The 460,000-nt window shown below is 41.7% G+C and overlaps 2 protein-coding genes across 3 annotated transcripts; one reads left to right on the forward strand and one right to left on the reverse strand.

The window, feature by feature from the left end:
* Nucleotides 1-46,817: 46,817 nt before the first annotated feature.
* zgc:64106 (uncharacterized protein LOC393348 homolog) lies at nucleotides 46,818-401,511 on the forward strand. 2 transcript variants are annotated; one of them, XM_059965903.1, is made up of 6 exons: nucleotides 46,818-47,115; nucleotides 56,969-57,208; nucleotides 57,690-57,779; nucleotides 59,088-59,279; nucleotides 399,527-399,636; nucleotides 400,920-401,511. In XM_059965903.1, the coding sequence occupies exons 1-6, from the start codon at nucleotides 46,929-46,931 to the stop codon at nucleotides 401,121-401,123; spliced, it is 1,023 nt and encodes a 340-aa protein (XP_059821886.1). In that variant the 5' UTR covers nucleotides 46,818-46,928; the 3' UTR covers nucleotides 401,124-401,511. The 2 variants fall into 2 exon arrangements, with proteins under 2 accessions (XP_059821886.1, XP_059821888.1); XM_059965905.1 differs by lacking the exon at nucleotides 59,088-59,279.
* A 12,015-nt stretch (nucleotides 401,512-413,526) lies between these two features.
* On the reverse strand, nucleotides 413,527-446,897 carry si:ch211-214j8.12 (uncharacterized protein LOC100000539 homolog). Its single transcript, XM_059965906.1, has 4 exons — nucleotides 446,812-446,897; nucleotides 437,399-437,577; nucleotides 419,195-419,361; nucleotides 413,527-415,779 (listed from the first exon to the last, which is right to left on the reverse strand). The coding sequence occupies exons 2-4, from the start codon at nucleotides 437,547-437,549 to the stop codon at nucleotides 414,481-414,483; spliced, it is 1,617 nt and encodes a 538-aa protein (XP_059821889.1). The 5' UTR covers nucleotides 437,550-437,577; nucleotides 446,812-446,897; the 3' UTR covers nucleotides 413,527-414,480.
* Nucleotides 446,898-460,000: the final 13,103 nt, after the last annotated feature.

Below are 460,000 nucleotides of genomic sequence, written 5' to 3' on the forward strand. Positions count from 1 at the left end.
CTCCCCCACACTCCACAATCCACACACACACCACTCCCCCACACTCCACAATCCACACACACAGCTCCACTCCCCCCACACTCCACTATCCACACACACACACCACTCCCCCACACTCCACAATCCACACGACACACACCACTCCCCCACACTCCACAATCCACGACTCACACACCACTCCCCCACACTCCACAATCCACACACACAGACCACTCCCCCCACACTCCACAATCCACACACACACCACTCCCCCACACTCCACTAATCACACACACACCACTCCCCCACACTCCACAATCACACACACACCACTCCCCCACACTCCACAATCACACACACACACCACTCCCCCACACTCCACAATCCACACACACACACCACTCCCCCACACTCCACAATCCACACACACACCACTCCCCCACACTCCACTATCCACACACACACACCACTCCCCCCACACTCCACAATCCACACACACACCACTCCCCCCACACTCCACAATCCACACACACACCACTCCCCCACACTCCACTATCCACACACACACCACTCCCCCACACTCCACAATCCACACCACACACCACTCCCCCCACACTCCACAATCCACACACACACCACTCCCCCCACACTCCACTATCCACACACCACACCACTCCCCCCACACTCCACTATCCACACACACACCACTCCCCCCACACTCCACTATCCACACACACACCACTCCCCCACACTCCACAATCCACACACACACACCACTCCCCCACACTCCACATCCACACACACACACCACCCCCCCACACTCCACACCCACCACACACCACCACCCCCCACACTCCACAATCCCACACACACACACCACTCCCCCCACACTCCACAATCCACACACACACACCCACTCCCCCCACACTCCACAATCCACACACACACCACTCCCCCCACACTCCACAATCCACACACACACCACTCCCCCCACACTCCACAATCCACACACACACCACTCCCCCCACACTCCACAATCCACACACACACCCACTCCCCCCACACTCCACAACCCACACCACACCACTCCCCCACACCCACACCCCACACCACACCACTCCCCCACACCCACATCCACACACACACCCACACCCCCCACACTCCACATCCACACACACACACCACTCCCCCCACACTCCACACCACACACCCACACCCCCCACACTCCACAACCACACCCACCACACACCACCCCCCCACACTCCACAATCCACACACACACCACTCCCCCCCACACTCCACAACCCCACACACACACCCACCCCCCACACTCCACAATCCACACACACACACCACTCCCCCCACACTCCACAATCCACACACACACACCACTCCCCCACACTCCACAATCCACACACACACCACTCCCCCACACTCCACATCCACACCACACACACCACTCCCCCCCACACTCCACAATCCACACACACACACCACCCCCCACACTCCACAACCCACACACACACCACTCCCCCACACTCCACAATCCACACACACCCACCACCACTCCCCCCACACTCCACAATCCACACACACACCACCACTCCCCCACACCCACAATCCACACACACACCACTCCCCCACACTCCACAATCCACACACACACACCCACTCCCCCCCACACTCCACAATCCCCACACACACACCACTCCCCCCACACACCACAATCCACACACACACACCACTCCCCCCCACACCCACAATCCACACACACACCCACCCCCCCACACTCCACAATCCACACACACACCACTCCCCCTACACTCCACTATCCACACACACACCACCCCCATACTCCACAATCCACACACACACCACTCCCCCCACACCCCACCTACCCACACACACACACCACCCCCCCACACTCCACAATCCACACACACACACCACCCCCCCCACACTCCACAACCACACACACAACACCACACCCCCCCCACCCCACAATCCACACACACACCACTCCCCCCCACACTCCACTATCCACACACACACACCACTCCCCCACACCCCACTATCCACACACACACACACACCACTCCCCCCCACTCCACAACCCACACACACACACCACACCCCCCCACACTCCACTATCCACACACACCACCACTCCCACACACTCCACAATCCACACATACACCACTCCCCCACACTCCACAATCCACACACACACACCATTCCCCCCACACACCACACCACACACACACACCACTCCCCCCACACCCCACAACCACACACACACACCACTCCCCCCACACTCCACAATCCACACACACACACCACCACCCCACACCCACAATCCACACACACCACCCCACCCCCCCCACACTCCACAATCCACACACACACACCACTCCCCCCACACTCCACAATCCACACACACACACCACTCCCCCCACACTCCACAATCCACACACACACACCACTCCCCCCACACTCCACAATCCACACACATACCACTCCCCCACACTCCACTATCCACACACACACACCACTCCCCCCACACTCCAAAATCCACAGACACCCTACTCCCCCACACTCCACAATCCACACACACACACCACTCCCCCCACACTCCACAATCCACACTCACCCCACTCCCCCACACTCCACAATCCACACACACACCACTCCCCCACACTCCACAATCCACACACACACACCACTCCCCCCACACTCCACTATCCACACACAAACCACTCTCCCCACACTCCACTATCCACACACACACCACTCCCCCCACACTCCACTATCCACACACACACCACTCCCCCCACACTCCACAATCCACCACACACACACCACTCCCCCACACTCCACAATCCACACACACACACCACTCCCCCACACTCCACAGTCCACGCATACACCACTCCCCCCACACTCCACAATCCACACACACACACACCACTCCCCCCACACTCCACAATCCACACACACACCACTCCCCCACACTCCACAATCCACACGCACACCACTCCCCCTACACTCCACTATCCACACACACACCACTCCCCCACACTCCACTATCCACACACACACCACTCCCCCCACACTCCACAATCCACACACACACCACTCCCCCACACTCCACAATCCACACACACACACCACTCCCCCCACACTCCACAATCCACACTCACACCACTCCCCCACACTCCACAATCCACACACACACACCACTCCCCCCACACTCCACAATCCACACTCACACCACTCCCCCACACTCCACAATCCACACACACACACCACTCCCCCCACAATCCACAATCCACACTCACACCACTCCCCCACACTCCACAATCCACACACACACCACTCCCCCACACTCCACAATCCACACACACAGGCCACTCCCCCACACTCCACTATCCACACACACACCACTCCCCCACACTCCACTATCCACACGCACACACCACTCCCCCCACACTCCACAATCCACACGCACACACCACTCCCCCACACTCCACAATCCACACACACAGACCACTCCCCCCACACTCCACTATCCACACACACACCACTCCCCCACACTCCACTATCCACACACACACACCACTCCCCCCACACTCCACAATCCACACACACACCACTCCCCCACACTCCACAATCCACACACACACACCACTCCCCCACACTCCACTATCCACACACACACACCACTCGCCCCACACTCCACAATCCACACACACACCACTCCCCCACACTCCACTATCCACACACACACACCACTCCCCCCACACTCCACAATCCACACACACACCACTCCCCCCACACTCCACTATCCACACACACACCACTCCCCCCACACTCCACAATCCACACTCACACCACTCCCCCCACACTCCACTATCCACACACAAACCACTCCCCCCACACTCCACTATCCACACACACACCACTCCCCCCACACTCCACTATCCACACACACACCACTCCCCCACACTCCACAATCCACACACACACCACTACCCCCACACTCCACAATCCACACACACACCACTCCCCCCACACTCCACTATCCACACACACACCACTCCCCCCACACTCCACAATCCACACACACCACTCCCCCACACTCCACTATCCACACACACCACTCCCCCCACACTCCACAATCCACACACACACACCATTCCCCCACACTCCACTATCCACACACACACACCACTCCCCCCACACTCCACAATCCACACACACACACCACTCCCCCCACACTCCACAATCCACACACACACCACTCCCCCACACTCCACAATCCACACACACACCACTCCCCCACACTCCACAATCCACACACACACCACTCCCCCACACTCCACAATCCACACACACACCACTCCCCCCACACTCCACAATCCACACACACACACCACTCCCCCCACACTCCACTATCCACACACACACCACTCCCCCCACACTCCACAATCCACACACACACACCACTCCCCCACACTCCACAATCCACACACACACACCACTCCCCCACACTCCGCAATCCACACACACACACCACTCCCCCACACTCCACTATCCACACACACACACCACTCCCCCACACTCCACTATCCACACACACACACACACCACTCCCCCCACACTCCACAATCCACACACACACCACTCCCCCCACACTCCACAATCCACACACACACCACTCCCCCCACACTCCATAATCCACACACACACCACTCCCCCCACACTCCACAATCCACACGCACACCACTCCCCCCACACTCCACCATCCACAGGCCGAAGCTGGAACCCCCGCTCACACCCAATCCCCACACCCTCCCTCCTACCTATCCCCCTGCTGTCACCTTTTCCCTCCCCTCCTCTTCCCCTCTTCCCTCCAACTTCCTCCCCTCTCCCCCTCCCCACACTGCCACCGCAACCCACTCCTCTCCTTTCCACCATCTCTCCACCCCTCTGATTCCTCCCCATCCCCTCCACCCTCCCCTCTCTCTCACACACCTGCAAACACACATACAGCTGGTGTGGTAGATGGCGGGTTGGTGGGGGGAGAGCGGGTGGAAGGGGGTAGTGAGGAGGAGAGGGAAGGAGGTGAAAGGGAAGGAGATGGTTCAGAGGGAGGGAGGGAGAGGGCAGGGTATGGGAGATGGAGTGAGCAGGAAGAGAGGGGTGGGAGTGTGAAGACAGATGGAAGAGGAAGGGGTGTTGAGGAGAGGAGAGGTGGAGTGGTTGGGGAGGGTTTAGAGTGACGGAGTGGTTAGGGTAGGGGTGTGAGGAGGATGAGGAGGGAATAAATGGGAAGCAGAAGCGGTGGGGAGGGCGAGGAGGGGAATGAGTGTGGGGAAGGAGCAAGACGGTGGAGGTAGAGGGCAATGAGGAGGAGGAGGGAGGGGAGGGAAAGGTAACGTTGAGGGGAGGTGAAGGGAGGGGAGGGGGAGGGAATGGGAAGTGGAAGGTTGAAGGGAAGGGAAAAGCAGGGGGATGGGAAATAGATTGAGCAGACTGGGAGGGGAGGGGAAGGGGTAGGTTGCGGGGGTGGTGAAGCAACAGGAGGGGAAGGGGGAGGTTGAGGGGGCGGGTGGGTGTGGAAACAGGAGGAGAGGGCAAGTGGGACTGAGTAGGGGGATGGTAGAGTGGGAGGGGGAAGAAGAGGGTGGGGTAAAGGGCATGAGCGTTGCAGTGGAGGTGGAGTGAAGAGGAAGAAGGAAAGGGAGAGGGAAGTGGAGGGTTGAGGGAAGATAGGGGGGAAGGGAAGGTGGAAGGTTGGCAGAAGGAATGGAGGGGAAGGGGATGGAGGCAGAGGGGAAGGAGGGGGATGGAGGTGGAAAGGGAAGGGGAGGCTTGTGAGTAAGGGAGGGGCAGGGGAATGTGGTGGTGAGGGGGCATGAGAAGGAATTGGGACGGATGGAGGAGGGGTGGGTGAGGGGGATGGGGTGAGGGAGGGGGGAGGGGGAGGTGGAAGGGGTTGTGGGGGGTGGGGAGGGGGAGGGGCAGGTAGAGGGATTGGGAGTGAGGAGGAGTGGGTGGGAGGAAGATGGAGGGAGGGTTCCCTGATGAGGTCCCAGGCCCACCCCCATACTCCCCCCACCCCTCACCCGCCCCATCTACAATTGGCCCCATTCTCTGCCCCGGGCTGGGGGTAAGTGTTGAGCTGCTGAACCTGCAAGAAAATGAATAATTTGATGGAATATATCAAAGTACTTGAAAAATAAATTTACTTTGAAATTCAACTTTGAAATCTGCTGTTTGTAAAGTATGTACTGATGTGAAATGGTCTGAATGAATGTCTGAGAGTGGAAACGCTGGTGTTCAGTCCCAGTGCCCCTTGCCAGCCATGAATCCCCACCTCAGTCTGTCCCTTCTGCCCAGCTTGACCCATCTCTCTCTGTAGTTTCCTCTCTGTCCTGTCTAATCAAGCACATATCAACCTCCGTTTTCAATATAGCCGATGATTTGTCTTCTGAACCATCTGTGGCAATGAATTGCTCAGATTCACCACTGTCTGGGCAAAGAAATTCCTCCTCATCTCTATAAATGCATGTCCTCTGTTATGAGACACCTTTCACACATGATCATGTCTCCCCTCAGCTCCTTAGAAAAATACCCAATTTTGTTTGACCTCTCCTTAAACAGTAGCTTCTGCCTTTAATTGAAACTGCATCCCAGTGAATCTCTTCTGCACCCTCTCTGATGTATCGCTGTTACGGTTGATTAACGGTAATGACAAATTTATCCGAGAGGAGCGGTCCAACGTTCACTGAAATGGGACACTTGCCAGGATGACAGCAGAGCAGCGATGACTGGAGTTTTGGGGGGCAATTTAGAAGGTGGAGGGCAGATGCGTCCCAAAGATGAAGTATTCTAGAGGGAGATGAGGCAACCTTGGCTGACAAGGGAAGTCAGAGACAGCATAGAATCAAAAAGGAGGGCATACAGTAGTAGCAGAAATGAGAGGGAAGCTGAATGATTGGGAAGCTTTACAAACCAATAAAAGCCAGCGAGAAACAGAGGAGAGAAAAGCTGAAATATGAAGTAAGCTAGCCAATAATAATAAAGAAGGTGCTGAAAGCTTTTCTTCCAGATATATAAAGTGTAAAATCAAGGCAGAGTAAACTTTCTTTAATTTTTATTTTCAAATAAAGAATATACAAGTCAGGGGAGGAGTTTAGCAAACTGATAATATAAAAGACATATAAACAGCAATAATAAAAAGAAAGTATATAATGTCAAATTGAAATAGGTAAAATATTACACTGTTATATATACAATGGTCAAAAAAAATTACAACTCCTCATAGCAATCATAAAAAAAAAGATTGGAAATTTTGTTTGGTAAAGAAAAAAAAACCCCACTAACTAAACTGAAATAAAAAAAAAAGAGAAAGAGATGAAAAAGAAAGATTGGGCAGTCCAATTGTGGATAAAAAAAATTTTTAAAGGGAGAAAATGAAACACCTTCCAGTCATCTCCGAACCTTCATGGATAAGGATTTCCCCCAAAAGAGAATAAAGGAAAATAAATAAATAAGATCATATGAAAATATTAAATAAAGGGTCGCCAGACTTGTTCAAAATTAAAGGATGTATCAAATGTCCGACTTCTAATTTTCTCCAAGCTTAGACATGACGTAATGGAGGAGAGCCGATAGAAAACAGTAGGCGGGTAAGATTCTTTCCAGTGTAGCAAAATAGCTCTCCCAGCCGGTAAAGTTGAAAACTCTATCACATGTTGGGCGGAAGCAGACACTTTGCTTGTTTCTTCTGGAATAATCCCAAAAATTGCTGTAAGTGGATTAGGTTGAACATCCATATCTATAACTTTATATAATGTTCCAAACAAATCCTTCCAAAAATTATTTAAACTTACACATGACCAAAACATATGAGTTAGAGTAGCCACTTCTGTGTTACATCTGTCACAAATAGGGCTTATATTCGGAAAAATATGCGCCAATTTATCTTTGGACATATGGGCCCTGTGTACTATCTTAAACTGAATTAAGGTATGGTGTGTGCAGATAGATGAATTATTGACTAAATAATAAATTTTACTCTATTGCTTATCTGAAAGAAAATGTTGAAGTTCTACTTCCCAGGCATGTTGAACCCTATCATTAGGCAACATGCGAGCATTCATTAACTGTTTATAAATGATAGCTATTAATCATTTTTGAAAAGGTTTAAGCTGAAAAATAGCATAAGCCAAATTTAAAGAGCAGACTGAGGGGTAATTCGGTAAAAAATCATGTAAAAAATTGCTAACCTGTAAATATCTGAAAAAATGTGTTTTAGTGATATCATATTTATCCATTTAACTGTGAAAAGGACATTGAACAGTCTTGTAAAAGCAAATCTAAAAAAGTTTTTATTCCCTTAATTTTCCATATTGAAAAAGCATAATCTAAAGTTGATGGTTTAAAAAAGAAATCAAAATAAATATTACTCGAAAGTAGAAAATCATTTAATTCAAAAAATCTACGAAACCGAAACCAAATTTTTAAAGTATGTTTAACAATAGGGTTGAGAGCTTGTCTGCCTATTCTGGAGAGTGAAAACGGAAGGGGAGCTCCTAATAAAGAAGCTAACGAAAACCCCATTACTGAATTTTCCTCCAACTGTAACCATGAAGGGCGATCTTGGTCGTCTATATCATAAATCCAAAAAGTAATATAATGAATATTAATTGCCCAATAATAAAATCTAAAGTTTGGTAAAGCCAGTCCTCCATCTTTTTTTGGTTTTTGCAATAAAAGTTTATTCACTCTAGAGCTTTTATTATTCCAAACATAAGGCAAAATCGAAGAATCTATTTTATCAAAAAATGTTTTTGGAACAAACAAGGGAAGTGCTTGAAATATATATAAAAATTTTGGTAGAATAACCATTTTATAGCATTTATTCGACCTATCAATGACATCAACATAGGTGACCATTTAGAAAGTGCCTGTTGAGTATATTCAATTAAAGGGGCGAATTTATACCTATATAGGTCTTTAAAATTTTTAGTAAGTTTGATACCGGTAAGTAAAATGATTTTTGGCAATATTAAAAGGTATTTGATCATAATAATCAGAATAATTATTAATAGGAAATAATTCACTTCTATGTAAATTAAGTTTATATCCAGAAAAAATACCAAATTCCATAAATATAGATAACATAGAAGGAATAGATTTCTCGGGATTTGAAATGTAAACTAATAAATCATCCGCGTATAATGAAACTTTATGTAATTTATCCCCTCTCCTAATACCCTGCACAGAAGTAGAATCCCTAAGAGCAATAGCAAGTGGTTCTAAAGCCAAATTAAATAATAAAGGACTAAGGGGATAACCCCGACGGGTACCTCTATATAATCTAAAGTAAGGAGACTTTTGATTATTAGTTAGAACCGCAGCTACTGTGGCATGATAGATCAATTTAATCCAGGAAATAAATCCTGGACCAAAATTAAACCTCTTCAAAACCTGAAATAGATAAGGCCTCTCCACCCTATCAAAGGCTTTCTCTGCATCCAAAGATACAATACATTCCGATTCTTTGGCTGAAGGGGAATAAATGATATTTAACAATCTTCGAATATTAGTACCTATTTTTTATAAATCCTGTTTGATCGTTTGAGATAACATTGGGCAAGATAGTCTCAAGCCTATTTGCTAGAATCTTAGAGAGGATTTTAAAATCTACATTCAGTAAAGAAATAGGTCTATAGGATACACATTCCAGTGGGTCTTTTCCCTTTTTTTGGATCAGGGCCCGGAGCTTTACCTAATTGCATAGAGGATATAGCCTTGGCTATCCCTCTTGTTTAATAGGTGCATCTAACATATCAACATCTTGAATCGAAATTTGAGGTATGTTTAACCTTTGCAAAAATCTATTCATAATAATAGTGCTATCAAAGAATTCAGATTTATAAAGGTTAGAATAAAAGTCCATAAATATCTTTTTAAATTCATAAGGATCTAAAGTTACTGTTCTATGAATTTTAAAAATCTGTCTTCTGACCATCCCAGCCTTTAACTGACCCACCAAAAGCTTAGCAGATTTTTCCCCATGTACATAAAATAAACTTATAGATTTAAAAATTTGCTGTTCAATGGGAAAGGTCAGAAGCAAGTCATACTGTGATTGAAGTTCGACCCTTTCTTTATATAGGTCTTCAGTAGGTTTAACTGAATACGCTTTATCTTTATCTAATTTTATTAATAAGCACTGACAATTCCACTTTAGTCTTCTTTCTCAAGGCTTCTGAATATGAGATTATCTGTCCCCTAAGAGAAGATTTCAAAGTGTCCCATATAACCAGATTTGACATTCCTTCAGTTGTATTAAATTCAAAAAATATAGAAATTTGCTGCTTAATAAAATTAACAAAAGCTGGATCCTGTAACAATATGGGGTTCAGTGTCCACTGTGAGATTTTCAAAAATCTATCCGAAAGTTTAAGGGTTAACGTTAAAGGCGTGTGATCTGAGAGCGCAATGATGTCACACGCACATTCAACAACGGAGTTTAACAGAGGTGTATCTAAAAAAAAGTAATCAATTCGGGAATATTTGTGATGGATGTGTGAAAAAAAGAGAAACCTTTATCATTGGGGTGTTTATATCTCCAAATATCGAGAAAGCCATATTCTAATAAAGAGTTAATACAAGCTGCCGCTTTATTAGGAAGCGATGGATTGGTTGATGACCTGTCAATCGCCAGATTTAAACAACAATTAAAGTGAGACCTGAAAACTCTACAGCCCTGGGACACTTGAGAGAGGAGCCCCAAGGGGCCCCCGAGTGACTGAGATCAAGAAACCTCGGGCAGGGTCAGGAGGGAGGATTGGGAGTCCGAGTTGGGGAGGACATTAAAAAACCCTAAACACATTAAGCCTTGGAAACAATCAGGAAAAGAAAACCCTGGGAACATAGAGAAAAGCTCTTGTGAAACCGAGAGAAGGAGCCTTTTCAAATCTTGCTCACTGTTTTATCTTTCAGTTTTTCCAGAGACAATTAGGATATACTCTCAATTTTACACTTTGAGACAGCAGAGACAGGTTTAATTTAATCACTAAGCTGTAGGTCTGTTTAATTTGCTACATGAAAGTTCAATTTTCCCAGTTTGTACCACAACTTTCATCATGAGGTTAAAAATACTCTTGATCGGGTTACTTTACTTGTGTGTTTGCACTCTTCAGCTTTTGGAGTAGGGCTCTTCCAGAATTTACACTATTGATTTGAATTATAATTTGCTGAATCAGTTGATAAGCTTGCTGGAAGCAGACACAAGTCGCGGGACCACAAAGCTGGGAACCTGGCTACTTCTGACTTGAAAAGCTCGGAACGGATACCGGAGAAATTCAATGTAGACTAGAGAAGCTCGGTATGTAGACTCCGGACTCTCGGAATGTAGACTCCGGACTTGGTATGTAGACTCCGGACTCTCGGAATGTAGACTCCGGACTCGGTATGTAGACTCCGGACTCTCGGAATGTAGACTCCGGACTCTCGGTATGTAGACTCCGGACTCGGTATGTAGACTCCGGACTCTCGGAATGTAGACTCCGGACTCTCGGAATGTAGACTCCGGACTCTCGGAACGTAGAGTCAGGACATGCACTGAGAATAGAAGGCACTGTCTCCTCAAGCACCAATGTCAAAACATCACTGTTCAAACTTTGCTGAGTCCATTAGCTGGCAAGATCCCTTGTCACGCTGGAGACAGAAACTAGAGTTCATACATAAGAATTCCCACGGAACATTGTTGCCTCAATGAATCACTCAGACCAATGAATCTCACGGCCAAGGTCAGCTGCCTTCCGTCTGTTGGGTCCATCTTTGTGTGGTCGAGCCTTGCTGTCACCCGGTTCGGATGTGGCCCAAGTGCAGAGTGAGAGACACTGAAGCAGGTCGATAGTTCACAGACTTTAATGCGAACAGTTTTACACAGAAAGAAAACAATAAACACTAGGCCAAACAGGGCCATTAAATAAAACTCCCAAATGGAAAATGAGGCCTACACTGCGGCTGAAAAGAACACCTAGGAATTAAATGAATACTGCGAGTATTCAGATTCAGTTGACTCAACAGTCCAATTTCTCAGGCAAGGTGGAATGCAGGAAGCGAAGTGTAGGTATGTCCTGTCCAAGTCTCAACAAATACTACGATGAAATAAATGGAGTTAAATGTGTTATGTGCCCTGTAACTGGGTCACTTACCAGCAAAGATAGAGAGGTCCGTTGAAGTCTGATGGTACTATTTTTAACAGTATTTATTGGTAAAAATACACAAAAATAATATCAATGCAAACATAAAGATAATATACGTTGTCAATACTAACTCTAAAAATATGGGTATAATAATAATCAATAAGAAATAAGCTCTATCGTTGTCTAGGGGATAATGTATTGTCCGATGGAAATATAAAAGTCACTCAGTTCATTCAGGCTGCAGCCTTTGGTTGGAGTCAAGAGAGATTTCTAGAACTTGCCAGCTTTTCCTTTTTATGATGTCGATCCTTCAAAATTTCGTTGGTGTGATCTCTTCTTTAACTAAGCCGTCTTCCGTGGTAAGGCCTCAATCCTGGCAACGGGAAAGGACACACGTGGGCCCTCCACTGGCTGTCGCTATTAAACGCTGTCACGGGATTTCTAGCATTTCTCCTGGTGCGTCTAAAGGGGTTGTTCCCCAGACCCTCTTTTATCCTTACTTTTGGGGTCTCAGATGTCAGTCAGGTTGGGATGATGCAATCCCTCAACCGGCCCACTCTGGTCATCCCCCTGAGGGCTTCAATGAATAGTACAGTACTCAATACACAATTCCGTCTCCAAGAGACAATGGCCGGTATCCGTGGCTTTGTCTCTTTGAGGGCAGGACACACATTCCAAGCCCTTGAGGATTCTCTCTGTCATTTCCTAGGTCCCCAGACCTGAATTAATAGCAATCTTGCGATTCTCAAAAAGGAGGGGGCTACTTTGTACCCTTCGGCCCCTCAGAGTTGTGGCACCTTCGTAACAAATGCTATTGAAATAATAATTAATTGACATGTACATAGTCATGAGCACAATTGCTGAATCCATGGTTGAAACAAACTCTCAGCAGTGTGGGGGATCAGGGGGATCTTGGGGCCCGAGTCCATAGGAGTGTGTGCTTAACCCACTGCTCTACTCTCTCTAAACCCATGACTGTGTGGCTAGGCATAGCTCAAATGCCATCTATAAATTTGCTGACGATACAACCACTGTTGGTAGAATCTCAGGTGATGACGAGAGGGTGTACAGGAGTGAGATATGCCAACTAGTGGAATGGTGTCACAGCAACAATTGGCACTCAACATCAGTAAGACGAAAGAGCTGATTGTGGACTTCAGGAAGGGTAAGACGAAGGAACAGATACCAATCCTCATAGAGGGATCAGAAGTGGAGAGAGTGAGCAGTTTCAAGTTCCTGGGTGTCAAGATCTCTGAGGATCTAACCTGGTCCCAAAACCCCAAATTATTGATGCAGTTATAAAGAAAGCAAGATAGTGACTATACTTCATTAGGAGTTTGAAGTGATTTGGTATGTCAACAAATACACTCAAAAACGTCTATATATGTACCGTGGAGAGCATTCTGACAGGCTGCATCACTGTCTGGTATGGGGGGAGGGGGAGGAGAGGGTAGCTTCTGCACAGGACTGAAAGAAGAAACAGAGGGTTGTAAATTTAGTTGGCTCTATCTTGGGTACTAGTCTATAAAGTACCCAGGACTTCTTCAGGGAGTGGTGTCTCAGAAAGGCAGCATCCACCATTAAGGACCTCTGGCACCCAGGACATGCCCTTTTCTCACTGTTACCATCAGGTGGGAGGTACAGAAGACTGAAGGCACACACTCAGTGATTCAGGAACAACTTCTTCCTCTCTGCCAACTGATTCCCAAATGGACATTGAGCCCATGAACATTACCTCACGTTTTAAATATATATTATTTCTGCTGTTTGCGCAATTTTAATCTATTCATTATATGTATACTGTAATTGATTTACTTTATTATTACTGTATCATTTTTTATCATATAAACCATATAACCATATAACAATTACAGCATGGAAACAGGCCATCTCGGCCCTTCAGGTCCGTGCCAAACGCTTACTATCACCTAGTCCCACCGACCTGCACTCAGCCCATAACCCTCCATTCCTTTCCTGCCATATACCTATCCAAATTTTTACTCTTAGAACCCTTTTTAAACAATGGAACAACATGAGCAATATGCCATTCCTCCGGCACCATCCCCGCTTCTAATGACATTTGAAATATTTCTGTCAGAGCCCCTGCTATTTCTACACTAACTTCCCTCAAGGTCCTAGGGAATATCCTGTCAGGATCGGAGATTTATCCACTTTTATGTTCTTTAAAAGCGCCAGTACTTCCTCCTCTTTAATCGTCACAGTTTCCATAACTTCCCTACTAGTTTCCCTTACCTTACACAATTCAATATCCTTCTCCTTAGTGAATACAGAAGAAAAGAAATTGTTCAAAATCTCCCCCATCTCTTTCAGCTGCACACATAGCTGTCCACTCTGATTCTCTAAGGGACCAATTTTGTCCCTCATTATCCTTTTGCTATTAATATAACTGTAGAAACCCTTTGGATTTATTTTCACCTTACTTGCCAAAGCAACCTTGTATCTTCTTTTAGCTTTTCTTATTTCTTTCTTAAGATTCTTCTTACATTCTTTATATTCCTCGAGCACCTCAGTTACTCCATGCTGCCTATATTTATTGTAGATATCTCCCTTTTTCCTAACCAAGTTTCCAATATCCCTTGAAAACCATGGTTCTCTCAAACTTTTAACCTTTCCTTTCAACCTAACAGGAACATAAAGATTCTGTACCCTCAAAATTTCACCTTTAAATGACCTCCATTTCTCTATTACATCCTTCCCATAAAACAAATTGTCCCAATCCACTCCTTCTAAATCCTTTCACATCTCCTCAAAGTTAGCCTTTCTCCAATCAAAAATCTCAACCCTGGGTCCAGTCCTATCCTTCTCCATAATTATATTGAAACTAATGGCATTGTGATCACTGGACCCGAAGTGCTCCCCAACACATCCTTCCATCACATCCTTCCATCACCTGACCTATTTCATTCCCTAACAGAAGATCCAACACTGCCCCTTCTCTAGTTGGTACCTCTATGTATTGCTGCAAAAAACTATCCTGCCCACATTTTACAAACTCCAAACCATCCATCCCTTTTACAGTATGGGCTTCCCAGTCTATGTGTGGAAAATTAAAATCTCCCACGATCACAACCTTGTGCTTACTAAAAATATTTGCTATCTCGTTGCAAATTTGCTCCTCCAATTCTCGCTCCCCATTAGGTGGTCTATAATACACCCCTGTAACTGTTACTACACCTTTCCCATTCCTCAATTCCACCCAAATAGCCTCCCTAGACAAGTCCTCTGATCTATCCTGTCAAAGCACCGCTGTAGTATTGTCTCTGACAAACAACACAACACCTCCCCCACTTGTCCCTCTGATTCTATCACACCTGAAGCAACAAAATCCAGGAATATTTAGTTGCCAATCACACCCCTCCTGCAACCATGTCTCACTGATAGCTACAACATCATATTTCCAGGTATCAATCCATGCTCTAAGTTCATCCACCTTTCTTACAATGCTCCTAGCATTAAAATAAATGCATTTAAGAAATTCTCCATCTCTTCCTCTCTGTTTATCTCTAACAGTACAAAGAACTTTACTGTCTTCTTTTTCTTCCTTCTCCCATTATCTATTCCTAGTCTCTGGTTCCCCTCCCCCCTCATATCTAGTTTAAATCCACTGGAGCCTCTCTAGCAAACCTACCTGCAAGAATATTTGTCTCCCTCCAGTTCAGATGTAAAACATCCCACCAGAACAGGTCCCATCTTCCCTGGAAAACTGCCCAATTATCTATAAATCTGAAGCCCTCCCTCCTGCACCATGTCTTCAGCCACGTGTTGATCTGCACTATCTTACTATTTCTAAACCCACCTGCACATGGCACTGGTAGCAATCCTGAGATTGCTATCCTGGAGGTCCTGTCCTTTAATTTGGCGCCTAACTCCCTGTTACAAATGAGGAGCAACTCTGATGGGCAGAAGGGTACAGAATCGCCAATGGCCCCCCCCCCCCCCCACTTTTGGAGAATCGCAAATCGCTTCTATTCTGAAGCTGTTATCAAGGGAGATGAGAGAGACACAGGATAACAGAAAACACAGTTGTTATTGACAATGCAGGGATACATAAAAGTGGAATGTCTCCTTCTAACAAAAGCGAAACGGAACCACGGATTACTGCTATTGTCTCTTGGAGAAGGAATTGTGTACTGAGTACTGTACTATTCATTGAAACCCCTCAGGGGGCAACCAGAGTGGTCTGGTTGAGGGATTGCATCATCCCAACCTGATTGACACCTGAGACCCCGTGAGTGAGGATAAAAGTAGGGTCTGGGGAAACACCCCTCAGATACACCAGGAGAGACGCTGCGAGACCGGTGGGGGCTTGTGTGTGTGTCCACCCTTGCCTGGGTGATGAGTCCTCCACAGGACGGTCTAGCTAAAGGACGGAGATGGATTAAGATCGTAAAAGGAAAGTCGGCAAGTTAATAGCTGTTATTCTCTCTCCCTTTCTCTCTCTCCAACAATTGCAACACCGCGAACAACAACTACTGCAACCTGCATGAACTGAACTGAACTTTATATTTCCATTGGACAATTCATTAGCCCCTAGACAATGATAGACCTTATTTCTTATTGATTATTATTATACCCGCACTTTTAGGTTTAGTATTGATGACGTATATTATCTTTATATTTGCATTGATATTATTTTTGTGTATTTTTACTAATAAATACTGTTAAAAATAGTATCATCAGACTTCAATGGCTACTCCTATCTTTGCTGGTAAGCCACCCAGTTACGGGGTTCATAACAACTTGGGGCCTCGTCTCGAGATTTGATACCAAATTGGGGGGCCAGTAAATCGGGTTTTTAAGTCCAGACTTGGATCTGGTTGCGCGGGTAGCCAGACAGGAAACCAGCAAAGATGGACGTAGATGAATTTACACAAAACCTGACTTTGAAGGCGCTGGAGGGGGCCACAAAGTCGAACTTGGTAAATATTGCAAAAGGACTAAATCTCGCAGAAGTGAGGTTGTCAATGAAAAAGTGGGAGATGAGGAGGGCCATAACTCAGTATTATATTGAGACGAATGTGTTTTCGGCTGAGGTATTGGACAATATCCCTGAAAAGGTACCAGCTAGTGGGACGGCTCAGTTAGAGTTGGAGAAATTGAGGCTGGATGCAGAACAGAGGAAAAGGGAGCATGAGCTCCAGCTGAAGGAGTTAGAGGTGAAAAGGGAGAAGGAAAGAGCTGAAAGGTAGAGGGAGCATGAAATTAGGTTAAAAGAGCTGGAAGCAGCTGAAAAGGAGAAGGAAAGAGCTGAAAACCAGAGGGAGCATGAACGTAGGTTAAAACAGCTGGAAGCAGAGAAAAGGGATGAAAAGATCTGAAAGGGAGAACGAGAAACAGAGGCAGCATGAGCTGGACATGGAGAAGCTAAGGCAAGAGCGAAGACCTCAAGGGACAGACCGAGAGGAGAGGTTTAATGTTAGTAAGGAGTTTAGGTTAGTACCTCCATTCGAGGAGATGGATGTTGATAGTTATTTCTTGCTTTTTGAAAAGGTGGCAGTGAGTCAGAAGTGGCCCAGAGATCAGTGGGTGGCACTGTTACAAAGTGTGTTAAAAGGGAAGGCACAACGGGCATATGCGGCGTTGTCTGTGGAGGAGGAGGAGTATGAGAATTATGAGGAAGTAAAACAGGCCATTCTTCGGGCCTACGAATTGGTACCTGAGGCCTATAGACAAAAGTTCAGAGATTTAAAGAAAGTGTGGAATCAGATGTATGCAGAGTTTGCCTATGAGAAGGGTGTGCTCTTGGATCGTTGCTGTGAAGCAGAAAGGGTGGAAGAGGATTTTCGGCACTTCAGGGAGCTAATTCTGATTGAGGAATTTAAAGGTTGTGTTTCGGATGATATCCGGATGTATTTGAACGAGAAGCTGAATAAGTCCATCTCCGAATTTGCCTGGTTTGCAGATGAATATGCCCTAACCCACAAGACAACGTTTTCCTCGAATAAGAGTTACCAGAAAGACCGTGGGAACGGTAGAGAGAGCCTGCCGGCTGAGGCAGAGATTCAGCTGGGAGCTAGTGGTAAAAGTAAGGAGGAAGAAAGGCAGGCTAGCAGGAGGGGTCCTGGCTTGACCTGTTTTAATTGTGGAAAGGTGGGTCATATTGCATCTAAGTGCTTTGCTCTGAGGAAGGAGACAGGAAAAGGGAAAGCAGCAGACTCTACAGGGTGTATTGTGTCAATCAGCAAATTGACGAGAAAGCCCCAGGTAGATAGAATACGAGAGGGGCGTGAGAAATTTATTTCAGAAGGGACCGTGTCTGTGAAAGAGGGAGAAACACCAGTTCCAGTGCGGATCTGGAGAGATACTGGAGCTGAGCAGTCATTGATTCTCAGTAAGGTACTAGATTTTGGTCCTGAGACTGGAGAGGTGGCTTTGAGAGGCATAGGAAAAGGGACAAAAGCTGTGCCTTTGCAGAGGATCATTATAAATTGTGAGCTGGTATCTGGACCTGTTGAAATAGGGATGCGATCAGAATTACCAAGAGAAGGTGTGGACGTCCTTCTTGGTAACGATTTAGCAGGTGGTGAGGTTTGGTCAGCAATGAAGCTGACGAGTCAGCCTTTAAATGTTGAGGACCCACCCCTAGATTCCAAGATCTATCCCGCATGCGCAACCACTCACAGCATGTCGAGAAAGGCAGCTGAGAAAGAGACCAGTTTAAATCAGTCCAGTGCCGATTTGGCTGAGACGTTTTTACCGACCCTGTACCAAGAGGGGTTAGAGGGTGGTAAAACAGAGAATAGGGGTGAAAGAGAGTAAAGGAGAGGAGGTAGACCTACCCTTAGCCAAGAGGATGTTTATAGAGGCACGGAGTAAAAATGAGAAACGAATGAGGCTGTTAGTAGGTCCAGGGTTGGACATGGATGATCTGTCTGGCTTGACAGAACTGTTTGAAGAAGTTAAAGAATTTAAAGGTGTACCTGATAATGAACTAAGGGCAGTCCTAGAAGAAAAGGATGCCATTACCTTGAGGGAGTCTGCTGGGTTGGCAGATGAGGTTGTTTTAGCCTGCAGGGTTGAGTTTACTCTGGAAGGGAGTTGCCCAGAGAGTAACTGGGAGGATCAGGGGAACTTAGAATTTGAAAAGGGGACGGGTATTGAAAGCCTGGAAGAGGCAGATGTCCCGTTTGAGTGTGTTCAAGATGTGGATGCACGTGGTACTGAACCTAGTAATGAAACTCAGGAAAAGTCTGAGGTATCTGATTTAGTTGAAAAGGAATGCAGTCCTTTCAGGTCAGATGGACTTGGTTCAGTGAAGAAAGGGTTAACCTTGGTGCTAGTGGGAAGTGAGAATTCCCAGTTGTTTGTGTTTGAAGGTGATAAGTTAAAAGTTAGTTAAAAGTTAGTGAGGAGATAAAAGGTGGTGATGTGGATATTATTATTGAAGGAGAAGGGAAAAGTGTAGTTCCTAAATTAAATGAAGAAAATTTAAAGTCTGGACTGGGGTCAGAAGCAGTAACCAGGCTGAAGGGACAATGGCGTGTTAACACGGTGCCTGTGAATCAATTGCCGTTTGATTTGGAATGTAAAGGTACCCCACTCGCTAATGTTATTCAAGGGTGTGCTGTGAAGAGGCAGAATTTGAATTGTTGTTTGGACAAAGAGGGATCGCTTGCAGATATTAAACTGAAAACTAATAGAATGAAGGGTCCTGAAGATGAAACCAATGACTTCCTTAAAAATAAAGAATTGTGTGGAAGTTCAGAAGATGGGCTAAGTTTGGAAAACATTGTTGATAACATAACTCCTATGAAAGGAGCATGCAAAAGCCTATTCCACACTGGTGAGCAAGCTAACCACGTGGGAGTTAAGTGGAAAAGCCGCGAAGGTTGAAAAAATGCCACTTTAAATAACAGAATCTGGTTTTAAGGGATTTCGACAAAGCATGTAAATAATAAAGACAACACAATGGAAGATTGACTGTTAAGTTTAATAGTAAAATAAAGATTAGTATTTGCATAAACTTTTGTAATATACACGTAAGCTAAGATCACAACTCTTTAGTTTTGTTTGCTGAGGAAAAGGATTAAAAAAAATAAGAGGTTATTAAATTGGAGTCTGATGCTACAGGAATTTTATTAGGTATAAGATATTAAGATATTAATGGAAGTGACAATGCAATCGCTAAATGTTTAGATGCTAAATTGAATGCATAACTGTATTACTCTGTAGTGAAAAACTCTTTTGTATTGTGTTAGATTCTGAAATTCTGTAAGACTCTGTATTAGTTAATTTTTCCCTGTGGTAAAAATTCTTAGAAGGATGGGGGTGTTACAAATAAGGAGCAACTCTGATGGGCAGAAGGGTACAGAATCGCCAATGCCCCCACCCCCCCACTTTTGGAGAATCGCAAATCGCTTCTATTCTGATGCTGTTATCAAGGGAGATGAGAGAGACGCAGGATAACAGAAAAGGCAGTTGCTATTGACAACGCAGGGATACACAAAAGTGGAATGTCTTTTAACAAAAGTGGAACGGAACCATGGATTACTGCTATTGTCTCTTGGAGAAGGAATTGTGTATTGAGTACTGTTCTATTCATTGAAACCCCTCAGGGGGCAACCAGAGTGGTCTGGTTGAGGGATTGCATCATCCCAACCTGACTGACATCTGAGACCCCGTGAGTGAGGGTAAAAGTCGGGTCTGGGGAAACACCCCTCAGATGCACCAGGAGAAATGCTGCGAGACCGGTGGGGGCTTGTGTGTGTGTCCACCCTTGCCTGGGTGACGAGTCCTCCACAGGACGGTCTAGCTAAAGGACGGAGATGGATTAAGATCGTAAAAGGAAAGTCGGCCAAGTTAATAGATGTTATTCTCTCTCCCTTTCTCTCTCTCCAACAATTGCAACACCGCGAACAACAACTACTGCAACCTGCATGAACTGAACTGAACTTTATATTTCCATTGGACAATTCATTAGCCCCTAGACAATGATAGAGCTTATTTCTTATTGATTATTATTATACCCGCACTTTTAGGTTTAGTATTGATGACGTATATTATCTGTATATTTGCATTGATATTATTTTTGTGTATTTTTACTAATAAATACAGTTAAAAATTGTATCATCAGACTTCAACGGATACTCCTATCTTTGCTGGTAAGACACCCAGTTATTATGGCGCTCGTAACACTCCCTAAATCACCTTTCAGGACCTCCTCACTCTTCCTACCCATGTCATTGGTCCCTACATGGACCATGACATCAGGCTGCTCACCCTCCCTCTTGAGAATACTGAGAACTCGATCTGAGATATTGCTGACCCTGGCACCAGGGAGGCAACAGACCATCCGGGATTCTCGATCTCTTCCACAAAACCTCCTATCTGTCCCCCTAACTATTGAATCCCCTATCACTACTGCTCTCCCCTTTTCCCTCCTTCCCTTCTGAGCTGAGGGTCCAGTCTCGGTGCCAGAGGCGCAACCACTGCAACTTGTCCCTGGTAGGTCGTCCCCACCAACAGTATCCAAAACGGTATACTTATTGTTGATGGGAATGGCCACAGGGGTGCTCTGCTCTTCCTGTCTATTCCCCTTCCCTCTCCTGACAATCACCCAGCTACCTGTCTCCTGACTCCTAGGGGTGACTATCTCCCTGAAACTCCTGTCTATTTCTGCCTCTGCCTCCCGAATGACCTGAAGTTCATCCAGCTCCAGCTCCAGTTCCCTAACACGGTTTGTCAGGAGCTGCAGCTAGATGCACCTTTTGCAGGTGTAGTCATCAGGGACAGCTGTGCTTGCTCTGACTTCCCACGTACTGCAATCGGAGCACTCAACTGCCCTAACTGCTGCCTCCATTACCTACTCCTAATCTAATTAGATTAATTAAAGGAGCTTACCCGGCCTTACCTCACCTGGAGTGAAGCTTGTACTCCGCCTCTGCTCGCTATTTAAATTCTCCCGCTGCCTCACGGGCCGACTCTCACGCGCTTGCACAGTCGTGTCCCGTTCAACCTCGCCCCTGGCTGTTCTCACCGAAGCCTGATTGAGCCAAAGCCGACCCACTCTGACTCGTCCACTCCGACGATGGCCACTGTAAATGGCGGTCTTTCCTTTAAACCTTTGGCACGCTACGTCACGCGCCTGCGCAGTCTAGCCTCTTTGCCGCGATCAGTTAAAACAAAACAGCTTCTCTCCGAGCTTCTTTTACCTCTTCCCTCTCCGCCTCTTGCTGTAATTTTCTTCTTCTAGATTATGTATTGCATTGAACTGCCGCTGCTAAGTTAACAAATTTCAAGTCACATGCCGTGATAATAAACCTGATTCTGATTCTGAATTCATTGCAAGTTCCTTGAGAAAGCACACGTCGCAAACACTGCAGTGAGCTGGCAAAGCTGGAATTTGTTGAGGGATACCTTACGTCCCTTTTCAGCACAGACGAGGCACAATGGAACAGGACAGCTTGAATGTCCGGTCCATGGAAAAGCACCTTTCATTATAAAGATAGGTTTCTTTGGTGTTGGTTGTTGCACTATTTTTGAAATTCAAAAATCACCACAGTGGACCATCAGGCACGTCTGTGAAAGACGGGGTTAATGCAATATAAAAATGGGCGAGTCCATTCAATGCTCGGAAAATGCACCACACTAGTCATGAGCCTACCATTTTCCCCTCCGGGCAATACAGCGCTCACCAGTTACCACCGGCCACCCCCATCTGTTAAGAGACTCCTGGACAGGTACATGGAGCTATGAGTAACCTCAGGTAATTTCTAAGGTAGGGACCTGTTCAGCACAGCTTTGTGGGCTGAAGGGCCTGTGTTGTGCTATAGGTGTTCTAATTTTCTATCTCATGCCAAAAACTGAGAATGAACTCGGTCCTACTGCACACTGCCGTACTAGGCTGAAACACCAATAATGAGATCACCATAGGATATAGGAACAGATGTCGGTCATTCAGCCCATCAAGTCTGCTCTGCCATTCAATCATGGGCTGATCCAATTCTTCCAGTCACCCCCCCACTCCCCTGACTTCTCCACATATCCTTTGATGCCCTGGCTAATCAAGAACCTATCTCTGCCTTAAATACACCCAATGACTTGGCCTCCACAACCACAACAAATTCCACAGATTTACCCCCCCCCCCCGACTAAAGTAATTTCTCCGCAACTCTAATCTAAATGGACGTCCTTCAACTCTGAAGTCATTGCGTCTTGTCCTAGAATCCCCTACCATGCGAAATAACTTCGCCATATCTAATCTGTTCAGGCTTTTTAACATTTGGAATGTTTCTGTGATATCCCTCCTCATTCTCCTGAACTCCAGGGAATACAGCCCAAGAGCTGCCAGACGTTCCACATACGGTAACCCTTTCATTCCTGGAATCATTCTTGTGAATCTTCTCTGAACCCTCCCCAATGTCAGTATATCCTTTCTAAAATAAGGAGCTCAAAACTGCACACATTACTCCAAGTGTTGTCTCACGAGTGCCTTATAGAACCTCAACATCACATCCCTGCTCTTATATTCTATTCCTCTAGAAATAAATGCCAACATTGCATTTGCCTTCTTCATCACCGACTCAACCTGGAGGTTAACCTTTAGGGCATCTTGCACAAGAACTCTCAAGTCCCTTTGCATCTCTGCATTCTGAATTCTCTCCTCATCTAAATAATAGTCTGCCCGTTTATTTCTTCCATCAAATTGCATAACCATATACTTTCCAACATTGTATTTCATTTGCCACTTCTTTGCCCATTCCCCTAAACTATCTAAGTCTGTCTGCAGGCTCTCTGTTTCCTCAACACTACCCGCTCCTCCATCTATCTTTATATATTCAGCAAATTTAGCCACAAATCCATTAATACCGTAGTCCAAATCATTGACATACTTCGTAAAAAAACAGCGGTCCCAACACCGATCCCTGTGGAATTCCACTGGTAACCGGCAGCCAGCCAGAATAGGATCCCTTTATTCCCACTCTCTGTTTTCTGCCGATCAGCCAATGCTCCACCCACTTTAATAACTTCCCTGTGATTCCATGGGCTCTTATCTTGCTAAGCAGCCTCCTGTGCGGCACCTTGTCAAAGGCTTTCTGAAAATCCAAGTACACCACATCGCCACTGCATCTCCTTTGTCTACCCTGCTTGTAATTTCCTCAGAAGGTTGCAGTAGGTTAGTCAGGCACAATTTTTCTTTCTGGAAAATAGAGGGCTATGGGTAATCCTGAGTAATTGCTAAAGTAAGGACATGGTCGGCACAGCATTGTGGGCCGAAGGGCCTGTATTGTAGGTGTCCTATGTTCTATGAAGCAATGCTGGCTTTGGCCTATCTTGTCATGTGCCTTCCAGGTATCCTGTAATCTCATCCCTAACGTTGTTGATTCCAACAACGTTCCAACCATTGATGTCAGGCTAACAGGTCTATAGTTTCCTTTCTGTTGCCTCCCACCCTTCTCTGTACCTTCTCCCAAGCACCTTAAAACTGTGCCCTCTCATGCTAGCCATTTCAGCCCTGGGAAAAAGCCTCTGACTATCCACATGATCAATGCCTCTCATCATCTTATACACCTCTATCAGGTCACCTCTCATCCTCCGTCGCTCCAAGGAGAAAAGGCCGAGTTCACTCAACCTATTCTCGTAAGGCATGCTCCCCAATCCAGGCAACATCCTTGTAAATCTCCTCTGCACCCTTTCTATGGCTTTCACATCCTCCCTGTAGTGAGGCGACCAGAACTGAGCACAGTACTCCAAGTGGGATCTGACCAGGGTTCTATATAGCCGCAACATAACCTCTCAGCTCTTAAATTCAATTCCACCATCGATGAAGACCAATACACCGTACACCTTCTTAACTACAGAGTCAACCTGCGCAGCTGCTTTGAGTGTCCTAGGGACTCGGACCCCAAGATCCCTCTGATCCTCCACACTGCCAAGAGTCTTACCATTAATACTATATTCTGCCATCATAGTTGACCTACCAAAATGAACCACTTCACACTTATCCAGGTTGAACTCCGTCTGCCACTTAACTGAACTGCGGACGGGGTGCAAGGCCGGAGTACCGGGGTGCTGCCAATCCAATGTTTTGGATATAGTGGAAAAGGAACTGGTCCTGACTTCACTTCTCTTTGTTCCTCCTCTTTCTCCCTGTTCTAATACACAGACTATCGTCATGTCCAACTTTGTCGGTCCCCTCCACTGGTGCAGAGGCAACCCTGAAATTGGGCTCACATTTCTGGGAAAGCTCTGGCTTGGAGCTGGTCCCGTTCCTGTTGCTCAGCACAGGCTGACTGCGCATTATAACAGGCTGGGAGGGGGGTCGGGCTTTTCTGCTAACTTTTTCCAGAGCTGAATCCGGGCTGTGCTCAGACTGGTTTACACTATCCAGGCGGGGCTATATGAACTGAGACACCTTCCCCTTCCTTTTTCTGAGTTCAGAGGTTGATGTTGCATGGCTATGTTCCGCAGGTTATTCAAATTAAATCACATCTGCTGTCATTGATCTACCAACGTGCACACTGATGAATGAAACACTTCATCCCCAAACCAGGCTGCAAATCACAGCAATACACACCACACACACACCCACACCACACACCACACACCCACACACACCACACACACCACACACAACACACCCACAACACACACCACACACCCACACACCACACCCACAACACAACACACACAACACACCCACACCACACACAACACACCCACACCAACATACTACTAAACACACACAACAGAGCACACACCCCACACAACACACCCACAATGCAATACACACAACACACCCACAATGCACCACACACAACACATCACACCCACAACACACCAACAACACACTACCAAACACACTCAACACAACACACCACACCCACAACACACTACCAAACACACACAACAGAGCACACACCCCACACAACACACCCACAATGCAATACACACAACACACCCACAATGCACCACACACAACACATCACACCTACAACACACCAACAACACACTACTAAACACACACAACAGAGCACATACCCCACACACACCAACCACACACACCACACACAACACACCCACAACACACCAACACACTACCAAACACACACAACACAACACACCACACCCACAACACACTACCAAACACACACAACAGAGCACACACCCCACACACACCACACACAACACACCAACAACACATCACACCCACAACACACCAACAACACATTACCAAACACACACAACACACCACACCCACAACACACTACCACACACACACACACACACACACACACACACACACACACACACACACACACACACACAGAGCACCCCCCACGGACACACAGAGCACCCCCCACGGACACACACACACATACACACACATACACACACACACACACACACACACACACACACACACACACACACACACTCACACACAAACACAATTTCACTAGGTTTTGGCATCAACATTGTTTGTCCCAGCTTTTCTCGTGAATAGGCTCTTAATTGAAAATAACAGAAAAGAGTGTTATTTGATATTTTATATTTATTTTTTAATTGATCAAATGCATCAATATACCTCCTTCAAAACAATCACCTATATATTTAATCCCCTTTGGGAACCAATAATGTAAAAGTTTATTGTCCATTGTAAAAGGAATAAGCCTATTTTGAATTAAAGTTCTTTTTGCTAATAAAGATTTCTTTATCTCATCATCTATATTTACCTTATTCCATAAATTAATCAAGTGTCTTAATATAGGAGATTCTTTTTTTTTCCTGTATCCATTTGGATTCCCATTTATATATAAAATCTTCTGGTATATTTTCTCCTATCTTATCCAATTCTATTTTAATCCATGCCGATTTTTCTTCATCAAAAAAGACGCAATAAATCTAAGTTGATTTGCTTTATAATAATTCTTATCATTGTCTTTGATTTATTTCTGCTTTCCCCTTCCTCAGTCCTATCACTCCAGTTCCCATCCCCCTGCCAAGTTAGTTTAAACCCTCCCGAACAACTCTATTAAAGCTGCCTGCTGGGATATTGGATCCTTTGGGTTCTGATTGTCATGTTCATGCAACCCTTAAAAGTCTCAGCTGCAGGAGAACGCACCTGGAGTTTGTTTTGCTGTGAACAAAACACTGTTTTATTAGTAACTACATCATATAGTAACTTAAAACAGGTAAATCAAGAGTTATCGGTATTATGCATATATTGGGTAAATATATAAATCCCCAAACTTCTTCAAGCTTAGTTGGTAAGTGATACAGTCTTACCATGGTGTGGTAAGGAAAGTCAGTTCAGTGCACAGGATTACAGTGAGAGAGAGAGATGTGTAATCCAAGTGAACAGGTGTCGTCAGTCCTCCTCGATGTCCTTCAAATCTTCCAAGTTAGCCAAACGTGACCAACTTCAAGTGATAATCTATCAACCCAGGCAAGGGTTAGACCCACCAGCAGATTCCACAGGGTCACCCTTACATGCACTGATAGTCACCAATCTATCCTCAGCCCCACCCTTGTGGGCACTTAGTTCAGTGGCAGTTCCACCATCAACTTTCGTGCATCTGTGTGTCCCGTGAAAGTGACAGTTATGCTTGTTTAAATACCGGTGTGCTGATCACCAGCTGTCCATCATGTAGCTCTTCCCCTCTCCCTCTCTCGCTCTCTGCAGCAAGCCGCTTGTGCTGTACGTCTCTCTCTCTCTCTTCCAGACATGATTCTTAAAGGCACAGTCCATAATGAATAAAACTTGAGATTCCATCACAAGATGTAACCTGTCCTTTTCGTACAGGTCGTACCTTCCCCAGAAGAGGCCCCAATGATCCAGGAACCTGAAGCCCTGCCCCCTACACCAGTCTCTCTGCCACGCACTAATATATCTGATCATGCTGCTCTTGCGCTCGTTAGCATGTGGCACGGGCAGCAATCCTGAGATTACTACCCTGAAGGTCCTGTTTTCAGCTTCCTACCCAGCTCTCTGAATTCTCCCTTCAGGACCTCCTCCCTTATTCTAGCTATGTGATTGGTACCGCATGATCTAAGACTTCTGGCTGTTCACCCTCTCCCTTCAGAATACTGCACCCGATCCGATCCTGGCACCTGGGAGGCAATGCACCACGTGAGTGCTTCTCTCCCTTCTGCACCATGGAACCAGGCTGAGTGCCAGAGACCCGACCACTCTGGTTGTCCTCTGTCAGGTCGTCCCCCTCACCGCATCCAAAACAAGATAACAATTACTGAGGGGCTTGGGCACAGTGGTGCTCTCTACCATCTCTTGATCTCTGCTAGGGATCTGGCGATTTCTGCACTTGCCTCCTGTAGACTCCAAGGAAACAACTTGTCAGATGCTGGGGATTTATCCACCCCAATATGCCTGAAGACAGCAAACTTCTCCTCCTCTGTAATCCATCTTGGGTGCTTGAAGTTGATGTGACTTTGCCTCACTTCTATAGACTCTGTCGGTCTCCTGAATAAGTACCGATGCAAAAAGAAAATCATCATTCCCATCTGTTTTCAGTCCACACAGATTACGGTTCTGATCTTCCAGATGACCAATTTTGTCCCTTGCATTGAATTTGCTCTGAACATATCTGTAGAATCCCCTAGGATTCTCCTTCACCTTTCTGTCAGGGCAGCCTCATGCCTTCTTTTAGCTCTCCTGGTTTCTTACTTAACTGTTCTCTCTCATTTCTTAACTCGTCAAGTACCTAATTTGTTCCTATCTGCCTATACCTGTTATGTACCTCCTTTTTTTTCTTAACCAGGGCCTCAATATCTCTTGAAATGCAAGGTTCCCTACACTGCTATCTTTACTTTTTTATTCTGACAGGCACATATAAGCTTTGTATTCTTGAAATTTCACTTTTGAAGGCCTCCCACTTACCAAGTACGACTTTGCCAGAAAACAGCCTGTCCCAAACCACACTTGCCAGATCCTCTCTGATACCATCACAATTGGTCTTTCCCCCATTTAGAATCTCAACGTACAGACCAGACCTATCTTTTTCCATATTTACTTTTAAGCAAATGGTGTTGTGGTCACTGGATGTACAGTGTTCCACTACACATCTATCACTTGCCCTGTCTTATTCTCTAATAGCAGATCATGTAGATATAGATCATGTAGAATCGATAGATTCTGGCATTGGACCAGATGACTGGAAAATTGCAAATGTTACTCCGCTATTTAAGAAGGGTGGGAGGCAGCAGAAAGGAAACTATAGACCTGTTAGCCTGACATCAGTGGTTGGGAAGTTGTTGGAATCGATGGTTAGGGATGAGATTACAGAGTACCTGGAGTACATGGCAAGATTGGCCAAAGTCAGCATGGTTTCCTAAAAGGAAAATCCTGCCTAACAAACGACTGCAATTCTTTGAGGAAATTACAAGCAGAGTAGGCAAAGGATTGGTGTACTTGGATTTTCAGAAGGCCTTTGATAAGTAGCCGCACATGAGGCAGCTTAGCAACATAAGAGCCCATGGAATTACAGGGGATTTACTAACATGAGTGGAGCATTGGCTGGTCGGCAGAAAACAGAGAGAGGGAATAAAGAGATCCTATTCTGGCTGGCTGCCAGTTACCAATGGAGATCCACAGGAATAAGTGTTGGGATTGCTTCTTTTTACGATTTGTGGCCAAATTTGCCAATGATACAAAGATAGGTGGAGGAGTGTGTAGTGTTGAGAAAACAGAGAGCCTTGAGAGAGACTTAGATAGTTTAGGGAATAGACAAAGAAGTGGCAAATGAAATACAATGTTGGAAAGTGTATGGTCATGCAATTTGATGGAAGAAATAAATGGGCAGACTATTATTTAGATGGGGAGAGAACTCAAACTGCAGAGATGCAAAGGGACTTGAGAATGCTGGCATTCATTTCTAGAGTGTTATGATCCAGCAACAATGAATATATAATTGAGACAGTCTTGTAAAACAATAAAACATTTATTTAACACTGCTAACAAAAAAACCCAAAAGTAAACAAATGACTAACTTAACCAGAAGTTGGCTGCGATATGGCAGCTCGAACAGTTCTTAAAGTGAGAAATGTGAACTCAGTTCTTTAAAGTAGTATTGCAAAAAGTCCAAAAATGATTTACACAGTCAGTTAGGAGAGACTTTCCTTGAAGTAATTAAATCCTCTTTCGCACCGTTACTGCTGATCCCAGCCGAAGTATGCTTTGTCGAGGGATTTACGACTGAAGGAAATGAAACGGCTTAAAGGCACTGACCTTTTCTTGGCGAAACTCTACATCCTACTCTCTGGTCTTTTGGCAAAACAGGAGTAATCTTGGACACAAATTACTAATTCCTCGTACGAAGATTAAATAAAGGTCGAATCTGTTTCAACATTAACTTTCCTCTATCTTTCAGCTTCCTGAGCTTCGATGAATCTTCACTCTCCGACTGGGCTTTAACTGGCAGTATTGTAGCAAGACTGCTGGCAATGACCTTTGACTTAAGGCAGAAAGTAAAACACTTTAAAACAAAACTGTGTCATAACATCGAATACACAGCAACACGGAGTCACTGGCGAATTCAACCATGAACTGCCCTGCGTCACAGGGAGGGGTTCTCCTTTTATACCCTGTTGGAAAAAACCATCACATGACCTCACTGGTGGGAAAATTACATCACCCCACCATCACAAGACCATTACATCATGCCCAGCATAGCCTCAACTACATCATGGTCATGTGACAGGCGCAAGATACCCACAGGTACAAGAGGTATAGAATATAAGAGCAGGGATGTAATGTTGAGGCTTAATAAGGCACTCGTGAGACCACACTTGGGAGTATTGTGTGCAGTTTTGGGGTCCATATTTTAGAAAGGATATCCTGACATTGGAGAGGGTTCAGAGAAGATTCATGAGAATGATTCCAGGAATAAAAGGGTTACGATATGAGGAACGTCTGGCAGCTCTTGGGCTGTATTCCCTGGAGTTCAGGAGCATGAGTGGGGATCACATTGAAACATTCTGAATGTTAAAAGGCCTGAACAGATTAGATATGGTGAAGTTATTTCCCATGGTAGGAAAGTCTAGGACAAGACGCAACGAATTGAAGGACGTCCATTTAGAAAGAGATGCAGAGAAATTTCTTTATTCAGAGGGTGATACATCTTTGGAATTTGTTGCTATGAGCAGCTGTTGGGGCCAAGTCAATGGGTCCATTTAAGAAAGGGATAGATAGGTTCTTGATTAGCCAGGGCATCAAAGAGTATGGGGAGAAGGTAGGGGAGTGGGGATGACTGGAAGAATTGGATCAGCCCATGATTGAAAGGCAGAGCAGACTTGATGGGCTGACGGGCCTATTTCTAATCCTATATCTTATGGTCTTATGTATAGCATGCTCTCTCATTGGGACTTCTACGCACCGATGAAAGAAACTTTCCTAAACACATATGACAAACTCAATTAGCCCTTTGACAGTATGGGAGTGCAGTCAATATGTGGAAAATCAAAATCACCTACTATAGTAACCTTATATTTCTTGCAATGGTCTGCGATCTCCTTTTCAAATTTGTTCCATCGGACTGTTGCTGGTCTGTTAACATGGTCGTAGCTTTCAGAGTATGCATCAAGGTGCCCGAGCTGAAATGGAGTCAAGGGGAATTAGGGGAAAACCCTCCGCTGGTTGGAATCATACCTGACACAAAGGAAGATGGTTGTGGTGGTTGGAGGTCAGTCATCTCATCCTCAGGACATCACTGCAGGAGTTCCTCAGGGAAGTGTCCTGGGACCAACCATCTTCAGCTGCTTCATCAATGACCTTCCTTCCATCATAAGGTCAGATGAATGTTCTGCACTATTCGTGACTCCTCATATAGTGAAGCAGTTCACACCCAAATGCAGCAGGACTTGGACAATATCCAGGTTTGGGCTGACAAGTAGCAAGTAACGTTCGAGCCATGCAAGTGCCAAACAATGACCATCTCCACCAAGAGAGGCTCTAACCATCGACCCTTGACATTCAGAGCATCACCATCACTGAATCCTGTTACGGATTCAGCAACAATAAATAAATGAGTGAGGCAGGGGTTTTTATAACAAATAAAACATTTATTAAACATTGAAAAACAAACCCCCAAAAGTAAACAAATCACTAACGCAACCAGAAATCAGCTGCTGTGCGGCAGCTTAAACAGTTCTTAAAGCAATGAAGCTTAAACAGTTCTTCAAAGTAGTATTGCAAAAGTTCAAAATGCTTACAGTCCATTTAAGGGAGAGACTTTTTAAGACAATTTAAATTCTCTTTCACTTCCTGTTGCTGCAGTTCCCAGTCAAACTACTTTTCCCACAAAGAATTTATGAAGATGAAAATGAAACGGCTTAAAGGCACTGACCTTTCCTTTACAAAACTGTACCCAACCTTTTCTGCTATTCACAGAGGTTATCACAGGGACAGCCAACGAATTCCTTCCGAATGAGGATCAAACAAGGTCGAACCTGTTTCACCGTCGAAATCGACTTTCCTCGATCTTTTAACTCCCGAACTCTAATCTTCACTCTCCACTGATTTTTGAACTAGCAGTATTATAAAGAAACTGCTGGCAATGACCTTTTAAACTTTAGGCATTAAATAAAACTCCATCTTTCAACTAAACTGCATCATAACATTAAATCATGCAGTGGCATGAAGTGAACATGGCAAATCCAGCCACGAACTGCCCCTCCTCACAGGGAGGGGTCCTCCTTTTATACCCTGTAAAAAAACTGTCACATAACCTCTACTGGCAGGAAAATGATGTCACTCCACCATCACAAGACCATTACCTCAAGTCCAGTACAGCTTCAACACCAGTCACGTGACAGGGGTATGTAACACCTCCCTCCAAAAAACAAACATGGTCTGTCAAGAACAAAATTTTAACAATTATTTACAAGAAAAACAAATGTATAAATTTTATAACATACACAATATACAATACAATATCATCATATAACATCTTACAACTCACAATATAGTAGGAGTGTTACAATTATAAAAAACCACTCCATAAAAAAATTACATTGTACATTTAATATCGAGATAGACAATCAGCAACCACATTATCTTTACCTTTAACATGAGTTATCACAATATTGTACTTTTGGATCATCAAACTCTAATTTAATAACCTTCTGTTTTTGTTTTTCATCTTACTCAGAAAAGCTAACGGATTATGATCAGTGTAAACAATAAGTGGTTTTTGAGTTGCACCAACATATACCTCAAAATATTCCAAAGCTAAAACAAGAGATAACAATTCCTTCTCTATTGTCGAATAGTTTCTTTGATGCTTATTAAATTTCTTAGAAATGAAAGCTACTGGATGATCAACCTCATCACCCTCATCCCTTTGCATTAATACTGCTCCTGCAGCCACATCACTAGCATCTACAGCCAATGAAAAAGGTTTTTCAAAGTCAGGTGCCTTGAGCACAGGTTGTTGACATATCATTGTTTTCAATTTTTCAAATGCTTCTTGACAAGGCACCGTCCATACAAACTTCTCATTCTTCTGCAAAACGTTAGTTAATGGAAGGGCAGCATTAGCAAAATTCTTACAAAATTTTCGATCATATCCTACCATTCCCAAGAATCTCCTGAGAGTTTTTTCCCCCATTGGAGTGGAAATCTCTAAAATTGCCCGAACTTTTGCCTGAACAGGAGCTACCTTACCTTGACCCACAACATAACCAAGGTAAGTCACAGTGGCATGTCCAAATTCACTCTTAGCTAAATTAATAGTTAAGTTAGCTTTTGAAAGCCTTTCAAACAATTTCTCCACCGCAATAATGTGTGCTTCCCAAGTATCATTTCCTGTCACTAAATCATCAATATAAGCATCAGTATCTTTCAATCCCTGAATCACAGAGTTAATCATCCTCTGGAAAGTACCTGGGGCATTCTTCATCCCAAATGGAAGAACATTATACTCATATAACCCAGGTGGAGTTACAAATGCAGAAATCTCTCTACCTCTGTCCATTAATGGAACACACCAATACCCTTTCAATAAGTCAATCTTTGTAAGGAACTTTGCTTTTCCAACTTTATCTACACAATCATCTACTCTAGGAATTGGATATGCATCTGTTTTCGTTAAAACATTCACCTTCCTATAGTCCGTACAAAACCTAATACTACAATCTGGTTTTGGCACCATAACACATGGTGAACTCCAATTCTAGTTAGAAGGTCTAATAATATTATTCTCTAACATATATTTAATTTCTTTCTCAGCAAGTTCACATTTTTCTATGTTCATCCTATATGGGTATTGTTTGATAGGTTTGGCATCTCCAACATCTACATCATGTAAAGCTATAGTAGTCCTTCTAGGAACATCTGGAAACAAATCCTTATATTTAAAAATTTATTTCCTCATCGGTTGTTTCTGCTCTAGCTGTAAATGTACTAGTTTCTCATCAATATTTTCCAGAATGGTTGAATTTGGTGACCTAACAGAAACCATGTTGGATTTAGAATGAAATTCAGATGAATCATCTATCATGTTCCTAGTTAAATCAAACTCATTATCATTAACCACAACAGTTACAGTATCAGATTGTTTCTCAAAATATGGTTTTATCATATTTATATGGCAAAGTTGTGTTGACCTTCTACGATCTGGAGTTTTTATCACATAATCCACATCATTGACTTTAGACACAATTTCATAAGGACCATGAAATCTAGCTTGTAAAGGATTTGTCTGCACTGGGAAAAGAACCAACACCTTATCTCCAGGCTTAAACATCCTCTTCCTAGCTTCTTTATCATACCAAGTCTTCATTTTCTCCTGAGCCAATTTTAAATTTTCCTTGGCTAAGCTACAAGCTTTATGTAACCTGTCCTTAAATTTCAAAACATAGTCCAACAAATTAGTGTGTATTTCCTTACTAATCCACTATTCTTTTAATAAAGCTAAAGGTCCTCTAACTCTATGCCAAAATACAAGTTCAAATGGACTGAAACCTAAAGATTCCTGTACCGATTCCCTTACTGCAAATAAAAGTAAGTTTATACCCTCATCCCAATCACTTTCATTTTCCACACAAAATGTCCTAATCATATTCTTGAGGGTAGAATGAAACCTCTCCAAGGCACCCTGCGATTCTGGATGGTATGCAGACGAAGTGATTTGTTTAGCTCCCAATTTATAAACTATCTGTGGAAACAATCCAGACATAAAATTACTGCCTTGATCAGTTTGTATTTCCTTAGGTAATCCAAAATAAGTAAAGAATTTTATAAGGGCCTTTGTCACAGTTTTAGCTTTTATATTCCTAAGTGGTACTGCCTCTGGAAACCTAGACGAAGTACACCTAATAGTCAACAAGTTTTTGTTAACCAGTTTTTGTCTTTGGTAATAGACCAACACAATTTATAATAACCTTAGAAAATGGTTCACCAAATGCTGGAATAGGTTGTAATGGAGCCACTGGTGTAACTTGATTTGGTTTACCCATGATTTGACAAGTATGGCACGTTTTACAAAACATCGCCACATCTTTTCTTAGACCAGGCCAGTAAAAATGTTTTAAAATCTTGTCCACAGTTTTCCTTACCCCTTGATGTCTACCTAAAGGCACACTTTGAGCTAAAGTCAAAATCTCATTTTGATAAACTTTAGGGGCAACTACCTGGTTAACAATATTCCATTCCTCACTTGCAGGAATTGTAGGTGATCTCCACTTCCTCATCAACACTCCTTTTTCCAAGTAATATCCTACTGGTACCTTCTCAATTTCACTATCTAGTAGAGCTTGTTCTCTTAATTTTATAATCTCAGGGTCTCTATTCTGCTCTGCTATCATCTCCTTCCGAGACAGAGATAAATCTTCATAGTCAGACTTACTCCAAGAATCTTGTTCAAACGAAGGTAAGAAAGTCTCTGACACATCCTCAAAACTCGAATCCTGAGTTGAACAGTCATGAGTAACTACCTCATTCTGCACATCAATCTTTTTAGCCATAGCTCTTGTCACAACACAGGAAGAATCTGTGTTAGAATTCATCTCTGGTTCCTCCATTGTCAAATGCACTTCAGGAAAAACTTGTCCACCTGCCAAGTCATTACCTAACAATAAAGAAATATCCTTCACAGGTAAGCTGGGCTGTAATCCTACTTTAACAACTCCTGTAACTAACCCTGACTTTAAATTTACTTTATGCAAATGTATAGGCATTATAGCTCTCCCAACACCTTGTATATAATTTACCTCACCAGTATCAGACTCTTCATTAAACTTCAATACACTGTCTAACATCAGTGATTGAGAAGCTCCAGTATCCCTAAGGATTTTTATTGGCGAGTAGATCCTTCTTTCAAGGATACAAACCCTTCAGTTATAAAATGATCATATCCCTAACAAAACCTCATTTGTGTTTATCGAACCCTGTAATTTTACAGGTGCTTCAGTATGTTGCACACAAGCATCTGGAACTGCTTCCTTCTCTTTCTTTTTCAATCAGAAACAGTTAGCTATTACATGGCCAGGTTTCTTACAATAGTTACAAATAAGACCAAATTGTCTTTCCTTCACAGGTTTTCCTTCCTCCTTATCTTTCTCATTAACTTCTGATTTAATTTCTGATTTACCTTGAGTCTCTGTTATTTTTCCTCTTAAAAATTCTGCCCTGAGGAAATTTATTCTTATGGATTAAAATATACTCATCAGCTAATCTAGCACAGTCCTGCAATGTATTAGTATCCCTCTCATTTAAGTAGGTCCTTACTTCAATAGGAATGCTTTTTTTAAAATCCTCCATTAAAATCAGCTCTTTCAATGTATCATAGTCCTCATTTACATTTTTAGAGGAAACCCATCTCTCAAAACACACAGCTTTATCATAGGCAAATTCCACATAAGTTTTTTCCACAGACTTCTTCAAACTTCTGAATCTTTCTCTATATGCTTCTGGGACCAATTTGTATGCTTTCAAAATATGCTTTTTCACAATATCATAATCAAGCGCTTGCTCAGCAGTTAAAGCTGTATGAACTTGTTGGGCTTTGCCTTTAATTACACTCTGTAACATCACTGATCATTTATCTTTTGGCCACTCTGAAATCTGAGCAATTGTTTCAAAATGTTGGAAATATCTTACCACTTCTGTTTCACTAAATGGTGGGACCAATTTAATTTCTTGACTAGCAACAAACAGTTTCCTAGAACCAGAAGACTGATTCCCAGAAGACTCATTCCGTCATTGCATATTCAAATTCCTTTTTTTTATTATCAGCTTCTAACCTACAACGCTCCAATTCTGCTTTACTTTGTTCCAACTTCATTTGTTCAATTTGCAACTGCATCTCTATATTACTTATTGGAAACGACTCTAAAATCGATTCATCAAAATCACCCGAATCCACATGGTGTGACGTGATTTTTCTCTGTATTAGAGCCTTTGATATAGACCTCAAAATACCCTTAAGTTCCAATCTACTAGCTATCTCAAACACCTCAGTTTTCTTCACCTTCGCTAACAACTTTGCGTCTGGCGAAGCCAGAAACTCATCAATATTCATTGTTGCCGAATACCACTCACAAGCCAATCAAACAAAAGAATCGAGTATTCCCCTTTTCCAAAACACCGATTCAAAATTTAACAAGCATTTAAACTCAAAAATGATTCATCTTGGATGCAGCCCCCATATTTATGTTACGGATTCAGCAACAATAAATAAATGAGTGAGGCAGGGGTTTTTATAACAAATAAAACATTTATTAAACATTGAAAACCCCCCAAAAGTAAACAAATCACTAACGTAACCGGAAATCAGCTGCTGTGCGGCAGCTTAAACTGTTCTTAAAGCAATGTTGCAAAAACAGCTCTTCAAAGTAGTACTGCAAAAGTTCAAAATGCTTACAGTCCATTTAAGGGAGAGACTTTTTAAGACGATTTAAATTCTCTTTCACGTCGTGTTGTTGCAGTTCCCAGTCTAACTACTTTTCCCACGAAAAATTTACGAAGATGAAAATGAAATGGCTTAAAGGCACTGACCTTTCCTTTACAAAACTGTACCCAACCCTTTCTGCTATTCACAGAGGTTATCACAGGGACAGCCAACGAATTCCTTCCGAATGAGGATCAAACAAGGTCGAACCTGTTTCACCGTCGAAATCGACTTTCCTCGATCTTTTAACTCCCGAACTCCCAGATGTAGTGGTCCATGTAGGGACCAACAATGTAGGTAAGGTGAGTGAGGGGGTCCTGCTTAGAGAGTTCAGGGAGTTAGGAGTGAAGCTGAAAGGCAGGACCTCCAGGGTGACAATCTCGGGATTGCTACCTGTGCCACGTGCGAGTGAGGCGAAGAATAGAGTGATTATGCCCATCAATACGAGGCTGAGAGCATGGTGCAGGAAGGAAGGGTTCAGGTTTTTGGATAATTGGTCTTTGTTCCAGGGGCGTTGGGATCTGTTTCGAAGGGACGGTCTACATCTGAACTGGAGGGGTGCTAACATTCTTGCAGGAATGTTTGCCAGTGCTGCTCGGGGGGGGGTGGGGGTTTAAACTAGATGTGCAGGGGGCAGGGATCCAGAATATGAGAAAAGATGATGTGATGAAGGATAAGGGACAGGTGGGGAATACACGTTTCCCAAATATTAATTGTGTAAAGGAGAAAGGTGAGACAGAACATGTGTTGGAAAAGTTACATGTACAGAGGGTTGGTCAGAAGGAGCATGGGGTTAAATGTGTAGAAGGTTTGGGTGATCTTGAGAAGGTCATCAAAATTCAGGGTGCAATTTGCCCGATGGAAGTTCAAGGAGCTGGGTTAGGTACAGTAGACAGTGTTTTAAGCAAAGAGAGCAGGAATGGGCTAAGAATTCTATACTTGAATGCACGTAGTGTCAGAAATAAGACAGATGAGCTTGAAGCTCAGATGAAAATGGGGAACTACGATATTGTTGGGATAACGGAGACATGGCTGCAAGGGGACCAGGCCTGGGAATTGAGTGTACCAGGGTATACGTGCTATCGTAGAAACAGAAATATGGGAAGAGGGGGTGGGGTGGCCCTGTTGGTGAGGAATGAGATTCAGTCCTTAGCAAGAGGTGACTTGGGAACAGGGGAGTAGAGTCTGTGTGGATTGAGCTGAGGAACAGTAAGGGTAAAAAGACCCTAATGGGTGTTGTGTACAGGCCTCCAAACAGTAGCGTGGATATTGGGTACAAGTTGAATAGGGAGTTAACATTGGCATGTGCTAAAGGTAATGCAGTTGTTATGGGAGATTTCAACATGCAGGTGAACTGGGAGAATCAGGTAGGTGCTGGACCCCAGGGTAGGGAGTTTGTGGAGAGTCTAAGGCGGGGGTCGGCAACCCGCGGCTCCGGAGCCACATGTGGCTCTTTTACGTCTGTGCTGCGGCTCCCTGTTGCTTTGGAAAATAATTGGTTGTGGCGACCCTTTTCCTGGCACATCCGAACCGACTCACAATTAGATAGCCTACGGGGGTTTGCGAGCACAGAGCTTTGGAGCCTCTGCGCCATGGGGGGCAGGTTGAGGGAGGCTTAAAAGTGAGGCTGAAGATTTCGAATAAAGTTTTTTCCTTCGACTGCAGTTACCGACTCCGTGTCATAATTTTAGCGCTGCGTGTAGCACACCGCTACATGGTCAGTATTTAATTAAAATGTATTTTATGTTAGTTTGTTAGTTTTTGAAATGTAAATCTAAATTTGAAGATTATGGTGATCTTGTACAATCTAAATAAGACGTTGTGGAGACCCATTTCCTGACACATCCGAACCGGCTCACAATTAGCCAGCGTTCAGGCTAAGGGAGATAGCCTACGGGGGTTTGTGAGTATGTGTCTTTTGCAGCATCCGCGCCCATGGGGGGCGGGTTGAGGGAGGCTTAAAAGCAAGGCTGTTTAGTTCGAATAAAGCTACACCGCTACAACGTGTTTTTATCACTGGCTGTCCAGAGGGGAGGTGCTGAAACGCTTTGTCGCGTGTCTGGAAGAAGTGAAAACTTTCCTGGGCAGCAAAGGGCCCACCTTTCCTGAGCTGGAACAGCCAGAGTGGCTGGAAAAGCTACACTTCATGGTAGACATGACAGCGCACCTGAACACGCTGAACACAGCTCTTCAACGGGGTAAGGACGTACAACCCTGCACATGTTGGAGGATGTTTTGGCATTCGAGCGCAAGTTGACGTTGCTTGCTAGAGATTTACAGAAAGGCACATTGTCTCACTTCCCCAATTTGAGAGAGTTCAAACAAGGTCACGACATGATAAATTCGGAGTATTTACATTCTGCAATCATCGCAATGCAAACATCGTTTGGGAAACGCTTATGTGAGTTCAGAGAGGAAAAAACCACATTATCCTTCCCGGTCAGTCCCCTAAGCATCGATCCATCCCTACTGAATACGACTGCATTGTCAGGTGTGAGTCAACCTGAACAAGTATGATAAATATTTTAATTGCCTATTATTTTATGTATATTCATATTTTTTCATTGTTCAGTGAAATAGTCCTTTTATTTTTCAGGTTGACAGCTGGCTGACGTTATTTTTGGTTTGCTGCTGGCGGCAAATTTAAGTTTGGCGTTTTTCATAAATACAAGAAGGACTCAAATAGACGTTGAGTATTTTACTTAAAAGTAACCTTCAACCCAACGTCTTTTTTTCGGCGTTCAAAATGTTTTTGTTGCATGCAGAAATGTAATTTCGTTTTCTCTGCAGGAGTTCATCAATTTCATAAATGCAACACATTATAGTTTGTTTATACATAGCATAAAGGCAAAACAAAACGTTATATGCAGTGTTATTTCATTTTAAATGTCAAACGGGTTTTGCGGCTCCCAGAGTTTTCTTTTCTGTGGGAAACGGGTCCAAGTGGCTCTTTCAGTGGTAAAGGTTGCTGACCCCTGGTCTAAGGGATGTATTTTTGGAACAGCTTGTGCTTGAGCCAACCAGGAACGAGGCTATTTTGGACTTGGTGATGCGTAATGAACAGGAATTGATAAGTGATCTTGAAGTAAAGGAGCCATTAGGAAGTAGTGATCATAACATGATAAGTTTTTATCTACAATTTGAGAGGGATAAGGGCAGATCAGAGGTGTCAATGTTGCAATTAAATAAAGGAGACTACGGAGCCATGAGGGAAGAGCTGGCCAAAGTTAAATGGGCGGATGCCCTGGCAGGAAAGACAGTGGATCAGCAGTGGCAAATATTCTTGGGGATAATACAAAAGATGCAAAAGCAGTTCATTCCAATGAGAAGGAAGGATTCAAAGAGGGGGAAGGGGCCACAGTGGTTGACAAAGGAAGTCAGAGGTTGTATAGCATTAAAGAAAAAGAAGTATGACAGGGCTAAGATGAGTGGGAATACAGATGATTGGGAAAGTTTTAAGGAACAGCAGATCTTAACTAAAAAAGCAATACGCAGAGAAAAAAATCAGTTATGAGCTCAGTCTAGCCAGGAATACAAAAGGGGATAGCAAAAGCTTTTTCTGCTATGTGAAGAGAAAGAAGATAGTTAAGAACAATGTTGGCCCCTTGAAGAATGAAGTGGGAGAAATTGTTATGGGGAAACAGGGAAATGGCAACAGAATTTAATGCGTACTTTAGATCTGTCTTCACCAGGGAGGACACAAGCAATCTCCCAGATGTATGGATGGGCCAGGGTCATAAGATATCAGAGGAATTGAAACAGATTGACATTAGGAAAGGAACTGTGATGAGTAGACTGATAGGACTGAAGGCTAATAAATCCCCGGGTCCAGATGGTCTGCATCCGAGGGTTCTAAAAGAGGTGGCTCAGGAAATTGCGGATGCATTGGTAATCATTTTCCAATGTTCCTTAGATTCAGGATCAGTTCCTGAAGATTGGAGAGTGGCTAATGTTATCGCACTTTTCAAGAAGGGAGGGAAGGAGAAAACGGAGAACTATCGCCCTGTTAGCCTAACGTCAGTCGTGGGGAAGATGCTTGAGCCCATTATTAAGGACGAAATAGTGGCATATCTTGATGGCAGTAATAGGATTAGGCCGAGCCAGCATGGATTTACCAAGGGCAAATCATGCTTGACTAATCTGTTGGAGTTTTTTGAGGGTGTAACGTTAGACGAGGGTAAGCCAGTGGATGTAGTGTACCTAGATTTTCAGAAGGCATTCGATAAGGTGCCACATAGGAGATTGGTGAGTAAAATCAGAGCTCATGGCATTGGGGGCAGGGTTTCAACATGGATAGAAAACTGGTTGGCAGATAGAAAGCAAAGGGTAGCAGTGAATGGGTGTTTCTCAGACTGGCTGGAGGTGACTAGTGGGGTACCACAGGGCTCTGTATTGGGACCACAGCTCTTTACAATTTATGTCAACGATTTAGATGAGGGCATTGAAAACTATTTCAGCAAGTTTGCTGACGATACTAAACTGGGTGGCAGTGTGACATGCGAAGAGGACGTTAGGAGAATACAGGGAGACTTGGATAGGCTGGATGAGTGGGCAGATACTTGGCAGATGTCATTCAATGTGAATAAATGTGAAGTTATCCATTTTGGAAGCAGGAACAAGAGGGCAGAGTATTGTCTGAACAGTGTAGAGTTAGGTAAGGGAGAAATGCATAGAGACCTAGGAGTCCTAGTTCATCAGTCAATGAAGGTGAATGAGCAAGTGCAACAGGCAGTGAAGAGGGAAAATGGAATGTTGGCCTTTATTACAAGGGGAATTGAATACAAGAGCAAAGATGTCCTTTTGCATTTGTACAGGGCCCTGGTGAGACCACACCTGGAATATTGTGTACAGTTTTGGTATCCAGGTTTAAGGAAAGACATTCTGGCAATTGAGGAAGTGCAGCGTAGATTCACTAGGTTGATTCCTGGGATGGCAGGGCTGTCTTACGCAGAGAGATTGGAGAGATTGCACTTGTACACACTGGAACTGAGGAGATTGAGAGGGGATCTGATTGAAACGTTTAAGATAATTAAAGGATTTGATAGGATTGAGGCAGGAAATATGTTCCAGATGTTGGGAGAGTCCAGTACCAGAGGGCATGGATTGAGAATAAGAGGTCAATTATTTAAAACAGAGTTGAGGAAAAACTTCTTCTCCCAGAGAGTTGTGGAGGTATGGAATGCACTGCCTCGGAAGACGGTGGAGGCCAATTCTCTGGATGCTTTCAAGAAGGAGCTAGATAGGTATCTGATGGATAGGGGAATCAAGGGATACGGGGACAAGGCAGGGACTGGGTATTGATAGTGGATGATCAGCCATGATCTCAGAATGGCGGTGCAGACTCGAGGGGCCAAATGGTCTACTTCTGCACCTATTGTCTATTGTCTAAACTCCAATCTTCACTGTCCACTGATATTTAACTGGCAGTATTATAAAGAAACTGCTGGCAATGACCTTTTAAACTTTAGGCATTAAATAAAACTCCATCTTTCAACTAAACTGTGTCATAATATTGAACCATGCAGTGGCATGAAGTCAACATGACAAATCCAGCCACACCAAAGATTATTACTTAAAGTAAAAAATCATGGGATTAGGGATAATATTCTGGCATGGGTGGAGGATTGGCTTTCTAACAGAAAACAGAGAGTTGGGATAAATTGTTTATTCTCAGACTGGCAGTTGGTGACTAGTGGTGTTCCACAGGGGTCAGTGTTGGGACCCCAACTCTTTACAATCTATATTAATGATTTGGAGAAAGGGACTAAGTGCAACGTATCGAAGTTTGCTGATGACACAAAGATGGGAGGGAGTGTGTTGAGTGCGGAGGACATTGAAACCCTGCAGGGGGGCATAGATAGGCTGAGTGATTGGGCAGACATTTGGCAGATGAAATATAATACTGACAAGCGTGAGGTCTTGCACTTTGGCAGGAAAAATAATAGAGAAAGTTATTATCTAAATGGAGAGAAACTGGAAAGTGCTTCTGTGCAAAGGGATCTGGGGGTCCTGGTGCAGGAAACACAAAAAGTTAGTATGCAAGTGCAGCAGGTGGTCAAGAAGGCCAATGGAATGCTGGCTTTTATTGCTAGGGGGATGGAGTATAAGAACAGGAAGGTCTTACTGCAGTTGTACCGGGTATTGGTGAGACCACACCTGGAGTACTGCGTGCAGTTCTGGTGTCCATATTTAAGAAAGGACATACTGGCTCTCGAGGCAGTGCAGAGAAGGTTCACTAGGTTAGTTCCGGGGATGGGTGGGTTGACGTACGATGAGAGGTTGAGTAGATTGGGACTCTACTCATTGGAGTTCCGAAGAATGAGAGGCGATCTTATTGAAACATATAAGATTGTGAAGGGGCTTGATCGGGTGGATGCGGGGAGAATGTTCCCAATGATGGGTGAAACTAGGACTAGGGGGCATAATCTTAAAATAAGGGGATGCCATTCCAGGACTGAGATGAGGAGAAATTTCTTCACTCAGAGGATAGTAGGGCTGTGGAATTTACTGCCCCAGAGAGCTGTGGAAGCTACTACACTCAATAAATTCAAAACGGAGATAGACATTTTCCTGGATAAAAATGGCATTAGGGGATACGGTGAGCGAGCAGGTAAGTGGACATGAGGCTAGGTTTAGATCAGCCATGTGATCTCCTGGGCCAGTTTTTGATAGCCTGGATGGGTCAGAGAGGAATTTTGCAGATTTTTTCTCCTCAATTGGCAAATCGTTTTTTTTCCCCCCGGGTGATCACATGGGTTTGGGCGGGATGAATAATAAAATAAAATGGGCGGCATGGTGCCCTGTTGGTTGGCACTGTTGCCTTGTGGGATTCGGTGAAAACTAGAGTTAAGATTGGATCAGCCATGATCTTGTTGAATGGCGGAGCAGGCTTGAGGGGCCGATTGGCCTCTTGCTCCTATCTCTTATGTTCTTATGAACTGCCCCTCCTCGCAGGGAGGGGGTCCTCCTTTTATATCCTGTAAAAAAAAACCTGTCACATGACCTCTACTGGCGGGGAAATGATGTCACTCCACCATCACAAGACCATTACCTCAAGTCCAGTACAGCTTCAACCCCAGTCACGTGACAGGGGTATGTAACAATCCCCTATTATCAGCATCCTGGGGGTTAACATTGACAGGAAACTGAACTGGTCTAGCCATATAAACATCATGGCTACCAGAGCAGGTCAAAGGCGAGGAATCCTGCAGCGTGTAACTTACCTCCTGACTCCCCAAAGTCTGTCCACTATCTGCAAGGCTCAAATCAGGAGCGTAATGGAATACTCACCACTCGCCTGGATGAGTGCAGCTCCAACAACACTCCTTTCCAGGGAACGCACTAAGATGGTAGCGCGATATTAGTACGTAGCTGCCTCTCCAGACTCCGGATTGGGGATTGCCAAATGTTATGTGGATTTTCTGGTGTAGTCTGTTTTGTCATGTGCTTTTGTGATATCATTCTGGAGGAACATTGTCTCATTTTTTAACTGCATTGTATTTGTGGTTTTTAAATGACAATAAGCTGAATCTGAACAACACACCAAAGTTCCTAAGGCAGCACCTTCCAGACCCACGACCACTGCCATCTAGAACAAGAGCAGCAGATACCTGGGAACACCACCACTTGGAAATCCCCTCTAAATCACTCACCAGCCTAACTTGGAAACATATCACCTTTGCTTCATTGTCACTGGGTCAAAATCATGGAATTCCCTCCCTAACAGCACTGTGGGTGTGCTCACACCTCAGGGACTGCAGCGGATCAAGAAGGTAGCTCATCACCACCTTCCCAAGGGCAACTAGGCCAGGTTGCCTCAAGCTTCACGAGAAGAGTTCTCCAGTTTGTCCTGACTGAGCACTGAAGTGATATTTTCTCTGACTAGTAACACCGCCCCTCCTCCTTTGATCCCTCCCATCCTGTCACAATTAATACGACAAAAACCTGGAGTGTTGAGCAGCCCCTCCTGCAACCAGGTCTCACTAATGGCTACAATGTCATAATTCCAGGTGTTGGTGTATGCCCTGAGCTCAGCTGCCTTTCCTACAATATTTCTTGCATGGAAAAGTACTGTAGGCAGCTCAGAACACTAGTAGTGTTCTCAACATTACTTATCCACTAGTGCCATTATCAATTTGTTATAACCATATAACAATCACAGCACGGAAACAGGCCATCTTGGCCCTCCTAGTCCGTGCCGAACCCTTAATCTCACCTAGTCCCACCTACCCACACTCAGCCCATAACCCTCCACTCCTTTCCTGTCCATATACCTTTCCAATTTTACCTTAAATGACACAACTGAACTGGCCTCTACTACTTCTACAGGAAGCTCATTCCACACAGCTAACACACTTTGAGTAAAGAAATACCCCCTCGTGTTTCCCTTAAACTTCTGCCCCCTAACTCTCAAATCATGTCCTCTCGTTTGAATCTCCCCTACTCTCAATGGAAACAGCCTGTTCACGTCAACTCTATCTATCCCTCTCAAAATTTTAAATACCTCGATCAAATCCCCCCTCAACCTTCTACGCTCCAATGAATAGAGACCTAACTTATTCAACTTGTTTTTCTGTTTGTATTTGCATAATGTACTGTCTTTATCACACTGTCTGTCTCTTTTTCATTGGTTCTATTCTGTTGTACTTGAATCATGTAGATTGATAATAAACTTACTTTGAATATTTCTGTGTGTTTTTCTGGGTACAAACATGAGTCACGAGGTCATCTGGTTGAATATCACATCCCTCCCGACCTCGGAGTGTGTGTTATCATAGTTCCTTTAACGGTGGGACATTGCACTCTGAGCTGAGCGTGTAATCGGAAAAACTTGCTGCCACACGGCACACGGAACATGGATCCCGTACAGCTCAGTCCAATGATCTCCGTCCTCTCCTCTCTCACCTCCCATCCTTTCTGGTTCGTGGCTTCCATCCTCCTCTACTTGGTGGTCCGATCACAGAGGAAGGGCTGCTGGAGACCTAGGAACTGTCCCGTGGACCTCAAAGGCAAGACGGCCATCGTCACCGGATCCAACACAGGTAATGGCAGCAGCGGCAGCGCCAGTCCACACCCCATGTCAGAGCAGAGCCCATCCTTCCGAAGCTCGGGGTTCGGTGGAGGGGATGGGACAGGGGACGAGGGGAATTCCATCCCGGAAGCCGAGGGGCGAGGATCCGGGACTTGAAATATTTTGCTGATGGTCAAATGCTTCAAAAGACTGCTGCAGAATTCTGCAAATGGGCAATTCCGGCAGAGAAATAAAGAGATCCAGGTGAGTTGATCTACCCCTCAACCCAGCCACCCAAAACCCTCCTCCTTCCCCAGACACCCATTCTCACTTTCTCTCCACCCACCCACCTACGCTCTCACTGACTCTTCTCTATACATACCCCTCACTCTCCCTCCCCCACACACACTCAAACCCTCCAGCTCTCCCCTCACTCTTCCCCACAATCAACCCCTCGCTCTCCTCCCCACACTCCAACCCTCACCTCCTTTCCCCACCCACAACCAACCCCCACACTCAACCCCTCCCGCTCTCACCTCACTCTTCCCCACACTCAACACCGCTCTCTTCCCCACACTCCACCCCTCACCTCCCTTCCCCACCCACAACCATCCCCCACACTCAACCCCTCCCACTCTCACCACTCTTCCCCACACTCAACCCCTCCCGCTCTCACCTCACTCTTCCCCACACTCAACCCTTCGCTCCCTTCCCCACCTACAACCATCCCCTACACTCAACCACTCCCACTCTCCCCTCACTCTTGCCCACACTCAACCCCTGCTGCTCTCCTCTCAGTCTTCCCCACACTCCACCCCTCACCTCCCTTCCCCACCCACAACCATCCCCCACACTCAACCCCTCCCGCTCTCACCTCACTCTTCCCCACACTCAAACCCTCCAGCTCTCCCCTCACACTTCCCCACACTCAACCCCTGCTGCTCTCCTCTCAGTCTTCCCCACACTCAATCCCTCCCACTCTCCCCTCACTCTTGCCCACACTCAAACCCTCCAGCTCTCCCCTCACTCTTCCCCACAATCAACCCCTCGCTCTTCTCCCCACACTCCACCCCTCACCTCCCTTCCCCACCCACAACCAACCCCCACACTCAACCCCTCCCGCACTCCCCTCACTCTTGCCCACACTCAACCACTACCACTCTCCCCTCACTCTTCCCTATTCTCAACCCCTCTCTCTCTTCTCCACACTCAAAACCTCTCCTCCCTTCCCCACCCACACACTCACCCCCACACTCAACCCCTCACTCTCTTTCCCACACTCAACCCTTCACCTCCCTTCCCCACCCTCACCCATCCCCCACACTCAACCCCTCCCACTCTCCTCTCACTCTTCCCCACACTCAACCCCTCCCACTCTCCCCTCACTCTTTCCCACAATCAACCCCTCACTCTCCTCCCCACACTCAAGCCACCTCCTCCCTTCCCCACCCACACACTCATCACCCACACTCAACCCCTCCCACTCTCCCCTCACTCTTCCCCACACTCAACCCCTCACCTCCCTTTGCCACCCACACACCCATCCTTTCACTTCTCTCTCCCATGTCCCTCCATTCATGCTCCCGCCGCTGCGCCACCCCTCCCCCCATTCCACTCAAAAGAGGTCGTGGTACATTTAGCATAATATAACATTTTGGAGAAGCATATACAAATAATAAATTTCATTCCACTATGAAAAAGACATGGCAAACTTAACATCTAGAAAGACAGTCAGCAATTATGTTATCCTTGCCTTTAATATGAGTTATCATAAGATCATATTCCTATAAAATCAGACTGTGCAGTTGAACTGGAGTCTGATTAACCATTTTCTTTAACCACGACAATGCAAACATGCACTCAAGGGATGGGATAAGTATCTGTCTTTGTTACAGCATTCACCTTCGGTACAAAACCTTCAGTACAAAATCTGATTCTCCCATCTGGCTTTGGTACAATGACTCAGGGTGAGCTCCAATTTGAAGTGGAATGTCTAACAATGTCATTCTTTAGCATATGCTCTATCTCCTGTTCAACAAGTTTTCTTTTCTTGACATTCATTCGATATTGGTGCTGTTTAATAGGTTTAGCATCTCCAACATCCACATCATGGCAAGTCACTGTGGTTCTCTTCAGAACATCTGGGAATAAATCAAGAAAGTTAAAAATTAGCTGTTTCATCTCCTGTCTCTTTTGGGGTTGGAGATGAGCCAATTTCCCTTCAAGGTCCTTCAAAATGACTGCATTTGTTAATTTAGCTGTGCCAATGGAGCTGTGCCAATATGTGCCAATAGCTTAATATGGAGCTCAGTAGAACCAACAATTTCCTTCCCAGAGTTTTCAAACTCACGGCTGCTGTCAACAGCCACCACAGCTGTTGGATGCGTCTCACCAAAGGTCATATTATCATATTGATATGGCAAAGCTGGGTTTTGCATTTACAATCAGGTATTTTGACTATGAAATTTACATCACTAACCCGTGATTCAATTTCAAAAGGACCTAAAAATCTCACATGAAGGAGGTTTGAACTTGTAGGTAAAAGTATTAAAACTTTATCTCCTGGTTTAAGGAGATAATCCAAACTCCTGGATTGACAAGGATGAGGTTACGGAGTACCTGGAAACATATGACAAGATAGGCAGTACTCAACATGGTTTCCTTAAAGGAAAATCCTGCCTGACAAACCTAGTGCAATTTTTTGAGGAAATTACGAGTAGGCCAGACAAGGGAGATGCAGTGGATGTTGTGTGTTTGGATTTTCAGAAGGCCTTTGACAAGGTGCTGCACATGAGGCTGCTAAACAAGATAAGAGCCCATGGAATTGAAGGAAAGTTACATACGTGGATGTAGTGTTGGTTAATTGACAGGAAACAGAGAGTGGGAATAAAAGGATCCCATTCTGGTTGGCTGCCGGTTACCAGTGGTGTTCCACAGGGGTCCGTGTTGGGGCCGCTTCTTTTTACGTTGTATATCAACGATTTGGATTATGGAATAGATGGCTTTGTGGCTAAACTTGCTGATGATACAAAGATATGTGGAGGGGCCGGTAGTGCTGAGCAAACAGAGAGTCTGCAGAGAGACTTGGATAGATTAGGGGAATGGGCAAAGAAGGGACAAATGAAATACAATGTTGGAAAGTGTACGGTCATGCACTTGGTAGAAGAAATAAACAGGCAGACCATTATTTAAATGGGGAGAGAATTCAAAGTTCTGAGATGTAACGGAACTTGGAAGTCCTTGTGCAGGATACCCTTAAGGTTAACCTCCAGGTTGAGTCGGTGGTGAAGAAGGCGAATGCAATGTTGGCATTCATTTCTAGAGGAATGGAGTATAGGAGCAGGGATGTGATGTTGAGGCTCTGTAAGGCACTGGTAAGACCTCACTTGGAATACTGTGTGCAGTTTTTGGCTCCTTATTTTAAAAAAAATGATGTGCTGACATTGGAGAGGGTTCAGAGAAGATTCACTAGAATGATTCTGGGAATGAGAGGGTTAACATATGAGGAACGTTTGACCGCTCTTGGACTGTACTCCTTGGAGTTTAGAAGACTGAGGGGGGGACCTCATAGAAGCATTTCGAATGTTGAAAGGCATGGACAGAGTGGATGTGGCAAAGTTGTTTCCCATAGTGGGGGAGTCTAGTACTAGAGGACATGACTTAAGGATTGCAGGGCGCCCATTCAGAACAGAGATGCAAAGAGAATTTTTTTAGCCAGAGGGTGGTGAATCTGTGGAATTTGTTGCCACGGGTGGCAGTGGAGGCCAAGTCATTGGGTCTATTTAAGGCAGAGATTGATAGGTATCTGAGTAGTCAGGGCATCAAAGGTTATGGTGAGAAGGCGGGGGAATGGGACTAAAGGGGAGATTGGATCAGCTCATGATGAAATGACGGAGCAGACTCGATGGGCTGAATGGCCGACTACTGCTTCTTTGTCTTATGACCTTATGGTCTTTTTCACCTTTCGATCATACCAGACTTTCATTTTACTTTGGGCTGTTTTTAAATTTTACAGGGCCAGTTTGTAAACCTTCTGCAAATGTTCTTTAAGTTTTAAAATATAATCTAGCAAGTCCAATTGTACATCCTCATTAACCCACTGTTCTTTTAATAAGAATAGAGGCCACCTCACCTCATGTCCGAATACAATATCGAAAGAACTAAAACCGAGGGATCCCTGAACAACTTCCCTTGCTGCAAATAAGTGCAAAGGTATTCCTTCATCCCAGTCCTTTCATCCTCGAAACAATATGTTGTAATCATGTTCTTGAGAGTACAATGGAATCTCCCTAAAGCTCCTTGATTCTCTGGATGGTACACAGACAATGTAATCTGTTTAGCTCCCAATTCATAAACAAGCTGCTGAAATGCTCCTGACATGAAATTACTTCCCTGGTCAGATTGAATCTCTTTAGGTAACCCAACTAAAGTGAAAAAATATATAAGAGCCTTTGTCAGTTTTAACTTTGATATTTCTGAGCAGTATTGCTTCTAGAAATCTGGAGGCTGTACCCATGTTAGTTCGCAAATACTGATGGCCAGCTTTAGTCTTTGGCAATGGGCCAACACGATCCACAATAACTTTAGGAAAAGGTTCACCAAATGCTGGAATAGGCTGCAGTGAAGCAACTGGGGGACCTTGATTAGGTTTACCCACAACCTGACACGTGTGACAGGTCCAGAAAAACGTCATAACATCTCTCCTCAAACCAGGTGAAAAGAATTTTTTCATAATCTTGTATATAGTTTTATTCACACCAAGATGACCACCCAAGGTCACACTAAAAGTTAAAATCTCGTTTCTATAGACTTTAGGAACTACAGGTTCTCACGTCATCGTTGAGAATGGCAGCTTAAGTCGCTAGCTCCTCCAGAAAAAGCATATTAAGCCCCGTTAACCCATCAAGTATAATATTTTTCAAAAAATATTTGAACTGAAAAGAGTGGCAAGAATGGGGAAAAAGAACAGAAATTTAAAAAGCGACACTACGGAGCCTGCAGCCGAGGGGAGCGCAGTGAGCGGCTCTCCTACCCGACCACGTGTTAGTGAGGCAGACGCTGGGCCTCGTTCAAGCGAAGCAGCGAATACCTTTGAAATCCTGAAAGAAATAATGGAGGTCCAGAAAGATATAAAGCAGCAGCTCCGGGATATTAAGTCAGAGCTCGTCGGTGTCAATTAAAAAATAGCGGTGGCAAAAATCACTCCCTACTTGTACATAGTTCTTTCCTTTTGCTTGTTTTTTCTTTCCACTCTTTTCTATAAGTGTATACCCAAGATAAATACTTTGTGGAGATTTGTGATATATATGATTATATGATGTATATGTACAATGTCTGAAATACATCTTATGGAAATGATTGTTTGATGATGAACTTCTATAAAAAAATAAATTACAAAAAAAGAAAGGGATGACATAGGATTGGAAGGTGTAGGGTCTCTGTGGGTTGAGTTAAGGAATGACAAGAGTAAAAGGACCCTAATGACAGTTGTATACAGGCCTCCAAACAGCAGCCGGGATGTGGATTACAAATTACAGCAGGAGATAGAAAAGGCATGTCAGAAAGGCAATGTCATGATAATCGTTGGGGATTTTAACATGAAAATGGATTGGGAAAACCAGGCCTGTACTGGACCTCGAGAGAGAATTTGTAGAATGTCTAAGGGATGGCTTTTTAGAACAGCTTGTTGTTGAGCTCACTAGGGGATCGACTGTGCTGGATTGGGTGTTGTGCAATGATCTGGAGGTGATAAGAGAGCTTAAGGTTAAGGAGCCCTTAGGGAACATGACTACAATATGATCGAGTTCACTTTGAAATTTGAGAAGGAGAAACTAAATTCCAATGTGTCAGTATTTCAGTGGAATACAGGAAATTGCAATGGCATGAGAGAGGAACTGGCCAGTGTTTACTGGAAAGAGACACTAGTGGGAAGGACAGCAGAGCAGCAATGGTTGGAGTTTTTGCAAAAAATGAGGGAAGTGCAAGACAGATATATTCCAAATAAGAAGAAATTTTCGAATGGAAGAAGGACACTACTGTGGCTGACAAGTGAAGTCAGAGCCAAACTAAAAGCAAAAGAGAGGCAAACAAGGAAACCAGAGCCAGTGGGAAGACAGAGGATTGGGAAGCTTTTAAAAACTTGCAGAAGAAAACTAAGAAAGTCATTAGGAAGGAAAGGATGAATTATGGAAGAAAGCTGGTGACTAATATCAAAAAAGATAATAAAAGCTTTTTTATGTATATAAAGGGTAAAAGAGAATTGAGGGTAGATATAGGACCAAAAGAACATGCACTGGAGATATTGTAATGGAGACACTGTGATGGCAGAGGAACTGAATGTGCATTTTACATCAGTCTTCACAGTGGAAAACATCTGCAATATACAGGACATTTAAGAGTGTCAGGGAAGTGCAGTGAAAATTAAGACTGAGAAGGTGCTCAGGAACCTTAATGTTCTGAGGGTGGATAAACCTCCTGGACCTGATGGTATTCACACTCAGGTTTTGGAAGTGTTACGTACCCCGTAACTGGGTGTCTTACCAGCAAAGATAGAAGTGTCCGTTGGAGTCTGGTGATACTATTTTCAACAATATTTATTAGCAAAAATATACAAAATAATATCAATACGAATATACAGAGAATATACGTTAGCAATACTAAACCTAAAAGTGTGGGTATAATAATAATCACTAATGAAACAAGCTCTATCGTTGTCTAGGGGATAATGAATTGTCAGATGGAAATATAAAGTTCAGTTCAGTTCATGCAGGCTGCGAGAGAGATAGAAAACATGTGAACAGTAACAGCTATTATCTTGCCAACCTTCCTTTACGATTTTGATCCGTTGATGCGTTGTTGTTGTGGCCATTCACGTATGACCCCTCCATCCTTTAGCTAGACCGTTCTTCCGTGGTGGACTCGTCACCCAGGCAAGGGTGGACACACATACAAGCCCCCACTGGTCTTGCTACAAAACACTGTGAGTTAAAATTTACCGACCCTTTGTTCTGTCTCCGATCTCCCACCCTGTCTCGTGGGGGTTCTGATGCTCACAAGCGTTTGTCCTGGTGCATCTGAGGGGTGTTACCCCAGACCTCACTTTTATCCCCACTTAGGGGGTCTCAGGTGTCAATCAGGTTGCGATGATGTAACCCATCAAACCAGCCCACTCTGGTTGTCCCCTGAGGGGTTTCAATGAATAGAACAGTACCAAGTAAACAATCCTTCTCCAAAAGACAATAGCAGTAATCAATGGTTCCGCTCCTTTTTGTTAGCTGTCTCTCTCTCTCATTAACTTTCATGAGCTGTTACCAATAACAACTGCCCTGGCAGCTTTCCTTTGTCTCTCTTATTTCCTTGATAACAGCATCGAAATAGTAGCGATTTGCGATTCTCCAAAGGGGGGGGGCATGGGCGACTCTGCACCCTTCTGCCCATCAGAGTTGTTCATCCTTCGTAACAAAAGAAGTAGCTGGAGAGATTGTGGAGGCATTAACGATGATCTTTCAAGAATCGATAGATTCTGGCATTGTACCGGATGACTGGAAAATTGCAAATGTTACTCCGCTATTTAAGAAGGGTGGGAGGTAGCAGAAAGGAAACTATAGACCTGTTAGCCTGACATCAGTGGTGGGGAATTTGTTGAAATAGATTGTTAGGGATGAGATTACAGAGTATCTGGAAGCGCATGACAAGATAGGCCAAAGCCAGCATGGTTTCCTGAAAGGAAAATCCTACCTGACTAACCTACTGCAATTCTTTGAAGAAATTACAGGCAGGGTAGTCAAAGGAGATGCAGTGGATGTTGTATACTTGGATTTTCAGAGGACCTTTGACAAGGTGCCACACATGAAGCTGCTTAGCAAGGTAAGAGCCCAAGGAATTATGGGAAGTTACTAGCATGGGTGGAGCATTGGCTGATCGGCAGATAACAGAGTGGGAATAAAGGGATCCTATTCTGGCTGGCTGCCGGTTACCAGTGGAGTTCCACAGGGATCGGTGTTGGGACCGCTGATTTTTACGATTTATGTCAATGACTTTGACAATGGGATTAATGGATTTGTGGCTAAATTTGCCAATGATACAAAGATAGGTGGAGGAGTGAGTAGTGTTGAGGAAATGGGGAGCCTGCAGAAAGGCTTAGATAGTTTAGGGGATTGGGTAAAGAAGTGGCAAATGAAATACAATGTTGGAAAGTATATGGTCTTGCACTTTGGTGGAAGAAATAAATGGGCAGACTATTATTTAGATGAGGAGAGAATTCAAAATGTAGAGATGCAAAGGGACTGGGGAGTTCTTGTGCAAGATGCCCCAAAGGTTAACCTCCAGGTTGAGTCGGTTGTGAAGAAGGCAAATGCAATGTTGGCATTTATTTCTAGAGGAATAGAATATAAGAGCAGGGATGTGATGTTGAGGCTCTATAAGGCACTCGTGAGACAACACTTGGAGTATTGTGTGCAGTTTTGAGCTCCTTATTTTAGAAAGGATATACTGACATTGGAGAGGGTTCAGAGAAGATTCACAAGAATGATTCCAGGAATGAGAGGGTTACCATATGAGGAACGTCTGGCAGCTCTTGGGCTGTATTCCCTGGAGTTCAGAAGAATGAGGGGGGATCTCAAAGAAACATTCCAAATGTTAAAAGCCTGAACAGATTAGATATGGAGAAGTTATTTTCCATGGCAGGGGATCCTAGGACAAGAGGGTACAACTTCAGAAGTGCAGAGAAATTGTTGGTCTTCAGTCAGAGGGTGGTAAATCTGTGGAATTTGTTGCCACAAGTGGCTGTGGAGGCCAAGTCATTGGGTGTATTTAAGGCAGAGATAGATAGATTTTGATTAGCCAGGGCATCAAAGGGTATGGGGTGAAGGGAGGGAGTGGGGATGACTTGAAGAATTGGATCTGCTCATGATTGAATGGCGGAGCAGACTTGATGGGCCAAATGGCCTACTTCCGCTCCTGTATCTTATGAATCCTCTCCAATAATTTGCCCACCACTGATGGTCTAAATTCCTAGTATGATCCTTATTGAAGATCCATTTAATGTGAGTGGTGTGAAGGAAAGTAGAGGGTGCGAGGGAATATCAAAGGTAGGGTGCTGGGTGCCTGGAAAACCCTGCTGGGGGTGGTGAGAGAGACCAATGCCTTCCGGACATTTAAACGACTCTTAGACAGGTTGAAGTATACAAAATGGAGGTTTAGGGACTGTGTAGGAGATCGATCTCAGAGTAGATTAACGATGGGCACAACACAATGTGAAGAGCCTATTTTGCACTGTACTGTGCTCTATTTCATTTGTTTGCTTATACCTCGGTAACATTCCCTTCTGCTGCAATGAGTCCATACCAGTAAATCACCCTCATCACCCATTAAGCTGCTAACCTGCGCGTCTTTGGAATATGAGAGGAAACCGAGAAAAAGCCACAAGGGGAACTCCGTACAGACAGTGGCGGGAACCGAACCCGGGTCGTGGGTGCTGTAACTGCATTATGCTGACTGTTACGTTACCATAGCACCCAATCTTAGGTAGGGTCGTAGATGATAGGAAAGCAGAGGCTATGTGGGGTGGAAGGGTTAGATTGCTGTTGGAGTAGGTTAAAAGATCGGTACAACATTATGGGCCGAAGAGCCTCTACTGTTGTACGTTTACTTTGAATTGAGACCACACCTCACATAGATATTACAGATTATACTGCTTCCATTGACATTATTAACACTCTCGCTTTACAAACAGCAAACTCTCAGCTCTGATCCCAAACTCCGGACCCTTGACCAGGTGTCATTTGTCCTGACCCTCTCTCTCTCTCCGAGGGGTGGGAGCTTGGGGACGGAGAAGTGATTATGTGTTGGAAATGGTTCTCATGGAGGGTTTGTGTCTGTGCCAGGGATTGGCTGGTACATTGCTGAGGACTTTGCCCGGAGGAACGCCCGTGTGATCCTTGCCTGTCGCAGCGAGGACAGAGGTCGGAGGGCCGAGCGGGCGATCCGACGGAAGACGGGTAACAGTAACGTCCACCTTCGCATCCTCGACACCAGCTGCATGAAGTCGGTGCGGGAGTTTGCCGAGCGGATCCAGCGGGAGGAGAGGCAGCTCGATATCCTCGTCAACAACGCGGGCGCAACCGGTAACGAGATGAGTCACTGAGCTGAGGCTCAGTCGGAAGGGGTGTGGGGAAGTGAGGGGAAAGGGGAGGGTTGGGAGAGGAGCGAGGGTCGTGGGGTGGGAGGGTTGAAGAGTGTGCCGGAGAAGTGGGTGAAGGTGGGAGTAAGAGGGAATCTCCAGGAGAAGGGGCTCAGCATGGAGGAGTGTCCCAGGGAGGGGTGAGGATGCAGGAAGGGTCATGGGGAGGCAGTGGTCTGCCATTGGTGCTGAGTCCTCATTAGTTTCTGTCACCCTCCTCACCCCATCCCCACTCAAGCTGTATGTGCTACACCCCATTTTCCCCGCTCTCCATCAGACCAGCCTTCTTCCCCACTCTCCCTCTACTCCCTCCCCCTCTTCCTCCCTGACCCCAGCACACCTTCCCTGCTTGCTCCTGGGACAGCCTGTTGCCCTCCAGCCCCCTCACTGAGATGACTGGTTCCAGAATGTTCTGTCTCCCCCAGGTCTGCCGAGTACCATCACTCCTGAGGGCTTAGGGTTGACCTTCGCCACCAACTATCTGGGTCACTTCCTGCTGACCAACTTGCTGCTGGGTGAGTGACTCCCACCTGATGTCCCATCCCAGGGGAGGGGAGATCAGAGTGAGAATGGGAGGTGTAACAGTGACCTGGGGATGGTTGGTGGGACAGGTGACACAATGCACACAGAATGCTGGAGGAGCTCGGCCGATTGGCAGTGTCTGTAGTGGAGAATGGTCACACTTGTCTTGAGAAAGAGTCCTGGCCCAAAACCTCGACTGGATGCTGCCTGACCTGCTGAGTTCCTGCAGTATTTTGTGTGTGCTTGCTCAGGATTAGTTTTGAAATGCAGAGGAGGACATATCCAACACAGAGCAGTGGAGGCAACATAGCACTGAACAATCACACTAATAATTATCTGCAAATTAACTGGCCAGGAGGGGCCACAAAACAAGAGGGAACAGATAGTTAACATAACAAAGAGCTGAAGACAAGGAAATTGTTGAGGCTGGCTGGTTCAAATGAGTGAACAAGGGTTGTGTGTTTAAATAGGTTGCAGGTGACTCCTGTTACCAGTGTGGAAATGGGGAGACACCTGCCTGACAGGTTTTGCTGAATTTCTTGAGGGGTAGGTGGGTGGGGGCTGAGAGACAGGGATGGAGATGGTGAACTGATGGGCTGAGACCAGAAACTCGCTCTGTTACTGGTTGGTCCCCACTATTGACCCTAATCTCCACACACATAGGGTGTGTGAAGTCCATCTGACTGGGTTGGGGGGCAGATGCTGGGGCATGTGAGCAGTGGTGAAATGGCTGGGGGATTGGGGAAAACACTGGCCTGACATTGCTGGCCATTCTGTTGCAAGCCTGCCTCCAACTTTTGGGTCTCTTTTCTAAGGAAAGATGTGCCGGTATTGGAGAGGATCCAGAAGGGGTCTATGAGAATGATTCTGGAATGAAAGGGCAAGCACTGATGGTACTGTCAAGCACTCACTGGAGTTTAGAAGACTGAGGCAATTGAATATTGAAAGGCCTAGATAGAATGGACATGGAGAGGATGCTTCCAACAGTGGGAGAGTCTAAAACCAGAGGGCACAACCTCAGAGCGGAGGGACATCTATTTAGAATGGAGATGAGAAAGAATTTCTGTAGCCAGAGAATGGTGAGTCTGTGGAATTCATTGCCACAGATGGCTGCGGAGGCCAAGACTTTGAGTGTATATAAAATGGAAGTTGATAGGGTCTTGATTCGTCAGGGTGTAGAAGGTTACAGAAAAAGGCAGGGGCATGGTACTGGGGTGGGAAAATAAATCAGCCATGATGGAATAGCGGAGCAGACCCACTGTACTGAAAGCCTAATTCTGCTCCTATGTCTGACGGACCAGGTCTGTTGAAGAGGACTCCATGCAGCCGGATTGTAAACGTCTCTTCTATGAACCACAGGAAAGGGGAGGTGAAGCTGGGGCAGCTGTGGGGTGAGGACCTGGGGCGGCCCACCTTTGACCAATGCTACAACAACAGCAAACTGATGAATATCCTCTTCACCCTGGAACTCTCCAAACAGCTGCGGCACACAGGTCAGGGGGCAGGTTTTGTGAGGTTCGAGGGAAAGGCTGGAATTTGGATTGGCGGGGGTGGGAGGGGAAGGCCACAAATCTCTGCTGAAATTCTGACATTTCACAGCGCAGTGTAACAGAGAACAGCACACATCACAATCATGTGTGGATTAATTGGCCGCCGGAAATTGCCGCCAGTGAATGAGGGGAGGGAGTGCAGAATCAACATTAATGGACAGCAGTTGGTTAATGCAGACCAGATGGGCTGAAGGACCCTGTGAATCAACTTAAAATTCTAGCAGTTTGTGGAGGAACAAAGCATGTCAGGCAAGTTCTACAGAGACAGGGATGGTCGTAATCTTTGTCAGGTCATCTGTGTCCCTATTTAGAATTCTTACACCTGAAGTTAAGCTGCTGAATTCTTAATAGCTGCAACACTAACCCCTGAAACAGGAGTCCTATGAAATAAAACAGGCTCAGCTTGTGACGTATGGGGCATTAGTCTCCTCTAACACCTCATCATTACAAAAACACTGAAATACTGTGTCTCCTCTAACACCTCATCATTACAAAAACACTGAAATACTGTGTCTCCTCTAACACCTCATCGTTACAAAAACACTGAAATACTGTGCCTCCTCTAACACCTCCCCAATACAAAAACACTGAAATACTGTGCCTCCTCTAACACCTCCCCAATACAAAAACGCTGAAATACTGTGCCTCCTCTAACACCTCATTATTACAAAAACACTGAAATACTGTGCCTCCTCTAATACCTGATCATTACAAAAACACTGAAATACTGTGCCTCCTCTAACACCTCATCATTACAAAAACACTGAAATACTGTGCCTCCTCTAACACCTCATCGTTACAAAAACACTGAAATACTGTGCCTCCTCTAACACCTCCCCAATACAAAAACACTGAAATACTGTGCCTCTCTAACACATCCCCAATACAAAAACACTGAAATACTGTGCCTCCTCTAACACCTCCCCAATACAAAAACACTGAAATACTGTGCCTCCTCTAACAACTCCCCAATACAAAAACACTGAAATACTGCGCATCCTCTAACAACTCCCCAATACAAAAACACTGAAATACTGTGCCTCCTCTAACACCTCATCATTACAAAAACACTGAAATACTGTGCCTCCTCTAACACCTCATCATTACAAAAACACTGAAATACCGTGCCTCCTCTAACACCTCCCCAATACAAAAACACTGAAATACTGTGCCTCCTCTAACAACTCATCATTACAAAAACACTGAAATACTCTGCCTCCTCTAACACATCCCCAATACAAAAACACTGAAATACTGTGCCTCCTCTAACACCTCATCATTACAAAAACACTGAAATACCGTGCCTCCTCTAACACCTCTTTCTTTCTAAATCTTTTTATTAATATTAGTAATATGGACAGAATACAGATGATATATTGATAAAGAAATTACCAACATACACATTCCATTACATATGAAAAAAACATACATAATAGTTACAATATAAATGAGTTTACCAAGACATAAGCCATAAGATATATGTATGGACATAGTAATTCTAAATATTTCATAATGTATAATATAAAAAAACAGAAAAAAGAAAGAAAAAAAAACAAAAAAAATTTATATAATGCAAAACTAACTAATCTAATCTAATAACTATAACTAATAAGTAATATAAAAGAAAAAAAAACAAACAAAAGAGAAGAAGAAAAAAAAAGTGGGCTGTTTATAATATCTCACAAAAATAAGTATTCATCAATGCCGTCACTTCCAGTCCTCTCAAAATACATAAGATAAAAGCAGGAAATCAAATGTACTTGGCACAGGGTCATATTACATCATATGAAAATGTTGAATAAATGGTCTCCATAACTTTTCAAATTTAATAGAAGTCTCAAAAGAACCACTTCTAATTTTTTCTAAATTTAAACATAACATAGTTTGAGATAACCAATTAAATACAGTGGGAGGATCAATTTCTTTCCAATTCAACAATATAGATCTTCTAGCCATCAGAGTTAGAAATGCAATCATTCGACGGGCTGAAGAAGATAAATGCTGTGAATCTAACATTGGTAAACCAAAAATTGCGGTAATAGGATGAGGTTGAAAATCAATATTCAAAAGCGCAGAAATACTATCAAAAATATCTTTCCAATATTTCTCCAAAAATGAACACGACCAAAACATGTGAGTTAAAGACGCAATTTCAGAATGACATCTATCACAAATAGGACTTATATGAGAGTAAAAACGAGCTAATTTATCCTTGGACATATGAGCCCTATGTACAACCTTAAATTGTATTAGTGAATGTTTGGCACATAACGATGATGTATTAACTAATTGAAGAATTCTATCCCAATTCTCACTAGAAATACTAAAACTCTCTTTCCCAATCCTGTTTAGTCTTATAAAGGGGCTCTGAACGTATCTTCATAATTATATTATAAAGTTTTGAAATAAGCCCTTTTTGAAAAGGGTCTAATTCAAATAAATAATTCAAATAATTCCTCTAACACCTCATCATTACAAAACCACTGAAATACTGTGCTTCCTCTAACACCTCCCCAGTACAAAAACACTGAAATACAGTGCCTCCTCTAACACCTCCTCAATAAAAAAACACTGAAATACTGAGATCTCCACTAACACCTCACCATTACAAAAACACTGAAATACTGTGCCTCCACTAACACCTCATCATTACAAAAAAACTGAAATACTGTGCCTCCTCTAACACCTCATCATTACAAAAACACTGAAATACTGTGCCTCCTCTAACACCTCCACAATACAAAAACACTGAAATACCGTGCCTCCTCTAACTCCTCATCATTACAAATACACAGAAATACTGTGCCTCCTCTAACAACTCATCATTACAAAAACACTGAAATACTGTGCTTCCTCTAATACCTCCCCAGTACAAAACCACTGAAATACAGTGCCTCCTCTAACACCTCCCCAATACAAAAACACTGAAATACAGTGCCTCCTCTAACACCGCCCCAATACAAAAACACTGAACTACTGTGCCTCCTCCAACACCTCCCCAATACAAAAACACTGAAATACTGTGCCTCCTCTAACACCTCATCATTACAAAAACACTGAAATACTGTGCCTCCTCTAACACCTCCACAATACAAAAACACTGAAATACCGTGCCTCCTCTAACTCCTCATCATTACAAATACACAGAAATACTGTGCCTCCTCTAACAACTCATCATTACAAAAACACTGAAATACTGTGCTTCCTCTAATACCTCCCCAGTACAAAACCACTGAAATACAGTGCCTCCTCTAACACCTCCCCAATACAAAAACACTGAAATACAGTGCCTCCTCTAACACCGCCCCAATACAAAAACACTGAACTACTGTGCCTCCTCCAACACCTCCCCAATACAAAAACACTAAAATACTGTGCCTCCTCTAACACCTCATCATTACAAAAACACTGAAATACTGTGCCTCCTCTAACACCTCATCGTTACAAAAACACTGAAATACTGTGCCTCCTCTAACACCTCATTACAAAAACACTGAAATACTGTGCCTCCTCTAACACCTCATCATTACAAAAACACTGAAATACTGTGCCTCCTCTAACACCCCATCATTACAAAAACACTGAAATACTGTGCCTCCTCTAACACCTCATCGTTACAAAAACACTGAAATACTGTGCCTCCTCTAACACCTCCACAATACAAAAACACTGAAATTCTGTGCCTCCTCTAACACATCCCCAAAACAAAAACACTGAAATACTGTGCCTCCTCTAACACCTCATCATTACAAAAACACTAAAATACTGTGCCTCCTCTAACACATCATTACAAAAACACTGAAATACCGTGCCTCCTCTAACACATCATTACAAAAACACTGAAATACTGTGCCTCCTCTAACACCTCCCCAAAACAAAAACACTGAAATACTGGGTCTCCTCTAACACCTCATCATTACAAAAACACTGAAATACTGTGCCTCCTCTAACAGCTCATCATTACAAAAACACTGAAATACTTTGCCTACTCTAACACCTCATCATTACAAAAACACTGAAATACTGTGCCTCCTCTAACACCTCCCCAATACAAAAAAACTGAAATACTGTGCCTCCTCTAACACCCCATCATTACAAAAACACTGAAATACTGTGCCTCCTCTAACACTCCATCATTACAAAAACACTGAAATACTGTGCCTCCTCTAACACCTCATCGTTACAAAAACACTGAAATACTGTGCCTCCTCTAACACCTCCACAATACAAAAACACTGAAATTCTGTGCCTCCTCTAACACATCCCCAAAACAAAAACACTGAAATACTGTGCCTCCTCTAACACCTCATCATTACAAAAACACTAAAATACTGTGCCTCCTCGAACACCTCATCATTACAAAAACACTGAAATACTGTGCCTCCTCTAACACCTCATCATTACAAAAACACTGAAATACCGTGCCTCCTCTAAAACCTCCCCAATACAAAAACACTGAAATACTGTGCCTCCTCTAACACATCATTACAAAAACACTGAAATACCGTGCCTCCTCTAACACATCATTACAAAACAACTGAAATACTGTGCCTCCTCTAACACCTCCCCAATACAAAAACACTGAAATACTGGGTCTCCTCTAACACCTCATCATTACAAAAACACTGAAATACTGTGCCTCCTCTAACACCTCATCATTACAAAAACACTGAAATACTTTGCCTACTCTAACACCTCATCATTACAAAAACACTGAAATACTGTGACTCCTCTAACACATCCACAATACAAAAACACTGAAATACTGTGCCTCCTCTAACACCTCCCCAATACAAAAACACTGAAATACTGTGCTTCCTCTAACACATCATTACAAAAACACTGAAATACTGTGCCTCCTCTAACACCTCCCCAATACAAACACACTGAAATACTGTGCCTCCTCTAACACCCCATCATTACAAAAACACTGAAATACTGTGCCTCCTCTAACACCTCATCGTTACAAAAACACTGAAATACTGTGCCTCCTCTAACACCTCATTACAAAAACACTGAAATACTGTGCCTCCTCTAACACATCATCATTACAAAAACACTGAAATACTGTGCCTCCACTAACACCCCATCATTACAAAAACACTGAAATTCTGTGCCTCCTCTAACACCTCATCGTTAAAAAAAACACTGAAATACTGTGCCTCCTCTAACACCTCCACAATACAAAAACACTGAAATACTGTGCCTCCTCTAACACCTCCCGAATACAAAAACACTGAAATACTGTGCCTCCTCTAACACCTCATAATTACAAAAACACAGAAATACTGTGCCTCCTCTAACACCTCATCATTACAAAAACACTGAAATACTGTGCCTCCTCTATCACATCTCCAATACAAAAACACTGAACTACTGTGCCTCCTCTAACACCTCATCATTACAAAAACACTGAAATACTGTGCCTCCTCTAACACCTCCACAATACAAAAACACTGAACTACTGTGCCTCCTCTAACACCTCATCATTACAAAAACACTGAAATACTGTGCCTCCTCTAACACCTCATCATTACAAATACACTGAAATACTGTGCCTCCTCTAACACCTCATCATTACAAAAACACTGAAATACTGTGCCTCCTCTAACACCTCCACAATACAAAAAACTGAAATTCTGTGCCTCCTCTAACACATCCCCAATACAAAAACACTGAAATACTGTGCCTCCTCTAAGACCTCCCCAATACAAAAACACTGAAATACTGGGTCTCCTCTAACACCTCATCATTACAAAAACACTGAAATACTGTGCCTCCTCTAACACCTCATCATTACAAAAACACTGAAATACTGTGCCTCCTCTAACAGCTCGTCATTACAAAAACACTGAAATACTTTGCCTACTCTAACACCTCATCATTACAAAAACACTGAAATACTGTGCGTCCTCTAACACATCCACAATACAAAAACACTGAAATACCGTGCCTCCTCTAACACCTCATCATTACAAAAACACTGAAATACCGTGCCTCCTCTAACACCTCCCCAATACAAAAACACTGAAATACTGTGCCTCCTCTAACAACTCATCATTACAAAAACACTGAAATACTGTGCCTCCTCTAACAACTCATCATTACAAAAACACTGAAATACTGTGCCTCCTCTAACACCTCATTATTACAAACACACTGAAATACTGTCCCTCCTCTAATACCTCATCATTACAAAAACACTGAAATACTGTGCCTACTCTAACACCTGATCATTACAAAAACACTGAAATACTGTGCCTCCTCTAACACCTCATCTTTACAAAAACACTGAAATACTGTGCCTCCTCTAACACCTCCCCAAAACAAAAACACTGAAATACTGTGCCTCCTCTAACACCTCCCCAATACAAAAACACTGAAATACAGTGCCTACTCTAACACCTCCCCATTACAAAAACACTGAAATACTGTGCCTCCTCTAACACCTCATAATTACAAAAACACAGAAATACTGTGCCTCCTCTAACACCTCCCCAATACAAAAACACTGAAATACTGTGCCTCCTCTAACACCTCCATAACACAAAAAGACTGAAATTCTGTGCCTCCTCTAACACATCCCCAATACAAAAACACTGAAATACTGTGCCTCCTCTAACACCTCCCGAATACAAAAACACTGAAATACTGTGCCTCCTCTAACACCTCATAATTACAAAAACACAGAAATACTGTGCCTCCTCTAACACCTCATCATTACAAAAACACTGAAATACTGTGCCTCCTCTATCACATCTCCAATACAAAAACACTGAACTACTGTGCCTCCTCTAACACCTCATCATTACAAAAACACTGAAATACTGTGCCTCCTCTAACACCTCCACAATACAAAAACACTGAACTACTGTGCCTCCTCTAACACCTCATCATTACAAAAACACTGAAATACTGTGCCTCCTCTAACACCTAATCATTACAAATACACTGAAATACTGTGCCTCCTCTAACACCTCATCATTACAAAAACACTGAAATACTGTGCCTCCTCTAACACCTCCACAATACAAAAAACTGAAATTCTGTGCCTCCTCTAACACATCCCCAATACAAAAACACTGAAATACTGTGCCTCCTCTAACACCTCCACAATACAAAAAACTGAAATTCTGTGCCTCCTCTAACACATCCCCAATACAAAAACACTGAAATACCGTGCCTCCTCTAAAACCTCCCCAATGCAAAAACACTGAAATACTGTGCCTCCTCTAACACATCATTACAAAAACACTGAAATACCGTGCCTCCTCTAACACATCATTACAAAAACACTGAAATACTGTGCCTCCTCTAACACCTCCCCAATACAAAAACACTGAAATACTGGGTCTCCTCTAACACCTCATCATTACAAAAACACTGAAATACTGTGCCTCCTCTAACACCTCATCTTTACAAAAACACTGAAATACTGTGCCTCCTCTAACACCTCCCCAAAACAAAAACACTGAAATACTGTGCCTCCTCTAACACCTCCCCAATACAAAAACACTGAAATACAGTGCCTACTCTAACACCTCCCCATTACAAAAACACTGAAATACTGTGCCTCCTCTAACACCTCATAATTACAAAAACACAGAAATACTGTGCCTCCTCTAACACCTCCCCAATACAAAAACACTGAAATACTGTGCCTCCTCTAACACCTCCATAACACAAAAAGACTGAAATTCTGTGCCTCCTCTAACACATCCCCAATACAAAAACACTGAAATACTGTGCCTCCTCTAACACCTCCCGAATACAAAAACACTGAAATACTGTGCCTCCTCTAACACCTCATAATTACAAAAACACAGAAATACTGTGCCTCCTCTAACACCTCATCATTACAAAAACACTGAAATACTGTGCCTCCTCTATCACATCTCCAATACAAAAACACTGAACTACTGTGCCTCCTCTAACACCTCATCATTACAAAAACACTGAAATACTGTGCCTCCTCTAACACCTCCACAATACAAAAACACTGAACTACTGTGCCTCCTCTAACACCTCATCATTACAAAAACACTGAAATACTGTGCCTCCTCTAACACCTAATCATTACAAATACACTGAAATACTGTGCCTCCTCTAACACCTCATAATTACAAAAACACAGAAATACTGTGCCTCCTCTAACACCTCCCCAATACAAAAACACTGAAATACTGTGCCTCCTCTAACACCTCCACAACACAAAAAGACTGAAATTCTGTGCCTCCTCTAACACATCCCCAATACAAAAAAACTGAAATACTGTGCCTCCTCTAACACCTCCCGAATACAAAAACACTGAAATACTGTGCCTCCTCTAACACCTCATAATTACAAAAACACAGAAATACTGTGCCTCCTCTAACACCTCATCATTACAAAAACACTGAAATACTGTGCCTCCTCTATCACATCTCCAATACAAAAACACTGAACTACTGTGCCTCCTCTAACACCTCATCATTACAAAAACACTGAAATACTGTGCCTCCTCTAACACCTCCACAATACAAAAACACTGAACTACTGTGCCTCCTCTAACACCTCATCATTACAAAAACACTGAAATACTGTGCCTCCTCTAACACCTAATCATTACAAATACACTGAAATACTGTGCCTCCTCTAACACCTCATCATTACAAAAACACTGAAATACTGTGCCTCCTCTAACACCTCCACAATACAAAAAACTGAAATTCTGTGCCTCCTCTAACACATCCCCAATACAAAAACACTGAAATACTGTGCCTCCTCTAAGACCTTCCCAATACAAAAACACTGAAATACTGGGTCTCCTCTAACACCTCATCATTACAAAAACACTGAAATACTGTGCCTCCTCTAACACCTCATCATTACAAAAACACTGAAATACTGTGCCTCCTCTAACAGCTCATCATTACAAAAACACTGAAATACTTTGCCTACTCTAACACCTCATCATTACAAAAACACTGAAATACTGTGCGTCCTCTAACACATCCACAATACAAAAACACTGAAATACCGTGCCTCCTCTAACACCTCCCCAATACAAAAACACTGAAATACTGTGCCTCCTCTAACAACTCATCATTACAAAAACACTGAAATACTGTGCCTCCTCTAACAACTCATCATTACAAAAACACTGAAATACTGTGCCTCCTCTAACAACTCATCATTACAAAAACACTGAAATACTGTGCCTCCTCTAACACCTCATTATTACAAAAATACTGAAATACTGTGCCTCCTCTAATACCTCATGATTACAAAAACACTGAAATACTGTGCCTACTCTAACACCTGATAATTACAAAAACACTGAAATACTGTGCCTCCTCTAACACCTGATCTTTACAAAAACACTGAAATACTGTGCCTCCTCTAACACCTCCCCAAAACAAAAACACTGAAATACTGTGCCTCCTCTAACACCTCCCCAATACAAAAACACTGAAATACAGTGCCTACTCTAACACCTCCCCATTACAAAAACACTGAAATACTGTGCCTCCTCTAACACCTCATAATTACAAAAACACAGAAATACTGTGCCTCCTCTAACACCTCCCCAATACAAAAACACTGAAATACTGTGCCTCCTCTAACACCTCCACAACACAAAAAGACTGAAATTCTGTGCCTCCTCTAACACATCCCCAATACAAAAACACTGAAATACTGTGCCTCCTCTAACACCTCCCGAATACAAAAACACTGAAATACTGTGCCTCCTCTAACACCTCATAATTACAAAAACACAGAAATACTGTGCCTCCTCTAACACCTCATCATTACAAAAACACTGAAATACTGTGCCTCCTCTATCACATCTCCAATACAAAAACACTGAACTACTGTGCCTCCTCTAACACCTCATCATTACAAAAACACTGAAATACTGTGCCTCCTCTAACACCTCCACAATACAAAAACACTGAACTACTGTGCCTCCTCTAACACCTCATCATTACAAAAACACTGAAATACTGTGCCTCCTCTAACACCTCATCATTACAAATACACTGAAATACTGTGCCTCCTCTAACACCTCAGCATTACAAAAACACTGAAATACTGTGCCTCCTCTAACACCTCCACAATACAAAAAGACTGAAATTCTGTGCCTCCTCTAACACATCCCCAATACAAAAACACTGAAATACTGTGCCTCCTCTAAGACCTCCCCAATACAAAAACACTGAAATACTGTGCCTCCTCTAACACCTCATCATTACAATACCACTGAAATACTGTGCCTCCTCTAACACCTCCTCATTACAAAAACTCTGAAACACTGTGCCTCCTCTAACACCTCATCATCACAAAAACACTGAACTACTGTGCCTCCTCTAACACCTCCCCAATACAAAAACTCTGAAATATTGTGCCTCCTCTAACACCTCATCATTACAAAAACACTGAAATACTGTGCCTCCTCTAACACCTCATCATTACAAAACCACTGAAATACTGTGCCTCCTCTAACACCTCCCCCAATGCAGAAACACTGAAATACTGTGCCTCCTCTGACACCTCATCATTACAAAAACACTAAAATACTGTGCCTCCTCGAACACCTGATCATTACAAAAACACTGAAATACTGTGCCTCCTCTAACACCTCATCAATACAAAAACACTGAAATACCGTGCCTCCTCTAAAACCTCCCCAATGCAAAAACACTGAAATACTGTGCCTCCTCTAACACATCATTACAAAAACACTGAAATACCGTGCCTCCTCTAACACATCATTACAAAAACACTGAAATACTGTGCCTCCTCTAACACCTCCCCAATACAAAAACACTGAAATACTGGGTCTCCTCTAACACCTCATCATTACAAAAACACTGAAATACTGTGCCTCCTCTAACACCTCATCTTTACAAAAACACTGAAATACTGTGCCTCCTCTAACACCTCCCCAAAACAAAAACACTGAAATACTGTGCCTCCTCTAACACCTCCCCAATACAAAAACACTGAAATACAGTGCCTACTCTAACACCTCCCCATTACAAAAACACTGAAATACTGTGCCTCCTCTAACACCTCATAATTACAAAAACACAGAAATACTGTGCCTCCTCTAACACCTCCCCAATACAAAAACACTGAAATACTGTGCCTCCTCTAACACCTCCATAACACAAAAAGACTGAAATTCTGTGCCTCCTCTAACACATCCCCAATACAAAAACACTGAAATACTGTGCCTCCTCTAACACCTCCCGAATACAAAAACACTGAAATACTGTGCCTCCTCTAACACCTCATAATTACAAAAACACAGAAATACTGTGCCTCCTCTAACACCTCATCATTACAAAAACACTGAAATACTGTGCCTCCTCTATCACATCTCCAATACAAAAACACTGAACTACTGTGCCTCCTCTAACACCTCATCATTACAAAAACACTGAAATACTGTGCCTCCTCTAACACCTCCACAATACAAAAACACTGAACTACTGTGCCTCCTCTAACACCTCATCATTACAAAAACACTGAAATACTGTGCCTCCTCTAACACCTAATCATTACAAATACACTGAAATACTGTGCCTCCTCTAACACCTCATCATTACAAAAACACTGAAATACTGTGCCTCCTCTAACACCTCCACAATACAAAAAACTGAAATTCTGTGCCTCCTCTAACACATCCCCAATACAAAAACACTGAAATACTGTGCCTCCTCTAAGACCTCCCCAATACAAAAACACTGAAATACTGGGTCTCCTCTAACACCTCATCATTACAAAAACACTGAAATACTGTGCCTCCTCTAACACCTCATCATTACAAAAACACTGAAATACTGTGCCTCCTCTAACAGCTCATCATTACAAAAACACTGAAATACTTTGCCTACTCTGACACCTCATCATTACAAAAACACTGAAATACTGTGCGTCCTCTAACACATCCACAATACAAAAACACTGAAATACCGTGCCTCCTCTAACACCTCATCATTACAAAAACACTGAAATACCGTGCCTCCTCTAACACCTCCCCAATACAAAAACACTGAAATACTGTGCCTCCTCTAACAACTCATCATTACAAAAACACTGAAATACTGTGCCTCCTCTAACAACTCATCATTACAAAAACACTGAAATACTGTGCCTCCTCTAACACCTCATTATTACAAACACACTGAAATACTGTCCCTCCTCTAATACCTCATCATTACAAAAACACTGAAATACTGTGCCTACTCTAACACCTGATCATTACAAAAACACTGAAATACTGTGCCTCCTCTAACACCTCATCTTTACAAAAACACTGAAATACTGTGCCTCCTCTAACACCTCCCCAAAACAAAAACACTGAAATACTGTGCCTCCTCTAACACCTCCCCAATACAAAAACACTGAAATACAGTGCCGACTCTAACACCTCCCCATTACAAAAACACTGAAATACTGTGCCTCCTCTAACACCTCATAATTACAAAAACACAGAAATACTGTGCCTCCTCTAACACCTCCCCAATACAAAAACACTGAAATACTGTGCCTCCTCTAACACCTCCACAACACAAAAAGACTGAAATTCTGTGCCTCCTCTAACACATCCCCAATACAAAAACACTGAAATACTGTGCCTCCTCTAACACCTCCCGAATACAAAAACACTGAAATACTGTGCCTCCTCTAACACCTCATAATTACAAAAACACAGAAATACTGTGCCTCCTCTAACACCTCATCATTACAAAAACACTGAAATACTGTGCCTCCTCTATCACATCTCCAATACAAAAACACTGAACTACTGTGCCTCCTCTAACACCTCATCATTACAAAAACACTGAAATACTGTGCCTCCTCTAACACCTCCACAATACAAAAACACTGAACTACTGTGCCTCCTCTAACACCTCATCATTACAAAAACACTGAAATACTGTGCCTCCTCTAACACCTAATCATTACAAATACACTGAAATACTGTGCCTCCTCTAACACCTCATCATTACAAAAACACTGAAATACTGTGCCTCCTCTAACACCTCCACAATACAAAAAACTGAAATTCTGTGCCTCCTCTAACACATCCCCAATACAAAAACACTGAAATACTGTGCCTCCTCTAAGACCTTCCCAATACAAAAACACTGAAGTACTGGGTCTCCTCTAACACCTCATCATTACAAAAACACTGAAATACTGTGCCTCCTCTAACACCTCATCATTACAAAAACACTGAAATACTGTGCCTCCTCTAACAGCTCATCATTACAAAAACACTGAAATACTTTGCCTACTCTAACACCTCATCATTACAAAAACACTGAAATACTGTGCGTCCTCTAACACATCCACAATACAAAAACACTGAAATACCGTGCCTCCTCTAACACCTCATCATTACAAAAACACTGAAATACCGTGCCTCCTCTAACACCTCCCCAATACAAAAACACTGAAATACTGTGCCTCCTCTAACAACTCATCATTACAAAAACACTGAAATACTGTGCCTCCTCTAACAACTCATCATTACAAAAACACTGAAATACTGTGCCTCCTCTAACACCTCATTATTACAAAAATACTGAAATACTGTGCCTCCTCTAATACCTCATGATTACAAAAACACTGAAATACTGTGCCTACTCTAACACCTGATAATTACAAAAACACTGAAATACTGTGCCTCCTCTAACACCTGATCTTTACAAAAACACTGAAATACTGTGCCTCCTCTAACACCTCCCCAAAACAAAAACACTGAAATACTGTGCCTCCTCTAACACCTCCCCAATACAAAAACACTGAAATACAGTGCCTACTCTAACACCTCCCCATTACAAAAACACTGAAATACTGTGCCTCCTCTAACACCTCATAATTACAAAAACACAGAAATACTGTGCCTCCTCTAACACCTCCCCAATACAAAAACACTGAAATACTGTGCCTCCTCTAAGACCTTCCCAATACAAAAACACTGAAATACTGGGTCTCCTCTAACACCTCATCATTACAAAAACACTGAAATACTGTGCCTCCTCTAACACCTCATCATTACAAAAACACTGAAATACTGTGCCTCCTCTAACAGCTCATCATTACAAAAACACTGAAATACTTTGCCTACTCTAACACCTCATCATTACAAAAACACTGAAATACTGTGCGTCCTCTAACACATCCACAATACAAAAACACTGAAATACCGTGCCTCCTCTAACACCTCATCATTACAAAAACACTGAAATACCGTGCCTCCTCTAACACCTCCCCAATACAAAAACACTGAAATACTGTGCCTCCTCTAACAACTCATCATTACAAAAACACTGAAATACTGTGCCTCCTCTAACAACTCATCATTACAAAAACACTGAAATACTGTGCCTCCTCTAACACCTCATTATTACAAAAATACTGAAATACTGTGCCTCCTCTAATACCTCATGATTACAAAAACACTGAAATACTGTGCCTACTCTAACACCTGATAATTACAAAAACACTGAAATACTGTGCCTCCTCTAACACCTGATCTTTACAAAAACACTGAAATACTGTGCCTCCTCTAACACCTCCCCAAAACAAAAACACTGAAATACTGTGCCTCCTCTAACACCTCCCCAATACAAAAACACTGAAATACAGTGCCTACTCTAACACCTCCCCATTACAAAAACACTGAAATACTGTGCCTCCTCTAACACCTCATAATTACAAAAACACAGAAATACTGTGCCTCCTCTAACACCTCCCCAATACAAAAACACTGAAATACTGTGCCTCCTCTAACACCTCCACAACACAAAAAGACTGAAATTCTGTGCCTCCTCTAACACATCCCCAATACAAAAACACTGAAATACTGTGCCTCCTCTAACACCTCCCGAATACAAAAACACTGAAATACTGTGCCTCCTCTAACACCTCATAATTACAAAAACACAGAAATACTGTGCCTCCTCTAACACCTCATCATTACAAAAACACTGAAATACTGTGCCTCCTCTATCACATCTCCAATACAAAAACACTGAACTACTGTGCCTCCTCTAACACCTCATCATTACAAAAACACTGAAATACTGTGCCTCCTCTAACACCTCCACAATACAAAAACACTGAACTACTGTGCCTCCTCTAACACCTCATCATTACAAAAACACTGAAATACTGTGCCTCCTCTAACACCTCATCATTACAAATACACTGAAATACTGTGCCTCCTCTAACACCTCAGCATTACAAAAACACTGAAATACTGTGCCTCCTCTAACACCTCCACAATACAAAAAGACTGAAATTCTGTGCCTCCTCTAACACATCCCCAATACAAAAACACTGAAATACTGTGCCTCCTCTAAGACCTCCCCAATACAAAAACACTGAAATACTGTGCCTCCTCTAACACCTCATCATTACAATACCACTGAAATACTGTGCCTCCTCTAACACCTCCTCATTACAAAAACTCTGAAACACTGTGCCTCCTCTAACACCTCATCATCACAAAAACACTGAACTACTGTGCCTCCTCTAACACCTCCCCAATACAAAAACTCTGAAATATTGTGCCTCCTCTAACACCTCATCATTACAAAAACACTGAAATACTGTGCCTCCTCTAACACCTCATCATTATAAAACCACTGAAATACTGTGCCTCCTCTAACACCTCCCCCAATGCAGAAACACTGAAATACTGTGCCTCCTCTGACACCTCATCATTACAAAAACACTAAAATACTGTGCCTCCTCGAACACCTCATCATTACAAAAACACTGAAATACTGTGCCTCCTCTAACACCTCATCAATACAAAAACACTGAAATACCGTGCCTCCTCTAAAACCTCCCCAATGCAAAAACACTGAAATACTGTGCCTCCTCTAACACATCATTACAAAAACACTGAAATACCGTGCCTCCTCTAACACATCATTACAAAAACACTGAAATACTGTGCCTCCTCTAACACCTCCCCAATACAAAAACACTGAAATACTGGGTCTCCTCTAACACCTCATCATTACAAAAACACTGAAATACTGTGCCTCCTCTAACACCTCATCATTACAAAAACACTGAAATACTGTGCCTCCTCTAACAGCTCATCATTACAAAAACACTGAAATACTTTGCCTACTCTAACACCTCATCATTACAAAAACACTGAAATACTGTGCCTCCTCTAACACATCCACAATACAAAAACACTGAAATACTGTGTCTCCTCTAACACCTCCCCAATACAAAAACACTGAAATACTGTGCTTCCTCTAACACATCATTACAAAAACACTGAAATACTGTGCCTCCTCTAACACCTCCCCAATACAAACACACTGAAATACTGTGCCTCCTCTAACACCTCATCATTACAAAAACACTGAAATACTGTGCCTCCTCTAACACCCCATCATTACAAAAACACTGAAATACTGTGCCTCCTCTAACACCTCATCGTTACTAAAACACTGAAATACTGTGCCTCCTCTAACACCTCATTACAAAAACACTGAAATACTGTGCCTCCTCTAACACATCATTATTCCAAAAACACTGAAATACTGTGCCTCCTCTAACAACTCCCCAATACAAAAACACTGAAATACTGTGCCTCCTCTAACAACTCCCCAATACAAAAACACTGAAATACTGTGCCTCCTCTAACACCTCATTACAAAAACACTGAAATACTGTGCCTCCTCTAATACCTCATCATTACAAAAACACTGAAATACTGTGCCTCCTCTAACACCTCATCATTACAAAAACACTGAAATACTGTGCCTCCTCTAACACCTCATCATTATCAAAAACACTGAAATACTGTGCCTCCTCTAACACATCCCCAATACAAAAACACTGAAATACTGTGCCTCCTCTAACACCTCCGGAATACAAAAACACGGACATACTGTGCCTCCTCTAACACCTCATCATTGCAAAAACACTGAAATACTGTGCCTCCTCTAACACCTCCGGAATACAAAAACACGGACATACTGTGCCTCCTCTAACACCTCATCATTGCAAAAACACTGAAATACTGTGCCTCCTCTAACACCTCCCCAATTCAAAAACACTGAAATATTGTGCCTCCTCTAACACCTCATCATTACAAAAACACTGAAATACTGTGTCTCCTCTAACACCTCATCATTAGAAAAACACTGAAATACTGTGCGTCCTCTAACACCTCATCATTACAAAAACACTGAAATACTGTCCCTCCTCTAGCACCTCATCATTAAAAAACACTTAAACACTGTGCCTCCTCTAACACCTCATCATTAGAAAAACACTGAAATACTGTCCCTCCTCTAACACCTCATCATTACAAAAACACTGAAATACTGTGCCTCCTCTAACACCTCATCATTACAAAAACACTGAAATACTGTGCCTCCTCTAACACCTCCCCAATACAAAAGCACTGAAATACTGTGCCTCCTCTAACACCTGATCATTACAAAAACACTGAAATACTGTGTCTCCTCTAACACCTCATCATTAGAAAAACACTGAAATACTGTGCTTCCTCTAACACCTCCTCATTACAAAAACACTGAAATACTGTGCCTCCTCTAGCACCTCATCATTAAAAAACACTTAAACACTGTGCCTCCTCTAACACCTCATCATTACAAAAACACTGAAATACTGTCCCACCTCTAACACCTCATCATTACAAAAACACTGAAATACTGTGCCTCCTCTAACACCTCATCATTACAAAAACACTGAAATACTGTGCCTCCTCTAACACCTCCCCAATACAAAAACACTGAAATACTGTGCCTCCTCTAACAACTCCCCAATACAAAAACACTGAAATACTGTGCCTCCTCTAACACCTCCCCAATACAAAAACACTGAAATACTGTGCCTCCTCTAACACCTCATTACAAAAACACTGAAATACTGTGCCTCCTCTAACAACTCATCATTACAATAACACTGAAATACTGTGCCTCCTCTAACAATTCATCATTACAATAACACTGAAATACTGTGCCTCCTCTAACACCTCCTCATTACAAATACACTGAAATTCTGTGCCTCCTCTAACAACTCATCATTACAATAACACTGAAATACTGTGCCTCCTCTAACAACTCATCATTACAATAACACTGAAATACTGTGCCTCCTCTATCACCTCCTCATTACAAATACACTGAAATTCTGTGCCTCCTCTAACAACTCATCATTACAATAACACTGAAATACTGTGCCTCCTCTAACACCTCCTCATTACAAATACACTGAAATTCTGTGCCTCCTCTAACAACTAATCATTACAATAACACTGAAATACTGTGCCTCCTCTAACAACTCCCCAATACAAAAACACTGAAATACTGTGCCTCCTCTAACAACTCCCCAATACAAAAACACTGAAATACTGTGCCTCCTCTAACACCTCCCCAATACAAAAACACAGAAATACTGTGCCTCCTCTAACACCTCATTACAAAAACACTGAAATACTGTGCCTCCTCTAATACCTCATCATTACAAAAACACTGAAATACTGTGCCTCCTCTAACAACTCATCATTACAAAAACACTGAAATACTGTGCCTCCTCTAACACCTCATCATTATCAAAAACACTAAAATACTGTGCCTCCTCTAACACATCCCCAATACAAAAACACTGAAATACTGTGCCTCCTCTAACACCTCATCATTACAAATACACTGAAATACTGTGCCTCCTCTAACACCACATCGTTACAAAAACACTGAAATACTGTGCCTCCTCTAACACCTCCGGAATACAAAAACACGGACATACTGTGCCTCCTCTAACACCTCATCATTGCAAAAACACTGAAATACTGTGCCTCCTCTAACACCTCCCCAATTCAAAAACACTGAAATATTGTGCCTCCTCTAACACCTCATCATTACAAAAACACTGATATACTGTGTCTCCTCTAACACCTCATCATTAGAAAAACACTGAAATACTGTGCGTCCTCTAACACCTCCTCATTACAAAAACACTGAAATACTGTCCCTCCTCTAGCACCTCATCATTAAAAAACACTTAAACACTGTGCCTCCTCTAACACCTCATCATTACAAAAACACTGAAATACTGTCCCTCCTCTAACACCTCATCATTACAAAAACACTGAAATACTGTGCCTCCTCTAACACCTCATCATTACAAAAACACCGAAATACTGTACCTCCTCTAACACCTCCCCAATACAAAAGCACTGAAATACTGTGCCTCCTCTAACACCTGATCATTACAAAAACACTGAAATACTGTGTCTCCTCTAACACCTCATCATTAGAAAAACACTGAAATACTGTGCTTCCTCTAACACCTCCTTATTACAAAAACACTGAAATACTGTGCCTCCTCTAGCACCTCATCATTAAAAAACACTTAAACACTGTGCCTCCTCTAACACCTCATCATTACAAAAACACTGAAATACTGTCCCACCTCTAACACCTCATCATTACAAAAACACTGAAATACTGTGCCTCCTCTAACACCTCATCATTACAAAAACACTGAAATACTGTGCCTCCTCTAACACCTCCCCAATACAAAAGCACTGAAATACTGTGCCTCCTCTAACAACTCCCCAATAGAAAAACACTGAAATACTGTGCCTCCTCTAACACCTCCCCAATACAAAAACACTGAAATACTGTGCCTCCTCTAACAACTCCCCAATACAAAAAAACTGAAATACTGTGCCACCTCTAACACCTCCCCAATACAAAAACACTGAAATACTGTGCCTCCTCTAACACCTCATTACAAAAACACTGAAATACTGTGCCTCCTCTAACAACTCATCATTACAATAACACTGAAATACTGTGCCTCCTCTAACAATTCATCATTACAATAACACTGAAATACTGTGCCTCCTCTAACACCTCCTCATTACAAATACACTGAAATTCTGTGCCTCCTCTAACAACTCATCATTACAATAACACTGAAATACTGTGCCTCCTCTAACAACTCATCATTACAATAACACTGAAATACTGTGCCTCCTCTATCACCTCCTCATTACAAATACACTGAAATTCTGTGCCTCCTCTAACAACTCATCATTACAATAACACTGAAATACTGTGCCTCCTCTAACACCTCCTCATTACAAATACACTGAAATTCTGTGCCTCCTCTAACAACTCATCATTACAATAACACTGAAATACTGTGCCTCCTCTAACAACTCCCCAATACAAAAACACTGAAATACTGTGCCTCCTCTAACACCTCCCGAATACAAAAACACTGAAATACTGTGCCTCCTCTAACACCTCATTACAAAAACACTGAAATACTGTGCCTCCTCTAATACCTCATCATTACAAAAACACTGAAATACTGTGCCTCCTCTAACACCTCATCATTACAAAAACACTGAAATACTGTCCCTCCTCTAACACCTCATCATTACAAAAGCACTGAAATACTGTGCCTCCTCTAACACCTCATCATTACAAAAACACTGAAATACTGTCCCTCCTCTAACACCTCCCCAATACAAAAGCACTGAAATACTGTGCCTCCTCTAACAACTCCCCACTACAAAAACAGTGAAATACTGTGTCTCCTCTCACACCACATCGTTACAAAAACACTGAAATACTGTGTCTCCTCTAACACCTCATCATTAGAAAAACACTGAAATACTGTGCGTCCTCTAACACCTCCTCATTACAAAAACACTGAAATACTGTGCCTCCTCTAACACCTCCCGAATACAAAAACACTGAAATACTGTGCCTCCTCTAACACCTCATTACAAAAACACTGAAATACTGTGCCTCCTCTAATACCTCATCATTACAAAAACACTTAAATACTGTGCCTCCTCTAACACCTCATCATTACAAAAACACTGAAATACTGTGCCTCCTCTAACACCTCATCATTATCAAAAACACTGAAATACTGTGCCTCCTCTAACACATCCCCAATACAAAAACACTGAAATACTGTGCCTCCTCTAACACCTCCGGAATACAAAAACACGGACATACTGTGCCTCCTCTAACACCTCATCATTGCAAAAACACTGAAATACTGTGCCTCCTCTAACACCTCCGGAATACAAAAACACGGACATACTGTGCCTCCTCTAACACCTCATCATTGCAAAAACACTGAAATACTGTGCCTCCTCTAACACCTCCCCAATTCAAAAACACTGAAATATTGTGCCTCCTCTAACACCTCATCATTACAAAAACACTGAAATACTGTGTCTCCTCTAACACCTCATCATTAGAAAAACACTGAAATACTGTGCGTCCTCTAACACCTCCTCATTACAAAAACACTGAAATACTGTCCCTCCTCTAGCACCTCATCATTAAAAAACACTTAAACACTGTGCCTCCTCTAACACCTCATCATTACAAAAACACTGAAATACTGTCCCTCCTCTAACACCTCATCATTACAAAAACACTGAAATACTGTGCCTCCTCTAACACCTCATCATTACAAAAACACTGAAATACTGTGCCTCCTCTAACACCTCCCCAATACAAAAGCACTGAAATACTGTGCCTCCTCTAACACCTGATCATTACAAAAACACTGAAATACTGTGTCTCCTCTAACACCTCATCATTAGAAAAACACTGAAATACTGTGCTTCCTCTAACACCTCCTCATTACAAAAACACTGAAATACTGTGCCTCCTCTAGCACCTCATCATTAAAAAACACTTAAACACTGTGCCTCCTCTAACACCTCATCATTACAAAAACACTGAAATACTGTCCCACCTCTAACACCTCATCATTACAAAAACACTGAAATACTGTGCCTCCTCTAACACCTCATCATTACAAAAACACTGAAATACTGTGCCTCCTCTAACACCTCCCCAATACAAAAACACTGAAATACTGTGCCTCCTCTAACAACTCCCCAATACAAAAACACTGAAATACTGTGCCTCCTCTAACACCTCCCCAATACAAAAACACTGAAATACTGTGCCTCCTCTAACACCTCATTACAAAAACACTGAAATACTGTGCCTCCTCTAACAACTCATCATTACAATAACACTGAAATACTGTGCCTCCTCTAACAATTCATCATTACAATAACACTGAAATACTGTGCCTCCTCTAACACCTCCTCATTACAAATACACTGAAATTCTGTGCCTCCTCTAACAACTCATCATTACAATAACACTGAAATACTGTGCCTCCTCTAACAACTCATCATTACAATAACACTGAAATACTGTGCCTCCTCTATCACCTCCTCATTACAAATACACTGAAATTCTGTGCCTCCTCTAACAACTCATCATTACAATAACACTGAAATACTGTGCCTCCTCTAACACCTCCTCATTACAAATACACTGAAATTCTGTGCCTCCTCTAACAACTAATCATTACAATAACACTGAAATACTGTGCCTCCTCTAACAACTCCCCAATACAAAAACACTGAAATACTGTGCCTCCTCTAACAACTCCCCAATACAAAAACACTGAAATACTGTGCCTCCTCTAACACCTCCCCAATACAAAAACACAGAAATACTGTGCCTCCTCTAACACCTCATTACAAAAACACTGAAATACTGTGCCTCCTCTAATACCTCATCATTACAAAAACACTGAAATACTGTGCCTCCTCTAACAACTCATCATTACAAAAACACTGAAATACTGTGCCTCCTCTAACACCTCATCATTATCAAAAACACTAAAATACTGTGCCTCCTCTAACACATCCCCAATACAAAAACACTGAAATACTGTGCCTCCTCTAACACCTCATCATTACAAATACACTGAAATACTGTGCCTCCTCTAACACCACATCGTTACAAAAACACTGAAATACTGTGCCTCCTCTAACACCTCCGGAATACAAAAACACGGACATACTGTGCCTCCTCTAACACCTCATCATTGCAAAAACACTGAAATACTGTGCCTCCTCTAACACCTCCCCAATTCAAAAACACTGAAATATTGTGCCTCCTCTAACACCTCATCATTACAAAAACACTGATATACTGTGTCTCCTCTAACACCTCATCATTAGAAAAACACTGAAATACTGTGCGTCCTCTAACACCTCCTCATTACAAAAACACTGAAATACTGTCCCTCCTCTAGCACCTCATCATTAAAAAACACTTAAACACTGTGCCTCCTCTAACACCTCATCATTACAAAAACACTGAAATACTGTCCCTCCTCTAACACCTCATCATTACAAAAACACTGAAATACTGTGCCTCCTCTAACACCTCATCATTACAAAAACACCGAAATACTGTACCTCCTCTAACACCTCCCCAATACAAAAGCACTGAAATACTGTGCCTCCTCTAACACCTGATCATTACAAAAACACTGAAATACTGTGTCTCCTCTAACACCTCATCATTAGAAAAACACTGAAATACTGTGCTTCCTCTAACACCTCCTTATTACAAAAACACTGAAATACTGTGCCTCCTCTAGCACCTCATCATTAAAAAACACTTAAACACTGTGCCTCCTCTAACACCTCATCATTACAAAAACACTGAAATACTGTCCCACCTCTAACACCTCATCATTACAAAAACACTGAAATACTGTGCCTCCTCTAACACCTCATCATTACAAAAACACTGAAATACAGTGCCTCCTCTAACACCTCCCCAATACAAAAGCACTGAAATACTGTGCCTCCTCTAACAACTCCCCAATAGAAAAACACTGAAATACAGTGCCTCCTCTAACACCTCCCCAATACAAAAACACTGAAATACTGTGCCTCCTCTAACAACTCCCCAATACAAAAAAACTGAAATACTGTGCCACCTCTAACACCTCCCCAATACAAAAACACTGAAATACTGTGCCTCCTCTAACAACTCCCCAATACAAAAACACAGAAATACTGTGCCTCCTCTAACACCTCCCCAATACAAAAACACTGAAATACTGTGCCTCCTCTAACACCTCATTACAAAAACACTGAAATACTGTGCCTCCTCTAACAACTCATCATTACAATAACACTGAAATACTGTGCCTCCTCTAACAATTCATCATTACAATAACACTGAAATACTGTGCCTCCTCTAACACCTCCTCATTACAAATACACTGAAATTCTGTGCCTCCTCTAACAACTCATCATTACAATAACACTGAAATACTGTGCCTCCTCTAACAACTCATCATTACAATAACACTGAAATACTGTGCCTCCTCTATCACCTCCTCATTACAAATACACTGAAATTCTGTGCCTCCTCTAACAACTCATCATTACAATAACACTGAAATACTGTGCCTCCTCTAACACCTCCTCATTACAAATACACTGAAATTCTGTGCCTCCTCTAACAACTCATCATTACAATAACACTGAAATACTGTGCCTCCTCTAACAACTCCCCAATACAAAAACACTGAAATACTGTGCCTCCTCTAACACCTCCCGAATACAAAAACACTGAAATACTGTGCCTCCTCTAACACCTCATTACAAAAACACTGAAATACTGTGCCTCCTCTAATACCTCATCATTACAAAAACACTGAAATACTGTGCCTCCTCTAACACCTCATCATTACAAAAACACTGAAATACTGTCCCTCCTCTAACACCTCATCATTACAAAAGCACTGAAATACTGTGCCTCCTCTAACACCTCATCATTACAAAAACACTGAAATACTGTCCCTCCTCTAACACCTCCCCAATACAAAAGCACTGAAATACTGTGCCTCCTCTAACAACTCCCCACTACAAAAACAGTGAAATACTGTGTCTCCTCTCACACCACATGGTTACAAAAACAGTGAAATACTGTGCCTCCTCTAACACCTGATCATTATCAAAAACACTGAAATACTGTGCCTCCTCTAACACATCCCCAATACAAAAACACTGAAATACTGTGCCTCCTCTAACACCTCCGGAATACAAAAACACGGACATACTGTGCCTCCTCTAACACCTCATCATTGCAAAAACACTGAAATACTGTGCCTCCTCTAACACCTCCGGTATACAAAAACACGGACATACTGTGCCTCCTCTAACACCTCATCATTGCAAAAACACTGAAATACTGTGCCTCCTCTAACACCTCCCCAATTCAAAAACACTGAAATATTGTGCCTCCTCTAACACCTCATCATTACAAAAACACTGAAATACTGTGTCTCCTCTAACACCTCATCATTAGAAAAACACTGAAATACTGTGCGTCCTCTAACACCTCATTACAAAAACACTGAAATACTGTCCCTCCTCTAGCACCTCATCATTAAAAAACACTTAAACACTGTGCCTCCTCTAACACCTCATCATTACAAAAACACTGAAATACTGTCCCTCCTCTAACACCTCATCATTACAAAAACACTGAAATACTGTGCCTCCTCTAACACCTCATCATTACAAAAACACTGAAATACTGTGCCTCCTCTAACACCTCCCCAATACAAAAGCACTGAAATACTGTGCCTCCTCTAACACCTGATCATTACAAAAACACTGAAATACTGTGTCTCCTCTAACACCTCATCATTAGAAAAACACTGAAATACTGTGCTTCCTCTAACACCTCCTCATTACAAAAACACTGAAATACTGTGCCTCCTCTAGCACCTCATCATTAAAAAACACTTAAACACTGTGCCTCCTCTAACACCTCATCATTACAAAAACACTGAAATACTGTCCCACCTCTAACACCTCATCATTACAAAAACACTGAAATACTGTGCCTCCTCTAACACCTCATCATTACAAAAACACTGAAATACTGTGCCTCCTCTAACACCTCCCCAATACAAAAACACTGAAATACTGTGCCTCCTCTAACAACTCCCCAATACAAAAACACTGAAATACTGTGCCTCCTCTAACACCTCCCCAATACAAAAACACTGAAATACTGTGCCTCCTCTAACACCTCATTACAAAAACACTGAAATACTGTGCCTCCTCTAACAACTCATCATTACAATAACACTGAAATACTGTGCCTCCTCTAACAATTCATCATTACAATAACACTGAAATACTGTGCCTCCTCTAACACCTCCTCATTACAAATACACTGAAATTCTGTGCCTCCTCTAACAACTCATCATTACAATAACACTGAAATACTGTGCCTCCTCTAACAACTCATCATTACAATAACACTGAAATACTGTGCCTCCTCTATCACCTCCTCATTACAAATACACTGAAATTCTGTGCCTCCTCTAACAACTCATCATTACAATAACACTGAAATACTGTGCCTCCTCTAACACCTCCTCATTACAAATACACTGAAATTCTGTGCCTCCTCTAACAACTAATCATTACAATAACACTGAAATACTGTGCCTCCTCTAACAACTCCCCAATACAAAAACACTGAAATACTGTGCCTCCTCTAACAACTCCCCAATACAAAAACACTGAAATACTGTGCCTCCTCTAACACCTCCCCAATACAAAAACACAGAAATACTGTGCCTCCTCTAACACCTCATTACAAAAACACTGAAATACTGTGCCTCCTCTAATACCTCATCATTACAAAAACACTGAAATACTGTGCCTCCTCTAACAACTCATCATTACAAAAACACTGAAATACTGTGCCTCCTCTAATACCTCATAATTACAAAAACACTGAAATACTATGCCTCCTCTAACAACTCATCATTACAAAAACACTGAAATACTGTGCCTCCTCTAACAACTCATCATTACAAAAACACTGAAATACTGTGCCTCCTCTAACACCTCCCCAATTCAAAAACACTGAAATATTGTGCCTCCTCTAACACCTCATCATTACAAAAACACTGAAATACTGTGTCTCCTCTAACACCTCATCATTAGAAAAACACTGAAATACTGTGCGTCCTCTAACACCTCCTCATTACAAAAACACTGAAATACTGTCCCTCCTCTAGCACCTCATCATTAAAAAACACTTAAACACTGTGCCTCCTCTAACACCTCATCATTACAAAAACACTGAAATACTGTCCCTCCTCTAACACCTCATCATTACAAAAACACTGAAATACTGTGCCTCCTCTAACACCTCATCATTACAAAAACACTGAAATACTGTACCTCCTCTAACACCTCCCCAATTCAAAAACACTGAAATATTGTGCCTCCTCTAACACCTCATCATTACAAAAACACTGAAATACTGTGTCTCCTCTAACACCTCATCATTAGAAAAACACTGAAATACTGTGCGTCCTCTAACACCTCCTCATTACAAAAACACTGAAATACTGTCCCTCCTCTAACACCTCATCATTACAAAAGCACTGAAATACTGTGCCTCCTCTAACACCTCATCATTACAAAAACACTGAAATACTGTCCCTCCTCTAACACCTCCCCAATACAAAAGCACTGAAATACTGTGCCTCCTCTAACAACTCCCCACTACAAAAACAGTGAAATACTGTGTCTCCTCTCACACCACATCGTTACAAAAACACTGAAATACTGTGCCTCCTCTAACACCTCATCATTACAAAAACACTGAAATACTGTCCCACCTCTAACACCTCATAATTACAAAAACACTGAAATACTGTGCCTCCTCTAACACCTCATCATTACAAAAACACTGAAATACTGTGCCTCCTCTAACACCTCCCCAATAGAAAAGCACTGAAATACTGTGCCTCCTCTAACAACTCCCCAATAGAAAAACACTGAAATACTGTGCCTCCTCTAACACCTCCCCAATACAAAAACACTGAAATACTGTGCCTCCTCTAACAACTCCCCAATACAAAAAAACTGAAATACTGTGCCACCTCTAACACCTCCCCAATACAAAAACACTGAAATACTGTGCCTCCTCTAACAACTCCCCAATACAAAAACACAGAAATACTGTGCCTCCTCTAACACCTCCCCAATACAAAAACACTGAAATACTGTGCCTCCTCTAACACCTCATTACAAAAACACTGAAATACTGTGCCTCCTCTAACAACTCATCATTACAATAACACTGAAATACTGTGCCTCCTCTAACAATTCATCATTACAATAACACTGAAATACTGTGCCTCCTCTAACACCTCCTCATTACAAATACACTGAAATTCTGTGCCTCCTCTAACAACTCATCATTACAATAACACTGAAATACTGTGCCTCCTCTAACAACTCATCATTACAATAACACTGAAATACTGTGCCTCCTCTATCACCTCCTCATTACAAATACACTGAAATTCTGTGCCTCCTCTAACAACTCATCATTACAATAACACTGAAATACTGTGCCTCCTCTAACACCTCCTCATTACAAATACACTGAAATTCTGTGCCTCTTCTCACAACTCATCATTACAATAACACTGAAATACTGTGCCTCCTCTAACAACTCCCCAATACAAAAACACTGAAATACTGTGCCTCCTCTAACAACTCCCCAATACAAAAACACTGAAATACTGTGCCTCCTCTAACACCTCCCGAATACAAAAACACTGAAATACTGTGCCTCCTCTAACACCTCATTACAAAAACACTGAAATACTGTGCCTCCTCTAATACCTCATCATTACAAAAACACTGAAATACTGTGCCTCCTCTAACACCTCATCATTACAAAAACACTGAAATACTGTCCCTCCTCTAACACCTCATCATTACAAAAGCACTGAAATACTGTGCCTCCTCTAACACCTCATCATTACAAAAACACTGAAATACTGTACCTCCTCTAACACCTCCCCAATACAAAAGCACTGAAATACTGTGCCTCCTCTAACAACTCCCCACTACAAAAACAGTGAAATACTGTGTCTCCTCTCACACCACATCGTTACAAAAACACTGAAATACTGTGCCTCCTCTAACACCTGATCATTACAAAAACACTGAAATACTGTGTCTCCTCTAACACCTCATCATTAGAAAAACACTGAAATACTGTGCTTCCTCTAACACCTCCTCATTACAAAAACACTGAAATACTGTGCCTCCTCTAGCACCTCATCATTAAAAAACACTTAAACACTGTGCCTCCTCTAACACCTCATCATTACAAAAACACTGAAATACTGTCCCACCTCTAACACCTCATCATTACAAAAACACTGAAATACTGTGCCTCCTCTAACACCTCATCATTACAAAAACACTGAAATACTGTGCCTCCTCTAACACCTCCCCAATACAAAAACACTGAAATACTGTGCCTCCTCTAACAACTCCCCAATACAAAAACACTGAAATACTGTGCCTCCTCTAACACCTCCCCAATACAAAAACACTGAAATACTGTGCCTCCTCTAACAACTCCCCAATACAAAAACACAGAAATACTGTGCCTCCTCTAACACCTCCCCAATACAAAAACACTGAAATACTGTGCCTCCTCTAACACCTCATTACAAAAACACTGAAATACTGTGCCTCCTCTAACAACTCATCATTACAATAACACTGAAATACTGTGCCTCCTCTAACAATTCATCATTACAATAACACTGAAATACTGTGCCTCCTCTAACACCTCCTCATTACAAATACACTGAAATTCTGTGCCTCCTCTAACAACTCATCATTACAATAACACTGAAATACTGTGCCTCCTCTAACAACTCATCATTACAATAACACTGAAATACTGTGCCTCCTCTATCACCTCCTCATTACAAATACACTGAAATTCTGTGCCTCCTCTAACAACTCATCATTACAATAACACTGAAATACTGTGCCTCCTCTAACACCTCCTCATTACAAAAACACTGAAATACTGTGCCTCCTCTAGCACCTCATCATTAAAAAACACTTAAACACTGTGCCTCCTCTAACACCTCATCATTACAAAAACACTGAAATACTGTGCCTCCTCTAACACCTCCCCAATACAAAAGCACTGAAATACTGTGCCTCCTCTAACAACTCCCCAATAGAAAAACACTGAAATACTGTGCCTCCTCTAACACCTCCCCAATACAAAAACACTGAAATACTGTGCCTCCTCTAACAACTCCCCAATACAAAAAAACTGAAATACTGTGCCACCTCTAACACCTCCCCAATACAAAAACACTGAAATACTGTGCCTCCTCTAACAACTCCCCAATACAAAAACACAGAAATACTGTGCCTCCTCTAACACCTCCCCAATACAAAAACACTGAAATACTGCGCCTCCTCTAACACCTCATTACAAAAACACTGAAATACTGTGCCTCCTCTAACAACTCATCATTACAATAACACTGAAATACTGTGCCTCCTCTAACAATTCATCATTACAATAACACTGAAATACTGTGCCTCCTCTAACACCTCCTCATTACAAATACACTGAAATTCTGTGCCTCCTCTAACAACTCATCATTACAATAACACTGAAATACTGTGCCTCCTCTAACAACTCATCATTACAATAACACTGAAATACTGTGCCTCCTCTATCACCTCCTCATTACAAATACACTGAAATTCTGTGCCTCCTCTAACAACTCATCATTACAATAACACTGAAATACTGTGCCTCCTCTAACACCTCCTCATTACAAATACACTGAAATTCTGTGCCTCCTCTAACAACTCATCATTACAAATACACTGAAATACTGTGCCTCCTCTAACACCTCATCATTCCAAAACCCTGAAATACTGTGCCTCCTCTAACACCTCCCCAATACAAAAACACTGAAATACTGTGCCTCCTCTAACACATCATTATTCCAAAAACACTGAAATACTGTGCCTCCTCTAACAACTCCCCAATACAAAAACACTGAAATACTGTGCCTCCTCTAACAACTCCCCAATACAAAAACACTGAAATACTGTGCCTACTCTAACACCTCCCCAATACAAAAACACTGAAATACTGTGCCTACTCTAACACCTCATTACAAAAACACTGAAATACTGTGCCTCCTCTAATACCTCATCATTACAAAAACACTGAAATACTGTGCCTCCTCTAACACCTCATCATTACAAAAACACTGAAATACTGTGCCTCCTCTAACACCTCATCATTATCAAAAACACTGAAATACTGTGCCTCCTCTAACACATCCCCAATACAAAAACACTGAAATACTGTGCCTCCTCTAACACCTCCGGAATACAAAAACACGGACATACTGTGCCTCCTCTAACACCTCATCATTGCAAAAACACTGAAATACTGTGCCTCCTCTAACACCTCCGGAATACAAAAACACGGACATACTGTGCCTCCTCTAACACCTCATCATTGCAAAAACACTGAAATACTGTGCCTCCTCTAACACCTCCCCAATTCAAAAACACTGAAATATTGTGCCTCCTCTAACACCTCATCATTACAAAAACACTGAAATACTGTGTCTCCTCTAACACCTCATCATTAGAAAAACACTGAAATACTGTGCGTCCTCTAACACCTCCTCATTACAAAAACACTGAAATACTGTCCCTCCTCTAGCACCTCATCATTAAAAAACACTTAAACACTGTGCCTCCTCTAACACCTCATCATTACAAAAACACTGAAATACTGTCCCTCCTCTAACACCTCATCATTACAAAAACACTGAAATACTGTGCCTCCTCTAACACCTCATCATTACAAAAACACTGAAATACTGTGCCTCCTCTAACACCTCCCAATACAAAAGCACTGAAATACTGTGCCTCCTCTAACACCTGATCATTACAAAAACACTGAAATACTGTGTCTCCTCTAACACCTCATCATTAGAAAAACACTGAAATACTGTGCTTCCTCTAACACCTCCTCATTACAAAAACACTGAAATACTGTGCCTCCTCTAGCACCTCATCATTAAAAAACACTTAAACACTGTGCCTCCTCTAACACCTCATCATTACAAAAACACTGAAATACTGTCCCACCTCTAACACCTCATCATTACAAAAACACTGAAATACTGTGCCTCCTCTAACACCTCATCATTACAAAAACACTGAAATACTGTGCCTCCTCTAACACCTCCCCAATACAAAAACACTGAAATACTGTGCCTCCTCTAACAACTCCCCAATACAAAAACACTGAAATACTGTGCCTCCTCTAACACCTCCCCAATACAAAAACACTGAAATACTGTGCCTCCTCTAACACCTCATTACAAAAACACTGAAATACTGTGCCTCCTCTAACAACTCATCATTACAATAACACTGAAATACTGTGCCTCCTCTAACAATTCATCATTACAATAACACTGAAATACTGTGCCTCCTCTAACACCTCCTCATTACAAATACACTGAAATTCTGTGCCTCCTCTAACAACTCATCATTACAATAACACTGAAATACTGTGCCTCCTCTAACAACTCATCATTACAATAACACTGAAATACTGTGCCTCCTCTATCACCTCCTCATTACAAATACACTGAAATTCTGTGCCTCCTCTAACAACTCATCATTACAATAACACTGAAATACTGTGCCTCCTCTAACACCTCCTCATTACAAATACACTGAAATTCTGTGCCTCCTCTAACAACTAATCATTACAATAACACTGAAATACTGTGCCTCCTCTAACAACTCCCCAATACAAAAACACTGAAATACTGTGCCTCCTCTAACAACTCCCCAATACAAAAACACTGAAATACTGTGCCTCCTCTAACACCTCCCCAATACAAAAACACAGAAATACTGTGCCTCCTCTAACACCTCATTACAAAAACACTGAAATACTGTGCCTCCTCTAATACCTCATCATTACAAAAACACTGAAATACTGTGCCTCCTCTAACAACTCATCATTACAAAAACACTGAAATACTGTGCCTCCTCTAACACCTCATCATTATCAAAAACACTAAAATACTGTGCCTCCTCTAACACATCCCGAATACAAAAACACTGAAATACTGTGCCTCCTCTAACACCTCATCATTACAAATACACTGAAATACTGTGCCTCCTCTAACACCACATCGTTACAAAAACACTGAAATACTGTGCCTCCTCTAACACCTCCGGAATACAAAAACACGGACATACTGTGCCTCCTCTAACACCTCATCATTGCAAAAACACTGAAATACTGTGCCTCCTCTAACACCTCCCCAATTCAAAAACACTGAAATATTGTGCCTCCTCTAACACCTCATCATTACAAAAACACTGAAATACTGTGTCTCCTCTAACACCTCATCATTAGAAAAACACTGAAATACTGTGCGTCCTCTAACACCTCATTACAAAAACACTGAAATACTGTCCCTCCTCTAGCACCTCATCATTAAAAAACACTTAAACACTGTGCCTCCTCTAACACCTCATCATTACAAAAACACTGAAATACTGTCCCTCCTCTAACACCTCATCATTACAAAAACACTGAAATACTGTGCCTCCTCTAACACCTCATCATTACAAAAACACTGAAATACTGTACCTCCTCTAACACCTCCCCAATACAAAAGCACTGAAATACTGTGCCTCCTCTAACACCTGATCATTACAAAAACACTGAAATACTGTGTCTCCTCTAACACCTCATCATTAGAAAAACACTGAAATACTGTGCTTCCTCTAACACCTCCTTATTACAAAAACACTGAAATACTGTGCCTCCTCTAGCACCTCATCATTAAAAAACACTTAAACACTGTGCCTCCTCTAACACCTCATCATTACAAAAACACTGAAATACTGTCCCACCTCTAACACCTCATCATTACAAAAACACTGAAATACTGTGCCTCCTCTAACACCTCATCATTACAAAAACACTGAAATACTGTGCCTCCTCTAACACCTCCCCAATACAAAAGCACTGAAATACTGTGCCTCCTCTAACAACTCCCCAATAGAAAAACACTGAAATACTGTGCCTCCTCTAACACCTCCCCAATACAAAAACACTGAAATACTGTGCCTCCTCTAACAACTCCCCAATACAAAAAAACTGAAATACTGTGCCACCTCTAACACCTCCCCAATACAAAAACACTGAAATACTGTGCCTCCTCTAACAACTCCCCAATACAAAAACACAGAAATACTGTGCCTCCTCTAACACCTCCCCAATACAAAAACACTGAAATACTGTGCCTCCTCTAACACCTCATTACAAAAACACTGAAATACTGTGCCTCCTCTAACAACTCATCATTACAATAACACTGAAATACTGTGCCTCCTCTAACAATTCATCATTACAATAACACTGAAATACTGTGCCTCCTCTAACACCTCCTCATTACAAATACACTGAAATTCTGTGCCTCCTCTAACAACTCATCATTACAATAACACTGAAATACTGTGCCTCCTCTAACACCTCCTCATTACAAATACACTGAAATTCTGTGCCTCCTCTAACAACTCATCATTACAATAACACTGAAATACTGTGCCTCCTCTAACAACTCCCCAATACAAAAACACTGAAATACTGTGCCTCCTCTAACAACTCCCCAATACAAAAACACTGAAATACTGTGCCTCCTCTAACACCTCCCGAATACAAAAACACTGAAATACTGTGCCTCCTCTAACACCTCATTACAAAAACACTGAAATACTGTGCCTCCTCTAATACCTCATCATTACAAAAACACTGAAATACTGTGCCTCCTCTAACACCTCATCATTACAAAAACACTGAAATACTGTCCCTCCTCTAACACCTCATCATTACAAAAGCACTGAAATACTGTGCCTCCTCTAACACCTCATCATTACAAAAACACTGAAATACTGTCCCTCCTCTAACACCTCCCCAATACAAAAGCACTGAAATACTGTGCCTCCTCTAACAACTCCCCACTACAAAAACAGTGAAATACTGTGTCTCCTCTCACAACACATCGTTACAAAAACACTGAAATACTGTGCCTCCTCTAACACCTGATCATTACAAAAACACTGAAATACTGTGTCTCCTCTAACACCTCATCATTAGAAAAACACTGAAATACTGTGCTTCCTCTAACACCTCCTCATTACAAAAACACTGAAATACTGTGCCTCCTCTAGCACCTCATCATTAAAAAACACTTAAACACTGTGCCTCCTCTAACACCTCATCATTACAAAAACACTGAAATACTGTCCCACCTCTAACACCTCATCATTACAAAAACACTGAAATACTGTGCCTCCTCTAACACCTCATCATTACAAAAACACTGAAATACTGTGCCTCCTCTAACACCTCCCCAATACAAAAGCACTGAAATACTGTGCCTCCTCTAACAACTCCCCAATAGAAAAACACTGAAATACTGTGCCTCCTCTAACACCTCCCCAATACAAAAACACTGAAATACTGTGCCTCCTCTAACAACTCCCTAATACAAAAAAACTGAAATACTGTGCCACCTCTAACACCTCCCCAATACAAAAACACTGAAATACTGTGCCTCCTCTAACAACTCCCCAATACAAAAACACAGAAATACTGTGCCTCCTCTAACACCTCCCCAATACAAAAACACTGAAATACTGTGCCTCCTCTAACACCTCATTACAAAAACACTGAAATACTGTGCCTCCTCTAACAACTCATCATTACAATAACACTGAAATACTGTGCCTCCTCTAACAATTCATCATTACAGTAACACTGAAATACTGTGCCTCCTCTAACACCTCCTCATTACAAATACACTGAAATTCTGTGCCTCCTCTAACAACTCATCATTACAATAACACTGAAATAGTGTGCCTCCTCTAACAACTCATCATTACAATAACACTGAAATACTGTGCCTCCTCTATCACCTCCTCATTACAAATACACTGAAATTCTGTGCCTCCTCTAACAACTCATCATTACAATAACACTGAAATACTGTGCCTCCTCTAACACCTCCTCATTACAAATACACTGAAATTCTGTGCCTCCTCTAACAACTCATCATTACAATAACACTGAAATACTGTGCCTCCTCTAACAACTCCCCAATGCAAAAACACTGAAATACTGTGCCTCCTCTAACAACTCCCCAATACAAAAACACTGAAATACTGTGCCTCCTCTAACACCTCCCGAATACAAAAACACTGAAATACTGTGCCTCCACTAACACCTCATTACAAAAACACTGAAATACTGTGCCTCCTCTAATACCTCATCATTACAAAAACACTGACATACTGTGCCTCCTCTAACACCTCATCATTACAAAAACACTGAAATACTGTCCCTCCTCTAACACCTCATCATTACAAAAGCACTGAAATACTGTGCCTCCTCTAACACCTCATCATTACAAAAACACTGAAATACTGTCCCTCCTCTAACACCTCCCCAATACAAAAGCACTGAAATACTGTGCCTCCTCTAACAACTCCCCACTACAAAAACACTGAAATACTGTGTCTCCTCTCACACCACATCGTTACAAAAACACTGAAATACTGTGCCTCCTCTAACACCTCCTCATTACAAATACACTGAAATTCTGTGCCTCCTCTAACAACTCATCATTACAATAACACTGAAATACTGTGCCTCCTCTAACACCTCCCCAATACAAAAACACTGAAATACTGTGCCTCCTCTAACAACTCCCCAATACAAAAACACTTTAATACTGTGCCTCCTCTAACACCTCCCCAATAGAAAAACACTGAAATACTGTGCCTCCTCTAACACCTCATTACAAAAACACTGAAATACTGTGCCTCCTCTAACAACTCATCATTACAAATACACTGAAATACTGTGCGTCCTCTAACACCTCATCATTACAAAAACACTGAAATACTGTGCCTTCTCTAACAACTTCCCAATACCAAAACACTGAAATACTGTGCCTCCTCTAACACCTCATCATTACAAAAACACTGACATACTGTGCATCCTCTAACACCTCCCCAATACAAAAACACTGAAATACTGTGCCTCCTCTAACAACTCCCCAATACAAAAACACTGAAATACTGTGCCTCCTCTAACACCTCCACAATAGAAAAACACTGAAATACTGTGCCTCCTCTAACACCTCATTACAAAAGCACTGAAATACTGTGGCTCCTCTAATACCTCATCATTACAAAAACACTGAAATACTGTGAGTCCTCTAAAACGCCATCATTACAAAAACACTGAAATACTGTGCCTTCTCTAACACCTCCCCAATACAAAAACACTGAACTACTGTGCCTCCTCTAACACCTCATCATTACAAAAACACTGAAATACTGTGCCTCCTCTAACACCTCCCCAATACAAAAACACTGAAATACTGTGCCTCCTCTAACAACTCCCCAATACAAAAACACTGAAATACTGTGCCTCCTCTAATACCTCATCATTACAATAACACTGAAAAACTGTGCCTCCTCTAACACCTCCCCAATGCAAAAACACTGAAATACTGTGCCTCCTCTAACACCTCATCATTACAAAAAGACTGAAATACTGTGCCTCCTCTAACAACTCATCATTACAAATACACTGAAATACTGTGCCTCCTCTAAAACCTCATCATTCCAAAACCCTGAAATACTGTGCCTACTCTAACAACTCCCCAATACAAAAACACTGAAATACTGTGCCTCCTCTAACACCTCATCAGTACAAAAAGACTGAAATACTGTGCCTCCTCTAACAACTCATCATTACAAAAACACTGAAATACTGTGCCTCCTCTAAAACCTCATCATTACAAAAACACTGAAATACTGTGCCTCCTCTAACACCTCATCATTACAAATACACTGAAATACTGTGCCTCCTCTAACACCACATCGTTACAAAAACACTGAAATACTGTGCCTCCTCTAACACCTCCGGAATACAAAAACACGGACATACTGTGCCTCCTCTAACACCTCCCCAATTCAAAAACACTGAAATATTGTGCCTACTCTAACACCTCATCATTACAAAAACACTGAAATACTGTGCCTCCTCTAACACCTCCCCAATTCAAAAACACTGAAATATTGTGCCTCCTCTAACACCTCATCATTACAAAAACACTGAAATACTGTCTCCACTAACACCTCATCATTAGAAAAACACTGAAATACTGTGGGTCCTCTAACACCTCCTCATTACAAAAACACTGAAATACTGTGCCTCCTCTAGCACCTCATCATTAAAAAACACTTAAACACTGTGCCTCCTCTAACACCTCATCATTACAAAAACACTGAAATACTGTCCCTCCTCTAACTCCTCATCATTACAAAAACACTGAAATACTGTGCCTCCTCTAACACCTCATCATTACAAAAACACTGAAATACTGTGCCTCCTCTAACACCTCCCCAATACAAAAGCACTGAAATTCTGTGCCTCCTCTAACAACTCCCCAATACAAAAACACTGAAATACTGTGCCTCCTCTAACACCTCCCCAATACAAAAATACTGAAATACTGTGCCTCCTCTAACAACTCCCCAATACAAAAAAACTGAAATACTGTGCCACCTCTAACACCTCCCCAATACAAAAACACTGAAATACTGTGCCTCCTCTAACACCTCCCCAATACAAAAACACTGAAATACTGTGCCTCCTCTAACACCTCATTACAAAAACACTGAAATACTGTGCCTCCTCTAACAACTCATCATTACAATAACACCGAAATACTGTGCCTCCTCTAACAATTCATCATTACAATAACACTGAAATACTGTGCCTCCTCTAACACCTCCTCATTACAAATACACTGAAATTCTGTGCCTCCTCTAACAACTCATCATTACAATAACACTGAAATACTGTGCCTCCTCTAACAACTCATCATTACAATAACACTGAAATACTGTGCCTCCTCTATCACCTCCTCATTACAAATACACTGAAATTCTGTGCCTCCTCTAACAACTCATCATTACAATAATACTGAAATACTGTGCCTCCTCTAACACCTCCTCATTACAAATACACTGAAATTCTGTGCCTCCTCTAACAACTCATCATTACAGTAACACTGAAATACTGTGCCTCCTCTAACAACTCCCCAATACAAAAACACTGAAATACTGTGCCTCCTCTAACACCTCCCCAATGCAAAAACACTGAAATACTGTGCCTCCTCTACCACCGCATCATTACAAAAAGACTGAAATACTGTGCCTCCTCTAACAACTCATCATTACAAATACACTGAAATACTGTGCCTCCTCTAACACCTCATCATTCCAAAACCCTGAAATACTGTGCCTCCTCTAACACCTCCCCAATACAAAAACACTGAAATACTGTGCCTCCTCTAACACCTCATCATTACAAAAACACTGAAATACTGTGCCTCCTCTAACACCTCCCCAATACAAAAGCACTGAAATACTGTGCCTCCTCTAACAAATCCCCACTACAAAAACACTGAAATACTGTGCCTCCTCTAACACCACATCGTTACAAAAGCACTGAAATACTGTGCCTCCTCTAACACCACATCGTTACAAAAACACTGAAATACTGTGCCTCCTCTAACACCTCCGGAATACAAAAACACGGACATACTGTGCCTCCTCTAACACCTCCCCAATTCAAAAACACTGAAATATTGTGCCTCCTCTAACACCTCATCATTACAAAAACACTGAAATACTGTGCCTCCTCTAACACCTCCCCAATTCAAAAACACTGAAATATTGTGCCTCCTCTAACACCTCATCATTACAAAAACACTGAAATACTGAGTCTCCTCTAACACCTCATCATTAGAAAAACACTGAAATACTGTGCGTCCTCTAACACCTCCTCATTACAAAAACACTGAAATACTTTGCCTCCTCTAGCACCTCATCATTAAAAAACACTTAAACACTGTGCCTCCTCTAACACCTCATCATTACAATAACACTGAAATACTGTGCCTCCTCTAACAATTCATCATTACAATAACACTGAAATACTGTGCCTCCTCTAACACCTCCTCATTACAAATACACTGAAATTCTGTGCCTCCTCTAACAACTCATCATTACAATAACACTGAAATACTGTGCCTCCTCTAACAACTCATCATTACAATAACACTGAAATACTGTGCCTCCTCTATCACCTCCTCATTACAAATACACTGAAATTCTGAGACTCCTCTAACAACTCATCATTACAATAACACTGAAATACTGTGCCTCCTCTAACACCTCCTCATTACAAATACACTGAAATTCTGTGCCTCCTCTAACAACTCATCATTACAATAACACTGAAATACTGTGCCTCCTCTAACAACTCCCCAATACATAAACACTGAAATACTGTGCCTCCTCTAACAACTCCCCAATACAAAAACACTGAAATACTGTGCCTCCTCTAACACCTCATTACAAAAACACTGAAATACTGTGCCTCCTCTAACAACTCATCATTACAATAACACTGAAATACTGTGCCTCCTCTAACAATTCATCATTACAATAACACTGAAATACTGTGCCTCCTCTAACACCTCCTCATTACAAATACACTGAAATTCTGTGCCTCCTCTAACAACTCATCATTACAATAACACTGAAATACTGTGCCTCCTCTAACAACTCATCATTACAATAACACTGAAATACTGTGCCTCCTCTATCACCTCCTCATTACAAATACACTGAAATTCTGTGCCTCCTCTAACAACTCATCATTACAATAACACTGAAATACTGTGCCTCCTCTAACACCTCCTCATTACAAATACACTGAAATTCTGTGCCTCCTCTAACAACTCATCATTACAATAACACTGAAATACTGTGCCTCCTCTAACAACTCCCCAATACATAAACACTGAAATACTGTGCCTCCTCTAACAACTCCCCAATACAAAAACACTGAAATACTGTGCCTCCTCTAACACCTCCCCAATGCAAAAACACTGAAATACTGTGCCTCCTCTAACACCTCATCATTACAAAAAGACTGAAATACTGTGCCTCCTCTAACAACTCATCATTACAAATACACTGAAATACTGTGCCTCCTCTAACACCTCATCATTCCAAAACCCTGAAATACTGTGCCTCCTCTAACACCTCCCCAATACAAAAACACTGAAATACTGTGCCTCCTCTAACACCTCATCATTACAAAAACACTGAAATACTCTGCCTCCTCTAACACCTCCCCAGTACAAAAGCACTGAAATACTGTGCCTCCTCTAACAACTCCCCACTACAAAAACACTGAAATACTGTGCCTCCTCTAACACCACATCGTTACAAAAACACTGAAATACTGTGCCTCCTCTAACACCTCCTCATTACAAATACACTGAAATTCTGTGCCTCCTCTAACAACTCATCATTACAATAACACTGACATACTGGGCCTCGTCTAACACCTCCCCAATACAAAAACACTGAAATACTGTGCCTCCTCTAACAACTCCCCAATACAAAAACACTTTAATACTGTGCCTCCTCTAACACCTCATCATTAGAAAAACACTGAAATACTGTGTCTCCTCTAATACCTCATTATTACAAAAACACTGAAATACTGTGCGTCCTCTAAAACGTCATCATTACAAAAACACTGAAATTCTGAGCCTCCTCTAACAACTCCCCAATACAAAAACACTGAAATACTGTGCCTCCTCTAACACCTCCCCAATAGAAAAACACTGAAATACGGTGCCTCCTCTAACAACTCATCATTACAAATACACTGAAATACTGTGCGTCCTCTAACACCTCATCATTACAAAAACACTGAAATACTGTGCCTCCTCTAACAACTTCCCAATACCAAAACAGTGAAATACTGTGCCTCCTCTAACACCTCATCATTACAAAAACACTGAAATACTGTGCCTCCTCTAACACCTCCCCAATACAAAAACACTGAAATACTGTGCCTCCTCTAACAACTCCCCAATACAAAAACACTGAAATACTGTGCCTCCTCTAACACCTCCCCAATAGAAAAACACTGAAATACTGTGCCTCCTCTAACACCTCATTACAAAAACACTGAAATACTGTGGCTCCTCTAATACCTCATCATTACAAAAACACTGAAATACTGTGCCTCCTCTAACACCACCCCAATACAAAAACACTGAAATACTGTCCCTCCTCTAACACCTCATTACAAAAACACTGAAATACTGTGCCTCCTCTAACAACTCATCATTACAATAACACTGAAATACTGTGCCTCCTCTAACAATTCATCATTACAATAACACTGAAATACTGTGCCTCCTCTAACACCTCCTCATTACAAATACACTGAAATTCTGTGCCTCCTCTAACAACTCATCATTACAATAACACTGAAATACTGTGCCTCCTCTAACAACTCATCATTACAATAACACTGAAATACTGTGCCTCCTCTAACAATTCATCATTACAATAACACTGAAATACTGTGCCTCCTCTAACACCTCCTCATTACAAATACACTGAAATTCTGTGCCTCCTCTAACAACTCATCATTACAATAACACTGAAATACTGTGCCTCCTCTAACACCTCCTCATTACAAATACACTGAAATTCTGTGCCTCCTCTAACAACTCATCATTACAGTAACACTGAAATACTGTGCCTCCTCTAACAACTCCCCAATACAAAAACACTGAAATACTGTGCCTCCTCTAACAACTCCCTAATACAAAAACACTGAAATACTGTGCCTCCTCTAACACCTCCCCAATGCAAAAACACTGAAATACTGTGCCTCCTCTACCACCTCATCATTACAAAAAGACTGAAATACTGTGCCTCCTCTAACAACTCATCATTACAAATACACTGAAATACTGTGCCTCCTCTAACACCTCATCATTCCAAAACCCTGAAATACTGTGCCTCCTCTAACACCTCCCCAATACAAAAACACTGAAATACTGTGCCTCCTCTAACACCTCATCATTACAAAAACACTGAAATACTGTGCCTCCTCTAACACCTCCCCAATACAAAAGCACTGAAATACTGTGCCTCCTCTAACAAATCCCCACTACAAAAACACTGAAATACTGTGCCTCCTCTAACACCACATCGTTACAAAAACACTGAAATACTGTGCCTCCTCTAACACCACATCGTTACAAAAACACTGAAATACTGTGCCTCCTCTAACACCTCCGGAATACAAAAACACGGACATACTGTGCCTCCTCTAACACCTCCCCAATTCAAAAACACTGAAATATTGTGCCTCCTCTAACACCTCATCATTACAAAAACACTGAAATACTGAGTCTCCTCTAACACCTCATCATTAGAAAAACACTGAAATACTGTGCGTCCTCTAACACCTCCTCATTACAAAAACACTGAAATACTGTGCCTCCTCTAGCACCTCATCATTAAAATACACTTAAACACTGTGCCTCCTCTAACACCTCATCATTACAAAAACACTGAAATACTGTCCCTCCTCTAACACCTCATCATTACAAAAACACTGAAATACTGTGCCTCCTCTAACACCTCATCATTACAAAAACACTGAAATACTGTGCCTCCTCTAACACCTCCCCAATACAAAAGCACTGAAATACTGTGCCTCCTCTAACAACTCCCCAATACAAAAACACTGAAATACTGTGCCTCCTCTAACACCTCCCCAATACAAAAATACTGAAATACTGTGCCTCCTCTAACAACTCCCCAATACAAAAAAACTGAAATACTGTGCCACCTCTAACACCTCCCCAATACAAAAACACTGAAATACTGTGCCTCCTCTAACAACTCCCCAATACAAAAACACTGAAATACTGTGCCTCCTCTAACACCTCCCCAATACAAAAACACTGAAATACTGTGCCTCCTCTAACAACTCATCATTACAATAACACTGAAATTCTGTGCCTCCTCTAACAACTCATCATTACAATAACACTGAAATACTGTGCCTCCTCTAACACCTCCTCATTACAAATACACTGAAATTCTGTGCCTCCTCTAACAACTCATCATTACAGTAACACTGAAATACTGTGCCTCCTCTAACAACTCCCCAATACAAAAACACTGAAATACTGTGCCTCCTCTAACAACTCCCCAATACAAAAACACTGAAATACTGTGCCTCCTCTAACACCTCCCCAATGCAAAAACACTGAAATACTGTGCCTCCTCTACCACCTCATCATTACAAAAAGACTGAAATACTGTGCCTCCTCTAACAACTCATCATTACAAATACACTGAAATACTGTGCCTCCTCTAACACCTCATCATTCCAAAACCCTGAAATACTGTGCCTCCTCTAACACCTCCCCAATACAAAAACACTGAAATACTGTGCCTCCTCTAACACCTCATCATTACAAAAACACTGAAATACTGTGCCTCCTCTAACACCTCCCCAATACAAAAGCACTGAAATACTGTGCCTCCTCTAACAAATCCCCACTACAAAAACACTGAAATACTGTGCCTCCTCTAACACCACATCGTTACAAAAACACTGAAATACTGTGCCTCCTCTAACACCACATCGTTACAAAAACACTGAAATACTGTGCCTCCTCTAACACCTCCGGAATACAAAAACACGGACATACTGTGCCTCCTCTAACACCTCCCCAATTCAAAAACACTGAAATATTGTGCCTCCTCTAACACCTCATCATTACAAAAACACTGAAATACTGTGCCTCCTCTAACACCTCCCCAATTCAAAAACACTGAAATATTGTGCCTCCTCTAACACCTCATCATTACAAAAACACTGAAATACTGAGTCTCCTCTAACACCTCATCATTAGAAAAACACTGAAATACTGTGCGTCCTCTAACACCTCCTCATTACAAAAACACTGAAATACTGTGCCTCCTGTAGCACCTCATCATTAAAATACACTTAAACACTGTGCCTCCTCTAACACCTCATCATTACAAAAACACTGAAATACTGTCCCTCCTCTAACACCTCATCATTACAAAAACACTGAAATACTGTGCCTCCTCTAACACCTCATCATTACAAAAACACTGAAATACTGTGCCTCCTCTAACACCTCCCCAATAAAAAAGCACTGAAATACTGTGCCTCCTCTAACAACTCCCCAATACAAAAACACTGAAATACTGTGCCTCCTCTAACACCTCCCCAATACAAAAATACTGAAATACTGTGCCTCCTCTAACAACTCCCCAATACAAAAAAACTGAAATACTGTGCCACCTCTAACACCTCCCCAATACAAAAACACTGAAATACTGTGCCTCCTCTAACAACTCCCCAATACAAAAACACTGAAATACTGTGCCTCCTCTAACACCTCCCCAATACAAAAATACTGAAATACTGTGCCTCCTCTAACACCTCATTACAAAAACACTGAAATACTGTGCCTCCTCTAACAACTCATCATTACAATAACACTGAAATACTGTGCCTCCTCTAACAATTCATCATTACAATAATACTGAAATACTGTGCCTCCTCTAACACCTCCTCATTACAAATACACTGAAATTCTGTGCCTCCTCTAACAACTCATCATTACAATAACACTGAAATACTGTGCCTCCTCTAACAACTCATCATTACAATAACACTGAAATACTGTGCCTCCTCTATCACCTCCTCATTACAAATACACTGAAATTCTGTGCCTCCTCTAACAACTCATCATTACAATAACACTGAAATACTGTGCCTCCTCTAACACCTCCTCATTACAAATACACTGAAATTCTGTGCCTCCTCTAACAACTCATCACTACAATAACACTGAAATACTGTGCCTCCTCTAACAACTCCCCAATACATAAACACTGAAATACTGTGCCTCCTCTAACAACTCCCCAATACAAAAACACTGAAATACTGTGCCTCCTCTAACACCTCCCCAATGCAAAAACACTGAAATACTGTGCCTCCTCTAACACCTCATCATTACAAAAAGACTGAAATACTGTGCCTCCTCTAACAACTCATCATTACAAATACACTGAAATACTGTGCCTCCTCTAACACCTCATCATTCCAAAACCCTGAAATACTGTGCCTCCTCTAACACCTCCCCAATACAAAAACACTGAAATACTGTGCCTCCTCTAACACCTCATCATTACAAAAACACTGAAATACTCTGCCTGCTCTAACACCTCCCCAATACAAAAGCACTAAAATACTGTGCCTCCTCTAACAACTCCCCACTACAAAAACACTGAAATACTGTGCCTCCTCTAACACCACATCGTTACAAAAACACTGAAATACTGTGCCTCCTAAAACACCTCCTCATTACAAATACACTGAAATTCTGTGCCTCCTCTAACAACTCATCATTACAATAACACTGAAATACTGTGCCTCGTCTAACACCTCCCCAATACAAAAACACTGAAATACTGTGCCTCCTCTAACAACTCCCCAATACAAAAACACTTTAATACTGTGCCTCCTCTAACACCTCATCATTAGAAAAACACTGAAATACTGTGTCTCCTCTAATACCTCATTATTACAAAAACACTGAAATACTGTGCGTCCTCTAAAACGTCATCATTACAAAAACACTGAATTACTGTGCCTTCTCTAACACCTCCCCAATACAAAAACACTGAAATACTGTGCCTCCTCTAACACCTCATCATTACAAAAAGACTGAAATACTGTGCCTCCTCTAACAACTCATCATTACAAATACACTGAAATACTGTGCCTCCTCTAACACCTCATCATTCCAAAACCCTGAAATACTGTGCCTCCTCTAACACCTCCCCAATACAAAAACACTGAAATACTGTGCCTCCTCTAACACCTCATCATTACAAAAACACTGAAATACTCTGCCTCCTCTAACACCTCCCCAATACAAAAGCACTAAAATACTGTGCCTCCTCTAACAACTCCCCACTACAAAAACACTGAAATACTGTGCCTCCTCTAACACCACATCGTTACAAAAACACTGAAATACTGTGCCTCCTAAAACACCTCCTCATTACAAATACACTGAAATTCTGTGCCTCCTCTAACAACTCATCATTACAATAACACTGAAATACTGTGCCTCGTCTAACACCTCCCCAATACAAAAACACTGAAATACTGTGCCTCCTCTAACAACTCCCCAATACAAAAACACTTTAATACTGTGCCTCCTCTAACACCTCATCATTAGAAAAACACTGAAATACTGTGTCTCCTCTAATACCTCATTATTACAAAAACACTGAAATACTGTGCGTCCTCTAAAACGTCATCATTACAAAAACACTGAATTACTGTGCCTTCTCTAACACCTCCCCAATACAAAAACACTGAAATACTGTGCCTCCTCTAACACCTCCGGAATACAAAAACACGGACATACTGTGCCTCCTCTAACACCTCCCCAATTCAAAAACACTGAAATATTGTGCCTCCTCTAACACCTCATCATTACAAAAACACTGAAATACTGTGCCTCCTCTAACACCTCCCCAATTCAAAAACACTGAAATATTGTGCCTCCTCTAACACCTCATCATTACAAAAACACTGAAATACTGAGTCTCCTCTAACACCTCATCATTAGAAAAACACTGAAATACTGTGCGTCCTCTAACACCTCCTCATTACAAAAACACTGAAATACTGTGCCTCCTGTAGCACCTCATCATTAAAATACACTTAAACACTGTGCCTCCTCTAACACCTCATCATTACAAAAACACTGAAATACTGTCCCTCCTCTAACACCTCATCATTACAAAAACACTGAAATACTGTGCCTCCTCTAACACCTCATCATTACAAAAACACTGAAATACTGTGCCTCCTCTAACACCTCCCCAATAAAAAAGCACTGAAATACTGTGCCTCCTCTAACAACTCCCCAATACAAAAACACTGAAATACTGTGCCTCCTCTAACACCTCCCCAATACAAAAATACTGAAATACTGTGCCTCCTCTAACAACTCCCCAATACAAAAAAACTGAAATACTGTGCCACCTCTAACACCTCCCCAATACAAAAACACTGAAATACTGTGCCTCCTCTAACAACTCCCCAATACAAAAACACTGAAATACTGTGCCTCCTCTAACACCTCCCCAATACAAAAATACTGAAATACTGTGCCTCCTCTAACACCTCATTACAAAAACACTGAAATACTGTGCCTCCTCTAACAACTCATCATTACAATAACACTGAAATACTGTGCCTCCTCTAACAATTCATCATTACAATAATACTGAAATACTGTGCCTCCTCTAACACCTCCTCATTACAAATACACTGAAATTCTGTGCCTCCTCTAACAACTCATCATTACAATAACACTGAAATACTGTGCCTCCTCTAACAACTCATCATTACAATAACACTGAAATACTGTGCCTCCTCTATCACCTCCTCATTACAAATACACTGAAATTCTGTGCCTCCTCTAACAACTCATCATTACAATAACACTGAAATACTGTGCCTCCTCTAACACCTCCTCATTACAAATACACTGAAATTCTGTGCCTCCTCTAACAACTCATCACTACAATAACACTGAAATACTGTGCCTCCTCTAACAACTCCCCAATACATAAACACTGAAATACTGTGCCTCCTCTAACAACTCCCCAATACAAAAACACTGAAATACTGTGCCTCCTCTAACACCTCCCCAATGCAAAAACACTGAAATACTGTGCCTCCTCTAACACCTCATCATTACAAAAAGACTGAAATACTGTGCCTCCTCTAACAACTCATCATTACAAATACACTGAAATACTGTGCCTCCTCTAACACCTCATCATTCCAAAACCCTGAAATACTGTGCCTCCTCTAACACCTCCCCAATACAAAAACACTGAAATACTGTGCCTCCTCTAACACCTCATCATTACAAAAACACTGAAATACTCTGCCTGCTCTAACACCTCCCCAATACAAAAGCACTAAAATACTGTGCCTCCTCTAACAACTCCCCACTACAAAAACACTGAAATACTGTGCCTCCTCTAACACCACATCGTTACAAAAACACTGAAATACTGTGCCTCCTAAAACACCTCCTCATTACAAATACACTGAAATTCTGTGCCTCCTCTAACAACTCATCATTACAATAACACTGAAATACTGTGCCTCGTCTAACACCTCCCCAATACAAAAACACTGAAATACTGTGCCTCCTCTAACAACTCCCCAATACAAAAACACTTTAATACTGTGCCTCCTCTAACACCTCATCATTAGAAAAACACTGAAATACTGTGTCTCCTCTAATACCTCATTATTACAAAAACACTGAAATACTGTGCGTCCTCTAAAACGTCATCATTACAAAAACACTGAATTACTGTGCCTTCTCTAACACCTCCCCAATACAAAAACACTGAAATACTGTGCCTCCTCTAACACCTCATCATTACAAAAAGACTGAAATACTGTGCCTCCTCTAACAACTCATCATTACAAATACACTGAAATACTGTGCCTCCTCTAACACCTCATCATTCCAAAACCCTGAAATACTGTGCCTCCTCTAACACCTCCCCAATACAAAAACACTGAAATACTGTGCCTCCTCTAACACCTCATCATTACAAAAACACTGAAATACTCTGCCTCCTCTAACACCTCCCCAATACAAAAGCACTAAAATACTGTGCCTCCTCTAACAACTCCCCACTACAAAAACACTGAAATACTGTGCCTCCTCTAACACCACATCGTTACAAAAACACTGAAATACTGTGCCTCCTAAAACACCTCCTCATTACAAATACACTGAAATTCTGTGCCTCCTCTAACAACTCATCATTACAATAACACTGAAATACTGTGCCTCGTCTAACACCTCCCCAATACAAAAACACTGAAATACTGTGCCTCCTCTAACAACTCCCCAATACAAAAACACTTTAATACTGTGCCTCCTCTAACACCTCATCATTAGAAAAACACTGAAATACTGTGTCTCCTCTAATACCTCATTATTACAAAAACACTGAAATACTGTGCGTCCTCTAAAACGTCATCATTACAAAAACACTGAATTACTGTGCCTTCTCTAACACCTCCCCAATACAAAAACACTGAAATACTGTGCCTCCTCTATCACTTACCCAATACAAAAACACTGAAATTCTGTGCCTCCTCTAACAACTCCCCAATACAAAAACACTGAAATACTGTGCCTCCTCTAACACCTCCCCAATAGAAAAACACTGAAATACTGTGCCTCCTCTAACACCTCATTACAAAAACACTGAAATACGGTGCCTCCTCTAACAACTCATCATTACAAATACACTGAAATACTGTGCGTCCTCTAACACCTCATCATTACAAAAACACTGAAATACTGTGCCTCCTCTAACAACTTCCCAATACAAAAACACTGAAATACTGTGCCTCCTCTAACACCTCATCATTACAAAAAAAATGAAATACTGTGCCTCCTCTAACACCTCCCCAATACAAAAACACTGAAATACTGTGCCTCCTCTAACAACTCCCGAATACAAAAACACTGAAATACTGTGCCTCCTCTAACACCTCCCCAATAGAAAAACACTGAAATACTGTGCCTCCTCTAACACCTCATTACAAAAACACTGAAATACTGTGGCTCCTCTAATACCTCATCATTACAAAAACACTGAAATACTGTGCGTCCTCTAAAACGCCATCATTACAAAAACACTGAAATACTGTGCCTTCTCTAACACCTCCCCAATACAAAAACACTGAAATACTGTGCCTCCTCTAACACCTCATCATTACAAAAACACTGAAATACTGTGCCTCCTCTAACACCTCCCCAATACAAAAACACTGAAATACTGTGCCTCCTCTAACAACTCCCCAATACAAAAACACTGAAATACTGTGCCTCCTCTAACACCTCATTACGAAAACACTGAAATACTGTGCCTCCTCTAATACCTCATCATTTCAATGACACTGAAATACTGTGCCTCCTCTAACACCTCCCCAATGCAATAACACTGAAATACTGTGCCTCCTCTAACACCTCATCATTACAAAAAGACTGAAATACTGTGCCTCCTCTAACAACTCATCATTACAAATACACTGAAATACTGTGCCTCCTCTAACACCTCATCATTCCAAAACCCTGAAATACTGTGCCTCCTCTAACACCTCCCCAATACAAAAACACTGAAATACTGTGCCTCCTCTAACACCTCATCATTACAAAAAGACTGAAATACAGTGCCTCCTCTAACAACTCATCATTACAAAAACACTGAAATACTTTGCATCCTCTAACACCTCATCATTACAAAAACACTGAAATACTGTGCCTCCTCTACCACCTCATCATTACAAATACACTGAAATACTGTGCCTCCTCTAACACCACATCGTTACAAAAACACTGAAATACTGTGCCTCCTCTAACACCTCCGGAATACAAAAACACGGACATACTGTGCCTCCTCTAACACCTCCCCAATTCAAAAACACTGAAATATTGTGCCTCCTCTAACACCTCCCCAATTCAAAAACACTGAAATATTGTGCCTCCTCTAACACCTCATCATTACAAAAACACTGAAATACTGTGTCTCCTCTAACACCTCATCATTACAAAAACACTGAAATACTGTGTCTCCTCTAACACCTCCTCATTTCAAAAACACTGAAATACTGTGCCTAATCTAGCACCTCATCATTAAAAAACACTTAAACACTGTGCCTCCTCTAACACCTCATCATTACAAAAACATTGAAATACTGTCCCTCCTCTAACACCTCATCATTACAAAAACACTGAAATACTGTGCCTCCTCTAACACCTCATCATTACAAAAACACTGAAATACTGTGCCTCCTCTAACACCTCCCCAATACAAAAGCACTGAAATACTGTGCCTCCTCTAACAACTCCCCAATACAAAAACACTGAAATACTGTGCCTCCTCTAACACCTCCCCAATACAAAAATACTGAAATACTGTGCCTCCTCTAACAACACCCCAATACAAAAAAACTGAAATACTGTGCCACCTCTAACACCTCCCCAATACAAAAACACTGAAATACTGTGCCTCCTCTAACAACTCCCCAATACAAAAACACTGAAATACTGTGCCTCCTCTAAGACCTCCCCAATACAAAAATACTGAAATACTGTGCCTCCTCTAACAACTCATCATTACAATAACACTGAAATACTGTGCCTCCTCTAACAATTCATCATTACAATAACACTGAAATACTGTGCCTCCTCTAACACCTCCTCATTACAAATACACTGAAATTCTGTGCCTCCTCTAACAACTCATCATTACAATAACACTGAAATACTGTGCCTCCTCTAACAACTCATCATTACAATAACACTGAAATACTGTGCCTCCTCTATCACCTCCTCATTACAAATACACTGAAATTCTGTGCCTCCTCTAACAACTCATCATTACAATAACACTGAAATACTGTGCCTCCTCTAACACCTCCTCATTACAAATACACTGAAATTCTGTGCCTCCTCTAACAACTCATCATTACAATAACACTGAAATACTGTGCCTCCTCTAACAACTCCCCAATACAAAAACACTGAAATACTGTGCCTCCTCTAACAACTCCCCAATACAAAAACACTGAAATACTGTGCCTCCTCTAACACCTCCCCAATTCAAAAACACTGAAATATTGTGCCTCCTCTAACACCTCATCATTACAAAAACACTGAAATACTGTGTCTCCTGTAACACCTCATCATTACAAAAACACTGAAATACTGTGTCTCCTCTAACACCTCCTCATTTCAAAAACACTGAAATACTGTGCCTCCTCTAGCACCTCATCATTAAAAAACACTTAAACACTGTGCCTCCTCTAACACCTCATCATTACAAAAACATTGAAATACTGTCCCTCCTCTAACACCTCATCATTACAAAAACACTGAAATACTGTGCCTCCTCTAACACCTCATCATTACAAAAACACTGAAATACTGTGCCTCCTCTAACACCTCCCCAATACAAAAGCACTGAAATACTGTGCCTCCTCTAACAACTCCCCAATACAAAAACACTGAAATACTGTGCCTCCTCTAACACCTCCCCAATACAAAAATACTGAAATACTGTGCCTCCTCTAACAACACCCCAATACAAAAAAACTGAAATACTGTGCCACCTCTAACACCTCCCCAATACAAAAACACTGAAATACTGTGCCTCCTCTAACAACTCCCCAATACAAAAACACTGAAATACTGTGCCTCCTCTAAGACCTCCCCAATACAAAAATACTGAAATACTGTGCCTCCTCTAACAACTCATCATTACAATAACACTGAAATACTGTGCCTCCTCTAACAATTCATCATTACAATAACACTGAAATACTGTGCCTCCTCTAACACCTCCTCATTACAAATACACTGAAATTCTGTGCCTCCTCTAACAACTCATCATTACAATAACACTGAAATACTGTGCCTCCTCTAACAACTCATCATTACAATAACACTGAAATACTGTGCCTCCTCTATCACCTCCTCATTACAAATACACTGAAATTCTGTGCCTCCTCTAACAACTCATCATTACAATAACACTGAAATACTGTGCCTCCTCTAACACCTCCTCATTACAAATACACTGAAATTCTGTGCCTCCTCTAACAACTCATCATTACAATAACACTGAAATACTGTGCCTCCTCTAACAACTCCCCAATACAAAAACACTGAAATACTGTGCCTCCTCTAACAACTCATCATTACAATAACACTGAAATACTGTGCCTCCTCTATCACCTCCTCATTACAAATACACTGAAATTCTGTGCCTCCTCTAACAACTCATCATTACAATAACACTGAAATACTGTGCCTCCTCTAACACCTCCTCATTACAAATACACTGAAATTCTGTGCCTCCTCTAACAACTCATCATTACAATAACACTGAAATACTGTGCCTCCTCTAACAACTCCCCAATACAAAAACACTGAAATACTGTGCCTCCTCTAACAACTCCCCAATACAAAAACACTGAAATACTGTGCCTCCTCTAACACCTCCCCAATTCAAAAACACTGAAATATTGTGCCTCCTCTAACACCTCATCATTACAAAAACACTGAAATACTGTGTCTCCTGTAACACCTCATCATTACAAAAACACTGAAATACTGTGTCTCCTCTAACACCTCCTCATTTCAAAAACACTGAAATACTGTGCCTCCTCTAGCACCTCATCATTAAAAAACACTTAAACACTGTGCCTCCTCTAACACCTCATCATTACAAAAACATTGAAATACTGTCCCTCCTCTAACACCTCATCATTACAAAAACACTGAAATACTGTGCCTCCTCTAACACCTCATCATTACAAAAACACTGAAATACTGTGCCTCCTCTAACACCTCCCCAATACAAAAGCACTGAAATACTGTGCCTCCTCTAACAACTCCCCAATACAAAAACACTGAAATACTGTGCCTCCTCTAACACCTCCCCAATACAAAAATACTGAAATACTGTGCCTCCTCTAACAACACCCCAATACAAAAAAACTGAAATACTGTGCCACCTCTAACACCTCCCCAATACAAAAACACTGAAATACTGTGCCTCCTCTAACAACTCCCCAATACAAAAACACTGAAATACTGTGCCTCCTCTAAGACCTCCCCAATACAAAAATACTGAAATACTGTGCCTCCTCTAACAACTCATCATTACAATAACACTGAAATACTGTGCCTCCTCTAACAATTCATCATTACAATAACACTGAAATACTGTGCCTCCTCTAACACCTCCTCATTACAAATACACTGAAATTCTGTGCCTCCTCTAACAACTCATCATTACAATAACACTGAAATACTGTGCCTCCTCTAACAACTCATCATTACAATAACACTGAAATACTGTGCCTCCTCTATCACCTCCTCATTACAAATACACTGAAATTCTGTGCCTCCTCTAACAACTCATCATTACAATAACACTGAAATACTGTGCCTCCTCTAACACCTCCTCATTACAAATACACTGAAATTCTGTGCCTCCTCTAACAACTCATCATTACAATAACACTGAAATACTGTGCCTCCTCTAACAACTCCCCAATACAAAAACACTGAAATACTGTGCCTCCTCTAACAACTCCCCAATACAAAAACACTGAAATACTGTGCCTCCTCTAACACCTCCCCAAAACAAAAACACTGAAATACTGTGCCTCCTCTAACACCTCATTACAAAAACACTGAAATACTGTGCCTCCTCTAATACCTCATCATTACAAAAACACTGAAATACTGTGCCTCCTCTAACACCTCATCATTACACAAAAACTGAAATACTGTGCCTCCTCTAACACCTCATCATTATCAAAAACACTGAAATACTGTGCCTCCTCTAACACATCCCCAATACAAAAACACTGAAATACTGTGCCTCCTCTAACACCTCATCATTACAAATACACTGAAATACTGTGCCTCCTCTAACACCACATCGTTACAAAAACACTGAAATACTGTGCCTCCTCTAACACCTCCGGAATACAAAAACACGGACATACTGTGCCTCCTCTAACACCTCATTTTTTCAAAAAACTGAAATACTGTGCCTCCTCTAACACCTCCCCAATTGAAAAACACTGAAATATTGTGCCTCCTCTAACACCTCATCATTACAAAAACACTGAAATACTGTGTCTCCTCTAACACCTCATCATTAGAAAAACACTGAAATACTGTGCGTCCTCTAACACCTCCTCATTACAAAAACACTGAAATACTGTCCCTCCTCTAGCACCTCATCATTAAAAAAACTTAAACACTGTGCCTCCTCTAACACCTCATCATTACAAAAACACTGAAATACTGTCCCTCCTCTAACACCTCATCATTACAAAAACACTGAAATACTGTGCCTCCTCTAACACCTCATCATTACAAAAACACTGAAATACTGTGCCTCCTCTAACACCTCCCCAATACAAAAGCACTGAAATACTGTGCCTCCTCTAACAACTCCCCAATACAAAAACACTGAAATACTGTGCCTCCTCTAACACCTCCCCAATACAAAAACACTGAAATACTGTGCCTCCTCTAACACCTCCCCAATACAAAAACACTGAAATACTGTGCCTCCTCTAACACCTCATTACAAAAACACTGAAATACTGTGCCTCCTCTAACAACTCATCATTACAATAACACTGAAATACTGTGCCTCCTCTAACAATTCATCATTACAATAACACTGAAATACTGTGCCTCCTCTAACAAATCATCATTACAATAACACTGAAATACTGTGCCTCCTCTATCACCTCCTCATTACAAATACACTGAAATTCTGTGCCTCCTCTAACAACTCATCATTACAATAACACTGAAATACTGTGCCTCCTCTAACACCTCCTCATTACAAATACACTGAAATTCTGTGCCTCCTCTAACAACTCATCATTACAATAACACTGAAATACTGTGCCTCCTCTAACAACTCCCCAATACAAAAACACTGAAATACTGTGCCTCCTCTAACACCTCATCATTACAAAAACACTGAAATACTGTGCCTCCTCTAACACCTCATCATTACAAAAACACTGAAATACTGTGCCTCCTCTAACACCTCCCCAATACAAAAACACTGAAATACTGTGCCTCCTCTAACACCTCATTACAAAAACACTGAAATACTGTGCCTCCTCTAATACCTCATCATTACAAAAACACTGAAATACTGTGCCTCCTCTAACACCTCATCATTACAAAAACACTGAAATACTGTGCCTCCTCTAACACCTCATCATTACAAAAACACTGAAATACTGTGCCTCCTCTAACACCTCCCCAATACAAAAACACTGAAATACTGTGCCTCCTCTAACACCTCCCCAATACAAAAACACTGAAATACTGTGCCTCCTCTAACAACTCCCCAATACAAAAAAACTGAAATACTGTGCCACCTCTAACACCTCCCCAATACAAAAACACTGAAATACTGTGCCTCCTCTAACAACTCCCCAATACAAAAACACTGAAATACTGTGCCTCCTCTAACACCTCCCCAATACAAAAACACTGAAATACTGTGCCTCCTCTAACAACTCCCCAATACAAAAAAACTGAAATACTGTGCCACCTCTAACACCTCCCCAATACAAAAACACTGAAATACTGTGCCTCCTCTAACAACTCCCCAATACAAAAACACTGAAATACTGTGCCTCCTCTAACACCTCCCCAATACAAAAACACTGAAATACTGTGCCTCCTCTAACACCTCATTACAAAAACACTGAAATACTGTGCCTCCTCTAACAACTCATCATTACAATAACACTGAAATACTGTGCCTCCTCTAACAATTCATCATTACAATAACACTGAAATAATGTGCCTCCTCTAACACCTCCACATTACAAATACACTGAAATTCTGTGCCTCCTCTAACAACTCATCATTACAATAACACTGAAATACTGTGCCTCCTCTAACAACTCGTCATTACAATAACACTGAAATACTGTGCCTCCTCTATCACCTCCTCATTACAAATACACTGAAATTCTGTGCCTCCTCTAACAACTCATCATTACAATAACACAGAAATACTGTGCCTCCTCTAACACCTCCTCATTACAAATACACTGAAATTCTGTGCCTCCTCTAACAACTCATCATTACAATAACAGTGAAATACTGTGCCTCCTCTAACAACTCCCCAATACAAAAACACTGAAATACTGTGCCTTCTCTAACAACTCCACAATACAAAAACACTGAAATACTGTGCCTCCTCTAACACCTCCCCAATACAAAAACACTGAAATACTGTGCCTCCTCTAACATCTCCCCAATACAAAAACACTGAAATACTGTGCCTCCTCTAAGACCTCCCCAATACAACAACACTGAAATACTGTGCCTCCTCTAACAACTCATTACAAAAACACTGAAATACTGTGCCTCCTCTAACAACTCATCATTACAATAACACTGAAATACTGTGCCTCCTCTAACAATTCATCATTACAATAACACTGAAATACTGTGCCTCCTCTAACACCTCCTCATTACAAATACACTGAAATTCTGTGCCTCCTCTAACAACTCATCATTACAATAACACTGAAATACTGTGCCTCCTCTAACAACTCATCATTACAATAACACTGAAATACTGTGCCTCCTCTATCACCTCCTCATTACAAATACACTGAAATTCTGTGCCTCCACTATCAACTCATCATTACAATAACACTGAAATACTGTGCCTCCTCTAACACCTCCTCATTACAAATACACTGAAATTCTGTGCCTCCTCTAACAACTCATCATTACAATAACACTGAAATACTGTGCCTCCGCTAACAACTCCCCAATACAAAATCACTGAAATACTGTGCCTCCTCTAACACCTCATCATTACAAACACACTGAAATACTGTGCCTCCTCTAACACCTCATCATTACAAAAACACTGAAATACTGTGCCTCCTCTAACACCTCCCTAATACAAAAGCACTGAAATACTGTGCCTCCTCTAACAACTCCCCAATACAAAAACACTGAAATACTGTGCCTCCTCTAACAACTCCCCAATACAAAAACACTGAAATACTGTGCCTCCTCTAACACCTCATTACAAAAACTCTGAAATACTGTGCCTCCTCTAATACCTCATCATTACAAAAACACTGAAATACTGTGCCTCCTCTAACACCTCATCATTAGAAAAAAAAAACTGAAATACTGTGCCTCCTCTAACAACTCATCATTACAATAACACTGAAATACTGTGCCTCCTCTATCACCTCCTCATTACAAATACACTGAAATTCTGTGCCTCCTCTAACAACTCATCATTACAATAACACTGAAATACTGTGCCTCCTCTAACAACTCATCATTACAATAACACTGAAATACTGTGCCTCCTCTATCACCTCCTCATTACAAATACACTGAAATTCTGTGCCTCCTCTAACAACTCATCATTACAATAACACTGAAATACTGTGCCTCCTCTAACACCTCCTCATTACAAATACACTGAAATTCTGTGCCTCCTCTAACAACTCATCATTACAATAACACTGAAATACTGTGCCTCCTCTAACAACTCCCCAATACAAAAACACTGAAATACTGTGCCTCCTCTAACACCTCATCATTACAAAAACACTGAAATACTGTGCCTCCTCTAACACCTCATCATTACAAAAACACTGAAATACTGTGCCTCCTCTAACACCTCCCCAATACAAAAACACTGAAATACTGTGCCTCCTCTAACACCTCATTACAAAAACTCTGAAATACTGTGCCTCCTCTAATACCTCATCATTACAAAAACACTGAAATACTGTGCCTCCTCTAACACCTCATCATTACAAAAACACTGAAATACTGTGCTTCCTCTAACACCTCCCCAATACAAAAGCACTGAAATACTGTGCCTCCTCTAACAACTCCCCAATACAAAAACACTGAAATACTGTGCCTCCTCTAACAACTCCCCAATACAAAAAAACTGAAATACTGTGCCACCTCTAACACATCCCCAATACAAAAACACTGAAATACTGTGCCTCCTCTAACAACTCCCCAATACAAAAACACTGAAATACTGTGCCTCCTCTAACACCTCCCCAATACAAAAACACTGAAATACTGTGCCTCCTCTAACAACTCCCCAATACAAAAAAACTGAAATACTGTGCCACCTCTAACACCTCCCCAATACAAAAACACTGAAATACTGTGCCTCCTCTAACAACTCCCCAATACAAAAACACTGAAATACTGTGCCTCCTCTAACACCTCCCCAATACAAAAACACTGAAATACTGTGCCTCCTCTAACACCTCATTACAAAAACACTGAAATACTGTGCCTCCTCTAACAACTCATCATTACAATAACACTGAAATACTGTGCCTCCTCTAACAATTCATCATTACAATAACACTGAAATAATGTGCTTCCTCTAACACCTCCTCATTACAAATACACTGAAATTCTGTGCCTCCTCTAACAACTCATCATTACAATAACACTGAAATACTGTGCCTCCTCTAACAACTCGTCATTACAATAACACTGAAATACTGTGCCTCCTCTATCACCTCCTCATTACAAATACACTGAAATTCTGTGCCTCCTCTAACAACTCATCATTACAATAACACAGAAATACTGTGCCTCCTCTAACACCTCCTCATTACAAATACACTGAAATTCTGTGCCTCCTCTAACAACTCATCATTACAATAACAGTGAAATACTGTGCCTCCTCTAACAACTCCCCAATACAAAAACACTGAAATACTGTGCCTTCTCTAACAACTCCCCAATACAAAAACACTGAAATACTGTGCCTCCTCTAACATCTCCCCAATACAAAAACACTGAAATACTGTGCCTCCTCTAAGACCTCCCCAATACAGCAACACTGAAATACTGTGCCTCCTCTAACACCTCATTACAAAAACACTGAAATACTGTGCCTCCTCTAACAACTCATCATTACAATAACACTGAAATACTGTGCCTCCTCTAACAATTCATCATTACAATAACACTGAAATACTGTGCCTCCTCTAACACCTCCTCATTACAATAACACTGAAATACTGTGCCTCCTCTAACAACTCCCCAATACAAAATCACTGAAATACTGTGCCTCCTCTAACACCTCATCATTACAAAAACACTGAAATACTGTGCCTCCTCTAACACCTCATCATTACAAAAACACTGAAATACTGTGCCTCCTCTAACACCTCCCCAATACAAAAACACTGAAATACTGTGCCTCCTCTAACACCTCATTACAAAAACTCTGAAATACTGTGCCTCCTCTAATACCTCATCATTACAAAAACACTGAAATACTGTGCCTCCTCTAACACCTCATCATTACAAAAACACTGAAATACTGTGCCTCCTCTAACACCTCCCTAATACAAAAGCACTGAAATACTGTGCCTCCTCTAACAACTACCCAATACAAAAACACTGAAATACTGTGCCTCCACTAACACCTCCCCAATACAAAAACACTGAAATACTGTGTCTCCTCTAACAACTCCCCAATACAAAAAAACTGAAATACTGTGCCACCTCTAACACCTCCCCAATACAAAAACACTGAAATACAGTGCCTCCTCTAACAACTCCCCAATACAAAAACACTGAAATACTGTGCCTCCTCTAACACCTCCCCAATACAAAAACACTGAAATACTGTGCCTCCTCTATCACCTCCTCATTACAAATACACTGAAATTCTGTGCCTCCTCTAACAACTCATCATTACAATAACACTGAAATACTGTGCCTCCTCTAACAACTCATCATTACAATAACACTGAAATACTGTGCCTCCTCTATCACCTCCTCATTACAAATACACTGAAATTCTGTGCCTCCTCTAACAACTCATCATTACAATAACACTGAAATACTGTGCCTCCTCTAACACCTCCTCATTACAAATACACTGAAATTCTGTGCCTCCTCTAACAACTCATCATTACAATAACACTGAAATACTGTGCCTCCTCTAACAACTCCCCAATACAAAAACACTGAAATACTGTGCCTCCTCTAACACCTCATCATTACAAAAACACTGAAATACTGTGCCTCCTCTAACACCTCATCATTACAAAAACACTGAAATACTGTGCCTCCTCTAACACCTCCCCAATACAAAAACACTGAAATACTGTGCCTCCTCTAACACCTCATTACAAAAACTCTGAAATACTGTGCCTCCTCTAATACCTCATCATTACAAAAACACTGAAATACTGTGCCTCCTCTAACACCTCATCATTACAAAAACACTGAAATACTGTGCCTCCTCTAACACCTCCCCAATACAAAAGCACTGAAATACTGTGCCTCCTCTAACAACTCCCCAATACAAAAACACTGAAATACTGTGCCTCCTCTAACAACTCCCCAATACAAAAAAACTGAAATACTGTGCCACCTCTAACACCTCCCCAATACAAAAACACTGAAATACTGTGCCTCCTCTAACAACTCCCCAATACAAAAACACTGAAATACTGTGCCTCCTCTAACACCTCCCCAATACAAAAACACTGAAATACTGTGCCTCCTCTAATACCTCATCATTACAAAAACACTGAAATACTGTGCCTCCTCTAACACCTCATCATTACAAAAACACTGAAATACTGTGCCTCCTCTAACACCTCCCCAATACAAAAGCACTGAAATACTGTGCCTCCTCTAACAACTCCGCAATACAAAAACACTGAAATACTGTGCCTCCTCTAACAACTCCCCAATACAAAAAAACTGAAATACTGTGCCACCTCTAACACCTCCCCAATACAAAAACACTGAAATACTGTGCCTCCTCTAACAACTCCCCAATACAAAAACACTGAAATACTGTGCCTCCTCTAACACCTCCCCAATACAAAAACACTGAAATACTGTGCCTCATCTAACAACTCCCCAATACAAAAAAACTGAAATACTGTGCCACCTCTAACACTTCCCCAATACAAAAACACTGAAATACTGTGCCTCCTCTAACAACTCCCCAATACAAAAACACTGAAATACTGTGCCTCCTCTAACACCTCATTACAAAAACACTGAAATACTGTGCCTCCTCTAACAACTCATCATTACAATAACACTGAAATACTGTGCCTCCTCTAACAATTCATCATTACAATAACACTGAAATAATGTGCCTCCTCTAACACCTCCTCATTACAAATACACTGAAATTCTGTGCCTCCTCTAACAACTCATCATTACAATAACACTGAAATACTGTGCCTCCTCTAACAACTCGTCATTACAATAACACTGAAATACTGTGCCTCCTCTATCACCTCCTCATTACAAATACACTGAAATTCTGTGCCTCCTCTAACAACTCATCATTACAGTAACACAGAAATACTGTGCCTCCTCTAACACCTCCTCATTACAAATACACTGAAATTCTGTGCCTCCTCTAACAACTCATCATTACAATAACAGTGAAATACTGTGCCTCCTCTAACAACTCCCCAATACAAAAACACTGAAATACTGTGCCTTCTCTAACAACTCCCCAATACAAAAACACTGAAATACTGTGCCTCCTCTAACACCTCCCCAATACAAAAACACTGAAATACTGTGCCTCCTCTAACATCTCCCCAATACAAAAACACTGAAATACTGTGCCTCCTCTAAGACCTCCCCAATACAACAACACTGAAATACTGTGCCTCCTCTAACACCTCATTACAAAAACACTGAAATACTGTGCCTCCTCTAACAACTCATCATTACAATAACACTGAAATACTGTGCCTCCTCTAACAATTCATCATTACAATAACACTGAAATACTGTGCCTCCTCTAACACCTCCTCATTACAAATACACTGAAATTCTGTGCCTCCTCTAACAACTCATCATTACAATAACACTGAAATACTGTGCCTCCTCTAACAACTCATCATTACAATAACACTGAAATACTGTGCCTCCTCTATCACCTCCTCATTACAAATACACTGAAATTCTGTGCCTCCACTAACAACTCATCATTACAATAACACTGAAATACTGTGCCTCCTCTAACACCTCCTCATTACAAATACACTGAAATTCTGTGCCTCCTCTAACAACTCATCATTACAATAACACTGAAATACTGTGCCTCCTCTAACAACTCCCCAATACAAAATCACTGAAATACTGTGCCTCCTCTAACACCTCATCATTACAAAAACACTGAAATACTGTGCCTCCTCTAACACCTCATCATTACAAAAACACTGAAATACTGTGCCTCCTCTAACACCTCCCCAATACAAAAACACTGAAATACTGTGCCTCCTCTAACACCTCATTACAAAAACTCTGAAATACTGTGCCTCCTCTAATACCTCATCATTACAAAAACACTGAAATACTGTGCCTCCTCTAACACCTCATCATTACAAAAACACTGAAATACTGTGCCTCCTCTAACACCTCCCTAATACAAAAGCACTGAAATACTGTGCCTCCTCTAACAACTCCCCAATACAAAAACACTGAAATACTGTGCCTCCTCTAACACCTCCCCAATACAAAAACACTGAAATACTGTGTCTCCTCTAACAACTCCCCAATACAAAAAAACTGAAATACTGTGCCACCTCTAACACCTCCCCAATACAAAAACACTGAAATACTGTGCCACCTCTAACAACTCCCCAATACAAAAACACTGAAATACTGTGCCTCCTCTAACACCTCCCCAATACAAAAACACTGAAATACTGTGCCTCCTCTAACACCTCAATACAAAAACACTGAAATACTGTGCCTCCTCTAACAACTCATCATTACAATAATACTGAAATACTGTGCCTCCTCTAACAATTCATCATTACAATAACACTGAAATAATGTGCCTCCTCTAACACCTCCTCATTACAAATACACTGAAATTCTGTGCCTCCTCTAACAACTCATCATTACAATAACACTGAAATACTGTGCCTCCTCTAACAACTCGTCATTACAATAACACTGAAATACTGTGCCTCCTCTATCACCTCCTCATTACAAATACACTGAAATTCTGTGCCTCCTCTAACAACTCATCATTACAATAACACAGAAATACTGTGCCTCCTCTAACACCTCCTCATTACAAATACACTGAAATTCTGTGCCTCCTCTAACAACTCATCATTACAATAACAGTGAAATACTGTGCCTCCTCTAACAACTCCCCAATACAAAAACACTGAAATACTGTGCCTTCTCTAACAACTCCCCAATACAAAAACACTGAAATACTGTGCCTCCTCTAACACCTCCCCAATACAATAACTCTGAAATACTGTGCCTCCTCTAACACCTCCTCATTACAAATACACTGAAATTCTGTGCCTCCTCTAACAACTCATCATTACAATAACACTGAAATACTGTGCCTCCTCTAACAACTCATCATTACAATAACACTGAAATACTGTGCCTCCTCTATCACCTCCTCATTACAAATACACTGAAATTCTGTGCCTCCACTAACAACTCATCATTACAATAACACTGAAATACTGTGCCTCCTCTAACACCTCCTCATTACAAAAACACTGAAATACTGTGCCTCCTCTAACACCTCATCATTACAAAAACACTGAAATACTGTGCCTCCTCTAACATCTCCCGAATACAAAAACACTGAAATACTGTGCCTCCTCTAAGACCTCCCCAATACAACAACACTGAAATACCGTGCCTCCTCTAAAACCTCATTACAAAAACACTGAAATACTGTGCCTCCTCTAACAACTCATCATTACAATAACACTGAAATACTGTGCCTCCTCTAACAATTCATCATTACAATAACTCTGAAATACTGTGCCTCCTCTAACACCTCCTCATTACAAATACACTGAAATTCTGTGCCTCCTCTAACAACTCATCATTACAATAACACTGAAATACTGTGCCTCCTCTAACAACTCATCATTACAATAACACTGAAATACTGTGCCTCCTCTATCACCTCCTCATTACAAATACACTGAAATTCTGTGCCTCCACTAACAACTCATCATTACAATAACACTGAAATACTGTGCCTCCTCTAACACCTCCTCATTACAAATACACTGAAATTCTGTGCCTCCTCTAACAACTCATCATTACAATAACACTGAAATACTGTGCCTCCTCTAACAACTCCCCAATACAAAATCACTGAAATACTGTGCCTCCTCTAACACCTCATCATTACAAAAACACTGAAATACTGTGCCTCCTCTAACACCTCATCATTACAAAAACACTGAAATACTGTGCCTCCTCTAACACCTCCCCAATACAAAAACACTGAAATACTGTGCCTCCTCTAACACCTCATTACAAAAACTCTGAAATACTGTGCCTCCTCTAATACCTCATCATTACAAAAACACTGAAATACTGTGCCTCCTCTAACACCTCATCATTACAAAAACACTGAAATACTGTGCCTCCTCTAACACCTCCCTAATACAAAAGCACTGAAATACTGTGCCTCCTCTAACAACTCCCCAATACAAAAACACTGAAATACTGTGCCTCCTCTAACACCTCCCCAATACAAAAACACTGAAATACTGTGTCTCCTCTAACAACTCCCCAATACAAAAAAACTGAAATACTGTGCCACCTCTAACACCTCCCCAATACAAAAACACTGAAATACAGTGCCTCCTCTAACAACTCCCCAATACAAAAACACTGAAATACTGTGCCTCCTCTAACACCTCCCCAATACAAAAACACTGAAATACTGTGCCTCCTCTAACAACTCATCATTACAATAACACTGAAATACTGTGCCTCCTCTATCACCTCCTCATTACAAATACACTGAAATTCTGTGCCTCCTCTAAGAACTCATCATTACAATAACACTGAAATACTGTGCCTCCTCTAACACCTCCTCATTACAAATACACTGAAATTCTGTGCCTCCTCTAACAACTCATCATTACAATAACACTGAAATACTGTGCCTCCTCTAACAACTCCCCAATACAAAAACACTGAAATACTGTGCCTCCTCTAACACCTCATCATTACAAAAACACTGAAATACTGTGCCTCCTCTAACACCTCATCATTACAAAAACACTGAAATACTGTGCCTCCTCTAACACCTCCCCAATACAAAAACACTGAAATACTGTGCCTCCTCTAACACCTCATTACAAAAACTCTGAAATACTGTGCCTCCTCTAATACCTCATCATTACAAAAACACTGAAATACTGTGCCTCCTCTAACACCTCATCATTACAAAAACACTGAAATACTTTCCCTCCTCTAACACCTCCCCAATACAAAAGCACTGAAATACTGTGCCTCCACTAACAACTCCCCAATACAAAAACACTGAAATACTGTGCCTCCTCTAACAACTCCCCAATACAAAAACACTGAAATACTGTGCCTCCTCTAACACCTCCCCAATACAAAAACACTGAAATACTGTGCCTCCTCTAACACCTCATTACAAAAACACTGAAATACTGTGCCTCCTCTAACAACTCATCATTACAATAACACTGAAATACTGTGCCTCCTCTAACAACTCATCATTACAATAACAGTGAAATACTGTGCCTCCTCTAACACCTCCACAGTACATAAACACTGAAATTCTGTGCCTCCTCTAACACATCCCCAATACAAAAACACTGAAATACTGAGCCTCCTCTAACACCTCCCCAATACAAACACACTGAAATACTGTGCCTCCTCTAACAACTCCCCAATACAAAAACACTGAAATACTGTGCCTCCTCTAACACCTCATTACAAAAACACTGAAATACTGTGCCTCCTCTAATACCTCATCATTACAATAACACTGAAATACTGTGCCTCCTCTAACACCTCATCATTACAAAAACACTGAAATACTGTGCCTCCTCTAACACCTCCCCAATACAAAAGCACTGAAATACTGTGCCTCCTCTAACAACTCCCCAATACAAAAAAACTGAAATACTGTGCCACCTCTAACACCTCCCCAATACAAAAACACTGAAATAATGTGCCTCCTCTAACACCTCCCCAATACAAAAACACTGAAATACTGTGCCTCCTCTAACAACTCATCATTACAATAACACTGAAATACTGTGCCTCCTCTATCACCTCCTCATTACAAATACACTGAAATTCTGTGCCTCCTCTAAGAACTCATCATTACAATAACACTGAAATACTGTGCCTCCTCTAACACCTCCTCATTACAAATACACTGAAATTCTGTGCCTCCTCTAACAACTCATCATTACAATAACACTGAAATACTGTGCCTCCTCTAACAACTCCCCAATACAAAAACACTGAAATACTGTGCCTCCTCTAACACCTCATCATTACAAAAACACTGAAATACTGTGCCTCCTCTAACACCTCATCATTACAAAAACACTGAAATACTGTGCCTCCTCTAACACCTCCCCAATACAAAAACACTGAAATACTGTGCCTCCTCTAACACCTCATTACAAAAACTCTGAAATACTGTGCCTCCTCTAATACCTCATCATTACAAAAACACTGAAATACTGTGCCTCCTCTAACACCTCATCATTACAAAAACACTGAAATACTTTCCCTCCTCTAACACCTCCCCAATACAAAAGCACTGAAATACTGTGCCTCCACTAACAACTCCCCAATACAAAAACACTGAAATACTGTGCCTCCTCTAACAACTCCCCAATACAAAAACACTGAAATACTGTGCCTCCTCTAACACCTCTCCAATACAAAAACACTGAAATACTGTGCCTCCTCTAACACCTCATTACAAAAACACTGAAATACTGTGCCTCCTCTAACAACTCATCATTACAATAACACTGAAATACTGTGCCTCCTCTAACAACTCATCATTACAATAACAGTGAAATACTGTGCCTCCTCTAACACCTCCACAGTACATAAACACTGAAATTCTGTGCCTCCTCTAACACATCCCCAATACAAAAACACTGAAATACTGAGCCTCCTCTAACACCTCCCCAATACAAACACACTGAAATACTGTGCCTCCTCTAACAACTCCCCAATACAAAAACACTGAAATACTGTGCCTCCTCTAACACCTCATTACAAAAACACTGAAATACTGTGCCTCCTCTAATACCTCATCATTACAATAACACTGAAATACTGTGCCTCCTCTAACACCTCATCATTACAAAAACACTGAAATACTGTGCCTCCTCTAACACCTCCCCAATACAAAAGCACTGAAATACTGTGCCTCCTCTAACAACTCCCCAATACAAAAAAACTGAAATACTGTGCCACCTCTAACACCTCCCCAATACAAAAACACTGAAATAATGTGCCTCCTCTAACAACTCCCCAATACAAAAACACTGAAATACTGTGCCTCCTCTAACACCTCCCCAATACAAAAACACTGAAATACTGTGCCTCCTCTAACACCTCAATACAAAAACACTGAAATACTGTGCCTCCTCTAACAACTCATCATTACAATAACACTGAAATACTGTGCCTCCTCTAACAATTCATCATTACAATAACACTGAAATAATGTGCCTCCTCTAACACCTCCTCATTACAAATACACTGAAATTCTGTGCCTCCTCTAACAACTCATCATTACAATAACACTGAAATACTGTGCCTCCTCTAACAACTCGTCATTACAATAACACTGAAATACTGTGCCTCCTCTATCACCTCCTCATTACAAATACACTGAAATTCTGTGCCTCCTCTAACAACTCATCATTACAATAACACAGAAATACTGTGCCTCCTCTAACACCTCCTCATTACAAATACACTGAAATTCTGTGCCTCCTCTAACAACTCATCATTACAATAACAGTGAAATACTGTGCCTCCTCTAACAACTCCCCAATACAAAAACACTGAAATACTGTGCCTCCTCTAACACCTCCCCAATACAAAAACACTGAAATACTGTGCCTCCTCTAACATCTCCCCAATACAAAAACACTGAAATACTGTGCCTCCTCTAAAACCTCATTACAAAAACACTGAAATACTGTGCCTCCTCTAACAACTCATCATTACAATAACACTGAAATACTGTGCCTCCTCTAACACCTCCCCAATACAAAAACACTGAAATACTGTGCCTCCTCTAACACCTCCTCATTACAAATACACTGAAATTCTGTGCCTCCTCTAACAACTCATCATTACAATAACACTGAAATACTGTGCCTCCTCTAACAACTCATCATTACAATAACACTGAAATACTGTGCCTCCTCTATCACCTCCTCATTACAAATACACTGAAATTCTGTGCCTCCACTAACAACTCATCATTACAATAACACTGAAATACTGTGCCTCCTCTAACACCTCCTCATTACAAATACACTGAAATTCTGTGCCTCCTCTAACAACTCATCATTACAATAACACTGAAATACTGTGCCTCCTCTAACAACTCCCCAATACAAAATCACTGAAATACTGTGCCTCCTCTAACACCTCATCATTACAAAAACACTGAAATACTGTGCCTCCTCTAACACCTCATCATTACAAAAACACTGAAATACTGTGCCTCCTCTAACATCTCCCCAATACAAAAACACTGAAATACTGTGCCTCCTCTAAGACCTCCCCAATACAACAACACTGAAATACTGTGCCTCCTCTAAAACCTCATTACAAAAACACTGAAATACTGTGCCTCCTCTAACAACTCATCATTACAATAACACTGAAATACTGTGCCTCCTCTAACAATTCATCATTACAATAACTCTGAAATACTGTGCCTCCTCTAACACCTCCTCATTACAAATACACTGAAATTCTGTGCCTTCTCTAACAACTCATCATTACAATAACACTGAAATACTGTGCCTCCTCTAACAACTCATCATTACAATAACACTGAAATACTGTGCCTCCTCTATCACCTCCTCATTACAAATACACTGAAATTCTGTGCCTCCACTAACAACTCATCATTACAATAACACTGAAATACTGTGCCTCCTCTAACACCTCCTCATTACAAATACACTGAAATTCTGTGCCTCCTCTAACAACTCATCATTACAATAACACTGAAATACTGTGCCTCCTCTAACAACTCCCCAATACAAAATCACTGAAATACTGTGCCTCCTCTAACACCTCATCATTACAAAAACACTGAAATACTGTGCCTCCTCTAACACCTCATCATTACAAAAACACTGAAATACTGTGCCTCCTCTAACACCTCCCCAATACAAAAACACTGAAATACTGTGCCTCCTCTAACACCTCATTACAAAAACTCTGAAATACTGTGCCTCCTCTAATACCTCATCATTACAAAAACACTGAAATACTGTGCCTCCTCTAACACCTCATCATTACAAAAACACTGAAATACTGTGCCTCCTCTAAGACCTCCCCAATACAACAACACTGAAATACCGTGCCTCCTCTAAAACCTCATTACAAAAACACTGAAATACTGTGCCTCCTCTAACAACTCATCATTACAATAACACTGAAATACTGTGCCTCCTCTAACAATTCATCATTACAATAACTCTGAAATACTGTGCCTCCTCTAACACCTCCTCATTACAAATACACTGAAATTCTGTGCCTCCTCTAACAACTCATCATTACAATAACACTGAAATACTGTGCCTCCTCTATCACCTCCTCATTACAAATACACTGAAATTCTGTGCCTCCACTAACAACTCATCATTACAATAACACTGAAATACTGTGCCTCCTCTAACACCTCCTCATTACAAATACACTGAAATTCTGTGCCTCCTCTAACAACTCATCATTACAATAACACTGAAATACTGTGCCTCCTCTAACAACTCCCCAATACAAAATCACTGAAATACTGTGCCTCCTCTAACACCTCATCATTACAAAAACACTGAAATACTGTGCCTCCTCTAACACCTCATCATTACAAAAACACTGAAATACTGTGCCTCCTCTAACACCTCCCCAATACAAAAACACTGAAATACTGTGCCTCCTCTAACACCTCATTACAAAAACTCTGAAATACTGTGCCTCCTCTAATACCTCATCATTACAAAAACACTGAAATACTGTGCCTCCTCTAACACCTCATCATTACAAAAACACTGAAATACTGTGCCTCCTCTAACACCTCCCTAATACAAAAGCACTGAAATACTGTGCCTCCTCTAACAACTCCCCAATACAAAAACACTGAAATACTGTGCCTCCTCTAACACCTCCCCAATACAAAAACACTGAAATACTGTGTCTCCTCTAACAACTCCCCAATACAAAAAAACTGAAATACTGTGCCACCTCTAACACCTCCCCAATACAAAAACACTGAAATACAGTGCCTCCTCTAACAACTCCCCAATACAAAAACACTGAAATACTGTGCCTCCTCTAACACCTCCCCAATACAAAAACACTGAAATACTGTGCCTCCTCTAACAACTCATCATTACAATAACACTGAAATACTGTGCCTCCTCTATCACCTCCTCATTACAAATACACTGAAATTCTGTGCCTCCTCTAACAACTCATCATTACAATAACACTGAAATACTGTGCCTCCTCTAACAACTCATCATTACAATAACACTGAAATACTGTGCCTCCTCTATCACCTCCTCATTACAAATACACTGAAATTCTGTGCCTCCTCTAACAACTCATCATTACAATAACACTGAAATACTGTGCCTCCTCTAACACCTCCTCATTACAAATACACTGAAATTCTGTGCCTCCTCTAACAACTCATCATTACAATAACACTGAAATACTGTGCCTCCTCTAACAACTCCCCAATACAAAAACACTGAAATACTGTGCCTCCTCTAACACCTCATCATTACAAAAACACTGAAATACTGTGCCTCCTCTAAGACCTCATCATTACAAAAACACTGAAATACTGTGCCTCCTCTAACACCTCCCCAATACAAAAACACTGAAATACTGTGCCTCCTCTAACACCTCATTACAAAAACTCTGAAATACTGTGCCTCCTCTAATACCTCATCATTACAAAAACACTGAAATACTGTGCCTCCTCTAACACCTCATCATTACAAAAACACTGAAATACTTTCCCTCCTCTAACACCTCCCCAATACAAAAGCACTGAAATACTGTGCCTCCACTAACAACTCCCCAATACAAAAACACTGAAATACTGTGCCTCCTCTAACAACTCCCCAATACAAAAACACTGAAATACTGTGCCTCCTCTAACACCTCCCCAATACAAAAACACTGAAATACTGTGCCTCCTCTAACACCTCATTACAAAAACACTGAAATACTGTGCCTCCTCTAACAACTCATCATTACAATAACACTGAAATACTGTGCCTCCTCTAACAATTCATCATTACAATAACACTGAAATACTGTGCCTCCTCTAACACCTCCTCATTACAAATACACTGAAATTCTGTGCCTCCTCTAACAACTCATCATTACAATAACACTGAAATACTGTGCCTCCTCTAACAACTCATCATTACAATAACACTGAAATACTGTGCCTCCTCTATCACCTCCTCATTACAAATACACTGAAATTCTGTGCCTCCTCTAACAACTCATCATTACAATAACACTGAAATACTGTGCCTCCTCTAACACCTCCTCATTACAAATACACTGAAATTCTGTGCCTCCTCTAACAACTCATCATTACAATAACAGTGAAATACTGTGCCTCCTCTAACACCTCCACAGTACATAAACACTGAAATTCTGTGCCTCCTCTAACACATCCCCAATACAAAAACACTGAAATACTGAGCCTCCTCTAACACCTCCCCAATACAAACACACTGAAATACTGTGCCTCCTCTAACAACTCCCCAATACAACAACACTGAAATACTGTGCCTCCTCTAAAACCTCATTACAAAAACACTGAAATACTGTGCCTCCTCTAACAACTCATCATTACAATAACACTGAAATACTGTGCCTCCTCTAACAATTCATCATTACAATAACTCTGAAATACTGTGCCTCCTCTAACACCTCCTCATTACAAATACACTGAAATTCTGTGCCTCCTCTAACAACTCATCATTACAATAACACTGAAATACTGTGCCTCCTCTAACAACTCATCATTACAATAACACTGAAATCCTGTGCCTCCTCTATCACCTCCTCATTACAAATACACTGAAATTCTGTGCCTCCACTAACAACTCATCATTACAATAACACTGAAATACTGTGCCTCCTCTAACACCTCCTCATTACAAATACACTGAAATTCTGTGCCTCCTCTAACAACTCATCATTACAATAACACTGAAATACTGTGCCTCCTCTAACAACTCCCCAATACAAAATCACTGAAATACTGTGCCTCCTCTAACACCTCATCATTACAAAAACACTGAAATACTGTGCCTCCTCTAACACCTCATCATTACAAAAACACTGAAATACTGTGCCTCCTCTAACATCTCCCCAATACAAAAACACTGAAATACTGTGCCTCCTCTAAGACCTCCCCAATACAACAACACTGAAATACTGTGCCTCCTCTAAAACCTCATTACAAAAACACTGAAATACTGTGCCTCCTCTAACAACTCATCATTACAATAACACTGAAATACTGTGCCTCCTCTAACAATTCATCATTACAATAACTCTGAAATACTGTGCCTCCTCTAACACCTCCTCATTACAAATACACTGAAATTCTGTGCCTCCTCTAACAACTCATCATTACAATAACACTGAAATACTGTGCCTCCTCTAACAACTCATCATTACAATAACACTGAAATACTGTGCCTCCTCTATCACCTCCTCATTACAAATACACTGAAATTCTGTGCCTCCACTAACAACTCATCATTACAATAACACTGAAATACTGTGCCTCCTCTAACACCTCCTCATTACAAATACACTGAAATTCTGTGCCTCCTCTAACAACTCATCATTACAATAACACTGAAATACTGTGCCTCCTCTAACAACTCCCCAATACAAAATCACTGAAATACTGTGCCTCCTCTAACACCTCATCATTACAAAAACACTGAAATACTGTGCCTCCTCTAACACCTCATCATTACAAAAACACTGAAATACTGTGCCTCCTCTAACACCTCCCCAATACAAAAACACTGAAATACTGTGCCTCCTCTAACACCTCATTACAAAAACTCTGAAATACTGTGCCTCCTCTAATACCTCATCATTACAAAAACACTGAAATACTGTGCCTCCTCTAACACCTCATCATTACAAAAACACTGAAATACTGTGCCTCCTCTAACACCTCCCTAATACAAAAGCACTGAAATACTGTGCCTCCTCTAACAACTCCCCAATACAAAAACACTGAAATACTGTGCCTCCTCTAACACCTCCCCAATACAAAAACACTGAAATACTGTGTCTCCTCTAACAACTCCCCAATACAAAAAAACTGAAATACTGTGCCACCTCTAACACCTCCCCAATACAAAAACACTGAAATACAGTGCCTCCTCTAACAACTCCCCAATACAAAAACACTGAAATACTGTGCCTCCTCTAACACCTCCCCAATACAAAAACACTGAAATACTGTGCCTCCTCTAACAACTCATCATTACAATAACACTGAAATACTGTGCCTCCTCTATCACCTCCTCATTACAAATACACTGAAATTCTGTGCCTCCTCTAACAACTCATCATTACAATAACACTGAAATACTGTGCCTCCTCTAACAACTCATCATTACAATAACACTGAAATACTGTGACTCCTCTATCACCTCCTCATTACAAATACACTGAAATTCTGTGCCTCCTCTAACAACTCATCATTACAATAACACTGAAATACTGTGCCTCCTCTAACACCTCCTCTTTACAAATACACTGAAATTCTGTGCCTCCTCTAACAACTCATCATTACAATAACACTGAAATACTGTGCCTCCTCTAACAACTCCCCAATACAAAAACACTGAAATACTGTGCCTCCTCTAACACCTCATCATTACAAAAACACTGAAATACTGTGCCTCCTCTAACACCTCATCATTACAAAAACACTGAAATACTGTGCCTCCTCTAACACCTCCCCAATACAAAAACACTGAAATACTGTGCCTCCTCTAACACCTCATTACAAAAACTCTGAAATACTGTGCCTCCTCTAATACCTCATCATTACAAAAACACTGAAATACTGTGCCTCCTCTAACACCTCATCATTACAAAAACACTGAAATACTTTCCCTCCTCTAACACCTCCCCAATACAAAAGCACTGAAATACTGTGCCTCCACTAACAACTCCCCAATACAAAAACACTGAAATACTGTGCCTCCTCTAACAACTCCCCAATACAAAAACACTGAAATACTGTGCCTCCTCTAACACCTCCCCAATACAAAAACACTGAAATACTGTGCCTCCTCTAACACCTCATTACAAAAACACTGAAATACTGTGCCTCCTCTAACAACTCATCATTACAATAACACTGAAATACTGTGCCTCCTCTAACAATTCATCATTACAATAACACTGAAATACTGTGCCTCCTCTAACACCTCCTCATTACAAATACACTGAAATTCTGTGCCTCCTCTAACAACTCATCATTACAATAACACTGAAATACTGTGCCTCCTCTAACAACTCATCATTACAATAACACTGAAATACTGTGCCTCCTCTATCACCTCCTCATTACAAATACACTGAAATTCTGTGCCTCCTCTAACAACTCATCATTACAATAACACTGAAATACTGTGCCTCCTCTAACACCTCCTCATTACAAATACACTGAAATTCTGTGCCTCCTCTAACAACTCATCATTACAATAACAGTGAAATACTGTGCCTCCTCTAACACCTCCACAGTACATAAACACTGAAATTCTGTGCCTCCTCTAACACATCCCCAATACAAAAACACTGAAATACTGAGCCTCCTCTAACACCTCCCCAATACAAACACACTGAAATACTGTGCCTCCTCTAACAACTCCCCAATACAAAAACACTGAAATACTGTGCCTCCTCTAACACCTCATTACAAAAACACTGAAATACTGTGCCTCCTCTAATACCTCATCATTACAATAACACTGAAATACTGTGCCTCCTCTAACACCTCATCATTACAAAAACACTGAAATACTGTGCCTCCTCTAACACCTCCCCAATACAAAAGCACTGAAATACTGTGCCTCCTCTAACAACTCCCCAATACAAAAACACTGAAATACTGTGCCTCCTCTAACACCTCCCCAATACAAAAACACTGAAATACTGTGCCTCCTCTAACAGCTCCCCAATACAAAAAAACTGAAATACTGTGCCACCTCTAACACCTCCCCAATACAAAAACACTGAAATACTGTGCCTCCTCTAACAACTCCCCAATACAAAAACACTGAAATACTGTGCCTCCTCTAACACCTCCCCAATACAAAAACACTGAAATACTGTGCCTCCTCTAACACCTCATTACAAAACCAGAGAAACACTGTGCCTCCTCTAACAACTCATCATTACAATAACACTGAAATACTGTGGCTCCTCTAACAATTCATCATTACAATAACACTGAAATACTGTGCCTCCTCTAACACCTCCTCATTACAAATACACTGAAATTCTGTGCCTCCTCTAACAACTCATCATTACAATAACACTGAAATACTGTGCCTCCTCTAACAACTCATCATTACAATAACACTGAAATACTGTGCCTCCTCTATCACCTCCTCATTACAAATACACTGAAATTCTGTGCCTCCTCTAACAACTCATCATTACAATAACACTGAAATACTGTGCCTCCTCTAACACCTCCTCATTACAAATACACTGAAATTCTGTGCCTCCTCTAACAACTCATCATTACAATAACAGTGAAATACTGTGCCTCCTCTAACAACTCCCCAATACAAAAACACTGAAATATTGTGCCTCCTCTAACAACTCCCCAATACAAAAAAACTGAAATATTGTGCCTCCTCTAACACCTCCCCAATACAAAAACACTGAAATACTGTGCCTCCTCTAACACCTCATTACAAAAACACTGAAATACTGTGCCTCCTCTAATACCTCATCATTACAAAAACACTGAAATACTGTGCCTCCTCTAACACCTCATCATTACAAAAACACTGAAATACTGTGCCTCCTCTAACACCTCATCATTATCAAAAACACTGAAATACTGTGCCTCCTCTAACACATCCCCAATACAAAAACACTGAAATACTGTGCCTCCTCTAACTCCCCAATACAAAAACACTGAAATACTGTGCCTCCTCTAACACCTCATCATTACAAAAACACTGAAATACTGTGCCTCCTCTAACACCTCCACAGTACATAAACACTGAAATTCTGTGCCTCCTCTAACACATCCCCAATACAAAAACACTGAAATACTGAGCCTCCTCTAACACCTCCCCAATACAAACACACTGAAATACTGTGCCTCCTCTAACAACTCCCCAATACAAAAACACTGAAATACTGTGCCTCCTCTAACACCTCATTGCAAAAACACTGAAATACTGTGCCTCCTCTAATACCTCATCATTACAATAACACTGAAATACTGTGCCTCCTCTAACACCTCCCCAATGCAAAAACACTGAAATACTGTACCTCCTCTAAAATGTCATCATTACAAAAACTCTGAAATACTGTGCCTTCTCTAACAACTCATCATTACAAATACACTGAAATACTGTGCCTCCTCTAACACCTCATCATTACAAAGACACTGAAATACTCTGCCTCCTCTAACACCTCCACAATACAAAAACACTGAAATACTGTGCATCCTCTAACAACTCCCCAATACAAAAACACTGAAATACTCTGCCTTCTCTAACACCTCATTACAAAAACACTGAAATACTGTGCCTCCTCTAACAACTCCCCAATACAAAAACACTGAAATACTGTGCCTCCTCTAACACCTCCCCAATACAAAAACACTGAAATACTGTGCCTCCTCTAACACCTCATTACAAAAACACTGAAATACTGTGCCTCCTCTAACAACTCATTGTTACAAAAACACTCAAATACTGTGCCTCCTCTAACACCTCCCCAATACAAAAACTCTGAAATATTGTGCCTCCTCTAACAACTCATCATTACAAAAACACTGAAATACTGTGCCTCCTCTAACAACTCCCCAATACAAAAACACTGAAATACTGTGCCTCCTCTAACACCTCCCCAATACAAAAACACTGAAATACTGTGCCTCCTCTAACAACTCCCCAATACAAAAACACTGAAATACTGTGCCTCCTCTAACACCTCCCCAATACAAAAACACTGAAATACTGTGCCTCCTCTAACAACTCCCCAATACAAAAACACTGAAATACTGTGCCTCCTCTAAGACCTCCCCAATACAAAAACACTGAAATACTGTGCCTCCTCTGACACCTCATTACAAAAACACTGAAATACTGTGCCTCCTCTAACAACTCATCATTACAATAACACAGAAATACTGTGCCTCCTCTAACACCTCCTCATTACAAATACACTGAAATTCTGTGCCTCCTCTAACAACTCATCATTACAATAACACTGAAATACTGTGCCTCCTCTAACAACTCATCATTACAATAACACTGAAATACTGTGCCTCCTCTATCACCTCCTCATTACAAATACACTGAAATTCTGTGCCTCCTCTAACAACTCATCATTACAATAACACTGAAATACTGTGCCTCCTCTAACACCTCCTCAATACAAATACACTGAAATTCTGTGCCTCCTCTAACAACTCATCATTACAATAACACTGAAATACTGTGCCTCCTCTAACAACTCCCCAATACAAAAACACTGAAATACTGTGCTACCTCTAACACCTCATCATTACAAAAAAACTGAAATACTGTGCCTCCTCTAACACCTCATCATTACAAAAACACTGAAATACTGTGCCTCCTCTAACACCTCCCCAATACAAAAACACTGAAATACTGTGCCTCCTCTAACACCTCATTACAAAAACTCTGAAATACTGTGCCTCCTCTAACACCTCATCATTACAAAAACAATGAAATACTGTGCCTCCTCTAACACCTCCCCAATACAAAAGCACTGAAATACTGTGCCTCCTCTAACAACTCCCCAATACAAAAACACTGAAATACTGGGCCTCCTCTAACACCTCCCCAATACAAAAACACTGAAATACTGTGCCTCCTCTAACAACTCCCCAATACAAAAAAACTGAAATACTGTGCCACCTCTAACACCTCCCCAATACAAAAACACTGAAATACTGTGCCTCCTCTAACAACTCCCCAATACAAAAACACTGAAATACTGTGCCTCCTCTAACACCTCCCCAATACAAAAACACTGAAATATTGTGCCTCCTCTAACACCTCATTACAAAAACACTGAAATACTGTGCCTCCTCTTACAACTCATCATTACAATAACACTGAAATACTGTGCCTCCTCTAACAATTCATCATTACAATAACACTGAAATACTGTGCCTCCTCTAACACCTCCTCATTACAAATACACTGAAATTCTGTGCCTCCTCTAACAACTCATCATTACAATAACACTGAAATACTGTGCCTCCTCTAACAACTCATCATTACAATAACACTGAAATACTGTGCCTCCTCTATCACCTCCTCATTACAAATACACTGAAATTCTGTGCCTCCTCTAACAACTCATCATTACAATAACACTGAAATACTGTGCCTCCTCTAACACCTCCTCATTACAAATACACTGAAATTCTGTGCCTCCTCTAACAACTCATCATTACAATAACAGTGAAATACTGTGCCTCCTCTAACAACTCCCCAATACAAAAACACTGAAATACTGTGCCTCCTCTAACAACTCCCCAATACAAAAACACTGAAATACTGTGCCTCCTCTAACAACTCCCCAATACAAAAACACTGAAATACTGTGCCTCCTCTAACACCTCCCCAATACAAAAACACTGAAATACTGTGCCTCCTCTAACACCTCATTACAAAAACACTGAAATACTGTGCCTCCTCTAACAACTCATTTTTACAAAAACACTGAAATACTGTGCCTCCTCTAACACCTCCCCAATACAAAAACTCTGAAATATTGTGCCTCCTCTAACAACTCATCATTACAAAAACACTGAAATACTGTGCCTCCTCTAACAACTCCCCAATACAAAAACACTGAAATACTGTGCCTCCTCTAACACCTCCCCAATACAAAAACACTGAAATACTGTGCCTCCTCTAACAACTCCCCAATACAAAAACACTGAAATACTGTGCCTCCTCTAACACCTCCCCAATACAAAAACACTGAAATACTGTGCCTCCTCTAACAACTCCCCAATACAAAAACACTGAAATACTGTGCCTCCTCTAAGACCTCCCCAATTCAATAACACTGAAATTCTGTGCCTCCTCTAACAATTCATCATTACAATAACACTGAAATACTGTGCCTCCTCTAACACCTCCTCATTACAAATACACTGAAATTCTGTGCCTCCTCTAACAACTCATCATTACAATAACACTGAAATACTGTGCCTCCTCTAACAACTCATCATTACAATAACACTGAAATACTGTGCCTCCTCTATCACCTCCTCATTACAAATACACTGAAATTCTGTGCCTCCTCTAACAACTCATCATTACGATAACACTGAAATACTGTGCCTCCTCTAACACCTCCTCATTACAAATACACTGAAATTCTGTGCCTCCTCTAACAACTCATCATTACAATAACACTGAAATACTGTGCCTCCTCTAACAACACCCCAATACAAAAACACTGAAATACTGTGCTACCTCTAACACCTCATCATTACAAAAAAACTGAAATACTGTGCCTCCTCTAACACCTCATCATTACAAAAACAATGAAATACTGTGCCTCCTCTAACACCTCCCCAATACAAAAGCACTGAAATACTGTGCCTCCTCTAACAACTCCCCAATACAAAAACACTGAAATACTGTGCCTCCTCTAACACCTCCCCAATACAAAAACACTGAAATACTGTGCCTCCTCTAACAACTCCCCAATACAAAAAAACTGAAATACTGTGCCACCTCTAACACCTCCCCAATACAAAAACACTGAAATACTGTGCCTCCTCTAACAACTCCCCAATACAAAAACACTGAAATACTGTGCCTCCTCTAACACCTCCCCAATACAAAAACACTGAAATATTGTGCCTCCTCTAACACCTCATTACAAAAACACTGAAATACTGTGCCTCCTCTTACAACTCATCATTACAATAACACTGAAATACTGTGCCTCCTCTAACAATTCATCATTACAATAACACTGAAATACTGTGCCTCCTCTAACACCTCCTCATTACAAATACACTGAAATTCTGTGCCTCCTCTAACAACTCATCATTACAATAACACTGAAATACTGTGCCTCCTCTAACAACTCATCATTACAATAACACTGAAATACTGTGCCTCCTCTATCACCTCCTCATTACAAATACACTGAAATTCTGTGCCTCCTCTAACAACTCATCATTACAATAACACTGAAATACTGTGCCTCCTCTAACACCTCCTCATTACAAATACACTGAAATTCTGTGCCTCCTCTAACAACTCATCATTACAATAACAGTGAAATACTGTGCCTCCTCTAACAACTCCCCAATACAAAAACACTGAAATACAGTGCCTCCTCTAACAACTCCCCAATAAAAAAACACTGAAATACTGTGCCTCCTCTAACACCTCCCCAATACAAAAACACTGAAATACTGTGCCTCCTCTAACACCTCATTACAAAAACACTGAAATACTGTGCCTCCTCTAATACCTCATCATTACAAAAACACTGAAATACTGTGCCTCCTCTAACACCTCATCATTATCAAAAACACTGAAATACTGTGCCTCCTCTAACACATCCCCAATACAAAAACACTGAAATACTGTGCCTCCTCTAACACCTCATTACAGAAACACTGAAATACTGTGCCTCCTCTAACACCTCATCATTACAAAAACACTGAAATACTGTGCCTCCTCTAACACCTCCACAGTACATAAACACTGAAATTCTGTGCCTCCTCTAACACATCCCCAATACAAAAACACTGAAATACTGTGCCTCCTCTAACACCTCCCCAATACAAACACACTGAAATACTGTGCCTCCTCTAACAACTCCCCAATACAAAAACACTGAAATACTGTGCCTCCTCTAACACCTCATTACAAAAACACTGAAATACTGTGCCTCCTCTAATACCTCATCATTACAATAACACTGAAATACTGTGCCTCCTCTAACACCTCCCCAATGCAAAAACACTGAAATACTGTACCTCCTCTAAAATGTCATCATTACAAAAACTCTGAAATACTGTCCCTTCTCTAACAACTCATCATTACAAATACACTGAAATACTGTGCCTCCTCTAACACCTCATCATTACAAAGACACTGAAAGACTCTGCCTCCTCTAACACCTCCACAATACAAAAACACTGAAATACTGTGCCTCCTCTAACAACTCCCCAATACAAAAACACTGAAATACTGTGCCTCCTCTAACACCTCATTACAAAAACACTGAAATACTGTGCCTCCTCTAATACCTCATCATTACAATAACACTGAAATACTGTGCCTCCTCTAACACCTCCCCAATGCAAAAACACTGAAATACTGTACCTCCTCTAAAATGTCATCATTACAAAAACTCTGAAATACTGTCCCTTCTCTAACAACTCATCATTACAAATACACTGAAATACTGTGCCTCCTCTAACACCTCATCATTACAAAGACACTGAAATACTCTGCCTCCTCTAACACCTCCACAATACAAAAACACTGAAATACTGTGCCTCCTCTAACAACTCCCCAATACAAAAACACTGAAATACTGTGCCTCCTCTAACACCTCATTACAAAAACACTGAAATACTGTGCCTCCTCTAACAACTCATCATTACAATAACACTGAAATACTGTGCCTCCTCTAACACCTCCTCATTACAAATAAACTGAAATACTGTGCCTCCTCTAACACCTCCCCAATACAAAAACACTGAAATACTGTGACTCCTCCAACACCTCATTACAAAAACACTGAAATACTGTGCCTCCTCTAATACCTCATCATTACAAAAACACTGCCTCCTCTAATACCTCATCATTTCAAAAACACTGAAATACTGTGCCTCCTCTAACACCTCCCCAATACAAAACACTGAAATACTGTGCCTCCTCTAACACCTCATCATTAGAAAAACACTGAAATACTGTGCCTCCTCTAATACCTCATCATTACAAAAACACTGAAATACTGTGCGTCCTCTAAAACGCCATCATTACAAAAACACTGAAATACTGTGCCTTCTCTAACACCTCCCCAATACAAAAACACTGAAATACTGTGCCTCCTCTAACACCTCATCATTACAAAAACACTGAAATACTGTGCCTCCTCTAACACCTCCCCAATACAAAAACACTGAAATACTGTGCCTCCTCTAACAACTCCCCAATACAAAAACACTGAAATACTGTGCGTCCTCTAATACCTCATCATTACAAATACACTGAAATACTGTGCCTCCTCTAACACCTCATCATTACAAAAACACTGAAATACTCTGCCTCCTCTAACACCTCCCCAATACAAAAACACTGAAATACTGTGCCTCCTCTAATACCTCATCATTACAATAACATTGAAATACTGTGCCTCCTCTAACACCTACCCAATACAAAAACACTGAAATACTGTGCCTCCTCTAACACCACATCATTACAAAAACACTGAAATACTGCGCCTCCTCTAACACCTCCCCAATACAAAAGCAGTGAAATACTGTGCCTCCTCTAACACCTCCCCAATACAAAACACTGAAATACTGTGCCTCCTCTAACAGCTCATCATTACAAAAACACTGAAATACTGTGCCTCCTCTAACACCTCCCCAATACAAAAGCACTGAAATACTGTGCCTCCTCTAACAGCTCCCCAATACAAAAACACTGAAATACTGTGCCTCCTCTAACACCTCCCCAATACAAAAACACTGAAATACTGTGCCTCCTCTAACAACTCCCCAATACAATGAAACTGAAATACTGTGCCACCTCTAACACCTCCCCAATACAAAAACACTGAAATACCTTGCCTCCTCTAACAACTCCCCAATACAAAAACACTGAAATACTGTGCCTCCTCTAACACCTCCTCATTACAAATACACTGAAATTCTGTGCCTCCTCTAACAACTCATCATTACAATAACACTGAAATACTGTGCCTCCTCTAGCACATCCCCAATACAAAAACACTGAAATACTCTGCCTCCTCTAACAACTCATCATTACAAAAACACTGAAATACTGTGCCTCCTCTAACACCTCCACAGTACAAAAACACTGAAATTCTGTGCCTCCTCTAACACATCCCCAATACAAAAACACTGAAATACTGTGCCTATCTAACACCTCCCCAATACAAACACACTGAAATACTGTGCCTCCTCTAACAACTCCCCAATACAAAAACACTGAAATACTGTGCCTCCTCTGACACCTCCCCAATACAAAAACACTGAAATACTGTGCCTCCTCTAACACCTCATTACAAAAACACTGAAATACTGTGCCTCCTCTAATACGTCATCATTACAAAAACACTGAAATACAGTGCCTCCTCTAACACCTCCCCAATACAAAACACAGAAATACTGTGCCTCCTCTAACACCTCATCATTGGAAAAACACTGAAATACTGTGCCTCCTCTAACACCTCATCAGTACAAAAACACTGAAATACTGTGTCTCCTCTAACAGCTACCCAATACAAAAACACTGAAATACTGTGCCTCCTCTAACACCACATCATTACAAAAACACTGAAATACTGCGCCTCCTCTAACAGCTCATCATTACAAAAACACTGAAATACTGTGCCTCCTCTAACTCCTCCCCAATACAAAAACACTGAAATACTGTGCCTCCTCTAACAACTCCCCAATACAAAAACACTGAAATACTGTGCCTCCTCTAACAACTCCCCAATACAAAAACACTGAAATACTGTGCCTCCTCTAACACCTCATTACAAAAACACTGAAATACAGTGCCTCCTCTAATAACTCATCATTACAAAAACACTGAAATACTGTGCCTCCTCTAACACCTCATCATTACAAAAACACTGAAATACTGTGCCTCCTCTAACACCTCATCATTACAAAAACACTGAAATACTGTGCCTCCTCTGACACCTCCACAATACAAAAAGACTGAAATTCTGTGCCTCCTCTAGCACATCCCCAATACAAAAACACTGAAATACTGTGCCTCCTCTAACACCTCCCCAATACAAAAACACTGAAATACTGTGCCTCCTCTAACACATCCCCAATACAAAAACACTGAAATACTGTGCCTCCTCTAACATCTCCCCAATACAAAAACACTGAAATACTGTGCCTCCTCAAACACATCATTACAAAAACACTGAAATACTGTGCCTCCTCTAATACCTCATCATTACAATAACACTGAAATACTGTGCCTCCTCTAACACCTCCTCATTACAAAAACACTGAAATACTGTGCCTCCTCTAACACCTCATCATTAAAAAAACACTGAAATACTGTGCCTCCTCTAACACCTCATCATTACAAAAACACTGAAATACTGTGCCTCCTCTAACACCTCATCATTAGAAAAACACTGAAATACTGTGCCTCCTCTAACACCTCCCCAATACAAAAACACTGAAATACTGTGCCTCCTCTAACAACTCCCCAATACAAAAACACTGAAATACTGTGACTCCTCCAACACCTCATTACAAAAACACTGAAATACTGTGCCTCCTCTAATACCTCATCATTACAAAAACACTGCCTCCTCTAATACCTCATCATTTCAAAAACACTGAAATACTGTGCCTCCTCTAACACCTCCCCAATACAAAACACTGAAATACTGTGCCTCCTCTAACACCTCATCATTAGAAAAACACTGAAATACTGTGCCTCCTCTAATACCTCATCATTACAAAAACACTGAAATACTGTGCGTCCTCTAAAACGCCATCATTACAAAAACACTGAAATACTGTGCCTCCTCTAACACCTCCCCAATACAAAAGCACTGAAATACTGTGCCTCCTCTAACAATTCATCATTACAATAACACTGAAATACTGTGCCTCCTCTAACACCTCCTCATTACAAATACACTGAAATTCTGTGCCTCCTCTAACAACTCATCATTACAATAACACTGAAATACTGTGCCTCCTCTAACAACTCATCATTACAATAACGCTGAAATACTGTGCCTCCTCTATCACCTCCTCATTACAAATACACTGAAATTCTGTGCCTCCTCTAACAACTCATCATTACAATAACACTGAAATACTGTGCCTCCTCTAACAACTCCCCAATACAAAAACACTGAAATACTGTGCCTCCTCTAACAACTCCCCAATACAAAAACACTGAAATACTGTGCCTCCTCTAACACCTCCCCAATACAAAAACACTGAAATACTGTGCCTCCTCTAATACCTCATCATTACAAAAACACTGAAATACTGTGCCTCCTCTAACACCTCATCATTACAAAAACACTGAAATACTGTGCCTCCTCTAACACCTCATCATTATCAAAAACACTGAAATACTGTGCCTCCTCTAACACATCCCCAATACAAAAACACTGAAATACTCTGCCTCCTCTAACAACTCACCAATACAAAAACACTGAAATACAGTGCCTCCTCTAACAACTCCCCAATACAAAAACACTGAAATACTGTGCCTCCTCTAACACCTCCCCAATACAAAAACACTGAAATACTGTGCCTCCTCTAACAACTCCCCAATACAAAAACACTGAAATACTGTGCCTCCTCTAACAACTCATCATTACAATAACACTGAAATACTGTGCCTCCTCTAACAATTCATCATTACAATAACACTGAAATACTGTGCCTCCTCTAACACCTCCTCATTACAAATACACTGAAATTCTGTGCCTCCTCTAACAACTCATCATTACAATAACACTGAAATACTGTGCCTCCTCTAACAACTCATCATTACAATAACACTGAAATACTGTGCCTCCTCTATCACCTCCTCATTACAAATACACTGAAATTCTGTGCCTCCTCTAACAACTCATCATTACAATAACACTGAAATACTGTGCCTCCTCTAACACCTCCTCATTACAAATACACTGAAATTCTGTGCCTCCTCTAACAACTCATCATTACAATAACAGTGAAATACTGTGCCTCCTCTAACACCTCCACAGTACATAAACACTGAAATTCTGTGCCTCCTCTAACACATCCCCAATACAAAAACACTGAAATACTGAGCCTCCTCTAACACCTCCCCAATACAAACACACTGAAATACTGTGCCTCCTCTAACAACTCCCCAATACAAAAACACTGAAATACTGTGCCTCCTCTAACACCTCATTAGAAAAACACTGAAATACTGTGCCTCCTCTAATACCTCATCATTACAAAAACACTGAAATACTGTGCGTCCTCTAAAACGCCATCATTACAAAAACACTGAAATACTGTGCCTTCTCTAACACCTCCCCAATACAAAAACACTGAAATACTGTGCCTCCTCTAACACCTCATCATTACAAAAACACTGAAATACTGTGCCTCCTCTAACACCTCCCCAATACAAAAACACTGAAATACTGTGCCTCCTCTAACAACTCCCCAATACAAAAACACTGAAATACTGTGCGTCCTCTAATACCTCATCATTACAAATACACTGAAATACTGTGCCTCCTCTAACACCTCATCATTACAAAAACACTGAAATACTCTGCCTCCTCTAACACCTCCCCAATACAAAAACACTGAAATACTGTGCCTCCTCTAATACCTCATCATTACAATAACATTGAAATACTGTGCCTCCTCTAACACCTACCCAATACAAAAACACTGAAATACTGTGCCTCCTCTAACACCACATCATTACAAAAACACTGAAATACTGCGCCTCCTCTAACACCTCCCCAATACAAAAGCACTGAAATACTGTGCCTCCTCTAACACCTCCCCAATACAAAACACTGAAATACTGTGCCTCCTCTAACAGCTCATCATTACAAAAACACTGAAATACTGTGCCTCCTCTAACACCTCCCCAATACAAAAGCACTGAAATACTGTGCCTCCTCTAACAATTCATCATTACAATAACACTGAAATACTGTGCCTCCTCTAACACCTCCTCATTACAAATACACTGAAATTCTGTGCCTCCTCTAACAACTCATCATTACAATAACACTGAAATACTGTGCCTCCTCTAACAACTCATCATTACAATAACGCTGAAATACTGTGCCTCCTCTATCACCTCCTCATTACAAATACACTGAAATTCTGTGCCTCCTCTAACAGCTCATCATTACAATAACACTGAAATACTGTGCCTCCTCTAACAACTCCCCAATACAAAAACACTGAAATACTGTGCCTCCTCTAACAACTCCCCAATACAAAAACACTGAAATACTGTGCCTCCTCTAACACCTCCCCAATACAAAAACACTGAAATACTGTGCCTCCTCTAACACCTCATTACAAAAACACTGAAATACTGTGCCTCCTCTAATACCTCATCATTACAAAAACACTGAAATACTGTGCCTCCTCTAACACCTCATCATTACAAAAACACTGAAATACTGTGCCTCCTCTAACACCTCATCATTATCAAAAACACTGAAATACTGTGCCTCCTCTAACACATCCCCAATACAAAAACACTGAAATACTCTGCCTCCTCTAACAACTCACCAATACAAAAACACTGAAATACAGTGCCTCCTCTAACAACTCCCCAATACAAAAACACTGAAATACTGTGCCTCCTCTAACACCTCCCCAATACAAAAACACTGAAATACTGTGCCTCCTCTAACAACTCCCCAATACAAAAGCACTGAAATACTGTGCCTCCTCTAACAACTCATCATTAGAATAACACTGAAATACTGTGCCTCCTCTAACAATTCATCATTACAATAACACTGAAATACTGTGCCTCCTCTAACACCTCCTCATTACAAATACACTGAAATTCTGTGCCTCCTCTAACAACTCATCATTACAATAACACTGAAATACTGTGCCTCCTCTAACAACTCATCATTACAATAACACTGAAATACTGTGCCTCCTCTATCACCTCCTCATTACAAATACACTGAAATTCTGTGCCTCCTCTAACAACTCATCATTACAATAACACTGAAATACTGTGCCTCCTCTAACATCTCCTCATTACAAATACACTGAAATTCTGTGCCTCCTCTAACAACTCATCATTACAATAACAGTGAAATACTGTGCCTCCTCTAACACCTCCACAGTACATAAACACTGAAATTCTGTGCCTCCTCTAACACATCCCCAATACAAAAACACTGAAATACTGAGCCTCCTCTAACACCTCCCCAATACAAACACACTGAAATACTGTGCCTCCTCTAACAACTCCCCAATACAAAAACACTGAAATACTGTGCCTCCTCTAACACCTCATTACAAAAACACTGAAATACTGTGCCTCCTCTAATACCTCATCATTACAATAACACTGAAATACTGTGCCTCCTCTAACACCTCATCATTACAAAAACACTGAAATACTGTGCCTCCTCTAACACCTCCCCAATACAAAAGCACTGAAATACTGTGCCTCCTCTAACAACTCCCCAATACAAAAACACTGAAATACTGTGCCTCCTCTAACACCTCCCCAATACAAAAACACTGAAATACTGTGCCTCCTCTAACAGCTCCCCAATACAAAAAAACTGAAATACTGTGCCACCTCTAACACCTCCCCAATACAAAAACACTGAAATACTGTGCCTCCTCTAACAACTCCCCAATACAAAAACACTGAAATACTGTGCCTCCTCTAACACCTCCCCAATACAAAAACACTGAAATACTGTGCCTCCTCTAACACCTCATTACAAAACCAGAGAAACACTGTGCCTCCTCTAACAACTCATCATTACAATAACACTGAAATACTGTGGCTCCTCTAACAATTCATCATTACAATAACACTGATATACTGTGCCTCCTCTAACACCTCCTCATTACAAATACACTGAAATTCTGTGCCTCCTCTAACAACTCATCATTACAATAACACTGAAATACTGTGCCTCCTCTAACAACTCATCATTACAATAACACTGAAATACTGTGCCTCCTCTATCACCTCCTCATTACAAATACACTGAAATTCTGTGCCTCCTCTAACAACTCATCATTACAATAACACTGAAATACTGTGCCTCCTCTAACACCTCCTCATTACAAATACACTGAAATTCTGTGCCTCCTCTAACAACTCATCATTACAATAACAGTGAAATACTGTGCCTCCTCTAACAACTCCCCAATACAAAAACACTGAAATATTGTGCCTCCTCTAACAACTCCCCAATACAAAAAAACTGAAATATTGTGCCTCCTCTAACACCTCCCCAATACAAAAACACTGAAATACTGTGCCTCCTCTAATACCTCATCATTACAAAAACACTGAAATACTGTGCCTCCTCTAACACCTCATCATTACAAAAACACTGAAATACTGTGCCTCCTCTAACACCTCATCATTATCAAAAACACTGAAATACTGTGCCTCCTCTAACACATCCCCAATACAAAAACACTGAAATACTGTGCCTCCTCTAACACCTCATTACAAAAACACTGAAATACTGTGCCTCCTCTAACACCTCATCATTACAAAAACACTGAAATACTGTGCCTCCTCTAACACCTCCACAGTACATAAACACTGAAATTCTGTGCCTCCTCTAACACATCCCCAATACAAAAACACTGAAATACTGAGCCTCCTCTAACACCTCCCCAATACAAACACACTGAAATACTGTGCCTCCTCTAACAACTCCCCAATACAAAAACACTGAAATACTGTGCCTCCTCTAACACCTCATTACAAAAACACTGAAATACTGTGCCTCCTCTAATACCTCATCATTACAATAACACTGAAATACTGTGCCTCCTCTAACACCTCCCCAATGCAAAAACACTGAAATACTGTACCTCCTCTAAAATGTCATCATTACAAAAACTCTGAAATACTGTGCCTTCTCTAACAACTCATCATTACAAATACACTGAAATACTGTGCCTCCTCTAACACCTCATCATTACAAAGACACTGAAATACTCTGCCTCCTCTAACACCTCCACAATACAAAAACACTGAAATACTGTGCATCCTCTAACAACTCCCCAATACAAAAACACTGAAATACTGTGCCTCCTCTAACACCTCATTACAAAAACACTGAAATACTGTGCCTCCTCTAACAACTCCCCAATACAAAAACACTGAAATACTGTGCCTCCTCTAACACCTCCCCAATACAAAAACACTGAAATACTGTGCCTCCTCTAACACCTCATTACAAAAACACTGAAATACTGTGCCTCCTCTAACAACTCATTGTTACAAAAACACTCAAATACTGTGCCTCCTCTAACACCTCCCCAATACAAAAACTCTGAAATATTGTGCCTCCTCTAACAACTCATCATTACAAAAACACTGAAATACTGTGCCTCCTCTAACAACTCCCCAATACAAAAACACTGAAATACTGTGCCTCCTCTAACACCTCCCCAATACAAAAACACTGAAATACAGTGCCTCCTCTAACAACTCCCCAATACAAAAACACTGAAATACTGTGCCTCCTCTAACACCTCCCCAATACAAAAACACTGAAATACTGTGCCTCCTCTAACAACTCCCCAATACAAAAACACTGAAATACTGTGCCTCCTCTAAGACCTCCCCAATACAAAAACACTGAAATACTGTGCCTCCTCTGACACCTCATTACAAAAACACTGAAATACTGTGCCTCCTCTAACAACTCATCATTACAATAACACTGAAATACTGTGCCTCCTCTAACAATTCATAATTACAATAACACTGAAATACTGTGCCTCCTCTAACACCTCCTCATTACAAATACACTGAAATTCTGTGCCTCCTCTAACAACTCATCATTACAATAACACTGAAATACTGTGCCTCCTCTAACAACTCATCATTACAATAACACTGAAATACTGTGCCTCCTCTATCACCTCCTCATTACAAATACACTGAAATTCTGTGCCTCCTCTAACAACTCATCATTACAATAACACTGAAATACTGTGCCTCCTCTAACACCTCCTCATTACAAATACACTGAAATTCTGTGCCTCCTCTAACAACTCATCATTACAATAACACTGAAATACTGTGCCTCCTCTAACAACTCCCCAATACAAAAACACTGAAATACTGTGCTACCTCTAACACCTCATCATTACAAAAAAACTGAAATACTGTGCCTCCTCTAACACCTCATCATTACAAAAACACTGAAATACTGTGCCTCCTCTAACACCTCCCCAATACAAAAACACTGAAATACTGTGCCTCCTCTAACACCTCATTACAAAAACTCTGAAATACTGTGCCTCCTCTAACACCTCATCATTACAAAAACAATGAAATACTGTGCCTCCTCTAACACCTCCCCAATACAAAAGCACTGAAATACTGTGCCTCCTCTAACAACTCCCCAAAACAAAAACACTGAAATACTGGGCCTCCTCTAACACCTCCCCAATACAAAAACACTGAAATACTGTGCCTCCTCTAACAACTCCCCAATACAAAAAAACTGAAATACTGTGCCACCTCTAACACCTCCCCAATACAAAAACACTGAAATACTGTGCCTCCTCTAACAACTCCCCAATACAAAAACACTGAAATACTGTGCCTCCTCTAACACCTCCCCAATACAAAAACACTGAAATATTGTGCCTCCTCTAACACCTCATTACAAAAACACTGAAATACTGTGCCTCCTCTTACAACTCATCATTACAATAACACTGAAATACTGTGCCTCCTCTAACAATTCATCATTACAATAACACTGAAATACTGTGCCTCCTCTAACACCTCCTCATTACAAATACACTGAAATTCTGTGCCTCCTCTAACAACTCATCATTACAATAACACTGAAATACTGTGCCTCCTCTAACAACTCATCATTACAATAACACTGAAATACTGTGCCTCCTCTATCACCTCCTCATTACAAATACACTGAAATTCTGTGCCTCCTCTAACAACTCATCATTACAATAACACTGAAATACTGTGCCTCCTCTAACACCTCCTCATTACAAATACACTGAAATTCTGTGCCTCCTCTAACAACTCATCATTACAATAACAGTGAAATACTGTGCCTCCTCTAACAACTCCCCAATACAAAAACACTGAAATACTGTGCCTCCTCTAACAACTCCCCAATACAAAAACACTGAGATACTGTGCCTCCTCTAACAACTCCCCAATACAAAAACACTGAAATACTGTGCCTCCTCTAACACCTCCCCAATACAAAAACACTGAAATACTGTGCCTCCTCTAACACCTCATTACAAAAACACTGAAATACTGTGCCTCCTCTAACAACTCATTGTTACAAAAACACTCAAATACTGTGCCTCCTCTAACACCTCCCCAATACAAAAACTCTGAAATATTGTGCCTCCTCTAACAACTCATCATTACAAAAACACTGAAATACTGTGCCTCCTCTAACAACTCCCCAATACAAAAACACTGAAATACTGTGCCTCCTCTAACACCTCCCCAATACAAAAACACTGAAATACTGTGCCTCCTCTAACAACTCCCCAATACAAAAACACTGAAATACTGTGCCTCCTCTAACACCTCCCCAATACAAAAACACTGAAATACTGTGCCTCCTCTAACAACTCCCCAATACAAAAACACTGAAATACTGTGCCTCCTCTAAGACCTCCCCAATACAATAACACTGAAATACTGTGCCTCCTCTAACAATTCATCATTACAATAACACTGAAATACTGTGCCTCCTCTAACACCTCCTCATTACAAATACACTGAAATTCTGTGCCTCCTCTAACAACTCATCATTACAATAACACTGAAATACTGTGCCTCCTCTAACAACTCATCATTACAATAACACTGAAATACTGTGCCTCCTCTATCACCTCCTCATTACAAATACACTGAAATTCTGTGCCTCCTCTAACAACTCATCATTACGATAACACTGAAATACTGTGCCTCCTCTAACACCTCCTCATTACAAATACACTGAAATTCTGTGCCTCCTCTAACAACTCATCATTACAATAACACTGAAATACTGTGCCTCCTCTAACAACACCCCAATACAAAAATACTGAAATACTGTGCTACCTCTAACACCTCATCATTACAAAAAAACTGAAATACTGTGCCTCCTCTAACACCTCATCATTACAAAAACACTGAAATACTGTGCCTCCTCTAACACCTCCCCAATACAAAAACACTGAAATACTGTGCCTCCTCTAACACCTCATTACAAAAACTCTGAAATACTGTGCCTCCTCTAACACCTCATCATTACAAAAACAATGAAATACTGTGCCTCCTCTAACACCTCCCCAATACAAAAGCACTGAAATACTGTCCCTCCTCTAACAACTCCCCAATACAAAAACACTGAAATACTGTGCCTCCTCTAACACCTCCCCAATACAAAAACACTGAAATACTGTGCCTCCTCTAACAACTCCCCAATACAAAAAAACTGAAATACTGTGCCACCTCTAACACCTCCCCAATACAAAAACACTGAAATACTGTGCCTCCTCTAACAACTCCCCAATACAAAAACACTGAAATACTGTGCCTCCTCTAACACCTCCCCAATACAAAAACACTGAAATATTGTGCCTCCTCTAACACCTCATTACAAAAACACTGAAATACTGTGCCTCCTCTTACAACTCATCATTACAATAACACTGAAATACTGTGCCTCCTCTAACAATTCATCATTACAATAACACTGAAATACTGTGCCTCCTCTAACACCTCCTCATTACAAATACACTGAAATTCTGTGCCTCCTCTAACAACTCATCATTACAATAACACTGAAATACTGTGCCTCCTCTAACAACTCATCATTACAATAACACTGAAATACTGTGCCTCCTCTATCACCTCCTCATTACAAATACACTGAAATTCTGTGCCTCCTCTAACAACTCATCATTACAATAACACTGAAATACTGTGCCTCCTCTAACACCTCCTCATTACAAATACACTGAAATTCTGTGCCTCCTCTAACAACTCATCATTACAATAACAGTGAAATACTGTGCCTCCTCTAACAACTCCCCAATACAAAAACACTGAAATACAGTGCCTCCTCTAACAACTCCCCAATAAAAAAACACTGAAATACTGTGCCTCCTCTAACACCTCCCCAATACAAAAACACTGAAATACTGTGCCTCCTCTAACACCTCATTACAAAAACACTGAAATACTGTGCCTCCTCTAATACCTCATCATTACAAAAACACTGAAATACTGTGCCTCCTCTAACACCTCATCATTATCAAAAACACTGAAATACTGTGCCTCCTCTAACACATCCCCAATACAAAAACACTGAAATACTGTGCCTCCTCTAACACCTCATTACTGAAACACTGAAATACTGTGCCTCCTCTAACACCTCATCATTACAAAAACACTGAAATACTGTGCCTCCTCTAACACCTCCACAGTACATAAACACTGAAATTCTGTGCCTCCTCTAACACATCCCCAATACAAAAACACTGAAATACTGTGCCTCCTCTAACACCTCCCCAATACAAACACACTGAAATACTGTGCCTCCTCTAACAACTCCCCAATACAAAAACACTGAAATACTGTGCCTCCTCTAACACCTCATTACAAAAACACTGAAATACTGTGCCTCCTCTAATACCTCATCATTACAATAACACTGAAATACTGTGCCTCCTCTAACACCTCCCAAATGCAAAAACACTGAAATACTGTACCTCCTCTAAAATGTCATCATTACAAAAACTCTGAAATACTGTCCCTTCTCTAACAACTCATCATTACAAATACACTGAAATACTGTGCCTCCTCTAACACCTCATCATTACAAAGACACTGAAATACTCTGCCTCCTCTAACACCTCCACAATACAAAAACACTGAAATACTGTGCCTCCTCTAACAACTCCCCAATACAAAAACACTGAAATACTGTGCCTCCTCTAACACCTCATTACAAAAACACTGAAATACTGTGCCTCCTCTAATACCTCATCATTACAATAACACTGAAATACTGTGCCTCCTCTAACAACTCATCATTACAATAACACTGAAATACTGTGCCTCCTCTAACACCTCCTCATTACAAATAAACTGAAATACTGTGCCTCCTCTAACACCTCCCCAATACAAAAACACTGAAATACTGTGACTCCTCCAACACCTCATTACAAAAACACTGAAATACTGTGCCTCCTCTAATACCTCATCATTACAAAAACACTGCCTCCTCTAATACCTCATCATTTCAAAAACACTGAAATACTGTGCCTCCTCTAACACCTCCCCAACACAAAACACTGAAATACTGTGCCTCCTCTAACACCTCATCATTAGAAAAACACTGAAATACTGTGCCTCCTCTAATACCTCATCATTACAAAAACACTGAAATACTGTGCGTCCTCTAAAACGCCATCATTACAAAAACACTGAAATACTGTACCTTCTCTAACACCTCCCCAATACAAAAACACTGAAATACTGTGCCTCCTCTAACACCTCATCATTACAAAAACACTGAAATACTGTGCCTCCTCTAACACCTCCCCAATACAAAAACACTGAAATACTGTGCCTCCTCTAACAACTCCCCAATACAAAAACACTGAAATACTGTGCATCCTCTAATACCTCATCATTACAAATACACTGAAATACTGTGCCTCCTCTAACACCTCATCATTACAAAAACACTGAAATACTCTGCCTCCTCTAACACCTCCCCAATACAAAAACACTGAAATACTGTGCCTCCTCTAATACCTCATCATTACAATAACATTGAAATACTGTGCCTCCTCTAACACCTACCCAATACAAAAACACTGAAATACTGTGCCTCCTCTAACACCACATCATTACAAAAACACTGAAATACTGCGCCTCCTCTAACACCTCCCCAATACAAAAGCAGTGAAATACTGTGCCTCCTCTAACACCTCCCCAATACAAAACACTGAAATACTGTGCCTCCTCTAACAGCTCATCATTACAAAAACACTGAAATACTGTGCCTCCTCTAACACCTCCGCAATACAAAAGCACTGAAATACTGTGCCTCCTCTAACAGCTCCCCAATACAAAAACACTGAAATACTGTGCCTCCTCTAACACCTCCCCAATACAAAAACACTGAAATACTGTGCCTCCTCTAACAACTCCCCAATACAATGAAACTGAAATACTGTGCCACCTCTAACACCTCCCCAATACAAAAACACTGAAATACCTTGCCTCCTCTAACAACTCCCCAATACAAAAACACTGAAATACTGTGCCTCCTCTAACAACTCATCATTACAATAACACTGAAATACTGTGCCTCCTCTAACAATTCATCATTACAATAACACTGAAATACTGTGCCTCCTCTAACACCTCCTCATTACAAATACACTGAAATTCTGTGCCTCCTCTAACAACTCATCATTACAATAACACTGAAATACTGTGCCTCCTCTAACAACTCATCATTACAATAACGCTGAAATACTGTGCCTCCTCTATCACCTCCTCATTACAAATACACTGAAATTCTGTGCCTCCTCTAACAACTCATCATTACAATAACACTGAAATACTGTGCCTCCTCTAACAACTCCCCAATACAAAAACACTGAAATACTGTGCCTCCTCTAACAACTCCCCAATACAAAAACACTGAAATACTGTGCCTCCTCTAACACCTCCCCAATACAAAAACACTGAAATACTGTGCCTCCTCTAACACCTCATTACAAAAACACTGAAATACTGTGCCTCCTCTAATACCTCATCATTACAAAAACACTGAAATACTGTGCCTCCTCTAACACCTCATCATTACAAAAACACTGAAATACTGTGCCTCCTCTAACACCACATCATTATCAAAAACACTGAAATACTGTGCCTCCTCTAACACATCCCCAATACAAAAACACTGAAATACTCTGCCTCCTCTAACAACTCATCATTACAAAAACACTGAAATACTGTGCCTCCTCTAACACCTCCACAGTACAAAAACACTGAAATTCTGTGCCTCCTCTAACACATCCCCAATACAAAAACACTGAAATACTGTGCCTATCTAACACCTCCCCAATACAAACACACTGAAATACTGTGCCTCCTCTAACAACTCCCCAATACAAAAACACTGAAATACTGTGCCTCCTCTGACACCTCCCCAATACAAAAACACTGAAATACTGTGCCTCCTCTAACACCTCATTACAAAAACACTGAAATACTGTGCCTCCTCTAATACGTCATCATTACAAAAACACTGAAATACAGTGCCTCCTCTAACACCTCCCCAATACAAAACACAGAAATACTGTGCCTCCTCTAACACCTCATCATTGGAAAAACACTGAAATACTGTGCCTCCTCTAACACCTCATCAGTACAAAAACACTGAAATACTGTGTCTCCTCTAACAGCTACCCAATACAAAAACACTGAAATACTGTGCCTCCTCTAACACCACATCATTACAAAAACACTGAAATACTGCGCCTCCTCTAACAGCTCATCATTACAAAAACACTGAAATACTGTGCCTCCTCTAACTCCTCCCCAATACAAAAACACTGAAATACTGTGCCTCCTCTAACAACTCCCCAATACAAAAACACTGAAATACTGTGCCTCCTCTAACAACTCCCCAATACAAAAACACTGAAATACTGTGCCTCCTCTAACACCTCATTACAAAAACACTGAAATACAGTGCCTCCTCTAATAACTCATCATTACAAAAACACTGAAATACTGTGCCTCCTCTAACACCTCATCATTACAAAAACACTGAAATACTGTGCCTCCTCTAACACCTCATCATTACAAAAACACTGAAATACTGTGCCTCCTCTGACACCTCCACAATACAAAAAGACTGAAATTCTGTGCCTCCTCTAGCACATCCCCAATACAAAAACACTGAAATACTGTGCCTCCTCTAACACCTCCCCAATACAAAAACACTGAAATACTGTGCCTCCTCTAACACATCCCCAATACAAAAACACTGAAATACTGTGCCTCCTCTAACATCTCCCCAATACAAAAACACTGAAATACTGTGCCTCCTCAAACACATCATTACAAAAACACTGAAATACTGTGCCTCCTCTAATACCTCATCATTACAATAACACTGAAATACTGTGCCTCCTCTAACACCTCCTCATTACAAAAACACTGAAATACTGTGCCTCCTCTAACACCTCATCATTAAAAAAACACTGAAATACTGTGCCTCCTCTAACACCTCATCATTACAAAAACACTGAAATACTGTGCCTCCTCTAACACCTCATCATTAGAAAAACACTGAAATACTGTGCCTCCTCTAACACCTCCCCAATACAAAAACACTGAAATACTGTGCCTCCTCTAACAACTCCCCAATACAAAAACACTGAAATACTGTGACTCCTCCAACACCTCATTACAAAAACACTGAAATACTGTGCCTCCTCTAATACCTCATCATTACAAAAACACTGCCTCCTCTAATACCTCATCATTTCAAAAACACTGAAATACTGTGCCTCCTCTAACACCTCCCCAATACAAAACACTGAAATACTGTGCCTCCTCTAACACCTCATCATTAGAAAAACACTGAAATACTGTGCCTCCTCTAATACCTCATCATTACAAAAACACTGAAATACTGTGCGTCCTCTAAAACGCCATCATTACAAAAACACTGAAATACTGTGCCTTCTCTAACACCTCCCCAATACAAAAACACTGAAATACTGTGCCTCCTCTAACACCTCATCATTACAAAAACACTGAAATACTGTGCCTCCTCTAACACCTCCCCGATACAAAAACACTGAAATACTGTGCCTCCTCTAACAAATCCCCAATACAAAAACACTGAAATACTGTGCGTCCTCTAATACCTCATCATTACAAATACACTGAAATACTGTGCCTCCTCTAACACCTCATCATTACAAAAACACTGAAATACTCTGCCTCCTCTAACACCTCCCCAATACAAAAACACTGAAATACTGTGCCTCCTCTAATACCTCATCATTACAATAACATTGAAATACTGTGCCTCCTCTAACACCTACCCAATACAAAAACACTGAAATACTGTGCCTCCTCTAACACCACATCATTACAAAAACACTGAAATACTGCGCCTCTTCTAACACCTCCCCAATACAAAAGCACTGAAATACTGTGCCTCCTCTAACACCTCCCCAATACAAAACACTGAAATACTGTGCCTCCTCTAACAGCTCATCATTACAAAAACACTGAAATACTGTGCCTCCTCTAACACCTCCCCAATACAAAAGCACTGAAATACTGTGCCTCCTCTAACAGCTCCCCAATACAAAAACACTGAAATACTGTGCCTCCTCTAACACCTCCCCAATACAAAAACACTGAAATACTGTGCCTCCTCTAACAACTCCCCAATACAAAGAAACTGAAATACTGTGCCACCTCTAACACCTCCCCAATACAAAAACACTGAAATACCTTGCCTCCTCTAACAACTCCCCAATACAAAAACACTGAAATACTGTGCCTCCTCTAACAACTCATCATTACAATAACACTGAAATACTGTGCCTCCTCTAACAATTCATCATTACAATAACACTGAAATACTGTGCCTCCTCTAACACCTCCTCATTACAAATACACTGAAATTCTGTGCCTCCTCTAACAACTCATCATTACAATAACACTGAAATACTGTGCCTCCTCTAACAACTCATCATTACAATAACGCTGAAATACTGTGCCTCCTCTATCACCTCCTCATTACAAATACACTGAAATTCTGTGCCTCCTCTAACAACTCATCATTACAATAACACTGAAATACTGTGCCTCCTCTAACAACTCCCCAATACAAAAACACTGAAATACTGTGCCTCCTCTAACAACTCCCCAATACAAAAACACTGAAATACTGTGCCTCCACTAACACCTCCCCAATACAAAAACACTGAAATACTGTGCCTCCTCTAACACCTCATTACAAAAACACTGATATACTGTGCCTCCTCTAATACCTGATCATTACAAAAACACTGAAATACTGTGCCTCCTCTAACACCTCATCATTACAAAAACACTGAAATACTGTGCCTCCTCTAACACCTCATCATTATCAAAAACACTGAAATACTGTGCCTCCTCTAACACATCCCCAATACAAAAACACTGAAATACTCTGCCTCCTCTAACAACTCATCATTACAAAAACACTGAAATACTGTGCCTCCTCTAACACCTCCACAGTACAAAAACACTGAAATTCTGTGCCTCCTCTAACACATCCCCAATACAAAAACACTGAAATACTGTGCCTATCTAACACCTCCCCAATACAAACACACTGAAATACTGTGCCTCCTCTAACAACTCCCCAATACAAAAACACTGAAATACTGTGCCTCCTCTGACACCTCCCCAATACAAAAACACTGAAATACTGTGCCTCCTCTAACACCTCATTACAAAAACACTGAAATACTGTGCCTCCTCTAATACGTCATCATTACAAAAACACTGAAATACAGTGCCTCCTCTAACACCTCCCCAATACAAAACACAGAAATACTGTGCCTCCTCTAACACCTCATCATTGGAAAAACACTGAAATACTGTGCCTCCTCTAACACCTCATCAGTACAAAAACACTGAAATACTGTGTCTCCTCTAACAGCTACCCAATACAAAAACACTGAAATACTGTGCCTCCTCTAACACCACATCATTACAAAAACACTGAAATACTGCGCCTCCTCTAACAGCTCATCATTACAAAAACACTGAAATACTGTGCCTCCTCTAACTCCTCCCCAATACAAAAACACTGAAATACTGTGCCTCCTCTAACAACTCCCCAATACAAAAACACTGAAATACTGTGCCTCCTCTAACACCTCCCCAATACAAAAACACTGAAATACTGTGCCTCCTCTAACACCTCATTACAAAAACACTGAAATACAGTGCCTCCTCTAATACCTCATCATTACAAAAACACTGAAATACTGTGCCTCCTCTAGCACATCCCCAATACAAAAACACTGAAATACTGTGCCTCCTCTAACACCTCCCCAATACAAAAACACTGAAATACTGTGCCTCCTCTAACACATCCCCAATACAAAAACACTGAAATACTGTGCCTCCTCTAACATCTCCCCAATACAAAAACACTGAAATACTGTGCCTCCTCAAACACATCATTACAAAAACACTGAAATACTGTGCCTCCTCTAATACCTCATCATTACAATAACACTGAAATACTGTGCCTCCTCTAACACCTCCTCATTACAAAAACACTGAAACACTGTGCTCCTCTAACACCTCATCATTAAAAAAACACTGAAATACTGTGCCTCCTCTAACACCTCATCATTACAAAAACACTGAAATACTGTGCCTCCTCTAACACCTCATCATTAGAAAAACAATGAAATACTGTGCCTCCTCTAACACCTCCCCAATACAAAAACACTGAAATACTGTGCCTCCTCTAACAACTCCCCAATACAAAAACACTGAAATACTGTGGCTCCTCTAACACCTCATCATTATCAAAAACACTGAAATAATGTGCCTCCTCTAACACATCCCCAATACAAAAACACTGAAATACTGTGCCTCCTCTAACAACTCCCCAATACAAAAACACTGAAATACTGTGCCTCCTCTAACACCTCATTGTTACAAACACACTGAAATACTGTGCCTCCTCTATCACCTCCTCATTACAAATTCACTGAAATTCTGTGCCTCCTCTAACAACTCATCATTACAATAACACTGAAATACTGTGCCTCCTCTAACACCTCCTCATTACAAATACACTGAAATTCTGTGCCTCCTCTAACAACTCATCATTACAATAACACTGAAATACTGTGCCTCCTCTAACACCTCCTCATTACAAATACACTGAAATACTGTGCCTCCTCTAACAACTCCCCAATACAAAAACACTGAAATACTGTGCCTCCTCTAACACCTCCCCAATACAAAAACACTGAAATACTGTGCCTCCTCTAACACCTCATCATTACAAAGACACTGAAATACTCTGCCTCCTCTAACACCTCCACAATACAAAAACACTGAAATACTGTGCCTCCTCTAACAACTCCCCAATACAAAAACACTGAAATACTGTGCCTCCTCTAACACCTCATTACAAAAACACTGAAATACTGTGCCTCCTCTAATACCTCATCATTACAATAACACTGAAATACTGTGCCTCCTCTAACACCTCCCCAATGCAAAAACACTGAAATACTGTACCTCCTCTAAAATGTCATCATTACAAAAACTCTGAAATACTGTCCCTTCTCTAACAACTCATCATTACAAATACACTGAAATACTGTGCCTCCTCTAACACCTCATCATTACAAAGACACTGAAATACTCTGCCTCCTCTAACACCTCCACAATACAAAAACACTGAAATACTGTGCCTCCTCTAACAACTCCCCAATACAAAAACACTGAAATACTGTGCCTCCTCTAACACCTCATTACAATAACACTGAATTACTGTGCCTCCTCTAACAACTCATCATTACAATAACACTGAAATACTGTGCCTCCTCTAACACCTCCTCATTACAAATAAACTGAAATACTGTGCCTCCTCTAACACCTCCCCAATACAAAAACACTGAAATACTGTGACTCCTCCAACACCTCATTACAAAAACACTGAAATACTGTGCCTCCTCTAACAACTCCCCAATACAAAAAAACTGAAATACTGTGCCACCTCTAACACCTCCCCAATACAAAAACACTGAAATACTGTGCCTCCTCTAACAACTCCCCAATACAAAAACACTGAAATACTCTGCCTCCTCTAACACCTCCCCAATACAAAAACACTGAAATATTGTGCCTCCTCTAACACCTCATTACAAAAACACTGAAATACTGTGCCTCCTCTTACAACTCATCATTACAATAACACTGAAATACTGTGCCTCCTCTAACAATTCATCATTACAATAACACTGAAATACTGTGCCTCCTCTAACACTTCCTCATTACAAATACACTGAAATTCTGTGCCTCCTCTAACAACTCATCATTACAATAACACTGAAATACTGTGCCTCCTCTAACAACTCATCATTACAATAACACTGAAATACTGTGCCTCCTCTATCACCTCCTCATTACAAATACACTGAAATTCTGTGCCTCCTCTAACAACTCATCATTACAATAACACTGAAATACTGTGCCTCCTCTAACACCTCCTCATTACAAATACACTGAAATTCTGTGCCTCCTCTAACAACTCATCATTACAATAACAGTGAAATACTGTGCCTCCTCTAACAACTCCCCAATACAAAAACACTGAAATACTGTGCCTCCTCTAACAACTCCCCAATACAAAAACACTGAAATACTGTGCCTCCTCTAACACCTCCCCAATACAAAAACACTGAAATACTGTGCCTCCTCTAACACCTCATTACAAAAACACTGAAATACTGTGCCTCCTCTAATACCTCATCATTACAAAAACACTGAAATACTGTGCCTCCTCTAACACCTCATCATTACAAAAACACTGAAATACTGTGCCTCCTCTAACACCTCATCATTATCAAAAACACTGAAATACTGTGCCTCCTCTAACACATCAACAATACAAAAACACTGAAATACTGTGCCTCCTCTAACACCTCATTACAGAAACACTGAAATACTGTGCCTCCTCTAACACCTCCACAATACAAAAACACTGAAATACTGTGCCTCCTCTAACAACTCCCCAATACAAAAACACTGAAATACTGTGCCTCCTCTAACACCTCATTACAAAAACACTGAAATACTGTGCCTCCTCTAATACCTCATCATTACAAAAACACTGAAATACTGTGCCTCCTCTGACACCTTATCATTACAAAAACACTGAAATACTGTGCCTCCTCTAACACCTCATCATTATCAAAAACACTGAAATACTGTGCCTCCTCTAACACATCCCCAATACAAAAACACTGAAATACTGTGCCTCCTCTAACACCTCATTACAGAAACACTGAAATACTGTGCCTCCTCTAACACCTCCACAATACAAAAACACTGAAATACTGTGCCTCCTCTAACAACTCCCCAATACAAAAACACTGAAATACTGTGCCTCCTCTAACACCTCATTACAAAAACACTGAAATACTGTGCCTCCTCTAATACCTCATCATTACAATAACACTGAAATACTGTGCCCCCTCTAACACCTCCCCAATGCAAAAATTCTGAAATACTGTACCTCCTCTAAAATGTCATCATTACAAAAACTCTGAAATACTGTCCCTTCTCTAACAACTCATCATTACAAATACACTGAAATACTGTGCCTCCTCTAACACCTCATCATTACAAAGACACTGAAATACTCTGCCTCCTCTAACACCTCCACAATACAAAAACACTGAAATACTGTGCCTCCTCTAACAACTCCCCAATACAAAAACACTGAAATACTGTGCCTCCTCTAACACCTCATTACAAAAATACTGAAATACTGTGCCTCCTCTAACAACTCATCATTACAATAACACTGAAATACTGTGCCTCCGCTAACACCTCCTCATTACAAATAAACTGAAATACTGTGCCTCCTCTAACACCTCCCCAATACAAAAACACTGAAATACTGTGACTCCTCCAACACCTCATTACAAAAACACTGAAATACTGTGCCTCCTCTAATACCTCATCATTACAAAAACACTGCCTCCTCTAATACCTCATCATTTCAAAAACACTGAAATACTGTGCCTCCTCTAACACCTCCCCAATACAAAACACTGAAATACTGTGCCTCCTCTAACACCTCATCATTAGAAAAACACTGAAATACTGTGCCTCCTCTAATACCTCATCATTACAAAAACACTGAAATACTGTGCGTCCTCTAAAACGCCATCATTACAAAAACACTGAAATACTGTGCCTTCTCTAACACCTCCCCAATACAAAAACACTGAAATACTGTGCCTCCTCTAACACCTCATCATTACAAAAACACTGAAATACTGTGCCTCCTCTAACACCTCCCCAATACAAAAACACTGAAATACTGTGCCTCCTCTAACAACTCCCCAATACAAAAACACTGAAATACTGTGCGTCCTCTAATACCTCATCATTACAAATACACTGAAATACTGTGCCTCCTCTAACACCTCATCGTTACAAAAACACTGAAATACTCTGCCTCCTCTAACAACTCCCCAATACAAAAACACTGAAATACTGTGGCTCCTCTAACACCTCATCATTATCAAAAACACTGAAATAATGTGCCTCCTCTAACACATCCCCAATACAAAAACACTGAAATACTGTGCCTCCTCTAACAACTCCCCAATACAAAAACACTGAAATACTGTGCCTCCTCTAACACCTCATTGTTACAAACACACTGAAATACTGTGCCTCCTCTATCACCTCCTCATTACAAATTCACTGAAATTCTGTGCCTCCTCTAACAACTCATCATTACAATAACACTGAAATACTGTGCCTCCTCTAACACCTCCTCATTACAAATACACTGAAATTCTGTGCCTCCTCTAACAACTCATCATTACAATAACACTGAAATACTGTGCCTCCTCTAACACCTCCTCATTACAAATACACTGAAATACTGTGCCTCCTCTAACAACTCCCCAATACAAAAACACTGAAATACTGTGCCTCCTCTAACACCTCCCCAATACAAAAACACTGAAATACTGTGCCTCCTCTAACACCTCATCATTACAAAGACACTGAAATACTCTGCCTCCTCTAACACCTCCACAATACAAAAACACTGAAATACTGTGCCTCCTCTAACAACTCCCCAATACAAAAACACTGAAATACTGTGCCTCCTCTAACACCTCATTACAAAAACACTGAAATACTGTGCCTCCTCTAATACCTCATCATTACAATAACACTGAAATACTGTGCCTCCTCTAACACCTCCCCAATGCAAAAACACTGAAATACTGTACCTCCTCTAAAATGTCATCATTACAAAAACTCTGAAATACTGTCCCTTCTCTAACAACTCATCATTACAAATACACTGAAATACTGTGCCTCCTCTAACACCTCATCATTACAAAGACACTGAAATACTCTGCCTCCTCTAACACCTCCACAATACAAAAACACTGAAATACTGTGCCTCCTCTAACAACTCCCCAATACAAAAACACTGAAATACTGTGCCTCCTCTAACACCTCATTACAATAACACTGAATTACTGTGCCTCCTCTAACAACTCATCATTACAATAACACTGAAATACTGTGCCTCCTCTAACACCTCCTCATTACAAATAAACTGAAATACTGTGCCTCCTCTAACACCTCCCCAATACAAAAACACTGAAATACTGTGACTCCTCCAACACCTCATTACAAAAACACTGAAATACTGTGCCTCCTCTAACAACTCCCCAATACAAAAAAACTGAAATACTGTGCCACCTCTAACACCTCCCCAATACAAAAACACTGAAATACTGTGCCTCCTCTAACAACTCCCCAATACAAAAACACTGAAATACTCTGCCTCCTCTAACACCTCCCCAATACAAAAACACTGAAATATTGTGCCTCCTCTAACACCTCATTACAAAAACACTGAAATACTGTGCCTCCTCTTACAACTCATCATTACAATAACACTGAAATACTGTGCCTCCTCTAACAATTCATCATTACAATAACACTGAAATACTGTGCCTCCTCTAACACTTCCTCATTACAAATACACTGAAATTCTGTGCCTCCTCTAACAACTCATCATTACAATAACACTGAAATACTGTGCCTCCTCTAACAACTCATCATTACAATAACACTGAAATACTGTGCCTCCTCTATCACCTCCTCATTACAAATACACTGAAATTCTGTGCCTCCTCTAACAACTCATCATTACAATAACACTGAAATACTGTGCCTCCTCTAACACCTCCTCATTACAAATACACTGAAATTCTGTGCCTCCTCTAACAACTCATCATTACAATAACAGTGAAATACTGTGCCTCCTCTAACAACTCCCCAATACAAAAACACTGAAATACTGTGCCTCCTCTAACAACTCCCCAATACAAAAACACTGAAATACTGTGCCTCCTCTAACACCTCCCCAATACAAAAACACTGAAATACTGTGCCTCCTCTAACACCTCATTACAAAAACACTGAAATACTGTGCCTCCTCTAATACCTCATCATTACAAAAACACTGAAATACTGTGCCTCCTCTAACACCTCATCATTACAAAAACACTGAAATACTGTGCCTCCTCTAACACCTCATCATTATCAAAAACACTGAAATACTGTGCCTCCTCTAACACATCAACAATACAAAAACACTGAAATACTGTGCCTCCTCTAACACCTCATTACAGAAACACTGAAATACTGTGCCTCCTCTAACACCTCCACAATACAAAAACACTGAAATACTGTGCCTCCTCTAACAACTCCCCAATACAAAAACACTGAAATACTGTGCCTCCTCTAACACCTCATTACAAAAACACTGAAATACTGTGCCTCCTCTAATACCTCATCATTACAAAAACACTGAAATACTGTGCCTCCTCTAACACCTCATCATTACAAAAACACTGAAATACTGTGCCTCCTCTAACACCTCATCATTATCAAAAACACTGAAATACTGTGCCTCCTCTAACACATCCCCAATACAAAAACACTGAAATACTGTGCCTCCTCTAACACCTCATTACAGAAACACTGAAATACTGTGCCTCCTCTAACACCTCCACAATACAAAAACACTGAAATACTGTGCCTCCTCTAACAACTCCCCAATACAAAAACACTGAAATACTGTGCCCCCTCTAACACCTCCCCAATGCAAAAATTCTGAAATACTGTACCTCCTCTAAAATGTCATCATTACAAAAACTCTGAAATACTGTCCCTTCTCTAACAACTCATCATTACAAATACACTGAAATACTGTGCCTCCTCTAACACCTCATCATTACAAAGACACTGAAATACTCTGCCTCCTCTAACACCTCCACAATACAAAAACACTGAAATACTGTGCCTCCTCTAACAACTCCCCAATACAAAAACACTGAAATACTGTGCCTCCTCTAACACCTCATTACAAAAATACTGAAATACTGTGCCTCCTCTAACAACTCATCATTACAATAACACTGAAATACTGTGCCTCCTCTAACACCTCCTCATTACAAATAAACTGAAATACTGTGCCTCCTCTAACACCTCCCCAATACAAAAACACTGAAATACTGTGACTCCTCCAACACCTCATTACAAAAACACTGAAATACTGTGCCTCCTCTAATACCTCATCATTACAAAAACACTGCCTCCTCTAATACCTCATCATTTCAAAAACACTGAAATACTGTGCCTCCTCTAACACCTCCCCAATACAAAACACTGAAATACTGTGCCTCCTCTAACACCTCATCATTAGAAAAACACTGAAATACTGTGCCTCCTCTAATACCTCATCATTACAAAAACACTGAAATACTGTGCGTCCTCTAAAACGCCATCATTACAAAAACACTGAAATACTGTGCCTTCTCTAACACCTCCCCAATACAAAAACACTGAAATACTGTGCCTCCTCTAACACCTCATCATTACAAAAACACTGAAATACTGTGCCTCCTCTAACACCTCCCCAATACAAAAACACTGAAATACTGTGCCTCCTCTAACAACTCCCCAATACAAAAACACTGAAATACTGTGCGTCCTCTAATACCTCATCATTACAAATACACTGAAATACTGTGCCTCCTCTAACACCTCATCGTTACAAAAACACTGAAATACTCTGCCTCCTCTAACACCTCCCCAATACAAAAACACTGAAATACTGTGCCTCCTCTAATACCTCATCATTACAATAACATTGAAATACTGTGCCTCCTCTAACACCTACCCAATACAAAAACACTGAAATACTGTGCCTCCTCTAACACCACATCATTACAAAAACACTGAAATACTGCGCCTCCTCTAACACCTCCCCAATACAAAAGCACTGAAATACTGTCCCTCCTCTAACACCTCCCCAATACAAAACACTGAAATACTGTGCCTCCTCTAACAGCTCATCATTACAAAAACACTGAAATACTGTGCCTCCTCTAACACCTCCCCAATACAAAAGCACTGAAATACTGTGCCTCCTCTAACAGCTCCCCAATACAAAAACACTGAAATACTGTGCCTCCTCTAACACCTCCCCAATACAAAAACACTGAAATACTGTGCCTCCTCTAACAACTCCCCAATACAAAGAAACTGAAATACTGTGCCACCTCTAACACCTCCCCAATACAAAAACACTGAAATACCTTGCCTCCTCTAACAACTCCCCAATACAAAAACACTGAAATACTGTGCCTCCTCTAACAACTCATCATTACAATAACACTGAAATACTGTGCCTCCTCTAACAATTCATCATTACAATAACACTGAAATACTGTGCCTCCTCTAACACCTCCTCATTACAAATACACTGAAATTCTGTGCCTCCTCTAACAACTCATCATTACAATAACACTGAAATACTGTGCCTCCTCTAACAACTCATCATTACAATAACGCTGAAATACTGTGCCTCCTCTATCACCTCCTCATTACAAATACACTGAAATTCTGTGCCTCCTCTAACAACTCATCATTACAATAACACTGAAATACTGTGCCTCCTCTAACAACTCCCCAATACAAAAACACTGAAATACTGTGCCTCCTCTAACAACTCCCCAATACAAAAACACTGAAATACTGTGCCTCCTCTAACACCTCCCCAATACAAAAACACTGAAATACTGTGCCTCCTCTAACACCTCATTACAAAAACACTGAAATACTGTGCCTCCTCTAATACCTCATCATTACAAAAACACTGAAATACTGTGCCTCCTCTAAAACCTCATCATTACAAAAACACTGAAATACTGTGCCTCCTCTAACACCTCATCATTATCAAAAACACTGAAATACTGTGCCTCCTCTAACACATCCCCAATACAAAAACACTGAAATACTCTGCCTCCTCTAACAACTCATCATTACAAAAACACTGAAATTCTGTGCCTCCTCTAACACATCCCCAATACAAAAACACTGAAATACTGTGCCTATCTAACACCTCCCCAATACAAACACACTGAAATACTGTGCCTCCTCTAACAACTCCCCAATACAAAAACACTGAAATACTGTGCCTCCTCTGACACCTCCCCAATACAAAAACACTGAAATACTGTGCCTCCTCTAACACCTCATTACAAAAACACTGAAATACTGTGCCTCCTCTAATACGTCATCATTACAAAAACACTGAAATACTGTGCCTCCTCTAACACCTCCCCAATACAAAACACAGAAATACTGTGCCTCCTCTAACACCTCATCAGTACAAAAACACTGAAATACTGTGTCTCCTCTAACAGCTACCCAATACAAAAACACTGAAATACTGTGCCTCCTCTAACACCACATCATTACAAAAACACTGAAATACTGCGCCTCCTCTAACAGCTCATCATTACAAAAACACTGAAATACTGTGCCTCCTCTAACTCCTCCCCAATACAAAAACACTGAAATACTGTGCCTCCTCTAACAACTCCCCAATACAAAAACACTGAAATACTGTGCCTCCTCTAACACCTCCCCAATACAAAAACACTGAAATACTGTGCCTCCTCTAACACCTCATTACAAAAACACTGAAATACAGTGCCTCCTCTAATACCTCATCATTACAAAAACACTGAAATACTGTGCCTCCTCTAACACCTCATCATTACAAAAACACTGAAATACTGTGCCTCCTCTAACACCTCCCCAATACAAAAGCACTGAAATACTGTGCCTCCTCTAACAGCTCCCCAATACAAAAACACTGAAATACTGTGCCTCCTCTAACAACTCATCATTACAATAACACTGAAATACTGTGCCTCCTCTAACAATTCATCATTACAATAACACTGAAATACTGTGCCTCCTCTAACACCTCCTCATTACAAATACACTGAAATTCTGTGCCTCCTCTAACAACTCATCATTACAATAACACTGAAATACTGTGCCTCCTCTAACAACTCATCATTACAAAAACACTGAAATACTGTGCCTCCTCTAACACCTCATTACAAAAACACTGAAATACAGTGCCTCCTCTAATACCTCATCATTACAAAAACACTGAAATACTGTGCCTCCTCTAACACCTCATCATTACAAAAACACTGAAATACTGTGCCTCCTCTAACACCTCATCATTACAAAAACACTGAAATACTGTGCCTCCTCTAACACCTCCCCAATACAAAAGCACTGAAATACTGTGCCTCCTCTAACAGCTCCCCAATACAAAAACACTGAAATACTGTGCCTCCTCTAACACCTCCCCAATACAAAAACACTGAAATACTGTGCCTCCTCTAACAACTCCCCAATACAAAGAAACTGAAATACTGTGCCACCTCTAACACCTCCCCAATACAAAAACACTGAAATACCTTGCCTCCTCTAACAACTCCCCAATACAAAAACACTGAAATACTGTGCCTCCTCTAACAACTCATCATTACAATAACACTGAAATACTGTGCCTCCTCTAACAATTCATCATTACAATAACACTGAAATACTGTGCCTCCTCTAACACCTCCTCATTACAAATACACTGAAATTCTGTGCCTCCTCTAACAACTCATCATTACAATAACACTGAAATACTGTGCCTCCTCTAACAACTCATCATTACAATAACGCTGAAATACTGTGCCTCCTCTATCACCTCCTCATTACAAATACACTGAAATTCTGTGCCTCCTCTAACAACTCATCATTACAATAACACTGAAATACTGTGCCTCCTCTAACAACTCCCCAATACAAAAACACTGAAATACTGTGCCTCCTCTAACAACTCCCCAATACAAAAACACTGAAATACTGTGCCTCCTCTAACACCTCCCCAATACAAAAACACTGAAATACTGTGCCTCCTCTAACACCTCATTACAAAAACACTGAAATACTGTGCCTCCTCTAATACCTCATCATTACAAAAACACTGAAATACTGTGCCTCCTCTAACACCTCATCATTACAAAAACACTGAAATACTGTGCCTCCTCTAACACCTCATCATTACAAAAACACTGAAATACTGTGCCTCCTCTAACACCTCCCCAATACAAAAGCACTGAAATACTGTGCCTCCTCTAACAGCTCCCCAATACAAAAACACTGAAATACTGTGCCTCCTCTAACAACTCATCATTACAATAACACTGAAATACTGTGCCTCCTCTAACAATTCATCATTACAATAACACTGAAATACTGTGCCTCCTCTAACACCTCCTCATTACAAATACACTGAAATTCTGTGCCTCCTCTAACAACTCATCATTACAATAACACTGAAATACTGTGCCTCCTCTAACAACTCATCATTACAAAAACACTGAAATACTGTGCCTCCTCTAACACCTCATTACAAAAACACTGAAATACAGTGCCTCCTCTAATACCTCATCATTACAAAAACACTGAAATACTGTGCCTCCTCTAACACCTCATCATTACAAAAACACTGAAATACTGTGCCTCCTCTAACACCTCATCATTACAAAAACACTGAAATACTGTGCCTCCTCTAACAACTCCCCAATACAAAGAAACTGAAATACTGTGCCACCTCTAACACCTCCCCAATACAAAAACACTGAAATACCTTGCCTCCTCTAACAACTCCCCAATACAAAAACACTGAAATACTGTGCCTCCTCTAACAACTCATCATTACAATAACACTGAAATACTGTGCCTCCTCTAACAATTCATCATTACAATAACACTGAAATACTGTGCCTCCTCTAACACCTCCTCATTACAAATACACTGAAATTCTGTGCCTCCTCTAACAACTCATCATTACAATAACACTGAAATACTGTGCCTCCTCTAACAACTCATCATTACAATAACGCTGAAATACTGTGCCTCCTCTATCACCTCCTCATTACAAATACACTGAAATTCTGTGCCTCCTCTAACAACTCATCATTACAATAACACTGAAATACTGTGCCTCCTCTAACAACTCCCCAATACAAAAACACTGAAATACTGTGCCTCCTCTAACAACTCCCCAATACAAAAACACTGAAATACTGTGCCTCCTCTAACACCTCCCCAATACAAAAACACTGAAATACTGTGCCTCCTCTAACACCTCATTACAAAAACACTGAAATACTGTGCCTCCTCTAATACCTCATCATTACAAAAACACTGAAATACTGTGCCTCCTCTAACACCTCATCATTACAAAAACACTGAAATACTGTGCCTCCTCTAACACCTCATCATTATCAAAAACACTGAAATACTGTGCCTCCTCTAACACATCCCCAATACAAAAACACTGAAATACTCTGCCTCCTCTAACAACTCATCATTACAAAAACACTGAAATACTGTGCCTCCTCTAACACCTCCACAGTACAAAAACACTGAAATTCTGTGCCTCCTCTAACACATCCCCAATACAAAAACACTGAAATACTGTGCCTATCTAACACCTCCCCAATACAAACACACTGAAATACTGTGCCTCCTCTAACAACTCCCCAATACAAAAACACTGAAATACTGTGCCTCCTCTGACACCTCCCCAATACAAAAACACTGAAATACTGTGCCTCCTCTAACACCTCATTACAAAAACACTGAAATACTGTGCCTCCTCTAATACGTCATCATTACAAAAACACTGAAATACTGTGCCTCCTCTAACACCTCCCCAATACAAAACACAGAAATACTGTGCCTCCTCTAACACCTCATCATTGGAAAAACACTGAAATACTGTGCCTCCTCTAACACCTCATCAGTACAAAAACACTGAAATACTGTGTCTCCTCTAACAGCTACCCAATACAAAAACACTGAAATACTGTGCCTCCTCTAACACCACATCATTACAAAAACACTGAAATACTGCGCCTCCTCTAACAGCTCATCATTACAAAAACACTGAAATACTGTGCCTCCTCTAACTCCTCCCCAATACAAAAACACTGAAATACTGTGCCTCCTCTAACACCTCCCCAATACAAAAACACTGAAATACTGTGCCTCCTCTAACACCTCATTACAAAAACACTGAAATACAGTGCCTCCTCTAATACCTCATCATTACAAAAACACTGAAATACTGCGCCTCCTCTAACAGCTCATCATTACAAAAACACTGAAATACTGTGTCTCCTCTAACTCCTCCCCAATACAAAAACACTGAAATACTGTGCCTCCTCTAACAACTCCCCAATACAAAAACACTGAAATACTGTGCCTCCTCTAACACCTCCCCAATACAAAAACACTGAAATACTGTGCCTCCTCTAACACCTCATTACAAAAACACTGAAATACAGTGCCTCCTCTAATACCTCATCATTACAAAAACACTGAAATACTGTGCCTCCTCTAACACCTCATCATTACAAAAACACTGAAATACTGTGCCTCCTCTAACACCTCATCATTACAAAAACACTGAAATACTGTGCCTCCTCTAACACCTCCCCAATACAAAAGCACTGAAATACTGTGCCTCCTCTAACAGCTCCCCAATACAAAAACACTGAAATACTGTGCCTCCTCTAACACCTCCCCAATACAAAAACACTGAAATACTGTGCCTCCTCTAACAACTCCCCAATACAAAGAAACTGAAATACTGTGCCACCTCTAACACCTCCCCAATACAAAAACACTGAAATACCTTGCCTCCTCTAACAACTCACCAATACAAAAACACTGAAATACTGTGCCTCCTCTAACAACTCATCATTACAATAACACTGAAATACTGTGCCTCCTCTAACAATTCATCATTACAATAACACTGAAATACTGTGCCTCCTCTAACACCTCCTCATTACAAATACACTGAAATTCTGTGCCTCCTCTAACAACTCATCATTACAATAACACTGAAATACTGTGCCTCCTCTAACAACTCATCATTACAATAACGCTGAAATACTGTGCCTCCTCTATCACCTCCTCATTACAAATACACTGAAATTCTGTGCCTCCTCTAACAACTCATCATTACAATAACACTGAAATACTGTGCCTCCTCTAACAACTCCCCAATACAAAAACACTGAAATACTGTGCCTCCTCTAACAACTCCCCCATACAAAAACACTGAAATACTGTGCCTCCTCTAACACCTCCCCAATACAAAAACACTGAAATACTGTGCCTCCTCTAACACCTCATTACAAAAACACTGAAATACTGTGCCTCCTCTAATACCTCATCATTACAAAAACACTGAAATACTGTGCCTCCTCTAACACCTCATCATTACAAAAACACTGAAATACTGTGCCTCCTCTAACACCTCATCATTATCAAAAACACTGAAATACTGTGCCTCCTCTAACACATCCCCAATACAAAAACACTGAAATACTCTGCCTCCTCTAACAACTCATCATTACAAAAACACTGAAATACTGTGCCTCCTCTAACACCTCCACAGTACAAAAACACTGAAATTCTGTGCCTCCTCTAACACATCCCCAATACAAAAACACTGAAATACTGTGCCTATCTAACACCTCCCCAATACAAACACACTGAAATACTGTGCCTCCTCTAACAACTCCCCAATACAAAAACACTGAAATACTGTGCCTCCTCTGACACCTCCCCAATACAAAAACACTGAAATACTGTGCCTCCTCTAACACCTCATTACAAAAACACTGAAATACTGTGCCTCCTCTAATACGTCATCATTACAAAAACACTGAAATACTGTGCCTCCTCTAACACCTCCCCAATACAAAACACAGAAATACTGTGCCTCCTCTAACACCTCATCATTGGAAAAACACTGAAATACTGTGCCTCCTCTAACACCTCATCAGTACAAAAACACTGAAATACTGTGTCTCCTCTAACAGCTACCCAATACAAAAACACTGAAATACTGTGCCTCCTCTAACACCACATCATTACAAAAACACTGAAATACTGCGCCTCCTCTAACAGCTCATCATTACAAAAACACTGAAATACTGTGCCTCCTCTAACTCCTCCCCAATACAAAAACACTGAAATACTGTGCCTCCTCTAACAACTCCCCAATACAAAAACACTGAAATACTGTGCCTCCTCTAACACCTCCCCAATACAAAAACACTGAAATACTGTGCCTCCTCTAACACCTCATTACAAAAACACTGAAATACAGTGCCTCCTCTAATACCTCATCATTACAAAAACACTGAAATACTGTGCCTCCTCTAACACCTCATCATTACAAAAACACTGAAATACTGTGCCTCCTCTAACACCTCATCATTACAAAAACACTGAAATACTGTGCCTCCTCTGACACCTCCACAATACAAAAAGACTGAAATTCTGTGCCTCCTCTAGCACATCCCCAATACAAAAACACTGAAATACTGTGCCTCCTCTAACACCTCCCCAATACAAAAACACTGAAATACTGTGCCTCCTCTAACACATCCCCAATACAAAAACACTGAAATACTGTGCCTCCTCTAACATCTCCCCAATACAAAAACACTGAAATACTGTGCCTCCTCAAACACATCATTACAAAAACACTGAAATACTGTGCCTCCTCTAATACCTCATCATTACAATAACACTGAAATACTGTGCCTCCTCTAACACCTCCTCATTACAAAAACACTGAAATACTGTGCCTCCTCTAACACCTCATCATTAAAAAAACACTGAAATACTGTGCCTCCTCTAACACCTCATCATTACAAAAACACTGAAATACTGTGCCTCCTCTAACACCTCATCATTAGAAAAACACTGAAATACTGTGCCTCCTCTAACACCTCCCCAATACAAAAACACTGAAATACTGTGCCTCCTCTAACAACCCCCCAATACAAAAACACTGAAATACTGTGGCTCCTCTAACACCTCATCATTATCAAAAACACTGAAATAATGTGCCTCCTCTAACACATCCCCAATACAAAAACACTGAAATACTGTGCCTCCTCTAACAACTCCCCAATACAAAAACACTGAAATACTGTGCCTCCTCTAACACCTCATTGTTATAAAAACACTGAAATACTGTGCCTCCTCTATCACCTCCTCATTACAAATTCACTGAAATTCTGTGCCTCCTCTAACAACTCATCATTACAATAACACTGAAATACTGTGCCTCCTCTAACACCTCCTCATTACAAATACACTGAAATTCTGTGCCTCCTCTAACAACTCATCATTACAATAACACTGAAATACTGTGCCTCCTCTAACACCTCCTCATTACAAATACACTGAAAATCTGTGCCTCCTCTAACAACTCATCATTACAATAACACTGAAATACTGTGCCTCCTCTAACAACTCCCCAATACAAAAACACTGAAATACTGTGCCTCCTCTAACAACTCCCCAATACAAAAACACTGAAGTACTGTGCCTCCTCTAACACCTCCCCAATACAAAAACACTGAAATACTGTGCCTCCTCTAACACCTCATCATTACAAAGACACTGAAATACTCTGCCTCCTCTAACACCTCCACAATACAAAAACACTGAAATACTGTGCCTCCTCTAACAACTCCCCAATACAAAAACACTGAAATACTGTGCCTCCTCTAACACCTCATTACAAAAACACTGAAATACTGTGCCTCCTCTAATACCTCATCATTACAATAACACTGAAATACTGTGCCTCCTCTAACACCTCCCCAATGCAAAAACACTGAAATACTGTACCTCCTCTAAAATGTCATCATTACAAAAACTCTGAAATACTGTCCCTTCTCTAAAAACTCATCATTACAAATACACTGAAATACTGTGCCTCCTCTAACACCTCATCATTACAAAGACACTGAAATACTCTGCCTCCTCTAACACCTCCACAATACAAAAACACTGAAATACTGTGCCTCCTCTAACAACTCCCCAATACAAAAACACTGAAATACTGTGCCTCCTCTAACACCTCATTACAAAAACACTGAAATACTGTGCCTCCTCTAACAACTCATCATTACAATAACACTGAAATACTGTGCCTCCTCTAACACCTCCTCATTACAAATAAACTGAAATACTGTGCCTCCTCTAACACCTCCCCAATACAAAAACACTGAAATACTGTGACTCCTCCAACACCTCATTACAAAAACACTGAAATACTGTGCCTCCTCTAATACCTCATCATTACAAAAACACTGCCTCCTCTAATACCTCATCATTTCAAAAACACTGAAATACTGTGCCTCCTCTAACACCTCCCCAATACAAAACACTGAAATACTGTGCCTCCTCTAACACCTCATCATTAGAAAAACACTGAAATACTGTGCCTCCTCTAATACCTCATCATTACAAAAACACTGAAATACTGTGTGTCCTCTAAAACGCCATCATTACAAAAACACTGAAATACTGTGCCTTCTCTAACACCTCCCCAATACAAAAACACTGAAATACTGTGCCTCCTCTAACACCTCATCATTACAAAAACACTGAAATACTGTGCCTCCTCTAACACCTCCCCAATACAAAAACACTGAAATACTGTGCCTCCTCTAACAACTCCCCAATACAAAAACACTGAAATACTGTGCGTCCTCTAATACCTCATCATTACAAATACACTGAAATACTGTGCCTCCTCTAACACCTCATCATTACAAAAACACTGAAATACTCTGCCTCCTCTAACACCTCCCCAATACAAAAACACTGAAATACTGTGCCTCCTCTAATACCTCATTACAATAACATTGAAATACTGTGCCTCCTCTAACACCTACCCAATACAAAAACACTGAAATACTGTGCCTCCTCTAACACCACATCATTACAAAAACACTGAAATACTGTGCCTCCTCTAACACCTCATTACAAAAACACTGAAATACAGTGCCTCCTCTAATACCTCATCATTACAAAAACACTGAAATACTGTGCCTCCTCTAACACCTCATCATTACAAAAACACTGAAATACTGTGCCTCCTCTAACACCTCATCATTACAAAAACACTGAAATACTGTGCCTCCTCTGACACCTCCACAATACAAAAAGACTGAAATTCTGTGCCTCCTCTAGCACATCCCCAATACAAAAACACTGAAATACTGTGCCTCCTCTAACACCTCCCCAATACAAAAACACTGAAATACTGTGCCTCCTCTAACACATCCCCAATACAAAAACACTGAAATACTGTGCCTCCTCTAACATCTCCCCAATACAAAAACACTGAAATACTGTGCCTCCTCTAACACCTCCCCAATACAAAAACACTGAAATACTGTGCCTCCTCTAATACCTCATCATTACAATAACACTGAAATACTGTGCCTCCTCTAACACCTCCTCATTACAAAAACACTGAAATACTGTGCCTCCTCTAACACCTCATCATTAAAAAAACACTGAAATACTGTGCCTCCTCTAACACCTCATCATTACAAAAACACTGAAATACTGTGCCTCCTCTAACACCTCATCATTAGAAAAACACTGAAATACTGTGCCTCCTCTAACACCTCCCCAATACAAAAACACTGAAATACTGTGCCTCCTCTAACAACCCCCCAATACAAAAACACTGAAATACTGTGGCTCCTCTAACACCTCATCATTATCAAAAACACTGAAATAATGTGCCTCCTCTAACACATCCCCAATACAAAAACACTGAAATACTGTGCCTCCTCTAACAACTCCCCAATACAAAAACACTGAAATACTGTGCCTCCTCTAACACCTCATTGTTATAAAAACACTGAAATACTGTGCCTCCTCTATCACCTCCTCATTACAAATTCACTGAAATTCTGTGCCTCCTCTAACAACTCATCATTACAATAACACTGAAATACTGTGCCTCCTCTAACACCTCCTCATTACAAATACACTGAAATTCTGTGCCTCCTCTAACAACTCATCATTACAATAACACTGAAATACTGTGCCTCCTCTAACACCTCCTCATTACAAATACACTGAAAATCTGTGCCTCCTCTAACAACTCATCATTACAATAACACTGAAATACTGTGCCTCCTCTAACAACTCCCCAATACAAAAACACTGAAATACTGTGCCTCCTCTAACAACTCCCCAATACAAAAACACTGAAGTACTGTGCCTCCTCTAACACCTCCCCAATACAAAAACACTGAAATACTGTGCCTCCTCTAACACCTCATCATTACAAAGACACTGAAATACTCTGCCTCCTCTGACACCTCCACAATACAAAAACACTGAAATACTGTGCCTCCTCTAACAACTCCCCAATACAAAAACACTGAAATACTGTGCCTCCTCTAACACCTCATTACAAAAACACTGAAATACTGTGCCTCCTCTAATACCTCATCATTACAATAACACTGAAATACTGTGCCTCCTCTAACACCTCCCCAATGCAAAAACACTGAAATACTGTACCTCCTCTAAAATGTCATCATTACAAAAACTCTGAAATACTGTCCCTTCTCTAAAAACTCATCATTACAAATACACTGAAATACTGTGCCTCCTCTAACACCTCATCATTACAAAGACACTGAAATACTCTGCCTCCTCTAACACCTCCACAATACAAAAACACTGAAATACTGTGCCTCCTCTAACAACTCCCCAATACAAAAACACTGAAATACTGTGCCTCCTCTAACACCTCATTACAAAAACACTGAAATACTGTGCCTCCTCTAACAACTCATCATTACAATAACACTGAAATACTGTGCCTCCTCTAACACCTCCTCATTACAAATAAACTGAAATACTGTGCCTCCTCTAACACCTCCCCAATACAAAAACACTGAAATACTGTGACTCCTCCAACACCTCATTACAAAAACACTGAAATACTGTGCCTCCTCTAATACCTCATCATTACAAAAACACTGCCTCCTCTAATACCTCATCATTTCAAAAACAATGAAATACTGTGCCTCCTCTAACACCTCCCCAATACAAAACACTGAAATACTGTGCCTCCTCTAACACCTCATCATTAGAAAAACACTGAAATACTGTGCCTCCTCTAATACCTCATCATTACAAAAACACTGAAATACTGTGTGTCCTCTAAAACGCCATCATTACAAAAACACTGAAATACTGTGCCTTCTCTAACACCTCCCCAATACAAAAACACTGAAATACTGTGCCTCCTCTAACACCTCATCATTACAAAAACACTGAAATACTGTGCCTCCTCTAACACCTCCCCAATACAAAAACACTGAAATACTGTGCCTCCTCTAACAACTCCCCAATACAAAAACACTGAAATACTGTGCGTCCTCTAATACCTCATCATTACAAATACACTGAAATACTGTGCCTCCTCTAACACCTCATCATTACAAAAACACTGAAATACTCTGCCTCCTCTAACACCTCCCCAATACAAAAACACTGAAATACTGTGCCTCCTCTAATACCTCATTACAATAACATTGAAATACTGTGCCTCCTCTAACACCTACCCAATACAAAAACACTGAAATACTGTGCCTCCTCTAACACCACATCATTACAAAAACACTGAAATACTGCGCCTCCTCTAACACCTCCCCAATACAAAAGCACTGAAATACTGTGCCTCCTAAAACACCTCCCCAATACAAAACACTGAAATACTGTGCCTCCTCTAACAGCTCATCATTACAAAAACACTGAAATACTGTGCCTCCTCTAACACCTCCCCAATACAAAAGCACTGAAATACTGTGCCTCCTCTAACAGCTCCCCAATACAAAAACACTGAAATACTGTGCCTCCTCTAACACCTCATTACAAAAACACTGAAATACTGTGCCTCCTCTAACAACTCATCATTACAATAACACTGAAATACTGTGCCTCCTCTAACACCTCCTCATTACAAATAAACTGAAATACTGTGCCTCCTCTAACACCTCCCCAATACAAAAACACTGAAATACTGTGACTCCTCCAAAACCTCATTACAAAAACACTGAAATACTGTGCCTCCTCTAATACCTCATCATTACAAAAACACTGCCTCCTCTAATACCTCATCATTTCAAAAACACTGAAATACTGTGCCTCCTCTAACACCTCCCCAATACAAAACACTGAAATACTGTGCCTCCTCTAACACCTCATCATTAGAAAAACACTGAAATACTGTGCCTCCTCTAATACCTCATCATTACAAAAACACTGAAATACTGTGTGTCCTCTAAAACGCCATCATTACAAAAACACTGAAATACTGTGCCTTCCCTAACACCTCCCCAATACAAAAACACTGAAATACTGTGCCTCCTCTAACACCTCATCATTACAAAAACACTGAAATACTGTGCCTCCTCTAACACCTCCCCAATACAAAAACACTGAAATACTGTGCCTCCTCTAACAACTCCCCAATACAAAAACACTGAAATACTGTGCGTCCTCTAATACCTCATCATTACAAATACACTGAAATACTGTGCCTCCTCTAACACCTCATCATTACAAAAACACTGAAATACTCTGCCTCCTCTAACACCTCCCCAATACAAAAACACTGAAATACTGTGCCTCCTCTAATACCTCATTACAATAACATTGAAATACTGTGCCTCCTCTAACACCTACCCAATACAAAAACACTGAAATACTGTGCCTCCTCTAACACCGCATCATTACAAAAACACTGAAATACTGCGCCTCCTCTAACACCTCCCCAATACAAAAGCACTGAAATACTGTGCCTCCTCTAACACCTCCCCAATACAAAACACTGAAATACTGTGCCTCCTCTAACAGCTCATCATTACAAAAACACTGAAATACTGTGCCTCCTCTAACACCTCCCCAATACAAAAGCACTGAAATACTGTGCCTCCTCTAACAGCTCCCCAATACAAAAACACTGAAATACTGTGCCTCCTCTAACACCTCCCCAATACAAAAACACTGAAATACTGTGCCTCCTCTAACAACTCCCCAATACAAAGAAACTGAAATACTGTGCCACCTCTAACACCTCCCCAATACAAAAATACTGAAATACCTTGCCTCCTCTAACAACTCCCCAATACAAAAACACTGAAATACTGTGCCTCCTCTAACAACTCATCATTACAATAACACTGAAATACTGTGCCTCCTCTAACAATTCATCATTACAATAACACTGAAATACTGTGCCTCCTCTAACACCTCCTCATTACAAATACACTGAAATTCTGTGCCTCCTCTAACAACTCATCATTACAATAACACTGAAATACTGTGCCTCCTCTAACAACTCATCATTACAATAACGCTGAAATACTGTGCCTCCTCTATCACCTCCTCATTACAAATACACTGAAATTCTGTGCCTCCTCTAACAACTCATTACAATAACACTGAAATACTGTGCCTCCTCTAACAACTCCCCAATACAAAAACACTGAAATACTGTGCCTCCTCTAACAACTCCCCAATACAAAAACACTGAAATACTGTGCCTCCTCTAACAGCTCCCCAATACAAAAACACTGAAATACTGTGCCTCCTCTAACACCTCATTACAAAAACACTGAAATACTGTGCCTCCTCTAATACCTCATCATTACAAAAACACTGAAATACTGTGCCTCCTCTAACACCTCATCATTACAAAAACACTGAAATACTGTGCCTCCTCTAACACATCCCCAATACAAAAACACTGAAATACTCTGCCTCCTCTAACAACTCATCATTACAAGAACACTGAAATACTGAGCCTCCTCTAACACCTCCACAGTACAAAAACACTGAAATTCTGTGCCTCCTCTAACACATCCCCAATACAAAAACACTGACATACTGTGCCTCCTCTGACACCTCCCCAATACAAAAACACTGAAATACTGTGCCTCCTCTAACACCTCATTACAAAAACACTGAAATACTGTGCCTCCTCTAATACGTCATCATTACAAAAACACTGAAATACTGTGCCTCCTCTAACACCTCCCCAATACAAAACACAGAAATACTGTGCCTCCTCTAACACCTCATCATTGGAAAAACACTGAAATACTGTGCCTCCTCTAACACCTCATCAGTACAAAAACACTGAAATACTGTGTCTCCTCTAACAGCTACCCAATACAAAAACACTGAAATACTGTGCCTCCTCTAACACCACATCATTACAAAAACACTGAAATACTGCGCCTCCTCTAACAGCTCATCATTACGAAAACACTGAAATACTGTGCCTCCTCTAACTCCTCCCCAATACAAAAACACTGAAATACTGTGCCTCCTCTAACAACTCCCCAATACAAAAACACTGAAATACTGTGCCTCCTCTAACACCTCCCCAATACAAAAACACTGAAATACTGTGCCTCCTCTAACACCTCATTACAAAGACACTGAAATACTGTGCCTCCTCTAACATCTCCCCAATACAAAAACACTGAAATACTGTGCCTCCTCAAACACATCATTACAAAAACACTGAAATACTGTGCCTCCTCTAATACCTCATCATTACAATAACACTGAAATACTGTGCCTCCTCTAACACCTCCTCATTACAAAAACACTGAAATACTGTGCCTCCTCTAACACCTCATCATTAAAAAAACACTGAAATACTGTGCCTCCTCTAACACCTCATCATTACAAAAACACTGAAATACTGTGCCTCCTCTAACACCTCATCATTAGAAAAACACTGAAATACTGTGCCTCCTCTAACACCTCCCCAATACAAAAACACTGAAATACTGTGCCTCCTCTAACAACTCCCCAATACAAAAACACTGAAATACTGTGGCTCCTCTAACACCTCATCATTATCAAAAACACTGAAATACTGTGCCTCCTCTAACACATCCCCAATACAAAAACACTGAAATACTGTGCCTCCTCTAACAACTCCCCAATACAAAAACACTGAAATACTGTGCCTCCTCTAACACCTCATTGTTACAAAAACACTGAAATACTGTGCCTCCTCTATCACCTCCTCATTACAAATTCACTGAAATTCTGTGCCTCCTCTAACAACTCATCATTACAATAACACTGAAATACTGTGCCTCCTCTAACACCTCCTCATTACAAATACACTGAAATTCTGTGCCTCCTCTAACAACTCATCATTACAATAACACTGAAATACTGTGCCTCCTCTAACACCTCCTCATTACAAATACACTGAAAATCTGTGCCTCCTCTAACAACTCATCATTACAATAACACTGAAATACTCTGCCTCCTCTAACAACTCCCCAATACAAAAACACTGAAATACTGTGCCTCCTCTAACAACTCCCCAATACAAAAACACTGAAATACTGTGCCTCCTCTAACGCCTCCCCAATACAAAAACACTGAAATACTGTGCCTCCTCTAACACCTCATTACAAAAACACTAAAATACTGTGCCTCCTCTAATACCTCATCATTACAAAAACACTGAAATACTGTGCCTCCTCTAACACCTCATCATTACAAAAACACTGAAATACTATGCCTCCTCTAACACCTCATCATTATCAAAAACACTGAAATACTGTGCCTCCTCTAACACATCCCCAATACAAAAACACTGAAATACTGTGCCTCCTCTAACAACTCATCATTACAAAAACACTGAAATACTGTGCCTCCTCTAACACATCCCCAATACAAAAACACTGAAATACTGTGCCTATCTAACACCTCCCCAATACAAACACACTGAAATACTGTGCCTCCTCTAACAACTCCCCAATACAAAAACACTGAAATACTGTGCCTCCTCTGACACCTCCCCAATACAAAAACACTGAAATACTGTGCCTCCTCTAACACCTCATTACAAAAACACTGAAATACTGCGCCTCCTTTAATACGTCATCATTACAAAAACACTGAAATACTGTGCCTCCTCTAACACCTCCCCAATACAAAACACAGAAATACTGTGCCTCCTCTAACACCTCATCATTGGAAAAACACTGAAATACTGTGCCTCCACTAACACCTCATCATTACAAAAACACTGAAATACTGTGTCTCCTCTAACACCTACCCAATACAAAAGCACTGAAATACTGTGCCTCCTCTAACACCTCCCCAATACAAAACACTGAAATACTGTGCCTCCTCTAACAGCTCATCATTACAAAAACACTGAAATACTGTGCCTCCTCTAACTCCTCCCCAATACAAAAACACTGAAATACTGTGCCTCCTCTAACAACTCCCCAATACAAAAACACTGAAATACTGTACCTCCTCTAACACCTCCCCAATACAAAAACACTGAAATACTGTGCCTCCTCTAACACCTCATTACAAAAACACTGAAATACAGTGCCTCCTCTAATACCTCATCATTACAAAAACACTGAAATACTGTGCCTCCTCTAACACCTCATCATTACAAAAACACTGAAATACTGTGCCTCCTGTAACACCTCATCATTACAAAAACACTGAAATACTGTGCCTCCTCTAACACCTCATCATTACAAAAACACTGAAATACTGTGCCTGCTCTAACACCTCATCATTATCAAAAACACTGAAATACTGTGCCTCCTCTAACACATCCCCAATACAAAAACACTGAAATACTGTGCCTCCTCTAACAACTCATCATTACAAAAACACTGAAATACTGTGCCTCCTCTAACACCTCCACAGTACAAAAACACTGAAATTCTGTGCCTCCTCTAACACATCCCCAATACAAAAACACTGAAATACTGTGCCTCCTCTAACAACTCATCATTACAAAAACACTGAAATACTGTGCCTCCTCTAACACCTCCACAGTACAAAAACACTGAAATTCTGTGCCTCCTCTAACACATTCCCAATACAAAAACACTGAAATACTGTGCCTCCTCTAACACCTCATTACAAAAACACTGAAATACTGTGCCTCCTCTAATACCTCATCATTACAAAAACACTGAAATACTGTGCCTCCTCTAACACCTCATCATTACAAAAACACTGAAATACTGTGCCTCCTCTAACACCTCCCCAATACAAAAACACTGAAATACTGTGCCTCCTCTAACACCTCATTACAAAAACTCTGAAATACTGTGCCTCCTCTAACACATCCCCAATACAAAAACACTGAAATACTGTGCCTCCTCTAACAACTCATCATTACAAAAACACTGAAATACTGTGCCTCCTCTAACACCTCCACAGTACAAAAACACTGAAATTCTGTGCCTCCTCTAACACATCCCCAATACAAAAACACTGAAATACTGTGCCTATCTAACACCTCCCCAATACAAACACACTGAAATACTGTGCCTCCTCTAACAACTCCCCAATACAAAAACACTGAAATACTGTGCCTCCTCTGACACCTCCCCAATACAAAAACACTGAAATACTGTGCCTCCTCTAACACCTCATTACAAAAACACTGAAATACTGCGCCTCCTCTAATACGTCATCATTACAAAAACACTGAAATACTGTGCCTCCTCTAACACCTCCCCAATACAAAACACAGAAATACTGTGCCTCCTCTAACACCTCATCATTGGAAAAACACTGAAATACTGTGCCTCCTCTAACACCTCATCATTACAAAAACACTGAAATACTGTATCTCCTCTAACACCTACCCAATACAAAAACATTGAAATACTGTGCCTCCTCTAACACCACATCATTACAAAAACACTGAAATACTGCGCCTCCTCTAACACCTCCCCAATACAAAAGCACTGAAATACTGTGCCTCCTCTAACACCTCCCCAATACAAAACACTGAAATACTGTGCCTCCTCTAACAGCTCATCATTACAAAAACACTGAAATACTGTGCCTCCTCTAACACCTCCCCAATACAAAAGCACTGAAATACTGTGCCTCCTCTAACAACTCCCCAATACAAAAACACTGAAATACTGTGCCTCCTCTAACACATCCCCAATACAAAAACACTGAAATACTGTGCCTCCTCTAACAACTCCCCAATACAAAGAAACTGAAATACTGTACCACCTCTAACACCTCCCCAATACAAAACACTGAAATACTGTGCCTCCTCTAACAATTCATCATTACAATAACACTGAAATACTGTGCCTCCTCTAACACCTCCTCATTACAAATACACTGAAATTCCATGCCTCCTCTAACAACTCATCATTACAATAACACTGAAATACTGTGCCTCCTCTAACAACTCATCATTACAATAACGCTGAAATACTGTGCCTCCTCTATCACCTCCTCATTACAAATGCACTGAAATTCTGTGCCTCTTCTAACAACTCATCATTACAATAACACTGAAATACTGTGCCTCCTCTAACAACTCCCCAATACAAAAACACTGAAATACTGTGCCTCCTCTAACAACTCCCCAATACAAAAACACTGAAATACTGTGCCTCCTCTAACACCTCCCCAATACAAAAACACTGAAATACTGTGCCTCCTCTAACACCTCATTACAAAAACACTGAAATACTGTGCCTCCTCTAATACCTCATCATTACAAAAACACTGAAATACTGTGCCTCCTCTAACACCTCATCATTATAAAAACACTGAAATACTGTGCCTCCTCTAACACCTCATCATTACAAAAACACTGAAATACTGTGCCTCCTCTAACACCTCCACAGTACAAAAACACTGAAATTCTGTGCCTCCTCTAACACATCCCCAATACAAAAACACTGAAATACTGTGCCTATCTAACACCTCCCCAATACAAACACACTGAAATACTGTGCCTCCTCTAACAACTCCCCAATACAAAAACACTGCAATACTGTGCCTCCTCTGACACCTCCCCAATACAAAAACACTGAAATACTGTGCCTCCTCTAACACCTCATTACAAAAACACTGAAATACTGCGCCTCCTCTAATACGTCATCATTACAAAAACACTGAAATACTGTGCCTCCTCTAACACCTCCCCAATACAAATACACTGAAATTCTGTGCCTCCGCTAACAACTCATCATTACAATAACACTGAAATACTGTGCCTCCTCTAACACCTCCTCATTACAAATACACTGAAATTCTGTGCCTCCTCTAACAACTCATCATTACAATAACACTGAAATACTGTGCCTCCTCTAACACCTCCTCATTACAAATACACTGAAATTCTGTGCCCCCTCTAACAACTCATCATTATAATAACAGTGAAATACTGTGCCTCCTCTAACAACTCCCCAATACAAAAACACTGAAATACTGTGCCTCCTCTAACAACTCCCCAATACAAAAAAACTGAAATATTGTGCCTCCTCTAACACCTCATCATTACAAAAACACTGAAATACTGTGCCTCCTCTAACACCTCCCCAATACAAAAACACTGAAATACTGTGCCTCCTCTAACACCTCATTACAAAAACTCTGAAATACTGTGCCTCCTCTAACACATCCCCAATACAAAAACACTGAAATACTGTGCCTCCTCTAACAACTCATCATTACAAAAACACTGAAATACTGTGCCTCCTCTAACACCTCCACAGTACAAAAACACTGAAATTCTGTGCCTCCTCTAACACATCCCCAATACAAAACACAGAAATACTGTGCCTCCTCTAACACCTCATCATTGGAAAAACACTGAAATACTGTGCCTCCTCTAACACCTCATCATTACAAAAACACTGAAATACTGTATCTCCTCTAACACCTACCCAATACAAAAACATTGAAGTACTGTGCCTCCTCTAACACCACATCATTACAAAAACACTGAAATACTGCGCCTCCTCTAACACCTCCCCAATACAAAAGCACTGAAATACTGTGCCTCCTCTAACACCTCCCCAATACAAAACACTGAAATACTGTGCCTCCTCTAACAGCTCATCATTACAAAAACACTGAAATACTGTGCCTCCTCTAACACCTCCCCAATACAAAAGCACTGAAATACTGTGCCTCCTCTAACAACTCCCCAATACAAAAACACTGAAATACTGTGCCTCCTCTAACACATCCCCAATACAAAAACACTGAAATACTGTGCCTCCTCTAACAACTCCCCAATACAAAGAAACTGAAATACTGTACCACCTCTAACACCTCCCCAATACAAAACACTGAAATACTGTGCCTCCTCTAACAATTCATCATTACAATAACACTGAAATACTGTGCCTCCTCTAACACCTCCTCATTACAAATACACTGAAATTCTATGCCTCCTCTAACAACTCATCATTACAATAACACTGAAATACTGTGCCTCCTCTAACAACTCATCATCACAATAACGCTGAAATACTGTGCCTCCTCTATCACCTCCTCATTACAAATGCACTGAAATTCTGTGCCTCCTCTAACAACTCATCATTACAATAACACTGAAATACTGTGCCTCCTCTAACAACTCCCCAATACAAAAACACTGAAATACTGTGCCTCCTCTAACAACTCCCCAATACAAAAACACTGAAATACTGTGCCTCCTCTAACACCTCCCCAATACAAAAACACTGAAATACTGTGCCTCCTCTAACACCTCATTACAAAAACACTGAAATACAGTGCCTCCTCTAATACCTCATCATTACAAAAACACTGAAATACTGTGCCTCCTCTAACACCTCATCATTATAAAAACACTGAAATACTGTGCCTCCTCTAACACCTCATCATTACAAAAACACTGAAATACTGTGCCTCCTCTAACACCTCCACAGTACAAAAACACTGAAATTCTGTGCCTCCTCTAACACATCCCCAATACAAAAACACTGAAATACTGTACCTATCTAACACCTCCCCAATACAAACACACTGAAATACTGTGCCTCCTCTAACAACTCCCCAATACAAAAACACTGCAATACTGTGCCTCCTCTGACACCTCCCCAATACAAAAACACTGAAATACTGTGCCTCCTCTAACACCTCATTACAAAAACACTGAAATACTGCGCCTCCTCTAATACGTCATCATTACAAAAACACTGAAATACTGTGCCTCCACTAACACCTCCCCAATACAAATACACTGAAATTCTGTGCCTCCTCTAACAACTCATCATTACAATAACACTGAAATACTGTGCCTCCTCTAACACCTCCTCATTACAAATACACTGAAATTCTGTGCCTCCTCTAACAACTCATCATTACAATAACACTGAAATACTGTGCCTCCTCTAACACCTCCTCATTACAAATACACTGAAATTCTGTGCCCCCTCTAACAACTCATCATTATAATAACAGTGAAATACTGTGCCTCCTCTAACAACTCCCCAATACAAAAACACTGAAATACTGTGCCTCCTCTAACAACTCCCCAATACAAAAAAACTGAAATATTGTGCCTCCTCTAACACCTCCCCAATACAAAAACACTGAAATACTGTGCATCCTCTAACACCTCATTACAAAAACACTGAAATTCTGTGCCTCCTCTAATACCTCATCATTACAAAAACACTGAAATACTGTGCCTCCTCTAACACCTCATCATTACAAAAACACTGAAATACTGTGCCTCCTCTAACACCTCCCCAATACAAAAACACTGAAATACTGTGCCTCCTCTAACACCTCATTACAAAAACTCTGAAATACTGTGCCTCCTCTAATACCTCATCATTACAAAAACACTGAAATACTGTGCCTCCTTTAACACCTCATCATTACAAAAATACTGAAATACTGTGCCTCCTCTAACACCTCCCCAATACAAAAGCACTGAAATACTGTGCCTCCTCTAACAACTCCCCAATACAAAAACACTGAAATACTGTGCCTCCTCTAACACCTCCCCAATACAAAAACACTGAAATACTGTGCCTCCTCTAACAACTCCCCAATACAAAAAAACTGAAATACTGTGCCACCTCTAACACCTCCCCAATACAAAAACACTGAAATACTGTGCCTCCTCTAACAACTCCCCAATACAAAAACACTGAAATACTGTGCCTCCTCTAACACCTCCCCAATACAAAAACACTGAAATACTGTGCCTCCTCTAACAACTCCCCAATACAAAAAAACTGAAATACTGTGCCACCTCTAACACCTCCCCAATACAAAAACACTGAAATACTGTGCCTCCTCTAACAACTCCCCAATACAAAAACACTGAAATACTGTGCCTCCTCTAACACCTCCCCAATACAAAAACACTGAAATACTGTGCCTCCTCTAACAACTCCCCAATACAAAAACACTGAAATACTGTGCCTCCTCTAACAACTCCCCAATACAAAAACACTGAAATACTGTGCCTCCTCTAAAACCTCCCCAATACAAAAACACTGAAATACTGTGCCTCCTCTAACACCTCATTACAAAAACACTGAAATACTGTGCCTCCTCTAACAACTCATCATTACAATAACACTGAAATACTGTGCCTCCTCTAACAACTCATCATTACAATAACACTGAAATACTGTGCCTCCTCTATCACCTCCTCATTACAAATACACTGAAATTCTGTGCCTCCTCTAACAACTCGTCATTACAATAACACTGAAATACTGTGCCTCCTCTAACACCTCCTCATTACAAATACACTGAAATTCTGTGCCTCCTCTAACAACTCATCATTACAATAACAGTGAAATACTGTGCCTCCTCTAACAACTCCCCAATACAAAAACACTGAAATACTGTGCCTCCTCTAACAACTCCCCAATACAAAAAAACTGAAATATTGTGCCTCCTCTAACACCTCCCCAATACAAAAACACTGAAATACTGTGCCTCCTCTAACACCTCATTACAAAAACACTGAAATACTGTGCCTCCTCTAATACCTCATCATTACAAAAACACTGAAATACTGTGCCTCCTCTAACACCTCCCCAATACAAAAACACTGAAATACTGTGCCTCCTCTAACACCTCATTACAAAAACTCTGAAATACTGTGCCTCCTCTAATACCTCATCATTACAAAAACACTGAAATACTGTGCCTCCTCTAACACCTCATCATTACAAAAACACTGAAATACTGTGCCTCCTCTAACACCTCCCCAATACAAAAGCACTGAAATACTGTGCCTCCTCTAACACCTCATTACAAAAACACTGAAATACTGTGCCTCCTCTAACAACTCATCATTACAATAACACTGAAATACTGTGCCTCCTCTAACACCTCCTCATTACAAATAAACTGAAATACTGTGCCTCCTCTAACACCTCCCCAATACAAAAACACTGAAATACTGTGACTCCTCCAACACCTCATTACAAAAACACTGAAATACTGCGCCTCCTCTAATACCTCATCATTTCAAAAACACTGAAATACTGTGCCTCCTCTAACACCTCCCCAATACAAAACACTGAAATACTGTGCCTCCTCTAACACCTCATCATTAGAAAAACACTGAAATACTGTGCCTCCTCTAATACCTCATCATTACAAAAACACTGAAATACTGTGCGTCCTCTAAAACGCCATCATTACAAAAACACTGAAATTCTGTGCCTTCTCTAACACCTCCCCAATACAAAAACACTGAAATACTGTGCCTCCTCTAACACCTCCCCAATACAAAAACACTGAAATACTGTGCCTCCTCTAACAACTCCCCAATACAAAAACACTGAAATACTGTGCCTCCTCTAACAACTCCCCAATACAAAAACACTGAAATACTGTGCCTCCTCTAACACCTCCCCAATACAAAAACACTGAAATACTGTGCCTCCTCTAACACCTCATTACAAAAACACTGAAATACTGTGCCTCCTCTAACAACTCATCATTACAATAACACTGAAATACTGTGCCTCCTCTAACAATTCATCATTACAATAACACTGAAATACTGTGCCTCCTCTAACACCTCATTACAAAAACTCTGAAATACTGTGCCTCCTCTAATACCTCATCATTACAAAAACACTGAAATACTGTGCCTCCTCTAACAACTCATCATTACAATAACACTGAAATACTGTGCCTCCTCTAACACCTCCTCATTACAAATACACTGTAATTCTGTGCCTCCTCTAACAACTCATCATTACAATAACACTGAAATACTGTGCCTCCTCTAACACCTCCTCATTACAAATACACTGAAATTCTGTGCCCCCTCTAACAACTCATCATTACAATAACAGTGAAATACTGTGCCTCCTCTAACAACTCCCCAATACAAAAACACTGAAATACTGTGCCTCCTCTAACAACTCCCCAATACAAAAAAACTGAAATATTGTGCCTCCTCTAACACCTCCCCAATACAAAAACACTGAAATACTGTGCCTCCTCTAACACCTCATTACAAAAACACTGAAATACTGTGCCTCCTCTAATACCTCATCATTACAAAAACACTGAAATACTGTGCCTCCTCTAACACCTCATCATTACAAAAACACTGAAATACTGTGCCTCCTCTAACACCTCCCCAATACAAAAACACTGAAATACTGTGCCTCCTCTAACACCTCATTACAAAAACTCTGAAATACTGTGCCTCCTCTAATACCTCATCATTACAAAAACACTGAAATACTGTGCCTCCTCTAACACCTCATCATTACAAAAACACTGAAATACTGTGCCTCCTCTAACACCTCCCCAATACAAAAGCACTGAAATACTGTGCCTCCTCTAACAACTCCCCAATACAAAAACACTGAAATATTGTGCCTCCTCTAACACCTCCCCAATACAAAAACACTGAAATACTGTGCCTCCTCTAACAACTCCCCAATACAAAAAAACTGAAATACTGTGCCACCTCTAACACCTCCCCAATACAAAAACACTGAAATACTGTGCCTCCACTAACAACTCCCCAATACAAAAACACTGAAATACTGTGCCTCCTCTAACACCTCCCCAATACAAAAACACTGAAATACTGTGCCTCCTCTAACAACTCCCCAATACAAAAAAACTGAAATACTGTGCCACCTCTAACACCTCCCCAATACAAAAACACTGAAATACTGTGCCTCCTCTAACAACTCCCCAATACAAAAACACTGAAATACTGTACCTCCTCTAACAACTCCCCAATACAAAAACACTGAAATACTGTGCCTCCTCTAACAACTCCCCAATACAAAAACACTGAAATACTGTGCCTCCTCTAACACCTCCCCAATACAAAAACACTGAAATACTGTGCCTCCTCTAACACCTCATTACAAAAACACTGAAATACTGTGCCTCCTCTAACAACTCATCATTACAATAACACTGAAATACTGTGCCTCCTCTAACACCTCCCCAATACAAAAACACTGAAATACTGTGCCTCCTCTAACACCTCATTACAAAAACTCTGAAATACTGTGCCTCCTCTAATACCTCATCATTACAAAAACACTGAAATACTGTGCCTCCTCTAACACCTCATCATTACAAAAACACTGAAATACTGTGCCTCCTCTAACACCTCCCCAATACAAAAGCACTGAAATACTGTGCCTCCTCTAACACCTCATTACAAAAACACTGAAATACTGTGCCTCCTCTAACAACTCATCATTACAATAACACTGAAATACTGTGCCTCCTCTAACACCTCCTCATTACAAATAAACTGAAATACTGTGCCTCCTCTAACACCTCCCCAATACAAAAACACTGAAATACTGTGACTCCTCCAACACCTCATTACAAAAACACTGAAATACTGTGCCTCCTCTAATACCTCATCATTTCAAAAACACTGAAATACTGTGCCTCCTCTAACACCTCCCCAATACAAAACACTGAAATACTGTGCCTCCTCTAACACCTCATCATTAGAAAAACACTGAAATACTGTGCCTCCTCTAATACCTCATCATTACAAAAACACTGAAATACTGTGCGTCCTCTAAAACGCCATCATTACAAAAACACTGAAATTCTGTGCCTTCTCTAACACCTCCCCAATACAAAAACACTGAAATACTGTGCCTCCTCTAACACCTCCCCAATACAAAAACACTGAAATACTGTGCCTCCTCTAACAACTCCCCAATACAAAAACACTGAAATACTGTGCCTCCTCTAACAACTCCCCAATACAAAAACACTGAAATACTGTGCCTCCTCTAACACCTCCCCAATACAAAAACACTGAAATACTGTGCCTCCTCTAACACCTCATTACAAAAACACTGAAATACTGTGCCTCCTCTAACAACTCATCATTACAATAACACTGAAATACTGTGCCTCCTCTAACAATTCATCATTACAATAACACTGAAATACTGTGCCTCCTCTAACACCTCATTACAAAAACTCTGAAATACTGTGCCTCCTCTAATACCTCATCATTACAAAAACACTGAAATACTGTGCCTCCTCTAACAACTCATCATTACAATAACACTGAAATACTGTGCCTCCTCTAACACCTCCTCATTACAAATACACTGTAATTCTGTGCCTCCTCTAACAACTCATCATTACAATAACACTGAAATACTGTGCCTCCTCTAACACCTCCTCATTACAAATACACTGAAATTCTGTGCCCCCTCTAACAACTCATCATTACAATAACAGTGAAATACTGTGCCTCCTCTAACAACTCCCCAATACAAAAACACTGAAATACTGTGCCTCCTCTAACAACTCCCCAATACAAAAAAACTGAAATATTGTGCCTCCTCTAACACCTCCCCAATACAAAAACACTGAAATACTGTGCCTCCTCTAACACCTCATTACAAAAACACTGAAATACTGTGCCTCCTCTAATACCTCATCATTACAAAAACACTGAAATACTGTGCCTCCTCTAACACCTCATCATTACAAAAACACTGAAATACTGTGCCTCCTCTAACACCTCCCCAATACAAAAACACTGAAATACTGTGCCTCCTCTAACACCTCATTACAAAAACTCTGAAATACTGTGCCTCCTCTAATACCTCATCATTACAAAAACACTGAAATACTGTGCCTCCTCTAACACCTCATCATTACAAAAACACTGAAATACTGTGCCTCCTCTAACACCTCCCCAATACAAAAGCACTGAAATACTGTGCCTCCTCTAACAACTCCCCAATACAAAAACACTGAAATATTGTGCCTCCTCTAACACCTCCCCAATACAAAAACACTGAAATACTGTGCCTCCTCTAACAACTCCCCAATACAAAAAAACTGAAATACTGTGCCACCTCTAACACCTCCCCAATACAAAAACACTGAAATACTGTGCCTCCACTAACAACTCCCCAATACAAAAACACTGAAATACTGTGCCTCCTCTAACACCTCCCCAATACAAAAACACTGAAATACTGTGCCTCCTCTAACAACTCCCCAATACAAAAAAACTGAAATACTGTGCCACCTCTAACACCTCCCCAATACAAAAACACTGAAATACTGTGCCTCCTCTAACAACTCCCCAATACAAAAACACTGAAATACTGTACCTCCTCTAACAACTCCCCAATACAAAAACACTGAAATACTGTGCCTCCTCTAACAACTCCCCAATACAAAAACACTGAAATACTGTGCCTCCTCTAACACCTCCCCAATACAAAAACACTGAAATACTGTGCCTCCTCTAACACCTCATTACAAAAACACTGAAATACTGTGCCTCCTCTAACAACTCATCATTACAATAACACTGAAATACTGTGCCTCCTCTAACAATTCATCATTACAATAACACTGAAATACTGTGCCTCCTCTAACACCTCCTCATTACAAATACACTGAAATTCTGTGCCTCCTCTAACAACTCATCATTACAATAACACTGAAATACTGTGCCTCCTCTAACAACTCATCATTACAATAACACTGAAATACTGTGCCTCCTCTATCACCTCCTCATTACAAATACACTGAAATTCTGTGCCGCCTCTAACAACTCGTCATTACAATAACACTGAAATACTGTGCCTCCTCTAACACCTCCTCATTACAAATACACTGAAATTCTGTGCCTCCTCTAACAACTCATCATTACAATAACAGTGAAATACTGTGCCTCCTCTAACAACTCCCCAATACAAAAACACTGAAATACTGTGCCTCCTCTAACAACTCCCCAATACAAAAAAACTGAAATATTGTGCCTCCTCTAACACCTCCCCAATACAAAAACACTGAAATACTGTGCCTCCTCTAACACCTCATTACAAAAACACTGAAATACTGTGCCTCCTCTAATACCTCATCATTACAAAAACACTGAAATACTGTGCCTCCTCTAACACCTCCCCAATACAAAAACACTGAAATACTGTGCCTCCTCTAACACCTCATTACAAAAACTCTGAAATACTGTGCCTCCTCTAATACCTCATCATTACAAAAACACTGAAATACTGTGCCTCCTCTAACACCTCATCATTACAAAAACACTGAAATACTGTGCCTCCTCTAACACCTCCCCAATACAAAAGCACTGAAATACTGTGCCTCCTCTAACACCTCATTACAAAAACACTGAAATACTGTGCCTCCTCTAACAACTCATCATTACAATAACACTGAAATACTGTGCCTCCTCTAACACCTCCTCATTACAAATAAACTGAAATACTGTGCCTCCTCTAACACCTCCCCAATACAAAAACACTGAAATACTGTGACTCCTCCAACACCTCATTACAAAAACACTGAAATACTGTGCCTCCTCTAATACCTCATCATTACAAAAACACTGCCTCCTCTAATACCTCATCATTTCAAAAACACTGAAATACTGTGCCTCCTCTAACACCTCCCCAATACAAAACACTGAAATACTGTGCCTCCTCTAATACCTCATCATTACAAAAACACTGAAATACTGTGCGTCCTCTAAAACGCCATCATTACAAAAACACTGAAATACTGTGCCTTCTCTAACACCTCCCCAATACAAAAACACTGAAATACTGTGCCTCCTCTAACACCTCCCCAATACAAAAACACTGAAATACTGTGCCTCCTCTAACAACTCCCCAATACAAAAACACTGAAATACTGTGACACCTCTAACAACTCCCCAATACAAAAACACTGAAATACTGTGCCTCCTCTAACACCTCCCCAATACAAAAACACTGAAATACTGTGCCTCCTCTAACACCTCATTACAAAAACACTGAAATACTGTGCCTCCTCTAACAACTCATCATTACAATAACACTGAAATACTGTGCCTCCTCTAACAATTCATCATTACAATAACACTGAAATACTGTGCCTCCTCTAACACCTCCTCATTACAAATACACTGAAATTCTGTGCCTCCTCTAACAACTCATCATTACAATAACACTGAAATACTGTGCCTCCTCTAACAACTCATCATTACGATAACACTGAAATACTGTGCCTCCTCTATCACCTCCTCATTACAAATACACTGAAATTCTGTGCCTCCACTAACAACTCATCATTACAATAACACTGAAATACTGTGCCTCCTCTAACACCTCCTCATTACAAATACACTGAAATTCTGTGCCTCCTCTAACAACTCATCATTACAATAAAAGTGAAATACTGTGCCTCCTCTAACAACTCCCCAATACAAAAACACTGAAATACTGTGCCTCCTCTAACACCTCCCCAATACAAAAACACTGAAATACTGTGACTCCTCCAACACCTCATTACAAAAACACTGAAATACTGTGCCTCCTCTAATACCTCATCATTTCAAAAACACTGAAATACTGTGCCTCCTCTAACACCTCCCCAATACAAAACACTGAAATACTGTGCCTCCTCTAACACCTCATCATTAGAAAAACACTGAAATACTGTGCCTCCTCTAATACCTCATCATTACAAAAACACTGAAATACTGTGCGTCCTCTAAAACGCCATCATTACAAAAACACTGAAATACTGTGCCTTCTCTAACACCTCCCCAATACAAAAACACTGAAATACTGTGCCTCCTCTAACACCTCCCCAATACAAAAACACTGAAATACTGTGCCTCCTCTAACAACTCCCCAATACAAAAACACTGAAATACTGTGCCTCCTCTAACAACTCCCCAATACAAAAACACTGAAATACTGTGCCTCCTCTAACACCTCCCCAATACAAAAACACTGAAATACTGTGCCTCCTCTAACACCTCATTACAAAAACACTGAAATACTGTGCCTCCTCTAACAACTCATCATTACAATAACACTGAAATACTGTGCCTCCTCTAACAATTCATCATTACAATAACACTGAAATACTGTGCCTCCTCTAACACCTCATTACAAAAACTCTGAAATACTGTGCCTCCTCTAATACCTCATCATTACAAAAACACTGAAATACTGTGCCTCCTCTAACAACTCATCATTACAATAACACTGAAATACTGTGCCTCCTCTAACACCTCCTCATTACAAATACACTGTAATTCTGTGCCTCCTCTAACAACTCATCATTACAATAACACTGAAATACTGTGCCTCCTCTAACACCTCCTCATTACAAATACACTGAAATTCTGTGCCCCCTCTAACAACTCATCATTACAATAACAGTGAAATACTGTGCCTCCTCTAACAACTCCCCAATACAAAAACACTGAAATACTGTGCCTCCTCTAACAACTCCCCAATACAAAAAAACTGAAATATTGTGCCTCCTCTAACACCTCCCCAATACAAAAACACTGAAATACTGTGCCTCCTCTAACACCTCATTACAAAAACACTGAAATACTGTGCCTCCTCTAATACCTCATCATTACAAAAACACTGAAATACTGTGCCTCCTCTAACACCTCATCATTACAAAAACACTGAAATACTGTGCCTCCTCTAACACCTCCCCAATACAAAAACACTGAAATACTGTGCCTCCTCTAACACCTCATTACAAAAACTCTGAAATACTGTGCCTCCTCTAATACCTCATCATTACAAAAACACTGAAATACTGTGCCTCCTCTAACACCTCATCATTACAAAAACACTGAAATACTGTGCCTCCTCTAACACCTCCCCAATACAAAAGCACTGAAATACTGTGCCTCCTCTAACAACTCCCCAATACAAAAACACTGAAATATTGTGCCTCCTCTAACACCTCCCCAATACAAAAACACTGAAATACTGTGCCTCCTCTAACAACTCCCCAATACAAAAAAACTGAAATACTGTGCCACCTCTAACACCTCCCCAATACAAAAACACTGAAATACTGTGCCTCCTCTAACAACTCCCCAATACAAAAACACTGAAATACTGTGCCTCCTCTAACACCTCCCCAATACAAAAACACTGAAATACTGTGCCTCCTCTAACAACTCCCCAATACAAAAAAACTGAAATACTGTGCCACCTCTAACACCTCCCCAATACAAAAACACTGAAATACTGTGCCTCCTCTAACAACTCCCCAATACAAAAACACTGAAATACTGTACCTCCTCTAACAACTCCCCAATACAAAAACACTGAAATACTGTGCCTCCTCTAACAACTCCCCAATACAAAAACACTGAAATACTGTGCCTCCTCTAACACCTCCCCAATACAAAAACACTGAAATACTGTGCCTCCTCTAACACCTCATTACAAAAACACTGAAATACTGTGCCTCCTCTAACAACTCATCATTACAATAACACTGAAATACTGTGCCTCCTCTAACAGTTCATCATTACAATAACACTGAAATACTGTGCCTCCTCTAACACCTCCTCATTACAAATACACTGAAATTCTGTGCCTCCTCTAACAACTCATCATTACAATAACACTGAAATACTGTGCCTCCTCTAACAACTCATCATTACAATAACACTGAAATACTGTGCCTCCTCTATCACCTCCTCATTACAAATACACTGAAATTCTGTGCCGCCTCTAACAACTCGTCATTACAATAACACTGAAATACTGTGCCTCCTCTAACACCTCCTCATTACAAATACACTGAAATTCTGTGCCTCCTCTAACAACTCATCATTACAATAACAGTGAAATACTGTGCCTCCTCTAACAACTCCCCAATACAAAAACACTGAAATACTGTGCCTCCTCTAACAACTCCCCAATACAAAAAAACTGAAATATTGTGCCTCCTCTAACACCTCCCCAATACAAAAACACTGAAATACTGTGCCTCCTCTAACACCTCATTACAAAAACACTGAAATACTGTGCCTCCTCTAATACCTCATCATTACAAAAACACTGAAATACTGTGCCTCCTCTAACACCTCATCATTACAAAAACACTGAAATACTGTGCCTCCTCTAACACCTCCCCAATACAAAAACACTGAAATACTGTGCCTCCTCTAACACCTCATTACAAAAACTCTGAAATACTGTGCCTCCTCTAATACCTCATCATTACAAAAACACTGAAATACTGTGCCTCCTCTAACACCTCATCATTACAAAAACACTGAAATACTGTGCCTCCTCTAACACCTCCCCAATACAAAAGCACTGAAATACTGTGCCTCCTCTAACACCTCATTACAAAAACACTGAAATACTGTGCCTCCTCTAACAACTCATCATTACAATAACACTGAAATACTGTGCCTCCTCTAACACCTCCTCATTACAAATAAACTGAAATACTGTGCCTCCTCTAACACCTCCCCAATACAAAAACACTGAAATACTGTGACTCCTCCAACACCTCATTACAAAAACACTGAAATACTGTGCCTCCTCTAATACCTCATCATTACAAAAACACTGCCTCCTCTAATACCTCATCATTTCAAAAACACTGAAATACTGTGCCTCCTCTAACACCTCCCCAATACAAAACACTGAAATACTGTGCCTCCTCTAACACCTCATCATTAGAAAAACACTGAAATACTGTGCCTCCTCTAATACCTCATCAATACAAAAACACTGAAATACTGTGCGTCCTCTAAAACGCCATCATTACAAAAACACTGAAATACTGTGCCTTCTCTAACACCTCCCCAATACAAAAACACTGAAATACTGTGCCTCCTCTAACACCTCCCCAATACAAAAACACTGAAATACTGTGCCTCCTCTAACAACTCCCCAATACAAAAACACTGAAATACTGTGACACCTCTAACAACTCCCCAATACAAAAACACTGAAATACTGTGCCTCCTCTAACACCTCCCCAATACAAAAACACTGAAATACTGTGCCTCCTCTAACACCTCATTACAAAAACACTGAAATACTGTGCCTCCTCTAACAACTCATCATTACAATAACACTGAAATACTGTGCCTCCTCTAACAATTCATCATTACAATAACACTGAAATACTGTGCCTCCTCTAACACCTCCTCATTACAAATACACTGAAATTCTGTGCCTCCTCTAACAACTCATCATTACAATAACACTGAAATACTGTGCCTCCTCTAACAACTCATCATTACAATAACACTGAAATACTGTGCCTCCTCTATCACCTCCTCATTACAAATACACTGAAATTCTGTGCCTCCTCTAACAACTCATCATTACAATAACACTGAAATACTGTGCCTCCTCTAACACCTCCTCATTACAAATACACTGAAATTCTGTGCCTCCTCTAACAACTCATCATTACAATAACAGTGAAATACTGTGCCTCCTCTAACAACTCCCCAATACAAAAACACTGAAATACTGTGCCTCCTCTAACAACTCCCCAATACAAAAAAACTGAAATATTGTGCCTCCTCTAACACCTCCCCAATACAAAACCACTGAAATACTGTGCCTCCTCTAACACCTCATTACAAAAACTCTGAAATACTGTGCCTCCTCTAATACCTCATCATTACAAAAACACTGAAATACTGTGCCTCCTCTAACACCTCATCATTACAAAAACACTGAAATACTGTGCCTCCTCTAACAATTCATCATTACAATAACACTGAAATACTGTGCCTCCTCTAACACCTCCTCATTACAAATACACTGAAATTCTGTGCCTCCTCTATCACCTCCTCATTACAAATACACTGAAATTCTGTGCCTCCTCTAACAACTCATCATTACAATAACACTGAAATACTGTGCCTCCTCTAACACCTCCTCATTACAAATACACTGAAATTCTGTGCCTCCTCTAACAACTCATCATTACAATAACAGTGAAATACTGTGCCTCCTCTAACAACTCCCCAATACAAAAACACTGAAATACTGTGCCTCCTCTAACAACTCCCCAATACAAAAAAACTGAAATATTGTGCCTCCTCTAACACCTCCCCAATACAAAAACACTGAAATACTGTGCCTCCTCTAACAGCTCATTACAAAAACACTGAAATACTGTGCCTCCTCTAATACCTCATCATTACAAAAACACTGAAATACTGTGCCTCCTCTAACACCTCATCATTACAAAAACACTGAAATACTGTGCCTCCTCTAACACCTCCCCAATACAAAAACACTGAAATACTGTGCCTCCTCTAACACCTCATTACAAAAACTCTGAAATACTGTGCCTCCTCTAATACCTCATCATTACAAAAACACTGAAATACTGTGCCTCCTCTAACACCTCATCATTACAAAAACACTGAAATACTGTGCCTCCTCTAACACCTCCCCAATACAAAAGCACTGAAATACTGTGCCTCCTCTAACAACTCCCCAATACAAAAACACTGAAATACTGTGCCTCCTCTAACACCTCCCCAATACAAAAACACTGAAATACTGTGCCTCCTCTAACAACTCCCCAATACAAAAAAACTGAAATACTGTGCCACCTCTAACACCTCCCCAATACAAAAACACTGAAATACTGTGCCTCCTCTAACAACTCCCCATTACAAAAACACTGAAATACTGTGCCTTCTCTAACACCTCCCCAATACAAAAACACTGAAATACTGTGCCTCCTCTAACAACTCCCCAATACAAAAAAACTGAAATACTGTGCCACCTCTAACACCTCCCCAATACAAAAACACTGAAATACTGTGCCTCCTCTAACAACTCCCCAATACAAAAACACGGAAATACTGTGCCTCCTCTAACAACTCCCCAATACAAAAACACTGAAATACTGTGCCTCCTCTAACACCTCCCCAATACAAAAACACTGAAATACTGTGCCTCCTCTAACACCTCATTACAAAAACACTGAAATACTGTGCCTCCTCTAACAACTCATCATTACAATAACACTGAAATACTGTGCCTCCTCTAACAATTCATCATAACAATAACACTGAAATACTGTGCCTCCTCTAACACCTCCTCATTACAAATACACTGAAATTCTGTGCCTCCTCTAACAACTCATCATTACAATAACACTGAAATACTGTGCCTCCTCTAACACCTCATCATTACAAAAACACTGAAATACTGTGCCTCCTCTAACACCTCCCCAATACAAAAACACTGAAATACTGTGCCTCCTCTAACACCTCATTACAAAAACTCTGAAATACTGTGCCTCCTCTAATACCTCATCATTACAAAAACACTGAAATACTGTGCCTCCTCTAACACCTCATCATTACAAAAACACTGAAATACTGTGCCTCCTCTAACACCTCCCCAATACAAAAGCACTGAATTACTGTGCCTCCTCTAACAACTCCCCAATACAAAAACACTGAAATACTGTGCCTCCTCTAACACCTCCCCAATACAAAAACACTGAAATACTGTGCCTCCTCTAACACCTCCCCAATACAAAAACACTGAAATACTGTGCCTCCTCTAACACCTCATTACAAAAACACTGAAATACTGTGCCTCCTCTAACAACTCATCATTACAATAACACTGAAATACTGTGCCTCCTCTAACAATTCATCATTACAATAACACTCAAATACTGTGATTCCTCTAACACCTCCTCATTACAAATACACTGAAATTCTGTGCCTCCTCTAACAACTCATCATTACAATAACACTGAAATACTGTGCCTCCTCTAACAACTCCCCAATACAAAAACACTGAAATACTGTGCCTCCTCTAACACCTCATCATTACAAAAACACTGAAATACTGTGCCTCCTCTAACACCTCATCATTACAAAAACACTGAAATACTGTGCCTCCTCTAACACCTCCCCAATACAAAAACACTGAAATACTGTGCCTCCTCTAACACCTCATTACAAAAACTCTGAAATACTGTGCCTCCTCTAATACCTCATCATTACAAAAACACTGAAATCCTGTGCCTCCTCTAACACCTCATCATTACAAAAACACTGAAATACTGTGCCTCCTCTAACACCTCCCCAATACAAAAGCACTGAAATACTGTGCCTCCTCTAACAACTCCCCAATACAAAAACACTGAAATACTGTGCCTCCTCTAACACCTCCCCAATACAAAAACACTGAAATACTGTGCCTCCTCTAACAACTCCCCAATACAAAAAAACTGAAATACTGTGCCACCTCTAACACCTCCCCAATACAAAAACACTGAAATACTGTGCCTCCTCTAACAACTCCCCAATACAAAAACACTGAAATACTGTGCCTCCTCTAACAACTCCCCAATACAAAAACACTGAAATACTGTGCCTCCTCTAACACCTCCCCAATACAAAAACACTGAAATACTGTGCCTCCTCTAACACCTCATTACAAAAACACTGAAATACTGTGCCTCCTCTAACAACTCATCATTACAATAACACTGAAATACTGTGCCTCCTCTAACAATTCATCATTACAATAACACTGAAATACTGTGCCTCCTCTAGCACCTCCTCATTACAAATACACTGAAATTCTGTGCCTCCTCTAACAACTCATCATTACAATAACACTGAAATACTGTGCCTCCTCTATCACCTCCTCATTACAAATACACTGAAATTCTGTGCCTCCTCTAACAACTCATCATTACAATAACACTGAAATACTGTGCCTCCTCTAACACCTCCTCATTACAAATACACTGAAATTCTGTGCCTCCTCTAACAACTCATCATTACAATAACAGTGAAATACTGTGCCTCCTCTAACAACTCCCCAATACAAAAACACTGAAATACTGTGCCTCCTCTAACAACTCCCCAATACAAAAAAACTGAAATATTGTGCCTCCTCTAACACCTCCCCAATACAAAAACACTGAAATACTGTGCCTCCTCTAACAGCTCATTACAAAAACACTGAAATACTGTGCCTCCTCTAATACCTCATCATTACAAAAACACTGAAATACTGTGCCTCCTCTAACACCTCATCATTACAAAAACACTGAAATACTGTGCCTCCTCTAACACCTCCCCAATACAAAAACACTGAAATACTGTGCCTCCTCTAACACCTCATTACAAAAACTCTGAAATACTGTGCCTCCTCTAATACCTCATCATTACAAAAACTCTGAAATACTGTGCCTCCTGTAACACCTCCCCAATACAAAAACACTGAAATACTGTGCCTTCTCTAACACCTCATCATTACAAAAACACTGAAATACTGTGCCTCCTCTAACACCTCCCCAATACAAAAGCACTGAAATACTGTGCCTCCTCTAACAACTCCCCAATACAAAAACACTGAAATACTGTGCCTCCTCTAACACCTCCCCAATACAAAAACACTGAAATACTGTGCCTCCTCTAACAACTCCCCAATACAAAAAAACTGAAATACTGTGCCACCTCTAACACCTCCCCAATACAAAAACACTGAAATACTGTGCCTCCTCTAACAACTCCCCAATACAAAAAAACTGAAATACTGTGCCACCTCCAACACCAACCCCAATACAAAAACACTGAAATACTGTGCCTCCTCTAACAACTCCCCAATACAAAAACACTGAAATACTGTGCCTCCTCTAACACCTCCCCAATACAAAATCACTGAAATACTGTGCCTCCTCTAACAACTCCCCAATACAAAAACACTGAAATACTGTGCCTCCTCTAACAACTCCCCAATACAAAAACACTGAAATACTGTGCCTCCTCTAACACCTCCCCAATACAAAAACACTGAAATACTGTGCCTCCTCTAACACCTCATTACAAAAACACTGAAATACTGTGCCTCCTCTAACAACTCATCATTACAATAACACTGAAATACTGTGCCTCCTCTAACAATTCATCATTACAATAACACTGAAATACTGTGCCTCCTCTAACACCTCCTCATTACAAATACACTGAAATTCTGTGCCTCCTCTAACAACTCATCATTACAATAACACTGAAATACTGTGCCTCCTCTAACACCTCATCATTACAAAAACACTGAAATACTGTGCCTCCTCTAACACCTCCCCAATACAAAAACACTGAAATACTGTGCCTCCTCTAACACCTCATTACAAAAACTCTGAAATACTGTGCCTCCTCTAATACCTCATCATTACAAAAACACTGAAATACTGTGCCTCCTCTAACACCTCATCATTACAAAAACACTGAAATACTGTGCCTCCTCTAACACCTCCCCAATACAAAAGCACTGAATTACTGTGCCTCCTCTAACAACTCCCCAATACAAAAACACTGAAATACTGTGCCTCCTCTAACACCTCCCCAATACAAAAACACTGAAATACTGTGCCTCCTCTAACACCTCCCCAATACAAAAACACTGAAATACTGTGCCTCCTCTAACACCTCATTACAAAAACACTGAAATACTGTGCCTCCTCTAACAACTCATCATTACAATAACACTGAAATACTGTGCCTCCTCTAACAATTCATCATTACAATAACACTCAAATACTGTGCCTCCTCTAACACCTCCTCATTACAAATACACTGAAATTCTGTGCCTCCTCTAACAACTCATCATTACAATAACACTGAAATACTGTGCCTCCTCTAACAACTCCCCAATACAAAAACACTGAAATACTGTGCCTCCTCTAACACCTCATCATTACAAAAACACTGAAATACTGTGCCTCCTCTAACACCTCATCATTACAAAAACACTGAAATACTGTGCCTCCTCTAACACCTCCCCAATACAAAAACACTGAAATACTGTGCCTCCTCTAACACCTCATTACAAAAACTCTGAAATACTGTGCCTCCTCTAATACCTCATCATTACAAAAACACTGAAATCCTGTGCCTCCTCTAACACCTCATCATTACAAAAACACTGAAATACTGTGCCTCCTCTAACACCTCCCCAATACAAAAGCACTGAAATACTGTGCCTCCTCTAACAACTCCCCAATACAAAAACACTGAAATACTGTGCCTCCTCTAACACCTCCCCAATACAAAAACACTGAAATACTGTGCCTCCTCTAACAACTCCCCAATACAAAAAAACTGAAATACTGTGCCACCTCTAACACCTCCCCAATACAAAAACACTGAAATACTGTGCCTCCTCTAACAACTCCCCAATACAAAAACACTGAAATACTGTGCCTCCTCTAACAACTCCCCAATACAAAAACACTGAAATACTGTGCCTCCTCTAACACCTCCCGAATACAAAAACACTGAAATACTGTGCCTCCTCTAACACCTCATTACAAAAACACTGAAATACTGTGCCTCCTCTAACAACTCATCATTACAATAACACTGAAATACTGTGCCTCCTCTAACAATTCATCATTACAATAACACTGAAATACTGTGCCTCCTCTAACACCTCCTCATTACAAATACACTGAAATTCTGTGCCTCCTCTAACAACTCATCATTACAATAACACTGAAATACTGTGCCTCCTCTATCACCTCCTCATTACAAATACACTGAAATTCTGTGCCTCCTCTAACAACTCATCATTACAATAACACTGAAATACTGTGCCTCCTCTAACACCTCCTCATTACAAATACACTGAAATTCTGTGCCTCCTCTAACAACTCATCATTACAATAACAGTGAAATACTGTGCCTCCTCTAACAACTCCCCAATACAAAAACACTGAAATACTGTGCCTCCTCTAACAACTCCCCAATACAAAAAAACTGAAATATTGTGCCTCCTCTAACACCTCCCCAATACAAAAACACTGAAATACTGTGCCTCCTCTAACAGCTCATTACAAAAACACTGAAATACTGTGCCTCCTCTAATACCTCATCATTACAAAAACACTGAAATACTGTGCCTCCTCTAACACCTCATCATTACAAAAACACTGAAATACTGTGCCTCCTCTAACACCTCCCCAATACAAAAACACTGAAATACTGTGCCTCCTCTAACACCTCATTACAAGAACTCTGAAATACTGTGCCTCCTCTAATACCTCATCATTACAAAAACACTGAAATACTGTGCTTCCTCTAATACCTCATCATTACAAAAACACTGAAATACTGTGCCTCCTCTAACACCTCATCATTACAAAAACACTGAAATCCTGTGCCTCCTCTAACACCTCATCATTACAAAAACACTGAAATACTGTGCCTCCTCTAACACCTCCCCAATACAAAAACACTGAAATACTGTGCCTCCTCTAACACCTCATCATTACAAAAACAATGAAATACTGTGCCTCCTCTAACACCTCCCCAATACAAAAGCACTGAAATACTGTGCCTCCTCTAACAACTCCCCAATACAAAAACACTGAAATACTGTGCCTCCTCTAACACCTCCCCAATACAAAAACACTGAAATACTGTGCCTCCTCTAACAACTCCCCAATACAAAAAAACTGAAATACTGTGCCACCTCTAACACCTCCCCAATACAAAAACACTGAAATACTGTGCCTCCTCTAACAACTCCCCAATACAAAAACACTGAAATACTGTGCCTCCTCTAACACCTCCCCAATACAAAAACACTGAAATACTGTGCCTCCTCTAACAACTCCCCAATACAAAAAAACTGAAATACTGTGCCACCTCTAACACCTCCCCAATACAAAAACACTGAAATACTGTGCCTCCTCTAACAACTCCCCAATACAAAAACACTGAAATACTGTGCCTCCTCTAACACCTCCCCAATACAAAAACACTGAAATACTGTGCCTCCTCTAACAACTCCCCAATACAAAAACACTGAAATACTGTGCCTCCTCTAACACCTCATCATTACAAAAACACTGAAATACTGTGCCTCCTCTAACAACTCCCCAATACAAAAACACTGAAATACTGTGCCTCCTCTAACAACTCCCCAATACAAAAAAACTGAAATATTGTGCCTCCTCTAACACCTCCCCAATACAAAAACACTGAAATACTGTGCCTCCTCTAACAGCTCATTACAAAAACACTGAAATACTGTGCCTCCTCTAATACCTCATCATTACAAAAACACTGAAATACTGTGCCTCCTCTAACACCTCATCATTACAAAAACACTGAAATACTGTGCCTCCTCTAACACCTCCCCAATACAAAAACACTGAAATACTGTGCCTCCTCTAACACCTCATTACAAGAACTCTGAAATACTGTGCCTCCTCTAATACCTCATCATTACAAAAACACTGAAATACTGTGCTTCCTCTAATACCTCATCATTACAAAAACACTGAAATACTGTGCCTCCTCTAACACCTCATCATTACAAAAACACTGAAATCCTGCGCCTCCTCTAACACCTCATCATTACAAAAACACTGAAATACTGTGCCTCCTCTAACACCTCCCCAATACAAAAACACTGAAATACTGTGCCTCCTCTAACACCTCATCATTACAAAAACACTGAAATACTGTGCCTCCTCTAACACCTCCCCAATACAAAAGCACTGAAATACTGTGCCTCCTCTAACAACTCCCCAATACAAAAACACTGAAATACTGTGCCTCCTCTAACACCTCCCCAATACAAAAACACTGAAATACTGTGCCTCCTCTAACAACTCCCCAATACAAAAAAACTGAAATACTGTGCCACCTCTAACACCTCCCCAATACAAAAACACTGAAATACTGTGCCTCCTCTAACAACTCCCCAATACAAAAACACTGAAATACTGTGCCTCCTCTAACACCTCCCCAATACAAAAACACTGAAATACTGTGCCTCCTCTAACAACTCCCCAATACAAAAAAACTGAAATACTTTGCCACTTCTAACACCTCCCCAATACAAAAACACTGAAATACTGTGCCTCCTCTAACAACTCCCCAATACAAAAACACTGAAATACTGTGCCTCCTCTAACACCTCCCCAATACAAAAACACTGAAATACTGTGCCTCCTCTAACAACTCCCCAATACAAAAACACTGAAATACTGTGCCTCCTCTAACACCTCATCATTACAAAAACACTGAAATACTGTGCCTCCTCTAACAACTCCCCAATACAAAAACACTGAAATACTGTGCCTCCTCTAACACCTCCCCAATACAAAAACACTGAAATACTGTGCCTCCTCTAACAACTCCCCAATACAAAAAAACTGAAATACTGTGCCACCTCTAACACCTCCCCAATACAAAAACACTGAAATTCTGTGCCTCCTCTAACACATCCCCAATACAAAAACACTGAAATACTGTGCCTATCTAACACCTCCCCAATACAAACACACTGAAATACTGTGCCTCCTCTAACAACTCCCCAATACAAAAACACTGAAATACAGTGCCTCCTCTGACACCTCCCCAATACAAAAACACTGAAATACTGTGCCTCCTCTAACACCTCATTACAAAAACACTGAAATACTGTGCCTCCTCTAATACGTCATCATTACAAAAACACAGAAATACTGTGCCTCATCTAACACCTCCCCAATACAAAACACAGAAATACTGTGCCTCCTCTAACACCTCATCATTGGAAAAACACTGAAATACTGTGCCTCCTCTAACACCTCATCATTACAAAAACACTGAAATACTGTGTCTCCTCTAACAGCTACCCAATACAAAAACACTGAAATACTGTGCCTCCTCTAACACCACATCATTACAATAACACTGAAATACTGCGCCTCCTCTAACACCTCCCCAATACAAAAGCACTGAAATACTGTGCCTCCTCTAACACCTCCCCAATACAAAACACTGAAATACTGTGCCTCCTCTAACAGCTCATCATTACAAAAACACTGAAATACTGTGCCTCCTCTAACTCCTCCCCAATACAAAAACACTGAAATACTGTGCCTCCTCTAACAACTCCAATACAAAAACACTGAAATACTGTGCCTCCTCTAACACCTCCCCAATACAAAAACACTGAAATACTGTGCCTCCTCTAACACCTCATTACAAAAACACTGAAATACAGTGCCTCCTCTAATACCTCATCATTACGAAAACACTGAAATACTGTGCCTCCTCTAACACCTCCTCATTACAAATACACTGAAATTCTGTGCCTCCTCTATCACCTCCTCATTACAAATACACTGAAATTCTGTGCCTCCTCTAACAACTCATCATTACAATAACACTGAAATACTGTGCCTCCTCTAACACCTCCACATTACAAATACACTGAAATTCTGTGCCTCCTCTAACAACTCATCATTACAATAACAGTGAAATACTGTGCCTCCTCTAACAACTCCCCAATACAAAAACACTGAAATACTGTGCCTCCTCTAACAACTCCCCAATACAAAAAAACTGAAATATTGTGCCTCCTCTAACACCTCCCCAATACAAAAACACTGAAATACTGTGCCTCCTCTAACAGCTCATTACAAAAACACTGAAATACTGTGCCTCCTCTAATACCTCATCATTACAAAAACACTGAAATACTGTGCCTCCTCTAACACCTCATCATTACAAAAACACTGAAATACTGTGCCTCCTCTAACACCTCATTACAAAAACTCTGAAATACTGTGCCTCCTCTAATACCTCATCATTACAAAAACACTGAAATACTGTGCCTCCTCTAACACCTCATCATTACAAAAACACTGAAATACTGTGCCTCCTCTAACACCTCATCATTACAAAAACACTGAAATACTCTGCCTCCTCTAACACCTCCCCAATACAAAAACACTGAAAAACTGTGCCTCCTCTAACAACTCCCCAATACAAAAACACTGAAATACTGTGCCTCCTCTAACACCTCATTACAAAAACTCTGAAATACTGTGCCTCCTCTAATACCTCATCATTACAAAAACACTGAAATACTGTGCCTCCTCTAACACCTCATCATTACAAAAACACTGAAATACTGTGCCTCCTCTAACACCTCATCATTACAAAAACACTGAAATACTCTGCCTCCTCTAACACCTCCCCAATACAAAAACACTGAAATACTGTGCCTCCTCTAACAACTCCCCAATACAAAAACACTGAAATACTGTGCCTCCTCTAACACCTCCCCAATACAAAAACACTGAAATACTGTGCCTCCTCTAACAACTCCCCAATACAAAAACACTGAAATACTGTGCCTCCTCTAACACCTCATCATTACAAAAACACTGAAATACTGTGCCTCCTCTAACAACTCCCCAATACAAAAACACTGAAATACTGTGCCTCCTCTAACACCTCCCCAATACAAAAACACTGAAATACTGTGCCTCCTCTAACAACTCCCCAATACAAAAAAACTGAAATACTGTGCCACCTCTAACACCTCCCCAATACAAAAACACTGAAATTCTGTGCCTCCTCTAACACATCCCCAATACAAAAACACTGAAATACTGTGCCTATCTAACACCTCCCCAATACAAACACACTGAAATACTGTGCCTCCTCTAACAACTCCCCAATACAAAAACACTGAAATACAGTGCCTCCTCTGACACCTCCGCAATACAAAAACACTGAAATACTGTGCCTCCTCTAACACCTCATTACAAAAACACTGAAATACTGTGCCTCCTCTAATACGTCATCATTACAAAAACACAGAAATACTGTGCCTCATCTAACACCTCCCCAATACAAAACACAGAAATACTGTGCCTCCTCTAACACCTCATCATTGGAAAAACACTGAAATACTGTGCCTCCTCTAACACCTCATCATTACAAAAACACTGAAATACTGTGTCTCCTCTAACAGCTACCCAATACAAAAACACTGAAATACTGTGCCTCCTCTAACACCTCCCCAATACAAAACACTGAAATGCTGTGCCTCCTCTAACAGCTCATCATTACAAAAACACTGAAATACTGTGCCTCCTCTAACTCCTCCCCAATACAAAAACACTGAAATACTGTGCCTCCTCTAACAACTCCCCAATACAAAAACACTGAAATACTGTGCCTCCTCTAACACCTCCCCAATACAAAAACACTGAAATACTGTGCCTCCTCTAACACCTCATTACAAAAACACTGAAATACTGTGCCTCCTCTAACAACTCATCATTACAATAACACTGAAATACTGTGCCTCCTCTAACAATTCATCATTACAATAACACTGAAATACTGTGCCTCCTCTAACACCTCCTCATTACAAATACACTGAAATTCTGTGCCTCCTCTAACAACTCATCATTACAATAACACTGAAATACTGTGCCTCCTCTAACACCTCATCATTACAAAAACACTGAAATACTGTGCCTCCTCTAACACCTCCCCAATACAAAAACACTGAAATACTGTGCCTCCTCTAACACCTCATTACAAAAACTCTGAAATACTGTGCCTCCTCTAATACCTCATCATTACAAAAACACTGAAATACTGTGCCTCCTCTAACACCTCATCATTACAAAAACACTGAAATACTGTGCCTCCTCTAACACCTCCCCAATACAAAAGCACTGAATTACTGTGCCTCCTCTAACAACTCCCCAATACAAAAACACTGAAATACTGTGCCTCCTCTAACACCTCCCCAATACAAAAACACTGAAATACTGTGCCTCCTCTAACACCTCCCCAATACAAAAACACTGAAATACTGTGCCTCCTCTAACACCTCATTACAAAAACACTGAAATACTGTGCCTCCTCTAACAACTCATCATTACAATAACACTGAAATACTGTGCCTCCTCTAACAATTCATCATTACAATAACACTCAAATACTGTGCCTCCTCTAACACCTCCTCATTACAAATACACTGAAATTCTGTGCCTCCTCTAACAACTCATCATTACAATAACACTGAAATACTGTGCCTCCTCTAACAACTCCCCAATACAAAAACACTGAAATACTGTGCCTCCTCTAACACCTCATCATTACAAAAACACTGAAATACTGTGCCTCCTCTAACACCTCATCATTACAAAAACACTGAAATACTGTGCCTCCTCTAACACCTCCCCAATACAAAAACACTGAAATACTGTGCCTCCTCTAACACCTCATTACAAAAACTCTGAAATACTGTGCCTCCTCTAATACCTCATCATTACAAAAACACTGAAATCCTGTGCCTCCTCTAACACCTCATCATTACAAAAACACTGAAATACTGTGCCTCCTCTAACACCTCCCCAATACAAAAGCACTGAAATACTGTGCCTCCTCTAACAACTCCCCAATACAAAAACACTGAAATACTGTGCCTCCTCTAACACCTCCCCAATACAAAAACACTGAAATACTGTGCCTCCTCTAACAACTCCCCAATACAAAAAAACTGAAATACTGTGCCACCTCTAACACCTCCCCAATACAAAAACACTGAAATACTGTGCCTCCTCTAACAACTCCCCAATACAAAAACACTGAAATACTGTGCCTCCTCTAACAACTCCCCAATACAAAAACACTGAAATACTGTGCCTCCTCTAACACCTCCCCAATACAAAAACACTGAAATACTGTGCCTCCTCTAACACCTCATTACAAAAACACTGAAATACTGTGCCTCCTCTAACAACTCATCATTACAATAACACTGAAATACTGTGCCTCCTCTAACAATTCATCATTACAATAACACTGAAATACTGTGCCTCCTCTAACACCTCCTCATTACAAATACACTGAAATTCTGTGCCTCCTCTAACAACTCATCATTACAATAACACTGAAATACTGTGCCTCCTCTATCACCTCCTCATTACAAATACACTGAAATTCTGTGCCTCCTCTAACAACTCATCATTACAATAACACTGAAATACTGTGCCTCCTCTAACACCTCCTCATTACAAATACACTGAAATTCTGTGCCTCCTCTAACAACTCATCATTACAATAACAGTGAAATACTGTGCCTCCTCTAACAACTCCCCAATACAAAAACACTGAAATACTGTGCCTCCTCTAACAACTCCCCAATACAAAAAAACTGAAATATTGTGCCTCCTCTAACACCTCCCCAATACAAAAACACTGAAATACTGTGCCTCCTCTAACAGCTCATTACAAAAACACTGAAATACTGTGCCTCCTCTAATACCTCATCATTACAAAAACACTGAAATACTGTGCCTCCTCTAACACCTCATCATTACAAAAACACTGAAATACTGTGCCTCCTCTAACACCTCCCCAATACAAAAACACTGAAATACTGTGCCTCCTCTAACACCTCATTACAAGAACTCTGAAATACTGTGCCTCCTCTAATACCTCATCATTACAAAAACACTGAAATACTGTGCTTCCTCTAATACCTCATCATTACAAAAACACTGAAATACTGTGCCTCCTCTAACACCTCATCATTACAAAAACACTGAAATCCTGTGCCTCCTCTAACACCTCATCATTACAAAAACACTGAAATACTGTGCCTCCTCTAACACCTCCCCAATACAAAAACACTGAAATACTGTGCCTCCTCTAACACCTCATCATTACAAAAACACTGAAATACTGTGCCTCCTCTAACACCTCCCCAATACAAAAGCACTGAAATACTGTGCCTCCTCTAACAACTCCCCAATACAAAAACACTGAAATACTGTGCCTCCTCTAACACCTCCCCAATACAAAAACACTGAAATACTGTGCCTCCTCTAACAACTCCCCAATACAAAAAAACTGAAATACTGTGCCACCTCTAACACCTCCCCAATACAAAAACACTGAAATACTGTGCCTCCTCTAACAACTCCCCAATACAAAAACACTGAAATACTGTGCCTCCTCTAACACCTCCCCAATACAAAAACACTGAAATACTGTGCCTCCTCTAACAACTCCCCAATACAAAAAAACTGAAATACTGTGCCACCTCTAACACCTCCCCAATACAAAAACACTGAAATACTGTGCCTCCTCTAACAACTCCCCAATACAAAAACACTGAAATACTGTGCCTCCTCTAACACCTCCCCAATACAAAAACACTGAAATACTGTGCCTCCTCTAACAACTCCCCAATACAAAAACACTGAAATACTGTGCCTCCTCTAACACCTCATCATTACAAAAACACTGAAATACTGTGCCTCCTCTAACAACTCCCCAATACAAAAACACTGAAATACTGTGCCTCCTCTAACACCTCCCCAATACAAAAACACTGAAATACTGTGCCTCCTCTAACAACTCCCCAATACAAAAAAACTGAAATACTGTGCCACCTCTAACACCTCCCCAATACAAAAACACTGAAATTCTGTGCCTCCTCTAACACATCCCCAATACAAAAACACTGAAATACTGTGCCTATCTAACACCTCCCCAATACAAACACACTGAAATACTGTGCCTCCTCTAACAACTCCCCAATACAAAAACACTGAAATACAGTGCCTCCTCTGACACCTCCGCAATACAAAAACACTGAAATACTGTGCCTCCTCTAACACCTCATTACAAAAACACTGAAATACTGTGCCTCCTCTAATACGTCATCATTACAAAAACACAGAAATACTGTGCCTCCTCTAACACCTCATCATTGGAAAAACACTGAAATACTGTGCCTCCTCTAACACCTCATCATTACAAAAACACTGAAATACTGTGTCTCCTCTAACAGCTACCCAATACAAAAACACTGAAATACTGTGCCTCCTCGAACACCACATCATTACAATAACACTGAAATACTGCGCCTCCTCTAACACCTCCCCAATACAAAAGCACTGAAATACTGTGCCTCCTCTAACACCTCCCCAATACAAAACACTGAAATACTGTGCCTCCTCTAACAGCTCATCATTACAAAAACACTGAAATACTGTGCCTCCTCTAACTCCTCCCCAATACAAAAACACCGAAATACTGTGCCTCCTCTAACAACTCCAATACAAAAACACTGAAATACTGTGCCTCCTCTAACACCTCCCCAATACAAAAACACTGAAATACTGTGCCTCCTCTAACACCTCATTACAAAAACACTGAAATACAGTGCCTCCTCTAATACCTCATCATTACAAAAACACTGAAATACTGTGCCTCCTCTAACACCTCCTCATTACAAATACACTGAAATTCTGTGCCTCCTCTATCACCTCCTCATTACAAATACACTGAAATTCTGTGCCTCCTCTAACAACTCATCATTACAATAACACTGAAATACTGTGCCTCCTCTAACACCTCCACATTACAAATACACTGAAATTCTGTGCCTCCTCTAACAACTCATCATTACAATAACAGTGAAATACTGTGCCTCCTCTAACAACTCCCCAATACAAAAACACTGAAATACTGTGCCTCCTCTAACAACTCCCCAATACAAAAAAACTGAAATATTGTGCCTCCTCTAACACCTCCCCAATACAAAAACACTGAAATACTGTGCCTCCTCTAACAGCTCATTACAAAAACACTGAAATACTGTGCCTCCTCTAATACCTCATCATTACAAAAACACTGAAATACTGTGCCTCCTCTAACACCTCATCATTACAAAAACACTGAAATACTGTGCCTCCTCTAACACCTCATTTCAAATACTCTGAAATACTGTGCCTCCTCTAATACCTCATCATTACAAAAACACTGAAATACTGTGCCTCCTCTAACACCTCATCATTACAAAAACACTGAAATACTGTGCCTCCTCTAACACCTCATCATTACAAAAACACTGAAATACTCTGCCTCCTCTAACACCTCCCCAATACAAAAACACTGAAATACTGTGCCTCCTCTAACAACTCCCCAATACAAAAACACTGAAATACTGTGCCTCCTCTAACACCTCATTACAAAAACTCTGAAATACTGTGCCTCCTCTAATACCTCATCATTACAAAAACACTGAAATACTGTGCCTCCTCTAACACCTCATCATTACAAAAACACTGAAATACTGTGCCTCCTCTAACACCTCATCATTACAAAAACACTGAAATACTCTGCCTCCTCTAACACCTCCCCAATACAAAAACACTGAAATACTGTGCGTCCTCTAACAACTCCCCAATACAAAAACACTGAAATACTGTGCCTCCTCTAACACCTCCCCAATACAAAAACACTGAAATACTGTGCCTCCTCTAACAACTCCCCAATACAAAAACACTGAAATACTGTGCCTCCTCTAACACCTCATCATTACAAAAACACTGAAATACTGTGCCTCCTCTAACAACTCCCCAATACAAAAACACTGAAATACTGTGCCTCCTCTAACACCTCCCCAATACAAAAACACTGAAATACTGTGCCTCCTCTAACAACTCCCCAATACAAAAAAACTGAAATACTGTGCCACCTCTAACACCTCCCCAATACAAAAACACTGAAATTCTGTGCCTCCTCTAACACATCCCCAATACAAAAACACTGAAATACTGTGCCTATCTAACACCTCCCCAATACAAACACACTGAAATACTGTGCCTCCTCTAACAACTCCCCAATACAAAAACACTGAAATACAGTGCCTCCTCTGACACCTCCGCAATACAAAAACACTGAAATACTGTGCCTCCTCTAATACGTCATCATTACAAAAACACAGAAATACTGTGCCTCATCTAACACCTCCCCAATACAAAACACAGAAATACTGTGCCTCCTCTAACACCTCATCATTGGAAAAACACTGAAATACTGTGCCTCCTCTAACACCTCATCATTACAAAAACACTGAAATACTGTGTCTCCTCTAACAGCTACCCAATACAAAAACACTGAAATACTGTGCCTCCTCTAACACCACATCATTACAATAACACGGAAATACTGCGCCTCCTCTAACACCTCCCCAATACAAAAGCACTGAAATACTGTGCCTCCTCTAACACCTCCCCAATACAAAACACTGAAATACTGTGCCTCCTCTAACAGCTCATCATTACAAAAACACTGAAATACTGTGCCTCCTCTAACTCCTCCCCAATACAAAAACACTGAAATACTGTGCCTCCTCTAACAACTCCAATACAAAAACACTGAAATACAGTGCCTCCTCTAACACCTCCCCAATACAAAAACACTGAAATACTGTGCCTCCTCTAACACCTCATTACAAAAACACTGAAATACAGTGCCTCCTCTAATACCTCATCATTACAAAAACACTGAAATACTGTGCCTCCTCTAACACCTCCTCATTACAAATACACTGAAATTCTGTGCCTCCTCTATCACCTCCTCATTACAAATACACTGAAATTCTGTGCCTCCTCTAACATCTCATCATTACAATAACACTGAAATACTGTGCCTTCTCTAACACCTCCACATTACAAATACACTGAAATTCTGTGCCTCCTCTAACAACTCATCATTACAATAACAGTGAAATACTGTGCCTCCTCTAACAACTCCCCAATACAAAAACACTGAAATACTGTGCCTCCTCTAACAACTCCCCAATACAAAAAAACTGAAATATTGTGCCTCCTCTAACACCTCCCCAATACAAAAACACTGAAATACTGTGCCTCCTCTAACAGCTCATTACAAAAACACTGAAATACTGTGCCTCCTCTAATACCTCATCATTACAAAAACACTGAAATACTGTGCCTCCTCTAACACCTCATCATTACAAAAACACTGAAATACTGTGCCTCCTCTAACACCTCCCCAATACAATAACACTGAAATACTGTGCCTCCTCTAACAATTCATCATTACAATAACACTGAAATACTGTGCCTCCTCTAACACCTCCTCATTACAAATACACTGAAATTCTGTGCCTCCTCTAACAACTCATCATTACAATAACACTGAAATACTGTGCCTCCTCTATCACCTCCTCATTACAAATACACTGAAATTCTGTGCCTCCTCTAACAACTCATCATTACAATAACACTGAAATACTGTGCCTCCTCTAACACCTCCTCATTACAAATACACTGAAATTCTGTGCCTCCTCTAACAACTCATCATTACAATAACAGTGAAATACTGTGCCTCCTCTAACAACTCCCCAATACAAAAACACTGAAATACTGTGCCTCCTCTAACAACTCCCCAATACAAAAAAACTGAAATATTGTGCCTCCTCTAACACCTCCCCAATACAAAAACACTGAAATACTGTGCCTCCTCTAACAGCTCATTACAAAAACACTGAAATACTGTGCCTCCTCTAATACCTCATCATTACAAAAACACTGAAATACTGTGCCTCCTCTAACACCTCATCATTACAAAAACACTGAAATACTGTGCCTCCTCTAACACCTCCCCAATACAAAAACACTGAAATACTGTGCCTCCTCTAACACCTCATTACAAGAACTCTGAAATACTGTGCCTCCTCTAATACCTCATCATTACAAAAACACTGAAATACTGTGCTTCCTCTAATACCTCATCATTACAAAAACACTGAAATACTGTGCCTCCTCTAACACCTCATCATTACAAAAACACTGAAATCCTGTGCCTCCTCTAACACCTCATCATTACAAAAACACTGAAATACTGTGCCTCCTCTAACACCTCCCCAATACAAAAACACTGAAATACTGTGCCTCCTCTAACACCTCATCATTACAAAAACACTGAAATACTGTGCCTCCTCTAACACCTCCCCAATACAAAAGCACTGAAATACTGTGCCTCCTCTAACAACTCCCCAATACAAAAACACTGAAATACTGTGCCTCCTCTAACACCTCCCCAATACAAAAACACTGAAATACTGTGCCTCCTCTAACAACTCCCCAATACAAAAAAACTGAAATACTGTGCCACCTCTAACACCTCCCCAATACAAAAACACTGAAATACTGTGCCTCCTCTAACAACTCCCCAATACAAAAACACTGAAATACTGTGCCTCCTCTAACACCTCCCCAATACAAAAACACTGAAATACTGTGCCTCCTCTAACAACTCCCCAATACAAAAAAACTGAAATACTGTGCCACCTCTAACACCTCCCCAATACAAAAACACTGAAATACTGTGCCTCCTCTAACAACTCCCCAATACAAAAACACTGAAATACTGTGCCTCCTCTAACACCTCCCCAATACAAAAACACTGAAATACTGTGCCTCCTCTAACAACTCCCCAATACAAAAACACTGAAATACTGTGCCTCCTCTAACACCTCATCATTACAAAAACACTGAAATACTGTGCCTCCTCTAACAACTCCCCAATACAAAAACACTGAAATACTGTGCCTCCTCTAACACCTCCCCAATACAAAAACACTGAAATACTGTGCCTCCTCTAACAACTCCCCAATACAAAAAAACTGAAATACTGTGCCACCTCTAACACCTCCCCAATACAAAAACACTGAAATTCTGTGCCTCCTCTAACACATCCCCAATACAAAAACACTGAAATACTGTGCCTATCTAACACCTCCCCAATACAAACACACTGAAATACTGTGCCTCCTCTAACAACTCCCCAATACAAAAACACTGAAATACAGTGCCTCCTCTGACACCTCCGCAATACAAAAACACTGAAATACTGTGCCTCCTCTAACACCTCATTACAAAAACACTGAAATACTGTGCCTCCTCTAATACGTCATCATTACAAAAACACAGAAATACTGTGCCTCCTCTAACACCTCATCATTGGAAAAACACTGAAATACTGTGCCTCCTCTAACACCTCATCATTACAAAAACACTGAAATACTGTGTCTCCTCTAACAGCTACCCAATACAAAAACACTGAAATACTGTGCCTCCTCGAACACCACATCATTACAATAACACTGAAATACTGCGCCTCCTCTAACACCTCCCCAATACAAAAGCACTGAAATACTGTGCCTCCTCTAACACCTCCCCAATACAAAACACTGAAATACTGTGCCTCCTCTAACAGCTCATCATTACAAAAACACTGAAATACTGTGCCTCCTCTAACTCCTCCCCAATACAAAAACACTGAAATACTGTGCCTCCTCTAACAACTCCAATACAAAAACACTGAAATACTGTGCCTCCTCTAACACCTCCCCAATACAAAAACACTGAAATACTGTGCCTCCTCTAACACCTCATTACAAAAACACTGAAATACAGTGCCTCCTCTAATACCTCATCATTACAAAAACACTGAAATACTGTGCCTCCTCTAACACCTCCTCATTACAAATACACTGAAATTCTGTGCCTCCTCTATCACCTCCTCATTACAAATACACTGAAATTCTGTGCCTCCTCTAACAACTCATCATTACAATAACACTGAAATACTGTGCCTCCTCTAACACCTCCACATTACAAATACACTGAAATTCTGTGCCTCCTCTAACAACTCATCATTACAATAACAGTGAAATACTGTGCCTCCTCTAACAACTCCCCAATACAAAAACACTGAAATACTGTGCCTCCTCTAACAACTCCCCAATACAAAAAAACTGAAATATTGTGCCTCCTCTAACACCTCCCCAATACAAAAACACTGAAATACTGTGCCTCCTCTAACAGCTCATTACAAAAACACTGAAATACTGTGCCTCCTCTAATACCTCATCATTACAAAAACACTGAAATACTGTGCCTCCTCTAACACCTCATCATTACAAAAACACTGAAATACTGTGCCTCCTCTAACACCTCATTTCAAATACTCTGAAATACTGTGCCTCCTCTAATACCTCATCATTACAAAAACACTGAAATACTGTGCCTCCTCTAACACCTCATCATTACAAAAACACTGAAATACTGTGCCTCCTCTAACACCTCATCATTACAAAAACACTGAAATACTCTGCCTCCTCTAACACCTCCCCAATACAAAAACACTGAAATACTGTGCCTCCTCTAACAACTCCCCAATACAAAAACACTGAAATACTGTGCCTCCTCTAACACCTCATTACAAAAACTCTGAAATACTGTGCCTCCTCTAATACCTCATCATTACAAAAACACTGAAATACTGTGCCTCCTCTAACACCTCATCATTACAAAAACACTGAAATACTGTGCCTCCTCTAACACCTCATCATTACAAAAACACTGAAATACTCTGCCTCCTCTAACACCTCCCCAATACAAAAACACTGAAATACTGTGCCTCCTCTAACAACTCCCCAATACAAAAACACTGAAATACTGTGCCTCCTCTAACACCTCCCCAATACAAAAACACTGAAATACTGTGCCTCCTCTAACAACTCCCCAATACAAAAACACTGAAATACTGTGCCTCCTCTAACACCTCATCATTACAAAAACACTGAAATACTGTGCCTCCTCTAACAACTCCCCAATACAAAAACACTGAAATACTGTGCCTCCTCTAACACCTCCCCAATACAAAAACACTGAAATACTGTGCCTATCTAACACCTCCCCAATACAAACACACTGAAATACTGTGCCACCTCTAACAACTCCCCAATACAAAAACACTGAAATACAGTGCCTCCTCTGACACCTCCGCAATACAAAAACACTGAAATACTGTGCCTCCTCTAATACGTCATCATTACAAAAACACAGAAATACTGTGCCTCATCTAACACCTCCCCAATACAAAACACAGAAATACTGTGCCTCCTCTAACACCTCATCATTGGAAAAACACTGAAATACTGTGCCTCCTCTAACACCTCATCATTACAAAAACACTGAAATACTGTGTCTCCTCTAACAGCTACCCAATACAAAAACACTGAAATACTGTGCCTCCTCTAACACCACATCATTACAATAACACGGAAATACTGCGCCTCCTCTAACACCTCCCCAATACAAAAGCACTGAAATACTGTGCCTCCTCTAACACCTCCCCAATACAAAACACTGAAATACTGTGCCTCCTCTAACAGCTCATCATTACAAAAACACTGAAATACTGTGCCTCCTCTAACTCCTCCCCAATACAAAAACACTGAAATACTGTGCCTCCTCTAACAACTCCAATACAAAAACACTGAAATACAGTGCCTCCTCTAACACCTCCCCAATACAAAAACACTGAAATACTGTGCCTCCTCTAACACCTCATTACAAAAACACTGAAATACAGTGCCTCCTCTAATACCTCATCATTACAAAAACACTGAAATACTGTGCCTCCTCTAACACCTCCACATTACAAATACACTGAAATTCTGTGCCTCCTCTAACAACTCATCATTACAATAACAGTGAAATACTGTGCCTCCTCTAACAACTCCCCAATACAAAAACACTGAAATACTGTGCCTCCTCTAACAACTCCCCAATACAAAAAAACTGAAATATTGTGCCTCCTCTAACACCTCCCCAATACAAAAACACTGAAATACTGTGCCTCCTCTAACAGCTCATTACAAAAACACTGAAATACTGTGCCTCCTCTAATACCTCATCATTACAAAAACACTGAAATACTGTGCCTCCTCTAACACCTCATCATTACAAAAACACTGAAATACTGTGCCTCCTCTAACACCTCCCCAATACAAAAACACTGAAATACTGTGCCTCCTCTAACACCTCATAACAAAAACTCTGAAATACTGTGCCTCCTCTAATACCTCATCATTACAAAAACACTGAAATACTGTGCCTCCTCTAACACCTCATCATTACAAAAACACTGAAATACTGTGCCTCCTCTAACACCTCATCATTACAAAAACACTGAAATACTGTGCCTCCACTAACACCTCCCCAATACAAAAGCACTGAAATACTGTGCCTCCTCTAACAACTCCCCAATACAAAAACACTGAAATACTGTGCCTCCTCTAACACCTCCCCAATACAAAAACACTGAAATACTGTGTCTCCTCTAACACCTCCCCAATACAAAAACACTGAAATACTGTGCCTCCTCTAACACCTCATTACAAAAACACTGAAATACTGTGCCTCCTCTAACAACTCATCATTACAATAACACTGAAATACTGTGCCTCCTCTAACAATTCATCATTACAATAACACTGAAATACTGTGCCTCCTCTAACACCTCCTCATTACAAATAAACTGAAATTCTCTGCCTCCTCTAACAACTCATCATTACAATAACACTGAAATACTGTGCCTCCTCTAACACCTCATCATTACAAAAACACTGAAATACTGTGCCTCCTCTAACACCTCCCCAATACAAAAACACTGAAATACTGTGCCTCCTCTAACACCTCATTACAAAAACTCTGAAATACTGTGCCTCCTCTAATACCTCATCATTACAAAAACACTGAAATACTGTGCCTCCTCTAACAACTCATCATTACAAAAACACTGAAATACTGTGCCTCCTCTAACACCTCCCCAATACAAAAGCACTGAAATACTGTGCCTCCTCTAACAACTCCCCAATACAAAAACACTGAAATACTGTGCCTCCTCTAACACCTCCCCAATACAAAAACACTGAAATACTGTGCCTCCTCTAACACCTCCCCAATACAAAAACACTGAAATACTGTGCCTCCTCTAACACCTCATTACAAAAACACTGAAATACTGTGCCTCCTCTAACAACTCATCATTACAATAACACTGAAATACTGTGCCTCCTCTAACAATTCATCATTACAATAACACTGAAAAACTGTGCCTCCTCTAACACCTCCTCATTACAAATACACTGAAATTCTGTGCCTCCTCTAACAACTCATCATTACAATAACACTGAAATACTGTGCCTCCTCTAACAACTCCCCAATACAAAAACACTGAAATACTGTGCCTCCTCTAACACCTCATCATTAGAAAAACACTGAAATACTGTGCCTCCTCTAACACCTCATCATTACAAAAATACTGAAATACTGTGCCTCCTCTAACACCTCCCCAATGCAAAAACACTGAAATACTGTACCTCCTCTAAAACGTCATCATTACAAAAACTCTGAAATACTGTGCCTCCTCTAATACCTCATCATTACAAAAACACTGAAATCCTGTGCCTCCTCTAACACCTCATCATTACAAAAACACTGAAATACTGTGCCTCCTCTAACACCTCCCCAATACAAAAGCACTGAAATACTGTGCCTCCTCTAACAACTCCCCAATACAAAAACACTGAAATACTGTGCCTCCTCTAACACCTCCCCAATACAAAAACACTGAAATACTGTGCCTCCTCTAACAACTCCCCAATACAAAAAAACTGAAATACTGTGCCACCTCTAACACCTCCCCAATACAAAAACACTGAAATACTGTGCCTCCTCTAACAACTCCCCAATACAAAAACACTGAAATACTGTGCCTCCTCTAACAACTCCCCAATACAAAAACACTGAAATACTGTGCCTCCTCTAACACCTCATTACAAAAACACTGAAATACTGTGCCTCCTCTAACAACTCATCATTACAATAACACTGAAATACTGTGCCTCCTCTAACAATTCATCATTACAATAACACTGAAATACTGTGCCTCCTCTAACACCGCCTCATTACAAATACACTGAAATTCTGTGCCTCCTCTAACAACTCATCATTACAATAACACTGAAATACTGTGCCTCCTCTAACAACTCATCATTACAATAACACTGAAATACTGTGCCTCCTCTATCACCTCCTCATTACAAATACACTGAAATTCTGTGCCTCCTCTAACAACTCATCATTACAATAACACTGAAATACTGTGCCTCCTCTAACACCTCCTCATTACAAATACACTGAAATTCTGTGCCTCCTCTAACAACTCATCATTACAATAACAGTGAAATACTGTGCCTCCTCTAACAACTCCCCAATACAAAAACACTGAAATACTGTGCCTCCTCTAACAACTCCCCAATACAAAAAAACTGAAATATTGTGCCTCCTCTAACACCTCCCCAATACAAAAACACTGAAATACTGTGCCTCCTCTAACAGCTCATTACAAAAACACTGAAATACTGTGCCTCCTCTAATACCTCATCATTACAAAAACACTGAAATACTGTGCCTCCTCTAACACCTCATCATTACAAAAACACTGAAATACTGTGCCTCCTCTAACACCTCCCCAATACAAAAACACTGAAATACTGTGCCTCCTCTAACACCTCATTACAAAAACTCTGAAATACTGTGCCTCCTCTAATACCTCATCATTACAAAAACACTGAAATACTGTGCCTCCTCTAACACCTCATCATTACAAAAATACTGAAATACTGTGCCTCCTCTAACACCTCCCCAATACAAAAGCACTGAAATACTGTGCCTCCTCTAACAACTCCCCAATACAAAAACACTGAAATACTGTGCCTCCTCTAACACCTCCCCAATACAAAAACACTGAAATACTGTGCCTCCTCTAACAACTCCCCAATACAAAAAAACTGAAATACTGTGCCACCTCTAACACCTCCCCAATACAAAAACACTGAAATACTGTGCCTCCTCTAACAACTCCCCAATACAAAAACACTGAAATACTGTGCCTCCTCTAACACCTCCCCAATACAAAAACACTGAAATACTGTGCCTCCTCTAACAGCTCCCCAATACAAAAAAACTGAAATACTGTGCCACCTCTAACACCTCCCCAATACAAAAACACTGAAATACTGTGCCTCCTCTAACAACTCCCCAATACAAAAACACTGAAATACTGTGCCTCCTCTAACACCTCCCCAATACAAAAACACTGAAATACTGTGCCTCCTCTAACAACTCCCCAATACAAAAACACTGAAATACTGTGCCTCCTCTAACACCTCATCATTACAAAAACACTGAAACACTGTGCCTCCTCTAACAACTCCCCAATACAAAAACACTGAAATACTGTGCCTCCTCTAACACCTCCCCAATACAAAAACACTGAAATACTGTGCCTCCTCTAACAACTCCCCAATACAAAAAAACTGAAATACTGTGCCACCTCTAACACCTCCCCAATACAAAAACACTGAAATTCTGTGCCTCCTCTAACACATCCCCAATACAAAAACACTGAAATACTGTGCCTATCTAACACCTCCCCAATACAAACACACTGAAATACTGTGCCTCCTCTAACAACTCCCCAATACAAAAACACTGAAATACTGTGCCTCCTCTGACACCTCCGCAATACAAAAACACTGAAATACTGTGCCTCCTCTAACACCTCATTACAAAAACACTGAAATACTGCGCCTCTTCTAATACGTCATCATTACAAACACACAGAAATACTGTGCCTCCTCTAACACCTCCCCAATACAAAACACAGAAATACTGTGCCTCCTCTAACACCTCATCATTGGAAAAACACTGAAATACTGTGCCTCCTCTAACACCTCATCATTACAAAAACACTGAAATACTGTGTCTCCTCTAACAGCTACCCAATACAAAAACACTGAAATACTGTGCCTCCTCTAACACCACATCATTACAATAACACTGAAATACTGCGCCTCCTCTAACACCTCCCCAATACAAAAGCACTGAAATACTGTGCCTCCTCTAACACCTCCCCAATACAAAACACTGAAATACTGTGCCTCCTCTAACAGCTCATCATTACAAAAACACTGAAATACTGTGCCTGCTCTAACTCCTCCCCAATACAAAAACACTGAAATACTGTGCCTCCTCTAACATCTCCAATACAAAAACACTGAAATACTGTGCCTCCTCTAACACCTCCCCAATACAAAAACACTGAAATACTGTGCCTCCTCTAACACCTCATTACAAAAACACTGAAATACAGTGCCTCCTCTAATACCTCATCATTACAAAAACACTGAAATACTGTGCCTCCTCTAACACCTCCTCATTACAAATACACTGAAATTCTGTGCCTCCTCTATCACCTCCTCATTACAAATACACTGAAATTCTGTGCCTCCTCTAACAACTCATCATTACAATAACACTGAAATACTGTGCCTCCTCTAACACCTCATTACAAATACACTGAAATTCTGTGCCTCCTCTAACAACTCATCATTACAATAACAGTGAAATACTGTGCCTCCTCTAACAACTCCCCAATACAAAAACACTGAAATACTGTGCCTCCTCTAACAACTCCCCAATACAAAAAAACTGAAATATTGTGCCTCCTCTAACACCTCCCCAATACAAAAACACTGAAATACTGTGCCTCCTCTAACAGCTCATTACAAAAACACTGAAATACTGTGCCTCCTCTAATACCTCATCATTACAAAAACACTGAAATACTGTGCCTCCTCTAACACCTCATCATTACAAAAACACTGAAATACTGTGCCTCCTCTAACACCTCCCCAATACAAAAACACTGAAATACTGTGCCTCCTCTAACACCTCATTACAAAAACTCTGAAATACTGTGCCTCCTCTAATACCTCATCATTACAAAAACACTGAAATACTGTGCCTCCTCTAACACCTCATCATTACAAAAACACTGAAATACTGTGCCTCCTCTAACACCTCCCCAATACAAAAGCACTGAAATACTGTGCCTCCTCTAACAACTCCCCAATACAAAAACACTGAAATACTGTGCCTCCTCTAACACCTCCCCAATACAAAAACACTGAAATACTGTGCCTCCTCTAACAACTCCCCAATACAAAAAAACTGAAATACTGTGCCACCTCTAACACCTCCCCAATACAAAAACACTGAAATACTGTGCCTCCTCTAACAACTCCCCAATACAAAAACACTGAAATACTGTGCCTCCTCTAACACCTCCCCAATACAAAAACACTGAAATACTGTGCCTCCTCTAACAACTCCCCAATACAAAAACACTGAAATACTGTGCCTCCTCTAACACCTCCCCAATACAAAAACACTGAAATACTGTGCCTCCTCTAACAACTCCCCAATACAAAAACACTGAAATACTGTGCCTCCTCTAACAACTCCCCAATACAAAAACACTGAAATACTGTGCCTCCTCTAACACCTCCCCAATACTAAAACACTGAAATACTGTGCCTCCTCTAATACCTCATTACAAAAACACTGAAATACTGTGCCTCCTCTAACAACTCATCATTACAATAACACTGAAATACTGTGCCTCCTCTAACAATTCATCATTACAATAACACTGAAATACTGTGCCTCCTCTAACACCTCCTCATTACAAATACACTGAAATTCTGTGCCTGCTCTAACAACTCATCATTACAATAACACTGAAATACTGTGCCTCCTCTAACACCTCATCATTACAAAAACACGGAAATACTGTGCCTCCTCTAACACCTCCCCAATACAAAAACACTTACTGTGCCTCCTCTAACACCTCATTACAAAAACTCTGAAATACTGTGCCTCCTCTAATACCTCATCATTACAAAAACACTGAAATACTGTGCCTCCTCTAACACCTCATCATTACAAAAACACTGAAATACTGTGCCTCCTCTAACACCTCCCCAATACAAACGCACTGAAATACTGTGCCTCCTCTAACAACTCCCCAATACAAAAACACTGAAATACTGTGCCTCCTCTAACACCTCCCCAATACAAAAACATTGAAATACTGTGCCTCCTCTAACACCTCCCCAATACAAAAACACTGAAATACTGTGCCTCCTCTAACACCTCATTACAAAAACACTGAAATACTGTGCCTCCTCTAACAACTCATCATTACAATAACACTGAAATACTGTGCCTCCTCTAACAATTCATCATTACAATAACACTGAAATACTGTGCCTCCTCTAACACCTCCTCATTACAAATACACTGAAATTCTGTGCCTCCTCTAACAACTCATCATTACAATAACACTGAAATACTGTGCCTCCTCTAACAACTCCCCAATACAAAAACACTGAAATACTGTCCCTCCTCTAACACCTCATCATTACAAAAACACTGAAATACTGTGCCTCCTCTAACAACTCATCATTACAAAAACACTGAAATACTGTGCCTCCTCTAACACCTCCCCAATACAAAAACACTGAAATACTGTGCCTCCTCTAACACCTCATTACAAAAACTCTGAAATACTGTGCCTCCTCTAATACCTCATCATTACAAAAACACTGAAATACTGTGCCTCCTCTAACACCTCATCATTACAAAAACACTGAAATACTGTGCCTCCTCTAACACCTCCCCAATACAAAAGCACTGAAATACTGTGCCTCCTCTAACAACTCCCCAATACAAAAACACTGAAATACTGTGCCTCCTCTAACACCTCCCCAATACAAAAACACTGAAATACTGTGCCTCCTCTAACAACTCCCCAATACAAAAAAACTGAAATACTGTGCCACCTCTAACACCTCCCCAATACAAAAACACTGAAATACTGTGCCTCCTCTAACAACTCCCCAATACAAAAACACTGAAATACTGTGCCTCCTCTAACTCCTCCCCAATACAAAAACACTGAAATACTGTGCCTCCTCTAACACCTCCCCAATACAAAAACACTGAAATACTGTGCCTCCTCTAACACCTCATTACAAAAACACTGAAATACTGTGCCTCCTCTAACAACTCATCATTACAATAACACTGAAATACTGCGCCTCCTCTAACACCTCCTCATTACAAATACACTGAAATTCTGTGCCTCCTCTAACAACTCATCATTACAATAACACTGAAATACTGTGCCTCCTCTAACAACTCATCATTACAATAACACTGAAATACTGTGCCTCCTCTATCACCTCCTCATTACAAATACACTGAAATTCTGTGCCTGCTCTAACACCTCATTACAAAAACTCTGAAATACTGTGCCTCCTCTAATACCTCATCATTACAAAAACACTGAAATACTGTGCCTCCTCTAACACCTCATCATTACAAAAACACTGAAATACTGTGCCTCCTCTAACACCTCCCCAATACAAAAGCACTGAAATACTGTGCCTCCTCTAACAACTCCCCAATACAAAAACACTGAAATACTGTGCCTCCTCTAACACCTCCCCAATACAAAAACATTGAAATACTGTGCCTCCTCTAACACCTCCCCAATACAAAAACACTGAAATACTGTGCCTCCTCTAACACCTCATTACAAAAACACTGAAATACTGTGCCTCCTCTAACAACTCATCATTACAATAACACTGAAATACTGTGCCTCCTCTAACAATTCATCATTACAATAACACTGAAATACTGTGCCTCCTCTAACACCTCCTCATTACAAATACACTGAAATTCTGTGCCTCCTCTAACACATCCCCAATACAGAAACACTGAAATACTGTGCCTCCTCTAACATCTCCCCAATACAAAAACACTGAAATACTGTGCCTCCTCTAACACCTCCCCAATACAAAAACACTGAAATACTGTGCCTCCTCTAACACCTCATTACAAAAACACTGAAATACTGTGCCTCCTCTAATACCTCATCATTACAATTACACTGAAATACTGTGCCTCCTCTAACACCTCCTCATTACAAAAACACTGAAATACTGTGCCTCCTCTAACACCTCATCATTACAAAAACACTGAAATACTGTGCCTCCTCTAACACCTCATCATTAGAAAAACACTGAAATACTGTGCCTCCTCTAACACCTCCCCAATACAAAAACACTGAAATACTGTGCCTCCTCTCACAACTCCCCAATACAAAAACACTGAAATACTGTGGCTCCTCTAACACCTCCTCATTACAAATACACTGAAATTCTGTGCCTCCTCTAACAACTCCCGAATACAAAAACACTGAAATACTGTGCCTCCTCTAACACCTCCCCAATACAAAAACACTGAACTACTGTGCCTCCTCTAACACCTCATTACAAAAACACTGAAATACTGTGCCTCCTCTAATACCTCATCATTACAAAAACACTGAAATACTGTGCCTCCTCTAACACCTCATCATTATCAAAAACACTGAAATACTGTGCCTCCTCTGACACCTCCCCAATACAAAAACACTGAAATACTGTGCCTCCTCTGACACCTCCACAATACAAAAAGACTGAAATTCTGTGCCTCCTCTAGCACATCCCCAATACAAAAACACTGAAATACTGTGCCTCCTCTAACACCTCCCCAATACAAAAACACTGAAATACTGTGCCTCCTCTAACAACTCCCCAATACAAAAACACTGAAATACTGTGCCTCCTCTAACACCTCCCCAATACAAAAACACTGAAATACTGTGCCTCCTCTAACACCTCATTACAAAAACACTGAAATACTGTGCCTCCTCTAACACCTCATTGTTACAAAAACACTCAAATACTGTGCCTCCTCTAACACCTCCCCAATACAAAAACTCTGAAATGTTGTGCCTCCTCTAACAACTCATCATTACAAAAACACTGAAATTCTGTGCCTCCTCTAACACATCCCCAATACAAAAACACTGAAATACTGTGCCTCCTCTAACATCTCCCCAATACAAAAACACTGAAATACTGTGCCTCCTCTAACACCTCATTACAAAAACACTGAAATACTGTGCCTCCTCTAATACCTCATCATTACAATAACACTGAAATACTGTGCCTCCTCTAACACCTCCTCATTACAAAAACACTGAAATACTGTGCCTCCTCTAACACCTCATCATTAAAAAAACACTGAAATACTGTGCCTCCTCTAACACCTCATCATTACAAAAACACTGAAATACTGTGCCTCCTCTAACACCTCATCATTAGAAAAACACTGAAATACTGTGCCTCCTCTAACACCTCCCCAATACAAAAACACTGAAATACTGTGCCTCCTCTAACAACTCCCCAATACAAAAACACTGAAATACTGTGGCTCCTCTAACACCTCATCATTATCAAAAACACTGAAATACTGTGCCTCCTCTAACACATCCCCAATACAAAAACACTGAAATACTGTGCCTCCTCTAACAACTCCCCAATACAAAAACACTGAAATACTGTGCCTCCTCTAACACATCATTGTTACAAAAACACTCAAATACTGTGCCTCCTCTATCACCTCCTCATTACAAATTCACTGAAATTCTGTGCCTCCTCTAACAACTCATCATTACAATAACACTGAAATACTGTGCCTCCTCTAACACCTCCTCATTACAAATACACTGAAATTCTGTGCCTCCTCTAACAACTCCCGAATACAAAAACACTGAGATACTGTGCCTCCTCTAACACCTCCCCAATACAAAAACACTGAAATACTGTGCCTCCTCTAACACCTCATTACAAAAACACTGAAATACTGTGCCTCCTCTAATACCTCATCATTACAAAAACACTGAAATACTGTGCCTCCTCTAACAACTCATCATTATCAAAAACACTGAAATACTGTGCCTCCTCTAACACCTCATCATTAGAAAAACACTGAAATACTGTGCCTCCTCTAACACCTCCCCAATACAAAAACACTGAAATACTGTGCCTCCTCTAACAACTCCCCAATACAAAAACACTGAAATACTGTGCCTCCTCTAACAACTCCCCAATACAAAAACACTGAAATACTGTGCCTCCTCTAACAACTCCCCAATACAAAAACACTGAAATACTGTGCTTCCTCTAAAACCTCCTCAATACAAAAACACTGAAATACTGTGCCTCCTCTAACTCCTCATTACAAAAACACTGAAATACTGTGGCTCCTCTAACACCTCATCATTATCAAAAACACTGAAATACTGTGCCTCCTCTAACACATCCCCAATACAAAAACACTGAAATACTGTGCCTCCTCTAACAACTCCCAAATACAAAAACACTGAAATACTGTGCCTCCTCTAACACCCCATCATTACAAAAACACTGAAATACTGTGCCTCCTCTGACACCTCCACAATACAAAAAGACTGAAATTCTGTGCCTCCTCTAACACATCCCCAATACAAAAACACTGAAATACTGTGCCTCCTCTAACACCTCCCCAATACAAAAACACTGAAATACTGTGCCTCCTCTAACACCTCCACAATACAAAAAGACTGAAATTCTGTGCCTCCTCTATCACATCCCCAATACAAAAACACTGAAATACTGTGCCTCTTCTAACAACTCCCCAATACAAAAACACTGAAATACTGTGCCTCCTCTAACACCTCCCCAATACAAAAACACTGAAATACTGTGCCTCCTCTAACACCTCCCGAATACAAAAACACTGAAATACTGTGCCTCCTCTAACACCTCCACAATACAAAAAGACTGAAATTCTGTGCCTCCTCTATCACATCCCCAATACAAAAACACTGATATACTGTGCCTCCTCTAACACCTCCCCAATACAAAAACACTGAAATACTGTGCCTCCTCTAACAACTCCACAATACAAAAACACTTCAATACTGTGCCTCCTCTAACACATCCCCAATACAAAAACACTGAAATACTGTGCCTCCTCTAACCCCTCCCCAATACAAAAACACTGAAATACTGTGCCTCCTCTAACACCTCATCATTACAAAAACACTGAAACACTGTGCCTCCTCTAACAACTCCCCAATACAAAAACACTGAAATACTGTGCCTCCTCTAACACCTCCCCAATACAAATACACTGAAATACTGTGCCTCCTCTGACACCTCCACAATACAAAAAGACTGAAATTCTGTGCCTCCTCTAGCACATCCCCAATACAAAAACACTGAAATACTGTGCCTCCTCTAACACCTCCCGAATACAAAAACACTGAGATACTGTGCCTCCTCTAACACCTCCCCAATACAAAAACACTGAAATACTGTGCCTCCTCTAACACCTCATTACAAAAACACTGAAATACTGTGCCTCCTCTAATACCTCATCATTACAAAAACACTGAAATACTGTGCCTCCTCTAACAACTCATCATTATCAAAAACACTGAAATACTGTGCCTCCTCTAACACCTCATCATTAGAAAAACACTGAAATACTGTGCCTCCTCTAACACCTCCCCAATACAAAAACACTGAAATACTGTGCCTCCTCTAACAACTCCCCAATACAAAAACACTGAAATACTGTGCCTCCTCTAACAACTCCCCAATACAAAAACACTGAAATACTGTGCCTCCTCTAACAACTCCCCAATACAAAAACACTGAAATACTGTGCTTCCTCTAAAACCTCCTCAATACAAAAACACTGAAATACTGTGCCTCCTCTAACTCCTCATTACAAAAACACTGAAATACTGTGGCTCCTCTAACACCTCATCATTATCAAAAACACTGAAATACTGTGCCTCCTCTAACACATCCCCAATACAAAAACACTGAAATACTGTGCCTCCTCTAACAACTCCCAAATACAAAAACACTGAAATACTGTGCCTCCTCTAACACCCCATCATTACAAAAACACTGAAATACTGTGCCTCCTCTGACACCTCCACAATACAAAAAGACTGAAATTCTGTGCCTCCTCTAACACATCCCCAATACAAAAACACTGAAATACTGTGCCTCCTCTAACACCTCCCCAATACAAAAACACTGAAATACTGTGCCTCCTCTAACACCTCCACAATACAAAAAGACTGAAATTCTGTGCCTCCTCTATCACATCCCCAATACAAAAACACTGAAATACTGTGCCTCTTCTAACAACTCCCCAATACAAAAACACTGAAATACTGTGCCTCCTCTAACACCTCCCCAATACAAAAACACTGAAATACTGTGCCTCCTCTAACACCTCCCGAATACAAAAACACTGAAATACTGTGCCTCCTCTAACACCTCCACAATACAAAAAGACTGAAATTCTGTGCCTCCTCTATCACATCCCCAATACAAAAACACTGATATACTGTGCCTCCTCTAACACCTCCCCAATACAAAAACACTGAAATACTGTGCCTCCTCTAACAACTCCACAATACAAAAACACTTCAATACTGTGCCTCCTCTAACACATCCCCAATACAAAAACACTGAAATACTGTGCCTCCTCTAACCCCTCCCCAATACAAAAACACTGAAATACTGTGCCTCCTCTAACAACTCCACAATACAAAAACACTGCAATACTGTGCCTCCTCTAACACCTCATTACAAAAACACTGAAATACTGTGCCTCCTCTAATACCTCATCATTACAATAACACTGAAATACTGTGCCTCCTCTAACACCTCCTCATTACAAAAACACTGAAATACTGTGCCTCCTCTAACACCTCATCATTACAAAAACACTGAAATACTGTGCCTCCTCTAAAACCTCATCATTACAAAAACACTGAAATACTGTGCCTCCTCTAACACCTCATCATTATCAAAAACACTGAAATACTGTGCCTCCTCTAACACCTCCCCAATACGAAAACACTGAAATACTGTGCCTCCTCTGACACCTCCCCAATACAAAAACACTGAAATACTGTGCCTCCTCTGACACCTCCACAATACAAAAAGACTGAAATTCTGTGCCTCCTCTAGCACATCCCCAATACAAAAACACTGAAATACTGTGCCTCCTCTAACACCTCCCCAATACAAAAACACTGAAATACTGTGCCTCCTCTAACAACTCCCCAATACAAAAACACTGAAATACTGTGCCTCCTCTAACACCTCATCATTACAAAAACACTGAAACACTGTGCCTCCTCTAACAACTCCCCAATACAAAAACACTGAAATACTGTGCCTCCTCTAACACCTCCCCAATACAAAAACACTGAAATACTGTGCCTCCTCTAACAACTCATCATTACAAAAACACTGAAATTCTGTGCCTCCTCTAACACATCCCCAATACAAAAACACTGAAATACTGTGCCTCCTCTAACATCTCCCCAATACAAAAACACTGAAATACTGTGCCTCCTCTAACACCTCATTACAAAAACACTGAAATACTGTGCCTCCTCTAACACCTCATCATTACAAAAACACTGAAATACTGTGCCTCCTCTAAAACCTCATCATTACAAAAACACTGAAATACTGTGCCTCCTCTAACACCTCATCATTATCAAAAACACTGAAATACTGTGCCTCCTCTAACACCTCCCCAATACGAAAACACTGAAATACTGTGCCTCCTCTGACACCTCCCCAATACAAAAACACTGAAATACTGTGCCTCCTCTGACACCTCCACAATACAAAAAGACTGAAATTCTGTGCCTCCTCTAGCACATCCCCAATACAAAAACACTGAAATACTGTGCCTCCTCTAACACCTCCCCAATACAAAAACACTGAAATACTGTGCCTCCTCTAACAACTCCCCAATACAAAAACACTGAAATACTGTGCCTCCTCTAACACCTCCCCAATACAAAAACACTGAAATACTGTGCCTCCTCTAACATCTCATTACAAAAACACTGAAATACTGTGCCTCCTCTAACACCTCATTGTTACAAAAACACTCAAATACTGTGCCTCCTCTAACACCTCCCCAATACAAAAACTCTGAAATGTTGTGCCTCCTCTAACAACTCATCATTACAAAAACACTGAAATTCTGTGCCTCCTCTAACACATCCCCAATACAAAAACACTGAAATACTGTGCCTCCTCTAACATCTCCCCAATACAAAAACACTGAAATACTGTGCCTCCTCTAACACCTCATTACAAAAACACTGAAATACTGTGCCTCCTCTAATACCTCATCATTACAATAACACTGAAATACTGTGCCTCCTCTAACACCTCCTCATTACAAAAACACTGAAATACTGTGCCTCCTCTAACACCTCATCATTAAAAAAACACTGAAATACTGTGCCTCCTCTAACACCTCATCATTACAAAAACACTGAAATACTGTGCCTCCTCTAACACCTCATCATTAGAAAAACACTGAAATACTGTGCCTCCTCTAACACCTCCCCAATACAAAAACACTGAAATACTGTGCCTCCTCTAACAACTCCCCAATACAAAAACACTGAAATACTGTGGCTCCTCTAACACCTCATCATTATCAAAAACACTGAAATACTGTGCCTCCTCTAACACATCCCCAATACAAAAACACTGAAATACTGTGCCTCCTCTAACAACTCCCCAATACAAAAACACTGAAATACTGTGCCTCCTCTAACACATCATTGTTACAAAAACACTCAAATACTGTGCCTCCTCTATCACCTCCTCATTACAAATTCACTGAAATTCTGTGCCTCCTCTAACAACTCATCATTACAATAACACTGAAATACTGTGCCTCCTCTAACACCTCCTCATTACAAATACACTGAAATTCTGTGCCTCCTCTAACAACTCCCGAATACAAAAACACTGACATACTGTGCCTCCTCTAACACCTCCCCAATACAAAAACACTGAAATACTGTGCCTCCTCTAACACCTCATTACAAAAACACTGAAATACTGTGCCTCCTCTAACTCCTCATTACAAAAACACTGAAATACTGTGCCTCCTCTAATACCTCATCATTACAAAAACACTGAAATACTGTGCCTCCTCTAACACCTCATCATTACAAAAACACTGAAATACTGTGGCTCCTCTAACACCTCATCATTATCAAAAACACTGAAATACTGTGCCTCCTCTAACACATCCCCAATACAAAAACACTGAAATACTGTGCCTCCTCTAACAACTCCCAAATACAAAAACACTGAAATACTGTGCCTCCTCTAACACCCCATCATTACAAAAACACTGAAATACTGTGCCTCCTCTGACACCTCCACAATACAAAAAGACTGAAATTCTGTGCCTCCTCTAACACATCCCCAATACAAAAACACTGAAATACTGTGCCTCCTCTAACACCTCCCCAATACAAAAACACTGAAATACTGTGCCTCTTCTAACAACTCCCCAATACAAAAACACTGAAATACTGTGCCTCCTCTAACACCTCCCCAATACAAAAACACTGAAATACTGTGCCTCCTCTAACACCTCCCGAATACAAAAACACTGAAATACTGTGCCTCCTCTAACACCTCCACAATACAAAAAGAGTGAAATTCTGTGCCTCCTCTATCACATCCCCAATACAAAAACACTGATATACTGTGCCTCCTCTAACACCTCCCCAATACAAAAACACTGAAATACTGTGCCTCCTCTAACAGCTCCACAATACAAAAACACTGCAATACTGTGCCTCCTCTAACACATCCCCAATACAAAAACACTGAAATACTGTGCCTCCTCTAACCCCTCCCCAATACAAAAACACTGAAATACTGTGCCTCCTCTAACAACTCCACAATACAAAAACACTGCAATACTGTGCCTCCTCTAACACCTCATTACAAAAACACTGAAATACTGTGCCTCCTCTAATACCTCATCATTACAATAACACTGAAATACTGTGCCTCCTCTAACACCTCCTCATTACAAAAACACTGAAATACTGTGCCTCCTCTAACACCTCATCATTACAAAAACACTGAAATACTGTGCCTCCTCTAAAACCTCATCATTACAAAAACACTGAAATACTGTGCCTCCTCTAACACCTCATCATTAGAAAAACACTGAAATACTGTGCCTCCTCTAACACCTCCCCAATACAAAAACACTGAAATACTGTGAGTCCTCTAACAACTCCCCAATACAAAAACACTGAAATACTGTGCCTCCTCTAACAACTCCCCAATACAAAAACACTGAAATACTGTGCCTCCTCTAACAACTCCCCAATACAAAAACACTGAAATACTGTGCCTCCTCTAACACCTCCCCAATACAAAAACACTGAAATACTGTGCCTCCTCTAACACCTCATTACAAAAACACTGAAAAACTGTGCCTCCTCTAATACCTCATCATTACAAAAACACTGAAATACTGTGCCTCCTCTAACACCTCATCATTACAAAAACACTGAAATACTGTGCCTCCTCTAACACCTCATCATTATCAAAAACACTGAAATACTGTGCCTCCTCTAACACATCCCCAATACAAAAACACTGAAATACTGTGCCTCCTCTAACACCTCATTACAAAAACACTGAAATACTCTGCCTCCTCTAACAACTCATCATTACAAAAACACTGAAATACTGTGCCTCCTCTAACACCTCCACAGTACAAAAACACTGAAATTCTGTGCCTCCTCTAACACATCCCCAATACAAAAACACTGAAATACTGTGCCTATCTAACACCTCCCCAATACAAACACACTGAAATTCTGTGCCTCCTCTAACAACTCCCCAATACAAAAACACTGAAATACTGTGCCTCCTCTGACACCTCCCCAATACAAAACCACTGAAATACTGTGCCTCCTCTAACACCTCATTACAAAAACACTGAAATACTGCGCCTCCTCTAATACGTCATCATTACAAAAACACTGACATACTGTGCCTCCTCTAACACCTACCCAATACAAAAACACTGAAATACTGTGCCTCCTCTGACACCACATCATTACAAAAACACTGAAATACTGCGCCTCCTCTAACACCTCCCCAATACAAAAGCACTGAAATACTGTGCCTCCTCTAACACCTCCCCAATACAAAACACTGAAATACTGTGCCTCCTCTAACAGCTCATCATTACAAAAACACTGAAATACTGTGCCTCCTCTAACAACTCCCCAATACAAAAACACTGAAATACTGTGCCTCCTCTAACAACTCCCCAATACAAAAACACTGAAATACTGTGCCTCCTCTGACACCTCCCCAATACAAAAACACTGAAATACTGTGCCTCCTCTAACACCTCATCATTATCAAAAACACTGAAATACTGTGCCTCCTCTAACACCTCCCCAATACAAAAACACTGAAATACTGTGCCTCCTCTAACACCTCATTACAAAAACACTGAAATACTGTGCCTCCTCTAACACCTCATCATTATCAAAAACACTGAAATACTGTGCCTCCTCTAACACATCCCCAATACAAAAACACTGAAATACTGTGCCTCCTCTAACAACTCCCAAATACAAAAACACTGAAATACTGTGCCTCCTCTAACACCCCATCATTACAAAAACACTGAAATACTGTGCCTCCTCTGACACCTCCACAATACAAAAAGACTGAAATTCTGTGCCTCCTCTAACACATCCCCAATACAAAAACACTGAAATACTGTGCCTCCTCTAACACCTCCCCAATACAAAAACACTGAAATACTGTGCCTCTTCTAACAACTCCCCAATACAAAAACACTGAAATACTGTGCCTCCTCTAACACCTCCCCAATACAAAAACACTGAAATACTGTGCCTCCTCTAACACCTCCCGAATACAAAAACACTGAAATACTGTGCCTCCTCTAACACCTCCACAATACAAAAAGAGTGAAATTCTGTGCCTCCTCTATCACATCCCCAATACAAAAACACTGATATACTGTGCCTCCTCTAACACCTCCCCAATACAAAAACACTGAAATACTGTGCCTCCTCTAACAGCTCCACAATACAAAAACACTGCAATACTGTGCCTCCTCTAACACATCCCCAATACAAAAACACTGAAATACTGTGCCTCCTCTAACCCCTCCCCAATACAAAAACACTGAAATACTGTGCCTCCTCTAACAACTCCACAATACAAAAACACTGCAATACTGTGCCTCCTCTAACACCTCATTACAAAAACACTGAAATACTGTGCCTCCTCTAATACCTCATCATTACAATAACACTGAAATACTGTGCCTCCTCTAACACCTCCTCATTACAAAAACACTGAAATACTGTGCCTCCTCTAACACCTCATCATTACAAAAACACTGAAATACTGTGCCTCCTCTAAAACCTCATCATTACAAAAACACTGAAATACTGTGCCTCCTCTAACACCTCATCATTAGAAAAACACTGAAATACTGTGCCTCCTCTAACACCTCCCCAATACAAAAACACTGAAATACTGTGAGTCCTCTAACAACTCCCCAATACAAAAACACTGAAATACTGTGCCTCCTCTAACAACTCCCCAATACAAAAACACTGAAATACTGTGCCTCCTCTAACAACTCCCCAATACAAAAACACTGAAATACTGTGCCTCCTCTAACACCTCCCCAATACAAAAACACTGAAATACTGTGCCTCCTCTAACACCTCATTACAAAAACACTGAAAAACTGTGCCTCCTCTAATACCTCATCATTACAAAAACACTGAAATACTGTGCCTCCTCTAACACCTCATCATTACAAAAACACTGAAATACTGTGCCTCCTCTAACACCTCATCATTATCAAAAACACTGAAATACTGTGCCTCCTCTAACACATCCCCAATACAAAAACACTGAAATACTGTGCCTCCTCTAACACCTCATTACAAAAACACTGAAATACTCTGCCTCCTCTAACAACTCATCATTACAAAAACACTGAAATACTGTGCCTCCTCTAACACCTCCACAGTACAAAAACACTGAAATTCTGTGCCTCCTCTAACACATCCCCAATACAAAAACACTGAAATACTGTGCCTATCTAACACCTCCCCAATACAAACACACTGAAATTCTGTGCCTCCTCTAACAACTCCCCAATACAAAAACACTGAAATACTGTGCCTCCTCTGACACCTCCCCAATACAAAACCACTGAAATACTGTGCCTCCTCTAACACCTCATTACAAAAACACTGAAATACTGCGCCTCCTCTAATACGTCATCATTACAAAAACACTGACATACTGTGCCTCCTCTAACACCTACCCAATACAAAAACACTGAAATACTGTGCCTCCTCTGACACCACATCATTACAAAAACACTGAAATACTGCGCCTCCTCTAACACCTCCCCAATACAAAAGCACTGAAATACTGTGCCTCCTCTAACACCTCCCCAATACAAAACACTGAAATACTGTGCCTCCTCTAACAGCTCATCATTACAAAAACACTGAAATACTGTGCCTCCTCTAACAACTCCCCAATACAAAAACACTGAAATACTGTGCCTCCTCTAACAACTCCCCAATACAAAAACACTGAAATACTGTGCCTCCTCTGACACCTCCCCAATACAAAAACACTGAAATACTGTGCCTCCTCTAACACCTCATCATTATCAAAAACACTGAAATACTGTGCCTCCTCTAACACCTCCCCAATACAAAAACACTGAAATACTGTGCCTCCTCTAACACCTCATTACAAAAACACTGAAATACTGTGCCTCCTCTAACACCTCATCATTACAAAAACACTGAAATACTGTGCCTCCTCTAAAACCTCATCATTACAAAAACACTGAAATACTGTGCCTCCTCTAACACCTCATCATTATCAAAAACACTGAAATACTGTGCCTCCTCTAACACCTCCCCAATACGAAAACACTGAAATACTGTGCCTCCTCTGACACCTCCCCAATACAAAAACACTGAAATACTGTGCCTCCTCTGACACCTCCACAATACAAAAAGACTGAAATTCTGTGCCTCCTCTAGCACATCCCCAATACAAAAACACTGAAATACTGTGCCTCCTCTAACACCTCCCCAATACAAAAACACTGAAATACTGTGCCTCCTCTAACAACTCCCCAATACAAAAACACTGAAATACTGTGCCTCCTCTAACACCTCCCCAATACAAAAACACTGAAATACTGTGCCTCCTCTAACATCTCATTACAAAAACACTGAAATACTGTGCCTCCTCTAACACCTCATTGTTACAAAAACACTCAAATACTGTGCCTCCTCTAACACCTCCCCAATACAAAAACTCTGAAATGTTGTGCCTCCTCTAACAACTCATCATTACAAAAACACTGAAATTCTGTGCCTCCTCTAACACATCCCCAATACAAAAACACTGAAATACTGTGCCTCCTCTAACATCTCCCCAATACAAAAACACTGAAATACTGTGCCTCCTCTAACACCTCATTACAAAAACACTGAAATACTGTGCCTCCTCTAATACCTCATCATTACAATAACACTGAAATACTGTGCCTCCTCTAACACCTCCTCATTACAAAAACACTGAAATACTGTGCCTCCTCTAACACCTCATCATTAAAAAAACACTGAAATACTGTGCCTCCTCTAACACCTCATCATTACAAAAACACTGAAATACTGTGCCTCCTCTAACACCTCATCATTAGAAAAACACTGAAATACTGTGCCTCCTCTAACACCTCCCCAATACAAAAACACTGAAATACTGTGCCTCCTCTAACAACTCCCCAATACAAAAACACTGAAATACTGTGGCTCCTCTAACACCTCATCATTATCAAAAACACTGAAATACTGTGCCTCCTCTAACACATCCCCAATACAAAAACACTGAAATACTGTGCCTCCTCTAACAACTCCCCAATACAAAAACACTGAAATACTGTGCCTCCTCTAACACATCATTGTTACAAAAACACTCAAATACTGTGCCTCCTCTATCACCTCCTCATTACAAATTCACTGAAATTCTGTGCCTCCTCTAACAACTCATCATTACAATAACACTGAAATACTGTGCCTCCTCTAACACCTCCTCATTACAAATACACTGAAATTCTGTGCCTCCTCTAACAACTCCCGAATACAAAAACACTGACATACTGTGCCTCCTCTAACACCTCCCCAATACAAAAACACTGAAATACTGTGCCTCCTCTAACACCTCATTACAAAAACACTGAAATACTGTGCCTCCTCTAATACCTCATCATTACAAAAACACTGAAATACTGTGCCTCCTCTAACAACTCATCATTATCAAAAACACTGAAATACTGTGCCTCCTCTAACACCTCATCATTAGAAAAACACTGAAATACTGTGCCTCCTCTAACACCTCCCCAATACAAAAACACTGAAATACTGTGCCTCCTCTAACAACTCCCCAATACAAAAACACTGAAATACTGTGCCTCCTCTAACAACTCCCGAATACAAAAACACTGAAATACTGTGCCTCCTCTAACAACTCCCCAATACAAAAACACTGAAATACTGTGCTTCCTCTAAAACCTCCTCAATACAAAAACACTGAAATACTGTGCCTCCTCTAACTCCTCATTACAAAAACACTGAAATACTGTGCCTCCTCTAATACCTCATCATTACAAAAACACTGAAATACTGTGCCTCCTCTAACACCTCATCATTACAAAAACACTGAAATACTGTGGCTCCTCTAACACCTCATCATTATCAAAAACACTGAAATACTGTGCCTCCTCTAACACATCCCCAATACAAAAACACTGAAATACTGTGCCTCCTCTAACAACTCCCAAATACAAAAACACTGAAATACTGTGCCTCCTCTAACACCCCATCATTACAAAAACACTGAAATACTGTGCCTCCTCTGACACCTCCACAATACAAAAAGACTGAAATTCTGTGCCTCCTCTAACACATCCCCAATACAAAAACACTGAAATACTGTGCCTCCTCTAACACCTCCCCAATACAAAAACACTGAAATACTGTGCCTCTTCTAACAACTCCCCAATACAAAAACACTGAAATACTGTGCCTCCTCTAACACCTCCCCAATACAAAAACACTGAAATACTGTGCCTCCTCTAACACCTCCCGAATACAAAAACACTGAAATACTGTGCCTCCTCTAACACCTCCACAATACAAAAAGAGTGAAATTCTGTGCCTCCTCTATCACATCCCCAATACAAAAACACTGATATACTGTGCCTCCTCTAACACCTCCCCAATACAAAAACACTGAAATACTGTGCCTCCTCTAACAGCTCCACAATACAAAAACACTGCAATACTGTGCCTCCTCTAACACATCCCCAATACAAAAACACTGAAATACTGTGCCTCCTCTAACCCCTCCCCAATACAAAAACACTGAAATACTGTGCCTCCTCTAACAACTCCACAATACAAAAACACTGCAATACTGTGCCTCCTCTAACACCTCATTACAAAAACACTGAAATACTGTGCCTCCTCTAATACCTCATCATTACAATAACACTGAAATACTGTGCCTCCTCTAACACCTCCTCATTACAAAAACACTGAAATACTGTGCCTCCTCTAACACCTCATCATTACAAAAACACTGAAATACTGTGCCTCCTCTAAAACCTCATCATTACAAAAACACTGAAATACTGTGCCTCCTCTAACACCTCATCATTAGAAAAACACTGAAATACTGTGCCTCCTCTAACACCTCCCCAATACAAAAACACTGAAATACTGTGAGTCCTCTAACAACTCCCCAATACAAAAACACTGAAATACTGTGCCTCCTCTAACAACTCCCCAATACAAAAACACTGAAATACTGTGCCTCCTCTAACAACTCCCCAATACAAAAACACTGAAATACTGTGCCTCCTCTAACACCTCCCCAATACAAAAACACTGAAATACTGTGCCTCCTCTAACACCTCATTACAAAAACACTGAAAAACTGTGCCTCCTCTAATACCTCATCATTACAAAAACACTGAAATACTGTGCCTCCTCTAACACCTCATCATTACAAAAACACTGAAATACTGTGCCTCCTCTAACACCTCATCATTATCAAAAACACTGAAATACTGTGCCTCCTCTAACACATCCCCAATACAAAAACACTGAAATACTGTGCCTCCTCTAACACCTCATTACAAAAACACTGAAATACTCTGCCTCCTCTAACAACTCATCATTACAAAAACACTGAAATACTGTGCCTCCTCTAACACCTCCACAGTACAAAAACACTGAAATTCTGTGCCTCCTCTAACACATCCCCAATACAAAAACACTGAAATACTGTGCCTATCTAACACCTCCCCAATACAAACACACTGAAATTCTGTGCCTCCTCTAACAACTCCCCAATACAAAAACACTGAAATACTGTGCCTCCTCTGACACCTCCCCAATACAAAACCACTGAAATACTGTGCCTCCTCTAACACCTCATTACAAAAACACTGAAATACTGCGCCTCCTCTAATACGTCATCATTACAAAAACACTGACATACTGTGCCTCCTCTAACACCTACCCAATACAAAAACACTGAAATACTGTGCCTCCTCTGACACCACATCATTACAAAAACACTGAAATACTGCGCCTCCTCTAACACCTCCCCAATACAAAAGCACTGAAATACTGTGCCTCCTCTAACACCTCCCCAATACAAAACACTGAAATACTGTGCCTCCTCTAACAGCTCATCATTACAAAAACACTGAAATACTGTGCCTCCTCTAACAACTCCCCAATACAAAAACACTGAAATACTGTGCCTCCTCTAACAACTCCCCAATACAAAAACACTGAAATACTGTGCCTCCTCTGACACCTCCCCAATACAAAAACACTGAAATACTGTGCCTCCTCTAACACCTCATCATTATCAAAAACACTGAAATACTGTGCCTCCTCTAACACCTCCCCAATACAAAAACACTGAAATACTGTGCCTCCTCTGACACCTCCCCAATACAAAAACACTGAAATACTGTGCCTCCTCTAACACCTCATTACAAAAACACTGAAATACTGCGCCTCCTCTAATACCTCATCATTACAAAAACACTGAAATACTGTGCCTCCTCTAACACCTCCCCAATACAAAACACTGAAATACTGTGCCTCCTCTAACACCTCATCATTAGAAAAACACTGAAATACTGTGCCTCCTCTAACACCTCATCATTACAAAAACACTGAAATACTGTGCCTCCTCTAACACCTCCCCAATGCAAAAACACTGAAATACTGTACCTCCTCTAAAACGTCATCATTACAAAAACACTGAAATACTGTGCCTTCTCTAACAACTCATCATTACAAAAACACTGAAATACTGTGCCTCCTCTAACACCTCCCCAATGCAAAAACACTGAAATACTGTACCTCCTCTAAAACGTCATCATTACAAAAACACTGAAATACTGTGCCTTCTCTAACAACTCATCATTACAAAAACACTGAAATACTGTGCCTCCTCTAACACCTCCCCAATACAAAAACACTGAAATACTGTGCCTCCTCTAACACCTCCCCAATACAAAAAGACTGAAATTCTGTGCCTCCTCTATCACATCCCCAATAGAAAAACACTGAAATACTGTGCCTCCTCTAACCCCTCCCCAATACAAAAACACTGAAATACTGTGCCTCCTCTAACAACTCCCCAATACAAAAACACTGAAATTCTGTGCCTCCTCTATCACATCCCCAATACAAAAACACTGAAATACTGTGCCTCCTCTAACCCCTCCACAATACAAAAACACTGAAATACTGTGCCTCCTCTAACACCACATCATTACAAAAACACTGAAATACTGCGCCTCCTCTAACACCTCCCCAATACAAAACACTGAAATACTGTGCCTCCTCTAACAGCACATCATTACAAAAACACTGAAATACTGTGCCTCCTCTAATACCTCATCATTACAAAAACACTGAAATACTGTGCCTCCTCTAACACCTCATCATTACAAAAACACTGAAATACTGTGCCTCCTCTAACACCTCATCATTATCAAAAACACTGAAATACTGTGCCTCCTCTAACACATCCCCAATACAAAAACACTGAAATACTGTGCCTCCTCTAACACCTCATTACAAAAACACTGAAATACTCTGCCTCCTCTAACAACTCATCAATACAAAAACACTGAAATACTGTGCCTCCTCTAACGCCTCCACAGTACAAAAACACTGAAATTCTGTGCCTCCTCTAACACATCCCCAATACAAAAACACTGAAATACTGTGCCTATCTAACACCTCCCCAATACAAACACACTGAAATTCTGTGCCTCCTCTAACTCCCCAATACAAAAACACTGAAATACTGTGCCTCCTCTGACACCTCCCCAATACAAAACCACTGAAATACTGTGCCTCCTCTAACACCTCATTACAAAAACACTGAAATACTGTGCCTCCTCTAACACCTCATCATTACAAAAACACTGAAATACTGTGCCTCCTCTAAAACCTCATCATTACAAAAACACTGAAATACTGTGCCTCCTCTAACACCTCCCCAATACAAAAACACTGAAATACTGTGCCTCCTCTAACACCTCATTACAAAAACACTGAAAAACTGTGCCTCCTCTAATACCTCATCATTACAAAAACACTGAAATACTGTGCCTCCTCTAACACCTCATCATTACAAAAACACTGAAATACTGTGCCTCCTCTAACACCTCATCATTATCAAAAACACTGAAATACTGTGCCTCCTCTAACACCTCATTACAAAAACACTGAAATACTCTGCCTCCTCTAACAACTCATCATTACAAAAACACTGAAATACTGTGCCTCCTCTAACACCTCCACAGTACAAAAACACTGAAATTCTGTGCCTCCTCTAACACATCCCCAATACAAAAACACTGAAATACTGTGCCTATCTAACACCTCCCCAATACAAACACACTGAAATTCTGTGCCTCCTCTAACAACTCCCCAATACAAAAACACTGAAATACTGTGCCTCCTCTGACACCTCCCCAATACAAAACCACTGAAATACTGTGCCTCCTCTAACACCTCATTACAAAAACACTGAAATACTGCGCCTCCTCTAATACGTCATCATTACAAAAACACTGACATACTTTGCCTCCTCTAACACCTACCCAATACAAAAACACTGAAATACTGTGCCTCCTCTGACACCACATCATTACAAAAACACTGAAATACTACGCCTCCTCTAACACCTCCCCAATACAAAAGCACTGAAATACTGTGCCTCCTCTAACACCTCCCCAATACAAAACACTGAAATACTGTGCCTCCTCTAACAGCTCATCATTACAAAAACACTGAAATACTGTGCCTCCTCTAACAACTCCCCAATACAAAAACACTGAAATACTGTGCCTCCTCTAACAACTCCCCAATACAAAAACACTGAAATACTGTGCCTCCTCTGACACCTCCCCAATACAAAAACACTGAAATACTGTGCCTCCTCTAACACCTCATCATTATCAAAAACACTGAAATACTGTGCCTCCTCTAACACCTCCCCAATACAAAAACACTGAAATACTGTGCCTCCTCTGACACCTCCCCAATACAAAAACACTGAAATACTGTGCCTCCTCTAACACCTCATTACAAAAACACTGAAATACTGCGCCTCCTCTAATACCACATCATTATAAAAACACTGAAATACTGTGCCTCCTCTAACACCTCCCCAATACAAAACACTGAAATACTGTGCCTCCTCTAACACCTCATCATTAGAAAAACACTGAAATACTGTGCCTCCTCTAACACCTCATCATTACAAAAACACTGAAATACTGTGCCTCCTCTAACACCTCCCCAATGCAAAAACACTGAAATACTGTACCTCCTCTAAAACGTCATCATTACAAAAACACTGAAATACTGTGCCTTCTCTAACAACTCATCATTACAAAAACACTGAAATACTGTGCCTCCTCTAACACCTCATCATTACAAAAACACTGAAATACTGTGCCTCCTCTAACACCTCATCATTATCAAAAACACTGAAATACTGTGCCTCCTCTAACACATCCCCAATACAAAAACACTGAAATACTGTGCCTCCTCTAACACCTCATTACAAAAACACTGAAATACTCTGCCTCCTCTAACAACTCATCATTACAAAAACACTGAAATACTGTGCCTCCTCTAACACCTCCACAGTACAAAAACACTGAAATTCTGTGCCTCCTCTAACACATCCCCAATACAAAAACACTGAAATACTGTGCCTATCTAACACCTCCCCAATACAAACACACTGAAATTCTGTGCCTCCTCTAACAACTCCCCAATACAAAAACACTGAAATACTGTGCCTCCTCTGACACCTCCCCAATACAAAACCACTGAAATACTGTGCCTCCTCTAACACCTCATTACAAAAACACTGAAATACTGCGCCTCCTCTAATACGTCATCATTACAAAAACACTGACATACTGTGCCTCCTCTAACACCTACCCAATACAAAAACACTGAAATACTGTGCCTCCTCTGACACCACATCATTACAAAAACACTGAAATACTGCGCCTCCTCTAACACCTCCCCAATACAAAAGCACTGAAATACTGTGCCTCCTCTAACACCTCCCCAATACAAAACACTGAAATACTGTGCCTCCTCTAACAGCTCATCATTACAAAAACACTGAAATACTGTGCCTCCTCTAACAACTCCCCAATACAAAAACACTGAAATACTGTGCCTCCTCTAACAACTCCCCAATACAAAAACACTGAAATACTGTGCCTCCTCTGACACCTCCCCAATACAAAAACACTGAAATACTGTGCCTCCTCTAACACCTCATCATTATCAAAAACACTGAAATACTGTGCCTCCTCTAACACCTCCCCAATACAAAAACACTGAAATACTGTGCCTCCTCTGACACCTCCCCAATACAAAAACACTGAAATACTGTGCCTCCTCTAACACCTCATTACAAAAACACTGAAATACTGCGCCTCCTCTAATACCTCATCATTACAAAAACACTGAAATACTGTGCCTCCTCTAACACCTCCCCAATACAAAACACTGAAATACTGTGCCTCCTCTAACACCTCATCATTAGAAAAACACTGAAATACTGTGCCTCCTCTAACACCTCATCATTACAAAAACACTGAAATACTGTGCCTCCTCTAACACCTCCCCAATGCAAAAACACTGAAATACTGTACCTCCTCTAAAACGTCATCATTACAAAAACACTGAAATACTGTGCCTTCTCTAACAACTCATCATTACAAAAACACTGAAATACTGTGCCTCCTCTAACACCTCCCCAATGCAAAAACACTGAAATACTGTACCTCCTCTAAAACGTCATCATTACAAAAACACTGAAATACTGTGCCTTCTCTAACAACTCATCATTACAAAAACACTGAAATACTGTGCCTCCTCTAACACCTCCCCAATACAAAAACACTGAAATACTGTGCCTCCTCTAACACCTCCCCAATACAAAAAGACTGAAATTCTGTGCCTCCTCTATCACATCCCCAATAGAAAAACACTGAAATACTGTGCCTCCTCTAACCCCTCCCCAATACAAAAACACTGAAATACTGTGCCTCCTCTAACAACTCCCCAATACAAAAACACTGAAATTCTGTGCCTCCTCTATCACATCCCCAATACAAAAACACTGAAATACTGTGCCTCCTCTAACCCCTCCACAATACAAAAACACTGAAATACTGTGCCTCCTCTAACACCACATCATTACAAAAACACTGAAATACTGCGCCTCCTCTAACACCTCCCCAATACAAAACACTGAAATACTGTGCCTCCTCTAACAGCACATCATTACAAAAACACTGAAATACTGTGCCTCCTCTAATACCTCATCATTACAAAAACACTGAAATACTGTGCCTCCTCTAACACCTCATCATTACAAAAACACTGAAATACTGTGCCTCCTCTAACACCTCATCATTATCAAAAACACTGAAATACTGTGCCTCCTCTAACACATCCCCAATACAAAAACACTGAAATACTGTGCCTCCTCTAACACCTCATTACAAAAACACTGAAATACTCTGCCTCCTCTAACAACTCATCAATACAAAAACACTGAAATACTGTGCCTCCTCTAACGCCTCCACAGTACAAAAACACTGAAATTCTGTGCCTCCTCTAACACATCCCCAATACAAAAACACTGAAATACTGTGCCTATCTAACACCTCCCCAATACAAACACACTGAAATTCTGTGCCTCCTCTAACTCCCCAATACAAAAACACTGAAATACTGTGCCTCCTCTGACACCTCCCCAATACAAAACCACTGAAATACTGTGCCTCCTCTAACACCTCATTACAAAAACACTGAAATACTGTGCCTCCTCTAACACCTCATCATTACAAAAACACTGAAATACTGTGCCTCCTCTAAAACCTCATCATTACAAAAACACTGAAATACTGTGCCTCCTCTAACACCTCCCCAATACAAAAACACTGAAATACTGTGCCTCCTCTAACACCTCATTACAAAAACACTGAAAAACTGTGCCTCCTCTAATACCTCATCATTACAAAAACACTGAAATACTGTGCCTCCTCTAACACCTCATCATTACAAAAACACTGAAATACTGTGCCTCCTCTAACACCTCATCATTATCAAAAACACTGAAATACTGTGCCTCCTCTAACACCTCATTACAAAAACACTGAAATACTCTGCCTCCTCTAACAACTCATCATTACAAAAACACTGAAATACTGTGCCTCCTCTAACACCTCCACAGTACAAAAACACTGAAATTCTGTGCCTCCTCTAACACATCCCCAATACAAAAACACTGAAATACTGTGCCTATCTAACACCTCCCCAATACAAACACACTGAAATTCTGTGCCTCCTCTAACAACTCCCCAATACAAAAACACTGAAATACTGTGCCTCCTCTGACACCTCCCCAATACAAAACCACTGAAATACTGTGCCTCCTCTAACACCTCATTACAAAAACACTGAAATACTGCGCCTCCTCTAATACGTCATCATTACAAAAACACTGACATACTTTGCCTCCTCTAACACCTACCCAATACAAAAACACTGAAATACTGTGCCTCCTCTGACACCACATCATTACAAAAACACTGAAATACTACGCCTCCTCTAACACCTCCCCAATACAAAAGCACTGAAATACTGTGCCTCCTCTAACACCTCCCCAATACAAAACACTGAAATACTGTGCCTCCTCTAACAGCTCATCATTACAAAAACACTGAAATACTGTGCCTCCTCTAACAACTCCCCAATACAAAAACACTGAAATACTGTGCCTCCTCTAACAACTCCCCAATACAAAAACACTGAAATACTGTGCCTCCTCTGACACCTCCCCAATACAAAAACACTGAAATACTGTGCCTCCTCTAACACCTCATCATTATCAAAAACACTGAAATACTGTGCCTCCTCTAACACCTCCCCAATACAAAAACACTGAAATACTGTGCCTCCTCTGACACCTCCCCAATACAAAAACACTGAAATACTGTGCCTCCTCTAACACCTCATTACAAAAACACTGAAATACTGCGCCTCCTCTAATACCACATCATTATAAAAACACTGAAATACTGTGCCTCCTCTAACACCTCCCCAATACAAAACACTGAAATACTGTGCCTCCTCTAACACCTCATCATTAGAAAAACACTGAAATACTGTGCCTCCTCTAACACCTCATCATTACAAAAACACTGAAATACTGTGCCTCCTCTAACACCTCCCCAATGCAAAAACACTGAAATACTGTACCTCCTCTAAAACGTCATCATTACAAAAACACTGAAATACTGTGCCTTCTCTAACAACTCATCATTACAAAAACACTGAAATACTGTGCCTCCTCTAACACCTCCCCAATGCAAAAACACTGAAATACTGTACCTCCTCTAAAACGTCATCATTACAAAAACACTGAAATACTGTGCCTTCTCTAACAACTCATCATTACAAAAACACTGAAATACTGTGCCTCCTCTAACACCTCCCCAATACAAAAACACTGAAATACTGTGCCTCCTCTAACACCTCCCCAATACAAAAAGACTGAAATTCTGTGCCTCCTCTATCACATCCCCAATACAGAAACACTGAAATACTGTGCCTCCTCTAACCCCTCCCCAATACAAAAACACTGAAATACTGTGCCTCCTCTAACAACTCCCCAATACAAAAACACTGAAATTCTGTGCCTCCTCTATCACATCCCCAATACAAAAACACTGAAATACTGTGCCTCCTCTAACCCCTCCACAATACAAAAACACTGAAATACTGTGCCTCCTCTAACACCACATCATTACAAAAACACTGAAATACTGCGCCTCCTCTAACACCTCCCCAATACAAAAGCACTGAAATACTGTGCCTCCTCTAACACCTCCCCAATACAAAACACTGAAATACTGTGCCTCCTCTAACAGCTCATCATTACAAAAACACTGAAATACTGTGCCTCCTCTAATACCTCATCATTACAAAAACACTGAAATACTGTGCCTCCTCTAACACCTCATCATTACAAAAACACTGAAATACTGTGCCTCCTCTAACACCTCATCATTATCAAAAACACTGAAATACTGTGCCTCCTCTAACACATCCCCAATACAAAAACACTGAAATACTGTGCCTCCTCTAACACCTCATTACAAAAACACTGAAATACTCTGCCTCCTCTAACAACTCATCAATACAAAAACACTGAAATACTGTGCCTCCTCTAACGCCTCCACAGTACAAAAACACTGAAATTCTGTGCCTCCTCTAACACATCCCCAATACAAAAACACTGAAATACTGTGCCTATCTAACACCTCCCCAATACAAACACACTGAAATTCTGTGCCTCCTCTAACTCCCCAATACAAAAACACTGAAATACTGTGCCTCCTCTGACACCTCCCCAATACAAAACCACTGAAATACTGTGCCTCCTCTAACACCTCATTACAAAAACACTGAAATACTGTGCCTCCTCTAACACCACATCATTACAAAAACACTGAAATACTGCGCCTCCTCTAACACCTCCCCAATACAAAAGCACTGAAATACTGTGCCTCCTCTAACACCTCCCCAATACAAAACACTGAAATACTGTGCCTCCTCTAACAGCTCATCATTACAAAAACACTGAAATACTGTGCCTCCTCTAACTCCTCCCCAATACAAAAACACTGAAATACTGTGCCTCCTCTAACAACTCCCCAATACAAAAACACTGAAATACTGTACCTCCTCTAACAACTCCCCAATACAAAAACACTGAAATACTGTGCCTCCTCTAACACCTCCCCAATACAAAAACACTGAAATACTGTGCCTCCTCTAACACCTCATCATTATCAAAAACACTGGAATACTGTGCCTCCTCTAACACCTCCCCAATACAAAAACACTGAAATACTGTGCCTCCTCTAACACCTCATTACAAAAACACTGAAATACTGTGCCTCCTCTAATACCTCATCATTACAAAAACACTGAAATACTGTGCCTCCTCTAACACCTCCCCAATACAAAACACTGAAATACTGTGCCTCCTCTAACACCTCATCATTAGAAAAACACTGAAATACTGTGCCTCCTCTAACACCTCATCATTACAAAAACACTGAAATACTGTGCCTCCTCTAACACCTCCCCAATGCAAAAACACTGAAATACTGTACCTCCTCTAAAACGTCATCATTACAAAAACACTGAAATACTGTGCCTTCTCTAACAACTCATCATTACAAAAACACTGAAATACTGCGCCTCCTCTAACACCTCCCCAATACAAAAACACTGAAATACTGTGCCTCCTCTAACAACTCCCCAATACAAAAACACTGAAATACTGTGCCTCCTCTAACACCTCCCCAATACAAAAACACTGAAATACTGTGCCTCCTCTAACACGTCCCGAATACAAAAACACTGAAATACTGTGCCTCCTCTAACCCCTCCCCAATACAAAAACACTGAAATACTGTGCCTCCTCTAACACCACATCATTACAAAAACACTGAAATACTGCGCCTCCTCTAACACCTCCCCAATACAAAACACTGAAATACTGTGCCTCCTCTAATACCTCATCATTACAAAAACACTGAAATACTGTGCCTCCTCTAACACCTCATCATTACAAAAACACTGAAATACTGTGCCTCCTCTAACACCTCATCATTATCAAAAACACTGAAATACTCTGCCTCCTCTAACACATCCCCAATACAAAAACACTGAAATACTGTGCCTCCTCTAACACCTCATTACAAAAACACTGAAATACTCTGCCTCCTCTAACAACTCATCATTACAAAAACACTGAAATACTGTGCCTCCTCTAACACCTCCACAGTACAAAAACACTGAAATTCTGTGCCTCCTCTAACACATCCCCAATAAAAAAACACTGAAATACTGTGCCTATCTAACACCTCCCCAATACAAACACACTGAAATTCTGTGCCTCCTCTAACAACTCCCCAATACAAAAACACTGAAATACTGTGCCTCCTCTGACACCTCCCCAATACAAAACCACTGAAATACTGTGCCTCCTCTAACACCTCATTACAAAAACACTGAAATACTGTGCCTCCTCTAATACCTCATCATTACAAAAACACTGAAATACTGTGCCTCCTCTAACACCTCCCCAATACAAAACACTGAAATACTGTGCCTCCTCTAACATCTCATCATTAGAAAAACACTGAAATACTGTGCCTCCTCTAACACCTCATCATTACAAAAACACTGAAATACTGTGCCTCCTCTAACACCTCCCCAATACAAAAGCACTGAAATACTGTGCCTCCTCTAACACCTCCCCAATACAAAAAGACTGAAATTCTGTGCCTCCTCTAACACCTCCCCAATACAAAACACTGAAATACTGTGCCTCCTCTAACCCCTCCCCAATACAAAAACACTGAAATACTGTGCCTCCTCTAACACCACATCATTACAAAAACACTGAAATACTGCGCCTCCTCTAACACCTCCCCAATACAAAAGCACTGAAATACTGTGCCTCCTCTAACACCTCCCCAATACAAAACACTGAAATACTGTGCCTCCTCTAACAGCTCATCATTACAAAAACACTGAAATACTGTGCCTCCTCTAATACCTCATCATTACAAAAACACTGAAATACTGTGCCTCCTCTAACACCTCATCATTACAAAAACACTGAAATACTGTGCCTCCTCTAACACCTCATCATTATCAAAAACACTGAAATACTGTGCCTCCTCTAACACATCCCCAATACAAAAACACTGAAATACTGTGCCTCCTCTAACACCTCATTTCAAAAACACTGAAATGCTCTGCCTCCTCTAACAACTCATCATTACAAAAACACTGAAATACTGTGCCTCCTCTAACACCTCATCATTACAAAAACACTGAAATACTGTGCCTCCTCTAACACCCCATCATTACAAAAACACTGAAATACTGTGCCTCCTCTGACACCTCCACAATACAAAAAGACTGAAATTCTGTGCCTCCTCTAACACATCCCCAATACAAAAACACTGAAATACTGTGCCTCCTCTAACACCTCCCCAATACAAAACACTGAAATACTGTGCCTCCTCTAACACCTCATCATTAGAAAAACACTGAAATACTGTGCCTCCTCTAACACCTCATCATTACAAAAACACTGAAATACTGTGCCTCCTCTAACACCTCCCCAATACAAAAGCACTGAAATACTGTGCCTCCTCTAACACCTCCCCAATACAAAACACTGAAATACTGTGCCTCCTCTAACCCCTCCCCAATACAAAAACACTGAAATACTGTGCCTCCTCTAACACCACATCATTACAAAAACACTGAAATACTGCGCCTCCTCTAACACCTCCCCAATACAAAAGCACTGAAATACTGTGCCTCCTCTAACACCTCCCCAATACAAAACACTGAAATACTGTGCCTCCTCTAACAGCTCATCATTACAAAAACACTGAAATACTGTGCCTCCTCTAATACCTCATCATTACAAAAACACTGAAATACTGTGCCTCCTCTAACACCTCCCCAATACAAAAGCACTGAAATACTGTGCCTCCTCTAACACCTCCCCAATACAAAACACTGAAATACTGTGCCTCCTCTAACAGCTCATCATTACAAAAACACTGAAATACTGTGTCTCCTCTAATACCTCATCATTACAAAAACACTGAAATACTGTGCCTCCTCTAACACCTCATCATTACAAAAACACTGAAATACTGTGCCTCCTCTAACACCTCATCATTATCAAAAACACTGAAATACTGTGCCTCCTCTAACACATCCCCAATACAAAAACACTGAAATACTGTGCCTCCTCTAACACCTCATTTCAAAAACACTGAAATACTCTGCCTCCTCTAACAACTCATCATTACAAAAACACTGAAATACTGTGCCTCCTCTAACACCTCATCATTACAAAAACACTGAAATACTGTGCCTCCTCTAACACCCCATCATTACAAAAACACTGAAATACTGTGCCTCCTCTGACACCTCCACAATACAAAAAGACTGAAATTCTGTGCCTCCTCTAACACATCCCCAATACAAAAACACTGAAATACTGTGCCTCCTCTAACACCTCCCCAATACAAAAACACTGAAATACTGTGCCTCCTCTAACACCTCCCCAATACAAAAAGACTGAAATTCTGTGCCTCCTCTATCACATCCCCAATACAAAAACACTGCAATACTGTGCCTCCTCTAACCCCTCCCCAATACAAAAACACTGAAATACTGTGCCTCCTCTAACACCACATCATTACAAAAACACTGAAATACTGCGCCTCCTCTAACACCTCCCCAATACAAAAGCACTGAAATACTGTGCCTCCTCTAACACCTCCCCAATACAAAACACTGAAATACTGTGCCTCCTCTAACAGCTCATCATTACAAAAACACTGAAATACTGTGCCTCCTCTAATACCTCATCATTACAAAAACACTGAAATACTGTGCCTCCTCTAGCACCTCATCATTACAAAAACACTGAAATACTGTGCCTCCTCTAACACCTCATCATTATCAAAAACACTGAAATACTGTGCCTCCTCTAACACATCCCCAATACAAAAACACTGAAATACTGTGCCTCCTCTAACACCTCATTACAAAAACACTGAAATACTCTGCCTCCTCTAACAACTCATCATTACAAAAACACTGAAATACTGTGCCTCCTCTAACACCTCCACAGTACAAAAACACTGAAATTCTGTGCCTCCTCTAACACATCCCCAATAAAAAAACACTGAAATACTGTGCCTATCTAACACCTCCCCAATACAAACACACTGAAATTCTGTGCCTCCTCTAACAACTCCCCAATACAAAAACACTGAAATACTGTGCCTCCTCTGACACCTCCCCAATACAAAACCACTGAAATACTGTGCCTCCTCTAACACCTCATTACAAAAACACTGAAATACTGTGCCTCCTCTAATACCTCATCATTACAAAAACACTGAAATACTGTGCCTCCTCTAACACCTCCCCAATACAAAACACTGAAATACTGTGCCTCCTCTAACACCTCATCATTAGAAAAACACTGAAATACTGTGCCTCCTCTAACACCTCATCATTACAAAAACACTGAAATACTGTGCCTCCTCTAACACCTCCCCAATACAAAAGCACTGAAATACTGTGCCTCCTCTAACACCTCCCCAATACAAAAAGACTGAAATTCTGTGCCTCCTCTAACACCTCCCCAATACAAAACACTGAAATACTGTGCCTCCTCTAACCCCTCCCCAATACAAAAACACTGAAATACTGTGCCTCCTCTAACACCACATCATTACAAAAACACTGAAATACTGCGCCTCCTCTAACACCTCCCCAATACAAAAGCACTGAAATACTGTGCCTCCTCTAACACCTCCCCAATACAAAACACTGAAATACTGTGCCTCCTCTAACAGCTCATCATTACAAAAACACTGAAATACTGTGCCTCCTCTAATACCTCATCATTACAAAAACACTGAAATACTGTGCCTCCTCTAACACCTCATCATTACAAAAACACTGAAATACTGTGCCTCCTCTAACACCTCATCATTATCAAAAACACTGAAATACTGTGCCTCCTCTAACACATCCCCAATACAAAAACACTGAAATACTGTGCCTCCTCTAACACCTCATTTCAAAAACACTGAAATACTCTGCCTCCTCTAACAACTCATCATTACAAAAACACTGAAATACTGTGCCTCCTCTAACACCTCCACAGTACAAAAACACTGAAATTCTGTGCCTCCTCTAACACATCCCCAATAAAAAAACACTGAAATACTGTGCCTATCTAACACCTCCCCAATACAAACACACTGAAATTCTGTGCCTCCTCTAACAACTCCCCAATACAAAAACACTGAAATACTGTGCCTACTCTGACACCTCCACAATACAAAACCACTGAAATACTGTGCCTCCTCTAACACCTCATTACAAAAACACTGAAATACTGTGCCTCCTCTAATACCTCATCATTACAAAAACACTGAAATACTGTGCCTCCTCTAACACCTCCCCAATACAAAACACTGAAATACTGTGCCTCCTCTAACACCTCATCATTAGAAAAACACTGAAATACTGTGCCTCCTCTAACACCTCATCATTACAAAAACACTGAAATACTGTGCCTCCTCTAACACCTCCCCAATACAAAAGCACTGAAATACTGCGCCTCCTCTAACACCTCCCCAATACAAAAGCACTGAAATACTGTGCCTCCTCTAACACCTCCCCAATACAAAACACTGAAATACTGTGCCTCCTCTAACACCTGATTACAAAAACACTGAAATACTGTGCCTCCTCTAATACCTCATCATTACAAAAACACTGAAATACTGTGCCTCCTCTAACACCTCATCATTACAAAAACACTGAAATACTGTGCCTCCTCTAACACCCCATCATTACAAAAACACTGAAATACTGTGCCTCCTCTGACACCTCCACAATACAAAAAGACTGAAATTCTGTGCCTCCTCTAACACATCCCCAATACAAAAACACTGAAATACTGTGCCTCCTCTAACACCTCCCCAATACAAAAACACTGAAATACTGTGCCTCCTCTAACAACTCCCCAATACAAAAACACTGAAATACTGTGCCTCCTCTAACACCTCCCCAATACAAAAACACTGAAATACTGTGCCTCCTCTAACACCTCCCGAGTACAAAAACACTGAAATACTGTGCCTCCTCTAACCCCTCCCCAATACAAAAACACTGAAATACTGTGCCTCCTCTAACACCACATCATTACAAAAACACTGAAATACTGCGCCTCCTCTAACACCTCCCCAATATAAAACACTGAAATACTGTGCCTCCTCTAACATCTCATCATTACAAAAACACTGAAATACTGTGCCTCCTCTAATACCTCATCATTACAAAAACACTGAAATACTGTGCCTCCTCTAACACCTCATCATTACAAAAACACTGAAATACTGTGCCTCCTCTAACACCTCATCATTATCAAAAACACTGAAATACTGTGCCTCCTCTAACACCTCATTACAAAAACACTGAAATACTCTGCCTCCTCTAACAACTCATCATTACAAAAACACTGAAATACTGTGCCTCCTCTAACACCTCCACAGTACAAAAACACTGAAATTCTGTGCCTCCTCTAACACATCCCCAATACAAAAACACTGAAATACTGTGCCTATCTAACACCTCCCCAATACAAACACACTGAAATTCTGTGCCTCCTCTAACAACTCATCATTACAAAAACACTGAAATACTGCGCCTCCTCTAATACGTCATCATTACAAAAACACTGACATACTGTGCCTCCTCTAACACCTACCCAATACAAAAACACTGAAATACTGTGCCTCCTCTAACACCACATCATTACAAAAACACTGAAATACTGCGCCTCCTCTAACACCTCCCCAATACAAAAGCACTGAAATACTGTGCCTCCTCTAACACCTCCCCAATACAAAACACTGAAATACTGTGCCTCCTCTAACAGCTCATCATTACAAAAACACTGAAATACTGTGCCTCCTCTAACTCCTCCCCAATACAAAAACACTGAAATACTGTGCCTCCTCTAACAACTCCCCAATACAAAAACACTGAAATACTGTGCCTCCTCTAACAACTCCCCAATACAAAAACACTGAAATACTGTGCCTCCTCTAACACCTCCCCAATACAAAAACACTGAAATACTGTGCCTCCTCTAACACCTCATCATTATCAAAAACACTGAAATACTGTGCCTCCTCTAACACCTCCCCAATACAAAAACACTGAAATACTGTGCCTCCTCTGACACCTCCCCAATACAAAAACACTGAAATACTGTGCCTCCTCTAACACCTCATTACAAAAACACTGAAATACTGTGCCTCCTCTAATACCTCATCATTACAAAAACACTGAAATGCTGTGCCTCCTCTAACACCTCCCCAATACAAAACACTGAAATACTGTGCCTCCTCTAACACCTCATCATTAGAAAAACACTGAAATACTGTGCCTCCTCTAACACCTCATCATTACAAAAACACTGAAATACTGTGCCTCCTCTAACACCTCCCCAATACAAAAGCACTGAAATACTGCGCCTCCTCTAACACCTCCCCAATACAAAACACTGAAATACTGTGCCTCCTCTAACACCTCATTACAAAAACACTGAAATACTGTGCCTCCTCTAATACCTCATCATTACAAAAACACTGAAATACTGTGCCTCCTCTAACACCTCATCATTACAAAAACACTGAAATACTGTGCCTCCTCTAACACCCCATCATTACAAAAACACTGAAATACTGTGCCTCCTCTGACACCTCCACAATACAAAAAGACTGAAATTCTGTGCCTCCTCTAACACATCCCCAATACAAAAACACTGAAATACTGTGCCTCCTCTAACACCTCCCCAATACAAAAACACTGAAATACTGTGCCTCCTCTAACAACTCCCCAATACAAAAACACTGAAATACTGTGCCTCCTCTAACACCTCCCCAATACAAAAAGCCTGAAATTCTGTGCCTCCTCTATCACATCCCCAATACAAAAACACTGAAATACTGTGCCTCCTCTAACAACTCCCCAATACAAAAACACTGAAATACTGTGCCTCCTCTAACACCTACCCAATACAAAAACACTGAAATACTGTGCCTCCTCTAACACCACATCATTACAAAAACACTGAAATACTGCGCCTCCTCTAACACCTCCCCAATACAAAAGCACTGAAATACTGTGCCATCCTCTAACACCTCCCCAATACAAAACACTGAAATACTGTGCCTCCTCTGACACCTCCACAATACAAAAAGACTGAAATTCTGTGCCTCCTCTAACACATCCCCAATACAAAAACACTGAAATACTGTGCCTCCTCTAACACCTCCCCAATACAAAAACACTGAAATACTGTGCCTCTTCTAACAACTCCCCAATACAAAAACACTGAAATACTGTGCCTCCTCTAACACCTCCCCAATACAAAAAGCCTGAAATTCTGTGCCTCCTCTATCACATCCCCAATACAAAAACACTGAAATACTGTGCCTCCTCTAACACCTCCCCAATACAAATACACTGAAATACTGTGCCTCCTCTAACAACTCCCCAATACAAAAACACTGAAATACTGTGCCTCCTCTAACACCTCCCCAATACAAAAAGCCTGAAATTCTGTGCCTCCTCTATCACATCCCCAATACAAAAACACTGAAATACTGTGCCTCCTCTAACACCACATCATTACAAAAACACTGAAATACTGTGCCTCCTCTAACACCTCCCCAATACAAAACACTGAAATACTGTGCGTCCTCTAACACCTCATCATTACAAAAACACTGAAATACTGTGCCTCCTCTAAAACCTCATCATTACAAAAACACTGAAATACTGTGCCTCCTCTAACACCTCATCAGTACAAAAACACTGAAAACCTGTGCCTCCTCTAACACCTCATCATTATCAAAAACACTGAAATACTGTGCCTCCTCTAACACCTCATTACAAAAACACTGAAATACTCTGCCTCCTCTAACAACTCATCATTACAAAAACACTGAAATACTGTGCCTCCTCTAACACCTCCACAGTACAAAAACACTGAAATTCTGTGCCTCCTCTAACACATCCCCAATACAAAAACACTGAAATACTGTGCCTATCTAACACCTCCCCAATACAAACACACTGAAATTCTGTGCCTCCTCTAACAACTCCCCAATACAAAAACACTGAAATACTGTGCCTCCTCTGACACCTCCCCAATACAAAACCACTGAAATACTGTGCCTCCTCTAACACCTCATTACAAAAACACTGAAATACTGCGCCTCCTCTAATACGTCATCATTACAAAAACACTGACATACTGTGCCTCCTCTAACACCTACCCAATACAAAAACACTGAAATACTGTGCCTCCTCTAACACCACATCATTACAAAAACACTGAAATACTGCGCCTCCTCTAACACCTCCCCAATACAAAAGCACTGAAATACTGTGCCATCCTCTAACACCTCCCCAATACAAAACACTGAAATACTGTGCCTCCTCTAACACCTCATCATTACAAAAACACTGAAATACTGTGCCTCCTCTAACACCTCATCATTATCAAAAACACTGAAATACTGTGCCTCCTCTAACACATCCCCAATACAAAAACACTGAAATACTGTGCCTCCTCTAACACCTCCTTACAAAAACACTGAAATACTCTGCCTCCTCTAACAACTCATCATTACAAAAACACTGAAATACTGTGCCTCCTCTAACACCTCCACAGTACAAAAACACTGAAATTCTGTGCCTCCTCTAACACATCCCCAATACAAAAACACTGAAATACTGTGCCTATCTAACACCTCCCCAATACAAACACACTGAAATTCTGTGCCTCCTCTAACAACTCATCATTACAAAAACACTGAAATACTGCGCCTCCTCTAATACGTCATCATTACAAAAACACTGACATACTGTGCCTCCTCTAACACCTACCCAATACAAAAACACTGAAATACTGTGCCTCCTCTAACACCACATCATTACAAAAACACTGAAATACTGCGCCTCCTCTAACACCTCCCCAATACAAAAGCACTGAAATACTGTGCCTCCTCTAACACCTCCCCAATACAAAACACTGAAATACTGTGCCTCCTCTAACAGCTCATCATTACAAAAACACTGAAATACTGTGCCTCCTCTAACTCCTCCCCAATACAAAAACACTGAAATACTGTGCCTCCTCTAACAACTCCCCAATACAAAAACACTGAAATACTGTGCCTCCTCTAACAACTCCCCAATACAAAAACACTGAAATACTGTGCCTCCTCTAACACCTCCCCAATACAAAAACACTGAAATACTGTGCCTCCTCTAACACCTCATCATTATCAAAAACACTGAAATACTGTGCCTCCTCTAACACCTCCCCAATACAAAAACACTGAAATACTGTGCCTCCTCTGACACCTCCCCAATACAAAAACACTGAAATACTGTGCCTCCTCTAACACCTCATTACAAAAACACTGAAATACTGTGCCTCCTCTAATACCTCATCATTACAAAAACACTGAAATGCTGTGCCTCCTCTAACACCTCCCCAATACAAAACACTGAAATACTGTGCCTCCTCTAACACCTCATCATTAGAAAAACACTGAAATACTGTGCCTCCTCTAACACCTCATCATTACAAAAACACTGAAATACTGTGCCTCCTCTAACACCTCCCCAATACAAAAGCACTGAAATACTGCGCCTCCTCTAACACCTCCCCAATACAAAACACTGAAATACTGTGCCTCCTCTAACACCTCATTACAAAAACACTGAAATACTGTGCCTCCTCTAATACCTCATCATTACAAAAACACTGAAATACTGTGCCTCCTCTAACACCTCATCATTACAAAAACACTGAAATACTGTGCCTCCTCTAACACCCCATCATTACAAAAACACTGAAATACTGTGCCTCCTCTGACACCTCCACAATACAAAAAGACTGAAATTCTGTGCCTCCTCTAACACATCCCCAATACAAAAACACTGAAATACTGTGCCTCCTCTAACACCTCCCCAATACAAAAACACTGAAATACTGTGCCTCCTCTAACAACTCCCCAATACAAAAACACTGAAATACTGTGCCTCCTCTAACACCTCCCCAATACAAAAAGCCTGAAATTCTGTGCCTCCTCTATCACATCCCCAATACAAAAACACTGAAATACTGTGCCTCCTCTAACAACTCCCCAATACAAAAACACTGAAATACTGTGCCTCCTCTAACACCTACCCAATACAAAAACACTGAAATACTGTGCCTCCTCTAACACCACATCATTACAAAAACACTGAAATACTGCGCCTCCTCTAACACCTCCCCAATACAAAAGCACTGAAATACTGTGCCATCCTCTAACACCTCCCCAATACAAAACACTGAAATACTGTGCCTCCTCTGACACCTCCACAATACAAAAAGACTGAAATTCTGTGCCTCCTCTAACACATCCCCAATACAAAAACACTGAAATACTGTGCCTCCTCTAACACCTCCCCAATACAAAAACACTGAAATACTGTGCCTCCTCTAACAACTCCCCAATACAAAAACACTGAAATACTGTGCCTCCTCTAACACCTCCCCAATACAAAAAGCCTGAAATTCTGTGCCTCCTCTATCACATCCCCAATACAAAAACACTGAAATACTGTGCCTCCTCTAACACCTCCCCAATACAAATACACTGAAATACTGTGCCTCCTCTAACAACTCCCCAATACAAAAACACTGAAATACTGTGCCTCCTCTAACACCTCCCCAATACAAAAAGCCTGAAATTCTGTGCCTCCTCTATCACATCCCCAATACAAAAACACTGAAATACTGTGCTTCCTCTAACACCACATCATTACAAAAACACTGAAATACTGTGCCTCCTCTAACACCTCCCCAATACAAAACACTGAAATACTGTGCCTCCTCTAACACCTCATCATTACAAAAACACTGAAATACTGTGCCTCCTCTAAAACCTCATCATTACAAAAACACTGAAATACTGTGCCTCCTCTAACACCTCATCAGTACAAAAACACTGAAATACTGTGCCTCCTCTAACACCTCATCATTATCAAAAACACTGAAATACTGTGCCTCCTCTAACACCTCATTACAAAATCACTGAAATACTCTGCCTCCTCTAACAACTCATCATTACAAAAACACTGAAATACTGTGCCTCCTCTAACACCTCCACAGTACAAAAACACTGAAATTCTGTGCCTCCTCTAACACATCCCCAATACAAAAACACTGAAATACTGTGCCTATCTAACACCTCCCCAATACAAACACACTGAAATTCTGTGCCTCCTCTAACAACTCCCCAATACAAAAACACTGAAATACTGTGCCTCCTCTGACACCTCCCCAATACAAAACCACTGAAATACTGTGCCTCCTCTAACACCTCATTACAAAAACACTGAAATACTGCGCCTCCTCTAATACGTCATCATTACAAAAACACTGACATACTGTGCCTCCTCTAACACCTACCCAATACAAAAACACTGAAATACTGTGCCTCCTCTAACACCACATCATTACAAAAACACTGAAATACTGCGCCTCCTCTAACACCTCCCCAATACAAAAGCACTGAAATACTGTGCCATCCTCTAACACCTCCCCAATACAAAACACTGAAATACTGTGCCTCCTCTAACACCTCATCATTACAAAAACACTGAAATACTGTGCCTCCTCTAACACCTCATCATTATCAAAAACACTGAAATACTGTGCCTCCTCTAACACATCCCCAATACAAAAACACTGAAATACTGTGCCTCCTCTAACACCTCCTTACAAAAACACTGAAATACTCTGCCTCCTCTAACAACTCATCATTACAAAAACACTGAAATACTGTGCCTCCTCTAACACCTCCACAGTACAAAAACACTGAAATTCTGTGCCTCCTCTAACACATCCCCAATAAAAAAACACTGAAATACTGTGCCTATCTAACACCTCCCCAATACAAACACACTGAAATTCTGTGCCTCCTCTAACAACTCCCCAATACAAAAACACTGAAATACTGTGCCTCCTCTGACACCTCCCCAATACAAAAACACTGAAATACTGTGCCTCCTCTAACACCTCATTACAAAAACACTGAAATACTGTGCCTCCTCTAATACCTCATCATTAGAAAAACACTGAAATACTGTGCCTCCTCTAACACCTCCCCAATACAAAACACTGAAATACTGTGCCTCCTCTAACACCTCATCATTACAAAAACACTGAAATACTGTGCCTCCTCTAACACCTCCCCAATACAAAAGCACTGAAATACTGCGCCTCCTCTAACACCTCCCCAATACAAAAGCACTGAAATACTGTGCCTCCTCTAACACCTCCCCAATACAAAACACTGAAATACTGTGCCTCCTCTAACACCTCATTACAAAAACACTGAAATACTGTGCCTCCTCTAATACCTCATCATTACAAAAACACTTAAATACTGTGCCTCCTCTAACACCTCATCATTACAAAAACACTGAAATACTGTGCCTCCTCTAACACCCCATCATTACAAAAACACTGAAATACTGTGCCTCCTCTGACACCTCCACAATACAAAAAGACTGAAATTCTGTGCCTCCTCTAACACATCCCCAATACAAAAACACTGAAATACTGTGCCTCCTCTAACACCTCCCCAATACAAAAACACTGAAATACTGTGCCTCCTCTAACAACTCCCCAATACAAAAACACTGAAATACTGTGCCTCCTCTAACACCTCCCCAATACAAAAACACTGAAATACTGTGCCTCCTCTAACACCTCCCGAATACAAAAACACTGAAATACTGTGCCTCCTCTAACCCCTCCCCAATACAAAAACACTGAAATACTGTGCCTCCTCTAACACCACATCATTACAAAAACACTGAAATACTGCGCCTCCTCTAACACCTCCCCAATACAAAACACTGAAATACTGTGCCTCCTCTAACATCTCATCATTACAAAAACACTGAAATACTGTGCCTCCTCTAATACCTCATCATTACAAAAACACTGAAATACTGTGCCTCCTCTAACACCTCATCATTACAAAAACACTGAAATACTGTGCCTCCTCTAACACCTCATCATTATCAAAAACACTGAAATACTGTGCCTCCTCTAACACCTCATTACAAAAACACTGAAATACTCTGCCTCCTCTAACAACTCATCATTACAAAAACACTGAAATACTGTGCCTCCTCTAACACCTCCACAGTACAAAAACACTGAAATTCTGTGCCTCCTCTAACACATCCCCAATACAAAAACACTGAAATACTGTGCCTATCTAACACCTCCCCAATACAAACACACTGAAATTCTGTGCCTCCTCTAACAACTCATCATTACAAAAACACTGAAATACTGTGCCTCCTCTAACAACTCCCCAATACAAAAACACTGAAATACTGTGCCTCCTCTGACACCTCCCCAATACAAAACCACTGAAATACTGTGCCTCCTCTAACACCTCATTACAAAAACACTGAAATACTGCGCCTCCTCTAATACGTCATCATTACAAAAACACTGACATACTGTGCCTCCTCTAACACCTACCCAATACAAAAACACTGAAATACTGTGCCTCCTCTAACACCACATCATTACAAAAACACTGAAATACTGCGCCTCCTCTAACACCTCCCCAATACAAAAGCACTGAAATACTGTGCCTCCTCTAACACCTCCCCAATACAAAACACTGAAATACTGTGCCTCCTCTAACAGCTCATCATTACAAAAACACTGAAATACTGTGCCTCCTCTAACTCCTCCCCAATACAAAAACACTGAAATACTGTGCCTCCTCTAACAACTCCCCAATACAAAAACACTGAAATACTGTGCCTCCTCTAACAACTCCCCAATAAAAAAACACTGAAATACTGTGCCTCCTCTAACACCTCCCCAATACAAAAACACTGAAATACTGTGCCTCCTCTAACACCTCATCATTATCAAAAACACTGAAATACTGTGCCTCCTCTAACACCTCCCCAATACAAAAACACTGAAATACTGTGCCTCCTCTGACACCTCCCCAATACAAAAACACTGAAATACTGTGCCTCCTCTAACACCTCATTACAAAAACACTGAAATACTGTGCCTCCTCTAATACCTCATCATTACAAAAACACTGAAATACTGTGCCTCCTCTAACACCTCCCCAATATAAAACACTGAAATACTGTGCCTCCTCTAACACCTCATCATTAGAAAAACACTGAAATACTGTGCCTCCTCTAACACCTCATCATTACAAAAACACTGAAATACTGTGCCTCCTCTAACACCTCCCCAATACAAAAGCACTGAAATACTGTGCCTCCTCTAACACCTCCCCAATACAAAAGCACTGAAATACTGTGCCTCCTCTAACACCTCATTACAAAAATACTGAAATACTGTGCCTCCTCTAATACCTCATCATTACAAAAACACTGAAATACTGTGCCTCCTCTAACACGTCATCATTACAAAAACACTGAAATACTGTGCCTCCTCTAACACCCCATCATTACAAAAACACTGAAATACTGTGCCTCCTCTGACACCTCCACAATACAAAAAGACTGAAATTCTGTGCCTCCTCTAACACATCCCCAATACAAAAACACTGAAATACTGTGCCTCCTCTAACACCTCCCCAATACAAAAACACTGAAATACTGTGCCTCCTCTAACAACTCCCCAATACAAAAACACTGAAATACTGTGCCTCCTCTAACACCTCCCCAATACAAAAAGCCTGAAATTCTGTGCCTCCTCTATCACATCCCCAATACAAAAACACTGAAATACTGTGCCTCCTCTAACCCCTCCCCAATACAAAAACACTGAAATACTGTGCCTCCTCTAACACCACATCATTACAAAAACACTGAAATACTGCGCCTCCTCTAACACCTCCCCAATACAAAACACTGAAATACTGTGCCTCCTCTAACACCTCATCATTACAAAAACACTGAAATACTGTGCCTCCTCTAATACCTCATCATTACAAAAACACTGAAATACTGTGCCTCCTCTAACACCTCATCATTACAAAAACACTGAAATACTGTGCCTCCTCTAACACCTCATCATTATCAAAAACACTGAAATACTGTGCCTCCTCTAACACCTCATTACAAAAACACTGAAATACTGTGCCTCCTCTAACACCTCCACAGTACAAAAACACTGAAATTCTGTGCCTCCTCAAACACATCCCCAATACAAAAACACTGAAATACTGTGCCTATCTAACACCTCCCCAATACAAACACACTGAAATTCTGTGCCTCCTCTAACAACTCCCCAATACAAAAACACTGAAATACTGTGCCTCCTCTGACACCTCCCCAATACAAAACCACTGAAATACTGTGCCTCCTCTAACACCTCATTACAAAAACACTGAAATACTGTGCCTCCTCTAACACCTCCCCAATACAAAACACTGAAATACTGTGCCTCCTCTAACAACTCCCCAATACAAAAACACTGAAATACTGTGCCTCCTCTAACACCTCCCCAATACAAAAACACTGAAATACTGTGCCTCCTCTAACACCTCATCATTATCAAAAACACTGAAATACTGTGCCTCCTCTAATACCTCCCCAATACAAAAACACTGAAATACTGTGCCTCCTCTGACACCTCCCCAATACAAAAACACTGAAATACTGTGCCTCCTCTAACACCTCATTACAAAAACACTGAAATACTGTGCCTCCTCTAATACCTCATCATTACAAAAACACTGAAATACTGTGCCTCCTCTAACACCTCCCCAATACAAAACACTGAAATACTGTGCCTCCTCTAACACCTCATCATTAGAAAAACACTGAAATACTGTGCCTCCTCTAACACCTCATCATTACAAAAACACTGAAATACTGTGCCTCCTCTAACACCTCCCCAATACAAAAGCACTGAAATACTGCGCCTCCTCTAACACCTCCCCAATACAAAAGCACTGAAATACTGTGCCTCCTCTAACACCTCCCCAATACAAAACACTGAAATACTGTGCCTCCTCTAACACCTCATCATTACAAAAACACTGAAATACTGTGCCTCCTCTAACACCTCCCCAATACAAAAACACTGAAATACTGTGCCTCCTCTAACACCTCATTACAAAAACACTGAAATACTGTGCCTCCTCTAATACCTCATCATTACAAAAACACTGAAATACTGTGCCTCCTCTAACACCTCATCACTACAAAAACACTGAAATACTGTGCCTCCTCTAACACCCCATCATTACAAAAACACTGAAATACTGTGCCTCCTCTGACACCTCCACAATACAAAAAGACTGAAATTCTGTGCCTCCTCTAACACATCCCCAATACAAAAACACTGAAATACTGTGCCTCCTCTAACACCTCCCCAATACAAAAACACTGAAATACTGTGCCTCCTCTAACAACTCCCCAATACAAAAACACTGAAATACTGTGCCTCCTCTAACACCTCCCCAATACAAAAACACTGAAATACTGTGCCTCCTCTAACACCTCCCGAATACAAAAACACTGAAATACTGTGCCTCCTCTAACACCTCATCATTACAAAAACACTGAAATACTGTGCCTCCTCTAACACCTCATCATTACAAAAACACTGAAATACTGTGCCTCCTCTAACACCTCCCCAATACAAAAACACTGAAATACTGTGCCTCCTCTAACACCTCATCATTATCAAAAACACTGAAATACTGTGCCTCCTCTAACACATCCCCAATACAAAAAGCCTGAAATTCTGTGCCTCCTCTATCACATCCCCAATACAAAAACACTGAAATACTGTGCCTCCTCTAACCCCTCCCCAATACAAAAACACTGAAATACTGTGCCTCCTCTAACACCTCCCGAATACAAAAACACTGAAATACTGTGCCTCCTCTAACACCCCATCATTATCAAAAACACTGAAATACTGTGCCTCCTCTAACCCCTCCCCAATACAAAAACACTGAAATACTGTGCCTCCTCTAACCCCTCCCCAATACAAAAACACTGAAATACTGTGCCTCCTCTAACACCACATCATTACAGAAACACTGAAATACTGCGCCTCCTCTAACACCTCCCCAATACAAAACACTGAAATACTGTGCCACCTCTAACACCACATCATTACAAAAACACTGAAATACTGCGCCTCCTCTAACACCTCCCCAATACAAAACACTGAAATACTGTGCCTCCTCTAACACCTCATCATGACAAAAACACTGAAATACTGTGCCTCCTCTAACACCTCATCATTATCAAAAACACTGAAATACTGTGCCTCCTCTAACACATCCCCAATACAAAAACACTGAAATACTGTGCCTCCTCTAACACCTCATTACAAAAACACTGAAATACTCTGCCTCCTCTAACAACTCATCATTACAAAAACACTGAAATACTGTGCCTCCTCTAACACCTCCACAGTACAAAAACACTGAAATACTGTGCCTCCTCTAACACCACATCATTACAAAAACACTGAAATACTGCGCCTCCTCTAACACCTCCCCAATACAAAAGCACTGAAATACTGTGCCTCCTCTAACACCTCCCCAATACAAAACACTGAAATACTGTGCCTCCTCTAACAGCTCATCATTACAAAAACACTGAAATACTGTGCCTCCTCTAACAACTCCCCAATACAAAAACACTGAAATACTGTGCCTCCTCTAACAACTCCCCAATACAAAAACACTGAAATACTGTGCCTCCTCTAACACCTCCCCAATACAAAAACACTGAAATACTGTGCCTCCTCTAACACCTCATCATTATCAAAAACACTGAAATACTGTGCCTCCTCTAACACCTCCCCAATACAAAAATACTGAAATACTGTGTCTCCTCTGACACCTCCCCAATACAAAAACACTGAAATACTGTGCCTCCTCTAACACCTCATTACAAAAACACTGAAATACTGTGCCTCCTCTAATACCTCATCATTACAAAAACACTGAAATACTGTGCCTCCTCTAACACCTCCCCAATACAAAACACTGAAATACTGTGCCTCCTCTAACACCTCATCATTAGAAAAACACTGAAATGCTGTGCCTCCTCTAACACCTCATCATTACAAAAACACTGAAATACTGTGCCTCCTCTAACACCTCCCCAATGCAAAAACACTGAAATACTGTACCTCCTCTAAAACGTCATCATTACAAAAACACTGAAATACTGTGCCTTCTCTAACAACTCATCATTACAAAAACACTGAAATACTGTGCCTCCTCTAACACCTCCCCAATACAAAAACACTGAAATACTGTGCCTCCTCTAACAACTCCCCAATACAAAAACACTGAAATACTGTGCCTCCTCTAACACCTCACCATTAAAAAAACACTTAAACACTGTGCGTCCTCTAACACCTCATCATTGCAAAAACACTGAAATACTGTCCCTGCTCTAACACCTCATCATTAGGAAAACACTGAAATACTGTGCCTCCTCTAACATCACATCATTACAAAAACACTGAAATACTACGCCTCCTCTAACACCTCCCCAATACAAAACACTGAAATACTGTGTCTCCTCTGACACCTCCCCAATACAAAACACTGAAATACTGTGCCTCCTCTAACAGCTCATCATTACAAAAACACTGAAATACAGTGCCTCCTCTAACAACTCCCCAATACAAAAACACTGAAATACTGTGCCTCCTCTAACAACTCCCCAATACAAAAACACTGAAATACTGTGCCTGCTCTAACACCTCATCATTACAAAAACACTGAAATACTGTGCCTCCTCTAACACCTCATCATTATCAAAAACACTGAAATACTGTGCCTCCTCTAACACATCCCCAATACAAAAACACTTAAATACTGTGCCTCCTCTAACACCTCATTACAAAAACACTGAAATACTCTGCCTCCTCTAACAACTCATCATTACAAAAACACTGAAATACTGTGCCTCCTCTAACACCTCCACAGTACAAAAACACTGAAATTCTGTGCCTCCTCTAACACATCCCCAATACAAACACACTGAAATTCTGTGCCTCCTCTAACAACTCCCCAATACAAAAACACTGAAATACTGTGCCTCCTCTGACACCTCCCCAATACAAAACCACTGAAATACTGTCCCTCCTCTAACACCTCATTACAAAAACACTGACATACTGTGCCTCCTCTAACACCTACCCAATACAAAAACACTGAAATACTGTGCCTCCTCTAACACCACATCATTACAAAAACACTGAAATACTGCGCCTCCTCTAACACCTCCCCAATACAAAAGCACTGAAATACTGTGCCTCCTCTAACACCTCCCCAATACAAAACACTGAAATACTGTGCCTCCTCTAACAGCTCATCATTACAAAAACACTGAAATACTGTGCCTCCTCTAACAACTCCCCAATACAAAAACACTGAAATACTGTGCCTCCTCTAACAACTCCCCAATACAAAAACACTGAAATACTGTGCCTCCTCTAACACCTCCCCAATACAAAAACACTGAAATACTGTGCCTCCTCTAACACCTCATCATTATCAAAAACACTGAAATACTGTGCCTCCTCTAACACCTCCCCAATACAAAAACACTGAAATACTGTGTCTCCTCTGACACCTCCCCAATACAAAAACACTGAAATACTGTGCCTCCTCTAACACCTCATTACAAAAACACTGAAATACTGTGCCTTCTCTAACAACTCATCATTACAAAAACACTGAAATACTGTGCCTCCTCTAATACCTCATCATTACAAAAACACTGAAATACTGTGCCTCCTCTAACACCTCCCCAATACAAAACACTGAAATACTGTGCCTGCTCTAACACCTCATCATTACAAAAACACTGAAATACTGTGCCTCCTCTAACACCTCATCATTATCAAAAACACTGAAATACTGTGCCTCCTCTAACACATCCCCAATACAAAAACACTTAAATACTGTGCCTCCTCTAACACCTCATTACAAAAACACTGAAATACTCTGCCTCCTCTAACAACTCATCATTACAAAAACACTGAAATACTGTGCCTCCTCTAACACCTCCACAGTACAAAAACACTGAAATTCTGTGCCTCCTCTAACACATCCCCAATACAAAAACACTGAAATACTGTGCCTATCTAACACCTCCCCAATACAAACACACTGAAATTCTGTGCCTCCTCTAACAACTCCCCAATACAAAAACACTGAAATACTGTGCCTCCTCTGACACCTCCCCAATACAAAACCACTGAAATACTGTCCCTCCTCTAACACCTCATTACAAAAACACTGAAATACTGCGCCTCCTCTGATACGTCATCATTACAAAAACACTGACATACTGTGCCTCCTCTAACACCTACCCAATACAAAAACACTGAAATACTGTGCCTCCTCTAACACCACATCATTACAAAAACACTGAAATACTGCGCCTCCTCTAACACCTCCCCAATACAAAAGCACTGAAATACTGTGCCTCCTCTAACACCTCCCCAATACAAAACACTGAAATACTGTGCCTCCTCTAACAGCTCATCATTACAAAAACACTGAAATACTGTGCCTCCTCTAACTCCTCCCCAATACAAAAACACTGAAATACTGTGCCTCCTCTAACAACTCCCCAATACAAAAACACTGAAATACTGTGCCTCCTCTAACAACTCCCCAATACAAAAACACTGAAATACTGTGCCTCCTCTAACACCTCCCCAATACAAAAACACTGAAATACTGTGCCTCCTCTAACACCTCATCATTATCAAAAACACTGAAATACTGTGCCTCCTCTAACACCTCCCCAATACAAAAACACTGAAATACTGTGTCTCCTCTGACACCTCCCCAATACAAAAACACTGAAATACTGTGCCTCCTCTAACACCTCATTACAAAAACACTGAAATACTGTGCCTTCTCTAACAACTCATCATTACAAAAACACTGAAATACTGTGCCTCCTCTAATACCTCATCATTACAAAAACTCTGAAATACTGTGCCTCCTCTAACACCTCCCCAATACAAAACACTGAAATACTGTGCCTCCTCTAACACCTCATCATTAGAAAAACACTGAAATACTGTGCCTCCTCTAACACCTCATCATTACAAAAACACTGAAATACTGTGCCTCCTCTAACACCTCCCCAATGCAAAAGCACTGAAATACTGTACCTCCTCTAAAACGTCATCATTACAAAAACACTGAAATACTGTGCCTTCTCTAACAACTCATCATTACAAAAACACTGAAATACTGTGCCTCCTCTAACACCTCCCCAATACAAAAACACTGAAATACTGTGCCTCCTCTAACACCTCACCATTAAAAAAACGCTTAAACACTGTGCGTCCTCTAACACCTCATCATTGCAAAAACACTGAAATACTGTCCCTGCTCTAACACCTCATCATTAGAAAAACACTGAAATACTGTGCCTCCTCTAACATCACATCATTACAAAAACACTGAAATACTGCGCCTCCTCTAACACCTCCCCAATACAAAAGCACTGAAATACTGTGCCTCCTCTAACACCTCCCCAATACAAAACACTGAAATACTGTGCCTCCTCTAACACCTCATCATTACAAAAACACTGAAATACTGTGCCTCCTCTAACACCTCCCCAATACAAAAACACTGAAATACTGTGCCTCCTCTAACACCTCATTACAAAAACACTGAAATACTGTGCCTCCTCTAATACCTCATCATTACAAAAACACTGAAATACTGTGCCTCCTCTAACACCTCATCATTACAAAAACACTGAAATACTGCGCCTCCTCTAACACCTCCCCAATACAAAAGCACTGAAATACTGTGCCTCCTCTAACACCTCCCCAATACAAAAACACTGAAATACTGTGCCTCCTCTAACACCACATCATTACAAAAACACTGAAATACTGCGCCTCCTCTAACACCTCCCCAATACAAAAGCACTGAAATACTGTGCTTCCTCTAACACCTCCCCAATACAAAACACTGAAATACTGTGCCTCCTCTAACAGCTCATCATTACAAGAACACTGAAATACTGTGCCTCCTCTAACTCCTCCCCAATACAAAAACACTGAAATACTGTGCCTCCTCTAACAACTCCCCAATACAAAAACACTGAAATACTGTGCCTCCTCTAACAACTCCCCAATACAAAAACACTGAAATACTGTGCCTCCTCTAACACCTCCCCAATACAAAAACACTGAAATACTGTGCCTCCTCTAACACCTCATCATTATCAAAAACACTGAAATACTGTGCCTCCTCTAACACCTCCCCAATACAAAAACACTGAAATACTGTGCCTCCTCTGACACCTCCCCAATACAGAAACACTGAAATACTGTTCCTCCTCTAACACCTCATTACAAAAACACTGAAATACTGCGCCTCCTCTAATACCTCATCATTACAAAAACACTGAAATACTGTGCCTCCTCTAACACCTCCCCAATACAAAACACTGAAATACTGTGCCTCCTCTAACACCTCATCATTAGAAAAACACTGAAATACTGTGCCTCCTCTAACACCTCATCATTAGAAAAACACTGAAATACTGTGCCTCCTCTAACACCTCCCCAATGCAAAAACACTGAAATACTGTACCTCCTCTAAAACGTCATCATTACAAAAACACTGAAATACTGTGCCTTCTCTAACAACTCATCATTACAAAAACACTGAAATACTGTGCCTCCTCTAACACCTCCCCAATACAAAAACACTGAAATACTGTGCCTCCTCTAACACCTCACCATTAAAAAAACACTTAAATACTGTGCGTCCTCTAACACCTCATCATTGCAAAAACACTGAAATACTGTCCCTGCTCTAACACCTCATCATTAGAAAAACACTGAAATACTGTGCCTCCTCTAACATCACATCATTACAAAAACACTGAAATACTGCGCCTCCTCTAACACCTCCCCAATACAAAAGCACTGAAATACTGTGCCTCCTCTAACACCTCCCCAATACAAAACACTGAAATACTGTGCCTCCTCTAACAGCTCATCATTACAAGAACACTGAAATACTGTGCCTCCTCTAACACCTCCCCAATGCAAAAACACTGAAATACTGTACCTCCTCTAAAACGTCATCATTACAAAAACACTGAAATACTGTGCCTTCTCTAACAACTCATCATTACAAAAACACTGAAATACTGTGCCTCCTCTAACACCTCCCCAATACAAAAACACTGAAATACTGTGCCTCCTCTAACACCTCACCATTAAAAAAACACTTAAACACTGTGCGTCCTCTAACACCTCATCATTGCAAAAACACTGAAATACTGTCCCTGCTCTAACATCACATCATTACAAAAACACTGAAATACTGCGCCTCCTCTAACACCTCCCCAATACAAAAGCACTGAAATACTGTGCCTCCTCTAACACCTCCCCAATACAAAACACTGAAATACTGTGCCTCCTCTAACACCTCATCATTACAAAAACACTGAAATACTGTGCCTCCTCTAACACCTCCCCAATACAAAACACTGAAATACTGTGCCTCCTCTAATACCTCATCATTACAAAAACACTGAAATACTGTGCCTCCTCTAACACCTCATCATTACAAAAACACTGAAATACTGTGCCTCCTCTAACACCCCATCATTACAAAAACACTGAAATACTGTGCCTCCTCTAACACATCCCCAATACAAAAACACTGAAATACTGTGCCTCCTCTAACACCTCATCATTATCAAAAACACTGAAATACTGTGCCTCCTCTAACACCTCCCCAATACAAAAACACTGAAATACTGTGCCTCCTCTAACACCTCCCCAATACAAAACACTGAAATACTGTGCCTCCTCTAACAGCTCATCATTACAAGAACACTGAAATACTGTGCCTCCTCTAACACCTCCCCAATGCAAAAACACTGAAATACTGTACCTCCTCTAAAACGTCATCATTACAAAAACACTGAAATACTGTGCCTTCTCTAACAACTCATCATTACAAAAACACTGAAATACTGTGCCTCCTCTAACACCTCCCCAATACAAAAACACTGAAATACTGTGCCTCCTCTAACACCTCACCATTAAAAAAACACTTAAACACTGTGCGTCCTCTAACACCTCATCATTGCAAAAACACTGAAATACTGTCCCTGCTCTAACATCACATCATTACAAAAACACTGAAATACTGCGCCTCCTCTAACACCTCCCCAATACAAAAGCACTGAAATACTATGCCTCCTCTAACACCTCCCCAATACAAAACACTGAAATACTGTGCCTCCTCTAACACCTCATCATTACAAGAACACTGAAATACTGTGCCTCCTCTAACACCTCCCCAATGCAAAAACACTGAAATACTGTACCTCCTCTAAAACGTCATCATTACAAAAACACTGAAATACTGTGCCTTCTCTAACAACTCATCATTACAAAAACACTGAAATACTGTGCCTCCTCTAACACCTCCCCAATACAAAAACACTGAAATACTGTGCCTCCTCTAACACCTCACCATTAAAAAAACACTTAAACACTGTGCGTCCTCTAACACCTCATCATTGCAAAAACACTGAAATACTGTCCCTGCTCTAACATCACATCATTACAAAAACACTGAAATACTGCGCCTCCTCTAACACCTCCCCAATACAAAAGCACTGAAATACTGTGCCTCCTCTAACACCTCCCCAATACAAAACACTGAAATACTGTGCCTCCTCTAACACCTCATCATTACAAAAACACTGAAATACTGTGCCTCCTCTAACACCTCCCCAATACAAAACACTGAAATACTGTGCCTCCTCTAATACCTCATCATTACAAAAACACTGAAATACTGTGCCTCCTCTAACACCTCATCATTACAAAAACACTGAAATACTGTGCCTCCTCTAACACCCCATCATTACAAAAACACTGAAATACTGTGCCTCCTCTAACACATCCCCAATACAAAAACACTGAAATACTGTGCCTCCTCTAACACCTCCCCAATACAAAAACACTGAAATACTGTGCCTCCTCTAACAACTCCCCAATACAAAAACACTGAAATACTGTGCCTCCTCTAACACCCCCCGAATACAAAAACACTGAAATACTGTGCCTCCTCTAACACCTCCACAATACAAAAAGACTGAAATTCTGTGCCTCCTCTATCACATCCCCAATACAAAAACACTGAAATACTGTGCCTCCTCTAACCCCTCCCCAATACAAAAACACTGAAATACTGCGCCTCCTCTAACAACTCCCCAATACAAAAACACTGAAATACTGTGCCTCCTCTAACACCTCATTACAAAAACACTGAAATACTGTGCCTCCTCTAACACCTCCCCAATGCAAAAACACTGAAATACTGTACCTCCTCTAAAACGTCATCATTACAAAAACACTGAAATACTGTGCCTCCTCTAACACCTCCCCAATACAAAAACACTGAAATACTGTGCCTCCTCTAACACCTCACCATTAAAAAAACACTTAAACACTGTGCGTCCTCTAACACCTCATCATTGCAAAAACACTGAAATACTGTCCCTGCTCTAACACCTCATCATTAGAAAAACACTGAAATACTGTGCCTCCTCTATCACCACATCATTACAAAAACACTGAAATACTGCGCCTCCTCTAACACCTCCCCAATACAAAAGCACTGAAATACTGTGCCTCCTCTAACACCTCCCCAATACAAAACACTGAAATACTGTGCCTCCTCTAACACCTCATCATCACAAAAACACTGAAATACTGTCCCTCCTCTAACACCTCCCCAATACTAAACACTGAAATACTGTGCCTCCTCTAACACCTCATCATCACAAAAACACTGAAATACTGTGCCTCCTCTAACACCTCCCCAATACAAAAACACTGAAATACTGTGCCTCCTCTAACACCTCATTACAAAAACACTGAAATACTGTGCCTCCTCTAATCTCATCATTACAAAAACACTGAAATACTGTGCCTCCTCTAACACCTCATCATTACAAAAACACTGAAATACTGTGCCTCCTCTAACACCCCATCATTACAAAAACACTGAAATACTGTGCCTCCTCTGACACCTCCACAATACAAAAAGACTGAAATTCTGTGCCTCCTCTAACACATCCCCATTGCAAAAACACTAAAATACTGTGCCTCCTCTAACACCTCCCCAATACAAAAACACTGAAATACTGTGCCTCCTCTAACACCTGCCCAATACAAAAACACTGAAATACTGTGCCTCCTCTAACACCTCCCCAATACAAAAACACTGAAATACTGTGCCTCCTCTAACACCTCCCGAATACAAAAACACTGAAATACTGTGCCTCCTCTAACACCTCCACAATACAAAAAGACTGAAATTCTGTGCCTCCTCTAACACCTCATTACTAAAACACTGAAATACTGCGCCTCCTCTAATACCTCATCATTACAAAAACACTGAAATACTGTGCCTCCTCTAACACCTCCCCAATACAAAAACACTGAAATACTGTGCCTCCTCTAACACCTCATTACAAAAGCACTGAAATACTGTGCCTCCTCTAATACCTCATTACAAAAACACTGAAATACTGTGCCTCCTCTAACACCTCATCATTAGAAAAACACTGAAATACTGTGCCTCCTCTAACACCACCTCATTACAAAACCACTGAAATACTGCGCCTCCTCTAACACCTCCCCAATACAAAAGCACTGAAATACTGTGCCACCTCTAACACCTCCCCAATACAAAACACTGAAATACTGTGCCTCCTCTAACACCTCATCATTACAAAAACACTGAAATACTGTGCCTCCTCTAACACCTCCCCAATACAAAGACACTGAAATACTGTGCCTCCTCTAACACCTCATCATTACAAAAACAGAAATACTGTGCCTCCTCTAACACCCCATCATTACAAAAACACTGAAATACTGTGCCTCCTCTAACACCTCACCTTTAAAAAAACACTTAAACACTGTGCGTCCTCTAACACCTCATCATTGCAAAAACACTGAAATACTGTCCCTGCTCTAACACCTCATCATTAGAAAAACACTGAAATACTGTGCCTCCTCTAACACCACATCATTACAAAAACACTGAAATACTGCGCCTCCTCTAACACCTCCCCAATACAAAAGCACTGAAATACTGTGCCTCCTCTAACACCTCCCCAATACAAAACACTGAAATACTGTGCCTCCTCTAACACCTCATCATTACAAAAACACTGAAATACTGTGCCTCCTCTAACACCTCCCCAATACAAAAACACTGAAATACTGTGCCTCCTCTAACACCTCATCATTACAAAAACACTGAAATACTGTGCCTCCTCTAACACCTCCCCAATGCAAAAACACTGAAATACTGTACCTCCTCTAAAACGTCATCATTACAAACACACTGAAATACTGTGCCTCCTCTAACAACTCCCCAATACAAAAACACTGAAATACTGTACCTCCTCTGACACCTCCCCAATACAAAAACACTGAAATACTGTGCCTCCTCTAACACCTCATTACAAAAACACTGAAATACTGTGCCTCCTCTAACACCTCATCATTACAAAAACACTGAAATACTGTGCCTCCTCTAACACCTCCCCAATACAAAGACACTGAAATACTGTGCCTCCTCTAACACCTCATCATTACAAAAACAGAAATACTGTGCCTCCTCTAACACCCCATCATTACAAAAACACTGAAATACTGTGCCTCCTCTAACACCTCACCTTTAAAAAAACACTTAAACACTGTGCGTCCTCTAACACCTCATCATTGCAAAAACACTGAAATACTGTCCCTGCTCTAACACCTCATCATTAGAAAAACACTGAAATACTGTGCCTCCTCTAACACCACATCATTACAAAAACACTGAAATACTGCGCCTCCTCTAACACCTCCCCAATACAAAAGCACTGAAATACTGTGCCTCCTCTAACACCTCCCCAATACAAAACACTGAAATACTGTGCCTCCTCTAACACCTCATCATTACAAAAACACTGAAATACTGTGCCTCCTCTAACACCTCCCCAATACAAAAACACTGAAATACTGTGCCTCCTCTAACACCTCATCATTACAAAAACACTGAAATACTGTGCCTCCTCTAACACCTCCCCAATGCAAAAACACTGAAATACTGTACCTCCTCTAAAACGTCATCATTACAAACACACTGAAATACTGTGCCTCCTCTAACAACTCCCCAATACAAAAACACTGAAATACTGTACCTCCTCTGACACCTCCCCAATACAAAAACACTGAAATACTGTGCCTCCTCTAACACCTCATTACAAAAACACTGAAATACTGTGCCTCCTCTAACACCTCCCCAATACAAAACACTGAAATACTGTGCCTCCTCTAACACCTCATCATTAGAAAAACACTGAAATACTGTGCCTCCTCTAACACCTCATCATTACAAAAACACTGAAATACTGTGCCTCCTCTAACACCTCCCCAATGCAAAAACACTGAAATACTGTACCTCCTCTAAAACGTCATCATTACAAAAACACTGAAATACTGTGCCTTCTCTAACAACTCATCATTACAAAAACACTGAAATACTGTGCCTCCTCTAACACCTCCCCAATACAAAAACACTGAAATACTGTGCCTCCTCTAACACCTCACCATTAAAAAAACACTTAAACACTGTGCGTCCTCTAACACCTCATCATTGCAAAAACACTGAAATACTGTCCCTGCTCTAACACCTCATCATTAAAAAAACACTGAAATACTGTGCCTCCTCTAACATCACATCATTACAAAAATACTGAAATACTGCGCCTCCTCTAACACCTCCCCAATACAAAAGCACTGAAATACTGTGCCTCCTCTAACACCTCCCCAATACAAAAACACTGAAATACTATACCTCCTCTAAAACGTCATCATTACAAAAACACTGAAATACTGTGCCTCCTCTAACACCTCCCCAATACAAAAACACTGAAATACTGTGCCTCCTCTAACACCTCACCATTAAAAAAACACTTAAACACTGTGCGTCCTCTAACACCTCATCATTGCAAAAACACTGAAATACTGTCCCTGCTCTAACACCTGATCATTAGAAAAACACTGAAATACTGTGCCTCCTCTAACATCACATCATTACAAAAACACTGAAATTCTGCGCCTCCTCTAACACCTCCCCAACACAAAAGCACTGAAATACTGTGCCTCCTCTAACACCTCATCATTACAAAAACACTGAAATACTGTGCCTCCTCTAACACCTCCCCAATACAAAAACACTGAAATACTGTGCCTCCTCTAACACCTCATTACAAAAACACTGAAATACTGTGCCTCCTCTAATACCTCATCATTACAAAAACACTGAAATACTGTGCCTCCTCTAACACCTCATCATTACAAAAACACTGAAATACTGTGCCTCCTCTAACACCCCATCATTACAAAAACACTGAAATACTGTGCCTCCTCTGACACCTCCACAATACAAAAAGACTGAAATTCTGTGCCTCCTCTAACACATCCCCAATACAAAAACACTGAAATACTGTGCCTCCTCTAACACCTCCCCAATACAAAAACACTGAAATACTGTGCCTCCTCTAACAACTCCCCAATACAAAAACACTGAAATACTGTGCCTCCTCTAACACCTCCCCAATACAAAAACACTGAAATAGTGCCTCCTCTAACACCTCCCGAATACAAAAACACTGAAATACTGTGCCTCCTCTAACACCTCCACAATACAAAAAGACTGAAATTCTGTGCCTCCTCTATCACATCCGCAATACAAAAACACTGAAATACTGTGCCTCCTCTAACCCCTCCCCAATACAAAAACACTGAAATACTGTGCCTCCTCTAACAACTCCCCAATACAAAAACACTGAAATACTGTGCCTCCTCTAACACCTCATTACAAAAACACTGAAATTCTGTGCCTCCTCTAACACCTCCCCAATGCAAAAACACTGAAATACTGTACCTCCTCTAAAACGTCATCATTACAAAAACACTGAAATACTGTGCCTTCTCTAACAACTCATCATTACAAAAACACTGAAATACTGTGCCTCCTCTAACACCTCCCCAATACAAAAACACTGAAATACTGTGCCTCCTCTAACACCTCACCATTAAAAAAACACTTAAACACTGTGCGTCCTCTAACACCTCATCATTGCAAAAACACTGAAATACTGTCCCTGCTCTAACACCTCATCATTAGAAAAACACTGAAATACTGTGCCTCCTCTAACACCCCATCATTACAAAAACACTGAAATACTGTGCCTCCTCTAATACCTCATCATTACAAAGACACTGAAATACTGTGCCTCCTCTAACACCTCATCATTACAAAAACACTGAAATACTGTGCCTCCTCTAACACCCCATCATTACAAAAACACTGAAATACTGTGCCTCCTCTGACACCTCCACAATACAAAAAGACTGAAATTCTGTGCCTCCTCTAACACATCCCCAATACAAAAACACTGAAATACTGTGCCTCCTCTAACACCTCCCCAATACAAAAACACTGAAATACTGTGCCTCTTCTAACAACTCTCCAATACAAAAACACTGAAATACTGTGCCTCCTCTAACACCTCCCCAATACAAAAACACTGAAATACTGTGCCTCCTCTAACACCTCACCATTAAAAAAACACTTAAACACTGTGCGTCCTCTAACACCTCATCATTGCAAAAACACTGAAATACTGTCCCTGCTCTAACACCTCATCATTAGAAAAACACTGAAATACTGTGCCTCCTCTAACACCACATCATTACAAAAACACTGAAATACTGCGCCTCCTCTAACACCTCCCCAATACAAAAGCACTGAAATACTGTGCCTCCTCTAACACCTCGCCAATACAAAACACTGAAATACTGTGCCTCCTCTAACACCTCATTACAAAAACACTGAAATACTGTGCCTCCTCTAACACCTCATCATTACAAAAACACTGAAATACTGTGCCTCCTCTAACACCCCATCATTACAAAAACACTGAAATACTGTGCCTCCTCTGACACCTCCACAATACAAAAAGACTGAAATTCTGTGCCTCCTCTAACCCATCCCCAATACAAAAACACTGAAATACTGTGCCTCCTCTAACAACTCCCCAATACAAAAACACTGAATTACTGTGCCTCCTCTAACACCTCCCCAATACAAAAACACTGAAATACTGCGCCTCCTCTAACACCTCCCCAATACAAAAACACTGAAATACTGTGCCTCCTCTAACACCTCCCCAATACAAAAACACTGAAATACTGTGCCTCCTCTAACACCTCCCGAATACAAAAACACTGAAATACTGTGCCTCCTCTAACACCTCCACAATACAAAAAGACTGAAATTCTGTGCCTCCTCTATCACATCCCCAATACAAAAACACTGAAATACTGTGCCTCCTCTAACCCCTCCCCAATACAAAAACACTGAAATACTGTGCCTCCTCTAACAACTCCCCAATACAAAAACACTGAAATACTGTGCCTCCTCTAACACCTCATTACAAAAACACTGAAATACTGTGCCTCCACTAACACCTCCCCAATGCAAAAACACTGAAATACTGTACCTCCTCTAAAACGTCATCATTACAAAAACACTGAAATACTCTGCCTTCTCTAACAACTCATCATTACAAAAACACTGAAATACTGTGCCTCCTCTAACACCTCCCCAATACAAAAACACTGAAATACTGTGCCTCCTCTAACACCTCACCATTAAAAAAACACGTAAACACTGTGCGTCCTCTAACACCTCATCATTGCAAAAACACTGAAATACTGTCCCTGCTCTAACACCTCATCATTAGAAAAACACTGAAATACTCTGCCTCCTCTAACACCACATCATTACAAAAACACTGAAATACTGCGCCTCCTCTAACACCTCCCCATTACAAAAGCACTGAAATACTGTGCCTCCTCTAACACCTCCCCAATACAAAACACTGAAATACTGTGCCTCCTCTAACAACTCATCATTACAAAAACACTGAAATACTGTGCCTCCTCTAACACCTCCCCAATACAAAAACACTGAAATACTGTGCCTCCTCTAACACCTCATTACAAAAACACTGAAATACTGTGCCTCCTCTAATACCTCATCATTACAAAAACACTGAAATACTGTGCCTCCTCTAACACCTCATCATTACAAAAACACTGAAATACTGTGCCTCCTCTAACACCTCATCATTACAAAAACACTGAAATACTGTGCCTCCTCTAACACCCCATCATTACAAAAACACTGAAATACTGTGCCTCCTCTGACACCTCCACAATACAAAAAGACTGAAATTCTGTGCCTCCTCTAACACATCCCCAATACAAAAACACTGAAATACTGTGCCTCCTCTAACAACTCCCCAATACAAAAACACTGAATTACTGTGCCTCCTCTAACACCTCCCCAATACAAAAACACTGAAATACTGCGCCTCCTCTAACACCTCCCCAATACAAAAACACTGAAATACTGTGCCTCCTCTAACACCTCCCCAATACAAAAACACTGAAATACTGTGCCTCCTCTAACACCTCCCGAATACAAAAACACTGAAATACTGTGCCTCCTCTAACACCTCCACAATACAAAAAGACTGAAATTCTGTGCCTCCTCTATCACATCCCCAATACAAAAACACTGAAATACTGTGCCTCCTCTAACCCCTCCCCAATACAAAAACACTGAAATACTGTGCCTCCTCTAACAACTCCCCAATACAAAAACACTGAAATACTGTGCCTCCTCTAACACCTCATTACAAAAACACTGAAATACTGTGCCTCCTCTAACACCTCCCCAATGCAAAAACACTGAAATACTGTACCTCCTCTAAAACGTCATCATTACAAAAACACTGAAATACTCTGCCTTCTCTAACAACTCATCATTACAAAAACACTGAAATACTGTGCCTCCTCTAACACCTCCCCAATACAAAAACACTGAAATACTGTGCCTCCTCTAACACCTCACCATTAAAAAAACACTTAAACACTGTGCGTCCTCTAACACCTCATCATTGCAAAAACACTGAAATACTGTCCCTGCTCTAACACCTCATCATTAGAAAAACACTGAAATACTCTGCCTCCTCTAACACCACATCATTACAAAAACACTGAAATACTGCGCCTCCTCTAACACCTCCCCATTACAAAAGCACTGAAATACTGTGCCTCCTCTAACACCTCCCCAATACAAAACACTGAAATACTGTGCCTCCTCTAACAACTCATCATTACAAAAACACTGAAATACTGTGCCTCCTCTAACACCTCCCCAATACAAAAACACTGAAATACTGTGCCTCCTCTAACACCTCATTACAAAAACACTGAAATACTGTGCCTCCTCTAATACCTCATCATTACAAAAACACTGAAATACTGTGCCTCCTCTAACACCTCATCATTACAAAAACACTGAAATACTGTACCTCCTCTAAAACGTCATCATTACAAAAACACTGAAATACTGTGCCTTCTCTAACAACTCATCATTACAAAAACACTGAAATACTGTGCCTCCTCTAACACCTCCCCAATACAAAAACACTGAAATACTGTGCCTCCTCTAACACCTCACCATTAAAAAAACACTGAAATACTGTCCCTGCTCTAACACCTCATCATTAGAAAAACACTGAAATACTGTGCCTACTCTAACACCTCCCCAATACAAAACACTGAAATACTGTGCCTCCTCTAACACCTCATCATTAGAAAAACACTGAAATACTGTGCCTCCTCTAACACCTCCCCAATGCAAAAACACTGAAATACTGTACCTCCTCTAAAACGTCATCATTACAAAAACACTGAAATACTGTGCCTTCTCTAACAACTCATCATTACAAAAACACTGAAATACTGTGCCTCCTCTAACACCTCATCATTACAAAAACACTGAAATACAGTGCCTCCTCTAACACCCCATCATTACAAAAACACTGAAATACTGTGCCTCCTCTGACACCTCCACAATACAAAAAGACTGAAATTCTGTGCCTCCTCTAACACATCCCCAATACAAAAACACTGAAATACTGTGCCTCCTCTAACACCTCACCATTAAAAAAACACTTAAACACTGTGCGTCCTCTAACACCTCATCATTGCAAAAACACTGAAATACTGTCCCTGCTCTAACACCTCATCATTAGAAAAACACTGAAATACTCTGCCTCCTCTAACACCACATCATTACAAAAACACTGAAATACTGCGCCTCCTCTAACACCTCCCCATTACAAAAGCACTGAAATACTGTGCCTCCTCTAACACCTCCCCAATACAAAACACTGAAATACTGTGCCTCCTCTAACACCTCATCATTACAAAAACACTGAAATACTGTGCCTCCTCTAACACCTCCCCAATACAAAGACACTGAAATCCTGTGCCTCCTCTAACACCTCATCATTACAAAAACACTGAAATACTGTGCCTCCTCTAACACCCCATCATTACAAAAACACTGAAATACTGTGCCTCCTCTGACACCTCCACAATACAAAAAGACTGAAATGCTGTGCCTCCTCTAACACATCCCCAATACAAAAACACTGAAATACTGTGCCTCCTCTAACACCTCCCCAATACAAAAACACTGAAATACTGTGCCTCTTCTAACAACTCTCCAATACAAAAACACTGAAATACTGTGCCTCCTCTAACACCTCCCCAATACAAAAACACTGAAATACTGTGCCTCCTCTAACACCTCACCATTAAAAAAACACTTAAACACTGTGCGTCCTCTAACACCTCATCATTGCAAAAACACTGAAATACTGTCCCTGCTCTAACACCTCATCATTAGAAAAACACTGAAATACTGTGCCTCCTCTAACACCACATCATTACAAAAACACTGAAATACTGCGCCTCCTCTAACACCTCCCCAATACAAAAGCACTGAAATACTGTGCCTCCTCTAACACCTCGCCAATACAAAACACTGAAATACTGTGCCTCCTCTAACACCTCATCATTACAAAAACACTGAAATACTGTGCCTCCTCTAACACCTCATCATTACAAAAACACTGAAATACTGTGCCTCCTCTAACACCCCATCATTACAAAAACACTGAAATACTGTGCCTCCTCTGACACCTCCACAATACAAAAAGACTGAAATTCTGTGCCTCCTCTAACACATCCCCAATACAAAAACACTGAAATACTGTGCCTCCTCTAACAACTCCCCAATACAAAAACACTGAATTACTGTGCCTCCTCTAACACCTCCCCAATACAAAAACACTGAAATACTGCGCCTCCTCTAACACCTCCCCAATACAAAAACACTGAAATACTGTGCCTCCTCTAACACCTCCCCAATACAAAAACACTGAAATACTGTGCCTCCTCTAACACCTCCCGAATACAAAAACACTGAAATACTGTGCCTCCTCTAACACCTCCCCAATACAAAAACACTGAAATACTGTGCCTCCTCTAACATCTCCCCAATACAAAAACACTGAAATACTGTGCCTCCTCTAACACCTCCCGAATACAAAAACACTGAAATACTGTACCTCCTCTAAAACGTCATCATTACAAAAACACTGAAATACTGTGCCTTCTCTAACAACTCATCATTACAAAAACACTGAAATACTGTGCCTCCTCTAACACCTCATCATTACAAAAACACTGAAATACAGTGCCTCCTCTAACACCCCATCATTACAAAAACACTGAAATACTGTGCCTCCTCTGACACCTCCACAATACAAAAAGACTGAAATTCTGTGCCTCCTCTAAAACATCCCCAATACAAAAACACTGAAATACTGTGCCTCCTCTAACACCTCACCATTAAAAAAACACTTAAACACTGTGCGTCCTCTAACACCTCATCATTGCAAAAACACTGAAATACTGTCCCTGCTCTAACACCTCATCATTAGAAAAACACTGAAATACTCTGCCTCCTCTAACACCACATCATTACAAAAACACTGAAATACTGCGCCTCCTCTAACACCTCCCCATTACAAAAGCACTGAAATACTGTGCCTCCTCTAACACCTCCCCAATACAAAACACTGAAATACTGTGCCTCCTCTAACACCTCATCATTACAAAAACACTGAAATACTGTGCCTCCTCTAACACCTCCCCAATACAAAGACACTGAAATCCTGTGCCTCCTCTAACACCTCATCATTACAAAAACACTGAAATACTGTGCCTCCTCTAACACCCCATCATTACAAAAACACTGAAATACTGTGCCTCCTCTGACACCTCCACAATACAAAAAGACTGAAATGCTGTGCCTCCTCTAACACATCCCCAATACAAAAACACTGAAATACTGTGCCTCCTCTAACACCTCCCCAATACAAAAACACTGAAATACTGTGCCTCTTCTAACAACTCTCCAATACAAAAACACTGAAATACTGTGCCTCCTCTAACACCTCCCCAATACAAAAACACTGAAATACTGTGCCTCCTCTAACACCTCACCATTAAAAAAACACTTAAACACTGTGCGTCCTCTAACACCTCATCATTGCAAAAACACTGAAATACTGTCCCTGCTCTAACACCTCATCATTAGAAAAACACTGAAATACTGTGCCTCCTCTAACACCACATCATTACAAAAACACTGAAATACTGCGCCTCCTCTAACACCTCCCCAATACAAAAGCACTGAAATACTGTGCCTCCTCTAACACCTCGCCAATACAAAACACTGAAATACTGTGCCTCCTCTAACACCTCATCATTACAAAAACACTGAAATACTGTGCCTCCTCTAACACCTCATCATTACAAAAACACTGAAATACTGTGCCTCCTCTAACACCCCATCATTACAAAAACACTGAAATACTGTGCCTCCTCTGACACCTCCACAATACAAAAAGACTGAAATTCTGTGCCTCCTCTAACACATCCCCAATACAAAAACACTGAAATACTGTGCCTCCTCTAACAACTCCCCAATACAAAAACACTGAATTACTGTGCCTCCTCTAACACCTCCCCAATACAAAAATACTGAAATACTGCGCCTCCTCTAACACCTCCCCAATACAAAAACACTGAAATACTGTGCCTCCTCTAACACCTCCCCAATACAAAAACACTGAAATACTGTGCCTCCTCTAACACCTCCCGAATACAAAAACACTGAAATACTGTGCCTCCTCTAACACCTCCACAATACAAAAAGACTGAAATTCTGTGCCTCCTCTATCACATCCCCAATACAAAAACACTGAAATACTGTGCCTCCTCTAACCCCTCCCCAATACAAAAACACTGAAATACTGTGCCTCCTCTAACAACTCCCCAATACAAAAACACTGAAATACTGTGCCTCCTCTAACACCTCATTACAAAAACACTGAAATACTGTGCCTCCTCTAACACCTCCCCAATGCAAAAACACTGAAATACTGTACCTCCTCTAAAACGTCATCATTACAAAAACACTGAAATACTCTGCCTTCTCTAACAACTCATCATTACAAAAACACTGAAATACTGTGCCTCCTCTAACACCTCCCCAATACAAAAACACTGAAATACTGTGCCTCCTCTAACACCTCACCATTAAAAAAACACTTAAACACTGTGCGTCCTCTAACACCTCATCATTGCAAAAACACTGAAATACTGTCCCTGCTCTAACACCTCATCATTAGAAAAACACTGAAATACTCTGCCTCCTCTAACACCACATCATTACAAAAACACTGAAATACTGCGCCTCCTCTAACACCTCCCCATTACAAAAGCACTGAAATACTGTGCCTCCTCTAACACCTCCCCAATACAAAACACTGAAATACTGTGCCTCCTCTAACAACTCATCATTACAAAAACACTGAAATACTGTGCCTCCTCTAACACCTCCCCAATACAAAAACACTGAAATACTGTGCCTCCTCTAACACCTCATTACAAAAACACTGAAATACTGTGCCTCCTCTAATACCTCATCATTACAAAAACACTGAAATACTGTGCCTCCTCTAACACCTCATCATTACAAAAACACTGAAATACTGTACCTCCTCTAAAACGTCATCATTACAAAAACACTGAAATACTGTGCCTTCTCTAACAACTCATCATTACAAAAACACTGAAATACTGTGCCTCCTCTAACACCTCCCCAATACAAAAACACTGAAATACTGTGCCTCCTCTAACACCTCACCATTAAAAAAACACTGAAATACTGTGCCTCCTCTAACACCTCACCATTAAAAAAACACTTAAACACTGTGCGTCCTCTAACACCTCATCATTGCAAAAACACTGAAATACTGTCCCTGCTCTAACACCTCATCATTAGAAAAACACTGAAATACTGTGCCTCCTCTAACACCACATCATTACAAAAACACTGAAATACTGCGCCTCCTCTAACACCTCCCCAATACAAAAGCACTGAAATACTGTGCCTCCTCTAACACCTCGCCAATACAAAACACTGAAATACTGTGCCTCCTCTAACACCTCATCATTACAAAAACACTCAAATACTGTGCCTCCTCTAACACCTCATCATTACAAAAACACTCAAATACTGTGCCTCCTCTAACACCTCATCATTACAAAAACACTGAAATACTGTGCCTCCTCTAACACCCCATCATTACAAAAACACTGAAATACTGTGCCTCCTCTGACACCTCCACAATACAAAAAGACTGAAATTCTGTGCCTCCTCTAACACATCCCCAATACAAAAACACTGAAATACTGTGCCTCCTCTAACAACTCCCCAATACAAAAACACTGAATTACTGTGCCTCCTCTAACACCTCCCCAATACAAAAACACTGAAATACTGCGCCTCCTCTAACACCTCCCCAATACAAAAACACTGAAATACTGTGCCTCCTCTAACACCTCCCCAATACAAAAACACTGAAATACTGTGCCTCCTCTAACACCTCCCGAATACAAAAACACTGAAATACTGTGCCTCCTCTAACACCTCCACAATACAAAAAGACTGAAATTCTGTGCCTCCTCTATCACATCCCCAATACAAAAACACTGAAATACTGTGCCTCCTCTAACCCCTCCCCAATACAAAAACACTGAAATACTGTGCCTCCTCTAACAACTCCCCAATACAAAAACACTGAAATACTGTGCCTCCTCTAACACCTCATTACAAAAACACTGAAATACTGTGCCTCCTCTAACACCTCCCCAATGCAAAAACACTGAAATACTGTACCTCCTCTAAAACGTCATCATTACAAAAACACTGAAATACTCTGCCTTCTCTAACAACTCATCATTACAAAAACACTGAAATACTGTGCCTCCTCTAACACCTCCCCAATACAAAAACACTGAAATACTGTGCCTCCTCTAACACCTCACCATTAAAAAAACACTTAAACACTGTGCGTCCTCTAACACCTCATCATTGCAAAAACACTGAAATACTGTCCCTGCTCTAACACCTCATCATTAGAAAAACACTGAAATACTCTGCCTCCTCTAACACCACATCATTACAAAAACACTGAAATACTGCGCCTCCTCTAACACCTCCCCATTACAAAAGCACTGAAATACTGTGCCTCCTCTAACACCTCCCGAATACAAAACACTGAAATACTGTGCCTCCTCTAACAACTCATCATTACAAAAACACTGAAATACTGTGCCTCCTCTAACACCTCCCCAATACAAAAACACTGAAATACTGTGCCTCCTCTAACACCTCATTACAAAAACACTGAAATACTGTGCCTCCTCTAATACCTCATCATTACAAAAACACTGAAATACTGTGCCTCCTCTAACACCTCATCATTACAAAAACACTGAAATACTGTACCTCCTCTAAAACGTCATCATTACAAAAACACTGAAATACTGTGCCTTCTCTAACAACTCATCATTACAAAAACACTGAAATACTGTGCCTCCTCTAACACCTCCCCAATACAAAAACACTGAAATACTGTGCCTCCTCTAACACCTCACCATTAAAAAAACACTGAAATACTGTCCCTGCTCTAACACCTCATCATTAGAAAAACACTGAAATACTGTGCCTCCTCTAACACCACATCATTACAAAAACACTGAAATACTGCGCCTCCTCTAACACCTCCCCAATACAAAAGCACTGAAATACTGTGCCTCCTCTAACACCTCCCCAATACAAAACACTGAAATACTGTGCCTCCTCTAACACCTCATTACAAAAACACTGAAATACTGTGCCTCCTCTAATACCTCATCATTACAAAAACACTGAAATACTGTGCCTCCTCTAACACCTCATCATTACAAAAACACTGAAATACTGTGCCTCCTCTAACACCCCATCATTACAAAAACACTGAAATACTGTGCCTCCTCTGACACATCCCCAATACAAAAACACTGAAATACTGTGCCTCCTCTAACACCTCCCCAATACAAAAGCACTGAAATACTGTGCCTCCTCTAACAACTCCCCAATACAAAAACACTGAAATACTGTGCCTCCTCTAACACCTCCCCAATACAAAAACACTGAAATACTGTGCCTCCTGTAACAACTCCCCAATACAACAACACTGAAATACTGTGCCTCCTCTAACCCCTCCCCAATACAAAAACACTGAAATACTGTGCCTCCTCTAACAACTCCCCAATACAAAAATACTGATATACTGTGCCTCCTCTAACAACTCATCATTACAAAAACACTGAAATACTGTACCTCCTCTAAAACGTCATCATTACAAAAACACTGAAATACTGTGCCTTCTCTAACAACTCATCATTACAAAAACACTGAAATACTGTGCCTCCTCTAACACCTCCCCAATACAAAAACACTGAAATACTGTGCCTCCTCTAACACCTCACCATTAAAAAAACACTGAAATACTGTCCCTGCTCTAACACCTCATCATTAGAAAAACACTGAAATACTGTGCCTCCTCTAACACCACATCATTACAAAAACACTGAAATACTGCGCCTCCTCTAACACCTCCCCAATACAAAAGCACTGAAATACTGTGCCTCCTCTAACACCTCCCCAATACAAAACACTGAAATACTGTGCCTCCTCTAACACCTCATCATTACAAAAACACTGAAATACTGTGCCTCCTCTAACACCTCCCGAATACAAAAACACTGAAATACTGTGCCTCCTCTAACACCTCATTACAAAAACACTGAAATACTGTGCCTCCTCTAACACCTCCCCAATACAAAACACTGAAATACTGCGCCTCCTCTAACACCTCCCCAATACAAAAGCACTGAAATACTGCGCCTCCTCTAACACCTCCCCAATACAAAAGCACTGAAATACTGTGCCTCCTCTAACACCTCATCATTACAAAAACACTGAAATACTGTGCCTCCTCTAACACCTCCCCAATACAAAAACACTGAAATACTGTGCCTCCTCTAACACCTCATTACAAAAACACTGAAATACTGTGCCTCCTCTAATACCTCATCATTACAAAAACACTGAAATACTGTGCCTCCTCTAACACCTCATCATTACAAAAACACTGAAATACTGTGCCTCCTCTAACACCCCATCATTACAAAAACACTGAAATACTGTGCCTCCTCTGACACCTCCACAATACAAAAAGACTGAAATTCTGTGCCTCCTCTAACACATCCCCAATACAAAAACACTGAAATACTGTGCCTCCTCTAACACCTCCCCAATACAAAAACACTGAAATACTGTGCCTCCTCTAACAACTCCCCAATACAAAAACACTGAAATACTGTGCCTCCTCTAACACCTCCCCAATACAAAAACACTGAAATAGTGCCTCCTCTAACACCTCCCGAATACAAAAACACTGAAATACTGTGCCTCCTCTAACACCTCCACAATACAAAAAGACTGAAATTCTGTGCCTCCTCTATCACATCCGCAATACAAAAACACTGAAATACTGTGCCTCCTCTAACCCCTCCCCAATACAAAAACACTGAAATACTGTGCCTCCTCTAACAACTCCCCAATACAAAAACACTGAAATACTGTGCCTCCTCTAACACCTCATTACAAAAACACTGAAATTCTGTGCCTCCTCTAACACCTCCCCAATGCAAAAACACTGAAATACTGTACCTCCTCTAAAACGTCATCATTACAAAAACACTGAAATACTGTGCCTTCTCTAACAACTCATCATTACAAAAACACTGAAATACTGTGCCTCCTCTAACACCTCCCCAATACAAAAACACTGAAATACTGTGCCTCCTCTAACACCTCACCATTAAAAAAACACTTAAACACCGTGCGTCCTCTAACACCTCATCATTGCAAAAACACTGAAATACTGTCCCTGCTCTAACACCTCATCATTAGAAAAACACTGAAATACTGTGCCTCCTCTAACACCACATCATTACAAAAACACTGAAATACTGCGCCTCCTCTAACACCACCCCAATACAAAACACTGAAATACTGTGCCTCCTCTAACACCTCATCATTACAAAAACACTGAAATACTGTGCCTCCTCTAACACCTCCCCAATACAAAAACACTGAAATACTGTGCCTCCTCTAATACCTCATCATTACAAAAACACTGAAATACTGTGCCTCCTCTAACACCTCATCATTACAAAAACACTGAAATACTGTGCCTCCTCTAACACCCCATCATTACAAAAACACTGAAATACTGTGCCTCCTCTGACACCTCCACAATACAAAAAGACTGAAATTCTGTGCCTCCTCTAACACATCCCCAATACAAAAACACTGAAATACTGTGCCTCCTCTAACACCTCCCCAATACAAAAACACTGAAATACTGTGCCTCCTCTAACAACTCCCCAATACAAAAACACTGAAATACTGTGCCTCCTCTAACACCTCCCCAATACAAAAGCACTGAAATACTGTGCCTCCTCTAACACCTCCCGAATACAAAAACACTGAAATACTGTGCCTCCTCTAACACCTCCACAATACAAAAAGACTGAAATTCTGTGCCTACTCTATCACATCCCCAATACAAAAACACTGAAATACTGTGCCTCCTCTAACCCCTCCCCAATACAAAAACACTGAAATACTGTGCCTCCTCTAACAACTCCCCAATACAAAAACACTGAAATACTGTGCCTCCTCTAACACCTCATTACAAAACCACTGAAATACTGTGCCTCCTCTAACACCTCCCCAATGCAAAAACACTGAAATACTGTACCTCCTCTAAAACGTCATCATTACAAAAACACTGAAATACTGTGCCTTCTCTAACAACTCATCATTACAAAAACACTGAAATACTGTGCCTCCTCTAACACCTCCCCAATACAAAAACACTGAAATACTGTGCCTCCTCTAACACCTCACCATTAAAAAAACACTTAAACACTGTGCGTCCTCTAACACCTCATCATTGCAAGAACACTGAAATACTGTCCCTGCTCTAACACCTCATCATTAGAAAAACACTGAAATACTGTGCCTCCTCTAACACCACATCATTACAAAAACACTGAAATACTGCGCCTCCTCTAACACCTCCCCAATACAAAACCACTGAAATACTGTGCCTCCTCTAAAACCTCCCCTATACAAAAACACTGAAATACTGTGCCTCCTCTAACACCTCCCCAATACAAAAGCACTGAATTACTGCGCCTCCTCTAACACCTCCCCAATACAAAAACACTGAAATACTGTGCCTCCTCTAACACCTCCCCAATACAAAACACTGAAATACTGTGCCTCCTCTAACACCTCATCATCACAAAAACACTGAAATACTGTGCCTCCTCTAACACCTCCCCAATACAAAAACACTGAAATACTGTGCCTCCTCTAACACCTCATTACAAAAACACTGAAATACTGTGCCTCCTCTAATACCTCATCATTACAAAAACACTGAAATACTGTGCCTCCTCTAACACCTCATCATTACAAAAACACTGAAATACTGTGCCTCCTCTAACACCCCATCATTACAAAAACACTGAAATACTGTGCCTCCTCTGACACCTCCACAATACAAAAAGACTGAAATTCTGTGCCTCCTCTAACACATCCCCAATACAAAAACACTGAAATACTGTGCCTCCTCTAACAACTCCCCAATACAAAAACACTGAAATACTGTGCCTCCTCTAACACCTCCCCAATACAAAAACACTGAAATACTGTGCCTCCTCTAACACCTCCCCAATACAAAAACACTGAAATACTGTGCCTCCTCTAACAACTCCCCAATACAAAACACTGAAATACTGTGCCTCCTCTAACACCTCATCATTAGAAAAACACTGAAATACTGTGCCTCCTCTAACACCTCATCATTACAAAAACACTGAAATACTGTGCCTCCTCTAACACCTCCCCAATGCAAAAACTCTGAAATACTGTACCTCCTCTAAAACGTCATCATTACAAAAACACTGAAATACTGTGCCTTCTCTAACAACTCATCATTACAAAAACACTGAAATACTGTGCCTCCTCTAACACCTCCCCAATACAAAAACACTGAAATACTGTGCCTCCTCTAACACCTCACCATTAAAAAAACACTTAAACACTGTGCGTCCTCTAACACCTCATCATTGGAAAAACACTGAAATACTGTCCCTGCTCTAACACCTCATCATTAGAAAAACACTGAAATACTGTGCCTCCTCTAACACCACATCATTACAAAAACACTGAAATACTGCTCCTCCTCTAACACCTCTCCAATACAAAACCACTGAAATACTGTGCCTCCTCTAACACCTCCCCAATACAAAAACACTGAAATACTGTGCCTCCTCTAACACCTCCCCAATACAAAAGCACTGAAATACTGCGCCTCCTCTAACACCTCCCCAATACAAAAACACTGAAATACTGTGCCTCCTCTAACACCTCCCCAATACAAAAGCACTGAAATACTGTGCCTCCTCTAACACCTCCCCAATACAAAAACACTGACATACTGTGCCTCCTCTAACACCTACCCAATACAAAAACACTGAAATACTGTGCCTCCTCTAACACCACATCATTACAAAAACACTGAAATACTGCGCCTCCTCTAACACCTCCCCAATACAAAAGCACTGAAATACTGTGCCTCCTCTAACACCTCCCCAATACAAAACACTGAAATACTGTGCCTCCTCTAACAGCTCATCATTACAAAAACACTGAAATACTGTGCCTCCTCTAACTCCTCCCCAATACAAAAACACTGAAATACTGTGCCTCCTCTAACAACTCCCCAATACAAAAACACTGAAATACTGTGCCTCCTCTAACAACTCCCCAATACAAAAACACTGAAATACTGTGCCTCCTCTAACACCTCCCCAATACAAAAACACTGAAATACTGTGCCTCCTCTAACACCTCATCATTATCAAAAACACTGAAATACTGTGCCTCCTCTGACACCTCCCCAATACAAAAACACTGAAATACTGTGCCTCCTCTGACACCTCCCCAATACAAAAACACTGAAATACTGTGCCTCCTCTAACACCTCATTACAAAAACACTGAAATACTGTGCCTCCTCTAATACCTCATCATTACAAAAACACTGAAATGCTGTGCCTCCTCTAACACCTCCCCAATACAAAACACTGAAATACTGTGCCTCCTCTAACACCTCATCATTAGAAAAACACTGAAATACTGTGCCTCCTCTAACACCTCATCATTACAAAAACACTGAAATACTGTGCCTCCTCTAACACCTCCCCAATACAAAAGCACTGAAATACTGCGCCTCCTCTAACACCTCCCCAATACAAAACACTGAAATACTGTGCCTCCTCTAACACCTCATTACAAAAACACTGAAATACTGTGCCTCCTCTAATACCTCATCATTACAAAAACACTGAAATACTGTGCCTCCTCTAACACCTCATCATTACAAAAACACTGAAATACTGTGCCTCCTCTAACACCCCATCATTACAAAAACACTGAAATACTGTGCCTCCTCTGACACCTCCACAATACAAAAAGACTGAAATTCTGTGCCTCCTCTAACACATCCCCAATACAAAAACACTGAAATACTGTGCCTCCTCTAACACCTCCCCAATACAAAAACACTGAAATACTGTGCCTCCTCTAACAACTCCCCAATACAAAAACACTGAAATACTGTGCCTCCTCTAACACCTCCCCAATACAAAAAGCCTGAAATTCTGTGCCTCCTCTATCACATCCCCAATACAAAAACACTGAAATACTGTGCCTCCTCTAACAACTCCCCAATACAAAAACACTGAAATACTGTGCCTCCTCTAACACCTACCCAATACAAAAACACTGAAATACTGTGCCTCCTCTAACACCACATCATTACAAAAACACTGAAATACTGCGCCTCCTCTAACACCTCCCCAATACAAAAGCACTGAAATACTGTGCCATCCTCTAACACCTCCCCAATACAAAACACTGAAATACTGTGCCTCCTCTGACACCTCCACAATACAAAAAGACTGAAATTCTGTGCCTCCTCTAACACATCCCCAATACAAAAACACTGAAATACTGTGCCTCCTCTAACACCTCCCCAATACAAAAACACTGAAATACTGTGCCTCCTCTAACAACTCCCCAATACAAAAACACTGAAATACTGTGCCTCCTCTAACACCTCCCCAATACAAAAAGCCTGAAATTCTGTGCCTCCTCTATCACATCCCCAATACAAAAACACTGAAATACTGTGCCTCCTCTAACACCTCCCCAATACAAATACACTGAAATACTGTGCCTCCTCTAACAACTCCCCAATACAAAAACACTGAAATACTGTGCCTCCTCTAACACCTCCCCAATACAAAAAGCCTGAAATTCTGTGCCTCCTCTATCACATCCCCAATACAAAAACACTGAAATACTGTGCCTCCTCTAACACCACATCATTACAAAAACACTGAAATACTGTGCCTCCTCTAACACCTCCCCAATACAAAACACTGAAATACTGTGCCTCCTCTAACACCTCATCATTACAAAAACACTGAAATACTGTGCCTCCTCTAAAACCTCATCATTACAAAAACACTGAAATACTGTGCCTCCTCTAACACCTCATCAGTACAAAAACACTGAAATACTGTGCCTCCTCTAACACCTCATCATTATCAAAAACACTGAAATACTGTGCCTCCTCTAACACCTCATTACAAAAACACTGAAATACTCTGCCTCCTCTAACAACTCATCATTACAAAAACACTGAAATACTGTGCCTCCTCTAACACCTCCACAGTACAAAAACACTGAAATTCTGTGCCTCCTCTAACACACCCCCAATACAAAAACACTGAAATACTGTGCCTATCTAACACCTCCCCAATACAAACACACTGAAATTCTGTGCCTCCTCTAACAACTCCCCAATACAAAAACACTGAAATACTGTGCCTCCTCTGACACCTCCCCAATACAAAACCACTGAAATACTGTGCCTCCTCTAACACCTCATTACAAAAACACTGAAATACTGCGCCTCCTCTAATACGTCATCATTACAAAAACACTGACATACTGTGCCTCCTCTAACACCTACCCAATACAAAAACACTGAAATACTGTGCCTCCTCTAACACCACATCATTACAAAAACACTGAAATACTGCGCCTCCTCTAACACCTCCCCAATACAAAAGCACTGAAATACTGTGCCATCCTCTAACACCTCCCCAATACAAAACACTGAAATACTGTGCCTCCTCTAACACCTCATCATTACAAAAACACTGAAATACTGTGCCTCCTCTAACACCTCATCATTATCAAAAACACTGAAATACTGTGCCTCCTCTAACACATCCCCAATACAAAAACACTGAAATACTGTGCCTCCTCTAACACCTCCTTACAAAAACACTGAAATACTCTGCCTCCTCTAACAACTCATCATTACAAAAACACTGAAATACTGTGCCTCCTCTAACACCTCCACAGTACAAAAACACTGAAATTCTGTGCCTCCTCTAACACATCCCCAATACAAAAACACTGAAATACTGTGCCTATCTAACACCTCCCCAATACAAACACACTGAAATTCTGTGCCTCCTCTAACAACTCATCATTACAAAAACACTGAAATACTGCGCCTCCTCTAATACGTCATCATTACAAAAACACTGACATACTGTGCCTCCTCTAACACCTACCCAATACAAAAACACTGAAATACTGTGCCTCCTCTAACACCACATCATTACAAAAACACTGAAATACTGCGCCTCCTCTAACACCTCCCCAATACAAAAGCACTGAAATACTGTGCCTCCTCTAACACCTCCCCAATACAAAACACTGAAATACTGTGCCTCCTCTAACAGCTCATCATTACAAAAACACTGAAATACTGTGCCTCCTCTAACTCCTCCCCAATACAAAAACACTGAAATACTGTGCCTCCTCTAACAACTCCCCAATACAAAAACACTGAAATACTGTGCCTCCTCTAACAACTCCCCAATACAAAAACACTGAAATACTGTGCCTCCTCTAACACCTCCCCAATACAAAAACACTGAAATACTGTGCCTCCTCTAACACCTCATCATTATCAAAAACACTGAAATACTGTGCCTCCTCTAACACCTCCCCAATACAAAAACACTGAAATACTGTGCCTCCTCTGACACCTCCCCAATACAAAAACACTGAAATACTGTGCCTCCTCTAACACCTCATTACAAAAACACTGAAATACTGTGCCTCCTCTAATACCTCATCATTACAAAAACACTGAAATGCTGTGCCTCCTCTAACACCTCCCCAATACAAAACACTGAAATACTGTGCCTCCTCTAACACCTCATCATTAGAAAAACACTGAAATACTGTGCCTCCTCTAACACCTCATCATTACAAAAACACTGAAATACTGTGCCTCCTCTAACACCTCCCCAATACAAAAGCACTGAAATACTGCGCCTCCTCTAACACCTCCCCAATACAAAACACTGAAATACTGTGCCTCCTCTAACACCTCATTACAAAAACACTGAAATACTGTGCCTCCTCTAATACCTCATCATTACAAAAACACTGAAATACTGTGCCTCCTCTAACACCTCATCATTACAAAAACACTGAAATACTGTGCCTCCTCTAACACCCCATCATTACAAAAACACTGAAATACTGTGCCTCCTCTGACACCTCCACAATACAAAAAGACTGAAATTCTGTGCCTCCTCTAACACATCCCCAATACAAAAACACTGAAATACTGTGCCTCCTCTAACACCTCCCCAATACAAAAACACTGAAATACTGTGCCTCCTCTAACAACTCCCCAATACAAAAACACTGAAATACTGTGCCTCCTCTAACACCTCCCCAATACAAAAAGCCTGAAATTCTGTGCCTCCTCTATCACATCCCCAATACAAAAACACTGAAATACTGTGCCTCCTCTAACAACTCCCCAATACAAAAACACTGAAATACTGTGCCTCCTCTAACACCTACCCAATACAAAAACACTGAAATACTGTGCCTCCTCTAACACCACATCATTACAAAAACACTGAAATACTGCGCCTCCTCTAACACCTCCCCAATACAAAAGCACTGAAATACTGTGCCATCCTCTAACACCTCCCCAATACAAAACACTGAAATACTGTGCCTCCTCTGACACCTCCACAATACAAAAAGACTGAAATTCTGTGCCTCCTCTAACACATCCCCAATACAAAAACACTGAAATACTGTGCCTCCTCTAACACCTCCCCAATACAAAAACACTGAAATACTGTGCCTCCTCTAACAACTCCCCAATACAAAAACACTGAAATACTGTGCCTCCTCTAACACCTCCCCAATACAAAAAGCCTGAAATTCTGTGCCTCCTCTATCACATCCCCAATACAAAAACACTGAAATACTGTGCCTCCTCTAACACCTCCCCAATACAAATACACTGAAATACTGTGCCTCCTCTAACAACTCCCCAATACAAAAACACTGAAATATTGTGCCTCCTCTAACACCTCCCCAATACAAAAAGCCTGAAATTCTGTGCCTCCTCTATCACATCCCCAATACAAAAACACTGAAATACTGTGCCTCCTCTAACACCACATCATTACAAAAACACTGAAATACTGTGCCTCCTCTAACACCTCCCCAATACAAAACACTGAAATACTGTGCCTCCTCTAACACCTCATCATTACAAAAACACTGAAATACTGTGCCTCCTCTAAAACCTCATCATTACAAAAACACTGAAATACTGTGCCTCCTCTAACACCTCATCAGTACAAAAACACTGAAATACTGTGCCTCCTCTAACACCTCATCATTATCAAAAACACTGAAATACTGTGCCTCCTCTAACACCTCATTACAAAATCACTGAAATACTCTGCCTCCTCTAACAACTCATCATTACAAAAACACTGAAATACTGTGCCTCCTCTAACACCTCCACAGTACAAAAACACTGAAATTCTGTGCCTCCTCTAACACATCCCCAATACAAAAACACTGAAATACTGTGCCTATCTAACACCTCCCCAATACAAACACACTGAAATTCTGTGCCTCCTCTAACAACTCCCCAATACAAAAACACTGAAATACTGTGCCTCCTCTGACACCTCCCCAATACAAAACCACTGAAATACTGTGCCTCCTCTAACACCTCATTACAAAAACACTGAAATACTGCGCCTCCTCTAATACGTCATCATTACAAAAACACTGACATACTGTGCCTCCTCTAACACCTACCCAATACAAAAAAACTGAAATACTGTGCCTCCTCTAACACCACATCATTGCAAAAACACTGAAATACTGCGCCTCCTCTAACACCTCCCCAATACAAAAGCACTGAAATACTGTGCCATCCTCTAACACCTCCCCAATACAAAACACTGAAATACTGTGCCTCCTCTAACACCTCATCATTACAAAAACACTGAAATACTGTGCCTCCTCTAACACCTCATCATTATCAAAAACACTGAAATACTGTGCCTCCTCTAACACATCCCCAATACAAAAACACTGAAATACTGTGCCTCCTCTAACACCTCCTTACAAAAACACTGAAATACTCTGCCTCCTCTAACAACTCATCATTACAAAAACACTGAAATACTGTGCCTCCTCTAACACCTCCACAGTACAAAAACACTGAAATTCTGTGCCTCCTCTAACACATCCCCAATAAAAAAACACTGAAATACTGTGCCTATCTAACACCTCCCCAATACAAACACACTGAAATTCTGTGCCTCCTCTAACAACTCCCCAATACAAAAACACTGAAATACTGTGCCTCCTCTGACACCTCCCCAATACAAAACCACTGAAATACTGTGCCTCCTCTAACACCTCATTACAAAAACACTGAAATACTGTGCCTCCTCTAATACCTCATCATTAGAAAAACACTGAAATACTGTGCCTCCTCTAACACCTCCCCAATACAAAACACTGAAATACTGTGCCTCCTCTAACACCTCATCATTACAAAAACACTGAAATACTGTGCCTCCTCTAACACCTCCCCAATACAAAAGCACTGAAATACTGCGCCTCCTCTAACACCTCCCCAATACAAAAGCACTGAAATACTGTGCCTCCTCTAACACCTCCCCAATACAAAACACTGAAATACTGTGCCTCCTCTAACACCTCATTACAAAAACACTGAAATACTGTGCCTCCTCTAATACCTCATCATTACAAAAACACTTAAATACTGTGCCTCCTCTAACACCTCATCATTACAAAAACACTGAAATACTGTGCCTCCTCTAACACCCCATCATTACAAAAACACTGAAATACTGTGCCTCCTCTGACACCTCCACAATACAAAAAGACTGAAATTCTGTGCCTCCTCTAACACATCCCCAATACAAAAACACTGAAATACTGTGCCTCCTCTAACACCTCCCCAATACAAAAACACTGAAATACTGTGCCTCCTCTAACAACTCCCCAATACAAAAACACTGAAATACTGTGCCTCCTCTAACACCTCCCCAATACAAAAACACTGAAATACTGTGCCTCCTCTAACACCTCCCGAATACAAAAACACTGAAATACTGTGCCTCCTCTAACCCCTCCCCAATACAAAAACACTGAAATACTGTGCCTCCTCTAACACCACATCATTACAAAAACACTGAAATACTGCGCCTCCTCTAACACCTCCCCAATACAAAACACTGAAATACTGTGCCTCCTCTAACATCTCATCATTACAAAAACACTGAAATACTGTGCCTCCTCTAATACCTCATCATTACAAAAACACTGAAATACTGTGCCTCCTCTAACACCTCATCATTACAAAAACACTGAAATACTGTGCCTCCTCTAACACCTCATCATTATCAAAAACACTGAAATACTGTGCCTCCTCTAACACCTCATTACAAAAACACTGAAATACTCTGCCTCCTCTAACACCTCCACAGTACAAAAACACTGAAATTCTGTGCCTCCTCTAACACATCCCCAATACAAAAACACTGAAATACTGTGCCTATCTAACACCTCCCCAATACAAACACACTGAAATTCTGTGCCTCCTCTAACAACTCATCATTACAAAAACACTGAAATACTGTGCCTCCTCTAACAACTCCCCAATACAAAAACACTGAAATACTGTGCCTCCTCTGACACCTCCCCAATACAAAACCACTGAAATACTGTGCCTCCTCTAACACCTCATTACAAAAACACTGAAATACTGCGCCTCCTCTAATACGTCATCATTACAAAAACACTGACATACTGTGCCTCCTCTAACACCTACCCAATACAAAAACACTGAAATACTGTGCCTCCTCTAACACCACATCATTACAAAAACACTGAAATACTGCGCCTCCTCTAACACCTCCCCAATACAAAAGCACTGAAATACTGTGCCTCCTCTAACACCTCCCCAATACAAAACACTGAAATACTGTGCCTCCTCTAACAGCTCATCATTACAAAAACACTGAAATACTGTGCCTCCTCTAACTCCTCCCCAATACAAAAACACTGAAATACTGTGCCTCCTCTAACAACTCCCCAATACAAAAACACTGAAATACTGTGCCTCCTCTAACAACTCCCCAATAAAAAAACACTGAAATACTGTGCCTCCTCTAACACCTCCCCAATACAAAAACACTGAAATACTGTGCCTCCTCTAACACCTCATCATTATCAAAAACACTGAAATACTGTGCCTCCTCTAACACCTCCCCAATACAAAAACACTGAAATACTGTGCCTCCTCTGACACCTCCCCAATACAAAAACACTGAAATACTGTGCCTCCTCTAACACCTCATTACAAAAACACTGAAATACTGTGCCTCCTCTAATACCTCATCATTACAAAAACACTGAAATACTGTGCCTCCTCTAACACCTCCCCAATATAAAACACTGAAATACTGTGCCTCCTCTAACACCTCATCATTAGAAAAACACTGAAATACTGTGCCTCCTCTAACACCTCATCATTACAAAAACACTGAAATACTGTGCCTCCTCTAACACCTCCCCAATACAAAAGCACTGAAATACTGCGCCTCCTCTAACACCTCCCCAATACAAAAGCACTGAAATACTGTGCCTCCTCTAACACCTCATTACAAAAATACTGAAATACTGTGCCTCCTCTAATACCTCATCATTACAAAAACACTGAAATACTGTGCCTCCTCTAACACGTCATCATTACAAAAACACTGAAATACTGTGCCTCCTCTAACACCCCATCATTACAAAAACACTGAAATACTGTGCCTCCTCTGACACCTCCACAATACAAAAAGACTGAAATTCTGTGCCTCCTCTAACACATCCCCAATACAAAAACACTGAAATACTGTGCCTCCTCTAACACCTCCCCAATACAAAAACACTGAAATACTGTGCCTCCTCTAACAACTCCCCAATACAAAAACACTGAAATACTGTGCCTCCTCTAACACCTCCCCAATACAAAAAGCCTGAAATTCTGTGCCTCCTCTATCACATCCCCAATACAAAAACACTGAAATACTGTGCCTCCTCTAACCCCTCCCCAATACAAAAACACTGAAATACTGTGCCTCCTCTAACACCACATCATTACAAAAACACTGAAATACTGCGCCTCCTCTAACACCTCCCCAATACAAAACACTGAAATACTGTGCCTCCTCTAACACCTCATCATTACAAAAACACTGAAATACTGTGCCTCCTCTAATACCTCATCATTACAAAAACACTGAAATACTGTGCCTCCTCTAACACCTCATCATTACAAAAACACTGAAATACTGTGCCTCCTCTAACACCTCATCATTATCAAAAACACTGAAATACTGTGCCTCCTCTAACACCTCATTACAAAAACACTGAAATACTGTGCCTCCTCTAACACCTCCACAGTACAAAAACACTGAAATTCTGTGCCTCCTCAAACACATCCCCAATACAAAAACACTGAAATACTGTGCCTATCTAACACCTCCCCAATACAAACACACTGAAATTCTGTGCCTCCTCTAACAACTCCCCAATACAAAAACACTGAAATACTGTGCCTCCTCTGACACCTCCCCAATACAAAACCACTGAAATACTGTGCCTCCTCTAACACCTCATTACAAAAACACTGAAATACTGCGCCTCCTCTAATACGTCATCATTACAAAAACACTGACATACTGTGCCTCCTCTAACACCTACCCAATACAAAAACACTGAAATACTGTGCCTCCTCTAACACCACATCATTACAAAAACACTGAAATACTGCGCCTCCTCTAACACCTCGCCAATACAAAAGCACTGAAATACTGTGCCTCCTCTAACACCTCCCCAATACAAAACACTGAAATACTGTGCCTCCTCTAACAACTCCCCAATACAAAAACACTGAAATACTGTGCCTCCTCTAACACCTCCCCAATACAAAAACACTGAAATACTGTGCCTCCTCTAACACCTCATCATTATCAAAAACACTGAAATACTGTGCCTCCTCTAATACCTCCCCAATACAAAAACACTGAAATACTGTGCCTCCTCTGACACCTCCCCAATACAAAAACACTGAAATACTGTGCCTCCTCTAACACCTCATTACAAAAACACTGAAATACTGTGCCTCCTCTAATACCTCATCATTACAAAAACACTGAAATACTGTGCCTCCTCTAACACCTCCCCAATACAAAACACTGAAATACTGTGCCTCCTCTAACACCTCATCATTAGAAAAACACTGAAATACTGTGCCTCCTCTAACACCTCATCATTACAAAAACACTGAAATACTGTGCCTCCTCTAACACCTCCCCAATACAAAAGCACTGAAATACTGCGCCTCCTCTAACACCTCCCCAATACAAAAGCACTGAAATACTGTGCCTCCTCTAACACCTCCCCAATACAAAACACTGAAATACTGTGCCTCCTCTAACACCTCATCATTACAAAAACACTGAAATACTGTGCCTCCTCTAACACCTCCCCAATACAAAAACACTGAAATACTGTGCCTCCTCTAACACCTCATTACAAAAACACTGAAATACTGTGCCTCCTCTAATACCTCATCATTACAAAAACACTGAAATACTGTGCCTCCTCTAACACCTCATCACTACAAAAACACTGAAATACTGTGCCTCCTCTAACACCCCATCATTACAAAAACACTGAAATACTGTGCCTCCTCTGACACCTCCACAATACAAAAAGACTGAAATTCTGTGCCTCCTCTAACACATCCCCAATACAAAAACACTGAAATACTGTGCCTCCTCTAACACCTCCCCAATACAAAAACACTGAAATACTGTGCCTCCTCTAACAACTCCCCAATACAAAAACACTGAAATACTGTGCCTCCTCTAACACCTCCCCAATACAAAAACACTGAAATACTGTGCCTCCTCTAACACCTCCCGAATACAAAAACACTGAAATACTGTGCCTCCTCTAACACCTCATCATTACAAAAACACTGAAATACTGTGCCTCCTCTAACACCTCATCATTACAAAAACACTGAAATACTGTGCCTCCTCTAACACCTCCCCAATACAAAAACACTGAAATACTGTGCCTCCTCTAACACCTCATCATTATCAAAAACACTGAAATACTGTGCCTCCTCTAACACATCCCCAATACAAAAAGCCTGAAATTCTGTGCCTCCTCTATCACATCCCCAATACAAAAACACTGAAATACTGTGCCTCCTCTAACCCCTCCCCAATACAAAAACACTGAAATACTGTGCCTCCTCTAACACCTCCCGAATACAAAAACACTGAAATACTGTGCCTCCTCTAACACCCCATCATTATCAAAAACACTGAAATACTGTGCCTCCTCTAACCCCTCCCCAATACAAAAACACTGAAATACTGTGCCTCCTCTAACCCCTCCCCAATACAAAAACACTGAAATACTGTGCCTCCTCTAACACCACATCATTACAGAAACACTGAAATACTGCGCCTCCTCTAACACCTCCCCAATACAAAACACTGAAATACTGTGCCTCCTCTAACACCACATCATTACAAAAACACTGAAATACTGCGCCTCCTCTAACACCTCCCCAATACAAAACACTGAAATACTGTGCCTCCTCTAACACCTCATCATGACAAAAACACTGAAATACTGTGCCTCCTCTAACACCTCATCATTATCAAAAACACTGAAATACTGTGCCTCCTCTAACACATCCCCAATACAAAAACACTGAAATACTGTGCCTCCTCTAACACCTCATTACAAAAACACTGAAATACTCTGCCTCCTCTAACAACTCATCATTACAAAAACACTGAAATACTGTGCCTCCTCTAACACCTCCACAGTACAAAAACACTGAAATACTGTGCCTCCTCTAACACCACATCATTACAAAAACACTGAAATACTGCGCCTCCTCTAACACCTCCCCAATACAAAAGCACTGAAATACTGTGCCTCCTCTAACACCTCCCCAATACAAAACACTGAAATACTGTGCCTCCTCTAACAGCTCATCATTACAAAAACACTGAAATACTGTGCCTCCTCTAACTCCTACCCAATACAAAAACACTGAAATACTGTGCCTCCTCTAACAACTCCCCAATACAAAAACACTGAAATACTGTGCCTCCTCTAACAACTCCCCAATACAAAAACACTGAAATACTGTGCCTCCTCTAAGACCTCCCCAATACAAAAACACTGAAATACTGTGCCTCCTCTAACACCTCATCATTATCAAAAACACTGAAATACTGTGCCTCCTCTAACACCTCCCCAATACAAAAATACTGAAATACTGTGTCTCCTCTGACACCTCCCCAATACAAAAACACTGAAATACTGTGCCTCCTCTAACACCTCATTACAAAAACACTGAAATACTGTGCCTCCTCTAATACCTCATCATTACAAAAACACTGAAATACTGTGCCTCCTCTAACACCTCCCCAATACAAAACACTGAAATACTGTGCCTCCTCTAACACCTCATCATTAGAAAAACACTGAAATGCTGTGCCTCCTCTAACACCTCATCATTACAAAAACACTGAAATACTGTGCCTCCTCTAACACCTCCCCAATGCAAAAACACTGAAATACTGTACCTCCTCTAAAACGTCATCATTACAAAAACACTGAAATACTGTGCCTTCTCTAACAACTCATCATTACAAAAACACTGAAATACTGTGCCTCCTCTAACACCTCCCCAATACAAAAACACTGAAATACTGTGCCTCCTCTAACAACTCCCCAATACAAAAACACTGAAATACTGTGCCTCCTCTAACACCTCACCATTAAAAAAACACTTAAACACTGTGCGTCCTCTAACACCTCATCATTGCAAAAACACTGAAATACTGTCCCTGCTCTAACACCTCATCATTAGAAAAACACTGAAATACTGTGCCTCCTCTGACATCACATCATTACAAAAACACTGAAATACTACGCCTCCTCTAACACCTCCCCAATACAAAAGCACTGAAATACTGTGCCTCCTCTAACACCTCCCCAATACAAAACACTGAAATACTGTGTCTCCTCTGACACCTCCCCAATACAAAACACTGAAATACTGTGCCTCCTCTAACAGCTCATCATTACAAAAACACTGAAATACAGTGCCTCCTCTAACAACTCCCCAATACAAAAACACTGAAATACTGTGCCTCCTCTAACAACTCCCCAATACAAAAACACTGAAATACTGTGCCTGCTCTAACACCTCATCATTACAAAAACACTGAAATACTGTGCCTCCTCTAACACCTCATCATTATCAAAAACACTGAAATACTGTGCCTCCTCTAACACATCCCCAATACAAAAACACTTAAATACTGTGCCTCCTCTAACACCTCATTACAAAAACACTGAAATACTCTGCCTCCTCTAACAACTCATCATTACAAAAACACTGAAATACTGTGCCTCCTCTAACACCTCCACAGTACAAAAACACTGAAATTCTGTGCCTCCTCTAACACATCCCCAATACAAACACACTGAAATTCTGTGCCTCCTCTAACAACTCCCCAATACAAAAACACTGAAATACTGTGCCTCCTCTGACACCTCCCCAATACAAAACCACTGAAATACTGTCCCTCCTCTAACACCTCATTACAAAAACACTGACATACTGTGCCTCCTCTAACACCTACCCAATACAAAAACACTGAAATACTGTGCCTCCTCTAACACCACATCATTACAAAAACACTGAAATACTGCGCCTCCTCTAACACCTCCCCAATACAAAAGCACTGAAATACTGTGCCTCCTCTAACACCTCCCCAATACAAAACACTGAAATACTGTGCCTCCTCTAACAGCTCATCATTACAAAAACACTGAAATACTGTGCCTCCTCTAACAACTCCCCAATACAAAAACACTGAAATACTGTGCCTCCTCTAACAACTCCCCAATACAAAAACACTGAAATACTGTGCCTCCTCTAACACCTCCCCAATACAAAAACACTGAAATACTGTGCCTCCTCTAACACCTCATCATTATCAAAAACACTGAAATACTGTGCCTCCTCTAACACCTCCCCAATACAAAAACACTGAAATACTGTGTCTCCTCTGACACCTCCCCAATACAAAAACACTGAAATACTGTGCCTCCTCTAACACCTCATTACAAAAACACTGAAATACTGTGCCTTCTCTAACAACTCATCATTACAAAAACACTGAAATACTGTGCCTCCTCTAATACCTCATCATTACAAAAACACTGAAATACTGTGCCTCCTCTAACACCTCCCCAATACAAAACACTGAAATACTGTGCCTGCTCTAACACCTCATCATTACAAAAACACTGAAATACTGTGCCTCCTCTAACACCTCATCATTATCAAAAACACTGAAATACTGTGCCTCCTCTAACACATCCCCAATACAAAAACACTTAAATACTGTGCCTCCTCTAACACCTCATTACAAAAACACTGAAATACTCTGCCTCCTCTAACAACTCATCATTACAAAAACACTGAAATACTGTGCCTCCTCTAACACCTCCACAGTACAAAAACACTGAAATTCTGTGCCTCCTCTAACACATCCCCAATACAAAAACACTGAAATACTGTGCCTATCTAACACCTCCCCAATACAAACACACTGAAATTCTGTGCCTCCTCTAACAACTCCCCAATACAAAAACACTGAAATACTGTGCCTCCTCTGACACCTCCCCAATACAAAACCACTGAAATACTGTCCCTCCTCTAACACCTCATTACAAAAACACTGAAATACTGCGCCTCCTCTGATACGTCATCATTACAAAAACACTGACATACTGTGCCTCCTCTAACACCTACCCAATACAAAAACACTGAAATACTGTGCCTCCTCTAACACCACATCATTACAAAAACACTGAAATACTGCGCCTCCTCTAACACCTCCCCAATACAAAAGCACTGAAATACTGTGCCTCCTCTAACACCTCCCCAATACAAAACACTGAAATACTGTGCCTCCTCTAACAGCTCATCATTACAAAAACACTGAAATACTGTGCCTCCTCTAACTCCTCCCCAATACAAAAACACTGAAATACTGTGCCTCCTCTAACAACTCCCCAATACAAAAACACTGAAATACTGTGCCTCCTCTAACAACTCCCCAATACAAAAACACTGAAATACTGTGCCTCCTCTAACACCTCCCCAATACAAAAACACTGAAATACTGTGCCTCCTCTAACACCTCATCATTATCAAAAACACTGAAATACTGTGCCTCCTCTAACACCTCCCCAATACAAAAACACTGAAATACTGTGTCTCCTCTGACACCTCCCCAATACAAAAACACTGAAATACTGTGCCTCCTCTAACACCTCATTACAAAAACACTGAAATACTGTGCCTTCTCTAACAACTCATCATTACAAAAACACTGAAATACTGTGCCTCCTCTAATACCTCATCATTACAAAAACTCTGAAATACTGTGCCTCCTCTAACACCTCCCCAATACAAAACACTGAAATACTGTGCCTCCTCTAACACCTCATCATTAGAAAAACACTGAAATACTGTGCCTCCTCTAACACCTCATCATTACAAAAACACTGAAATACTGTGCCTCCTCTAACACCTCCCCAATGCAAAAGCACTGAAATACTGTACCTCCTCTAAAACGTCATCATTACAAAAACACTGAAATACTGTGCCTTCTCTAACAACTCATCATTACAAAAACACTGAAATACTGTGCCTCCTCTAACACCTCCCCAATACAAAAACACTGAAATACTGTGCCTCCTCTAACACCTCACCATTAAAAAAACGCTTAAACACTGTGCGTCCTCTAACACCTCATCATTGCAAAAACACTGAAATACTGTCCCTGCTCTAACACCTCATCATTAGAAAAACACTGAAATACTGTGCCTCCTCTAACATCACATCATTACAAAAACACTGAAATACTGCGCCTCCTCTAACACCTCCCCAATACAAAAGCACTGAAATACTGTGCCTCCTCTAACACCTCCCCAATACAAAACACTGAAATACTGTGCCTCCTCTAACACCTCATCATTACAAAAACACTGAAATACTGTGCCTCCTCTAACACCTCCCCAATACAAAAACACTGAAATACTGTGCCTCCTCTAACACCTCATTACAAAAACACTGAAATACTGTGCCTCCTCTAATACCTCATCATTACAAAAACACTGAAATACTGTGCCTCCTCTAACACCTCATCATTACAAAAACACTGAAATACTGCGCCTCCTCTAACACCTCCCCAATACAAAAGCACTGAAATACTGTGCCTCCTCTAACACCTCCCCAATACAAAAACACTGAAATACTGTGCCTCCTCTAACACCACATCATTACAAAAACACTAAAATACTGCGCCTCCTCTAACACCTCCCCAATACAAAAGCACTGAAATACTGTGCCTCCTCTAACACCTCCCCAATACAAAACACTGAAATACTGTGCCTCCTCTAACAGCTCATCATTACAAGAACACTGAAATACTGTGCCTCCTCTAACTCCTCCCCAATACAAAAACACTGAAATACTGTGCCTCCTCTAACAACTCCCCAATTCAAAAACACTGAAATACTGTGCCTCCTCTAACAACTCCCCAATACAAAAACACTGAAATACTGTGCCTCCTCTAACACCTCCCCAATACAAAAACACTGAAATACTGTGCCTCCTCTAACACCTCATCATTATCAAAAACACTGAAATACTGTGCCTCCTCTAACACCTCCCCAATACAAAAACACTGAAATACTGTGCCTCCTCTGACACCTCCCCAATACAGAAACACTGAAATACTGTTCCTCCTCTAACACCTCATTACAAAAACACTGAAATACTGCGCCTCCTCTAATACCTCATCATTACAAAAACACTGAAATACTGTGCCTCCTCTAACACCTCCCCAATACAAAACACTGAAATACTGTGCCTCCTCTAACACCTCATCATTAGAAAAACACTGAAATACTGTGCCTCCTCTAACACCTCATCATTAGAAAAACACTGAAATACTGTGCCTCCTCTAACACCTCCCCAATGCAAAAACACTGAAATACTGTACCTCCTCTAAAACGTCATCATTACAAAAACACTGAAATACTGTGCCTTCTCTAACAACTCATCATTACAAAAACACTGAAATACTGTGCCTCCTCTAACACCTCCCCAATACAAAAACACTGAAATACTGTGCCTCCTCTAACACCTCACCATTAAAAAAACACTTAAATACTGTGCGTCCTCTAACACCTCATCATTGCAAAAACACTGAAATACTGTCCCTGCTCTAACACCTCATCATTAGAAAAACACTGAAATACTGTGCCTCCTCTAACATCACATCATTACAAAAACACTGAAATACTGCGCCTCCTCTAACACCTCCCCAATACAAAAGCACTGAAATACTGTGCCTCCTCTAACACCTCCCCAATACAAAACACTGAAATACTGTGCCTCCTCTAACAGCTCATCATTACAAGAACACTGAAATACTGTGCCTCCTCTAACACCTCCCCAATGCAAAAACACTGAAATACTGTACCTCCTCTAAAACGTCATCATTACAAAAACACTGAAATACTGTGCCTTCTCTAACAACTCATCATTACAAAAACACTGAAATACTGTGCCTCCTCTAACACCTCCCCAATACAAAAACACTGAAATACTGTGCCTCCTCTAACACCTCACCATTACAAAAACACTGAAATACTGTGCCTCCTCTAACACCTCCCCAATACAAAACACTGAAATACTGTGCCTCCTCTAATACCTCATCATTACAAAAACACTGAAATACTGTGCCTCCTCTAACACCTCATCATTACAAAAACACTGAAATACTGTGCCTCCTCTAACACCCCATCATTACAAAAACACTGAAATACTGTGCCTCCTCTAACACATCCCCAATACAAAAACACTGAAATACTGTGCCTCCTCTAACACCTCATCATTATCAAAAACACTGAAATACTGTGCCTCCTCTAACACCTCCCCAATACAAAAACACTGAAATACTGTGCCTCCTCTAACACCTCCCCAATACAAAACACTGAAATACTGTGCCTCCTCTAACAGCTCATCATTACAAGAACACTGAAATACTGTGCCTCCTCTAACACCTCCCCAATGCAAAAACACTGAAATACTGTACCTCCTCTAAAACGTCATCATTACAAAAACACTGAAATACTGTGCCTTCTCTAACAACTCATCATTACAAAAACACTGAAATACTGTGCCTCCTCTAACACCTCCCCAATACAAAAACACTGAAATACTGTGCCTCCTCTAACACCTCACCATTAAAAAAACACTTAAACACTGTGCGTCCTCTAACACCTCATCATTGCAAAAACACTGAAATACTGTCCCTGCTCTAACATCACATCATTACAAAAACACTGAAATACTGCGCCTCCTCTAACACCTCCCCAATACAAAAGCACTGAAATACTATGCCTCCTCTAACACCTCCCCAATACAAAACACTGAAATACTGTGCCTCCTCTAACACCTCATCATTACAAGAACACTGAAATACTGTGCCTCCTCTAACACCTCCCCAATGCAAAAACACTGAAATACTGTACCTCCTCTAAAACGTCATCATTACAAAAACACTGAAATACTGTGCCTTCTCTAACAACTCATCATTACAAAAACACTGAAATACTGTGCCTCCTCTAACACCTCCCCAATACAAAAACACTGAAATACTGTGCCTCCTCTAACACCTCACCATTAAAAAAACACTTAAACACTGTGCGTCCTCTAACACCTCATCATTGCAAAAACACTGAAATACTGTCCCTGCTCTAACATCACATCATTACAAAAACACTGAAATACTGCGCCTCCTCTAACACCTCCCCAATACAAAAGCACTGAAATACTGTGCCTCCTCTAACACCTCCCCAATACAAAACACTGAAATACTGTGCCTCCTCTAACACCTCATCATTACAAAAACACTGAAATACTGTGCCTCCTCTAACACCTCCCCAATACAAAACACTGAAATACTGTGCCTCCTCTAATACCTCATCATTACAAAAACACTGAAATACTGTGCCTCCTCTAACACCTCATCATTACAAAAACACTGAAATACTGTGCCTCCTCTAACACCCCATCATTACAAAAACACTGAAATACTGTGCCTCCTCTAACACATCCCCAATACAAAAACACTGAAATACTGTGCCTCCTCTAACACCTCCCCAATACAAAAACACTGAAATACTGTGCCTCCTCTAACAACTCCCCAATACAAAAACACTGAAATACTGTGCCTCCTCTAACACCCCCCGAATACAAAAACACTGAAATACTGTGCCTCCTCTAACACCTCCACAATACAAAAAGACTGAAATTCTGTGCCTCCTCTATCACATCCCCAATACAAAAACACTGAAATACTGTGCCTCCTCTAACCCCTCCCCAATACAAAAACACTGAAATACTGCGCCTCCTCTAACAACTCCCCAATACAAAAACACTGAAATACTGTGCCTCCTCTAACACCTCATTACAAAAACACTGAAATACTGTGCCTCCTCTAACACCTCCCCAATGCAAAAACACTGAAATACTGTACCTCCTCTAAAACGTCATCATTACAAAAACACTGAAATACTGTGCCTCCTCTAACACCTCCCCAATACAAAAACACTGAAATACTGTGCCTCCTCTAACACCTCATCATTAGAAAAACACTGAAATACTGTGCCTCCTCTAACACCACCTCATTACAAAACCACTGAAATACTGCGCCTCCTCTAACACCTCCCCAATACAAAAGCACTGAAATACTGTGCCACCTCTAACACCTCCCCAATACAAAACACTGAAATACTGTGCCTCCTCTAACACCTCATCATTACAAAAACACTGAAATACTGTGCCTCCTCTAACACCTCCCCAATACAAAGACACTGAAATACTGTGCCTCCTCTAACACCTCATCATTACAAAAACAGAAATACTGTGCCTCCTCTAACACCCCATCATTACAAAAACACTGAAATACTGTGCCTCCTCTAACACCTCATCATTGCAAAAACACTGAAATACTGTGCCTCCTCTAACACCTCATCATTGCAAAAACACTGAAATACTGTCCCTGCTCTAACACCTCATCATTAGAAAAACACTGAAATACTGTGCCTCCTCTAACACCACATCATTACAAAAACACTGAAATACTGCGCCTCCTCTAACACCTCCCCAATACAAAAGCACTGAAATACTGTGCCTCCTCTAACACCTCCCCAATACAAAACACTGAAATACTGTGCCTCCTCTAACACCTCATCATTACAAAAACACTGAAATACTGTGCCTCCTCTAACACCTCCCCAATACAAAAACACTGAAATACTGTGCCTCCTCTAACACCTCATCATTACAAAAACACTGAAATACTGTGCCTCCTCTAACACCTCCCCAATGCAAAAACACTGAAATACTGTACCTCCTCTAAAACGTCATCATTACAAACACACTGAAATACTGTGCCTCCTCTAACAACTCCCCAATACAAAAACACTGAAATACTGTACCTCCTCTGACACCTCCCCAATACAAAAACACTGAAATACTGTGCCTCCTCTAACACCTCATTACAAAAACACTGAAATACTGTGCCTCCTCTAACACCTCCCCAATACAAAACACTGAAATACTGTGCCTCCTCTAACACCTCATCATTAGAAAAACACTGAAATACTGTGCCTCCTCTAACACCTCATCATTACAAAAACACTGAAATACTGTGCCTCCTCTAACACCTCCCCAATGCAAAAACACTGAAATACTGTACCTCCTCTAAAACGTCATCATTACAAAAACACTGAAATACTGTGCCTTCTCTAACAACTCATCATTACAAAAACACTGAAATACTGTGCCTCCTCTAACACCTCCCCAATACAAAACACTGAAATACTGTGCCTCCTCTAACACCTCATCATTAGAAAAACACTGAAATACTGTGCCTCCTCTAACACCTCATCATTAGAAAAACACTGAAATACTGTGCCTCCTCTAACACCTCCCCAATGCAAAAACACTGAAATACTGTACCTCCTCTAAAACGTCATCATTACAAAAACACTGAAATACTGTGCCTTCTCTAACAACTCATCATTACAAAAACACTGAAATACTGTGCCTCCTCTAACACCTCCCCAATACAAAAACACTGAAATACTGTGCCTCCTCTAACACCTCACCATTAAAAAAACACTTAAATACTGTGCGTCCTCTAACACCTCATCATTGCAAAAACACTGAAATACTGTCCCTGCTCTAACACCTCATCATTAGAAAAACACTGAAATACTGTGCCTCCTCTAACATCACATCATTACAAAAACACTGAAATACTGCGCCTCCTCTAACACCTCCCCAATACAAAAGCACTGAAATACTGTGCCTCCTCTAACACCTCCCCAATACAAAACACTGAAATACTGTGCCTCCTCTAACAGCTCATCATTACAAGAACACTGAAATACTGTGCCTCCTCTAACACCTCCCCAATGCAAAAACACTGAAATACTGTACCTCCTCTAAAACGTCATCATTACAAAAACACTGAAATACTGTGCCTTCTCTAACAACTCATCATTACAAAAACACTGAAATACTGTGCCTCCTCTAACACCTCCCCAATACAAAAACACTGAAATACTGTGCCTCCTCTAACACCTCACCATTACAAAAACACTGAAATACTGTGCCTCCTCTAACACCTCCCCAATACAAAACACTGAAATACTGTGCCTCCTCTAATACCTCATCATTACAAAAACACTGAAATACTGTGCCTCCTCTAACACCTCATCATTACAAAAACACTGAAATACTGTGCCTCCTCTAACACCCCATCATTACAAAAACACTGAAATACTGTGCCTCCTCTAACACATCCCCAATACAAAAACACTGAAATACTGTGCCTCCTCTAACACCTCATCATTATCAAAAACACTGAAATACTGTGCCTCCTCTAACACCTCCCCAATACAAAAACACTGAAATACTGTGCCTCCTCTAACACCTCCCCAATACAAAACACTGAAATACTGTGCCTCCTCTAACAGCTCATCATTACAAGAACACTGAAATACTGTGCCTCCTCTAACACCTCCCCAATGCAAAAACACTGAAATACTGTACCTCCTCTAAAACGTCATCATTACAAAAACACTGAAATACTGTGCCTTCTCTAACAAGTCATCATTACAAAAACACTGAAATACTGTGCCTCCTCTAACACCTCCCCAATACAAAAACACTGAAATACTGTGCCTCCTCTAACACCTCACCATTAAAAAAACACTTAAACACTGTGCGTCCTCTAACACCTCATCATTGCAAAAACACTGAAATACTGTCCCTGCTCTAACATCACATCATTACAAAAACACTGAAATACTGCGCCTCCTCTAACACCTCCCCAATACAAAAGCACTGAAATACTATGCCTCCTCTAACACCTCCCCAATACAAAACACTGAAATACTGTGCCTCCTCTAACACCTCATCATTACAAGAACACTGAAATACTGTGCCTCCTCTAACACCTCCCCAATGCAAAAACACTGAAATACTGTACCTCCTCTAAAACGTCATCATTACAAAAACACTGAAATACTGTGCCTTCTCTAACAACTCATCATTACAAAAACACTGAAATACTGTGCCTCCTCTAACACCTCCCCAATACAAAAACACTGAAATACTGTGCCTCCTCTAACACCTCACCATTAAAAAAACACTTAAACACTGTGCGTCCTCTAACACCTCATCATTGCAAAAACACTGAAATACTGTCCCTGCTCTAACATCACATCATTACAAAAACACTGAAATACTGCGCCTCCTCTAACACCTCCCCAATACAAAAGCACTGAAATACTGTGCCTCCTCTAACACCTCCCCAATACAAAACACTGAAATACTGTGCCTCCTCTAACACCTCATCATTACAAAAACACTGAAATACTGTGCCTCCTCTAACACCTCCCCAATACAAAACACTGAAATACTGTGCCTCCTCTAATACCTCATCATTACAAAAACACTGAAATACTGTGCCTCCTCTAACACCTCATCATTACAAAAACACTGAAATACTGTGCCTCCTCTAACACCCCATCATTACAAAAACACTGAAATACTGTGCCTCCTCTAACACATCCCCAATACAAAAACACTGAAATACTGTGCCTCCTCTAACACCTCCCCAATACAAAAACACTGAAATACTGTGCCTCCTCTAACAACTCCCCAATACAAAAACACTGAAATACTGTGCCTCCTCTAACACCCCCCGAATACAAAAACACTGAAATACTGTGCCTCCTCTAACACCTCCACAATACAAAAAGACTGAAATTCTGTGCCTCCTCTATCACATCCCCAATACAAAAACACTGAAATACTGTGCCTCCTCTAACCCCTCCCCAATACAAAAACACTGAAATACTGCGCCTCCTCTAACAACTCCCCAATACAAAAACACTGAAATACTGTGCCTCCTCTAACACCTCATTACAAAAACACTGAAATACTGTGCCTCCTCTAACACCTCCCCAATGCAAAAACACTGAAATACTGTACCTCCTCTAAAACGTCATCATTACAAAAACACTGAAATACTGTGCCTCCTCTAACACCTCCCCAATACAAAAACACTGAAATACTGTGCCTCCTCTAACACCTCACCATTAAAAAAACACTTAAACACTGTGCGTCCTCTAACACCTCATCATTGCAAAAACACTGAAATACTGTCCCTGCTCTAACACCTCATCATTAGAAAAACACTGAAATACTGTGCCTCCTCTATCACCACATCATTACAAAAACACTGAAATACTGCGCCTCCTCTAACACCTCCCCAATACAAAACACTGAAATACTGTGCCTCCTCTAACACCTCATCATCACAAAAACACTGAAATACTGTCCCTCCTCTAACACCTCCCCAATACTAAACACTGAAATACTGTGCCTCCTCTAACACCTCATCATCACAAAAACACTGAAATACTGTGCCTCCTCTAACACCTCCCCAATACAAAAACACTGAAATACTGTGCCTCCTCTAACACCTCATTACAAAAACACTGAAATACTGTGCCTCCTCTAATCTCATCATTACAAAAACACTGAAATACTGTGCCTCCTCTAACACCTCATCATTACAAAAACACTGAAATACTGTGCCTCCTCTAACACCCCATCATTACAAAAACACTGAAATACTGTGCCTCCTCTGACACCTCCACAATACAAAAAGACTGAAATTCTGTGCCTCCTCTAACACATCCCCATTGCAAAAACACTAAAATACTGTGCCTCCTCTAACACCTCCCCAATACAAAAACACTGAAATACTGTGCCTCCTCTAACACCTGCCCAATACAAAAACACTGAAATACTGTGCCTCCTCTAACACCTCCCCAATACAAAAACACTGAAATACTGTGCCTCCTCTAACACCTCCCGAATACAAAAACACTGAAATACTGTGCCTCCTCTAACACCTCCACAATACAAAAAGACTGAAATTCTGTGCCTCCTCTAACACCTCATTACTAAAACACTGAAATACTGCGCCTCCTCTAATACCTCATCATTACAAAAACACTGAAATACTGTGCCTCCTCTAACACCTCCCCAATACAAAAACACTGAAATACTGTGCCTCCTCTAACACCTCATTACAAAAGCACTGAAATACTGTGCCTCCTCTAATACCTCATTACGAAAACACTGAAATACTGTGCCTCCTCTAACACCTCATCATTAGAAAAACACTGAAATACTGTGCCTCCTCTAACACCACCTCATTACAAAACCACTGAAATACTGCGCCTCCTCTAACACCTCCCCAATACAAAAGCACTGAAATACTGTGCCACCTCTAACACCTCCCCAATACAAAACACTGAAATACTGTGCCTCCTCTAACACCTCATCATTACAAAAACACTGAAATACTGTGCCTCCTCTAACACCTCCCCAATACAAAGACACTGAAATACTGTGCCTCCTCTAACACCTCATCATTACAAAAACAGAAATACTGTGCCTCCTCTAACACCCCATCATTACAAAAACACTGAAATACTGTGCCTCCTCTAACACCTCACCTTTAAAAAAACACTTAAACACTGTGCGTCCTCTAACACCTCATCATTGCAAAAACACTGAAATACTGTCCCTGCTCTAACACCTCATCATTAGAAAAACACTGAAATACTGTGCCTCCTCTAACACCACATCATTACAAAAACACTGAAATACTGCGCCTCCTCTAACACCTCCCCAATACAAAAGCACTGAAATACTGTGCCTCCTCTAACACCTCCCCAATACAAAACACTGAAATACTGTGCCTCCTCTAACACCTCATCATTACAAAAACACTGAAATACTGTGCCTCCTCTAACACCTCCCCAATACAAAAACACTGAAATACTGTGCCTCCTCTAACACCTCATCATTACAAAAACACTGAAATACTGTGCCTCCTCTAACACCTCCCCAATGCAAAAACACTGAAATACTGTACCTCCTCTAAAACGTCATCATTACAAACACACTGAAATACTGTGCCTCCTCTAACAACTCCCCAATACAAAAACACTGAAATACTGTACCTCCTCTGACACCTCCCCAATACAAAAACACTGAAATACTGTGCCTCCTCTAACACCTCATTACAAAAACACTGAAATACTGTGCCTCCTCTAACACCTCCCCAATACAAAACACTGAAATACTGTGCCTCCTCTAACACCTCATCATTAGAAAAACACTGAAATACTGTGCCTCCTCTAACACCTCATCATTACAAAAACACTGAAATACTGTGCCTCCTCTAACACCTCCCCAATGCAAAAACACTGAAATACTGTACCTCCTCTAAAACGTCATCATTACAAAAACACTGAAATACTGTGCCTTCTCTAACAACTCATCATTACAAAAACACTGAAATACTGTGCCTCCTCTAACACCTCCCCAATACAAAAACACTGAAATACTGTGCCTCCTCTAACACCTCACCATTAAAAAAACACTTAAACACTGTGCGTCCTCTAACACCTCATCATTGCAAAAACACTGAAATACTGTCCCTGCTCTAACACCTCATCATTAAAAAAACACTGAAATACTGTGCCTCCTCTAACATCACATCATTACAAAAATACTGAAATACTGCGCCTCCTCTAACACCTCCCCAATACAAAAGCACTGAAATACTGTGCCTCCTCTAACACCTCCCCAATACAAAAACACTGAAATACTATACCTCCTCTAAAACGTCATCATTACAAAAACACTGAAATACTGTGCCTCCTCTAACACCTCCCCAATACAAAAACACTGAAATACTGTGCCTCCTCTAACACCTCACCATTAAAAAAACACTTAAACACTGTGCGTCCTCTAACACCTCATCATTGCAAAAACACTGAAATACTGTCCCTGCTCTAACACCTCATCATTAGAAAAACACTGAAATACTGTGCCTCCTCTAACATCACATCATTACAAAAACACTGAAATTCTGCGCCTCCTCTAACACCTCCCCAACACAAAAGCACTGAAATACTGTGCCTCCTCTAACACCTCATCATTACAAAAACACTGAAATACTGTGCCTCCTCTAACACCTCCCCAATACAAAAACACTGAAATACTGTGCCTCCTCTAACACCTCATTACAAAAACACTGAAATACTGTGCCTCCTCTAATACCTCATCATTACAAAAACACTGAAATACTGTGCCTCCTCTAACACCTCATCATTACAAAAACACTGAAATACTGTGCCTCCTCTAACACCCCATCATTACAAAAACACTGAAATACTGTGCCTCCTCTGACACCTCCACAATACAAAAAGACTGAAATTCTGTGCCTCCTCTAACACATCCCCAATACAAAAACACTGAAATACTGTGCCTCCTCTAACACCTCCCCAATACAAAAACACTGAAATACTGTGCCTCCTCTAACAACTCCCCAATACAAAAACACTGAAATACTGTGCCTCCTCTAACACCTCCCCAATACAAAAACACTGAAATAGTGCCTCCTCTAACACCTCCCGAATACAAAAACACTGAAATACTGTGCCTCCTCTAACACCTCCACAATACAAAAAGACTGAAATTCTGTGCCTCCTCTATCACATCCGCAATACAAAAACACTGAAATACTGTGCCTCCTCTAACCCCTCCCCAATACAAAAACACTGAAATACTGTGCCTCCTCTAACAACTCCCCAATACAAAAACACTGAAATACTGTGCCTCCTCTAACACCTCATTACAAAAACACTGAAATTCTGTGCCTCCTCTAACACCTCCCCAATGCAAAAACACTGAAATACTGTACCTCCTCTAAAACGTCATCATTACAAAAACACTGAAATACTGTGCCTTCTCTAACAACTCATCATTACAAAAACACTGAAATACTGTGCCTCCTCTAACACCTCCCCAATACAAAAACACTGAAATACTGTGCCTCCTCTAACACCTCACCATTAAAAAAACACTTAAACACTGTGCGTCCTCTAACACCTCATCATTGCAAAAACACTGAAATACTGTCCCTGCTCTAACACCTCATCATTAGAAAAACACTGAAATACTGTGCCTCCTCTAACACCCCATCATTACAAAAACACTGAAATACTGTGCCTCCTCTAATACCTCATCATTACAAAGACACTGAAATACTGTGCCTCCTCTAACACCTCATCATTACAAAAACACTGAAATACTGTGCCTCCTCTAACACCCCATCATTACAAAAACACTGAAATACTGTGCCTCCTCTGACACCTCCACAATACAAAAAGACTGAAATTCTGTGCCTCCTCTAACACATCCCCAATACAAAAACACTGAAATACTGTGCCTCCTCTAACACCTCCCCAATACAAAAACACTGAAATACTGTGCCTCTTCTAACAACTCTCCAATACAAAAACACTGAAATACTGTGCCTCCTCTAACACCTCCCCAATACAAAAACACTGAAATACTGTGCCTCCTCTAACACCTCACCATTAAAAAAACACTTAAACACTGTGCGTCCTCTAACACCTCATCATTGCAAAAACACTGAAATACTGTCCCTGCTCTAACACCTCATCATTAGAAAAACACTGAAATACTGTGCCTCCTCTAACACCACATCATTACAAAAACACTGAAATACTGCGCCTCCTCTAACACCTCCCCAATACAAAAGCACTGAAATACTGTGCCTCCTCTAACACCTCGCCAATACAAAACACTGAAATACTGTGCCTCCTCTAACACCTCATTACAAAAACACTGAAATACTGTGCCTCCTCTAACACCTCATCATTACAAAAACACTGAAATACTGTGCCTCCTCTAACACCCCATCATTACAAAAACACTGAAATACTGTGCCTCCTCTGACACCTCCACAATACAAAAAGACTGAAATTCTGTGCCTCCTCTAACCCATCCCCAATACAAAAACACTGAAATACTGTGCCTCCTCTAACAACTCCCCAATACAAAAACACTGAATTACTGTGCCTCCTCTAACACCTCCCCAATACAAAAACACTGAAATACTGCGCCTCCTCTAACACCTCCCCAATACAAAAACACTGAAATACTGTGCCTCCTCTAACACCTCCCCAATACAAAAACACTGAAATACTGTGCCTCCTCTAACACCTCCCGAATACAAAAACACTGAAATACTGTGCCTCCTCTAACACCTCCACAATACAAAAAGACTGAAATTCTGTGCCTCCTCTATCACATCCCCAATACAAAAACACTGAAATACTGTGCCTCCTCTAACCCCTCCCCAATACAAAAACACTGAAATACTGTGCCTCCTCTAACAACTCCCCAATACAAAAACACTGAAATACTGTGCCTCCTCTGACACCTCATTACAAAAACACTGAAATACTGTGCCTCCTCTAACACCTCCCCAATGCAAAAACACTGAAATACTGTACCTCCTCTAAAACGTCATCATTACAAAAACACTGAAATACTCTGCCTTCTCTAACAACTCATCATTACAAAAACACTGAAATACTGTGCCTCCTCTAACACCTCCCCAATACAAAAACACTGAAATACTGTGCCTCCTCTAACACCTCACCATTAAAAAAACACGTAAACACTGTGCGTCCTCTAACACCTCATCATTGCAAAAACACTGAAATACTGTCCCTGCTCTAACACCTCATCATTAGAAAAACACTGAAATACTCTGCCTCCTCTAACACCACATCATTACAAAAACACTGAAATACTGCGCCTCCTCTAACACCTCCCCATTACAAAAGCACTGAAATACTGTGCCTCCTCTAACACCTCCCCAATACAAAACACTGAAATACTGTGCCTCCTCTAACAACTCATCATTACAAAAACACTGAAATACTGTGCCTCCTCTAACACCTCCCCAATACAAAAACACTGAAATACTGTGCCTCCTCTAACACCTCATTACAAAAACACTGAAATACTGTGCCTCCTCTAATACCTCATCATTACAAAAACACTGAAATACTGTGCCTCCTCTAACACCTCATCATTACAAAAACACTGAAATACTGTGCCTCCTCTAACACCTCATCATTACAAAAACACTGAAATACTGTGCCTCCTCTAACACCCCATCATTACAAAAACACTGAAATACTGTGCCTCCTCTGACACCTCCACAATACAAAAAGACTGAAATTCTGTGCCTCCTCTAACACATCCCCAATACAAAAACACTGAAATACTGTGCCTCCTCTAACAACTCCCCAATACAAAAACACTGAATTACTGTGCCTCCTCTAACACCTCCCCAATACAAAAACACTGAAATACTGCGCCTCCTCTAACACCTCCCCAATACAAAAACACTGAAATACTGTGCCTCCTCTAACACCTCCCCAATACAAAAACACTGAAATACTGTGCCTCCTCTAACACCTCCCGAATACAAAAACACTGAAATACTGTGCCTCCTCTAACACCTCCACAATACAAAAAGACTGAAATTCTGTGCCTCCTCTATCACATCCCCAATACAAAAACACTGAAATACTGTGCCTCCTCTAACCCCTCCCCAATACAAAAACACTGAAATACTGTGCCTCCTCTAACAACTCCCCAATACAAAAACACTGAAATACTGTGCCTCCTCTAACACCTCATTACAAAAACACTGAAATACTGTGCCTCCTCTAACACCTCCCCAATGCAAAAACACTGAAATACTGTACCTCCTCTAAAACGTCATCATTACAAAAACACTGAAATACTCTGCCTTCTCTAACAACTCATCATTACAAAAACACTGAAATACTGTGCCTCCTCTAACACCTCCCCAATACAAAAACACTGAAATACTGTGCCTCCTCTAACACCTCACCATTAAAAAAACACTTAAACACTGTGCGTCCTCTAACACCTCATCATTGCAAAAACACTGAAATACTGTCCCTGCTCTAACACCTCATCATTAGAAAAACACTGAAATACTCTGCCTCCTCTAACACCACATCATTACAAAAACACTGAAATACTGCGCCTCCTCTAACACCTCCCCATTACAAAAGCACTGAAATACTGTGCCTCCTCTAACACCTCCCGAATACAAAACACTGAAATACTGTGCCTCCTCTAACAACTCATCATTACAAAAACACTGAAATACTGTGCCTCCTCTAACACCTCCCCAATACAAAAACACTGAAATACTGTGCCTCCTCTAACACCTCATTACAAAAACACTGAAATACTGTGCCTCCTCTAATACCTCATCATTACAAAAACACTGAAATACTGTGCCTCCTCTAACACCTCATCATTACAAAAACACTGAAATGCTGTACCTCCTCTAAAACGTCATCATTACAAAAACACTGAAATACTGTGCCTTCTCTAACAACTCATCATTACAAAAACACTGAAATACTGTGCCTCCTCTAACACCTCCCCAATACAAAAACACTGAAATACTGTGCCTCCTCTAACACCTCACCATTAAAAAAACACTGAAATACTGTCCCTGCTCTAACACCTCATCATTAGAAAAACACTGAAATACTGTGCCTACTCTAACACCTCCCCAATACAAAACACTGAAATACTGTGCCTCCTCTAACACCTCATCATTAGAAAAACACTGAAATACTGTGCCTCCTCTAACACCTCCCCAATGCAAAAACACTGAAATACTGTACCTCCTCTAAAACGTCATCATTACAAAAACACTGAAATACTGTGCCTTCTCTAACAACTCATCATTACAAAAACACTGAAATACTGTGCCTCCTCTAACACCTCATCATTACAAAAACACTGAAATACAGTGCCTCCTCTAACACCCCATCATTACAAAAACACTGAAATACTGTGCCTCCTCTGACACCTCCACAATACAAAAAGACTGAAATTCTGTGCCTCCTCTAACACATCCCCAATACAAAAACACTGAAATACTGTGCCTCCTCTAACACCTCACCATTAAAAAAACACTTAAACACTGTGCGTCCTCTAACACCTCATCATTGCAAAAACACTGAAATACTGTCCCTGCTCTAACACCTCATCATTAGAAAAACACTGAAATACTCTGCCTCCTCTAACACCACATCATTACAAAAACACTGAAATACTGCGCCTCCTCTAACACCTCCCCATTACAAAAGCACTGAAATACTGTGCCTCCTCTAACACCTCCCCAATACAAAACACTGAAATACTGTGCCTCCTCTAACACCTCATCATTACAAAAACACTGAAATACTGTGCCTCCTCTAACACCTCCCCAATACAAAGACACTGAAATCCTGTGCCTCCTCTAACACCTCATCATTACAAAAACACTGAAATACTGTGCCTCCTCTAACACCCCATCATTACAAAAACACTGAAATACTGTGCCTCCTCTGACACCTCCACAATACAAAAAGACTGAAATGCTGTGCCTCCTCTAACACATCCCCAATACAAAAACACTGAAATACTGTGCCTCCTCTAACACCTCCCCAATACAAAAACACTGAAATACTGTGCCTCTTCTAACAACTCTCCAATACAAAAACACTGAAATACTGTGCCTCCTCTAACACCTCCCCAATACAAAAACACTGAAATACTGTGCCTCCTCTAACACCTCACCATTAAAAAAACACTTAAACACTGTGCGTCCTCTAACACCTCATCATTGCAAAAACACTGAAATACTGTCCCTGCTCTAACACCTCATCATTAGAAAAACACTGAAATACTGTGCCTCCTCTAACACCACATCATTACAAAAACACTGAAATACTGCGCCTCCTCTAACACCTCCCCAATACAAAAGCACTGAAATACTGTGCCTCCTCTAACACCTCGCCAATACAAAACACTGAAATACTGTGCCTCCTCTAACACCTCATCATTACAAAAACACTGAAATACTGTGCCTCCTCTAACACCTCATCATTACAAAAACACTGAAATACTGTGCCTCCTCTAACACCCCATCATTACAAAAACACTGAAATACTGTGCCTCCTCTGACACCTCCACAATACAAAAAGACTGAAATTCTGTGCCTCCTCTAACACATCCCCAATACAAAAACACTGAAATACTGTGCCTCCTCTAACAACTCACCAATACAAAAACACTGAATTACTGTGCCTCCTCTAACACCTCCCCAATACAAAAACACTGAAATACTGCGCCTCCTCTAACACCTCCCCAATACAAAAACACTGAAATACTGTGCCTCCTCTAACATCTCCCCAATACAAAAACACTGAAATACTGTGCCTCCTCTAACACCTCCCGAATACAAAAACACTGAAATACTGTACCTCCTCTAAAACGTCATCATTACAAAAACACTGAAATACTGTGCCTTCTCTAACAACTCATCATTACAAAAACACTGAAATACTGTGCCTCCTCTAACACCTCATCATTACAAAAACACTGAAATACAGTGCCTCCTCTAACACCCCATCATTACAAAAACACTGAAATACTGTGCCTCCTCTGACACCTCCACAATACAAAAAGACTGAAATTCTGTGCCTCCTCTAAAACATCCCCAATACAAAAACACTGAAATACTGTGCCTCCTCTAACACCTCACCATTAAAAAAACACTTAAACACTGTGCGTCCTCTAACACCTCATCATTGCAAAAACACTGAAATACTCTCCCTGCTCTAACACCTCATCATTAGAAAAACACTGAAATACTCTGCCTCCTCTAACACCACATCATTACAAAAACACTGAAATACTGCGCCTCCTCTAACACCTCCCCAATACAAAACACTGAAATACAGTGCCTCCTCTAACACCTCATCATTACAAAAACACTGAAATACTGTGCCTCCTCTAACACCTCCCCAATACAAAGACACTGAAATCCTGTGCCTCCTCTAACACCTCATCATTACAAAAACACTGAAATACTGTGCCTCCTCTAACACCCCATCATTACAAAAACACTGAAATACTGTGCCTCCTCTGACACCTCCACAATACAAAAAGACTGAAATGCTGTGCCTCCTCTAACACATCCCCAATACAAAAACACTGAAATACTGTGCCTCCTCTAACACCTCCCCAATACAAAAACACTGAAATACTGTGCCTCTTCTAACAACTCTCCAATACAAAAACACTGAAATACTGTGCCTCCTCTAACACCTCCCCAATACAAAAACACTGAAATACTGTGCCTCCTCTAACACCTCACCATTAAAAAAACACTTAAACACTGTGCGTCCTCTAACACCTCATCATTGCAAAAACACTGAAATACTGTCCCTGCTCTAACACCTCATCATTAGAAAAACACTGAAATACTGTGCCTCCTCTAACACCACATCATTACAAAAACACTGAAATACTGCGCCTCCTCTAACACCTCCCCAATACAAAAGCACTGAAATACTGTGCCTCCTCTAACACCTCGCCAATACAAAACACTGAAATACTGTGCCTCCTCTAACACCTCATCATTACAAAAACACTGAAATACTGTGCCTCCTCTAACACCTCATCATTACAAAAACACTGAAATACTGTGCCTCCTCTAACACCCCATCATTACAAAAACACTGAAATACTGTGCCTCCTCTGACACCTCCACAATACAAAAAGACTGAAATTCTGTGCCTCCTCTAACACATCCCCAATACAAAAACACTGAAATACTGTGCCTCCTCTAACAACTCCCCAATACAAAAACACTGAATTACTGTGCCTCCTCTAACACCTCCCCAATACAAAAACACTGAAATACTGCGCCTCCTCTAACACCTCCCCAATACAAAAACACTGAAATACTGTGCCTCCTCTAACACCTCCCCAATACAAAAACACTGAAATACTGTGCCTCCTCTAACACCTCCCGAATACAAAAACACTGAAATACTGTGCCTCCTCTAACACCTCCACAATACAAAAAGACTGAAATTCTGTGCCTCCTCTATCACATCCCCAATACAAAAACACTGAAATACTGTGCCTCCTCTAACCCCTCCCCAATACAAAAACACTGAAATACTGTGCCTCCTCTAACAACTCCCCAATACAAAAACACTGAAATACTGTGCCTCCTCTAACACCTCATTACAAAAACACTGAAATACTGTGCCTCCTCTAACACCTCCCCAATGCAAAAACACTGAAATACTGTACCTCCTCTAAAACGTCATCATTACAAAAACACTGAAATACTCTGCCTTCTCTAACAACTCATCATTACAAAAACACTGAAATACTGTGCCTCCTCTAACACCTCCCCAATACAAAAACACTGAAATACTGTGCCTCCTCTAACACCTCACCATTAAAAAAACACTTAAACACTGTGCGTCCTCTAACACCTCATCATTGCAAAAACACTGAAATACTGTCCCTGCTCTAACACCTCATCATTAGAAAAACACTGAAATACTCTGCCTCCTCTAACACCACATCATTACAAAAACACTGAAATACTGCGCCTCCTCTAACACCTCCCCATTACAAAAGCACTGAAATACTGTGCCTCCTCTAACACCTCCCCAATACAAAACACTGAAATACTGTGCCTCCTCTAACAACTCATCATTACAAAAACACTGAAATACTGTGCCTCCTCTAACACCTCCCCAATACAAAAACACTGAAATACTGTACCTCCTCTAACACCTCATTACAAAAACACTGAAATACTGTGCCTCCTCTAATACCTCATCATTACAAAAACACTGAAATACTGTGCCTCCTCTAACACCTCATCATTACAAAAACACTGAAATACTGTACCTCCTCTAAAACGTCATCATTACAAAAACACTGAAATACTGTGCCTTCTCTAACAACTCATCATTACAAAAACACTGAAATACTGTGCCTCCTCTAACACCTCCCCAATACAAAAACACTGAAATACTGTGCCTCCTCTAACACCTCACCATTAAAAAAACACTGAAATACTGTGCCTCCTCTAACACCTCACCATTAAAAAAACACTTAAACACTGTGCGTCCTCTAACACCTCATCATTGCAAAAACACAGAAATACTGTCCCTGCTCTAACACCTCATCATTAGAAAAACACTGAAATACTGTGCCTCCTCTAACACCACATCATTACAAAAACACTGAAATACTGCGCCTCCTCTAACACCTCCCCATTACAAAAGCACTGAAATACTGTGCCTCCTCTAACACCTCGCCAATACAAAACACTGAAATACTGTGCCTCCTCTAACACCTCATCATTACAAAAACACTGAAATACTGTGCCTCCTCTAACACCTCATCATTACAAAAACACTGAAATACTGTGCCTCCTCTAACACCCCATCATTACAAAAACACTGAAATACTGTGCCTCCTCTGACACCTCCACAATACAAAAAGACTGAAATTCTGTGCCTCCTCTAACACATCCCCAATACAAAAACACTGAAATACTGTGCCTCCTCTAACAACTCCCCAATACAAAAACACTGAATTACTGTGCCTCCTCTAACACCTCCCCAATACAAAAACACTGAAATACTGCGCCTCCTCTAACACCTCCCCAATACAAAAACACTGAAATACTGTGCCTCCTCTAACACCTCCCCAATACAAAAACACTGAAATACTGTGCCTCCTCTAACACCTCCCGAATACAAAAACACTGAAATACTGTGCCTCCTCTAACACCTCCACAATACAAAAAGACTGAAATTCTGTGCCTCCTCTATCACATCCCCAATACAAAAACACTGAAATACTGTGCCTCCTCTAACCCCTCCCCAATACAAAAACACTGAAATACTGTGCCTCCTCTAACAACTCCCCAATACAAAAACACTGAAATACTGTGCCTCCTCTAACACCTCATTACAAAAACACTGAAATACTGTGCCTCCTCTAACACCTCCCCAATGCAAAAACACTGAAATACTGTACCTCCTCTAAAACGTCATCATTACAAAAACACTGAAATACTCTGCCTTCTCTAACAACTCATCATTACAAAAACACTGAAATACTGTGCCTCCTCTAACACCTCCCCAATACAAAAACACTGAAATACTGTGCCTCCTCTAACACCTCACCATTAAAAAAACACTTAAACACTGTGCGTCCTCTAACACCTCATCATTGCAAAAACACTGAAATACTGTCCCTGCTCTAACACCTCATCATTAGAAAAACACTGAAATACTCTGCCTCCTCTAACACCACATCATTACAAAAACACTGAAATACTGCGCCTCCTCTAACACCTCCCCATTACAAAAGCACTGAAATACTGTGCCTCCTCTAACACCTCCCGAATACAAAACACTGAAATACTGTGCCTCCTCTAACAACTCATCATTACAAAAACACTGAAATACTGTGCCTCCTCTAACACCTCCCCAATACAAAAACACTGAAATACTGTGCCTCCTCTAACACCTCATTACAAAAACACTGAAATACTGTGCCTCCTCTAATACCTCATCATTACAAAAACACTGAAATACTGTGCCTCCTCTAACACCTCATCATTACAAAAACACTGAAATACTGTACCTCCTCTAAAACGTCATCATTACAAAAACACTGAAATACTGTGCCTTCTCTAACAACTCATCATTACAAAAACACTGAAATACTGTGCCTCCTCTAACACCTCCCCAATACAAAAACACTGAAATACTGTGCCTCCTCTAACACCTCACCATTAAAAAAACACTGAAATACTGTCCCTGCTCTAACACCTCATCATTAGAAAAACACTGAAATACTGTGCCTCCTCTAACACCACATCATTACAAAAACACTGAAATACTGCGCCTCCTCTAACACCTCCCCAATACAAAAGCACTGAAATACTGTGCCTCCTCTAACACCTCCCCAATACAAAACACTGAAATACTGTGCCTCCTCTAACACCTCATTACAAAAACACTGAAATACTGTGCCTCCTCTAATACCTCATCATTACAAAAACACTGAAATACTGTGCCTCCTCTAACACCTCATCATTACAAAAACACTGAAATACTGTGCCTCCTCTAACACCCCATCATTACAAAAACACTGAAATACTGTGCCTCCTCTGACACATCCCCAATACAAAAACACTGAAATACTGTGCCTCCTCTAACACCTCCCCAATACAAAAGCACTGAAATACTGTGCCTCCTCTAACAACTCCCCAATACAAAAACACTGAAATACTGTGCCTCCTCTAACACCTCCCCAATACAAAAACACTGAAATACTGTGCCTCCTGTAACAACTCCCCAATACAACAACACTGAAATACTGTGCCTCCTCTAACCCCTCCCCAATACAAAAACACTGAAATACTGTGCCTCCTCTAACAACTCCCCAATACAAAAATACTGATATACTGTGCCTCCTCTAACAACTCATCATTACAAAAACACTGAAATACTGTACCTCCTCTAAAACGTCATCATTACAAAAACACTGAAATACTGTGCCTTCTCTAACAACTCATCATTACAAAAACACTGAAATACTGTGCCTCCTCTAACACCTCCCCAATACAAAAACACTGAAATACTGTGCCTCCTCTAACACCTCACCATTAAAAAAACACTGAAATACTGTCCCTGCTCTAACACCTCATCATTAGAAAAACACTGAAATACTGTGCCTCCTCTAACACCACATCATTACAAAAACACTGAAATACTGCGCCTCCTCTAACACCTCCCCAATACAAAAGCACTGAAATACTGTGCCTCCTCTAACACCTCCCCAATACAAAACACTGAAATACTGTGCCTCCTCTAACACCTCATCATTACAAAAACACTGAAATACTGTGCCTCCTCTAACACCTCCCGAATACAAAAACACTGAAATACTGTGCCTCCTCTAACACCTCATTACAAAAACACTGAAATACTGTGCCTCCTCTAACACCTCCCCAATACAAAACACTGAAATACTGCGACTCCTCTAACACCTCCCCAATACAAAAGCACTGAAATACTGCGCCTCCTCTAACACCTCCCCAATACAAAAGCACTGAAATACTGTGCCTCCTCTAACACCTCATCATTACAAAAACACTGAAATACTGTGCCTCCTCTAACACCTCCCCAATACAAAAACACTGAAATACTGTGCCTCCTCTAACACCTCATTACAAAAACACTGAAATACTGTGCCTCCTCTAATACCTCATCATTACAAAAACACTGAAATACTGTGCCTCCTCTAACACCTCATCATTACAAAAACACTGAAATACTGTGCCTCCTCTAACACCCCATCATTACAAAAACACTGAAATACTGTGCCTCCTCTGACACCTCCACAATACAAAAAGACTGAAATTCTGTGCCTCCTCTAACACATCCCCAATACAAAAACACTGAAATACTGTGCCTCCTCTAACACCTCCCCAATACAAAAACACTGAAATACTGTGCCTCCTCTAACAACTCCCCAATACAAAAACACTGAAATACTGTGCCTCCTCTAACACCTCCCCAATACAAAAACACTGAAATAGTGCCTCCTCTAACACCTCCCGAATACAAAAACACTGAAATACTGTGCCTCCTCTAACACCTCCACAATACAAAAAGACTGAAATTCTGTGCCTCCTCTATCACATCCGCAATACAAAAACACTGAAATACTGTGCCTCCTCTAACCCCTCCCCAATACAAAAACACTGAAATACTGTGCCTCCTCTAACAACTCCCCAATACAAAAACACTGAAATACTGTGCCTCCTCTAACACCTCATTACAAAAACACTGAAATTCTGTGCCTCCTCTAACACCTCCCCAATGCAAAAACACTGAAATACTGTACCTCCTCTAAAACGTCATCATTACAAAAACACTGAAATACTGTGCCTTCTCTAACAACTCATCATTACAAAAACACTGAAATACTGTGCCTCCTCTAACACCTCCCCAATACAAAAACACTGAAATACTGTGCCTCCTCTAACACCTCACCATTAAAAAAACACTTAAACACTGTGCGTCCTCTAACACCTCATCATTGCAAAAACACTGAAATACTGTCCCTGCTCTAACACCTCATCATTAGAAAAACACTGAAATACTGTGCCTCCTCTAACACCACATCATTACAAAAACACTGAAATACTGCGCCTCCTCTAACACCACCCCAATACAAAACACTGAAATACTGTGCCTCCTCTAACACCTCATCATTACAAAAACACTGAAATACTGTGCCTCCTCTAACACCTCCCCAATACAAAAACACTGAAATACTGTGCCTCCTCTAACACCTCATTACAAAAACACTGAAATACTGTGCCTCCTCTAATACCTCATCATTACAAAAACACTGAAATACTGTGCCTCCTCTAACACCTCATCATTACAAAAACACTGAAATACTGTGCCTCCTCTAACACCCCATCATTACAAAAACACTGAAATACTGTGCCTCCTCTGACACCTCCACAATACAAAAAGACTGAAATTCTGTGCCTCCTCTAACACATCCCCAATACAAAAACACTGAAATACTGTGCCTCCTCTAACACCTCCCCAATACAAAAACACTGAAATACTGTGCCTCCTCTAACAACTCCCCAATACAAAAACACTGAAATACTGTGCCTCCTCTAACACCTCCCCAATACAAAAGCACTGAAATACTGTGCCTCCTCTAACACCTCCCGAATACAAAAACACTGAAATACTGTGCCTCCTCTAACACCTCCACAATACAAAAAGACTGAAATTCTGTGCCTACTCTATCACATCCCCAATACAAAAACACTGAAATACTGTGCCTCCTCTAACCCCTCCCCAATACAAAAACACTGAAATACTGTGCCTCCTCTAACAACTCCCCAATACAAAAACACTGAAATACTGTGCCTCCTCTAACACCTCATTACAAAACCACTGAAATACTGTGCCTCCTCTAACACCTCCCCAATGCAAAAACACTGAAATACTGTACCTCCTCTAAAACGTCATCATTACAAAAACACTGAAATACTGTGCCTTCTCTAACAACTCATCATTACAAAAACACTGAAATACTGTGCCTCCTCTAACACCTCCCCAATACAAAAACACTGAAATACTGTGCCTCCTCTAACACCTCACCATTAAAAAAACACTTAAACACTGTGCGTCCTCTAACACCTCATCATTGCAAGAACACTGAAATACTGTCCCTTCTCTAACACCTCATCATTAGAAAAACACTGAAATACTGTGCCTCCTCTAACACCACATCATTACAAAAACACTGAAATACTGCGCCTCCTCTAACACCTCCCCAATACAAAACCACTGAAATACTGTGCCTCCTCTAAAACCTCCCCTATACAAAAACACTGAAATACTGTGCCTCCTCTAACACCTCCCCAATACAAAAGCACTGAATTACTGCGCCTCCTCTAACACCTCCCCAATACAAAAACACTGAAATACTGTGCCTCCTCTAACACCTCCCCAATACAAAACACTGAAATACTGTGCCTCCTCTAACACCTCATCATCACAAAAACACTGAAATACTGTGCCTCCTCTAACACCTCCCCAATACAAAAACACTGAAATACTGTGCCTCCTCTAACACCTCATTACAAAAACACTGAAATACTGTGCCTCCTCTAATACCTCATCATTACAAAAACACTGAAATACTGTGCCTCCTCTAACACCTCATCATTACAAAAACACTGAAATACTGTGCCTCCTCTAACACCCCATCATTACAAAAACACTGAAATACTGTGCCTCCTCTGACACCTCCACAATACAAAAAGACTGAAATTCTGTGCCTCCTCTAACACATCCCCAATACAAAAACACTGAAATACTGTGCCTCCTCTAACAACTCCCCAATACAAAAACACTGAAATACTGTGCCTCCTCTAACACCTCCCCAATACAAAAACACTGAAATACTGTGCCTCCTCTAACACCTCCCCAATACAAAAACACTGAAATACTGTGCCTCCTCTAACAACTCCCCAATACAAAACACTGAAATACTGTGCCTCCTCTAACACCTCATCATTAGAAAAACACTGAAATACTGTGCCTCCTCTAACACCTCATCATTACAAAAACACTGAAATACTGTGCCTCCTCTAACACCTCCCCAATGCAAAAACTCTGAAATACTGTACCTCCTCTAAAACGTCATCATTACAAAAACACTGAAATACTGTGCCTTCTCTAACAACTCATTACAAAAACACTAAAATACTGTGCCTCCTCTAACACCTCCCCAATACAAAAACACTGAAATACTGTGCCTCCTCTAACACCTCACCATTAAAAAAACACTTAAACACTGTGCGTCCTCTAACACCTCATCATTGCAAAAACACTGAAATACTGTCCCTGCTCTAACACCTCATCATTAGAAAAACACTGAAATACTGTGCCTCCTCTAACACCACATCATTACAAAAACACTGAAATACTGCGCCTCCTCTAACACCTCTCCAATACAAAACCACTGAAATACTGTGCCTCCTCTAACACCTCCCCAATACAAAAACACTGAAATACTGTGCCTCCTCTAACACCTCCCCAATACAAAAGCACTGAAATACTGCGCCTCCTCTAACACCTCCCCAATACAAAAACACTGAAATACTGTGCCTCCTCTAACACCTCCCCAATACAAAACACTGAAATACTGTGCCTCCTCTAACACCTCATCATCACAAAAACACTGAAATACTGTGCCTCCTCTAACACCTCCCCAATACAAAAACACTGAAATACTGTGCCTCCTCTAACACCTCATTACAAAAACACTGAAATACTGTGCCTCCTCTAACACCTCATCATTACAAAAACACTGAAATACTGTGCCTCCTCTAACACCTCATCATTACAAAAACACTGAAATACTGTGCCTCCTCTAACACCCCATCATTACAAAAACACTGAAATACTGTGCCTCCTCTGACACCTCCACAATACAAAAAGACTGAAATTCTGTGCCTCCTCTAACACATCCCCAATACAAAAACACTGAAATACTGTGCCTCTTCTAACAACTCCCCAATACAAAAACACTGAAATACTGTGCCTCCTCTAACACCTCCCCAATACAAAAACACTGAAATACTGTGCCTCCTCTAACACCTCCCCAATACAAAAACACTGAAATACTGTGCCTCCTCTAACAACTCCCCAATACAAAAACACTGAACTACTCTGCCTCCTCTAACACCTCATCATTAGAAAAACACTGAAATACTGTGCCTCCTCTAACACCTCCCCAATACAAAACACTGAAATACTGTGCCTCCTCTAACACCTCATCATTAGAAAAACACTGAAATACTGTGCCTCCTCTAACACCTCCCCAATACAAAACACTGAAATACTGTGCCTGCTCTAACACCTCATCATTACAAAAACCCTGAAATACTGTGCCTCCTCTAACACCTCCCAATGCAAAAACACTGAAATACTGTACCTCCTCTAAAACGTCATCATTACAAAAACACTGAAATACTGTGCCTTCTCTAACAACTCATCATTACAAAAACACTGAAATATTGTGCCTCCTCTAACACCTCCCCAATACAAAAACACTGAAATACTGTGCCTCCTCTAACACCTCACCATTAAAAAAATACTTAAACACTGTGCGTCCTCCAACACCTCATCATTGCAAAAACACTGAAATACTGTCCCTGCTCTAACACCTCATCATTAGAAAAACACTGAAATACTGTGCCTCCTCTAACACCACATCATTACAAAAACACTGAAATACTGCGCCTCCTCTAACACCTCCCCAATACAAAAGCACTGAAATACTCTGCCTCCTCTAACACCTCGCCAATACAAAAACACTGAAATACTGTGCCTCCTCTAACACCTCCCCAATACAAAAGCACTGAAATACTGTGCCTCCTCTAACACCACATCATTACAAAAACACTGAAATACTGCGCCTCCTCTAACACCTCCCCAATACAAAAGCACTGAAATACTGTGCCTCCTCTAACACCTCGCCAATACAAAACACTGAAATACTGTGCCTCCTCTAACACCTCATCATTACAAAAACACTGAAATACTGTGCCTCCTCTAACACCTCCCCAATACAAAAACACTGAAATACTGTGCCTCCTCTAACACCTCATTACAAAAACACTGAAATACTGTGCCTCCTCTAATACCTCATCATTACAAAAACACTGAAATACTGTGCCTCCTCTAACACCTCATCATTACAAAAACACTGAAATACAGTGCCTCCTCTAACACCCCATCATTACAAAAACACTGAAATACTGTGCCTCCTCTGACACCTCCACAATACAAAAAGACTGAAATTCTGTGCCTCCTCTAACACATCCCCAATACAAAAACACTGAAATACTGTGCCTCCTCTAACAACTCCCCAATACAAAAACACTGAAATACTGTGCCTCCTCTTACACCTCCCCAATACAAAAACACTGAAATACTGTGCCTCCTCTAACAACTCCCCAATACAAAAACACTGAACTACTCTGCCTCCTCTAACACCTCATCATTAGAAAAACACTGAAATACTGTGCCTCCTCTAGCACCTCCCCAATACAAAACACTGAAATACTGTGCCTCCTCTAACACCTCATCATTAGAAAAACACTGAAATACTGTGCCTCCTCTAACACCTCCCCAATACAAAACACTGAAATACTGTGCCTGCTCTAACACCTCATCATTACAAAAACCCTGAAATACTGTGCCTCCTCTAACACCTCCCCAATGCAAAAACACTGAAATACTGTACCTCCTCTAAAACGTCATCATTACAAAAACACTGAAATACTGTGCCTTCTCTAACAACTCATCATTACAAAAACACTGAAATATTGTGCCTCCTCTAACACCTCCCCAATACAAAAACACTGAAATACTGTGCCTCCTCTAACACCTCACCATTAAAAAAATAATTAAACACTGTGCGTCCTCCAACACCTCCCCAATACAAAACACTGAAATACTGTGCCTTCTCTAACAACTCATCATTACAAAAACACTGAAATATTGTGCCTCCTCTAGCACCTCCCCAATACAAAACACTGAAATACTGTGCCTCCTCTAACACCTCATCATTAGAAAAACACTGAAATACTGTGCCTCCTCTAACACCTCCCCAATACAAAACACTGAAATACTGTGCCTGCTCTAACACCTCATCATTACAAAAACCCTGAAATACTGTGCCTCCTCTAACACCTCCCCAATGCAAAAACACTGAAATACTGTACCTCCTCTAAAACGTCATCATTACAAAAACACTGAAATACTGTGCCTTCTCTAACAACTCATCATTACAAAAACACTGAAATATTGTGCCTCCTCTAACACCTCCCCAATACAAAAACACTGAAATACTGTGCCTCCTCTAACACCTCACCATTAAAAAAATACTTAAACACTGTGCGTCCTCCAACACCTCATCATTGCAAAAACACTGAAATACTGTCCCTGCTCTAACACCTCATCATTAGAAAAACACTGAAATACTGTGCCTCCTCTAACACCACATCATTACAAAAACACTGAAATACTGCGCCTCCTCTAACACCTCCCCAATACAAAAGCACTGAAATACTCTGCCTCCTCTAACACCTCGCCAATACAAAAACACTGAAATACTGTACCTCCTCTAAAACGTCATCATTACAAAAACACAGAAATACTGTGCCTTCTCTAACAACTCATCATTACAAAAACACTGAAATACTGTGCCTCCTCTAACACCTCCCCAATACAAAAACACTGAAATACTGTGCCTCCTCTAACACCTCACCATTAAAAAAACACTTAAACACTGTGCGTCCTCTAACACCTCATCATTGCAAAAACACTGAAATACTGTCCCTGCTCTAACACCTCATCATTAGAAAAACACTGAAATACTGTGCCTCCTCTAACACCACATCATTACAAAAACACTGAAATACTGCGCCTCCTCTAACACCTCCCCAATACAAAACCACTGAAATACTGTGCCTCCTCTAACACCTCCCCAATATAAAAACACTGAAATACTGTGCCTCCTCTAACACCTCCCCAATACAAAAGCACTGAAATACTGCGCCTCCTCTAACACCTCCCCAATACAAAAACACTGAAATACTGTGCCTCCTCTAACACCTCCCCAATACAAAACACTGAAATACTCTGCCTCCTCTAACACCTCATCATCACAAAAACACTGAAATACTGTGCCTCCTCTAACACCTCCCCAATACAAAAACACTGAAATACTGTGCCTCCTCTAACACCTCATTACAAAAACACTGAAATACAGTGCCTCCTCTAATACCTCATCATTACAAAAACACTGAAATACTGTGCCTCCTCTAACACCTCATCATTACAAAAACACTGAAATACTGTGCCTCCTCTAACACCCCATCATTACAAAAACACTGAAATACTGTGCCTCCTCTGACACCTCCACAATACAAAAAGACTGAAATTCTGTGCCTCCTCTAACACATCCCCAATACAAAAACACTGAAATACTGTGCCTCCTCTAACAACTCCCCAATACAAAAACACTGAAATACTGTGCCTCCTCTAACACCTCCCCAATACAAAAACACTGAAATACTGTGCCTCCTCTAACAACTCCCCAATACAAAAACACTGAACTACTCTGCCTCCTCTAACACCTCATCATTAGAAAAACACTGAAATACTGTGCCTCCTCTAGCACCTCCCCAATACAAAACACTGAAATACTGTGCCTCCTCTAACACCTCATCATTAGAAAAACACTGAAATACTGTGCCTCCTCTAACACCTCCCCAATACAAAACACTGAAATACTGTGCCTGCTCTAACACCTCATCATTACAAAAACCCTGAAATACTGTGCCTCCTCTAACACCTCCCCAATGCAAAAACACTGAAATACTGTACCTCCTCTAAAACGTCATCATTACAAAAACACTGAAATACTGTGCCTTCTCTAACAACTCATCATTACAAAAACACTGAAATATTGTGCCTCCTCTAACACCTCCCCAATACAAAAACACTGAAATACTGTGCCTCCTCTAACACCTCCCCAATACAAAACACTGAAATACTGCGACTCCTCTAACACCTCCCCAATACAAAAGCACTGAAATACTGCGCCTCCTCTAACACCTCCCCAATACAAAAGCACTGAAATACTGTGCCTCCTCTAACACCTCATCATTACAAAAACACTGAAATACTGTGCCTCCTCTAACACCTCCCCAATACAAAAACACTGAAATACTGTGCCTCCTCTAACACCTCATTACAAAAACACTGAAATACTGTGCCTCCTCTAATACCTCATCATTACAAAAACACTGAAATACTGTGCCTCCTCTAACACCTCATCATTACAAAAACACTGAAATACTGTGCCTCCTCTAACACCCCATCATTACAAAAACACTGAAATACTGTGCCTCCTCTGACACCTCCACAATACAAAAAGACTGAAATTCTGTGCCTCCTCTAACACATCCCCAATACAAAAACACTGAAATACTGTGCCTCCTCTAACACCTCCCCAATACAAAAACACTGAAATACTGTGCCTCCTCTAACAACTCCCCAATACAAAAACACTGAAATACTGTGCCTCCTCTAACACCTCCCCAATACAAAAACACTGAAATAGTGCCTCCTCTAACACCTCCCGAATACAAAAACACTGAAATACTGTGCCTCCTCTAACACCTCCACAATACAAAAAGACTGAAATTCTGTGCCTCCTCTATCACATCCGCAATACAAAAACACTGAAATACTGTGCCTCCTCTAACCCCTCCCCAATACAAAAACACTGAAATACTGTGCCTCCTCTAACAACTCCCCAATACAAAAACACTGAAATACTGTGCCTCCTCTAACACCTCATTACAAAAACACTGAAATTCTGTGCCTCCTCTAACACCTCCCCAATGCAAAAACACTGAAATACTGTACCTCCTCTAAAACGTCATCATTACAAAAACACTGAAATACTGTGCCTTCTCTAACAACTCATCATTACAAAAACACTGAAATACTGTGCCTCCTCTAACACCTCCCCAATACAAAAACACTGAAATACTGTGCCTCCTCTAACACCTCACCATTAAAAAAACACTTAAACACTGTGCGTCCTCTAACACCTCATCATTGCAAAAACACTGAAATACTGTCCCTGCTCTAACACCTCATCATTAGAAAAACACTGAAATACTGTGCCTCCTCTAACACCACATCATTACAAAAACACTGAAATACTGCGCCTCCTCTAACACCACCCCAATACAAAACACTGAAATACTGTGCCTCCTCTAACACCTCATCATTACAAAAACACTGAAATACTGTGCCTCCTCTAACACCTCCCCAATACAAAAACACTGAAATACTGTGCCTCCTCTAACACCTCATTACAAAAACACTGAAATACTGTGCCTCCTCTAATACCTCATCATTACAAAAACACTGAAATACTGTGCCTCCTCTAACACCTCATCATTACAAAAACACTGAAATACTGTGCCTCCTCTAACACCCCATCATTACAAAAACACTGAAATACTGTGCCTCCTCTGACACCTCCACAATACAAAAAGACTGAAATTCTGTGCCTCCTCTAACACATCCCCAATACAAAAACACTGAAATACTGTGCCTCCTCTAACACCTCCCCAATACAAAAACACTGAAATACTGTGCCTCCTCTAACAACTCCCCAATACAAAAACACTGAAATACTGTGCCTCCTCTAACACCTCCCCAATACAAAAGCACTGAAATACTGTGCCTCCTCTAACACCTCCCGAATACAAAAACACTGAAATACTGTGCCTCCTCTAACACCTCCACAATACAAAAAGACTGAAATTCTGTGCCTACTCTATCACATCCCCAATACAAAAACACTGAAATACTGTGCCTCCTCTAACCCCTCCCCAATACAAAAACACTGAAATACTGTGCCTCCTCTAACAACTCCCCAATACAAAAACACTGAAATACTGTGCCTCCTCTAACACCTCATTACAAAACCACTGAAATACTGTGCCTCCTCTAACACCTCCCCAATGCAAAAACACTGAAATACTGTACCTCCTCTAAAACGTCATCATTACAAAAACACTGAAATACTGTGCCTTCTCTAACAACTCATCATTACAAAAACACTGAAATACTGTGCCTCCTCTAACACCTCCCCAATACAAAAACACTGAAATACTGTGCCTCCTCTAACACCTCACCATTAAAAAAACACTTAAACACTGTGCGTCGTCTAACACCTCATCATTGCAAGAACACTGAAATACTGTCCCTGCTCTAACACCTCATCATCACAAAAACACTGAAATACTGTGCCTCCTCTAACACCTCCCCAATACAAAAACACTGAAATACTGTGCCTCCTCTAACACCTCATTACAAAAACACTGAAATACTGTGCCTCCTCTAATACCTCATCATTACAAAAACACTGAAATACTGTGCCTCCTCTAACACCTCATCATTACAAAAACACTGAAATACTGTGCCTCCTCTAACACCCCATCATTACAAAAACACTGAAATACTGTGCCTCCTCTGACACCTCCACAATACAAAAAGACTGAAATTCTGTGCCTCCTCTAACACATCCCCAATACAAAAACACTGAAATACTGTGCCTCCTCTAACAACTCCCCAATACAAAAACACTGAAATACTGTGCCTCCTCTAACACCTCCCCAATACAAAAACACTGAAATACTGTGCCTCCTCTAACACCTCCCCAATACAAAAACACTGAAATACTGTGCCTCCTCTAACAACTCCCCAATACAAAACACTGAAATACTGTGCCTCCTCTAACACCTCATCATTAGAAAAACACTGAAATACTGTGCCTCCTCTAACACCTCATCATTACAAAAACACTGAAATACTGTGCCTCCTCTAACACCTCCCCAATGCAAAAACTCTGAAATACTGTACCTCCTCTAAAACGTCATCATTACAAAAACACTGAAATACTGTGCCTTCTCTAACAACTCATTACAAAAACACTGAAATACTGTGCCTCCTCTAACACCTCCCCAATACAAAAACACTGAAATACTGTGCCTCCTCTAACACCTCACCATTAAAAAAACACTTAAACACTGTGCGTCCTCTAACACCTCATCATTGCAAAAACACTGAAATACTGTCCCTGCTCTAACACCTCATCATTAGAAAAACACTGAAATACTGTGCCTCCTCTAACACCACATCATTACAAAAACACTGAAATACTGCGCCTCCTCTAACACCTCTCCAATACAAAACCACTGAAATACTGTGCCTCCTCTAACACCTCCCCAATACAAAAACACTGAAATACTGTGCCTCCTCTAACACCTCCCCAATACAAAAGCACTGAAATACTGCGCCTCCTCTAACACCTCCCCAATACAAAAACACTGAAATACTGTGCCTCCTCTAACACCTCCCCAATACAAAACACTGAAATACTGTGCCTCCTCTAACACCTCATCATCACAAAAACACTGAAATACTGTGCCTCCTCTAACACCTCCCCAATACAAAAACACTGAAATACTGTGCCTCCTCTAACACCTCATTACAAAAACACTGAAATACTGTGCCTCCTCTAACACCTCATCATTACAAAAACACTGAAATACTGTGCCTCCTCTAACACCTCATCATTACAAAAACACTGAAATACTGTGCCTCCTCTAACACCCCATCATTACAAAAACACTGAAATACTGTGCCTCCTCTGACACCTCCACAATACAAAAAGACTGAAATTCTGTGCCTCCTCTAACACATCCCCAATACAAAAACACTGAAATACTGTGCCTCCTCTAACAACTCCCCAATACAAAAACACTGAAATACTGTGCCTCCTCTAACACCTCCCCAATACAAAAACACTGAAATACTGTGCCTCCTCTAACACCTCCCCAATACAAAAACACTGAAATACTGTGCCTCCTCTAACAACTCCCCAATACAAAAACACTGAACTACTCTGCCTCCTCTAACACCTCATCATTAGAAAAACACTGAAATACTGTGCCTCCTCTAACACCTCCCCAATACAAAACACTGAAATACTGTGCCTCCTCTAACACCTCATCATTAGAAAAACACTGAAATACTGTGCCTCCTCTAACACCTCCCCAATACAAAACACTGAAATACTGTGCCTGCTCTAACACCTCATCATTACAAAAACCCTGAAATACTGTGCCTCCTCTAACACCTCCCCAATGCAAAAACACTGAAATACTGTACCTCCTCTAAAACGTCATCATTACAAAAACACTGAAATACTGTGCCTTCTCTAACAACTCATCATTACAAAAACACTGAAATATTGTGCCTCCTCTAACACCTCCCCAATACAAAAACACTGAAATACTGTGCCTCCTCTAACACCTCACCATTAAAAAAATACTTAAACACTGTGCGTCCTCCAACACCTCATCATTGCAAAAACACTGAAATACTGTCCCTGCTCTAACACCTCATCATTAGAAAAACACTGAAATACTGTGCCTCCTCTAACACCACATCATTACAAAAACACTGAAATACTGCGCCTCCTCTAACACCTCCCCAATACAAAAGCACTGAAATACTCTGCCTCCTCTAACACCTCGCCAATACAAAAACACTGAAATACTGTGCCTCCTCTAACACCTCCCCAATACAAAAGCACTGAAATACTGTGCCTCCTCTAACACCACATCATTACAAAAACACTGAAATACTGCGCCTCCTCTAACACCTCCCCAATACAAAAGCACTGAAATACTGTGCCTCCTCTAACACCTCGCCAATACAAAACACTGAAATACTGTGCCTCCTCTAACACCTCATCATTACAAAAACACTGAAATACTGTGCCTCCTCTAACACCTCCCCAATACAAAAACACTGAAATACTGTGCCTCCTCTAACACCTCATTACAAAAACACTGAAATACTGTGCCTCCTCTAATACCTCATCATTACAAAAACACTGAAATACTGTGCCTCCTCTAACACCTCATCATTACAAAAACACTGAAATACAGTGCCTCCTCTAACACCCCATCATTACAAAAACACTGAAATACTGTGCCTCCTCTGACACCTCCACAATACAAAAAGACTGAAATTCTGTGCCTCCTCTAACACATCCCCAATACAAAAACACTGAAATACTGTGCCTCCTCTAACACCTCATTACTAAAACACTGAAATACTGCGCCTCCTCTAATACCTCATCATTACAAAAACACTGAAATACTGTGCCTCCTCTAGCACCTCCCCAATACAAAACACTGAAATACTGTGCCTCCTCTAACACCTCATCATTAGAAAAACACTGAAATACTGTGCCTCCTCTAACACCTCATCATTACAAAAACACTGAAATACTGTGCCTCCTCTAACACCTCCCCAATGCAAAAACACTGAAATACTGTACCTCCTCTAAAACGTCATCATTACAAAAACACTGAAATACTGTGCCTTCTCTAACAACTCCCCAATGCAAAAACACTGAAATACTGTACCTCCTCTAAAACGTCATCATTACAAAAACACAGAAATACTGTGCCTTCTCTAACAACTCATCATTACAAAAACACTGAAATACTGTGCCTCCTCTAACACCTCCCCAATACAAAAACACTGAAATACTGTGCCTCCTCTAACACCTCACCATTAAAAAAACACTTAAACACTGTGCGTCCTCTAACACCTCATCATTGCAAAAACACTGAAATACTGTCCCTGCTCTAACACCTCATCATTAGAAAAACACTGAAATACTGTGCCTCCTCTAACACCACATCATTACAAAAACACTGAAATACTGCGCCTCCTCTAACACCTCCCCAATACAAAACCACTGAAATACTGTGCCTCCTCTAACACCTCCCCAATATAAAAACACTGAAATACTGTGCCTCCTCTAACACCTCCCCAATACAAAAGCACTGAAATACTGCGCCTCCTCTAACACCTCCCCAATACAAAAACACTGAAATACTGTGCCTCCTCTAACACCTCCCCAATACAAAACACTGAAATACTCTGCCTCCTCTAACACCTCATCATCACAAAAACACTGAAATACTGTGCCTCCTCTAACACCTCCCCAATACAAAAACACTGAAATACTGTGCCTCCTCTAACACCTCATTACAAAAACACTGAAATACAGTGCCTCCTCTAATACCTCATCATTACAAAAACACTGAAATACTGTGCCTCCTCTAACACCTCATCATTACAAAAACACTGAAATACTGTGCCTCCTCTAACACCCCATCATTACAAAAACACTGAAATACTGTGCCTCCTCTGACACCTCCACAATACAAAAAGACTGAAATTCTGTGCCTCCTCTAACACATCCCCAATACAAAAACACTGAAATACTGTGCCTCCTCTAACAACTCCCCAATACAAAAACACTGAAATACTGTGCCTCCTCTAACACCTCCCCAATACAAAAACACTGAAATACTGTGCCTCCTCTAACAACTCCCCAATACAAAAACACTGAACTACTCTGCCTCCTCTAACACCTCATCATTAGAAAAACACTGAAATACTGTGCCTCCTCTAGCACCTCCCCAATACAAAACACTGAAATACTGTGCCTCCTCTAACACCTCATCATTAGAAAAACACTGAAATACTGTGCCTCCTCTAACACCTCCCCAATACAAAACACTGAAATACTGTGCCTGCTCTAACACCTCATCATTACAAAAACCCTGAAATACTGTGCCTCCTCTAACACCTCCCCAATGCAAAAACACTGAAATACTGTACCTCCTCTAAAACGTCATCATTACAAAAACACTGAAATACTGTGCCTTCTCTAACAACTCATCATTACAAAAACACTGAAATATTGTGCCTCCTCTAACACCTCCCCAATACAAAAACACTGAAATACTGTGCCTCCTCTAACACCTCACCATTAAAAAAATACTTAAACACTGTGCGTCCTCCAACACCTCCCCAATACAAAACACTGAAATACTGTGCCTGCTCTAACACCTCATCATTACAAAAACCCTGAAATACTGTGCCTCCTCTAACACCTCCCCAATGCAAAAACACTGAAATACTGTACCTCCTCTAAAACGTCATCATTACAAAAACACTGAAATACTGTGCCTTCTCTAACAACTCATCATTACAAAAACACTGAAATATTGTGCCTCCTCTAGCACCTCCCCAATACAAAACACTGAAATACTGTGCCTCCTCTAACACCTCATCATTAGAAAAACACTGAAATACTGTGCCTCCTCTAACACCTCCCCAATACAAAACACTGAAATACTGTGCCTGCTCTAACACCTCATCATTACAAAAACCCTGAAATACTGTGCCTCCTCTAACACCTCCCCAATGCAAAAACACTGAAATACTGTACCTCCTCTAAAACGTCATCATTACAAAAACACTGAAATACTGTGCCTTCTCTAACAACTCATCATTACAAAAACACTGAAATATTGTGCCTCCTCTAACACCTCCCCAATACAAAAACACTGAAATACTGTGCCTCCTCTAACACCTCACCATTAAAAAAATACTTAAACACTGTGCGTCCTCCAACACCTCATCATTGCAAAAACACTGAAATACTGTCCCTGCTCTAACACCTCATCATTAGAAAAACACTGAAATACTGTGCCTCCTCTAACACCACATCATTACAAAAACACTGAAATACTGCGCCTCCTCTAACACCTCCCCAATACAAAAGCACTGAAATACTCTGCCTCCTCTAACACCTCGCCAATACAAAAACACTGAAATACTGTACCTCCTCTAAAACGTCATCATTACAAAAACACAGAAATACTGTGCCTTCTCTAACAACTCATCATTACAAAAACACTGAAATACTGTGCCTCCTCTAACACCTCCCCAATACAAAAACACTGAAATACTGTGCCTCCTCTAACACCTCACCATTAAAAAAACACTTAAACACTGTGCGTCCTCTAACACCTCATCATTGCAAAAACACTGAAATACTGTCCCTGCTCTAACACCTCATCATTAGAAAAACACTGAAATACTGTGCCTCCTCTAACACCACATCATTACAAAAACACTGAAATACTGCGCCTCCTCTAACACCTCCCCAATACAAAACCACTGAAATACTGTGCCTCCTCTAACACCTCCCCAATATAAAAACACTGAAATACTGTGCCTCCTCTAACACCTCCCCAATACAAAAGCACTGAAATACTGCGCCTCCTCTAACACCTCCCCAATACAAAAACACTGAAATACTGTGCCTCCTCTAACACCTCCCCAATACAAAACACTGAAATACTCTGCCTCCTCTAACACCTCATCATCACAAAAACACTGAAATACTGTGCCTCCTCTAACACCTCCCCAATACAAAAACACTGAAATACTGTGCCTCCTCTAACACCTCATTACAAAAACACTGAAATACAGTGCCTCCTCTAATACCTCATCATTACAAAAACACTGAAATACTGTGCCTCCTCTAACACCTCATCATTACAAAAACACTGAAATACTGTGCCTCCTCTAACACCCCATCATTACAAAAACACTGAAATACTGTGCCTCCTCTGACACCTCCACAATACAAAAAGACTGAAATTCTGTGCCTCCTCTAACACATCCCCAATACAAAAACACTGAAATACTGTGCCTCCTCTAACAACTCCCCAATACAAAAACACTGAAATACTGTGCCTCCTCTAACACCTCCCCAATACAAAAACACTGAAATACTGTGCCTCCTCTAACAACTCCCCAATACAAAAACACTGAACTACTCTGCCTCCTCTAACACCTCATCATTAGAAAAACACTGAAATACTGTGCCTCCTCTAGCACCTCCCCAATACAAAACACTGAAATACTGTGCCTCCTCTAACACCTCATCATTAGAAAAACACTGAAATACTGTGCCTCCTCTAACACCTCCCCAATACAAAACACTGAAATACTGTGCCTGCTCTAACACCTCATCATTACAAAAACCCTGAAATACTGTGCCTCCTCTAACACCTCCCCAATGCAAAAACACTGAAATACTGTACCTCCTCTAAAACGTCATCATTACAAAAACACTGAAATACTGTGCCTTCTCTAACAACTCATCATTACAAAAACACTGAAATATTGTGCCTCCTCTAACACCTCCCCAATACAAAAACACTGAAATACTGTGCCTCCTCTAACACCTCACCATTAAAAAAATACTTAAACACTGTGCGTCCTCCAACACCTCATCATTGCAAAAACACTGAAATACTGTCCCTGCTCTAACACCTCATCATTAGAAAAACACTGAAATACTGTGCCTCCTCTAACACCACATCATTACAAAAACACTGAAATACTGCGCCTCCTCTAACACCTCCCCAATACAAAAGCACTGAAATACTCTGCCTCCTCTAACACCTCGCCAATACAAAAACACTGAAATACTGTGCCTCCTCTAACACCTCCCCAATACAAAAGCACTGAAATACTGTGCCTCCTCTAACACCACATCATTACAAAAACACTGAAATACTGCGCCTCCTCTAACACCTCCCCAATACAAAAGCACTGAAATACTGTGCCTCCTCTAACACCTCGCCAATACAAAACACTGAAATACTGTGCCTCCTCTAACACCTCATCATTACAAAAACACTGAAATACTGTGCCTCCTCTAACACCTCCCCAATACAAAAACACTGAAATACTGTGCCTCCTCTAACACCTCATTACAAAAACACTGAAATACTGTGCCTCCTCTAATACCTCATCATTACAAAAACACTGAAATACTGTGCCTCCTCTAACACCTCATCATTACAAAAACACTGAAATACAGTGCCTCCTCTAACACCCCATCATTACAAAAACACTGAAATACTGTGCCTCCTCTGACACCTCCACAATACAAAAAGACTGAAATTCTGTGCCTCCTCTAACACATCCCCAATACAAAAACACTGAAATACTGTGCCTCCTCTAACACCTCATTACTAAAACACTGAAATACTGCGCCTCCTCTAATACCTCATCATTACAAAAACACTGAAATACTGTGCCTCCTCTAGCACCTCCCCAATACAAAACACTGAAATACTGTGCCTCCTCTAGCACCTCATCATTAGAAAAACACTGAAATACTGTGCCTCCTCTAACACCTCATCATTACAAAAACACTGAAATACTGTGCCTCCTCTAACACCTCCCCAATGCAAAAACACTGAAATACTGTACCTCCTCTAAAACGTCATCATTACAAAAACACTGAAATACTGTGCCTTCTCTAACAACTCATCATTACAAAAACACTGAAATACTGTGCCTCCTCTAACACCTCCCCAATACAAAAACACTGAAATACTGTGCCTCCTCTAACACCTCACCATTAAAAAAACACTTAAACACTGTGCGTCCTCTAACACCTCATCATTGCAAAAACACTGAAATACTGTCCCTGCTCTAACACCTCATCATTAGAAAAACACTGAAATACTGTGCCTCCTCTAACACCACATCATTACAAAAACACTGAAATACTGCGCCTCCTCTAACACCTCCCCAATACAAAAGCACTGAAATACTGTGCCACCTCTAACACCTCCCCAATACAAAACACTGAAATACTGTGCCTCCTCTAACACCTCATCATTACAAAAACACTGAAATACTGTGCCTCCTCTAACACCTCCCCAATACAAAGACACTGAAATACTGTGCCTCCTCTAACACCTCATCATTACAAAAACACTGAAATACTGTGCCTCCTCTAACACCCCATCATTACAAAAACACTGAAATACTGTGCCTCCTCTGACACCTCCACAATACAAAAAGACTGAAATTCTGTGCCTCCTCTAACACATCCCCAATAGAAAAACACTGAAATACTGTGCCTCCTCTAACACCTCCCCAATACAAAAACACTGAAATACTGTGCCTCTTCTAACAACTCTCCAATACAAAAACACTGAAATACTGTGCCTCCTCTAACACCTCCCCAATACAAAAACACTGAAATACTGTGCCTCCTCTAACACCTCACCATTAAAAAAACACTTAAACACTGTGCGTCCTCTAACACCTCATCATTGCAAAAACACTGAAATACTGTCCCTGCTCTAACACCTCATCATTAGAAAAACACTGAAATACTGTGCCTCCTCTAACACCACATCATTACAAAAACACTGAAATACTGCGCCTCCTCTAACACCTCCCCAATACAAAAGCACTGAAATACTGTGCCTCCTCTAACACCTCGCCAATACAAAACACTGAAATACTGTGCCTCCTCTAACACCTCATCATTACAAAAACAATGAAATACTGTGCCTCCTCTAACACCTCATCATTACAAAAACACTGAAATACTGTGCCTCCTCTAACACCCCATCATTACAAAAACACTGAAATACTGTGCCTCCTCTGACACCTCCACAATACAAAAAGACTGAAATTCTGTGCCTCCTCTAACACATCCCCAATACAAAAACACTGAAATACTGTGCCTCCTCTAACAACTCCCCAATACAAAAACACTGAATTACTGTGCCTCCTCTAACACCTCCCCAATACAAAAACACTGAAATACTGCGCCTCCTCTAACACCTCCCCAATACAAAAACACTGAAATACTGTGCCTCCTCTAACACCTCCCCAATACAAAAACACTGAAATACTATGCCTCCTCTAACACCTCCCGAATACAAAAACACTGAAATACTGTGCCTCCTCTAACACCTCCACAATACAAAAAGACTGAAATTCTGTGCCTCCTCTATCACATCCCCAATACAAAAACACTGAAATACTGTGCCTCCTCTAACCCCTCCCCAATACAAAAACACTGAAATACTGTGCCTCCTCTAACAACTCCCCAATACAAAAACACTGAAATACTGTGCCTCCTCTAACACCTCATTACAAAAACACTGAAATACTGTGCCTCCTCTAACACCTCCCCAATACAAAAACACTGAAATACTGTACCTCCTCTAAAACGTCATCATTACAAAAAAACTGAAATACTGTGCCTTCTCTAACAACTCATCATTACAAAAACACTGAAATACTGTGCCTCCTCTAACACCTCCCCAATACAAAAACACTGAAATACTGTGCCTCCTCTAACACCTCACCATTAAAAAAACACTTAAACACTGTGCGTCCTCTAACACCTCATCATTGCAAAAACACTGAAATACTGTCCCTGCTCTAACACCTCATCATTAGAAAAACACTGAAATACTCTGCCTCCTCTAACACCACATCATTACAAAAACACTGAAATACTGCGCCTCCTCTAACACCTCCTCATTACAAAAGCACTGAAATACTGTGCCTCCTCTAACACCTCCCCAATACAAAACACTGAAATACTGTGCCTCCTCTAACACCTCATCATTACAAAAACACTGAAATACTGTGCCTCCTCTAACACCTCCCCAATACAAAGACACTGAAATACTGTGCCTCCTCTAACACCTCATCATTACAAAAACACTGAAATACTGTGCCTCCTCTAACACCACATCATTACAAAAACACTGAAATACTGCGCCTCCTCTAACACCTCCCCAATACAAAAGCACTGAAATACTGTGCCTCCTCTAACACCTCGCCAATACAAAACACTGAAATACTGTGCCTCCTCTAACACCTCATCATTACAAAAACACTGAAATACTGTGCCTCCTCTAACACCTCATCATTACAAAAACACTGAAATACTGTGCCTCCTCTAACACCCCATCATTACAAAAACACTGAAATACTGTGCCTCCTCTGACACCTCCACAATACAAAAAGACTGAAATTCTGTGCCTCCTCTAACACATCCCCAATACAAAAACACTGAAATACTGTGCCTCCTCTAACAACTCCCCAATACAAAAACACTGAATTACTGTGCCTCCTCTAACACCTCCCCAATACAAAAACACTGAAATACTGCGCCTCCTCTAACAGCTCCCCAATACAAAAACACTGAAATACTGTGCCTCCTCTAACACCTCCCCAATACAAAAACACTGAAATACTATGCCTCCTCTAACACCTCCCGAATACAAAAACACTGAAATACTGTGCCTCCTCTAACACCTCCACAATACAAAAAGACTGAAATTCTGTGCCTCCTCTATCACATCCCCAATACAAAAACACTGAAATACTGTGCCTCCTCTAACCCCTCCCCAATACAAAAACACTGAAATACTGTGCCTCCTCTAACAACTCCCCAATACAAAAACACTGAAATACTGTGCCTCCTCTAACACCTCATTACAAAAACACTGAAATACTGTGCCTCCTCTAACACCTCCCCAATACAAAAACACTGAAATACTGTACCTCCTCTAAAACGTCATCATTACAAAAAAACTGAAATACTGTGCCTTCTCTAACAACTCATCATTACAAAAACACTGAAATACTGTGCCTCCTCTAACACCTCCCCAATACAAAAACACTGAAATACTGTGCCTCCTCTAACACCTCACCATTAAAAAAACACTTAAACACTGTGCGTCCTCTAACACCTCATCATTGCAAAAACACTGAAATACTGTCCCTGCTCTAACACCTCATCATTAGAAAAACACTGAAATACTCTGCCTCCTCTAACACCACATCATTACAAAAACACTGAAATACTGCGCCTCCTCTAACACCTCCTCATTACAAAAGCACTGAAATACTGTGCCTCCTCTAACACCTCCCCAATACAAAACACTGAAATACTGTGCCTCCTCTAACACCTCATCATTACAAAAACACTGAAATACTGTGCCTCCTCTAACACCTCCCCAATACAAAGACACTGAAATACTGTGCCTCCTCTAACACCTCATCATTACAAAAACACTGAAATACTGTGCCTCCTCTAACACCACATCATTACAAAAACACTGAAATACTGCGCCTCCTCTAACACCTCCCCAATACAAAAGCACTGAAATACTGTGCCTCCTCTAACACCTCGCCAATACAAAACACTGAAATACTGTGCCTCCTCTAACACCTCATCATTACAAAAACACTGAAATACTGTGCCTCCTCTAACACCTCATCATTACAAAAACACTGAAATACTGTGCCTCCTCTAACACCCCATCATTACAAAAACACTGAAATTCTGTGCCTCCTCTAACACATCCCCAATACAAAAACACTGAAATACTGTGCCTCCTCTAACAACTCCCCAATACAAAAACACTGAATTACTGTGCCTCCTCTAACACCTCCCCAATACAAAAACACTGAAATACTGCGCCTCCTCTAACACCTCCCCAATACAAAAACACTGAAATACTGTGCCTCCTCTAACACCTCCCCAATACAAAAACACTGAAATACTGTGCCTCCTCTAACACCTCCCGAATACAAAAACACTGAAATACTGTGCCTCCTCTAACACCTCCACAATACAAAAAGACTGAAATTCTGTGCCTCCTCTATCACATCCCCAATACAAAAACACTGAAATACTGTGCCTCCTCTAACCCCTCCCCAATACAAAAACACTGAAATACTGTGCCTCCTCTAACAACTCCCCAATACAAAAACACTGAAATACTGTGCCTCCTCTAACACCTCATTACAAAAACACTGAAATACTGTGCCTCCTCTAACACCTCCCCAATGCAAAAACACTGAAATATTGTACCTCCTCTAAAACGTCATCATTACAAAAACACTGAAATACTGTGCCTTCTCTAACAACTCATCATTACAAAAACACTGAAATACTGTGCCTCCTCTAACACCTCCCCAATACAAAAACACTGAAATACTGTGCCTCCTCTAACACCTCACCATTAAAAAAACACTTAAACACTGTGCGTCCTCTAACACCTCATCATTGCAAAAACACTGAAATACTGTCCCTGCTCTAACACCTCATCATTAGAAAAACACTGAAATACTCTGCCTCCTCTAACACCACATCATTACAAAAACACTGAAATACTGCGCCTCCTCTAACACCTCCCCATTACAAAAGCACTGAAATACTGTGCCTCCTCTAACACCTCCCCAATATAAAACATTGAAATACTGTGCCTCCTCTAACAACTCATCATTACAAAAACACTGAAATACTGTGCCTCCTCTAACACCTCCCCAATACAAAAACACTGAAATACTGTGCCTCCTCTAACACCTCATTACAAAAACACTGAAATACTGTGCCTCCTCTAATACCTCATCATTACAAAAACACTGAAATACTGTGCCTCCTCTAACACCTCATCATTACAAAAACACTGAAATACTGTGCCTCCTCTAACACCTCCCCAATACAAAAACACTGCAATACTGTGCCTCCTCTAACACCTCATTACAAAAACACTGAAATACTGTGCCTCCTCTAATACCTCATCATTACAAAAACACTGAAATACTGTGCCTCCTCTAACACCTCATCATTACAAAAACACTGAAATACTGTGCCTCCTCTAACACCCCATCATTACAAAAACACTGAAATACTGTGCCTCCTCTGACACCTCCACAATACAAAAAGACTGAAATTCTGTGCCTCCTCTAACACATCCCCAATACAAAAACACTGAAATACTGTGCCTCCTCTAACACCTCCCCAATACAAAAACACTGAAATACTGTGCCTCCTCTAACACCTCCCCAATACAAAAACACTGAAATACTGTGCCTCCTCTAACACCTCCCGAATACAAAAACACTGAAATACTGTGCCTCCTCTAACACCTCCACAATACAAAAAGACTGAAATTCTGTGCCTCCTCTATCACATCCCCAATACAAAAACACTGAAATACTGTGCCTCCTCTAACCCCTCCCCAATACAAAAACACTGAAATACTGTGCCTCCTCTAACAACTCCCCAATACAAAAACACTGAAATACTGTTCCTCCTCTAACACCTCCCCAATACAAAAACACTGAAATACTGTGCCTCCACTAACACCTCATTACAAAAACACTGAAATATTGTGCCTCCTCTAACACCTCATCATTATCAAAAACACTGACATACTGTGCCTCCTCTAACCCCTCCCCAATACAAAAACGCTGAAATACTGTGCCTCCTCTAACAACTCCCCAATAGAAAAACACTGAACTACTGTGCCTCCTCTAACACCTCATCATTAGAAAAACACTGAAATACTGTGCCTCCTCTAACACCTCCCCAATACAAAAACACTGAAATACTGTGCCTCCTCTAACAACTCCCGAATACAAAAACACTGAAATACTGTGCCTCCTCTAACAACTCCCCAATACAAAAACACTGAAATACTGTGCCTCCTCTAACAACTCCCCAATACAAAAACTCTGAAATGCTGTGCCTCCTCTAACACCTCCTCAATACAAAAACACTGAAATACTGTGCCTCCTCTAACACCTCATTACAAAAACACTGAAATACTGTGCCTCCTCTAATACCTCATCATTACAAAAACACTGAAATACTGTGCCTCCTCTAACACCTCATCATTACAAAAACACTGAAATACTGTGGCTCCTCTAACACCTCATCATTATCAAAAACACTGAAATACTGTGCCTCCTCTAACACATCCCCAATACAAAAACACTGAAATACTGTGCCTCCTCTAACAACTCCCCAATACAAAAACACTGAAATACTGTGCCTCCTCTAACACCTCATTGTTACAAAAACACTCAAATACTGTGCCTCCTCTATCACCTCCTCATTACAAATTCACTGAAATTCTGTGCCTCCTCTAACAACTCATCATTACAATACCACTGAAATACTGTACCTCCTCTAACACCTCCTCATTACAAATACACTGAAATTCTGTGCCTCCTCTAACAACTCATCATTACAATAAAACTGAAATACTGTGCCTCCTCTAACACCTCCCCAATACAAAAACACTGAAATACTGTGCCTCCTCTAACAACTCCCCAATACAAAAACACTGAAATACTGTGCCTCCTCTAACACCTCCCCAATACAAAAACACTGAAATACTGTGCCTCCACTAACACCTCATTACAAAAACACTGAAATATTGTGCCTCCTCTAATACCTCATCATTACAAAAACACTGAAATACTGTGCCTCCTCTAACACCTCATCATTATCAAAAACACTGAAATACTGTGCCTCCTCTAACACCTCCCCAATACAAAAACACTGAAATACTGTGCCTCCTCTAACAACTCCCCAATACAAAAACACTGAAATACTGTGCCTCCTCTAACACCTCCCGAATACAAAAACACTGAAATACTGTGCCTCCTCTAACACCTCCACAATACAAAAAGACTGAAATTCTGTACCTCCTCTATCACATCCCCAATACAAAAACACTGAAATACTGTGCCTCCTCTAACCCCTCCCCAATATAAAAACACTGAAATACTGTGCCTCCTCTAACAACTCCCCAATACAAAAACACTGAAATACTGTGCCTCTTCTAACACCTCATTACAAAAACACTGAAATACTGTGCCTCCTCTAACACCTCCCCAATGCAAAAACACTGAAATACTGTACCTCCTCTAAAACGTCATCATTACAAAAACACTGAAATACTGTGCCTTCTCTAACAACTCATCATTACAAAAACACTGAAATACTGTGCCTCCTCTAACACCTCCCCAATACAACAACACTGAAATACTGTGCCTCCTCTAACACCTCACCATTAAAAAAACACTTAAACACTGTGCGTCCTCTAACACCTCATCATTGCAAAAACACTGAAATACTGTCCCTGCTCTAACACCTCATCATTAGAAAAACACTGAAATACTGTGCCTCCTCTAACACCACATCATTACAAAAACACTGAAATACTGCGCCTCCTCTAACACCTCCCCAATACAAAAGCACTGAAATACTGTGCCTCCTCTAACACCTCCCCAATACAAAACACTGAAATACTGTGCCTCCTCTAACACCTCATCATTACAAAAACACTGAAATACTGTGCCTCCTCTAACCCCTCCCCAATACAAAAACACTGAAATACTGTGCCTCCTCTAACAACTCCCCAATACAAAAACACTGAAATACTGTGCCTCTTCTAACACCTCATTACAAAAACACTGAAATACTGTGCCTCCTCTAACACCTCCCCAATGCAAAAACACTGAAATACTGTAACTCCTCTAAAACGTCATCATTACAAAAACACTGAAATACTGTGCCTTCTCTAACAACTCATCATTACAAAAACACTGAAATACTGTGCCTCCTCTAACACCTCCCCAATACAACAACACTGAAATACTGTGCCTCCTCTAACACCTCACCATTAAAAAAACACTTAAACACTGTGCGTCCTCTAACACCTCATCATTGCAAAAACACTGAAATACTGTCCCTGCTCTAACACCTCATCATTAGAAAAACACTGAAATACTGTGCCTCCTCTAACACCACATCATTACAAAAACACTGAAATACTGCGCCTCCTCTAACACCTCCCCAATACAAAAGCACTGAAATACTGTGCCTCCTCTAACACCTCCCCAATACAAAACACTGAAATACTGTGCCTCCTCTAACACCTCATCATTACAAAAACACTGAAATACTGTGCCTCCTCTAACACCTCATCATTACAAAAACACGGAAATACTGTGCCTCCTCTAACACCCCATCATTACAAAAACACTGAAATACTGTGCCTCCTCTGACACATCCCCAATACAAAAACGCTGAAATACTGTGCCTCCTCTAACACCTCCCCAATACAAAAACACTGAAATACTGTGCCTCCTCTAACAACTCCCCAATACAAAAACACTGAAATACTGTGCCTCCTCTAACACCTCCCCAATACAAAAACACTGAAATACTGTGCCTCCTGTAACAACTCCCCAATACAACATCACTGAAATACTGTGCCTCCTCTAACACCTCCCCAATACAAAAACACTGAAATACTGTGCCTCCTCTAACACCTCCACAATACAAAAAGACTGAAATTCTGTGCCTCCTCTATCACATCCCCAATACAAAAACACTGAAATACTATGCCTCCTCTAACACCTCCCCAATACAAAAACACTGAAATACTGTGCCTCCTCTAACACCTCCCGAATACAAAAACACTGAAATACTGTGCCTCCTCTAACACCTCCCCAATACAAAAACACTGAAATACTGTGCCTCCTCTAACACCTCCCCAATACAAAAACACTGAAATACTGTGCCTCCTCTGACACATCCCCAATACAAAAACACTGAAATACTGTGCCTCCTCTAACACCTCCCCAATACAAAAACACTGAAATACTGTGCCTCCTCTGACACATCCCCAATACAAAAACACTGAAATACTGTGCCTCCTCTAACACCTCCCCAATACAAAAACACTGAAATACTGTGCCTCCTCTAACAACTCCCCAATACAAAAACACTGAAATACTGTGCCTCCTCTAACCCCTCCCCAATACAAAAACACTGAAATACTGTGCCTCCTCTAACACCTCATCATTAGAAAAACACTGAAATACTGTGCCTCCTCTAACACCTCCCCAATACAAAAACACTGAAATACTGTGCCTCCTCTAACAACTCCCCAATACAAAAACACTGAAATACTGTGCCTCCTCTAACAACTCATCATTACAAAAACACTGAAATACTGTACCTCCTCTAAAACGTCACCATTACAAAAACACTATAATACTGTGCCTTCTCTAACAACTCATCATTACAAAAACACTGAAATACTGTGCCTCCACTAACCCCTCCCCAATACAAAAACACTGAAATACTGTGCCTCCTCTAACAACTCCCCAATACAAAAACACTGAAATACTGTGCCTCCTCTAACAACTCCCCAATACAAAAACACTGAAATACTGTGCCTCCTCTAACACCTCCCGAATACAAAAACACTGAAATACTGTGCCTCCTCTAACACCTCCCCAATACAAAAACACTGAAATACTGTGCCTCCTCTAACACCTCCCCAATACAAAAACACTGAAATGCTGTGCCTCCTCTGACACATCCCCAATACAAAAACACTGAAATACTGTGCCTCCTCTAACACCTCCCCAATACAAAAACACTGAAATACTGTGCCTCCTCTGACACATCCCCAATACAAAAACACTGAAATACTGTGCCTCCTCTAACACCTCCCCAATACAAAAACACTGAAATACTGTGCCTCCTCTAACAACTCCCCAATACAAAAACACTGAAATACTGTGCCTCCTCTAACAACTCATCATTACAAAAACACTGAAATACTGTACCTCCTCTAAAACGTCATTACAAAAACACTGTAATACTGTGCCTTCTCTAACAACTCATCATTACAAAAACACTGAAATACTGTGCCTCCTCTAACCCCTCCCCAATACAAAAACACTGAAATACTGTGCCTCCTCTAACAACTCCCCAATACAAAAACACTGAAATACTGTGCCTCCTCTAACAACTCATCATTACAAAAACACTGAAATACTGTACCTCCTCTAAAACGTCATCATTACAAAAACACTGAAATACTGTGCCTTCTCTAACAACTCATCATTACAAAAACACTGAAATACTGTGCCTCCTCTAACACCTCCCCAATACAAAAACACTGAAATACTGTGCCTCCTCTAACACCTCACCATTAAAAAAACACTGAAATACTGTCCCTGCTCTAACACCTCATCATTAGAAAAACACTGAAATACTGTGCCTCCTCTAACACCACATCATTACAAAAACACTGAAATACTGCGCCTCCTCTAACACCTCCCCAATACAAAAGCACTGAAATACTGTGCCTCCTCTAACACCTCCCCAATACAAAACACTGAAATACTGTGCCTCCTCTAACACCTCCCCAATACAAAACACTGAAATACTGTGCCTCCTCTAACACCTCCCGAATACAAAAACACTGAAATACTGCGCCTCCTCTAACACCTCCCCAATACAAAAACACTGAAATACTGTGCCTCCTCTAACACCTCCCCAATACAAAAACACTGAAATACTGTGCCTCCTCTAACAACTCCCCAATACAAAAACACTGAAATACTGTGCCTCCTCTAACCCCTCCCCAATACAAAAACACTGAAATACTGTGCCTCCTCTAACACCTCATCATTAGAAAAACACTGAAATACTGCGCCTCCTCTAACACCTCCCCAATACAAAAGCACTGAAATACTGTGCCTCCTCTAACACCTCGCCAATACAAAACACTGAAATACTGTGCCTCCTCTAACACCTCATCATTACAAAAACACTGAAATACTGTGCCTCCTCTAACACCTCCCCAATACAAAAACACTGAAATACTGTGCCTCCTCTAACACCTCATTACAAAAACACTGAAATACTGTGCCTCCTCTAATACCTCATCATTACAAAAACACTGAAATACTGTGCCTCCTCTAACACCTCATCATTACAAAAACACTGAAATACAGTGCCTCCTCTAACACCCCATCATTACAAAAACACTGAAATACTGTGCCTCCTCTGACACCTCCACAATACAAAAAGACTGAAATTCTGTGCCTCCTCTAACACATCCCCAATACAAAAACACTGAAATACTGTGCCTCCTCTAACACCTCATTACTAAAACACTGAAATACTGCGCCTCCTCTAATACCTCATCATTACAAAAACACTGAAATACTGTGCCTCCTCTAGCACCTCCCCAATACAAAACACTGAAATACTGTGCCTCCTCTAGCACCTCATCATTAGAAAAACACTGAAATACTGTGCCTCCTCTAACACCTCATCATTACAAAAACACTGAAATACTGTGCCTCCTCTAACACCTCCCCAATGCAAAAACACTGAAATACTGTACCTCCTCTAAAACGTCATCATTACAAAAACACTGAAATACTGTGCCTTCTCTAACAACTCATCATTACAAAAACACTGAAATACTGTGCCTCCTCTAACACCTCCCCAATACAAAAACACTGAAATACTGTGCCTCCTCTAACACCTCACCATTAAAAAAACACTTAAACACTGTGCGTCCTCTAACACCTCATCATTGCAAAAACACTGAAATACTGTCCCTGCTCTAACACCTCATCATTAGAAAAACACTGAAATACTGTGCCTCCTCTAACACCACATCATTACAAAAACACTGAAATACTGCGCCTCCTCTAACACCTCCCCAATACAAAAGCACTGAAATACTGTGCCACCTCTAACACCTCCCCAATACAAAACACTGAAATACTGTGCCTCCTCTAACACCTCATCATTACAAAAACACTGAAATACTGTGCCTCCTCTAACACCTCCCCAATACAAAGACACTGAAATACTGTGCCTCCTCTAACACCTCATCATTACAAAAACACTGAAATACTGTGCCTCCTCTAACACCCCATCATTACAAAAACACTGAAATACTGAGCCTCCTCTGACACCTCCACAATACAAAAAGACTGAAATTCTGTGCCTCCTCTAACACATCCCCAATAGAAAAAAAACTGAAATACTGTGCCTCCTCTAACACCTCCCCAATACAAAAACACTGAAATACTGTGCCTCTTCTAACAACTCTCCAATACAAAAACACTGAAATACTGTGCCTCCTCTAACACCTCCCCAATACAAAAACACTGAAATACTGTGCCTCCTCTAACACCTCACCATTAAAAAAACACTTAAACACTGTGCGTCCTCTAACACCTCATCATTGCAAAAACACTGAAATACTGTCCCTGCTCTAACACCTCATCATTAGAAAAACACTGAAATACTGTGCCTCCTCTAACACCACATCATTACAAAAACACTGAAATACTGCGCCTCCTCTAACACCTCCCCAATACAAAAGCACTGAAATACTGTGCCTCCTCTAACACCTCGCCAATACAAAACACTGAAATACTGTGCCTCCTCTAACACCTCATCATTACAAAAACACTGAAATACTGTGCCTCCTCTAACACCTCATCATTACAAAAACACTGAAATACTGTGCCTCCTCTAACACCCCATCATTACAAAAACACTGAAATACTGTGCCTCCTCTGACACCTCCACAATACAAAAAGACTGAAATTCTGTGCCTCCTCTAACACATCCCCAATACAAAAACACTGAAATACTGTGCCTCCTCTAACAACTCCCCAATACAAAAACACTGAATTACTGTGCCTCCTCTAACACCTCCCCAATACAAAAACACTGAAATACTGCGCCTCCTCTAACACCTCCCCAATACAAAAACACTGAAATACTGTGCCTCCTCTAACATCTCCCCAATACAAAAACACTGAAATACTATGCCTCCTCTAACACCTCCCGAATACAAAAACACTGAAATACTGTGCCTCCTCTAACACCTCCACAATACAAAAAGACTGAAATTCTGTGCCTCCTCTATCACATCCCCAATACAAAAACACTGAAATACTGTGCCTCCTCTAACCCCTCCCCAATACAAAAACACTGAAATACTGTGCCTCCTCTAACAACTCCCCAATACAAAAACACTGAAATACTGTGCCTCCTCTAACACCTCATTACAAAAACACTGAAATACTGTGCCTCCTCTAACACCTCCCCAATACAAAAACACTGAAATACTGTACCTCCTCTAAAACGTCATCATTACAAAAAAACTGAAATACTGTGCCTTCTCTAACAACTCATCATTACAAAAACACTGAAATACTGTGCCTCCTCTAACACCTCCCCAATACAAAAACACTGAAATACTGTGCCTCCTCTAACACCTCACCATTAAAAAAACACTTAAACACTGTGCGTCCTCTAACACCTCATCATTGCAAAAACACTGAAATACTGTCCCTGCTCTAACACCTCATCATTAGAAAAACACTGAAATACTCTGCCTCCTCTAACACCACATCATTACAAAAACACTGAAATACTGCGCCTCCTCTAACACCTCCTCATTACAAAAGCACTGAAATACTGTGCCTCCTCTAACACCTCCCCAATACAAAACACTGAAATACTGTGCCTCCTCTAACACCTCATCATTACAAAAACACTGAAATACTGTGCCTCCTCTAACACCTCCCCAATACAAAGACACTGAAATACTGTGCCTCCTCTAACACCTCATCATTACAAAAACACTGAAATACTGTGCCTCCTCTAACACCACATCATTACAAAAACACTGAAATACTGCGCCTCCTCTAACACCTCCCCAATACAAAAGCACTGAAATACTGTGCCTCCTCTAACACCTCGCCAATACAAAACACTGAAATACTGTGCCTCCTCTAACACCTCATCATTACAAAAACACTGAAATACTGTGCCTCCTCTAACACCTCATCATTACAAAAACACTGAAATACTGTGCCTCCTCTAACACCCCATCATTACAAAAACACTGAAATACTGTGCCTCCTCTGACACCTCCACAATACAAAAAGACTGAAATTCTGTGCCTCCTCTAACACATCCCCAATACAAAAACACTGAAATACTGTGCCTCCTCTAACAACTCCCCAATACAAAAACACTGAATTACTGTGCCTCCTCTAACACCTCCCCAATACAAAAACACTGAAATACTGCGCCTCCTCTAACACCTCCCCAATACAAAAACACTGAAATACTGTGCCTCCTCTAACACCTCCCCAATACAAAAACACTGAAATACTGTGCCTCCTCTAACACCTCCCGAATACAAAAACACTGAAATACTGTGCCTCCTCTAACACCTCCACAATACAAAAAGACTGAAATTCTGTGCCTCCTCTATCACATCCCCAATACAAAAACACTGAAATACTGTGCCTCCTCTAACCCCTCCCCAATACAAAAACACTGAAATACTGTGCCTCCTCTAACAACTCCCCAATACAAAAACACTGAAATACTGTGCCTCCTCTAACACCTCATTACAAAAACACTGAAATACTGTGCCTCCTCTAACACCTCCCCAATGCAAAAACACTGAAATATTGTACCTCCTCTAAAACGTCATCATTACAAAAACACTGAAATACTGTGCCTTCTCTAACAACTCATCATTACAAAAACACTGAAATACTGTGCCTCCTCTAACACCTCCCCAATACAAAAACACTGAAATACTGTGCCTCCTCTAACACCTCACCATTAAAAAAACACTTAAACACTGTGCGTCCTCTAACACCTCATCATTGCAAAAACACTGAAATACTGTCCCTGCTCTAACACCTCATCATTAGAAAAACACTGAAATACTCTGCCTCCTCTAACACCACATCATTACAAAAACACTGAAATACTGCGCCTCCTCTAACACCTCCCCATTACAAAAGCACTGAAATACTGTGCCTCCTCTAACACCTCCCCAATACAAAACACTGAAATACTGTGCCTCCTCTAACAACTCATCATTACAAAAACACTGAAATACTGTGCCTCCTCTAACACCTCCCCAATACAAAAACACTGAAATACTGTGCCTCCTCTAACACCTCATTACAAAAACACTGAAATACTGTGCCTCCTCTAATACCTCATCATTACAAAAACACTGAAATACTGTGCCTCCTCTAACACCTCATCATTACAAAAACACTGAAATACTGTGCCTCCTCTAACACCTCCCCAATACAAAAACACTGAAATACTGTGCCTCCTCTAACACCTCATTACAAAAACACTGAAATACTGTGCCTCCTCTAATACCTCATCATTACAAAAACACTGAAATACTGTGCCTCCTCTAACACCTCATCATTACAAAAACACTGAAATACTGTGCCTCCTCTAACACCCCATCATTACAAAAACACTGAAATACTGTGCCTCCTCTGACACCTCCACAATACAAAAAGACTGAAATTCTGTGCCTCCTCTAACACATCCCCAATACAAAAACACTGAAATACTGTGCCTCCTCTAACACCTCCCCAATACAAAAACACTGAAATACTGTGCCTCCTCTAACACCTCCCCAATACAAAAACACTGAAATACTGTGCCTCCTCTAACACCTCCCGAATACAAAAACACTGAAATACTGTGCCTCCTCTAACACCTCCACAATACAAAAAGACTGAAATTCTGTGCCTCCTCTATCACATCCCCAATACAAAAACACTGAAATACTGTGCCTCCTCTAACCCCTCCCCAATACAAAAACACTGAAATACTGTGCCTCCTCTAACAACTCCCCAATACAAAAACACTGAAATACTGTGCCTCCTCTAACACCTCCCCAATACAAAAACACTGAAATACTGTGCCTCCACTAACACCTCATTACAAAAACACTGAAATATTGTGCCTCCTCTAACACCTCATCATTATCAAAAACACTGACATACTGTGCCTCCTCTAACCCCTCCCCAATACAAAAACACTGAAATACTGTGCCTCCTCTAACAACTCCCCAATAGAAAAACACTGAACTACTGTGCCTCCTCTAACACCTCATCATTAGAAAAACACTGAAATACTGTGCCTCCTCTAACACCTCCCCAATACAAAAACACTGAAATACTGTGCCTCCTCTAACAACTCCCGAATACAAAAACACTGAAATACTGTGCCTCCTCTAACAACTCCCCAATACAAAAACACTGAAATACTGTGCCTCCTCTAACAACTCCCCAATACAAAAACTCTGAAATACTGTGCCTCCTCTAACACCTCCTCAATACAAAAACACTGAAATACTGTGCCTCCTCTAACACCTCATTACAAAAACACTGAAATACTGTGCCTCCTCTAATACCTCATCATTACAAAAACACTGAAATACTGTGCCTCCTCTAACACCTCATCATTACAAAAACACTGAAATACTGTGGCTCCTCTAACACCTCATCATTATCAAAAACACTGAAATACTGTGCCTCCTCTAACACATCCCCAATACAAAAACACTGAAATACTGTGCCTCCTCTAACAACTCCCCAATACAAAAACACTGAAATACTGTGCCTCCTCTAACACCTCATTGTTACAAAAACACTCAAATACTGTGCCTCCTCTATCACCTCCTCATTACAAATTCACTGAAATTCTGTGCCTCCTCTAACAACTCATCATTACAATACCACTGAAATACTGTGCCTCCTCTAACACCTCCTCATTACAAATACACTGAAATTCTGTGCCTCCTCTAACAACTCATCATTACAATAACACTGAAATACTGTGCCTCCTCTAACACCTCCCCAATACAAAAACACTGAAATACTGTGCCTCCTCTAACAACTCCCCAATACAAAAACACTGAAATACTGTGCCTCCTCTAACACCTCCCCAATACAAAAACACTGAAATACTGTGCCTCCACTAACACCTCATTACAAAAACACTGAAATATTGTGCCTCCTCTAATACCTCATCATTACAAAAACACTGAAATACTGTGCCTCCTCTAACACCTCATTATCAAAAACACTGAAATACTGTGCCTCCTCTAACACCTCCCCAATACAAAAACACTGAAATACTGTGCCTCCTCTAACAACTCCCCAATACAAAAACACTGAAATACTGTGCCTCCTCTAACACCTCCCGAATACAAAAACACTGAAATACTGTGCCTCCTCTAACACCTCCACAATACAAAAAGACTGAAATTCTGTGCCTCCTCTATCACATCCCCAATACAAAAACACTGAAATACTGTGCCTCCTCTAACCCCTCCCCAATACAAAAACACTGAAATACTGTGCCTCCTCTAACAACTCCCCAATACAAAAACACTGAAATACTGTGCCTCTTCTAACACCTCATTACAAAAACACTGAAATACTGTGCCTCCTCTAACACCTCCCCAATGCAAAAACACTGAAATACTGTACCTCCTCTAAAACGTCATCATTACAAAAACACTGAAATACTGTGCCTTCTCTAACAACTCATCATTACAAAAACACTGAAATACTGTGCCTCCTCTAACACCTCCCCAATACAACAACACTGAAATACTGTGCCTCCTCTAACACCTCACCATTAAAAAAACACTTAAACACTGTGCGTCCTCTAACACCTCATCATTGCAAAAACACTGAAATACTGTCCCTGCTCTAACACCTCATCATTAGAAAAACACTGAAATACTGTGCCTCCTCTAACACCACATCATTACAAAAACACTGAAATACTGCGCCTCCTCTAACACCTCCCCAATACAAAAGCACTGAAATACTGTGCCTCCTCTAACACCTCCCCAATACAAAACACTGAAATACTGTGCCTCCTCTAACACCTCATCATTACAAAAACACTGAAATACTGTGCCTCCTCTAACACCTCCCGAATACAAAAACACTGAAATACTGTGCCTCCTCTAACACCTCATTACAAAAACACTGAAATACTGTGCCTCCTCTAATAACTCATCATTACAAAAACACTGAAATACTGTGCCTCCTCTAACACCTCATCATTACAAAAACACGGAAATACTGTGCCTCCTCTAACACCCCATCATTACAAAAACACTGAAATACTGTGCCTCCTCTGACACATCCCCAATACAAAAACACTGAAATACTGTGCCTCCTCTAACACCTCCCCAATACAAAAACACTGAAATACTGTGCCTCCTCTAACAACTCCCCAATACAAAAACACTGAAATACTGTGCCTCCTCTAACACCTCCCCAATACAAAAACACTGAAATACTGTGCCTCCTGTAACAACTCCCCAATACAACAACACTGAAATACTGTGCCTCCTCTAACACCTCCCCAATACAAAAACACTGAAATACTGTGCCTCCTCTAACACCTCCACAATACAAAAAGACTGAAATTCTGTGCCTCCTCTATCACATCCCCAATACAACAACACTGAAATACTGTGCCTCCTCTAACACCTCACCATTAAAAAAACACTTAAACACTGTGCGTCCTCTAACACCTCATCATTGCAAAAACACTGAAATACTGTCCCTGCTCTAACACCTCATCATTAGAAAAACACTGAAATACTGTGCCTCCTCTAACACCACATCATTACAAAAACACTGAAATACTGCGCCTCCTCTAACACCTCCCCAATACAAAAGCACTGAAATACTGTGCCTCCTCTAACACCTCCCCAATACAAAACACTGAAATACTGTGCCTCCTCTAACACCTCATCATTACAAAAACACTGAAATACTGTGCCTCCTCTAACACCTCCCGAATACAAAAACACTGAAATACTGTGCCTCCTCTAACACCTCATTACAAAAACACTGAAATACTGTGCCTCCTCTAATAACTCATCATTACAAAAACACTGAAATACTGTGCCTCCTCTAACACCTCATCATTACAAAAACACGGAAATACTGTGCCTCCTCTAACACCCCATCATTACAAAAACACTGAAATACTGTGCCTCCTCTGACACATCCCCAATACAAAAACACTGAAATACTGTGCCTCCTCTAACACCTCCCCAATACAAAAACACTGAAATACTGTGCCTCCTCTAACAACTCCCCAATACAAAAACACTGAAATACTGTGCCTCCTCTAACACCTCCCCAATACAAAAACACTGAAATACTGTGCCTCCTGTAACAACTCCCCAATACAACAACACTGAAATACTGTGCCTCCTCTAACACCTCCCCAATACAAAAACACTGAAATACTGTGCCTCCTCTAACACCTCCACAATACAAAAAGACTGAAATTCTGTGCCTCCTCTATCACATCCCCAATACAAAAACACTGAAATACTATGCCTCCTCTAACACCTCCCCAATACAAAAACACTGAAATACTGTGCCTCCTCTAACACCTCCCGAATACAAAAACACTGAAATACTGTGCCTCCTCTAACACCTCCCCAATACAAAAACACTGAAATACTGTGCCTCCTCTAACACCTCCTCAATACAAAAACACTGAAATACTGTGCCTCCTCTGACACATCCCCAATACAAAAACACTGAAATACTGTGCCTCCTCTAACACCTCCCCAATACAAAAACACTGAAATACTGTGCCTCCTCTGACAGATCCCCAATACAAAAACACTGAAATACTGTGCCTCCTCTAACACCTCCCCAATACAAAAACACTGAAATACTGTGCCTCCTCTAACAACTCCCCAATACAAAAACACTGAAATACTGTGCCTCCTCTAACCCCTCCCCAATACAAAAACACTGAAATACTGTGCCTCCTCTAACACCTCATCATTAGAAAAACACTGAAATACTGTGCCTCCTCTAACACCTCCCCAATACAAAAACACTGAAATACTGTGCCTCCTCTAACAACTCCCCAATACAAAAACACTGAAATACTGTGCCTCCTCTAACAACTCATCATTACAAAAACACTGAAATACTGTACCTCCTCTAAAACGTCATCATTACAAAAACACTATAATACTGTGCCTTCTCTAACAACTCATCATTACAAAAACACTGAAATACTGTGCCTCCTCTAACCCCTCCCCAATACAAAAACACTGAAATACTGTGCCTCCTCTAACAACTCCCCAATACAAAAACACTGAAATACTGTGCCTCCTCTAACAACTCCCCAATACAAAATCACTGAAATACTGTGCCTCCTCTAACACCTCCCGAATACAAAAACACTGAAATACTGTGCCTCCTCTAACACCTCCCCAATACAAAAACACTGAAATACTGTGCCTCCTCTAACACCTCCCCAATACAAAAACACTGAAATACTGTGCCTCCTCTGACACATCCCCAATACAAAAACACTGAAATACTGTGCCTCCTCTAACACCTCCCCAATACAAAAACACTGAAATACTGTGCCTCCTCTGACACATCCCCAATACAAAAACACTGAAATACTGTGCCTCCTCTAACACCTCCCCAATACAAAAACACTGAAATACTGTGCCTCCTCTAACAACTCCCCAATACAAAAACACTGAAATACTGTGCCTCCTCTAACCCCTCCCCAATACAAAAACACTGAAATACTGTGCCTCCTCTAACACCTCATCATTAGAAAAACACTGAAATACTGTGCCTCCTCTAACACCTCCCCAATACAAAAACACTGAAATACTGTGCCTCCTCTAACAACTCCCCAATACAAAAACACTGAAATACTGTGCCTCCTCTAACAACTCATCATTATAAAAACACTGAAATACTGTACCTCCTCTAAAACGTCATTACAAAAACACTGTAATACTGTGCCTTCTCTAACAACTCATCATTACAAAAACACTGAAATACTGTGCCTCCTCTAACCCCTCCCCAATACAAAAACACTGAAATACTGTGCCTCCTCTAACAACTCCCCAATACAAAAACACTGAAATACTGTGCCTCCTCTAACAACTCATCATTACAAAAACACTGAAATACTGTACCTCCTCTAAAACGTCATCATTACAAAAACACTGAAATACTGTGCCTTCTCTAACAACTCATCATTACAAAAACACTGAAATACTGTGCCTCCTCTAACACCTCCCCAATACAAAAACACTGAAATACTGTGCCTCCTCTAACACCTCACCATTAAAAAAACACTGAAATACTGTCCCTGCTCTAACACCTCATCATTAGAAAAACACTGAAATACTGTGCCTCCTCTAACACCACATCATTACAAAAACACTGAAATACTGCGCCTCCTCTAACACCTCCCCAATACAAAAGCACTGAAATACTGTGCCTCCTCTAACACCTCCCCAATACAAAACACTGAAATACTGTGCCTCCTCTAACACCTCATCATTACAAAAACACTGAAATACTGTGCCTCCTCTAACACCTCCCGAATACAAAAACACTGAAATACTGCGCCTCCTCTAACACCTCCCCAATACAAAAACACTGAAATACTGTGCCTCCTCTAACACCTCCCCAATACAAAAACACTGAAATACTGTGCCTCCTCTAACAACTCCCCAATACAAAAACACTGAAATACTGTGCCTCCTCTAACCCCTCCCCAATACAAAAACACTGAAATACTGTGCCTCCTCTAACACCTCATCATTAGAAAAACACTGAAATACTGTGCCTCCTCTAACACCTCCCCAATACAAAAACACTGAAATACTGTGCCTCCTCTAACAACTCCCCAATACAAAAACACTGAAATACTGTGCCTCCTCTAACAACTCATCATTACAAAAACACTGAAATACTGTACCTCCTCTAAAACGTCATCATTACAAAAACACTGTAATACTGTGCCTTCTCTAACAACTCATCATTACAAAAACACTGAAATACTGTGCCTCCTCTAACCCCTCCCCAATACAAAAACACTGAAATACTGTGCCTCCTCTAACAACTCCCCAATACAAAAACACTGAAATACTGTGCCTCCTCTAACAACTCCCCAATACAAAAACACTGAAATACTGTGCCTCCTCTAACACCTCCCGAATACAAAAACACTGAAATACTGTGCCTCCTCTAACACCTCCCCAATACAAAAACACTGAAATACTGTGCCTCCTATAACACCTCCCCAATACAAAAACACTGAAATACTGTGCCTCCTCTGACACATCCCCAATACAAAAACACTGAAATACTGTGCCTCCTCTAACACCTCCCCAATACAAAAACACTGAAATACTGTGCCTCCTCTGACACATCCCCAATACAAAAACACTGAAATACTGTGCCTCCTCTAACACCTCCCCAATACAAAAACACTGAAATACTGTGCCTCCTCTAACAACTCCCCAATACAAAAACACTGAAATACTGTGCCTCCTCTAACCCCTCCCCAATACAAAAACACTGAAATACTGTGCTTCCTCTAACACCTCATCATTAGAAAAACACTGAAATACTGTGCCTCCTCTAACACCTCCCCAATACAAAAACACTGAAATACTGTGCCTCCTCTAACAACTCCCCAATACAAAAACACTGAAATACTGTGCCTCCTCTAACAACTCATCATTACAAAAACACTGAAATACTGTACCTCCTCTAAAACGTCATCATTACAAAAACACTGTAATACTGTGCCTTCTCTAACAACTCATCATTACAAAAACACTGAAATACTGTGCCTCCTCTAACCCCTCCCCAATACAAAAACACTGAAATACTGTGCCTCCTCTAACAACTCCCCAATACAAAAACACTGAAATACTGTGCCTCCTCTAACAACTCATCATTACAAAAACACTGAAATACTGTACCTCCTCTAAAACGTCATCATTACAAAAACACTGAAATACTGTGCCTCCTCTAACAACTCCCCAATACAAAAACACTGAAATACTGTACCTCCTCTAAAACGTCATTACAAAAACACTGTAATACTGTGCCTTCTCTAACAACTCATCATTACAAAAACACTGAAATACTGTGCCTCCTCTAACCCCTCCCCAATACAAAAACACTGAAATACTGTGCCTCCTCTAACAACTCCCCAATACAAAAACACTGAAATACTGTGCCTCCTCTAACAACTCATCATTACAAAAACACTGAAATACTGTACCTCCTCTAAAACGTCATCATTACAAAAACACTGAAATACTGTGCCTTCTCTAACAACTCATCATTACAAAAACACTGAAATACTGTGCCTCCTCTAACACCTCCCCAATACAAAAACACTGAAATACTGTGCCTCCTCTAACACCTCACCATTAAAAAAACACTGAAATACTGTCCCTGCTCTAACACCTCATCATTAGAAAAACACTGAAATACTGTGCCTCCTCTAACACCACATCATTACAAAAACACTGAAATACTGCGCCTCCTCTAACACCTCCCCAATACAAAAGCACTGAAATACTGTGCCTCCTCTAACACCTCCCCAATACAAAACACTGAAATACTGTGCCTCCTCTAACACCTCATCATTACAAAAACACTGAAATACTGTGCCTCCTCTAACACCTCCCGAATACAAAAACACTGAAATACTGCGCCTCCTCTAACACCTCCCCAATACAAAAACACTGAAATACTGTGCCTCCTCTAACACCTCCCCAATACAAAAACACTGAAATACTGTGCCTCCTCTAACAACTCCCCAATACAAAAACACTGAAATACTGTGCCTCCTCTAACCCCTCCCCAATACAAAAACACTGAAATACTGTGCCTCCTCTAACACCTCATCATTAGAAAAACACTGAAATACTGTGCCTCCTCTAACACCTCCCCAATACAAAAACACTGAAATACTGTGCCTCCTCTAACAACTCCCCAATACAAAAACACTGAAATACTGTGCCTCCTCTAACAACTCATCATTACAAAAACACTGAAATACTGTACCTCCTCTAAAACGTCATCATTACAAAAACACTGTAATACTGTGCCTTCTCTAACAACTCATCATTACAAAAACACTGAAATACTGTGCCTCCTCTAACCCCTCCCCAATACAAAAACACTGAAATACTGTGCCTCCTCTAACAACTCCCCAATACAAAAACACTGAAATACTGTGCCTCCTCTAACAACTCCCCAATACAAAAACACTGAAATACTGTGCCTCCTCTAACACCTCCCGAATACAAAAACACTGAAATACTGTGCCTCCTCTAACACCTCCCCAATACAAAAACACTGAAATACTGTGCCTCCTATAACACCTCCCCAATACAAAAACACTGAAATACTGTGCCTCCTCTGACACATCCCCAATACAAAAACACTGAAATACTGTGCCTCCTCTAACACCTCCCCAATACAAAAACACTGAAATACTGTGCCTCCTCTGACACATCCCCAATACAAAAACACTGAAATACTGTGCCTCCTCTAACACCTCCCCAATACAAAAACACTGAAATACTGTGCCTCCTCTAACAACTCCCCAATACAAAAACACTGAAATACTGTGCCTCCTCTAACCCCTCCCCAATACAAAAACACTGAAATACTGTGCCTCCTCTAACACCTCATCATTAGAAAAACACTGAAATACTGTGCCTCCTCTAACACCTCCCCAATACAAAAACACTGAAATACTGTGCCTCCTCTAACAACTCCCCAATACAAAAACACTGAAATACTGTGCCTCCTCTAACAACTCATCATTACAAAAACACTGAAATACTGTACCTCCTCTAAAACGTCATCATTACAAAAACACTGTAATACTGTGCCTTCTCTAACAACTCATCATTACAAAAACACTGAAATACTGTGCCTCCTCTAACCCCTCCCCAATACAAAAACACTGAAATATTGTGCCTCCTCTAACAACTCCCCAATACAAAAACACTGAAATACTGTGCCTCCTCTAACAACTCATCATTACAAAAACACTGAAATACTGTACCTCCTCTAAAACGTCATCATTACAAAAACACTGAAATACTGTGCCTTCTCTAACAACTCATCATTACAAAAACACTGAAATACTGTGCCTCCTCTAACACCTCCCCAATACAAAAACACTGAAATACTGTGCCTCCTCTAACACCTCACCATTAAAAAAACACTGAAATACTGTCCCTGCTCTAACACCTCATCATTAGAAAAACACTGAAATACTGTGCCTCCTCTAACACCTCCCCAATACAAAAACACTGAAATACTGTGCCTCCTCTAACACCTCCCCAATACAAAAACACTGAAATACTGTGCCTCCTCTAACAACTCCCCAATACAAAAACACTGAAATACTGTGCCTCCTCTAACCCCTCCCCAATACAAAAACACTGAAATACTGTGCCTCCTCTAACACCTCATCATTAGAAAAACACTGAAATACTGTGCCTCCTCTAACACCTCCCCAATACAAAAACACTGAAATACTGTGCCTCCTCTAACAACTCCCCAATACAAAAACACTGAAATACTGTGCCTCCTCTAACAACTCATCATTACAAAAACACTGAAATACTGTACCTCCTCTAAAACGTCATCATTACAAAAACACTGTAATACTGTGCCTTCTCTAACAACTCATCATTACAAAAACACTGAAATACTGTGCCTCCTCTAACCCCTCCCCAATACAAAAACACTGAAATACTGTGCCTCCTCTAACAACTCCCCAATACAAAAACACTGAAATACTGTGCCTCCTCTAACAACTCCCCAATACAAAAACACTGAAATACTGTGCCTCCTCTAACACCTCCCGAATACAAAAACACTGAAATACTGTGCCTCCTCTAACACCTCCCCAATACAAAAACACTGAAATACTGTGCCTCCTATAACACCTCCCCAATACAAAAACACTGAAATACTGTGCCTCCTCTGACACATCCCCAATACAAAAACACTGAAATACTGTGCCTCCTCTAACACCTCCCCAATACAAAAACACTGAAATACTGTGCCTCCTCTGACACATCCCCAATACAAAAACACTGAAATACTGTGCCTCCTCTAACACCTCCCCAATACAAAAACACTGAAATACTGTGCCTCCTCTAACAACTCCCCAATACAAAAACACTGAAATACTGTGCCTCCTCTAACCCCTCCCCAATACAAAAACACTGAAATACTGTGCCTCCTCTAACACCTCATCATTAGAAAAACACTGAAATACTGTGCCTCCTCTAACACCTCCCCAATACAAAAACACTGAAATACTGTGCCTCCTCTAACAACTCCCCAATACAAAAACACTGAAATACTGTGCCTCCTCTAACAACTCATCATTACAAAAACACTGAAATACTGTACCTCCTCTAAAACGTCATCATTACAAAAACACTGTAATACTGTGCCTTCTCTAACAACTCATCATTACAAAAACACTGAAATACTGTGCCTCCTCTAACCCCTCCCCAATACAAAAACACTGAAATATTGTGCCTCCTCTAACAACTCCCCAATACAAAAACACTGAAATACTGTGCCTCCTCTAACAACTCATCATTACAAAAACACTGAAATACTGTACCTCCTCTAAAACGTCATCATTACAAAAACACTGAAATACTGTGCCTTCTCTAACAACTCATCATTACAAAAACACTGAAATACTGTGCCTCCTCTAACACCTCCCCAATACAAAAACACTGAAATACTGTGCCTCCTCTAACACCTCACCATTAAAAAAACACTGAAATACTGTCCCTGCTCTAACACCTCATCATTAGAAAAACACTGAAATACTGTGCCTCCTCTAACACCACATCATTACAAAAACACTGAAATACTGCGCCTCCTCTAACACCTCCCCAATACAAAAGCACTGAAATACTGTGCCTCCTCTAACACCTCCCCAATACAAAACACTGAAATACTGTGCCTCCTCTAACACCTCATCATTACAAAAACACTGAAATACTGTGCCTCCTCTAACACCTCCCGAATACAAAAACACTGAAATACTGCGCCTCCTCTAACACCTCCCCAATACAAAAACACTGAAATACTGTGCCTCCTCTGACACATCCCCAATACAAAAACACTGAAATACTGTGCCTCCTCTAACACCTCCCCAATACAAAAACACTGAAATACTGTGCCTCCTCTAACAACTCCCCAATACAAAAACACTGAAATACTGTGCCTCCTCTAACCCCTCCCCAATACAAAAACACTGAAATACTGTGCCTCCTCTAACACCTCATCATTACAAAAACACTGAAATACTGTGCCTCCTCTAACACCTCCCGAATACAAAAACACTGAAATACTGCGCCTCCTCTAACACCTCCCCAGTACAAAAACACTGAAATACTGTGCCTCCTCTGACACATCCCCAATACAAAAACACTGAAATACTGTGCCTCCTCTAACACCTCCCCAATACAAAAACACTGAAATACTGTGCCTCCTCTAACAACTCCCCAATACAAAAACACTGAAATACTGTGCCTCCTCTAACCCCTCCCCAATACAAAAACACTGAAATACTGTGCCTCCTCTAACACCTCATCATTAGAAAAACACTGAAATACTGTGGCTCCTCTAACACCTCCCCAATACAAAAACACTGAAATACTGTGCCTCCTCTAACAACTCCCCAATACAAAAACACTGAAATACTGTGCCTCCTCTAACAACTCATCATTACAAAAACACTGAAATACTGTACCTCCTCTAACACCTCATCATTACAAAAACACTGAAATACTGTGCCTCCTCTGACACATCCCCAATACAAAAACACTGAAATACTGTGCCTCCTCTAACACCTCCCCAATACAAAAACACTGAAATACTGTGCCTCCTCTGACACATCCCCAATACAAAAACACTGAAATACTGTGCCTCCTCTAACCCCTCCCCAATACAAAAACACTGAAATACTGTGCCTCCTCTAACAACTCCCCAATACAAAAACACTGAAATACTGTGCCTCCTCTAACAACTCATCATTACAAAAACACTGAAATACTGTACCTCCTCTAAAACGTCATCATTACAAAAACACTGAAATACTGTGCCTTCTCTAACAACTCATCATTACAAAAACACTGAAATACTGTGCCTCCTCTAACACCTGCCCAATACAAAAACACTGAAATACTGTGCCTCCTCTAACACCTCACCATTAAAAAAACACTGAAATACTGTCCCTGCTCTAACACCTCATCATTAGAAAAACACTGAAATACTGTGCCTCCTCTAACACCACATCATTACAAAAACACTGAAATACTGCGCCTCCTCTAACACCTCCCCAATACAAAAGCACTGAAATACTGTGCCTCCTCTAACACCTCCCCAATACAAAACACTGAAATACTGTGCCTCCTCTAACACCTCATCATTACAAAAACACTGAAATACTGTGCCTCCTCTAACACCTCCCGAATACAAAAACACTGAAATACTGTGCCTCCTCTAACACCTCATTACAAAAACACTGAAATACTGTGCCTCCTCTAATACCTCATCATTACAAAAACACTGAAATACTGTGCCTCCTCTAACACCTCATCATTACAAAAACACTGAAATACTGTGCCTCCTCTAACACCCCATCATTACAAAAACACTGAAATACTGTGCCTCCTCTGACACATCCCCAATACAAAAACACTGAAATACTGTGCCTCCTCTAACACCTCCCCAATACAAAAACACTGAAATACTGTGCCTCCTCTAACAACTCCCCAATACAAAAACACTGAAATACTGTGCCTCCTCTAACACCTCCCCAATACAAAAACACTGAAATACTGTGCCTCCTGTAACAACTCCCCAATACAACAACACTGAAATACTGTGCCTCCTCTAACACCTCCCCAATACAAAAACACTGAAATACTGTGCCTCCTCTAACACCTCCACAATACAAAAAGACTGAAATTCTGTGCCTCCTCTATCACATCCCCAATACAAAAACACTTAAATACTATGCCTCCTCTAACACCTCCCCAATACAAAAACACTGAAATACTGTGCCTCCTCTAACACCTCCCGAATACAAAAACACTGAAATACTGTGCTTCCTCTAACACCTCCCCAATACAAAAACACTGAAATACTGTGCCTCCTCTAACACCTCCCCAATACAAAAACACTGAAATACTGTGCCTCCTCTGACACATCCCCAATACAAAAACACTGAAATACTGTGCCTCCTCTAACACCTCCCCAATACAAAAACACTGAAATACTGTGCCTCCTCTGACACATCCCCAATAAAAAAACACTGAAATACTGTGCCTCCTCTAACACCTCCCCAATACAAAAACACTGAAATACCGTGCCTCCTCTAACACCTCCCCAATACAAAAACACTGAAATACTGTGCCTCCTCTAACACCTCCACAATACAAAAAGACTGAAATTCTGTGCCTCCTCTATCACATCCCCAATACAAAAACACTGAAATACTGTGCCTCCTCTAACCCCTCCCCAATACAAAAACACTGAAATACTGTGCCTCCTCTAACAACTCCCCAATACAAAAACACTGAACTACTGTGCCTCCTCTAACACCTCATCATTAGAAAAACACTGAAATACTGTGCCTCCTCTAACACCTCCCCAATACAAAAACACTGAAATACTGTGCCTCCTCTAACAACTCCCGAATACAAAAACACTGAAATACTGTGCCTCCTCTAACAACTCCCCAATACAAAAACACTGAAATACTGTGCCTCCTCTAACACCTCCCCAATACAAAAACACTGAAATACTGTGCCTCCTCTAACAACTCCCGAATACAAAAACACTGAAATACTGTGCCTCCTCTAACACCTCATTACAAAAACACTGAAATACTGTGCCTCCTCTAATACCTCATCATTACAAAAACACTGAAATACTGTGCCTCCTCTAACACCTCATCATTACAAAAGCACTGAAATACTGTGGCTCCTCTAACACCTCATCATTATCAAAAACACTGAAATACTGTGCCTCCTCTAACACCTCCCCAATACAAAAACACTGAAATACTGTGCCTCCTCTAACACCTCATTACAAAAACACTGAAATACTGCACCTTCTCTAATACCTCATCATTACAAAAACACTGAAATACTGTGCCTCCTCTAACACCTCCCCAATACAAAACACTGAAATACTGTGCCTCCTCTAACACCTCATCATTAGAAAAACACTGAAATACTGTGCCTCCTCTAACACCTCATCATTACAAATACACTGAAATACTGTGCCTCCTCTAACACCTCCCCAATGCAAAAACACTGAAATACTGTACCTCCTCTAAAACGTCATCATTAGAAAAACACTGAAATACTTTGCCTTCTCTAACAACTCCCCATTACAAAAACTCTGAAATACTGTGCCTCCTCTAATACCTCATCATTACAAAAACACTGAAATACTGTGCCTCCGCTAACACCTCATCTTTACAAAAACACTGAAATACTGGCCTCCTCTAACAGCTCATCATTACAAAAACACTGAAATCCTGTGCCTCCACTAACACCTCCCCAAAACAAAAACACTGAAATACTGTGCCTCCTCTAACACCTCACCATTAAAAAAACACTTAAACACTGTGCGTCCTCTAACACCTCATCATTGCAAAAACACTGAAATACTGTCCCTGCTCTAACACCTCATCATTAGAAAAACACTGAAATACTGTGCCTCCTCTAACACCACATCATTACAAAAACACTGAAATACTGCGCCTCCTCTAACACCTCCCCAATACAAAAGCACTGAAATACTGTGCCTCCTCTAACACCTCCCCAATACAAAACACTGAAATACTGTGCCTCCTCTAACACCTCATCATTACAAAAACACTGATATACTGTGCCTCCTCTAACACCTCCCCAATACAACAACACTGAAATACTGTGCCTCCTCTAACACCTCCCCAATACAAAAACACTGAAATACTGTGCCTCCTCTAACACCTCCACAATACAAAAAGACTGAAATTCTGTGCCTCCTCTATCACATCCCCAATACAAAAACACTGAAATACTGTGCCTCCTCTAACCCCTCCCCAATACAAAAACACTGAAATACTGTGCCTCCTCTAACACCTCCCGAATACAAAAACACTGAAATACTGTGCCTCCTCTAACACCTCCACAATACAAAAACACTGAAATTCTGTGCCTCCTCTATCACATCCCCAATACAAAAACACTGAAATACTGTGCCTCCTCTAACACCTCATCATTAGAAAAACACTGAAATACTGTGCCTCCTCTAACACCTCCCCAATACAAAAACACTGAAATACTGTGCCTCCTCTAACAACTCCCGAATACAAAAACACTGAAATACTGTGCCTCCTCTAACAACTCCCCAATACAAAAACACTGAAATACTGTGCCTCCTCTAACACCTCCCCAATACAAAAACACTGAAATACTGTGCCTCCTCTAACAACTCCCGAATACAAAAACACTGAAATACTGTGCCTCCTCTAACACCTCATTACAAAAACACTGAAATACTGTGCCTCCTCTAATACCTCATCATTACAAAAACACTGAAATACTGTGCCTCCTCTAACACCTATCATTACAAAAGCACTGAAATACTGTGGCTCCTCTAACACCTCATCCTTATCAAAAACACTGAAATACTGTGCCTCCTCTAACACCTCCCCAATACAAAAACACTGAAATACTGTGCCTCCTCTAACACCTCATTACAAAAACACTGAAATACTGCGCCTTCTCTAATACCTCATCATTACAAAAACACTGAAATACTGTGCCTCCTCTAACACCTCCCCAATACAAAACACTGAAATACTGTGCCTCCTCTAACACCTCATCATTAGAAAAACACTGAAATACTGTGCCTCCTCTAACACCTCATCATTACAAAAACACTGAAATACTGTGCCTCCTCTAACACCTCCCCAATGCAAAAACACTGAAATACTGTACCTCCTCTAAAACGTCATCATTAGAAAAACACTGAAATACTGTGCCTCCTCTAACAACTCCCCATTACAAAAACTCTGAAATACTGTGCCTCCTCTAATACCTCATCATTACAAAAACACTGAAATACTGTGCCTCCGCTAACACCTCATCTTTACAAAAACACTGAAATACTGGCCTCCTCTAACAGCTCATCATTACAAAAACACTGAAATACTGTGCCTCCACTAACACCTCCCCAAAACAAAAACACTGAAATACTGTGCCTCCTCTAACACCTCACCATTAAAAAAACACTTAAACACTGTGCGTCCTCTAACACCTCATCATTGCAAAAACACTGAAATACTGTCCCTGCTCTAACACCTCATCATTAGAAAAACACTGAAATACTGTGCCTCCTCTAACACCACATCATTACAAAAACACTGAAATACTGCGCCTCCTCTAACACCTCCCCAATACAAAAGCACTGAAATACTGTGCCTCCTCTAACACCTCCCCAATACAAAAGCACTGAAATACTGTGCCTCCTCTAATACCTCATCATTACAAAAACACTGAAATACTGTGCCTCCTCTAACACCTCATCATTACAAAAACACTGAAATACTGTGCCTCCTCTAACACCCCATCATTACAAAAATACTGAAATACTGTGCCTCCTCTAACACCTCATCATTACAAAAACACTGAAATACTGTGCCTCCTCTAACACCCCATCATTACAAAAATACTGAAATACTGTGCCTCCTCTAACACCTCATTACAAAAACACTGAAATACTGTGCCTCCTCGAACACCTCCACAATACAAAAACACTGAAGTACTGTGCCTCCTCTAACAACTCCCCAATACAAAAACACTGAAATACTGTGCCTCCTCTAACACCTCCCCAATACAAAAACACTGAAATACTGTGCCTCCTCTAATACCTCATCATTACAAAAACACTGAAATACTGTGCCTCCTCTAACAGCTCATCATTACAAAAACACTGAAATACTGTGCCTCCTCTAACACCTCCACAATACAAAAACACTGAAATACTGTGCCTTCTCTAACAACTCCCCATTACGAAAACACTGAAATACTGTGCCTCCTCTAATACCTCATCATTACAAAAACACTGAAATACTGTGCGTCCTCTAAAACGCCATCATTACAAAAACACTGAAATACTGTGCCTCCTCTAACACCCCATCATTACAAAAACACTGAAATACTGTGCCTCCTCTAACAACTCCCCAATACAAAAACACTGAAATACTGTGCCTCCTCTAACACCTCATTACAAAAACACTGAAATACTGTGCCTCCTCTAACACCTCCCCAATACAAAAACACTGAAATACTTTGCTTCCAGGGGCGTATCTACGGAAAATTGCACCTATTGCAAGCACTGAAATTGCACGCCTGTCGAAATATCTGACACCCATGTTTTAGATAACTTTACCATAATATCAGCTCAAAAATACAAGTCAAGCTCATTAATCTTTTAATTAACAAATTTTGGCAGTATATGAAAATTATAACTGCACCTTCCTTGCTTTCACTGATGCAAATTGGTCTATGATCACAGTCGTTTTTTCAGTTTCTTCTCTTTCTACACTCAGCACAGCAAGATCACAGAGTCTGTCTTGACCCATGGAGATTCTCAAATACGAAAGTATTGGTTTTAACTTGCTGAATGTTCTCTCACAGCTGGCGATGGAAACTGCGATGGTTAGCATTATCTGAATAGCAATGGGAAGATTAGGGAAGACGCTCTCATCTCCATACTGAACAATAAATTCAAGAAGCTCTTCAGGTCTTGATACTTTCATGTTGATCCACCTTGATAGCAACATTCTGCAATCCAAAATTTCTTCATATAGCTGCTGTCCATCAACATCAGAGCTGTACAATTCACCCAAATTTTCGCACTTCTTCCTTACGTTATTACTGTCGGTGCCGTAACACAGTCCCTCGACATCGAGAAGGAACCCAAACTTGGCGTCAGTGTCGTGCAAACGAGCGAACCTTTCATCCATTTCTTTGTGAAGATGATCAAGTGTCCAGCCATCCCAGCAGTGTTGTCATACCACTGTGACTGACATTCTTGTAACTCCATTTTGTCCTTCTCTAGCTGTTTCAAGATGTCTTCAACCAATCTCTCAGCATCCTTCTGTCTTATCTGGATAAAACCAAGGAAGGGCTCTCTAACTCAGTTTTCCTCTCAGAATCAACTTCCACATACCTCACTACTTCTGACATCTGCTCACAGTGTGCCTCATCAGGAGTCGAGTTGAACATGAGACCATAGTACTTGGCTTTACAAATGCTTCTCAGTGAACTCTGGCGAACAGTGGATGCCATCATGTGGATGAATTTGTTCTGGACACCTGGCGAAAGTTAAGACATGTATCCAAGATGATTTTCCAAATGAGTGATGTGTTCTTTTATGACAGGGTCAAAGATGGCCAGTAGTTTCAGTAAGCCAAGGAAATTTCCCACATTGGAATCATCGTCTAGCTGAAGCGACTCCCTGTGTCCTCACAAAGCCAGGTTCTGAGTCACCAGGATTTTTATGCACTGAAGGATTCTCGTCAAGATATCACACCACTTCTGCTTTTCCTTTTCAATCTGTGACTCAAATACTGCGTCAATAACTCTGGCTAAATTTCTTTCCATTTCTTTCCACTGTGTGAAGCATTCCAGATGATTCTTGGAATTTTCATGAACTCTAATCCTTTCAGGTGCTTTCCACTGGTTGAATCCACTTTCCTGCTCCAATGAGGATTGATGGTCTGACCGGGAATAGAGAAGACAACAGATACAAAATGCAGACTTTTTAGAAGGGGAATAGATTAGCCATGAGCGAGTCACTTCCTCACCATGAACATTTCCCAATTTCCTGTTGAACCAGGTTTTGTTTATTGAGTGGTTATTTGTTGGTAAGAAAGGCCCCTCACTGTACTAGAAATACTTTGAACCCAGCTTTATTATTTCTGTTCTCAATGCGTCAGGCAGAATTGCTTTTCCAGTATCCTTGTCGAACTTCAGAAGTCCAATGTCATGCTATTCAATCACTTCTGGTATGACAGTTCGAGGCTCTTTGACACCATCCAGTTCACTAGGTTCAGTGTCGTCAGGTTCAATCTTGTCAGGTTCAATCTTGTCAGGTTCAATCTCGTCAATAAACTCAACATCATCACCACCACCATCGTCTTCCCCTCCTGTCATGTCCACGTTCTCTGTGGCAGCCTCACTCTTAATCTCATCATACTCAGATTTATCTGACTTGGCTTTCTCCTCGGCTTGTGACGCATTTGTACTCGATCCACCTTCAGATTCTAACAAACTTGTAGCAGCTGCAGGCGACTCCATGGAACGTGTCGAACTACTTGTTCCGGGCTTTTCAAAGAAGGGCATGAAGAACTTGCTTGAGTTCTTGGCTTCCTCCACCTCCATCTTTCATTTCTTCTGTCCTTCAGCTCCACTTTCCTTCTTCGTGAAGAAACGTTTCATGGTCTTCGTACACCATGCTCTGAAATAAGGCCATCCTAGTGCTTCTCACCCATGATGATCAAAGACAGATCGTACATCTGAAGAAAGTCCTTTTTTCACTCTCCGAGGATGGCTTGTCTGACTTTAATAGAAACTGCTCAGTGGCACCCCCCCCCCCCTTCAAGTGGCACCCAGGGCACGTGCCACACCTGCCATATCTTAGATACGCCACTGGGTGCCTCCTCCAACTCCTCACCTTTTCTCAAACCAGACATCATTTGATTGAAGGAAAAGTATTGGGGGTTAAGGGCAAAAGGTGAAAAGGTTAAGGGAGACATAGGGAAGCTTCACTGAGAGGATCATGAGTGTGGAGCCAGCTGCCAGCATGTGGTGCATGTGAGCTGGATTTCAATGTTTAAGTGAAGTCTGGACAACTACATGGATGGTAAGGATATCGAAGGCTATGGTGCCAGAGCAGGTCATTGGGAGTTAGCAGTTTAAATGGTTTGAAATGAACTGGATGTGCCAAACTTTTAACCAAATCTAAGATCAATCTAACCCTTCCGTCCCACTTCACCCTCCATTTTCTATCACCCATGTGCCTATCTGAGAGCCTTTTGAATGTCCTACTCTATCTGCCTTTACCACCGTTCCTGGTAGGTCATTCTATACAGGAATATATATATTCCTGACGAAGGGTCTCGGCCTGAAACATCGACAGTGCTTCTCCCTATAGATGCTGCCTGGCCTGCTGTGTTCCACCAGTTTTTGTGTGTGTCATTCTATGCAGCCCCTGTCTGTGTAAAGAACCTACCTTTGATATTCCCCCACCCCATACTTCTCCTGCAAAGACCTTAAGATGATGCCTGGTAGTGTTAGTCAGTTCCACCTGGGGCAAAAGTCTCTGGATGTCCACTTGATCTTTGCCTCTTATCATATTGTACACCTCTGCCAAGTCACAGTGCTGGTTCTGTGCCAGGTGACTCCGATGGTGGTGGGAGCAAAGCTTTGGAAATATCTGAATGACTCGGGCGTTGGTTGTCTGATCGACTGAGAGCCTGGCCGAGAGAGTTTTGGAACAATCCTGTGTTTGATTTTGAATCAAGGTGTGACTGTGAATGCGGTCCATCCTGGGGTGGTGATAACAGAGATAATGAGAAACTGCGGTCTGCACTTCAGGGTCATCTACAGACTGCTTGGATTCTTCTTCTTCAAGGTGAGAGTTGTCTTACAGAAATGTTTAAAACTTTGAGAGACACAGGAAAAGGGAATGTTAACAGTCTTTTTCACAGGTTGGAGGAGTCCAGTACTAAAGGGCATAGGTTAAAGGTGAGAGGAGAATGATTTAAAAGGAACCCAAGGGGCAACTTTTCTTTGCAAATTGGCATGTATATAGAACAAGCTGCCAGAGGAAGTGGTTGAGGCAGGTTTGTTCGTGATTTGCCGTGCCGTATGACATGAGCGATCATGGTGACCAAGATTGTTCTTGGTAAATTTTTCTACAGAAGAGGTTTGCCACTGCTTCTGGCAGTGTCTTTACAAAACAGATGGCCCCAGCCATTATCAATACGCTTCAGACATTGACAGGCATCCGTGGTCACATAACCAGGACTTGTGATATGCACCAGCTGCACCAGTGGCTTTACATGACCCTGATCAGGGGCTAAGAAGGTGCTACTCCTTGCCCAGGGGTGACCTGCAGGCAGCAGAGGGAAGGAGAGCCTCACATCTCCTTTGGTAGAGACGTATCTCCACCCCACCACCCAGGTGGAGAGACAGATACAATAATAAACACTTAGATAGGTACATAGAGGGGAGTCTTAGAGAGCTGTGGGCTGAAATTGAGAGAAATCAGGATTAGCTGGGTGGTCACCATGATCTACATGGACTAGATGGGCCAAAGAGCCTGTTTCTGAGCTGTGTTGATCTATTTCTCTGCTGCTTGAGTGTCTCCTCCTCCAACCCCTGCATCTCCAACTCCCTAACCCTCTCGTCCCTGTCCTCTCCCAATCCCTGCCTTCTATGCCTAGCCCCCCCCCCCCCCACAACCTGGTCTAATAAGCCATTGGTCAGATCACATTTGGAGTATAGTGAGCAGTTTAGGGTCCCTTATCTAAGAAAAGATGTGCTGGCATTGGAGAGGGTCCAGAGGAGGTTCATGAGAATGATTCCAGGAATAGAACAGAGATGAGAGTGAATTTCTTTTGGCAGAGGGTGGTGAATCTGTGGAATTCATTACCACAGACGGCTGTGGAAGCAATGTCATTGGGTGTATCTATAGCGGAGGTTGATAGGATCTTGATTACTCAGGGCATCAAAGATTACAGGGTGAAGACAGGAGAATGGGATTGAGAGGGATAATAAATCAGCCATGATGGAATGGTGGAGCAGACTCAATGGGCTGAATGGCCTCATTCTGCTCTATGTCTTATGATCTTAAAGGGTAGTGTTGGATGCAGTGGGTCATGGATACCCACTAACTGTGTCTGTGTGTTGCAGTCTGCAGAGGAGGGCGCCGTCAACTCCATCTATTGCGCCCTATCCAAGGAGATGGAGGATGTCAGTGGCAAGTACATCGATAGCGACTGCTCCCTCTGCCTCCCTAGTCCCACCGCACAGGATGCAGCCTTGGCCAGGAAACTCTGGGAAGCCAGCGCCACACTGACCCGCCTCAATGAGGGCGGTATGGGAGAGACACATTAACAGGAGACCATGCAGTACTCAGAGCTACACAACAAGGAGGGCAAGATCTCTTCCAACACCCCACCCCACCCCACCTTTCTCATGGTCCCAATCCACCCCATCCTGTCTGTCCATATCCCCCCTTACCCTTTCCAACCCTCCCTCATTCTGTGCGTCTGTGAAAATAAAGATTAGCTTTATTTGGCATGTGTACGCCAAAACTCAGAGTGATATACCTCATTTGTGTCCATGACCAACACAGTCCGAGGGTGTGCTGGGGCAGCCCATGAGTTTCGCCACGCCCACGACTCACTAAACCTAACCATACGTCTTCAAACTTCGGAGTAGAAATGATCAGAGTCACCACATACAACCCTGAGATTGTTCCTCCTGTGCAGGCCTGCTCAGCAAACCGATGGAATAGTAACTGTGAACAGGATCAATGAAAGAGCAAGAGCATAGAAAACAACAAACTGTGCAAATGCAAATATAAATAAATAGCAATAAACAACAAGTGTATGAAATAACAAGACAGAGTTCTTATAGTGAGATCGTTGGTTGCAGGAACCTCTCAATAGATGAATGTAGTCATCTTCTTTAGTTCAAGAGTCTGTTGTTTGAGTGGCAATAACTGTTCTGAACCTGGTGGTGTGAGTCGTGAGGCTCCTATACCTTCTACCTGATGGCAGCAGTGGACAAAGAGCACGGCCTGGGTGGTGAGGATCTCTGATGATGAAGCTGTTTTACTACAGCTGTATTTCATGTAGATGTAAGTGCTTCTGGGTGAGTCATTTAGACAGGCTACCACTGGTACGATTGAAGCCTGTTTGTACCACACATTGCCAGAGCAGGAGGCTGAAGATATCCAGGAAATCAGCAGCCAGTTGGTCAGCACAGGTCTTCAGTACTCGGCCAGGAACTCCGCCCAGACCGGATGCTTTCCTGGAATTCATTCTCTTGAAAGCAGACCGCACATCATCTTCAGATACTGAGACCAAAGGATCATGGAGAGACGGGGGGGGGGGGGGGGGGGCGTGTGCAATAGTTCCTCCCTGTTCTGGTGGTCAAAGGAAGTACAGAAAGCATTGAGCTCATGTGGAAGTGAAGCTCTGCTGTTCCCTATGTCTCTAGACTTAACTTTGTAAGAAGTTACGGCATTCAAACTCTGTCACAGCTGTCAAGCATTCCTCATTGATTCCAGTCTAGTCTGAAATCTCCTGAAAAAGTGATGGATGTGGAGTCAATTCCAATGTTCAGAGAAGTTTAGATGGGACCGGTAAAGAGATCTACAGTGAATAGCTGGGTTGATAGGACGAGGCTCAATGCAGTCTCAAGGGGCTGAAGGGCCTGTTTTTATAGGATGACTCTATGGCCATACAACCTGACTTCTTCATTGGCAAACCACAGTCAGTGAGGATCAGTACCATCTCCTCGCTGACCTTCAGCATAGGAGCACCTCAAGGCTCTGTGCTGATCCCCCCTTCTCTATCCCCCATACACAAGATTGTGACTAAGGACAATTCCAATGCCATCTTCAAATTCACCAATCTCATCACTTCTGGTAAGGTCCCACCTTCCCTGGAAGAGAGCTCAATCATCCAAACATCTTTTACCCTTCTGCTACTCCTCAGTCGCGTGTTAAATGGTATAATCTTCCTCATTCTGGTCTCACTACCACGTGGCACAGGTGGCAATCCTGAGATCACAACCGTGGAGATCCTGCCATTTAATTTAGTACCAACTACAGGGAGTTGGTAGCAAAACAGACTACAGGGAGTTATGAAAGAAGTTGAGAAGCAGGACCTCAAAGGATTACTGTCTGTGCCGTGTAGCAGTGAGTATAGGAACAGTGAGGTGGAGGATAAATGCGTGGCTGAGGGGTTGGAGCAGGGGGCAGGGATTCAGATTTCTGGATCATTGTGTATGACCTGTACAAAAAGGATGGGTTACACTTGAATCCAAGGGGGACTAAAATGCTGGCGGGAAGGTTTGCTAAGGCTGTTGGGGAGAGATTAAAATAGAATTGCTGGGGGTGGGGGGTGGGAACTGAACTGAAGTGACAGAGGAAAGGGAGGTTGGCTCACAAATAGAGAAAGCTTGTAGACAGTGCAAGAGGGAGGATAGGCAGGTGACAGAGAAAGGGCAAGCTCAGTCTGATGGTTTGAGATGTGTCTATTTTAATATGAGGAGTAGCATGAATAAATTGGATGAGCTTAGAGTGTGGATCAACACTTGGAACTATGTTGTGGCCATTAAAGAGACTTGGGTGGCTCAGGGGCAGGAATGGCTACTTCAAGAGCCAGGCTTTAGATGTTTCAGAAAGGACAGGGAGGGAGGCAAAAGAGGTGGGGACATGGCACTGTTGATCAGAGATAGCGTCACGGCTGCAGAAAAGTGGAAGTAATGGAGGGGTTGTCTATGGAGTCTCTGTGGGTGTGAGTTAGGAATAGGAAGGGGTCAATACCTTTCCTGGGTGTTTTTACTAGCCCACCCAATAGTAAAAGGGACATCAGAAAGCAGACAGGCAGACAGATTCCGGAAAGGAGTCATAACAACAGGCTTGTTGTGGTGGGAGATTTTAATTTCCCAAATATTGATTGGCATCTCCCTAGAGTGAGGGGTTTAGTTGAGGTAGAGCTTGTTAGGTGTGTTCAGGAAGGTTTCTTGACACAATATGTAGATAAGCCAATGAGAGGAGAGGCTGTACTTGATCTGGTATTGGGAAATGAACCTGGTCAGGTGTCAGATCTCTCCGTGGGAGAGGATTTTGGAGATAGTGATCACAATTCTGTCTCCTTTACAATAGCATTGGAGAGAGATAGGAACAGACAAGTTAGAAAGGAGTTTAATTGGAGTAAGGGGAAATATGAGGCTATCAGGCAGGAACTTGAAAACATAGATTGGAAACAGATTTTCTCAGGGAAATGTACAGAAGAAATGTGACAAATGTTCAGGGGGTATTTGTATGGGGTTCTGTGCAGGTATGTTCCAATGAGATATGGAAAGGATGGTAGGATACAAGATCCGTGGTGTACAAAGGCTGTTGTAAATCTAGTCAAGAAAAGAAGAGCATATGAAAAGTTCAAAAAAACTAGGTAATGATTGAATCTACAAGATTATAAGGCTAGCAGGAAGGAGTTTAAGAATGAAATTAGGAGGGCCAGAAGGGGCCATGACAAGGCATCGGTGGACAGGATTAAGGAAAACCCAAAGGCATTCTACAAGTATGTGAAGAGCAAGAGGATAAGACGTGAGAGAATAAGACCAATCAAGTGTGACAGTGGGAAGGTGTGATTGGAACCGGAGGAGATAGCAGAGGTACTTAATGAATACTTTACTTCAGTATTCAACATGGAAAAGGATCTTGGAGATTGTGGGGATGACTTGCAGTGGACTGAAAAGCTTGAGAATGTAGATATTAAGGAAGAGGAAGTGCTGGAGTTTTTGGAAAGCATAAAGTTGGATAAGTCGCTGGGGCCGGATGAGAGGTCTACTGTGGGAGACGAGGGAGGAAATTGCTGAGCTTCTGGTGATGATCTTTGCATCATCAATGAGACAGGAGAGATACCAGAGGATTGGAGGGTTTTGGACATTGTTCCCTTATTCAAGAAAGGGTGTAGGGATAGTCCAGGAAATTATAGACCAGTGAGTCTTACTTCAGTGGTTGGTAAGTTGATGGAGAAGATTCTGAGAGGCAGGATTTATGAATATTTGGAGAGGTATATGATTAGGAATAGTCAGCATGGCTTTGTCAAAGACAGGTCGTGCCTTATGAGCCTGATTTAATTTTTTGAGGATGTGACTAAACACATTGATGAAGGAAGAGCAGTAGATGTAGAGTATATGGATTTCAGCAAGGCATTTGACAAGGTAACCCATGCAAGGCTTATTGAGAAAGTAAGGAGGCATAGGATCCAAGGGGGCATTGCTTTGTGGATCCAGAACTTGCTTGCACACAGAAGGCAAAGAGTGGTTGTAGATGGGTCATATTCTGCATGGAGGTCGGTGACCGGTGGTGTGTCTCAGAGATCTGTTCTGTGACCCCTACTCTTCATGATTTTTATAAATGACCTGGATGAGGAAGTGGAGGTATGGGTTAGTAAGTTTGCTGATGACACAAAGGTTGGAGATGTTGTGGATAGTGTGGAGGGCTGTCAGAGGTTACAACAGAACATTGATAGGATGCAAAACTGGACTGAGAAGTGGCAGATGGAGTTCAACCCAAATAAGTGTGAAGAGGTTCATTTTGGTAAGTCAAATATGATGGCAGAATATAGTATTAATGGTAAGACTCTTGGCAGTGTAGAGGATCAGAGGGATCTTGGGGTCCGAGTCCATAGAACACTCAAAGCTGCTGTGCAGGTTGATTCTGTGGTTTAGAAGGCATACGGTGTATTGGCCTTCATCGATCGTGGGATTGAGTTTAGGAACCGAGAGGTAATGTTGCAGCTATATAGGACCCTGGTCAGAGCCCACTTGGAGTACTGTTCTCAGTTCTGGTTTCCTCACAACTGAAAAGATGTGGAAGCCATGGAATTCTTGGAATCACCATAAGAATCGCCCCTTGTAATGATGATCAGTAAGGAACAGAGAATCTGTATTTATCGATAACTTTTATTGTTTCAACTAAAAGCACATGGGTTCACAAACTGTCTCCATGTGCACCCTACTAGAATTCCTGACCCTCCATGAACAGGCATTGAAGAGAAAAGGTATTACCCGGGAAATTATTAACTTGCAGGTTGAGTCAGTGGTGAGGAAGGTGAATGCATTCATTTCAAGAGGTCTAGAATACATGAGCAGGGATGTGATGCTGAGGCTTTATAAGGCACTGGTGAGGCCTCTCCTTGAATATTGTAAACAGTTTTGGGCTTCTCATTGAAGAAAAATTGTGCTGATATTGGAGAGGGCTCAGAGGAGGTTCTCAAGGATGATTCCAGGAACAAAAGGTTTATCATATGAGGAACGTAATGATAGCTCTGGCATTGTACTTGCTGAAATTTAGAAGGATGGTTAGGGGTGCGGAGTGGAATCTCATTGAAACCTGTCAAATGTTGTAAGGCCTAAAATGATTAGATGTGGAAAAGAGATTTCCCTTAGTGGGGGAGTCTAGGACAAGAGGGCAGGGCCTCAGGATAGAGGGGTGTCCATTTGAAACACAGAAGCGGAGAAATTTCTTCAGCCAGAAGGCAGTGAATTTGGTACCACAGGCATCTGTGGAGGTCAGGTCATTGGGTGTATTTAAGGCAGAGCTTGATAGGTTCTTGATTGGCCATGGCATCAAAGGTTACAAGGAGAAGGCTGGAGAGTGGGGCTGAGGAGGGGAGAAAAGGATCAGCCATGATTGAATAGTGGAGCAGACTCGATGGGCCAAATGGCCTAGTTCTACTGTTATGCTTTATGGTAAAAGAGTAAACATTTGACGTTTCAGGTCTCGGACCAAGATGCCAACTGTTCACTCTTTTCCAGCAATGCTTCCCAGCCTGCCAATTTCCTCCAACATTGTGTGCGTATGATATTTTCGTCCAGGTAATTTACATACATGACAAACAGCAAAAGTCCCAGCACAGATTGCTGTTCAATACCTGTAATTACAGATCTCCAACTCAAGTAATTCCCTTCAACCACCACCCTATGCACAAGACAGTTCTGAATCCAAACAGGCAATTTGCTGTGGAACCCATGCATCTTAATCTTCTAGATTAGCCGCCAAATGAAGGACTTTTTCTATGAAAACACCTTATGAAAATCCACGTAGACAACTTCCACTGCCCCAGCCTCATCAGTCTCTCTTGTCACCTTATCAAAATCTCAATCAAGTTGGTAAGGTACAACCTGCCATGCCCAAAGCCCTGCCAGCTCTCCTTAATTAGGCCACGGGTTTCCAAATGCTCATATGTTCTATCCCTAAGAATTCTCTTCAGCAATTTCCCTACAACTGATGTGAGACTCAGTGGTCTATAATTCCCAGGATTTTCCTTGTACCCATCTAAGTAAAGGTACAGAAATAGCCTTTTACTAGCCCTCCAAGGCCTCACTTGTGCCTAGAGAGGGCATGAAGATACTGGTCAAGGCCCCAGCAATCTTGTCAGCTGGTATATAAGGTGTTGTTCCTCCAACCTGAGTTTGGATTCATTTTGACAGTAGAGGAGGCCATGGATAGACATATCAGAATGGGAATGGGACGTTGAATTACAATGTGTGGCCACTGAGAGATCCTGCTTTCTCTGGCGGACCGAGCGTAGGTGTTCAGCGGAACAGTCTCCCAGTCAGCATCGGGTCTCACCAATATACAAAAGACCACACCGGGAGCACCGGACACAGTATACCGCACCAGCCGACTCACAGGTGAAGTGTCGCCTCACCTGGAAGGACTGTCTGGGGCCCTGAATGGTGGTAAGGGAGGAAGTGTAAGGACAGGTGTAGCACTTGTTCCACTTACAAGGATAAGTGCCAGGAGGGAGATCAGTGGGAAGGGATGGGGGCTTCCCCCCTCCCCCTTTCTCCTGAGGCCTCCCATCCCATGATCCTTTCCCTTCTCCAGCTCTGTATCACTTTCGCCAATCACCTTTCCAGCTCTTAGCTTCATCCCATCCCCTCCGGTCTTCTCCTATCATTTTGCATTTCACCCTCCCCCCACCCACTTTCAAATCTCTTGCTATCTTTCCTTTCAGTTAGTCCTGACGAAGAGTCTCGGCCCAAAACGTCGACAGTGCTTCTCCCTATAGATGCTGCCTTGCCTGCTGTGTTCCACCAGCATTTTGTGTATGTTGTTTGAATTTCCAGCATCTGCAGATTTCCTTGTGTTTGCTCAAACTTCTCCAGTTCTTTATTTAAAAATCCAGACACTGCCCCTTCCTCACTATTGTCCATCAAATTCCCATCACCAGCTTTCAACACATCACCAACTTTTAGAACACTGTCTAACACAAACGACTGAGAAACCTCACTTTCCACTGGCACCAAGGTTAACCCTTCATTCACTGAATTAAGTTCATCTGACGCAAAAAAAACTGCATTCCTTTTCAACCAAGTCAGATACGTCAGACCTTAACTGAGTTTCAACACAAGATTCAACACCCTGGCAAATCACAGATGCTTCAACAACCTAAACACAGGCAAACGGGACAGCCGTCTCTTCTAGGCTTTCAATGCCAGTCCCAGTTTCAAATTCCAGGTTCCCCTGATCCTCCCAGGTACTCTCTGGGCAACTCCCATCCAGAGTAAATTCAACCTTGTGGGTTAAAACAGCCTCGTCTGCTAACCCAGCAGACTCCCTCAAGGCAACGGCAACCTCTTCATCTCAGAATGCCCTTACATCGTCAGGAACACACCTCTTAAATTCTTCAATTACAACCAGCTCTTTCAAGCTATAAAAATCATCAATGTCCAACACTGGACCTCCCAGGTGCCACAACTCCCTCTCAAACTGCCTCTGTCTTTCCCTTTCCTCATTGTCTTTCAGCCGCCAGCTTTTTTACTCGCAACTCAAACTCATACTGCTACATTCTTTTTCTCTCCTCAGCCTTGATCATTAATCTTTCCATCTGAAGTTGAATCTCAACCCCACTGGGTTTACTTTCAGGAAACAACTCCAACTCCTCTACTTGAAACACCCCCGTAGATGCTATGGCTCTCAGCATCTCTGACTTCCTTGTTGAAATCTTCACCTTCGAAAGATTCAACTTTCTTGCAATACTCAACAGCTCCACCTCCTGGCATCCTGTAATGCCTCCGAGGTTGACTCCCTCAAAAATTTATCAATGTCCATTTCTGCTGTTTTTCCACACAACCCAAATCAGATAAAGGAATTTACCCCAATCAATTCAAACAGTCCCCAATTTATCGTTCAAAATCCCGGACGAGCCCCCAATTTGTCACTTACCCCGTGACCGGGTTACCAAACCAGCAGAAATGGAATACATGTTAGAGTCTGGTATTACTAATAGTGTTTATTAGTAGACTAAGCAATACAGTCCTATAAAATGCAAATATATGAAACAGGTTAGCAATAATATAGACATGGATATAGGTATATGTGTGGAAATAGGATCAAAACTAGGCTCTTCCAAACCTAGGGATAAATGGATACAGTCTTATGATGCGACAAAAAGAGTTCAGTTCAGTTCAGGTCGACACAGTTGTTTGAGTATCGTTGGGGGGGGGGGAGAGGAAGAGGGAGAGGGAGATATGATGCTGTTGCCTTCAATCTTCCTGTTGTGGTCACCGACTATGACCATATCACGTATGACCGTTCTTCAGTGGTGGACCTGTCACCCAGGCAAGGGTGGACACACAAACAACTCCCCACCGGTCGCATCTTCACACACTGTGAGCCACTGATCGATTCTCCAAAACCCCCACCTTCATGTGGGTCCACAGAGCTCATTCAGTGTCCTGTGGTGTGTCTGCCTGGGTCTTAGCAGACCTGCTTTTTATCTCCACTTGCCAGACACTGGCTGTCCATCAAACCGGCTCCACCCTGCTGTCTCTGCAGGAATCTTAACGAGCAGGCAAAGTGTCCCTGGAGCTAAGGTAAATAATCAGCCAAGGATCCATAACATTAAATCATGTCTCTCTCTCTCATTATGCTGGATGCCTCCCCCTCCCCCTCTCTCAATAGCAGCACAGTTCATAGGGTCAACTTTGGACCCCATCTCAACCTCAGTTTGCTCATCACAGTTGACAGAGAGGTTCAACCAAGCCCTTAAACAAATGCTCCGAATGTTCATAAATGATCCAGGATCTGATTAGGACCAATGGTGACCCTATTTACTTTTTGCTTATAGGGAAGTACCTCAGGCATCACCTTTTGAATTATTGAATGGACATGAGGTAAGAGGTCGACTTACTTTATTTAAAACCCACCGGGAAAAGAGTCACAGAATGTCATAGCCTATGTTGTTCACATGAGAGAGGAATTGGAGAAAATGGCTGCATTGGCTCAGCAGAATGCGATGGAGGCCCACCAGAACCGAAAATCCTGGTGTGACCAAACTGCCCGGGAGTGGAGTCTCTCCCTACACAAGAGAGCAAGCCTTTAGCTAAGTGGCAAGGGCCAAGTATAACATGGAAAGTGGGTCCAACTACATATGAGGTAGCAGCTCCTAGCAAGGCAAACCCACGGAGAATTTTGCATGTTAACTTACTGAAAGAATGGTTTCCCAGGTCTGACCAGAAAGGGGTTTTGTAGATTAGACGTGTGGAAGAAGAGGACGACGATGAGGAGCATTAACTTCTGGTACCTGCCCCTGCCTTGCCCGATCTCGTCCACCTCACGGCTGACTACCAGACCCATGTCAGTGCCCTCTATGTCCCAGAAATTTTTAAAGAAATTCCTAGTCATACAAAAGTAATTGAACATAACATTGTGCTTAAAAAAGAATGCTGCTGTGAGAAGAAGCGGCTACAGAATCCCAGAGTGCCTCCTGGTGCCCCTTAAAAAGGAGATAGAATTGATGCTGCCCCTGGGCATCATTGATGTATCAAGAAGTGAGTGGTGTCTTGGTTCCAAAGAAAGATGGTACTATAAGATTCTGTATAGGTTTTCATCATCTGAATACAATCTCTGAATTTGATTCCTATCCAGTTCCTCGCATTGATGAACTTATTGACCTGTTGGGCAAATCAAAATTTCAAACCACCATGGATTTCTGCAAGGGTTACTGGCAGGTGCCATTGACTCTACAGTCCCGTGAGCTGACAGCCTTCCGTACCCCATGGGGTCTGTATCAGTTCACTGTAATGCCTTTAGGACTGCATGGTGCCCCAGCTACCTTCCAAAGATTAATGGATCAGGTATTGTTGGGGTTTTCTGATTTTGCTGCAGCCTACTTGGATGATATTGTTGTTCACAGTGCTACCTGGGAGGAGAATAAAGATCACCTGAAGGCTGCCATCGGACATCTCCAGGAAGCCGGGTTGACTGTCAACCCCTCAAAGTGTCAGCTTGCCAAGACTGAGACTGAATACCTTGATTATATTATTGACAACGGGGTTATCAAACCTCAAGTCATTCAGTCCTGCCCGCGTCCACAGACAAAGACCCAGCTGAAGTCATTCCTTGGAATGTCAGGTTGGTACAGACGATTTGTGCCTAACTTTTCCTCTCGTGCTGCTCTTCTCACGGATGTGACTCGGCGGATCAGCCCTACAGTGGAGTGAGGAGGCGGAATGAGTGAGAGGGACCTGACGGATGCGCTGAGTGAGAACCCAGTGTTGTGTAGTTCTGACTTTACTAAAGATTTTGTGTTGCAGATGCAGAACCTCACAGCGAGGTTTGGGAGCGGTGCTTTTGCAGGGAGAGCCCGGTGATCGTCACCCAGTGGCTTATATCAGCAGGAAGTTGTTCCTGAGGGAGACTCGTTATTCCACTGTGGAGAAAGAATGCTGGCAGTGAAATGGGCTTTGGACTCCTTCAAGTGTTATCTCCTAGGAAAAGAGTTCATCCTGGAAACTGACCATGAAGCCCTGAGGTGGATGGAAGGGATGAAGGATGCTAATAGCCGAATCATCCGCTGGTATTTGGCGATGCAGCCATTTTGTTTCACCATCCAGCACATTCCCGGGCGAGAGAACACCACTGCAGACTTTTTATCATGCTCTTAGGGTGTGATACCAGAAGGAGGGGAGTGTGTGGTGGCTGCAATTACCAGCTGCACCGTTGACTGGGCATGTTGAAGTGTCCTGCAGCCGACCGTCCTCCTGGCAAACCACTGAGCTGTTGCATCACACCGGCCCAAGTAGATGGGGCTGGATAAATATCATTCTGCTACAGCCAGAGGGCTGTTCTCTGGAGCTGCTTCATTTATGCCGTATCTTTTTCAGGAGAGGAATGTTTTCTCTCCCCTGGCCAGCATCACTCAGTCGGGAGACGAGTGGTGTTACTTGGTTTGAGGAGTGTTGTTGCAACCCAGTTCTGTTCTGTTTAGCTGACTCTAGAACAGTTCTGTTGAATTTGTAGACATTTTGGGTAAATAAAACACCCATTTTTTTCACCTTTACCCGCTCTCCCATTTTTATGCTCACCCTGGTCCTTCACGATATTGTTTTAAGAAACTCTCCTGGATACAATTAAGTTCTGCCCATCTAAACACTTGGCATTAAGAAGGTCCCAGTTTATATCATGGAAGTTGAAATTCCCCTATTGCAACAACCTTATGGTTTTTTTGTTTACACATTTCCTTAATCTGATTACATAGTTGTTCCTCAATGTGCCGATGGATATTAGGGAATCTCTTGTACAATCCCAGTGTGATTGCACCCCTCCCATTCCCGAGTTCCCCCCAAGTGTCTGAACCCTCCACTATGTCTCCCTGCGTGCATTGTCCTGATTAGTAGTGCGATTCCCCCCATGACCAACACCACCCCCCTCCACTTTACCTCCTTTATCTTTTCTAAAGCTTCACCCATTCCTGCCCCTCTTTCAGTCAAGTTTCTGTAATGGCCACAAAATCACAGTTTGTTTGTTTAAATTAACCGCAATCGTGAACATTTGCCAGATCAGAAATGCTGATCAAGTTAACTAGTTCCTAAAGTGAACTCTGATAGGCCAGTCAGGTGGTTCACTGCTGCTCAGCAATAGAACACAAAAAAATCATATGTACAATTAAGAAACATTTAAAAAATAGTAGAAATACTGGAATCATGATGAAGACTGCTGGATAGTTTTCTGTACTGAACCATGCTCCAAGTTCATCAACATACCCATAATACTCCTAGCATTAAAATACACACATTTCAAACAATCCATCGTACATAGAACATAGAGATCTACAGCACATTACAGGCCCTTCGGCCCACAATGTTGTGCCGACCATGTAACCTACTCTAGAAACCACCTAGAAATTCCCTATTTTTCTAAACTCCATGTACTATCCAAGAGTCTCTTAAAAGACCCTATCGTATCCACCTCTACTGCCATCACTGCCAGTGCATTCCACTCTCGGTGTGAAAAGTTGTCACGGGGCAAGTAGACTCCACTCGCCACCGTGGGTCAGTCCGACAGTCAGCGATGACTGAGATGGCCTCACATTGGTCAGGATCAACCATGGAAGTTGTGTCCTCGCTGTCCAAGCACACAAGCCTGGGCAGTATGATATGGAGAGCGAGCTGTTGCCCACTCTCCACACTGCTGAGACCGATACAGTTTGGCACCAGTCAACTGGGAACTCAACTCAAATCCAGCTCTGGATTTTCCCTTGGGGGTTTACTCTGTAGCCTTCCCATTGAGTGGGTGAGGTGGAGGGTTGAAATCAGAGCTTTCCTTCTCCCAGACAAGATGCCAACCACAGCCGATGAGCCCTGTTGGCCTGGAGGTGTAGTCACCACAGTGAAGGTAATCTCACTCACGCACCACACTCCGCCGTGTCTTTGTATCTGCCCTGGATAGGCATCACTTCACCCCACTCCACCCCTTCAAATGCCTCTGCCCAGAGGGTTTGGTATCAAAGTTAAAAGTACATTTATTATAAATAGATACATTACTATATGCTACTTTGAGAATAATTTGTAAGCATTTACAAGAAAAATTAAGAAATACAATAGAAACTATGGAAAATCCATCCAAAAACAAAGACTGATAAACAACCAACATGCAAAGAAATTAATACCAAGAACAAATCATGAAGAGTGTTTGAGTCTGTAGGTTATGGAATCAGTTCAGAGTTGAAATGGATGAAGTTCTCTACATTGGTTCAGGAGCCTATAGGGTAGTAACTGTTCTTGAACCTGGTGGTGTGGGAACCCTCCTCCCCAGTGGTAGTCGTGAGAAGAGAGCACAGAGTGCATAGTGGCTGCTGTTTCCTCGTGCCCGTGCTTGTGAATGTGCTCAGTGGTGGGGAGGACTTTGCCTGTGACTGACTGGGCTCTCCCTCTTTCTGAACATTGGTGCTGCTATACTAAGCTTTGGTGGAACCAGGAAAGATATCCCTCCACTGTACAGATCGGGGTTTCGCAAACGTTTTTGGTGACATGCTGAGACTATGCAAATTTTTAAGAAATCAGAGGCACAGTGATGCCTTCTTGTGATGGTATTTATGTGTTGGTCCCAGGACAGGTCCTCTCATAGGGTGACACAGAAAAGACCCTTTGGTCATTATGTTGTGCTGACCCTTTAACCCACTCCAAGATCAATCTAACCCTTCCCTCCCTCATAACCCTCCATTCTTCTAACATTCTGACCCCTCCACCTTCATCCTCCTAATGAGATTCCCCCTCTCTACTTGCACCACCCCATTCAGTTCCTCCCACTACACAAAGCCAACCAGAGGGGTAGCTTTGCCCCAGTCACCAGCTGACCTCCACTCTGAACGGGCTAAGGCTGGACGGTGGTTACCACCGGACCTGTAGGATGCCCCAGCCAGACTCCTCTCATTCCTCATTCCCAAAGGATCTGCAGATCATAGTTCTTCTTCGCGGCCTCCTTCACAAAGCGGTCATAGTGCCGCCGGTGGATGTGCTGGCAGTGCCGGAGGTCCAGTGTGGACATTTCATTGTCTGCAGCCATCAGCTGCCCAATGGTGGAGCTAGAAACCACGCTGTGAGCCAGACTCAGCTCCGTCAGCTGTACCAGGGAGCCCGGGTGCTCCAGGACCTGCTGGAAAACCCGGTCCAGACACACAGGGATGTTGACCAGCGATAGTCTGCTGAGGTGGGGAGAGCCGGCCAGCACAGAGATCAGAGCTGACTGCAGGGGGAGCTGTGAGCTGCGGGGCAGGGAGGCAGCTCTCAATGGGGAGTCCACAATCCTCACACTGAAGTCTTTTAAATGGACGAACGTCCAGCTGGAAAAAGGCAGATGGTCCTCAGCCTCCTCATCTGTTGGCACACATTCCAATGCTCCCACAGAGGGGTGAAGCTGGGCCTGGAAAAGCCGGAGATTGGGGCAGAATCGCAGGACATCCCCGAGAGAAGATTCAAGCTGGAAGTTGATGAGAGAGAGGAGACGAAGGCGAGAGCCGAACTGGGCAAGGAATAGGGTTACGTCCCCCAGCGGCCTCTCCTGAAACCCATCACATTCCAGCACCAGTTGGTTCAGCTGTTCCCAGGACTGCAGGTGCCACAATTCCTGTAGACCCCCATCACAGGTCATCACCACCTCCTCTACTGCTCTGCACATCGATGTCAGGGCGCAGAGGTTGTGGCCAGAGGCGACCTCCAGCCTCTTGAGGGACAGTGAGGCAGGGCTGCCAGCCTGCACCTCGCACTGGGCCAACTCCGCCAGGCAGGGAAAGCCCCCCGTCTGGAGGAAGTCCTGTCCCTTCCCAAAGTGCCGTTGGTGGATGAGGGTTAGCGCCTCGGGGAGGCACGGGTTGGCAACGTACTCCAGCCCAGGCAGAGCCAGCAGAAGGAAGGCCAGGGCCGAGGCGTAGTCAGAGGGCGAGGGCAAGGGTGAGGTGTCCTCAGCCAGCAGCCTGCGCAGCCGGAGGGGGCGGAAGGTGGCCCGCACCCTGTCGTACACCAGCTGCAGTAGGTCCAGGGGTGTCACCTCCCTGCAGCGCGACACGTCCAGCTCCTGCAGATCCCCACAGCCTCGCCCCACTGCCAGCAAAACCTGGCCGTCACACTGCGTGCCCGAAAGCATCAGCCTGCGGAGGCGTGGCAGGCTCTCGATGAGGTCCACCAGCGTGTGGGACTGTATCCTGCTGCATCCGTGCAAGTCCAGAGAGGTCAGAGCCTGGGGGAATCAGGGCATTAAGTTAGATTGGCTTTATACATCACACCAGCATCAAAACAAGGCAGATCTCATATCCTGAAGGGTACAGTGAACTGAACAGGGTGTGAACATACTCTAGAAGTCAGGGTGGAAAATTAGATTTAATTGTCACGTGTAAATTGAAACACTTAGTACAAAGCATTGTTTTGTGTCAATGACCAACACAGTCCAAAGATGTGCTGGGGGCAACCCACAGCAGTCACCATGCTTCATACCCCAACTTACTAACCCTAAACTGTATGTCTTTGGAATGTGGAAGGAAGCTGGAGGGCCTGAGGGTCATGGAGAGAGTGTGAAAACTCCTTTCAGATGGCGGTATCGAACTGAACCTTGGAATGAATACTTCACTTCAGATTTCCCGCAAGAGAAATCTTGGCGTTTGTGAGGGCAGCTGATATGGTTGAACACGTCGACATGAAGAGGATGTGCTAGAACATTTGAAAAACACTAGGATAGGTGAGTCCCAAGGAACTATTCCGGACATTATGCAAAGCAAGGGAAGAGATTGTTGGACCACTGGTGATGAGGGTTGAGCAGTACCAGATGATGGAGGATGGAAAATGTGGTTCCTTTGTTCAAGAAAGGTAAATACAGACTGGTGAGCCTTACTTCAGTGGTGGTCAAACTATTGGAGGGATTCTTAGAGATGGGATTTACAAGCATTTAAAGAAGCATAGTCTGATTTGGGGTAGTCAAGATGGTCATGCCTCGCAAGCATTATTAAATATTTTGGGGATGTGACCAAACAGATTTATGGAGGCAGAGCAGTAGATGTGGTGTACATGGATTTGATAAGATCCCTCATGGTAATCACATTCAGAATGTTTGGAGGCACGGAATCCAGGGTAACCTGGCTGGAAACAGAATTCACTTCCCCATGGAAGGCGAAGGATGGTTGTAGGTGGAGAGCTCCGGGTTTTTTTATATATAAATTACTTGGATAAGGAAGTGGAAAGTTGGATAGTACATTTGCAGGTGACACAGAAGTCGGTGAAGGTGTTAATGGCGTAGAAGGCTATTGTAGGTTACAATGAATATTATCAGGACACAGAGCTGGGCTGAGAAGGGGCAGATGGAGCTCAACCCGGAAAAATGTGAAGTGACTCACTGCAAAGTCTAACTTCAAGGGAAAATACAGGTTATTGGTAGGATTTTTGACAGTATGAAGAGCGTTTCATGGCTCTGGGCCTGTATTCACTGGAATTTAGAAGAACAAGGGGCAGCATTGAAGCCTGTTGAATGGTGAAAAACCTCGATAAAGCGGATGCTTCCTATGGTGGAAATGTCTTACAACAGAGGATACAGCCCCAGAAGAGAGTGAGGTCCTTTTAGAAATGGATAAGGGGAAATTTCTTTAGACAGAGAATGGTGAATCTGTGAAATCTTTGCCACAGAGCTGTGGAAGCCAAGCCTTTACGTATATTTAAGGTACAGGTTGATAGATTCTTGATTGGTCAGGGCATGAAGGGACAGGGGAGAAGGCAGGAGAGTGGGGCTGAGAGAAAAAAAAATAGATCAGTTATGATGAAATGGTGGAACAGACTCGACTGGCAAATGGCTCAGTCCTGCTCCTATGTCTTATGGAGGAACAGAGGGATCTTGGGGGTCCATGTCCATCAATTACTCAACTTTGCTTTGCAAGTTGATAGAGTGGTTAATAAAGTGTATAGTGTGTTGGCCTTCATTAGTCTAGGATTGAGTTTTGGAGCCACAAGGTTGTAACTCTATAAAAACTGTGGTTAGACTGTATTTAGAGTATTGTGTTCAGTTCTAGTCGCTCTTTACAGGAGGTGTAGAAGCTTTATAGAGGGTGCAGAGGAGATTTACCAGGATGCTACCAGGATTAGAGAGCATGTGACTATGAAAATGGACAAAGGAGAGCCAGTGGATGTAGTGTACCTGGACTTCCAGAAAGCCTTTGATAAAGTCCCACATAGGGGATTAGTGGGCAAAATTAAAGCACATGGTATTGGGGGTAGGGTATTGACATGGATAGAAAATTGGTTGACAGACAGGAAACAAAGAGTACGGATTAACAGGTCCTTTTCAGAATAGCAGACAGTGACCAGTGGGGTACCACAAGGCTCAGTGCTGGGACCACAGCTATTTACAATATACATTAATGATTTAGATGAAGGGATTAAAAGTAACATTAGCAAATTTGCAGATGACACAAAGCTGGGTGACAGTGTGAAATGTCAGGAGGATGTTATGAGAATGCAGGGTGACTCGGACAGGTTGGGTGAGTGGGCAGATGCATGGCAGATGCAATTTAATGTGGATAAATGTGAGGTTATCCACTTTGGTGGTAAAAACAGGAAGGCAGATTACTATCTGAAAGGTGTCAAGTTAAGAAAAGGGGAAGTGCAACGAGATCTAGGTGTCCTTGTTCATCAGTCACTGAAAGTAAGCATGCAGGTACAGCAGGCAGTGAAGAAAGCTAATGGCATGTTGGCTTGCTTAACAAAGAGAGTTGAGTATAAGAGCAAAGAGGCTCTTCTGCAGTTGTACAGGGCCCTGGTGAGACCACACCTGGAGTATTGTGTACAGTTTTGATCTCCAAATTTGAGGAAGGACATTCTTGCTATTGAGGGAGTGCAGTGTAGGTTCAAGAGGTTAATTCCCGAGATGGCGGGACTGTCATATATTGAAAGATTGGAGCGACTGGGCTTGTATACACTGGAATTTAGAAGGATGAGAGGGGATCTGCTTGAAACATGTAAGATTATTAAGGCATTGGACAGGCTAGAGGCTGGGAAAATGTTCCCGATGTTGGGGGAGTCCAGAACCAGAGGCCACAGTTTAAGAATAAGGGGTAGGCCATTTAGAACAGAGTTGAGGAAAAACTTTTTCACCCAGAGAGTTGTGGATCTATGGAATGCTCTGCCTCAGAAGGCAGTGGAGGCCAATTCACTGGATGCTTTCAAGAAAGAGTTAGATAGAGCTCTTAAAGATAGTGGAGTCGAGGGATATGGGGAGAGGGCAGGAACGGGGTACTGATTGTGTATGATCAGCCATGATCACAGTGAATGGTGGTGCTGGCTCGAAGGGCCAAATGGCCTACTCCTGCACCTATTGTCTATTGTCTATGTCTTATAAGGATAGGCTGAACAAGCTGGGCTTTTTTCTTTGGATGAAGGAGGATGCAAGTTGGCTGACAGAGGTGTACAAAACAAGGGGCAGACATTGAGTTGACAGACAGAGACTTTATTCTGATACACAGCGATCTGAGGAAGGTATAGGAGTAGGATTTTACAGAGAGTGTTCGGTGTGTGGAAAGTGCTAAAAAATGTGGGTGAAAAGTGTTACGTTGACTTTGGACTTGGTAAAATGTTGTACAACACTGTAGGTCTGTTAGAGCAGACAGTGGGATTACCTGGCACCGGGCACTAATGATCCGGCCGATGGTGTTATTGACCAGCCCAGAGCAGCTCCTCAGACTCAGCTCCAACAGGTGGGGCACCAACAGCAGGTGAAGAAAAGCTCTGTTCAGCCGACGAGTTTTACCCAACAGCTGCAGCAGATCCTGGACCAGGTTGGAGGCTGGTGGCCAAGAACGAGACATGTCAGGGTGGGCAGACACAGAGTTATCAGCTGGCGGGGATGAGGGTAGAGGGTCACGGTACAGGTCAACCCAGGGTTGTGGGAGACACAGACAGCTGGAGAGGCCAAGTCATTGGCTATATTTAAAGTGGAGGTTGATACATTCTTGGACGTCAATGGATACAGGAAGAATGCAGGCGAATAGGGTTGAGAGGGATCAGAAATCAGCCAAGGTGGAATGGCAGAGTAGACTCGACAGGCCAAATGCTCCTATGTCACATGGTAAACAGTCACCGTGTGTTCCACAAATACCATCAGTTTTCAGCACCACCTCCAGTCTTGGGTGTCACAAACTGCTGGAGGAACTCAGCAGGTCAGGAGCGAACAAGCAGTCATTGTTCCAGGATGAGACCCTTTATCAGGAATGGAAAGGAATCAGGAGAATCCAGAATAAGAAGGTGAGAGGAGGGAAAAGAGCACGTGCGGCAGGTGACAGGTGAGGGGGGAGGTGGGAGGTGTAATAAGAACATGGACCAGTCCAACACAGTACAGCCCTTTGGCCCATAATGTTGTGCCGACCTAATTAGCTACCCCAAAATCAATCTAACTCTTCCCTCCTATATAGCCCTCCATTTTTCCATCATCCATGAACCCATCGAAGAGTTTCTTAAATGCCCGGAATGTATCTGCCTCAAACACCTCCTCCAGCAAGTGGTTCCACACACTGACCATTCTCCGTGTAAAATACTTACCTTCAAACATCCCCCTTAATCATCCCTCCAATCACCTTAAAACCATGTCCCCTCGTATTAGCCATCTCCACCCTGGGAAAAGCCTCTGACTGTCCACTCGATCTATCAACTTGTACATCTCTATCAAATCACCTTTTGTCGTCCTTCGCTCCAAAGAGAAAATCCTAGCTTGGTCCTCATAAGACATGCTCTCTAATCCTGGTAAATCTCCTCTACACCCTCACTAAAGCTTCTATATCCTTCCTGTAATGAGGTGACATGAACTGAACACAATATTCAAAGTGCGGTCTAACTTTAGGGTTTAAAAGACAATGACACAAAGGAACAGAATTCGTCCACTTAGCCTATTGAGTCTGCTCCACCATTTCACCACGGCTGATGCAATTTCCCTCACAGCTTCAATCTCATGCCTTCTCTCCGTGTCCTCCATGCCCTGACAAATCGAGAACCTATCAACCTCTGCCCTAAATGTACATAAAGACTTGGCCTCCACAGCCACCTGGGGAACAAATTCCACAGATTCACCACTCTGACGAAATAAATTCCTCATCTTAGAGATAGTATTTATAATTATCTGGATAGACAGGATCTGATTAGGAGTAGCCAGCATGGATTTGTGTGTGGAAGGTCATGTTTGACAAACCTTATTGAATTTTTTGAAGAAGTTACGAGGAATGTTGACGAGGGTAAGGCAGTGGATGTAGTCTATATGGACTTCAGCAAGGCCTTTGACAAAGTTCCACATGGAAGGTTAGTTAAGAAGGTTCAGTCGTTAGGTATTAATGCTGGAGTAATAAAATGGATTCAACAGTGGCTAGATGGGAGATGCCAGAGAGTAGTGGTGGATAATTGTTTATCGGGATGGAGGCCGGTGACTAGCGGGGTGCCTCAGGGATCTGTTTTGGGCCCAATATTGTTTGTAATATACATAAATGATCTGGATGATGGGGTGGTAAATTGGATTAGTAAGTATGCCGATGATACTAAGGTAGGAGGTGTTGTGGATAATGAGGTGGGTTTTCAAAGCTTGCAGGGAGATTTATGCCGGTTAGAAGAATGGGCTGAACGTTGGCAGATGGAGTTTAATGCTGAGAAGTGTGAGGTTCTACATTTTGGCTGGAATAATCCAAATAGAACAGACAGGGTAAATGGTAGGGCATTGAGGAATGCAGTGGAACAGAGAGATCTAGGAATAACAGTGCATAGTTCCCTGAAGATGGAGTCTCATGTAGATAGGGTGGTGAAGAAGGCTTTTAGAACGCTGGCCTTTATAAATCAAAGCATTGAGTATAGAAGTTGGGATGTAATGTTAAAATTGTACAAGGCATTGGTAAGGCCAAATCTGTAATATTGTGTACAGTTCTGGTCACCGAATTATAGGAAAGATATCAATAAATTAGAGAGAGTGCAGAGACAATTTACTAGGATGTTACCTGGGTTTCAGCACTTAAGTTACAGGGAAAGGTTGAACAAGTTAGGTCTCTATTCATTGGAGCGTAGAAGGTTGAGGGGGGATTTGATCGAGGTATTTAAAATTTTGAGAGGGATAGATAGAGTTGACGTGAATAGGCTGTTTCCATTGAGAGCAGGGGAGACTCAAACAAGAGGACATGATTTGAGAGTTGGGCGCAAAAGTTTAAGGGAAACACGAGGGGATATTTCTTTACTCAGAGAGTGATAGCTGTGTGGAATGAGCTTCCTGTAGAAGTAGTAGAGGCCAGTTCAGTTGTGTCATTTAAGGTAAAATTGGATAGGTATATGGACAGGAAAGGAGTGGAGGGTTATGGGCTGAGTGCAGGTAGGTGGGAATAGGTGAGATTAAGTGTTTGGCACGGACTAGGAGGGCCGAGATGGCCTGTTTCCATGCTGTGATTGTTATATGGTTATATATCTGTTCTAAAAGGATGCCCCTCTATCCTGAGGCCCTGTCCTCTGGTCCCAGACTTTCCCACCAGAAGAAACATCCTCTCTATCGAGGCCTTTCACCATTCGATAGGTTTCAGTGAGGTCACCCTTCATTCTTCAGAATTCCAGTGAATACAGGCTCAGAGCCGTCAAATGCTCTTAATACGACAAGCTATTCAACCACTTTTGAACCTACCCTAGTTTCAACACATCCTTTCTAAAATAAGGAGCCCAAAACTGCTCACAATACTCCAAGTGAGGCCTCACCAGTGCTTTATAAAGACAACATTATATCCTTGCTTTTATGTTCTAGTCCTCTAGAAATGAATGCTAACATTGCATTTGCCATCCTCACCACAGACTCACCTGCAAATTAACCTCTAGGGAATCCTGCTCAAGGACTCCCAAGTCCCTTTGCACCTCAGATTTTTGAACTTCCTCACCATTTAGAAAATAGTCAACCCTTTTATTATTATGCCAAAGTGCAGGACCATACAATTCTCAACACTGTACTCCATCGGCCATTTCTTTGCCCATTCTCCTAATCTGTCCAAGTTCTTCTGTAGCCTCTCTACTTCCTCAAAACCACCTTCCCCTCTACCTATCTTTATATCATCTGCAAACTTTGCAACAAAACCATCAACTTGGCATCCAAATAATTGACATATAACATAAAAAGAAGCCACCTGTGGAACATCATTATTCACCAGCAGCCATCCAGAAAAGGCTCCCTTTATTCCCACTCTTTGCCTCCTGCCAATCAGACACTGCTCTATCCACGCTAGAATCTTTCCTGTATTACCATGGGCTCATAACTTGTAGAGCAGACTCATATGTGGTACTGTAGCGGTGTGCTACACGCAGCGCTAAAATTACGTGACGGAGTCGGTAACTGCAGTCGAAGGAAAAAACTTTTCTCGAAATCCTCAGCCTCACTTTTAAGCCTCTGTCAACCTGCCCTCCATGGCACAGAGGCTCCAAAGCTCTGTGCTCGCAAACCCCCATAGGCTATCTAATTGTGAGCCGGTTCGGATGTGCCAGGAAATGGGTCGCCACATAACCCCCCACCAGAACCGGCGATACACCCCCCAATGTCCACAGTCTGGGCCGGAACCTGCTTGGGAGGTCGGCCTCTGTGCCGAGGTGCCGGAAACTCGGCCGGTTGTGCCAGGTCCACATGGGCTGGTTTGAGGTGGTCCACCGTGAAAACCTCCTCTTTCCCCCCAACGTCCAGCACGAACGTGGACCCGTTGTTCCGGAGCACCATAAACGGCCCCTCGTATGGCCGCTGCAGTGGTGGCCGATGCCCGCCCCTTCGTACAAACACAAACTTACAGTTCTGCAGGTCTTTGGGTACGCAGGTCGGGTTCCGCCCGTGCTGTGAAGTGGGTATGGGGGCCAGGTTACCGAGCTTCCCGCGTAGTCTGCCCAGGACTGCTGCGGGATCTTCCTCTTGCCCCCGTGGGGCTGGTAGGAACTCCCCGGGGACGACCAGGGGCGCGCCGTATACCAACTCGGCCGACGAGGCGTGTAGGTCGTCCTCGGGCGCTGTGCGGACGCCGAGTAGGACCCAGGGAAGCTCGTCCACCCAGTTGGCTCCTCGCAGGCGGGCCATGAGGGCCGACTTCAGGTGACGGTGGAAACGCTCCACCAGGCCGTTCGACTGTGGGTGGTAGGCAGTTGTGTGGTGCAGCTGAGTCCCCAAAAGGCTGGCCATAGATGACCACAGGCTGGAGGTGAACTGGGCGCCTCTGTCGGAGGTAATGTGGGCTGGTACACCAAAGCGAGATATCCAGGTGGCGATCAGGGCTCGGGCGCAAGATTCGGAGGTGGTGTCGGTGAGCGGGACCGCCTCTGGCCATCTTGTGAACCGGTCCACGATAGTCAGGAGGTGCCGCGCTCCGCGTGACACTGGCAGGGGGCCCACGATATCCACATGAATGTGGTCGAAACGCCGGTGGGCGGAATGGAACTGCTGCGGTGGGGCTTTGGTGTGCCGCTGCACCTTGGCCGTCTGGCAGTGCATGCACGTTCTGGCCCATTCACTGTGGAGTCCATGCCAAACGAACCTGCTGGAAACCATCCGGACAGTTGTCCGGATGGAGGGATGCGCCAAGTTATGAATGGAGTCGAAAACACGGTGCCGCCAGGCTGTCGGAACGACGGGACGGGGCTGGCCGGTGGCGACGTCACAGAGTAGGGTCCTCTCACCCGGGCCTACGGGGAGGTCCTGAAGCTGCAAACCGGAGACTGCGGTTCCGTAACTCGGAATCTCCTCATCCGCCTGCTGCGCCTCTGCCAGTGCCTCAAAGTCTACCCCTTGGGAAAGGGCATGAACGGTAGGGTGAGAGAGCGCATCCGCCACGACATTGTCCTTACCCGAGACGTGCCGGACATCCGTCGTGTATTCAGAGATGTAGGACAGGTGGCGTTGCTGGCGGGACGACCAGGGGTCGGATGCTTTCGTAAATGCAAAGGTAAGCGGTTTGTGGTCCGTGAACGCGGTGAAGGGCCGACCTTCTAGGAAGTACCTGAAATGCCGGATTGCCAGGTAGAGCGCCAACAGTTCCCGGTCGAAAGCACTGTACTTGAGCTCGGGTGGCCGCAGGTGTTTGCTGAAAAACGCCAGGGGTTGCCAGCGACCTGCGATGAGTTGCTCCAGCACCCCACCGACTGCCGTGTTTGATGCGTCCACCGTGAGGGCGGTAGGGGCGTCCATTCTGGGATGTACTAGCATTGCGGCGTCCGCCAAAGCTTCCTTTGTTTGAACGAAAGCGGCGGCGGACTCCTCGTCCCAGGTAATGTCCTTGCTCGGACCCGACATCAGGGCGAACAGGGGGCGCATGATCCGGGCAGCTGAAGGGAGGAAGCCGTGGTAGAAATTGACCATACCTACGAATTCCTGAAGGCCTTTGATCGTGGTGGGTCGGGGGAAGTGACGGACCGCATCTACCTTAGCGGGCAGAGGGGTTGCCCCGTCTTTAGTAATCCTGTGGCCCAGGAAGTCAATGGTATCGAGTCCGAACTGGCATTTGGCGGGGTTGATTATAAGACCGTACTCACTCAGTCGGGCGCAGAGTTGACTGAGGTGGGACAGATGCTCCTGACGACTGCTGCTGGCTATGAGGATGTCGTCCAAATAGATGAACGCGAAGTCCAGGTCCCGTCCCACCGCGTCCATTAACCGCTGGAACGTCTGTGCGGCATTCTTCAGGCCAAATGGCATGCGGAGGAACTCGAAAAGGCCAAACGGGGTGATGAGAGTCGTATTGGGGACGTCGTCAGGATGCATCGGGATTTGATGGTACCCTCGGACGAGGTCCACCTTGGAGAAGATCCGTGCGCCGTGCAGGTTTGCTGCAAAGTCCTGAATGTGCGGCACAGGGTAGCGGTCTGGTGTGGTAGCCTCGTTCAGCCTGCGGTAGTCGCCGCACGGTCTCCAGCCCCCCCGTCGCTTTGAGCACCATGTGCAGGGGGGAGGCCCATGGGCTGTCGGACCGCCGGATGATCCCCAATTCCTCCATCCTCTGGAACTCCTCCTTCGCCAGTCGGAGCTTGTCCGGGGGAAGCCGCCGAGCGCGGGCGTGGAGGGGTGGTCCCTGGGTCGGGATGTGGTGCTGTACGCCGTGCCTGGGCATGGCCGCTGTGAACTGCAGTGCCAGAACCGATGGGAAATCCGCCAGGACCCTGGTGAAGTCGTTGTCGGACAGCGTGATGGAGCCGAGGTGAGGGGCTGGCAACTGGGCTGCACCCAGGGAGAACGTCTGAAAGGTCTCGGTGTGTACCAGTCTCTTCCTGGGCAGGTCGACCAGTAGGCTGTGAGCTCGCAAAAAATCCGCACCCAGAAGCGGTTGGGCTACGGCGGCCAGTGTAAAGTCCCACGTGAACTGGCTGGAGCCGAACTGTAGCTGCACCTGACGGGTGCCATAGGTCCTTACTGCGCTGCCGTTCACGGCCCTCGGGGGGGACCCGGTGCTCTGCTGCGGGTGTCGTAACTCGTCGGAGGTAAAACGCTGATCTCGGCACCAGTATCGACCAAAAACCGGCGTCCCGACCTTCTATCCCACACATACAGGAGGCTATCCCGATGGCCAGCCGCCGTAGCCATCAGCGGTGGCTGGCCCTGGCTTTTCCCGGGAACTTGCAGGGCGGGCGACAACGGCGGGCTTCTGCGCCCCACCGCTGGTGGTAGAAGCACCAGTGTTCCTTGGGCCGGGGGTTGGCGGGCTCTGCAGCCTGGCCTGGACTGGTTTGCTGCTGGGAGATCCGTGCGATGGATGCCCCACTCACCTTTTTGGCGTTCCACAGCAAGTCCGCCCGGGCTGCCACCTTCCGGGGGTCACTGAAATCCGCGTCGGACAGCAGCAGGCGTATGTCCTCGGGCAGCTGCTCCAGGAATGCCTGCTCAAACATGAAGCAGGGTGTGTGTCCGTCGGCGAGAGACAACATCTCATTCATTAAAGCCGAAGGAGGTCTGTCGCCCAAGCCATCCAGGTGCAGTAAACGGGCAGCCCGCTCGCGCCGTGAGAGTCCGAAAGTCCTGAGGAGCAGGGCTTTGAATTCCGTGTACTTGCCGTCTGCCGGGGGCGAAAGTACGAACTCCGCGACCTGGGCCGCTGTGTCCTGGTCGAGGGAGCTCACCACGTAGTAGTAGCGGGTGTCTTCTGAGGTGATCTGGCGAACGTGGAATTGGGCTTCGGCTTGCTGGAACCATAGGTTCGGTCGCTGTGTCCAGAAACCCGGCAGTTTCAACGAAACAGCATGAACAGAGGCGGCGTCGGTCATTTCTGGTCCAAAAATCGTTTGGATCGTCGGGGTCACCAGTTGTAGTGGTGTGCTACACGCAGCGCTAAAATTACGACACGGAGTCGGTAACTGCAGTTGAAGGAAAAAACCTTTTTCGAAATCCTCAGCCTCACTTTTAAGCCTCCCTCAACCTGCCCCCCCGTGGCGCAGAGGCTCCAAAGCTCTGTGCTCGCAAACCCCCGTAGGCTATCTAATTGTGAGCCGGTTCGGATGTGCCAGGAAATGGGTCGCCACAGTACATCGTAAAAGGCTTCTGAAAAGTCCAACTACACATCAACCAATTCTCTTTTGTCTATCCTGACTGTTATTTCTTCAAAGAATTCCAACAGATTTGTCAGGCAAGATTTTCTCTTGAGGAAACCATGCTGACTACGGCCTATTTTATCATGTGCCTCCAAGTACCCTGAGACCTCATCCTTAATAATCAATTCCAACATCTTCCCACCACTGAGGTCAGACTAACTGGCCTGTAATTTCATTTCTCTGCCTCTCTCCCTTCTTGTAGAGTGGAGTGATTTTCCAGTCTTCTGGAATCATTCCAGGATCTAGGGATTCTTTGAAAAAATTTGAAAATGGCGGCGTGATGGCAGCGCGCGGCCACTTCAGGATGAATATCTGTTATCTGTAAGTAGGGGCCGTGTACAATCCTGATTTGATGGGGACGGACGTGAGAAGCACGGTGGAACATCTGGTGAAACTCCTGACATGCCTGTTTCGCTGCCGCTGCTACAGTGCGATCGAGAAATTTCCGGAGAGGAGGCCCCAAATCCTCGGCTTTGCCTGTTGCTTGGCGGCCGGGGCCGAGGTCAAAGTGCTCGGCAGAGATGGTGCTCGGTGTCGGAGGCTCGAAGTTTTCGGACGGACTCGGAGTTGGCTGTGGTCGGAGCTCCCAAAGTACTGTATCGGGAAGCTGCGGTGCTGGAGGATCAAGGCAGGAAGAGTTTTTCTTCCTTCTACCGTCTGCGTGAGATGATGGGCTGTCGGGACTTTGAGACTTTCATTTACCGTGTCCATGGTCTGCCCTTATCAAATTACGCATTAAATTGCACTGTTGTAACTATATGTTATAATTACGTGGTTTTGTCGGTTAGTCTTGGTCTGTCTTGTGTTTTTGTGATATCATACTGGAGGAACAATCTATCATTTCTTAATGCATGCATTACTAAATGACAATAAACGAGGACTGAGTGTCCTCATAATCTAATCTTGAAAGATCATTATTAATGCCTCCACTATCTCCACAACCACCTCTTTCAGATCCCATCTGGTCCACGTGGCTCACCTCCCTTCAGACATTTCAATTTCTCAAGAAACTTCTCTCTGGTAACGGCAACTTCTCACACTTCCACCCCGACACTCTTGAACTTTCACCGTACTGCTAATATCTTCCATGGTGAAGACTGATGCAAAATACTTAATCAGTTTGTCCATCATTTCCTTGTCCACCATTACTACTTCTCCAGACTACTTTTCCAGCAGTCCAATATCCACTCTCACCTCTCTTCTACACGTATGTATCTGAAGAAACTTTTGATATCCTGTTTAATATTATTGGCTAGCTTACTTTTGTATTCCATCTTTTCCACTTTAGCTGCTTTCTGTTGGTATGTAAAAGCTTCCCAATCCTCTAACTTGCTTTGAATCTTTGCTCTTTTATACGCCCTCTCTGTGTCTTTTATGTTGGCCTTGACTTCTCTTGTTAGCCACAGTTGTGAGACCTTCATCTTTAGAAAACTTTTTCCTCTTTTGGATGTACAGTTGCAAGAAAAAGTTTGAGAGCCCTTTGCAATTACCTGGTTTTCTGTAATAATTACTCAGAAAATGTGGTCTGACCTTCATCCATGTCACAATAGTAGAAACAGAATCCGCAAACTAATAACTCACAAACAATTGTACTTCTCATCAATACTGAGTACACCATTTAAATTTTTGCCACCCCACTCGGGATAGGGTTCCCCTCATCCTCACCTACCACCCCACCAGCCTCCGGGTGCAACATATAATTCCCTGTAACTCCAGCCACCTCCAACAAGATCCCACTACTGAGCGCATCTTTCCCTCCCCCGCCTTTCTGCTTTCTGCAGGGATCGCTCCCTATGCGACCCCCTTGTCCACTCATTCCCCCATCCCTTCCCACCGATCTCCCTCCTGGCACTTATCCTTGTAAACGGAACAAGTGCTACACCTGCCCTTACACTTCCTCCCTCACCACCATTCAGGGCCCAGACAGTCCTTCCAGGTGAGGCGACACTTCACCTGTGAGTCGGCTGATGTGGTATACTGCGTCCGGTGCTCCCGGTGTGGCCTTTTATATATTGGTGAGACCGGACACAGACTGGGAGACCGCTTCGCTGAACACGTACGCTCGGTCCGCCAGAAAAAGCAGGATCTCCCAGTGGCCACACATTTTAATTCCACGTCCCATTCCCATTCTGATATGTCTATCCATGGCCTCCTCTACTGTCAAGATGAAGCCACACTCAGTTTGGAGGAACAACACCTTATACCGGCTGGGTAGCCTCCAACCTGATGGCATGAACATTGACTTCTCTAACTTCCATTAACGCTCCTCCTCCTCTTCTTACCCCATCCCTGATTTATTTATTCTCCCCCCCTTATTTTTTCCCTCTCACAATCACTCTTTGCCTGTTCTCCATCTCTCTCTGGTGCTCCCCTCCCCCTTTCTTTCTCCCTCGGCCTCCCGTCCCATGATCCTTTCCCTTCTCCAGCTCTGTATCACTTTTGCCAATCACCTTTCCAGCTCTTAGCTTCATCCCACCCCCTCCGGTCTACTCCTATCATTTCCCCCTCCCCCTCCCACTTTCAAATCTCTTACTACCTTTCCTTTCAGTTAGTCCTGACGAAGGGTCTCAGCCCGAAACGTCGACAGTGCTTCTCCTTATAGATGCTGCCTGACCTGCTGTGTTCCAACAGCATTTTGTGTGTGCTGCTTGAATTTCCAGCATCTGCAGATTTCCTCATGTTTGTGACACCATTTAAACTAGAGGCCATCAACCTTTTTAAACCCAAGATCCTCTAACTCGGCCTTAGTGAAAGGCAAGATCGACCGACTAAATCGTTTAGACACACACACGTGCACCAGGCAGAAGGGACCGGAAGTGGAGCTCCGCAGCCCCGGAAGCAATCTCTCTTTGCAGGCGGCTTTCTGTAGCAGGAATGTTGCTGTTACCATTATCTTAATTGGTATTACTTATTTTTATAATGCTCACATTACAACACCTTTGATTCTATGTTCATTATGTAATTTTATTTCAATGCAAAAAATAACTGAATAAAAATTGACTGTGATGACTGGGGCTGAATACTTCCTGCTAGTTCCCTGTAATTTGGCTCCTAATTACAGATAGCCAGTCTGAGACAGTCTGTGAGGTGTCTGTCAGTAAGACAGCTCCTGTACTTAGATTTACTAATTTTCATCTGTTGCAGTGCGGTGCCCTCGCAAACCACCTGACAGACTGAATGTTTGAATGGACGGTTTCCCTTGTTAGACTGAATGTTCAACCTGCCACGGTTTTCAGCTACTTTTACTGAGACACTAATGTAAGTTTCAGAGGTACGCAAGCTAATGACACCATTGTTTTTTGTTTCCCAATTTTTTACATTTGGGGAATGTTGGAATTTGAAGGGGGAGAATTGTTGTAATGTGAGCATTATAAAGGTAGGTTGATGCCGATTAGGATCATGGTGATGTAGCGGTGCTCCCGGTGGGGAGAGGTTTATCAGGGCTCCCGCTGTGGAGAGCTGTTTGTGGGGAGAGGTTTATCAGGGCTCCCGCTGTGGAGATCTGTTTGTGGGGAGAGGTTTATCAGGGCTCCCGCTGTGGAGATCTGTTTGTGGGGAGAGGTTTATCGGTGCTCCCGGTGGGGAGAGGTTTATCGGTGCTCGGTGGGGAGAGGTTTATCGGTGCTCGGTGGGGAGAGGTTTATCAGGGCTCCCGGTGGGGAGAGGTTTATCGGTGCTCGGTGGGGAGAGGTTTATCAGGGCTCCCGGTGGGGAGAGGTTTATCAGGGCTCCCGGTGGGGAGAGGTTTATCAAGGCTCCCGGTGGGGAGAGGTTTATCAAGGCTCCCGGTGGGGAGAGGTTTATCAGGGCTCCCGGTGGGGAGAGGTTTATCGGTGCTCCCGGTGGGGAGAGGTTTATCAGGGCTCCCGGTGGGGAGAGGTTTATCAGGGCTCCCGGTGGGGAGAGGTTTATCAGGGCTCCCGGTGGGGAGAGGTTTATCAGGGCTCCCGGTGGGGAGAGGTTTATCAAGGCTCCCGGTGGGGAGAGGTTTATCAGGGCTCCCGGTATGGAGAGCTGTTTGTGGGGAGAGGCTGTTTCCGGTTGCGGGGTTTTGCTTCCAGTCTTTTCTGCCTGGTGCGCATTTTTCTTTTTTTTTTCAGGATCTACTGGGGAAGTCTCAAAGGTTGACCGGTTGATCGTGATTGACTGGTTGGTGACCACTAATTTAAACAATCGCAGTCTAGGTTCAAAAAAGTATGTGAACCTCTGGGGTAATGCCTTCTACAATAGGTATTTGGTGTCAGGTGTTCTAGCCAATGAAACATAGAAAACCTACTGCGCAATACCGGCCCTTCAGCCCACAAAGCTGTGCCAAACATACCTACTTTAGAAATTACCTACGTTTACCCATAGCCCTCTATTTTTCTAAGCTCCACATACTTATCCAGGTGTCTCCAAAAAGACCTATCGTACCCACCTACACCGTCGTTGCCGGCAGCCCATTCCACGCACTCACCACTCTCTGCATAAAAAACTTACCCCTCACATCTCCTCTGTACCTACTCCTCAACACAAAACAGTGCCCTCTCATGTTAGCCATTTCAGCCATGAGAAAAAGTCTCTGACTATCCACAGGATCGATGCCTCTCATTATCTTGTAAACCTCTATCAGGTCACCTCTCATCCTCTGTCACTCTGAGGAAAAAAGGCCGAGTTCACTCAACCACACCACTGGTGACCCGATCTCCATGCAGAATGTGACCCGTCTACAACCACTCTTTGCCTTCTGTGGGCAAGCCAGTTCTGGATCCACAAGCAATGTCCCCTTGGATCCCATGCCTCCTTACTTTCTCAATAAGCCTTGCATGGGGTACCTTATCAAATGCCTTGCTGAAATCCATATACACTACATTTATTGCTCTTCCTTCATCAATGTGTTTCATCACATCCTCAAAAAATTCAATCAAGCTCGTCAGGCACAAGCTGCCTTTGACAAAGCCATGCTGACTATTCCTAATCATATTATGCCTCTCCAAATATTCATAAATCCTGCCTCGCTGGATCTTTTCCAATAACTTACCAACACTGAAAGAAGACTCACTGGTCCGATCCTCCGGAACCCCTCCCATCTCCATTGATGATGCAACAATCATCACCAGAGGCTCAGCAATCTCCTCCCTCGCCTCCCAGAGTAGCCTGGGGAAAATCTCATCCGGTCCTGGAGACTTATCCAATTTGAAGCTTTCCAAAAGCTTCAGCACATCCTCCTTCTTAATGTCTATATGCTCAAGTTTTCAATCCACTGTAAGTCATCCATACAAATGCCAAGATCCTTTTCCATAGCGAATACTGAAGCACAGTATTCATTAGGTATCTCTGCTATCTCTTCCGGTTCCATACACACTTCTCCACTGTCACACTTGATTGGTCCTATTCTCTCACATCTGATGAGATAAGATTGGAGGTGTGGGTTATAGAGGTTTCCTGTCCTATTAGAAAAGACACACAGAGTCAGGTTACTGACAGAGCCTGCGCTTCTCAAGAAAGATCTGTTTATGTGCACCACGCCTCAATCAAAACAATATTCAGAAGACTTTAGAAGAATTGTAGAGATGCATGAAGCTGGAAAAGGCTACCAAAGCATTTCTAAAGTCCTGAGTGTTCATCTGTGCACAGTAAGAGAAATTGCCTACAAATGGAGGAAATTCAGTACTGTTAACTTTTCTTGGGCTTCCAGCTGGATATCCACACCATTTCAATTTTAATCAGGGATGATGTAGAAACATAGAAAACCTACAGCACAATACAGGCCCTTCGGCCCACAAAGTTGTGCCGAACATGTCCCTACCTTAGAAATTACTAGGCTTACCCATAGCTCTCTATTTTTCTAAGCTCCATGTACCTATCTAAAGTCTCTTAAAAGACCCTATCGCATCCGCCTCCACCACTGTTGCTGGCAGCCCATTCCACGCACTTACCACTCTCTGAGTAAAACACTTACCCCTGACATCTCCTCTGTACCTACTCCCCAGCACCTTAAACCTCTATCTTCTTGTGGCAACCATTTCAGCCCTGGGAAAAAGCCTCTGACTATCCACACGATCAATGCCTCTTATACACCTCCTTCAGGTCGCCTGTCATCCACTCCAAGGAGAAAAGGCCGAGTTCACCCAACCTATTCTCACAAGGCATGCTCCCCAATCCAGGCAACATCCTTGTAAATCTCCTCTGCACCCTTTCTATGGCTTCCACATCCTTCCCATAGCGAGGCGACCAGAACTGAGCACAGAACTCCAAGTGGGGTATCAGGGTCCTATATAGCTGCAACATTACCTCTCGGCTCCTATATTCAATTGCACGATTGATGAAGGCCAATACACCGTTCAACTTCTTAACCACAGAGTCAAACTGCGCAGCTGCTTTGAGTGTCCTATGGACTCGGACCCCAAGATCCCTCTGATCCTCCACACTGCCAAGAGTCTTACCATTAATACTATATTCTGCTATCATATTTGACCTACCAAAATGAACCACTTCACACTTATCTGGGTTGAGCTCCATCTGCCACTTCTCAGCCCAGTTTTGCATCCTATCAATGTCCCGCTGTAACCTCTGACAGCCCACCACACTATCCACAACACGTCCAACCTTAGCGTCATCAGCAAACTTACTAACCCATCCCTCCACTTCCTCATCCAGGTCATTTATAAAAATCACGAAGAGTAAGGGTTCCGGAACAGATCCCTGAGGCACTCCACTGGTGACTGACCTCCATGCAGAATATGTATGGGCATGTCTATTCCAGTGGTATTGATACACCCATCGTTCATCCCTGTTGATTCGATGAGGACTAAACAATCAGGTTTCCACTGCCCCTCCTTGCTTACTTTCAAATTCCAGTTCTTAATTAGAGCCAGACCTTCATCCTTGTTAAAATTCTTTTTCTCTGGTTTTATTTCAAAAGGCTTCATTCACCAGGCAGTCCTAAAATCCATCGGTGCAGCAGTTTGTGCTGTCGAAGTCAATCCTATGGCCATTGTGAATGCAGTGTTCTGCTACTGCCGATTTCTCTGAGTAACGCAAACGGATACACCTCCAGTACTCCTTAATGCGTGTTTCCACCGTGCATTCTGTCTGACCGATATACGCTGCTCCGTATTCACAGGGAATCCCAGCCGTCCTGAGGCCCAGGCCATCTTTGACCCACATAAACTGGGATTTGAGCTTCCCCACGGGTTTGTGGGTCGTCGTATCCGGTATTGCTTCAGGATCCTGGTGATCCTTCCAGAAACTGTGGAAGTATAGGCTACCAGGAAACCTAACAACGAGGAGGAAACAGTTGCTACTGCCTGTCTTCCCGAAGTGTCTGGATCACCAGGATCCTGAGGAAATACCAGGTCAATACCATGCACAAGCTGTGACATATGCAGGGAAAGCATGAGATCTTTTTCCAGTATTTTTGCTGTTCTCCCTAGAGGTGGGCATCCTGCAAAGAACACATCAGAGCGCAATGTGCCATGCTGAAGGTGAAAAAGACCTGCAGAAATCTCTACAACTTGCTGAAGTCTCTGTTCATGTGACAACTATAAGAAAAGTACTGAACAAGAATGGTGTTCGTAGAAGGACACCATGGAGGAGACCATTGCTCTCAAAAAGAAAACATTGCTGCACGTCTCAAGCTTGCAAAAGATCTACCCGGATGTTTCACAGCCCTTCAGGGTCAATGTTCTGTGGACAGATAAGACAAAAGTTGAAATTTTTGGCAGAAAAAGGTTTGGAGAAAAAGGGCACTGTACACCAACACCAAAACCTCATCCCAACTGGGAAGCACGATGGAGGGAGCATCATGGTTTGGGGCTGCTTTGCTCCTCAGGGCCTGGACAGCTTGCAATCATTGAGGGAGCAATGAGTTCAAAAATGTACCAAGACATTTTACAGAAGAATATCAGGGTAGTAGTCCATCACCTGAAGCTTAATAGAAGTTGGATGATGCAACAAGACAATGACCTAAAATACAAGAATAACTCAACAACAGAATAATTTAAAAAGAAAATTTGTATTTTGGAATGGCCAGGTCAGAGTCCAGACCTTAACCCAGTTGAGATGCTGTGGCATGACATTGTGAGCCTGTTCGTACAGGCATCCCAGAAACACTGATGAACTCAAACAGTTTTGTATGGAGGAAGGGTCTAAAATCCCTCCTCACCATTGTGCAAGTCTGATCAGCAACTGTAGAAAACGAATGGTGGAGGTTATTGCTGCTAAAGGAGCCTCCACCAGTTATTAAATACAAGGGTTCACATACTTTTTCCAGCCTGGAACGTGAACAATTAAACAATGTGTTCAATAAAGACATGAAAAATACAATTAGAAAAACAGAAAACCCACAGCACAATCCAGGCCCTTTGGCTCACAATGCTGTGCCAAACATGTACTTACTTTAGAAATTATCCATAGCCCTCTTATTTTTCTAAGCTCCATGCACCTATCCAGGAGCCTCTTTAAAGATCCGACTGTATCCGCCTCCACCACCATTGCCGGAAGCACATTCCACGCACTCACCACGATCTGTATAAAAAAATTTCCCCTGACATCTCTTCTGTACCTACTGCCAAGCACCTTAAAACTGTGCCCTGAAATTATAAAACACATTTTATAAGTAACTAATGCAGAAACACAAGTAACTGCAAAGGGTTCACAAAATTTATCTTGCAACTGTAGATACCCTATGCCTTCCAAATTGCCTTCAGGAATTCCAGCCATTAACATTCTGCTGTCATCTCTGCCAGTGTTTCTTCCTATCAAATTTCACCAGTTCCTCTCATGCCTCTGTAATTCCATTTACTCAACTGCACTTCTGATGCATCTTACTTTAGCTTCTCCTTCTCAAATTACAAGGGGAATCACTTTCTCCTAGGGGTTCTTTTACCTTAAACTCCAATCAATTCTGATTCTTCGCACAACGCCCAATCCAGAATAGCTGATCCCCCAGTGGGCTCAATCACGGGCTGCTCTAAAAAGCCATCTCATAGGAATTCTACAAATTCCCTCTCCTGGTATCCAAACCCAACCTAATTTTCCCAATTTACCTGCTTATTGAAATCCCCCATGACTACTGAAACTTTGGTCTTTGGGCATGCATTTTGAATTGAATTGACTTTATTTTATGCATGAGTAAAAATCTTTACATTGCACTTCTATCTGAATGTGCAATGTGTAAATTATAGTAATCTGTGATAAATAGTATGTGCAGTAAGATAGACAGCAGGACAGTCAATGTAACATAGAATACACTCAAATTAGCGAGAGTTCATCAGCCTGATGGCCTGGTGGAAGCTGTCCTGGAGCCTGTTGGTCCTGGTTTTTATGCTGTGCTTCCGTTTCCTGGATGGTAGCAGCTGGAATAGCTACTGTACTGTTATGATCTCCTGTTGTAATTTGCTGGGCGTATCCTTACTACAGTATATAACTCCCATTAGGTAGGGTCTTTTTACCCTTACAGATGCCCAGCTCTACCCACAATAATTCAACACTTTCCTACCACATGTCACCCCTTTCTAATGATTTGACATTTTTTACCAATAAAACCACGCCAACCCTGTCAGCCTATCTGCCTGTTCTTTCGCTACAATATGATACTTGGATGTTAAGCTCCCAGCCATGATTCAGTGATGCCTACAATATCATACTTTCCAATTGTTAACTGTGCTACAAGTTCATCGACCTTCTTCCACACACTGCATACATTCAAACATAACACCATTCGTCCTATATTCACCCTTTTCAATTTTGTCCACCTTCTACACTGAACCCTTTCAATGAAGCTGGGAGGTGAGAGGCCGAAGAGGTAAAGGTTGAAGAAGGAACCTGATAGGAGAGGAGAGTGAATCATCGGAGACTGGGAAGGAGGAGGTGACCCAGAGGGAGGTGAGGAGAAGAGAAAGAGGGGGAGGGGAACCAGAATGGGGAAATGGAAAAAAAGGAAGGGGGAAATTTTGAGAAAGTGATGTTCATGCCTTCAGATTGGAAGCTCGCATAACTGGGAAAATAAAATAACATACCATTATATTATTTTCAGCATTTTACCCCGAAATGCTCTACCTTCCTCCTGAACATACATCCCCTGGTTAAGTTCTAGTCTACAACTCTATTCCAAGTATACTTTTAATCTTAAAACACTGAGCTCCTTATGAGATTACTGTCTGTAATTTGTTCTATCGTCATGGATCCATACAAGAGGCAACTCTTTGGGTGCTGCTGATCAGAGTTTTGGATTGTGGAGAGGTTGGGAATGGGGGTAAGAAGGAGGAGAGTACACAAGGTGCCTTTACCCAGGTCGTTGAATGGCCCCACAAGGTAAAGGAAAAAATACTCGCTCAGGTAATTCTCCGTGTAGTCCTTGGCCCACACATTCTTCATATTAGCTGCCACATTCCTTAGGCATAAGTGCTTCAGGCTCTTTGGCCTCTGCCTCCTTGGCATACTGTGGGTTCACACCTGCTCCAGGTACCTTAAAGATAAAGATAACCTTTATTTATTACAGAAGCATGTACATTGAAAGAGAGTGAAGTGTGTTTGACCCAGGGATGTGCAGTGGACAGTCCACAGGTGTTGTCACACATTCTGGTGCCAACTCAGCATGTCTACAAACAGCACATCAAGCCCAGTTTCTCCAGCCCTCCCACCCGCACTTATACATAGTCCTCTGACCCCAGGAGATAGGCATCCAGCCTCCAGTGCACTCAGGCATTATGCCATCATCTCCCCCAGCCGACTCTCGGCCCACCCTCGAGCCTTCACTTCCAGACCACAATCAACTTTTGACCATTGCTTTCAAAGCCAGGACCCGCTGATGCCAATGAATGAGAACTCCAGGCCTCAAACTTCAAACTCACCGATGATGGGGCCTCAAACATTAGACCTTAAACTTCAGTCTTCCTGATTAGGGGGTCACAGCTGTTCCTACATCCTGCCGAATCACAGACTCTGCCACTGACTCACTGACCTGGTGAGGAGGTGGGTAACCAGCCTGTATCATTGCAAGTCTGCATTCATATACATTGCACTTTAAAATACAAAAACATTCCATGAAATGTGGCATTGCATCAACGACCACGGTGTGAGTTTGTGCTGGAGCAGCCCGCAAGTGTCACACACTTACAACACCACCATAGTATGCCTATTACTTTTAACAAACTAACCCGTATGTGGAAGGAAACCAAAGCTGCAGAGTCACAGGGATGAATGGAGAGACCCCTTACAGAAGAGACCATAATTGAACCCCGATCTTAAAGGTGTACCACAAGACCATAAGAGATAGGAGCAGAAGTAGGCCTTTCAGCCCATCGAGTCTGCTCTGCCATTCAATCATGGGCTGATCCAATTCTTCCAGTCCTCCCTGCTGAGTGAATGAACTGCAGAGCAGACTCAATGGAGAAATGGTCTAATTCTGCTTCCATATTTTATGGCTTAATCAAGAATCTATCAACTTCCACTTCAAATATATCTAATGACTTGGCCTCCACAGACTCACCACCCTCCGGCAAAAGAAATTTCTCCTCACCTCTGCTGTAAAGCAACGTTCCTCTGTTGTGAGGTCCTCGACTCCCCAACTATAGAAAATATCCACTTTATGAACACATTTCAATTTTTGGTAGGTTTCAATGAGATAGACCCCCCCACCACCACCATTTTTCTAAACTCCAGTGAGTACAAGCCCAGAGCTATCAAACGCAACTCATATGTTAACCCTTTCATTCCCAGAATCTTTCTCATGAACCTCTCCAATGCCCACACGTTTACTTAGACGAGGGGCCCAAAACTGCTCACGGTACTCCAAGTGTGCCAGTAGGAGTCTGTCTTCCTCCTCCTACTGGCATTGCATGGAGAAGACGTGTTTCTCGAACGGCTCCGTTCCTTTTAAATTACTGAATCCAATCTGTTATGAAAACTTACTTTTGGAGTCTTATGATGTCTCATGCTAAATCTTCTAAAAAGGAAGAGGATCCTTCTTTGACTATGGAAGCTATTGCGGAGCTAATTCAGAAAGCTCAGAGCGAAACATCTGAACAACTTTCGGAAGTGTGTTTAAAAGTTACTACAGAGCTTAATAAAAGGAGATTCTGCTGCAGACTATTCAAAAAACGTTATGGGAACGTACTACTCAGATTCAACAACATAAAGATGCTTTAACGAGACTCGATGCTAAGACGGAAAAGTTGGGAGATAAACAATCGAAAATTGTTGATTCTTTAAGACAAAAGGTTGTCGCCATGGAGAATAGATCAAAAAGGAACAATATACGAATTTTGGGTCTTCCTGAGTTGGTCAAAGGCAATCAACCTTCAGAATTTTTTGCAAAGCCGTTGGCTCGTTTGTTTTCTGATGTTTTGGATACCCCACCTAGAATAGACCGGGCACACCGAGCCCCGGTGTTTAAATCCTCTTCTCAACAAAAACCTCGACCTGTGATAATTGCTTTTCATGATTTCCAAACCAAAGTTTCTATAATTCACCAAGCTCATCAGTTAGGTGTGATTAACTTTGAAGAGTACAAGATAAGACTGCTTGAAGATTATTCGCCCGCGGTATTAAATGAACGTTTTAAGTATAAAAATGTCATGGCTGAGTTATATAACAAAGGCTATAAACCTTCACTAAATTACCCCACTCACCTCTGGATCAGTTTGAAAAATTGACCTCCTAAGTGGCTTCTTTCGATTGAGGAAGCGCACTATTTTCTTCAGGCCAAATCAAGTTCAGAAGATTAATTGCTTAATACTGTATCATATAAACTAAGCTTCCTTAGCTTGACTGATTCTTTATTGTTGGAAGTTTGTGGTCTAATGGTTTAGTACGTCTTTCTTCAGAGCAATTCTCTCTTCTATTCTCGTATACTCATATAGTTTCTGTTCTTATCGTATTTTATTTTGAATTCTTCTTTAGTTCTTTTTAATAATATTTAGTCCATCAAGTCCAGAAGTTTAACTGCTTATTCCTGCTTCATATAACCTTGTTCCCTCAGTTTAACTGACCAATTAGTTGCACTTTTGTAGTTTGTTTCATACTTCTTTCTTTGAACTATTCTTTTTTCAATATATTTTCATAAATAATCCTTTTTCATCTCTTCTTTTCTGTTTAGAAAATTAATAGACTTATCTGAAGTAAGTTTTCTTCGTAATTATTTTTTGCAAGCACTGTGTTTTGAATTTTTTTCAGTTCGTTTGAAGGTTATTTGGTTTCTGTTAGATTTCATTTTGTACTATTCTTTTCTTCTCGGAGCTCTGCCAGTAGGATGTTGGGGGTGGGATTTATCGGTAGATTACCTTTCACCTTCTCTTGGGTGATTTTTTTCTTTGGGAGGAGGTGGGCGGGAGTGGGCTGTTTTCTTCCTTTTTCCTTTTCATCAGTTGTTTGGTTATCCCCACCTCATCTATTGCTTGGGTAAGTATTTTGAATTTTAAGATTTGGATTTTTGGTATATTCCAGGTTTAACCTCTGTTTTAAACATATTTAAATGGTACGCAATATTTATTTTCTTAGTTTAAATGTGAAAGGTTTAAACCACCCTGTGAAACGCAATAAGATTTTTACCTATATTAAGAAACTGAATACCTCAAATTTTTTTTTTACAAGGAATACATGTTTGCAGATCTGACTGTGGACGTTTGTTCAAGCGTTGGAATGGTCTAGCTTTTCATTCTTCCTTTCAAGCCAAGGCCAGAGGTACTTCGATTTTGATTGACAATTCAGTTGCCTTTATTCAACATGACCCCATATGGTTCGTTATGGTCTCGGGGAAATTAGATAAATGGTTTTTGCTCACCTCTATGCTCCGAATATAGATGATCTCAGCTTTTTTGAACCTTATTCTCAAAAAGAATAAAGATCCAACTGATTGCTCTTCCTACAGACCTATTTCTTTAGTTAATGTTGGTGCTAAAATTTTATCTAAACTTTTGGCTCATAGGATGGAAAACATTCTGCCTGTATTACCTCTGATGACCAGTCCGGATTTATTAAAAATTGTTATTCTCATTTTATCAGTTATCGTTTACTGAATGTCATTTATTCTCCCTCTAAAGAAACTTCGGAATGCGTGATCTCTTTAGATGCTGAGAAAGCCTTTGATCAGGTTGAATGGAATTACTTATTTAAAATATTAGAAAAATTTAACTTTGGGTCCAATTTCATTACTTTATTTATCTCCCACTGCACAGGTTCTTACTAACTCTCAGAGGTCTAAACCATTTAGTCTCCAACGTGGAACCAGACAAGGATGTCCTTTGAGTCCTTTGCTTTTTGATTTGGCTTTACAGCCTTTAGCCATCGTGTTTTGTGAACTTGTTGACATCTCGGGTATTTTAAGGACGGGTATCACTCATAAGTTGTCGCTTTATGCTGGTGACCTTTTGCTCTACATCTCTAATGTGGAGTCCTCTCTACCCTCAGTACTTCCTTTACTTTCTGAATTCAGTCGGTTCTCAGGATATAAACTTAATCTTCATAAGAGTGAACTTTTTCCTTTGAATAATTTGGTATCAGTCAACTCTGACCTTCCTTTTCAAATTGCAAGAAATCAACTTACTTATTTTGGTATAACAATTACTAGGAATCATAAATTTATTTTTAAAGAAAACGTTTGGAATATGTTATCACTCTGGTCTCCCCTTTCTTTATCACTGATTGGATGTATCAATTCTATTAAAATGAATATTTTGCCTAAATTTTTATATTTATTTCAACCCCTACCTGTTTTTATTCCTAAATCCTTTTTTGACTCTTCAGACTCGATTATATCTTCTTTTTTATGGAAGAATAAAACCCCCCGATTAAACAAAGTTCATCTTCAGGAAACAAAAAAAAATGGGGGATGTAAAACCCAATTTTAGGTTTTACTACTGGGCAGTCAACATACACTAGCTTACGTTTTGGTTCTATTATATTAATAGTGATGACTGTCCAGTTTGGGTTTCTTCAGAAGTTAACTCTGTTAATAAATTTTCTATTATTTCTCTTTTTGGTCCTTCAATTCCTCTATTCTTAAGTAATTTAACTGATAATTATGTAGTTAAGCATCCTTTGAGGATTTGGTTACAATTTAGATAATTCTTTGGGATATTTGGTTTTTCACTTTCTAGTCCCATTTTTTCTAATTTTTTTTTAAACCTTGACTTGACTGATACAGTTTTTAAAGAGTGGAATAGTCTAGGTATTGAATGTTTTTAGGATCTGTTAGAGATAGTCTCAACTTCATACATTTCCTAAGTGTCCAGATAAGAATTTAATTGATACAATTTTTACTCTGAAACGTTTTCACAATGATCTATTTCTACTATTTATAGTATGTTGTTGGCAAAATTATGTGGTTAGACAAAATTAAAAATCTCTGGGAACAAGACCTACAGATTTCAATTGATGAGGATACTTGGAATGAAATTTTTAAACTTGTTCACACCGTTATGTATACATCACTCTCGTTTACAATTTAAAGTGGTTCATAGAGCCTGTGATTAAAGATAATAAATCTCTCGTTTTTACTCAGATTTTTCTCCATACTGTAAAAGGTGTAATGTCGAAGAGGCCTCTCTAATTCATATATTTTGGTCCTGTCCGCGGCTTGATAAATTTTGGAACAAAGTATTTCAAACTTTCTTGGAGCTTTTTAAAGTAAACTTTAAACCCAACCCTTTGACTGTCTTGTTTGGCATTGTTGGAGGAAATGATTTTACTCTTAAGCCAAATGATTTGTATATCTTGGCTTTTACTTCTCTTTTAGCCAGAAGAGTTTTGTTGCTTAAATGGAAAGATGCTGCTCTGCCTGCTCATGCCCATTGGTTGATTGATGTTATGTCATGTTTAGGTTTAGAGAAGATTAGCTGTTCTATTTCTGTACCTAGACAAGATTTTTTCACATTATGGGGACCTTTTTGGAACTACTTTCACAATCTTCCACTTGTTCAGCAATGACGATAGCTACTATATGTTTGAATTTACGACTATACGTCCAAGATTTTTTTCTTTTCTTTTAACCAAACAGCTGTTCTTTTTTCTCTTTTTTTTTGTTATAGGGTCTTGATTTTGCTCTAGATTAGAATAAAATATACCTTTTCAATATTATGGTTAACTTACTATACATAGATATGGGGCATTTCAACCTTGTTTCTATTTTCATAATATCATAATGTATTTTGTATTCGTCTATATTAACTTCCCTAATATTGATTGGCACTTGAGTAGTTCCAAGGGTTTAGATGGGGCAGAGTTTGTTAAGTGTGTCCAGGATGGATTCCTGTCACAGTATGTTGACAGGCCGACTAGGGGGAATGCCATACTAGATCTAGTATTAGGTAACAAACCGAGTCAGGTCACAGATCTCTCATGAGCATCTGGGGGACAGTGATCACTGCTCCCTGACCTTTAGCATTAGGACAGGACAGGAAAATTTTTAATTGGGGAAGGGCAAATTATGAGGCTAAAAGGCTAGAACTCGCGGGTGTGAATTGGGATGATGTTTTTGCAAGGAAATGTACTATGGACATGTGGTCAATGTTTAAGGACCTCTTGCAGGATGTTAGGGATAAATTTGTCCCGGTGAGGAAGATAAAGAATGGTAGGGTGAAGGAACCATGGGTGACAAGTGAAATGGAAAATCTAGTCAGGTGGAAGAAGGCAGCATACATGAGGTTTAGGAAGCAAGAATCAGACGGGTCTATTGAGGAATATAGGGTAGCAAGAAAGGAGCTTAAGAAGGGGCTGAGAAGAGCAAGAAGGGGGCATGAGAAGGCCTTGGCAAGTAGGGTAAAGGAAAACCCCAAGGCATTCTTCAATTATGTGAAGAACAAAAGGATGACAGGAGTGAAGGTAGGACCGATTAGAGATAAAAGTGGGAAGATGTGCCTGGAGGTTGTGGAAGTGAGCGAGATCCTCAATGAATACGGCTCTTCGGTATTCACCACTGAGAGGGAACTTGATGATGGTGAGGACAATATGAGTGAGGTTGACGTTCTGGAGCATGTTGATATTAAGGGAGAGGAGGTGTTGGAGTTGTTAAAATACATTAGGACAGATAAGTCCCCGGGGCCTGACGCAATATTCCCCAGGCTGCTCCACAAGGCAAGGGAAGAGATTGTTGAACCTCTGGCTAGGATCTTTATGTCCTCGTTGTCCACAGGAATGGTACCGGAGGATTGGAGGGAGGCGACTGTTGTCCCCTTGTTCAACAAAGGTAGTAGGGATAGTCCAGGTAATTATAGACCAGTGAGCCTTACATCTGTGGTGGGAAAGCTGTTGGAAAAGATTCTTAGAGATAGGATCTATGGCATTGATGCACCATCAATAACTCACTCTGAGACGTAAGGCGAGATATCGGCTTTTATTGACTGGAAGAAGGAACCAGGAGTGAGTGTCCATCATACTATGTCCTGGAGACTGAGGCCGAGCGTCAGGCCCCAATCGCCTTTATACAGGGGCCTGTGGGAGGAGCCACAGGAGCAGTCAGCAGGGGGCGTGTCCAGACAGGCACATAGTTCACCACAGGCATTTAGAGAATCATGGTCTGATCAGGGACAGTCAGCATGGCTTTGTGAAGGGCAGATCATGCCGAACAAGCCTGATAGAGTTCTTTGAGGAGGTGACCGGGCATATAGATGAGGGTAGTGCAGTGGATGTGATCTACATGGATTTTAGTAAGGCATTTGACAAGGTTCCACACAGTAGGCTTATTCAGAAAGTCAGAAGGCATGGGATCCAGGGAAGTTTGGCCAGGTGGATTCAGAATTGGCTTGCCTGCAGAAGGCAGAGGGTTGTGGTGGAGGGAGTACATTCAGATTGGAGGGTTGTGACTAGTGGTGTCCCACAAGGATCTGTTCTGGGACCTCTACTTTTTGTGATTTTTATCAATGACCTGGATGTGGGGGTAGAGGGGTGAGTTGGCAAGTTTGCAGATGACATTGTGGTGAACTACATATACCTGTCTGGACATGCCCCCCCCCCTCCGCTGACTGCTCCTGTGGCTCCTCCCACAGACCCCAGTATAAAGGCGATTGGGGCCTGAGCCCTGCCTCTCAGTCTCCAGGATGTAGTATGGTGGTCAACTGCTGCTTGTTCTTTCTTCCAGTCAATAAAAGCCAATATCTCACCTCACGTCTTGGAGAGTTATTGATGGTGCATCAGGCACAAAGGTTGGTGGTGTTGTGGATAGTGTAGAGGATTGTCGAAGATTGCAGAGAGACATTGATAGGATGCAGAAGTGGGCTGAGAAGTGGCAGATGGAGTTCAACCCAGAGAAGTGTGAGGTGGTACACTTTGGAAGGATAAACTCCAAGGCAGAGTACAAAGTATATGGCAGGATACTTGGTAGCGTGGAGGAGCAGAGGGATCTGGGGGTACATGTCCACAGATCCCTGAAAGTTGCCTCACAGGTAGATAGGGTGGTTAAGAAAGCTTATGGGGTGTTAGCTTTCATAAGTCGAGGGATAGAGTTTAAGAGACACGATGTAATGATGCAGCTCTATAAAACTCTAGTTAGGCCACACTTGGAGTATTGTGTCCAGTTCTGGTCACCTCAGTATAGGAAGGATGTGGAAGCATTGGAAAGGGTACAGAGGAGATTTACCAGGATGCTGCCTGGTTTAGAGAGTATGGATTATGATCAGAGATTAAGGGAGCTAGGGCTTTACTCTTTGGAGAGAATGAGGATGAGAGGAGACATGATAGAGGTGTACAAGATATTAAGAGGAATAGACAGAGTGGACAGCCAGCGCCTCTTCCCCAGGGCACCACTGCTCAGTACAAGAGGACGTGTCTTTAAGGTAAGGGGAGGGAAGTTCAAGGGGGATATTAGAGGAAGGTTTTTCACTCAGAGTGGTTGGTGCGTGGAATGCACTGCCTGAGTCAGTGGTGGAGGCAGATACACTAGTGAAGTTTAAGAGACTAATAGACAGGTATTTGGAGGAATTTAAGGGGGGGGGGGGTTATATGGGAGGCAGGTTTTGAGGGATGGCACAATATTGTGGGCCGAAGGGCCTGTACTGTGCTGTATTATTCTATGTTCTATGCAAGTAATTAATGAAAATATTGAAAAAGAAAGTACTCCATGTGTGGACAGACAGAGGCTTTTCCCCAGGGCTGAAATGGCTAACACGAGGGGGATAGTTTTAAGGTGCTTGGAAGTAGGTACGGCGGGGGGGGGGGTCAGAGGTAAGTTTTTCACACAGAGTGGCGGGTGTGTGGAATGTACTGCCAGCGACAGTGATAGAGGCAGATACAAAAGGGTCTTTTAAGAGACTCTTACCTAGATACATGGAGCTTAGAAAAATAGAGGGGTTTACGATGCGGTAATTCTAGGCAGCTCCTAGAGTAGGCTACACGGTCGGCACAACATTGTGGGCCGAACAGCCTGAAATGTGATGTAGTTTGTGTTCCTAATATCAAATCCTCAGCAATACAGCTGTGATTTTTTTATTCCGATAAATATAACAGTGCGTTATATTTCTTCACGTTTCCTATAAATGCCCTCAAGAAAATGAATCTGAAGGAAGTACATAGTAATTATCTGAGTACTTTATAGTACATTTACTTTGATCATTTTAACTTTGGTGGCCAGAATCCGGTACCAGGAGTGGTGTATGGGGCGGAGGTCGGTAAACCTGTGGAGTCCACGGGAGCTCCCCATGGGTCGGGTCGGGTCGGGTCCGGCTGGGGTCCCCCCGCAACACACACTGAGCACCCCCCAGTACCTCACCTGCCGCACCGAAGCTGCTTCCGGGCTGGGCCCCGCCTCCATTGGCTGCAATCCCTGTCGTCAATTCCCTACGCCTCTTCCGGTTGGTTAAACGCCGGCTGTGATTGCAGCGCTTCGCACATTCCCCGCCTTCTCAGTTGTACTGTGCTCCGATTGGCTGTTCTATCAGCACCCGCAGGAGTTGCGGTCCAATCAGGTGGTCGGCCTGGTGGAGCAAGGTACCCCTAATTGTGGAAACGTAATTGCTACTTTCCGTTTAACTGTTTAAAGTTCACAGTCAACATTATCATTGTACGAATTCCCTCAGATTCATTTTCCTGCACGCATTCAATAAAACATAGAAATGCAAACTCATCAATGAAAAACTACACAAAGATTGACAACCAACGTGCAATTAATTAATACTGAGAACTAGCGGATGAGACCTTGAACGTGAGTCCAGACTCTGGAATCAGTTCTGACTTGAGGCGCTGGTTATCCACGCTGTTCTCGATTTTTATTTTTATATTTTTCTCAGGCGAAGCTCTAAATCCTAGCCAAACACACTCGTTCCTCAACTGCTAGGGACTTCCCGACTCTACTAGTGGTGTTTGGTATTGTGGCTTTCTGGAGAAAAGCGAATTACTACACTCACTTACCAATCCATTGAGATGTTCCCACAACCAATGACCTCATTTTAAGGACTCTATCTTATTATTTCATGTTCTCATTATTTATCGCCTAATAGTTTAATGTTATTGTCCAGTAACTTCGGGATGATACCAGCTATAGATATTACTTCTTTACACTGTGTGTAGAGCAGTGTCCTCAGCTCCCACTCGATGCCAGGCAGACCAGGGAACCTTCAGGAGAGGGAAACCAGAGGTCCATGAGCCAGTAATCATCCGAGGTGGAGAGGGTCAGTAACTTTAAATTGCTGGGTGTTCCTATTGCAGAGGACATGCCCTGGGCTCAGCATGTAAACGTAATTGTAAAGGAAGCCCGGCAGCAACTCTCTTTCTTTCAGCAAGGAGATAATGCTGAGCCTTTGTAAGACACTAGTCTGGTGCATCTTAGAGAATTGTCGCAGTTTTGGGCCCCATATCTCGGAAAGGATGTGTTGTCATTGGAGAGAGTGCAGAGGAGGCTCCCGAGGATGATTTCGGAAATGAAGGGGTTAACATATAAGGAGCTTTGGCAGCTTTGAGCTGGTACTCACTGGAATTTAGAAGAATGCATGGGGATCTCATTGAAACCTACCGAATGTTGAAAGAACTAGATAGGGTGCATGTGGAGAAGGTGTGTCCTGTGGTGGGTGTATCAAGGACTAAAGGGCACAGTCTCAAAATTGAGGGGCAACACTTTAGAACAGAGGCAAGGATTAATTTTTTCAGCTACAGAGTAGTGAATCTGTGGAATGCTCTGCCACAGACTGCAGTGGAGGCCAAGTCCGTGGGTATACTAAAGGCAGAATTTGATTGTTTCCTGATCGGTCAGGGATCAAAAGATATGGTGAGAAGGCAGGTGGATGGGGTTGACTGCGATCTGGGATCAGCCATGATGGTAGCAGACTCAAAGGGCTGAATGGCCTAATTCTGCTCCCATGTCTTATGGTCTTATGGTCTTGTGATATTATGGTGGAAGATGCATTAGTGACAGTGACATCGAAGAGCAGACAAATTCTTGGGAGACAGGTTGTTGTGGTGGGAGATTTTAGTTACCCAAATATTGACTGGAATTTCCCTAGAGTGAGGGGTTAAGTTGGGGTGGAGTTTGTTAGGTGTGTTCAGGAAGATTTCTTGATACAATACGTAGATCAGCCTACAAGAGGCGAGGCTGTACTTGATCTGGTATTGGGAAATGAACCTGGTCAGGTGTCAGGTCTCTCAGTGGGAGAGCATTTTCGAGATAGTGATCACAATTCTATCTCCTTTACCACAGCATTGGAAAGGGGTGGGAACAGAAAAAGTAAGGGAAACGTTTAGTTGGTTGTCGTGCTCCTGTCGGATTATGGCCAACACATTAGTACTGTACTTCAGAAGCGGTCAGTCTAGTGGTCTGGTGTACCTGATTTAGCAGCGTGTACAATACTGTGGGTACACCTCAAGCCTCTTTAATCCTGTGCAAGTGTGCAAAAATTAAAAGTACTTAAAAGTATCCCGTTCACGTCTTCAACCAATCCAGGTGGCTGGGGTTGCAGTTGCCAATGCCTGGCAATGCGCTTTAGTGTTTTAAGCTGTGAAGTTAGTTCCCCCGTCACTACTCATATTAGTGGGGACTCTGAACCTTGAGATTGTAACTCTCATGGGACATGTTACTACGGTGGCAGCTCATCCTTCTTTGCAGCAAACGTGAGGATCCATTTGGAAAACATTTTCACAATCACCAACGTGAGCTTGTATCCATTTTGTACAGGCACGTACACCTAGAAGCAGAGAAAACCTACAGCACAATACAGGCCTTTCTCTATTTTTCTAAGCTGGACGTACCTATCTAAGAGTCTCTTAAAAGCCTATTGTATCTGCCTCCACCACCATGTTGATTGTCAGCGAGGAGGATGTGTTATCACCAATCCACACAGATTGTGGTCTTCCATTTAGGAAGCTGAGGATCCATTTGCAGAGGGAGGTACAGAGGCCCAGGTTCTACAATTTCTCAATCAGGATTGTGGGAATGATGGTGTTAAATGCTGAGCTATAGTGGATGAACAGCATCCTGACATAGGTGTTTGTGTTGTCCAGGTGGTCAAATGCAGTGTGAAAAGCCATGGAGATTGTGTCTGCCGTTGACCTATTGTGGCGATAGGCAAAATGCAGTGGGTCCAGGTCCTTGCTGAGGCAGGAGTTCAGTCCAGTCATGACCAACCTCTCAAAGCATTTCATCACTGTCGATGTGAGTGCCCCCGGGCGAATTTTGCAGCTGTTATTAATGTACCACCACGTCATACTGAACCAAATGCCTTCTGTTTTGGGAAGGGTCGATTCTTGAAGTCATTTTATTCCTGAATATCGAATGATGAAGGCTCCTGTTCAACAAGCCTCATCACTTTGCAGAGCTGCCGAAATACAATAGACTCAGGAAATTAACACAACCTTTAATGCTCTTAAAACTGCTTTATCAACTGCCTCTGCTTTGGGCATTGCTGACTATTGCCCCTTTCCAATAAGTTGTCAATGAACGCCAATGGTTTGCTAGTGGTATTTTACCACAATGGCAGGGCAGCCTCAGACGACCCATTGTGTATCATTCTGTATAATTACCGCCGGAATTAAGGGGCATGTCTGTTTGTCTAAGGTCTGAGGTTCTGCTAGGATCCTGGCCTATTGGACCACTCCGGACAGTTTGGGTCCCATGTAGTTTTGTGTTATTTTTTTAATTCCGCATCCACGCAGTAAAGCAAACTCGTTATGAGATTGTGTTGCTCTCCAAACACAATCTTTCCTTCCAGCGGGCCGATAAGCAAGCCTCAACGTCTCAGTCCTCTGTCCCGGCAGCATCAGTATTCACTCAGCCTTCTGGCCGATGACATCTGTGAAGCACAAACAAGGGTTGGTGCAACGGAACACACCTGAGGATTCCTCATGGTTTCACACACACAGAGGTCTGGCTTCTGGATTCAGCCGGGTGGACTGGCTGAGTCCACAAGGGACTCCTGCGTGCCCTCGCTAAGCGGGCGCATCGGCAAGCTCATGTGGAAAAAGGAAGGAACACTCAAGCCATCCCACAACCGTGGTTTTCATCGGGAATATCGGCAGCCACTCAGAGGCAGTGAAACCTGCATTATTTGTTTAGAAAACTGAAATACCATCAAAATCTGATCACTTGCCAACAGATGAGGGAATTGATTCTAAGATATAGGAGCAGAATTAGGCCATTTGGCCCATCGAGTCTGCTCCGCTATTTCATCATGGCTGATCTAATCTTCCTCTCAGCCCCAATCTCCTGCCTTCATGCCCTGACCGATCAAGAATCTATCAACCTCTGCCTTAAATATAAGTAAAGACTTGGGTCTCCACGGCTGTCTGTGGCAAAGAATTCCACAGGTTCACCAGCCTCTGGCTAAAGAAATTCCTCCTCGTCTCATTCTAAAAGAATGCCCCTCTATTCTGAAGCTGTGTCCTCTGAATTATGTTGAATTCAAGTTGGATAAGTCACCGGGACCAGATGAGATGTACCCCACGCTACTGTGGGAAGCGAAGGAGGAGATTGCTGAGCCTCTGGCGATGATCTTTGCATCATCAATGGGTGTGGGAGAGGTTCCGGAGGATTGGAGGGTTGCAAATGTTGTTCCCCTACTCAAGAAAGGGAGTAGAGATAGCCCAGGAAATTATAGACCAGTGAGTCTTACCTCAGTGGTTGGTAAGTTAATGGAGAAGATCCTGAGAGGCAGGATTTATGAACTTTTGGAGAGGCATAATATGATTAGGAATAGTCAGCATGGCTTTGTCAAGGGCAGGTCGTGCCTTATGAGCCTGATTTAATTTTTTGAGGATGTGACTAAACACATTGATGAAGGTAGAGCAGTAGATGTAGTGTATATGGATTTCAGCAAGGCATTTGATAAGGTACCCCATGCAAGGGTTATTGAGAAAGTAAGGAGTCCTGGGATCCAAGGGGTCATTGCTTTGTGGATCCAGAACTGGCTTGCCCACAGAAGGCAAAGAGTGGTTGTAGACGGGTCATATTCTGCATGGAGGTCGGACACCAGTGGAATGACTCAGGGATCTGTTCTGGGACCCCGACTCTTCGTGATTTTTATAAATGACCTGGATGAGGAAGCGGAGGGATGAATTAGTAAATTTACTGATGACACAAAGGTTGGGGGTGTTGTGGGTAGTGTGGAGGGCTGTCAGAGGTTACAGCGGGGCATTGATAGGATGCAAAACTGGGCTGAGAAGTGGCAGATGGAGTTCAACCCAGTTAAATGTGAGGCGGTTCATTTTGGTAGGTCAAGTATGATGGCAGAATATAGTATCAATGGTAAGACTTTCACCAGGTGGGGACATGGCCCAAGTGCAGAGTGAGAGACACTGAGGCAGGGCGATAGTTCAGACTTTAATGTGAACAGTGTTACGGGGAAATAAAACAATAAACACTAGGCCAAACAGGGCCGTTAACTAAAACTCCCAAATGGAAAACGAGGCCTACACTGCGGCTGAAAAGAACACCTAGGAATTAAACGAATACTGCGAGTATTCAGATTCAGTTGACTCAACAGTCCAATTTCTCAGGCAAGGTGGAATGCAGGAAGTGAAGTGTAGGTATGTCCTGTCCAAGTCTCGACAAATACTACGATGAAATAAATGGAGTTAAATGCTATTGAAATAATAATTAATTGACACGTACATAGTCACGAGCACAATTGCCGAATCCATGGTTGAAACAAACTCTCAGCAGTGTGGGGGATCAGGGGGATCTTGGGGCCCGAGACCATAGGAGTGTGTTCTTAGCTGACTGCTCTATGCTCTATATACCCATGACTGTGTGGCTAGGCATAGCTCAAATGCCATCTATAAATTTGCTGATGATACAACCATTGTTGGTAGAATCTCAGCTGGTGTAGGGTGTACAGGAGTGAGATATGCCAACTAGTGGAATGGTGCCACAGCAACAACCTGGCACTCAACGTCAGTAAGTCTAAAGAGCTGATTGTGGACTTCAGGAAGGGTAAGATGAAGACACATACCAATCCTCATAGAGGCATCAGCAGTGGAGAGAGTGAGCAGTTTCAAGTTCCTGGGTGTCAAGATCTCTGAGGATCTAACCTGGTCCCAAAACCCCAAAATATTGATGCAGTTATAAAGAAAGCAAGACAGTGACTATACTTCATTAGGAGTTTGAAGTGATTTGGTATGTCAACAAATACACTCAAAAACTTCTATGTATGTACCGTGGAGAACATTCTGACAGGCTGCATCACTGTCTGGTATGGGGGGGGGGGGGGGGGAGGAGAGGGTAGCTTCTGCACAGGACTGAAAGAAGAAACAGAGGGTTGTAAATTTAGTTGGCTCTATCTTGGGTACTAGTCTATAAAGTACCCAGGACTTCTTCAGGGAGTGGTGTCTCAGAAAGGCAGCGTCCATCATTAAGGACCTCCGGCACCCAGGGCATGCCCTTTTCTCACTGTTACCATCAGGTGGGAGGTACAGAAGCCTGAAGGCACACACTCAGCGATTCAGGAACAACTTCTTCCTCTCTGCCAACTGATTCCCAAATGGACATTGAGCCCATGAACATTACCTCACTTTTTAAATATATATTATTTCTGCTGTTTGTGCAATTTTTAATCTATTCATTATATGTATACTGTAATTGATTTACCTTATTATTACTGTATCATTTTTTACCATATAAACCATATAACCATGTAACAATTACAGCATGGAAACAGGCCATCTCGGCCCTTCAGGTCCGTGCCGAACGCTTACTATCACCTAGTCCCACCGACCTGCACTCAGCCCATAACCCTCCATTCCTTTCCTGCCATATACCTATCCAAATTTTTACTCTTAGAACCCTTTTTAAACAATGGAACAACATGAGCAATATGCCATTCCTCCGGCACCATCCCCGCTTCTAATGACATTTGAAATATTTCTGTCAGAGCCCCTGCTATTTCTACACTAAACTCCCTCAAGGTCCTAGGGAATATCCTGTCAGAATCCGGAGATTTATCCACTTTTATATTCCTTAAAAGCGCCAGTACTTCCTCCTCTTTAATCGTCACAGTTTCCATAACTTCCCTACTTGTTTCCCTTACCTTACACAATTCAATATCCTTCTCCTTAGTGAATACCGAAGAAAAGAAATTGTTCACAATCTCCCCCATCTCTTTTGGCTCCACACATAGCTGTCCACTCTGATTCTCTAAGGGACCAATTTTATCCCTCACTATCCTTTTGCTATTAATATAACTGTAGAAACCCTTCGGATTTATTTTCACCTTACTTGCCAAAGCAACCTCATATCTTTGTTTAGTTTTTCTAATTTCTTTCTTAAGATTCTTCTTACATTCTTTATATTCCTTGAGCACCTCATTTATGCTGCCTATATTTATTGTAGATCTCTCTTTTTCTGAACCAAGTTTCCAATATCCCTTGAAAACCATGGCTCTCTCAAATGTTTAACCTTTCCTTTCAACCTAACAGGAACATAATTTCACCTTTAAATGACCTCCATTTCTCTATTACATCCTTCCCATAAAACAAATTGTCCCAATCCACTCCTTCCAAATCCTTTTGCATCTCCTCAAAGTTAGTCTTTCTCCAATCAAAAATCTCAACCCTGGGTCCAGTCCTATCCTTCTCCATAATTATATTGAAACTAATGGCATTGTGATCACTGGACCTGAAGTGCTCCCCAACACATACCTCCGTCACCTGACCTATCTCATTCCCTAACAGAAGATCCAACACTGCCCCTTCTCTAGTTGGTACCTCTAGGTATTGCTGCAAAAAACTATCCTGCACACATTTTACAATCTCCAAACCATCCATCCCTTTTACAGTATGGGCTTCCCAGTCTACGTGTAGAAAATTAAAATCTCCCACGATCACAACCTTGTGCTTACTACAAATATCTGCTATCTCCTTGCAAATTTGCTCCTCCAATTCTTGCTCCCTATTAGGTGGTCTATAATACACCCTTATAAGTGTTATTACACCTTTCCCATTCCTCAATTCCACCCAAATAGTCTCCCTAGACAAGCCCTCTAATCTATCCTGCCAGAGCACCACTGTAATATTTTCTCTGACAAGCAACACAACACCTCCCCCTCTTGTCCCTCCGATTCTATCACACCTGAAGCAACGAAATCCAGGAATACTTAGTTGCCAATCACACCACTCCTGCAGCCATGTTTCACTAATAGCTATAACATCATATTTCCAGGTATCAATCCATGCTCTAAGCTCATTCACCTTTCTTACAATGCTCCTAGCATTAAAATAGATGCATTTTAGAAATTCTCCACCTCTTCCTCTCTGTTTATCTCTAACAGTACAAAGAACTTTACTGTCTTCTTTTTCTTCCTTCTCCCATACATCTGTTCCTACACTCTGGTTCCCTTCCCCCCCCATATCTAGTTTAAATCCACTGGAGCCTCTCTAGCAAACCTACCTGCAAGAATATTTGTCCCCCTCCAGTTCAGATGTAAACCGTCCCGCTGGAACAGGTCCCACCTTCCCTGGAAAACTGCCCAGTTATCTATAAACCCTCCCTCCTGCACCATGTCTTCAGCCACGTGTTGATCTGCACTATCTTACTATTTCTAAACCCACCTGCACGTGGCACTGGTAGCAATCCTGAGATTGCTATCCTGGAGGTCCTGTCCTTTAACTTGGCACCTAGCTCCCTAACCTCACCTTTCAGGACCTCCTCACTCTTCCTACCCACGTCATTGGTCCCTACATGGACCACGACATCCAGCTGCTCACCCTCCCTCTTGAGAATACTGAGAACTCGATCCGAGATATCGCGGACCCTGGCACCAGGGAGGCAACAGACCATCCGGGATTCTCGATCTCTTCCATAGAACCTCCTATCTGTCCCCCTAACTATCGAATCCCTTATCACTACTGCTCTCCTCTTTTCCCTCCTTTCCTTCTGAGCTGAGGGTCCAGTCTCTGTGCCAGAGACGCAGCCACTGCAACTTGTCCCTGGTAGGTCGTCCCCACCAACAGTATCCAAAACGGTATACTTATTGTTGATGGGAACGGCCACAGGGGTTCTCTGCTCTTCCTGTCTGTTCCCCTTCCCTATCCTGACAGTCACCCAACTACCTGTCTCCTGACTCCTTGGGGTGACTATCTCCCTGAAACTCCTGTCTATCTCTGCCTCTGCCTCCTGAATGACCTGAAGTTCATCCAGCTCCAGCTCCAGTTCCCTAACATGGTTTGTCAGGAGCTGCAGCTGGATGCACCTTTTGCAGGTGTAGTCATCAGGGACAGCTGTGCTCGACCTGACTTCCCATGTACTGCAATCGGAGCACTCAACTGCCCTAACTGCTGCCTCCATTACCTACTCCTAAGCTAATTAGATTAATTAAAGGAGCTTACCCGGCCTTACCTCACCTGGAGTGAAGCTTGTACTCCGCCTCTGCTCGCTATTTAAATTCTCCCGCTGCCTCACGGGCCGACTCTCACACGCTTGCGCAGTCGTGCCCCGTTCAACCTCACCCCTGGCTGTTCTCACCGAAGCCTGATTGAGCCAAAGCCGACCCACTCTGACTCGTCCACTCCGACGATGGCCACTGTAAATGGCGGTCTTTCCTTTAAACCTTTGGCACGCTACGTCACGCGCCTGCGCAGTCTAGCCTCTTTGCCGCGATCAGTTAAAACAAAACAGCTTCTCTCCGAGCTTCTTTTACCTCTTCCCTCTCCGCCTCTTGCTGTAATTTTCTTCTTCTATATTATGTATTGCATTGAACTGCCGCTGCTAAGTTAACAAATTTCAAGTCACATGCCGAGATAATAAACCTAATTCTGATTCTGAATTCATTGCAAGTTCCTTGAGAAAGCACACGTCGCAAACACTGCAGTGAGCTGGCAAAGCTGGAATTTGTTGAGGGATACCTTACGTCCCTTTTCAGCACAGACGAGGCACAATGGAACAGGACAGCTTGAATGTCCGGTCCATGGAAAAGCACCTTTCATTATAAAGATAGGTTTCTTTGGTGTTGGTTGTTGCACTATTTTTGAAATTCAAAAATCACCACAGTGGACCATCAGGCACGTCTGTGAAAGACGGGGTTAATGCAATATAAAAATGGGCGAGTCCATTCAATGCTCGGAAAATGCACCACACTAGTCATGAGCCTACCATTTTCCCCTCCGGGCAATACAGCGCTCACCAGTTACCACCGGCCACCCCCATCTGTTAAGAGACTCCTGGACAGGTACATGGAGCTATGAGTAACCTCAGGTAATTTCTAAGGTAGGGACCTGTTCAGCACAGCTTTGTGGGCTGAAGGGCCTGTGTTGTGCTATAGGTGTTCTAAGTTTCTATCTCATGCCAAAAACTGAGAATGAACTCGGTCCTACTGCATACTGCCGTACTAGGCTGAAACACCAATAATGAGATCACCATAGGATATAGGAACAGATGTCGGTCATTCAGCCCATCAAGTCTGCTCTGCCATTCAATCATGGGCTGATCCAATTCTTCCAGTCATCCCCACTCCCCTGACTTCTCCACATACCCTTTGATGCCCTGGCTAATCAAGAATCTATCTCTGCCTTAAATACACCCAATGACTTGGCCTCCACAACCACTCGTGGCAACAAATTCCACAGATTTACCCCCCCCCCCGACTAAAGTAATTTCTCCGCAACTCTGTTCTAAATGGACGTCCTTCAACTCTGAAGTCATTGCGTCTTGTCCTAGAATCCCCTACCATACGAAATAACTTCGCCATATCTAATCTGTTCAGGCCTTTTAACATTTGGAATGTTTCTATGAGATCCTCCCCATTCTCCTGAACTCCAGGGAGTACAGCCCAAGAGCTGCCAGATGTTCCTCATACAGTAACCCTCTCATTCCTGGAATTATCCTTGTGAATCTTCTCTGAACCCTCTCCAATGTCAGTATATCCTTTCTAAAATAAGGAGCCCCAAAATGCACACAATACTCCCAAGTGTGGTCTCACGAGTGCCTTATAGAGCCTCAACATCACATCCCTGCTCTTATATTCTATACCTCGAGAAATGAATGCCAACATTGCAGTCACCTCCTTCACCACCGACTCAACCTGGCAGTTAACCTTTAGGGTATCCTGCACAAGGACTCCCAAGTCCCTTTGCATCTCTGATTTTGAATTCTCTCCTCATCTAAATAATAGTCTGTCTCTTTACTTCTTCCACCAAAGTGCATGACCATACACTTTCCAACATTGTATTTCATTTGCCACTTCTTTGCCTATTCCCCTAAACTATCTCTGTCTCTCTGCAAGCCCTCTGTTTCCTCAACACTACCCACTCCTCCACCTACCTTTGTATCTTCGGCAAACTTAGCCACAAATCCATTAATCCCATAGTCCAAATCATTGACATACACCATAAAAAGCAGAGGTCCCAACACCGACCCTGTGGAACTCCACTGGTAACCGGCAGCCAGTCAGAATAGGATCCCTTTATTCCCACTCTCTGTTTTCTGCCGACCAGCCAGTGCTCCACCCATGCTAGTAACTTCCCTGTAATTCCTTGGGCTCTTATCTTGCTAAGCAGCCTCCTGTGCGGCACCTTGTCAAAGGCTTTCTGAAAATCCAAGTACACCACATCGCCACTGCATCTCCTTTGTCTACCCTGCTTGTAATTTCCTCAGAAGGTTGCAGTAGGTTAGTCAGGCACAATTTTTCTTTCTGGAAAATAGAGGGCTATGGGTAATCCTGAGTAATTGCTAAAGTAAGGACATGGTCGGCACAGCATTGTGGGCCGAAGGGTCTGTATTGTAGGTGTCCTATGTTCTATGAAGCAATGCTGGCTTTGGCCTATCTTGTCATGTGCCTTCCAGGTATCCTGTAATCTCATCCCTAACGTTGTTGATTCCAACAACGTTCCAACCATTGATGTCAGGCTAACAGGTCTATAGTTTCCTTTCTGTTGCCTCCCACCCTTCTCTGTACCTTCTCCCAAGCACCTTAAAACTGTGCCCTCTCATGCTAGCCATTTCAGCCCTGGGAAAAAGCCTCTGACTATCCACATGATCAATGCCTCTCATCATCTTATCCACCTCTATCAGGTCACCTCTCATCCTCCGTCGCTCCAAGGAGAAAAGGCCGAGTTCACTCAACCTATTCTCATAAGGCATTCTCCCCAATCCAGGCAACATTCTTGTAAATCTCCTCTGCACCCTTTCTATGGCTTTCACATCCTCCCTGTAGTGAGGCAACCAGAACTTAACACAGTACTCCAAATGGGGTCTAACCAGGGTCCTATATAGCTGCAACATTACCTCTCGGCTCCTAAATTCAATTCCACGATTGATGAAGGCCAATACACCGTATGCCTTCTTAACCACAGAGTCAACCTGCGCAGCTGCTTTGAGCGTCCTATGGACTCGGACCCCAAGATCCCTCTGATCCTCCACACTGCCAAGAGTCTTACCATTAATACTATATTCTGCCATCATATTTGACCTACCAAAATGAACCACTTCACACTTATCTGGGTTGAACTCCGTCTGCCACTTAACTGAACTGCGGACGGGGTGCAAGGCCGGAGTACCGGGGTGCTGCCAATCCAATGTTTTGGATATAGTGGAAAAGGATCTGGTCCTGACTTCACTCCTTTTTGTTCCTCCTCTTTCTCCCTATTCTAATACACAGACTATAGTCATGTCCAACTTTGTCGGTCCCCTCCACCGGTGCAGAGGCAACCCTGAAATTGGGCTCACATTTCTGGGAAAGCTCTGGCTTGGGGCTGGTCCCGTTCCTGTTGCTCAGCACAGGCTGACTGCGCATTATAACGGGCTGGGAGGGGGGTCGGGCTTTTTCAGTCTGTCGTATAGTTTCTGCTAACTTTTTCCAGAGCTGAATCCGGGCTGTGCTCAGACTGGTTTACACTATCCAGGCGGGGCTATATGAACTGAGACACCTTCCCCTTCCTTTTTCTGAGTTCAGAGGTTGATGTTGCATGGCTATGTTCAGCAGGTTATTCAAATTAAATCACATCTGCTGTCATTGATCTACCAACGTGCACACTGATGAATGAAACACTTCATCCCCAAACCAGGCTGCAAATCACAGCAATACACACCACACACACACCCACACCACACACCACACACCCACACACACCACACCCACAACACACACCACACACCCACAACACACACCACACACCCACACACCACACCCACAACACAACACACACAACACACCCACACCACACACAACACACCCACAACACACACCACACACCCACACACCACACCCACAACACAACACACACAACACACCCACACCACACACACCACACACCCACAACACACACCACACACCCACAACACACACCACACACCCACACACCACACACAACGCACCCACAACACAACACACACAACAAACCACACAACACACCCACACACCACACCCACAACACAACACACACAACAAACCACACAACACACCCACAACACACACCACACCCACACCACACACCACACCACACACCCACACCACACACCCACACACCACACACAACACACCCACAAC

This window comes from Hypanus sabinus, chromosome 3, assembly GCF_030144855.1.
Source record: "Hypanus sabinus isolate sHypSab1 chromosome 3, sHypSab1.hap1, whole genome shotgun sequence".
NCBI classification, from domain to species: domain Eukaryota; kingdom Metazoa; phylum Chordata; class Chondrichthyes; order Myliobatiformes; family Dasyatidae; genus Hypanus; species Hypanus sabinus.

Coding starts and splice junctions, on each gene's coding strand:
- zgc:64106 (XM_059965903.1), top strand. CDS start 46,929: ATGGATCCCGTACAGCTCAGTCCAATGATCTCCGTCCTCTCCTCTCTC. Junction 57,209..57,689: donor CAACAACGCGGGCGCAACCG/GTAACGAGATGA, acceptor TGTCTCCCCCAG/GTCTGCCGAGTACCATCACT. Junction 59,280..399,526: donor CAAACAGCTGCGGCACACAG/GTCAGGGGGCAG, acceptor TTTTGAATCAAG/GTGTGACTGTGAATGCGGTC.
- si:ch211-214j8.12 (XM_059965906.1), bottom strand. CDS start 437,549: ATGCCAAGGAGGCAGAGGCCAAAGAGCCTGAAGCACTTATGCCTAAGG. Junction 419,362..437,398: donor GGGGCCATTCAACGACCTGG/GTAAAGGCACCT, acceptor CTTGGCCACCAG/CCTCCAACCTGGTCCAGGAT. Junction 415,780..419,194: donor TCATTAGTGCCCGGTGCCAG/GTAATCCCACTG, acceptor TGATTCCCCCAG/GCTCTGACCTCTCTGGACTT.